This window comes from Amblyomma americanum, chromosome 4 (genome assembly GCF_052857255.1).
Source record: "Amblyomma americanum isolate KBUSLIRL-KWMA chromosome 4, ASM5285725v1, whole genome shotgun sequence".
Taxonomy (NCBI): domain Eukaryota; kingdom Metazoa; phylum Arthropoda; class Arachnida; order Ixodida; family Ixodidae; genus Amblyomma; species Amblyomma americanum.
In genome coordinates, this window is record NC_135500.1 from 176,648,890 (window position 1) to 177,096,072 (window position 447,183).

Below are 447,183 nucleotides of genomic sequence, written 5' to 3' on the forward strand. Positions count from 1 at the left end.
GCGTCTTTCGCAGTCGGACAAACATCGACGGACCCAGAAAAAGCTAATAATAATAATAATAATAACAATTGGTTTTGGGGGAAAGTAAATGGCGCAGTATCTGTCTCATATATGGTTGGACACCTGAACCACGCCGTAAGGGAAGGGATAAAGGAGGTAGTGAAAGAAGAAAGGAAGAAGAGGTGCCGTAGTGGAGGACTCCGGAATAATTTCGACCACCTGGGGATCTTTAACGTGCACTGACATCGCACAGCACACGGGCGCCTCAGCGTTTTTCCTCCATAAAAACGCAGCCGCCGCGGTCGGGTCCAGAAAAAGCTGCAGAATTAATTTTTACTCGGAACGAAATTTGGACAGGGTTGCCTTCGTCGTCCATTCGAATTATTCATCTTTCTTTCCGAAGAGTGTTGGTGGCTAGAAAAATCTCTCTTCAGTGGCAGTGGGCGTTGCAGATAAGTAATTATTTATACTAAATTTATGACACCCTTTAAATCGTTTGGTTTGCAGTGCTTCTAACAAAATACGAAACGTCTTAAAAACGTCTAGAAACAGACTGAAAAATACGCAGTTATTTGGCTCGACCACAACTCCCGAGCAACGTTTGCATCAAAATGTTTACTCGTAAACCTTTTTAAAATGTGTTACTGAACGGCACACGAGAAAAAAAACGTTTCAGTAAAGCCAGACCTGACGCTATGAGTAAATATATATAAGATGATGTGTAAAATGTAACCAGAAACTCAACGCTCAAAATGCTGTTGAAATGCACTAAGAAACTGTGACCAAATTCATGACCGACATTAGAGAAAACGAAGTTTAATGAGAATGTTCAACAAAGGGTTTATAAAAAATGTGAAATCTTTTGTAATGGTATTTCGAATTCTGGAAAGCATCAGCGTTTGGACTTGCCCTTACAGGGCAAAATCGGGTTTTCCGCGCTCACAAAGGCCAAGTAAAATGCTTTCGGAGTAAGGACCGCGTCATACTGAGCGCGCCTGAGGGACGACGTGTGAGGCGATACATGGCTTTGTTTTACTGGCACAAAACCACAGTGATAATGCGTACAGTCGATAGGAAAACTTTACGAGAGACAGTTGCGCTGAAAAAAAAAAAAATTCGGCACAGTCGCGCAAGTCAATCACCCGAAATGCCTGCAAGTGCGAGGAGACATGCAAGGTTCAGTACCATGCGACGGGCTCGCGAGGCACAGCTACAATAACTTTTTTTGTTCGTAGAGCACAACGCATCCCGTAAACTTTTGCCGGTGATTGCGTGTATTCATCCCGATCTCGAGAACGGACAGAGTGGCTAAGTTTTGCATGCTTGAGCATGCGTTAAAGCTGACCACGCGCAACTGATACTTTGCTTAGACGCTGACCAGCTGCTGCGCCTTCCGTCTGGCCTACTGAGACGCCAAGCAAGTTTTGTGTGTCGTTTGTGGCCACACATTGGATGCATGAACCGATTCGTCGGCACCATGGCCAACAGGCTTGCGTGTGCGGCTGTGGTGAGACACGATATTCTGTGCGTTGTTTTAGGCATACTGCGAGAACACTGCGAAAGCTTGTGCATTTCACTTGATCGCCTCAACAACTGCCCTCTGACAGAGTTCAATCTCCTTGAACAGTAGCCCCAACGATCGTCAGCCGTAATGTCTGGCCATGCACTGTTCTTCGCAGTGGGGGCGCTGCAGTCGACATAGAGGTTAACGGTGCCGCGCTCTTCTGGCTTTTCCCGCTTGCCCCATTTACGTATCTCCTTTTCATCCCTGTTTTCCTAAGCGCAGGGTAACAAACTGACATTATCTTCTCGTTAACCACCCTTTTCTTATCCTTGCCTCTCACCTCTTCTTGCCCGGAAGACGGTGTTCATACTTGTCCTTATTGTTTGGATTACCAGAGGGAAAATGGCGAAGAATAACAGGCTATATATTCGAGTTTTGGGGCCGTAAGTCTAAACTTCTACTCAAGAAAGCAGACGTTTGCACATGGTGCAAATATTGGTGTTGTCGATAGAAGTTGTAAAAAGAGAGCAATTACCCGTTATTATTGTCAAATTATAACAAACAAGCGAACAATTACCACAAACATCCGTCTGAGCGCAGGCATGCGGCTACGATCCTGAAGCCTTGTGTAACGCAGCCAAACGGCTGCAAAATAGATCGTACTGTACATATCTTTTGTCGCTGTACAGCTGCGCTCAGGTGCATGTTAATGGCTATTTTTTTATTCATTTATTTATTTATTTTATTTATCACAGTACCCACAGCGCCAGTTTGGCATTACAGTGTGTGTGTGTGTGTGTGTGGGGGGGGGGGGGGGGGGGGGGGGGAGTACATATATCATTGACAAACAGCAGTTTATATAGAATACAGATAGAATACAGTTTATATAGAAGATACAGATCAGGGCAAATCGCCGTCACAACAAAAAGAAGGAACAAAGAAGCAGAGCATATCCGTACATGTGCGAAGTGAAACAAAGCGGTTCTGTTGACGCAAGCACGAAGTACAGAGAAAAAAAAAATTGCAAGTCATACTGCTGAAGCAAAGGCATCATTTGAAGATAGCGATACAACATCGCCGGGCAACCTGTTCCACTCACTGACCGTCTTAGGAAAAAATGACATCCTAAAAAGCTCCGTTCTGCATCTATACTCTTTAATCTTAAGTGGGTGATCGCGCCTGCCAGAAGTGTACTCCGGTGGCCTTATGTAGCTATCACGATTGAGGCCGGTTTTAGAATGATATATATTGTGCAAAAATTTTAATCTGAATGTTTTTTCTATGATTTTGAAGTGTATTCCAGCCTAATGTTTCCTTTGCTTGGGATGCGCTAAAATACCGAGTATAATTTTGAACCACGAAACGGGCTGCTAAGCTTTGTACTCTTTCTAGTTTCTTTATGTCTGTCGCAGTCCACGGGTCCCAGATAGTACAAGCATATTCCAGTATTGGTCTTATGTTAGTCTTGTAAAGCAGGTTCCTTGTTTCTAAAGGAAAGCACTTCGCATTTCTACGTAGCATAGCAAGAACTCTATACGCCTTAGCAATTATATAGTTAACTTGACGGTGCCAGCATAGTTGAGGGGTCAAGTACTCCCCAAGGTATTTATATTCGCACACGGATGCAAGATTTGTCCCGTTAATGCTATATGTATATACATTTGGTGACTTTTGTCTCGTGAAGCACATCTGCACAGTTTTATCAAGATTTATACTTATACTCATGCCCCATTTATCACACCACTCTGCAGCCTTGTCTAAATCCTTCTGTAGTTCATTATAATCATCGGGACCTTTCATAACGCGATACAGAACGCAGTCGTCCGCAAACAATCGGATGAAAGACGATATGCCAAAGGTAATGTCATTTATGTATAACAAAAACAATAGCGGACCCAAAACTGAACCTTGAGGCACCCCCGATGCCACATCAACACCATGCGACAGCCTACCTCCAACGACTACGCGTTGTGTCCTACAATTTAAGTATTCTTTTATCCATTCAACAACCGTTTTATTTATGTTGTACCACGATAATTTTTCAAGTAGTAAAGAATGGGGCACTAGGTCAAAAGCCTTCCTGAAATCTAAAAAGATGCTATTTACACAGCCCCCTTTGTCAAGAGTGGATGCTAGGTCGTGCGTTAATTCTGTAAGCTGAGTAATACGAGAAAAACCACTTCGAAATGCGTGTTTTTTCCTGATTTAAAGTTGGCTTCACCTTGGGGAATTCCTCTTGGACTAAAGCACTCAGCCATCCAAAGTGTCGCGGTCCGTGGGCTGCGGGAACAAGTTCTGCGCCGTAGACGACTAAATTAACACGGTGTCAGTTCGAGACACTGACGTCATGCTCTTCGCTGCAAACGTACGTGGTCCACGAAAAGAAAAGAAGGCGAGGCAAATTATATAAAATATATAATAAAAATATAATCATAAATAAATATAATAAATAAATATATAATACAATAAAATGTAATGAAAATAAACCGAAGGACCACGACTAAAGCAACAGCCCGTCTGTTGTCTGTAAACAGCCCGTCACTTTCAGTGGCCTCGCCAGATAGACAGATGAAGGCTTCGGCTTCAAAGTCGCATTCGTCAGGTCCCGACTATAGCATGCGTTAATTTCATTTCGCGAGAGTAATGGCAAGATTTATTAAACCGACAAAATGCCAGAACAAAGGCCTTCATTACAATCCCGAAGAATAGTTTGAGAGTACTGGTTCACTGCAACGAATAAACTGCAGCGTTAACAATAACGTAGACAAGGAAAGCGCATTCTGGCGCCTGCGTCCATCGTGTTATGTGCCTCACCTTGCGCATGATGTTGCCTGCACTGCAATTTCTTTGTATTCAGATTAGTGCCCGCTTTAAGGATGTGTCAAGCTTTCTCAAGAACTTGACATTGACTGGCTTACACGTACATCCTGTACGATAAACTGACTGCCCTCACCGCAGGTCGACGCCGTGCCCCGAGAGTGGTCCTTGGATGACGCATAATCACGTGTGCACGGCTGACGGTCGAGAGAGAGAGAGAGACAGATAGAGGAAAAGTCTGAGAATCCAACCCAGTTGCAACGTCTCTGGCCGAGGCCTTGCGGTCGTGACGTTTCATACACTTTCGAACGCGTGTAATGGTGCCATTGAGCCGGGATCACGATCAGTGCGTAACATAACACCGGCGGCGCGCGCCGGAATAACCTGTTGGGAAGGGCCAAGGCGCCCAAGACGCGAGCGCCGCCACCCTTCGTCAAACGGGAGGACGGGACGATTAGCCGCAAGGTAATCCTCTTTGTTTTCGACGCGTTAATCAGCATTCCTCAAACAGCCTCGCTTGCCACCCTGTCCGGCAAAAGAGGCAACCGAACGCGCGCGTATTTCTGATCGCTGCAACATTATAAACACGCATCAGCGACGCAGAACGAGCGGAGTCAATAACCATCCGGTCCGCAGACACGCAATATGCGGCGTATAATCGGCGTGTCATCGGTAATTACTTGCGCGCCGAGGGATATCTATCGGCAAGTTTCCGTTAATGGCTTTGCTCGCTGCGTGGGAAAGCGCTTACAGCGCGTCAAGGTTGCGGACAGTTCCGAGAGCGGCGCATCTTCCATTTTCTTCTTCGAAGGAAAAAAAAAATGGTATGATGTCACCACAGACCAATGCTCGCATCTTGCGTGAGCTTACTGCGACGTGAAAAAAAAAAACAAGATTCACATTAAGTAATTTATTGGAAGTCGATGCTACTACCTTCGTGTCTCCCTTTTTTTTTCGGATGTGCCGACGATTTGCGTAAGGTATAGTGAAGGGCTACTCACCCGTTTGGTAGGCATTGGCAGCACTTACCAGCCAGCTCAAGACAGCGAAGTTTACGACAGGAAAAATAAATGAAAATTGGAGCCGTACGCAACACCCTGTTAAAAAAAAAATTGGTATAGTGACTAGTAATGTAAACGGCGCAGTAACTGTGAAAAAAATTAGTGAGAGTGAACGAAGGAAGAGAGAAAAAGGCGGCGTAGTGGGGGAGTGCGGTTTAATTTCGACCGCCTGAAGTGAAGATGAACGTGCACTATACAATCGGGCAGCCCAAGGGCGCCTCTTCCGTTTCGCCTCTATCGAAACGCGCCGGTTATCCAACACCATAGAAGAAAAATCAGAAAACAGCGAAAAAAAAATTTGACGAAGGTGCTCATAGCGGAACCGCTTTTTGTAGCGATAGCTACACTACGCTACCTCTTCGACCCTTCAGCGTGGCACCACTAGAGCTTCGTGGCGGCGTCTTTGGTCACGTGGTTGGCCACGTGGGTGGATCACATGGGTTGGTCATGTGGTGCGGAGCAGCTGCTGCTGCCGACGGCGCGGCGCGTAACCGCTGCAACAGCTGTGCGCATGCGCCGTGTCAATTGGGACGAAGATGAAGAAGGAACGCCCAGCGAAACGGAGCGGCGGAAGACTGACTTTGCAATTCGACTGAGCGAGTTCCACTCGGCCAGATGTATCTATTGCGTCACTCCAGATTTAACCAGGGCTAAACCACAGCCATTTTTTCTGCTTACCTACACCCTGTCGTATGCATCCTCCGGAGTTGCGCGCCTACTGAGTACCCTGACAGCGGCACAAATGCGAGCTTCCAGAGCTTGAAGGTTTCCACCTGGCCTGAGTTCTAAACTACAAAGCTGTCTCACTGGTGTAACCATTCGCGGCAGCGCCCTACCAAATTTCTTCTGACGCTCGGGTAGTTCTCAGAACTACCTACGTTTCTATAGAAGTACAGTTGAACCTCGTCATAATGAAGTTGAAGGGCCCACTGATTACTTCGTTACAGCGGTAACTTCGTTATAGCCCGTGTTGACCGAGCTTTCAAGGGGAAATCGTTATTTTTTGGTTATATCCAATATTTCATTATAAACCGTTTCTTTACAACGAGGTTTCTATTGTGTACAAATCAGCTTTTCTCAGCTTCTCTCTCATCCTAAGTGAGGTCAGCTTTCGACACTATACTTCTGGATCTCACAACTCCTTTGGATCGGCACCTGGAGATTGTAATCAGACGAAATCCTTGAAACGCCGTCTTGTAGAGAGCGAATAGGTGAGCAAATGTCCTTCGAGCACTTTTCTGAAACCGTATTGTTGCTCTGCATGCTTAACTCTTGCCTCACCATGACTGTGATTGCAGAGAAACATATCGCCCACATGTCAGCAAACGGCTGTTCCTTTTGGAAGCCTAAGCACCAGTCAATATTGAGTGTGTGTGAACATCGATTCGTAAAAAAAAAATGTTCTCGGGGCCAAACTCCGGGCGTACCTGCAAGAAAGTGCGTGCGTGTACTCTTGTTTCGAATATATTTTTCAATGTCTCCAACACTTCACGGGAATTAAAAGAAACTTGTTTCCTTCCTGTTTTTTCTCCGGCTGCAAAATTGCCAGAAATTTTACATCTCTACCAGTGTGCATTCTGTTTTTTTTTAGCACTGTTTTGATGGATGTCGTTTTGTCATGTTTTGTCATAGAACCCAGCACGAGCTGTAGGATCTGTCGGTTCGGGCTCGTTAACAGCGACGTTGGCAGCCACAGCGGCAGCTAATGGCTCCAACCGGCTGTAGTCGCGTGATTCCTGACTCGAACATCCTCGACAGGAAAAAAAAAAAGCAGACGGTTTAGTCCGTTTTATTAAAAGCTTGAGCTGAAGGGGCGATTTCTTCTTTCAGGGACGAACTGCGGTTTAAATGCAAGAGCAACAGTGGGCGACCTAAGGGTAAAAGGCGCACGAGTAGGATATGCAACTATTAGGGCGGTTTTCGAACTGCACGTGTTTTTTAGCGGAACAGCATCGCACGGAGAGAAAGGCGACGATGCATTAAAGAAGCTGGCGCAGTAGTGTAATTGTGCGACTAATTGTCGCACAGAAACAACGCGAGCAGTGCGCCAACCGCCTCGTATAGTGAAGAGGCAACGCATCCGTTGCTCTTCCCTTGGTGACAGCTACACGAGAAGGCCTCTCGCCGGCCTCTACCCCGGAAGTGCCCGTTCTGAAACAGCCTCGTCCGTCGAGGAGCCTGCTGGCCGACAAACGACCGCGGCAGTGGGAGGAGTGGCGACGGCTTCTCACTCGCCGCTGAGCCTCGTCATTTCTTCCTCGCCGCCTTCATCACGAGACCCGTTGGCGGACAGTTTATGCGCTCGTGGAAGAAAACACGCATCTTTGCAAATGCGCAGTCGCCAACGTAATCGAGGCTGCACGTGACATCACTGTCCGCCACGTCTCATTGCTATGCAGAGTATGAGGAAAGAGAACAAAGCAAATTTCGCGAATTTACGATGGAAAGACGTCAGTGGCAACGACCATCCACGGCTTGGCGGCCCGAGTACCAACTTGGGGTGGGCTCTTTCTTTAGTGCTCGTTTGATTCAATAACAACGCTGACGTAGTATCAAGAAGGTGGGAGCTGTGGCAAATATGTACAGGCTGCAAAAACGCCTTTCTTATCGCCGTTAATAAGCTTGCATAGCATCGGCGTTCGCTTTGAATAAAAGATGCGCAAAACGAATAACGGCGTCAGACGAAGGACTGCGTTCCAGGCAGCTTGAAGGGCTTGTACTCGATGGCAGCTTGAAGAGCCTGCCCAAACACATAAACATAGAAATCACCGATTTACGTGGGCCATTGAAAGAGCAGCCGACTGGGTCCTTTCTCATCCCGGCATCAAAAACCTCTCAAATGTCAGTCAATTATTTACACTGGGAGGACCATCACCTGGCCCTTAGCGTCTCGCACTTAACCTTGCTCTTTCTTCAGACGCGTTAAAGTCATACTTATTTCGAATAGTTAAGCAAATAAGCACACTTGCTTTCTGGCAATACAGCAAAGAACTCCGATTAGAGTGAACACTAATGCCCACAAGTAAGAACAACTGCACCGATAACTGTTTTTGCCAATCCCGATCGGGCCACCAGTTCCCATTACAAATAACGTTGAAAAACACACCCCTGATAACGTTTGCAACGCCTCGGTTTCGGTAAACACCATGTTCCGAAGTTTTCAAATTAGTCTGCCTTTTTTGTACTGGACGCTTCTAGTAGAGCTGCAGCGCAAGTTTCTCACGTTGACGAATCCACTAGGACGCCACTGTAGCCAATCGCATGAAGTTCCATCACAAGTTTCACCCCTGTAAACTACTCTACATTACCGGAACAAATACGCTCCCTTTTTTTATCCTTAAACTTCAGAACAGTAATTTGAATCCTTTATTCCTTCATACTAGGTCTAATGATCATATGGGCACCCGATCAAAGGCGTACACACAGGGTAGGGCAAGCGGGCAGTGCCCTTAATAAATCCAAGCAGGTGTGAAATTTTCAGACGTTGCCAAGCCTGTCCGACTGCAATGCTTTTGCCTCGCACCATCTATATTCCAGCACTTATTAAAAAATTCTGAGGGCACTTAAGACTGCTTACGTGCAGGAATGCGAAAGCATGCAACTTTCTAGAACGCGGGCTTTTGCCACGGCGCCTGTAGGCATTGCCTTTTTTATGTTTTTACTTTCTATTTGTAGTTTGATTTTGATTTTTATGTTTGTTTTTATTTTATTTTTTATTTATTTCTTATTTTATTTTATATAACTTTATATTTTTCCTTTTTAACTAATTACTAATCACACATTGCTTAATAATTGCTAAGAGTATAGGAGCTATAGGAATTATGCCATTGATGACGTCATAGTGTGACAGATTTCACGGACGGACGGACGGGCAACGATGAACCATTAAAGGCTTTCGCCTTAATACATTAGGAGTGGGGGATGCGCTAATTTTGTACCATATTCTCCCCTGCCAGCATGCACAGCAAAATGCCTTCCCTTATGGGGACACTTGTGCACGACTGTGTACAGTCGTCGGGAGACCTATCTAGAGCGTTCCAACCCGGCACCGCTGTGTATAATGACGTCATACACGAGTGATATACGGCTCGAAACAAAACCGCATCGCGCATGCACATTGCCATGTATCGTCTCTAAAAGTTATACCGGGCCGCGCCAGGGAGCGGTCACAGTCAAAAGTGAACGCGCCTCTCCAGCGCTTTAACAGGTGAATGGTCAACTGTACCTCATCATTCAGCTGTCTATTAGACCGAGAAGAAATGTCATTTCTTATCTGCGACGCTCACGTTAAACCGTGGCGCTATGAAGCGATTGACAATGCATGCCGCCCAGGAACCAGCAACTCATTTATTTAAAAAGAAAACTAAAATTTTTCTTTCTATCCAGCATGAATGTCTTGGTCCAGAGTTTAATCTATATATCATTATATTTGGAAAGAGCGCTTGCAAAATATGTAGCACAAGCATTCAGCTGCCCAGTTGCCATCCCTCCTCTTTTTTTTTTTTGTGCCGCTTCCTCCATTCAGAATCGATTTAGTACTGCGCACGAGCAAGCGAAGATCAAAGAAGCCATATTACTATGCGGTAGTGCGAACATGTACTTCACGCAGTCCTCACGCAGTCCCCACAAACAGCACTTTTTAACAGTCGTTACGAAACGCAGCACTTGTCCTTGCAGCTTTCGCATTTGTCGGCGTGGGGGTGCTCTCCGCACCTTAGGTTGCAAAAGTGTGAACAGCGCATTTGGTAACTGCATGGTCTGGTGCACGGAGAAGAGTTGTCGTGGCAAACCCTTACCTCAACGTGGCCACACGCTAAAATCTTTGAAACGACTACTCTGCAGCGGGGAGTTGCGCTGCCACAAACGACGTCAACTGTGTGCCCGCAAGCCAAGGTCCTCTTGACGACAGCGGTACACTTCGACGGAGCGGTTTTGCTGCATTCCCTGTAGGTCATATGGCCGCACCCACGAAAAATCAGGACTCGTTCAGTGCACAGAGGGGGTGGGATGCGGTCAGCTCCACAAGAGACGTAGTAAGAGTGACCGCAGGAACGCTCGACGATGACGCTGACATCGCACTCGTAGCTGCCTCTATTGCAGCACATCATGGTCTTCGAGTGACCGCACGGAGAAGTCACTTGCACATTTTCCCGACAAGGCGGCAGGTTGAGAAGCTGATCGAGACGTCCAGAGGTGCGAAGGCCTTTCACGGGCTGGAACTCGAAACACGAAACCTTGGTCCAGTGTCCACAGTCTCGCTTCACGTTTACCGCCACGGTACACTTGTGTTTGTGCGGACCGTCTCCGCTAGGGGACTGTGCCGAGCTTGTGTTCCATTCGTAGCAAGGAAACGTCGCCCTATGTCCACATTTTCGATTCACATTAACCGGCACCGTACACTTGCGTTTGTGCGGTGCGCCTCTGCTAGGGAACTGTGCAGACCTGGTGTCGCATTTGTAGCAAGGAAAAGTCACCGTATGTCCGCAGTCCCGCTTTACAGTGACCAACACCTCACACTTGTATTGGTGCGGGCCGTCTCTGCTGGGGGACTGTGCAGAGCTAGTGTCCCATTTGTAGCAAGGAAATGTAGCGGTGTGGGCGCAGTAGGGCAACGTCGCAGTGACTTCCACTCGGCAATGTTGCGTGCAACGTTCGTAACACCGATTAAGGCACGAATGCTTTCGACTGCAAACAGTTTTCAAACAAGGTTGGAAACATGGTTCAGGATGTTCGCCCTCGTGACATCTGTCTACGCAGGGGTGACCACAGGGTTTCATAACGCCACATGGTTCATTGCACGCACCCGTTACCTGAAATTTCCTCTCGAAATCGCGGGCAGACTCGATGCGGATGATGGCTCCGGGGTGTCGAACGCAAGATACATTCAGAGATGGCACGGAACGCTGGCGGTTTTCAAGAAGCGTGTTGAAGACGTTCTGGCAGCCCTCATCAGCGTTGGCCAGCTTTCCGAAGCCGTACACTGCACAACGTGCCCTTGTCAGAGCAGCCACAAGATCAGCGCCCAGAGAACCATTGGCGACATACAAGATCAGAATTTTGCACCATCTTGGATAGAAAGTCTTCAGATCCCAAACCACGTGTGCGCACCTCAGGTGCCGCAGCTTCTGAACCAGTGCTGGCGTTGAAGCGCCAGCATTTGGAGCAAGAGAAACGACCGCCACGTCTCCTGGCTCATAGCCGTGTGTCTGAAGGTGTAGGCACAAACGAGACATCACTGAAAATGCTTCGTCCTCGTCGGGAATGTCGAAGAACTGCGCCTGTTCAGCAACACCTTTGACAGCTTCCGCAGTGGTGCAAGACTGCATCACATTTCTTGTGAATGGTGCCAGAAGGTTGCAGACCGGCTGTGACAGCAAAGGCTGGAGGCTTAGCTCATGCAGCTCAAAGGCTTGGCTGTTGAATGCAAAACTCCAGAGTGAAGAAGTTGGTATTATCTGTGGGCACAAGTTGTCTCCTATGAGAATTAGTTTAGTCATACTTTGAGAAAAGAGACTAGCAGCTAGATGAGCTGGAAACTGGTGAGCTCGGAATAAAACCAACGCTTTGGGCTGCACTTCATCAGTGACGGTGGCATGCGTGACAGCTGTGGCCACTGTGCTCACAATCACAGAGGCTCGGGAAGCTGGGCTAGTAACGCGTTCGGACAGCATTTTGTTGCACCGAAGGTTACAATGCATTAGTTCATTTTGAGCATCTTCAAGTTTCTGAAATACGTTTTCTTCGAGGCTCCGAAGCCATCGCTTGTAAAGCTGCCATCGATGACGCCGTTCAGTCTCTATAAAGTTCGTGGATTCCCCATCGGAATAGTCAGTTCTGGTAGTCTGGAGCGTTTTCCATATGTAAACTGACTTCAAGCTGGCAGGAATGGATTTGGCAGTTTTAGAAGCTTGTGGTGCACTGTTATTAGAAAGGGCAATAGAGCCTCTTGAGCTAGGTGCACCACAATTTATTTTGAACTTGCAATGCTTTCGGTATTTGTTAAAATCAGCTGCAGACACAGCGGCTTGCATTTCGTTGCGGCTAATTCCATAGAACAGCCACTTCTCTATGCAATTCCTTTCTTCGTTTCTTTTGGATGCGAACTCGCGTGGGATTCCTTCAAATCGAGACTGGTGAATAATTGTAGTCTTCAAGCTGCAGAGTTCTTGCAAGGCTTCGCTCATCTTCCGAACACACTCGCTAACTCTTGCTTTTGATTCAATGCAGGATGCGGACTCTTCAAAAGCACTTGCTGCGTTACCAATTTCTGCATCCAAATCACATACACCATCCAGGTCATCTTTGAAAAGATGGGCCAACTCACTACCAGCGACAAGTACCGGACCGTGTCTCTTCGCGACGTCCACACTAAGCGTCCAGTGTATCGCAGCCTTTAGTAGTTCTTTGTCGCCAGTTCCAGACGGCGCGTGGATAAGTACGCTTCTGTCAGAGGTCAGCATTGCTTTGACTGCAGCCGTTTGACTCTTGTCCACCGAAACTGTCTCGTCGGTGTTGTACTGCAGTGCCCTTGCAGCACTTTGCATTGCAGCGTGATCACGGTCGACCTCAAGACCGACATCTAGAGACTGACGCATTTCACATGAAAGAAGAGCTTCGACCCGCTTTAGGTCGCAAGGCGATTTGGAACCAAGTGCCGTCAGATGGCTGATGAAGCAGCTGCCATCCACGTTCAAGTTCGCCACATAAAATTCGTGGCTCTCTTGCTCGCTGGTAACTCCCACGCTGTCGTATAACAGTGCAACATGTTCTGTTCCTTGCGTCAGTACCTCCCCGTAACATATATACTCATTTTCGGGGTCGCAGAACGCGACTGCCATGCCACGAAGTGATGGCAGCTGGCAGCTAGAAGAGCTGACCATGCGTCCGAGTCCTCGGTCGGGAACAACTCGAAACCTCCCTAACGTGGCCCTAGTGCTAGTGGAAAGTGCGTGTAAATAGCAGTCGTAGACATAAAGCGGGATGGACTTCTCGCTTGCGGGTCCAACCTCGTCTCTTCGGTACATACCGGCGGCTGTTACCTCAGTGAACGACGGAAATTGCACCGCTCTAGTCGTGGAACATCGACCCCCACGAAATGGGAAGGAGACCCGTCTATCGGCGTCTTCTCTCCGAGGACGACCAGCTGGGGAACTCCCGTCTTGGCAGCCATTATCCCGCTGTCCATCGCTTCCTGTTGAACGTGTTGCGTCAGGGGAGTTCAACTCCTCCCTGTGATCACTGGCCGGCAAAGTTTCCGGTGGGGGACGTCCACCTCCGCCTTGCCCTCTGCTGCCGAGGTCATCTCGATGCGATGAACAACCTCTTCCTCCCCTTGTCTCGCCCGCGGCGATCCGCCGACTGGTTGACGATGTGTTCTGCTGTCCAGCTCGGTCGTCTGGGTTGGACGCCGAAGTACCCCGCACCGCGAGTAAGCCATTCGAAGATGACGCGCTCAACGCTTCATTGTCTGCTGTATGGCGAGTGAAGCTGGATGACGATGCAGCACATTCGCGGGACTGATCTGTTCTTCGGCGGTTTCGGCGCCTGGGGCGACTCGCTTTTTGGATCCCCCGGCTGGCGGGCTGCTCCATTGCGGCTCGGAACCTGCATGGAACAACAAAACGGAATCTGTGTCTAGAGGCGATAAGAGAGTGATGTTTGGAAACACAAGGCGAACGGCATTTCGAGGCAAAGGTATCGTGTCCGGTGATAGATTTTGTGATCAGTGACAGGATGCATAGAAAAAACCTTGAGGTGTGAGCCACGTTCATTTCACCTTCCATGCGACCCTGGCTCACACCTCAAGATTCTTTTTTCATGCATCCTGTCACTGATCATAAAAATCTATCAACGGACACGGAAGGATCAGATTCAAGACGAAAGCAGATATTCGAGTGTCAGTAGAAGGTAAAGAGATGCCGAAGATAGAGGAGATGAGGGTCCTCGGCCCGACGCTACAGACTCCTGGCTTCAATGGGGACACCATTGAACCGCTGGAGGGTCATGCGGTGCAGGCGTTGAATCTCATCAAAACAGTAGCGAGCAAAGTGCAGGCCCTTGTATTCAGTAGGATCGTGTAGGCGACGCCGTACTTGGACCTAAAGATGGTTGAGAAAGCCAAGATAGATGCATTGTTCCGTAGGTGCGTAAAGCGAGCGCTAGGACTACTTGGATGTGCGCCCACCGAGAGACTCTTGTCGCTCGGTGTGCACAACACAGATAACAAGCTCGACAAGGTCAGACAACAAGCCCGTGCGCTTTCCCCTTTCTCGTTCGTACAGCTATTTATAAGCACTCCCACACGGCGGAAATGCTTATCAAAGACGTCAGGGACCTCTGTAAAAAACGAAAACTTCGCGATAAGGTACACTTCATTTGTTCGAATTTGCTATCCAAAGCGCACGTTTCTGCGTCATCATTGTGTCTCGCTGTCGTGGTACCATTGAGATATGTGACGAACAATGCCAGACAAGATCGTTTCCACATATCTCGTCACCCGCAATTGCAGCCCGACTTTGCTTTCACGAGATGCGTTCAAAACTTTCGGAGATCACCCCTTCTGTGGTTAAAGGAACACTGAGGAGAACTCGATCATTTTTTTTTTGTTAGCAAAATCTGATAGTTCGGCATTTCATGGATTTGTTGCCGCTTGTCCGGGCGCGAAAGATGCATTTATTTTAAAGAAATTTGGATTCGAAGATGAAAAAGTTTTTCCCGCCGTCTGATTCAAACTCGGGGAACTCTTATGACGCCACGGCAACTCTTATGACGTCTCAGAACGGAGTGACGTGATACGTGACGTAAACGCACACTCCGTGATTTCTGACGGCTAGCGGTGCGATGAGCAACCTTCCTTTGCCAGCCTCAGAGATTCGTGGTTTCCATGAAGTAAGGAAAATTCCTCCAAGGTGGCGCCTCTTGTCCTAGGAAGTCATCACGCTTGTACTTGCGAGATAGGCCTGTGGCGGCGACACCTGTATTTTGGTTCTTGCTATTTTCTACATTACAAGAGCTTTGTTTTCAGTAAGAGTGGCGTTTTTGTGATCAGGAGCTGCTATTCTATCGATACAAGCCAACTTCAATTTCTCCTCAGTGTCCCTTTAAGTGTAATTTGTCAAAAGCGTGCGTTCCCAAAATTGCGCGTGGTTTGTTTCACGCCACAAGCGCGTGCGCTTGCTGACAACTGAGTTCGAAATTTAATACAGAGGTTCGCCGATGCAGTGTACTGAAGGTCAATGAAAAAAGCTCGCTGCCGGTGGACGGTTTGCCCCGTATATTAAATATAGTGGCTCATACGTTTTGTGTCGAGAAAATAGACGTACGTACTACCTGAGACCAAAGGAGGATTAAACACAGAAAATATTTGAGAAAGTTCTTGCTTTTATGAAAAATTCCAAGCTTAACCTTTTATCTTTAGTAATTTTCTTTCTTCTTCTTCTCTTTAGCGTTATGCGACGTTTTAGCGATTTTATCGCATTTATGTTTACAACCGTGTTGATCGCTGGCACTCGTGGGGATGGCCTTGGCTTCGTTTCCGTCCTTACTGAGCAATTTCTTGCTTTTTTTTTTCCTGTGCATGTCAGATAACGTAAGTCCAGCTCAGTCTTTAACAACTGCTGCCTCCTTGCTTTTTTTCTCTACACCTAGGCTGTGCAATTTATGTTTCTGTTTCTGCGTGTCGCTAGCCACCGTCTTGTTTTCAGTCATTTAGTGTGCCGATAGAAAAGAGGCCGACTGATCGCCTTCGAAAATGAAGTCGCAAGCGGCCAGCGCGGTTGTTTCTCGTCCTTGCCCGTCGTCTGCAAGCGGTGCATACCCCACAATTAATACAAACAACATTTTGATTCCAAGAACAAATAAAATGGAAACGCTCCAGCCTTAAGCCAGTTGCCAAGTTTCATGCTTTATTCCACCATTTTGCTTTCGAAATCTCGCTGCGTTATCCAGCGTCTACTTGGGGCAGTTTCCTTATCCACCAACACATGGCCCGCATATGGGACTAACAGGAATTGAAAGACAAAAATAAAACAACGCGGACTTGAGGGCAAAAACGATTGGATGATATTCGGGCAATTAAAAAAATAAATAAAAGGAAACTGATATTGTGAGTCTTGAACGTGCAGGTTGGCTGTGTCTGGTGCAGGCCGGGAGTGAATGTAAATAGCTGGATCCTGCAGTGCACTTAATTATGATGATGACAGTGGACATTATCTTGCTCTGTAAGAAGCCTGGCATTTCACGCTTATACGAATACAAAAGTATAGACACGCTTAAAGCATAACAATGTTTTGCTGAAGTTTCGATTGAGAACCAGTCAGTCTTCATCACAAAGTGAGAGAAAAGGTGAAGACTCTTCTTAGAGAAACGTTTATTAGGTCAACGAGGTGCAGACCGAGCGCACTTACAAAAGTAGTCTTCTTATAAACAGAGGTCCGGCTTTTCAGTTTAAACCGAAGAACAAGCCGAAAAAGGTATGACAATTTCCATTTTCTAAATTTAGCTTCAACCAGAAAAAAGTGAGTATTCTTTACATGGGTGCCCCAGCTAGCTGACTACCGAGTAGGAGTTGCACTCAGCCCAAGAAAAAAATCAACGATGTGAGGAATCCTACGTAGTGGCGAGAAGCAGTGCCGTTGAATTAAGCAGCCCAGTTGAGGGTTTTTCTAGATTGCTCCGTTACATCACACGTGTCTGCAAAGTGCCAGGCTCCACCTCCTTGCCAAGCGTCGTAGCGCTGTTCACTGTCATCCCCCGATCTTAGCCGTTACTTCGTTACGCAGGTCTATCCATTTCAAGTAAGGACGGCGTCACGAAAAAGTGCCATGTTCTGGCTACCACGACGGTTATAAGCGCCAGTTCCATACCTGTCTCCAACACGCAGGCCTCGTGATACCGCGCCCTCTCGCTCAACCTAGCGCAAGAAACCAGCTACAACATACGGCAACTCATATTTTAGAAGTCAACTTACACTTGCGTTTTTGTCCTGAGGTTCCGTGACTTAACTCCTGTAACTTCTATCATCAGTAATAGCAGCTTCTTCTGCAATTAAGCACAACTATAAGTGCTTGCCAGTGATTATAAAGACCGTTCGCGCATTATCACTGGTAAATCGAATGTTCAAATTGAGGAAAAAGTTAAGTTCAACCCAAAGCGATGTTTGACTGCACAGGAATGCCAAATTAAATCGCCGAAAAAAACATCCGGAAACTCTTTCGTAGGAAATGGTACTCCGCGAAAATTTTCGAAAACTGCTTCCTGAAATAAACGCCGGAAAAAGTATTTCGAATGTTGAAAAAACAGAATAAATGCTGAAGATTTCAACCCCAATTCAAAAGTAGATTTACACACGCTTGAAAACATTTTAACGCTTTACTGACGTTTCAACTGGAAACAAGTCATTATACACCTGTCCCCACCGAAACGTGACTAACGCCTTGTTTTCTTTTCTTTTTTTCAGAGCGTGTCAGTCTGCTTTATAGGTATACATACTAGTAACTATTATGGGTGTGTTCAGCTGAAAAAAAGACATTAATTGAGGTTCCATGACTATTTCTTGTATTCAATTAAATTTTTATATGTTATGCGCAAATTTGTCGACACAGAGTAAAATAACTTACCTTTGCAGGAAACGCCGTGATTTCCTTGCGAAAAATTATATATCAAAAAAGGCGGAAAACGTACTGGTCAAATGTTTAGGGCAATGCCCCAAGGTAATGCCAATGGGTAATTACTCCCTTATTAGAAATCTACTCCACTTTGGGGGACTGCCCTAGACATTTGAACACCACTGTTCCCACTTAGAGTTATTAATCAATCCGCTCGCGCTCTACGATAACCTTGCCGTGCAGGTTAGCTCAGTTGGTACAGCCACTGCTCCGGTGAACCGGTGGTCCCGGGTTCGAACCGCGGACCAGGACGAATTTTTCTTTAACTATGACGTTTCTAAGAAAGCTGTCAGCTTTCCTTTCTAGCCGTATGGCTGCTCTTGAGAGGATGCCAATTAATAATTACTCCCTTATTATGGAAAGCGTCTCTTTTGAGATTTAATTATCACAATTGCAAGAAAAATTAAATTTTCAGCAACCTGAACAATTTTTCGGTAAATATATGCAACCTTTCAGTTGTGAACAGATAGCAAACATATTTTGGCTCAAAAAATTTCGCAGCAAAAAAATTGCAATCATTGCTGAAGAAGTAATGCATGTCAATAAGGGAAGTATTTAGGACAATAATGGGACAATAACGTTTAATAATTGGATGCTTAAAGTTTTCTCAGTATTAATCTTTCCTCTTTAGTATTGCCAGACAAGATTGGTGCTTCAAAACCGGTCAGACTTTTTTTGATCGGGCTTCACGTGACAAGCCACAATGATGGTTTAGGCGATTCTGGTTTCTGTAATTGTATTTGTAGATTTGTGAAAATTATTATTATTGATAATAATAATAATAATAATAATAATAATAATAATAATAATAATAATAATAATAATAATAATAATAATAATAATTTCAGGGCCATTCGACTTGATCAGCGCACACGCTGACTCTTTTGTGGGTATTTGTGTGGACAGCATTGAACTACGCTTAATTTTTGTACAAAACTGCCGACTCATCACAAAGTGTGTCAGCGCATCGGGCATTTTTGTAATAGTCAAAAATTAGTTATCAGCGCTTGTCCCGTGCAGCCTGTGTTCCTATTAGCTTAGCTTTCTGTTTTGATTTTTTTCCTCGCCCTAAGGCAATGGCGGCATGCCAATTACAAAGTGGGAACACCGACACTAGCTATGCCACCTTTCTATGAGTGTTAAATTTTACTTCCTTCGATCAAAAGCGCCTATTCGTGGTTTTAGGCTTGCATTTACCCGTGCGCAGATATGCTGCGACATTTAACAAGGCGACTCCCTCACTAAGACCCACCTACTGTCCCAGCCCCAAACGAACTCTCAACACGGGCGTAAACTATTTAAACCGCCTGGCAGGGCGAACTGTCGCAAAATTAGCAGAAGCCACAAATATAATCTGAAGTTTCGGAATACGAAAACGTCCACTCCCCCATAACTCACCGCTACCAGAAACAGTTATCGCATGTTTTTTTTTTTTTCACTTTTTCAATCTACACCACGTCTCTTTGTGTGCCGTGCACGATATCAAACAACAAGGTTGAAAAACTCACGGATCAGAAGTTCCCCAGTAGTACCGGCCGGTCCCAACTCCTGCTACGTTTCGAAGTGCACATGGTTCTGCTCCGAAACAGACATGAAAATGCTGGCATCGCAGCTAGTACACGGCTCAAGTCCCTGTTTGTTCAACTGCAGCGCTATGAAAGTGATCATAATGCACACGGGTCCTCTGGCGCAGTTTCATCCACACTGCTTTACTTCTTTTATATCTAGTCCAGACGCAAGTATTGACTCGACATCGACCTCATCAAGCCACGGCGGCAATTGTCTCGGCCCATGGGCGTTTCTTCAGTGCGCTTATCAAATCACGTGCTAAAATCATTCGCTAAATGTAGCGCAGGCAGCGACAAGTCCAGGCACAATGGTGTAGAACGTCCCGTTGCTACTGGCAACAATTTAAATAACGCTTCGACTTGGATTCCGTGGTACTCATTTTGAAATCCTTCACAGCAGAAATACGAAATATGATGTCACAAAACTGTTCCTCGAACAAAGCAGCAATAGTACGCGAGCTGAGCATACTGCACTTAGAAAAAAAAGTACTTGAGAGGGCAGCCATGTTGTTACGGGGCGTCACGTTGTCTTCGCGTCAGCCGGCATTGTTATGCAGCCGACATGATTAGATTTCGCTCAAGTGGTCGGAGAGAGGCACTAGCGTCGAGGCTGCTACGGGCTGCAACAGCTGCGTTTCTGTGCCCGTCAAAACACGTGACAGTATAGGCGCCACGTTATCAAGCAAAAAACCGTTACCATGGGAAATCCAGTGCCGGCGTAAATGCTGCGTTGCGAATCGCTTCTCTCGCTCGTTTGAAATACGCCATCAACTTCCCCGCTGCAAAATATAACATAATATACATCACATTTTGCACGCACCTGTTCCTTGACACGCGCTAAGCCGCAAGTGAGCACTTCTTTTTTTGTTGACCCTTTATATATTTTTGTTTTTGTGTTGTTTTTCTTCACTCACATTTGTTAGCTGCCGACCCGGACACGTGTTTTCCCTCTCTATACTGTATGCTGAGTTGTGCATTTTCCATTTCCAGACAAAAGTTTTCGTCTAGAAAAAATAAAACATCACTTGTGGTGGTGAAGAAATCGAAATTGTTCACGAACACACCATACTACGAGCAAGATTTCCTTCCCCCTTACACGGAATTCGCATGTCCAGAAGATAACCAAACATATCTCGTCGGTGCCAGGTGCAATTGTTCGTTGCCGCACATTCCTTCCGGCTGAAGTAAATCTTCAGATATATAACGCATTATTTGTCTCGCAAATAAGCTCGCTAGTCTGGTTGACAATTACTAAAACCAACCTAGAAAAATTTATCTCCTTCAAAAGAAAACTATACTCCACATTGTCAATCTTGATTACCTAAGCCACACACGGCGAGCTTTTGAAACATTCAGTGTGCTAAGAATTCCAAGTACGCATGAATTCCGCATGTTGCTTTCATTTCACCTGTCTTTATCTTTCAGGTCTATGGTAGAAGGCACTGCGCTATTGAAGCAGAACGATCACACACTTAATACTCGCAACATATACACTCGGTTAGTTCCCCCTTTTCACACTGACTATAAGTACCAATTATTAGAGCACAATCTTCCAATAATTTCAAATCGATATAAAGATATAAATAACCCTACTAAAAAAGCACTGAGTCAATCCGCACAAGTAACCTGACTTACCATTTGCAACTAAGTACAGCTGTTGCCTCGCCTGTTTTGTAGATGTTTTTTGCACTTGTGTATTTTTATTAATGATGACTTTGTGCTTTTTGGCTGTCCTGGTTTTGCGAAAATTGTAATCTGACCACGTGTTCGCTTTTTTATTTATTTTTGTGCATGTAAATATTTTCAACTGTGTCCGCTCCTAGCCTTGTAACGACTGCCTGGGCCTCGTCAAGTTGTATAGCCACAACTTTTAGTCCAGGTAGCCGGCCAGAATTTTTTGGGAAATGAATAAAATTGAAAATTTAATTGAATTTAATTTGTCTGTTTTATTGTTTCCAAGCAGTTCAAACCCTATATTTTCGCGCCTTCTGAAATAAACACGTCAGTTGATAGTTACCACTCGTGTTGTCCATCTTCCTTGTACCGTCTCTCGCTCTGTTTCTCGAGATGAACTCACACCAACTAGCCTAACTGCTTACGCGTGTGCGGCTAAAGAGCGCTGCTTTGTGCCGCAGCACTTACTACGTTACAAGGAAACAAGTAAATTGCCTAATATTCACCACATTGCTGCCCTTACTTTATGGACCCTCCTGCAGCTTAGTATTCTCCTGTTCATAGGTTTTGTTAACGTATTTTCTTTTTGTAACTTTTATTCCACCTCCCTTGTTTGACAAATTATGCTTCAGCTAACTGCCTTAACGGCATATAAATCAATTTCAGAGCTGTCGCAACCAAGCTGAAGCTATCAGCGTTGTGTGCTGCATCCGAAAAGTATACCACACCTAAGATGGAGGCATGGATTTCCTGCTCGACGCTGGTCAGTCTCTTTTAGCTGAGCAAAACTCTCAATATCGCTCGGTAGTCATTGAGACTGCGATCAGACTGCGTTTTTTCTGTCAGGAACTGCCAAACTAATTGAGTTTTCGCATATGAACACTACAAGCATAGCTTCGCAGGATGGAGCAACATTTGCTGTCTCCTTGTGGAAATGAGCAAGGCAACAACATCAAACTTTAACATTCATGCAGCGGAATGCCACATTGCAGCTCAAATTTCTGTACTGTTCTTTCATACTAAAATTGTCAAGTCAGCATCTTAACGCGGACATCTGTGTCAGCAGGAATCATAAAGGTGACCTCTATAGTCAGTTACAACTCAAGAAAACTGCGGCGAATGCCCCTCAGAGGGTGCCCTCCAGCCAATAGCATCGTCCAAGACACGGGCCTTTGTCCTCAGCCCTTAACCCTTCAGCACACCTAGTTTGGATCAAGAAAAGGCCGTGGGCCGTGGCTTGGACGATGCCATTGGCTGGAGGCAACCCTTTGAGGGGAATTCGTTGCTTCATTCTTGAGTTAATTGTAACTGACTATAGTTAATGCACACTTACATCCGTAATTAACGTTATTTAATTCTGCTGAAAAGTGAATGAAAAATAAAACAACTGAATAAATAAACAGAGAAATCCGAATATGAAGTGCAGAATTTCACATAAATGCACCATGGCAGTGGGGAAACCTTGACCAAAGAAGCTTTCAGGCTGAAGTAAAATATACACTCGGAGCAGTTCCGAATTGAACATGATAAAACCAAAGGGAAATAGAAACGGAAATGAGCTGCATTAGTTATATGCCTCGTTTCATGAAAATAATGCTCGTTATATGTGTGTTTGCATGTTAATGTTGTGTTTCTTCTGTTTTTTTTTTCTACTAGCGTTCGCAAAGTGCTATGGGCTCAATTAATTAAAAACCTGCCATTCTGGAACGATATTTCAGGTGGTTGCACCATTCATTGCTTAGAGCTTCTTTGTTTTTATCGCAAGCCAAAGTATTCGACATAATGGCTGAACACTACTCCCCATTCCTTGTCTCTGGGTACAGGTGACTGCGAAAGCACGCGGTCCCGAATTCAAGAGACAACACAAGCTTGGCGAATTTCAGACACTGCTGCAAGCAGTCTACACTAATGCTGAGCTCTGCACTCTCCTTGGCATGGACGATAAACAGTTTGAAAAGTGCTTTCTCGGGAAGAGCAAGAAACACCCGCAAGGCTTTAAATATGTGCTTCAGATCGGGGAGCGCGAATGTTCTGAGTTTTTTCATAGCGAATCGAACATACTGTTATTCGATTTGCTGAACGAATCAAATGGTGCACGTTCAAAATTATTCGAAACGAATCGAGTACGATCATGAGTTTTCGAACAGTTTTCGAAAAGGCACGAAGTTCGAATAGAGCACGCCGTCATTAGGCTTCGAGGGGTTGTTTCAAAAAAAGTGGCCGGCTGGCTCACGGTTTTGCTTTGATGGGTCACCGGCACGTCTCGCGACGGTATTAGTTGGATATGAGTATTAGTTGATGAAGGCGACGGCGTGCAATGCACCGCGCGAGATGGTGTTGCAGTGTAACGCGAAGCGTGATCGGCTGCGCTGATAGCGTAGTGTTCTCGTGCAGTGGCCAACGAAACTCATCTGTTCGCGCCGCCGCGGGTTCGAATCTCAGTCGCGGCAATATTTATTCATTTATTTGCAGTTTCGCCAAGGTCATCCTCAGGGTCAAGCTTGACAAAAACTTCGTAAGCCGGTTTGGCTGCGCGAAGTAGTGTTCTCGCACTAAAACAGGGCCTACTCTGACGCCGTACAGTTGCTGTCGAGATTGGTCTGCGCTCAGCGCCGCGAAGCGGACTATTGACCAACCACATCTTGTACCTTTGCATGCAGCCCCTAGAGGGCGATCTCCCAGATAAAGTCTGCGCCTCTCTCACTGCCTCTGTGTGTGCGAAATAACATCTCATACACCAACGGGAAGTTCACGTGTATGAAGAAGCTAGCAGTGTGTGGCAGTTCAAGGTCATTCGCGGAGGCGCAACGTTGGGCCCCTGTCGGCAGCGGAACAGCTTCCCCAGCTGGGCCAGCTGATCAATGAGAGCCACGCGAGCTGTCATGGCCTGTGCAAGTGAAGAATCCTGATTTAGACCGGCCGGTGGAGATTTCGCTCCAGGCTGGTGCACCGAATTCTCGGCTCACTGAGGCGGGGTGTGTCGTTTTTTTTTTTTTTGCTTACCATCTTTTTTTTTACTTTCTAGATACACAGTCCCGTAAAAGGATCGACATCGACAGCATTTGGAAGTTTAGGGACTCTTACTTGTTTTGCAAATTCAGCGTGAAACAAGAATAAAGGCAAGAACACATACACGAGCGCTCCTCGTGCAGTTCCTTACTCTTACTTGCTTCATGCCCTTGAAAGCTTTGATGCGCTTGATACAATAGCTTTCCTTTCACAAATTTCCTTAATGTATTTTAATAATTCGCCCGTGCTGCTTGTTTGCTGAGGGTAAGAGAGAACGAACGCTGCAAGGAATGTGTTTGCTTCAGCCATAACTACCATGACTTCAGCAGGTGCTGTGACAGCAGGGATAGGATGGCCGCAGCTGGCACAGGACAGGATTAATTGGAGAGATATGGAGAGGCATAGTCAAGATGGTGATGATCATGATGATGATGATAGCACACTCTTCTCACAGTGCTAGGATAAGGCATAGGTATTTAAAACTGCTGCATTCTTATCAAGCAACGACAAGCACACTGAACAGACCTCTGAAGCAGCTGTTATAAGTAGCACTCCGTTTAATGTAATTGGAACACGAAACACACAGCCTTAGTATTTCATATAAAACATAGCGACTGTCTTGGCAGCGGTGTACTTAACCCTTTGTGGAACAGCCTATATTTTTTGCGGAATTGCTGAAAATCTTTTCATTGCACGAGCAGATGAGGTGCACAAAAATGGTTCTTAACAAAATTCTCAATTTTAGTACGAATATAGTTCTCTGAAATACAGTGGGACACATTTGTCCCAATCGCACTAAATATAAATAAAGAAAATGGGACGTATTTGTTCCATTAACCTACATGGGTTTCCTCACTGAGTTAGTTTGTATACTAAACACTTCATGAACTTGTTCGCACTTGTTCACTTGTCGTTGAACATGTTCGCACTACTTTTCCCATCGCGGAACACCACCGGCATCTACTCCTGGTTTAACTGTTACAGGGATGTGCTCTTTGCCGATCAGCTGAACTTCACTCGACACACCAACCATTACTGGCCATTTCTTTTTTGCCCTCCTTGTTCATTCGGAAGGACTTGCTGCTGGTGATTCTGAATGTTTGGCTATTGAAGATTTGGCGGCCAAGAACAAACTCTGGTTTGGTTTATGGCCGTTTAACGTCCCAAAGTGGCTCAGGCAATGCAGGACGCCGTAGTGGAGGGCTCCGGAAATCTCGACCCCTGGGGTTCTTTAACGTGCACTGACATCGCACAGTACACGGACCTCTAATATTTCGCCTCCATCGCAAAGCGACCGCAGCGCCGTGATCAAACCCGCGTCTTTCGGGCCAGCGGCCGAGCGCCATAACCACTCAGCCACTGCGGCGGACCAGGAACCATCTCTACATATAATATTTGAAAATTACCGCTCAAAATTCAGTCGTTAGACTTAACTAAATGTCCAACTATTTTCATCGTGGTAGCTTACCCAAAAGACGCGGGTTCGATCACGGCCTCGGTGGTCGCTTTTCGATGGAGGCAAATTTCTAGAGGCCCGTGTACTGTGCGATGTCAGTGCACGTTAAAGAACCCCAGGTGGTCGAAATTTCCGGAGCCCTTCACTATGGCGTCCCTCATAGCCCGAGTCACTTTCGGACGTTAAACCTTCACAAACCAAACCATTTTCAGCATGGTGGAAAAAAAGTGATTTCGTCTTATTACTTGTGATCACAAATATTCAGAACAAGTGCACATTGTGATCTAAATTGTTCCTCCTATGCAGAAAAAATGAATTACTTATCAGGCATTTTTATTTTGTTTCTTTCAGGTAGAATATGGCCAAAAACTTGCAACATGACTGAAAAAAGAACGAAGCTTCAAGGATTCGACTCGCTACCACATATAACGGACGCGGCTGAAGCCATTTTTAAACAAAGTATTGATACCTTAATATAGGTGACCGCACAACATATCCCACTGCTACTTACGAGCCCTTTAGTAGGAGAAAAAAAGTGGGAAATATGTGCCCCATTGTCCCTTAAAGGGTTAAGCTGCCTGAAGTGTCTAGTGAAGAGCCCTCAGAGGAAGTTCCTTGAGCAACTGAGAGGGTAGTAAGGACAAACTCCATCTAATTTAGTTCAAGACGCATTTTCTTCTTTTTCTTGGTGAGAAAGTTGCGTCCGAGCAATTTCTATGAGCTCGGTTCAAAAACTTGTGACTTCTGTATCGCAAAGGACCCCGTGATCGCTGCTTAGAAATGAATTGGCGGAGTCGGCTAGCCTCTGGTGTCCTTGCATAAATAGCTGTTTTGAAGCACGACAGCTTGCTGGCGAAAACATCTCATGGTGACAGTGCCAGTATTTCAGTTTATGCTCTTATCTATCTTATCAAAGCTCCGTTTTCAGTGAGTGCGTCAGTGTTGTTGTTAGATTCGGGTAATATTTCGACACAGACCAACATCAATTTCTCCTCGATGTCGGTCTTATCTTTATGTTTATTTGCGGAGGGTTACACTGCATTTCTTGAGCTATCTTCCTTGTATCCACAGCCTATCATAGATCGGGTTTCGATAGCTCTACGGTTAATGCAGAAAAGAAATTTTTTGCGTTTTTTCGTTTGATTAATTTAGCTCATTTCGTAAAAAAATTATATAAAACGACAAAAGCACGCGTCAGAAAAGCACATTAAAAATTGTGACGATTAGCCTGGTGGCTTGACACGAATAATTAAGCGAGAAGCTGCTGCCGAGGCTTGCCTTGGAAGTCCCTTCCGTTCGCGCTCGGCATGGAGGAAAGAAAATTGCGCTCGACTTCACGAAAGGCTGGGTCTCACCTCATCTCAAGCTTTCGCCCCCGGTCAGAGGCAAGGAACTCCACTTGGTTCGAATTCTCACTATTTCACTGCATCCGGTGACTGGGAAACTCGTGCTTAAAAACAAACAATTCTTGCATGTGCAACAGCCACACGTTATTTTCTATGCGCATACATAATTTGCCAAAATAAACTGAAATTTACGCAACTAATGCGTTTTCACTTTTTTCATTCACTCTTCTCCTGCATCGATGCACGTTTTTTGTTTGTTCTATTTTGCTCAGTAAGAGCAGGTGCGCATGCGCCTGCTGTGAGGCTGCGGTGATGGCCGAACTGTCTAATACCCCTGTCACACGGCGTTCCTCTAAGGCCTTTCCAGCACAGGCACCTCTTTTCACAAAAGGAGCGAAAGCTTAAAGGAGCAGCGACGCTGCTACACGGTGCAGCCCAAAGGTGAAACAGTCGAAGTAACACGGTGGTTTGGGCTAGTTGGTTGCAGTTCATAATGGAGACAAGTGTTCCTTGTCTTCTGTGTGCGTTTTATTCATGCTCCGAAACTTGTCTCCATTGTGAAACAGTCGTTGAGGCTTAGCACCCGCCGAACCCGCTGAAGTGAGTGCTTTGAAATCAAAGTGAGGAATTCTGTTCATTCGTTTCGCTCAGACAGTTTTTTATTCTAATCGCTTCCTTGAAAGAAATGCAACAGTTTCTCTCATCAACAGCAGCAGGTTTTGTGTATTGCCTTGGCCACCAGGGACACTCGGTGTTGCTGCAACACTTTACTGACTTAAAATCTGGGCGTAAAATATAAGCACCCCTACAAAGAGCAAATCCAGACACGCCTTTCGTATTTTTAAAAGATGATTTCAAATATTCTTGGCTGCATCTTTTGTTTTTCATTGCTTTTCCTTTTTGACGTTGGACAACACTGGGATCACAGGTTGTCGAAGGCCGCGCCTTTGGGCTCCGAGGTCTTGGACGGGCGCCTTCTCCTCCAAGGCCCTTAGCGGCAAAGGCGCAACATTTGTGCCGTGTAGCTGCACACCTCTCGCCTTTGGATATAAGGACCCGATTTTCGAAGGCCTCAGCGGTGCCCGTGTGACAGGGGTATAACACATCGGGAAACGAAAGGAGCTGCTCTTTGAGCCGGTGGCAGTGCGAATCTTGCTATGAGGTGTTTCTCTACGTCACTACAAGGGTCGACGTACTATAATGACGTCCATTCGGTGGAACAGCTATATAACAGCTTCTCGCTGTAAAACTGGAGCAACGGCAAAACAGCAAGGCGCAAATAAGACTGCACAGTTCTTAAGCTGCGCCGAAGTAGCACAGCACAAAAATTTGAAAGGTGCTACGGGATAATAACTATACCGGTGTATATCCCGCTTTTAAGTGCTATTTTGTCATGTCACGTTTTGTCACAACACATATAACGAACTGTGGGTTTCGTGCACGGCGGCATTGAGTGTTTTGAATGTGTCGCACCAATACTGACAGCCACATCGCGAAGAGGTGGTCCAAAACGAGGTGGTAGTCGCGTGGCGCCTAAATTGGTCATCCCAAAAAGGAAAAAAAATGGCGGTGGCTTAGCTCTGGTTAAACCTGGAGTGACGCTATAGCTACAGCTGGCCGAGTGGAACTCGATCAGTTGAATTTCAAAGTCAGTCTTTCGCCGCTCCGTTTCGCTGGGCGTTCCTTCATCTTCGTACAACTTGACACGGCGCATGCGCACGGCTGTGGCAGCTGTTTCGCCGCCGGCAGCTGCTGCTGCCAGCTGCTCCGCACCACGTGGCTGGTCACGTGACCAACCAGGTGACGAACCACGTGATCAGCCACGGCACCGCGCCGCCGGTAGGGTGTCTACCGCCGGCACCTGCTCCGCAACACGTGACAGACACCGTGGCGGTGGCGGCACTGCCACGCTGAAGGCTCGAAATGCTACCGTAATGTAGCTATCGCTACTAAAACGCATATTCAGTTTGGTGACCAGCTACACTGAAATAACGATTTGTTCTTTCAGGGACAAACCGGGGAGCAGCTGCTTGAGTAGCAGTCCCATACAAAAATTTCTTTAGTCTGTCTATCAAGTGTCCATACATTTTGTAGCGCGAGCTACACTGGGCTACCAGTCGAGCATTTCGCGATGGCTGGGAGAGGCAGTTGTGCGCATGCGCCGTTACTATGGCAACCGGAGAGGAGCAGCAGATGCGGCGTGCGGTTCGCCGTTGGCGCGGCCGAGCGCCCGCTCCACCGTCCGAACGAAGCGCGCCGCGCGCTTCGTCGCCGCCTCGCCTCACGCCGCTCTACCACCCGAACCACGCGTCGCATGTGCAGCATTGCATGTAGAAGGCGGAGATGTAATGTGCGGCTGTATCGCAACGCTTGATATGGATGCACAGAAGGAGAGCCCAGCCGCTGCCAAATGGTGGTATAGGCAAGAGAAGATTAACTCTTCAGGTTCTGAGGTTGTCGCCTGGCACTTAGCTACTCACTAAAGAGACAATGAGCGTAAGAAGGCGAAAAGAGCAGCGGTGACGCTCGAGCAGAGAGAGTAACGGCTTGCCAAGCGGAGATGCCAGACTGCCGAGCGTAATAGACGGCGCATAGCGGCCGAGATGGAGCCAAATGTCTCTCATTGCTAAACATACGTGACCACAAGCTCGGCCAGAGAAACGTACCTCTCGCTACGTATATCCTGGCATAGCCGAGCTTAGCCACTGCCAGTTTTTGCCCATAAAGTCTACAGACTTTCATCTATACTAGACAATGCAAATGATATAGGCGGTCTATAGACAGTCTATAGACTATGAATCGACAAAAAGAAATATCTATAGGAAGGCAATAAAGTCTATAAGAAGTCTATAAACAGTCTATAGACCATTTTAATACGTAGTGAGCGCTTTGAGGTGCTCGCTTCCTAAAGAAAAAAAGGATCACGAGCCGGAGATGCAACTATTTTCGCGATTTTCGCACGGCACGTGTGATTGAGCAGAACAGCTTTGCATGGAAAGAAAGGCGACGATGCATGAAATAAGCTGGCGCCGGGAAGGAACTGTGCGACTAATTTACGCGCAGAAACAACGCGAGCAGTGAGCCAACTAGCCGGTCGATAGGAGTCTGCGCATCTGTCGGTCTTCCCCTGGTGACAGGTACAAGTGCAGGCGTCTCGCCATTCTGCACCGCAAGTTCCGCTTCTGAAACGGCCTCGTCCGTCGAGGTCGACGAACGACTGCGATGGCTTCTCACTCGCCGCTAAGCCACATCACTTCAGTGTCGCCTTCTTCACAAGCCCCGTTGGCGGACAAGTGATGCGCTCGTAGAATGAAACGCGCGTCTTTGCAAGTGTGCAGTTGCCAGCGTAATCGAGGCTGCACGAGACATCACTGTCCACCACGCCTCATTGGTATGCAGGTATACGATGAAAGCCAACAAAATAAATTGCACGATTAAAGCATGGAACGACATAAGACGATGGTAACAAACGTTGTGGTCTGGCCGGCCCAAGCCTCACCGTGGGGTGCGTGTTTGTTTGTTTGTTTGATTCGAGAACTGTGCTTACCTGTCCGGAGATGCATCGTGGTGCCGAGAGGGTGACAGCAACCACAAACATGCATTTTTTGACGCTAAACGGATAACGACGTCAGACTTGGTTCTACGCGGCATGAAGAGCTTGTACAAACATACAAACATATCAAGATTGAGTTCCACTTAACCTAGCCTACGGTGGTCACTGAACGAACCAGATTTAAAACCGACTGGATCCGTTCTTGCCCACTCCTCACCAGCCTCGTTTACGTCAGTCAATTACTCGCACTGAGAGCACAATTATCTCAGCGTCTCGCACTTAACCTTGCTCGCCCTTCGCCCAGATTAAAACTACTTTGAATAATCCTAATAAGCACAGTTCTTCTAGGCGATTCAGCGTAAGAACTCCGATTAGAGGGAACACTAATACTCAAAGTAAGAACACCTGCAGCGGCAACTGTGTCCTGGCAATCCCATTCGGGCCATTGGCTTCCATTGAAAACGACCTCGGAAAACGTAACACTGATTATATGTCTGCGATGCTTTGATTTCGATGAAACCCATTGTTGCAAAGTTCTCAAAACAGTCTGCACTTTGTGTACTTGTCGCCTTCTGCAGAGTCGCATCGCAAGCGTCACGCCGTTTGCGACTCCCTTGTCCTGCACACTTGGCGACGCGCACCCTCCTTCGTCGCGACCGTCAGCTGCAGGGTAGCCGAACGCCACACTAAAATTTATCAAGCGTGATGAGCTGCACTTCTGCTCACCCCTGTAACATGGCGGTGGTGTCCAGCTGCAAAAACGCGTTACTTAATGCACGGCTGCCATTGCACCGCCTAATTGCTCCTACTAAGTGGTCTTTACAAAGCTGTTACAACTTTCGCTGTTAGAATATTTAAATGCAGGCGATAACTACCTGATGAACTGAACAGCGGGAACAATCCGGCACGCTTGTTGTCTGCGTGTTCGTCAACCACGGGCGCCGCGCGTTGCCACTCCACCACTCCGGTGATCGGTCACTTGTGCACGCCTAATGATCATCTTGGTTATAAAACCCAGGCACAGGCGTGGTCCAAAGAAAGGCAAGGGGCCAGTGTCGTAATAGGTGTGGAGGAGAGCGATGCGCCAATTGTGTCCCGTAAAGTCTCCTGATGGCGTGAAGCATAAGGCGCCACCACAAACTTTGACCGCCTTTTACGGCGACTTATGCACGCCTGTGTACCTGAGCACAGTATTACGGCGAAAGCCTTTAACGGCTCATCGTTGTACGTCCGTCCGCGAATTCTGTCACACTGTAGCCGTCAACCGAATGACGTCAACTCGATAAGAAAAAAATCCTTTTGCACAACGAGACTCGAACCACCATCCTTCCGTTCCGCAGCCGAGCGTGCTAACGACTACGCTACTTCCTTTTTTTTTCTTTATTGCTACTACCTGCCAATGCATATGTAGCTCTCGTTGGCAGGGACACATTATTTTTCATTCTTTTTACAGTCCCACAATAATTTTTATCTAGCGTAAAGACGCTGGAGAGTGCTTGCGGAAAGACGTCGAATCAGCCGGATGGCTCCCAAACGCCCTCCAGTGTCTCCAGCACTGAAGAGTCATGAACAATTGTGTAATTAACATCTTGACCACCCATCAGTGAGACAATCAGCAACGCCACGCTAAAGGCTCTCGCCTCACCGCACTTTAGGTAAACAAAGTGCCTCCCTGAATTTTTTTTAACCATTAGACCAAAATTTGGCCGGAAACTTGCGCAAGAGCGATGGCTTGTGAGGGTCGCTTTAAGCGGTGTCGCTATGAATCTCATGTAAAATGCATGACGCCAGTAAACCAACACCTCCTTTATTTCAAAAGAAAACTCAGTAAATACTTTGCTCTGTCCAAACTTAATGTCTTCGTCCACAGTTTGGTCCATATGTCTTGAGATTTAGCAAACCTCTTTGCAGAACACATAACACACGCTTGCGAACACTCCCATAGCCATCAGCTGCCTGGCTGACCCCCCCCCCCCCCCCCCTTATCCGACCCGCTTCCCCATTTTGAACTCTCGTAGTACTGCGAATGAGCAGTGAATGATCACAGAAGCCATAACTATCTGAAAGTGCGAACGTGTACTTCACGCAGACCTTGCGCCGAAAACAAACCAAGTCCCCACAAACAGCACTTTTTAACAGTCGTTACGAAACGCAGCACTTGTCCTTGCACCTTTGGCATTTGTCGGCGTGGGGGTGCTCTCCGCACCTTAGGTTGCATAAGTGCGAACAGCGCATTTGGTAATTGCATGGTCTTGTGCACGGAGAAGAGTTGTCGTGGCAAACCCTTATCTGAACGTGGCCACAAGCTAAAGTCCTTGAAACAGGAACGCTGCAGAGGGGAGTTGCGCTGCCACAAACGGCGTCAACTGTGTGCCCGCAAGCCAAGGTCCTCTTGACGACAGCGGTACACTTCGATGGAGCGGTTTTGCTGCATTCCCTGTAGGTCGTATGGCCGCATCCAAGAACAACCGGGACTGGTTCAGTGCACAGTGGGGGTGGGATGCGGTCAGCTCCGCAAGAGACGTAGCAAGAGTGACCGCAGGAACGCTCGACGATGACGCTGACGTCGCACTCGTAGCTGCCTTTATTGCAGCACATCATGGTCTTCGAGTGACCGCACGGAGGAGTCACTTGCACATTTTCCCGACAAGGCGGCAGGTTGAGAAGCAGATCGAGCTGTCCAGAGGTGCGAAGACCTTTCACGAGCTGGACCTTGAAACACGAAACCTGGGCCCGGTGTCCGCAGTCTCGCTTCACATTTGCCGGCTCAGTACACTTGTATTGGTGCGGGCCGTCTCCGCTAGGGGACTGTGCCGAGCTAGTGTCCCATTTGTGGCAAGGAAATGTAGCTGTGTGGGCGCAGTAGGGCAATGCCGCAGTGACTTCCACTCGGCATTGTTGCGTGCAACGTTCGTAACACCGATTAGGGCACGGATGCTTTCGACTGCAAACAGTTTTCAAACAAGGATGGTAACAGAATCCAGAGTGTTCGCCCTCGTGACACCTCTCTACGCAGGGGTGACCGCAGGGTTTCTCAACGTCACAGGGCTCATTGCACGCACCCGTTTCCCGGAACTTCCTCTCGAAATCGCGGGCAGATTCGATGCGAACGACGGTTCCGGGGTGTCGTATGCACGACACAGACAGGAATGGCCGGGAACGCTGGCGGCTTTCAAGAAATGTGTTGAAAACGTTCTGGCAGCTCTCATCGGCGTTGGCCAGCTTTCCGAAGCCGTACACTGCACCACGCGCCCTGGTCAGAGCAGCCACAAGATCAGCGCCCAGTGAACCATTGGCGACATACAAGATCAGAATTTCGCACCACCTTGGATAGAAAGTCTTCAGATCCCAAACCACGTGTGCGCACCTCAGGTGCCGCAGCTTCTGAACCAGTGCTGGCGTTGAGGCGCCAGCATTTGGAGCAAGAGAAACGACCGCCACGTCTCCTGGTTCATAGCCGTGTGTCTGAAGGTGTAGGCACAAACGAGATATCACTGAAAATGCTTCGTCCTCGTCGGGAATGTCGAAGAACTGCGCCTGTTCAGCAACACCTTTGACAGCTTCCGCAGTGGTGCAAGACTGCATCACATTTCTTGTGAATGGTGCCAGAAGGTTGCAGATCGGCTGTGACAGCAAAGGCTGGAGGCTTAGCTCATGCAGCTCAAAGGCTTGGCTGTTGAATGCAAAACTCCAGAGTGAAGAAGTTGGTATTATCTGTGGGCACAAGTTGTCTCCTATGAGAATTAGTTTAGTCATACTTTGAGAAAAGAGACTAGCAGCTAGAAGAGCTGGAAACTGGTGAGCTCGGAATAAAACCAACGCTTTGGGCTGCACTTCATCAGTGACGGTGGCATGCGTGACAGCTGTGGCCACTGTGCTCACAATCACAGAGGATCGGGAAGCTGGGCTCGTAAAGCGTTCAGACAGCATTTTGTTGCGCCGAAGGTTACAATGCATTAGTTCATTTTGAGCATCTTCAAGTTTCTGAAGTACCTTTTCCTCGAGCCTCAGAAGCCATCGCTTGTAAAGCTGCCATCGATGTAGCCGTCCGCACTCAATAAAGTTCGTGTATTCCACATCGGAACAGTCTGCTCTGGTAGTCTGGAGCGTTTTCCATATGTAAACTGACTTCAAGCTAGCAGGAATGGCTTTGGCAGTTTGCGAAGCTTGTGGTGCTCTCTCATAAGAAAAGCCAATAGACCGGATTGAGTTGGGTGGGGCATAATTTCTTTTCAACATATACTTACAGTCCTCTCGGTACCCGTCAAAATCAGCTGCAGACACAGCGGCTCGCATTTCGTTGCGGCTAATTCCACAGAACAGCCAGTTCTCTATGCAATTCCTTTCTTCGTTTCTTTTGGATGAGAACTCACGTGGGATTCCTTCAAATCGAGACTGGTGGATAATTGTAGTCTTCAAGCTGCAAAGTTCTTGCAAGGCTTCGCTCATCTTCCGAACACACTCGCTAACTTTTGCTTTTGATTCAATGCAGGATGCGGACTCTTCAAAAGCACTTGCTGCGTTACCAATTTCTGCATCCAAATCACATACACCATCCAGGTCATCTTTGAAAAGATGGGCCAACTCACTACCAGCGACAAGTACCGGACCGTGTCTCTTCGCGACGTCCACACTAAGCGTCCAGTGTATCGCAGCCTTTAGTAGTTCTTTGTCGCCAGTTCCAGACGGCGCATGGATAAGTACGTTTCTCTCAGAGGTCAGCATTGCTTTGACAGCAGACGTTTGACTCTCGTCCACCGAAACTGTCTCGTCGGCGTTGTATTGCAGTGCGCTTGCAGCACTTTGCATTGCAGCGTGATCATGGTCAACCTCAAGACCGATATCTAGAGACTGACGCATTTCACCTGAAAGAAGAGCTTCGACCCGCTTTAGGTCGCAAGGCGATTTCGAACCAAGTGCCGCCAGGTGGCTGATGAAGCAGCTGCCATCCACGTTCAAGTTCGCCACATAAAAATCGTGGCTCTCTTGCTCGCTGGTAACTCCCACGCTGTCGTATAACAGTGCAACATGTTCTGTTCCTTGCGTCAATACCTCCCCGTAACATATATACTCATTTTCGGGGTCGCAGAACGCGACTGCCATGCCACGAAGTGATTGCAGCTGGCAGCTAGAAGAGCTGACCACGCGTCCGAGTCCTCGGTCGGGAACAACTCGAAAGCTGCCAAGCGTGGCCCTAGTGCTCGTGGAAAGTGCGTGTAAGTAGCAGTCGTAGACATAAAGCGGGACGGATTTCTCGCTCACGGGTCCAACCTCATATGTTGGGTACATACCGGCGGCTGTTACCTCAGCGAACGATGGAAATTGCACCGCTCTAGTCGTGGAAAATTGACCCCCGCGAAACGGGAAGGAGACCCGTCTATTCGCATTTTCTCTCCGAGGACGACCAGCTTGGGCTCGCCCATCTTGACGACCACCGCCTCGTGAACCTAGAGGACGCTCTCCAGCAAGGCATTCCGAGCTCGTCCTGTGAGCACCAGTGGGCAAACTTTCTTGGGGACGTCTCCCTCCGCGCTGTCCTCTGATTCCGGGCCCTCCATGAAGCGGTGGTCGACCTCTTCCTCCCCTTGTCCCGCCCGTGGGGACCCGCCGTCTGGACGACGATGCGTTATGTTGTCCAGCATAGCCAGCTCGACTGGACACCGAAACGCTCCGCTCCGCGAGCAAGCCGGGTGGATTCAAAGGAGGTGAGGCGCCCAACGCTCCACCGTCCGTTGAATGCCGAGCGAAGCTGAACTGCGGTGCAGCAGGTTCCTGAGACTGATTCCATCTCCTTGGGCGGTTTCGCTGCCTAGGCCGCCTCGCACCTTGGACACCTCGTTCGGGTGGCTGATCCATTGCGGCTGGGAGCCTGCAAGAAACAATAAAACGGAGTCTTCTCGCACAGGAGGGCACGATCGTCATCAGCAGCTGCTGGAGCTGCAGCCTAAGTGCTGTCTACTGCTGGACAAAGGCATCTCTCGTATCCCTCATTTCCTCATTTTGGCGTCCCTTCTTGAGAGCCAAAAGCAAAAAAGTTTAGGTGGGCCCTTAAAGCCCCTACGCGCTGTGAATGCGGAAGCATCCTTTGACCTAAAGACCTTTACACTATAGGCCCTTACCATAAATGCCTGTGACCGAAAGGCATTTGACCTAACGGTCTTTACGACAAAGACCTTTACCATAAGGGCCTTTGACCTAAAGGTCTTGAACTAATGCCTTTACCAGGAAGGCATTTGCCCTGAAGAGCTTCACCCTAAAATCCTTTACCGTAAAGGGCTTTGACAGACACCTTTGCCCTGAAGGCGTTTAGCTTGAAGGCCTTCCGCCTAAAGGCCTCTACCATAAAGGCTTTAATAGTTGCCATATCCATTAATGGCCCCACCCCTAACCAGCACCCCTAACACATTCAAAGTCTCGTTTACTTCCCGCTATTTACCGCACCGTGTGACTATTGGGAGGCTTCACCACACATCGGCATTTTCCAGGTTAGGAGGCAGGCCAATAGCGCTTTCGCGCCAAAAGTAAGAGTAAAAAAACTGAGAAAATGCCTGCCCCAGCATGGCTATCACAGGCTTAAACCAATAAAAAAATTGAACAGGGGGTAAAGAAAAAAAATGCTGGTGGTTTCGCTCTGGTTAACCCTCGATGGTGGTCGAAGGCGAAAGGCTGCATCTCCCTGGCTACGTTTGTGTGGTCGAGTGACTGGCGGTCTCCCCGGCAGGCGTCGCATCGAACGCACCTAGCGTTAGGCTGAACGCATCGAAGTGCACCGGCGTTTTATGCAGAACCCACTTTGATGCCCTGCGCATGTGGTTCCAGCAGACGCTTTCCCGCGCCGCTCGGTCAAGGTGTGTGGCGTCACGGAGGGAGTAGGCAGCACACCTGGGATGCCTCCTTTCGCCCTCTCCGCAATCGGTGACGGAGCGCACATCTGCATATCTTCTCTATTTCTCCATACCGCTCTATTTATGTTGTGCTGTCTAGTTCCTCCGTATGCAGCCGCATCCGTGTACATAATGTTTTCTTTGTTGGCTAGGTTCTGTTGCACATACTGGGCCCTAGCCTCCCGTCGCCCTTTGTGCAGGTTCGGATCCATATTTTTGGGAACTGGTGCTATCCTAATTGTTTCCCGCAGTTGATCGGGTATTCGTTTTGATCTTTTTACCTCTGACAGTGCACCCTCGTAGCCGGACCTTTTGAGCAGCCCTGTCGCTGTTTTGGTCTTTTTTAGCCTCTGGAGCTGAGCTACGAGTTGGGCCTCCCTTAGCTCCTCAAAGGTAAACTCAACCGATCAGTACCGAGACACGTGAGCATGGTACACGAGGGAGGATAGATGTGCGCATGCGCCGTTACCATGGCAACCGGGAAAGAGGAGTGGGTGCGCCGTGCGCTTAGTCGCTTTCCTCCCACCTTTATCCTTCCCATTACGGCGCGGTTCGGGTGTCCATCGAGATATTTGAGACGGTTACTGTGCTTCGCGCTCGCGGCGCCGTCTGGCATGACGTCACACCGCGCGGCTCGCCGCCGCCGCCGTTTGGTATGACGTCACACCACGTTAATCATCCGAACCGCGCGTCGTCGCATGCCCAGCATCGCGTATAAAAAGCGGAGATGTAAGCGGCGGCTGTATCGCAACGCTTGATATGGATGCACAGAAGGAGAGTCCAGCCGCTGCTAAACGGCGGTATAGACAAGAGAACGTTAACTCTTCCGATCCTGAGGTTGCCGCCTGGAAGTTGGCTACTCCACAAACAGAGAATGAGCGTCAGAAGGCGAAGAGAGCAGCGGAGACGCCCGAACAGAGGAAGGAACGCCTTGCCAAATGAAGACGCCAGACTGCCGAGCGCAATAGACGCCGCATAGCCGCCGACATGGAGCCTATGGAAGGCGTCAGTCAACGGCAACCAACCGAAGAGGATGTGAAGGCCCGTCGTGTGACCGATCACACCATTCGAGTTTCCGAAAGTGCATCTGCGGCCCGGACATTTCAAGCGGACATGTCTCTCATTGCTAAACATAGAGTGCCAACAACAAGCTCAGCCAGGGAAACGTACCTCCCGCTACGTATATCCTGGCATAGCGGAGCTAAGCCACTGCCAATTTTTTTTCGTTCGGGGTTATGTAGCCCCCAGAGTGTGGCGCCCCCATTGCAGGGCCTCAATCAGCTGTTGCAATCCGGCTTAAAAAATTAGAGATGTTTTAGACAAGGAAATGAAACGATAACTGTCTCAATTCTCGGTGGTTATCTCAACCGCGCAGTGAAAAAAGAAGGAAGGTGGAAGTGAAAGAAGAAAGGAAGAAATGTGCCGTAGTGGAGGGCTCCGGAATAATTTCGACCACCTGGGGGTCTTTAACGTGCGCTGACATCTTCTTCTTCGTCCTCTTAAGGCACTGACATCGGACAGTCACCTTCTTCCTTTTCCTTACGGCGCGGTTGAAGCGCCCACCAAGAAGGCAGACAGTTGCTGCGCTATTTCTTTTCTAAAAATAATAATTTTCCCAAAGTTATTGCCCTGCGTTCGCACCATGTTGTAGTGCTCGGTCAGCCGGTGTTCAGCAATCGGTTTGGCATGCTTTCTGCACAGGATAGAGGAAAGTGCGGCGTTGTAGCGACGACGACTACATAAGCCTGAAATTCTGTGAAGCGTGCCGGAAACGCAATCGAACCGAAGATTGAACCCGCCGCGGTGGCTCAGTGGTTACGGCGCTCGGCTACTGATCCGGAGTTCCCGGGTTCGAACCCGACCGTGGCGGCCGCGTTTCGATGGAGGCGAAACGCTAAGGCGCCCGTGCGCTGTGCGATGTCAGTGCACGTTAAAGATCCCCAGGTGGTCGCAATTATTCCGGAGCCCTCCACTACGGGACCTCATTCTTCCTTTCTTCTTTCACTCCCTCCTTTATCCCTTCCCTTACGGCGCGGTTCAGGTGTCCAACGATATATGAGACAAATACTGCGCCATTTTTTTTCCACAAAAACAAATTATTATTAATTATTATTAAAGCCCCACGACACATGATGAGAATTAAAGTCACCGGCAAAGAGAACTGACTTCTGACAATTAAGGAGCAGGAGATCTAGCAGCCAGGTATCCTGCATACCGCAAGCAGAAAAAGCACTTAGTCTTTAAAAGGAATTGCACCCTGGAATTTCAAAGTCTAAAGCCAATAACTCACAGTCTATAGCAGAGGACTGAAAAGTAATCTTATCCCTGTGACAAAATTAGAAGAAACTAGTATGAGTAAGCCCAGGGCAGTTTTCCGAAAAAATGCGCAGACTGCGAACTTAGGACCACCTTGGACCACATATTATGGGAATATCCTCATGCCTCCCGGGAGGGGCGACACGTAAAGACGAAAGACCAATGGGAGACCTTACTACTGAGCTCCGACCCGGCGACTCAGCTGCAACTCGTCCGGCTGACTGAAGCCGCCGCCGAGAGCCAAGACCTTTTGGCCATCGTCTGGGCGGGCAGCCCTCAACCTACCCTTTTTTTTTTGTTGGACATTAAAGGTTTTCCTATCCTAACGGTACCTTCAAGGATCACCGCTTCTGCGTTATAAACGGACATGAAATGTGCAGGACCAGCGCTTTGTCAAAAATAAAAATAAAAAGCGCGAGGGGTTTGTTTCACGGTGCAAGCGCGGTCGTCTTACAACAATGCTCGAGATGCGATGCTTACGGTGGAAATTCGCCGATTCAGCGAGCCGAAGGCCGGAGAACTGCTCGCAGCCGGCTTTACCGCATATCAGCGAAAACTCATCAATCTCGATCGTGCGGCCAGGCGCCCACCGCCGCATAAATCTGATTGCGGGCAGCCGCTCGCGAGCTCGCAAGCAATGCATGCATGAGCTTAGCAACACTACGCAGCGCGTGACATTCAAAAACCAATTTGATTCAAACATTAAACGTGCTACTGTTGTCTATATTTCCTATGCCCAGGCCATCGTATGTGCACAAGCGCCGTAGTTCATAGTGCATTTCAACCTGTTCTTTAGAGTAGCGCAATGAGCTGTTCCCAAGCGTTCACCGGCAGGCACGAAACGGGACTGTTCGAGAGCAGTTTAATGAGGAATATTTCTAGTTCATTTTGCACTGTGTTCTAGCCCTATTTGTTGCATTATTCGGTATATTTTTCCTATAAAAAACTATAGATTAACCTAGGTCAAGGAGGGGTCAAACTTGGAAGGCGGGAGTTATAAAGTTCTTGCTTCTATAAAAAAATAAATGACACCTTGGTCTGAATGGCACGACAAAGTGCAACTTGTGAGAACAGGTGGTTTTTTATTTTTTTTTAGAGGGAAAGCGCTACTCCTCCCGTACAAAGCTGAAGGTCATGTGGCTATCAAATTGGACCTTCAAACCAGGAGGTGCGGAGGCTTGGCTCTGACGTCATACCACGTGACTCACCACGCCTCGTCACAGCCGCGCGCGTTGAACTGACGGCGATCGCTGCGCTCGATCGCCTCCCAACTATCGAATCACGCGACTCGCTGCGCCTCGCCACAGCTGCGTATGCGGAGCCGACGCTACTCTCGCAACTACCGGAAATCGCGCGTGCTTGCCTTCACACAAAGCCATGGATGAGACACGTGCCGGAACTAATGCTTCGACGATCGCCGCCAAGCAGAATGTGATGATCTTTACGATATGGGAAGGCGTCAGATTGGACAACCATGTTTACCAGAGCTTTCGCTCGTCTTATTATAGGTTCAACCGGGTTGAACCATGGACAGCTTTTTTTTGTTGTTTTTGCGTGTCCTTTAAGAAGCTCGCGCTGTGCTGCTCTTATTGTCTCACTACATGCATTTTCGTAAGCCACCAAGACTGGACAGAAAGCAAGCAACGTGGACTGGAGGACAAAAACGATTGAATGATACATTCTAACAAAAAAAAAACTGATACGAGTTTTTTTTAAAAAGTACTGGGCGGCTACAGCTGGCGCACGCGAGGATTAGGGGGAGATATATCTAAATGTTATAGGGTTGTTGAAGGTAGAGGAGAAGAGGTATTCATTTTAAATTTTTTTTATTTGTGTCGAAGTGCCGCATGTGAAATGTCGAAGTGTCGCATGAGTACTAGCAACGTTTACGACTCCAAAACTCATGTCAAAAATGACAAAGGTTCCCCGTCGTGTGCAAAAAAAAAATTCTTTAATAATTAAGGAGGTTCTTTCAGAAAACCAAGGTCGTGCGCACCACACACCCCTCCCCCTCCCCCACCGCTCCCTAGTAGGTTAGTGAAGTCGCTTATGTCAGGCCTAGTCAAGGGTTCGACAGAATCCTGTCTGGCGAGGGGGAAACGTAGTGGATGAATAAAACGTAACACTCGCCAAAAATGGGTTTTTGGCGAGTGTACGTTTTATTCATCCATTAAGTCAGGCCTGATTGGAAACCGCTGGGTGAAGCTTTGTCCTCCAATAGGCTCAAATGATCATGACAGCAGGCATGATCTAGCCCTGTATAGATGTCTAACAGTGCATTTCTGCCAGCCGATTTTGGAACTGCGCGAGAACGAAGCGCAAAAAAAAAAAAATTGGACGGGTGACAGCCGGTGATATAGAGTGTGCTGCAAAGGCTCTCCAACGACGGTGCTCAGACGGTTAACAAAAGGAAGCCGTCAGTTCGCTGAAAAAACCGGACTGAACAGATGGTCGTAACAGACGACACAACCACCATGGACACAGCCGTACACAGGCGGGGAAACTGCTTAGGTTTGCAAACAGACGTTGAGCATTGGTTATAACCAGATGTGTGACAACAGCTGACTGTTCAACGAGCATCTCGGGCAGCTGCCAGAGCGGTTACGAAGGCCCTAGCTATAGCATATAGGAGGTGTACATAGACTCCTGTCCATGTAATGCAGTGTCTCAGACGCCGGACTGCTAGCCAAAAACCCATATTGGACGCCACACTACTTTTCGCCTGAAGCTCATTAATATTGGATTCTATTGCGCGAAGTTCTGCTCATAGTACCACTAAAGTCCGCAAGACTTTATGCGCGAAAATTGTCCACTGAGTGCGCCGTTTTATCGCGAAACAACGAGGTAGTTGATCGCTAGTTACAAAGGGCATTCGCATTAGAAAAAAATGCAAATATAAAAGACAGAGGAAAAATAATAATGCATGGGGTAAGCCCCTGCAACTTTATTGATGCAGGCGCTTAGGCTCATACGTCTCGACCTCACACGCTGGATTTTTCGTTAAGTTTTCTAACTTGCTGAACGTGCATTATTTGCATGAAGTATATGTCTGTCCAAATAGTAATGAGCGATCGACTCATGCAAGCAGCCTGTGCTCCTCACTGTTTAGCCCTGTGTCTTTTTTTTTTTTACGTGCCCTTCACAAGTGCCAGCAAATCCCAATAACAACGGCGCACTCAACGCTTAAAAAGTAACATATTTTACCACCTATGATCGAAAGCACAGGCTCAACTGCTTTAATACGTGCATTTAGCAGAGTACAAATACGCTGCGAAGTTTTAACAAGGCGACTTCATTACAGTACATCCAACTGTAATTTTAACAGCCGTATAAATAAATTCGCAACAAACGCACAACCCACATAAACCGAGTAGCAGGGCCAACAGTAGATTGCAGGAAGTTTCGGAATAGGAAATATGTCCTCCCCCGCGTAACTCGACGCTATCAAAAACAGTAAACAATACGCATTCTTCACTTTTTTTTTTTGTTATATACGGACTCTTTACATGCGCGCAATAAATACAAAAAGATTAAGAACTCACGCATCAGAAGTTCCCAATAGTACCGGCTGGTCCTAACTCCTGCTACGTTTCGAAGTGCACATGGTTCTGCTTCGAAACAGACTTGAAAATGCTGGCATCGCAGAACACGGCTCAAGTCCCTGTTTGTTCAACTGCAGCGCTATGAAAGTGATCGTAATGCACACGGGTCAGAATAACCGTCCTTCTGGCGCAGTTTCATCCACGCTGCTTCCGGTAACTGCGCTCGTCACAGTTTTGACCCGACATCAAACCGACCAAGCCGTGGCGGCAACTAACTCGGCACATGGGCGTTTCGCCTGTGCACATCGTCAAATCACGTGCTAAAATCCTTCGCTAAATGTAGCGCAGGCAGCGCCAAGTCCAGGCACAATGGTGTAGAACGTCCCGTTGCTACTGGCAACCACTTAAATAACGCTTCGACTTGGCGGGATTGCATCCGGTGGTGGTACTCATTTCGAATTCCTCGTGTGCAGAAAAACGAAATCTATATCACAAAACTATTTCTAAAATAAGGCAGCTATAGTTGAGCGTATCAAAATTGTAAAAAAGAGAGCAGCTACGTTTTTACGGAGCGTCACGTTGTCCTCGGGCCAGCCGGCATAGTGATGCAGCTGGCATGATTAGATTTCGCTGAAGTGGTCGGTGAGAGGCAGTAGCGTCGAGTCTGCTACGGGCTGCAGCAGCTGCGTTTCTGTGCCCGTCACAACACGGCCAAAGTCGAGGCGAGCGCGCTTCGGTGTCGCGTATCAAGGTATTACCATGGGGGATCAAGTGCCGGTGTAAGTACTGCGTTGCGTGTCGCTTCTCGCTCGTTTGAAATACGCCTTTGATTTCCCCGCTACAAACCACGAAATACTCGCTGAGATTTTGTATTTCCACCGTATTCCTAGCGGTCTTCGTGGGGTGTGTTGAAAATGTGCTGCGAATTGTTTTCATGTGTTTGACAAAAGAGCAAACGTGTTATCGTTTGTGCACTCGGAGATAAGGCGCGGAAATAACCGCTGGCCCCGATAAAATGTTTGCTGCTATGCACGACTCAGAGCAGAGTTCGCGATCGCAATCATGTATTCAATTTTGTCAGTACGGCGATCGCCTAGTGCGCGTTCGCATGTAACTGCACTTGCTTTACTTTTACCTATTTTTGCTTTTTCTTTTTCGTTTTAACGTGTTAGCATTGAGGGCCCCATGTCGAAGAAATACCGGCGGCGTCGTCGTAGTCGGTGTCGATGACAGTGAACGAAAAATCCACGAAAAATCCCCAGAGGAGCAACCTAGGGAGTAGGTAGGCCACCTAGGTCACGTGGCCTTGTGATGTCATCACAAACTGCCCACATGGGAGGTGGCAATTAATTTAGATTGGTCACGAGAGGTCGCACAGGAAGAGCAATCTGGGTCTCACAAGCCCCACCTGTGGCAGCACCTGCCATCGCAGGTGCTATGAAGACCCACCACACCCAACCACGCAAAGTGTCTTTTTATGAAAAAGGGGATTATGCTTCGCTATCACAGGAACTCGACGCATTTTTTCCTGAGTTTCTTTCACATCAGCCATCCCTGAATATTGATTCCTTCTGGAACTTGTTTAAAACTAAAATTTTGTCACTGACGCAGACTTTCATCCCATCCCGCTTGATTTCAGCCAAGCGTCGTGACGGTATGCATTGGATGAATAGACAGTTGCGGGCAATGATAAACCGGCGGAAACGGCTCTTTCGCAGATATTTTGATACGCCCGCACTAACTTTGTACTCCGAGATGAAAAAGCAAACTAAGAACTTATCGAAAGAAATCCGTAAAGCGAAAAGGGCATACTTCAGCACACTAGGCCAACAACTAAATACAAACCCAAAGGCAGTCTGGAAATATGTTAAAAATAAGAGAAACAGCAGGGTCTCTGCGCCTGATATACTAGACGCAACTGATTTTGGAAGGGATTCAAAAGGTAAAGCGAGAAGTTTCAATCTTTATTTCCAATCGGTGTTTTCCGATCCCATTAATACACATACTGACTTTCAATCTTCCAGCACCCTGACCAGAATGAATGACGTAGAAATTTCTGAACGGTGGACCATGCTTTTATTACAGAAAATTAAAGTTACATCAGCACCAGGGCCTGACAACATTTCCAATTACGTTTTGAAAAATTGTGCAGCTTCAGTTGCCCCGTATCTCGTTGCATTATTTCAGAAATCGTTAGAGAATTCTTCTTTGCCCCTTGACTGGAGAAGTGCCAATGTCGTTCCGATTCATAAGAGTGGTGATAAAACTAAAACATGTAACTATAGGCCCATATCGCTGACGAGCGTGTCGTGCAAAACACTGGAACATGTAATTTATACTCAGTTAATTAGCCATCTACAAAACAATAGTTTTTTCTGTTCGCACAACATGGATTTAGGTCCGGCTTCTCATGTGAAACACAGCTCGTGGAATTCACACATGACATTTCTGTTTCCTTAAACTCCGCCGGTCAGGTAGATTGTATATTTTTAGATTTTCGAAAAGCGTTCGATTTAGTTGCTCACAACCTATTGTTACAGAAGCTTTCAAAATTAAATATTCAATATTAAATTAAATGCGGAAAGGAGACAGTGCGTGGTTATCGACGGTGTCAGCTCGGAAAGTGTGGGTGTAACTTCAGGTGTTCCGCAGGGGTCGGTTTTGGGCCCTCTTCTATTTCTCATTTTTATAAATGACCTCACTAGTAACATTTCAAGTATAATCAGACTTTATGCTGATGACTGTTGTATCTACCGCAATATTTCTTCTGAAGCAGATGCAATTTCACTACAGCATGACCTCAACTCTGTATTCTCTTGGTGCAACAACTGGAATATGGCGCTAAACATCTCCAAATGTAATCTGGTCCGGTTTACAAAAAAGAAACAATTCCTCCAAACAGACTATTTCCTTGGTAGCACTGAATTATCCGCAGTTTCAACTTATAAGTACTTGGGAGTCTTTTTTTTCTACTGACCTATCATGGAATACACACGTAAATTACATATCTGCTAAAGCCAGTCGCACATTAAACTTTCTCAGACGTAACTTTAAGGACGCTCCCCTTACGCTGAAGGAGACATTATACATGTCTACTGTACGTCCGATATTTGAGTATGCTTCCGCGGTTTGGGACCCGCATACAAAACTGAATATTGAGGAGCTGGAGCGCGTCCAGAAACGGGCTGCTAGGTTTGTGTCCGCCGATTACAATTTCCAAAAAAGTTCTTCTGGTTTGCGCGAGAAGTTGGGATGGCCATTACTTGAAAACAGGCGCAAATATTTGAGACTCTCTTTCTTTTATAATGTGCTTAATAATAAAACTTGAATTCCAAAAGAGAAATACATTAGTGAACCCAGCTACATTTCCGCCCGCACTGACCCACTTAAGGTGCGCGAGTACAATTGCCGTATAAACATATTCAAATATAGTTTTTTCCCACGAACAGTGCATGATTGGAACTGTCTCCCTTCGCGGGTCGCTACCGCTCCTCCTACATCGTTTCTGACCGATTTGCAAAGCCACCTGTCAATATAAGTGCAATAATTCTTGTCCGAGTGTATTATGTTTTAAGCAGTGCTGTATTTTAAAATGTATTTTTTTTTGTGTGTGTATGTGTGTGTTTAGGGTATGTTTGCCTTTCTACAATGGTTTTTATTTTGTTTGTTTGTTTGTTTGTTTTTGCTTCCGTGTGCATGGGTTTATTGTATTTTCTGTGTAGACCGCATCATTTGCCTAATTTATTATGTACTAGATGTTTGTTCTTATTTATGATGTTTCCCCCCAACAATAATGCCCCAATGAGGGCGCTGTAGGTACTGTGTATAAATACATATAAAATAAAAATAAATAGTGGTGCATTGCCCAACTGCTGCACCACTGCGCGAGGATTGGTATGGTCTCTCCCAGGGTTCTGTGAATATAAAGGAGAGAATGACCGATTCCGCATATATGAGCATTAACCCAATAACATTATCACGTCATATTCATAGGCAAAGCTCGTGTCCCCTCCAGTTTTTTTGTTTTTGCTTCTGACACTGAGCACTGTATATCTAAAAAGAAAGGCCCTGATCATTGTGAAAAAAAAAAAGCCATAAATGCTTCTCAAATTTGCAGACACGCAGCACAGTTCCCACATGTTTTTCATCTGACTGCTCCTCTTGATGAATACCACCGGCAACGCCTGGAGGTGGTCCGCTCCAAATATCATGCTGCGTTTGGGAGTGACCCCCAGTTCTATGTCAGGGCACCAGGTCGTGTTAACCTGATTGGTGAGCACATAGACTACTGTGGCTACGCCGTTCTACCAATGGCAGTCCAGCAAGACATCTTGATTGGCTGTGGACGTAACAACACAAGAACTCTCCAATTGGCCAATGTTGACAGTCGCTATCAAAGCTACTCTGCACCCATGGACAGCTTGAAGATTGATGATGTACAGCCCTGCTGGCACCATTATTTCATGTGTGGAGTCAAAGCGGCTTTGGAAGATGGAGGAAGCTGTAAACCGGGTGTTTCACCCCGTGGTATGGACATCATGGTCCATGGCACCGTGCCACCGTCGGCGGGCTTATCCAGCTCAAGTGCACTGGTGTGTGCCGCAGCACTTGCTACACTACAAGCAAACAAGTAAATTTTTCAATGTTCATCTCATTGCTAATTTGATGTTAGGAACCCGCCTGCAGCTTGATTAATGTATCTGACTTTGTTCCTCAACTAAAATATTTATATTCTATAGGTCATATTAGTATTGTTAACGTCTTATATGTGTTTGTAGCTTTCATTCCATCTTCTTTGTTTGATAAATATAGGCTTCAATTAACTGTCTTAACATGCATATAAATTGATTTCAGAGCCATGGTAACGAAGCTGAAGCTAGCGTCGCTGTGTGCTGCATCTGAAAGGTATATTGGCACCCAGGGTGGAGGCATGGATCAAGCTATTGCATTCCTGGCTGAACCAGGTCAGTTTCCTTTAGCTAAGGAAGCTCTCTCTGTATAAATCTCAGTATAAGACTGCAGTCAGGCCTTGTAACTGTTTTTTTTTTAATCCAGGAACTGCTAAACTCGTTGAGTTTAACCCTCTGCGGACGACAAGCATTGCCTTGCCTGATGGAGCAACATTTGTTGTCGCCAACAGTCTTGTGGAGATGAACAAGGCAGCAACATCAGACTTCAACATTCGTGTAGCGGAATGCCACATTGCAGCTCAGGTTTCTGTACTGTTTTTCGTATTAAACTAGTTGGGTTAGCATGTTAATGGGAACCTCTGTTCCACCAGGAACCAGAAAAGGGAGTTCTAGTTAAAGCACAGCTACATGCGTAGTTTGCAGCACATTATTCTCCTGAAAAGTGAATGAAATAAATCACAGGACGGTTACAAGTGCGTAATGTAAAATTTTGAAACCTTAGCTGCGCTATGACAGCAAAAAAAAAAAAGGCGGGTTCCAGGTCGGGGTATCTTTGTCTGGCGGTGGGATTTGAACCAACCACTTCCCGCACCTGAGGCAGATGCCCAAGCCACTAGGCCACCGGTTGCCTCCCACCATCTCTCTTCTCTCCCCTAAATGTAGAGAGGGGATTCCCATTTCCACTTTGCCACCTTGACAACAGAGGCGGTGGCAGATGGTGTTGTGGACAACGACAGCACAAAATTCAGGAACGAGCTAATGAAAGCTAATGCTCTGAAATTACAAAACAACTAAATAAAGAAGCAGTGAGAACCCTGTATCAAGAGCAAAGCTCCATGCAAATGCACTATGGTAATGGAACAACGTTCATGTCCGACATAAATTAAGTTTGCCCAAAGGAGCTTCCAGATGGAAGCAAGGTCTTCACTTCAAGCAGTCTCAAATTAAACGTGATGAAGTTTCTGGTGAAAAAAAATAACGGAAATGAGTTACAGTAGTAATATGCCCTTTTTCGTGCAACTAATACTGTTTAGATGTGTATTTGCTTGTTAATGTTGTGTATGACATGGATCTTTTCTTGCTGGCATTCACAGATTATTTATGAGCACAATTAATTAAAACCTGCCATTCTGGAACATTGAATAAAGTTCCGACCCATTCATTGCTTTGTGCCTTTTCCTTAATACTGCAGGCCAAAGTATTCACCAAACTGACTGAAGATTGTTCCCCCTTCGTTGTCTCTTTGTACAGGTGATTGCAAAAGCACGGGGTCTGGAGCACAAAAAGCAACTCAAGCTTGGAGAACTTCAATCACTGCTGCAAGTTTCCTTGCCTGAAATGGCAGCTTTGGCTAAGAAAGTTTTGCATCCAGCAGTCTACACTCGTGCTGAGCTCTGCACTCTCCTTGGCATGGACGATCAACAGTTTGAAAAGTGCTTTCTTGGCAAGAACACGAAACACCTGCAAGAGTTTAAGGCAAGTGAATATGTGCTTCAACTAATGTTCTTGCTTTAGAAAGTGTCTGCATAGAACTGTCACTTTTTTTTACATTGATAACTGTGCGAGGGACTTTTTCTGGAGTTGTAGCCAAGAACTCCACTCAGGAAGAGAACTGGGAGTTACTAGCTATGATGGCTTAGTAGCTGTGGTGTTTGAATCCTGGCTGCAGTGGATGAATTTCAAAGGAGGCGAAATGCAGTAGCGCCAGTTTGCTACGCGATGTCAGTGCATGTTAAAGAACCGCAGGTGATCCCAATTGATTCGAAGCTATTCACTATAGCAACCTCTACCACTAGGTGGGATTTCTTGTATTTGCATTTGTATTTGTTCTTGGTATTTTTTTGAGGCATAACACATCATCACCAACCACATCTTATAACTTTGCATGCAGTCTCTCAGATTAAGTCTGCATCTCTCTTACTGCCTCTGTGTGTGTGAAATAACATCTCATTTCTGCAGCTGCACCAACGGGCAGTTCATGTGTATGAAGAAGCTAGCAGGGTGTGGCAGTTCAAGGACATTTGCGAAGGCAGAGTCGGGCCCCGGTCAGCAGCGAAGCAGCTTCCCCAGCTGGGCCAGCTGATGAATGAGAGCCACACAAGCTGCCGCGACCTGTACGAGTGCAGCCATCCTGATTTAGATCGGCTGGTGGAGATCTCGCTCCAGGCTGGTGCACTGGGTTCTCGCCTCACTGGCGCAGGGTTTGTTTGTTTGCCATCTTTTTTTCTTCATTTTTGCTGCCTAGATACACAACCTCGCAAAAGCATCGACGTGCACTAAGTAAAGTTTTTAGCAGCTCATACTCTTAACCACTTCATGCGCTCAAAGGCTTTGGTGTGCTTGATACCCAAGTATTTCTTTTCACTAATGTTTTGGAGGGTTGCGGTAAACAAGCATTCATAAAAGGCTTGGGTATTATTTCCTCCATACTGCATTTTAATAATTTGCCCGTGCTGCTTGTCCGTTTTGGGTAAAGCAGAAGCAGCACTGAAGGGATTCACTAAAGTGGCACTTTAGGATAGTTGGTGCAACATAGCAAAAAAATACAGCGCAGGTGGCAGGACACAGCGAGAGACATGCACGAGTGTGATTAGACACCTTCAGCATACCGTGTATTGTATTAAGGCGATGGCCTTTAATGGCTCATACTCGTGGTGACCGTCAGTCCGTTACGTCGCAACCTAGGTCACGTGATCCATAATTTGGGTAAAAATTGCAAATCAGTGCAATGAATTGGAAACGTCTTTCGCCTTCCCGCAGTTAAGAGATATCTAAGTGCCTCCAACGAAGTTTTTACTGTTACTGGAGTACCAGGAACCTGCCCAACGCCAGTGCACAGCTGCCGAATACCTGGCACCATCTAGCACCCTTAAGGCGACCTGTGCGTGCACACTGCAGCGCATGGGCTATCATTACCGGTTTAGGGCAATGGCATTCTGAACTGTTGCATTCTTTGCAAGTATATATGTCATTATATATGTATATATGTCATTATATACATATGTCACGATAACACCTACAAGCCAGTAAAAAAATTTACCTGATGATAGGCAGTGGTCATTAGCACAAAATTTCTTCAATGTAGTTCAAATGTAATATGACAATCTCTTCCAGAAGCTACCGCAGTTCTTGATTGACAAGTAAAAAATGTAACCTTAAACTTGCTTGTCTGTTTCGAAAGTGTCAGCCAGAAGTGCTGGTAAAAATGGCACCATTCGCACAGAAAATGTAGTAGAAGTGCCTCATGTGACTGAAAGCTATGAATAAAACATTATTGCTTTGATAGGAGTCTGTTTCTAATAAAGTTGCACGCTTTTCAGCGTGAGGAACGGGAACGAGAGTACGCATTTCTCGGGCGAATAAGTTGCGTCAAACTCCGTAGGCTACGAATAGCAGTAAAGTGGCACTTAAGTATAGTGGCACTTAAATCTGCATGTGGTACCATGCGAATGCCATGAATACTTAAAGGGATACTTAAAGGGCCACAGCAAGGGGTGTTTGAGCTTGGCTTTAATATGCTTGCACTATATAGAGTACAGGCCACCAAGCCCCCATGCCGCATACAGGACCTCAAAAGCAAGCTGGAAATTTACAATACATCTTTAAAAATTCCCGCTTTCGCACCTCACGGCGACGCGCGGTGCCGGGCTTTCGTGCGAGAACCTGGCAGGCAATGTCAAGCCTTGCAAATGACGTCAGCAGCCGGGGGTTATCATTGGTTTTCAGCTCCAAATTCTTTCAGACGTGACGCGCTACCGCGGCCGTGGCCACTCCGCGCGCGCCGCAGCTGGCGGAGGTATGGGAGGGGCCGGGTAGGTTGGCCTGGCGGAGGAGCGCCGCCGTTTTGCCGTGCGAGAGGAGAGGGAAAGGCGCGAAGACGCGGAAGTTCAAATTTTGTCTGCATATAACTCAGCTTCCACAAAACGCATTAAAATAATTGCTGGGGAATAATTATGAACCGTCGTCTTTTAACATCCCAGACATATCGCACCTTTATTGAGACCCCCTTTCTGGGTCCCTTTAAGGAAGTGAGCACTTAATGGCGTTTCATCTGTCAGTATGGCACAGGTATAATTCTGGCTGCGACCCTTTGGGTAAATTTTAGTGCAAGTTTTCTAATTCATTGTAAACCTGGCCATTAGCACAAAATCTCATCAATGTAGTCCAGATGTAATATGAAATAGCTCTTCGAGAAAACCCCGCAGTTCTTGGTTGACAAGTAAAAAAGTAGAAAGTAGCCTTAAACTCATGTGTCTGAAGTGCACAAGTTGAGTGTGCATTGATTAGGGCATATTGTGACCCGTGATAGCTTGTGGCTGAAAAGCATACTTATGCCTTGTGAAGATAGTCTCTGTAAAAAGTGGTAACATATTGTTCCAGGCAGCTCTCAAAAAACGTTTTTGCAAGATAAATGCACATACCTCTCATGTTAACTCAAATCATCATCCATTATCAGCAGAAGTGTAATTTTTCCTGTAAATTTATTTGTAACCAAGTTTCATGTACAAAAATAAGAATGCATATGCCAGATTCCCATTATTTCCGGAAATGATGTAGCTGACCACAGAGTGAATGGTAGGAAACAGCACTCATAAGCCTTGAAACTTCGGAGTGGGCTCATTCATTTGAACAGCAGCCTTCAAAAGACCACACTAAGGAAGTAGAGTTGGTATTACACCATCATGTATACAGCGTGATGAAAATAACTGCAGGAGAACTTGTTAGGAAAGCTCAGTCTCATTTGCTTATAATGTTTTTGTCGTGCTTTGTTCAGAGTGGAGCCTTAGCTTGATGTCTTCGACACCTAGTGAAAGCTTAGATTGTGATTCGAAATTTACCGGAATAAAGCTTCCATGCATGAAGCGACTCCATGAAAGCATCTGCAATTATCAGGTCAACACCTGGAGGCCTTCAACGTGATCCCTCATCTGCAGCTGCCAAGTTGTTCTGTCATGCCATTTGTGCGTCAACATTCTCTTGCATACTGCTGCAGGTGGGGAGGCTGCAGCATCTCCCTGGTGCCATCAGACAAGCTGAACACCTTCTTGAAGGAGGTTGGCGACAAGTTTTACGGACATCTTGGCGACAGCACAGCTAAGGATACCGCCATGTTTGCTACTGAGCCTGGCAGTGGAGCTGTAGTCCTTGTACCCTAGTCACTAAGGATGTGATACCAGTGGTTGCGCAAGTGCCCATCGTAAACACTCTTTCCATTTGGAAACAATTTTTTTTAACTTCTTTTGTCCAAATGGGAGAAGGGGTGATAAAAGTAAATTCAGACAAATTGTGTGTCCTGTAAAGTTATGCGAGATGTCAGAAAAGCTATATTTTGCTTGTTAATATCAAATCAGATTTTTCGTTTTACTGATCAATATCTGAAGTTCTCAGGAACCAGTTCATCTTCGCATTTTATTCCTAGTTTCTTCAAAGGCTACAGTCTTTTGTTGCCCAGCAATTTTACCATTTTATGCTGCTGCTTTTTTTGTAGCAAATAAAAAAGAACCTGGTCTGTTGTCGGTTATCCGTGATATTAGTTGAGATGTCCACCAGTTTGTAAATTTTTATGTGCACAAAAGTTATTGAACTACATCGTATGCTGTGCCAGTGTATCCAAAGAAATCTGGCTTTATGCAGTTTTGTGTGCATTATACTGGTTTCCATTCCACAGGACAAGTTTGTTGTGTATCTTTATAGTTTCAGATCTCACTTTGGCTGATAATCTTGTTACCACCCACTGCGGTGGCTCATTAACTTTGGCGTACAGCTGCTAAACACAAGTTCATGGGATCAGATCACGACAAAGTAGCTAAATTGTGATGAAAGCAAAGTGAAAAAACACGTGTGCTATGTGATGTCACTACACAGCAGACTCCAGGTTGAAATTAATCCACAGCCCTCCGCTACGACTCCTCTCATAACTCGTATGCGCTTCAGGACATTAAACTGCACATACCATACCAGAATTTGTTGGAGTGTATGCCAGTGCATCAGGCAGCTAAACAGGGACCCGTAAAAGCTAATTAGAAGCAACTGAACGACTGTTATCAGCACTTTTTCTGTGAGCGAGTGAACTGTGAATGTGATCTGAATAAAATGTTGAAGACTTGCAACCTCTGGAAATGTAAAGAGAGTGCAAAAGTGGTTAGTTTCCAAGAAGCTGCTATATTCAGATTAAGGAAACTGCAGACCGAGCAATAGCACAGGGTCACAAACCACACAAGTTCTGACAAAATATTTTTCTGTAGAGAAATTCGGGCAGAACCCAATGTCTCTGAAGTTAAATAGACAAGGCATGAACATTTAAAGGGAACAGCAACGTGGGAAGTATTTGCTTGAAGGGTAACCATAACTTTTACACCATTATTTCTGGTTGCCAAACATTTACTTTCCTGACCATTTAAAAATTTTTATGTAGCCATAACCTTTGCCCCATTATTTCTGGTTTCCAAAATATTTACTTTCCTGACCATCCAAAAACATTCATTCTTTTACACTCAACTCTCAAAGGAGAAATTTCATGAGGCTTAGGATATCCATTTCACTATTGCATCATCTGCAGAAAAACGACTAGTTTCTGATGAGGTGCAAATGGATGACGAGTGGCATACCTTGCTGCAAGCCCAATCTTCATTTTTACCACACCTGCTCAACCAAAGTAGTGCACATAGGCATATGTAATGCAAGTTTAGGAACTCGAGATATTTCACACCTCAGCTGGCCAAGAGAGACCATCTGCCCAAAACACTACACATGGTTATACTATTGTCCGCATGGGAATGTTTGTCCCCTTGGAAATATTGTTCTCCTGGGGAAGTCTCTGAATAAGCTGTACTGTAAATTCTTGCAAGGGCCTATATACTGTTTCATGCATAGCAGGGAACACTGCGGAGGCTGCGTAAGTAGTGCGCCCATAAAACCATAGGTCTCCTCGATTTGGCTGCACTTTTTGCCCTAGTTGCCAAAAGTGCCGTGCTAGTGCAGCGCCAGTTCCTGTGGTGTGAGTGTAGCCTGACACTAGTGCTCGGTGCAGCGGCCAAATCAAGTGCAAAAGTGCACAAATGGTCCGCTGCGGCCGTGTGTTGGTGTTTGTTGCATGGTTTTACATATACGCGGGATTGTGCTAGTAGTATTGAACGCTGTGCATTTGTCTGAAGTGGTGCATCTCGTAGAGCGGCTATGAAATTTGTTAATATCAAAAGTGATGCAGAATTTGACACAGTCCTTTCCATTGGCACAGGCTGGTCGACCATCACCGAGTATTTTGAAGAGGCAAAAAACTTTTGAATTCAATATGTTATTCAGACTTCTGCTCGAAACTTTGCCATTATCCGAAGAGCGACTTCGCTTGTCTGCCAATTATAGATGTACGAAAGAGTTGCCTGACAACTTGGACCATCTTTGAACTCAAGAACTCGCGTTCATTATCGGCGGACGGTGACAACGGAGTGACTATCAGAGTCTAACTGGCAGGCGAAGGCGTGGGCTGACTGTGACTTTAAGGCTAGTAGCTTCTTTAAGCGGACTTAATGGAGGTACTGATATTGCAGCGTCATCACAATGTTGTGATAACCCGTATTAAAAAACATATCTCACCATCTTCCTCATGCTCCATCGTGCTGTGTGCAAAAATCATAACTGCACACAAAAGAGAAATGATGTAAAAGAACGTGCGAGGCTGGACAGAAACATGAGAACCCATACGCAATGTACAATGCCAGCCAGTCGCTTACGTACGTACACAGACACGCACATACACAACATAGGTACACGCACTGTCATTACAGCTGTTTGACGAGAGCACGGCGCAGATGCTGTGTCTATCATGGGTACATGGGCGTTTCAACCATGGTCTCAATGCCGCTCACTAAAACAAGCATGGCCGTGCAGCCATCTGCTAAGGAGCACGCCTAACACCTTGCACTACTTGCACGAGAAGAGGACTCGCCGGGGGGCAAGTGCAGAACTTGTGCAGCACGAAGTCAAACCGAGTGCCTAAGTGCGGGTGGCGCTAGCTGCACTGTCAAATCAAGTGTGAGAGTGCTCCACCTCCTGAAAGGGTGCAGAAAGTGCAGACAAATCGAGGAGACCACGCATTACTCGGTCATATATCATTCGTTCTTCACAAAACTCTGGCAAGTATTTGGACGAAAACAGAGTTGTATAAAACGATGTGGTAGTATTAAAAATCCTGGTAGAAGCTGTGAGGCGAACAGTGTTCGAGCCCCCTGCCGATAATTTTCATTGAATGTGAACTACTACTTCAGCACAGACTGAGTAGGAGCGATTCGCCCTACCAACCGCGTATCATCCCACCACATGTAATTCTTGCTTCTCGAAGTCTCTATCTGTCACAGGGCAAAAATGTGGAAAGAGGTAAAACGAAGTCCATGAGGTTCTAGTCATCGCACTTAAGGTTTGTCGCAATTAAATATGCTTGTGTTCACTTAGGTAGCATAGCGAACTGCTTTTTGAGTGCAGACAGCCTGCATGAACAGGCGCACTAGCTTTGGCAGTGTTGCCTGCTATGTATAAAACGCAGCATAAAACCAGAAACATGACCAAGACAATGCAAGAAATCATAACTGCCCATTGCTTTGTAATAACATCATGAAAGTTTCACAACAGTGCTCCTATAAAGACATTTAAGCCAATGAAAATAGCAGACAGGGAACAAAGAAGTAATGCACCAAGAAATATTTATATACAAAAGTTTTTGTATACAGCAAACTGCTTTATATGCATCACACCAATTGATACAGGCATCGAGCACCTCTGACACCAAAATAAATTCCTCAAAGTAAAGTTGCTACATTTAAAAACGCTTGGGATCGGCACATGGTGTCGGGAAGTAAAATAAAACCACTAGAAAGGCACAGTACAGAGGTCAGCTTGGGGCTCTTGACATCTCTAGTATACTCTGTTCAGAGTTATATGTAATGCATTGAAGCAACTGATTCCTTGCAATCAATTACATTTTGTAATTGATTACTTTTTCAAACGCTAACATTCCAGTTAATTCAACTACTTTTTTCTGTAACTGATTACTGGTAATCAGTTACTTTTTTTCAAGAAAAATTTATAACCAATGGCATAGCTCTGAGAAATTCAACCTCACGACAAACACTGGTGTTAGCTGAAATGCTTCTTTCGTAACAAGGTGACAACGTACTGGCTGCAGAGAAGCGACCATGTCTGGATGGAGATGCGACCATGCCTGGAACACAACCGGGTCACCGCCGTCTTCTATGGCAGTTCTCGTTCCAAGCAAATTTGACCGCTCTGTAGGGACCCCCTTGTCCTGTCGGATGGTGCAGCAACTTGGGTACCTACCACTACACCCAGCTCGGAGGCTTCCACAGAAAGCATGCTGCAACAATGACGCGCGGTGGTTCATAGAGGACTTTGGCGCTAGCACTGCAGCACTGCGTGATTACGACCTGGAGCACAAGATGTTCATACATTATAATACTGCCCTCCCCTCCAGTGCATACAATGAGAGAGTGTTCAGTGCAGTTGCTGATCACTTCACGAGGAAATGTGGAAAACTTAACGATGATAACTTCAAAAAAGAACTTCTCTTGAAAATTAATGTGCAACCACATATCAAGCAAGCCACAGTAGGTCATTGCAGTCATAGTAAATTTGTATTATGTCAAGAAAAGTTGGAAGGAAAATAATGCAATAGTATTTTGATTACTTTAATTGTTCAGTTACTTTTATGGGGCTCTAATTGACCACTGTACTCAGTTACACTTCAAATCAAGCAATTTTCTCTGTAAACTGGTTGTGTTCAACATGACCGTGTGCCAGGCCCCAAGTTCGGCAGTGGTGCTCATCAACAATGCGCTTCCAAGAGGGTTTCGTAACTGCGCACAGTAATCGCTCTGTGCTTGCACTCGCACTTGGTTTGTGTGCTTGCCCAAACCTTAAAGTTTAAAAAATAACGGGCCACCCACAGGTATAACTCGCAATCCTGTGCACATTCAGCATGTCTGCAATGGTACCAACAGCCTTCAAGAGGTTCCACGAACTCTCCATGTCATGACTGCTGGTCCTTCCTGTCAAAAAAAGAGTGCTCAAATACACAACTTCCCGAAAAAATGCCCAAATTCAATGATGACTGGCTGTACAGTGAAACAGCCTGCTACGAGAAATTACAGTGCAATTAATCCACAATGAAGCGGAAAAAGGAAATATTGCAGATGAGGCATGCACAGATTTTGGAGCTCACAGAACCCAATTGCAGAATCCCTGCAATAAAGCACAGACAACAGTGGGCATACAGCAGGCTTTGAGCAATGGTGGCACAGCAGAACAGTATCTAAAGTATTCACATACAATAACAACAAGCTCCAGCATGTACTCTTGGCTACACGAAGCACGGCAGCACGCATCCTGTACGAACAAGGAGCTATGAATCATGTATGGTGGAAGTCTCCTGTTCTCAGTTAAGACAAGTCTGCTTCTATACGAACGTTGCAGCAAAGAAGGTAAGCAACAATTCAGACTGAGGATGCCCATACTGTGAAAGAAGCCTGCACAATGCAAATACTCTGAGGTGTGGCACAAGCATGGCTGCGTGCCACAATCAATCTGAGCTGCTTTCATCAGTCCCCGAGTATGCACCCAACAAGCTCAGTCCTGTTGACGAAGACGGCCCCGGCTGTGCACTGTTTGATGAACTAGTGGCCAGCGAGGAACTTCTGCTGCTCCCCGAAGCACTTGATGATCCTTTAGGTCGCACCAATCCAGCGAGCACCAGCTTTGAAGAGCCGGCCTTTACTGATGAGCCAGATGCTGTGCTTTGGCTTGCGGTCTTTGCCGGCTGTATGCCATAGTCCTGAGCAAAGAAGGACCAAGATCACATTCAGGGCAGTGACCAACAGAATGCCATTAAAGTGGACAAGTGGGAAACAATCAGCCTGCCAAGAAATGATACAGAGCTTGATGTACGGGTGCACACACTGAGGACAAATTGAAGTTTGCCTGTATTGATACAGTATCATGCTACGATCACAAAGAGACAACTTTCTTCAAAAACGGAGCCTTTAAAGTTATAAAAGCCCCAAAAAACAAATAAAACGTGTCGGCATCACCAACCAGATCGCAGAGGCTAGGCTACATCGCCAATCATCTCAAAACTGTGGCAAACAGTAATTTCTGGTGTAGGCACCATGAATCTGCATCGAGTGGAGACAAAAATTTTTAATTACATTTTCTCAGCCATCAACGCATCTTTTGCTACCGGGCTAATGTTAACAGACCCAGAAAGAGCCACAGAATCAATTTTTAGTGAGAACAATAATTGGACATAGTTGCCAGCAGCATCCCTTTAAAGGCAAATTGTAACAAAAATTTTTGCCCCATAAAAAGATGTTCAAGTAATATCTCAACAGAGGGTTATAAAAACAAGAGACGACATTCATGATAAAAATGAGTACATCAAAAATCTCCAGCAAAAGTCATTTTTCAAATCAGAACTCGAAAAAGAGCTGTCATTGCCAAGTGCTGGCAATGACGCAGAAATGGACCACTGCAGTTGTGGTATTCCGGAGGCTCACTGCTTTCCTTAGAAACCACAGCAAGCAGGCACGCACTCCATGCATGTACTGCTGGTGACACGAATGCTGACCACAAGAATTTACAACACTGCAAATGAGCGCATGCAAGAGGAGACCACCTTCATCGTTTCAGGGTGTCTGCTTTCGTCGTCCTGTCGCCAAAAAGATATAGCTCTACTAGTACAGCTTCTGTGAAGTCCCTTTTTTTGGCCACGGTCGCAACAGAAGATACAGACTTTTGATTTAATTTGACCAATCCAGACAAGGACTCCCATCAAAATGGCACACATGGAAGAAAAGAGATCGCCATATGCCGCACAACATTTGCTGCATGTCGGAAATGTATGCAGCATGCACGCTTATGCCCCCGATGTATATGCAGCACTTCAGCAAGCTACCCACACCTAAAATCTCGAAGTACCGCCAGGCGCATGCATCATTTGCCATAGCGTCTTTTTAATCGCATATAATACAACAACACTAGTTCTCTAAGAAGCACAGAACATTGTCGTGATTCAGTTTATTTCATACCCAACATATTAAGAGACATACTAGCCTAGCCAAAGCAAAATTTCGCTGCAATTGGTCTCTTAAGAGATAAGACGATCTCAGACTAAAAATCTTACCGAATGAAGTCACAATTCTGAAATCCCCAGAGAACAGGTTAATCGAACTGAAGCAGAATTGACATCTGAGCTAGTTGGTTTTTCATTTTCAAAAATTATAAACCGCACTTAGGACAACAGACAATAAACGCGCAGTTGCGAGTAAGCGCTTGTGTGGTTTGGTCTCTCTTGTCTGTTGTCCTAAGTGCGCTTTATAATTTTTGAAAAAGAGAACAGGTTAATTTTGCGTGCTGATTTCAAATATGTCCTTTAATCTAACATCAAACAAGTCCTTGTGCACTTGTGTAATATGTTATGTAAGTTTTTTGTAAACAGCTTTTACGAAATTTTGCTGCATAGAATTTGCTAAATTGCATGAAATTGCTTTTTTGACATCAAGGAATACAATTTGTCAAGGATGTAATTTTCTCTCAGAGCACCCCTCAATGGCACAAGAAACCTTGACCAAACGGCCAGTTTGGTTTCTTCTTCAGGGATGAGTCACCTCTGATGTAGAGACCAAACTGGTCGTGAAATGTTGGCACCCTTTTTCTTAGGTTGGATGAAAACGTTGGCCATAATTCATCTCGCCCCTATTAGTTTTACCTACCCAGGCACATTTCTGCTGAAAAGTCTTGCCCTAAAGAAGCACTTGGCCGTCCGAGTGAAAGGCCGAACTGAAAGAGCCGCCTGCTACTGAAGTGGCTGAGAAATAAGTATGCAAATACCAATGCAATAATAATATAGCAACTTTTAGCAATGTCAAATGTTTGCATTATATCTTCATTTTGGCTTTGATCACAGCAATGGGCCAATAACAGAGCACGACTCATGTACAGGAGAATACCAGTGCCACTGGGAACCAAACAGAGATCACCATGTAGAGGCACTCAGCCTTTCTAGATGTAAAATGATAGTAAAATGTAAAGCATCCACTGCATATGTAGGGGGTACCAGATTTTAATACCGGTCTACCAGAAAACACAGCTTTTTTTCCATGGATATAAGCACCATCAGTCTTAATGAGTGATTATATGTTTATATGCTTGTATGGCCCAAAAAAGTACTAATGATAATGACAATAACTGGCTATGAGGAAAGAAAAGGCAAAGTAGCACTCATGAAAGTTCAATACCCGAACCACACAATGAGAGAAAAGGAGTTGCTGTAGCAGAGGGCTCCGGATTAATTTCCCCAACATTGTACAGAACACAGCCATCTTTCAAAGATAAGAATTTCTTCAGAGAGAAGGAAAATATGCAGCGCAAAAAATGCATGGACAGAAGAAAGACAAACACAAGCGCTTCTGTCGTCTATGCGTTTTTTGTGCTGCATATTTTCCTTTTCTGTGATGAACCAACAGGCCCAAATTACCGCCCTTAAGAAATTCTTGGAAATGCTGCTACCTGGACAAGTATTTGCAAACTGTGGCTGGTACAGAGTGTGCCCTTACCTTCCGTTTCCCACATTATGATGATGATCATGGATGTTTATGGTGCAAGGGCATCTATGGCCAAGGAGCGCCATGACACAAGGTATTTTCTTTTTCTCAAGGTGGGGTCAAAGACCCATTTTCCAAGCATTTCACCCTAAATAAGCTGAGCACCAGACCAGGGGAAAGCTTGTACCCATTGTATCACCGGTGGTACCCGGCGGCACTGGGGATCGAAGCCCGCACCTCCCGCATGCGAGGCGGATGCTCAACCACTTGGCCACCGCTGCGGTTTTCCCACATTATGTGCACTGGAGGTAGCCTAAAAGGCAATGAACGCCTTAAAATTACTCTGAAGGACTACGTAGGCACATAAATTTTCGACAAGAAGCAAGAAATATTTTTTAAAAAATTGTCATTGCCAAAAAAAAAAAAAGAAATATATAACATTGAATAGCACAGCACATGCACCACCAGTGCATGCCACAAGCAGATGCCGCTGCTCTAGTGCCACACCAGAGCGCCGAGCAATACGGGCGAGTTTGACGTCCATTGATCTGTCGTTCTGCCACTGCCACCATCAGCACTGCAGCTGCGTGCTGTGACAGCCAGGATTTGTAAATAAGACCACATGGACCTTACAATCCATTACAAGGTGTTATTGTCTGGGAAAACTCAGTACCTAGCTTAAATACATTCTCTAGCCATTAGAAATCCTCTGGGTTTACAGCAGTCATAGTATTCAAACCTGTCACAGTTTGCACGCAAGACATCTGGCAAGACAGGCAGGAACTAAGGAGGACGTGTTCTAAAATGCATCAAGTATATCTCAGAGTCAAGTATATCTCGAAGAAGAAATGTGTAACATGGTCACATGAGATATGGGGTTTCAGCAAAGCTATTTCTGTCACTTTTTCACCCAGCCGAACAGCAAAATGTCTGAGTATATTTTTTTCTTTTTTTACAGCGAAAGCTGTTATAGCCTTAGGTTAGACCTATGGCCCACATTCTAGAATTAAACTTACAGCGTCAGCCGTAAGAGCCTAATTACTTAGTTAATCAATTTAATTTAACTTGGTGGTGGTGGGGGTGGAATACACTTTCACCGAAATCATCCCAAGCAAACAATGGAAAGGCAGCCTGTTCCTTGCCAACATATACGGTAACCCCAAGCACCAAACACAGAAATTCAACACCCTACTGCACACAGCCAGCACCAAAGACAACACGTTGCTGATCGGAGGTGACTTCAACGCCACCTATCGAGCGTGGGGTTACGTGACGGACACGGCCAAGGGACGAGACCTATTACAGGATACCCTGGACGACAACTGTGCCCTGATCACGAACCCTGCTCATCCCCCCGCATCGGCAATCCCGTAGCACGAGACACCACGCCAGACCTTACATTCGTCAAGAACGACCACACAGGCAAAGTAACATGCCACAACACCGGCGTTGACCTGAGCAGTGACTACTACATCCTTGAAATTACGATACCCAACCAATTACGGGGCAACATTATTACACACAAGAAGACAGACTGGGATGGTTTCCGTAAGGGATGTCACACCACAGCACAAGACATCAAAGACATCAAAACTTGGACGGCAGAGCTCTGCGATGCAGTGCACTCAGCCACGAAGACCATCGAAACGGACGAGGACGCCGTCGCCATAGACAGCTGCCTGGCCCATCTGATCGAGGCCAAACGTTCGAAACAGGTGTGCTGGAAGCGGCAACGGCTGAACCACAAATTGAGAAAGAAGGTGGCCGACTTAAACAGGGCCATTGAACACCACTGCAAGGTCCTGTGCCGTCAGCAGTGGAACGAAATCTGCAATCGAGCTGACACGCAACTGCATCGCGGTTGCACCTGGAATCTATTTTGGCACCTCCTAAACAAAACCAAAGCCAAGTCACACCAGTGCGACCGCCTGGCCCGCCTCATGCACACCACCACACAACAAGGAAAAGACGCCGTTATCAAGAGCCTGGAAGCCAAGTATCTGCCGGACACGCCAACGGAAGCCCACCCGCCATACGGGGGGGCTGTCCAACGCGTGGCTCGACCGAGACATTACCATGTCAGAGGTATGGGTAGTGCTGCATGAGCTCAGCATCCGCTCAGCAGCCGGCCCCGATCTTGTTACCAACAAGATGCTACGGAACCTCAACGATGCATCGATTGAGGCCCTAACCCGTTACTTCAACGAATACTGGCATTCGGGCAAGCTCCCCTGACAGTGGAAAATGGCAAGAACGATCCTGATCCCGAAACTGGGCAAACCACCGGACATCGGCAACCTGCGTCCCATATCGCTCATGTCATGTGTAGGCAAGGTGCTGGAGCACGTGGTGGCCAATCGATGGCAGGAATACCTGGAGAAGGAAGGCCTCTATCCGGAAACGATGATCGGCTTCTGGCACAGACTCAGCACACAAGACGCCATGCTACAACTCAAACAAGAAATCATCGACGACAAGACACATGACAGCAAAGCAATTCTGGGGCTCAATATACAAAGTGCATTTGACAAATCCAAACACTCAGCCATATTAGCACAAGTATCAAGACTCAACATGGGAAAAACGAGCTACAATTACATCCAAGACTTCTTGACCAACCACACGGTGGAACTGCATGCCGGAGATCTCAAGCTCCCCGAACGCAAGCTCGGCAGCACGGGTACACGCAGGGTTCGGCCATCTCCCCGTTGCTCTTCAGCCTTGTCATGATCGGGGTAGCGAGGGCAGTAGCAGGGACCGGTGTTCAGCATACGATCTACGCCGACGACATTACCCTGTGGGCGGCCGGCAGCACTGACGCCAGCATTGAGCAACAGCTGCACGCGGCGGTCACCGCCATCGAGCAGCACCTTGATGGCACCGGCCTAGTGTACTCGCCTGCCAAATCCGAGCTGTTTGTCCTCACACTGTTACGACCGGATGGAAACGCGCTCCCTCTCGGGAGTGCGATCACATCAAGATCATGACTGCATCAGGGCAACGCATCCCCGAAGTTCCCAAGATCAAGGTCCTGGGCCTGCTGCTAAGCGTGAATGGCCGCAACGACGAGACCATCAACAAGCTTACCATTAAGGCAATGGACGCCATCCGGCTCATACATTGAGTCTCGACACAACGGGCGGGCATGCGTGAAGACAGTCTCGTGCGCCTCGTCCAGTCATTCGTGATCAGTCACATCGCCTACGTTGCGGCCTACCTCAACTGGCAGGTGACTGACAGGGCCAAGATAAACACGATGATCAGGCAGGCTTACAAGACGGCGCAGGGCTAAATGGAGACCAGAAGTACGGACCAGCTCCTGCAGTTCATCGTCCATAACACCCTAGAAGAAATAGCCGAGCCGCAGCTCACCGCGCAACTGGAGCCCCTCTCTACCACCAAGACGGGCCGCAGTATACAGACGTCCCTGGGTTACAACCCCGAGCTCCCAGTCGGCAACCATGCGAGATCAGCGAGGAGGCGCGGGCCCACATCCACGTGGACTCCATCCTGAAGAACATGCACCCCGAGTACAAGCAAGAACGGCGGCAGGCGCAGGCAAAGGGCCTCACCGAGCAACACGCCCAAGACCCGCACACCCGGTACGTGGACGCAGCGGAATACAAGTGAGAACGCTTCGCTGGAGTGACCGTTGTGGCGGCTAGCGGCACCAAGACAATGCCAGCAAGCATGCGGTGCACGGAGGCCACAGGCGCCGAGGAGGTTGCCATCGCTCTGGCGATCTCCAAAGCCGACTGTCGCACCATGCTTAGTGACTCGAGGAACGCCGTGCACAACTTTGCCATGGGGCGAGTGTGCGCGCCGACAGCCGCCATCATTAGCAAGCTCCAGCTCCAATACTGCGGCAGCACCATTCGTATCAAGTGGTTCCCGGCGCACGTGAGAGAGTGCGCATCCTCACCGAACCACAACGAGACGGCCCATTCGGCGGCGCGAGCACTTACCTTCTGCGCCGCCGAGAGTGACCGTTCTGTGTGGTGGTTCGAAACCAAGGACCGAGTGACCAGTTATGGCAAAATTACGAAGTGTTACCACCTAGCCCGACGGACATTGCCGCCTTCCCACCCGGCACTCAGACGGGAGGAGGCCGTCATCCTAAGGCAAATACAGACCGGGTCACTCCTCGCCCCGGCAGTGCTACACGTGCTTCACCCAGAACTCTATCCGAGTGGTGTGTGCACTGTTTGTGCAGTGGGTCCGGCGGACCAATGGCACATCATGTGGGACTGCCAGGTTCCTAACTGAAGCTACGTCCAGGTAGGCCCAAACTTCAAAGAGCAGTGCAGTCTTCAGACAAGGGTACTCAACTACGGGCCGTCCAGCAGGCCTGGGGTGCACTCGAAAAGCACAAGCCTCACGACCCACCTCAAACGGGCTGAAATGGGGTAGTGCAGTGTAGGGCATAACCCCAGGTCGACACTTGGTCAATGTCACGACACGTTAAACCGGCGATTGCCAGCATTTTAATGAAGTTATTCCTATCCTAATTTATTAATTGGAATTTAAATTAGTTCATCCAGTTAAATTAAATTCACTTTCCACCTGCCAATTGAATTCTCACCTGGCAACCCTACCGTGGCAGGTGGCAAAGTGAAGAGAGGGAAGTCCCCCTCTCGACGTTAAGAGGGGAAAAGGGAGAGGGTGGGAGGTGATGGGTGGCCTAGCAGCTTGGCAGGCTATGGCAAAAGGAGGAATACGGGACAGGAAGGCGACTTCTCTGGGAAGAACCCAGGTTGTGGCTACCATGGAAGGAAGAGGTAATGACGAGGGTGGAGGAAAGAGCAACCCGAGGATGGTACCACGGCAGAATACAGCGCTATATGGCTAAGCTGAAGCTATAACAGCTTCCGCTGATTCATCCACTAAGCGGGTAAGCCTCGCTCTACTGACCTCAGCAAGGATATCAGTGGGCTTTTCATAGGTTGTTCTTGGCTTCTTTGCCAGTTCTTCTCCACTGTCCTCATCACTGTCTTCAACAATCCTTTTTACAGTGCCACCCACGTTTTTTCCAAATACGGACCTGAAAGGGAATAGCTTAGCATTATTCATCTTTTGAAGGAAAATAGCAAGGCTGTCAAGCCACACACAAAAATGCAGTGCTATCCACTGTGACAACACATGTAGATAAGGGGAGCCAGTGATGGATACCTTTACTTCTGCACTGAAGAGAGACGACTAGCTAGTGATTTAGTGCTCAAAAGAACTGTTACTTAGTAATATACTGTGTGCAGGTCAAAATCAGTTTTGTGCAGTAACAGTTTGATCTAAAGCTAATTGTGAATCCCAAGTACCATAATTGCAGTACGCAAGTTAAACCTGGATGTAACGAACTTCCATGTAGTGCGAATTTCTCAATATTATGAAGTTTTTCAGTTCTCCGATGCCACCCCCATTGAAGTGCAACGAAGGTGTTGCGGCAGTTGATCCTGATACAACGAACTCACTATGTTGATTTTCTAATAGCTAGAACTGCTTTACCTGAAATTTGGCCGAGCCATGCGAAAGTTTCATGACGCTAAAACACAAACCGCCATGAGAGGGACATCTATAATCGCAACGAGAAAACACACTTGACAAAATGCGCCATGCTCCAGAGCAGTTGGCGCCTCTACATGGCAAATGCAGCAGTGTCTACAGTCTTAGTTTTTGTGGCATCTGTGGGGTTGAATCGGGGAGATAAGTACATTCTCCCCACTCAATCGTGGCTGACGCGGTTCAAAGCCGCCCGGACCCCACCCCGTGATCGCGTACGCTACCGAGCGCACGCCAACCACGGCAGGCCTTGCTCTGAGGGAACAAAGGAACGACACATTGGCTGACACAAACAGGTATTTATTGCTACAGCAACAATAACGCCAGCTAGCAACAAGGTACACTAATGAATCGAGGTCGTCTGACTCACCAAGGTTCCAAGCGAATGTTCGCCCGTGCTAGGGCAAGGGATACTCCGCACCCCTGGACGGGACGAGTACAGGAGCCAGTCTCCCCGCCACTTCCTCACCCCGCCGGGGAAGACCGGAGCCGCGAATGACACGTCCGCTCGCGCCGACGATCCCAGCCGAAGAGCCTAATGCCCCCTCCCACGCACGGGCTTCAAGCAGTCTCACGCGCAGCGACGCTGGCGCCCTCCCCTGCCAGTTAATGTAACTGACAAGGGAATGCGTTCCTCCTCGAGGTGAGGCTGCTGCTGCATGGTGCCTCGCGGGAAAGCAAACGTAGGGGGCTGCAGGGCAAGTCCCCACATCCCCCCAGCCTTAAATAGACCCACGCGCCTGAAAGTACATGCTATGGAGGAGTCTCCTGGTCTTCATGTCATTGAGGCACGTCTTCCAGCGGAGGTCACGCCAACAGCGTCCACGCAGACTTCCGCGGTGTTCCGAAGGCGGCGTGAAGGTCTCCGCTGGGACGACTCGCATGGACCGCAGACTACCGTGTTCGCAGGCCCGCGAATAGAAGGCCGGTGGGAAAACTGCAGGCCAGGATTGTGCAGTAGTCGCCAGGGCAGCAGCAGCCGGAGGTGACTGCTGACTGGTCTCGTCACAGCTGCCCCGGATGGATGCGGCGAACAGGATACAGGCCGCTCCATCGCAGCAGGCGGCAGCGAGACTATATGCACCGGACAGCAAGCCTGGGTGGCTCCACCGGATCTGCAAAATTGCCGAAACGCTCTCGGCGTGCCTTTAACGAAGGTCACGGGAGGAGAAACGGCATCCAAAAGGGCCTCGTGGCACAATGCCTACCTCGCTAGCAAAACGTGTCGGGCGGCTGTGCAAACGCAAAGTTCGAGTTAACAAAGCCTTTTCTTGAGTTGAACGAGACTGCTCAGTTCGTGCGAGGTTACAAAACAAAAATCTGGCGGGCAGCAAAGTGCGCCCCCTGTCAACAACACGGTCCGGTGGTCGTGTCTCTTCTGGCGTGATGCAGGCAGCTCCGAAAAGCCTCAGGCCTAACTACCATTGACCATGACCGTAACCACAACAAAGACCCGAAACGGGTTATGTGCACGCAGCCGCGAGGAGACATCAGCTTTGTGGGGTGTTCCTACCCCGCTCACTGCACAAAGCAGCTTCTGAGCGGTCGGTGCCCACCGTATCGGACGGTGTCGGAGCGCCTGGTGCCGAGCTGCAATACCAGCGAGCTCGTAGCGGCACCTGTGGCCCCAGGCCACCGGCTCCAGGAGCCGCGACTCCCGGAGTCGAAAAAGAGACAGCAGAGAAAATATATACAGAAACTCGGACCACCCACGCGGCTTCCGTACTCACTCGCTTCGGGCTTGGCAACACTCCGCGGACGCTAGGCCTCGCGCTCCCTCGATGCGGACCAAGTGATTCTCGCGAAGAAACTCCAGGGAAAAATGTGCTGAGCATGACGAAAAGTTCAAACATGCTGCAGCGCAATACACCTCGCACTCAAGAAAGCATGCCGCAGGTCCTAGCGATCAAAATTCACTCTAGGCCTAGCACTTGTCAGGTCCGGACAAAGAGCGTTCCTCGAACCGAACCGACAGTCGTCCAATGTTCCAAGAGCGGGCCCCACGTTGGGGTTGGGCGCCAGATGTGGGGTTTGACTTGGGGAGATAAATACGTTCTCCCCAATCAATCACGGCAGACACGGTTCAAAGCCGCACGGAGCCCACCCCGTGATTGCGTACGCTACCGAGCGCACGCCAACCACGGCGGGCCTTGCTCTGAGGGAACAAAGGAACGACACATTGGCTGACACAAACAGGCATTTATTGCTACAGCAACAATAACACCAGCTAGCAACAAGGTACGTTAATGAATCAAGGTCGTCCGACTCACCAGCAAGGTTCCAAGCGAATGTTCGCCCGCGTTAGGGCAAGGGATACTCCGCACCCCTGGACGGGACGAGTACGGGAGCCAGTCTCCCCGCCGCTTCCTCACCCCGCCGGGGAAGAGCGGAGCCGCGAGCGACACGTCCGCTCGCGCCGACGATCCCAGCCGAAAAGCCTAATGCCCCCTTTCCCACGCGCGGGCTTCAAGCAGTCTCACGCGCAGCGACGCTGGCGCCCTACCCTGCCAGTTAATGTAACTGACAAGGGAATGCATTCCTCCTCGAGGTGAGACTGCTGCTGTACGGTGCCTCGCGGGAAAGCAAACACAGGGGGCTGCAGGGCAGGTACCCACACATCACACCAAATGGCACTGCACCGGTTTATGTTGGAAAGCAGCATAAAACAACACTAGCAAAGAAGGCACAGGAGAAGATATGCGTGCCCATCGCCGCCGCCACCACCGCACCGACAGCAGACATGTTGCAAAAGCAGGAATAGCAAAGAGCACCAGTGACACAAGGCAAAGACAAGAGTGTTTCCTCAGGCAACAGCGGCTAGGCAGACCAAGACAGGGGCACGTGAAAAAAGGCGGGTGCCTCCGCCTCCCCTACTCTCCCCATCTCACACATAGCGCAGGCGTGCGAGCCACAGCAGAGATGGTGGCGGTTGCTGCCACTGTCTCGTTATCAATGCGATCGCGAAGTGTTTCTCCATGTCCACAACTTCGAATAATGAAGATTTACTGTGAACATTTACTAGACGATTTCATCCGCATTTATTTATCATTTTGGCTTCCACTCTGCGTATTTTGTTAGTTTTCACGTGGAAACAGCATGTAACAAAAAATTGCAGACTTTTCCCAATTTCGTTACATCCAGCTTTAAATGTATATCTATTACAAAAGAAAAACCTTTTACCTGGTATCAAAGTTGACCAGTTTTCAACTTTTCACTATTACAAACTATGTACTAAATACAGTAAAAGCTCGTTAATTCGAACTCGGTTAATTCGAACAGGTGCCCGGGTCCCGACACAGCCCTGTGTATTTAAATGGGGGAAAACTACCGATAATTCAAACAAGTCTGCATTCGCTACGGTTAATTCGAACCAGGAGCCACTGGCTGACACCGCTCCTCGTAGATAGAAGCTGACCCATAGCGAGTAAAACACGCTCCAAATTTACCAAAGATTTAAAACAATAAAAAAGAAAAAAAAAAGCCGAACGCATGAGGCTCATGGAGCCCGCGTTCGGGTGCACGCCGTAGCAGGCTTTCGTTGTTGGAGCAATTGACCGTGTACGTGGAGGAAGGAAATTTTTCCTTCCTCCATGCCTGCGCCACTGATGCTTCGGCGCGAGCCGTTCCAGGTTTTTCGTTGTGCAGCGGTAGCGATCACGTAGTGTAAACAACGTAGTATTGCGGTTCTGGCGTTGCCGGCTTTTGTTGGTGCCGCGAGCTCGAGCTACATGGCAGCAGCGTGGAGACGTTGGAGCCATTGAGTGACGCCAATATAATTGAAGATGCATGCACCCAGCAGACGTGGCAGGGCTCATGTGCGGTGAGAACAGCTGAAATTGATGAGCCCGACGGTGGCAACGAGACTATGCCACCGCCAAGTGCACATGAAGTGGCGTCGGCGCTCGATGTTGCAGCACGCCACTTCTCTGTCAATGAGAACTCTACATTGCGCAGGAGCTTTGGGCAAGCTGCAGATGATGCTGATGGAGCCTTGGCAGAAGAAACGCAAGCAAGTGCATTTTGCCGATTACTTTTAATTTTGACAACCCTTCCCCGTAAATAAACAGTTTTGGAGCATAAATAGCGTCATATATTCCAGCACTAAAGCTCGCTGCTCACACGAATGCATTTCAGTACTTGTTTCTGGCGCATAACTGGCCGATCAATTTACTTCACTTACCACTAGTACCGGGTGAATTTAATCCTCAGAATATGCCCACCACAAATGTGTAGTAGCGCATAGCTCGCGATAACGAGTCTAGATGTGACTGCTTCGGGATTTGCCCATGCAGTGGGGCACGATAACCGCTCATTGTAGCAACCATTCGATACTTCGAACTTCGCTTAATTCGAACAATTTTCCGGTCCCCTTCGAGTTCGAATTAATAAGCTTTCACTGTACCACTGCCTTCCAGGTTCTTTAAGCGGTTAGTCTAACTCAGTGCTTCCAAGCTTCTTAACACTAGGAGTATAACTCAAGGCGCTAAGATCAGTGCTGCTTGTGCTGAACAAATCCATTCAATCAATCAATCAATCAATAATTTTATTTCTTCCTCACAAAAAGATTAGCGGAGGACGAGGAGGGCTCGAAGAAAAAGTGGAAGTTTCCACTTGACGAGCTTCTATTGACAAAGCAATAGAGTACAATGACATGAGCACAAGCGAGTAATCATCATGAGTTTGTAACAGCTAGAACATACTGAACACATAACCGCCAAACAACTGTTTCTTGCAAGCTAACGACAACCATGACCACATTCCTACCAAGCTAGCACTCCGTTTAGAGAAAGCATACTTAAGCCACCCAAATAACAAGGCTAATACTACAGTGCTGGCCTCTGCTAACATGCACAACTTTGTCACAAAAACATAAGTGACACATACTGCCTGTTCAAGAATGATGGATATAGAAAGAAAAATCATTGTTCGTGGCTTTCCTGCATGCACTATTGCACAGGTGATACTCTTTCAGTAAAAACAGTCCCTGGAAAACTTTCTACCATAAAAACTGTGAGCTACACCTACTAATACGCCTAAAATGTGTTCCAGCACAAGCGAATGGAAGCAGGACGAAAAGAATGGTTCTGCTTACGCAATAAACTTCTCATCGTCTTCCTCTTGCTTTTTCAGCATGGCTTCCCGGTCAGCAGTATAGCGCCCTAGCATAGCATCAAAATTGACGTTTGCCTGCCGCTTGTTAAGATCCTTCAAATCTTCCAAGGCCTCAATAAGGTCCATCTCCTGCTTGGAAGCCTTTGTTCGCTTCTCCAAGAGCTGCAAACATGACTGACTGTCAGGACCCACACACAACAAAATTCAGAAAACAGAAAGCGCAGCAGACACAGGTGTGAAGTTACACACTGCTGTTTTCACACACTGTCTGCTGCAGAAAAAACCAGTAAAACAAGTTCCACAAAATTCATGCCCAAATGCAAGCTGGAGCTAGTTCGCCACCTCCAGCTACCCTCCTATCTGAAATTTTAGTGGCATTGCATGCATAAAATGTACAGGCATATAAGCTGGAATGTGCATCAGCTTGTCTTTCGGCCAACAATATTAGAGTTTAAAAATGGATCTAGCAAAACTGAAGACAGCGCTGAATGAGGAGGAAAGTGGAGAACTTCATTCTAGGAAGAAATCAATGCGCTCCACACCTACCTGCTAGAAAAGAATATTTGCAAGAATAGGCTTCATTTCACCAAAGCTTATGACTACTGTCTTTGATACCATGCTCAATGGAATCTACAAATATCGGGGCAGCCTATACCCTCCTAACGATGCTGCAGTGCCTAAAAAGAAAAGCTGTTTCCACAAAAAGTTTCCATTATGGCACAACTTTTTTTTCTTTTTCTTTTTAAAACCATCTCGGCCTGAGCTTATGCCAATTATGACACCAAAATTTACACTAGCCATCAAGGGAAAGGAAGGTGGTGCCACATGGAAAGAAATCAGGGAGGAAAAGCAGCACAGGTAAATCACACCTGAATCACAGTTTATTTAAAGTGTTTAGCTGAGTTAACAAACAACAAAAATAAAAATGAAAAATGTCACATCACAAAGTGCCAGTAAGCCCTACCTTGTATGCGGAACAATGCTTCCATTGTTAGTAATAAGGACAGCAACACAATGCACAGTCACCATAGTATTCACTTCCTGCACTGGATGCTGGTCCTGCAACCAAAACTGCTTCCTCTCTCTTCCCCAGAGGCGGCAGTAGCCGGCCTAAGGCCATCTTTAAGAGTGTTGCAAGTGGCAGAGTTCACCTCCCTAAACATCCAGACACAACCCAGGTCCCTCGGCATCTCCCACTGGTGAGAAGCCTTAAGCTGTCTTTCTTCTCCCTTCAAGCAGCGAAAGCAAGCAAGTTTAGCACTTTAGGCCTGCTTAGCAGTGCAAATGCCTTCAAGCAAAACCAATCAGCCAATCTAGCCCATACTTCCATTATTTCTCAAACTCAATACTGCAACTGGCAATGCCACCTTTTCTATTCCAGTGTTTTCTAACCTGACCTTTTAGTTTTAGGCAAAAGTATCCTCATTACTGAATGCAGATCAAGTGGAGCCTCTTGCACAGGTAATACCTACAGATCAACAACTAAGCCTGCCTATTTACATTTTTTTTTTTCAGAAAGCACATTAATTTTACTACTGTCATACACCTATATCACAACACCCAATGAGGTCTCCTGGCATCATTCTAACCCCCATTGCACAATAACTGAAGCTTAGCATGAACACACCAATACACACAGAACTGCAGACCTGCACAAATAGTGACGTTCAAAGGGCACTCGATTTGCCTGCTTACGTGTTATATTTTTCAATTCCATGAAGTGTGAGCTGTGCGATGACTGCATTTTAGCTCTTTGCCCCTGTTTTTGAACATTTTTTTAAAGTACACCTATAGAAACTTTTGGTACAAAAGTTTCCGACACTCTGAGAGAGATTAAGGCACTGCACGCTCAAGCATGGAAGTGTGAATTCCTATCAGCGCTTGCACGAGCAAGATGTTGCAAGCCTGATGTCAAGTGAAAATATATTCCATCTATATAAAGTTTACACGCTTGTTATGAGTCAAAAACGACACCCAACACATATGTCTTTTATTCCAGGTCATTCAACTGGGCACTGTATATATTTCAACTGTTATTTGCTACTCCTTTCTTGTTCTGTACCTTTTACTGTTTCTATTTGGTGTGCATTTGCATTCAGAGACAACTGGTAGCAAAACAGAACTAATATTGTGCATCGAGATTACAAAAACAAAAAAAAAACTTAATGAGAAGAAGCAACAGCAGGTAGACACCCCGAGAATTTTTATTCTGCCTCTGACAATGAGCTGGTTATGGAATCATGATTGCCATTCACAGCATCACAGATCTAGTGCCAAAAGGAATGAACTAGGACAGGCATACCACAGCAGTGCAGCCTGTGCAAGTCGACAGTTATATGTTCCCAAATTTATATGGTCTGCATTGCACCCCTTGAGGCAAAATGGCTAACTTACATCACATGGTAGGGGCATGTTAGAAAAATCCAGATATTGCGAGAATCGATGACCCAACAACTGAGGACTGGGAGGCGGAGCTGTCCAGCTCACACCCGGTAAACCGGGCAAGAGCAGCGGTAAATGCCAATGGACTCCTGCAATGAGGGCCCACCAACTAACCTCGACTTATTCTCCCCATTAACTGTTTTTTCACGCATATATGACTCGGGTCCCTCCTCAAATCCACCTTCTCCTCCACAGCATCACAGATGTAGTGCCAAAAGGAATTAGATAGGACAAGCATGCCAGAGCAGTGCAGACTGTGCAAGTCAGCAGTTCTTGAAAAGGGCATCCACTGGAATTTCACATTTATCCATACAAACCACAAAAAAAAAGAACAACAGAAAATGTGGAATACCTTCATGGGGTTATTTTTTTCCTCTTCCTCCTCTTCTTTAGCTTCACGTTCAGCTGCCTCTTCGGCCAACTTGAGAGCTTGAAAGTTCCTAGTAGCACCATGCTCCACGATGTAGTCGGAATTTTCTGGGTCTGTCTAGTGAAAGGAAAAAACCAGATCAGCCACTGATCCCATGTGCATCATCATCATCAGCAGCCTGACGATGCCCACAGCAGGGCAAAGGCCTCTCCTATGTCTCTCCAATCAGCCCTGTCTTTTGCCAGCTGTGGCCACCATATCCCTGCAGACTTTTTAATCTCATCCGCCCACCTAACTTTCTGCCCTCTGCTACATGGTTGTCATGTGCATGGCAACCATAAATCCATTCTAGTCACTCGGAACCTAAGAGCCGATGAAAGATATAGAAGTTTGGGCTCTGAAACACCTCACTTCAAATGACACAAAAAAAAAAACTCACAGGATGGTTACGACTGCGTAATGCGAGATTCAGCGATAGCTGTTTAGGCATTTAGTTTAATCGTTTAGGCGTTTGTCACGTGACCACTACACCAGTGGCACCCACCGGTTACGCCGACGGTGACGAGAAAGCTAGGGACAGGCGCCTAACAGCTATCGCTGTAAAAAGTGTTACATAACACTGGACAGCAACAAATATGGATGATTGACCTCTGTACCATTCTTGTCAAGAAATCATAAATAAGCACAGGTCCACTAATATTCCGTCAGCTGCCGTCAAGCCTTAAAAAGCTAAAAGGGCCACAAGACCTTTGACATCCATCACATAGTTCAAACCCGAGATAGCAATTATAATAACCAAGAAATGTGCTCAACACCAACGCTTTGCACAAGCGCTTTGAGATTTAACAAGACTGCAGCAACATTAACTGAACTGCCTGTCGCCTGAGAAAGATTCACAACGAGACATCACATCATGAGCTACCATGAGCAACTAGCTCGCCCAAGCAGTTCCAACGTGCTAAGCTGGAGGACTGGCTGAGGGCACCAATGTGGTGCTGGCAATGCAAGTGCTGACTATCATACAACTTATCTAAGATCACCTCACTCAAAAAGAAACCAAATGCGATGCAGGAGTGGCCCCAGCTTCATCACTTCAACAAGCTGTACTCACATAGCCCATGAAACTCAACCACAGGCGAAAATTCAGGTGATTCCCCACAACTGTTACAGATCATTTGCCAGCCTATGTCATAACCTAAACAACTAAATAATGACATTCTACTCTCCTTGGTATAGACTTGGCATCTCTATCCAGTGTGGAAGCTGTTATCTCCACTGTCCCTCAAGGCAGTCCAGATCACAAAACGGTGAATTAAAAAACTGCTGGTGGTGTAGCTATGGTTAGCCCTGGTCGAAAGCAAAAACCTGAGTGTCCCTGGCTACGTTTGTGGTCGAGCGACTGGCGGTCTCCACGGCAGGCGTCGCGTCGAATACACCTATAGTGTTAGGCTGAACACATCAAAGTGCACCGGCGTTTTATTCAGACCCCACTTTGATGCCCTGCGCATGCGTTCCAGCAGATGCTTTCCCGCTCCGCTCGGTCAAGGTGTGCGACATTGACCGTTGACCGATGTTGACTGCTTGATTGAAGGTCAAGGTCAAAGGTGAAAGTCGAGATGGTGTAAGAGCCGCTGGTGCCGCTGCTGCAGCTGGGGCATCATGTGTTGAACCTGGCTACCACCAGTTATGCTCATGGTTTCACTTCTAGCTACATTCAAGGTGAAACTTGTGGCACCGCTGACCTTTAGCTACATTCAAGGTCAAATTTACGGCCCCGCTGGCAGCTCGAAAAGCTGGCGTAGTGAACCTTTTCGCTTCAAAATGTAGTCAGGTTTCCAACGCAGTCATATTTTGAATTAGAAAGACCAGAAATATGTGTGGGGCTATCACATAATTTTATAAATGGTATACACATACTCCAAAGCAAAGCCAAAGCTAAACTGCACAAAAATAACAAACCCAAACATGAAACTTTCGTTCATGAAACTGTTGTGGCAATGAGCACCTCCTTTCCTGCATTTGTTCTCGCGCTGAAACTACTATTACCACTGTATACCTTTCCAAATGATTTCAACAGGAATCAACTGAGAACTTGTTCTTTAAACTAGTTTGACCAGGTAGGATTTTCGCCTGGTTACCCCTAACTACAACCATCGTTTCATTCCATTGTAGTATGACTATCTAGCAGTTAAAGGTAAGGAGAAGGGGTGCTCGTAAGGATATATGTATGAAAGGAGATCAAAGCTGCTTCTTCAATGAAGGAAATGGATCCAATGGCTGTTGACTTCTTTCGTATTGAATGCATAGGCGTTCTCAGGGACTGCTTCGGGAAAAGAGAGGGGGAAGGGAGAAAGGCGGCGCTAATTTTGAACCATATAGGTCCCTGCTATGTAGACGGCATTGACAGGCGCTACCGTGAACTCTGCCCCCCCTCCCATAAAGACAGCTGTGCAATGACGTCATAACGGTCGCCATCTTTGGGACCTGAGCGAGTTGCAAAGGCGTGAGCGTTTTACTCATCCGCTTGTCACCAACCGGTTCACGCGTACACTGTGGAAACTAGCCTCTGTACCCAAAGATGGCGCCGGTGAGGTCACATGAAAACAGCCCTTGGCTGCAAGTCCTCAATACAAAAACAAATGCATTTTTTCGGGAAATCATCAGTTTGCTCCTTTCGTCGAAAGCGACAGAGCGGAATTTCCGTTTATAACGCATCCGGCATACTTCAGACTCGTGTGCATAACGTACCTTGAACGTCACCTCTGCAAGGCAGCGCGGGCACTTGATGTAGAAACGGAATACTTTTATTCCAAGGTAATCCTCGTTTTGAACAGTCTCCTTTCGTGCGTTAAACTTCTTTCCCTTGTAGATATATTCGCCACATGTCTTGCACCTGCAATTAGTAACAAACGTTAGAGAGCAGTGTTTCGAGCGATCTACAAGTCGCTCAACGTTACCTCATATTGCAGGGAGCCATCAAGCGAACTGTATACTGTCTGTCCTTCGGAAGTCTAAGTCTTGGTATTTTTAATGGATCGAAGTCCGGGGGGTAGTATTTCTGTGGCCAGAGTATGCATAAAGCATTTTGAGGCACTGCGAGTATCTACACTAAAGCAGAAACGAGGAAACGTTGACCACTGCCCAAGGCTACTTACATTCAGAACTTTCCTCTCAGACATTGTTACTAAGGTTAGCGAACTAAAAATGAAGATGATAAATTAGAGATCAGAATTACAGCTGGCGCTCAACGCAGGGCACTTCTTGAAAGAGAAACCACAACTTGCAACGCGTTGCGCCAAAACGTGCTCAAGCAGCTGAAACGCTGACCGCAATACAATTGATGCATTGGCACTATTACTGCTGGTTTTGGCATGCTCAAAAACGTGACTGCAATCTATTCAATCTAAATTCACCAAAATATATTTTATTTGAAGTCTTCAGTAACATATCTGCTTAGCCTTTGTAAGAGTGAGTGTTGTTCTCTTGTTTTGGTTTTTTTTTGTTGAAAGCTTTACACCCCAGAGTGCCTGAGTAATCAGCAACACTGAGCAGCTTCAGTTTGCCGCTTGCTTGGCTTGCTAGCTTGTCAGAGTTTTGTAAGCGTACGAAGGTAGTCGTGGGACTCAGAGTTTTATCTATTTTTTTTATAATATGTCGGAAGATAAGAAGGTGCGTAATATGAGCCGCAGACAATTTGTAGTGTAGTAATGTTCAACAAGCAGATTGTACCATACATTTAATTCGCCCAAATTTGTGTTGCGGCACCCGTGTTTGAATTAGGCTTAGGGTGAAGTTCGCCGTGTTGAAGTAATCGTAAGCCCGTGGCTTTTACTTTTTCTCTCTTCCTTTCGCTCGTGTTTTAGTGTGCTGATGACTCTGCGCTGTTCTCGTCGTTCTCTATATTGCGTGGTCAGCGAATGCGGCATGACGGAATTCAGGGCCGTGGAGAGTGGTTACCCAACGTTTCGCGCTTAATTCCCTTCTGTTTTCTTATTTCAGGACGTCAAACCGGACAACGAACACATAAATCTGAAGGTCGTGGGACAGGATGGCAGCGTCGTGCATTTTAAAATCAAAAAGCACACACCGCTGCGCAAACTTATGACAACGTACTGCGATCGGGCGGTAAGTTAACGTTTTTCCTTGTAAACCATAGCAGAGCAATAGCCCTCTGCGCCGGCGTTCTCTTGCTGCTGCTTTTAATGCCCGTATGACTTCTGCTTTCTTCCTGACGGAGTGCATTTACGGTCTTATTTCGCCGAGGAAATGGTCGGTGGCGAAAGTGCATGAGCCGAAGTGTGCGCTAACTGAAATCTCATTTCCCGGATATCAGCGACACTTGCGAACTTTTTTTTTTTAGAGTTTTCGTGCAGATTCAGACAAGTTGCAGAACTCTCGCGCACACGTCCGCCTCGACCTTCAGAGCTACCGCACTTTTTAGGCTGACTGGCGGTCTGAAAGCATTCATGCCGTCACCTGGCTTCGGTACATGTTTAGCTCAGCTCAGAGATTGTCACCACGCAGTATTGTTCTGTTATGGGATCAAAATCAGCAGTTGTAAAGTGTAAGCTTAGAGGTTTAAAATTTAACACTTATGACATTGTACTGTACTTGGCCCATCACTTGTTTAACTTCTTGCTACTACAGGTTGCAAACAGTGTCAGTGATTAATTTCACTAAATTTACGCGTAATGTTACTTCAAAGAATGCCTTGATCATGGACGTTACATAGCCCGTTCAATACGTGAGGCATGTATCCAATAAACGATGTAATGGTGTAGTGTTTAGCTGTGCATTGTGAATTTTAATGCGCAAGCACTAAAACCCCGCACTATGAGATTTCGCCGATGTTTGTCTGCCTGAAGCCTTTCTCTGCGACTTGCTTGGGATGAGCAACCTGGGTCTCGCACGCCTCACCAATGCAGCACCTGCCATCACAGGGCAGTAGTGCAGGGCTTAACCACTGTGCCAGGAGCGGCAATCTGTGAATGTAGAGAATTCTGCATATATGGGCAGTAACGCTGTCATACTCTTATGGCGGAGCTTAAGTCCTATTTCGGCGGACTTTGCCTGAAGCTTCCATCACCTTGAAAACTGTGCCTCATATCAAAACAGAAGTGCTAGTGCACCTAATTCACATTTGGCCTAACCACGCTGAATTGCCCTTTTTTTTTCTGTTACTCTGCTTTGTGTAGTGAGATTTTCTTATAAGACAACAAAAAAACTAGTTAAGTGTGGAACTCGGACCACCCACGACAGCAGCACCAAGGTTATCAGCATCTTTATGCATTATAAAAAATTAAGGTGATCGATTTGATTGATGCGGAGGAAATGCGATAGCATGATTTCTGTCACTCTGAATGCCACTGCGGTGGCTTAGTGGTTATGGTGCTCGGCTGCTGACCCAAAAGACACGGGTTCGATCCTGGCCACGGCGATCAAATTTCGATGGAGACGAAATTCTAGAGGCCCGTGTGCTGCGCGATGTCAGTGCACATTACAGAACCCCAGGAAGTGAAAATTTCTGGTGTCCCTCACTATGGCGTCCCTCGTAGCCTGAGTCGCTTTGGAATGTTAAACCCCCATAAACCAAACCAAGTCTTTCCCTCAGCAGTCAATTCCAGTTCTGATCCTATTCCAATTCTGAGCTCATTGTCTTTCACTCCCCAATATATCTGAATTTCGACTGTACGACTAGACAAAATGTGTCACATTCATACATCGTGGCCAGTCCTCATACCGCTGCGCTGCAGTTGAGCGATACAGCACTGCACCGGCAGGCGGCTGTTTCAAACACAGCCACCAGTAGGGCATGTGAGAGACAGATTTCTCTTTCTGAGCAATGCTAGGAGGAGTAGCTCCAGCGAGTTTCATTTTTGTGCAGATAAGTTCTTGGGGAGGCTGCACATTTTGCACGTAGGTTTACTATTGTCCATCATTTTAATTTTTGATGCATTATCCTTCGTGCTGCCTTTCCCTTTTCTCCCCTACAGGGGGAAGGGCAGAGGGGGACGATTGACAGGTGGCAGGTGGAGAGAGAGAAATCTCCCTAAACACCACCTAGCAGGTAAAGCCTTCACACAGATGCTGCTGCCAACACTGCCGGACAGTTTTCACCTTTATCGCCCCTCCTAATGGTATCGCATTAAAAAGGCCTGGCATTGTTCGGTACATGACAGTGTGTGTGGTGGGAGAGCTATACCGTAAAATTCCGAGCAAGCGCCCCCACCCCTGCAAGTCAAAATTATTGGAAAAGTGAGCGAGGGGGGGGGGGGGGGGGGGGTAGCTGGCTATCCCGTAATGGCGCCAAAATTCAAGCTGGTGCTGACATTTTCTCGCCAGAAAAAAAAAACGCAGTGCACATAGATTTAAAACATCCTGCCGTTCTTTCCTGCTCAAAGAGTGCATTGTCCACGCATTCACTAAACATCAGCGCACCGTTACTCAACTTTCTTCATGTTTTGCTGTAGCAACTTCTCGAAATTTTTGCCCCATTCACGTATCCGTTTCCGGTCGAGCTTACAGTCTCGAGTCGTTTGACGCACGCTCCTTCCGTTTTCCCGATGCCATTGTATGACCTTAATTTTCTTCCCCACTTGTACAAATGCATTGCCGGCTTGACAACACCAGAACAAGGCGACAAATGGCGCGCGGCAAATGAGCATGAGAATGGCTTGAAGAGCAGGATTGGATTTGATTCCAGTGTTTCCTGGGCGCAGTGCATGCGGATAGGGTGGGTGGGTGGGGGTGAAATTAACGGTGAAATTAGGGGGGCCTTTGCATGGGTGGGGGTGCTTGTTCGGAATTTTACGGTAATGGAAAGTTGGGCAGGTAGTTGCGTCTCCTGCACCAAATGTGGGCTGCATTTAAACTGAGCGAATGTTCTTATGCTGCTTTCCAGCAGCAAAACTTGAACCCCAGTGGCAGCTCGGTGTATGGCTCATGCCTCTTTTTCCTTTCTTTTTCCATTTTCCAACAAACTGGCGACTCACAATAGGGTCTAAGCATCCAGAATGTGAGGTTCCGGTTTGACGGCCAACCTATCAACGAGACGGACACGCCAGCTGGCCTCGATATGGAAGATGATGACACCATTGACGTGTTCCAGCAGCAGACGGGTGGCGTGCGCTGCACCACACAGACAGGTCACGCTCAGTGACAATTTTCAACTGGGCCACCACGTGGGCTGGGTACAGTGCCCCGGCGACACAGTTTTTTGTACATAATTGAAGAAACAAGTTTAAAACAAGGGATTCAGCACTTCACGCAGCTTAACTGTTATTCACCGAGCAAGCTGCCATAGGTCTTATTTTTTATCTTATGTACAGTGCTGCCGAACCACGGAGACCTTTTTTGTTTTGCCTGCTTTGTTTTCCTTCTATTTGCTGTCTGCTTCCCCGTCACATTTCCCTTTTGCCAGTTCACCTGTTTGTCAGAAAAGTTGAGCCTCTTGTCGTCGCTACCCTCTGTTGCAGTACATGCGTAATGTTTTCATTGTGCTTGCATCCGTGTCATCAATAAAAGAGTTCTCACCATACTAGGGGATGTTCTGAGTACATGCATCAGTTCAAAGCAATTGTCCATATCTAATGTCCACATGCATACATTCTTGGCTGCGAATTGTCACTTCCCTGTCTGCCGCAGTAGCTTTGGCATTCAGATGAAATCCCAGCTGCATCAAGCTGCGTTTCTATAAGGCAAAATGCAAAACACCTGTATGCTATGCAATGTCACTGCATTTTGCAGAACTCTAGTGCAAATTGCATCAAATAAAATGCGCTATTATATCCTGTTATTCTGCAGTGCTGTGCCAGACTGCTGTAAAACAGGATCTTGCTTCCAGATGAACTCGTGTGTAATCTCTAAACACTAGTGTTGTTGAAACAAAGTACAGGGCATCTAATGGTTCCTCTTTAAACCAAAATAGCAGAAACAACACTTAAGGTTGCGTGGCATGTGGCATGCCTGTGCTGCAGCCCAATTGCTCTTGTTCCAAATAGGTAGAGGAAGAAGGAAGGCAGGGATGCTAATCAGAATGGTGTCCAGGTTAGCTACCCTGCACTGGGGAGGATAGATGAGGGGATTGGAGAAGAGGTAAGGAGCACAGTCAAAGCATTGTATATAAATCATAGGTGCAGCTCTGGTTACAAGAGACTGCAGCAAGTGTAGAACTGTGGTAATGGATGCTATCAGCCCTCCAATTAGTGTGTGTAAGCTATGAAAAAAAATTTGCAGAGATCCTGCTTTAAAATGCATTGCTCAATTTGTTGTCATATGACGTAACTGTAAAAAGGTGGCACATTTCCACTGCAGTAAAACGTCTCCCTGTAATTTTTAAGACTAACAGGCTGAAATTACACAGTTACAAATATGGACGTCTCTGGAAGAGCCTGAAAAGCAATGTTAAGCGGTAAACTACCCCAAGACAAAATTCACTGCTGCCTCTGAATTGCAATCGGTTGTTTTCGCACCACGCATGCGCACCTCTGCTCTGTCTTATGTTCCATAGGTTGAAAGCAACCGCAAATAGCTGGTGCATGCATAGTTCATGTTGGTAGCAGGTGCAGACAGCTGCAAGTGCACATCTGCCACTTTATATGCTGCTGTTCACACATCATGGATGTGGATCATGCCTATGGCGGGCGCAGCGGTACTAGCCGTGCCTATGGGCATTTGTTTTCAACCACTTTCCTGAACACTAAAATTTTTGCACATTCACAGAGCCACCTTGTGAAAAAAGCAGATTCACAAACTGCCTTCAATGTGCTCCTCACAAATGCATTTGGCTGCACATTTGTTGTCCTCAACTTATTTAAAACTGCATGTTGCACCCCTCTATGCTGCAAGCTTTTCCTATGGCCACCAAATCTTGTCTTCAGAGAGATTGACACCGGAAGCTTCTGGGTTCTAAAGCTCTGCTGATTTGCTGCTTCTCTCTTCAAGAGCCAGTTTGTTTTTATCCTATCATCACATGACTGCATCCGTTCTTCAGGTGCTCTGATGTCCAGGTACAGGTCTAACTGCTGATCATAAGATTGGATATTCCTAAGTGTCATTGTTATCTCGTAGCAGTGTTTATCGTCCTCACTATCGACCAACATCCGTGATCTCTCTTTCAAGAGGGCTGCCTGTACACAACTGTCTTTGCCATTATAAACAAAACTGTCACAACATTGGATGCCTAGAGTGAAAATAATGCTGTTATGCAATAGACATATACGTTGGGCAAATCTAACATTGGTTGCCAACTTGCAGTGGCTGGGATAAAGGGAACAGCTGAAAATGTGATTGCATAGCTTTGTTTTCTGGTTAAAATGAAGAAAAATAACAAAACACTGGTCTCTACCAAACTTGCATATTACCTGTCACATAAAGCTCTCTAGCGTTTACCACTGAGCACTGGGTACTGACCGCCGTTGTTTCATAAGCAGCTAATGAAATTCAAAAGAAATAAACTACATAACTAAAATTTAATGCATGCAAAGACTTAACTAAGGGCAGTCCCAGTTCCTGGGCATTCAGAGTCTTCAGAGTGCACTGGGGATCCCCAAGCAATGCTCCTGCAAGGTAGTCTGGCCAAGATGGCCTATATAGATCAGGCATTCCCTCGTAAAACATAGAGGCATGGCTCCTTTTGCCGCAGCACATTACTTTCGCAAGGTGCACAGTTTCCACGCTTAAAACAAGCTTTAAACGAACACCGAGTGACAACAGCACTATCAAATTTTTGTTCTTGGGTCAAAATGGATTCTATGTATACTGATGTTTGACCGGCAGGAAAAAACGCTTTAAGAAAAATTGCATCTACCTTCCCGCCACTCGATTCAAACTCACATCTATGCCGAAAAGGACTCCATGATCACCATTTTGAAGTGAATTACGGTGGAGCCTAGCCTCAAGGATCTGCGCAAGAAAACATATCAAAGTACTTGCAAAACTGGCCAGTGCTGGCAACACCTGTGTTTCAGTTTTTGGCCTTTTTTAGCTCATAAATTCTCTGTTTTCAGTGAAAGCAGCCCCTTCACATTCGTATGTGGTAGTTAATCAATTAACTGAGAGTTAATCTTAGTGTCCCTATAAGGAACCCACCCACACTGATGTGCAAGCATTGCTGAAAAGTGGTGAGCATCTTCAAAGACTTGCTTGTGACAGTGTTGCCCCTAGCAAACATTAAATATGCAGTGTGGTGTGCTTGGCGGCTACACATTGTGAACACAAACATGCAGTGATTCACAGGTATGACAATATTGTAGCAACCAGGCAAGCTTGGGGTGCTTCTAGTATTTGAACATAGTTCTTGTGTGATTAGTCGAAAACTGTGTCAACCAGTAGAGCAGTTCACTCAATATCACAATCAAGATAGCAAATTCACCATTCCAGTCGAGAGAAGACTCCTTTTGCAGTGAACTACCTTGGCTAGCTTACCTGCTTCTTGCCAAATATGTTTCATGAAGATGACTCCCACAGCACTGAAGGTGACACTACATAAAGCAGTATGGATTTGAGCACGGCGACTTCATGGATTGCTTGCCTAAATAGCTCATCCTCATTTTGTTGCTGCCGAATATAAATATTTTAGCACATAAAAGCAAATATTCAAGGTTTAAGAAGTGGCCCACAAATCAAGAAAAAATGCAATTAATTTCATTATGAATCACTGTGTGCACCACCAGCTCTTTCAAAACATCAATTAGAAAGTCTGAATATCACTGTAAATGCTTAATTTTCTATAGTGCTTAGCAAAACTGACTATTTGCTAGTAAAATAATTGAAGGTTAATGGTACGGTGTACCACTAGAAAAATCTCTGAAGTCTATGGCACAGTGAGCTTTCTATCAGTGTTTCAATAGGTTCTGTGTGCTATTAGGTCAGCACACAGTATGGACAAGGCTGAACATACTTCCAGCAACAGTCTAGCAATCTAGGTTGTATATGAAGAAAGCCAACAGTCACTGAAACCTTCCTTGGGTTCGGTGACTATTGGCTTCCTTCATATGTGTGATAAGCCCCTCATTTCCCTACTCTTGTCTGCCCAATCTAGGTTGTAGTTTGGTTTCGCTGAAAATCCCGCCCTCCCCCCCTCCCCAAATATAACCTATGGGAATTCAAGAGAATGGTAATAAGTTAATTTAGTTCCACTGATGTGCATACCATCCAGAGAGGCTGCAAAAGAATAACAGCTGAGTGCAAGCGCACTGCTGTGCTTGCACTAAAAGAATAATTTCTCTTTTTCTTCATTGGCCAGTACTGCATGCATTGCCACCAAGAAAAGTAATGCCTAATTTACCAGCCCAAACAGAAGCCACTGACGGCACAAAAAGTTCTCTGCACTGGAATTATTGAGACGGGCACGCACTATCACAGCCTTGGATGAGCCTGTTCTGCCTAAACTAAATGAGCAGTAAGCTTTTACTGAGCCCAGAGGTACCATTGTCATGAGCATTTTACAGATGGCAGGCCATGAACAAACTCCACTAATCTGAAATGAGGGGTTAAACTGCCACTATACAGTCACATCCCACACAATGTAAAAATATGACATGCCAAAAGGATAAATATGCCAGAAATTTAATAGCAGCAGATAACCTTTTCGGGCCTAGATTGTGTGCTTGGTGGGAACTTACACCTTGAAAAATGATATGGAAGTACTTTGTTTTAGTGGAATTTTAAGATCCCACTAAAACAAAGCACTTCTATATGATATCTACCAGACATCCCTGCTAACTTTAACCAAATATTAAAAATATACTGAGGCACAAAGGTGGAGGCAACTTCAAACACGCTGCTTATCGTTGTCAGCAGAGGAGAAGCAACCACCATATGTAGTAAGTCAGAGTATTTTTATATTTGGTTCAAATACTTTTTAGCTGTTGCATTTTGAGTAAAAACTCTAGTGCCAAACTGTAGAGTGTCCCGAAAAAATGTCCCATTCATTGGTTTTTATTTTGATGTGTGCCAGATTAGTTCTTCCTGCATTGAAAAAATACCATGTGACTATGCGCACCACGACCACAGTGCTCTCAAACGTGGAATTGTGATTGCAGCCGTGCTCAACAGTGCTGCTGATGTGACAGGGCAAAAACAATGAAGTGAGCACTGGCGGCAAAATTGAAAGTAATGCCTGCGACCTGGCTGCGTTTAGTGCGTAAAAGAGTGGGCACACTGTTCCGCAACAGATGCTGGCCAAAACACTAAACAGTGTTCCCAACTGTCGAGCAGGCGTGCCGTCATTCAGGCAGGAGAAAAATCACAAATTTCTGAAGCAAAGCTATGCCTCGCAATGCAGGATGCAAGGTGGAGAGATGCCATCTGCAAAACTAAGAGCGCTACTTGAGAGTTTCAGCCTGTGCATCGCTACCAGGAACCAATGTGCTCGCTGTTCTCCTCAATGAAATGGCCAGGCCATAGGTGTTCCTATCAATTTTACCATCAGCACCCACTCCATTGTTTGCGCCCTATGACATCTGCAGCGCCACTGCTGCATTCATGTTTTCCCCGTTTGAGAACACTGCTGTTGCTGACGCGGGATTCTTGCCTATTTCATGGCCTTTCTTTTCAATGCGGAAAAAAACTAATCTATAGAACATATAAAAATAAAAACAGATGAATTAGACGGTCTTTGGGGCACTCTACAATTTGACGCTAAAATTTTTGTCCAGGACATAATACCATGATAGAACCTAGATTATATGACTTTCATGGGGCCGCATGAAACCATTGTAAAATCTAGGCGTCGTATAATCGATAATCTCGCACAAGTGATGCATTCATGAAAAAAACACATCCGCTACACTGGCTTTAAAAAATTCACCCAAGTTCTTTTCTCCACGCTTTGTAAAAGCACCTGTTTTTGTTCTGCGAGGATTAGTTCTGAGACCACGTGCAGCCCAGCTGTGCGGCGTTGAAGAGGCGGTGCGCATGCACGCCTGTTCCTGTGCGTGAGTAGACGCCACAAGCGCCTCAAAAACGATGATTTGGATGACGCGCCAGAAATATGGCTGCTCCGACACTTCGAAAACGTTTTGCGGCTTGCAGTATGACCATGCCAGCAATGTCTTTCTATTCAGACTTCCTCTAGAACTGCTGTCACTCCATGGCAACAGGCAGCAGGCAACTACGAATTCGCATCATAAAGGATATAAGAAAGTGCGATGTTCGCCTGTGACACGGATGTGCCGCCAGAGCATTTTCTGCTGCGATGTGTGGCCCGCCGGGTGACAGCGCACTGAATCCAAGCCGTCGGCAGAACTGTCATTACAGGCTGTCACGCGCTCAATCATATATTGCGTGCAGGTCTCCATCTTGATTCCGATCAGGAACCAACTTGGTTAACATCATGTCGGCCAATAAAGTGCTCTGCCAGCATCTTCCATTCCGGACGGTTCCCTTAGGCTGGTGTACGAAGCAGGGCGTGCATATTTTTAGGTCATATAATCTAGGCTTTTAATGCATTATCCCTAGGGAGGGGGGGTTCGCCAGGCCAGCGCCAATTCATCGTAGCATGCTGGTCGTCGCATGAATGGGGGACTCGTAATCGCAGTTCCACTGTAGCTAAAAAGCTAGTTTTCAATTTATGTAACTATATATTGTGCCTTGTGCCTCGGTATATTTTTAAACCTTGGCCAAAGTTAGCTGAAAAACCTGGTATATTCATAGTAAGAGGCAAAATACAATGCATACTATTTACATTTATTTACATGGTACATTGCACCAAAACGTGCAGTCTAGTCATCATTCGTTCGTTGCCTGACATTTCTTCTACTTTGACAGCCAAGCTTACGCTTTTTGAACACCGAGCCTGCATTGTCTTCATCAGATTCAAGACTGCCCACAGTTTTTTCCGAGAACTTCATCTTTGTCGGGACATCCTTAGGGACACTAATCACTACCTCTTCGATGCCATCTTGCTTTTGAGGTAGCTGCAAATCTATCTGCGGCATCACCCTGGGGAAAAAAAAAGCGCTCTTTAGAGCATGAAAATGGACAGTAAAAGAGTTTTAGCTCACAAAAAGACGCTGCCGAATACCATGCAAGGCTGAACAAAATGCACACACTGTGGAATAATAATAAGTTATGTGCAGTCCTTACAGGTTCCCAAGAACAATTCCGCACCCACTGTGTGCAAATGTACGCAAATGTATATATTTGTGTATAGATCGCATCCAATGTGCACAAATTTATATTGTGATTTTTTCTAGATTTGGCAGAACACAGGTTTCACATTTATTTTGTTACACTTATGTTAAGCACTTGCTTGAGTGGCTTGATAAGCTAAAATTCAAAGCTTTCGTCTGACAGTTTCTTTCCCTTAATGTAGAACATACCTAATCATATTCTTGATATGTCACGAGAGAGATCTCTAATTTGCAAATGGTCAATTTGAACTGATGAGAAGATTCAGACAATTGCATTCCTGATTCACATTCAGTTTCTATGACGTAATACAAATATCCATGGTGCGCAAAGTTATCTGGTAAAAAAGAAATAATTTAATTGCTAGCTACAATTACTGGTTACTTTGAGTTACCAGTTACTAGCCCAAAAACAGCCACGAGCAGACTTGTACAGAGCAGTCAAACAGTGCGCTTTGAAGCAAGGAAGGGAAGTTTGAAGCAGGTGCTGGGCTTCAAAGACAGTGCCTGCGCCACCATTTATCATGGAAATTAAGTCACCTGGAAATGTATTATGAGTAACTAGCTAGTTCTTTGAACACTACAGCTTATATACTTTCCGTGGTTTATCGATACCACAGACCCAGTCACTTAATTTAAAACTCAAGCCAGTGCATTTAATGCAGGCCTTGATAGCACAATATTCCCTCAAAATTTTCCTCTTCAATTCAGCAACTACACGTGCAGAGAGTTTACTGCACCTTTTGACATTTTTAGAGCTTTCATTCCATGGTGGCAGCATGCTGGTATGACTCACGTTCATGGTCACACCTGTTTTACTCAGCAACAAAATAAAAATAGAAGTTCAGCAGCTACCAAACACTCATGTATCCCCAACTTGTCAAAGCACATAACAACCAACACCAAAAGTAAAGTGAGTCCACACTGTCACCACATCAGTCACCTGATGACAAGGCTAGTTGCAAACAAGCCTGCACTGACACTTTCCTGCATGCACAATGAGCATTCCTCACTTCCATTCCCACCCTTGACAAAGCATAGGGTATAGCTACATGCACACATGATCGTCAGGATATGCCAGAACTGACTCCCAGGCATGATGATACAATACCACAGCAAAATACCACTTAAATGAACTTCGAAGGACCAACTCAGGGATAGTTTGCAACTGAAATGAGTGCATAGCAGTCGATTTTGAAAAACCAATTCAAATGTACCAAGCATTCAAATGGCTCCCAGAACCATTCATTTCACAATACTAAGAACTCCAAGCATGTATTGTTTACCTAAGATTTTTCTGGAACAAATGCCTGACAGGTTGCAAAGACCTTCAACTTTTCTAGACACATTAGTGCCTCTGTTGCTAAAATTCTCATAACACTATAAACAGAACCAAGGCGCTAGTGCTGGCCAATGCATTTGTCTACTGCACAGACCACAAACCTGCTGCATAGCCATACCAGCCTGAAGCAGAATTCCATACCACAATTTTGCAACACAAAGAATGATGCTATAAAGTTTTAAAGGCTGGGTAGTTTTACAGCTGCAGTGTTCAACGTTTCGCAGTTCCGAATTGTTGGCTGAACTGAAAGTTGCAGTATGTTGAAACTCATTTCGATTAAATACAAAGGCGCTCTGGCAAGATTTTTCAAATGTTTGTTCACATGAAACATTCAACCAAGTGAAGTTTGCTCAACCAGTATTTTGCTGTATCCAGATGCGGATCTGCAAAAACACAAATGTAAAAATTATCCGCCGCAGCAGCATAATTTTTTAGCCAAGTTAGTTGTGAGCAATACCACAGCAACTAATGTCAATTATATTATATGGTTTAGCTTCACTTAAGAGGATAATTACACATTAGCATCCACCTGAGCACACCCATATGGCTACAAAGAAAAACTACACAGCTTCCTCTAAATTTTGCAGTAGAAAAAAAAATCACCCTGGTCCAAGATCAAACAAGAGACAACCAACCATTAAGATTGCCACATTACCAAGTAAACCAACCAAAGCAGTTAGCAAATGGATGGCAAACCGAGGCCAGATTGATCAACAGCTAGGAGCAGGAGCAATGTTAGTCCTATGTCTCAGGAAAGTCGCCCCAAACAGATTAAACTACAATATCCAGTTTTGTGATTGCAAGGTGTCACCTTATCTCTAAACACCATGAAAGTACACTCATTCTCTGCTGGCTCCATCCTACTACAGCTTTGGTTCATTTCTAACAAAGCCATGAATGAACTGAAGTGAAACATCTCTACAGCAGCAGGTCATAACATTAAAGGGACACTGATGACGACTCTCAAGCAATTATTGCTCTCGGTAAAATTGATTCTTTGGCTCTCTCCAGGTATGCTGATGTTTGCCTGGCAGCCAAAGATGCATTTATCAGCGAGAAAATTGGATTTAAAAATCTTCTTGCCAGACAATTCAAAGTTGTGATGTCCATACTGAAACGGACGAGTTACCACCGTTCTGAAGTGAATGGCAGTGCAGCCTATCCTCTGGGACCTACGCCCGATAACTCTGTGGTGACGCGTGCATTTTACTTGCGAAATCGGGCGGAGGTGGTGATACCTGCATTTTGTCCTTTGATTTTTTTAAAATTTATAAAACCTCAGTTTTTGGTGAGAACAGTTTTTACAATTAGAATGCAGTACCCTTGTCAATACATGCCAACTCCAATTTATCTGTGTCCCTTTAACAACTCTGGTCAAGTTGTTTAATGTTACAAACTTAAAAAAGACTATCAGGGCTACAGAAATAGTCACGAAACTTACTTAGGTTTGACCTCTTGCCACTCTCCGTATGGGTTCCCCCTGGGCATTGGTCCCATACTTGATTGGTGCTCCTGAAATAGACCATGAAGCAAGTAAGGGACGGAACTGATCTTATGCACAATACTAGCAGCCAACACTGCCTAACCACAGCTTTAGCTTTTATGTGACAAATTTAGAAGCTAGGAATCGACAACATAAGTCATGACCAGCTTAACTGGCACAACCTTCCACTTGAGCATATATGGTAGTCAGTCCGATCCTGTGCTACAAACGGCTGCAGCAGAAACACATGCTGCAATTAAATGTCAGCTCGTCATCTACCATCAAGGCTCTGTGGGCATGGTGCTACAAGTCAAGCCAGGCTTCAAGGGAAGCTGTACTCGCACGACATCGCTCAACACACCGTGACAGTACTCGTATGCTACCTTGGGGCACAGGCCAGCCTTTTCACACTCGTGCATGTGGCAATTCTTTCAAATCTATGCAAGTATCTCTCATTTCCAATGGTTAAATAGAGCGCAATTCTTTGCACAGGTGGCTTAGCAAGTTTATATACTGCTGCATGCACTGATGCCCACACCCCATGTAATGTGCATGCCATATACTTCTGTACAAGGCATAGAATTGCCTCGCATATGCTACTATCACTTTTTTCAAAAACCGTGGTTGGCTGCCTGCTAATCGCTACTTGCAACCAATTCAGTAAGTGGCATGAGCAATCACTCAATTAGGACTCCTTCACAAAGCAGAGGCAGATGCAAACTCTTCACTGGCCCAGTTTATTCACTTCTAAAGCATGTTTAGATGTTCTGCAGCAAGTCAGAGTGGAGTTTATAAGCAATTAAAAAGCACAACTGATGGAGCACTGAAACAGCTTTTGAAGATTTTCTCAGAATTTTAGTGCTTCTGCAGCTGTGGCCTTAGTGTTCTCAGCATTTCTATAGTTGGCTGGTCTGCACCAGCTTTTCATCGGTCTCCTTGATTTAGCTTCACTTTCCGCACCAGTTCAGGCGGTGCAGCATCCTCATACTCGATTTGTCAGTGCAGCTAGCACCACCTGCACTTCGGCACTCGATTTGATATGGTGCTGCATGAGTTCTGCTGCACATCTGTGCTAGCCTCCTCACAGGTTCTCTACTCATGCAAGCAGAGTGAGGTGCTTGGTGAGCTCTGTAGCAGACAAGTAGCAGGCGGCTCCGTGGCCATGCTTGTTTTAGTAAATGGCATTGAAACAGCCACATTTCCTGAGCTAGGCCACACGCACGACGACAGGGCATAATTTATAAGAGACAGAAGGTGAGTGCTGTTGTTTTTAATGTGGGTGACTGCAACGTTTGTAATGACTTGCTGCAACTTGTTTCATCTTGCCTACATGGCTTCCGCATCAGCCACATCTTTGCTTACAGTAGCGAATGCTTTTCAAGTCCCCAGGTAGCCCACACCTGTCATTCAGCCTCTGACAGTCACTCTGCCACCACTGCAATGTAGACAGTGAATGCGAGTTGTGAAGTTCAAATAAGTCGAAGCTCAACATTTTAAAGCAGATCTCTCCTGCTGTAATTGGCATGCTACTGGGGATACTTTTAGAATAGAACAGAGATAGCCTGCACCAAGAGCACAAACTGTCAAAGGTTTCGCATGAAAGTCTGAACAGCCTGATGCAAAGACCAAGTATTTCATTGTTACCTCTTTAAAGTACCCACTGACTTGGTAACAGTCAGCCTGTGCCACTTTGGACACAGAAACAGAAAGGACAGAGTGAAATTCTTGAATGCTGTTGGAATCAACAAGTTTCATGGCTGCTGCCAAGTGATGTGCCACTTCGAATGAATTTGCACAGCCTTCAATGCGACTAGAAAAATCTTGCACACATGTTGAACCATGCACCCAACACCAACACACAACCGCAGCAGACCTCCTTGCAGCAAACAAATGTTTCTGCACTTTTGCACTCGAATTGGCCACCACACTAAGAGTTCTAGTGTCAGGCAACACTTGCAAAGTAAAAACTGACACTGTACTGGCACGGCACTTTTGTGAATTAGTGCAAAAAGTGTAGCCAAATCGAAGAGACCTCTGGTGCGCTGCTTTCGGTGCCGCCCTCTTGCTGCTCCGAAAGTGGCACATAGCCTGATGCTGGCTTCTCCCATGACGATTCTGAAAAGCAACAATACAAATACAAGAACCTTTCATAGCACACTGGCTGCAGTATCTTTATAATAAAAAAAATCTATGAAAGTATTTCATCCATCCACCTGTTTCCTCAAAAGAATGCACATACCTCCTGTCTCCATGTTCCAGTAATAGGTGTCCCCTCCCTCAGTGACGCCTTCAAACCAAGACATCACTTGTGATGTTGCAGCAAGTGAATTTTCCTGCTCTTTCTCTGTGGCTCTCTCCTTCAGCTTGGCCTCCTCAGCAGCATACCGAAATTTGTCAATTTTGGAACCTCCACTTTCAACATCTTTTTGAAATGCTTGCAATGCAGCCTGAAACACACATACACCCACAAAATATGAGCACTTAATGAAAGTGCCATATTCAAAATTTTTGGACTTACCTGGTTTATCCCATCCATCATGTTTTCATACTTTTGCTGAGCTTTCTGCATTTTCTTCCCTTTCTTCATGATCTAAGGGCCGAAAAGACACCAGAGGTAGATAAAGAGAACTCGTGGCTAGGAAATATGTCAGAGTACCTTCTTTAGGCAGCAGCAACATGAAAGACCTCGTTTCTTACCTCCGTGATTCGTTTCTGTACATTGGCTTGGTGATTTTTGCCCCTTTCATGAAAATCTATGCTCTGTAACAACAAGGCAGTAAGAGACAGCATCAAGAAAGGAGCATCTGCCAAGAGGCCCATTGTGGTAAGCATTAGAGACACCAATGTATCAACAGTTATGCAAGTATGTAATGCAAAACTCACCACTCTGTTGTTGGAAAACCAGCACTTGCAAACCTCACAGCATATGAGGCACTAAGCTATCAACAGTTACACAGGCATACAATGCAGAACTCACCGCTTTGTTGTCAGCAAACCAGCACTTGCAAGCCTCACAAAACTTTTTGGGCTGTGACTTCCAGTAGTCGGCCCTGAAGTCATTAAAAAAAAAGATTTACAGGATGATCAGACATCTGATTCACGTGACAGTTCAGCAAAAGCAAGTGGGTTTACCCTCGATGATCACTTTGATACTTTTACTCTAAGCCGAGGCTTCGCACACTACATACTTATTCTGGAGGGTGAAGGTGGGCGGAGATGGGTTGAGGGTGGCGGTGGATGGGTGGTCAACCCCCTAGCTAGAGGGGTGGAGTCGGGTGGGGAGGTGGCCGTAGGAAGGTGCTTCTGGAAGGCAGATGGCTTTCCTACTGTGTCTCTGAATTCAATCTTGCAGCTGCTTTTTCATTCTGCTGCTGCATGAGCTTCTACAGGGCGGAGGCCTTGCAGAGGATAGAGGTAGGTAAGCTGGTGGTGGGTGCCGCTTCTGAAGGATAGAGTTGGGTAGGTGGGTGGTGGATGGTGTTTCTGGAGGATGAAGGTGGGTGGGGAATTGGCTGGTGGGTGGTGCTTCTAGGAGGTGGAGGCCTCACTTGAACAGACATTAGATTCGTGGGAGGGGGGGGGGTTACAGTAGCACTACTTGCGCAGCAAAATGAATGTGTATACTGCTGGCCATCTCCAGGCTACACAGCCTCGCAGCGCATGAAACAATATGGGCATTTTTAGTGTACTAGCACTTACGCATTTAGCCACTGTGTGTCTGGCTTTTTGTGTTTATAGCCTGCTTTGTGGCAGGCTGCACACGAGGTGGTGGGTAACCAGCCACCTTCCCCCACCACGTTGTGGACAGTGTGTGTGTGCGTAGGTGTGTGTTGTGTGTGCGTCATCATTATCATCATCAGCCTAACTGCGCCCACTGCAAGGCCAAGGCCCCTCCCATGTATCTCCAATTAACCCTGTCCTTTGCCACCTGCGGCCACCATATCCTTGCAAACTTCTTAATCTCATCCGCCCACCTAACTTTCTGCCACACCCTGCTATGCTTGCCTCTTGGAGTCTTTGGCCACCATCGGTTTTCTTGCTTTTGCACTGCATGCCCTGACCAAGCCGATTTCCTTTTCTTGCTTTCAACTAGGATGTCATTAACCAGCATTTGTTCCTTGACCCTCTCTGCTCTCTTCCCGTCTCTTAACGCTACAACAATCATTTTCCTTTCCATAGCTCGCTGCGTTGTCTTCAATTTAAGTTGAACCCTTTCCGTTAGCTTCTATGCTCCAGCCTCATAGGTGGGTACCGGTAGGACATAGCTTATATATTTTTCTCGTGAGAGATATTGGTAAACTGCAACTGGTGCTAATGTAGACAACAAGAAAAAAGAGAACAACACAAGTGAGTGGTCAAAAAGAAATATCAGCTCAAAAGCTAGCCTTAGTGCAAAACAATAGAGAGACAAGGATATCCAAGCAATGTCTGAGCAGCTGTGTAAAAAAATTACAAGAAAATCACAGTGGTGGACCCACAAATGCTTCTTTTCTTACGAATTTCAGCTTCCAACAATGGCCTTGGATGGATGGATGGATACGGCTGAACCCTTTACATCGGGCGGTGGCTCAAGCCACCTAGCCATGTCTTGTGAAATTTTACTCCTGTCTTGCTTTTAGCCACCAATCAGATAACCTTCGCTTGGTTACTTCTAACCTCTTAAAATCCAATTTCCCTTCACAATCCCTAAACCCCAATGCCTTGGGTAAGTCAGCCCCGCTGCCTTCCACTGTAGGGTGAAGCCCTTTACAGAAAAGTATCAAGTGTTCAGCCGTTTCCTCCTCCTCTCCGCACGCAATGCACAAAGTGTCTATCTCCTGGTACCTGACTCTGTACGTCTTAGTCCGCAAAACTCCAGTCCTGGCCTCAAACAACAAAGAACTTCCCCTACAATTATCATAGATATTTTCTTTGACAATTTCCTGTTTAAAGGTCCGGTATGTTTCCAGTGCCGATTTCGTCAGCATCCCTGTTTTCCACAAAGCTCTCTCTGTTCCTTTAACCTTTTTCTTAACCGATAATTGCTGATTTGCCCCCTTACTGCTGTCCAGGTATCTGCTTGTCAATTTTCTAGTTCGCTTTCTCCATTTCGTGTCTACATTCTTTATATACAGGTATCTGAAAACTTTCCTAGCCCACCGCTTTTCCTCCATCTTTCTCAATCGTTCCTCAAATGCTATCTTACTGCTAGCCTCTCTGCTCTCGAAAGACGCCCATCCCATATCACCCTGTACCCCCTGATTTGGTGTATTGCCATGTGCTCCCAAAGCTAACCTCCCTACTCCCCGTTGCCTAATTTCCAGCCTTGCTTGAACATCTGGCCTCATACACAGGACCGCATTACCGAAGGTCAGGCTAGGGACCATCACCCCTTTCCAGATCCCTCTTACCACCTCATACCTATTGTAATTCCACAGTGCCCTATTTTTCATGACAGCTGCATTCCTACTAGCTTTATTCATTACATATTTTTCATGCTCTGTCAGATACTCAACACTGTTATTTATCCACACCCCAAGATACTTGTACTCATTCACTACTTTTAGCACGAACTCCTCCACCGCCACCACCGGACAAAAATAATCCTAGCCCAGTGCGAAACCAACCCAGAATCGCAGTGTACCATGAAACGTCCGATGAGTCCTGCTGATACAGGTGTGCGGTGCTTTCATGATAGCGGTATGGTAGTAAGGTCTCGGCTGCAAAACACGGAACTGAAAGGCATGTATCCCACCAATCCGCGAAGTCGAAGGGGCCAGAAATCTGTGAAGATTAGCTGGCGCCATCGCAACAGTGCGCTCAGAGGCTCACCAGAGAGGCACCCTCAAGTTGTATGTACGTTGCCCTACTAGACACGACACAGGGAAATATCGGTGCAGTATCGTAGAGCTGCTCATGGTAGTTCTACTGGCGTTTTGATTACAACATCACAAGGAGAAACCGCAGCCGACACAGCCGTCCAAGGGTCAGATCAAGCTACAACCAATCGTCTTGCTCTTGATACTCTCCGATGCCACTGGACATACATCACAAACACACTATTCACAATGTGATGTGTGTGTTTGTCAACTGGAGTACAGTGGCAACCAGAAGGCACATGGCTAGCGTGACCCATGTCTGCCACTGATGAAATTACCATATGCAGCTTTATTAGAGCACGCAACGAAAACTAATTTTGCGCAGAGCAATAAGCCGTTTCTTTTAAGCAACAAATAAGCAGAGCGAAACCAACGCGAAAACGTTGAACGTTGGCTAAGCACTTGTCACAATCATGCCGATCGTCCCATTCGTTACATCGGGACTAAAAGTGCATCATACATCACGTGAAACTACCGATTTAAAGAAGGTGGAACGACTTACATTATGTAAGAGTGGTGTACACGGCTTAAAACCACGAATCACTCTCGCCAGTCAAATTGTGACAGTCGAAATCGCGACAATGCACGCAGTCGCAAAAACGTTGGATTGCTTTGGATTGGCCTGGATTGATCTACCTGGATCTCTTTAAGCATCACAAGACGGTTTCGTTTCTAATTATTAAAAAGAACGCCAACCAATATGCTCGTTTACTTCATCATGTGCGACTGCGGGCGAGTTGCAGCTTCACTTAGAGTGGGCATTCCCCGCATTTAGCCGTTGTGCGTGTCTGCATTAAGCCTGCTTTGTGGCAGGCTGCGCACCTGCCAATCATGTGGGCAACATTCCCATACCCCCCCGTCGCATGCACACCAGTGGGGAGGGCTCTTCGTTGAGAGGTCAATGAGAGGTTCCCGAGCAACCTGGTTCTCAACCCAGCTCAAGCAACCAAAGTCCCATCAATGGTCCGCTGCAGCACTTAACCACTGCACCAGGAGTGGTATGAGAACTCCCAGGGATCTACGATCACAAAGGAGAGAATGACCAATTCTGCATATGTGGGCATATATGGGCATCACTATCCGAACAAATGCCATCCGTGAACAGCGGATCTAAATATCGGAATCAAAGTGCTAGCACAACTAATTCGCATTTGGCCTAACTACGCAAATTGACCGTCGATTTTCCAAGCCCTTGTTTAGTCAGCCGCCAGGTCACCGACCATAGATGCAAGAGGGTGAAGGGTTTCTAGGGCGCTGTTCCCTGTTGCAGCATACAGGAGTGCGCAACTCCAAAAGTGAGCTGTATGATTTCTTATCGCAGGGTTTCCGGGCTATGATACTGTCTTAATTGCAGGCTGCAATTTTAGAAAGGAGAAAAAAAAGAGTACTCACATTTTCACAAGACGCCATTCGCACAGACAAATATGTAAAAGCTTGTCAAGAAAGGAGTTCCAAAACGCACCACAAGCGTAGCCAACCAAAGAGCCCAAAGGCTGCATTTGACTAAATCCACTAAAACATTAGATGCGTCGAAGGAACGCCGCATCAAGGCACACTAAGTAAAACCTGCTATCAAACACCACCTGTACGCAAAATCTCAAACAAACCAGTGGTCCATAACGAGGTAGTATTCACACCTGTATCGAGAACCAAGACGACGCTAGGAATGCGGTATCTACATTTATTACACGTTTTTTGCATCGCCATTCTTGTGCGACAGTTCAAAGCATATACTTAGCACAGGATCAGAAGTTTGAATAGTGCTTCAGCCTGAAAGTGAAAAGAATGAAAATATCAGTGAATGCTGCACAAATATTCTCATGTGCAAATATAAGTAACCCAGCAAGAACAGACCACTAGTCCCCACCTGAAGAGGTGCGCAGTTCCCAGGTTGTTCCCGCACAAAAAATAGCCACTGTTCGGTGATATGTCAATACAGTTTGAGTATCTGAAGTCATGCTTTCCCGGAAAGTTGGAGAAGGCTGTCAGACTAGGGAAGTGAACCTGACAGAAAAATGAAAGGCATTGCAGATGTAGTTCAACATATCCATCCACAAAAGAGCATGTTTTCTTCATGCGCTTAACAATTCACAATAAGAGTAACGACAATTCATAATTGCGCAGAGCCAATTTCTTTTGTGTCACAAAACAAACTTCAACCAATCCGAATGTTTCGAAGTCTTAAGTGAGCTTGGGCAACAAGACAGTTGAACAAAAAAGCTTGTGCAGACCAAACATCTCAGCCATGGCACTCCTTTGCCAAGCTGTCCTGGCACCACTAAAATCAAATAATTATCATCAAAGTTTGAACAAACAAATAGTATTTATATAAACTGGGCCGTAAGGAAACAATAACAACTAAAAGATACTTGAAAGCATGTAGTTTACAAAATTAGAACAACAATGTTAGGTATATATGAGTAGGTGTACCCCTATCAACGCTACATAATGGCATAAGGCATGTAACCTGTAAGGACAGTTACAGCATCATACTGAATGAGGAAAAGTTGTAATGTGAAAGCACTAGGAAGACCACAAAGACATTGTCCAGCGGCGGTGGCGGTGAAGATATTGGTATCGGCGTCTGTGCGAAGCCTCCACTTGTTAGGTGATGTTTAGTTGCATTTGCCGCTCTCTGCCTTTCAATTTTTATTCTTTTTTGAAGCCTTACTATAACTTTATGCCACCTACGATTGAATTAAGCCTGCTTTGCTTGCCGGTACATGCTGGGGCCCTGTTATTTTTCACTTCTTTTGTTTGCCCAACATAAGATTTGCCACCTGTCAACGGTCCCCATCCCCTCTACACTTGTAGGGCAGAGGAGGGAGACACTGGACGAAGAATGACTCAGCAAAACAAAAATGACACAGGAAACAGCAGGCCTACATGTAAAATATACTGCATCCAAAAAGAAATGTGCACAAAAATGAGCCTTGTGGGAGCTCACAATGCTTGGGAAGAGCAACCTGGCTCTAGCAAATACTAGGTGCTCAGGGTGCTGTTGTGGCTTACACATTCGTATCATCTGCAGTGAGGCAGGAGGTTGTTCTTAACATCCAATTTTCTGTCCACTACACACAACGCACTTTGGCCACGGCATCTTACGAATACATATCATCCCGAATCCCGAAATTCGTACCAACCGGGATCATATCATCAAGATTCTACTGTACGTGCTTGAATTTACAGATAACAGAACATCACAGTATTGCATGCAAAGTGCTGTGCCTGGGCACCTTGGGCTATAGCAATTTCTAAGGGGGGGGGGGGGAGCCTGGTTGGCCTGGTCTTTAAAAAAAATTATTGTAAATGCAGTCACAATTATAAAACCTTCAGAAAATATTTATTTTTGCGTGCCAATTTTAAATGTCATTCAATTTCATTTAATGCAATTCCTTGAGCACTTACACAATTGGTATTCAAGTTTTTGTGAAAAGCTTTTACAAGGATACTGAGGTTGTTTTCAAATCCCCTAACCTTCTAGGGTTCTGAAGTAGGCTCTGTGAAGTTATTTTTTTTATTTTGGCTAAAACACTGCCGGAATCACCAACTGAAAGCGCGGTGTTCAAATCTCTCGCGTAATGCATGAGTACAGGAGAGGAGAACAGCAGAGAGGGCAACCTCATCCATGTAGGCCTACGTGACACTTTCAGCTTTCAGCAAGCGTTGCTTCTCGTGCTGCACGCATTGTGGATGTACAAAACATGTCAGCTGAGTTTGAGCTCGCGTATGAGATTCATATCACCATTGGCAAGAAGCACCTCTGGTAAAAGAAATATGAGGTAGGCTTTTACTTCCGATTCTAATTTCATTACTTTGCAATAGTTCAGCTCCCTTTGTGTGTGGAACTTTGTGTGAAAAAGTTGACAGCGATCAGTCCATGCAGTCCTGCGATAAGACGGACAGGCAGCTTCAGCGAGCGGCTGCATCTGCATGTCTCCCTTTTTCAAGCAAGGGGACACATAACAGACATCTGTGCTAATCGTCGTGTAACCCACCATCAGCACAATTATTAGCGTGCGGACAGGCTATTCGGTAGAAGCACAAAATATTGGCAGAACGTTACAAATATATCACCAATGTTTTATAATGTTGTGCAACATATTCCAGCGTTGCAGCAACATGCCCATGAGTTGGTCAAGATAACACACTATCTGCTAACGTTGCAGCCATATGCTCAGAAATTGGTTAGGAGAATATACCATCTGCCATCGTTGGGCAACATTTCAAAGCAACATTTAGCCATACACACTAAGACCATGTTCTGAATTTCAATGCTAAATATTTCTGGCGTTTAACATTCCAAAAAAACACTGTTTTACTATAGCCTTGTGAGTGTTACTATAATGTTTGACTCATAACAATAAAATAACATTACAAATATATTTTAAGCCATGGTGTAGGGATACACTTTGGTGCTGACACTGTGCTTGGCGGCGTGACCGGATCCTGTTCGCCGCTCTTTGCGCTTCTCTCGAACGCAGATAGATGGCGCCATGCCACAGGGGCTTGTCTAGTCACTGAGCTGTGGTGGCCGTAATGCAGGTGTTGCACTATCGTTCGGTGTCGACGGCAGTGACGAAAGTACTAACCAAAATCTCTTCCTTGTCATTTTCGGATGCTTCGCCTCTTTGCACCCAAGTAAGTAATGTGGGACAGCCACCGCGGTGGCTGACTGATGCAGTGTTTCTGCTTTTTCAGCTGTGTTTCCCAGACCCAGCCCATTCGTAATAAGCGCATCACTGTAGTTCGTAGAAGCTTCACCTCTTTTCCCTTATGCACCGCGAATAAACCTAAGCATTTCTCCTCTTCATATCGAATCCCCACAGAAACGGATGTCTCAAATGCTAGCGCGCAGTTTTTATTTTTTGTTCTCGGTGGTGGTGATGCTTTGCCTCGTTGCATTCAGGCACTGCGGAGAAACCACCACGGTGGGCAACTGCCGCAAAAATAACATGTCGCGTGCCCTCTCGTTCGGCCCACTTGTATGTTTGCAAATGTGGGGTTGGTCAATAAACGTATTATACGACCCCAATTTGTTGAAATTTTAAATGCAGTAGCTGGGCAATCGTGTTTTTCGGGAACATATTAACCGGGAAACTCTGCGGGACATTTTTAATGTCCATGGCTTGTGTACAAACTGGGAAATCGTATGAACCGGGAACGTATCAACGAGGTTTTACTGCACTACCTCCGAAACCGGGAACCAACCACACACTCTTGTGCGCAGCAGCAGAAAGAACTCTGTCGCTATATGCGCGAGAGCCGGGAGTGAAAGGAAACCATCAGTGCAATGCTTTAGTAGAGATGTTTGTGATGTTTTAGTGGCTAGTGCAGTGCACTTTTAGCTAAGCGACGCGAAAATTATTTCCGAAATTGCCTCTGACGTTCTTCCGGCTGAGCTCATCTTTTACGGTGACACCGGCAATGCTGGGCGACTGACGATCTCAAGGAAAGCTAGACCGGCATGCACACGAAAAGATAAAATACTTGAGGCTGTAAACTGGACTTCGTGGATGTCAGTTCCGAAGAATTGCAGTACGCCTGCTAAAGTGACTATGCTGCCCTCAGTAATGTTCTGCTACAAAATGGTCCACCGACCATTCGAATGTCGTGCTAATTATGCACCTGCATATTTGTTATAAACATTGCCAGCATATTTCCTGCCTTGCATACCATTGTGTATTGTGACACCAAAATGCACAGTGGGACAAATTGCTGGAGGCCATGAGATTGCTGACCGAAATTATTTGCTGCGCCATGCATAGCACAGCTATGCAGTGTAGGCAGCCTGACTGATCGTGAGTGCCACAGCTGGAAATAGCTACTCGCAAGATAAATATTAAAAAGTGAAAAAAAAAAAGACACTATTCTAACAATGATGAGGTTTCGCGACTAGATTAGGCTGGAGCAGAAGCGCCTATACTTCGCTACTTTTTCCAGCAATGGAGTGGGAGCTGTGGAGACGAAGCACGCCCTCTCTTCCTCTGCAGCAGAATCTAGTCCCCAATTGCAGTTATAAGTAGTTCTCTCTTAAAACAAGGTATATTTTCAACATTCATTATTTACGGCTTATTTCTGACAACCACCAGCTTTAAAAGTAGCAAAGTCACGGAAAAAACATTCATTACAACGAACTTCCTCGGCATGTGGTCTCAAAAGAAGGATCTATAGATGGCACTAGCTACACCAGCAGGAGAGTGAAGTTACCGCGCAGAGAGCTACGTGCCAGGCGGCCAGGTGCACCGCCATGCTGCCGCACTACTTGGCAGAATTACACCATTTCGAATGCTCCAGCCGTATGGCCTTTCCTTTAAGAAAAGCTGTCACCGAGTGTAGCTCTGAGCACACTATGAATCAGAGAGAAGGAAAGTTGTAAAGAGGGCAAAGGGTAAATTTCGATTCCCGATGAACTTGCTTCAAAAAACCATGTTTGAAAAATTCTAGCCGGAGGAGATTAATGAAGATTGATGTTCTTCAACACTGAATGTACCTATATACCGCATTTATCTTGGAAAGCATCTCAGGGTCTTTTTAAAGGGGACATAGTGGGCATGGTCTGTGCTCAGTTTTCTTTTCGATTTAGCACTGTTTTCAGTTCATGGGAAAAAGTACAAATTATAATAATATGTTTTTCAAATTTTTTGTTCTTCAGAGCAGGAATTTTTGTTACGTCATCCAAATGAACACAAAGGCACTGAGGGCATGACACTTCCTAACAATACAACATTGTATAACAGCACTGATACTGTTGCCTACTGTAATAAGGGCATAACGTGCCTTGTACTTACCATTTTGACAGCATTGGGTTTGAAAGATGAGCTCATGGCTAGCAGTTCAGAGGTGCTATTAAACTTGAGCTGAGATACTTCCGTCGTGAGGTTCATGATCTCCTTCAGAGGTGCAGGGTATCTTGTCTCATAAAGCTTAGCCGTTTCGTACACATTGACAACTCCTGAATCAGACCTGTCAATCACAAACAGGGACATATAAAGCATTCCCCTTGCCTGCCCGCACATACATGCATGCTTTTTTTGAAAATGCCACCGACAGTAAAAACCCCCAATAATTTTGCTGTCAAGCAAGAAAACCACGTTGAAGGCAAGTGATGTTCATTTGTTTTCATAAACCAAACAGACTCTGCAAGCAGGCAGTCAAAGTTAGGCAATAAAGGTGCAGGCTTTACTCTGACTTTCATCGCATGTGGCAAGATTAAATAATGTGGAGTCGTGAGAACCTGTGCCGTGAAATGACAAGCGCACTAATTATGATGCAAATTATATGGAAAGAAGATTAGCCTATCCTCAACAAGGAAGAAACAGAATATTGCAAAAATTTATCAGTAACAGTCAGCTGGGCTTTGATCTCCGATAGTCTTCACACATTAGAAATGAAAAAGGTACGAGACAAGCAGAAGGAAAAGGTTGTTGACCTAATGTTCTGACAGAATCTATAAAGATATGAGATCAAACTCCTAAAAAAGTTGCTCAATGTCCAATATGTTTTGTAAAGCATGTTTCAGAAAGGCATAGCAAAATCATCTTACTTATTTCATCCTAGGGTCAGTCAAGCAATGCCTCATCAGCACCACCTGCACCTCTGACATTTTCACTATGGCAGATCAGGAATGAGGACAAGTTGCACAACTGAAGCTTAACCCCAGCTGCACACACATCACAGTCAAGCGATATCTGTGAGTTTGTGTCTAAGCTACAGATGTATCATAGGGAGCTGACTTTTGAGCCTAGGTAGTAGCTAGAGACCCCGTGATTTTACGTAACATAGCAAGCATGTAAAATGGTGCTGGACATCAACCAAATGGGTGCCGCCGTTTGCCAATACGGGTGTATGTTGTATGGGTGTCCTTTTGTTACAAAAAATTTTGGTGTGCAGATCATGAACACTTGTGCATTTCACAGCAGCATTTCACAGCCCATTAAAGCCATGCAAATCCTGCCACTGAAATATAAGGTCTGCTCCTAAATAAGAGGTGCATGTTTGCTTATCCGAACCACTACTTTAAAACAGGGAACTCGATGCCAGCAAACATGACGCATGCACAAGAAATCAAATAGCCACTATGAAGTTTCAGAGCACAAATAAATAGACAGTTTTAGCTGTGCGTACGCAAGTGCTTGCGTACGCAAAGAGCTACGGTGCTGCGTGCGTTACGCTGTCCGCTCCGAAGTATAGTTTTAGCTGACCGTGCCGTAGCGTCCCTCAGGCGCACGTGGCATCATCTAGTGACAAGAAGTCAAACCACATCAATGCTCTGTTGAAGAAAATTTCATCCGTGATTACTGATAACTACTGTGAGTGCATTGGGAGCCTTTTTTGTTCCAAGAAGAAAAACTATGCAAACCGAAGAAAATGCAAGATCTGGCTAAAAGTTAGAAAACTGCTTCGCCAGGTGTCGTTGCTACGAGGAAAACACACTGAATATAGTTAGGCCTAGGAGCTTGAAGATCGCCAAATTATCTGAAAAACAGGGGCTAGTTATCGCTTATACCGCTACGTGTGGGCAAGATTAGGCGAAAGAAAAGCGAACCGCTACCATTTGAGCGAGCTATTGCGTCGAAGAATCCAGCGGCGACATGTATTTATTCCGAAGCGGGCGAGCAGGGCGCCGCCATCTTGTCAAAGTTAGCGTAAGCAAGCCACGCAAGCGCCGCAACGCAAACTCCGCTGGCTACCGTACGCAAGGCTACCGTACGCAAGACGCAAGGCTTGCGCTTGCGTTCTGCGCATGCGCACTACCGTCCCCGCAAACTCCTCGCGTACGCTAACTCTTTGCGTACGCACAGCTAAAACTGTCTAATGTCCTAGCAGAACCAAAACATGACCCCATCTCCCGCACTGAGCCACTGGTGAAAAGGTTACAGGATTGTGTGCCATGAACAACACAACCATCTGGCCATGCTGCCTTGAGAAACTGTCCCACACAGTGCTGTCATGTTGTTGCGCCATCCCCTAATTTACCATGTAATGACATAAAGAACAGTGCACCCAAAAACTGACCAAAACAACAGTCATGTCATACCCAGAGGCAAGAAACTGTCCATTAGGTGATGCTGCCAAAGCAAGTCCTTCCAAAGATCCTTGGTCAGTGAACCGATGCCGGCAACGACGACTCTTCATGTCCCAAATGCAGACCTCACTGCCACCTGTAAGAGGATAATAACAGATGGTACGGTGCAAAACACACAATGCCTCACTTAACAGAATTAACTGTTCTTAAAAAGCCGCAGGACACGCAGAGCCTTTTGATGCAAAATATCTTAGTACACAACTCCTACCGATACAAAGGAGTAGAGGCGATCTACAGTCAAGAAAGCAGAGCATTCAAGGGGAGTTAAAAGTTTTACAAAACCTGTAATACTGTAAAAGCATCATGTGCCATCTTTGCCAAATGTAACCAGGCTGGATTGTTTGCTTCTCACTTCTATAGTGGAGCCCTTGTGGTTATCCTAAAGATCAAAATGTTTTAAAAAAGCGAAGGCAAGGGTTCTCCCTACCATACATTTATTTAGAGCTTGTGGGGTGGAATAAGTGCTGCCGTATACGACTGAGAAGCAAACCATCTAGCCTGGTTACTTTAGGCAAAGACTGTACATCACACTTAGTATGATTTTGCGATACACCGTCTTTGAATGTAGCCTGGTTTGCGCTTTATAGCAGTTCAATGCACAACGACACAACACACACAACAAGCCAACGACGAAAGCAAACGGGTGCCGGCGGTCCTCTAATTTTCGAACACTGCGATAAGAGACGTGGCACACAAGCCCCGAGGATAATGAAAAGGGCAAAGTTATGTTACGCGCACACTGCTGCTGTTGTTTCCCAGTGACCACTTTCATCTTGCACAATTTCTGTGTATTAAAAGTTAGAAACTGTAAAGCCATAGACGAGAAGAGAAAGCTTATGAGAGAGGCATTCTTCAAGGCCAGCCTGTGCAACTGCAGCCCATGCACAGGGGAAAACGAAACCATGACAACTATGCGGTGCGGTTGACATGGTTTTGTTTTCACCCCTTCAGTTTGCGACAGTATTTGGGACCATCAAGGAGCTTGTAGTTTTGCAATCTATGTTTCGCGCAGCATCACACAGCCAAAGCATTGCACTTAGGCGTGCAATGAGGCGTGAAATGAATTTTACTTATAAATTACTTACTATAAAGGGATTGTAGCTCAAGTTGCCCCAATTGTGTCCTTTTCGTGAGCTGCCTTGCGGCGTTTGTGACAGCACTGCTCTGTGTCTTTCCCCTCCAATAATCGACTGCTGCTGTCACACCTCCAGTAATAAATATCTGGCCACCTAACAGTGCTTCATGCATTATTCTGTAAACTCCTTTGTCATAAGTCAACTAAGTCAAGCTCTCATATTAGACTGTTCATTGAACAAAATTATGCTCTTTGAAGAAATGTAAAGGTGTGAGCGTGTGAGCAAGTACATAACAAGCTTATAATATACTGCTACTGTCACATGATTCCCCCTTCCATAATGTCTGGTGGGCCTTACAGCTATGTCAAACTACGCTCATAATGCGTGAAAACAAATTTTCCAGGACATCTGTAGCTTTTCATAGCTGCATTTTGTGGAAAAGCATTTTTTTTTTAAACTCCCTGTGTTGATATTCAAGACTATCGGAAAATAACCTGTGTTGACATTATAAACTTGACGAAACAGAAGGATGGGATGACTGTTCAAAAACAACCCATAAAAATTGTAAACTGTGGGATTCAACGTCCCGAAGCGACACATGGGCTATGAGGGATGCCATAGTGAAGGGCTCCGAATTAATTTAGACCTACTGGGGTTCTTTAACATATGCTGACATCGCACAGCACACGAGCATTTTCTTTGTTTCACCTCCTTTGAAATGAGGCCGCTGCGGCCGGTACCGAGCCCGGGCCATCAGGCTCAGTAGCCAAGTGCACTTACTACTGAGCCATTGCAATCGGTAGAAAAAAAAACCTGTGATGATATCAAAAACTATCGAAAAATATTCAATTCGATTCACAACCAGCTGTGACATTCCGTGTGTGCTACGAGGATCCACGTTCGACGGCGCGGCGTAGACGGAGACCCGTGACAGCGGCATCATCAATTACCCAGCCATGCTCTTTGAGTGACGACCAGAACAACCGGACCCGCCGCCGCCCCGGGGAAACAGGCTTTATCCTCCCCAATTTCCGGGCACATTCCAGGACAAGGGGGCTGTCAGCGGGCCAGAGCGCCGCCGTACCACAGCCGACGCTATGCGCTACCGCGAAGACAACATTCTTTCCCTCCCCCCCCTTTGTCGTGGGCTATCGCCGGGAAGGCACCCACAGCTTCCCAGAAGGGCCGTGACGGACACCTGTCATGGCGGACAGGCAGTACTCGCCAAGAATGTGGAAAGACAGGCGCTAGTGAATTAGCTCCGAAGAGAGAGCCTGTGTATACTCTCACTTGAGAGAGAGTGGTGGCGTTTTTGTTGTTTATTTAGTTTGTATTGTTAACAGACTCTGGGGTTGAGGCTAAGCCCAACCCAAGGGGTGGTCCCCATCTCGCATGTTATTTTGGATTGGAGAATTGATGCTTTGGGCGGGCCACTGGAAATGACCGCCCTTAGTCCTTTGTTAATCAAGTGCTTAAAAGCACATGTAAACGGATGCAGTCCAGTCTGAGCTGGGGCTCCATGCTTAGCATGTAATGTGATGCTACTTAGGCACTAACCTGCCCGGTCGATGAGTAAAGTAGTGCAAAGTTTGTTCTTTTGTAAATTCAGTTCTGCTTTTTCCAGTTTAACTCTCTGCATATGTATGTTGTAAAATATGCTCTGCTGTCATCATCTACAAGCTCGCCTCCTGTTCATCTTCCAAGCCGAACGACACTAGAGGAAGGGTTTGTGAACCATCCTCGAAGAAACGGACGACTATTGAAATTCTACTGCATAGACGCTCAGGACGACATCGTTCGCCAAGAGGGCCGCTCACCGCCTTAACAGCCAAAAATGTCGCCTTTCGCTGGGACGAAAACGCGGAGAATGCTTTTGGGGCCCTGAAAAGGAAGCTAATGAGTGCACCGCTGTTGCGCCACCCGGATTTTAGTTTGCCCTTCGTTATGGCCACAGATGCGTCAAAGTTCGCAGTTGGTGCCGTGCTATCTCAGGTTATCGAGGGCAAAGAACATCCCGTTGCTTTTGCTAGCCGACAGCTGAGCCCCACAGAACAAAAGTACCGAGCTACGGAAAGGGAGTGCCTCGCCGTTGTCTGGGCAGTAAAGCACTTCAGATGCTACCTTTACGGCCGCAAATTCAAGCTAGTCACAGACTGCCATCCTCTGAAATGGGTGATGAGTGTCAGGGACCCTAGCTCGCGACTCGCTAGATGGAATCTACACCTGCAGGAATACTGCTTTGAAGTTGAGCACAAGTCAGGAAAGACACATCTGAATGCTGATGCACTCAGCCGCACAGCTGCCGTGGCAGCTATAGATGAGTTTGTCCCCGTAGTCGACCCCGCCGAATTACGCACAGAGCAGTGCAAAGATCCTGACCTGAAGCGAATAATCGAAAGCTTAGAGGGCGCACCGTCTCACCCCGAACAGCTAGGTTATTTCATTGACAAAGACGGCACCCTGTGTCGGCGCACGAGGCCAACCAGGAAAGGGAGACCAGAGAAAACCGCTTGGGAGAGAGTCGTCATACCTCGGTCGTGGACAGAAAGGGTTCTTCGCGAGTTTCACGATGCGCCATGCGCCGGTCATTTTGGCGTAGCAAAGACACGCAGGCATGTGGAGCGTTTGTACTTTTGGAGTGGCATGCGACAGGATGTTAGAGACTACTGTGCGAAGTGTCATTCCTGTCTCGAAAGAAAAACACCCAAGGGACGAAGACCAGCTCCAATTCAGCCGTTCTCTGAGGTTTCGGCTCCCTTCGAGCGGACAGGTATGGACATAATGGGCCCATTGCCCACGACCACTTCCGGAAACAAGTACATTTTAGTATTTGTCGATCACCTTTCAAAATACGCGGAAGCGGTAGCACTCCCAGATCAGAAGGCAGACACGGTTGCAAGAGCATTTGTCGAACAGATCGTGCTCCGACATGGACCCCCGAGGCAACTCTTGACAGATCGGGGAACGAACTTCGTGTCGCAGCTAATGAGGAGAGTTTGCGAGCTGCTTAAGATCGCTAAGAAGCAGACAACACCGTACCATCCGGCTTGCAACGGCGCGGTGGAGCGACTGAACCAAACCGTGGCCGGGTTCCTGTCGCATTTTGTTTCGCGCGACCAGCGGGACTGGGACTTGTGGCTCCCGTATGCAATGTTTGCCTACAATTCCGCAGCACACGAGAGCACGGGCGAATCGCCATTCTTTCTTCTCTACGGCCGAGACCCGGACCAGCCTAGTGAAGTGCCAGAGGGCCCCCGTCGTGTCCCATACGCTTCACTGGACGACTATAAGGTTGAGCTAGAATCGCGCTTGCAAGTGGCGAGCTAATACTAATTAAAATGCAGGTAGCTAGACTGCACATGTCTGCATGATGCCAGCAACCTTTGAAGCCTGGAACCACTGAAGAGAAAAATTATTTCAGTGGATATATTTTTTACAATTCATTAGTAACACAAGTTCAAATAAACAGCGGTAGCAGGCACTTGCATTAGGCCCAAACAGGAAGATTAAGGGACTTTTGTACCACTATCAAACTACTATATAAAATAAAATGCCCTAGGATTTAAAAAATGCACTCACCTATGGTGTACATCAGTGAGCTGTCTGGAGCGAATGCTACGCTTTTCACGTGCTTATTCATTTTCAGCGTGTCCAAGCACTCCTTTGACTACCCATGAAAAACAGGAGCAAAACGAATGAGCAAAAAATAGATACAAATCATGTGCTTGCACATCATTTAGAAGGAGAATCATTTCCTTCCTTGCAGTCAGTTAAAATTCTGCAAGACAACCCTGTTGTTTGCTGTTCTTTCAAGCTACAAGGATCTCTCTAATAAAGAGCACAATATAAGAAATAATCTGATATACGTTGGCACTACAGTGTACAGCTGATATAGATTTACAGTAACACAGCTGTGCATGACACATAACCTGAGCATTAAGCATTTTAAACAATAAAGACACAACACGCTTCAGATTATCCAGGTATGAACAGTTTGCGATAACAACAAGCAGACACCAGATGCTTAGCTGGCCTCGTATTTAAGACAGGAAAAAGAGCAACGCAAACAATATTACCACCCATATAACCGAGTTTGATGTTTTCAAGGGCAATCTACACCTCATTTCAAACTAGAATCTGAATTGTATTTATGCACGGCGTTAGTTCCAATTCATCAGAAACCTCCCATTTGCTGCAACACATAGCAGTTTCATGCAACATTAAACTCTTCATACTTAATAAGTTAAGCAGTATTTGTACTTCCATAGAAAAAATGCAAACATAGATGCTGCCAGGCCCTTGTCAGCAGGTGTTAAAAGAGTTCAAAAGTTCAAAAGAAAGAGCCTCTCCACCTTTTCTTTCATTAAATTACTTTTTCCCTCAAAAAAAAAAAAGAGAAAGAAAGACACTTAAATATCAGCGGCATTCGTAAAGTAGTCTTGCTTGAGCAACCACACTGGCTACAAATCCTGCTATGACAATACATAAAAGCACGAAGAAAAGTAAGCTCATCTGACTTATTGGCCAGCTGTTGACAAACACCTGATGAAAGCTTTCTCATACTACAAAAATTTATAAAGTCAAATTAACCGTTTGAAATGTCAACGTAGCAACAGTTTCATGAAGCTGAGGTAAGAACATGTGGGGACGATGTAACTTACTTTTGCAGAAACTATGTGAATTTCGCCAAAGCGTCCGGTGAGTATGAAGTACTTTCCATCAGGGGACACATAAAACTGCTTGGTGTTTGTGATGTTCAGCCCTGGCAAAGGACAGTAATAGAGACAACATGCTGCACTCTAAGCTTACCACACAATGTCTCATATTGCAGTACACATTTCAGTGCAGCTAAGTATAACCCCAATCAGAGAAGTGAGGGTCGCTTATATAAAGCAGCCAAACTAGTACAATTGTCAATGTATTAAATGCGATAATGTAAGTACATGGTCATTGAGCATTTCTGCTCAGTGGTAAAACGTAAATGCCTCAGGAAACACTCAGAACATGTGACTGGCAGAAATACTATTCCACCTCCTAGATGAAAGTGGCCTTTTTGTTAATACTCACCAGACACACACAAGGCCACATACTTCTGAGTGCTGTGTTTCACTGCTGACGACCGTAGATACATGTTTATCTTCTAACATCTTCTAACGATTTAAGGTAGGGTAAGACTCTGAAAATGGCTTTCATAGGTTTTTTTACTTATTTATTTAACAAATGCTGCAGGCCCTAAGCGAGCCCTAGCAGGAGGGGCGAAAAATAAAATACAGAATTCTGAATATCAATTTATCGCGCGAAAAATAAGTAAAATACACTGACACATGTTCAACTTTTACAATGCATAAATACGAAACACGACTATGAAATAGACTACAACAATTTGTCAATGGAATCAATAGACATGATGACATCAGAAGGCAGCTTGTTCCATTCCTCGATAGTGCGTGGATAAAAGGAATAGCTGTAGAATAGCTGTAATAAAAACTTGAGGCTACGAAATTTGCTAGCAATCTTCTAAATGGATGCAGTTTGCATTAGAGCTTAAAACTGATTAAAATTTTGTCTGCTATTGTTTATTTTATTTTCAATTTTTCCACTGATGTAACTTTTTCTTAAGCCTACTGAACGCAGAGTGCTGAAATTTAGTTTGTGAGTAGGAACGGCTAGTTTACACAACCGAGACTAAAATTATGCGCTTTGAGCAAAAAATAGATTTATTGTGCTTTCTTTCCTATCTCGCTGCAATATAATTGCTATCCATGAATGGGTTTTCTTGGTCATAAAAATATAATTGACTTAGTCTATTGATTCTAAATTCAGTCAAGTAAAACACATTGATTGAGATCAATAGAAAATTTTGTTTGCTTACGTCTTACAGTTCGTGAGAAAAACGCACACTAACTTCCAAAAATACTGTTTTCAGAGAAATGCAAATAAAGCCTCTGAAAACTGCCACTTTCCGAAACTCCAAATTCCAACTCCCATGATAAAAGAGCATCAAAAAAGCACTCCTGCGCTCGCTAATACCCAAGTATAATGCATCTAAAGAAATGCTCTATCAGAAGGTTTCAAAATCTAAAAATCGACATTTTGAAAAAAAAACAAGGTCTCAAAACACCTCTATCATTTTTTTTTTTTTTGCAGAGTTTCAAGAGCTGCACATAGACACCTCCACAAACAGCCTTTGTTGCTACAAGTCCATGTTGAAATATGTACAGAGTAATCTCTACATCTGAGCACATAACAGATTTTTAGTTTATACAGCTAATTTTTGCTGTCTTGCGTGGAGATCACATCTAGCAGGAAACAGCATTTCACTCTGTATCACACTGCATTTGAAACAAGTGGTTTTTACAGTAAAAATTAAAAGTCGTCATTAAAGGCAGGCTCATCCAATGAGGCGGAAAGTTGTTGCTGCCTAGCATCAAAACAAAAACAAAAATACTACCTTTGAACTTAGTAGATTTTATCTTCTCTCAAAACATGGCTACAGCTGTCATACCGCTGGCTGAATCGCTCTTTCATGTGCTAAACATTCACGCAGTGGCACTTTCCACTTCTAACAAACAAAAAAACCAGGCAAGTACAGGTACCAATCAACAAATCAATGGTATGGAGAAGGACAACAACTAGTGAAATTCATTGCAACTAAATAAAGAAGGCAGTATTTAGTGATTACAGGTCTCATTTCACATGTCACAGGACCCCTGTTTTTCACACAGCACTACCAAAAAGCAAAGAAGCATAGGTTTCACAAATGCAAAAATTTTGACTTCTCCACCTTCCTATCTCCATAACAGCAGATGTAAAGAGTCCATAAACTAAACCAGCTAGAGGGCTTCCAAGTGGACAAAATTGGCAACTTAAATCTGATTCTGTGTCATGCCAGTATAAAATAAATAGCACTCACTAAACTAAGGTAACTTAAGCAACTATTTCACACACAATGTAATTCAAGATGCCAGCTTTAATACTTCAAACACTTTAACAGCTGTAGCCTATAGAATTTGTAAATCTGGTTTTGTGACAAAATTTTAAAGAGCAAGCTAACATCCTTCTACCTAAGATTAAAACCAATTATGGGAATTTTACAGCGAACTTTGAGTGTATAACATTCTGGAATTAAATCATGAAATTAAATTATGTGGAGCATCTACAGTATTCGCGAATAATTAAAACAATATATGCTAATTTCACTATCCCAATGTCATGAAATATTGTAAATATTGTTTGTTTGCCTATTCTACTCCTATTCCTGTTTTTATTAAATTAATTGCATTTGATGTTGAGTATTGCATTGTCACTGTTCTGATCTGAACCCTTTTTTTGCTGTTCCCATGGTTACGGTTCTTGTTCGCATATATGATTTGCACCTATATTCACATATAATAATTGGTTTTTGGGGAAAGGAAATGGCACAGTATCAGTCTCCTATATCTTTGGACACCTGAACCGGTGCCATAAGGGAAGGGATAAAGGAGGGAGTGAAAGATGAAAGGAAGAAAGAGGTGCGTGGAGGGCTCCGGAATAATTTCGACCACCTGGGGATCTTTAATGTGCACTGACATCACACAGCACACAGGCGCCTTAGCGTTTTTCCTCCATAAAAACGCAGCCGCCACGGTGGTCGGGTTCGAACCCGGGAACTCCGGATCAGTAGTTGAGCGCCCTAACCACTGAGCTACCGCGGCAGGTGCATCTATGTTCACACAGTTATTAAATTCATAACAATGATTCTGTTATAGCATTCTTATCAATCTGACTGTATTTTGAGTGTTTAAATATTTTACATGTTTTTAACAAAGTGCTGTTGCTGCCTTTTATATAATGCTTATGCACAATCTGAATAGGAGGTCCCCCTAACAGTTCTTATAACTTTGGGACCTCCCCCTGTAATCTGTAGAAAAAAAATCAAGAATTAAAGTTTTGCTATTTTTATCAACTTTTGCAAGAAATTCAGAGCCTAAACGAAATCCTACTCCTATCAGCCACAAAAGCTTGATTTTTTTTTGTTAGATCCTACAAATTTCACAAAAATTGTTTTTGGCAGCCACCGAGAAACCATCTAGCCAATTCCATGTACTTGAACAAGAGATCCAGAGCTAAAGGGAATATGAAATCATATTTACTGAGGTTCGATAAAGTGCACAAGCAATCGGTATTACATCACTTGCCACCGCACTGCAAAATTTTTTGAAGCTAGCTTCAATAACACAGCAGATATTGGCCATTAAAAATGATGCTCCTCTCCTATTTCATGAACTCATACACGCCGACGTGCCAAAAAATAAATAAATAAAACAGGTCAAAACTCCACCCCGTCCACACAACTTGGACAGATTCCCCACTCTATGTCATGGGGGAGAAGAGCAGATAAGAATGCATAGTAAGGTGACACCCTAATCAGTCGCAAGGGGCAATTTTAAAAATTATTGTAAAATAGGGTCCATGCAGAGCTTTTAAATTTGACTCGAATACACAAAAAGACCCTTTCTACAAGTTTCTTGAGTATAAATATGACCAGCGAGATCATTTGGGGGCCCTTTAAATGTTTTTTCTGAAAGCCCCAAGTGCAGGTCACCACGGAGTGAAAAGCAAACAAATTAAAGGTTACCTTTGGGAAAACGGATGTGCATAGTTTTCCCTGCCATCATGTCATAGCAGAACATGTGGTCCTTTTGTGAAGAACCGGCCCAGATTTCTTGGCCATCCAAAGAGAAGTGAGCACAGTGTATGGGAAAGCGATCGAAGTGAACAGCCTGAATTTTGGCATTGGTCTTGCCGTCAACCTGGGAAATAAAAAAAAAAAGCTGAAAACTCCAAGTCACGAAAGGTACCTCAAGGAACACATCAGATTCCCGTTCCTTCATCTGCAGCACCTTCACCCTTACTACGCTCATGAAACTTCCAAAGTGCTAACAGTGAACATAGAGGAAAAGCTGCACTTCATTTGGCAATTCCATTATACCAACAACAATGCATGGAGCTACGGAATGAGTGCTTGCCAGTATGTACTAGGGTACATGAAGATGTAGGTGGCATTGGCACACTGTCACGGGCATAACTACGCCACATGTGGCAATCTTCTGTTTAATAATGGCTTGCACAGTTTCAAATACTGCCAATTTTTCTGCACCTCTTGCACAGGACTGATTCACCGTTCAATATATTTATGAGCTAGCTTTTGATCAGTATGCAGCTGGATGTCTCTGAAAAAAAAAAATAAGACATGCAGGTAAAACTTTGGGGAAAAAATTGTAAGCTGGCTAACCTGGCAAATTGTCACTGTGCCTGAAAGGCCCGCTGTGAGAGCCACTTGGGAACTTGGGTGAAACTCAACACATTTGAGCACAGTCTGAAAAGGAAATGATAAAATGTAAACAATCAATAATGACCAAAGCAAACATCAGGTCGGGAGATAATGCCAACTAGGCTTACATTTTCCCTCGACTCAAAAGCCAGGGGTGTGCACTTGTGAATTTGCAATAGGTTTGGCGCCAAGTTCTTTGACTGGCCTACAAATCTGATGGCCTTTCGCAGTATATCATCATCTTCCTCTTCCCCTGCAGATGTAAAACATGAAAGAACATAAATTCATGGTAGCGGAAAGCCCTAAAGCAGCATTAAGCAAGAAATAATAATAATAATAATAATTGTTTTTGGGGGGGGGGGAAAGGAAATGGCGCAGTATCTGTCTCATATATCGTTGGACACCTGAACCGCGCCGCAAGGGAAGGGATAAGAGAGGGAGTGAAAGAATGCTGAAAAACAACTTTTTTGAGTATGTATATTTACGACAAGATTTTGTGGTTTTTTTTGGGCAAAAAGAAAAGCTGTCTTTCTTGTAGAAGTATGCTTTCAAGGAAAGCATCACAAAAAAATTTGTGGAGAAACCAACTACAGCTTAGTTAATAGATTTGGCGAGAGCCACTTGGTGACTAATCTGATATAGAGGCAGTGGCTGCTCTCCACTAACGCTTTGTACGGTCTCACTGCTGCATGGCCTTCCTAACAATGACCCTCATCCGAGACAGCAGTTCGAGGCCCGTCCCCTTCAGCGAAGAGGCTGCGGTCTCCTCTCTCTGTGTATTCATGCGTGTGTAGATTTGACCGCAATCCAGACAGCCAAACTGGTGGCAGGTGGAGGTGGGTGAGGCGAACACCCTCCAAGCCAAGAGGTGCTCCCCCTAGAGAGCGTTCCAGATGAGGCATGTTTCGGAGAATCCTCTCCAGTGGGTGCACCTATGAGCACCTGCCAAATTCCACAGACCACAGCTTCACAAAGGTCCAGGGTGGGCTCCATATTACAGCTCTCGCCATAAAACAGGATAGAACACAAAAAAAAGGCAGTGCTGCATCTGCCTTTACATCCTGTTTTTGCACTTTCATCTTAGGCAATACATTCTCCCCTCAGTCCTAATGGTCGCCACTCAGCTTTACCTGCTGGCTTCTCAGTGTCACTCTTCTCTGCCCACTTTGGCACACCCATTACTTTTGTGTACCTGAAAATGAGTAAATTATGAGCAATGACAGTTGGACAAGAACATTCTCAATTCTGTTTAATCATGAACCAGACAAGAAGCAAGGCCATTCAGCATAGCATTATACAGCTGCTTCATCGCTAGAAATGCAAAGGCATGAAGGCAATATTAAGCCCCCCAAATGATGTAGTTTCTGCGAATTCCAGGGCACCAATTAATGACTGCAGTCAAAGATAATTGCATGACTATGAAGTGCAAGTGCCACGTAGTGCCTTTGTGTGGCTAGATGGAGAAGAAAAAGATGACCAGTGAATTTGCAAAAATAAACTTGCATCAAACAGAAAAGGAGAGCCAGAGGGGACGAAGTGCACAGAGCTCAAACGGCGGGAAGAGAGTAAGAGCATGGAAGTAATCTGTTGCCCCGAGACTGGCGCAGACTGCTACCTAGTGCCCAGCAACCCTCAGCTCACCGGCGCTTTTTAGGTGCCCAGTCGACAGTGCTTCTCGGCGCTCTAAGCCGTGCTCAAAACTAAGTCAGCTCGCGCTCCCATGTGGCTACGGGCAGCTGTGCATCTCCACCTCAAACTGCGATCACTCACGAGCCTTCCAACAACATGATACATACTGCTGCCACCCTCCACCCAACTACGTAAGTGAAATGTTCTTGTTTTATATGCTCGAACTCTGAACGATGACAGCAACTTAACATTTATGAATGTATACCCAGCCAATTCTTTAACATTATCATGAGAGCAACGAACAACCAGCTGAACAGCAGCATATGACAAAGCGGGGTGGCAGAACAGGCAGCAATGCGCGCATAATCACTAAGTGCTTGCCGTCTGCCGCCTGTTTCGTTGCTCCGTTTTGTCCCAAAGCATTGTACGGCCTCTCTTTTTATGCTCGCATGATAATGTCAAAGAACTGGCCAGGTGTACATTCACTATAGCGTAAAGTACGAAGTACTGTCACAAGTCCCCGTGCTAGTGCTTTGCCTGCGTGCATCTGCAACTCGTCTCATCATCTTCCCTCAACAACACAGAAGAGCGACTCTATGTGACAACACAAACCTGTGAAAGAATATTACAAATTCTTCACAGACACATTCAATGATTAGCAGCTGGGTAAAGTCTAATGCAAAGCAATCCCCTCTCTATCCCACTATCCAGTAGTTATATTTAGTTACACATACTGAGCACCAGCCATTGCCAACTCAACTATGCAACTTTACTGACCTCACAACTCTATGTGATTCTCTACTGCCCCTGATTACGTTTCCCTTTCCTTGACATCCACTCTAAACGCTACTGTCTATTGTTGTCTGTATTACACAGACTGCCCAAATGCATTTTTCTCCTCTCAGTTTCGGCTAGAACATCAAATTGCATTTGTTACTCATTTTATCTGGCCCTCGTTCGTTTTCAACACAAAACATATCTTTGTCCTGCTTCCAACCACTCCCCACACTGCACAGGTTCAACAAGAATTCTGATTTTTCAGAGGTGTTTTTCAAATTTGGAACTGTGATGCAGAAGCTTAGCAGTGTGTAACACAAGCAACCACAAAGCAACAAGAAAGGTGCGACGACACTAAAAAATTTTAGACAGGTGTTGGAAGGGATTGAATGGAATGCTAAGGAAGTGCATATAATATGCTTATCTCACAGGTGAATTTAGAGTAACTTTGAGTGCAGTATGGATGTCACTTTGATGGCACAGTAGTAGATGAGGACACACAGCGCAGTTGTGTGTCCTTGTTCTCGTCAATTGTCTGTGAGCGCAGTTTTTCTCAAAATCAGAACTGGTGTAAACTTAATACTTGCTCAAAATTTTTAACAGCATGCAGAAATTTTCAACAACACTTTTTCATCATGAAAGGGCTATAAGTCCTTTTTATTGTAAACAAAAGCATTTTAAACATCTGTACTCCTCAACTGAAGTATTAAAAGTTAAAGTAAGCACAAAGCACACCCAGCATCCTATCAAGCAAAATAAAATGCAGAATAAGTTGTTCATTTCTGCTTGGCGTATATGTGAACATAGACACAAAACCAGAATTTCATAAATTCTGCAAGACACCAGCACCTTCATTTTAATTTTCGAAGCTACAGTTGCAAGGCAACAGAGGTGTAGAGCGTGCAGCATGTTCAAGACAAGAGAAGCAACTTTGCAAAACTAGATTTGAGTGCGGACTCCAACAAGTGTCATTGATTTCTGCCACGTGACACCACCCAAATGGCACTAAAGGCAAATGTCACTCGTTGACAGTGACATTAACTTTCCCTATGTCACCTGATTACTAATCACACAGAGCAGCCCACAGTCTAATTTCAAGTTTATCCATTAACCGCCAAGCTTTTACACCATTGGTAAATACTGCCAAACTGGTAATATAAGTTAAAGGTTTAGATGCTTATAAATTCATCCAACATCAGACTTACTGCTTTCTCAAGTGATCAGAGAACCCATATTTTTTCTCCGGTAGCTTGTGAGCTAACGGACTCTCCGTGTGATCTTTTTCTTCATCACTGGAAGAGTAATGAGTATTTTAAAGAAACGAGAACACCATCAAATAAAAGCTAACAGAAATTTGTTTACGGGATGTTATTGTCGTCTTCGTCCTGCCAAGCAGCTTTCTTCACGGCATGCTCTGCTGGCAATTCAGTGCTGCCTTCATCACTTTCAAGGTCATGTTCAGATGTTTTCCGTTTACGCGATTTCCTCTTTTTTTCAACCTGTAAAACGTTGTCAATAGTTAATTGCAACAAATCGGACATACGTGCGGTTACAAGCCGTTGTTTGCAGCGAGGAGCATGCATTTTGCCTTAGTCATTTAACAAAAGATTATGAATACACAGAATAACAATATCCGGATACTTGGGCACACGACAAGCATGACATTGAAAAGCGAAAACTGCGTGGTGCAGTACTGAACAAGCGTAGTCTGCTGTCAAGCTCACATGCGATGATTCGACCGTATCGTGACAGGTCCCAAACACTAGTTTCTCCAATTCCTCTTCATCCGAGTCCTTCTCGGCTTCGCTACTGCTTCCTTCATCTTCAACCACATCAATGGATATGGTGACCGGTGCATGAGGCTTTTCTTCGGTATTTAATAGCTTCGTCTCCACGGCTGTCCGCAGCATGGTTTCACCTGAGAAGAAAGTGGATTCCATTCATTCGTACAGAGCTTTCTCTGTGTAACTGAAAGGCTCAAAAGTTCCGACAGAAAGCCTAGTTGCTAGAGATTTTTCCACGGTTAAAAATAAATCATGGGAAGACAACTTACCTAGAAAAGCTGGCAAGCATCGAAAGCGTCGTCAGCGTGGTCACGCTGGCTGCAAGATGGATAACTGTATGGATGGTGGATAATAGCTGCCTCGGCTATGGACGAATGACAATAAGTCTGTCCTTCGTATCGGCCGACAGTTTGCGCTACCTAGCATCAATGACGCAAGCTTATAATTTTTAGCATTTTTGCACCGGTTTGCATAAATTAACAACTGCTAGTCAATAAAAAATTATTTGTATTGTACATTTAGTTTTTTTCAAATTTTTAGGCTTGCTGCATGCATTACGCATCAAGTCGAACTTATCCAAGGTGCAAGCCACAGGTGCGGAGTGGGAGGAGCGGCGGCGACTGCTCAGGCTGGGTTGCTCTCGAAGTTTTTCAAGTGTACAGCTTCTGTCCGGCGCAACTCACCAAAAGTTGACAACGCTTGTCGAGCCACTAAACTGACACTATGCTGTTCAAGTTTTGCGGCGATCGGGATTGCCCTGACTGGCTTCTCGCCGAAATTGGATCGCTCTCCAAGATCAGCTCCGTGAAAGTGAAGCTGTTGTGCGTCCAAGTTGTGAACGGCATCCTGAACTCACAGATAGGCTTCGACAAAGTTGCTAAACTGACGGCCGACTCCAAGTTCACGACGGACGATGTCAAAGGAGTGCTCATGGCTCTGGAGTTCATACTGAAGAACTCTACGAAGTTTGCCGTCGACGAAGAGTCGCTGGTTAACGAACTTACGCAGCTGGGTCTGCCGAGGGAGCATGCAGTCTCAGTGAGCAAGGTCTACGCAGACCGCTGGCCTGAAATACTGGCCGTTCTGAAAGAACAGAGCCTACGGCTCTCGTCGCTTGACGGAGCGCCTCAGTGGCGCCTCGATTACGTTCTCGAGTCGAGCACCGCAGGGGAGGTGTGCCAGCCGTCGGTTCAGATGAAACTCGGCGTGAAGCAAGGCAACGCAGTCATCCCCGTGCACTTCTCCATGTCGGCTGAAAAATGCGCTGTCCTACTGCACGAATTAAAACAAGCCCACAAAGTGATGAAAAGCCTTGAAGAGACACTTTGAAGTCGGGGGCAATGCATCAGAAGGAATGGAGACAGAAGGACACACGATGTAAATAAATAACGTTTATTTCGATAACCAAGACGTCGTCGCCTAAATGTAGCAATGTTAATTATTTCGTTTGCAAGAAAAATATAAAGCTGCACTGTTTGCAGGCAGCTTCAATGGCTGTTCTTTAAGTTGGAGGAATCTTAATTTTCTTCCATGAATTGAGTATCCGTTCCACTGTCTCTTGAAATGCAGCCACCTGCATAAGGGCAAGATTTTCTTGTAGCAATCAAGACATCACTAAATTTCATGCCAGTCCGGGTACCTTAGAGAAATGATATTGTTATAAATGTATCCTAAAATATTTCAACTTAGCTGCAAGCAGGAGCGTCAAAAATAGCCTTTATAGCTCGGCATTGAAGCCTTTCAGTGTTAAGTGACAACATTGCATTTCACACACGAGCTATTTCTTCCCAAGCACAGCGAGCATGCACTGCCTTCGTGCTAATTCAAACAAGCTGCAGTGCATGGTGTTCATTAATATCATGGCAAAAAGGGCATAACTTGATTCTTTCTGAAGTAGACTTTTATTTACTTGCTAAAGGTAGATGCATTCAGCATGCCTTCAGCAGTAGCAGTGATGAGTTCTATGTGAGACTGAGCAAAAAAAAAAAAAATGGGAGAAAAAAATTTCTCTGCTGTGCCTTCCGTGCTTCGTTGCAAATTTTTCAGGCTAAGTAAAAGTATTCTTACATATACAGCACTGCAATTCAACAAGCAGAGCCCCGAGCTGTCTGCTACAGGCAAATAAAATATTACTTTGCTACCTTGATGGGCCTTCCGTGCTGTAACAATGGGGCTATCTCGGAATTTGGCATTTTTAAGGCATTATTAAATAAACAGCACTGTTATTCAACAAGCAGAGCTTTCAGCTGTCTGCTACAGGCAAATCAAATTACTTGGCTACTGCTTGTTAAATTGAAAAGGTGAAAAGCAAGCTTTTCAAGCAACAAAAATACTGCATACCCAAGGAACAGTATCAACAGACAGCATCCCAGCCTATATGTTCTTTTTGTGTCTTGTTTGGTGACTATTCTTCTCCCAAGGCATGTATGAACTGGCTCAAACTAGCATTATGCTGAGGAAGGAAGTGTCAGGTAATTTTCACACAGCTAAACTAAGTTAAAATGCCAAAGCCAAAATAATACAATCATGGTTGGCATTACATGTGATGCAGAGTGAAAATCAGAAAATACAAAGATCAGGAGAACCTGCAAATGCAGAAGGCCAAATACCAAATCTTCCAGAAAGGTGACAAAAATAAGGCACTGTATGATAACAGTGAGAGTCTCAAAGCTGACATGGAAAAGCTTGCTGCTTGCAGCCTCACCACTACTCACTGTAATTATTTCCTGTCATCAGTATTCGTATGGGGCTACAAACACTTACTGAAGAAGGTGCACTGTTTTGACCATTGCTTGCATCAAGGCTCCTGAGGAGGCATTCAATGTAAACAACCCAGCCTTTCTTCCCAGAGTTTCCGGTGACAACCCAAATACACCAGGAACGATGCTCCTTTATAGGGTCCAGCTCTTCCTAAGAATGCAGAATATAAGCACACAGTCTCAGCCAGAATTTTGTGATTACGAAGGGTTTTGATGCAAGACAACTGCAGAGATAATCCCATTCCTAAAAAGGAAAGGAGACAGACCTTCCAGGCACAGACCACAGTCTGTAAGGCAGCACAGTATTGTTGCATGATACACGTTCTGTTGCAGTCAAATATTCAATATATATTGCTTCTATCTCCTATAATGTAACGTAAATTAAACAGATCTCCCCTCCTGCCCACATCGGCACACATGCAAGGCAGCATCTGCTTACAGACTGAGAATTGGCTTAATGCCAGGTAATGTACTGTCGCGATCAGAAGTTTGTGGGACACAAGTGTGCAGAAAAAATTTTACTTAGCGGTCACGTAGTCCAGTAACCTGATATGAGTCAAGATATGCTCTCTCCGCTGGTGACCAAACCATGTGTCTGGGTAGCAAGGTACAGCTTCAATAAACTTTTTTCCGTGAACATGCATCCTGCAATATTTTGATGCGCAGAGATGCACAGAGACCAAAATGGACGTTTCTGCCTGCCAGACAGTGTAATGTCAGCAAATCAAACAGGCACAAGTCTATTTATATTGTTGGTTTAGTTACTCAGCAATACCGTCTGCTACTGCCAGATTTGCCTGCATCAAGATAAAGAAATAAAGCTAATATATGAAACCAAAGGAAAAGCGATAACACAGATCTATACACAACAATTTCAAAAGTTTGCAATATTTGTTTATCGCACAGCGATGCACACAAAACAAAACTGTCCTATGGTGCCACTTATGATAACATGCTATTAGCAAAAAGTTAGCATATTAGCTAAAAACACTTAAAATAAATTCACATAACAGAGCCCTTACAACAGAAAAGAAACTGATGCCAGGAGCCAATAGAGCCTCCTCCTCAGCTTATCAGCAAACATTGGCAATGAAGTCCTAGTGTGGAGGTGTGAAGGAACGAAGAAATTCAGCAGCGACTTATGAACTGATTTGCTTTTACCCTCTAACTCTGGCGCATCACCTAAGAGAGAGGGAGAGAATAAATTTCAACCCAGAGAAGTCCCACAGCTGGAGCCCTCAGTTTAGGACTTCAGTGGCTTCAGCAACTGCCCAGTCACGGAGAGCATTACTGCTGGCCCCCCTCTGCCGAGTGGTCAGTCAGCCACCCCTCAAATGAGGGGGGTAGTGTGGTTTGGGATAATGTTTGAGCCTGGGATGTTTTGCAATTGCAACATGACATCGAAAAAGAATGAGGTGTTACCGCATAGGGGGCATTCTTCTGATTATATTACATCAGTCCCACTTAGACCGCCCTTGTCCTCAGAGTAACCAAATATCACTGTTTGTAACAACCACCGCCACTAAGTGGGGATCGTTAGTTCCACCTAGATACTAAGATACTAACACAAACAAGACAGGTGACTGTTTTGAAAGTTAAATTATTTGGTAGTAGCACTGTGTCCTATAATTTGGGATAGTTCTTCTGTGCTCACCTTTTGCCCTTCATGAGTGCTTTTGGGAGGAAGGTGGTTGGCTTACGAAGAGGGAAAGAGGGGGAGGGGGGCGTTTGGATACTCGGCGCATGCTGCCTACTCCAAAGTTAGAGATCTAATTTCCTCATGTGAATACTCCTTTAAGAGGAGCTCCCCGACAGTTGGGCTGCTCAGAGCCCAGAGGGAGTGAGTGAGTACCTCCTCATGCTTCCTCTTGGTGCCACGTCCACTGCCATTTTCTTGTTTGCAGCCACTGTCCTCAGTGCTTATCTCATTTGCTGATGCATACAGCCAGGTTCCCAGGTTTCGACAGCAAAACTCACAGCCAAGTTGCTTCATTTTTCCAGTTGGATTGCTAGAGCCAAGAAAGAAAGCATGCACCCAAGCATTAACGAGGTTATGGAGAGAGGCCTGTGTTTTTTGATGAATTAAATAAAATATGGTGTATGGATTTATGGGGGTTTAATGTCCCAAAGCGACTCAGGCTATGAGGAACGCTATGGTGAAGGAATACGGAAATTTCGACCTCCTGGGGTTCTTTAAACTGCACTGACATTGCACAGTACACTGGCCTCTAGAATTTCACCTACATTGAAATTCAATAAAATCCAAAATCCAAAAACATTCGTCCGTAAAGACACCAAAATGAAGATTTAGCTAAAAAGCTGCCATTTGTGGATTTTGACTTTAAGATACATAGATGGCTTTGATTTTTACTTGGAAATGCAGTACAGTGGGATGGTTTTTGCAATTTCTTTTTTAATGCATTTTCTTTTCCACACAACAGTACTGACAGAAAAAAAAGTGGTATTCCTTTTGCTTTCAGCTATCTTCCACACTTATACACACAGATTATTAAAACTCAACAAATCTGAAGGGCTGACAAAAAAAAAGCCGAGAACTGTGACCAGTGTGTGTGCAACCGAGAGGAATGCCCTGTATCGGCCCACTAAAACTTCAAAAATGACAAATGGGCTAGTTGCTACATTATAATAAGAAAGAGAAAATTTGGCCCATAGTACAAACAGGCCCCTGTAAGTCCTCTGTCTGTTCCAAGTGGAGCCTTCATGTTGCTTAAGCATGGCACAAAAATTTTATTTTTATTTGCTATGCAAATAAACCAGCTCCCAAAACTAGCAGCCATGTCACAGAGCACATGTAAAGCATAAAAAAAAGCATTAAGAATGGGTCTACAATCTCACAGATGAGGAAGTTTTCATCTTTTCCTTACTCATGAGCAAAGTGTTTTGCACAATGGCCATCCATGTTAAAAGAATGACATTCATCGCTTGCAGAAAAAAAAAAAAGCTCCTAAACAAGGCGCGCTTGCTCACGAGTTTTCTGAGGAGCCCCAACTTCTGCCTATTTACCGTTTTCAATGTACTGGCATTGGGATCTGCTGTATTCCATTTCTGTCCACCATTGCCCTAGCTGTGCAATACTAAATGTGCACTAATACAATACTGACAGCATACACTGCCATTACTGTTTATGCCCATCATGTGGCCAGATTTTCTATCACAGAGCCAATTATTGCAGGTTTCGGGGCACCATCGTTTTTCAACAATAAAATAAACCAAATAGCAGTAGACACTGCATCTCTGTGCCCTCTGCGTGCTTCACAGCACGGAGAATGGCGAGACGTTGTTAGCAAAGTCAGTTGGACTAGTTCATTTGAAATGAGCAAAGATCCCAAACAGCTTAAGTTAAGCTGAAAACCAATGATGCACATTTGGGCACGCCGTCAGAAAAAATGCAAGAATGGAAAATGAGAATTTCTAGCTACATGACACTCTGCAGATACATGCCACAGATGACAGCGAATTTTATTAACTGTAAAAGATCAAGTCTGTAATGTGAAAACACAGCCTCAACTGTTCCGACTAAGATCGTGCAGCGTGCCAATTTAACTGAGATCGTGCAATGTGCCAATTTTTGCACTGAATTAATGAACACTTTCTGGAAAAAAAAAATATTGCCTGTTAAAGCACATAGTTACAAAGGGTTCCTCACACAGCCTTCCAGCCAGTCAGAGCGAGTAAGACAGCTCGCTCATGTTCCTTATTTTCCTCTTTGCCAGCCAGCTTGCATATCTTTGCTACGGCATCAGCACCTAGCTGAAAGTACAGCATTGAAATAAGGTTACAACCTACATTGCAGGATGTTGCTTACTGCACAGCATGAGTCGCAATCTTTACGACCTGAATATTAAAGTGCTAAACAAACCAACACCACTGCTGTTCTGTTCTGATCTAGCAGCATCTGCACAGAATTGCAGCTACGGAGTTGGACCCAGATCTGGAATGCAAAATAACGTTTTCACTCTCTCCACTGTAGAGTTGGAATCTGATAAGTGCAGTAAAATTTTTCTGCGATGAACATTGAAATGAAGTACAATGTGGTATTGAAAAGCTCGATAGTCCAGCTTGAGATGACTTACTATGAAAAGGTAAGAGAACAATGATGAAAGCGACTCCTTCTACAAGCACACTTCCAAATGCAAAATTACTTGTAAATTATGTTAATTACTGGCAAACAAGCTCATCATGCCAACAAAAATGCCGAGGTAGACTCGAAGTGACTTTTGACCGCACAGAATTGCCACATTAAATCAACGAAAAAGATCAATAGGTCCAACGACGAAAAAAAAAAACTGCATTTTGAAATAAACACAAAAAAAGAGTGCCAAATTTTTGAAAAATAAAAACCGAAAAGTCCAACCCCTAGTCATAGTCCATGCGAGCACTGCCTCTCCAGCTCACAACCACAGTGATGTGGGCATGCAAGAATAATTAGAGCTCTTTCATCATGCCAGCTGTAAAATAGTACCTTAAAATCTCAGCATACGCAATCAGAAATTTTCAAAGGTCAACCGATAGAGGCATTGTCAACAAGCTCCAACATCTGCCGTTAGAAGCGCCCTGCAACTCTTCAGCGATGAACTAAGCAGGAGTAAGAAGTTTTTTACCACTGCAGAAGGCATGGCAGTCAGACAGCTCCCAACTTTAGGACCAATTATCCCGCCAGATTTTGCACTACAAAGCCCATGAGGACTTTAGATGGTATGATTTTAAAAAACCTAGAAGACAAACTGAAATGGGCCAGTATCAGTAGACAACTTCAGTCTCATTAAAAAACAGCTGCCTTCGCTAAAATTAAGCTTTTATAACCTAGAAAACGTTTTAAAAAAATGAAATGCAAGTATAGCTGTCGCCAGCTGTTGTTCACAAGCAAACTACATCCCCGTCAAGACAGGTTTCCAATCACAGATCCCTGAGCACAGTCCTTTTCGGCTTTGATGTCATAAGCTTGAAACAAGTGGCAGGAAACAAAATGCTTCATTTTGAAATCCAATTCCAATTTTCTCATCACTAAATGTGTTGTTTGCTGCCAAACAAACATCAGCATAGCCAGAAAGAGCCATAGAATACAATCAATTTTTACACAAAAAAAAAAAAATTGGATGAAACTGGTCTGTGGTGTCCCTTTAAAAGCTTCAGAAATGACATAGGTTACACTTTAGGCATATGCAGCAGTTGATGCCATACGTTTTTGACCGACACAGGTTGGCTGTATTACAGGAAAAGTTCCCCACATAGACAGCAGGCTGAAGGAGGTTCATTGATTATATGCTGCTCACCTATGCAACACAGGCCACATGTAAAGCATACCTTCTCCTGAATATGGGCAGTGTCCAGCAGAGGAAGCGATGGGAGAATAAGGACCAGTGTTCCCAGCCTTTCACGCAGCTGGTCAAGTGCTTCATGTGGCATCATTGGCTGCATCACGGCGTACGACTCTGAAATTACACAACTGCATTTGACACAGTCCTGCAGAAGAGCACTGAGAAGACAGAATCTCTGCACAAACCAGGGCACGGTAATGTTCTCCAAGGGCAACAGCTTTTGTGAGCATCCATCAGAGACGAGATCAATTTTTCGGTGCACTCTTTGTCTGCAACAAATATCCTGTTGGTAATGCATGTTGGACAACATATGATAAACATAAACCTAGAAATCCTTACAAAGCTTGTGGCCTAGATTGTTGCTGAGCTGGCAGTCAAGATGAGCCTTGCACGAGATGCAACAGATTATGTCCTCCTCAACACACTTCCAACCAAACCGGGCACACACTGGTGGCGAAAGTTCAGGGGGCTTGCAGGTCCATTGCGACTGCTATTTTCTTTCAGTCAAGGTAAAAAATAAGTAAGCAGTTACAGAGTAGCGTTTTTGGTAAAAAAATTTACTGCGTTTTTTTTTTTATTGCAGGCGCCAGCTTTCGGCACTTCAACCTCTTTTTTTCAGTGCCCAAAAATACAGTCGATGCTCATTGATTACACTTCTTAGCAAGCGAACAAAGCAGAAGGCACCATCTTACCTACCATTTAGGGGCTGTTTTGGCACTGAAATTGTCACAGCTGCTCTACTCGTATTGCTTTTCACAACAACGAACTACGCATATGTTCATTTATGGCACAAAAACTGAGTGTCAATGACGCATGTTAAGGATACAGATCCATACTCATCTAGGAAAGTTTCGATGCGAGCTTTGTAGTCTTCGTACTCCTTTCTGTATGGAGTTATCTCGAACGACAGCGACTCCATGCCACTTGGACGCTTTTGTGCAGACATCGCGCTAGCAATATTTTGAAGGAAGACTTAATACAGAGTAAAACAGCCCATTTTCAATAAATTAGTAAAAACCGATAATGTACAGAGTCGCGAATTCGGAATACCGGTTTAGGTTCAAAATGCATGCGGACTACGTCTACAACAAGGCGTGACTTAGACGTTGTTCGCTGGGCTCATTCTCATTACAAAAAGCGCTAGTGTCTAGTCGGTTACTTCGTAAAAACTGCTTCATACTTTTTACCGACTTTTTAATTTAAATAGCCGGTTATGTTAACAACCGACTACAAACGAACGTTTACTAGTAGACAGGGCCTTCGCTTCCGGCTGGTGGGTTTTATTCAATAATATTAGTTTTGTCGACTTTTAAGCATTTAGGTAATTTAGGCGTCCTAATTTAGGCCAACAACTTGGTAAACTGCGCAATTTTTATGGCATGATGACCACACTGGACCTCATGCTTCTCTGTGATATAGCAGTTTTGCTCATCGTGTCTCGATCTGACGCAGTCCGGGAACACAGACGCACGTTTCGTGGTGGTGGAGCCTTCATTTCATGAGCAAGGACGCCAGTGCAAAGCGGGGCTCTGACGAAATTTGTAAGTACCAGTAAAGCAGCCAGAATTTTTTCGAAGAGGTTGACATTTGCGCATGCGGGTTGTGGTGAGGAGGAAGTGAAACTGAAAGTGAAACTGCCGCTTTAAGACATCGACCATATTTTAAGGGCGAGGGGGATTGACATGCACATTTCTCCATGTTGCCATGCGAATTGCTCCTTAATTGGAGGAAGGAAAGAACTGATGCCTAACCTCCTCGCTTCTCCGAAAGAAAGCAGACCGCTGGCTTAGAAATACTGGCCAGGTGGGGCACGAATTTAAATGAACAGGTATTTTCAACATCGACCTGTACCGTAGGTGGTCTCGTGAACGCAATGCCCTTAACATTTGGTTAGGGTTAACGATCGAAAGCCATGCACTGGCAGTCTACGTTTACTTCGACATTGACACTGGTTAATTATATGCCCAGGCAGCACCGAACATTGATATTTTTGTTATAAGATTGTTGCGTAAATTATAGTATTGTTACACAATACACCTGAACGTTACGGCAGTGTTAAAATTAATATAACATTACACGTTGTAAACATTGGTTTAATGTTTAAGTAAACATACTGTGCTAATGCGTGTGATTCTAAATGTTATTTTAATATTAAAAGCGTAACTTTAAAAACATTACTAATTTAGGTAGGCATTGGGCCTCAGAACTTTTGCCACTGTTCATACAATAATCATACATGTTCTCAATTGGCAGAACATAGCAATTACGCATATATGTCAGATATGGTGCCTGGCATAGAAAATTGGTTGCGCAGCTCCAAAATTTAATAAGAAAACTCCATTTTGCCCATTCGCCACTATCACATATGGGACACCCTCAAGGCTGGCTCCGCTGTAAACCTGAGTCCGTTGTATCTGTTAGAAGATGAGTGCATGAGTTGAGTATATATGTATATAGTTGTGCTGTATTGTTGTGAATATCGCCCTCGTTGCTCCTGCTTCTTTCAGATTGCTGGTTAAAGTTGTGTGATATCACAACTGGCGGATGCCTGGTATTGTAGACTTAATACCATTTTATCAAAAGTTGTATACATGTTGTTTGAATGTTTACACTTAGGAAAGATTTAGTCCAACGTTTATTTGTCAGGTACGCTTCATAAACATCAGAAAAAAACGACATTCACGTATTAAAGTTTGACCAAAACAAAAAGTAGCCTTGCTATAACGTTTGTGCGCTACATGGGTGGAAGTAGTTTTTCAGTTTCCGCGACACCAAAGACAAATACGTATAGAGCGCTCTCTTAACGGCTGGTAGTTAATACGACCTGATGCGAGCTTACGAGCTGTTAAGTGTATCGCACTATATTACAAAGTGTGCGTACAACCTCTGCTAATTTTATCTTACGCGTTTAAACTCCGCTTCCCTCCAGACTTTTGGTTTAAAAGCGCATGTGGAGTTGGGGTGTACTTAGAAGGACTGCACTTACGCCAGTGCTGTGGCATGTTGCAAGTTGCGCGTCCGCGCCATAAGTGTCGCCACGGTCGGAACGATTGCAGCGATCCTGGTATCTGGCAGCAAACGCGGCTGGAGTCAATGACACAACGCGTCTGCGCCGCCAGTGCCGCCGCGGGCAACGCTGCAGCGCAGTGGCAGCAGACGACAGCGACCGGCGCAAGCATAGCGAGCAAAGTTTTGAGCAATTTATGTTTTTACCGCCAACTCCCAGGCACCGCCACCGTCGCATTTCAAAATCGTCCCCATTGGCTCTACGGGAATGTCACACCCTTGCTTACGCAGCGAAAAGTACGCGTTTTTATTTCTTTTTGTTTTGCTCCAGCGTGTCGACAGGTTGCCCGTGCACCCGGTTTGGGAGGTCGAGGGCAAGAAGTAGAGAGATCGATCAACCGCTCCCGCGCTCTGAGTTGAGTAGTCTGTTTCATTGAAGTGCGTAATATTTTATATTTGAAAATGATTTTTTCGACTCAAAAAGACATTTTCTTCGACATAGTATTGTCACTGACGCAGAACATCAGGAGCTGGCTAATACCCCTGTCACACGGGACTTCTTCTCGGCCTTTGCCGTAAAGTTGTCTTATTGCACTAAAGGAGGAAAACCGAAAAGGAGCAGCGACGCTGCTACACGGCAAATCCAAAGGAGCTAGAACGCAGCCTCCGTGAATGCCAAAAGTCACCGCTGTGTGCGAAGCGGCGCTAGTAACATTATGAAATTAAAGCAGACGGTAGCACTTCAGCTAAGAGTGCATTCGTTTATGTTGGAAAAAGTAGCTATCAAGATAATAAACGAGCGTTCTGACGGTGAGAAACGGATATTTTGAAACAAAGTTTCTTTTTTTTTTTTCATCGTTCTCGGTCCGACCACGGTAGGCGCACTTTTCCGTTCGGCTCCTCGTTGGGTTCGAGAAGCGTGCTTTGTTGCTTGTGTCCTTGTGCACACAAGCAAACTCAAAACACGCACTCAACAAAGAGCAAACGAAGAAAAAACAGCAAAGCGAGATGCGCAAGCAGGTGTGTGTCGATGCGGCTGCTGAAAAGCGTTCAAGTCCTTTCTTAGCAGTGTGGATGTCTTTAGCCATAGCCTCCTCTGCGGTTAAGTGCACTGTAACGCAAAATTAACCATTGAATAAGATAAATTAGATATTTTTTACGGTTTCAAAACTAAAAATTGCGTCAATTTTTTATTCTTTGAGCTCGCTAGCTGGCGCTGCCGTCTGGGTTGCTCCTTTAAGCAACTTTAAGGCCGCTGACGGCCGCCTTTATTGCTACAGAACTTTACCGCAAAGGTCTCGACGCTTTGCCGTGTAGATGCGCGTCACGCGCCTTTGGGGCAAACGACCTTAATTTCTAAGGCCTTACAAGTGCCCGTGTGACAGGGGTATAACTAAAATCTTTGTTATATTTTTAACTATAAAGCTAGGCGCCTCCTCGAAAATATAGCCTCGTAGATTGCCGCAATAGCCATATCAGATTGCATATTTTTGAAAACACGAGTCCTGTCAGCACTGCAGCGCGATAAATTTCGGACCTGCACGCGCGCAAAAACCGCGCGGCTGAGGAGCGCGCGCAGCCGCGTCCCGCCGCCAGGACTGGCGGGAGCACGGAGGAAGGAAGGAAAACTCAGGAGAAGTGACATCGTCTGCTGCAATGCCTGCTGCGCATGCGCACCAAAACTGCGGCTAAGTAGGGGGTAGAAGCAGGGGGGAGCGGCTTCAAAATTTGTGACGTACACGCCTCTCCTGAGTTCTTTCCTTGGCATATTGAAAAAGAGAGCACGGGAAGGACCGACCATGGATCGGGACATGCGCGCTTGCAGGAAATGAAAACAGCACTTCCAATTCCGGAGTTCCCGGGTTCGAACCCGACCGCGACGGCTGCGTTTTCATGGAGGAAAAACGCTAAGGCGCCCGTGCGATGTCAGTGCACGTTAAAGATCCCCAGGTGGTCGAAATTATTCCGGAGCCCTCCACTACGGCATCTCCTCTTCCTTTCTTCTTTCACTCCCTCCTTTATCCCTTCCCTTACGGCGCGGTTCGGGTGTCCAACGATATATGAGACAGATACTGCGCCATTTTCTTTCCCCAAAAACCAATTATTGTTATTACTTCCGATTCCAGCTCCTAACCTGGCTCCTACCCGCCGCGGTGGCTCAGTGGTTAGGGTGCTCGACTACTGATCCGGAGTTCCCGGGTTCGAACCCGACCGCGGCGGCTGCGTTTTTATGGAGGAAAAACGCTAAGGCGCCCGTGTGCTGTGCGATGTCAGCGCACATTAAAGATCCCCAGGTGGTCGAAATTTTTCCGGAGCCCTCCACTACGGCACCTAATTCTTTCTTTCTTCTTTCACTCCCTCTCTTATCCCTTCCCTTACGGCGCGGTTCAGGTGTCCAACGATATATGAGACAGATACTGCGCCATTTCCTTTCCCCAAAAAACCAATGATTATTATTAACCTGGCTCCTTTTTTACGCCTTGAAATAAAAATGTGAGAATTGTTGTCAAGGGAAGCAAATGGCGCAGTAACTGTTTCACTTCTCGGTAGACACCTGAACCGCGCCATGAGGGAAGGAACGAGGGGGGGGGGGATGAAGAAAGATAGAAAGAGGTGTCATAGTGGAGGGCCGGGAATAATATCAACGAACTGGGGATAATATCAATGAACTGACATCTCACAGCACATGGGCGCCTTTAACGTTTCGCCTTCATCGAAACGCGACCGCAGTGGTCGGGTTCGAAACCGGGTACACCGGCTCAGTAGCCGAGCGCCTAAACACTAAGCCACCGTGGCGGGTAGGTCTTTTTCGCGCTGCTTTCGTCCGATACAATGGACTACAAATCTCGGATTATGATATGGCGCCTAACTGTAATTATTAAAAGAAAACTATTACATTTTAGTTAGCCAGCTTCGTACACTGTAGTAAACACCTCTCATCCATTTTTCTGATGTGCGCTGCCAGTGACATTACTATGCCGAAAAAAAAAAACGGCCTTTAAACTTAAAACTGATCGGACGTTTACCCTTATGGTAACGCAAAAAGCTGCCCGAGAACGTTCATCACCTTAAACTTATTCAGTGAAAACCTGGGCGAGGGTTGTTTGCTTATGAGATTAAATTACCGCGGCAACGACGATTTTTCTCAGTTCAGTTAAATGCCCTACTGCGTGCACGTCGGTGACGTCGAAGCAGAACTGCTACAAAATGGTACAGGCCTCCGTGAACTCATTTACGGAGCGACGCGGTAGCAGTGGAGCCTTCTGACAAGCGGCGGTGTGAATGGGGCTCCACCGCACAGACTACGAACAGCGAGTGGGGCACGGGAAGAACGAAATAAGGAGAAAAAAAAAACGCGCGGGGACCGAAACGAGGAAACACGGCGACACGCTCTCTGGTGAAAAAAAAAAATGACACCAACGATGCATCACTTAAATGTCCGAAACTGCGCAAAATGTACTTAGCTATAGCTGGCCGACATTGAGCTCCATGCTGTGTTCACTGTAATCATGGCTGTAATGATGTGGCTGACGCATCGCCGGGCCGCCATCGCCGCGGTCTGGGGCGAAACTCAGGAAAGGGAAACCGAAACTATGCGTTCGCACAAATTTTCGTTGACGGTCTTGCGGACGTCGTCACGCCTGCCATTCCGTGCGCGTCAGAGTTGCGGGGGCACCTCTCTGACGTGCCATGTTGGACATGCAGCGGGATATCTGGACGATCGCTTGATGCGCCATTCATACTGCAACACGGCCCTCGTGGTCGGCAGCGCGTCCGAATTAATCGGCGTGAGCCCAGCTGCGTCTGAATTAACGGGCGTCTGACGTCATAGACTTACATGGGCGTTTGCCGGGACCGCGTCGGCAATCCGAATTATCTGGATTTCCGAATTAGTGTGGGTCGAGTTAACGAGGTTGCACTGCACAGCTTCTCTGTGACGACGACTCTGTAATGGCGAGAGCTTTTCAAACCGATCAGCGTGACGGGCTGCACCTATTCTATCTTTCCCTCTATGAGGTCACCACTGGCGAAAGTGTTTAAACCAGTCAGCACCGGTTAGTGTTATGACGACACCACCGACGATGCTGATTAACCAGCTGTAAAAAAAATTGAAATACACTCGAACCTCGTTATAACGATACGGTTTATAACGAGGTAATGGATATAACTAAGGAATGAAGATTCCCCTTGGAAGCTCGGTCAACACGGGCTATAACGAAGCTACGGTTGTAACGAAGTAATCACCGGTCCCCTTCAACTTCGTTATATCGAGGTTCAGCTGTATTCAAACAGTCTTAATGAAACATCCAGTTAAGCTTAGAAAAACCTCTTCTCCCTTACCCGCCGTGCTTCATTCTGAGATGCGACAGTCTTTTGGGCCGTGCCTTGAAGACCCGCTTGGGACAAAGAAAAGTTTACTCTCGTTTATTAGCTCATCATGCCTTCTCCTAATGTAAACTCCGCGCTTAAATAACATTCGCATTCAAATCCGGGGCGGGACCGTTCGTCCTCCGCGAATGTTTCACCTTGCCCTGGACGTTGGTTGCGAAATAAAATCAGCTACGCGTTCTTCGGCAGGCCGCATGGGTCAGCAGGATTCTCGGAAGCGATTCCAGTCTCTGCACATCCGCCAGTATTTCGACGGCGAAACGCGTGCCAAAGGATTAGCCAGTGCCGGCGCCTTTGTTTGCTTCGTCACATTATCTAGATGTGGCGTCTTCAACCGCCAACAACTGGGTGGACTGTTCTCGCGCTGTGGCATTAGTCTCGCACGTCTCGCGCTGTGGCATTAGTTTGCGCAGCAGAGCACAGAGGGCGCCACATATACGTGGCGCACGAGCTAGTTTGCGTCACTGCGCAAAGGAATCGCCACGAGTCAGTGCGCTCACGAAATCAGGGCCCACATGCTAACGCATTCCTCTCCGCATCAATCGCATTCACTGCTCGAGAGCTTTTCTTTCAAGTCTCGCTCGAGCTTAGGTGCGTTGTGATATGGCTGGCGCCAGCTGCGTCTTCCGAACATCCAAGGCACCACGGCCACTGGGAACGGACTTCAGTTTCTGGTTAGCCGCACGATTAACTGTCTACACAACCGTGTACGAAGCGAACTCGCAGCTCTTTCTAAAATTGGGTTGAACCTGGCAGTGTTTCTTTGTTTCAGGTGATTTTTGCATCCTTCATCTCGCAAAGTAGTGTAAGACATTTAATCGGCCATAAGGGCATCGACAGCCTTGGCTACCAGTCGGCGCTGTTCTTCCCGTTCACTGGAGAAAGCGAACTAGAAAATTGACAAGCAAATATTTGGACAGCAGTAAGGGGGCAAATCAGCAATTATCGGTTAAGAAAAAGGTTAAAGAAACAGAGAGAACTCTGTGGAAAACAGGGATGCTGACGAAATCGGCACTGGGAACATACCGGACCTATAAATAGGAAATTGTCAAAGAAAATATCTATGATAATTGTGGGGGAAGTTCGTTGTTGTTTGAGGCCAGGACTGGAGTTTTGCAGACTAAGACGTATAGAGTCAGGTACCAGGAGATAGACACTTTGTGCATTGCGTGCGGAGAGGAGGAGGAAACGGCTGAACACTTGATACTTTTCTGTAAAGGGCTTCACCCTACAGTGGAAAGCAGCGGGGCTGACTTACCCAAGGCGTTGGGGCTCAGGGATAGTGAAGGGAAAGTGGATTTTAAGAGGTTAGAAGTAACCAAGCGAAGGTTATCTGATTGGTTAGGTTAGAACCTTTTTTAGAAAAAATTTTGCAGAGCACCTAAAGTGATGTTGCAAATAAACAAAATGTACAGGTGCTCTTGCAACGACCCTTTTTGGCTCGCATCCATGCCAGAAAACACCTGCCCTTGACGACGCACCTAACTAGAAGAAAACGTCAGAATAGCCATAAAGCACGAAACTCGTGCACGAACACGCATTCACATACCTACCTCCCCTTCCCAAACCCCTCACACACACACACCTCTCTAAAGAGTGGAAGCATGCCGAGCATTTTGGAAGATCACATTTTTCAGAAATACTGTAAGTTTGTTGAGAGTTCAGCGATGTTTTCTTTGTGAAGTTATAATTGATGAAGTGTCACTTTGCGTTTAATGTCACGTCCAGAAAATGGCTTCACCAAGTGCCACAGAGTTAGAAGTCATTACATGTAACTCTACAGGCAATTAACATTGCTAAGCTTTTCGCGTAAAATCGTTGTTTGGACTAGAACTTTTATGTGAAATGTGAGCTTTATAAAATAATCGTGAGTTCTTAAGGCGAAGACGCACTATTAAAATTTATGGCATGAAGTAACGGCAAAGTAACGTGCGGTTCTTTTTTGTCGGTAACGGTAACTCACTACCTTTTTTTGTAGCTAACGTGGGGCGGTAACGCGTCCCTTTTTTTAGCGTAACGTATTTAGCTACTTTTTTTTTCGGTAACGCCTACAACACTGCTGCTGTGCTGCCGGGCAATAGAACAGGCAATGGGATAGGTCCGCACAGGCAGGGGGGCAGTTGGGATAGGAGGGGTCCGATTGATAGCTATAGAGAAAGAGGCGGGAGGGGGTGATGGCTGCGTTCATTTGGAAGTGCCGAAGAAGGGGAGCCTCCGGCACGGTGAGCGAGGGCAGAGACATTTGTCGAGGCGGAGCTCGAGGTAGGCCTACCTCATTGATGGTGCGACGCAGTGAGAGTCTTCCACCGTCCTCCGAGGCCCTGGGCCAGGGGGTCAGCCGTGCCCGGCAAAGAGTGCCGCGGGAGAGTTGATGGGCTAGCTCATTCCCGTCAATCCCTGAATGCCCAGGGACCCAGCGGAGGAAAACAGTGCGGAGACTACTCGTTCAACCTCCTATCGGAGTGACTGGGGGTAGGGTGCGGTTCTGTATGTGGAGGATAGCGGCTTGGAAGTCGGAATCGACCGTGTACTCCCAGAGATAAGGTATAGGAGGGCGGATGACTGGAGGGTATGAGGAATGGCGACGACATCGAGGGACAGTGCGTCCGGAGGGCGGAGCTACGGCCCGCTCGTGTGGGCTTCAGGCGCGAGGTGAAGGAGGTGGTAATGGTACACAGCGGGAACCTCGAGGGCCCACGAAAGAGGCATCCGTGTAGGCCACACCCTGGCTATCAAAGAGAGGGGAATGGCGCTGCGGGGCCGCGTGACGATAACCGGCATGCAGGACGGGGCCACGTTGGACGGGAGAAGGAGGTTACGAAGATTGGGAGCCAGCGTGGTGATAGGAGGAGTAAAGGTGGAAACCGGAATGGGGCAGATAAGCTGGCTTTTACTCCATATAGTGAACGCAGTAAATAGTATTTCGCGAAACATTAAGCGGGGTAGCACGCTGTTCGTCATATCTGTGCAGCATATTTCGCCACCATTAGACAATTTAAAACGTAACGTGCACCTTCGAAATATCGATTACTTCTATGATCCTTTTTGTGTTTGCCGGATGAATAGCGGCATTTAGATTTTTTTTTTCATAAATTATGACACCAAGCTTGTAAGAAAGTTTGCACATCCCTGGCAAAAACGAAACCGGCAATATTTTGTGCTGTCAGACTAGCGAATTGTCTTTCTTAAAGCCTCAGTATGCTGTTTAGTCGGGAAAATATTTCATCTGATAAAAATTTTGAAAAATGGTGTGCCAAAGGGTTAAGTTTAAGCAGGCAAAGAGGAGGCGTTAGTTATGGCTCCATCATGGTCTCTAGCACAATAACGATAAAGGGAATGCGGTATAAAATGTGAGGAAAAAGAAACTGCTTCTAAAAACTGAAGGGCAGGAGCTGGGCCATGCGCTTTCGACGGAAATTACGCGATTACGTGACGAGCGCTGTAACCATGATTACGCAGTGCATCTCTCCGTCTATATTTCAGGGACACTACTTGGTTAGAACATGGCACCTGTGCTGACGTGTAACCTGGCCAAATGCCGGAAGAAGCTGACTACTGTTGCTTGGGTCTGTCGTATACCTTAAGGCAATCTGTTTTCACGACCCGTGTCGGGAAGCATGCTGTGTATGACGAAAGCCTATTTGTTTTGTTGTTGTTTTTTTCTATTGGCGCTGAAAACCGCTCTCGTTTTGCTTTTCAGGTTACTTCTTGTTCTCGTATCCTTTTCGTAGTGTGTTCTAAAAAGCACTGGCAGCTGCGACGTTACATACGAGATGACATTAGTCCAATGTCTATACAATAAACCCCCATTGTGAAATAGATTTCAATAAGGCAGTAATTACTCATTAGCATCCTCCCAAGCGCAGCAGCTCTGAGGTGTTTAGCCTTGTGGCTGACACCCTTCCCGCTTCGAGTAGTTGATCGATTTGACCTCGCACTAACATCTGCTAGCCGTCCTGGTTAGCTTAGATGGTGGAGCGACTTCCTCGGGCAGGAGGTGGTCGTGGGTTCGAATCCGAACCAGGACCAGCTTTTATTCAGTTGCTAAGCTCCTGAGAAAGCCGTGGAGATTTCCTTTGTAGGCGTAAGGCTGTGATCGTGTGGACGCTAACGAATAATTACTCCTAAACTGGTACGCAAGGAATATAGTTAAAAGCGCACGGTTACTATGCTAGCTGCGCCACACAACCTTGTGCATGCCACAAGTGGAATTGAAAACCTGTCTGCAGCGTCGCAGTGATCACGTGGCCATGGCGCCAAACGGAAGTGATAACATTGCAAACTGCCCATTACCCCGAAAGCTCTGTGGTGGCATATATGCTTCCTTAGCATTCGCTCGACTCTCCCAGACGCGTTCTGCGAGGAGGACGCCTCTCGGGAGCTGGCCGCTCGTCCCGTCTGCCCGGCATGTGAGTTCACCCGTAGGCCGCTATGCGCGGTCCCGCCTGCGACTTCTTTCGCTCGCTGTGAACTGGAAAAGCTAGTGCTGACTTGGTCTTTGTAGTGAACATAAAGTGTTGTGTGCGTGTGTTTCTATTGCTTCATCGTGAACTAATCACGCGCGCAACCTGTGCATACTTATTACTGTGTAAATATTTTTTGTGTATGTTACCTCTCCCCTCTATCCTCTCTTCCTGTTCCCGCACCTCTTTCATTTCATTTCTCCGTTCTGCCTGCTATCCTTTATTTCCGCTGCCCCAGCTCAGGTGCTTCAGTTTTGATGGCAGATGCCGCGGCTAGCAAAACTCTTTTCCTTCCTGTTTGTTATTATTTTAATAAACCACTTACTACTACTACTTCGTCTTTCGGAGTGAACCGCCCATTGGCAAGAGCGCCATCTATAGAGGAACGAAACAACTGCGCCAGCAAACGATGGCAAACGACCAGATAATTCCACATGAGAGGCGTGGCGGCGGTTTCAGTCCTCCAATGCCTCGCCGGTGCGCTTTGCAGTGAGAGCAACAGCAAAATGCACCAAGCAGCGTTGTTTGTTGGCGTCTGAAAGCGTTATTTGGATGCTTATTGGCAGAATTGGCACCGCTGAGGGCGCGGTAAGTGCAAGGCCATACGAGCTGCCCGTCGCGCTTTCGTGGCACGCTGGTCTGCAGGGTTTCTGCTACTGTATGTTATCGCTCTCAGATCTTAGCTGACAGCCGTCATTCCTCAGGTGTGATCCGGAAAGCTATTCAGCCTTGTCGGCGCCACCTCTTCGCTACGCCTTTAGCTGGTCGCCAAAATTTTAGCTGCCGTTATCTGGTCCCGAACACGACCTTCTTACCCTGTCTCATTAGAGACTTTTAACATAGCGCGATTCGTGACCTGCTACCGCGATCTGCTTTAACGAGGATGGCCCAGGGACCAGGTGTGGGCGCACACGTTCCACTGTGCAGGCGAATTGGGTCCCTGTGTAAGCGGGTCACGATAGCGGAATGCGGATAGCGCTATGCTAAGACCCTATATCCCAGCACGAAGCGCGTACACCGTTTGTGGAAGCTTATTATTGTTCCCACACCGATATCAATGCCAAGCCATTATGAACGTCTATCCTGCAGACACCAGGGGCTACTAAGTGGCGTCCCCTGAGCATAACCGCAAAGAAACGTACATCTTGTTCGTACACAGAGGCAGAAGTTTTTACACGACTGCACTGCGGTAAAGCATGGCACAATTCTCTCCCCTGTTTATACGTGCAGTTCACTGCATGCTCTACCGTATTACAGTAAATGCTCGTTAATTCGAACTTTAAGGGACCGAGAAAAACGTTCGGATTATCCGAAAGTTCTAATTATCGAATCGTCCCCATAAAACTATCAAGAATTGCTTGCATCACGGTAGACTTATTTGGTGAAAGAATGGACAATGAATACCTTTCTTTTGGGATAAGAATGGCGCAGCAATGAAGTATTTTTCGCGTTTTCATCAATATTTTATAGCGTGCGTGCTGTAGGGATTGTCGAAACAAAACTGCTCCAAACACATGGGGGCCTCCCCGGAATCCTTCATGGTGCGACGCGACCCCCCTGACAAGCGGCACCGTCGCGTGTGATGAGGCTTCTCAGGACGAACTGCGAACGGCACGTGACGAGCTAGCGCGCAGTCTTGGCGCACTGTTGAAAGAACGAAACCAGGCGGACGGAAGCGACGCAGACTCTCAGCGGCGCTGAAGCGGGGAGAAGAAAACAAAAGACGGGGAGCGAACCGCCAATCAGCGTCCGAACCGTCGGTTGGCTGACCGACGCTGGCTGGTCGAGCCGCCGTCGCTGCGGACTGGCGCCAAGTTCAGAAAAGTGAAACCGAAACTAAGCGGTCGATTTGCTCTCGGGGACGGGGCCGTTATAGTTTATCTTCACGTCTGCCGTTGCACGCCCTTGTCAGAGGTGCGCGGGCCGCGAGCGACTCTTCAGGCTTTGAGTATAGGGCTATTTCGACGATCTCTAACCGCGCTGATCATACCTGGACGTGGTCTCCCTTCGGAAGCCAGCACGAATTAACCGGTGCGGGGTTCGTATCGTATCGTTCGTATTAGCGAACGTACGGCGCCATTAATCTAAATGCGCGTTGGCCGGGGCTAAGCCAGCAGTCTGAATTATCCGAATTTCCCAATAAACTGGGGTCTAATTACCGAAAGTTTACTGTACTAGTGTCATGTACAGGAAAGCAACTACTTAAGCGTGACTTAATTGTTGCGCAGAAGCTGAGTACGCAAACTTAAACTATGACAACTAATAAATATAACATGACTAACGTCTTGCCCACAACATCTACACGTTGTGTCACATGGTCTCCTTCCGATCTTCGTTATGATATTGAGCTTTGTTCTGTTTTGAGCCGACTAACAAATAATATTGATGATCGCGAAAGCAAGAGCGCAGCATTGCTCGCGGTGGACACCTGCACAGCGCCGTGGGGGAACGGATGGAGAAGGAAGAGAGAAAGAGGCGTCGCAGTGGAGAGCAGCTCAATAGTGTCATCCACCTGGGCTTCTTTAACATGCACTGACATCACGCTGCACACGGGCGCAGGCGTTTCCCCAGGAATTGAAATTAGCGTGGTGTCTAAATTTCTTGGAGGGAGGGGGAGGGGTAGTAGATGTGGGTAAAGGAGAAGCTATAGTAATTTTTTTTGTTTTTTTATTTAGTGGTGTCTTCCACCAGCCGCGTTACAATGGAGGCGAAACGCAAAAGGCGCCCGTGTGCTGTGCGATGTCAGAGCATGCTAAAGATGCGTACGTGGTCGAAATTATTACGGAGCCCTGCACTGCGGCAGCTTTGACTGACTGACCTATTAATTAATTAATTAATTAATTAATTAATTGTAGAAAACTTATGGGCCCCGTGGGATCACCCGCACGCGAGTGTGAGGTCACTGCTCAGCTATACGTTGCGCGCTGCCCTGCAGGCTGATTGTGGTCAGCTCGTGGGTGCTTTGAGCTTTCTCCACATACCTCAGCACCGTTTTTGACAGGCGGGGCTCAGCTGCCGGGCAAGTTTGACCTGGTGCGCGTGGACGTTGACCCGCCCGAACATTTCCGGCAGGTGAGTACGATATGACGTGTCCATGACGAGGAAATGCCATTTATAGCTGCGTAGTAGTATGCAGCAGTCGATTGAGGTAAAACGGGGATTTGCCGTGAAGAGGGTAAAAGTCCACACCGAATGCCTGTTGAAAATTCTGAAGGTGTAGATAAAAATTTCTAGATGAACATATATGGCCCTTCTACTCCATATCTGTGCCGCATTACGTAACAGGTTTGCACGCATTGTAATAGCTTTCTCATATGAAATGTAGTGCAGAGTGACGCTTTAACGTGCATAGCACAGGCTGCGCCCAAGGACGAGCAACATTGCAGTCGATGAGAACTTTTGGTGGCCAACAGAAACGTATTTTGCACCATAAGAATGGTCATGAGATGGCAACCAGATTAATATTTTACGCGAAAAAAAAACTTTTTTTAACGTCATTTCTATATGGGGGAGTAAACGATTACCCTGCAACTTGGTCTTCATGCGAAACTCCACGAGCAGGTTTTCCCACAAGTTCCAGTTGATCCGGCCTATTTGGCCGACCACTCGCTTCGAGTGGCCATAACGCGAGAGCTCATGGTTTTCCGTTTGATCATTCCAATATATGTTTCATACTCCTATCCGCAATCTTGGCTCGCGTCTCGTATCCAGCTCCACAACCTTTCTATATCAAAAGCTGCACCTCCTTCAATTGTCAATTGTGATGTGCGGGAAGCCCGGTCAAGAAATTTTGCACGATGTCGTGGGAGCATACCTTCAGGTGAGCCGCGTTGCTGTAGCCAATAGAGTCGTTGAACAATGCGAAATCTACGACTAATGTTCCATAGAAGTTTGATTATTTTCGTCCACTAACAAAGGTAGCCCGGCAGCTTGCTCTCCTAACACAGGTAGGTGTGGCTTCACTGTTAAGCTGGCGCGACACAGCCGCTCTTGCGAATACTGGCCAGATAAATATCAAGCCCAACTAGTTTTCGGGACGCAGAAAGAAAGAATATTTGGTGATCAAAAAGGAACACCAATGGAGAGCGCTGCCGTTGTCTGATACCTTGTGTGACCGATTTCCTCGCTTACGTTAAGCAGTCTTTTTTGCAGAACAGTTGTGTTTCGCAGTAAAAGCTTTTTACGCAGAGAAAAGCTGTAGTGTAGTGTTTCCGGTGTTTTATCCTTGTTAGTACAAGGATACTTGTACATCTCAACGGCTAAAGCGGTTGAACCGCAAGGAGTGCGCAAACCCAGTGTAAAATTATACAAAAAATATTAAAACTCTAAAAATTCGTATGAAACCAAATTAAAAGCCAATCACAACTACTCCTATTCCGATTGGTTTTATTTTTTTTTTCAAAGCTTTCAATTTTCTTTTCGAATGGGAGGATCCCCCAATCGGAGGTCTCGACAACCGCTCCGGTCACAAGCTAAGTGGCTAAGATGAACGTGCGTCCTCTGCCGACAGATGGTGCTGGCCGGCCACAACCCGGAGACGGTGATGGACGCATGCTCCCGTGCACTGGCCTTCTGGTCGTACCAGATGAGCCAGCAGGGGGCGTCCATGGAGGCCTCGCTCGAGCGCAGCCGCCAGAGGGCCACGCAGCTGGAGGTGGCCGTGGAGCGCACTACCAGGGAGTGCAGCGGTACGAGTCTTTCACCATTACTTTGTCCGTTGCTGAAAGCTACTTAATTGGCCGCAAGCGACTGTACAGGCGGTAACATAGGCTAACGCTCACCAGAGTGCGTGTCCAAACTCGGTACCAGGAAGGGCAGTTAGCAGAATTGACCAACAGTCCGAAGCGGGAATAACGTTATTTCAACGTCTTTTGGGGGGCAACCCTATCGTCTGCACTTTTCTCTTTAGACGCATGACCGAGGTGAGATGCAATGATGATAATGTTAATGATAATTATATATCCTTCGCTTTAAATCAACTTCATATTATGCCGCGCCTCTCAGCACATTAGACTAACGAATCAAATCGCACATGTGGACCTATTGTAATCGTCATCATCGTAAATAATAATAATAATAATAATAATAATAATAATAATAATAATAATAATAATAATAATAATAATAATAATAATAATAATAATAATAATAATAATAATAATAATAATAATAATAATAATATCTTTATTGCCACAAATATCAGGGGACTGTTATGCGCCGCCGGTAAAAAAAAATAGAGAGCCTGTGCCCAAACAATAACTTAGTAATTTTCTTTTGCTTTAATAAAGCCGAAGGGATAATTGTTTCGTTCACTGTAATATCGACATAAGAATACGAGAGCACGCAGGATTCCCAGGACTTGATTCGTAAAGAATATTTAATTTCTCACAAAAAACACGCGCACGAAAAATCGTGACTATTTACAATATTTCCACATCATATACAACAACACAGAAGCTTCTGCTCTACAACAAAGTCAGCAAATGCGAACGAATGGCATTTGTCAAAACTTCTACCCCATACATGTGAGCCTGCGCCCGGCCGCAGAGGCACTTAAAAAAATGCAATTTTTATTTTCGCGATAGTGTGTGATCATTTGAGGGCAATGCAAATGATAGGAAAGTAGGCTGGCGTGAAAAGGTGTGCTGAATTGCGTGAACTGTGTCTACAATTAAGAGGAGTATCATACGTCGTGCGATAGCGAAGAAGAGAGAAACTCACCAGACAACAGATGATCCTGCGTCGAGCGCAGGCGGGATCGATTGCGCATCCCGTACTGATGAGCCGCATGTACCCTGCGGAACACGATATGTTCTGTCCTTTTTGCAAACGAGAAAAGGGCACCCTGCCGCACGTCTTGGCAGACTGCACAAAACTCAAGACCCCAACCTCCTCCCCTTCCCGCCAACACCCCCAATCTCCAACCCCTTGAGCGATGGAAGACCTTGTTATCCAGCCCCGACCTACGGATTCAGCTCGCACTGACGGACAGGGGCCAGGAGCTGCTGGAAACATATGGGTCTCGTAAATAGGGAACCACCCCGTCTGGTGCCTGTGTGCACCACCGAGTTATTTTGGGCTTAATAAATGTTGATTCATCATATTCAAGAACTTCCACAACGTACATCAATCTTCTCATGAATGTATCGACACTCTTCGTATTTTCGTTCTTACATTTCAATATATATCGATGAGGTGTGTAAATAGCATGGGCGAAAAAAAGGTCGAAACGAGGAGGGGGGGGGGGGGGGGGATACAGCGCTCAGAAAATTTCGAGGGGTGTTCTGACAGCGAAACACCCACCCCTTTCTCCTGGCTACGCCTCTGTGTCACATAGATAGATACAATATTAATCAGGCCCGTCTAAGCCAATAGCGGCCTGTGGTACTTGATCCGACAGGTCGGCGTGGCAGCACATTTTTTTTTTGCATTCAGAATACATCAAACTAAAACAATTTAAAAAGAAAAAGTTCAGCTGTTCTTGGCAGGCGAAATGAATGAACCGACACACACGTCAGTGAAATACAAGCGTAAAATATTCAAACCAAACAAAGTACATTTTTCATCACAGTTATAGAAGTATCCGAAAAAAATTCAATCGGCAAATCACTGAAAACTTTAGGCACACACACGCGGCATCTTGCCTCGCCGTATCTGGTTTTTCATGGAGGGAACGAAAAACGGGAGGCGTATAACAAAGCGTGTGCTGAGGTACGTGCTCAGTTTCGAAATCAGAGCATCAGAAATGTCGTAGTACCACTGTGTGGACGAAAAGGGAGTGAAAAGACGGAAAACAGATTTAAAAACATTGCTCGGTGACACCACTGGCAAATTGTACGCGACACTTTTAAGGATACTTTTTCAAAAGGAATCAACACGGTTATGCAAAAGACGTGGACAAAAAGCGAATATTGTAATTAATCCCATAACAGTGTATAGCATAAGCAAGTGCATCGACAACAATTTTTTTTTTCCACTACAAAGGGAACTATGCTTCTACAATGATAAAGCAACCAAGCAATATCTCTAAGCCGATTACAAACACGGGCCCGATGCGTTTCCCAAGACATACTCGATTCAAAGAACACTCCAACGTATTTTATTGAGGACACATATTCAACTGGGAAGCAGAAACACGGCGAACAATGACTGCTATAGAGAAAAACTGGACAGTCAATCGCTGTTGTACTCAAAGGATTGCTGAAACGAATGAGTTTAGTTTTTGAAGGATTTACTTTGAGCGAATACGTCGTAAACCACTCAGTGGCTTTGTAGACATAATTTAGCAGCATGTTGATTGCTGTATTATAAAGTAAATGACTAAAAAAGGACAGTGTCGTCGGCGTACTGGAAGACCATGCAATTAGATATAGTAGAAGCAAAGTCATTAACGAAAATATTGAGAAGCTACGGAGACAAAGCCAGCCTGATCCTTCGGTTGTCGGAAGTCGCTATGGTCGCCCTAATTCTGTCAGCGATTACGTAGTAAATACCTTGTAAGCAAAGGACAGTAAGCTGATCGGTTCGTAACTTTAATTTGTTGGCATCAGAAGCCCCAACACGAAGAAAAAGTGTCTGGCGTCTGGCGGCGTAGTCTTGCGTGCACCACCTGCCACGGTTGGCAGGTGACAAAGTGGGGAGGGAGAGGCCGGTAGGTGGCTTGAATGAACTTGTTTTGTGCAACAAACGGAAGGCAGTCACTGCATCGTGTAGATTCTTGAAGTGTTTTTAAGTAGCTGCACCGAGGCGAAGCACAGTACAATTATTTCTCAGTCAGTTTACTGCATAGTTGTGCTGTATACCTTCGCTTAAAAGAACATGATTAATTTCATGGCTAAACTTATGCACAAAAGTGTCCTCTTAGCCACCTGGTTCAAGAAACTTTGCCATGCTGTACTCGCGGCTAAGGTAATCGCGAAGTTCCAGGTATTCAAAAGACATCTGATGGGTAATCACATCAGAAAACTGTAGCTGTGATATCTACATGCCACTTTTTGTAAGCGCCCTGAAAATCACTAATACAGTTCTGATTTTGATTCTGATATACGGCACGCCTCAACCAGTGGAGTTTCGAATTATGTTCCCCCTCATGAGACCGTGTACAGAAAGTATACAGCACGCGAATACCTTCACACATTACCCCTAGCAATACCGGATCGCCGCAGTCGGGTCACGAGCCTGCATGATCTCGTGTTCAGCAGTAGCACCTCAGCAGTCCACCTGAGCAGCTTATACCCCTGTTACACGGGCGTTTTCAACGGCAGTTCAGTTGATTCTCAGTTGAACTGAACGGCAGTTAGCGGTGTTACACGGCAGTGCTAACTGCCGTTGAAATCTCAACGGCAGTTGAGTTCGACTGTGGTCGGGGATCCCAGTTGAACGGCCAACTGACAAGATGGCGACCTACAGACCGAAAAACTTGCCCTCTTACTGGATTGTCTTGGCTCAGTGTGCTTCGAACCCGCAAATTTCTACCGCAAAGCAAAAAGTACACAAAAATAATTGTCACTATAGTAAAGAATATATACACTACGATCATTTACAACAAAAGAAATGCGCACACTGTTTTTTTTTCTTATTTAAACTTCGCTCTAGACGCGAGGACATGTGGTTAGAGTGCTCACTGAACTGAACGCGAAGTGCTCGTGTAACAGCTGGCGATTCCAGTTGAGTTCAACGGCAGTTGAAATCCTCAACTGGCGGTTAACTGAACTGTCGTTGAAAACGCCCGTGTAACACGGGTATTAGCCTGGCGGATGTACAGCGCAAGCAGAAACAGTCTTCCGTGCGTCTCTTTCACTGTTATTTTCGCAGTAAATTCGCCACGCATAACCAAGTAGCCCCCCTTCAACTCGCTTTTTCAGCTTAGTCGCTGGACGGCAGCGGACCTGTCTTCAGGAGGCACCCTTGGTGGCTGTTTCGGAAAGAAAAATAGAAAGAAAAATGAAAGAAAAGCGTTTAAACCCTTCCGTCCGATGAGAAGGAGTGAATGCCCTCTCGCGGGCCTAGCTAGACCACGTTACCGCAGAGGAAGGCGGGAGTTTCTCGTTACGGCGTACTACGACGTCGTTCACCGCCTAATGCGTCACGTCATGGCGAAAAAAACGAAAAAATAAAGAACCGCTTGCTTCGAAACGCTGAAACTCTGAAAGCTTGGACGGGAAGAAGGAACAAGCAAGCCGAGAGGAGCGCTTTGGCAGGAAACGGCCCCGCGCGTCGGCTAGGCTGCTTGGCTGTAAAGTGAGAGAGAAAAAAAGGGGGGGGGGGGGGGGAAGCCGGAAAACGCCCATTCGAAGGAAAGGGGTTTTTAGTCAGGGCTGACAGCTTCATCGACGTTCGAGGTCGCGCCTCACCGCGCCTCTGCCGCGGACTTCGGCACATGCGTCTTCGGGGCAATCTCCAGGGGCGGTGCGATGGCCTCCCGTGACGCCAGCCGAAAGCTCACCTGACTCCGGCGAGCAATATGGCGATGCCCATACAATGGCCGCATTTACAACAAACGTACGAACGAGGGCAGCGCTACCGTCAAATTATGTTTGGGGGCAACGACCCTGCGTTTCATGCGGATACAGCGAAAAGCCGTGGCCTCACTATTCGGTTAGAGCGAACGAGGAGGCGCCGTGAACTCTCCCCCGAAGTCGAAATGCTCTGCGCTACCTGGAAGGGCGGAGAACGAGGAGCGCCCCGTGGCCATATTTCACCCTTTGTGACACTCCTTTGTTGGTACGGGCTTGAGTGGTGTGGAAAATGAAGCCGACAAAGCATAGCCGTGCACTGACGAAACCAATGCACGGTAAGTACAGAGGGCAAAGCGCTTGTGGGTTGCACTTTCGGGCTTTCATAATGAACCACTACAGTGGATCAATCAGGTGAGGGTGTGGAAGGGGGGGGGGGGTGATTAGCAGGACGGCGACGGGCTCTTGGGCAGCTCTAGGCCACATTCTCACAGCCGGTTTTTCGCTTCCTCCGTCACCTCCGTCGCCGGCGGAGCCGACGGAGGGGGATGATTTTGGACCGGTTTCCACCCCAAATTGGGCGGCCGGTGCCGCTGGGTGGCTAGATTACAGGAGCGGATGACGGTTTTATTTCATTTGGCAATATACGAGGTGTTCCAGGTAAACGAGTCTCCGATTAGTTTTGTGTTTGCACTGGGCGCGGGATATACGATAAGCGAATATGCATCTGATGCGCTCAAGTAGCACCACTGTTGTGTATTTGGATTTCTCGCGCTATCTTTTAGAGCTTGAAGAAAAAAATTGCTCGGACGGTACCTTGCTGCGAACAAGAAGTTAATATTTAAAAAGCTAGCTAGTCAGTCTAAACTTATTAATCGACTGTGCAGTGCGAAAAAGAAAGTTAGGCAGGGTTTAATCATGGTTATACCAAAGGTCGAGCGAAAGCATTTTGGCAATGGCCTGGACCAGATTTGGAGGTCATCGTGTCGGGCACGCTCACTTATAGTTGCACGCTCAGTTATGGTTGGTCCAAATCGGCCGAGGTCAAATTCAGAGACTGCCATCGTATCGAGCACATTGAAATTAGCCTGAAAATAGATTTTGGTCCAAATCAATGAAGGTCAAATTTCGGGGGTGGGATGGGCAACATTTCGGAAACGACCCGGGTCTAATTTGAAGACACCATAGCATTGGCCATAGTCAAAATATGCTTGTCATCTGACTTAAAACTGTTGCTATGAAGTCGCGAAGTGGGAAAGTCACTTCAATGTCATATACGCACACTGGACTGAAACTGAAGTTTTGTCTTGAATAGATACTGCAGAGTAGGCCACACGACCCTCAGCAGCACTAAACCCATTTTACACGCCTAGCACATTTCTTCAATTGTTAGAAACGTGGTTACATTTAGCTGGACACCTGTTCTATTTACATGGAGAGAGAGAGAGAGAGAAACGTAGGGCCAGAAATTCATCCCTTTACTCAACAAAACATTGGCTGGTTCGAGCACATACACACAGTAAATACACAACTGTAAAGTACAAGCATTTGCGGTAGACATGGTTGTACACACTGATACATATCAGAATAAAATGCATTAAAACACAGGAATGTCAGCAAAACGATCCGGTATTGATTGTTACTAGCACGACGGATTTATCTCTTTCAGACACTCATTGAGTTCTGCTATCGAGAAAAATCTGAAAATTTGCATGTGTATTAGCCGATACTGGTAAAAAATTCTCCAAACTGTTTTGCTAGCCTAATTCTCAAACGTTAGTATAAAGAACAATCTAGCAAGCCCTGGCAAGCCATTCCTAAATCGATAACAGAGTTCATTACCCCCTGCGTATGTTCGATTTCGTTCATATTGGCCAGAATAATGTGACTGCAGTGCGCGCACCGCTTTAATAGTAGCTTGCTGTATTCCTATAAATATGTCTTGGTGCTGTACGCGTGGTGTTTCGCTGTAAAAACTGTGGAGTCGCGCAAAGTTATTCAACTAACTTCAAACTTTTGTCATCGCTTGCGAGATCGCATTGTTTTTTCTGCGATAACAGTCAAGCAAAGCAAGGCAAGCAGACGACAGACGACTTTCACCACACGTTCGGCATCTCCTTCAGACCCTGCCGCCGCTTTTTTTTTTTTTTCCACGCGCGAGAAAAAAAAAAGGTACTGGCGTAGAGTCACGTGGGAGAAGCGAGCGCCCGCCACAACTGGTTTGCCAGTGTCCGGCTCCTGTTTCGATTAGAACACCGCGCCGCTCCGTTGGTGCCGCGGTTTTCGGCTCCGTCGCCGCCGCGCCGTAGAGGAGGCCGGCTCTTGGGCCGCGGGGACCTTCAGAGCCCAGCCCACGATGCGAATCTGTAGCTCCCGTGCAGCTGTAGCTCACTGTGTACAGGAAGAAGGAAGCCCGATAGCACTGTTCAGAAAACGTTAGAACTCTTACGTGCCTGCGGTGCTTGCCCCGAATATACAAATTGTGCATATTCGCTGATGTATTGCTGCTTTCTGATACGCGCTAAGTTGTTTATAAACTCATAGAAAGGAATCACGAGGGAGCAAATTCGCTGAGGTATTGAGGTATAAAGTGACGTTACCAAGTCTTGTCTTCAATAATAGGAACAGATAAACCGAAGTGCACGGTCGCTGCACCCGCTCCTGTACTCTCACAAGTGTGGCTCTACGGGTCCCACACCTCGCTCACATGTTCCATTATTGGGCGTACCAGCACCATATAAGCAGTTAGTTCGGTATCCTGTGCAAGGACGGATTTATGGGATGGGGATCGGATTCTTAGCGATTTACTTTTTATCCAAATACGACCGACTCCTGCAGCACGACATCAGCTCCGTGTTTTACAAGCATGACGTTTTTAAGACATCCGCCATTTTTTGTGAGCGTCTTAATCCACTCACCCGGACGCACTAACTTTCGGAATGTGGAACAATTCGCTTTTTAGATTCAAAGACTATTCAGTGGCAACCGCGTGTGCTGGGCATATAAACCGCGCTCTAAAAAGCCACTATTATAATTTCACCTGCAGCATGCAGCGCATTCAAAACTATTTAAGAGAGGCACTGCCAGTCCATTTTTCAACAACGCCCTAATTAAATCCTGCGAGCACCTACTCGGCCACAGTTTCGCCCAACAATCGTCTAGACTATCGGCGACAGGCTACCAAAGCACATGCAGCTATCTGTTGCTGAGCGCTTAATGAGAAATAACAGAAGGGCGAACATGGCCGTGACAGAGAAAACCAACAGAAACAGAAAAGTACAGCTGTCATATGTCATACATGCACACTCTGTCGCACAACCTAAAGAAAATAGCGCGGCGTGCTCAGTCCCGTGTAGTCCTTTCCGCTCCGTGCAAGATATCGGTGCTTAGCCGCATCAGTAGTCCCGTGGCAAAGCTAAGCAATGCATGCAAAAGAAAGCACCAAAACAGATTTGTAGACTGCTCTGAAGCACTGGTTTACGGCCTTCCACTATCTTGTGGAAGAACGTACGTGAAATAAACAAAGTGTTGCTTGAATGACAGACACAGGGAGCACAAAAATGATTTGGCTAATTCCAAAGAGCCAAACCTGCCGCTTCCTTGCTCCGAATGCACAAAGGAACGCTAAAAAGCTTGAAAACCCATGTTCGATCAGCGCCGAACAACTTATAAAAAACGCAAGGACCGCTTTACGAGGGAAATACAGTTGTACTTCGTTATAACGAAGTTGAAGGGGCTCGGCGATTACTTCGTTATAGCCGTGGCTTCGTTATAGCCCGTGTTTCACCAAGGTTCCAAAGGGGAATCGTTATTCCTTCGTTATATCCATTATTTAGTTATACATTGTTTGTTATAACGAGGTTCGTAATTGAACCACAAAAAACGTCGCTCTGGGTGAATTCTGCATTAGCACCCCTTCCATTGCTTTATCGGGGAAGGAATTGGCGTACTGGACAAGGCGTGCAAAAGTGATTAGCATCAGTTTTCTTCCTTTTTTGCGCATTGCACGTGTTTTTTTCCATCTGTTACGCATCAAACCACGATGCCAGGTGTTTCAAGGAAGCCCGCCACTAAATTTGAAAAATAGGGTTTTTGAGGTAAAGAGAAGCTTCTTGCGGCATACAAATGCCAGTGTTGGCGGACGTCAAAAAGCAGGCGATTCACGTTAACTGGTAAAGCTATTAACTAAACTGTAACACTTAACGTTTTAACTATTACCGATAGGCGTCCGATTGCAATTAGAGATTCGTGGTCGGCCGTTAGTAATAGCCACATTGGTTTTTAGAATTCCAAAAGAAGCGATTACCCTCGCCAGTGTGGCGCAACGAATTCGGGCCATTTCGCGCGCCATTCGAAAAGCGCGCGCCTGCGGGGAGTGCAAAGCGACGTCAATCAAATCGAGCCACTCCGTGACGTACGTAGAACGCGACAATCTCTGCCCCGCCCGCTCTGGAGCAGCGAAGCTCCGAGGCGCGGGGAGCACCTCAGCACAGGCGGGGCACTTTGACGTCACAGTCATCATAGGGCTGTTGAAACCGATACCGCACGAGAAATAAATTCGATTAGAAATTATTTAGCGGTTGTAGGACAGTACCACGTGGTAATCCGCGTATAATAATGCCTTAAGCATCATAACAAAGAAGAAAGCGCGCACCCAAAAGTTAGGCGTCCATTCTGTAGGGAGGATGCATGGTCGGTGTTGCGCGCAGCAAGCGAAAGACATCTCTGCGAAGGTGAACTCAGCGGCTTCCTGAAACAAGCCCTGCTACAATGCAGCGTCGTCTGCATGCGGCGATGGAAGCATCGCTGTCAAGACGAAATGAGAGGACATCGTTAAAATGAATGTTTCTCCTTTCTTGAAGCCGGTCGGCAAAAGAAGCGGTCGCGGGACGCGCTCTCATTATCGGGGCGCCGGCAGTGCGTACTGAGAGGAAGGTCGTTGTACGGAGTGCGGTGCGCGCGGACTTCCCTTGTCGAGCGGATAGCCTCTGTGCGGCTGAAGTAGAAGGCAGTGGCGAAGAGAAGGAAGACAGGGTACAGGCGGCACGCGGAGAAGACGACAGAGGCAGCGGCGCTGACTGATCTTTTGTGCAAGTGCTTCGGAGTAACCGGAACACAAGGCTCCAGCGGTGGTGGCGCCGACGATGCCGCCGTTGGTGGCGACGGTTTCGACTACGAGGAGAAAACCGCTCCCGGAATTGGATGGACCGGCACGACTCGCCGGAGAACCGCGGGAGAAGGAAATAGGCGTCTTGTGGATTAGAGTGGGAAGAGTGGGGAGTGCCTCAACGGGCGACTGCAGCACGTGGCCTCGACGCTCCTCGCAGAAAAAGAGAGAGACCAAAAGAAGCACCAGCATCGTCAAGAAGGGAATGTGAAGTGCAATGAGAAAGGAACAAAGGGGTTTTAAATGAGCGGGGGGAAGGTCGAGGAACGGTCGCGTAGTGTTGCGCTAGGTCAATGGCCGTGTGTGTCAGATACAACGAACAACCGCGACCGCAGCTCTCGTTAGAGCGAATGAGGAGGCGCCGTAAACTCGCCTCGCAGTCGAAAAACTCGCGCTTCCTGCAAGCGCTGAGACCGAAGAGCGTCTCCCAGAGTACTGGCACCCCGTTATTGGTGCGGACATTGGTGTGGAAGATGTCGTCGACGTCGCAGAGCCATGTTGCTGCCGCTGCTGCTGATGATGATCATTTTTTTTATGGTGCAAGAGCAGCTTTGGCCAGAGAGCGCCATGGCACAAGGTAGTTCTCACTGCAAAGGTGGAGTCAAAGACCTGAATGGGAATAGGAAAAAAATATAGTTTATAAATATTCCCTGCCTGCTCAACGCCGCTGCTTTATTTTTAGCCCGTTTACAAGCCAGCTAGGTCTCGATCCAGCCCGTTTGCAATAATTTTGCTTTCTTTGTATAAAAGGAAGTTGCTATGGCAAAAAGGTACGAATACAGTGAAAGTCAGGGGTAGAGGTCGGTTACCATGCGTGCGAACATCTGTGCTTGGGTTTTTAGGTGTGCTGGACGTTGCCGACATCTCTCAAAACACACAGTCTGCTTCAAAGCGCACACAGAGTCAAGGTGCTTGTTTGTCTCTTCCTTTCATGTGCTACGTGTCATTTCCTTCTGCGCCAGTTGTCGCAAAGCACATCTGACCCACTTTCCCAAAAGTTTGACGCTTCCATATAAGTCTATCCATAAGAGCTAACCCTATAACTCTTTTTTCTTTTTTGTTCCAGCGCTGAAGGAGCAGCTGCAGGGTAAGTGGGTGCAGCAGTGGCTTCTCCGTCAATCCGTCGACGGGGCGTATGCATCTCTCCGCGTTTGTCCCCCGTCGCAGGTGTGGAGCGCGAGCGCGCCAAGCTGCGCCAGTGCGTCGAGGAGCTGCGCGCTCAGCTGGAGCGGCTGCAGGGCGTCGGGGATGCAGCAGTGGCCGCCCGCATGGCTGGCCCTGCGACGCCGGCCGCGGCCGCTGCGCCATCGCTCGACCACCTGCAAGCTTTGCTTGCCGCCGACAACCAGGGTTTGTAGGCCGCGCCTCACTCACTCATACTCGCACTCATACCCACTCACACTACTCACACACATGCTCACTCATTCGTACTCACTCACTCATGCGGACATTCACTAACTCCTACTCACACACTCAAACACATGCTCATTTATTCACTAGCTTATACTCACTCACTCACTCTCTCACTCACTCACTCACTCACTCACTCACTCACTCACTCACTCACTCACTCACTCACTCACTCACTCACTCACTCACTCACTCACTCACTCACTCACTCACTCACTCACTCACTCACCTAGCATCACCTCACCCATTCGCCTGCTCCCTCACCTACCTGCTCGCTTGCTAACTCAGCCGCCCATTCACTCCCTGTAAGATGATAATAATTCATTCACGTTTTCACAAAACCACATTCAGAGACTTCAACAGCCTGCTTCACCTGGCGGTAATATGTTTTTCGCCCAGGAGAGTTCTTCCTTCGCCCGGCGCAAAACCCTCCTCGTCCCGTGAGGCAGCCCAAGCCACCGTGCTACGACCGCCACTGAAAGAAGCTGCGGCTCGGATTTCACCCACTCTGTTCAATCGAGATTATCCGATTAAAAGTGCTCAGCACGTTTGTTCAAATGTATCCTCGTGCGCATATTTTTATTACACCTGTTCTGGCGTTGCTTATACCGATACGACCGATCTTGCGAAAATGCCAAGTGCCCACTGATAACCAGCGGCTCACGAGTGACGTAATCCCCTCCAATACCTTCAATGATGCATTTCCAACTAGCCCCAGTTGTAGCCCTTTTGACGTAATCCGGATACAGCGAAATATAGCTTGGCTATGGCATCTCGTGGGCAGGAGCGTCTACCTTAGCAAAATAACTGGCCTTGTTGGACCTATCTATCAAAAGGAACTATAGTTGTTCCTTTTCGACATTACACAAGGCATGGCGCCGTTTGGATATAAAAGCGACAGCGTTAAAGGCCCCGTTCCCCAAAAAACCCGGTGTCGGCGTTGTCGGCGTCGGCACTGTGAGTGAAAGATCACGGACATGGCTCTGGCAGCTGGTCCCCATCTATAGGTCACGTGTCCTTGAGGCGTCATCACAACCTGCCCGCCGGATAGTGAGCAAAGTGCCCACCCTGGCAAGTGGCAGTTAATGACTGGTCGCTCTGGAAGAGCAACCGGGGCTACACAAGGCGCATCGCTTAACCGCTGCACCACTGCGCCAGGAGGAGCATGAGGACTCCCAGGGATCTACGAATGTAAAGTATAAAATCCCCTTCTGCGTACATGAGAATTCAACCATTACGCTACCGCCTCATGTCCTTCAACGCGTCATACCCCTATCGCGTAGGTGGAGGCCAAGGGTCCCCTTTGATTTCTTTTATTCTACTCTGTCAAGCAATGCCGTAGTGCTTTGCCATAGGGCGGCGGTATATAGCCGTCTATGCCATTCAGTTCTGCGAGGGCCTGCCGTCAACAATTCAGTTCCGACCACGGAATGAGCCACATTGAGTTGCTCTTGAATGGTCACGGCAGGGACAAAAGTTGTTCGAGCCCCCATTTCAAATCTTGTTACTGGCGGGTAAGTTCAAAAGCAGACGCAGGGCGATTTGGTCCGGGCCGACCGTCAACAACGGACGGATGGATGATAATGACTTTACCCTTTGTATCGGGCGGCAGCTTGCGCCACCTAGCCTATACTTCCCCCATTGTTAAGCGATTTTTTTTCCCTTCAACTTCGTTCCTAAAATGTTTTATTTGACAATATTTTTGATCTCCAAATTCACCCCTCCCTTGATTTCTTCCACCAATCTCCCAGCCTCCCGTTCGTCAATGTCAGGCTTTTCTCATCCACTCAATCCGTCCTCCCCTAATCCCAGCGCTCTCTTTATGTCTATTGCACATTAAAGATCTGATGTATTTGCAGAATTTAAAGCGCTGTTGTTTTTTTAATTGGTTGTTTGGGAAAGGAAGTGGCGCAGTATCTATCTCACATCTCGGCGGACACCTGAATCGCGCCTTAAGGGGAGGGATAAAGCAGGGAGTGATAGAAGAAAGGAAGAGTGACCGTAGTGGAGGGCTCCAGAATAACTTCGACCACCTGGAGATCTTTAACGTGCACCGACATCGCACAGCACACGGGCGCCTTTTCTGTTTCGCCTCCATCGAAACGCGGCCGCTGCGGTCGGGTTCGAACCCGGGGACTCCGGATCAGTAGCCGAGCACTCTAACCACTGAGCCACCGCGGCGGGTGCTAATGTGTGCAACGGCTCATTTTTTCCGTGCGCACTCCGTGCATGGACATTAACCGCGTACAACGACTTCCGTGATTGCGTCTAGTGCTTGAAAAGAGCCAGCTACATCTCATTTGGGGGTATTTCGGTCATTTAACCGATATACTTAATTATATGGAAAACCAAATTTCTTTTAGTACGTGAAGCGCTTAACTTGTGTTGTGGAGTGTTACAATTTCCTGTACTACCATGTTCGTGAAACATGCTTCTGAACAAAGCGCGCGAATTACAAGATGAGTTGAGAAAACGCTTATTTGTAGAGAAAAAAAAGTAATAATGTGGAGGTGGGGGGCCCTGGCTCTTATTTCATATATTTACCATGGATCGGTGTTGCATTTACCAATTACTATGCTTTCCGGATGGGGATGGCCGACAGTCCTGCCCGTGAAAGCTGTGGTTGTGAGGAGACCATCGCACATCTTCTGTGAGTGCCCTGCATTTGCGAGTGCAAGACATACACTGTGTTTTGCCCTGGACCGCCTCGATCCTCGCCCATTAACAGAGCAAAAGATCCTCGGTCCGTGGCCACAGCAGTCGACTGCCCTCAAGGCCTACAAGGCACTCTTTGCCTACTTGAGAGCGACTGGATTGAGTGACAAATTGTGACAGCGTTGTGCGTGTGTGTGTTATGCCTTTTTCCCTGCTCTCTTCCTCCTTTTAGTCCCATAATCCCTCTTCCCCAGTGCAGGGTAGCCAACCGGAACCCCTTTCTGGTTAACATCCCTGCCTTTCCCTCCTCCTCTTTATCTATCTATACCATGGCATGCAGAAATTTGCGCAGCCGCTGTAGCGATCAGGACGTGCAAGCGGTCGCTATATGTAGTGCGCGTCCGAAATTTCCTGCGTGTTTACGAGAAAATGAAAAAAAAATCTGTATAGAGCTGTCTTGATAGATTTTTTTCCAGGTTCTCATTTCTTTTTTTTACATTTTGAGATTGTGCGCCAGGATATGTGGGACACTATCGGCAAGAAAAGTAACTGTTCGACGCAAGGGCTGCAATAAAGCCATGCAGCGGTTCACTGCGGCGCAGCGTGAAATGGGACAAACGATAAGCATACTGTAGTTGTTGCTATTGCCTCAAGAGAGATGGCAAAGCATACTGTAAGCGCAGTCTGCCATGCTAAGCGCCTACCGTCAATGCGTTGGTTCCTTTACTTTTTCTGCCGACAAAACCTTGCGGGATGCGTATTCACAAAAAGAAATTAACGGCGGCGCGGTCAAGCACAGCAGATCACTGAGGCAATGCATAAATATTTTTTTTTTCTCGCAAATCCGAATCCCACGAACTTTTGTCGAGGATATCCCGTTCGCCGGCGGCGATGGTCGCTGACAGCCGAATGCTCGTGGCCATTAGCCAATAAATATCCGCTCATTCCATCAAGTCTCCGTAGGTGGCTCCTCGTTTCGCCGTCCTTTTATTCTTTCCCAAATTTCGCGCGCACACACTGCTAGGAGCAGGCACCCGGTTCCACGAAAGCCCAGTGGAGGCCAGTCAGGATGCCCGCTATCGACCGAACATCTCGTTTGCTCCCGCGTGGGTCAGCATGCCTGCAACTTCGGCCAGCCTGTTGCGGTCTCATCCTTTTTTCTGGTCCCTCTGCACCGGTGCGGTGGGGACGAGCGCAGCCATCATTGCACCGCAGTTAGAAAGACGAGCCGTGAAGAATCGCTTGGCGACGGCATGGCCGCTGACCCCCAGCGGGGTAGGACAGGCAAGAAGGAATTTTTAAGTTGCCCCCTTTTGAGCCGACGCACGGGGCCGCACTTAATTCCTCTGTATGAGTCGTGTGCACGTGTCCCGGGGTGACCGCCCTCGCCTCCAGTCCCCTTCTAGCTGCTTGCCAGTTGGGTTGAGCCACGGATCCTTCAGCGCGGGAAGCAAACATGTCTACACTGACAGGCAGCGTGTCAGCTGCGCCTTGTTGCAACGATCATACGGGACACTGTCGCTGACGACCCGAGACCAATACAGCTTGCGATTGAAAATGCAGTTGAGCCATGCCGCCTAAACAGCCGATTATGCACGCATAAAGCCAGGGGGTGTACATGTTTATTCAACTGAGATTCTGACAGCCACGCGACGTCTTCCTAGCCGAGCATATCTCGGATATGCAGGGCCAGGAGCGGCCGCCTTGTGAAAACTGTCGGTTAACGCTGGTGCGCAGCAGATTTTTTAGGCTTAGCCAGAGCACACAAAAAAAAGGGGGGGGGGGGGGCTCAGATTCGTACGGTGAACACATCTGGAGTGTATGTTCTGCATTTAAAAAATGCGGCTTAGACACTTAAGACTGGCAACATGCGGGTATGCGAAATCGCAGCAAACACTGTCGTGATTCTTCGGCATTTGAGTGTTTGCGCGGACGATCATGTTTTACTTCGGGCAGCACCGATATCGAAGCTGCAGATGTAGGCGGTTCACGGTGCCTTTCACGAGCCCACACAGCTGCCGCAACGAAAGCCATCGACCATGCATGACACCACCCACAAACACACGAGCCTATGACATCATCCGGAATGCTGTAAGACGAACAGTTGCATCACAATTTTGATACGAAAGTCTATGAAGACATGCAACTGAAGGTGAATATGTCATCGGCTCGGATTCCTGTCGCAAGCTAGCCTCCAACTTGAGCACATGTAAGCTATATGTAACGAGAAATCGCATGACACCACCCAATACATATATACGAATGAAATGGCAGTGTTCGGCTTGCTGTGTCGGTTATACTGCCACTTTATGATAACGTCACCCTATTTTTCTTGACATCGCGGGGGTTTTCTCCACCATTTGCGTGTGCGCGCGTGCATGCACTCGCGCACGTACGCACGCACGCATGCGCACGCCGGCTCTTCTGGTAATGGGACTAGTAATGCTTTCCCATTAAAAGTCCTGAATCCCTTTAATTTCGACAACCCGCGAAACTGCGCACAGAGCTAGCTAGCTTCGTGTATATCTGAATCCTGTGGAGCTCGATTCTTCCAGGGTTATTTACCTTTCCAAAAACGAAAAAGTACAATGATGCATGAAAAAGTTAATCATACTGAATAATTTCAGTGTCATTTAACCAATTCATCTCGGATTTAACCACTGGCATTTTTGCGGGGACACGGTGGCCGCAGCTGGCAAAGGGCAGGGTTAATAAGAAAGACATGGGAGAGACCTTTGCCCTGCAGTGGGCGTAGTCAGGCTGAAGATGATGAAGATGATGATGTTTGCTAAGCGAGTAAATCACAAGAAACATACTTTGCATGTTCACCCTTCGTGTCTGTACATTCTGATATGAGACATTCCATACCATATGATACATTCCAGTCCGCACCGTACAATACTGTACTATAACGGCCGTGTTCGCTGCCATGCTGACGATCACCATAATATTCTCGTGAATACTCTGACATGCCTCGACGCATCAGACGGCCCGCAAGATCCGCTCTGACCCCCCATCTGTCCGTCACCGCGACAAACCGCTCCCAACGACTGACAAGTGTTCTCACTGTAACTGTTCACCAGACTTGTGGACGTTCCCAGCCACGGGCTCTGTGCGAGAACGCTTCGCCAGAGCACGAGCGGACGCCCGCCTCCCACAAGCGATAAGTTTTACATTGGAAAGTTGTGCTGAACCCCATTTTTTTCGAGGGAGAAAGGTCAAAGAAATACATGGCACAAATGGCACCTCCCCTTCCAGGAGTGACCCCTTAAATTCGCCCCTACGTCAGTGCGTGTATGGTATAGAGAGGTTGGTCGGATGGTTCTTGATAACCACAAAGTGAACAAGGGAGGGAAAACCTCAGGGTGCTTGCCAACATTTCGACAAGTGGCCTTGTCTTCATCTGGGAAAAGCGTTCATCACTGGCAGGGGTTTAAATAGGGTCTTCGCTCCGAGGAGAAAGGCGGCGGACCTGCGATGGAACCGCGAACGTGACTATGAGAAGTGAACAACGGACAGTCGCTACATCGACAAACTTTGCGACTTTCCTGGCAAAACTCGGCTGCACGCCTGCGAACCTTCTCCGCCATCTCCATCCTCTTTCTAAGTTCAGTGGCACACTTGTCGAGTAAACAAAAAAATTCCTTTCTCACTGACCAACTGGGTTGCTAGCAAGTGTGCCGTTTCTTCCTTAGAATGGAATTTTGGTAGTTCTCTGCGCAGTTATCTGCGATACCATTTTATTGCCTCGTTATAGTTACCTCAAACTGTAGCCGCCGAGAATTAACAAGGTAAAATTCGTCATTAATAGATGAGCTTTTAGAGTAATCCTGTTCCATCATAGTGAGCGAATCCAGGGTGGGATATGATGTTGCGCTAATAAGTATTGATTTACAGAGCACTAATAGTCAGGGAACAATTTATTCTGTGGGCAGCCCTTGCATAATTGGACGCCCAGTTCACTCCCAGCTGCATGCATACACCGTATTCGTGCCTCGAATACGCACAACGGTAGCGCCGTATTTGGTCAGGATTTCGCACGCTGCACGCAGTTTCGTGAGGCGTAGTGATGGTAGCCACTGCAGCTGAATTCACTAGAATAGCAGGTAGCGCTATTTAATAGATCGTAGACGATGCATCGCCTTGTTTTAGAATGGACCAGCAGGGTATACGGAGCACGGTTAAGAACTTTGCATCTCCCTTCGACCGTGATTGGTGTAAACTCTCCACCCAATTTATTTTGCATGTTTCTTTGACTTTTGTGGCCTTCCTTTTTTTAAATAAAATTTTCGTTTTTCATTCCGTGTATCGTTGTTTGAAATAGCGTTAGCCGCCAGCCATTTGCTTGTCCTGTGCCCCTCGTCATCAAATGACGGCGCCAAAGGAAGGCGAGGGGTGGCGGACGCCTCCCGTAAAATCTGCCGCACGCGTATTCCAAACCACGTTTATTATTATTATTATTATTATTATTATTATTATTATTATTATTATTATTATTATTATTATTATTATTATTATTATTATTATTATTATTCGCTAACTTACACTTCGACCGTCTTACCTCCTGCATTCAATTGCGGCTGGTAAGAGAATGTGTGAAGCCGTCGTCAATCCTTATCAGGAGCGGTGCAACGGCATCGCCCTTGTGTCGCGTATCGCTCCCTCGCCCTGTGTGCCCCTCGCCACCATATTGCAGGTGGTATCCTCACGTGACCCTTCGTACACGGGAGCGCCCTCGCCAGGTACTACTGGAAGCATGGGGCGAAGCAGCCAATGGAAAGCCGTGCTCTGGGCGTCCCTGTGATGAGCAAGGGGAGGAGAACACAAAACTGGCCCGCAGCTTTGTCCAGGTTTAGTCAGCTCTGCGACCTTTGGTGCAGCAGAAAGCCTCAGGTACGTCTGTTCGTTTTCCGCTTAGCTGGGACACCCTTGTAGACGAGGCCTCGGCATATCGCGGCATAACTTTCTCACTTTAAATACATATTTTGGCGATGCATACTGACTCTCTAAGAGGACGGAATCGCTAGAACTTCAGATAAAAACTTCGTTGGGTTCATTTTCGCAGTTCTGCCCTTTTCTGACCTCGTGGGCGCTGCTTGGTCGTGGCAGCCGGCACTGGGCTACTTTTGCAAGATTCTAGTTCACTGTATAGGAAGATGCATGCAGCACGGAATAGTTGTAAACGTGCCTGCTCATTTTACTGCCGCATTAAAAAAAAAAACATGAGCAAGGGGAATGTTGAATATATAGTTTGCTGACGAGCCCTTTTATTTAAGTTCACAGAAATCATCCTTACATCCATTACATCGAGCTTCTATACTCATGCGCTGCGTTGGCATTTGCCCTTCTTTCTTTTTCTCAGTCCTTAAGCCTTTCGTCCTTTGTGTATACGTATCTTCCAAACTGGTGTTAATTCGTGTTTTTTTCTTGCTCACTATATGCCGGGTGGTATTTTTGTCTTTAACAGATTTTTATTTTAAAAACCGTAATATGTGCGTCGGTAGATCGTACAGCTGGCGGACAAAACGTACGTGATAAAGCTCAATTAAAGAAAGATTACCTTAATTAAATCAACTAATAAATTTTGTAACTTTTTGTTTCTTCTAGTAAAATGACTGTTTATTGGTCCACAAATATAAAAAGAAATAATTACAGCATAGTTAGCGGATAATTATAAAATATAGAAAATAACAAATTAATACTGCACCACAAAAACAGTCTAAAAGCACAATAACACAGGTAATATACATAAAAAGTGAATAAAACATCAGCAATCTAACAAAAATACCTTGAGCTTATTCTTGAATGCAGGCAAGGAAATGGATGTTTTTAGAAAGGGTGTCAATGTATTCCAAAATGAAATTGCTTGAAAAGACGATGTCGTTTTACCATAAATGGTATGGACTTTGGGGAGCAGAAAATTTTTTTCTTGCTCCAAATCTGGCAGGGCTGTGATTGATCAGCAAGATGGGGTCTACAAACTGAAAATGTAGGTTGCCATGCAGTAACTTAAAGAACTTGATTCAAGGTGTTACTGGAAAAGCTGGTGTACTGGTAAAATATTGCGCTCATGCAATAAAGAACGATCATTAGTAGAGAAAGGGCTACGGGTAATAATGCAGATGGCCAGGTTTTGTAAGTGTTGCAGAGACGAAAAATGGCAATGATAAGTATTTCTACATGCAATAATCCCATAAGTGATGTGACTATGTACGAAGGCATAATACAAAGATAGGCACAGGTTGCATGAAAAATGTGGACGCGCCTTAATTAGCGCTCTGATGCCTAACAGAGATTTTTTTTTTTGACGAGCGATATGGATGGAAAATTTAAGAGCTGACTCAAGAATAACGCCGGTAAAGCTGGTGTTGCCAGAAGCCGGAACATTACAAGAACAAAGGGTTAACGTGGGAGGACACCAAAATAATTTTCTGGATACTTGAAGACTATAGCGGGATTTATCACTAACTGATTATCAGTACACCATTTGGCTACAGTACTTAGAACGACATTCAATTCAAGAGTCAGATCATCTAAGGGCGTATTAGATAATGACACGGCAGTGTCATCAGCATATAAGCCACAGTGAGTTGGACGAATAGAGTTAAGAAGGTCATTAGTATATAGTGTAAATAATAAGGGTCCTAAAATAAAGCCCCGAGGCGCATTTTGGTTAATAGTTTTAGTTTGAGAGAATCTTCCACCAATATTGATTATTTGCTGACGATCTTGCAGATAGCTTTTCAGCAGTCACGACACAGGACCTGTAATTCCATTAAATTCGAGTTTTTTTTTAAAGCAATATGGAGTTATCAATCATGCCAAAAGCTTGTGAAATCTAAATAGACAGAGACAACAAATTCGCCGTTATCAGTACCTTGCTTGATCAAATCAGTCAGAGATCAGAGCTAAGGTAGTCGAGCTGCCAGATCGAAAACCAAACTGATGGTGGGGAAATTATCTTAAACTTATCTAGGTAATTGTTTAAGCGTTTAAAGCGCAATATCAATTAAACTGTTGAACCTAGTTATAACAAAGCGGTTTATAATGAAATAATGGATACAATGAAGGAATGACAATTTCCCTTGGAAGCTCGGTGGCTATAACAAAGCTACGGCTATAACGAAGTAATCTCCGGGCCCCCTCCAACTTGCTTACAAGGAGGTTCATCTGTAGAGCGAAATTGAAGCCATTGAGCTTGAAGTCGAGGCCAGCTATAGTTTTCAAGTTTTCTGAATCGGAATCGTCGTTCAGAATATCGAAGGTGAAAAATAAACCCCTGAAAGTAAGTTGGTTTTCCCGCCGCTTTGCACATTAAAAAAAAATGGCGTCGCTCGAATTTCTAATGCAGAAAATACAGATGCAGTTTGTGTATTTTAGGCTCTAGCAGAAGTGAACGTGATTTCGGGGACTGTGCTATGCGCAGCTGCGCAATTTTATACGTGCGACATGCGGAAAAGCCAACTCGACGAGCTTCAAATAGCGTATTTTTGACACTCGAAATATTGACCGATAATGCCGACTCAGGCATTCGGCGTTCACGGCCTTAAAATTCGAAATACGATTTCGCGCCATAAAACAAAATGTAATGTGTATATAATTATGTGCATATAAATATAATGTGTATAAATATAATATAATATAATTTTAATTGCTACTAATCATCTTTTAATGGTACTCTATCACACGTACATTATGTCCGAGTTGCTGTACAATGCAGATTCACAGACGGAACCGACGCATCTCTCACGGTTTTAAAATAAGAATATCTAAAATTTTAAAAATCGCCCTCTTTTATTTTGCATGATCAGGCTTTACCGAATGAGAGTCCATTTTACAACGTTCGATAATGGCGCTCTGTACGAAGTCAAGTCAAAAGAACGTACCATTCACGTATAACATACTCAGGTCTGCCTAGTTGCGGTTCAAGAGATATCTAGGGTTTTTCATTTCATTTATTTCTTTTACTCTGTGTACAGAATCCGAAGGCAAAAGAGAAGGAGCCTGACAAAGGCATACAAATATGAATATTAGCAATTGCAAACACAATTCGCTTACATATACAGGCGCGGACATAAGTAAACAGAGCGCGCGATTTCGTTCTAAGTGCAAACATGTCTTCCATATAGACACTGAAGAAACATTGTTCGTCCATAAAAAAGCGCACTGGCGTCCCTTGCAGGTATGCACACACCACTGCTGGCAATTTCAATTAGGCTACGCGTGAAAAAAATGTTAAAAGCCAAGAGTGTGCTCTGTTTACTTTTGTCCGCGCCTGTACAGTATCCAAAATCCAGATTTCACACATTAGAAACATACATGGTACCCCGTAGATAAAGATACATTCAAATTGGCAGCATCATGGTAAATCTGCATACTGACGCGTTCACAGATCGAGATGTATTACAATTATTTTTAGCCTGCGATTTCCTGGCCGGAACAAAAAGGGGAGAAGCAACCGTAAATGCGTACAAAGCACTACAAGAACAAATCAAACTCAACATTTGCTGCTATTAATTCGTCAATAAACTTTTTAGGAATCTGCTATGTTATCTGATAGTTTTTCAAGACGATTTAGGTTTGCTTTGTTTGGTGTATGGGTGTTTAATGTCCCAAAGCGACTCGGGCTACGAGAGACGCCGTAGTGAAGGGCTCCGGAAATGTCGACCACCTGGGGAACGTGCACTGACATCGCCTCCGTCGAAATTCGACCTCCGGGGCCAAGATTGAGCCCGCGTTTTTTGGGTCAGCAGCCGAGCGCCATAACCACAAAGCCGCAACGGTGGCTCGACCCGATTTAGTAGAGAAGGTGTTTGAAACTGAATGCCCTGCCTTCCTTACTTCCTATGCTTTCCCGCGGTTATAGGGAAGCAAAACTGTACCGAGGAATTTAGTGCTTTAAATTTTGCTGTTTGAATATGTTGCAAGAGGCTACAATGGTAGATTTGATTTTCTTCCTCAATGTTTGTTTTTGGTAGAATGGATCGGTGCGTGAATATTGTGGCTGTCCATAAGACGCCATTCTACAAGTAATCAGTTTATGCAAGATTTTGTATGTAGTCGTCCCCTCAATTAGTGACCTGGAAATGTTTAAAACCACTTTTTTTGTAGCCGAGCGTGCAAACCAAATTAAAATTGAACACATACCGTATTTGTACATTCTTTATCTCTATTCAACAAAAAGCTAAACAAATGAAAATGACCTTGGACAACGTCCTCACATTGTCTCTTAGTTCAGAGATCACGTGAAAATCCCAGCGCCCTTTTCGTTTGCAGGATGGGGCGAGTTTCAACGCTCGCAGCTCTCTCTCTAGTCCTGTGCGCAGTGAGCATACAGGCAACCACGCTGGTGCCCGGCATTCCGGTACCCGTGGGCGCCGGTCTGCTCGGAGGCAAGCTGCTCGCCAAGAAGATCATCGTCGCCAAAGGTGCCAAGCTCATTAAGGCCTCCCTTCTGGCGCCTGTCGTCGCCAAGAAGGTCTTCAAGCCTCTCGTCGCAGTCAAGCCTTTCGGAGTCAAGCCTCTCGTCGGAGTCAAGCCTTTCGTCGGAATCGGTGCGAAGCTCTTGCCTTTCGTGAAGAAACCGTACGTCGTGCCAGTGCCCATCCACTGGAAGACCGTGGTCGCGCCCTGGCCCCCTACCCCCGCTCCCTGGTCTTCGGCCCCCCTTCCCGTACCCACAGCTCGCCCTCCGACCCCAGCACCCTGGCCTCCGAGCCCATCTTCCTGGCACTCGACCACCTGGTCTTACACTGCATGGCCCTCGGCCGAAGCTTGGCCTTCCAGTGCGTGGCCGTCATCCCACTCAGGCTGGGCTTGGCCTTCTAAGGCATCTTCGGTCTGGGCCCCCACTGCTCTAGGAAGCGGAGACTACTACGGTAGCTTCGCGAACGGGTCTCCCGCGGCAGCTAAGGCTCCAGAATACTCATCAGCCTCCCCAACCCCGAAAGTCGCTGCAGCACCTAGCTTCGCGAAGGGATCGAATACCATGGTCAGCAGCGCGCCGATGGACGAGCAGTACTCCGCTGCCCAGCCTTCGTCCGCCTGGCCTTCCAGTGCGTGGCCGTCATCCTACTCAGGCTGGGCTTGGCCCTCTTCGGCGTCTTCGGTCTGGGCTCCCACTGGTCACGGAAGCGGAGTCTACGGTGGCTTCGCGAACGGGTCTCCCGCGGCAGCTAAGGCTCCAGAATACTCCTCAGCCTCCCTGACCCCGAAAGTCGCTGCAGCACCTAGCTTCGCGAAGGGATCGAATACCATGGTCAGCAGCGCGCCGGTGGCCGAGCAGTACTCCGCTGCCCAGCCTTCGTCCGCTTGGCCTTCCAGTGCGTGGCCGTCATCCTACTCAGGCTGGGCTTGGCCCTCTTCGGCGTCTTCGGTCTGGGCTCCCACTGGTCACGGAAGCGGAGTCTACGGTGGCTCCTCGAAGGGATCGAGTGTCGCTGCAGCCCCCGGCGCTGCTTCATTTGCACAGGCTGACACCGCCGCTGCGGCTGCCGACTCCGTCAAGCAGGTCGACACCGCCGCGGCCGCCCCCGCTCCGCAGGCCCCCGTTCCGCAGGCCTTCGCTTTGGGCGGACAAGGCGGTGGGGTTTGGGCCTACCCTAACGCCCCTGCCGCAGACTGGCCCTGGCAGACCCAGCCCAAAGTTGTCCTGGGACAGACAGTAAAGCTCTGAAGCGAAGCTGTCTGAGCAGCTGTGGTGAGTACACCTCTACTTCAGTAACCTCAAGCTGCATACTATTAGCAAACCGCATGTATTTTTCTACCGCGTTTTAACATTAACTTGATGAGTCTGCTACTTACTGCGACCCGAAGTGGCGGAGCTATGACTGCGCATTGCCAGCTCAGCACAGATATCTTGCATGCATGTGTCCCTGAAGTTACCACACTGATGCTTCCAACAGTCGGTATTGCATTGTTCACGATGCTATTGGTTCTCCGTCGGATGATGATTACTTGATTTTAACGGCGCAAAGGTAGCACACCGTCAATAACTTGTTTTGTCTGCACGAGGTGGAGTGAAAGGCGAATTTTTCTAACCAATTCACTTCAAAGAATCGGAGCACCAGGCCACGGGAAGGCTTCTTGTGCTCACTGAAAACTCAATGGCACTGAAGCCAGCACCCCACACCTCCTGCGCACGAGGCGGATGGTCGAATTTCTCAGCCACTGCTGCGATGCTGGTTCTTCATCGGCTCTACAAGGTTATCTGTCCTCTAGGATTAGGACGCATCGTGTCTCTTATTTTTGCTGCTCTTATCTAAAAGAGCCAGAAAGACCCACAAAATCGGAGAGAAGTCCTTTGCAATTTATGTGCACTTTACGAAACTCATAAAACAGCTCTGCCACAATCTGCTTGCGTATTTCAGGTACCAGGACTCATGCCATACACAGTGATATCGAAGGCCAAGTCCACTGACCAGCCAAAAAAAAAAATTGAGGTGTTTCCGTCGAAGGATGCCCTTGTGAAGCTTTCCCGAGGATTCGCTGATTGAAGTGGAACCTGCGGCAATCAGCGCGTAGAGAATTGTTGTTGCCTGTTACATGTTGAGAATAATCTAAAATAATGTAGCCAATAAATGTTGGTTTTGGGCTCAAAAATGTGCCATGGAGTTTGATGATGATGATGATGATGATGATGGTGTGGCCTTTTCTTTTAAACGGGTTGGCGCCTAAAGGAAGTGTCCCGGCCGGATACAAGGAAAAAGTTGAAATAAAAACTAAAACAATCTCGTGACCGAAGCGGAAAACACATGCTCACAAACATCGACGAAACTATCAAGGAAAAGATCAAAAATCGCGCCACCAATGTACTATCAGCGTAAAACAAAACGCAGACAACGAAACTGTTTAAAGAAAACTGCATGCGCGAAGACCTCTCTTGGGAAGCGATAATGAATCCGCGTGTGTTCCTTTTCGTTCGGGTTTTATTTTAAGCTGATGCTACATATCGTCATTAACAATTGGCTACAAACTACTCGTCAGGGAACAGTATTAATTTTCCGAACGAAGAAAAGCACCAACGCATTCTTTATGGCATAGTGTAGTGCTGATATCAGCGAGTTTGCCATGATAGGGTGGGAGGGGCTGGTACGGCACATTCTTAGATTATTAGGAGAGGTACGTCTTAGCATGCAACGGATGTAATCCAGCTGCTGATGGTGATAGCGTGGTCTTCTTTGCTTCTATAAATGGTGCGCATTTATATTCTATTTAACATTCCGAATCAGAAAGAAGCTAAAAAAGTTCATACTAACGTGAGAGCGCTCGTCACTTCTAGGTAAATATTTACTGGCGTCAGCTTTCAAGAATCTTACCCTGATGGTTCATTTTCACTGTAGAACACTGTACTTTCACAAATGGCACATTAAATTGTGCCATTTGGAAAATTCCTCATAAAACGAAATCCTGTGCACTGGTCGGTTCAACATTTTTTAAATATATGTGCGCAGATTGTCGTAGAAACGTGAAATTCTGTTTTTTTTTTTAATTTTACATTGATTGCCGCGGAAAAGTAAAATGTTCCTGGTCGCTTAGACCTGGCACCAGGCCTCATTGGCAACACCTGCGTTTCCGGAAGCTTGCCTCGTTATGTGGCTGACAGCAGCAATTTCTCGGAAGGCTTCATTTAAGAACTGCAATGTTGTCGAGGTCGTTTAATTAATGCTATGATACAAAATCTTCGTGCGCACTATGCAATTCAAAAGCACAAAAAGGGCCACATTCTGCCTGTATGCCCATCAGGAGAGCAGAATGAGGCGCTGTTTCTTTCTTTTCACGTTGGCAAACAGAAATATAAGAAATAGAATAAGTACAAAACCACGAACAAACAGAAGCAGCACGTGAATACTTCTACGGCCTCTAACTATTTTCGTGAAAGATAACTGCTTCAAGGATGAACCGTTAATTATAACAGCGTACACAGAAGACTACTCTCACAAGCGCCGGCAGCAGAAAAGCGGCCTATTCTTTTTGTTGCTGCTGTTGTTTTTGACGTTATTGTTGTTGCATCTTGTTTTGAAATAAAACAGGAACACTGTGAAGGATATTTAAATTTTGTTCAGTATTAATTTTCGTTCATTCTTTCTGCTAGTAAAATACAGCCGGGTTAATTTCTCATCGCCCTTCAATTAAACGCATTCATTATTAATCTGAAGCGCGAAAAGGACGGGGACTGAATAAAGACGAAGACTAATGCTTCCAAGCAACAACAAATGCAAACCCCCTGCAGCTTTGCCACTAATTACTTTGGAATAGCTACAACGTTGCTTTTACAAACAGCTGTATGGTTTCAGTAGAACACATGTTAAACTGCCCCCGCCTGAACAGAAATACTACAGCAGTTTGAGGAAGCGTGAAGCATTGACTCGACTGCAGACCACGAAAAACCGCAAGCGTGCTTTTCTGCATAACACTGAAGACATCGAGGCGGTATGCCGGCACGCATCGGAAAAGCGCGTTATCGACGAAGGAAACCTTTATCGCGCGCGTGTGACGTACTTGACTGTGTTAGAAATAACACGAAGTCCTCCTCGTAGCCATGAGTTAATGAATTATTTGGCGATACTCGCCAGAGAGAGCCCGCGTTTCAGCGACCAAAACTGGGATTAGTCCGAAATTCAGAAATATACTAGTTTACACCTTACCTTTTATGCAAACTAACTGCTCAAAGCAGCTCAAGCGTTATAAATTATTGTCAATTGCAGGCTTAAGAGCTCACGGGTGACGCGTACGTTGGTGTAGCAAACTAACTGGTTAAAGCAGCTCAAGAGTTATAAATTGTTGCCAATAGCAGGTGTAAGAGCTCAAAGGTACGTTGGTGTACGGCTGAAAACTAACTACCCGACATGCCTTGGCTTTGACGTGGAGTGTTACTAATATTATTAATGGTTATTGGATGTTCTGTCTAGAAAAGAAAAAAAACAGCCGCCTACCCTTCAGACCCATAGAATGATTGGCGAAATAGTTAATACAATGATAACGCCATGCATGGCGACACAACGACTGTGTTTATGTTAGTGACACTGTTAGGAACCTACGGCGTCGGTTGCTATTTTCCTCTATCTCAATCAAACGATTCACGGAGTTCATCAATAAACACTATCGACACAGGACGTTCTCCTGCAGATCAAGGAGGAGGTGCTTACTTCCGTTCCAAAATATGGAGAAAACATCCTGCTCGCTCTCGATCTTCAAGCGGCCTTCGACAACGTCAGTCACAGGGCTGTGCTGGAGGGGCTCAGCAAACTGGGTTGTGGGCAGAGAATATTCAACTATGTGAAAGCCTTTCTGACTAACCGAACCGCTACCATTGGAATAGGAGGCATCAGGACTGACACCTTCAACACCCCAGAAAAAGGAACACCACAAGGCTCTGTGCTATCACCTATGCTTTTTAATATTGCAATGATTGGTTTAGCAAGGGCGCTCGAAGAAATTGAAGGAATCAGGCATGCCATCTACGCAGATGATATCACAATCTGGGCGACAAGGGGATCCTTAGGCGAAAAACAAGAGCTTCTTCAGCGAGCGGCAGACACGGTCAACGCATACGCCCGACACTGTGGACTTGCATGCTCCCCTGAAAAATCCGAGGTGCTCAGAGTCTACAGAAAAGGGTATGACCTGCAAAACTCCATAGATATCTACATAGGGGCAACGAAGGTTCCAGAAGTATCGAAAGTTAGGATCCTCGGCATGTGGGTCCAAAGCAACCGTCGTATTGATCACACGATCAGACAGCTAGCAAATACCACAGCACAGATCACCAGGATGATTGCAAGAATTTCCAACAGAAGAAGAGGTATGAAGGAGGAAGACACATGTAGGCTAGTACAGGCCCTCGTGGTCAGTAGGATCTTATACGGCGTCCCCTACCAAATACCGCTCGAGCAAGAAAAGGAGCAGTTGGAGGCAATTCTTAGAAAAGCATACAAATGCGCTCTCGGACTGCCGGTCAGCACTTCGACGGAGAAATTCCTTAAACTGGGCATAAACAACACAGTACAAGAACATATCGAGGCTCACCTTATCGCGCAGAAAACAAGACTGATGCTGTCCGCAACAGGCAGAAACACGCTGCGGTTGCTGGGCATGAGGGACGCTTTGAAAGAAATCAATAGCACAGCGAGCGTTCCAAATGAAATCAGGAGGATCATTGAGATCAGTCCGATTCCAAAAAACATGCATCCAGATATACATAAGGCGAGAAGAAAGGCAAGATCTGAATTCCATGAAAGAAGCTTCGCCGGGGCAAAAGACGTATTATATGTGGACGCAACAACATACAGACACCGATATGGCTCGGTAGCCAGCGTGGTGGATCACCAGCTCAGGGAAATCAACTGCGCTTCGATAAAAACCAACAACATACTCGAGGCTGAGGAAGCAGCAATTGCACTCGCCATCACCCAGCAGAGTGACGAGCCCCATGCACACATCATTACAGACTCGCAAGAGGCGTGCAGAAGATACAGCAGTGGACGCATATCCACTGCAGCCATTCACATACTCAAGGCGAGGACAATCACTTTTACGAGATGCTTCATCACGTGGACACCAGGCCATGAGGCTGTCAAAGGGAACCAATGTGCGGACGCCAATGCCCGAGCATACGCCAACCGGGAGGCGCGCACCGAAGGGGAACTGGACGCAGTCACTAGACGGTATGGAGCCATCTTAGAACACCAACGAGCCCTCCGGAGGACCTACCCGCCTCCCCACAAAGACCTTAGTAAACAGCAGTCGGTTGCCTGGAGACAACTACAGACTAATACATACCCCAATCTGAGTTTACTCAGCAAAATCTATCCATCCACTTATGAAAACAAATGCCCGCTATGCGGTGAACACGCAACGCTTTACCACGTTACATGGGCCTGTCAGAAAATGCAGGCAGCGCCGATAAACAACACACCTACACCGGAGCAGTGGGAGGCTGCGCTGTCCAGCTCGAAGCCTGAAGAGCAGCTCAAGCTGATCGACAGGGCTCGCAAGACTGCAAAGGCCGCTGGGGCCCTGGACTGAGGGCTCCACCTACGCTGCGAAAAATAACCCTAATACAATAAAGTTTTTCATTCATTCATTCATTCCTCTATCTGCCAGGAGCTGCCGTTCTCAAGTAAATAACCGCAGCACGGAGAGTCGCGAGGGGTCCGGACAGTGCAGGCGCGTCGCTCGCTTCGGACGCTGTCCGAGGCTTTGGGGCAGACTGGGCTATGATTCCTTGAACGGCGCCGTCGCATGGTAAACCGGGCGACGCCAAGAAGGTTGCTCACGGTCGCAAAGGGCCAAAGACCTTTTGCAGCGGAAAACGGACGAGTCCTGATGTGGTATCGCCATGAAAATTGGCGGATTCTTAACGCCCCGGCTGCCCAACTGGATGAACTTTTTGTTGTTGTTGTTGTTTTGTTATCAGTGAAGAAAGTAAAGCCGGCACAAGACGCGTGAATGAGTTCCGCAGTTAGCAAGCTGTGTACGAAAAAACCTGGATCCCTGCGCGTTTCCGGAGGTACGGGGTCCACTGGGCCTGGCTCTGGTGAGCTCCAGGCCCCACCCACTTGCATGTACCTTCCGATGTGTACCGTAATTGGTTAAAATCTAGCGAGAACGCGAATAGTGCAGCTCCGCCCGACTACCGAAGGTTGGAGCCACAAACAAAGAAGCAGCACATCGCGCCGAGTCTCGGTCCCGGCCACTTCCAAGCCGTCTGTTTACAACTGCCTTATATCTTGCCCCCAATAAACAGTTTTTGTTGAGAAGATTAAAGTGTCTGCGCCAACCGGCAACGGGTCGCCAGACGAGCGGACGAAGACGGAAGGTACTCTTCGTGCCGCCAACTGCCAACGTGCCGTCGTTATTCATCGATCGCGACGATCATCCGACCAGGCTAAACAGGGAACCCTTCGAAAGATTAACTGCCACCAAACTCGACAAAAAAGTGGTAGGATTTTGACGTAGTTAAACCGAGAAGACGTGCGAGGGCATGTTTTCATTATTCGCCTCTTCTTTCTGGCATCTGCATGCCCACAAAACCGCGTTTGTCACCAAACAAATTTTTGGCTACATCGCGCCAAAATACATACGCTTGCGAGAAGCTTGCTGGCAAAGCAACCTCTCCAGTGTACGTAACTCGTAGAAAAAGCCAAAATTTGTTCGCCCACAATGCCGAGGGTAACCGCATCTTCGAAATTCTAAAAACTGATATGAATATTACTTACGGCTGGCTACGCGCCTTTCAATAATTAAGGAGCCCAACTGTAATAGTTAAAAGTTAACTATTCAATATTAGTTAACCAGCCTGCTAGTTAGCACGTCTTAGCTCTATTCTGATCTACAGCATCGCTGACAATGCTATGCCGAAAAAAGCGCTCTTCTAACTCATGAAGTCTATATTTAAAAAATTGTGTAATGTCTTAGGTGAAACTGTGTATTTCATTTTTTGTCCCCGCACTATGAAAGGCTGAAACGTGCAAGTTCCACAGGCGATAGATGCATTTTCCTCCCAGCGTGTAAAAGCTACCAGCGGGCTACCAAACTGTCCATACGTGCCACTGTGTGCTCAGCGCATCTGAACACATCGCACTGCTTACGCGCGCATAAGTAGCCTCGTACTATTTACATTATTTTGGTTGCATTCGTGCGAAAACGCCCTACGAAGCAGAGCAGAGTCGACGCCGCTTTGGTCTTGCGATGATGCAGTATTATCAATGATGTCGCATTGCGAATAAATTAGTATAACGAGCGATATTAACAAAGCGACTGCCATGAGGCAAGCGAGCAGACGGAGAAAGTTGGAACCGGAAGTGACGGTAGCAAACGCCTTTCTTATGACCCTCTGCTCTGACTCTGGACACACACCTTACCCGTTGCATAGAGAAAAAGCTGGAGTCATCTTCTATACTTGTTTCTTAAACAACACTTAATTCACCGGGGGGGTGGGGGGTGGGGGGGGATGCAGGCAAGACGAGGTATCGTGCTTGGCTTGGCGATTGTTGGACCATGAACGCGAATTGTGCCTCAAAATTGGTAGTTGACCCGCGATGCTTTCCTCTGTGCACAAATAGATTACTTAAATACTGCGTTTCTCACTTCTTAAGCAAATTGCACGCAAGTCAAAGTTGGTGTTAGGCGGGAATGGAAACTTTCACAGCATTTTTGAGATGTTTGCCTCGAGAAGAGTAGTGTTTTTACAGCTGAATCAAATTTTTACGCCCAACAACAGTCAAGCCAACTAAGAAGGCTAGTCTTCGCGGCATTCCTGCGTTTCTCGATGGTGGATGAGGTGTAGCGCAGCCAGACTTAGCACTGGCTGTATTAAGAAACTCTATGATAAAGTTTAAGCGGATAGCATGTGCGGCTTGCGATGCTAACGAAGATTTGTCGCATCACGTCCTATGATAACCCATGATTTTTTTTTCCTTATGTCAACATTACCACGCTTAACCGGGTGTTTTATTCCATCTAATTTTTTGCTTGACAAAATAAATCCTTCTGGCAGATTTCTCAGTGCCAGTAAGGGTCTTCAGATTATATTAAAGCAAGAGGCTGACTTTACTAAAGCAGTTTTCGAGGCGGAAGCGGTGAATAATAATATTATTATTATTAATATTATTATGAAATAATAATAATAATAATAATAATAATAATAATAATAATAATAATAATAATAATAATAATGATAATAATAATAATAATAATAATAATAATAATAATAATAATAATAATAATAGTTGGTTTATGGGGAAGGAAATGGCGCAGTATCTGTTTCATATATAGGCGGACACCTGAACAGCGCCGTAAGGGAAGGAATAGAGGGAGTGAAAGAAGAAAGGAAGAAAGAGGTGCTGTATTGGAGGCCTCCGGAATATTTTCGACCACCTGGAGATTTTTAACGTGCACTGACATCGCACAGCACACGGGCGCCTTAGCGTTTTGCATCCATAAAAACGCAGCCGCCGCGGTCGGGTTCGACACATTTCTTATTGTGTAAATATTTTGTGTATATTACCTCTTCCCTATCCTCTCTTCCTGTCCCCTCACCTCTTTCATTTCATTTCTACATTCTGCCTGCTATCCTTTATTTCCGCTGCCCCAGCTCAGGTGCTTCAGTATCGATGGAAGATGCCGGGGCTAGCAAAAATCGTTTCCTTCCTTTTTAAAAACCTCTTACTACTACTTACGGTCGAGTTTGGTGAAGCGGGTCAACTTCCAGGTTGTCTTGAGCGGCCACACTCGGGCCAGGGTTGCCACGCCACGACAGGGCGACGACCACTTGCGCTTCGCGCTCACGAAGTCGCAGCTCCGGCTACGCACCGAGGGCTCCGGCAGCGACGACCCGTTCAGCTCCCGGGAGGCTCCAAATTCCTGTCAGGCGAAAGGCTAACAGCAGACTGTTTCGTATCTGTTCTAATACGAACCTCTCCCTTTCATTGTGCATGTTTCGTATGTGGAACCCCTCTCTGTAAGTGAACAAGACTGCGGATGCAAATGGCCCTAATTTTGCTGCGATAACAGCAACACTGGCGCTTGGAGAAAACGAAGGCGATATCTGCGTGAAGCCTGGGTGAGTGAAGTCTCCACCATCCAGAAGCGTTAACCACCTCACCCATTTACACCTGTAAAAGCATTCATTATATTAAACGCATCAGAATAATAATCGGGGTCAAATCCATCTGCTATCGCGGCGTTTTCGCAACAGGCTTCATGATCATCTTGCCCATTGTTTTCCGCTGTAACTTCTGTCTGTTCGCAAGACCTGACCGACGGGCTAGTCTTCCTTTTGTATTATTACACCTGTCAGCTATATTTGCCACAGAAGAGCGATAAATCGAAGATCGTAAGTGAGAGCACATTCCTGTACGCGGAAGAACCATTGTCACCCATGACAGCTCGCGATAATGCTCGAGTTCTTGCGCGCCTTGCGGCGGCCACGTGCCAGAACCATGTCAATGCAAAAATCGCAGCGTCGTCATTAAGATTATCGAGCTACGCATGCCTCCAAAAGGATCGACTTCGTGAAAAGAAGTGAGCATAATAGTCACTCTTTAATGACGTACTATCTCTTGTGCACACGTGACACGGACACTACATCCACTCCTGTGGATGCTAATGTCAGTTCACACCAGCTGACTGCAGTTGTCGCCATTCGCAATGCATTTCAAATGAAAGACGCGTACGGGAATTGAGCAGTGAAATGGACCAGAAAAGGCGTAGTAAAATAATCTGGAAGCTTTACTGTTAACGTATCTACATAACTGCGAACAGGGGCAGACAGAGAAGGAAGAGTTACACCTCCGCTTCGAACGAGTCGTCCGTAGATGCACTGTCCGGAGCGTCAGCCGACAAGCGTTAACAAGGTGGACCCTGCAGGGCATCATCCAGTAAAGGTCAAAGGTGAAACGGTGAAAATCTGCACTCCTTGTGCTGCGAAATAAAGAATAGGATAGCGTACGTACGTACTGAGTCAGCCAGGAATCGTACAAGGGCTCGATGCTGGAATATAGGGCAACGTGAAGGTTGAGAGGGTCCACAGCAGTCAGGGAGGGCGACAGCAGGGAACGCTGAGTGGCCGCTGCGCTCTGCTGACCGGAACCCTGCAACGAGTGGAGCGGGAAGTGCGCATAAACACTTAATTATACACAGTATTGGCAATGAGAATGCATTACGTGGTGAAATCATGTTTGATTAAAACTAAACTTTGCGTTCTGTCCCATTTATCCGGGAGTCTATCGGATCTTACAGCCGCTCTAGATCTTACAGCCGCTCAGTAAGCTCCTGCTGAACTATCTAGTCCTGTTGGACAGCATTTCCTTCCGCGCCGCTCATAGTAGATTCTTTGATCCTTTCCATTTCTGTGTTGATTTGGTAGGCCCGTACTATGTGGCATAGGTCTTCCTCTATGCCACAGTGTCCGTGCATTGTGGCTCATATTGTTCTGGGTAGATTGCGTGAAGTCTTTTTGAGCTTGAGTATGTGTTTATTTATTTATTATAGATACCTCAAGGGCCCTTGAGGGCATTACATGAGGCGTAGTATGAGGGGTGTTGTATTCCTATCACCATGCACGCATGAAGAGCGCCGCTAATGTGACAGCAAGTCGGCCCTGGCATGTAATTCCAGGTTCAAATTGTCGTGGATATTGTTTACAAGGAAACGAAATCAAAAAGGCCAAAGCCAAATTCGAAAGATAAAATATCAGCACGCACTTGTTTGTCTGTGCGTTGTATTTTGTGTCCCAGTAACCAAGCAGCCATGGTGCACCGATTAAGGAAAGGTGCAGTGCTAGCTAGCTACACACACGGTGCGAGATGCAGAAATACCCCGGCTGGATACAAGAAAACCTGATGGAAAAAGGATAGCCAGTTGAAAGCGCGGACAACGCACGGTACGGAAGGGAAAGAGCAAAAAGGAAGGGATAACCGGAAGGGCAGAAGCGAAGAGGACCTGCGCAGCAGCATGCCAGGAGTCTGGAAGGAGCAAAGCGTGGATGTGAGTAGCAGGGGGGGGGGGGGGGGGGGGTATCGTAATAAAGCTGGATCTCTAACACGGTACGTGTCTAAAGCAACAGCGTAAAATCTTGTGTGGTCAGCGGTTGGGGTAATTCAGGACCGCTGGCTTCCGGGCCGCAGGCAGGGTTGTAATTGGAGATCCACTACAGGGACAGAACACTGACAAAGGAATTGTATTCGGCGCCGCCCCGAATTGCAACAGGAAGAAGAAAAAAAGCTCGCACATCACTACAGGAACGACTCACCTGGTCGAGCGACGCATTTACGGAGCTGAAAACTCGGCCAGTGGAAACTGACAGCATGTGGGTGACCGCTTGCAGGACATCGAAGGGATTATAGCAGATTAGCGTGATGCCGCAGCTGCCGTTGCGACGCGCTGCCTTTCGGTCTGCATTCATGGAGAGGACATCTGAGCGGATCTTAAAATATATGGCCTTAACTGCTCTCAGTACGGCATAAACATAGTTAACACTGCCTATCATAGTTAACACGTCGCTATCACGCATCTCCCTGCGTGGCTCAGCAGTAAAGCTTCGGTGCAAGCGGGTCGAGCAGCTGTACACAATTCAAACTTGCAAACTCTGCGTAAGAAGTTCGGGATGCCTTGGAATCACGGTAAATTCCCGATAATATTTTTCGGCGGCAGAACGTCGGTGTGGCCCCCGCGCTTTCGCTCAAGGAGCCCCAACCCCGCGAATTATTTGGGCCAGAGTAAAGCGCTGAGGCTGAGGTCCGTTGCACTTGAGGGCAGGCCGATACACATCTGACTGCATGGAGCGCGGATACCTCAACGCGGCTGTTCTGCTGAGCTCCGGCGGCCACCGCTTCTGGCTGCTGGAGGCAGCCGGCAAGCGCTGCACAAGCTCCTCCAGGGCTGACAAGGGCCGGTAGCCAAGCCCGTCTGCGTACTCCAGTCGCGGCCCGGCTCTCTCCAGCGCCACTTCCAGGCAGCGTCGCATGGCGGCAGTGGCAGCGTTCTCGATCGTGGTCATTGCCCTAGCGAACAGCGCTGACCGCGACTTCACAGCCGAGTACAGAAGGGAGATCGCGTCCAGCATTCGGGACACTCACGGTTCCGGAGGCCAAGAGCTCCGCTAAGTGGAGCTGCGAGTTTGTGGCAGCGGGAGGCACAGGAGTATGTGGACCAGTGCCGTTCGCTTGTCCGAAAGGCATCGTGTTGCTTAGAATAGACAGTTTGTCTTAAATAACAACCATGCTCGGTGGGGGCTTTTTTTGCGCAGATCGCCTCTGTGTCGGAGTATACGGTGCTGCTAGCTGCAAGCCAAGTAAATCAGACGCAGCCTCAGCCAGCCTCTTGGCCTCTGCGCCTTTACTCTGCTATGCACGGGTTGCGATTATGCGGTTCAAGAGCGTCGTAACGAAGCCACGCCAGCCGATAAACCGCGCCAACCGAGACGCCGTCCAAAGGTAATGCTCTCCGATAACGCGGACGATGTTCGTAAGAATGCCCAGTTCTGAATGTACAAAATGCTTTTCATTGACACGGTGGTATTCACGTGACGTCATGTGCACCATTTTGTAGTACAGCCTGCTGCTTCGGCAATGCAACCTGAAACGGGTGGCGATAAGCCGATTAGATATACCTGCAGTCTTTTGCCGTGTGCTTCATGTGCCACAAAATGGCGCCAATGTGACGTCGGTGCGTCTACTGCCTATTATTTCATTCTCGAGCGTGCCCTGAGGTCATGAAATATTTTTAACGATTTCCCGTTTGATTAATTATGGGGTAACTATGAAGCAAGCTTTTTGTTCATCTGGACTCGCGCGCAAACATCACATGCTTAAAGACGGATTACCTCATAGCGCAATGCGCATGGGACACGGACACACACACAAAATGGAGCCAGGCGGGCAGAGTACTAACCCACAACTGTTTATTAGAAAAGAATGCTCGTGCAGCCTTTGTCAAAAGCCCAGGGGAGTTTGATTCTGGGAAACGCTTTCGTGGCATCCCCAGCGTAGCAAATCACTTGAAGGCAAGATGAATTCTGGTACGCCACCCTCCAAAGACTTCCACGAATGCTATAACCACGCCATTACACAGCTTGGAACTGAACCCTGCTGGACTTTTTTTCCAAATGCTGCGCATATGTACCAAGGTGTTGAACCAGAACCGAACCCGTATTTTTCCCCTGAACCGAAATCGAACCGAACCCATATTTTTTTCGCCATCTTCGAACAGAACTCGAACTGGAAAGATTGAAAGGAACCGTTCTGAACCGGTTCGGAACTCTGTTCAACCCGACTTTTCCTGCAAAAGAACTCGCTGTTGGGCTAGTTGGTTCATCGAACAGTTGGTAGTAGGCGCTCTTTCTGTCTCTGTGTCTTCCTGTGTTCGTTCCCTTGCGCCATTCAACTTTACTTGTTTTGCAATCCGGCGTGTACTTTTTTAAAAGAAAAAATGAGTTTTTCTGGGGCATATATTTACCCACGAAGGAAGTTGATGAGAACGACGATGTGCAATGCAGAGAGGGAGTATGTGTTGCAGTTTAACACGAGGCGGGATCGGCTGCGGCAATGACATACACAGTGCTCTCATGCAGTGGCCAGCGATGCTGACCTGTTCGCGTCGCCGCGGGTTCGAAACACAGTCGCGGCAAAGTTTATTTATTTATATGTTTATTCAACGTCAAGGCTTCGTTGATGAATCGGCTTTGCAGCTTTGGTCGTCAAGTAGAGCTTTCGTTTTAAAAGATTTGGTCGGCAAAAGCGGCCTTGGTGGTCCGATCTACCGGCGGTGCGTCGCGGAGCTGACGACGTGCATTTTCTGCCGGAAATAGTATATTCACTATATCAGATTAGGCCTAAGTGAGCGGTGATGAAATGTCACCACCTCTAAGTTTTCAATATAAACATGCATACTGACTTCAGTTAAAAAAAAGTGTATTGCATTTAGTTAATTACTGATATTACGATGACAATTATCCTAACATTTTGCGTCCGCCTTACAGCACATAGCATGTACAGAAGCAACATTTGTGTAGTGCTCTTTGCATTTGTTTTAAAAATTCTGAAAGTCCAACTTTGAACACCCTATATACAATTTTAAAATCATCTGTAAAAACAATCGAACAAAACGCCACACGCGTGTTGGCAGGAAATATGTTCTGTTTTTTTAGGATTCAAGCGCACTGACGTGTTGCGTAAGAACTACTCCCTTCGTACGGCAAGGACTGGATCGGAAAAAACTAGTAGATGCGCGAACGGTAGAGTGCGCGAACATGAGCTGCCTACACTCTAAACGCAAATACACCTATATGGGAGTAAAAATGGACTAAACTGTCCTCTAGCGCACACCCTTTTAAAAAGAGTAGCGCATACCCTTTTAAAAAGGGTGTGCGCAAGAGGACAACTTTACTCCATTTATTTAGAGTGTATAGAGAACGGAGAAAACTTGCACCTGCCGAAGCGATGCAAGCATAGTAAAGATGGCGGACCAAAGCTGGCAGAAATAAAAATCTTGGGCAGAATTCGTGATGCTGTGGCATTAGCATTTCTTGAAGCATTCTTTATCCGAAAGAAGGTCGATTAATGTATCAGTGATACGCCAAGGTGCTTGAAACGTAAAGAACTTTTCCTGCTTTGTTTGTTTGTTCTGACCAAATATTTCAGGAATGTAAAGTCGTGGGCAACGGTAAGAGCCCCCCCCCCCCCCTCCCTCGTTTCCGAAGCTTGCCGCTCATGCCGCTTTCCATGGCGGCGCCACCTGACGAAGCCCTCATATATACTGTCATGTCCGGCCCAGTGCAGCGGTCTCGACAATAGGAGGGCTTCGTCAGATGGCGCCGCCATGGAAAGCGGCAAGATTCGGAAAATAAGGAAGGGGGCGCTTTCTTTTGCCCACGACTTTACATACATATGTGCAGCATTCGACAAAAGCCTAGAGCCCAGCGGGGTTGACTTTCAAGCCATGTAATGGCGCTCTTATTATGGCATCCGTGAGAGTCCTTACCTTTGGTGGGCAGAGTATCAGAGGTCATCTTGCCTTCAAGTGACTTGGAAAGGTGGGGATGCCACGTGGCGTTGCCCGGAAGCAACCCCCCCCCCCCCCCCCCCGCGCCCTTGACAAAGGCTGTACGAGCGTTCTTTTCTAATAAATAATTGTGGGTTAGCGCTCATCCCGTCTGGCTTCTTGTTTTTTTTTTGTCTGGGTCCCATACGTCTTGCCCAATGAAGTAATCCGTCTTCAAGATTGTGATTTCAAAACAAAAAAAAACATTGCTTCATAATAAGCATCAAGTATATGCACCGCCGTCACAGTGGCCGCCATTTTGTGGTGCACCAAGCACGGCAGAAGTCTTCAGGCATATCTAATCGGCATTTTGCCACCTCCTGCATGCATTGCTGAACCTGCGCGCTGCGCTACAAAATGGGGCCCATGGCGTCACGCGAATACCGTCTTGTCAATGACAGGTATTTTGTATATATAAATTGCGCATTGTTACTAACATCGTCAGCATTAGCGGACAGCATTACCTTTGCACGGCGTCCCGGCTGGCGCGGTTTATCGGCTTGCGTGGTTTCGTCACCATGACCTTGAACCGCATAATCGCAACACGTGGATGGTAGAGTCTCATAAATGGCCGGCTAAGGTTGCGTATGATTTACTTGGTTTGCAGCTAGCAGCACCGTAGGTCGACACAGTGGTGATCTGCGTAGCAAACGTCGACCGCGCAGAGCTATTAATTTAAGCCCAAATTTCTATTGGAAGCAACGCGATGCCCACCGGACAAGTGAACGGCACTGGTCCAAATACTCCTGTGCCTCCGGTTGCTCCCGCTGCCTCAGGTTCGCAGTTCCGCTTCGTGGGGCGCTCGGTTTCCGCACCCGTGGTGTCCAGAATGCTGGAGACGGTCTCCCTTCGTTACTTGGCTGTGAAGTCGCGGTCAGCGCTGCTCGCTATGGTCATGACCACGATCGAGAACGCTGCCACTGCAGCCATGCGACGCTGCCTGGAAGTGGCGCTGGAGAGAGGAGCCGGGCCGCGACTGGAGTACGCAGACGGGCTTGGCTGCCGTGCCCTGTCAGCCCTGGAGGAGCTTGTGCAGCGCTTGCCGGCTGCCTCCAGCCAGCCAGAAGCCATGGCCACCGGCGCGGCTGCCGGAGCTCAGCAGAACAGCCGCGATGAGGTATCCGCGCTCCATGCAGTCGGATGTGTATCGGCCTGCCCTCTGCTGTGGCCCAAATAATTCGCGGGGTTGGGGCTCCTTGGGGGAAGGCGCGAGGACCACACCGACATTTTGCCGCCGAGAACTATTATAGGGAAGTTATCGCGGTTCCAACACGTCCCGCACTTCTTACGCAGAGTTTGCAGGTTTGAATTGGGTACAGCTGTTTGCCTCGCTTGAGTCTAAGCTTTACTGGCGAGCTACGCAGGGAAATTCGTGATCGCGATGGCAGTGTGGACTATCTTTATGAAGTATTCGGAGCATTCAAAACCCTTTATTTTACCCCTGTGCTCCTTTTACCTTTCATCTATCATTTACACTTCTGTATGCTCGGGTTTGATCTTCATACATGCAGACCGAAAGGCAGCGCGTCACGACGGCAGCTGTGGCACCACGCTTATCACCTAACCCCTTCGATGTCCTGCAAGCGGTCACCCACATGCTGTCAGTTTTTTCTGACCGAGTTTTCAGCTCCGTAAATTCGTCGCTCGACCAGGTGAGTCGTTCCTGTAGCGATGTGCGAGCTTTTTTTCTTCTTCCTGTTGCAATTTGTGATGGCGCCGAAAACAATTCCTTTGTCATTCTTCTGTCCCTGCAGTGGATCTCCTATTTTGACCCTTCCCGCGCCCCGGAAGCCAACGAACCCGAATCTCCACAACCGCTGTCCGCGCAAGCTTTCGCGCTGTTGCTTAAGACGCGTACCGTGTTAGAGCTCCAGCTTTCTTACGATACGCACACCCTCCTGCACTCTGCCGGTCGAGTCCACGCTTGGCTAAGCTGCTTCCTGCGACACCTTCCAGGTTCCCGGCCTCCCGATGCGCAGGTCCTCTTCGCTCCTGCCATTCCGGTTTTCCCTTCGTTCACTTTCCCTTTCGTGCCAAGCGTTGTCCGCGCTTTCAACAGGCAATTCTTTTTTCATATAATGTTCTCGTATCCAGCCAGGGTATTTCTGCATCTCGTACCGTGTGTGTAGCTATTAGGCATCTCCCCTTAAGCCGGTCCATGAGCGCTGCTCGGTTACTCGGACACGAAACATAGCGTACACACAAGCAACTGCATGCTGATGTTTTATCTTTCGAATTAGTTTTCATCCTTCCTGTTTTCGTTCTCTTGTAACCAAAAACTGCAAAAAAATTATCTTGTCATTAACTGCCAGCGCCGACTTGCTATCACATTAGCGGCGCTACTCATGGGTGCATAGTGATAGGAATACAAACACTTATCCAAGCCCAAAGAGACTTCACACAATCTACCCAGAAGATTATGAGCCACAATGCACGGACACTGTGTCATAGAGGCGGACCTATGCCACATGGTATGATCCTATCAAAGCCCAGGAATGGAAAAGGTAAAAGAATTGACGATTCAGCACGAAAGTTCAGCAGGAGCTTACCAAAATGACTAGAGCGGTTGCAAGATTCAATTTACTCCCGGAATAGAGGGACCGACCACCAATTTTAGTTAAAAATGCTTTCATCATCATCTAATGCATTCGCATTGCCAATACAGTGTATAATTAAGTGTTTATGCGCACTTCCCGCTCCACTCGTTGCAGGCTTCCGGTCGGCAGAGCGCAGCGGCCACTCAGCGTTCCCTGCTGTCGCCCTCCCTGGCTGCTGTGGACCCTCTCAACCTTCACGTTGCCCTATATTCCAGCATCGAGTCCTTGTACGATTCCTGGCTGACTCAGACCGTACGTACGCTATCCTATTCTTTATTTCGCAGCACAAGGAGTGCAGATTTTCACCGTTTCACCTTTGACCTTTACTGGATGTCTTGCAGGGTCCACCTTCTCAAAGCTCGTCGGATGACGCTCCGGACAGTGCATATACGGACGACTCGTTCGAAGCGGAGGTGTAACTCTCCCTCCTCTGTCTGCGCGCGCGCTCGTTGCTGGTCCCGAAGTTATGTAGATGCGTTAGGAATAAAGCTTGAAGATTGTTTTACTAATCCTTTTCCACTCCATTTCAACAGTAAATTCCCGTACGCACCGTTCGTTCAAAATCCATCGCGACATTTACAGTCAGCTGGTGCGGATTGATAACGGCAACCACAGGAGCTGTTGTAGGGTCTGTGCCAGGAGTGCACAAAAGACTGTTCGTTAAGGAACGTCGTGGTGGTCGAAATTATTCCGGAGCCCTCCACTACGGCACCTCTTTCTTCCTTTCTTCTTTCACTCCTCTTTATCCCTTCCCTTACGGCGCGGTTCAGGTGTCCAACGATATATGAGACAGATACTGCGCCATTTCCTTTCCCCCCAAACCAATTATTATTATTAAGGAATGACTATTAGCTACGCTTCTTTTCACGATGTTGCTCCTTTTGGGGGGAGGGGGAGGGGCATGCGTAGATCGATAAACTGACTAACGACGCTAGCGCTTTCGTACTGACATGGTTCTGGCCCATGGCCGCCAGCGGGAGCGCAAGAACTCGAGTATAGCTGAGCATTTTCACCAGCTGTCATGGGTGATGATGGTTCTTCCACGTACAGTTGTGTGCTGTTCATTACGTTCTTCGATTTATCGCTATTTTGTGGTAAATCATGTCAATTTTGGACACTTCTTCGTTGTCCAGACAAACAATACCTTGAATAGAAAGCTGAGTCCCTGTTCTATCTGTAGCCGGTGACAGAAAGCTATCAGAGCAGTAGATTCTTGAGAGATCGTGTTCTCGTCACCCAAAACGGCTTCGAATTTCGGGCGTTTCCAAAGACTGCCATTGATAGCACTTTGAAAAGCGTGGAAAGAAAAACTCGAACGCCACTGGGGCCTCGCTGCCTTCAGCCGCTCCGAAAGATCACAAAGAAACTTAAATCATCTGACAAAATCCAAGCCGTTGTCTCTACGATTATTTATTGGAAAAAAAGTTATGCAGGGTTTAACCACGGTTGCACCCAAAGGTCGAGTGATAGCTCTGGCATGGTTGTACAGGGCAGGAGGGCACACCTCAAGGGCACCCTGCGCGCAATGTGGAGCGCCCCGCTGTCGTCTGCTAACCCCCAGCTCCGAGAAACCCGCCTCTGCCCGGTAACCTATAGACTGTGCAGTTGGCGCTGTAAAAGTAAGTGAACACGCATAAGGCAAAGCACAGCCTGTGATATACCAGGTGTTTCCCTGAAACACGTGGTATATCGTCACGTAGGCATGTTAGCTCGAATACGGCCAGTCTCGCGCGTTTCCCTCGATATACCGGCCGTGCCACTGAACGCTCGCGCCGCGGCGGCTCAGTACGTGACTGTAGCGTTCGGCTACTAATTCAAAGGTCATGGGCTCGAATCACGGCCGCGACGGCCGCATTTCGATGGAGGCAGAATGCAAAAACAACCGCGTCTTGCTCATTGTCAGTCCACGTTTAAGAACTCCAGGTGGCCTAAATTAATGCGGTGATTTCCACTTCGGGGCATCCCGCCGAGCTGAGTCCCCTCCACGTACGTCCCCTGCGTGCCTGTGTTCCGCGTGCTTCCATGCCATGTGCTCTGGTGTGCTCGCGCTCCTGCCTCTGCGGCAAACTTGCTTCCTCGCTTCGTTTCGATGGAACCGAAAATTGAAAGGCACCCATGTGCTGCGCGATGTCAGTGCACGATAAACATGTTGCGACCGCAGGAAGAATGAAAAGGAAAGTGCACGGGCCTGCCCACTGGCTCAAGCTGAGCCACAATCGCTGCCACGTGCAGACAGTAGGAGAGTTGAAAGAGATGTGATAGGAAAGATTGAAAGAAAGGCCGCGCGTCGCAACAACCGTGTCATCTGAAGCGACGACGACGTTTTAGCAACAGATACCCCCAATGACAAGGAGCCCTTGCCACATGTGTGAGCCCCCCTAGATCCCAGCCTCGTAAGGACAGGAACCCACCCTCCGCACGATAAAGATCTGACTCACTGACTGATGTTGCTGATAGGAAGAAAGAAAGGGAAAGTGCACGGGCCTGCCTACTGGCTCAAGCCGAGCCACGCTCGCTGCCGCGTGCTGAAAGTAGAAGGGGTAAAGGATAGGAGAGCACTGCCCCGGGCCGATCCCGGAGGCAGTGCAAAACCGGGCCGACCCGTGCCAGAGTGCTTCAAGCCAAGCACTCCGCCATATTCCAAAAATAAGTTTAACATCTTAGGTCCAAGGGCCCGCTGCAGATATTAAATCAGGTATCAGGTATGGTACCAACAGGTAACAGCACGATAAAGATCCCCAGGTGGTCGATAAAGATCCCCGGGTGGTCGAATTCATTTCGGAGTACTCCACTCCGGCACCTCTCTCTCTTTCCACTTTCGCTCCCACCTTTCTCCCTTTTCTTACGGCGCGATTGAGGTGTCCACGAGAAGTGAGATAGTTACCGCGCCTTTCATTTCGTGATAACCAATAATAATAATAATAATAATAATAATAATAATAATAATAATAATAATAATAATAATAATAATAATAATAATAATAATAATAATAATAGGTTTGGGGGAAAGGAAATGGCGCAGTATCTGTCTCATATATCGGCCGACACCTGAACCGCGCTGTAAGGGAAGGGGTAAAAGAGGAAGTGCAAGAATAAAGAGGTGCCGTAGTGGAGAGCTCCGGAATAATTTCGACCACCTTGGGATCTTTAACGTGCGCTGACATCGCACAGCACACGGGCGCCTTAGCGTTTTGCCTCCATAAAAACGCAGCCGCCGCGGTCGGGTTCGAACCCGGGTGATCACCAATCACCCACCTCCGCCCTCAGTTTAAACACGTGGAGGAGGGCAAGACTTAGAGAATTTACTGATTTAATGAATGGTTTCATTTGAATTTTTATTCTTCTTTTAACGTAATCAATGGTTCGACGAAAGTTCGTCTGGTCTGAGTAATGGGATGTATGCACTATCGCGCGTATTTTCGAAATACGGCATGCGCATTGCCCACAAGCCGACCAGCAAGCTCCGGTACATGCTCACGAAGACAGGTTGCCGACTGACTGAGGGGGGGGGGGGGGGGATTGCACCAAAGCCACATCGCTGTCACATTCGACCTTCATGGAAACCACACGAGCTATGTAGCTCCCAATAAGGCTGATGGCTGGTATTTCCGGAGTCGGCAGGAAAGGCTCCGACGACATACACATATCTTGGAGTGTGTTTGTAGCCAGTTCTATAGTTTCGTTTTCAGCTGCAGTTGCGGCCCCAGCTTCAGTTAAATTGTCAATGGCACGGAATGAGACAAAGAAAGTGGAGCTGCGGACGTTGCTGTTCTCTGAGGCTGCAACAATGCCAGTACGCAGCATTTTCTCCAACCCGCTCAAAACACTTCTCACGTCATTACATCCTGCTGAACGTCGCAGAGAGCCAAAGAGAGACTCAGTGGGGTCACTTGAAAATTTGCGCGTCAAGACGAACTTGAAGGTGCACTCATTTAGCAAGAATCGGATGCAGTGCACATTTTACAGCGTCGTGAACACGAGGCGTGGTAGGTCTCTTTAATTAAAACGTTCTTTTGGGTGGTCGCATTTTTCAGGCCTTCCATGTACTCAACGAATTCGTGCTCCATACAGTGCAGCCTACGATCATCAATGTCCGAAAATTCTTTTTTGTTCGGATAGTTCTGATGAATGTGCTGGCTACGGCTACCGACGTCCATGATTACAAACAACTTGTTCATCTTGCACATGGGCTCGACTGTCGGGCCTACGTTTAAGAACTTAGCGTCGCATGTGTGCCCAGCCTGTTCCTTCATAAAGCTTAAGGCAGCGGTCACAGGAGGTGAAATGAGCTCAATCGCTGGCTTTACTGCCATTTTCTCTCTGGTGGATGGGTAGACGTGTTTTCTAGTGAGAAATCGCACGGGCTTCATGGTGGACCCCTTTTGCATGTTGTATAATTCTCTGACATAGAGTGAAAAGCTTTCTTCCTTTGCTCCCATTTCCTTCGGTAGGAACTGCGAACGTACGTTTTTGATATGTGACTTTGGTCGAAAGCCAACATGAGGTGCCTAGACGGGTCGGCAGGATGTGGCACTCGTATTTATGGCTGCCCTTGTGATAAGAACTCCATTGCAGTCACGTTGACCTTGTGGTTGTCTGTGACGAGTCTTACAATTTATATCCAACTTCTTCCGTCTTCTTTACCACATGCCTGATAGCTACTGCCATCACTTCGCCTGTGCATCCCTTGGTGAAGAAATACCCCACTGGAATTTTGAACCTGGCGTGCAACCCACAGAGCAGGAAACACAACAAAGAATTGGCGATTTCACCCCTTTCCTGCACTGTCAAGATCTGGGCTGATATCAATGTCTTCCAGAAAAGCGTCCCTCTGCCTGTGGTATTCCAGCTTCTGTTTGATATGCATCTCGTCTATGACTAGGCTACACACCCTTGATTGTGAGGTGACTAAGCAATCTAGCTCGAGCGCTCAACGTTCTCTTGACCAGGCTAAACTGAACCCAACTTCTCCTGAGCAGGTCCCCATGTATTTGTTAAGTGTGTTTCTACTAGACAGGACAAGGAGTTGTTCTGTTCTGAGGTGCTCATAGCACCTGGGAGAAATGTTGTGCAGAATGATGCAGTGTCGGACGGTGGTCTCACTCCACACTGTTTTTTTTTGCCGTATAGTTAACAACATCTAGTAATAGCCTGTCTTTCTTTTTGTGTTCGGTGTCTGCCGCAATCCGAAGGAACGTTTTTACGTGGCATTTTTTCTTGCGTTCCAGTTCCTTTTGTACGCGTCAACAGTGCATTTGAGCCGTTAATTTCGTGATTTCCAAGCACGTTCCTTATCGCGCGCCACTTTTTTCAGTAAAGGAAAGCCGCTGATGATTTTTGTTTGTCTGTTTGGGTGCCGGACGGGAGTATGGCGGGCGTGGTCTGACGGACGGGAACAGGACTTACGGTGCCGGCTGCATCACTTGACTCGCTAGCCACCAGGTAAAGCTCTACGGCCTCTACGGCGGTCACGCCCGATGGTCCAGATTCAGGACTACGGACGGCGCCCACAGGCGAGTCTTCGCATTTTCGCTTCTTTATACTGCTGTCGTCGCGGGATTTTGCTGGTGCCGGCCTTAGGTACGACGGGTACTGATTGAAAATGCTTGGAACGACACCGTTTTTCAACATCGGCAACTTCCCGAAAGTCACTTGGATGGAAATGCAAGCTACAAACTGCAGAATAATTTGATGTCTTTGGCTGCCAGTTTTTTCTTCTAATTACCTTGAGCCATCTTTACCGGAGTTCTACGTCGGCAGGAATTTCATGGAACGAAACGCCGGGCTTCTTGTTTCGCTGACTGGACGTGCAAAACGGAACGCAACAGCAACGCATTTTCGCTCGCTACTTACTCCAGAAAATGCAGTCATCGACGCGTAACTTGTCAAACGGTAACGCTAAAGACACCACAAAAACAATATCAGAAACAGCGCACCACAAGGCATACTTTTTGCTGCAACGGCAGTCACAAGAAAATTCTGTGCCGCCTGCGTGTCTTCTGCTGGATGGATGGATGGATACGGCTGAACCCTTTAAATCGGGCGGTGGCTCAAGCCACCTAGCCATAACTTAGGAAATTTTATTCTTGTCTTGCTTTTAGCCACCAATCATAAAACCTTCGCTTGGTTACTTCTACCCGCTTAAAATCTACTTTCCCTTCACTGTCCTTAAACCCCAATGCCTTGGGTAAATCAGCCCCGCTGCTTTCCACTGTAGGGTGAAGCCCTTTACAGAAAAGTATCAAGTGTTCAGCCGCTTCCTCCTCCTTTCCGAACGCAATGCACAACGTGTCTATCTCGTGGTATACCTGACTCTATATGTCTTAGTCCGCAAAACTCCAGTCCTGGCCTCAAACAACAAAAAGCTTCCCCTACAATTATCATAGGTATTTTCTTCGGCAATTTCCTGCTTAAACATCCTGTATGTTCTCAGTGCCGATTTCGTCAGCATCCCTGTTTTCTACAGACCTCTCTCTCTCTGTTTCTTTAACCTTTTCTTAACCGATAATTGCTGATTTGCCCCCTTACTGCTGTCCGGATATTTGCTTGTCAATTTTCTAATTCGCTTTCTCCATTTCGTGTCACCATTCTTTATGTACAGGTATCTGAAAACTTTCCTAGCCCACTGCTTTTCCCCATTTTTCTCAATCGCTCCTCAAATGCTATCTTACTGCTAGCCTCTCTGCTCTCGAAAGACGCCCATCCTATGTCACCCTGTACCCCCTGATTTGGTGTATTGCCATGTGTTCCCAAAGTTAGCCTCCCTACGCCACGTTGTTTAATTTCTAACCTTGCTTGAACATCTGGTCTCATGCACAAGACCGCATTACCGAAAGTCAGGCTAGGGACCATGACCCCTTCCCAGATCCCTCTTACCACTTCATACCTATTGTAATTCCACAGTGCCCTATTTTTCATGACAGCTGCATTCCTACCAGCTTTATTCACTACATATTTTTCATGCTCTGTCAGATACTCAGCACCGTTATTTATCCACACCCCAAGATATTTGTACTCATCCACTACCTCTAACGTGAACTCCTGTATTCTATGCTCGCTGCCCTCATCATTAAATATCATGACTGCAGATTTTTCCTAACTAAACTTGAAACCTAATCTATCTCTCTCTGTACCACATATGTCTATCAAGTTCTGTAAATATTCCTTGTTGTCAGCCATTAGCACTATACATCCGCGGAAATTAGTCACGGTAATGATTGTTTAGTCCATTCTCCTTGCTTGAAAAAAGAAAGGTTGAAGCCTAGTCCGCTCCTCTCTATTTTGGTCTCTAATCCTTGCAGGTACAGCATGAACAGCAAAGGAGACAGAGGACATCCTTGCCTAAGCCCCCGCTGTATCTCTACAGGCCTTGATCCATTTTTTCCCCATTTTATAAGCACTTTGTTACCTTTATATATATCTTTTAAAAGATTAATTACTCCATCTTCCACATCCAATGTTCCCAGTATGTCCCACAAATACTCTTGAATAACGTTGTCATAGGCTCCCCTAATATCCTGAAATGCTAGCCATAGGGGCCTGTGTTCCTTTTCAGCAATCTCTATACACCGCGTCAATGAAAATAGATTGTCATCCAACCTCCTTTGTTTCCAGAACCCATTTTGTTGTTCCCCTAGCTAGCACCCCCTCGTTCTCCACCCAAGCCTGCAATCTATCCTTTATAATCTGCATCACCACTCTGTAAACCACAGATGTCACTGTTATGGGACGATAGTTACTTACGTCAGCTTTGTCCCCATTTCCCGTATATATCGTGTTCATTCTACTTAATCGTCATTCATCAGGGACTTTCCCATCCACTATCATTTTATTCACTACCTGCATTAATGTTTGCTTGGATTTTGGTCCTAGCTTCTTTATCAACCTAATCGGGATACCATCTGGTCCTGTTGATGTGCCACTAGGAACCTTCTTCTCTGCCCATTCCCTCTCTCTTTGCTCAAGTGAAGCTATTGCAGTAACCGGTCTATCCTCCATCGATAAATTATTTACAACTTTCCTTTCTTTAAATTTTTCTGTCATCCTTTTTTGCTATATGTTTTATTGCTTCATCCCCTTCTAGTCGAATACCCTGATCTGTAACAATAAACATTTGCTCTAGCCTAGTCTTATCACTCATTGCATTTAGATGTTTCCAGAATTTTTGTCATCTGACAGCGCCACTATACGGTGGACGCGCGCTCTAGAGCGGGCGGCATGTTCTTCAGGAGGCAATGCCTGAGTCTTTGAAACATAGTATTTCTTGATATTTTATTGTATTATAATCGTTGGTCATCGCAGTTTCTTCATAAAAAATTTACTGTTTAGACTAACCGAGGCTCGGCCCTTAAATGAAACTCACTAGCAGCGTCCTCTTTTATTCTGGCAAGTTTTTTTTTTTTTGTGAACTGTCTGCAAGCGTTGGTCAAATGTTGCTCGGGAGGGGCTGTGGCGGTTCTGTTTGAACTACTGCTGCTTGATCCGGGATGTCTGAGAAACTTTGGGAAATGATCGAAAAGTACTGCAGAACTGCACACGACGATGCTTGCTGTTCCCAAAGGTCTAACTTCAAATAGTGCGCGGATCATTCCACTTCTTTGCAGCGGCCGATGCCGGTGTAACGGAGCTCGCACCGGCGGCCGATGGGTTGCAAGTATGACGCTCTCCGGAGCGATCTCCTCGAGATGGGCTACACGGAAGCCTTCAGCGTCGAGTCCGCACCTCTGGTGGCTCGTCTGTGGTCGGACCTCTGTAGTTACCAGGAGCAGTGCGTGGATGCGAAGACGACTCTACGGAGAACGATGCTGGTAATCCTCCCTCTCTCTTTTCGTTTTTTTAAAGTGCCGCGCCTCTGAGCTGATTTGTTGCTGACGGCCCAATATAATCTCCTACAGGAAAAGCAGGAAAAGGAGGCTTTGGCTGAGTCATACCGAAAGGAAAACGCCAAAGCACTCGCTGAGGTGAATCGCCTACACGGCTGCATCATGCAAATTAAAGAGAAGCACACAGAGAAACTGAAAGGTGAAGCCCGAATTCGTGTTCTTATTTGCGAGCTAAGGTTGCCTGTTACTGGTGGTGCGTATATATTCAGCATCCAAGTCATTACATCGTCGTAAATGGTGCTGGCTTTGCTAATAAATACTAGCCATAAGCGTTTGTCTTTGATCGTTATGTATGCAAAATCATTTCTTCAGTGTAAAATGATATCACACTGGCATGCTACCTATGGTTATTCTCCCTGATAACAAAACATCTTGCCTACTCACGTTCTGTCTGATTTTGTGCAGACAGGCACACAGTTAAGCAGTGGACCATTCACGTGGCTAATAGTATTATTTTGTTCACTTGAAGTTGTTCACCCTTTTTAGCTCTTCTCTGCTGATTGCTTCATCTGGCTGCCTATATGGCTGGTAGATGACATGCCTAGGTGTGCTGTCGGCCTGGGCGGCCGTAAGAATTAAGTGAGTCAAGACACAGCACTAGATATTTCTCTTACATTGTTCAATGTGTTGACTTGATCTAGCTAGAAGGCTATCTTTGTTTTGACCTATGTGCACTGTCATTGAGAGTCTTTTTCCTAGCTGCAGAAAAGCATTACTTTACAGCTAAGCAAGAACTGAACGCTGCCAACATGTGTCATAACCTGTGTGCATCTTTGCAACTCCAGATTTGGAGGACAGGCTTCATGAAGCTGAAGACCACAGAAAGAAGTTTGAATTTGTGAAGACGGACTGCGCAAACAAGATAAAGCACCTGGAGAAGGAGGTGCAGATGAAATCGGAGAGAATCATCCAACTGCAGTCAGCACTGTCGCCGCAAGCAGTCATTCATGTCACAGGTCTCACAGCTGCCTCTGTCTGAATTTTAGTTTTCTGTGTGCTGTGCACATATAAAATACTGACTTTTTCGTTTACAGAGATTTAGTTCTCCAAGAAAAAAAGAAAAACAGAGTAAATTTGATTTTATTTTACAGCCTGCTGGTGTAAAATGCAGTGGGCCTCTGGAGAGGATTTCACGATAAAAGTTTAATGATTAATTAAATGACTTACATACAGTTTTTGCAATCATGAACACATTCCTAATGGCACTGGGAATTTCAAGTAACGCAATTGCGTGAAAGAGCTTTTTTTTTTGCTACACAGCTTGAAGTTATGGAATTTAAAAAAAAAAATTTAAACCCTTAGACTTGCTGCAGTGTGCATGCTTAAACCACTATCTGGGCAAGTTGGTAAGAATGAATTGCAAAGGATCAGTGCAACAACGACATAAAGGTTGTGTGTTATTGTGGGTGCCCTTCCATGTGTGTCGTCGTTGTGCTCGTCCTATGCTGTGAAAGTGCGTGCCGGTTACACTCGCTAGCTGGCCAAACCCACTGGAGGAAACTGCGACATGGCTAAGCTGTGCACTCTTCTTAAAGTTGCTGCAAACCGCAGCATGACCTCGTGGCAATGAGAACCATAGGCATTGTGGCCTGCGAAGCAGCAGTATGCATTTAACGTGCTTGGCTTGAGTGCATTAACATGCTGGAATAGACACTTTTGAGAAAGGCTATACATTCAAGGTAACCTATAATAGAGGGTTGTCAAAAGCAGACCAAGCCTGTGGCCTTCACCGATATGTTTTGCATGGCCAGTAGACTGCAGAGTCGGGCAGTAAAACGTGGCCTGTAGGCCCCAGAATTAAACAGTGTGCCTTATCTGAATTATGGCGTGTTATGCTTAGAGGTCAGCATCACTCCAGAAGTGTGCTGCATGTTTCTATATCACATGTACTTGTGCACCATTTTGTTCACAATGTTCAGAAAAGAAAAAAAATAATAGAATTTTCATAAATGCAGGGTTTTGTTGTATTCTCTGTAAAAACCTTATTTTAACACTTGCTTTTAATGAGCATTGGTCGCCAGATCTGTTTATAAGTATTAAAACACTGGCGAGTGCCTTTGCAGCTTAGATTCGTACGTAAGAAATCTCTGTAAAATAGCTCTCGACTTGGTTCTTCACTGCTTCATGCTAAAATTGTTCTTCAAGTTGTTCATCAGGTCCCTTTTGTCATAAGCAAAACAGCAGTGTTGCAAGTTTATTTGCTTAGCTGAGTGCTTGTTGTGCTATTCATGATAGTTATCAGGAGCCAATGAATGCAAAGTTAATTGCTCGTGTACTGTGCGATGTCAGTGCACATTAAAGAACCCCAGGTGGTCTAAATTTCCGGAGCCCTTCACTACGACGTCCCTCATAGCCTGGGTTGCTTTGTGACCTTAAACTGCCATAAACCAACCAACCAAAGTTAATTGCTATACTTGATAGAAAAGGTTACTCCATATGATGGCATTTTTCGTTCAACACTTGTCTCTTGGAAACCATTAGTCACTTAGGCACCTGTGAGAAATGTTGACATACATAGGCATGTTGAATGTGATGGCTACCGATCCTTGCATGAAATGGATGCATTTTAGTTTCTCTGGTATTCCTACCCAAGTGTGTACAGTGCAATGGTCAATGGGTGATGTAAAGCAAAGCGGACTTGCTCTGCGCATGCTGTAATTACTCATAGACACCACAAAGGTGCCTCCATCCCATCGGACTCAAGGCATCGACCTGACATCTCTGCTGCCAAAGCAGCACGGACCATCCACACGAAAGCCAGGGGCAGCAGCATCAACGCGGGATGCTCAGGAAATCGATATTATTCGAATGGCTGACACACGAATCCACCAACTCCAGCATGAGCGACGTGATCTCAAGGAAAGTCTGTACCGGGCAAGGGCATCAGTGGACCTGCTGCAGCAACGGGTGAGTCGGCATCAATTGTGACATAGCAAACTCAGCCTTGACTTTCATGGCATCGACATCGGAGTACTCCTCTTGACTTTCGTCCAGAAAATCCTTTCTCTCTCATTCTCCTGAGAATTTTATGATTGTAAGAACTGGTCACGTATCTGGTGTATTTCTTTTGCAGGTTGAAGCACGGGAAGCTGAAATTGAGCGCCTGACGAGGCTTTTGAAGGATGGCCTTCCACACAATGCACTACAGGCTGGATGCAGTTGTGGTCGCCAGCCGCAGGTATTGTATTCTATCATAGATGCATAACCTTGCTATGATTGCCGGAGCTGCTGGTGGCATGTAAGGGACACCACAGCAGATGTCCTTGAGTGAATTGAGATCATGTTAGGCCCCTTGGCATGCTGTGAACTTAGAATGCAGATTGTGTATTGGTCAACTGAGATGCCACCATACACAGAAACCAATAGCAACTGGATTTGTTTGGTTAGGCTTCATCTTATCTTCTCATTCTCATTTGCTTCCTCTCGGGGAATTGGGTGAAGAAAAAATTAAGCTTTTTTTAATTAGCAGGTATACTTCCTGTTGTCTTAGTATAAAAGCAAATCTTATTGAAGTTGCTTATCAAAACTACAGAAATATTTTTGTTTGCACAATGTTTTACTGGTAAATGTGGGACATTTGTCTGCATATTTGGTGGCTGCTTGTTCTTTAAGCTGCAGATCATTTCTCTGCATTGTGGTAGTACAGTTTCCATAATTTAAAATCGCCTCAGTGCAGTATTGTGGTGTCGCATTAGTAATATCATCCAGGTTTCATGATATAGCTTCCTTTGAACATTTAGTCTATACAGATTGACTTATTTACATTATTCATGATTCTTTGATTGCGCTTTCATTTAAAACACCTGTGAGGAGCTGAGCAGCCCCAAATCATTTGTAATCCATTTCTAGTGCTCTGGCATAATACAGCAAGCACAATTCCCTACAGCAGAATAAGTATAGAGTCAGCAGAATTAATTTCTATTGTGCAGTAGCAGCACTGTAGCATTATTAACCCTACAGTCTCACTTTTACAGTCACAGCTGGTAAGCACCCGTTTCTTGGGTTTCACATCGTTGTAGTAGTAGTGTGTAACCGAAGGGTGGTTGCCGTGGGAACCATTTGGAGGATGGTTATTGTGGAAGGAGGAGGGTGTGGTGAAAGCAGAGGAATCTGCAACCGGAGGGTGGTTGCCATGGTAACGACCCTATAGTAACGGCCCACAGTAACGACCCTGTGGGTCATTACCATGGAAGGTGGAGGGTTTGGCGAGAGTGTAGGAATGTACAACCAGAAAGTTGCCAACTCCATCCGGAGGTTGGCTATCTTGGAAGGAGGAGGGTATGGTAATAATATAAGAATGCAGAACAAAGGGTGGTTAGCACAGGAATGACTTGGAGGGAGCGAGTATGGTATGGGGATTGCATAAGAATGCATAGTCGGAGGGTGGCTGTCACTGAAACCACACTCAGGGTGACAACCATGATAAGAGGAGGGTATGGCGAAAGCGTAAGAATGTGCAACCATAGAGGGGTTGCCACAGAAACCACCGAAAGGTGGCTACCATGGAAGGAGGGTAAGGCGATAGCATAAGAATGCGTAACCAGATGGTGTTTGCCACAGGAGCCACCTTCGGGTGAAAACCGTGGAAGGAGGAAGGTATAGCAAGAGCGAAAGCATGTGCAACTGGAGAAGGGTTGTCACAGCTCCGGATGGTTACCATGGAAGGAGGAGGGTATGACCAGAGTGTAGGATTGCATGTCACTGTGGGAGGAGGAGGGAATGGTGAGAGCAAGGAATGCGCAACCGAACGGTGCCTGCCATGGGAGCCATTCAAAGAGTGGCTACCGTGGGAGAAGGAAAGAGTACGGTGAGAGCAGAGGAATGTGGCAGCTGCTGCGAAACACACTTCTTGAGTAGAGGCTCAGCGGCTGTGGTGCCGTACGCCTGGAGTGGCAGAGAGGAGCGCTATAAAAAAAACGAGTATGTGTGGTAAACTAAAAAGAGTGTTCTATAATTATTTATATATATATATATATATATATATATATATATATATATATATATATATATATATATATATATATATATATATGCATGTCGCTTTCAAATTCTGTACTTTGAACGGCTATCATGGTGGATCAGTGGTTATGGCGCTCGGCTGCTAACCCAAAAGACACCGGTTTGATCCTAGCCGCGGCAGTCGAATTTCAATGAAGGTGAAATCCTAGAGGCCTGTGTACCATGCGATGTCAATGCGTATTAAAGAACTCCAGGTGGTCGAAATTTCCAGAGCCCTCACTACGGCGTCCTTTATAGCCTTAGTCGCTTAGGGACGTTAAACCCCCCGTAAACCAATCTTTACTTTCAACTGTATATCGTGAAATGAAAATACCTCTACAGCTGTCAATCTTGCGTTACGTAATGGTGACTGTCCCATGAGCTTTTTTGCTTACAGTTTTCAACAAAGTAAACAGTATGAGTGACAGTAGAAAAGTATTTTTGATCTCTACCATGTGTTTAGAAGGGTAAGCATGTTAGAAGTCTTGCAATCAAAGAAGGAAAACAAAAAGTTAGGCAGGTTTTTGAAAAACATTGCTGCTTTTGCATCCTTCCTGTTTATATGTGCAGGAGCAGGTACCGGTTCAAACAGGTGGAGATGAAAAGATTGCTACGGTAGAACCGCACATCGCTGAACCTCGGAAGCCAGTCCCAGGCAAACAACAGGTGAAGCAAGTCCGAAAGGTTAATGTAAGTTGTTTACAGGTACAGTTGTATAGAATAGACTTTCTAGCATTTTTTAGTGCTAACATTTTTTGCAAATATGGTATCATTGTTTTGCATACTTTATACACACACGCGCACGCACACACACACACACACACACACACACACACACACACGCTCGCACGCACGCACATGCACGCACGAGCGAGCACAAACGCGTGCGCACACACACACACACACACTAGCAGCAGTTGTGCAGTCCAATAACGCAGCACAGTGTACCTTTCCACAGGCTGCAGTATATTTAGCATTTGCATGTGTGATGCGGAAGAAAGTCTCACCAACTCAGTGTGAAATTCAATCGGAAAAAGACATAGTTCATTTTACTATGAAAGATCTGCAAAATAGATCTGCAAATCAGCTAACTGCAATGCATGGACAGAGCATACTCACACTGCAACCTGGCATCCACATCGCAACTATATTTGAGAGTGCGATAGCACTGAAAGGGCTGCCACATGGAGCTTCAAGTCTGTGCTTCTCTTCATTGTTGTTTATCAGGAGTTTAACAGAAGTTTATTATTTGCAGTGATCAAGTGAAGTTTGCTATAGATGGCACCAAAGATAATTTTGAGACAGCTGCTAATCCTAACCACATTAGGAACAAGTTTGACTTTCAAAAAAAGGGGGAATGGTTGCAAGTGTGTCACTTAACTAATTATCAGTAAATGATATGTTGTGTATGATTAATAAAAATCAGCTTGTTAAGAGAGAGTCAGTGCGGTTAATAAGGAACGTTGATGGCTATGGTGTAGATTAGGAACTACAGTATGCGCTGATGCACACATGCCCTGCAATGGAGTCTGCCACCATGCTCCCAAGTTCATCCTCAGCAAGAAAACAATAACTGTAAGGCTGAGCCTTTCTCGGCCTCTTTTCGCCACATGCTGGCATGGCAGTTCAGAAGCAAAAACAGGAGCAAGGCTTGGCATCATGTCAGCAGAGTCAGATGAAGCTGAGGATGTGCTGTCACGTTTCAGCCTTGCTTGCTTCTTTCCCTCTTACTGTTCACGAGTATCTGCTAAGTGCAAGTCACTAGTTTTTTTAGTGCATTACCACGTGCTTTGTGCAGCTTGGACACTTGCATCGAAAGACTGACCCTCGGGCGAGAGACCCCAAGCAGGCGAAGAGTGTAAGTTCTCCTGCGAATTGCACTGCTGACATGGGATCTGAGGAAAAACATACTTGCATCTGTGCTTGCAGAAGCGGCCAGCGAGTGCCACTAAGGATTCTGATCTTCAGGTGAAAGACGATGCTGTCGAAGAGCAGATACAAGTACTGCAACAAGAAAAGGAGAGGCTGCAGGAAAGAGTGAAACAGCTTGCCAGTAATGGTTAGTGCTGGCCACCGTCATACCCATCATCGTCTCTTGCTCTGTCTGTCAGTGCATGCAAGCTCAGTTGATTTTGTTTGGCCTTCCTGTGTGTCTCAGTGCTATGGTGTTCTGTGCACAAATTATTCTCGCCATGGCAGCCACATTTTGATGGCAGTGAAATGCCCTTTTGCTATACGGTAGTGCGGGCTGAAAAATCGCATGTGATCGAAATTCATCTAGAGCCCTCCACTGTGGTGTGCAGCTTTCACACATAAAAATCCTTTTTTTTTTTTGTTCAGGTCATGTTCATGAAGTATTTTTGATGTAAACTTATGTAGGAGCACATGTTCTAACCTGGAGCATTTTTAGCTCTAGTTTCTTCAGATCAAAATCGGGGTGGAAGCCTTCCTCAAAACTTGAGTTACAACTTATTTCCAGAACTCAAGTTGAAGCCTATATCAAAATCCCATCCTTATGTGAAAAATATGTTCAAGTCAGCATTGGTGCAACTTGTTTGTGTGCACCACATGGCGTGACAGCCTACTGTATCGGTTGCTAAGTCAGCTAATCTCATTTGTCAGTTTCCCTTCCTGAAGTTTGTAATGCATATGTTATATGGGTGATTTAAAATGGTGGCTAGTGCCTGGCTTTTATTAAATAATAATCAATGTATTAATATTTGATTATAAAAGAAGCATAAGGTAGATGTTTACCAAATAACAGTAACAGCTACATTTGTGAGCTGTCACAAGTCAGGATTCAAGTTAACCAGTAGTGACAACAGCCAAATATGGCACAGGTGCAAGGTCTTCTGCAATATTCTGTTTAGCACTGCAGCATTTACAGAGAATGCAAATGCCTCGGTGAGAGAGCATACCATGATTGAGGCTCACTTGTAGTGGCAGCATCAACTGGTACATTCTTTTTCATTGTCTTTTACCCCTTCAACATAGACAGGAAGCTTTTTTCACATGATTATACTGAAAGGTCAAGTTTTAAATGTTGCTCTTTGATGTCATTCTGAAGGTCACTCTGTGTTTAAGGCAATTAATAAGGAATGTTTCTGTCAGCATGCATTGCTTAAATATTTATCATTTATTATTTTTAAGAGAAGCATGGCTGTCATACCACTAACTACAAGCCTTAAACCTGTATGACTACTTGAGTAGGTTCTCAGCAATATAACCTTTTAGAGACAATAAAAAATCTGTGTAATCTGTAGATGAGATTCTTGATCTAAAAAAAAGTTGGCTCCCAGTTACCCAACCTGATTAGGCTAAATGCAACTTAGTTGCGGTTGTGCATTTGCTCTTGTTTAACTTTGTTTATCTTTGTTTAGGTTTTTATAAGCTTCAGAATTCGAGTTTCACCCCAATGTTTTGTAGGCGTTCCTGCTCGTTGCGGTTCAAGTCGCCATTCCCTTTGTCCGACAGTATCTGAAGCCACTTGTACACGCCTCTCTACTGCACATTCCTTCGGTGACTTCATCATGCACCTCTTCTACCTTGCTCTTTATGTGTGTCTCTATTCCGTTTAGTTGTCTTTGCCACCCTGCTTTGGCTTGTTGCCTTGCTATATCTGCTGGATCGATGGACTCACGTTGGTGCTCTCTTCTTTTGCACTGCTGTTCAGCTCGCCAGGCGCATCGTTCGGCTTCAGAGTCCATCTTCATGCAAGGACTGGCTTCATCCATGATTTACTGTTTACTACACTGCATGTTCCTCTGCAGAGTTCTTCCTTTGCCTCTTCTTTCCGGCATGTGCATGCAACCGTGTTTCTCGTTCTTCATCTTCACACGTGTTTCTCGTTCTTCATCTTCACACCCTCTCTTCACTCAGCTGCAGCTTGCACAGTGCCCTTCTCCCATTGGCTGCAGCTGGTGCCATGCTACTCCGAGCTTACCCAAGTTACTCAGAGGCTTCACCAGCAGACAGGATGGTTTTTTTGCTAGCGAGCCATCTAGTGCTAGCGCAATAAAAAATAAAAATTGTGTGTCTTGTTCTTAGATTCATTTAACAAAGCTATGCAGAATATGTACGCTTAGAAATGATGATTTGGCGGTCTTTGAAAGAGCTGAAGTTCTTAGACAGATTCAGTAAACAAATACCAAAGAAAGACATGATGGCATCATCAAAACTGGTTCTCTGAGCTTAAAAGTATATCTGCAACATCTGAAATATTTGTTGCTTCGTATTTTGCCTGAATAAATAACATAAAATGGCAATATAAGGAAGTGTTTTTCAATTTTTTATCCTGTAATTAGCCATTGTCATCAGTGTGCCAATGTAATAAGCCTGCTACTCAGCAGTGACGTGGTTGACCAGTAAGAATGGCTAGAAGAAAATGGTGTGCCTTTTGGCGATGCTATTGAGTGACGGACACCTTTGCACAGCCACTCTTGCTTTTGCAGGGTCAGCCTTTCTTGCAATTTTCTTCTAAAACAGCCTCCAGCAAGGCTGTGCAAAAGTCAGGCACTACATATATCACTTGGCCCATGCTTTTTCAGAGCGTCAACTTCTCCTTGAGATACAGGGGCTGCTAGCCAGCAAAGGCCAGTCTGGTTCCTCTGACAGCAGTGGTGCCGAGCTGCGTGCTTTGCAGAGGGAGCGAGACCACTACAAGGAGGAGCTGATGAGATTGCATCAGGCCCTCAAGTCTGGCAATATGCGACCCAACCTTGCTTCATCGAGCGGCAGCGAAGGAGGTGGAAGCCAGATGGGCTCCAGGGTATGTTTTTGCAGTTCTTGGTTGGTTGCTTTTAGGCATACGGTATGCATCAGATGCCAGGGACTCCGGAACAGAGGGGGCAAGGGAGGTGGTCGCCCCCCCCCCCCCCCCCCCCCCCCCAACATTTTTCCAGAGGGGGCAGACCCCCCCCCAGCCTCCGATTGCTTGCACTTGGGTCAGATTTCTGACAATTGAAATACTCTTTTAATGCAAATCACAGTGGGGCTGAGCTAATTCGTTTCGTAGCCAGTTGTGAAGCATTTCATATATGAGTAACCTAAACTAGCCATGTCCCAACAGGAGTCGACTGCCTGACCCCTGTTCATGATCATAAATAGCAGAATTCAAACAAACTATGCACAAACTTAAAGCTTCCTATTTTGGTTCGCTCTATATTGCTATGAATATTTGCACCGTTTGTTCGTTCGCACTCAAAACCGCCGGCACACGTCTTTATCATTTTGTTTTGTAATGCGAGATTTGACCAGACTTATTTCCATTGACCGTGGCCGCGTGCAAATGCTTCCACATTTTTCTAGATTGTTGCAGTTGCTATTGGTTCTTTATCGAAGGTTCCTTGCTAGATTTAAATTGAGCACAGCCAAGAACTGCAGGCATTCAGTTCGTTGAGCGCCGAGCACGCTTGTGGGCTATCGCCACTGCCGAGTCATTCAGTTCTTAGTGAGCGCCAGTCAGCCCCTTAAACAGTTTCTTTTGGAAGCCTTTTCTTTGTCCTCCTGACTGCTGGAGTGTCGGCACCACAACGTGACAATTTGCATCAACCTTTGAACATTGAAAAATAAAAAAATAATAATATAAAATTTATGATGTAAATGAGTATTAAAAATAAATAACAAAATAAGCCCGAAGTCTTGCCCCCCACTCAAAAAAATGTTCCGGAGTCCCTGTCAGATGCTACACTTTGGGATTACTATGTACAGACATGAAATAATAATTGGTGTGTTAAGGCACTTTCATTGTTTTTCATGATCTGCAAGTGGTATTTTCAACCACAGACATAATGGCATGTCATTATTAGAGTTGAATTTTCTAAAAATGCTGACAGGCAAAGCTAGGCTTTTCAAGCATTTTCAGTGCTACAGGTTTTCAATAATTGTTCTGTTACAAGCAGACAGCGTGGCTGTTCGTGCTAGTTCCAATTCTGAATCTGTGTTCTTGCTTGAGGCAGATTTGTAAAGCTCTCGTGTTTCACTTTACATTCCCCTGCACATTGGCTAACTGTTCAAACATGTGTTGAAGTTTATCTTTGTTCAGTGCCCCCAGAGAGGGCGTGGAACAGGATGTGCAGTACCTTTAACGAGCTTCCCTCCTTCTTGGCTGCAACATTAATTAGGACGACCTATTTGTCGTGGCACTTTCATGCATGGTAAGTGTGGTGTAGTCACTTGATGTCATGTTGCAAACTCACAGCAGACAAGCCAGCCACCCTTTCCAGAAGATGAACAGCTACTGAGTCGGCTGGAGCTGCTCCAGAGGGAAGTCGACAAACTTACTACCAGGGTGGAGAACATTTCCAAGCAGCGTGACCAGCTGCTTGTCGAAAGAGAGGGTCTGACACACCAGATTTCAGCACTCACGGAAAGGCTTAAAGATAAGGTTCGCATGCTTTTGTCTCTGCTTATGCTTGCTTCTTTGTTCTTTCTAGTGTTCTTCTTGGTTGGCACATTTAATTTTTTTCTTGTCGCTGACTTGCAAACAGTAAAATGCTGCTGTGCATAAATTGCACTGCACAGCAAATTAGCAGTGATAGGATAATCCAACCAGCATCAGCCTGAGTGTAGTCTATATAGCTACAAGGGAAGGTGTACAGCATATATGTGTGCTCATTATTATACAAAAATTTGTCCTAATTTGTGGCTGAAAACCACCTAGGATAGTGCGGTCATTGTACCAGTGACAGATGGCAGGGTGTAGATAGATTGGTGAACAAAAAACAGGAATGATGTTAGCACTGTGTGCTTAAAGGAATAGAGTAAGAGAGCTCTTATAAGCTAGAGAAGACCAAAAACGAAACACGGGTGTGACGGTCGCCGGCCCATTTTGCAAGTAAAATGCGTGCAGTGATGCCGATTCTATAGCGTGATACAATTCTATAGAATCCCAGGGGCTAGCCATGCTACACTGCCATTCACTCAAAACGGTGGCAACCCGTCCTTTTTAATGAGAATTTCACGAGTTTGAATCAACTGGCAGGAGGATTTTTAAATTCTTTTCTTACCACTAAATGTGTCTTATGCAGCCAAACGTCAGCAGAGCCGGAAAGAGCCAGAGAAACAATTTTTACTGAGGACAATAATCGGATGTAGTTGTCTTCAGTTTCTGTTTAAGAGAACTTGGCAAGATGGAGTAGATTTCCAACAAGGAAACAACTGCAGTGAGCATTACAGTCAGCTGTACTAAATTGGATGTTATTCATAATTATTCTTTTCTCTAAAGCCTACTTTAGTTTTGCAAAATACGAAGAGCAAATAAATTTGTTGCACAAAAGTTGTTTTGAGGCCTGTTGAAAGCTGCATTGATTTTTTTTTTATGTTGGAACATAGTTACAATCAAATGTGTTTCCTTGAGAGGCCGGAGCCTTCTTCAGCAGCTAAGTTAGGAATGATATGATTTGTAAAGGCAACACTTAGTAGCTTTATACATGAAAGACTGCACCCCAAGTCTAAGTACAATGCAGTTGTGAAAGATGCATTTGCTGCTGTGCATGGAAGCGAAGTTGCAAAATGATGCCAAAGAAATTATACTGTGTGGCAAATTAGATTCCCTCTGGTTGTTTATGTGGACACTGTGATTCTTTGTCCTTGTCTTTGCTTGCTCTAGGACAAGCATGCACAGGCAGCACATTTCACATGCCGGGCTACGGAGTCTCACATTGAGTAAGTCACGCATCCACTTTTGTCATGGTTGCCGTAGTACAGATGAGAAACTAAATGAGTAGTGTTGTTTGCTTTTGCCTAGTCGACTTCAGGACAGCCTTCAAAGCAAGGAGAGTGAGGCTGTCAGGCTGGCTTGTCGAGTGAGAGAGTTAGAAGCCGACGCTGCATCAGCAGCTGACTCCCATTCTCGGCTTCTTCAGGAGAACCAGAGGTTGCATGAGAACCTCACGCTGGTTGCCAAGGAACACAAGGTCAGTTGCACATGCATGAGAAGCATAAACATCGTTGCATAAACATAATTGAGGCAGATTTTTCAAATAGAGATAAAGTAAAATTACTTACTCAGTGAAAAAAGCTCTTCATATTTTGTTTTCATATGCTCTGTTTCAATTTATGTTCGCTTACATAAACTGGTGCTGCAATTACCCTGTAGAAATCTCTGTCAATCGGCTCAGGTCCGAAAGTCTAAACTAAAAGCTTTTTTTATTGTGATCATCTGTATCAAACATATTAATACTAAGGCTTGTAATATACCGAATGGCAATTTTCTACATTTTTCTAGTCTTTCTTTGCTTCATAGATAAGCCACGTAGGTTCTCATAATTTGTAATAATGCCATATTAAACAAGGAGACTAATTACCCAATCTCAAAGTGCCAGACGCTGGTTGTGCATGGTGTAGGAGACTAATGCTGGCACATTTTAGGCTGTAATGCATTTTCAGTATCGCCATTACTGGTGTAGTCATGCCAACACATGTATCCCAGTGCACACTTCATCCTTTCTCACACAGCCGCCGCGGTGGCTCAGTGGTTATGGCGCTCGGCTGCTGACCCGAAAGACTCGGGCTCGACCACGGCTGTGGCGGTCGAATTCCGATGGAGTCGAAATTTTAGAGGCCTCTGTACTGTGCGATGTCAGTGCACGTTAAAGAACCCCAGGTGGTCGAAATTTCCGGAGCCATTCACTACGGCGTCCCTCATAGCCAGAGTCGCTTTGGAACGTTAAACCCCTATAAACTAAACTAAACTCATCCTTTCTCAGATTTTCCAGCCATAGACACACGCTGTCACCTTTGTCACACGTGTCACTTCATTTTTTCTCTTGGAGCTGCAGGCTGGAATTAACTATAAACCGCATCATTGCCATTGTCTGTCCATCCATCCTTCACAGAAAATGTTACTAGTCACCTTTCAGTGTGTTAATACAGAGCTACCAAATCACTCTTTGTGATCCACCCCTTGTATAGGGTGCCTCAATGGGTCTTTAATGTAATAAAATAACAAAAAATATTTAATCTTGACACTATTACCATGCCTCTTTGCCATCTTTGTATATTGTTCAAACGACAAGATGCAACATGGTGCAAGTAACAGTGGTGTGAATAGCAGCTTTCTTGCTTTGCACATACGTATTGAAGTGTGGGTGCAGCATGCAAACTTCACTGTGTTTAGGCATAAAGGCGCTAGTTGCTGTCAACTGCAGTTAATTTCTGCCTGTGTGCGAAATGAGAATGGGTAGCACAACTAATCTGAGCAGGATTTTCAAGGCCATTTTGTGAGCGACCACGTTTGTGTGTGCCACTCGCAAAAATGAATGTGTGCATGAGATTTCGTTCTGCCCTGTTGTTTCCTGCATTCTGTTCAGAGCATGGCTGCCGATTTGGAAAATGCCGTGCAGCAGAAGAATGACCTTGAGCTTCAAATCCAGGAGTATGTGAACAAAGTGGCTAGGATCGAGGAACTCCTGCGAACCAGGGTAAGTTACTGTGTGCAACGTCTTCACCGTTTCTAATCATCATTTGAGCTGGCTGAAACTTGAAGGCCTGATGGACTCAAATGACCCATGGTTAATGCATTCTTGTGTAAAGATTGGCTTTCGCTTTGTATGTGTTGGGCACACTTTCTAAGTGGGTCTGCTCTTTCAGAGGTGGGAGAGCAGGTATTTATGGTGGTATAGAAGGGAACCTTTATTAGCTGCAACCTTGTGGTTGGTGCTCTTTGGCCTTAGATGCCCTTGTACCAAAAGAACCCAGCGTCATCATCATTTATTAGCTGCAGCATATTGTTTTGCTGTTGTGGAGGGCTAGTGCTTTGTTGTCTTTTATTATTACATTGAGCTTATCAGTTCTAGAATATACCTGTTAAGCTTAGCAAAGCACTTGGGCACTTGACACAACATGTGCCAAGTTGGTGATACATATTAAAAAATAACAGTGCGAAAAACTGAGATGAAGGGGAGACACAGGACAAGCGCTGTGCCAAGTGCGTGTTAAGAGTGTGAGTTGGGGACAGCACAGGCATTTTTCTTTGTGTTGTAGGATGGAGAAAGAGAAGACCTTTTGGACCAGTACCGGTCCCTTATCTCGGCCAATGCTGATCTGCGGACTCAAGCTGAGCACAGTCAGAAAGAACACACCGACAGTGAAGCCGCACTGGGCAGCCTCCGTCAGCAGCTGGCCAAGGTGAGCCTTGCAATGTGTTACAAAGAAATGGCCACTGCATAAGGTCACATTTTTTTTCATGCTAAAAAAACGAGTGTTGCTCTCTAGATACTCTGGCCTTCAATCCACCATGTTTGCAATTCTTTTCCTGAAAATTCAACACCCAGAACAGTGCAGAAAATTCAGCACCCTCAAGAAGGGTAGGCCTTCATGAAGGCTTCACTCGGCGAGGTGAAGGTGAAAGAGGAGTGGCACAGAAAAATTCACGAGGGTGAGGGAGGGAAGAGGTCATGAGGTGAGGATGGATATCCCAAACTGTACAGCGGGGCAAGCTTCCTTGCCAATGCAGCTAAAGCTACAGCGCCAGAACGCTCTCCCTTTCTATGCTGTGGAATATAGTGCCCACATCCCAAAGCGCGGGTCTGGCTTAGGCCCTTCAAAAAATTTTTGTATCCGGCATGGCCTTTCGGGTAAGTCCGAGCTCATGCAGTGCTCTAGTCCAAATGTGGCGGTTGATGGACCGAAAATTGCAAAGAAACTGACAGAAATACACTCAGAAGTTGCAACAGTAGCTGCAGAAAATGTGAAATCTAATGCTGTTGCATTCCACTCTTAAGGTGACTTAAGCATCCTCACAGTTTTTTTTTTCTGAAGCTGCAGATTATAGCCACAACTAAATGCTTGCATTTGTCATGGCTACCTTCCTGCAGCACCTGAGCATGACCGCAGAGCAGGAACGAAAACTGGCTTCACTTGGGGCGACCGTGGCGACCCTGCAAGAGTCACTGCAGCACAGCACTGCCGAGGGAAACCGGCTTCAGGAAGAACTGCAGAAGAGCTCGGATTCACGTGCCAAGCTTGTCCAGCAGCTGGAATTGCTGCAGGAGCAGCTTGCCAAGGAGCAAGCAGTCAACCACAAGGTGGGTTGCAATCATTTGATGAATGCTACTCCATTGCAGTTTCGAGCAATTACTACACTCAGTGTATTTGGAGAAAGACAGCAATACTTTGAGACAATTCTAGTAGCAATGAGGAAAAAAATAATATCTGTTATGTATCTTGTGGAGGACCTCTAGGTCATCTAGGTGCTCCGAATTTGATTTGCTCAATCTTCATGTGTGTCTGCTTTACGGTAAATCTGTGCTGCAAGGGAATAATTTCCACCTTTGCATGGTTGCTTTTGTATGAGCATTTTATTTTAGGATTTACAAATGTTGAAGGGGCTGTATTATGCATCACGCTGTCCACATAGGCTGAGTGACAGTTATAATTCTGTGTAGTTCAATGCAAAGTTCCCACTCTCTCTATGTGTTGTGCAGGCTGGGCAATATTATTTTCATGCATTTTTTGAGTGCCCACTCTTATTTGTGTCTCTATATCTTTGTATACAAACATGACAGTCAGCCTGGCCATGTAGCTGTGAGGGCTAATGTGTGCTTAGTTTTGTTATTCCAGCTTGCTGCACCCTTTTTTTTTTTGTTCAGTTCTCTGGGCAGCTGAGACGGCTAGAGGATGACCTTTCATTGGCGCGCACCGAGGCAGCCACAGCTCGGTCTGATGCAACCAGTTTGGAGCGCCTGCTTGCTGCATCCCGTGAGCAGCGCTGTGAGACGGACATGGCCCTGCAGAGGCTCTCGGTTGAGATGGAGAACATGAAGGAGCAGCTGCAGGCGGGAGCTACAAACAGGTACCCATGCAGTCATTGTTCTGGCCACAGCTGAGCTGCAGTATGGCGGTGCACATCAGCCCACTTGTACACATGGATTAAAAATGCATGGAAGCATGTGTATACCAGCATAAAAATGATGCAACAGGCCTCAAATAATGTGCCTAAGATGAGATATCATTGTTCAGCGAAAGGTAACATTCTTTCGGCTGGGACTGCATGCTTCCAATCTATCACTTTTGTCCCGACATGCCACCACACCCATCAATCATTGTTTTCATCACTGAATAGTATGTAAGAGTGTGTGTGCATGTGTGCACACGTGTGCTTGCATATGTGTGCATATGCACGTGTTGTCCACAGATAAAAAAAAAACTTTTTCGAGCATATTTTGACACCACTGACATTGCCGTTCTGAGATGTGTTGCACTGAACACAAAGCGTTCTCTCGAGCCAAAATAATTTGATTCTTAAAGACTAGTTGTTGGTCTCTTTAAGAAAGCGCTCTTCTCTAGCTCTGTTGTACTGAAGCCTTGCATAGATGTATTCTTTTGGCGGTACATTTCATTTGTTGGCAATTTTTATTCATTCTTGTGCAGTTCACATGCACGAAACAAGGTGCTAAATATAGAGGCAAACGAATCACAAACCACGAGGATAGTGGATGTGCAAGTACTGGTTTTTCTGGTTCAGAGCGAATTCAGAGTGATTAGTAGTTTTCTTCGAATAATTTTGAGGTGGATATTTCAAACACTTTTGACACACAGAAAAGGTTGAACAGCGTAATGTGCATTTTCAGAATTGTGAATTTTTCTAACAGGCAAGGCCATTATGTGAAAAAAAAACAAAGTGCATTGAAGCTTTGTCAAAATAACTGCAGCACTGTCATCTTTCTGCAAAAACGGCTATCGGAAATTGGGGAGTCAAGCTACGTGCGATGCCGACGTCGCTTTGATAAGCCAGGACGTTTTGCTGATTCGCAGCTTCTGTAACCTCTAATTGGGAAATATGTCTATAATAGCAGCACAAGAGATGATTTGTGAAAGAAGAGAAAAGCAAAAATGACGACCAAACAACACATGCTCCAAGAGCTGTCTGAAATTGCCAACTTCTCTGATTTAGATTAATGGCTAATGCAAGTGTGTACAGCATTATGAGTACAAAAATGGCAGCCGATTTACATAATTAGGCCAAATGCAAATATGTGTGCTGCTAGAAGGGTGTGGTTCGCAATTTTTGCCTCATTAGACTATGCTGCGCTATCGTGTTTTTTGTGGTGTTTCTTTTTTATAAAAGGTGAGCCACCTGCCACCTAGGTCATGTGACCATAGGAGGTCCTCACAACCTGCTAGGTGTGTGTGTGCGTGTGTTTGTACACACGCACACCTGGGCAGGTTGCCCACTACTCGATGGGCTGACTGCCACCTGCCAGAAGCAGCCTTCAGACAAACACACAACTGCTAAATGTGGGGAATGGCCAATTTAAGTGCTAGTGCACTAAAAACCCTTCATAACCATTCATGTGGTTTCATTCTAAACACGGTACAAGATAACAATGTTCTTGAAGTCCTTTAATAATGACAAAAATTACAGTGGGTTGTCAAATGAGCATTGCCCCTTACATTGCGCATGTGCTCTTACAAAGCACTGATGAGTGCATTTTTTGATCTGTAGGAATATGCCTATAGTCTTTTTCCTTGTGGCTGTGTGCTTTTTTCACTGTCGTTTTTATTAAATGTGGACAAACTGGCCAATTTTTTTCTCCTTTTTCAATGAGTAGTGACTCTCTATGAAAGGCTGTCCAGTAAAAAGGGGTCCATCAGAAACATAGAGCCATACGGAATCCTTTCGGTTTCATTTGTGTTCTTGGAAATGACTGTTGGTCTTCTCAAATTAGTCCTTGTGGTGCTTTCTGTTGCAGCATTTTCCTTGCTTCATAATTTTTTTTTCCGCCTGTGTTGTCCTGATGTTATCTTGTTTCATTTTTTAGAGAAGCGCAGAACGAAGAAAACAATTTTCTTCGAAGCAGACTGTCAGAGTTTGAGCAAACAGTGGAGCAACTGAAGCAGCAAGTTATCAATGAGCAATACGAAAGGTAAGGGACTCTCATTCCCATTGTGGTTAGATCGGGAATCGGATTTTATTATTTTCACGTACCTAGAGGTTTGCTGAATGTTTTCAGTACGCTTTCTTGTCAGCATAATATGATGTGCATAATGCTACTAAGTTTATTTTTACCATGACATCATATGTGTGCCAGGTTGTGCATGTGTGTGCTGCGTAGTAGAACTGTTATCCTTCTTGTTCATAAGCCCTTTCCAGGGTATTGCAGGGTGGGAAAGAAAATGTGGAAGAAAGGCACATTGCAACAGGAAGCACAATTCCAGTTTTTTCTCAAAATTCTCATCTGTATTGGTGTCGTAAAAAAAAATTGTGGATCCATGTTATGAAATTCAGCAATGGTTTTCGGAAGGAACAAGTATGTCAAGAAGTCAACTCTAGATGTATATGGCATAATGGCGAATGGGTAATTATTACAGAGATAACCTATCTCGAGGTTGGTATACAAAGTAGAGTCTAATTTAAACTTTAAGATTTTGAATCTGAGCCGGTTGGCACACAGTTTGCTTGGTGTCAGCTGGCGTCCTCATGCAACCTGACAGGTGGCAGGTAAATTAACGATTGATCATGCGAGGTTGCTCACAAAGAGTGATATGGGTTGCACAAGTCCCACCGATGCCATCCCAGGGCAGTGGCACACTGCTTAACCACTTAACCGCTGCATCATTGTGCCAGGAGTTGTATGAAGACTCCCAAGGATCTATGAATGTTACGTAGAGAATGTCCAATTCTGCATATATGGGCATCAACCCATTGTCTATTGCGTCATACCCTTAAGGTGGAGCACGGGCCGCGGTACGGCGGCAACTGCCTTCACAAAGTTAGCATGCAGATCAAAAGGGGTGCAGCGGCGTCGCGGTGGTGGCTACATAGAGCTATGCAGAGGTAGAATTGCCAGCTGCGTAGCATTGGGTTGCATCACGCCGCAGTGCGCGGTGACTGCGTTCACAAAGTGAGCGGCCGGGCTTATGCCTTCTCACACGTAAGCAGTCTTAAGTGTCTCTGCCAACTTTTGTCTATTATTTACAAAGTGGCTCAGAGAGCATTCCATAAAGATGTGCACCAAAGACTTCTGGTAGAGACCTCTTGAAAATGGCAGCATCCAGTTCTGTTCATTTGGAAAAGGAATGTATAGTTTCTGATGCTTTTTGTATGCGGTGTTACCGTGTTGGCACCGTTGTTGTGAATGCTCGGAATTTTGCATTCTCCCATGCAGGGAAAAGTGCAAGGAGGAGTTGAGACAACTACAGCAGCAGTCGGCCAATGGACTTCGTGGGAAACTCACGTTGCATGGTTTCACAGGTTCATTCCAGACGAGGCTCAACTTTAGCCCAGAAAATGGAACAGGGGCAACGCCACCTCAGTAGTGTATTCACTCCTCGCTACAGACAGCACATCGTATCATGCTGCACTCAAGCAAGTACTTAGCGCAGGCAGTGTATGTGTGTTACATGCTTTTCTTTGTTCAAGGAGCGCATCAAAGCAACCATTTTCATTTGTACAAACATCACTGTTCATTTGCACTGCAACCATTGTTTTTAATTATGGTGACACTTTCCAGAACTTTGGCTGTATTAAATGACTTGGGTTTTTTTTTTTGTCGTAATTTTTCTAGAACACAATGTACAATGTCATTTCCTTTAGCCTTTTTGGCTCTTTTATGACTGAATAAATCTGATTCACTGTATGATGCTGTGAGGAATTAAATGAGTGGCATAATTCAAGCATCTATTTTGCATTTCACTGATGCAGATTAAGCTATATGAATGAAACGTCTTCAATAAAAGTTCATCTGCATGGGTTCAGCTTTCTCTAAGCGTTGGAAAATAAGTGTGGGTGTTGTATTGTTGCTTTGACAAACACCACCTCATCTGAAGGTAGCTAAGATGCTTAGCTAAGCCAGTTTCTGAGTTATACAAAGGAAAAATAGTACTTGGCGATATTATTGTGACACCATGGTGCCAAGGTATGCAAATTCACACTCGGGAGCAGAGCACATAATAGGCGGAGCTCCTTCCAACTGCCTGGAACGTGTCTTGTAAAAAATTGTTCTCAAAGGCCCATTTATGGGCTTTCCATGAGTCAAGATACAAGGGTACGCACACAGACAGATAGGTACGCAGAGCGGGAGCCACTGACATGCAGTTCCCCAGGTTATATTCCAGATACAGGGTTGGTCAAAAGTTCCCAGGCCACAAGGTCTGCTTTTGAGCAGTATAGTCAGGCAGTTACAGCCCCTGAAGCTCCAAAAATCTGTAGAGAGTAGAAGTATCGTCCTAGCTTCTGCGAACCTTAATAGCTTTATCAGCACCTTAAGTGTCAGAATATACTGATGAAAAGCAGACCCTCTTGCCTGCGAACTTTTGACCAACCCTGTACATGACTTGAATTGGCATTTGCTGTGCGCTCCAGACACCAGAACAATTTGCACGAAGTTTTCTGGTTTAAACTAAAAGGTGATCGCAAGGGCATAGACTTGTTTTCGGGTAGTTTTGCAGGAAGGCTCAGTGTAAGCACATTATTCTCAAATGTTGGGGGGCATGTGTTGAGGCTTTCTGAAACTGCTGTGTCTGTTGAAGTGCTTTTCAATCACCACCCCAAGCTTTCCTAGCAGACCCTTTTGCAGAACTACTTGAATTTATTTGGGTAGAAAAGGATGGCTCAAGTGTGGCTGCCCATGAACGATTTCACAGTGCAGACTGTTTCACCCTTGAAATTGCACCCATGCATGGTGAGCCACACCATGAGCGAGGTGGAAAATATGCATTCCTGCACTTCTTTAGTGTCACACTGCACCTTTGCTCGGCCACAAGTCTCCAAGAATTTTGCTCACATCTGTAAACCTCTACTTGCTGTTCAGTGCTGCCACATATTTCTGCCTATGATAAACTGCTTATTAGCTAGATTTTTCATGGTTTCATTCCATTCTGAAATTTAATGGTTCTAAAATTAAAGCCTTCCAATTAGATAACTGCAAATGGGCGCAGTGTGAACATGCCAGTAAACTGTTTGGGAAGGTCACTTTCGCCCTGCAACTATATTGCAAGAGAACTTCCAAACTGTCCTTTGGCGAACCTAGACTGATGCCAATAAAAGCATAGATGCTTGGATATTGCCTTCTGTCGTGTAATAGCATGTATTATTTGTGGGACTAATTTTTTGCTAAAATTGTCACTTGGTGCAATTCATCACAGGTTCAATTACACCAAGCCATGATTTCTGACAAGACCTTGACAAAGGAAGTGCACGCCACTAATGCTTTGTCAAAGTTCCATGTACTGCAATATTTTCCATTTTGTTTTAACTACCACATTTTTGTCAAGCCATCATGTAGCCTCGGTAAAATAGCAGTATGCAACATAGTACCAATTTTGCAACCACATTTTCAAATGTGAAGTATGCCATGGAGCACAGGTTGAGATGCATCCACCTTCTCTGTGTATTGGGCAGTCTTAAAATCTCAGTCGAATAGCCACTTTTAGAGGTTGTGTGTGCTTCCCAGCACCTAAGCAATGGATGTGAACACTGACCACATTCCACTTCACATACAGCAGAAAATCCCTGAAATCATTGCGCATCTAAACTGGCAAAAATGAGCATGGCATTAGGCCAGCTCCTTTTCATGTAAGTGTGGACTGTCCAGTGTAAAGTAAACAAGCCTCTTGCACAGCCCTGTTTAAAATATAATGTGGAGCTCTGCTCCCTTTAATTCTGCAAGTTACAAAGTTGTTAATGAAGAAAATAATTTGTAATATAGACACTATGTACAGAACTCTTTGGAGGCAGAGGCCCCATAAATAAGAGTGAGACTTGCAAGTTTTTGTGACCACCCTTGTAAATTGCGACCAAAGGTCTTCCATGCTGCCAGCACAAGCGGATGAGATTTGAGTAGTTGGGCCAGGTTTGCACATCACAGACAAGATTGCTACGCAAAGTCCTGCTTCTCAAACTCGGCAGCTCAGGATGGATTGCTGAAGAGCAGTTCAATGGCAAAGCCAGCATCGTACACCTTCCATGTCTTCTGCTTGTGGGGATTGTCGAGGACATCCCTTTGCAGGAACAGCCTAGGAGTGGCACAGGACAGACCATCAGTTGTGAATCTCATAGCTGCAGTTCACGTCAGCACTGCCTCGAAACTCAAAATTTAACAGGCAGTAGTGTAGTAACACACTTCATTAAAGCAAGCACCCTTCACATGAAATGCCATAAAAACCAATTGTGATTTCTGCACTGAAAGCTCATTATTCATCGACCAAACAACAGAAGTACATGCATGCAATGTCCCTGCTGTTAAGTCTCCCAACATTTTTCTAAAGAGTAATATTACCAGCCATGCAGGCTAATAAGAAGCCGAAGTGACATCAGCACGATGATCAGAAGCATTTTTTTTAACACTGATCAGGGCCATAGTACAAGAAAGGTCTTACAATTTCAGTATGAAACAACTAAGGAAAGAAAATGAACTCTATGTATGCGAGTTAAATTAAACATCCAGTGCCCTAGTTCACATTTTTTTCTCTGTAACAGGAAATCAAGTTCATGAACAATACACGAGTCCAAACTGCTGAATCATATTTATGAGTACCTCAGTAATCACGTCTTCTCAATACACATCACCTTTGATCTATAAACTAACCGTAATGTGCCTGACAACCTTGCTTCAAGCATTGTGGAACCAAGCCCTACCCCTGCATGTGTATATATCTGCATGTCTCTAAATATGTCAGTGTTGTTTTTCTCTACTTACACATGCTTGTGTGCTCTGCTTTATCACAATATGGTCCAGATAATGTTAAATGCAGATATGTGTATCTACCAGCTCTTATTTGCGCACAGAATTTTCAGTTTGCAATAAGTTTTTATTGCATCATGAACTCTATGCCTGATAAAGTTAGGTTAAGAAAACAGCTTACTTGTTGTTCTTGATGAAGCTGGTATGGAACCAAAAGTAGAATGGGCAGTCCTCATAGCCTCTAGGTACAGATGACTGAACAGTGGAGGAAACAAAAGTTGAAGCACAATAACAAAATAGTGAACTAGACCAAGGGCTGCACTCACACTCTGGCAGGAGAACTTGAACTTCACGTCTCCCTTCACAACGGGGAAGTTGATGGGTGCCACCTCTAACACATCACCTTCTGGACGATAATGTGCCTGCAAGTGAATGATGCTGCTGCACTAGCATGTTGATCAACTGACAGACATAACCAAACATATGCATGGCTAAAATGGATAAAACCGAGTTATCACCTAATTATGACAGGCACTCTCATGATTTAACTGTTTCATTATGCAGAAAGCATTCGGACTCTGGAGTGCCGAGAAAATTGTTTCCAAACCAGTATGTTTTTCGGATAAATTTATATCCACGAAGAGGTCATAAAATGAACGCTGCTTTGAATGAGATAGCAAATGAAGCATTCCGCTACATAACGCGGCAAGTTTGACTTGTAAAAATTGCTGACGACATCTCTAGGTACATTGCATAGGAATTTTCCAAGCACACATCATAAAACCAATTATTACAACACTGACTCCTACGAGCAACGCTATCCTTTGGAGCTGAGTAAATGGGCAAACATCACTGGCTGCTCAAATGTCTTTCAGGTGTCCTTTTCTAGTGAACAGCAGCTGATAAGCCAAGTTAGTACTGTGCACAATCTTTTCTGTGACTGCAAAAAAACCTAAAACAGGTCTTTCACCAACAGCTCCCCAACCTCAGTGTGTGTTTGTATTGCAAGTTTTACGTCGCCCTAAGTGCGCATCATTAGAGAAACATGTTTTACGAATATCCTGTCCAACTAAGAATTTCATATATAATCTGTGTTCATACAAAAAAGAAAAAATTTTTACTGCCAAGTGGTGCAAAGTGACAGAAAGTGAAGTTTTAGTTGTTTAGTGGGGCTCATTACTTCATTACTGGATATTCATGCGCAACATGCATAACAGATTTTATTAATTTTTTTATTTTATTTATTTATCACATACTGCGGACCAAATACGGTCCAAGCAGGAGAGGCACAGTACAAAGCAATAGAGTACAAAACTTCGACCTTGAAAAAAAACAACATACATGACGATAAAACAAGTGCTAAAAAAGGACGACCAACACTTATACAACGCTAAATAGACACAGGATGAAAGAAGCAATACGCAGTGTCAACAACACAACGCGTCACAGGCAGCGCCAACCGACGGTTGAAATTACTCGGGGCAAGCAAGCAAAGGAGAATCATGAGGCAGTGCGTTCCAATCAGTAATTGTATTAAGAAAAAATGAATACTTATAGGCATTCGTGCAGGCAAAAATGGGTTCAATGTAGTGTTTATGCTTATGACGAGATTTTTTAGATGACTGTTTAGCTATGTAATCTTGGGGGTCTATGACTAGTTTTGAAAAATACAAGCGACCAAGAAATTTAATTCGAGCAGTTTTTCTTCGTTCTCTTAAGCATTCAAGCTTTGCTTCATGGAACATAGCAGATGGAGAGTCCCGGTGTTTGTAGCAGTTGTATATAAGATGCGCGGCTAGCCTCTGAATTTTTTCAATTTTTCTATATCTACCGTTGTGCGAGGGTCCCACACAATACTAGCGTACTCCAACGAAGGTCTTAATAGCGCTTTGTACGCCTTGCTTCTCAGTTCACTTGGCGATCTTCCTAATTTGTGTTTTAAGAAGCCCAATTTTTTACAAGCTGAAGAGCATATGTTATCGATGTGTGCCGTCCATTTAAGCCTGTTTGTAATTGTGACGCCTAAGCACTTATATTCCACTACTTGTGTAATCATATTGCTGCCCATGTTATATGAAAATTTCAGTTTTTTTCTTTTATTAGTAACACATATGCACAGTCTTTTCAATGTTAATCATCATATCCCATTTATTACACCATTCTGCTAGTAATTTTAGATTTGCGTTCAGCTCGAGTTGATCCGGAACAGAATTTATGGTTTTAAAAATGACACAGTTGTCTGCAAACAGTTTAACTGATACAGTTGGCCTGACAGAGTCGACCAAATCATCAATATAAATATTAAACAAGACTGGTCCTATTACAGATCCTTGGGGCACTACCGAGTAGACATCTAAATTTTCAGAACAAGAGCCGTCTATGTCTACATATTGTTTTTTGTTAGTCAAGTATGATATAACCTGGCAGTTTCATTACCAGTTATTTCCTGTGACGCGGTGTAAACATGTGATGTGACACACCAAACAAATGCTTTAGCACATACTGACCTGACAGTTCATTTGGCGCCCAAAGTCCATTTCAAACACTTTTGACCTCGCTTCAAAAACTTCACAGGAAAAGTCAGTCCCTGTGCCTTGTCCGACTCCTAAGAGGTTTTAAGACAGATGACAATGAGACATGCATGAACATTTACAAGTAGGTACACACAACTCCCAACACTGCAAGGAATTTTTCACACTGACATGCACACAAAATCAACCTTGAAGACCCAAACAAAATGTCAGCCCACCTGACAACCTGTAAATCCTCATTTCTGCAATTTTTAAGGGAACCTCATCAGGCACCACTCCATTGTGTTTGTCTTTCACCTCCTCAAAGTATTCCACATAGCGGTTCTGCAGGCACAAAAAAACAAGCACAGCTATCAGACAATATTTCTGAAGCATACGCACCATTCCACACTGCACTGGTCAGAGCCAACATGCCTGACTAGGGGTTTCCACTCCTTGAAACTTGGTCCCAACTGTCTTGTCTGTGCGAATATTTCCAAAGTACTCCAGGCTTGCCTGTTGGGAAGAAACATTTTGTAAAAGAAATTTCAAATGCAAATCATCTATTTCTAACTCCTTTATACACCACACTAGTTAGCGTTGCAAGGCCACAGCATGAATCACACGAGGAAATGAGGTAATGACCACATCCCATTGTCATATTTGTACTGCAACTATGATCAGCTCATTTAGAAAACTCAGCAGTAAGGAATGCATGCCATGCTATATGCTGCACATGTATGAGGTCACTCCTCACCTGTGCAGATTCAAAAAGACCGTTGTGCACAAGAAGCATACAGATCATAGTTCCTGTCCTGCCCTTCCCTCCCTTGCAATGCACAGCGATAACATTTTCAGGATCCTCGTCCAGGAATGCTTGCGCCTTTGCTACGAAATCTACTGCGTCTCTACCAAAGAGAAAATTTTCATATTATAAGGAAGCCAGTCCTGCTCGATTTATACAGAACAAGCTTGTAAAGGTACACACCTGAGTAGAGGCACATTGTGATCATCTATTAGGTAGCGCTCAATGCAACCATTGAAGTGGCTATTGTCATAGGTTCGTTCACCTGAAATTTATGCAACATGTAGCGGCAGCTCAGAACTGACACTGCACTTTCAGTGTCTGCCTCAGACAAACTTACTGCACATGTTGTAAATGCGGTAGTGGTTTGCATGTTTTGTGTTGAAAAATCGTTCCACTTCCTGAAGGAAAAGATGCACACAGCGCATGAGAAGTGCTCTTCACTTTGCTTTCATGGATAGATGCGGAAAACATTATGGACGACGTACGTGAATTGGATTTCGATACCATGACATTTTTCCCGATGAAGGGTAGGACATGGCAATGATCCGATCTGCATAAAACCAGACGTGCCAACTATGCTTCAATTCGACCTAGCAGCAACTTATGGCAGAAAGCAAAGCAGACTTACCGGTCACGTACACCAGGTCAAGATCAAAGCCATCCTGCTTGTATCGTCGCTTGTTCTCTGACACCATTATTCTAGCTCCTCTTGTCAGATTTTTCTTCTCCGTGAAGATTCGCAGGATTCTCAGAAGACCAAAGATGCGCACAACTCGGCCAATCACAATAAGCCTGTGCAAACACAGTAAATCCAAGTTATCTTCCCTATAAATTAATCTTCATTTTATGAAAAACTGCACCTACTTGAAGTATCCTGATATCTCGTAAGATGCATATGCAACAGTAGCCACAAAGGATACCGCAACAACAACCAAGTCAACAATATTGTACCAGCGTTTCAGGAATTCTTCGGTGCTGTGAATCAATTAAGCATAAATTATGAATGCATGCACTCATAACTGGTGCAATGGCTGGGGAAAGAATTCCAATAAGTGCTTACCCCTGTGCATACATGCGAAAAACGATCTCAAGAACAAAGAAGCAGACAAAGCATAGCGACACAATGTCATATGCTTTCTGAACATGAGTAGGTTTGTTTTCTCGGCTGAGGTCTGCAATCAGGATGCTGATGTCGATAACAATAAGAGCAAAACTGAAGAGCCTGAAAGAAAAAACACTGGCGTCATTCGCACAGCAAATTCTATGCAAGCTGGTGCCTACCTGAATCCAAGGTGTTGCACAAGTCTCTTGAGCACAGCATGCCTGCGGAATTCCAAGCGCAACGTCAATTAAGCGCTGTCAACTTGGTAATTACCTGCAGCTATTGAGTTAGCAAACGGCGAACTTACCTCGCGAATTGCTCAGTAGGTTGATCATAAGCGCTGCTGTTCAACTGGTGGGTCTTCTCAATCACCACCTCCGGGGCTTCTTGGCTGGTCGTTCCGTTGCTACTCGTAGCGCCTATTTGCTCCATGCTCTCGTTTGCGAATTGGGTGTACTTCACCATCCTGCCCAGAGCCGATTAAAAAGGGTAAGCGCCATTTCAGCACACGCAGATGGCTTCGATTGCATTCCGGCACCAACAATATCCCCCGTCTGTGCGGTATTAACTCTGCAGCAACTACTGAAAACTTTAGCAAGGCCTACACCTCGTGCGGCGTTGTAGTAACCCACACCTAAGAACGGCAAGTTCAGCACAAGACAGCCCTTGAGAAACTTGAGGCGTTGTCAATCCCTCCTTGCCACAACCAGCGCGCGGACGGACCGGCCTAGCTGGCGCAGTGAAATCGCAGCGAGTGAAACCGATCCACTTCCGCTCGAGATGGGAGAGAACACCCACGTAAGACTCTTTGGCATTTGTTTTCATTTCGTAGCAGTTATTCTCTTTCATCTGCATCAGCAAGCAGGTACGCTCCGACACGTTTTGCACGGTCGCGTAGCAAGATCCGCCCCTTTCAGTCCGCAAGAATAAGGAGAAAGAGAAGAAAGAACGAAGGTAACTCACTTGAAATCTTGTTGTTAGTGCTGTTATACGTAAAGGACTTGCGCCTACTGCGTAGCGTAAATAGCTTGACCGTTGGCGAACTACTATGCAAACTTGGAAACTTTCTGCATCCCGTGAGCAGTTTGAGCGTTTGAGCCCCCGTCCCGTCCCGCGGCCGCGGCTCGCGCACTCTCCGCCCCCTTTTTCTTTGCTTTTTTGTCACGGTTTAGTTTGCGTGACGTAGTACGTGACGCGATAGGCTTTCTCCGGAAGTGAACTTTGATTGGCCGGAACCGACAAGCAGACTCCGCAGACACGCCGATACACCGCCGAAGCGCCGATAGCCGATAGGACAATTTTGCAGCTTTCCACCCTTCCACCCTCCCGCTGCTTTCACCACGACACAAAAGGCGGCGGGTGCAAGCAGTGCAAGCATGGCCGTGCGCGCGAACCGCCGCTGCTTCAGCCCGGCTGTGGCGCAAAGAACAGTACGCGTCTGACGAGAGCTCCGACGGCAGTGGGGCTAGGTTTTATCACTGCTACAATCCACACTACAATCACTGGCAGATTTTATTATTCTAGAAAAGGTATGAAACACGTTATGTAATTTTCATAACAAGGATGATTATGCTTGCTTAGGAAAACTATCGTACGGAAAATAAGGGTAATTTTCCTATTTTTTTGTGTTATGTGGATTTATGAACGTCCAGAGCACGCAACTGTGGAATTGTTTTGCTATATTTTAAAAGAATGCTGGCATATAAAGAATGGCATTGGTTTTTCAAATTTGCACTATATTTTTTCAACCCAATTTTAAGTGACAAAGAAAGGAAAAAAACAGCTAAACTATAGCGCATAGTTGTTTTCCTCACAAAATTTCGCTCCAGAAAGCTGCCATAATACCAATCAAATAATATTCCTGAGCAGACAGTTTACTGAAAAAGCAGGAAATGGACTCACGAGATTAAAAATCACCCCACTTTAATTTAAGTGCTGCAATGTTCAAGGAAACCCCCAGCCAAATAATTAAATTTATACAGCCCCAGCAGTGATATAAACCAGCCCTGCAAGTTAGAGTAAAATCGAGCAAGCGCCGATTCAAAAGTTTACTCTTTAGCAGTGTGCCCCCTTAAATCCTACTCAGAACGCTAGCATTTGCCACCCATGACTCCAAGAAAGCTATTGCACCCTACATTAGGCATCATCACCCCTAGGGCTTTTTTTTTTATTGATGCTGTTAACGCTCGCTTGATCATCATTACAGGGAGGATATACGATACAATGCACAACAGACGAAACTGACATCTTATAACGTCAAGTTGGCCGCTCTCAGCACAAAGTGTCAATGGAACGTTCAAATTTATGCACATTGGGCGACAACTGCAACAGGCAAACATTCCAAATTTCAGTCACATCAGGAAAAAAAGGGTACGACAAACATCAATTGTCGTAAGGATTGATTGATCTAGTGTGGTTTGTTTTTGTGCTTAGTTTTCCTGGGGACTGAATATATCTATTTTTTATCTTTAAATGATCTGAAAGGAAAGCTTTAATCCAGATTTTTGCTTTCGATTTTCAAGCAACTCAAGCCCATAGGAGTTGAGTATTTCCGTCACCGAGTCAATTCTTCTGTATCTTTTCGGAATAACATGAGCAGCTATGCTTTGAATTCATTCCAGTTTATCTTATAAAACTTTTTGATGAAGGTTCCAGACAACGCAGGCGTACTCTAAGTATGGGCAGATGAATGTTTTGTAAGCAATTAATTTGCCATCTTTTGATGCATATTCTAATTTTTTTCCTCAGAAAGTAAAGTTTTGGGAAGCTGTTGAGCGCACATTATTAACATGTTTATGCCACTGCAGATTATATGCAATTGTGACTCCTAAAATACTTGAAGGTAACAGCGTTCTTTAGTTTATTTTTTCCAACATTATAAGAAAATAACTGCACAATCTTCTTATTAGATAAATATGCGTAAAAGTTGATTTTGTGTAATTTTCATGTCCAATTCTTCGCACCAACGGTGCAAGGAATGAAGGACTCAGTTTATTCTAATCTGGTCATCAGCTTGTGTTATTGAGAATAAAACATTCTGCAAAAAGCCTCACTTCTATTGGAGACTCGATAACCTCGTTAATATAAATTAGGAGCAATAATGGAGCTGAAACAGATCCTTGAGGAACGTCAGAAAACACTTCTAATGTGGACAAATAGAAACCCTCATCCACATGCACAACCTGCCTGCGATTGTTCAAATAGGCTTCAATCCACTACAGAATAGTTTCGCCAATTCCTGCTTTATGTAAGTTGAAAAGTACTAATTTACTGCGGGGAACCATGTCGAATGGTTTTGCAAAATCTATGCAAATGACATCAATTTGTTCTTGGGCATCTATGGCTTAACTAAAATTATATATAGTTTCTATGAGCTGTGTTATGGTAGATAGTCCTTTTCGGAACCCGTGCTGGTGCTGATAAAAGAACTCTTTATCCTTGAGAAAAGTTGGCATATGTTTACATAGGAATGATGCCCACTCGCCACAGCTTGTCTGATATCCGTTTTCTACCACTGTCATTATGCCACAAATGTCGCTCCTGAAACGTGGGCCAAAGTTCACGATATCCAGCTGTTCATACTTTCCTGGTAGATGGAAAGAAAAGGGGGACAAAACTTGTGCCTCCATGCTTCCCCCCGTACCCCCTTGCTCCCACCCCATGAGCACACGCAAGGCCACTGTGCTTGGTCAACGAGTAGCACACGTGTGGATGGATCCCGCTGGTCCCCGTTGGCATCAATGTGCGTTTCTGAAATCTTTAAATAGACAACTTATTGTCACGCATATCTTGCTGAAAGAGCCAAAATTAAACAACACAGTTTCTTTTGGCCACATTTATTCACAGAAGCAAGGGCAGAAATACGGAGCACAGTGAACCAGTGCAAAGAAGCATTTTCATTAACAAGTTCGCGACTTAAAAGCACCACGTGCATTTCAGTGATCACTTCGGGATATGCTAGTAGTCTTAACACATTAATCATCACCAACGGCAGACAACTCGTAAGATTTTAACCTGGCTCACAAACATTAATGCACGTATATATCATATTTCTGGATTCTAATTTCAACAGAACTTTTATTTCTAGAGCAAACAGTGTCAAGTATCACCTGCTTATTTTGCTTGAAACAGACAATTCAAAGGCTTTCTTTTAAGACTAACCTTTATTTATACTATTACTGTTTGTTCCGGGCAACATTTACTGACATCACAAAAGAAATCAAGGTCTTACCATCATGTGCACTGAGGAAAAAAATGACAGGAAATTGAATGGGAGGGCTCCTTTTGCATTGATCAAATGCCAAAACGTAACAGCTGCAAGGAGATTTGGCATTAATGGTGCAGACTGAACACTTCAGCAACATTTCAGACGCCATTCCCATCTGCATGTAACTTCCAATACGCATTTTGTACTGTAGTCCTTGTCTATGACTGAGCACACTGTGACATCAGCACACTTTCCAGACCGACACTCGTAACGAACCTCTGCACCACAGCACTTTTCTTTCTATAGTCCTGTCAGCTCGCTGTTGGCCTGAGGCTGTCCTGTCTTGTCGTCACACTCTTGCCTGCTTTGACACAGACACCAGTCTTCACTTGAGTGAATCACTTTGGCAAACAGACTCGACGAATTGATCCAAGTCTGGCAGACTGGACTCGAGCGCAGCCAGGTGTGCACTAATTTCGGAGACTTGCTGCTCAAGCGTTGGCTGGCACGAGAAAGATGACAGCATGGGTGCACTCTGGCACTCCTGGAAGAAAGTGCCCAGGTCTGTGCCGCCTTCCTCGCCATCAGCAAACGGAGGCTTCTGCAGGATAACGAACATCAGGTCAGCTATAGATGCACTGTTTATGTGCACAATGTGCAAGGCTCACACTAATTTCATGCACTATGCTGTGGCTAATGAACGATGCATGAGGGTACAAAAAGACCTTGGATGAGTACCAACAAAAATGTCAAAGCAGTGTGGTTTTTGTTTCAATGTAAACAGAAGCACCTTCTGCAAAGCATTTGATACCCCTGTCACACGGGCACCGCAAAGTCCTTTAAGAATCAGGTCCTTATATCCAAAGGCGTAAGGTGTGCAGTTACACGGCACAAATGTTGCGCCTTTGCCGCTAAGGGCCTTGGAGGCGAAGGCACTCGTCAGAGACCTTTGGAGCCCAAAGGCGCGGCCTTAGAGAACTTACGATCGCAGTGCCATCCAACGTCAAAAGTAAAAGCAATAAAAAAAATAGATACAGCCAACAATGTTTGAAAATATATTTTTTTTTAAATACGAAAGGTGTGTCTGGCTTTGCTTTTGTGCGGGTGTTTACATTTTATGCACAGATTTCAAGACAGTGAAAGTGTTGCAGCAACACCGAGTGCCCCTGGTGGCCAAGGCAGTACACAAAACCTGCTGCTGATGATGAGAGTAGCTCTTGCAGTACTTTTAAGGAAGCTATCAGAATAAAAAAAAATTGTTTGAGCTCAACGAATGAACAGAATACCCCACTCTAATTTTAAAACACTCACTTCAGCCGCCTCGAGCACAGCAGCGGGTGCTAAGCCTGAACGACTGTTCCACCTTTGGACTGCACCGTGTAGCTGCGTGATGCCTTTGCTGGTAAGGCTTTTGAGGAATGCCGTGTGACAGGGGTATAAAGCAAACTTAGCTAAAGAGGCATTTTAATGACTGCACCCACTGGTCACCATCATCGCCCACTGCAGGACACCGGCCTCTCAACAAACTCTAATTAACCCTTGCCTGCATTAGGCAGACTACCCCAGCAAACCTTATCCCATATCAAAACCAGACTTTCTTCTACCCATGGCCACATCTCTCTTTAGTTGAGTTATCTTCTCGTAAACCAAAACAGCCCACTGATAAAAGGAACTTGTCAGCCAAAGACGTCCACCACAGGCTACAGCAAAAAAAGTCAACAAACTTTTTACTTGTATTAGACCTATAAATTTTCATGAACACATTGTTTGCATCTTTTCTGTTCATCTGAAGTGAAAACAACTGTCTCTCATCTTACAATATTGTGTCCTATCCCAACCAACAACACATCATGCCTGCTCTCTCTGTATGGGAACGCTGGTAACAAATTGCCAATAATGCTGAGTGACAGAAATCAATCTACAGGGCACTTCACCTGCTATGAAACAAAGGTTTAAGTTACCACACCACACCTGAGCCTCGTAATGATATTTGTAGCCGACAGAGATCCATAGTGCTCAAAGACAATTTACAAAGGCAGCTGAAAACATTAACATTTACTTGCCATGTTGAATTAGTGCTGCTGCCATGAAGTTTTGTTTTAAAAAGTTCAGCTGAATCCTTTCAAGGAACGTCAATAACAATAATGGTAATAAGGTTGTAAACATAATTTGGCATTTCATCTCTATCTTATCTCAAGCTGGTGCTTTTTTTTTCCTTTTCACCATCTGGCAACACAGCTTTCTTTGCATTTTAGATGCCTATGTCATTTCTTTACTTATTTTGTGTGTTTGTTAAATCTACTGTTTTACAAACATAAGTGATGGTGCAATGTGTCACCTACAAACCTTTCAGTTTGCATTGAGGGTGGTTGCTGTATGTGCACCCAGACAGCCAAATTGGAACAGCAAAATCAGAAGCTCTGAGACTGAAGAACTGTCGCATCAACACTTTTTTTGCCACATATAAGCCGACCCCTCAACTGGTGCCCCTCGCGTACCAAAAAAAAGTTGACTCGAAAACTCCAAATACAAGTCGACACATATCCCCACCCCCTTTCATACTCACATTATGTAGTTCCCCATGTGATGGCATGACGGCTCGTGTGCAGCTCAAAGCAATAAATGCGGAAAGATACAGTCGCAAAGCCAGCAGTCAGAGGCAAATGGAGATACATGGCGATAAAACGGCGCCCTCCTCGCATGCGGCCTGGCTGAACAGAACAGCCAACGGTTTGGAGTTTACCGGAAGTTTTCTCTCGCAGTTAGCCGTTCATACGGGAAAGCAAGCTGGGTAAAGGGCGCATTTCAGTTTTTCGTACCGGATCCAATTTACAAAATGATTGTTGACTTTTTTGACGCCACACACTGCCCTTTTGCAGCCGCATGCGGCGACGCGGCCGCACCAATCTTCACAAGCCTGTCCTGCATGTACCCGTGTGGATGCTAGTGCACTTGCAAATTTTCAGTTTTAGCTCCCTGTTTTCACTCTAAAATTTTCAAAATATTTTTTTACTGATGCATTACTAACATGAACAGTTATTTCATTTGATATTTGGAAAAAAAAGTTGTAATAAAGAGATGGAACTTTCAAGAATATATATATATATATATTCTTGAAAGTTCCATCTCTTTATTACAACACCTTTTTTTTGTCCAGCAAGCAGGAGCAGGTACCAAAGTAAGGAATATTGTCCTGCTGCAAAAGACTCACTCATATCTGAGAAAACTGCATTTAAAAACTTTCCCACCACTCCATTCAATCTCGTGAATGGCCACACCAAAACGCACTCCGTGATTACTGTTTTGAGGTGAATGACGATGTAGCTCAGCTTTTGGAGTCCATCAAAAGACTGTGCACATGCTCAGCAGTTCACTTGCGAAATCAGGTGGTGATGGCGACGTTTAGTTTTTTTTTCACCTTGTCCAGCTTACAAGAGCTCCATTTTCAGTGACAGTACTGTCTTGTCAATGTCCCTCCAAGCAGACAAAAGGAATGCAACCTAAGCTCACCAGATATTTTGCACTGTTCAAGGAGAAACCATTATGAGTGACTGTTCAATGTCGTTATCGGTGTCTAAAGTTACAGTTTGAAATAAGTATCAGCTACTACTCAATATGATTTGCACTGTGTTTTAGCTATCTAAGCACCGGATTTTCTGGAATCTTCAAAAATTATTTTTCAGTTCTCTTAAACTTGTGGTGAAACATCGTGGCACTTTTAAACAGAGTTTACTAATCCAATATACATGACCTCATGAAGTGGAGCTGGTTTAGCTGGGTTACAAAGACAGAAAGGTGCACCATATGAGAGACCAAAGCCTTTGCCACCGATACTCGCTGAGGCGATATTCCATGTGTACCCACTCTGTATATACCTATATATATTTTAACGGCAGCAAACCATAACACAGCAGCTATTTGCCACAATGGGAAGCTAGGATTTGTTTCCTTGCACCTTTTCTGCTGACAGGAGGCAAGCAGTGTGGGGTACACGCACCAGTTCAACGAGGACAAAATCCTCGGCTGGCAGAAGGACTTCTCGGGGCTCAACAAATGTGTCGTTCACATCTGAGTCGTTGTCCTCTTCTGACCGGGAGTGATTACTTGAGGCGGACTTGGGAGGTGTTAACAGGAGTGAAGAGAAGGCTGGCTTGGGCAGAGGCCAGGGGCTCTCCTCCTCCCTGGCTGCAATTTCCTTTGGATCTCGTGGGCAAGGAGGGGCAAAGGCACCCTGCTGCATGTCGCTCAGGTTGTCGCCCCCATCCTTGCGCCTGCACACCCATTGCATGCGCTGCTGACTGAGCATGCAGCCACATATCAAGGACATTCTCCTCCATGTTAATGTAACTGCAATTGCGAGCTAAAGCGTAATATACTGCAGCCTCTCGTGGCAGCAGCTAGGAATTCCAACAGTAGCCAACAACAGCGAGTCTGTCGCTGAGGGATGCCACTGCACAGGAGCTTTAAGTCTTGGCCATGGAGGGACACATTTCAATAGAAGTCAAATGCAAAAATAACAATTCTGAAAGAGTAGCACACTAAGTTGGGAAAAGCTGGTTTGCTGTGTGCATCACACCATGTCACAGCACTGTTTAGAATTACACAAAAAGCAGGAGAGACTTATTACTGCGAATGACACGATATGGCACACAACACAGCAATGTGCTGAACAATGATGAAAGTAGTCATATTCAAAATACCTTGTTACAAAAATGTAAGGCCACATTATCTAGATACTACCAGAAAACGTCACCAGCAAATGAAGGTATGAGTGCTATGTGCTAGCTGAAAGCTGACCCTCATGTGCTGTCCCAATGGTTAGAGATAAAAAGTGACAGAACTTGATGGTGCATACATAACTTCCCCGACTGAAATAAACATGTTGTAAAATTAAGAACCCAGATATATGAAAGATTGCTGATGCCACAAAAGTAACGAGAGATCCTTTTATGACCAGATGATTAAACACTTTTTCATCTGCTTTTACCTGTATAACTTGTTTCCTCTGTATAACTGATATTCTACCCACAAGGCCACAGAAATAGCAACTGACAGCTGCACTTTTCTGCGCTTGCTTCATTGTTAGTGCTTACAGTCTCGGCAATCATTACAATGCACTGCCTTAGTGGCAGCGAGTAAAGAAACACCATGCTGTCAGACTGAATACTTCAACAACCTCCTAAGGCATGCTTCTTGGTCAAGGTTTTTTCCTTAAATCTGAAACCGCACTAAACCATTTGAGGACAGACACCAGCATCAATACACTAACTGCACACTGCACTTGAGCTTGAGCTTTTATGTGCCTGCATGCAACTGCAACTACAAAGCACTAAATAGTATTGTCAGCTGCACTACCAAAAGTGATCACAATAATAAACAACAATAAGGTGATAACAGCCATAAGCATGTCCCCCCAATATCTCTGTCTGATGGGGCATTGCGCTTTCGTTTTGTGGGGTTTAATTAATGTACCAAAGTGACTCTGGCTACGAGCGACGCCACAGTGGAGGTCTCTGGATAATATCGGCCACCTGGGATTCTTTAATGTGCACTGACATCACACAGGCCTCTAGAATTTCACCTCCATCGTAATGCGACCACAGCGGCCGGGATCGAACCCGCATCTTTCAGGCCAGCAGACGAGCACCATAATCACTGGGCCACCATAATCACTGGGCCACCACGGTGGCTGATGGGACATTGCAGTTAAAAAATCCTGCTCTCCCCCTCCCAAAGACATCATCATCATCATCATCATCAGCCCGACTACACCGACTGCAGAGCAAAGGCCTCTCCATGTCTCTCCAATTAACCTGCTCCTTTGCCAGCTGCGCCCACCGTATGCCCGCAAACTTCTTAATCTCATCCGCCCACCTAACTTTCTGCCGCCCCCTGCTATGCTTGCCTTCTCTTGGAATCCCCTCCGTTACCCTTAAGGACCAGTGGTTATCTTACCTTCGCACTACATGCCCTGCCCAAGCCCATTTCTTCCTCTTGATTTCAACTAGGATGTCATTAACCTGTGTTTGTTCCCTCACCCACTCTGCCTGCTTTCGATCTCTTAACGTTAAAACTATCATTTTTCTTTCATAGCCTGCTGTGTTGTCCTTAACTTGATCTGAACCCTTTTCGTTACTTTTGTTTATACTGGAATGCCACATCAGACAAACATACTGAGATACAATGAAGCCTACCCAAGCAGTCAGTGCTTAGTATTATTTAGGTAGACATGTCAGATGCTGCAACCTCATGTGAGCACGGCTTGCAGGCAATGCATAGAACATCACACTGTTTAACTACTAAGCACTGCGTAAATGAAATCAAGACCGGTGTCTCATGTTACACATTTGTGCACTGCATAGTATCTGCCTACTTCAGAGTAACAATGGCGAAACAAGAGCAATAAAAAAGAGTGGCATGAGGTTAGCCATGGCACCAGTGCAGGTTTCATGATGAATCCTTCGTTTTCTGCTGTTGCTCAATGATTGACTGACTGAGAGTGGTTGAGCTTTATGGATGAAAGCAACATTGAACCATACCAATCCATGAACAACAAATTAGCAACATCAGGAAACAGCACATTCCTTTCTATATTAAGCACACTTCTATGCAGTAAGTTAACTGATCAGAAGTAAGTATGCTCCTGGGGCCGTACTTCCTAGCAACCTCCAATCACAAGATTCCAATCTTGCATGACTAAACATTCGGTGGCGTCCCTAGTTGCAGAAAAAGCAAATACTGATGACCACTATGCTTTTGCTAGCACATGCAGTAGTATTTACCCCTTACCCGAAGAGTTTATTTTCCATTGCCAACAATGTCTTTAAGCAAATACAGTCTTGTTTGGTATTGTCGCATCTCTGTTGCTTCCACCATCAACATATGAGGAGGTCATCAAAAGCTTGAGCTGCTTTTGAACGTCTATGCTGCAACCTAGGAGAATCCCACCGAAAATGTTTTCTTCCCCCTACTGCAAACATTCAAAATTACTTATTTAGAGAGCTCAAAAACTACCTTCACTGATGCAACTCGGAGGAGACTGTTAATTTTCCAATCTATGCCAATGCACTCAACAACAATGCGACATCAAAATGATGTGAAATAAAGTGCAACAGTCTTTTTTACCATAAGCCAATTACTGCTCCGACCAAAAGGCAAATGCTACAGTATTCCTGACAAAACGTGCTCCAGAACACGGCCCTTGCACTCGTGCACATGCAGAGTGCATGCAGTGAGTTGTCAGAACTGCATAAATATTTCACAACAAAACGCTGACAATGAACTCCACATGTTTGGCACAATTCCATGCCAATCTACAGCTGAACCTAGGCCTTGTACACTCTGCATGTGATTACTCTGCACTGAAATGAGAAAGTAACAGTTGAAAATCATGCAACGAAGAGACTTGAATGTCACAGCCCAAAATATAAAACTCTACATCCAGAAGCCTCACCAGTCTTAGTGATATCAGCTAGATGATACCAGCAAGGATGCAAGAGGAAAAAGGTGAAGACCTGCCAGAAAGATTCTTTTATTCATACATTAGGACAAGTAAAGTTGTGTGGAACCAAACAGCTGTTTCAGCCAGTCATGCACTACTTCATTACCACAAGCTTGCCAGTGTTGAATCATGCATGAAAAAATTTACAGAAAAAAAAAAACAGCACCCAGCAGCTACACTCAGACCAATCATACGTAACAATGCAGTTCGTAAAAAAGGATGCTGCAAGAGTGTGTGTCACGGAGTGGGCATGCAAGCAAACTGCCATTCCTAAAATAAGCGAAGGTTAGTATATACGTAGTTAGAATGGAGACAAAAAAAAATAAATAAAAGGAAATCAGCAGCACAGAACCACACATGCACACATGCAAGGTCAGGTTTAAATGTCAGTCAAGACAAACCAAAGGGTGTGAAGGTCAAACTAGCAGTATAGACAACAAACGAGCACAAACCCATTAGCACATCCGTTGTGACCTGCAACGCTGCTTTGCCTCCTGATCCCTTCTGAAGGCAAGTCTTTGTCGCTTCGCTTTACGGCATCAGTTGCTACGTCCGTGCTACACGCATGAGGAGGAAGGATGGAAGGAAGAGAAAGAGACACAGGGCAGAGAGGCAGTCAGGCAATCAAGGCACACGTCGCAGACAGAGAGGTCTCACATGCGTGCGCCCCCCGCCCCAGCAATCACTACTGCACTGGGACAACAAAGCCACGCGTCAAAGACGTTCCGCAAAAATAATGTCAATCGATAGTGGTGCTAGACACAAGTGACAAGCCACTGGGGCAAAAGGTGATAGCTAAACTGATACGATGAACCAGAACTCCAATTATGGTATGCCACAAGTAGTGTGAAACAGTAATGGGTGCGAACAAAGATGCGTGACTTTGTGAGGCAGTGCAACAGCAGGGATCTTTGGCAAATGTACAGCCATGCTTTCAACCGAAGGAGGACAGTGAGAAGAGTCAACTAGAGGCACATATACGCTTAGAAGATGCATTCTACACATTTATGACTGGTAGTAAATAAATACTGGATGGCAAGAACAAGTTTAGGTTGCACTTTGCAACTAACCAGAACACCAAACACTGTACTTAATCTTAAATTCCATGGCACAGAAACAGTAAAAGACATTAAAATAGGAAAACTAATAATAATGTCTGTTTAGTGTCAATCACTCCAACAAACGTTTTATCAACCGAGATTTACCATTCTGGAGGACTAATAAAAGCTTAAGTAATTACTGGTACAAATGAAATGCAATGCAACAAGTACATGATCGTGCACTAGCGTTTGCATCAAAAACTAAACAAGAGAGGGAAAAAAAATGCAAAACATGTTGACTTGATGAGTATCATATAAAATATCAACAAAAATGCATGCTTTACAATCTGAATGAGTTATAATGCGTTACAGTCCCTTCAGATAGATTAAACTTGCAAATGGTTCACACAGAAGACAAAAGGAGAGGAAAAAAAATTGAATGTACTATCTACGAGCAAGGTCCAGTGAGGTTAGAAAAACGTATCTTGTATTCAAAGGACGCGCTTTTCCAAAGGATTGTGCAAGGAGATCCTGCATTTAAGAACAGCAGCTGCACAGTTTTTGTGCACAGGTTGCCCCCTTCATGCATGCAGAGCATGAAAAAAAATGCTTGGCACTTGCCCATACCTGTGCCGTGCACGCACTCCCCTGGGGCTGAGGTCTGGCTTGAAGTAGTCGCTCTTAAGCATCATGGCAGGGTGGGCCTGGTTGATGGCCCGCTGAGGGGAGATGGTCATTTTGGTGCGGTAGACCACCCCAAGAGTCAATGTGCCTGTGGGCGTTCCCACTTGCCCCACCTGCACTCGCTGGCAGTCTTCACCCAGCAGGTCCAACTGTTGGGCACAGCATAGTGAGCAATGCCCTTCTGACATAACAATGCACCATGCCCGAATAAAGCCTGTGCATGTGTGCATCTGCACTCAGGCCCAAACATGTCCCCTTTTCATTTTCTTCTTTTGGTCTCCCTTTTTTCCCCAGCTAGAGTTTAAGCAACCAAACAAACAAAGTAAGACTAGCAATCCTTTGTTAAGCCCAGATAAAGTAACCTCTAATAACATGATCATGAGCATATGAATCAGCCTTTCCAGAAGTGTGAACAAACTGCCAAGGCTTTTTCGCCTCCGAGTGCATTAGCCTTTTGATCTGTGAGTGGCATTTTCATACTGAGAGCATTACCGAAGTCTCCTGACAGACGTGATGCCTCTACCACATAAGAATGTGCAGTCAAGCATTCTTCCTATGTGAGCACGAAATTCAGTAGTTGCTCTTCAAATGATCAAAATACAGATGTGAGCAATTCCCCACTCGCACAAACAAACCTCCTACGAGGGAAGGCTTTGGTACGTGCCTGGGGCTCCCCCATGTAGACATTGAAGCAGATGATGTAAGAGTCCCGACTCTGGCCAAGAGAGAGCCTGTAAGCGGGTGTCACCCGTGTGATGGCAATGAGTGATTTCAGCAGCAGGCTCATCCGGTTGTAGACAGTGTAGATGAGCCGGACGGAAGAGTCGCACACATTGCTGACAGACAGTTGCCACACTTCCAGCACCAGAGTGTCGCCATCGACGGTCTGCAGTGAAATTTGTGTGCAGAGGCTGGGTCCACCTGGCTCCGGTATCCTGCCAGCCAAGGCCTCGTTCACTTGTGCCTGGATCTCGGGCAAGTCTGGAATGTCCAAGTTGAACTGCAGGTGAAATAGAAAAAATGAGTAAGAAAGTGCACCAGTCTCCTCAATAAAGAAGCACAAGCAAGTCAGCATAGCATTTTGTCTTTAAAGAGCAGCATGAAATAATAAAAAAAAAACGAGAAAACAAATGTAGGCGGAGGGATGCACAAGGCACACATCACTTAAGTTCTTTTTCGACATCATTTTTTCCTTCTGCGCTGTCCTTCCAAAAATACTCACTCTAAGCATGCACTCTGCAAAGCGAATGGCTAATATATGGGCTAGTTCTCTCCGACGAGATTTTATCAGCACACCTTCTAGATTATTACATTACGGTGAAAGAAACGAGATGGTAACCAACCCATATGCCATATGAGCAATTTACCCTGCGACATGTTGACTGAACAAAACAAGGAGATGAGAGTAGGATGACATGATGTCTCTGATCAGAGGGAAATCTCTGAAAGCCAATGTACACAGTGCCCACTGATGCTTATTTCTTTATGCCATCCATTGCTTCTCAATTTACTACAAATGTTCAGAAATCTGGCTTGAAACATCTTGGAAAGTGATGAGCAATTTACCTGCATTTGGACATTCTTCCAGAGACTACAAAGAAATTTATTTTTAATAAAACTCGCTCATTAATCCATTTTTATAAGTAAATACAAGCCAATAAAGCTCTTGTATTTCTTAAGCTAGAGCATTTCTCACTCCAATGCTCCAGAGGTTATATAAATATTTAAGAGGATTATTAAATACCCCATTTAGAGCATACTTTTTTGGCAGCCATTAAAAAAATAATCCAAATTTCTGCCCAGTGAACATTCTCCTACTTTCCAGTAGGCTCTGCAATGTGATTTGCTGTCCTGTACAGCAAGCACACCACCTTATCAAAACTCACTGCACATCTCAAGTACCATTTGCAGGCCCTTTTTTTCACACTGGTTCACCCATAAATGCATATTACTACCCATGCACTGGGTCAGCCTCTCTGCACACTAGTCACGACAGATTGCATCCAAAATTCACTGAGAATATTTTCGATGCTACCAGAAGCACAGACATCTGTAGATGATCTAGTGTGGACTTATAAAAACATACAAAAGGAGTAACGATGGCTGACAGCACAAAGCTCCATGGTGTTTCTAAGGAAGTTCACAAGAGCCTGGTAGAGCAGATACTATGCACTTCTGTGGCAACTCCCAAGTTGCCAAGGAAAGTTAGAATAAAAGAAAGGTAAGGCAGGGGTTTCACCAGGTTAGGACCTGGTTTGCTAATTTATATGAAAGGAGCATAGGTAGCACGAGGGCAGGAAGCAAAGAAAGATGTGGTGAGCACAGGTGTGTGCTAAGAACCGCAAAAATAAGACCAAAGGCATTCAAACACGCCAGTTTTACCACGAAACTAAGTGGTGCCTTCAAAGTCCTCGTGAATGGATGCTAAGGAATCCCTTTTTCACTCAGACATTGCTCAGACAGTGCTGCAGGTCGCACATGCAGTTTGTGTTCCTTCGTTTGTCCTCGCAAGGCCCATACAGTTTTTGCCAAAAATAAACAGCCCACTCCGTTAGCGTCTCAGCCACGCACTGTGGCCTGTTTTGGCCCACCAGTGTTTCAAACATCTTGAAGGTGATGCTCATCCCTGACAAAGTTATTTCCATGGGTGCCATTGAAGTCGCACTACACGGCTGAAAAGGAAAGGACGCATGCTGCATATTTCTGAAAAAGTGTGTACGTTCACAGCCCAGCATCTAACTTGCTAAAAAATCAGAATATAACACTGAGCAAATAAGCTTGCAGTACGGCAAATGGCAAATGAGTTCAGCAGTATCTCCAAAGGCACAATGCCATTCCAAACAGTAGAATAATTATATTAATATATACCGGGTGTTTCAGCAAACACTTTCAAAAATTTTCAAAATACGCTTTTTGGAGTAAAAATATGACCTTAGTGGCATAGTATTACCAGTGTTGGCGGACACCAGAAAACCACTGAATTGTCCTAAGTAGTAAGCTGGTTAACTAATTTTTAATAGTTAACTTTTTAAATAGCAGAGCTAGGCACCTAGTTGCAATTAGAGATTTGTAGCCGCTTGTTAGTAATAGCCATATCAGTTTTTAGAATTTTGAAAACACGATTACCCTCACCGCTGTGGCTCGACAAAATTTCGCTTTTTCGAATAGTTACGTGCACTGGATGGGTTGCTTTGTCTGCATGCTTTCGAAAGCGCATGTATTTTCGCACAATGCAGCCAAATTTTGTCGAGCCATAGTGGCGAGGGTAACCCCACTTTCAAAATTCTAAGAACTGATATGACTATTACTAATGACTGGCTACAAATCTCGAACTGCAACCAGTTGCCTAGCTGTTAAAGTTAAAAAGTTCATTATCAGAATTCAGTTAACCAGCTTACTAAAGACAATTCACCGGCTTTCCGGTGTCCACCAACACTGGTAATGCTTTGTCACAAAAGCCATATTTTTATCCCCAAAAGCCTATTTTTGAAAGTATTCCCTGAAACACCTGGTATGTACCCACAGTCATAAGGCTGCAAGAGAGAGCTACAAAGTTTCTTTTTCAAATATGTGAAACAGAAAAAAAAGCTCGCCATCCTTGAAAACAGAGCAACCACACCAAAGTGGCAAACTTTTTACCTCAGTACAGCTATATGCCTGTGGTTGGGTAATAGTAGCAGAATTACCTGGGTGTAGGCTGGCACTGCTAAAACACATTGCTAAGTAGTAGATGTAGGTACAGGTGCAGGTATAAGTAAATGGAGCATGCTATTCTGTTTTAAGTGCAATCACACCCTCCCTATAAAAAAATGAAGTAGCACTGTTTGTCCACGAGCACACACAACACACAACAGCGTCCACTACAGGCGTGCACCTACCACAGCTGGCAATTTCAATTAGGAAAGGTGTCAAAAATGTTCAAAGACAATGGCGTGCTCAGTCTACTTTGCACATGTACCTAGACTTCATCAAGACCGGTATTATGGTAGGACCAATTTCACTTTGCCTGTATGTCAACATGTTTGCTGTCCAAAGTGGCAAGACCGGCTGAAATTAATGACACGCATACGAGGGCGACAACAGAAGACTGCTATTTGCGTATTTTTTACTGATGCATTACGAACCGTGCACAACAGGTTGCTGTGCAGCAAGCCTCCCTCTCTTTAGTACATTGGGAAAGACACAAGAACTCCGGCTATGTAAATGCGGCCACCCAAATAATAAATAAAAATGGGGCATGACTTGAGATACCCGAGCCGTTGAGCGTCGGTTGGTGGGTTTCTACGAGCTAAAGCAGCACTGTGGGCCTTGACGCACGCCGATCGCGTTCATTTCGGCCGCCGGAGGTGCTCTATTATGCACTGAAAGCTCAGTACACGCACGTGTTCACGAATTTAACATACTGCGCTATACTCCTGCGGGGCAACGACATTTTAAGACCCATAACAGATGCGGCAAGCGCCTCTAGGATACCTTTCGCCCTAAGTTACCCTGTCGCGTACGGTGTATTTACGCGGCGACTCGAGGGCAGAACACAACAAAAAGGTCGAGATATGCCTGGCTCGCCAATGGGCCCACAGCGGCCTCGAAGGTCGCCGTATCCGTGCGAGCCCGGAACATTCGGTCGCGCTACATGGGGAAACGCACGCTTACCCAGTCGGACAACGCGGAGTGCGGCTTTGACTTTGTTTTCTGCTTTACGCCAAAGCGAGACTGCACGATCACTTGAACAGACTTGCAGGCCAAGAACAGGGTGAACTTGTCGAGCTCTTTCCTGTCGTGGGGGGACACCTTCATGGCTGTCGACATGTTGACAGCTGCTGAGAAACGCGCTGGGCCGCGTTTCAGACGAGCGAGAGTCCATGGAAGCACATCTGCTGGTGCCGAAACCCGTCTCCGTGCGGGGACCTCATAACCCAGTGGGAAGCGGCGCCGCACAGAGCGCGCGTAAACAAGGACGAAGACGCCTAATCAATCTCCAATATGCAGAGCTCCCGAATGACTGCTACACACACTACACTACACCGACTGCTTTTGCCTCAGCCTACAACGTGTGCAGGTGAACGCTTCATTCGCGCATTCGCCAGTATTGTACATTCACTTTCCAGAGGCATCATAGTTAATAAATTTCTGCTAAATACAACCGCACTGCCCAAGCTACGCCGAGCATAACACCACGACATCGTTATTAGCTATCCCGGCATGCTACGTTTGTTCCAAAATAACAAGAAAGCGAAGCGTATTTCGGTTGTTAATCATTTTTTTATACGAATTTGACGTTAATTTGAACCAAGATCTGAACATTAACTTCGATCACCAAATAAAAGAATTTTGCAGCGTTGGCCAAAAATTTCTGCAATAAAAAACAAACACAAATGTTGACAGGCAGCAAAACCTGAAATTAAAGGATAAAAAGAGGTACAACAGTTAACTGGTGCGATTTTAATTTGTCGTTGCCTTAAAACGTGCTGTCTCAGCCAAAATTGATCCAAACACTATCGTAAAGTTTGCATTCATGCCGCAAGTGGCGCGACAATCGCAATATTTATATTTTGGATCGATCAAAGCGTTGCAGCTTGGACGACGGCGCTGTCGCAACGTCGGGCTAGTTTCGCAACTGGTCTTCTGGCACGACCGTTTGAACCGACGTTGAAGCGGAACTAGCAGCACTACCAGCACCCACCGTATTTCACGAACAGTTGACCAGCGTTGAAATCAAAACCCAGTGCAGACTCGCCCTCCAACGACCGCTGCATCCGTGCAATGGCTTCAGCTCAGTTGGCCCTCGAAAAAGTGCAACGCGTATTTTCCGTGAAAGAAGCCGAGCTACACAGCATCCTTGGCAGGGCACAGCAGAACTGCAAGTACGGAGCAAGTCTCACCTGGAACCTCGAAGACTTCGCCAACGAGCTTCTGGGACTCGATGCTTCGCCGCTCGAAGGCCGAGTCACAGCGGTCGAAAACGAGCACTTGCACATCAACGTACAGGTGAAAGAAACCGTGCAGAGGCTTGCATCCGTGATGAAGGACGTCAAGCACAAGTGTCGGGACATTTGAATCGGCTTGCTAATATTCCTTGTGGCACCGTCGCGCCAAGCATGTCATATTGCATTAAAACTCCCACTCCAAGGTGTAGAACAAACTACAGTTTATTTCAGTTGTGAGGAGCCCGAGGGATACTTTGTTCATACAGTTGCTGCGCAGGTACGCAATTACTTTGCAGCATCTAGATGTGATCTGCACGGCAACAGTACACAGCGATTGGTTTCCAGCAAATAGTATGGAACAGCTGTTAATATTGTTGATCGGAGGAAACGCACAGTCACAGATACTGCTGAATTATGGATTCAGATTGCTATGAAATTGTCACCAGACTGTAGAACGAGCACTGACAGCCATTTGATCCGCTTGCACTCTTATTGAATGACTGCTGCGTGCAGTATCAGTGTACAGTGATGCACTACCACAGAGAATGACTTGTTCATAAACATTATGCTACTTTGCCTTCATGTAAAACAAGCACTCGCAGAATAGCAGACTGGTTTTATAACTTGATAGCAGGTATTCTTTTCATGTGCTGAAATCCCGCATCACTGTTAAAAGCAAACGGTAGTCTCGACATGTGCAGACACGATTTAGATTCACAAGCCACGACCAGTGTAGTTCCAAAATTAAACTTCCAATTAAGAATGTAACATAACAAGCATGGCAAAGCGCATTTAAGGACTCTGCAGGGAATCACGCTTGTGAAACATCCCTTGGCTAAATCCAATGCAGGCGGACCAAAGACATGTTCAAAATAAAGCAAGCAACCCTGCATTTACGAAACACCAAACACCTATTGTGTAACAAATCTTGCATAACAAGTGCATATTTTATTTCCCGACACAGAAAGAGGGTGCGCAGCTGTACTATATTTACAACTTTCTGCATACATACATCAAGGTTGCCCACAACCTCAAGAACCAGAGAAAAATGGTTGTCTTAAAGAGCACCCATTCAAGTATTTGCTATACCTACTCACTTTAGTGGGTTTTAAGTACATGCGCTTCGAATGGCCACTAGACCAGGCTGCAATTAAAATTTGTACAGAAGCCACCTAGTTTTTGCTAAGCAGCTAGAATGATGCAACAGTTGCTGCAGTGGCCAAAGACTTGTCATTCATGTTTACAGGCTTCGTAATGCATGGATATTGTGAATTAAAAATGATTAACCACCACATCTGTGAAAGATCACCGTGCGGTGATGATCCCCAACGTTCACAACGGTTTTCTTGGCAATGAAGGAAGAGATACAAGCATGGGCTATCAGGTTCCAGATTTGTGCGATGGGCTCTTGAGCGTGTGAAAACAGCTTTATTGTGGAAGCCACTGCCCTGTGTTCGTAACTTTTCCTTCACTGCCAACAAATGTCCCCAAGCATGGCACAGCTCCTCTCCTGTGAATGCACAAACGCGCAGAGAGCTTCAACAGATTTAGGTCCATCAATGAAATTTTACACCTTGCCTAAAGGAAAGCAGTAGTTGGTCCAACATTTGCAATGAGCACATCAAATTCGAAATTAATGCAGATCAAAGCAAGTTTTGCATTTCACACATCCCCAGTAACTTAAACGAGCTCTGAATTTTTTTATTATAAGACAATAAATTAAAATAATCACAACAATGTGCCATAGGTTACACAAGCACACAGTGCAAAAGTGTGCCCTCCATCACCTATGCTAGAACAGCACTTTTTGCAGCAATTCGATTCGAAACACAGCATATGTATTAACACACTAAAAGAAAAGCATGCCAGGTGATCTGTTTACCTATGCAGACAGAGATGTTAGCAGCCACTGATACTGGCAGAGGATGCTACCTCCTGCTAGATGGGCAGAATTAGATAGCGTTCCAATTGCAGCCAAAACGTGCAGCCTTGTGTCCAATAACGCCATTGGTGGTGGCAGTGAGCCTCAATACTACGTAGTAAATGTACACAGGCAGGATGCAAGGACTTGCGAGGCAGCAGCAAAATTTGTCTTGCACTGTTCCTGCAGCGGCATAGGTGAGCACTGTGCGTTCCAAGGGTGCACTTATCGAGTCCTCAGACGGGATGGTCACCGTCTGCAATGTGCATCTTTTCAGCGCCGGCTATCCTTGCCGACATACTCTCTGAAAGTGCAAGAACCATATGGTGAACATCAGCTGCATGCATGGTGGCCGAGCAACACCAGTTAGAGAACCTCGTGCCATGAAAACTCTCCGACTTCTAAAATAAATACCTGCACCCCCTACGCACATCACACTGTGTCCAAAAGTACAGCCATGAGTGAATATTTCTGTAACAGGCTAGCTGAATCACTAGGCTAGCTAACTTCACTAACATATAAAAAGTTTGTTGTGCCATGAGTAATAATGATGAGTGCCACAAATACACTTTAATTATTATGCACACGAAATGGTAACAGTGGGGAATCGCGAAATCCTTTGTAAATTCCACTTCTGATAACTTAGAGACAAGACAATGCAGCACTCACATACAGGTTTACATACCAGGATCATTCTAACCTCGAATTATACCCCTGTCCCATGGCATTCCTCGAAGGCCTTTTCAGCAAAGGGACCTTTTTTCACCAAAGGAGCGAAAGCTTAAAGGAGCAGCGACGCTGCTACACGGTGCAGCCCAAAGGTGAAACAGTCGTTGAGGCTTAGCACCCGCTGCTGTGCTCGAGCCGGCTGAAGTGAGTGTTTTAAATTAAAGTGGGGAATTTTTTTCATTCTAACTGCTCACTTGAAGGAACTGCAACAGCTGCTCTCATCAGCAGCAGCAGGTTTTGTGTACTGCCTTGGCCACCAGGGGCACTCAGTGTTGCCGGAACACTTTCTGTCTGAAAATCTGGGCATAAAATATAAACACCCGTATACAAAGCAAAGCCAGACACACCTTTTGTGTTTTTAAAACATGTTTTCAAACATTATTGGCTTCATCTACTTTTTTTTTCATTGCTTTTTTCATTTTTTTTTTCATTGGATGGCATTGCCATCGCAGGTTGTCGAAGGCCGCGCCTTTGGGCTCCAAGGGCCTCGGATGGGCGCCTTCGCCTTTAGGACCCTTAGCGGCAAAGGCGCAATATTTGTGCCATGTAGCTGCACTTACGCCTTTGTATATAGGGACCCGATTCTCAAAGGCCTTTGCGGTGCCCCTGTGACAGGGGTATTAAAATACCAGAATTTATAACTACCTTTCAGAACTGCTCTCTCAATGTTTCTCTAATGAGATCTGTGAGGTGCGTGTTTGTGGGCTTAACTCGGGAAAACTAATATTACTAACAACAGGAGCACAGGCATGCAAAGCAAAACAAAAGGGGGCAAATTCTGAATGGTTAATTTTGTACTGTCCCCATGGTCAGCAGTATGGGCTGGGACAATTTATTTTCAATTCTTTTACCTTTCCCACCATAGTTATTGTCTCCATGGTTAACCTTGATACTTCATTGCTTAATCAGTCTCAAATACACAAGTCGCATACAAGAACACACTTATTGTTTGGGTGAACTTTGTTAGGCCTTTTGTACAATTATCTGAGCGATTGTACAAAATACAGGTGCTGTCGAAAGTAAACGGAAGAAAATTTTACCAAAAGCATTTATTTTCATTGCCCTTGTTTCATGCATCCTAACTGCGATTATATGAATTACCCCCACAGTGCACCAATAAATCTCAACCATTACACCATGGATTCAAGGAATTTTTTTCAACAGAGTTGGCTTCCATTTACTTTCGACGACAGGTGTACTTCCACAGAGTTTCACAAGTGGGCTGAAAAAAAAAAAATGAGCACCACCTGGAAGTCAACACCAAGTGCACGGAACATGTGAGAGAAAACAGCAATTAATATATGTTTCAGGTTTTGGGCAGAAACACTTGGAAACATGCAAAAGAGGAAAACTGACTAAAATGGGAGATCATAAAAATGAAATGGCCGACATGGTCTATCATTTGCGTGGACTGTTTAACGCAGCAAAAGCAGTGCTCAGAGGAACGGTGTTGAGGCAGCTTGCTTGGCTCTTTATACTAGTTAAGTGCAGCCCCCTGAGCCATTCTAGACAGACAGATGATGATACCACAGTAAGCGTGTACTCTCAGAATTAGGTGGTGGCAACTACCTGCCATATAAAGGCGACTCCTCAGTTACTTTTTCTTCTTTTGTTGTTGATCACATAATTCCTACAGTCCCCTTTATTTGTTACAACAAACCATTCTTCAACACTTCACGTAAAACGATTAATAAACAACAACAGCAGCAAACGAAAACTGAAACTATTCAGCAGATGCAGTGCTTCACAGGATGTAGCGATGATGTCACAAACATTACAGATTTTTCCATGCGCACTGAATGGCTGAACAGGCGACTGCTGATTATGACTTTGTTCATTAAATGACTGAAAGGACAGAATCTAAGCCTGAAAACATTTTCTCGGCAAGTAGGGAGCAGGTGTCAATGTGCGGGTAATGCTTGTGCTGTCACAGACGCAGTGCTGTCCATAAGAACTGCCTAAACTGAGGTCACAAAAATCACACTCTAAAGCTGATTTGTGCATCACTGAAGAGCTGAGTAAATGCCAAATTTTGCAAAAGTGACCAGGCTGGAAAGGAAAAGCTATTACAGAAGCTACCTATACGGTAAACATTTCAATAAAATGTTCAGAACCCAAAAAACCCTCAGACTTGCTCTTCAACCCCTCAACTGCAAAGCACATCTTTAGATGCATACTCCTGGTGACTGTGCCACGGGAAGTGCACCTAAAGGCGCAACTCAGGTTTTGAAGTTTGCAAGGCACCAAATCAAATCATTTGACTGCTCACGCTATGAACTGTATCTAAATAGGAATAGCTCAGATTGTTTGCAATAGTTGCAAAGAAAAAACTTTTTTGGGCAAGAAAAATCAAGGCTGCAGCACAGATGCTTGAAAGCAGCAGACAAAGTTTTTGACAGATGCGGAAATGAGAACGTTGCTCGAGCAAAATGATGATAGCTCCAATACCGATCTGATTTTGTTGTCACTGAGACCTCCCCAGTTGACGACAATCAAGGCAACAGCGACGTGACAACACCAAGCAATCTCATGTTCAATCGGACACGAAACCATGGTTCAAAACCTATCTTGCTAAAAAAAAAAAGTGTGAGGATCTACACAGTGCGCCTTCAGCACATGACAATGAACATATTGCAACTTCCAAGGAAATAGTAGGTTCTCTCAGAATGGCATAATAAACAGTTCGGCACATTTTCAATGAAAAACTCCCCGTAGTGGGCAATGAAAAAAACTCATTTAAGGCGTCAAGTCATGAAAATGTGTCTTGACCGCTCTTCAAAAGTATGTCTGACCTCAGGTATAAGAAAGGAGCTTATAGCAGACCCACTGACGGCTTTCCGTGCTGCACCAAGGAGATCAGCATTGCTACAAACTTTTGCACATTCTGAGGGAGTGACTGTTGGAGAACAGAAAACAGCTGCGCCGTTCTGCCACAGTACAAAAACCCAGCATTCATCCCATTTCATTCTGGCTCTTATGCTCCCTTTACAATGCTGGCCTCCTGGCTTAGAAGCCTAAACTTTGCACAAAACAAATGTAGGTTTCCACGGTGTACACTGCTATTAACACTTACTGCTTTTGTGACCAATACTTATCACATTAAAGATTAACTTCAAGCATGTGTGCACCTATGGTCCCAAAAGCTTCAGATTCAGCCCTGATAATCAATAAATCTTTTTTTATGCGCGTGAGTCATAAAGGATCCACCACTAGGATATGTGTAATATCATGCAAGTAATCTAATAACAGGAAATCCATCACTGACATGGCCACAAGAGATATGTATTGCGAGAGTGTGCCAAACACTCCAATTTTAAAGTGAGCAGCTGTTACCACTATGTATTAAGCCTCTCAACCATCAATACTGCAACATATGGCAACATATATAAACACATGTAGCAAAAAAACAAGCTCCTCTACTGCCGTGTACCACTGACAGGGTTTTTGATTGGGAAAATTTGCCTCTTAATGATGCGGAAGCATTTTGAAATGTTTTGCCCAGCTTGAACTGCTGTTGGACAAAGTGCTTGTCAAGAGGTAGTGCCGATTCCCCGAAAAGGGGCCCAGGTTGTCAAACGACGAGAAGCACTGGGTGCCTGCATCGACAGGATGGCATTTCACCCTCAAAAGCACCAAGGGCACCACCAAAAGACTCACTTTTAACAAGAAACGATATGAGTGCACTAATTTTTCACCACAATCAGTGCTTTGACTGACGGTAGTGTAATAGCACACGGTAATGATTATAACACGCTAATGCAACAAAGTATTTCCTGAGCTAGTTAGAAGATAGCGGTGTTTTACAGAAACTACAAAGACGAGAACAAGGATTTGAAAAATCTTCAAGGTATTGCCACATGCAGTACACACCAATTTACACTGCTGCCGTGTTTCAGTTCAGCAGAATGCACATTCGTGATATTGCGTCATTTACTCACCAAGATACATTTATTATCTGTAGAAATAACCATCAATTTGTCCAAACATAAAATAATGATTATCAAAACAAGCCAACTATATACAGGCAGTGGCATTCACTCTTGATGACCGATGGGCTGCATTTATCAGATATGCCACAGCCACACCTCTGTTGTTTGTTTGCAAAGGCATAGGACTGCTTCATAACCCAGCTCTATTCAGGTTTATCTTGCCTACCTAGCTACCGTGTCATCAGTTGTGTGAAACTTCCAATTATACCCAGTAAGAAAAAAAAAAATATTCTCCAAGAGAGACAGAAAGAATTGTTAAGGTTATGGCTGCTGTAAAGCTCCTACAAAGAAGTTTATTTCAAGCCCTTTAATGGAATATCAGGGCAGGAGTAGCTTCTGAGCTTGCATTTACACCTGCTATATATATACTCCCTGCACAGACAGTACAACCAGTGGCTGCCCACGCTGGGGCATCTTTGTAACCTTGGCAAAATTACACTCTAGCACATACTTGGGCTGCACCTCCTCTCTGACAGCACTTGCAAGGCAGCATGTATTTTTTTTTAGCAGTACCCTGTAAGGTCAGTGGTGCAAAGCAGAAAGAAACTGTGAGATGAGAGGAGCCAGTTAGTACTGCACATGCAACACGAAACAGAGTAAGAATGAAAAGAGCGTGGGAGACGTACATCACGAGGTGCAGCGTTACCGCACGCAAAGGTACACACACAGAGATGGGAGCAGCTCATTCAAGCAGTGCTGTGACCTCTGCATTCATGCTATTCCCAGACACTACAAGAGACAGGACAGTGCCAGTCAGAGCCACCAGAACTGCTCAAGGTCAAACACGCAAAAGCAACGCACTTGCCCTTGCTCTATGTACTGAAAAACTGGAATCCTCTGCTATTCTCATACATTCTCGAAGCTGTGCTCATACACTTAAAAAGATTATCAATTTCTTGCATGCACCAAGAGCTTGATTTGTGTAAAAAAGCAGCCCTGCATTTCAACCCACCACAAATGCAGCATAAAGTTTTTACAGACACTCCCTGCACAGCCTGCAGAGTTTGTTAGGCGCACATGACAACTGTCCGAACAACAAATGCTATAAGCTTGCAATGTTGACTACAGGCAACTGGCTAGAGTAAATGGTGCTCCTTAATTATGAAAACTAGTTAGTCAAATCTTCATAATAAGTCTGCTAAAAATGTCTACTGAACACTACAAGCACAAAAAGGGTATCACCTGAAGTTCCTGTCTGTGCAACTAGCAGTAGCAATGTTCTGCTGCCTCTCATTATCATGTTGATTCATCAAAAGCTGCATGCAGGCTAACAGTGACTGGTAGGCTAATAGCACCCTCTTGGGAGACAAAACTCAAGACAACAAACCATCAGAGTGGCCTGCTTCTTCATCGGTCTCAGCCCATCTCTGCCTTTGGTTCAGGAGTCCGTCTGTGTCTTCATCCACCATCTTTTGCGGGAAGGTGATGCCATCTCCTAAGCTTCAACGCACGAGATACAAAACAATCATTAGGGCATTTCTCAGGCACAGCCATTCAGTGCACAGCAAACCAACATCCAAAGGCACAACACTTTTTGAGACTGAGACAGCTTCATATGCAAAAAAGATTAGAAACAACGCAAAAATGCACAACTTCATCGGGCTATGCAAGGTTTTAAGCTGTGCAGCTCTCTGTAGTGACACCAGAGGAAATCATTATTAATGCTGCGCATCTGAGGAAAGGGCCTTGCAAAGTACAGTCGAACTTCTTTTGCTAACAAACAATGGTGACAAAACACGCGTTCAAATAATTTCCCAGCTCACATTTGCAAAATTCTCCATGAAGGTGTCAAATCTGTCTATTCAGCTCATGTGCAAATGCCAACTCGTCTATAACAAGACGAGCACTCAGTGGTTTCAATGTCATGGCAAGGACGATTCATCAATGAAAAGCAACAAGAAAACAGCACAGAGCTGTCACAAAAGTACATTAAAAGGGGCCCTGAAACTGCACCTTTCTGCTCCCTTCTGTGCTTAGTCTAATTTATTTGCCCACACAATTTAGTCGGGCTCACTAGCATTCCACCTAAGTACTACACAGAGTGCCACCAATGGCTGGCCTCCTTATGCGAGGGGAGAACAGCACGTCTACACAATCATCGCCAAGATAAGAACAGAAGATTGCTTGTACTCAATAGGTTAAGTATCAGTAGCATTGTAAGTGCAATGCAGGGCTGTGCATGAGCTCTGCCCTAGGCACGTGTTAGCTCTGTACCTTTCAACACCTTAGAAATGCTTAGGAGAGGGAAAGCCCCAGCGGCACAGAACACCACTGTCCGACTAACTTGTTTCATGGCCCCTTTAAGCAGTAGGAACGGTACTAGACGACTAAAATTGTGGTCAGCAACACAGTAATTCAAGCAAAGGAGTATCATGGTGCAATCTGCCATAAAACACTGTCATCGTGAAATAAAGAGCATGTGAGAGCAGCACTAGAAGTAAATTTAAGTTAGTCCGCTGTAAAATACACAAAAAAATGTGCCCAACCAGCAAACAAAAACACATGAACGACTGCAAACAAATTAAAAATATAACCCTTAGAGTTCATAATTAAAGCACAACGTAGCATTAAGCTAAGATTTGTTAAATGCAAATTATGCTAATCTTTTTTAATGCAAATTAAACTATTTAGCGATAAACTGACATCACCATAAGGAATAGCTGTTATGACCTACACACCCAGGCTCCGATATGTACAGTCAATAAAACACTAGAATATTTTAAAATTCTTGCAAGTTTAATACTGCAAGCAATAAAGGACGGCTTAATATTGTGACAATGACAATGAGGCATATGTCTTTTACTGACAATATTATTTTCTTAAAATATTTGTCCATTGGCATGGTCACAGCTACATTTGACTATTGCAATACACTAAAAGCAGTAACACGGACTGGTTGCTTCTCTATATTCTGTTATCCTGCTGTAATCTACAAAGCCCTCAACACAGTCCTGCAGAAATACACTGCTTATCCTTGCCCATTCTAGATGCAAGACTTTAGGCAGTTTTCTAAATGAAATGCAGTGAACCACAAGATAAGCTTCACAAGAACCACAAATCTAAGCAATGCAGAGTCATTTCAAAGTTATGCTCAAATAAATTCAATATAAGCTGTAATAAAAAAACAAAACAAGAGCTGAACTTTTACACTGTGGGAATGCACAGTCCAATATATTTAGACATGGGACGAGTGGACATAAGTGCATTTTAGCATCATACAGCACACGGAATAACTGAGCTACATTGCACTTATTTGTTTTTGCTGACTGTGTCATAGTGACAAATTAGCAAATTTTTATTTTACCTTTCAAACAGTTACTTCTAAACCCACACAGCACACATAAAGGACCCTGAAGTAATCTTCAAGACTGCTGTGGAAGATTAATGTGGCCATGACTATGCAAGCTGCATTGTTATTTGCTATTTGGCACTAACTTTTGAGGTGCATTATCTTTTGCTACATGCTGTAAGTATGAAAAGTTCTCAGAATCCTGTTTTCTTACTGTCGTTACTGTAGCTACCAAACAGTAACAAATGACAAGTGATTTTTTTTTATCTGGCAAATGCTGCAAGAACCTGGAGCATTTCAGCCTGCAAGTACCACTACTGACAGTGGACAACAATGTTTGACTGCGACCATTTTATGCAATTTTGCCAACAACCTGAGGTTTCAACAGCAGCCTTCAAAGAGCGTCTCGAGGGCACTCCGACAATCAGCGACAATGCATATATTCATTTCAAACAGGTGCACATGCTTGAAAGTGATGCAGTGCATGCCACAGACATTTCCACATAGCAACACACACAGCATGGCTAGCACATGCCACCAACCATTCATCCAAAAGAAGAGCCTTGCTTTCTCTTGTAGATCGAGATTTTTGCCTGACAGGAGGAGAAGCAAACAGCATGCATGGGAAAAAAATATAAAGAGAAAGAACAGCAGTTTTTCAAAGCCATGCATGGTCTTCCTACATGTTCCAATAATATGCACTCAAGCTCATAAATGCCCATACTACTTAAGTGCACTCAGAACAGCTCACCCTCAAGACTGTACTGTGGCTGCATCCCAATCATTGCTGACAAGCAAATGTTGGCTAAAGGGATCGTCTGGCTGAACAAGTGCTCAAAGCTTTCAAATGTTTATGTCCTACATTCAAAACAACCAAGAGATTTTGTTTTAGCCACATCTGAACTGATGAAGTTTTCACAGGGGCACCGTTAGCTAGATTAACCGCAAGGTGAACCTGACAACCTGTGCACTGCAGTACAAAAGACCAATTGTCATGCAAAATAATAATTTATTTTTCCCATAAATATTTGCTGAAGACAACTGCATTGGTGTAAAGGTCCTGGAAAGCTGGGTGTAATATTAAAAAATAACACAAAAACATGAAAGAGAAAATACCAGCAAGGCCAGGTATTGTCAAAGCATCGCATGGGATCTGATGCCACACACCAGTCCTTGCACCAGCTTTTCACCAAGTGCAGAGCAATGCCATAAATTATGCGTCAAATGATGATGTTATGAGTTGCTGTCCTTATTCCTGAGAGATCAAAATCACATTTCACATGAGGCACTTTTGCCATTGTTTTAAAAGTGCCAGGCAATCCCTAGGTCACATATTCCCCTGAGATCACCGCATATACTGTCACAGAACAGAAGTATTGGCATCACCGGAGCTGCAAAGGAACTGGACTTCCTAGCAGTCTAAGTGCACAAGCTAAAATTGAAAGGTGCAGCCTGCACGTGTCCACTACATCTGCAAAGCACCTGACTGCGCCCTGCAGCAAAGAAATACATGGGACAAGGCCAGCTCGCAGTGAAACCAAAACTTCACCCCAAAATGTGTGGTTGCACTGTGCACACTCCCCTCTGTTGTTACCTGATGAGGCCATTCTCATCCCAAGGCGTCGTGTCTAAACGCAAACAAATTGAATTATTCTTGCGACTCCAGTGGCATCTAAACATTCCCCCTCAACAGCAGGATACAATGAGGTGCCCAACTGCCTTTTTGGAGATGAAAAGATTATGAATACTGTAGTAGTACATTAAACTTACACATGACCTCAGTTACATTTGAAGAAGTTTAATATGGGACAGTTCACATGTGGCAGGTTACAATCATGTAATGATCTCCTGAACTCCAATATTTTAAATTTTTCAGAAGTTTAATCTTGGCCTCAAAAGGATGCTGAAAAACTTAGACGAGGTTCATGTGGTGATAACCTTTTCAACACATTAACCTTGCTTCCAATTTCAAGTGAACAAAAAAAACAAAAACCAATCCCCACACCGCAAGACAGGTTAATATAATGCCATAGATTAGTGATGCATTGCCACATTTCTCTTCCCTCCATCAAACCTTAAACATATGAGTGTAATTAACACTAAATTTTTAAAAGAATACAGCTAAGTTTTACATAGCAAACAAGCAAACATCTCAATGAAATATATATGCGCATAGTTAATAATGAATTCAAAACATACTGTATTCTGTAGACTATCAGACCCTTCAAATGCAGCAACAGTATTAGAGACAGCACAGCCTGGCTGCTGAGCTGAAAGCAATGCAAGATTGGTTTTGTGGCTGCAGTAGCCTTTTTGCTGCAAGCAACAGCAAAGCAACAATGACAGCATACAGCAGCATCAGCCATCTTCAAAGCTGAGCACAGGCAAGCTGGGCATGAATATGCAGTACGCCACATGATTTGCAAACAGTCCAGCATCTCTCCACAACTTCGTTTTTTTTTTTTTTCAACATTAGGCAAGCAGAAAGAATACCCTAAGCAATGGCTCCTCTGAGCATGGCACAGCATGTAGCATGAAGCAAGCAGGGTTTAAAGGCAATGCCAAATCAATGCATTCTGGCATGACACGAATGTTTTGAAGGTAGAGTCAACTTTTACTTCCCTGAGCCCAGGAAAAACTAAATTATACACCAGGAAGGAAAATAAGCTCCATTGATTTGTTAATGCTGGCTCATCAGGAAGTACACCAACCTGTCAGAGCACCACTCTTAATGCTCTGAAGAGAGGCAGCCAGTACAGCCTTATGATAATAAGTGGATGCTTGCAAGTCTAGTAACAATAAAAAGTTGCCAGCTACTAACCCTGTCACTGCTTTTTGCTGACACTGTGCTTCTCAGTCGGAGTCCAGTTAGTCCTCTAAAATAGTGTCTAATGCTGCGATGACACAACGTGGCCATTATAAAGCTCCCCAACCAAAACTAATTAAATTGTGCACTCCTCCTGACATATCATGCAGCAGCAAGGCGATGGTGTCATGACAACATTAGTAACTGTAACTTTCATAAAAACTGCATATTACAGGATGAAAGGGTCCTAACTGGTGCCATTGGCCAGCCTTTCCTGAGCTATGCAATGAGCCAAAGCCTTGAAAACAAGCGCCATCTCGGTGACTAAAGTGAGCCCGAGTGTCGGCTTGTCCACAATACAAAACACGCGAATCCAAGTGCTGCACGAGAGAATAAATTTTCCTGCTTGCCACTCAGCTCGCATACCAGCCATGCCACAGCCAAGTCTACCAGGCAATGCTAGGCCCTACGCCATCCCTCTGAGTGACAAGTACAGAGAACAAGACTAATTCAGGCAACGAGAAACATGTGGCTAACCTTGCCTGCGCCGTGCTCCCCATGGAGTTGTACGAACTGGCCAGTTGGGTGCGTGTTGGATAAGTCACCCCATCACCCAGGCTGTCATGCACAGAGAAGAGATTGCAACAGGGGCAAATGTTTGCTTGCAGTGGTGCCTCGTCATAAGGGACTCAACTGCTCTCGCAAGCACCTGCACTCGGGACAGCCCCCGTGAGCTAATCTCATGCGGATGCATCTTCCCAGATTCATAAGGCTGTAGCCAGAAAGGGTGAACATAGCAATTTGCTTATCAAGTTCTATGCAAATTTGTTTGCTAGCATAAGGACACATTGCAAAGAACAGTGGACGTGCCAAGAAGGCACAGAACAAAATATGCATAACTTCAATAGTTTAGCACACTACAAGTGCACGATTCAAAATCAAAATTATTCTATGAAATATGCCAAACAGATATGTTAAAACACACATGTGCCCTACACCCCATCTTAGAAGCCAATTTTATGGGGAACAGGGCACCCTGTACACAAGTCCTAGTACTACTATGATCATATACTTTGACACATTGGTAGAGCAGGTGTTTCAGTCCTTTAAGTCTATCTGTAGCTTTGCACCTAGACTTCAAGAACAACTGAACACAATGCCGCATTGCATTTTCTTCAGAAGCGGTGAAAAAAAATTATTACCACAACTATATATTTGCAGAGAAAAGAACTGCCCAGGTGCAGGATGCTCCCTGGTCTCATGAACAGATCACAGAAGAGGACAGATGTAGGAACACGAGCAAACCAGAAGCATCAAGCCGAGCCACAATGTCTGCAGCAGCGACACATAAGCACAGTCCCCAGGCTCCCTTTCTTGTTCCCCTTCACGGTATCATGCCTACTATGAACTGTATTTTTCCTGCAGGACTGTGTTTGTTGCTACCACTAGCTCCGTAACAAAATATCTGCATAGTTTTAATAAAAATACCATGGCACTCACTGTACAAAACTATGGCCATCTGTCAGCAGATCAGCTCTTTTAAAACGCACAAAATAATAAACCGTATGAAGAGATAGTCGGTCTCACACTCAGCCACCACAGCATCTTAGGCCCAATACACTAGGCACAAGATCTCCAGAAACAAGTGTGTTTGCACTGCACTCAATATGGAGAAACTAGATGTCAAAGTAGCTGTCACTTCTTGCTGCAAAAGAAATAATGAAACCATTTGCTACAAGTCTGCCACCTAACCTTATCTGGAATGGTGAGAAAAATATGGGAGTGGTATCCAGAAATGACGGCAGTTGTGCAACATGCAAGAGCCCCAGTCACAGCCTTAGGTCATGCAACATAAGCTGCACTTCAATCTCACAGTGTATACACTAATGGCAACCATATTTGCATGGCTTGATATCTGCAAACAACCTCATTGTGAATACTTCCGAACCTCACCACTATGGCTTTAGAGAAAAACCAGTGGTTCACCCTGCAGCAAAGAATCATGTGGCAAGCGTTGTCCGCAAGAGTCTGCATGCTGAAACTTCCTGCATGACTTTGCACTCTTGTGCACACTCAATACATCTGCACACTTGCTCATGATGTATCAGGAGAAAGTGAAGACAAAGGGAAAGCACCTCGTGAACACAGGCAGCATCCAGAGACGACGGTTGTCACCAAACACCTCAGCAATATTGGCCTGGTGGCCAAGACTGAACCCATGCTTGTCAGGGCCAGTGCGAAATATTGGTGGGCGGAATGCCTCTGCAATGACGAGAAAGAGAAAAAAAGAAAAGGCTTAGCAAAACTAGGCATTCGAGCAGAGATGCAGGAGTGATATGTAAAGTGTTCAATATTGCCGAACTGGCACCTTCAATGTTTAAGCTCGTTCTTCCTTTCATTTTCTCACTTTTTGCGGCAATATGCAATAGGCAACATGCAGTTTCCAATCAAACTGCTCCTGAAGGTCTGCTTTCTTAAAGCACTGAAGCCCACGCGTGCGATGTGTGCACATTTCCAAAGGTTTGCTCGAGCAGTATGACAAAACATGGCCTCATTTACATACTGTTCCCTGCACAACAACACAAGTCACAATGTAATATCTAAAGCTACAGGGGCAATGAAAGAAACACTGCGTAACCTATAAGGCTAAAAAAACAAATTTGGAGGCCACTGGCTCTGCATTCCTTTATGATAAGGACCTTCCTCTTCGCTTAGAATGATAGGAATTGAAAACAACACTTTTTGCACAAGCTTTGCTTAACAACCCAGAAAAAAATTTGGTGCCTATCTAGTTTGCCAGCAGGCAATTTCAGTGCAGGACCACCGTAGCACATTTTATTCTGGGTAACAGACAGCGCTAGACACCCTCTCTGAATCGGTTTCATCCAGGTCATATACATGTTTGGGGCGGCATTAGCCAGTCTTATGACCGTCACGTACCCTCACAAAAGTACCATTGCCAATACAGCCAAGTGTTTCACAGCTCTGGAACTGAACCCACACAGCGTCGAAGACCACGACAGCCCTGCCCTACTGCCAAATTGCATAGCCATGTTGGTGCAATGTTTTCCTTAGATAAGGGCAGACAGATACTTGGCTGCAGCTCTACAGGTGACACTTGTTACCAGAGGTGCATGCTGCGTATGCTACTCTACCAATCACAAACAAGCTCATGTGCTACTGCACTGATGGCCGAGTGGTCTAAGGTGTCAGGCCAACAGCACGCTCAACATCACGCAGGCAGTTGCTAAAATCTCATTTAACCAAGTTTCTTTTCTGTACACCAAAACCTTTCAGACGGAAATTCATGCTTGTTTTGACTTTGGTTTTGGAGCCAACTTCGCTGTAATCTTGAGATGAAGTTCAACGAAGATAGCAGAGAAGGAAAGCTGAACGCAGTTAATGCTCAGCCCTGTAATGCCCAGCCATTAAAAACATCGGATGAAAGTTGTTTCATTACTACTGATCCTTTCACTGCAAAAATGTTAAAAACTAAGATTTTTTAAGAGGCCATTAGAGCATAACTAAACTTGGCTCATTTTGATGATATCTAAATATGCAAGAATGATAAAACTGCGAACAAATACACAGACACATACAATAAATCAAGAGCGAAACTCATAACTTCTCTGTCACCTGCCTATGCAGCATTACAACCACAGAAATTATAAGCTTATATGCCGTTAGGGTTAGCTTTTCCACAATTTTAGCTTCCAACAGACCTCCTGCACCTCCGCCAGCTGGTAACTTGAACTTGCTAGAGTAAATATGCTTGAAAACGCCATTTTTGCCATTATGATAGCAATTTATGTAGTTTTGCAAGCCAAAATAAATCTTATTCGTTTTTACATTCTGCATCACAGGTGATATGCCAGGCATGATATACTGGATTAAAAATGGAATACCCCCCCGCCACCCAAACACACATTCACAAGCAAGGAAAACACCCATCCCCCATTTTCTTTATCACTAATCATCCTACACAATTTTGATTGAAACAGGCACTGGACCAACAACAGACAACTAGAAAGCTTAAAACGTCACTTTGGATTACATACACATGCACACACACGCATAAAAATAAAAAAGTTTCTTCCTGTCCGAAAAGAATCCTTAAGTGTCAACTACAATAGCAATTCACTAATCACTGACCCCAACTAATGTCAAAAACAGCCAATCGGTCAATGTCAATCGTTTTCCATTCCTTGTGAAAGCAGTTCTTGCATTTAATAATAAATGCGAGAGTTCATTTCGATGTTACTCGCCCCTTCATGGCAGTAAAAAAATAGCATATTTATCGAAAAAAATATTGTCATAAATAAAATTAACAAATTAGGCCAATTTCTGAAAGATTAAAATGATGAAACTGAGCATATACACTCAAGCACATACCACGAAACAAAATACTACTACCGTAGCAATATGCACATTAAATTTTAGACTGTTTTGCTAAGAGGGTTCCCATTTACAGTGAGTGATCTTAAAGCAGGCCTTGGGCACCTCTGGAGGCTTTGCAGGGGGAAATATGTTGGCATTTTGTGAGGCTGTGACAACTGATATGATATTCCTTTGGGAGCACCAACAGAAGTAGTGACATTTGTAGTCTGTGTCAGACATGATACGCGGACAAACTGCAAAAAATTAACATACTGAACAACTATCTGAAGTGCTATCGTCTGCAGAACACTAAGCCATTTCAGAACAAAAATACTGATATGACATGAACGGAAAATAATACAAAGCATTAAAAAATGCGCACAAAAATCTGCTTCTGTATATGCAGGCAGTCCATTTTTGCACGTACTATCGGGGATAAAAGTCTCTAGACCACATGCTCTGTAAATGAAGCAGACAGCTCTATTATTAGCCGCCGGCTGGAGACCACACTTGCGGAAGTAAAAGAACGAGATTTTAGCATTCACCTCCACAAGTGCGATCTCCAGCTGGCGGCTAATAATAGAGCTACTGACTTCTTTTACGGAGCACACGGTCCATAGACTTTTGTTCCCCCCCCCCCCCCCCCTGCTGTATAAACAACAATAAAAATGCTATATAGATAAGCACATGGGTGCTATACAAATGTTTAGATGAAAATGAGGTCACACACCCAGTGTAGAGCGGTTCACCATGACCAGGAAGCAGTGATATCCAAAAAGCGAGACCAGGCTGATGGCAAACATGAATGCAACAAAGAACAAAAATAAAATGTGGAAACGGCCCCAGCCTTCAAGGTCATTCTGAAAGAGACGTGGAAGGTGTCCTTGGAGAAGACAGTCACACACATGCAGCACTACAAATACGACTTGTCTTAAAACAGTATTTAGGAATGTAATGAAAACTTTCGCGGCTCCAAAAAATTGGCTAGGCAAAAAAAAAAAAAATTAAAGACCAACTGAGAGGCCACTAAAGTCCACAGTCCTTTCCTGAAAATGACATGCAGCTTTACCGCATTGACTTGTATAATGAACACGCTCACATTATGAATGCCCTCCTCCTTCTTAATTTCAGCTTCAAAAAGTACGCTTTTTTTCCCCTCTCGTGATAAAATCTGCCTTTTTTTGTGGTGGACAGTCTGCTGGTGACGATAGTGAATGCTAGCAGGCACCCTTTTTTAAGCACTGAAACAATGAAACAGTAATACAAACTGGCATCAGTCGAATGTCAAGACTGCTATGCAGCTTGCAGGACAAACCGCTAATAACAATGCTTGGCAAGGAAACCAAGCCTGGTCGCGAAAGGGTTTTTAAGTTTTATCTGCCATGTTAATGACTGTAGCAATTTGTTGTGGCTGGGCTTCGCGCTTAATACTGCCAGTAGTGCTAGAGTGAACTCTAGTTGTGCTTCCTTGGGTGGCATTATGGACTGCTACGCAAGTTAAATGTGCAGATTTAAGATAAAAGCTGTTGGCTAAGCTCTTGAGCGTGGCAACCATCCTGACCGGTGAACTTTAATTTATTTAGAAGGCAGGTCGTACTGGATGAAGTCTCATTCCAACAGCCCAGTTTCTGACCCAATTTTACTGCTTAAAATTTTTTCCGAATATTTCCCCATACGTAACAAACGCGCCCTCAGAATTTTCGGAAAATATTTTGAAGAAAAAAATGTGTCCATTATGCAAGTAAATATGGTAACTTTGAGACAGAGAGGCATCACCAGCAAAGAAATTGAAAATGCAAATGTAGGGCTATTCAAGGTCAAGAGGATAAATTGTAAAGCAAAAAAAAAGTTACAAAATGCACACCAGAGATAACTGAATGACATTCGATGAAATGACCTACAGAAGGAAAGAAAGAGAAGGGGGTAACAAATATTTTAAACCATGTTAGTATTTTCACATATATCTTCCTCTCATCCTATTATTCCTTACAAAGATAAGACCATGCTACTTAAAAAAGAACGTGTTTCTGATATATCTTGAAATATTTATAGTAATCCAAACTGCATCCATTTGGGATGTGTAGCACGAACTTAGCACAGCAAAAAGGAAATGCAATTCAAATGTTCCTTAAAGGCCCAGGAATTTGGCAAAAAAAAAGGCAAGGATATGTGCATGGCTGATTATAACAAGCACATGCAAGCTAAGGACTCTTCCTAGCTGTGGCAAACAATCCCCAAGGAGCTGAATGCCCGAGAGGTGCTATGTGCCATCTGCTACACGAAATTTATAGCGAAGTTGACACACGCTGGTTTGTTACAATAGCAGGCCATCACTTTGGATGCCACATTCAAACAAACTACAACACATGGTAGCTCCAGTGCAACCAATATTTTCACACATAAAAAAAGTCTTCATCATGCAATGTTCAGAAATATTTTAGCCCTAAATTTTAAGAGTTACAGTACGTTATACTTTCACACAAAATGTTTTGTTGCAAACCATTTTGGACTAGATTTGTAGGCGCTACATTATATGCAAAAAAGACATCCTCTAAGAGGTTATACCCTACAACGCATAAACACTAAGCAGCTGATATCTTATGGCCCTACCTATTTGCCAAGTTGTGGCAAGAGGGTGAACAGAAAACTGGCATGCAGCGAATAAGAAGGTACACTCAAAGTATGCCACTAATGAGTTTGTAACAATATTGAAGTAAGCACAAGGACAACAAATGCTATAATTATCACAATGGTAACAAAGAACTAGGTGACCTACCGTCCAGAATTTAATGAAGAACTGAAGTGTTGTTGCAGCCACAAAGAGGCAGTAGATTAAGGAATAGGCCAGGAAAAGAATGAAGTACTTGTAATTTGTGAAAGACACACAGTTGTTTACCCAAGGGCAATGATGGTCCATCTTCAATATGCACCTGACAAAGAAATGGCACAAATTCACCCACAAGTACTCAAGCCATTTGCCCTTTGTGTACAAACACTCCCCCTGCATTCGCCTTTTTTACCAGCATGACCTTCGCATCTTCTTTGCGCTGAATATAACAGTTTGCAATAAAATGCACGCAGTATGAAATCAACTTGAGCACTGTGAGAGAGTAATAATTTCTTAGTGCGCAAGCCATTGTTTTGTAATGTTACCAAACGCACCATTCATTCTCCTCATAACTACGAGAAAAACTTTTAACATACTGCCTTACAAAGGATTTCAAACCACAACAGACAGAATATACTTCTGTTATTTATGTCGCCAAAGCAAATTTATTTCACAACATAATCATCAGTAAATCAAGATTTTTGCATCAAAATTAGGTACAATACTGGAGATTCCCGTTAGGACGGACATGGTAAAAACGAATTCTCTGATAAGATGAACAGTGCGAGACCATTTGGTTGGTTTCCCATAGGACTCAATGAAAATAAAAGTCAGCTTAAGGCGAACTCCTTCTCACGCGCTTCGATTAAGACGAACTTTCACAGTGACCACGAACCACAGTGACCCCACGCAACAGCACTAAGGGGCATCTGTGCGGCAGTGTCAAGGGCAGAGAGCGAGAGAAAAGAAAAAACAGGTTGCTTCTACACAAAAAAGTGCGCCCGCACAAGAAGGCTTCTGCATACCTTCACACAAACTGCGGGGAAGCCATGTTGCAGAAGCGCGCTTTCTTGGGGGGAGGTGAACTTGGCAGCACAGATAAGGCACGGCATCGTTGTGCCTGTGCTAGCACAGAGACCTGACATGGTCAGATTGCGGCACTGCGCGCACGATGCGAGCCACATGTTGCCTCCCGCAGACTAAAAGGTGCGCATGCGCATCGTGCCCCTGCTCAATGAATTGAGGCTTTTTAAAAAACTCTGAGGCCGCATTTTCAATATATGCAGAGTCGCAACATGTATTATTGTAGCGCAGAGATGGCCTGATACCGGCCCCATGCGCATTGCCTGCAACGTACGAAAAGGCACGTGGTGTGCCTGCTCATGGAGTTAGTAACAGCTATGCTGCAGAAAGAGCGAGATAAGAGAGAGAGGCACGGCTACTCTGCTGAGCACCTTCAAAGTGCTCAGAGACAGACGGAATGCAAAAACCAGAAAAAATGCACACACACACGTGCGCACATACACACGCGAATAGTAGCTGCTGTGGGCAACAGTAAGAAAAACAATAATCAGACCAGTACCATATTTAAGCACGATAACATGAGCTTGTTTCATGCTCTCATTCTTCAGTTCACTACATGCACAGTGCACAGTATATGCAACACTTGAACTGTGAATGCCAGAACATGAATATCCAATAAAAAGGTGTTTGTAAACATTGCACAGGTGGCGTCAAAAATAACTGGAAGGCGACTCAGTATTTAAAACCAAACAGCAAAGATCGACATTTATTGGTGTGCTGTGTAATTCGCACATTCACAATTAGCCTGCATATATGTTTTCAAGGATGCATGAAATGAAGGCGGTAAAATCCAAATTTTTATCTAATATTGCCTTCCATTTATTTTTGATGGCACCTGTACGTCAGAAATACCATAAACTGGCAGAACAAAGGCGTTATTATATTTGGAAAGGGCCTGTTGCAAAATGCTGGAAGTCAGCTTCTCTCCATAGCCCAAACCCTTTCACTATGGCAGCCAACCAGCTTGGAAGGCAGAGATAGGGTGCAGCATTGGAGTCATCCATTGTCAGATTTATGCTGCACCTCTTTCCTGCATGCTTCTACTCTTTGCTTGCAGGTACAATTCACCCTCCGTGCTGCAGTCAGAAAGGAAGGGTGCTGTGTCAAAGCACTGCTTATAAGGCACAGAGTAGAAGTATTTAGCACTGCACCTAACTGCTCCCCCTAGGACGTTCCATGTCCCGATGGTGAAGGGATTTTGCTCTGCAGGAAAGCTGACTTAGGGAGTATTGCAAAGGGTCTATAACTTGCACATAATGAGGTAGAGATGAAATCAATGCCTTAATGAAAAAATTCCTCACAAAAGCTTGAATGCACTGCATGGCTGTCCGATAGCAACAAGAATGAGGCGCACTGCTGCTGGACACTTACTTTCCACAAACTGAACAGTGGTGTGCTCGGTCAGGCTTGATAAGGTGGCACTTCTCACAATACCTCACCACTGCAAAGGGCAGAAGGAAGGACGCCTTGCAAAGAACCGCAGCAGGGCTCACATGGCTCAGCGCAGCACGCCATGGTGCCATAAAGGCGGAGACAAGCAAAACTGTGACAGAGAACTTTGCTTATTATACTCTCTGAAATGGACCATGTTTTTATACCACGCCGCTATGCCAACATGACAGGGCAGAACAGGTGGCAACAAACTGTGTCTTATGCGCACTTTACTTGATAAATGGATCTGGTCCTTAAATTCATCCAGAAATTCTGAGGCAAGTAGTTCTGCAACTTGCAGATGTATGCACAAGTCCACTGCAAGCTGGAACAGATATTGCTACAAAAGAGAGCAACCTTCAAGCAGAACTGCTGCTGTGTTGCACTAACCAGGGAAGAAAAGAACCAAAGCTGAAAAGCCATGATGATAGCATTCTGCGCTGAATGCTGACACATCCAAACAAAAGTTACCTTGTATTGCTCCTCCTCACATAGAATATAAAAACGTAGAAAACCTAGTGCAACTCTTGGTTCTTTAAGTACTGCAGAAAAATAATTGTGAAATATCAAAATATTAAGAAATTAACTTCTTTTCATGTTTAAAAAAAAGCTGTAAAACGCAGAACCATGCCAAGCAATGAAATAGAAATAAAGAATGGTGCATAAGGACGGTGCATCTCAACAGGAAATATGAACTGAAAAATTCCTCAACACAGAAACACGCTACGTCTTCATATAAAACATCTATATGGAATACCTTTTGAGCACTAAGCCTGCACCTTATGACACTCCATAACATGGGCATTGGAAGTATTCATAAATAAACTGTGTAAATTAGACTCTCAGAACAGGCATGTAAGAAAATGGCTTTCCCTCTATACAACATAATAGGGCTATGTTACAAGTTCCACAGAAGACGTTCAGTTTCGGTACAATCTGAAAGTTCTGAAGTGTCCTAGCGGGATTAATAATTAATGACACAAAAAAACATCTCTTGAGAACATTGCATCCAATTTGTGTAACAGATACAATTAAGCATACTTTTTATCTATTTTTTGGGAGCTTAACAATTATTCAGATTTCCCCATGCTTCTAGCTCAGCACTCATGTAAGCACTTTATTTTATCTGCTTTTTAGAACTAGGTGCCCTGCACAATCAATAAATCACTAAATACTTTGCCACCATGAACCTGAAAATTTGTGAAAGTGAATTTCTTCATTACCACATTTTTTCAGTATGGTTGAAAGTCCAGTACCATTAATCACGAATGTGGACTAATGGACAAAAATGCCAATTTTTCATGTCCCCGCATACCTCTCCGCACTCCATGCGCATACATTATCTGTCACAAAGCTAATGCAACTGCCTTTCGTTTTATGACCGCAGCAGCTACAGCATCTCCTGCACAATGATGTCTGCAGCTGAATCTTTTACCTACCGCACTAGTCCACGTGTGCCCGTTTCATGGGTCTTGATAGGTCTGTTCTTATGCGGGTTATAACAATGAATGCACTAGCTAATTTTTCCTGAGAATGTTGCAGGCTTTGGGGAAAAGTGTTCTATCAATCACAGAACTTGGTCCCTTGACAAACTCCAAGAAAAAAAAAAGGTAAAACCTTAGCAGCACATGACCATTGGAACAGGTCACTTTCACGTTGGAATAGCATAAGTCACACAAAAAGCATGTCTGCCACACACAAAATATAAAGACGGGAAGCTAATAAGCACCTGATTCTCTGAGAATGGCAAGCTCTCACCTCCTCCAGAAAAATACACATACAGTATTGTGCACCTTTATCATGAAGACTTAAAAATTTTCCTGCCTCAACCGCCAGCTTGTTTACAGAAAAACTGTGCACAGCTTGGGTATTGCGGTAACTTCTTTCGTAGCAAGATTGACAACGGTACTCAACCGGTTCAGCCATGCATGATGCAAACACGTAATCATCACCCCCGAGAATGACAAACCGAAAGCCGCCAACGCGGAGTTTTTGCTGCTGCTGATGATGATGATGTAGCCTTCCCTTTGTAACGGGTGGGCGCCTAACAAGGGTGCCCTGGCTGGATACACACACACATAAAAACAATAACACTATCAAGCCGAAGGGTAGTGGCGGCGCCATCTGTTGTCTAAAGAGAAAAACACCACAACGCGAAAGGTTTGCGTCGAGGTAGGCATTGCAAGCTGCGGGGATCCGCTGATGGCTCCTATCGCTGGCAGCTTTCAGTTCGCCGATCTTGGCGCAGACGATTACGGATTTGCATTATGCGCGACTGAACCAAGTAAGTATATTGTCAAACTTGCTGCGAGACAAAAGTTACCACAATATGCAAGATCAGTGCGCAGTTTCTGTAAACAGGCTAGCGGTTGAGGCGGAAAATGTTTTGATGGTTCATGGTTTATAGGAGTTTAATGTCCCAAGGCGACTCAGGCTATGAGAGACGCCGTAGTGAAAGGCTCTGGAAATTTCGACCACTTGGGGTTCTTTAACGTGCATGACATCACACAGTACACGGGCCTCTAGAATTTCGCCTCCATTGAAATTTTACCACCGTGGCCCGGATCGAACCCGGGAAATATGTTTGAAAGTCTTCAAGATAAAGATGAACAGTACTGTAAAACACAAACTTGCCGCAAATGCTAGCAAGTTAATCAAACTAGCTATATTCTACCATTCACACAGCGATCTCTCAAAGCCACCTGAGACAAGGGCCGATAAAGGCTAACATTACAGTTTACAGCAACAAACATCTATGGCAAGTGAACTTACTTCCATTCATAGTCCTGCAGGAGACAGGCAGATTCTTGGCGAGTCGTTCCAGCATTTGCTTCTGATTATCTTCACTGGGTTCCTTCTCCAGACGCTCAGCTTCAGCTGGTGGCAGGTAGAACTGGGCGATAGTGCGGCAACTCTTTTATAAAAATGTCAGTTTGTAATGGAAGCAGTTTTCATTTTATACAACTTTATCATCTTCATCTCTAGGCAACAGGTGATTACAATATCTGCCCTTCTGCAAGAAGAGCAGAAGCCAGCAAAACACGAAACATGTCCTTACTTGCTTTGGAATGGTACCTGGCTCCGTGAATATGGTCTGCCAGTAGGACCACGCGAACATTGCGAAACAGGCATGATATCCAATCAAGTAAAACACTGAAAAATGGAAAAATGAGCACGAACAGATGGGAACGTTTGCAAACCGAATCTGGCAGGCAGTAAATCAAAGCACATTAAAGGAAGGTTTTTCATCTTGGTACATTCCATTATTTGCAGCGAACTTCCAAAGCCCGCATAGTCTAAAAAAATGTTAAAAAAGTAATAAAAGGATTTTGCAGCTTACAGCAAGCGCTTTATTCAATGATTATTCTAAGCCAAATAAACTAAATATTTTAAGACAAAACGATTCACTTACCTTTTTGGAATATGTTCTCAATAGTAACTGCAACGAAGATAAGAAACAGTTCATATAAAAACACACAATAAAACATTACAGGAGTTATCTTCCGTTGTGCAAAGCAACATCACAAGTTTGGAACCACATGAGATAGAGGAAGAAAATTTATTCGAAAATACTTGGCACCGTAGCGACGGAAGTTTCGAAACGCAGGCTGATTCAGCTACGGCGGAAATAAGACAACTCTACTGCTTGCAAACTGATGGTTACTGGAAACACCCGCGAATGCGAAAGCAGTCACCTTATCAGTGCCGAGCAAAAAATCGGCTTCAGAGCTATACACGATCAGTTTACGCGCAATATTTCGCCCCAACAACTAACGCAGATCAAGAGAAACAGCAAGAATCACTGCGCTGACGTTTTCCAACTCTCAAAGTCGGGAAGAAAATGAAATGGCTTACACAAACATAGCTGGATGACATAAGCGTAGTAGGACCAGGCTACTATGGTTGTGATGAACAGCACAGGGCACCACTTAAAAACGCGCACACAAACGGAACACACTGTTCCTTGCATTTTGAATAATCCCGGAGGCATCTTAACCCATTCTAAATGGACCCCGCTGCCCTGTAATGCCTGCTACAGGCCTGGCCAAAGCGTTCACAACGCACTGACGTCAAAGAGCAGCGGCCATTTTCTGCTGTTGATGTTCCTATCAGCGCCTTAAGCCCTCTAGCGTCGACACAGCAAAGTTGAAATTGAAGTAAATAATAGAACCACACAGAACCGAATTTTAGCCGTTTCACTGGCGGAAGAATATATGCCGCTACTAATAAGCTTTGGTGCGCTGCTTTTAAGGCTCTCTTCACTGAGAACACAGAGTACTGGTGGTACTGGTGCTGCCGGCGCTGCATCCGCTTTGCTCGGGCACTTCCGCAGCAAGCGTCAAATCGAAACCGACGAAACCAAAAACAGCATAGGAAGCGTAGGAGAGGTCCTGGTTTGGCCCCCACCTTCCGCAACCTTTCTTCGAACGAAGGTCATCGGTGGCTTGCACGTCTCTGCAATTATGAGTTTTAAAAAGCTTGGAGTTAAAGATTTGGACGTCAAGGACAAGAGAGTCATCATAAGGTGAAGTAGCTGATCCGTTTGGCGAACCTAGTAATTAAGTAGCCAAATTTAAGCGGCTGACCCCGTCAGTATGAAGTGGGAGCAAACGTCAATGGATTCGTGTTTCCGCGCGTCTGTACGCCGGACGCTGCTGCTAAGCATGAATCGTGCTGGAATTTCTTGTACGTTGACAGTATAAAAGTTGAGCCTAGTATTTGTTGCTAATTAATGTGTAGCGTAAGATTAAATGAAATGCACAATATAACGGTTTACATAATCGCACGCACAGAGATGTGCACACGGTTCATTTCTCAGCATAGCCGGTCTGGGTTTTGTACTGAGTGTCGAGTTCATTCCTTTAAATTGCGTGACCTTTCGCAACCTTGAATGTTCTCTTCGATCTTGTATGTAGAAAATTTATATCTGAACGATCGTTTTTCTTTTTTTGCTTTTCAGAGTCGACTTCAATGTCCCCTTGAAAGATGGAAAAATTACAAATAACCAAAGGTAAATGCTTTCGCGATCACCCGCTTCGACTTAGTGTAAGAGTGAACCGAATTTTGTCATCTTCTGTTGTTTTTTCTCAGAATTGTGGCAGCCTTGGACACCATCAAGCATGTTATTGATAAAGGCGCAAAATCTGTGGTGCTGATGAGCCACTTGGGCCGGCCGGATGGTCATGTAGACATGAAATTCACCCTCGCCCCTGTTGCTGAAGAACTTAAGCGCCTTCTGAACAGGTGATGTGAAGATACGTGAATAGTATGTATGCAGTACACTGCCCTGCACATTTTGTTCTTTAAGGTTAACTAGATTGTTTGTTTCATGTTTGCAATGCAGAGATGTGCAGTTCCTGCCAGATTGTGTGGGACCTGAGACTGAGAAGGCTTGCGCCAATCCTGCACATGGTACCGTTTTTTTGCTGGAGAACCTGAGGTTCCACGTTGAGGAGGAAGGAAAAGGAGTTGATGCACAGGGACAAAAGGTACAAAATTGTCATTGGGTGTGTAGCATCAGGCTGCTGCAGTGTGTGCTAGCTGTGGATTGTAAATGCAATGTGTTCAGGATGATAACCTTCCAGGGAAGAAAAGAAAACAGCCTCAAGTTTCGTTTTCTTCATTCACATCATACGAATGCTCTTCACATCATGAGAGTTTATGGTCAGATAGCTTCTCTGTGCATTTATATTGTTCTGGCATGACTTAATTTCTAGTACTAATTTACGTGAGGACTAAGAAGTGGAATTAATTCCCACATATTGTGCAATTACTGCTGCCAACTCCTGCAATTGGAGGAGGGTCAGTTTGTTTTTCATTTCCGATTTGACTTGTTGGAATGTCCAAACAAGTGCTCAAGTTTTTCTGTGCAGGAAGAACTCATTATATCAAACTTCACATGTTGACTCCATCGCATGAATCTTAAATGATATCAGACATACTAAAGTGCTAAAAGAAAAAGTACAGACGATCAGTGCGATTGATGTGTCAGAATATCCGTTAGCATGAATGTTCCCCCCGAATGGAGCAGCCATTGCCACCGATGGGTTCAGACCGTGCAAGCAGGTGGCATGATCCAGACCATCAGTTGCTGTGTGACTTGCCATACCTCCGCTTCACTCTCCCGATCCAACCTAGCAGTCACAGTATGATGTGCTACACCCATCTCCTCTCTCCCCTACCTACCATCCATTGCCTCCCACCCTCTCTTAGTCTTCTATCTCCTACTTTTCCTCTCAGCCGCCACGGTGGCTCATTGGTTATGGCGCTCGGCTGTTGACCCAAAAAATGCAGGTTTGATCCCGGCCACGGCGGTCGAATTTCGATGGAGGCAAAATTCTAGAGGCTGTGTACTGTGCAATGTCAGTGCATGTTGAAGAACCCCAGGAAGTCGAAAAATCCGGAGCCCTTCACTAGGGCGTCCCTCATAGCCTGAGTCTCTTTGGGACATTATACCTTACTAAACCAAACCATAAATAAAACTTTTTCCCTCATCTTCCCTGGAAGTGGAGAGGGGGATTTTCCTCTCCACTTTTCCACCCACAAGCAGATGCCTCCCACCCTCTTTGTCTTCCCTCTCTCCACTTTGCCACCTGCCTCTGGCAGGGCAGGTGGCAAAGATAAACTGCACAGCACTGTGCAATCTTGACCTCACCTCACCTCAACCTATCAGGAGCAGAGTTCTTAGGCTCCTCACATGTAAAAACAGCACATAGCTGGTCAGGGCCTGTGCACTCACCAATGACAGGCACTGCACTTTTCCACCATCAAACCTTCTTATATACAAGGATCTTTGTGAATTCTGCTCCTGATCAGGTGTAGGGACAACTATACACCCCCTTTCCAGTTTTTTTTTTCTCAAGTGTAGAAACTAGGCTTGCAAAAGCTGGAAAGGGGGTGTATAGTTGTCCCTACACCTGATCAGGAGCAGAATTCACAAAGATCCTTGTATATAAGAAGGTTTGATGGTGGAAAAGTGCAGTGCCTGTCATTGGTGAGTGCACAGGCCCTGACCAGCTATGTGCTGTTTTTACATGTGAGGAGCCTAAGAACTCTGCTCCTGATAGGTTGAGGTGAGGTGAGGTCAAGATTGCACAGTGCTGTGCAGTTTATAGTAAGGCATCATTAGTGAAGAAGACGACTGGCCGTAACTGAAATGGCAACTGCAGTTTGGCTTGCAGAACAGCTCTTTGCGCAGGGAGACAGTGCTGGTCAGGCCTTGCACCCCTCATCAGCATTGTAAGGCACATACCTGCCTATGAGTGAGAGTACAGGCCCTACCACAAGACACTTCTCATAAATAAAGGTTTCAAAGGTTTTGAACAGTTTAATTCAAGAACAAGGTTGCTGAATTTCATTTTCCAGGCGAATTAATGGAATGTGACTGCAGTGCCTTCCTCACTTTTATCTGCTCTTCAGACGACTTCATGTATGAAGAAAAAGGAACGCCGATCAAAAGGTTGTTTAAAACGAAGACGTTTCGGCTTCCATACGGAAGCCTTGATCACGGCTTCAAGGCTTCCATATGAAAGTGATCAAGGCTTCCGTATGGAAGCCGAAATGTCTTCGTTTTAAACAACAACCTTTTGGTCGGCGTTCCTTTTTCTTCATACATGAATCTTCTACCCGACCAGACGAGTTTTCGTCAGACTTAAGATTTCATTTCTCTTCAGACTTTGGTGAAATTCTGCTGTTTTGCTGCTGTTCTAGCTCCTTTTTGTTTGAAGTCCGGCTAACTTGTGACTCAAACCAGTTATCTTTTGTAGATCAAGGCATCTCCCGAGGCCACCGCAGCGTTTCAAGCATCCTTGACCAAGCTTGGTGATGTCTTCGTCAATGATGCATTTGGAACTGCTCATCGAGCTCACAGGTATTGTCACTTAATGGATTTTTCATCTTACTGTTTGGGTCTTGGATATTTGCTTTATTTTTGTTTAGACTCTTCAAATTTACAGCATTGTTGAAAAGTTTTCGTAAATTTTAAAAGGAGAGATAAGAAAGTGATACAAGCACCGCATGCTTTTCATGTGTATATTAGCTGCACGTCTTCAACAATTGTTTTTGAAGCCAAGCTCCAATCTCGTGATGGTCTTGAAAACGTGATTGCTGTGCAAAGTGGCATATCCTAACATGAGACAACTCTTCGTGTAGTTCCATGGTCGGAATCAAGCATGATAAGAGGGCTGCTGGTATACTGATGAAGAAGGAGCTGGACTACTTCAGCAAAGCCTTAGACAACCCTGCTCGGCCATTCCTTGCCATATTGGGAGGGTAAGCTTGGCTTCATGTGGTTGTTCAGTTTGTAATGCAGCGTTTTGTTGTATTCTTTCTCAGGCACACCTCCTTAGGTGTATTTTGCTCTGTGCCTGAGGCCATATGCTGGTAGTGAAATTACTAGGGCATATACTTGCTCTGGAGTTTACTGAAGGCCTTGTGCATGTGCACTTCTTTTCCACTTGCTCAGTGATTGCATATGGCACACTGCTTATTGTTCACATTTTACAGAGCCAAAGTCAAGGACAAAATTCAGCTCATTGAAAACTTGCTGGACAAGGTTAATGAAATGATCATCGGTGGAGGAATGGCATTCACTTTCCTCAAGGTCACGGAAAACATGGAGGTACTGTGACCCTCTGGCATTTTTTTGCCACCTTTTTGTGTGAAATGTTACCTCACTACTTCGCACCACTTTCAACAGATCGGAAGCTCCCTGTTTGACAGTGATGGAGCTGGGATTGTCAACAAGCTTCTGGAGAAAGCAAAAAAGAATAACGTCCAGATCCATCTTCCAGTCGACTTCGTTACTGGCGACAAGTTTGATGAGAAGGCAGCTGTTGGAAAAGGCAATGTGAAAACTGGAGTGCCAGCTGGTTGGATGGTTAGTGTTCACACTTTTTTTTTTGTGAACTTTGAACTTTGTGCTATGATCAGTACCTTGCCCCTATGGGCTTCCTTCTATATATCTTGGGATATGATTGATTTTGTTCAGACAGTTGCTATGCTTTCAAAAATAGTGAGCCTGTCCTGTTTACTCGTGCTAGTATTCTGCATAATAATAAACCATAGCTCAACTTCGTGCTCTGTTGTTTAAAACTGTGTTTTGTATCATGACCCTGAATTAAAAAAAAATCTTTTGTGAATAGCTAACAGATAAACGCATGTAAGCACATAGTTTATGTAAAAAATAAAAAATAATTTTTAATGCAAAGGCTAAGGTAAAATTTTAAATCTTCCAAATGAGCGGGGTGCCCATGTATCTTGCAGTTAGTCCACAGTGCTTTAGTTGTGTGTCGCCTTAGTGCTTTTCTACGGTTATGCAGTGCATGCATACAGACAGCTGTTTCTCATATTAACAGGGCCTGGATGTGGGACCAGAAAGCACGGCCAAGTTCCAAGAAGCTGTGAGGAGGGCAAAGACAATTGTGTGGAACGGGTATGTTTCTTCTTTGGGTATTCCAAGCGATGTGGCTGAATAGCCTAGCTTGAACTTGCGAGCCGTGAGTGAGTCATAGCATTTGTAGTGAAATTACACAGTTGAAACTGTTACGTGTCCTTAACTGTTTTTGCGCTTGAATTTTGAGGACAACAGCTGTGCTTTGTTTCATTCCTTATGTGCATGCTTCTTCTTATAGGCCAATGCCTGAAAAGAACTTTGTGGTGCAGCAACTACTGGCCTTTATCAAATGCATGGTTTATATGGTACAATGCTCCAATTTTGTCTTGTGATCCGTTTTCTTATTTTTATTTAATGAATGCTCTTAAAAGAGTAAGGAATTCAACCCAGCATGACCGCATGGTCCTTGCAACCATAAACTGCAATAAGAGATGGCAGTCATTGTCTCCATTCCACATGACTCAGTCACACACCACATCCTTCCTGAATTTTGGCTTCCTTTCTACAGTACTCATGGAAGTGCATGTTCAACTCATGACTTAATTAAGCACATTTACCTCAAGCAAACAAGTAAATGGGCTTAAAGTGCAGCCAGCTGATTTGAAATATCAATTGCATCAAAAATTGAGGGTAAGTTTGAGAGCTAAGTACTACTGCCATTTGTAGTTGGTTGTTTATATTTGCAAGACAAGAGCCGCCTCGGTGGCTGAGTGGTTACGGCGCTCCGCTGCCGGCCCTAAAGACGTGGGTTTGACCCCGGCCGCGGCGGTCGAATTTCGATGGAGGCAAAATTCTAGAGGCCCGTGTACTGTGCGATGTCAGTGCACGTTAAAGAACCCCAGGTGGTCGAAATTTCCGGAGCCCTTTACTACGGTGTCCCTCATAGCCTGAGTTGCTTTGGGACGTTAAACCCCCATAAACCAATAAACCATTTGCAAGACAAGAGTAAATAGTACAGCCAGCTAGGGGTAGATGTATCACATGGCATCTTGGAGAAAATTGTGCATTTTCTACATTGTATTGTATGTGTCTTTTCTTTTCTTGATAATGTTATCTGTATAATTTTATTAAGAGCTTTACAATTGAATGCAATCATTCTGCTTGATGCATCACTAGCATCTGTCTGCATCAAAGTTGGTTATTTAGAATTTCATCATATAACAAATCTTTGTCATGCTGTCGCAGATTTTGTACCACTTTCACTCTTTGTGCTACATTCAACTTTACATTCCATTGACTGGCAGTCTTGTACGGTGAAACATAATAAATCACTTTTTTCTAGGCCCATGGGCGTATTTGAATGGGACAACTTTGCTTCCGGAACCAAAGGTGTCATGGATGCTGTTGTCGAGGTCACCGGGAAAGGAACAATTACAATCATTGGTAAGCCATATTTGAGAAAAGGTGGCTATTAGCTGTGGGCTGCAGTATGTAGTGATCCAAGCTTTGGAGATGTGAGGCCTCAAGCTAACTTGACAGCCTTCCTTCAAATGTGTTTAAAAGCCTTTGAAATTGAGCAGTATCTTTGCTGATTTAAACTTATAACTTTAGTTAAAAGTTTCATTATTAGCTGCAAAGGCCAAAACATAAGCATTCAAGAAGCGCCATAAGTGCGCACGTATCTCAAACAGCAAGGTGAACTCTCTGAAGAAGAAAAGTGGAACTAGTCAATAAAATCTGACTTTCTGAGGGCAAGAGCGCAGGTTAATGTTGTGTGCGCATTCGCGCAAGGAAAAGATGGCAGCACAATGGCCAGTTGTCTCCTGACAGACGAGCACCCTCACTGCAGAGACCTGCTGGGTAACTGTTAGCGCTACGTCTTGTCTCATCTTCCCTCGTCCTTGTGCAGACTGCGCTGTTTTAGCCTTATTATGTCATACCAACTCACCCATCAGTCTGCATTTTTAGGCAGATTGGTTGCCCATGATGAAAACTTTAGCACTTGAAACACATGCGTTGTCCACTGCTCTCTTCCCCTCTGTGTTTCAAGTGGTACAGTTTTCTTCACATAATAAGCCTTGCATAATTTGTTAAGTCAGCTTCGCCTTGTTCTGCTTTGCTCCAATCACGGTATCACTGGTCTTCAGTACAATAAGGGCAAAAAGCCAGCTAGTGCCCCACAGGTCCTCATTTCATTGTCACAGTAACCATAGAGACATGTTCTGCTTCATAACACACGGAGGCTACGCCTACATATTCTTATCCGTTTTCTTAAAGAGTACGATGCGATAGCGCTAATGGGTGAATGCTCATACATGCAGAATTAGTCATTCTCTGCTTAACTTTCTGCGACGTGAGCTCCTTAACGTTATCGTGTTAATAGACAGTTCTACCATTAGAGGGGCATGCAATATTGAGATGTAGCCAGATTAACATTTAAGAAAGGGGTCTATTGTCTTTCATCCCAATCTGGGGAGACAAGCCTCTTTTCTGTTTAAAGGGAAAAGAAGTAATGTGAATGAGGCACAAAAGGCTGCTTTCCTGCAATAATTTACTGCAGTGTGCGCCTCATAGTAACTACTTGCTGTCACTTATCCAAGGTAAAGGGTACATATGCATCCCACAGATTAGTGCCAGACCACTGGCTTCATCATTTGCTCTTGCCGAAACACAGGTGGAGGGGACACCGCAACTTGCTGTGCCAAGTGGAACACTGAAGATAAAGTCAGCCACGTCAGCACTGGTGGTGGAGCTAGTCTCGAGCTTCTGGAAGGTGAGTTCAGTCTATTTTTGCATCTGGTCTGTGTAGTTAATGTCCTGTGGCGCTTGACAGAGAGTCCGCAAACCAAACTTTGTCCTCCTCCATTAGTAGTGTCCTGATTATGTGACAAAAGGGAGCATTTGTACCAAAACATCATTGTGACTTATTTTAACAGAATTCAGTAGACACAGTCTGTCATCATTACAACTAAGGCACTTTGGGTGAAAAATTACGAAAAATCACTAGCCTTCTTGACTATTAAAAAGCATTGCCTAATAGGGTATTTATAGTTGTTTGCACATACTGGTGTCAAAGCCCACCGCGCAGGTCCGTTTGCAGTAGTACAGTGCCTGGTTTTTGTATGAAATTATTCACAGCAGGTTGGCTTTGCACATGACCGTTTTATATACTTCCAAACTGAAGGTACTGATAGGCTGTATGTGCCAGCATTGCAGTTTCACCATTGGTCTGTAATGTCTCTCAAAACTGGCTGCTTGAATGAAAAGGCACTGGCTAATCTTGCCGACAGGGCACTTTGCAGAATTTCTTTCCTGACCAAATTTTATCTCCCATTTTGCAGGGAAAGTTCTGCCTGGCGTTGCAGCCCTGTCAGATGCCTAAAACGCAGTTCCTGCTTTTCTCAACTGCCGGCCTTTTGCCATTGTGTGTGTGGTGTAGCAGACATTTGGCTCTGCACAGAGCAAGAGTGCAGCGTCCTCCAAGGTTGCTTAGGTGTGCTCACATTGGCTTTGTGAATTTGCAGTTTTCATGTCCCAGTTCTGTGTGGCAAATAAAAGCTTGAAAGTGCACTGCTTCCATTTTTTTTTTTTTTCTGTTAGAGCTGGTGGCTTTTGCTTCACTGCAGCTTTTTGAGTACAGGGGCACTGCCACTCTGAATGCTTTGTGCACCTAATGCACTTCGGATGTGAAGTCAAGTGTTTGTCATTTGTGAACATATAGACCTTTTCAAAAAGAGGTCCTTCGGCGCCGCCATATTGGGCACTGGGCTGTGCTCATAGTACAGGAAAGAGTCGAGGATTAAGCTCCTCCACGTTCTCCGCACAGCCCAGAAAACCGATTTTCTCAAGGGTCGTGAAAAGGTTTATAGACAGAATCCGTATGTATACTAAATGTGAAACTAGCCTTGTGCTTCTGGAGTATCGCTATGAACCTGAACGGTCATGTGCCCTGAGCCATTCTTTCGGTTTGCTAGCTGTACATTAACAGCCGAGGGAGCAGAAGCAAACGGCAGTGCTGCTGAGGATGTGCTTTCTGGTGCTTCTTGGCGTTCACATCCATTTTTAGAGAAGTCTGATAAAAACGTGGCTTTTGGCTTGCATGCTTATATGTGCTTTGCACACTGCGCCCCTACTTGGTTGGTACACACGCAGGCATTGAGTGGCACCTAAGCATGCCAAGCTTGCTTATGCTTTCCTGCACTTTTCTTGCTTCATGCAAAAATGCACGCTGCTGCAGTGGTTAGAAAAAGGTTGTACTAAATAAACCACCTTCACAATGGCAACATTGAGACTTTAAAGGGGCTCTGAAACATCTTTAGAGAGGGGCAAGCTTAAAAACGAGAGGGGAAATGTCTTGATCTTTGGTAGATTCTCTTATAAACAGTGCTTTCGGACAATACTTATGGGCAAGGGATTCCCACCTGGTACTGTTTCCAGTGATTTTGCAGACTAAAAGCCGTTTAAATGTTAAAAAGGTGTTCTGGGGTCCCTTTAATACTGGTTTATGAAACTGGCTAAGGTAAGACAGGAATAATAATGCCATGATTGGTTACTTTTGCGACTCTCCTGCCTAGTGCAGTGGTGTGTAGTCCTGCCTACCTATAGTAGTGTAATGAAGCCTGACGAGCAAGGTCCCACAAGTGTATCCCACCTGTGCAGTTTAGGAAGCCAGCTGAGTCATCCTCATGATGATCGCCAACAAAAGAGATCAATGTATCTACCATTTACGATGAATGCCCTGTGGTCGTGAACAGTAGAGTTGCACTGTTCAGTGCTATGCCAACTTTAGTGAACAGCTATTCACCACTGCATAAACCACTGCTTTTCGATAGCTCCGCATTCATCCACAGGCACAGAGGAAGTAACACGAAATCCAGTCACCTGATCATTTGTTTACTTGTGCGAGCTTTCCCGGGCACAGAAGAATAGAAAGTACAGTAGTCTTTCGCACACTGTTATCCTGCTGCAAAAAGGAATGGAACAACAGTCCATGCCCATAGATCCTCATGGCATTCTTAATAACTAAAGACTGCTATAGAAAGCAAAACTTTCGAAAGGCCCACGAAACGGTTTTAAAAGTAGCCGCCGTGGTGGCTGAGTGGTTATGGCGCTCGGCTGCTGGCCCGAAAGACGCAGGTTCGATCCCGGCCGCGGCAGTTGAATTTCGATGGAGGCAAATGTCTAGAGGCCCGTGTACTATGCGATGTCAGCGCACATTTAAGAACCCCAGGTGGTCGAAATTCTTGGAGCCCTTCACTACGGCCTGAGTCGCGTTGGGACGTTAAACTCCCATAAACCAAAACCAAACCGGTTTTAAAAGTGTGTATAAAATGTGTGCATTTTGTAGAGCAAATGAATGCTCATGCCTTAGAAGCGAGCTGATAATTTACAAATAATTTTTTAATTCCCATTCCCACACCTCGTCCTGACTTCCATTGCCAGTCTCGCGCGCGAATCCTGCCGAACAACCAAATGCGGACCGCATGATGTCATTCGTGAGCGGCTTTCGTTGGCTTGCCAAAAACCACAAAGTTGTTCTTAGACGTAAGAGGTGGGGGGCATGGCTGGCTGGAAACGGCAGTGCATCGCTCCCTTCCCATCTCCCTTCTATTGTCATGCTGTGGCAGGGGGGTGACCCCCCTCCCCCCAAGAAAAAAAAAACTACCAAGAAGGGGGAAGAGGACAGAATGTTTTTCTTTGGGCCTTCACTTCAGGGTGCTCTCCAAGGTGGGCGGGTGAAGCTGATGGTGCAGGCAAGGAGTGTAGTTCCAGCCTGTAATCTTTCTTCTTCACTGGTGTGCGTGTTGAAAGAAAAAAGGAAGGGGGTAGTTTTTAATTTTCCGATATCGCTAGATCGAAAATTGTTGTGGGAAGGTGGTGGATAATTCAATATCTATGACACTTTCACTTTTCTTACTCTTGGTTCAAACTCTTTAAGGGGCCCTTTAAGAATTTAGAGCATGCCACAAGAAAACGTTATCACTGTGTACTGAATGCATTTGAGTGCAGTGGCTCTATTTTTAGCACAGACAACACAGATGAGAGCTGCGTTGAGGAGCATGTAGCTGAGATCTTCCACAGGGCTTCTTGTTTGGCAGAGCCAAAGTCTCTGGTCATGCTTACCTGACATTTCCACGCACACAGTTAATTCATGCTCTTTTAAGGTGGGCACTGCTTCCAATCTCCATGCACATCGTGTGTTTAAAAGTGCATTTAAATGTGTGCTTTAATCTCCAAGCTTTTGGCGAAAACTGAAGCAACAACTGGTGCCTTCATTTTAACTTGCACCTTTTTTTTATTTACTTGCCAGTTCTGTATCATGACTGATGTGAGGAGGATTTCTGTGTAGTTTTCTAAAATTCCAACTACTTTCTTTGTTCACCTGAAAACTCATGAATACGTTTTTCTTCAGTTTTTTTTTTTCAACACTCAATGGTTTCTATGAATACCGTATTTACTCGCATAATGAATGCACCCCCTACTTTGGGCGTCGAAAAGTACAATTTTTTTCCCTCGCGTGATGGACACACCCCTTTCTTTCGGGGCACAGTCTGCTGATAACGACAGTGAATGCTATCAGGCGCCATATTTTCAACGCCTGAGCAACTACTCAATAACCAAGCATCATCTGTCGAATGTCAAGACTAGTACATTTCACCCTACAGAATGAACAGCCGATAAAAATGTTATGCGAGGAATTCGAGAACCAGTAGTAGCCACACTTGGTCAAAAAGGTATTCAAGTTCGACCTGCCATACTAAGGGTTATCTCAACTTGTGTGCTTTTGGCTTTGCACCGAATGCTATGAGTTATGATAGGGTGAAATGGTTTGGTTTGGTTTGGTTTATAGGTTTTAACATCTTAAAGCAATTCAGGTTATGAGGGACGGCGCAGTAGAAGGCTCCGGATAATTTCGGCCACCTGGGGTTCTTTAACACACACTGACATCACACAATAGATGGGCCTCTAGCATTTTGCCTCCATCGAAATGTGACCGCCACGGCCGGGATCGAACCTGTGTCTTTCAGATCAGCAGCCAAGCACCACAACCACTGAGCCACCGCGGCGGCTGCTAGGCTGAACTGCAGTTCTGCTTTCTTTGGGCAGAATTGTGTGCTGCTTTGAGAGTTTTACGTGCAGGTTTATGATAGAACTTGTTGACTACTCTCTTGCACACCAAAACCTGAAGGGCGCGTTTTTATTCATTTCGAAGGGCAGTCATATCCGATGAATTATTACACCAGACTACTTTTTATTCCGTTTTTACCGCTTAATTTTTTTTCTGAATAGTTACCCCGTCTAATGAACACACCTTGAATTTTCCGAGATTTTTTGGGAAAAAGGTGCTTTCATTATGCAAGTAAATACAAAATCTAGTTGATCAATTGTTAAAATCTCGGCTGTATTCAAAAGCATTTTTGCTATTTCTGGATGAAGGCATTATTTTTGTTAATTTTTAGAAATTTTGTGAAGAGATAGCTTTGCTGTACTTGTGCAGCTCACTGCCATGATCTCCTGGGCTAGCATTGCATGTAGCCATCAGAGTTCATTTTAACAAAGTGTGCTTCCCGTGTAGACTCAGTCGATCACACTGGAGTTAAGTGTGGTCAGATGCCTTGCACTCGCCCGCTCCCTCTCTTCTTTCCTTCCTGTTGTTACTGTCCTGCATTCTGGCACAGTAGAAATTTGACTTGGTGGAAGGCAGTCCCTTTTTACAGTTATGAAGATGCCACAATCTGCTGTACGTGCCCATTCAAAACATGCACGAGCCCATTGTTGCTTACCAATCGGCTAGCTGACTGTCATACTTCACTTGGTCTCAATTCTTAACCAAGACTAAAATACTGCGAACTCTCGTTGATTTGAGCTTACTTAAAACTACGATTATTTGCACCGACACTTTGGTCACGTCAGCATTGAGTCTATGAAAAATTCTCTCGTTGATTTGAATAAATTTCTGCTCCCCTTCAAGTAAATTATCGAGTGTCAGCTATGTCTGACACTCGACATGACACTATGTGCTTCATCTAAGGTTAGTTCAGACAGGCCAGAACAAGAGATTTCTTTTTCAAGCACAAAAGATTATTGGGTTTTTGGCATAGCTGGAGCTGGATGCCTGATGTACAGTGCCTGGAAATTGTTGCTTAAGTAGCGAGCAAGCAACAGCACTGAAAGGACAAATACTATATACTAGGTTATCCATATTATTCACTTTACAGAAATAGACTTTTTTGTGGGTCACGGATTTTGCAGCATAGCATGTCGTAAGCAGAAACTCCCACATACATTTTTTGGGGGTGCTGCTGTGGGCTATCTGGTGCAATTTTGCTAAAAAGGGGAAGAGTGCAAACAAAGCGCCTGTGTTGTTCATCTCTACCTCATCCTGTGTTTGCACATTTCCCATTTTTAGTAACATTTTCTGGTTACGGAGAATGTGTACAGGTGGGTCAAGGTGTGGGCGCTCACAAGGACGTTCCATCTGTGCTGGCATGGTCCAAGCTTCTGTAGAACTCAGGGGGCCTGTACATTACAGCTACTACCCTGCCTTAGGGAAAAGTGAAAAGTTTATCTTTACTCTTGAAAGTCACCTGGCCAAAGACGGTTTAGTATTAATTTAGCCTATTGTAATTCATGTGCTTCGAACACGAAACCTGGTAACTTGCAAGCACCTTCCAATTTTCATTGATTTTCAGGCAAGGTGCTTCCTGGTGTAGCCTACCTTTCTGACGCTTCTGGAGGATGTTGCTGCTGCTTCAACCCCATGGTCATGGCTAAGCGCTACCCAGCTCAAACAGCAATGCTTTTGCTAGTCGGTTTGGGTGTGATGATAGCCATCTACAGGGTCCGTCGCCAGCGATGAAACAACTCCTGCTACCCGCCTTGCTCGCCATGCTTGCATATGTCCCTGCACCTGGCAAGAGTTAACCCATGGGCCTTTCTGTGCTGGTAGCTCCTTACACAGCATGTTTTGCTAGAAATTAAACATGGATGTCTTTGTAATCTCACCAATGAAAGGATTTCTTGGCTCTCTGCAGAAATGAGCAGTGCATCTTTAGAACAAAGGCATGAAATGTGTAATAAATGCAATATGACCACATACTAAAAACCAAGAAGCTGCTGAACAGTAACTCGTTAAAGGAATATTCGAGGAATACACAATAGTTTCAAATTAGGAAACTATCTGATGTCACTCTTAATACTCTGTGCATTTCGTAATTGCTGGGATCAAACTTGGGCTCAATAAAAACCATGAAAACTTGCAAAGCACGGCCTCGCGAGGGCTGTCTAAAAAATAAGCAAAATAAAATGGCATTTAATGAACGAAAAAAATTTAAGTGATAAATGCATTAAAAAGAAAACCTAAAAACCATTCCAAGAGCCTCCCTTTGTGTGAAAACACAGCTATAATGACACACGTCTTCAACACTGCAACCGTGGTATCTTGAGCCAAAGATCGATGTGCTTGGGAGCTACAGAATAACATTTTTACTGCACAGAAGAGTTCCATAATACATAGGTTTCACAAGCCATAACATGTTCTTAAAAATATTAACTTTGTGTACCTTAGCACTAAGGTCATGGTTGATGGTGCCTGTTTTTAATCAACTGTAATAATGGGAAGAAGCTACATTTTGACAGAACCAAGCTATAAAAAAGGAAAGATAACAATGCCATGTCTTTTGAGGCTGACCAGCATTTAGAAATGGACTTAGTGCACAGACTACAGCCACTGATTCTTCCGCCTTATAGCATTAGAAATGTTACATATGTGCTTGAGATTTGTTAGTGTCAGGCCACAAGTGGTGAATAGGTGTGTGCCAAAATTTGTGTGTGCACAGTTTCACTTTAGGTCAAAGCACGAAGAAAATAGATAGCCGATACAAGATAACTCTGTCAGGCTGTGAAGAGTGATGCGCCTGCTGTCCTAGAGGCAGACAGGTATTAGTACAAGCAATAACAACCCATTTTGTTCAGTGTCAGCAAACTGGCTACCAGAGTCTTCTGGAACTGTCAGGTAGAAGCTGAAGAAAAAAAAGGTCATCAAGTCATCAGAGTACGTGAACAGTGCAGGTAAGTGACTAATTATTATGTCCATTCAGGAGAGGATGTGAAGGCGTTAGAGATCCCCTTGGAATACTGAAGCTTTGTGAAAAGAAACTCCTATGGCAATAGTACCACTGCAGTTCCGAAGGAGTTTCCACAGCAGTTGCCTAAATGGGCCTAAAGATGTCGCCACCGCTGCTGTCGCAGAGGGCCCTGCGGGAAGTTTTTTTTATGGGAAACATTACAATTACAACTATTATGGCTATTTTTATCTGAAATTAACGAAATTCGGGAAGCATAAGTAATTTTTTGTGGTGATGCTGAAATAAAATTGGTTTATAGGGGCTTAACGTCCCAAAGCAACTCGGGCTATGTCGCCGTAGTGAAGGGCTCCAGAAGTTTCGACCACCTGGGGTTCTTTAATGTGCACTGACATCGCACAGTACACGGGCCTCTAGAATTTCGCCTCCATTGAAATTCGACCGCCGCGGCCGTGATCGAACCCGAGTCTTTTGGGCCGGCAGCCGAGTGCCATAGCCACTCGGTCACCGCGGCGGCGGCTCTCCAAAATAAAATTCTCAGGGCACTTAAGTCTGCTTACCTGGAGGAATGCGAAAGAATGTGTTTTGAGAAAAGCAAAGGATGCAGTAGTTCTCAATCTCGACAGGAAGGGATTAGTAAAGCTTTTGCTTTAAAACCCGTAAAATTTGTTTTTGTGCATACGTATTCAGGGAGGTTTATTTTATGCAATGAAGCTGTTGTTTCATCCTTGTGCTCTGAGCAGCCATTTATAAACTAACCTTCTGTACATATTGGCATAATATTCATGTCTATTAAAACGTTAAGGATGAAAATGCTGAAGCAATAGCAATCAACATTGGACTGCTTTACTGCACTCCCAAGTGTCCCGAGACCCATTTACAAGAGGTTGGAGCATTTTATTATCACTCAATTAAAACTGGAGTGATGAATGTCACTGACTTCTTAAAACAGAAAGCCTCAGCAAAGTAATGCCATGGTGCTAATGTTTAGCTTCCCGTACGTGTCGCCAATGTGTGCATACTGAGCAGCTTACTGAGCATACTAATTAAATGCCGGGGATCAAGAACAACTGATACACAAAGTCAAATGTCTCGATGAATTTTGCCTTTTAATTTGGCATGTCCCCCCTTAATTGTATATATTGTGCACCAGCCACTAAAGCTTCCATAAATGTCATAAATATCATACATAAACTGAAGTCTGCCATTTGTGCTGCCTAGAAGCTAGGACTCAAAGGTCTGCTGCCTGTCCGCTCCAGTGTAGTGTCTGCTTATGGAATTAAAATGTTCACTTGATGGCGAAAGGTCGTTTGCGATGCCAGAAGACATGCTGAAGTGAATTGAAATGCACTGCACATTGAGTAACAAATGCTCTACAGTGCTTTCACAGTGCTCTGCACATATTGTATGCTGTATGCAGTTCATACAGTGGCATGTATGATCCATCAAACGCACTGGGAGACTTGTGCCAGTAAATGCTTGCACATGTTAGAATTTTTAAGCTGCTTTCATTCAATAAAGATGTGATGGCCTAGTGTATGCAATGCAGCTAGTTCTTTGCCTTCAGTGTTTGAGTACGTCAGAAATACCTCTCAAGCAACAATTTATTTTCGCATAAAGCATGTACACCTATAGCAGATGACGTACAATGTGTTGAAGATGCTACAAAAGCATTGCACACACGTGGGACACACATCAGTTCGTCTTCCTAGGGAAAACCGCATACACAAATGAACACACTGGAGCCATTCAACAAACAACACAGCAATTTTGCAGCATCACATTTGGTCATAATGCCGAACACACAATAGCAATAAAGAGAACTTTACACAAACAAATATTAATGCAGTATATTCACAAATGAGATCACTGTCAGCCAGCAACAAAATTTAATCCTAAAGCCTGCTTACACCAGGCATAATGTGCTCTCTAAATTAATATATTCATCACAGTAGTAGCTTGAAATTGCTGATGTAAAGCTTCACGTCAAATAAACCTCTAAATACAGCTGAATATAAAAGAAGAGGCATACAGCAAATCATGACTGGCATGGTGACATCCAGAGTGCTGCATGCACATAGAAAAAGCTAAAATCGGATGAATGCAGACCACGCCTTGTTCTAACTTGCTCAAACAACCAAAAAAAAAAAAGTACCTATGATGGCAGGAAACTCCATATCCTGCAGCACGGCAGTCCTTAGAGTTTTATTGGGAGCTGCTGAAAACATTGCACACCTACTTTCATCTATAGGCGCAAATGCTGCCATGCGTGCAGCTGGGACCCTGACGCAAGTTTTTCAATTTAAAAGTCAGGTTTAGCTCGGAGAGAATGTGGAATAATCCAAGTGCCCTTTCTCCCTTCACTGTCCTCAGTTTCTACCATCTAATGTGCACACGAGTGAGAAATGAGTGCATATACATGAAGCGGACTCCAGTGCTAACAGCCATCAAACTTCGCTACTGCATTCGTCGGATGCACCACCGAGCGACTCGACGGCAGCTCCCTCGCTATCGCTCGTTGCCAGCCCTTCTTCAATCACCAGGTGTGGCATGTCGTCAGCATACTGGGCACCTCCACAGCTCGCAAGGTCAACGTCATCTTCAGCACCAAGAGCCACACGAGCGTAGTCGTCAGTGTCAATGGACTTGCAGAAGTGAATGGCATACTTGAGTTTCTCACGAAGCACAGCACGACAGGAATAACGTGGCATCTTCAGTAGGAAGAAGCAAGTGTAACTCTCGGGAAGGAAATGGTCTGCAGGGCTGTATTTGTCCAGAACCTGAAGAATGAAATAATCAGTGGCATCAGATCAACTAGGCACAAATGACTGCATTGATTACAAAGAGCTGCAAGAATACTGCTAGTACCTGAAAAAGAACCTTTCTTAATAACGGTGCAGCGGGTCTAGAAAGCAGACTGCACACTTCCAAAGGGAAGTGGTGTTTGTGCTAACTGCTCAATCCAACACAAAGAGAATGACTATTAATAATGCCATATTAATGCCTATTCTTTCTAGTTCTATATAAAGGCAAGAATCGGAGAAATAAATGGATTTCCATATGAGCTAGCAACAGTTTCAGCCTATCCAAAGTAGAACACTGGATGGAGTGGCTGGAAATAACAGTGGGGACCAGAGTGCCGTAATTGTCGTGTTTCTCATTGCAAAATGCGAAAATTTTCTTTTTCCCGTGCATGTAGACACAAGAAAGCTTCTGGCTCAGCCGGTAGAGTGCCAATTTCAGGAAATGAGAGGCCAGGAGCACCATTCCCTGTCATACCAGATGTGCTTGATTTTCCCTGCTTTGTTATACACAAGCACTGGATCAATCTTGGATGAGACTCTACAGGAACAGAGGAACATTGAAAGAACTTGGTTGAAGCCTGGCTCATGCAGTGCATCGGTATCTCACTCTCACGAAAGAAGCCGGCAGTTCCTGACACCAGTTAAGATGCAAGGCAGTTCGGTTCAGAGGAGGGGGGTAAATTTGAACAACGAGGATGTGGGCTGATACAAGAATGTATGAATCAAATAAAGGAAAAAGACAGCACGCGGTAAACCTGCACTGCTGAGATGACAAACCACTTGTCCTGCTCTGCTACTAAAAGCTGCCACAAGTGGCCACATGCTCTACCAAGATGACATTTTGCAGAATGACAGTCCTGTGCTAGATGCATAATCTTATTTCATAATATGTGTGAACTGCATCAGAACTAGAAATGCGTTTTTTTCTCCTTGATGACAAACTTCAATGTAGCCTTAACGACACTACCCTTCACTCTATGTGCATGCAGAGCAGGAGAAAATGAGTGCCTTGCTTGTACTTTCCCCAATACTTGCAATAACTGCATCCTTCTTTCTGTGAAAAAAAAAACTATGCACAAAGTGAAGCTAAACTGTCTACGTGCTAAACATGCACATGACCACACACTGTCAAACTTCCACCACTGACTGAAATCAGAGAACAAAGATGTGGTAGCATGTAAATGCAGGACTCCTTCCCTTTATAAGCTCGTCACAAATGACCGTTGCAAACATGCTGGTTGACTGGCTGAACACTGCTGCAAAGAAACTGCACCCTGTACTACTACAGCACCCTAATATCAACTAATTACTATCAGCCCTAGTAAGAGCCTCCACTGTGCGAAAACAAACACAACAAGCAGAAATGCACACACACACACATCAGCATGCACAAAGAGGCATGAAAAGGCAGAAGCCTGACCTGCAGCACAAAGTCCCTGCCCCGAAAGTCAGCGATGGCTCTGGGCAGTCGGGTGCGTCCCCACACAAAGCGCAAGAACAGTGACCGCTCTGCATTGGTGAACTCTTCCATGACATCCCAAAACCACTGCACCAGCAGGCTGTCCGGCTCCACACCTTTGTACGTAGCCACAGCTTTCAGCAGCTGGATTGGAATGTCGGGGCTGCCACAGATCTGCAGGGGAATGGTACAGACCATGTAAGAAACCTTACCACATAGGAAAACCCAAGAATAAGTTCTCTCACTGTTGAGTGTTTTTGTAGAGCTAGAAGAAAAATTGACATGCTTTCTGTTTTGTGTAAAAACATTACGCACTATGCATAGCATTCAAGATGTTTGCCTCAATTTGCTAAGACAGGTGTCCAGGCTTGTTGGTAGTTCATGGTCGACGAAATAGCTGAGAAATAACAAAGACAAAGAAAAGCACACGACTACACGAACACTGATTTTGCACTGACAACAAACAAACAGTGGCTTGTCATAGCCACAACGAGAAATATGTGAAAATCATTATGGCTACGATAAGCTACCTTTTGTTTGTTGTTTTTTAGGCTGCCAATGTACACATCCCTGATGTGCTTTCCATTAAACATTTTGAAAGTCAGTGCTCGTGTTTCGTATTCTCGTCTTTTTTGTGCTGTTTCAACAACCTCAATTTTATCTTCCAAACAAGCTTTCAATTTTGCACTGCTGGATGTGTGGATGACTTGAAGGTTGCTTGCTGTTAGTTGATGCTTTCGGTCCTTCAGTGGAAAAACTATACGGCACACACTCTTGCGCAACGTAGTATGTTGCATTCTGAAAAGGGTTTCTTGTCTGCTTTAAAAAGCAGAAAGTCATTTGATAATTTTTCATAATAATCTTTGCTGCTCATTTTCAACACATATGCATGCAGAACTGAGAGTACAACTGCCGAAGGTGTTAATATCATTTTGCAGCGTGAGCAGACAGTAGGACCACACACACACACACACACACACACACACACACACAAAAAAAAAAATTCAAGAGGCACAAGGAATAATACATGCATAAAAGCTAACGTGACCATTTGCCAAATCATAAGTTCACTGGACAAAGCTTACAAAAGGTACATTAATGCCTCCAGAAAACTGGATAAAGGACACTGCAACTTCTCCACCTTTTTTTTTAACAGGTGGATTCAGCACAGCAAAGCAGCAAATACACACTACAACAAGGAAACATACAAAATGAATAAGGGAACAGCTCAACACAACAAAGAAAATACTAGTCAAACATAGTCACAAAGACTGCAGCAGTCCTTGTAACCCTCACATAGCTGAAACATCTCACCATGGTTTCCAGTTCATGGCCAGTGAACAATGAAAGCATGGGGACAGGGATGACCTTTGACATGCCTTCTCTCACAGCTGCCACCTGCTCATCAAATTCATGCAGCCTGCAAGTAGAAACAACGTCCAGACCACTGACATGCAATCCTCTACAACATGTGGCATATATATAACAACTGAGACAAAGTGACTCATACACCCAAGACTATTCCCACTTCAAAATGGCAAAACATTTAATTGTGTCATCATATGGCGGTGATGACAGGTTTGCAATTAGGCAGGGAAGCTTGCAAAATTTGTGGCCAAAGAATAAAAAGCTCGGTAGTGGGAACAGTAACAGCATTTTTGGCCATGCTCTTCTTAAGCATGACATGAAACTTTGCTAAATATTTCACGTGCATCATAATGAATACTACCAAGTTCAAAGAATGCACGATTTTGATCCTCCATTAACAAACATGTCATGTCATTTCACCTTGCTTGAACTAACTCGCAAGGCGTGGCAAAGCTGAAAATGACAAGACCAGTTGCAGGCAGCAATTAAAGAAACAAAAACAAACTTGTAAAACAACCTTATGACAGTACTGCTCCTGGTAAGCATGGCACTGCTTAAAATGATAGACTGCCATGTAACTCACTTCAACGTTGTCCTTTCACTTGAGGAATTATCTTTGTGAATAATGCCACAAAGAGACGACACCGTTTCGCTCTTGGCAAAAAGATTTACATTTTAACAGTATTCCAACAGAACTTCCAAAGAAAAATGCTAAAAGTTTTTTTAAGTCTAGCCTTGTGGAAACCCGAACTAAAACTGTCCCCGAAGAATGCAAAAAGGAAGAGGGATAAACCACACGCAAACAAGACTTGCCTATAGTTGAGAGCAAGGCGAACATATTCAGCACGATTCTCCACTGTTGTTCTCTGGTATTTGGCACTGAGGCGCACTTCCTGGCCTGTCGCACTGTGTGTGGCGAAAGGCATGTCCAGCTTTTGGAAAGCCTCTGGCTCCATATCTCGAATGCACATGAGGCCTGTTGACACAGTGCACAGTAGAAAAGGGCCATTAGGCTGCAACCTAGGCAACAAGATGGATCAAAGATGGTCCTGATCCCAGAGCATGCATTCGCACCTGGTACATAGTCCCTGTCCACCTCATTGAGGTCAGCAGGCGTGAGAGGAAGGCCAACCAGCTGCTTCCACACGGGTTCTGCCAGGTTCAGACTCAATGGGCTGCCAGTGCGGATTGCAATACCCATGAGTATTCCTGAAACAATTGTGCCACATTACCACCAAGCCAAGTACAAAATAGTGACTTCCAACAGGTAAAAAAAAAACAAAGGGACAATATACCTAGAAACCGGAACATGTTGAGGTGTATCGGCAGTGTAGCAGCTGGGTTAAGCAAGAAGCAGTCACGGTTGGTTCCAGCCTCGTCACGGCCGTTTGGAGTCAGGATCAGCAGAGGAAGAGAGCCATTCTGAAGTTCATCACACATCTCGGCAATAGACTCACTGTAGCCGCCTCCGCAGTCATCCACACTTTCACCAATAAACTTCACTTTCCAGACACGGTGAGGCAGCAGCAGGTTTTCTTGGGTCAGTAAAGACATTTTTGACACCATCTGTCCAAAGACCGATTTTGTTCCGTTTGGTCCTGCTAGGCCGTTTTTGGACCTTGACCGCTTGACTTGGATTCGATTCAGCTCCACCACGGGGCCATGCTGCCGGTCTCTGACCATAGTGGCCTGGACGACCTTGCGAAAGGCAGCTTCTTTTCCCAAGAGCACGAGCAGGCCTCTGAGCTGGTTCAGTCCCTCTTGCTGTATTTCACTCGATCCAGAAAGGTCAAACATGGAAAGCGAAGGGCAGAACAGCTCAGAAAAGTGGTACAGCAGTGCATAGCGATTGCGAAGTGTTGGAATAGGAATGTCCTGAAGCAGATCGTACTCCAAAGGAACGGCGGGCGGCATTCTGCCAGAAGCACCACTTGAACTCGGATTGCAGGTGGACCAGGCCACAGTGTGCGCAGAACCACAGGACACCCTGTTGATCTTCTTTCCCTGCAAAGCAGCGACCAGGCGGGGCTTGTGGATGGCATTGACAGTGCCGTCACCCAGTTGGCCCTCGTCGTTGTCACCCCAGGTGTAGACCTCCCCAGTGTCAGTGCACGCAACACAGTGAAGTGAACCAACAGCAATGCAGATGACCTTCTTTCCTTGCAGAGCAGCCACCCTCTTGGGACGGCGAACATGGTCATCAGTGCCATGTCCAAGACGGTGGTAGTCACCTTTTCCCCACGTGTACACGCTGCCTGAACTTGTGAGAGCCACTGAGAACTGGGAGCCGCACTCCACCCGGACCACACCCATGCCCTGCAAGAGATCCACACGAACTGGCACTTTGCAGCCGTCAGAGCCACCTCGCCCTAGTTTTCCATAGTCACCGTCGCCCCATGACCAAACGCAGTCATCGTCAGTCACACATAGTGTCTGAGCATCACCACTGCCACATGCCACACAGCGCACCCGCCATCCTGAAAGAGCTTCCACCTGCAGTAACAAGTGGGTCATTAGTTGAGGACAATCTCCTAATAAAAGAACAAGATGGACAGACAAAACAACACACAGGTATGCGCTCAATTTAGACTGAAGCAGTTTGCTTTAAGGCAGAAAAGACATACCTTTTTTGGTCTCAGCTGGTCATCACTGTCTCCATGACCAAGTCGTCCATAGCGGCCTTTGCCCCACGTGTAAAGTTCTCCACTCGCTGTAATGCACGCACTGTGAGCACCTCCACAGGCTACATCCACCACTTCCTTGCCTCGCAAAACTTCAATCACTCTGGGCCTCTCACACGAGCTTTTGTTGCCATGGCCAAGCTTTCCATCGTCGCCCTCGCCCCAGGAATACACTTCCCCTTGAGCCGACAGGGCAAGACAGTGCTTACCACCCGAGTTCACCACCACTTTCTTGATGAACACATGCTGCAAGCTCTCCAGAAGCGTTGGGCATGACACGGAGTCAGTGCCGCCAATGCCCAGCCGTCCCCCTGCACCATAGCCTGTGGCATAGACCTTGCCATCAGCAGTGACGGCAAAGAGAGTCTGTTCCCCTCCAACAACCTGAACAGGCCGCAGAGCGCTGAGTGCTTCGCAGGGCATTGGCAACTTGACCTTGGCCCCTTCGACACCACCCAGCTGGCCTCGATGGTTGTGACCCCAGCCCAGAATGGTGCCACTCCAGCCCCATGAGAGTGTCCAGTCTTCAGGCCGCCTATTCACCCAGTGGATCAGCTGCTCATCGTGCTCCTGCCTGAAAGTGGTACATAAGTGCATGTCTACACTTGGCCCTTTGCAATGCAGAAACGAGCCTCAACGTTGATGCGTACACAACTGTTCAGAGAACAAAAAACATTATGTTAACAAGTGGATATTATAGCTGCACGTGATTACCTGCAAGCATACTGAGAAGTCACAGAGTACAATAAATATTCTTTCTGAATGAAGTTAGCAAGCATTATTCGTTTCAGCACATAAAATTTACCGAAAGCATAAGGTTTATGCAGAAAAAAAGTGAAATGCTTAGTTTTATTATAATAAGCAATGCAAAGTATATAACCAGGCTCTTACTTTTTTCGAATAAGCACAAGACGTGAAAAAAAAAAAGAAAGTTCAACCATGCTGAACTGCTTTTATGATGGCAACACAGATTTGTCAGATGATTTGTTATGAAAATTACCTCTGCTGCTTTCATAATGGAGCAAAAGGCTAAGAATGGTTTAGGACTGACCAATCAAGTACAGTCAATCCCGGATATGTTGAACCTGGATATATTGAATTAATGCTTATTTTGAGCTGTCCAATAACCCTTTGAAAATCCCTTGCAAAAGTATAGCAGTGTTGTTCGCATTTATCGAATTTCAGAATATTTGATAGATATTCGATATAACTGCGCATTGCATCCCTACATGTGGCACTTCTCCTGACTGCGCTCCCGTGATCACTTTTCGCGCAAAGAGCCGTGTCGGCTGTGTGGCCTTGGGCACCTGCTGGCAGTGCTGGCACCATAAAACCATGCGACAAGGTGAACATGAGGTGTGCTCAAGGGTGGGCTTCGAAATGGCATGCCTATTTTCAACGTGACACTGCTGTCGCGCAGGGACGCCAAAGTTCACTGTACCTGTTGTCATGCGGTAAAGCCAGCATAGCTAACCAAAAGCTTGCGGCACCTCTTCTGTGGGCTACTTTGCTACTGAAGGCGACATAAAGATCAGATGCACTATTAACTTTAATTGAGATATCATTCTGTTTACAGTGTACTGGTAACAGAATCAGACCCCTTATGATCGATGGTGGCTTCTCCCAAGGCACCGTCGGCTGCAGCTTCAATATGAAGATGAGCTAAGCCAGCGTCACCCTGCAAGCGGTGTGCTGCCAGTATGCCAGCAGGCAGCAAGTCGCTGCAGGAGGCATGGTGCTAGCTTGGGTGCATCATATTCACACTTCTGGGTTACAGTTACATATCGAATTAGCAATATATCGCACTATTTCGTGATCCAATTCAAGTTCGATATACCCAGGATTGACTGTACTGCATGCATAACCCATACAATTGTCAATAAGACATCCTACTTTTTGGACAGGTCAAAGGGCTTAGACTGAAGTGAGCGGCTGATTTTACTCAAGCCGCTAGTTTGAAGGATCCAGAATTCACAACAACTTGTGGCACATACCTGAAAATCGTGTGATCTTCGTGGTCTCTAGATGAGGACCCTTCATCTTCCGTTTCCCGGTCACCCACAAAAGCAGCATCAGATGGGTCCTGAGCCAGCTCCTGGATCCGCTGGCGCACCTCGATGCAGAAGGAGACTGGCAGGAGAGTGCGGTGCACAAGAGCCTTGGCAACTCGAGAGGCAGCACAGTAACGCCGAAACCATGTCCACCGATGGGTGTCACCAGAGCAAGGCAAGGAGTCAAGACCAAGGTCACAAGCTAGTGCTGCCAAGACCTGAAATGAAAACAAGTTCCCTCAAGTTTTTTTTTCTTTTTAATGTGCACTATTTCCCATTTTGCAGCCACTGACTGGGCATCTGAGGCTTTAAAAATGACAACACAATACCTAGCAGCTGTGAGAGCTACACATAGCGTGTGCTACCCGTGCTTACAAGAACTGGTTCAGTAGTGTAGAAATAACTAAACTTTAAGTTATTTTGAGTGCATGTATGGAGTACAGCTAAGAACGGCTGGTGGAAGTCACTGCTTTAGTGGCCCATGTGATGTTTGTTTTAGATCATCATCATCACCAGCCTACTGCACCCACTGCAGGGCAAAGGCCTCTCCCATGTCTCTCCAATTAACCCTGTCCTTTGCCAGCTGCATCCACCCTTTGTCTGCAAACTTCTTAATCTCATCTGCCCACCTAACCTTCTGCCGCCACCTGCTACGCTTGCCTCCTCTTGGAATCCACTCCGTTACCCTTAAGGACCAGCGGTTATCTTGCCTTCGCAATACATGCCCTGCCCAAGCCCATTTCTTCCTCTTGATTTCGACTAGGATGTCATTAACCCGCGTTTGTTCCCTCACCCACTGTGCCTGCTTTCGGTCTCTTAATTTCACATCTATCATTTTTCTTTCCATGGCTCGCTGCATTTTCCTTAAGTTGAACCCTTTCTGTTAGCGTCCACGTTTCTGCCCGAAAGGTGAGCACCGGTAAGATACAGCTGTTGTGCACTTTCCTCTTGAGGGAATTTGGTAAACTGCTATCCATGATCTAAGAGAACCTGCCAAATGCGATCCACCCCATTCTTATTCTTCTAGTTATTTCCCTCTCCTGATCCAAATCAGCTGTCACTGCCTGCCCTAGGTAGACGCATTCCCACTTCCACCACCTTGCTGCCAATTTTAACTGCTGTTCCCTACCTTGACTGCTGAACATTACTTTACACAGCTTCATGCATCCGCTGATCAAAAGAAGAATTTCGGAGTCAAATTTCTGCTACACTCAGTTTATTTTAGGAACTGAAGACACGATTATGATAATAACTGACACTAGTTGTTTGCCGAGAAGCTTTCAAGTATCAGAAAGGAAAAAAAAACCACAATCTAAAGTTTTTGTGCTGCCATCTTTTAATGTGTGCCTGTCATCCCTTTATAATACCACAAATTGATAACTAGGTGCTCTGCATTGAACTGAAATTTGCAATTTCGGTAACTTACTGTAGTTTCTGCATGCCCATGGAAACCGCAAAAATTCAACCACTGGTAAATATTAAAAAAATTTTAGAACATTTGAAACTTCTGAATATAAATTTCTCAAACTGAATATAATATAAACCGACTAACGAAGATACCGTATAATTTCCTGCAAGGACCACACTTGTATATGAGCCGCGCCTCCTGATATGGACTAGATAATTGAGAGAAAGATACGGTTATCAGTTTTCTCTTTTTTTTTCATGTATTTATTTATTTAGAACATACTGCAGGCCTACAGTAGGCCCAAGCAGGAGGGGCGAGTACATAATATATGCAAAAAAGAACAGGTTTAGCAAAATTGAAAAAATGTTAAATACAAGTTGTAACACAAAATACAGCAATAAATACAAGGCTCAGATGCAAAATACAAAAAGTGAACGGCTCTCAAATTAAATGCTGTGAAGAAAACATTGAGTCAAAAGAATCAGCTCTGGTTAAGAGATCTGGCGAACACCTGTTCCACTCCTCAATGGTGCGTGGAAAAAATGAGTATTTAAAGGCGTTAATCCTAGCACTGTAAGGGGTTAATGATTGTGTATGATGATTTCGTGTTTGGCGCGTAGTGTTAGGTTTAAGGAAGGGGTCTGCATTCATAGACAGTTTATGGTTTTTTAGTAAGAAAAGTAGTTTCAGTCTGAATTTTCCGGCGCAGCTGTAATGTATGGGCCGCACCTTCAAAATTCACACCTAAATTAAAGAAAAAAAGTGGCCCTTACACAAACTTATACAGTATTTGATTCTCATTAGAAATATCAGATATTAGTATACTCCTGGTCTAAAATGATTACACAACTTATTTCTCACTTTGATCAACACCACCATTCAAATGATCAAATAAAAAAAAAAGTGCTCCCGTATGCATTTGTTGCTTCATATGATTGTTGGAGTCTTTCACGCACCAATGCTTAAGCCACCCCTCAATCAAGTGAAAACTAGTCCATACCTTGAAAAAATTACTATGCATCAGATGTTTCCCGCCACGAACGATGGGATCCTCATACTCAAACTGGCGAAGCAAAGTCTCTGGAAGGGCCTTCAGAAGGCACACGAGAGCTGTGTCACTGGAACCCTGCATTGTAGTAAAAGACGGCTGGTGCTGAAGAAGCCCCACACAGGTTCCAAATGATAAAAAGGAAAAACTAGAACGTACACTTGGGTTCACTGCAGGAAGTTCGGGTGACAGGTCTGGGTTGCTGGGCGTTTGCACAAGAAGTTGAGACACGTTTAACGACCTTCCGACTCCGGCTGTCATGAGCTGCCTGAGCTGGTGAAGGATCCACATCCTTTGTGACGGAGCTGCAACACGACCCATGATCACCATCCAGATTCACCAGAAGTGAGAGTTGACAAACACCAGCCATGCAGAAAAAGAAGAAAATTATTTTCCAAGTGCTCTGACAGCAAAGTACACCGAACAAGGAACAATACGTGATTCTAACCCAAAATGGGAGGGAAGTATCTGAAGTCAAAAGATCTTGAAGTGAATTTTTTTTTTAACAGTTCACTTCCAGGTAGTTGTCCAATCTACCATTTTTGCCATTTTGTGTATCAACATTTACTTTAAAATCATCGTTAAAAATAAGCATCTGGCCTAGCCCTGCAACAAGTGTTACTTGAGTATCTGACCTAAACTGTAGCTGATGTGCACAAAGTGCTTTCTTATTTACTAAACCAATTCTGACAACTGAAAATTTGCAAGAGAACTTTATTTTTCTGTTAACACACATAATTGTAATTTTTGTTGCGAGTCATAACTAATTATGCACGCATGTGATGTTTGAAGTTGACCTCCTAAATTTATTCACTAAAAAGAAGCTTACCTCAACCTGTCTGGGTTCAGGTCATGGGATCTCCATAATTAGTTCAATCAAACCATTAAGCCACAAGTTTACAACACTAAAAAAGCTGTTGATTGTCCTATCAGAAAAGCACCTCCAGGTCTGCTCTAAGCAATGTCATCATTATCGCCATTCACTTAACAGTTACTCATCTGCCATGTAAAATAAACATGGCAGATCAGAACAGCACAACATGAGCAACTCTGTTTTCAGCATTTGCATCTGCACAAAGCCCTGGGAACAGCTTGGCCAAGTGTCATTCATGAAACACACTAACACAGATCACTTAAATAAGTTTAAAGGGGAACTGCAATTTTTTAATTCTGCTAATTATTGCTTCCCAGCATGTTCTTGTGCTGCCCTGATATCAGTTCAGAACTAATTAAGCAAAAATTGGCATTCAGAAACAGGAGTTACTTAATTTAGAGGATCCAAAATACAGGCAAACAAAACATGGCACTTAGAGGGATTGTTTCGCCTATTTCACTTGCCCAGCGTCGAGGTGGGGAACTTCCAATAAGGAGCAGCGTCTGCCATTCATGTAAAGGAAGCAACAATGCCTTGTGTGGCATGCCAACAGCAAGAAGACAGTCTCGTGCTCTCATCCCTGTCATCTCCTTGCTTGTCATCTCAAACAAAAGTGAGCTTCCCAAACCTGAAAGACCTCGAATGCGAGCTCCTGCCATGCAGTTGAGAAGACAGCAGAGGTGAATGCAAGTCCGTAAGCGCTTTTGTGGAGGTTGTGTATTTGATGCGCCGAGCATAATTGGCCTTCTGGGTGTCGGGCACTGATAGTCGAATTCACTCATTCATGGGAATGAGTCCTGCTAAGCTTCTAATAAACACGTGCTAACTAAAGTGTGAAGAAGATAGAAAGCCATTCCAATGTGCCAGCAGTGGTCACAGTTTCAACTTGCAGGTGACAACTGAGAAGCACCTTTTTGCTTGTGCAGTAGGCAAAACAAAAATATACTTCATATTTTCCCACCTAGGTGCACCTCCACACGCATCTCGATATGAATGTCATCACTGCACATTAGAATAACTGCACAGGATCACCTACACTTTTCCAGATAAATTGCTAAAACAGCCAGAAAACTTGCAGGGGCACTACATCATGGCATCAGTGTTCAAAAGAGGCAATGCTCTTTGCTGGCATCAAGTTTTCAAGAGGAACTACATGGATCACTATTACTATCACTTGCGATAAAAAACTAGATAAAAACTCAAGATAACGAAAGGCACAAACAAATTAATAAATACATCACATGTAATTTGCTTTACCATTATTCATTCACATAGATGCACCTATAACTGCTTTTAAATACATTAACACAGACAATGCGGTTTACTTTGATGTTCAGCCCAACCTGTACAGTGCAAGTCACCAAATGTTACCTGTAACGGGAGTTTCTGCAGCGCTCTTAGCTCGTTAACAACCTTGTAACGAGAAACTGTGTTTCTACTTGCAGATAACATGGCTCAGAGGCAGGATGCTTGCATCACAAGAAGTTAATGACCATTGCTCCACACAGCAGCTCTTTTATATGACTCAGCTTGCAGAGGCTGCAATCTCAAAACAGCACTGACACAGACCCTTTTCATACATTTTACGCCTCATGAATGCTATGGACTTTCGACCTTTGGCTGCTACAGGTCACACCTCAGGCATGCCCTCGCAATGCAGCAAACATGCTGCCTGGACCCCCTGCTTAGGACTATCTACTGAGAAGCTGTGAAACAAAAAAAAAACAAAAAAAAGAATCCGAAGAGACTCCCAACCCATTTCAGCACTACTCCTTCACCACACAGCACCTGCCATAAAGGACTGAGAGAAATGGACATTAGAATAAGCTACTGGGCTAATGACGTGTGTATGTGATAAAACTTCATGCCTGTCTATGCTTTACACAAACTGAAAGTTTGTTTTTGGGGAAAGGAAATGCTGCAGTATCTGTCTCACATCTAGGTGACACCTGAACTCCACATAAGGGAAGGGATAAAGGAGGGACTAAGAGAAGAAAGGAAGAAAGAGGTGCTGTAGTGGAGAGCTCTCGACCATCTGGGGATCTTTAACCTGCACTGACATCCCACAGCACACGGGCGCCTTTGCATTTGGCCTCTATCGAAACCCTGCCCGGGTTCTCCGAATCAGTAGACAAGCGCCCTATTCACTAAGACACCGCAGCGGGTGTGCTTTACACACAGTTATCGATTTCATGATACTACAAAGCCAATGCTTTAAGACAAGGAGTGGCTGCACAACACAACAAAATTACACACACACCAAAAAAAAAACAAGGACAGCAGTGAGTAATGCATAAGAATGACAAATAACAGACATGACAAAGCACACTCTGGCTCCCAACTTACCAAGGTAACTGAGTTGTGCACAGGCTGCAAGTGCAGCTGCCAGGCGAGAAGCAATGGCCCGATCTGCACAGCTGCGCAGGTCAAGCAGGCAGACCACCAGTTCTACAGAGGGGCGGGACAGAAAGGCCCGATCTGAGAGGCTGTCACCTCCCGTGCCACCAGGGGACACCACAGGGTGCACAGTGAAGCGCCAGCCCCAGCCGTTCACCGAGCTGTCACTTGTGAACTTCCAGTGGAGCTCATTGCCCGGTATTCGCACCTCAGGGGACCAGTTGCACCATTCTCGGCCTTAAAGAGAGATGGCATCGACTGGTATTAACAAGAAACAGCCAGCACATGACTGTGTGTGTTGAGCACTTGAGCACACCTGTCTATAACTGAACAGCATGCTGTGTGTATTCTCGTTAAAGCAGGTATAAGCATCAGACCAATAACAGAGAGAACATGGTGGGAGAACAGGCAAAATACATAAAAAAAATTAAATCACCAAAATAAAAAGAGAATGTGTGAGAGAAGTCTGATAAAACGGCATTGTCAGGTTGCAGGATCCTCCTGCCATTTTCAAGGTATGGCAGTAAGCCCAAGTGTGTCTTCAAGAAGTAGGAAATGCTTCTCGTGGAGATAGATACTGAAACTTTTTTTGACTACTGCAGAAGCTGTCAATGCATACACTATGGTACTCTTTCTAAAAGTCAAGAAATATTGTATTTAAATGCACAATAGGTGTACTCATTTTTTTAACTGTCAAAATAGTAATTTTGGTAATTGCAATCAGTCACATAATGAATGCACCATCCAAATTTTCAAACTTTTCAGGACAGATAGCACACTCATTATGCACAGCGTCGCCAAATATGAATGGGAACATGTGAGAGCGTGGCCGCCAAGCTTCGCAGAGAGCTGCCATTGAGAGCTAGCAAGAATGGGCAGTGCCAGGCACATGTACGGAAAGAAGGGCCAGCCACGCTTGCTGCGCATGCTCCTTTGGCACCTATTCTCGCCATCTCTCATTCAGCAGTAGTACTTCATAAAGCATGGCAGCCAGGCATTCGTGTGCTTCCTTTCATATTGACCAACCTTATACATGCAGTATAATCTCCTGTAAGAGTGCGGGCCACACCCGTGCATGGACTGTACCCCCTGGTTAGGACTAGATAACTGAGGAATGGAAAGTTTTTTGAGGAAAGGAAGGAAAGGGCTCAGTAGCTCTCACATCTGGACATCTCCCTGGACACCTCAACCACGCCCTAAAACATGAAACGGAAGGTGCACATGTCATCCTTCTAAACCCTTGGCCGAACCCCACCAGAAAAGCTGCAGGATGAACGGCTGCTCAAATTTTGGTGCAAATGTAGTTGGGAATACTGCCACCACATCGAGGTCAGCCAGTGATGCCACCTCTGGGACTTCATCTATACCTTGATGGATTAGGGGGTGGGGATTGGAGTATGTTCATAAGACTGGCATGGTGGAGCTTACTTGTCACATGACCTGAACTTTTAAAAATAATCTATCACGTGAGTTGGTATGACGTCAAATTATATTTTTGTCACGTGGCTTGGCATGGCATCACATTACATTGTTGTCACGTGACTTGGCATGACATCATATTACATTGCTGTCATGTGACTTGGTAGGACAAATAACTTTGAACTGAGCCTTATAATGGTTTCGCATTAAAAGAAAGTGCGGCCCTTACAAGAGCGTATATATGGTACGTATGGGATTGCTTGAACAGAAGCAACTTCAGTTGCATGCTGTTCTATCCAAAAACTCAGTGCAATATCAGTGCTTGAAGTATACACTGTTAGAGCACATGTTCTAAGATATGCATGTTTGCAGATGACCATCATTACTACCATAAGCATTCAAGATGCTGACCTGATCTGGTAGCAACAGTTCTCCCTGCACCATCCATGATAAAAAGTGGATCGTTGCGTCTTTCAGTGGAGCACTGCCGATCAAATTCAACCTGAAGACTTTCAGCACCTGAAATGAGCATTGCAAAGGCTGTCAGCATGCAGAAGCCATAGACTGGAACCTTACTGGGGAATGAGTAGGGAAGCAAGAACCCCCACCTGGAATCCTAACGTGACCAGTCAGTGTGGTGTCATCGGTGTAGGGGTGACTGGACTCTTGTACTACAGGCAGGGGCACTGAGCGTCTGGATTCAATGTCCGAGGCCACATCCTCCAGCTCAGTAACGCAGATCTCAAGCAGCATTTCTGCAACCTAGCAAAAAAAAGACACAGAGTGTCAGCTCTACAGTTCTCCTGGTGAGACTCCGATGAGGTTAATCTACAGATGGCTTTGCTACCTATACAGCTGTGACAGATAGCGAAGTTCATCTGAGAATTCTGGTGCAGCTTACACCAAAGTAACTTATGCGTATTTCTAAGTGACAGAGATAATCAGTTGTGATATCATGGCTATTATAGCAAGCAACATACATGACTAGACTGAAAGCAAAAGAAACAGCTAATGCCATTTCAGTGCACTCCAGTTTATCTTCCTCAATTCCAAGATCATTCAACTAAGAATGCTTTGCAACCAATCATTACACTGACGAAAATTACCAGTGTGAGAAGGTACCAATGAGCCAAAAACTCACATAAGCAATGTGCACATTGATAAAAATTACATCAACCCATGAGGCGCAATCTTTGCACGCTGTTAAGTGCTTGGGTACAGGAAGCATTTAAGAGCATCTGCAGAAGTGGCCAGTGTGTTTAACAAGCCTTAGTCCCCTTTTTTAATTATTATTAGTAGTATTATTATTATTATTATTATTAAACTCCCCACTGTCCCACTTTGCACTAAGTTGTAAGATTTCATCAGTAATGCTGAGACAAAACATCCAAAGCTCACGTAGTTGATCTGCAGATGTCGCCAAAAAACAACAAAGAGAAGACTCAATCCCATAAACTGTTTGGATACGTTTACATGCCTGAGGGTTTGCTTGTGCCATTGCTTTCAAGACATCTGAAATGGCGTCCTTGGCCTTTTCACCAGCACGTCCTGCCACTGCCAGTTTCAGCAAGTCGACTAGGGCACGTGCATCTTCAGCCGTCAACCTTGCCGTGAACTCATCAAGGAGAGAGTGGATAGCTTCTGGTTCTGCCGGTGTCACCTGCGTGTACAATCATAAGCCTTGTGCTTATTAATGCTCCAAGGCAACAGGGCAGAAATGCTTCATCAGTTACCTGTTCTGATGAAGAGAAGGTTGCTGCAAACACGCTGGCAGCTGCAGATGACATCCGTGATGACAAGCTTCCCGAACTTGGCAGCGAAGGCACCGATGAAATCATCTCGGCTGCACGAGTTTCACTCTCATCTGACCCCGAGAGGGCTTCCTACATGTAAAAACAGATTGGGTGAGGCACTCTATTGAACTTTCAGCATCGAGGCGCTGATCACGATGCACGAAGACATGCAGTTAGGCACCTTTCTCCCGTTTACAAGACAGTCTGTGCACCAAGCATGGCTACGTTTTAAATGCATTAAGATGGGCAAAGGAGTTCTACAGACTTACTATTCCTGCCACCATCAGCCACAAAACTAACTAAAGAAAGATCAAATCAAGGTACAGTCAAGCCCATTTGTAATGAAGACTCGCTGAATACAAACACGACACGACTGTTACAATGCACATTAGGGTTACAGTGCCGAATCCCAGATAGAATGAACTTCCAAGGACATAAAATTTGGTTACAGCGAACACGCATGCACAAGGAATTAATTGTAGTGTATTGGGGGCATGCAGTGCAGTCTCTATCGCAGCCGTACATGAGCATTGATAGCAGTTTTGCTTTCCACTCAAAGACCATGAAGAAGGTGCGAGTTAAGTCAAGGAAAACCAAAAAGGAAAGTCCGAGGCAGGTTCCCAACAAAACCTTGACTTTTCTGCACTTAGAGGTCACTATAAGATATATAGCAAGTGAAGTTTTAACATCCCAAAGTGACAAGGCTGTGAGGAACCAGCATCCTGCTTTGGACCCAAGCAACGTAGCAGGTCAAGCTGGCTAGTATTCTGTACTAACAATCTAGCACTTGTAGCCATCCCTGCCTTTTGTTCATCAGCATTTTGTTTAAGCTACGCAAAGCACTTCTTGCTGGACGCTTCTTGCGGGACATGTACTAATCAGGGCATGCGCTAATCAAGATGGGACGTAGGTTAATTTTAATGCACATCCTGTCTCATTTTTTTTTTTCTCGTTTGTAGCACTATTCTTTCTTACTATGCAAGAAATCAACTAGCCCAATTTCCGCTCTTACTAACTTAGACCAAACTTGTCTAAGTCAGCGCTTTGATTCAACAAAACAAACCTGTGCAGCAGGCAGCTTGCCAGGTGGCGGGCTCTCGTGCACTTCAGCTGTAGCTGTTGCAACGTGGTCTCCTGAGCCAGCAGCGGACACCTGCGTGAGTTCTGCTGGAGCGGCTGGTGCCCGAGACACCAGGTCTTCTGCCTGGCTGCCAGTCGCCTCACAGGATGGAGGCCTGCCTGAGAGCTGAGCCACTCCCGTGTGGGGCAGAAGGGCACTCACTGCTATGCTCCTGAAGTGGAGGTTGTGAGGAGAGGAGGGCCCAAAATTCACATGAACTGCGCACATCCAAGTGGTAACACAAGCAGGCTTCTTGAGATAGAATGCAGCCAGCCAATGTGGGGCACACAAACTGCAGACACTGTGGCAGCACCTGATTAAGTGCAAGTGTCACAAACAAAAAGCGAACTAAGAAATAGAGTTCTTTTTTTCCTCAGAAGCAGCCCATGAGCTCAAACACATGCTTCTAAATGCCACACTTGCTAACCAAGAAGTAATGCGGCAATGCGGTTTTACTTATCCTGTAGAGAATCATCACTCTTTAAGCTACAGCAAGGAAATGCATGCCAGTAAGGAATATGCACAGAAGTCCCAGATAATGCAAAGAGGAAAAAAATATAAGTACAAGGGACACAGAGAAGAGATAGATGCGAGTGCTGTGCTGCATTCTCCGGTCAGATATCAACATGCCCAGGTCACTATTTTGGGACAAAAATTCACTTTGTCACAACGTTGTACAGCATCACTAGTAATGAGCAGGTAAAGGCAAGAGGCACATGCCTCTGAAAGGCACAGTATTTTCTTAAATATTTTTAAAATTAAAGGACCTTTGCAAGATTGCAAGACTTTGTTGTTCAATTGCGACCGCCACAAACTAGTGTTGAGCACTAGCTTCAACATACAATGTTTTTTCCAAATATATGGACAAGCTTTATTATCTGCAGTAGTCAAAGCAAAAAGCAATCCTGACCTACAAAACATATCAAAAAGCACTATTCTGCTCCCTCAAACTTGCTGTAGATCAGAAATTGTATTTACAACGCAACATAAAAAAACAGTGAAGTATTGTCACGCTGATGCATGCTACATTCACTGTGTGACCAACTAGCTTTTATTTTGTCCCACCCTCTCTGTCTGCTACATTCAGCTCAATTCAAACAGCACATTACTATGACCAGTATCAAGTGGCAGGAGCTTTATGCTACTACAACTGGCCCCTGATTTCAAGCAAAAGCAAACAGCATCTGTGCCCCAAGTGGAAGAACTTGGTACCTTGCATGCGTTATCTGGAGAGCCTGCAACACCTGGTGCAATGCCTGCTGCTTAGCCTCTGTGCCATCAAGTGAGAGAAGGATCTTCGTGAGTGATGGCCTTGTTGTCTTGCTTCGCTTTGACTGGGCACAGGAGTCCTGCGAGCTCTCAGGTTCTGCAGCTGTCTCCAACATGGCGTCTGAAGAGCCTAGTGACAACGAAACATGTGCAAATTCAGAACCATTTACCATGCTAAAGAGCCACAAGTGTAACTGTAAAGGAGATGTAAGCGATCAGTAAAAATTTTAGCTCAAACCAAGATGAAATTCATTCAAATTATGGCATTAAAAGTTGAATCCAAATTGAGCGTTTAATACATATAACATATTTTCCAGCCTACAAGTCCCACCTGTGTACAAGCTGCATCGCCCTGCAGTGGAAGTTTTCTGAAAAGTTACGGTGGGCACTTAAGATTACTCACATACTGTGAATGCGAAAGCATGCACGCGGGGTGTTCGGCTGCAGCGCTGACGTACTACTCTAATGCAATGGCCACCAAAGCTGATCTGTTCGTGCAGCTCGCGAGAGACTGGCTGTTAGCGCATGGAGTGGTGATGGCGCAGTGTTCTAATGAAGTGGCCAGTGAAGCTGATCTGTTTGCGCCAGCCTGGGTTCGAAATGCACTTCGGGAGAAATTTTATTCACGAAATCTTATTTTTCTTTCTTTCCTCACGATATAGGCACTGCGATGATGTCATGAGGTCATGTGGGTTTTCAGATTGCTTGGCGTGGACAAATGCTTTTGCAATAACAAAATCACCCATAAGTTTCACCAGTATAAAAGTCACAACCATTCATAGTTAGCACTGTAGACACACTCAGGACCCCTTCGATAGAGAATGTGATGACAATGTTTGCTTGAGGCGGCCACTGTGCACTGACGATCCTCGAGCTCTGGCAAATGTGCCTTCTCCCCGCAGTCCACCCATTTTGTTGGATTCAGTGACTGGAGTACTCTTGAAGGCACATGTCGCTTTGCCTCACAGACAGCGTCATGTTGAACAATGGCATTGCATGTAGTATGTTGCAATTAAACTGAAATGAGTCTGATAAATAACAGTGACCGTGAAAGAGCTCACGTCGAATTCAAGAGTTGCCAAAATACATGATTTCCCATTTTAATCAACATCATCATCAGCAGCAGCAGACTACGCCCACTGCGGGACAAGGGCCTCTGCTATGTCTGCAATTAATCCTCTCCTTTGCAGCTACGGCCACCGTATCCCCGCAAACTTCTTAATCTCATCCGCCTACCTAACTTTCTGCCACCTTGCGTGCAAGAGGACCAGGGTTCGAATCTCAGTGCTGCGCAGTTGTTCACTGGGTTTGAAAAAAAAAAAACTCCGCGTGTCGATGGAATTGCATAACCAGGCCTGTGGTGAGACCTGATCTTGGTGACCAGCACTAACAACGCATTCCCTCACCATAACAGGATTTGGCCACCCTGGTGTAGTGATTGTCAACACAACCTTCTATGAACAAAGATAGCATTTTAAAAGTAACTAAATTCTTGTCCTTTTTTTGCACATAATTCATAATTTTCTTTGCAAAATATACCTAATGGGCCCAGCAGAATCTGGATCACGGGGTGACAAAAAATATTCGTATAATACAAAACAAACAGCAAAATTTATTCTGTTTTAGACTGACAGGGTTTACTTACGGCCGCGCACCACCGCTGACTCGCGACGTCGCCGCTGTGCTGGTCGAGCGCCACAGCTCAATGCTCACAGCGCGCACCGTGCGACTGGCGATCGCGGCATGGGCGATCTATGGAAGCTAGTACTTGGTACACGTAAGATGCGGGTGAGGCTCAAGCATTCTTATCATCCACAGTGGGACAGAGGGTCAGGGTGCTGTTCGTAACATCCGAATTTCTGCCCACTGCACACAACGCATCTTGGCCAGGGCATTTTATGAATTCATACCATCTCAAAATTCGCATAAAGTGGGATTGTATCATCGAGATTCTATTGCATAGCAACAGATGACACGTGGTGCTGTGTCATTTTTGTTCATATACAAGCCGCACCACTCTATAAGATGCAGCGATGAAAAATCTGAAAAATAAACGCGACCTTATGCACCGGAAAATATGGTACTGCTTTTAAGGAAAACGCCAGAAATGTATAAGTCTGTTCCTTTAATAAGAAAGTGAACTTAAAAGAAGACTGCTGCAAGTCTTTGTGCACCTGATGACAGCTGCTGAATCTAAGAGGATACCGAGAGCTAAGTGAACTTAGCCTGTAATGACAGATTGCCGTGTTCCAATCCCAAAGACGCTACTGTCACTGAAAATGTAGATTTCAGAAGTAGAAAAGAATAGAAAACGAAATACATACAGGCGTCACTGCCATTCATACCAGAAGCGCCATTCGCCTCGAGCGGATGATCACGGAGTCCTTTACCGTGCAAAATGTCACGGATTTGAATGGAGTTGCGGGAAAATTATTAAATGCAATTTTCTCAGAAATAAATGCACCTTTCGCTGCCGGACAAGCACCAGCATAACCAGAGAGAGCCCCAGAATTGTTTTGTACTCATAACAAAAATTGTATGGAGTCACTGTCATTAGTGTCTCTTGCCTTTACAGACCAGAATGTGCCTAATTAAATGCAATATGCTGCTTATGTGCAATTCATTAATGTTTAGTTGGGCTGAAAGAACACCTGCATTTACACAGCCTTTCAATTATGCCTTTGTGGGACTGCAAGAGTTCATTTCATCTAATGTGCAGAAGCTGAAGAATTTGTGTGAACCGGATTTTTTCACTGCACTGTGTCTATAGAAAAGTAAACAACTGTCGCCAAACTGCTCAGGTAAACAAAAATTCAAATTTGTAGGCTTAATCTCAACATGAGTCTGACACCCTGAAAAATGCCTTTGCAATGTTGAGCAAGAGACGAGGCAGTTGCTTTTACATTAACTGTTTTTTTGCTGTGTAAGTATTTAAGTAATAAATCATGGCAATTGCAGTTTCTAAGTGAACAGGAAAGTGCCTTGATCAATGCTACCTGGTTAATGCGGCAAATACCCAAAAAATTTCATTAAAGGCATTTATATTTTATGTAAGCATGCCTCCTTGCCATGTTTTTCTTTAAATGTAAGACTGTAAAGTTGTTTACCAAAGGTGGGATAACCAATAAACTCAAAGCAAAACAAGACATTATATCTACAATGTACTTCCAGTGTACACTAACCTAGTGCAGAGGCTCCGAGAGGGTCCTTAGCCACAGCAAAGAGGACTGGGTTGTGGCCATTGGTTCGTGTCGACTCTGAGGTCATCCATGCAACGCTGTGTGATGAGCCACAAGCTACCCTTGTCACCTTGATTCCATCCAAGCCATGCACTAAGGCGGGTTTGCGGTTCACGGTCGTGTTGCCATTGCCTTGCTGCCCATGGTCATTGTCACCCCAGGCATACACCTGTGAAAAGGCATGAATTTGGGTGGAAATAATGGAACAGCAAAACCGTGCAGCAATGAAATTCACAGGGCTTTGCAGAAAATTTCACTGGAACGGAAAATTCGCGATTGTCAAATGAGCCCAGATGAGTGAGAGGTTTAGCTTTTAGTGTGTGAAAAATCGTTCCTTCCAGAAATCGGTCAGCTTCGCTAGCTTTCTTGGTTTCAGTATCAGTGCTGCGATGTTTGCACTCTAGTGGCATCTGGATCTCTGCCACGTTTTCTAATAGAACTCCTACCCTTGAGGCCTTGTGGGAAATCCATGCAAATCCTGCCACCATTCACAGGCTCAACATCTAAAGGGGCATGCACTGACTCTGACAAAAGCAAGATCACTTCTGCATTACTTTATGAGCTCCCCGTAACTTGCAAAAGACAAACGTTTGGAAGATGACCAGATTCATGACCTGTATCACTAACTGTCAAAGCCCTTCAAGAAACCAGCCGCCCTCCTGAATTAGTCATGAAGAGCCAGAATATAAACTTGCTTACCTGGCCTTGATCAGTCACTGCAAGGCAGTGCAAAGCTCCAACAGACACGTGAATGACCTTTTTTCCCTGAAGGCCTTCAACAAGTTGTGGTTTTCTAACATGAAAGTCCGTTCCATGGCCCAGGCGGAAGTAGTCACCTTTGCCCCTGAGCAACATAAGATACAATTGTAGTGAACACCATTTTTTTTGCACACTTGAAAACTTGAAAACCCATGGAAAAAGTGCCGTAAAATTTTGTTGATAGGTTTTTATAAAAATGCGATAAAAACGCATTGTCTGAGAAAACGTATAATCCAAATGGCTAAAGTTTTGAAAAATGCATTTCTTGAATCAGGTACAACGACATTTATTGACAATTTAAGTTCATAAAAATGTCTCTCCAAAACTCTGTCTCAGCAAAAGTCTACGCCAGTTAGCATTTCTTGGTATAAGGTTTGAACAGCTCAGAGAATTCAGTCTGCATTTGCATTGTCTTTAGAGTGGAAGAAGCTTCGCAGCGCCTCTGGATCGTCGACAGCAATAGCAAAATTAACCCTAAAGGTGGGCACCTGATTGCTGATTACGGTGTGACAAAGCTACAGCATAGCTGCTCCCTATAGATGCCCATGCCACAGACATCCATTGTGTGACCCACTCCCATAAACACCGATGCATGCATTGGTTTACGGTTCGATTCCCTACTGATGGCTGACACAAGTTGTGACTAACAATTCTGTGCTAGATTTCACACAGATTCGAACACAATCAGTCCCGCATTAGTGCGCCAATTTAAGGGCCCAGAATATTTGTCCCAGAAACCGCCACCTCACGGAGTGCCACAGTGGCACAACAATGCCAGCAAAACGCCTCAACGGGCTCCTTACGATACCACATAAATGTATCTGCAATCTATTCCTTGTAGTTTTCAGGTGCTTCATCACCCTTGCACTTCTGCTCTGCGGAGAAGCGGCCATGACAGCCGACTGTCGCAGCATTTCCGCTTTCCTTTCACATGGTCCGCTTGTATGTCAGAGCACAGCTGCAGTTTTCAGAATTTCACTCCAAGGAAGCTGCTGAATTACTCCTCTTCATGTCACTTTCCTGCAAGATTGGCCCACTTGTATGTTGGCGCGTGGTTATCGTTTTCAAATGCTTTGCCCATTGGCAACTAGGCACCGCAGAGAAGTCAGCGTTGTGGGTGACTGTCGCTGCGTTGAGCGCTTCACTTTGAGTGCCTCCAGGTTCGGCCCAAGCAGATGTCTGCACATTAGCTGTTGGTCATTAAATATATTACGAGACAAGAGTTTGTCGATATTCTGAACTTATTTGACTGGGAATCGAGTTATGCAGGAATGATTACCCAAAAGGAAAACGGTATAACTGTATGGGACAATTTTATTTCTCGCACCTTTGCATATTATAGGCATGGAGAAACCACATGAGCTGGGAACACTGTGCAAAACGTGTAATTGGCACTGCGCCAACATTGTTTCGATGTACCCAATGGCATTCATGGAGACTTTCAAATTCTTTATCCTTCTCTTACTAAGAGGTCCTAACTTTTTTGCATGTGAAGGATGGCATGCCACATATGCAAGCAAAGGCAAAGTTTTCTGCACAGCTCAAGATAGCACTGCAGAAGCTCTTACTTCGCTAAGCCAGCATCATCTGCTTTACATTTCTTTGCTCTAACAATTTTTATATTTGTGCACAGCAGCAAATAAAAGTACTTACTTACCACATTCATACAAAAACCACCTGCTTTTATTTTAAAACTAGTTTACACAACAAGAGAAGTAAAAGAGTTCAACCCACTAAATGTGTTCAACCCCGTTAAAACTGTGTTCACTTTTCACACCACCCTCACCCACCAAGATGAAAAACATTTCAGCGTCTCTCCGATGAAATGGATATCTGGCTATGCCCTAGTATTGTACATGACATTATTTGAAAAGAGCACAAAAAAGATGCTACCATGATGCCCTGGTGAAATGCAAGACTGCAGAAACCATGCATATTTCCTCCCGCGCTCTGTGTAATTGAGGGGCCCAGCATTGTCTTGTCTTCGTTGGCGTGGTCTCAGCATATAGGCTAATTTTCTGAGAGTAAAAATCGGCCTATTAATGCTAAGTTTTTCAAAGAAAAAGAAGTCGAATCTGTGATGAGCAGGGGCTTTAAGCTTAAAAATACAGACTTCAGCATATCGCGCGATAACTCGCAAACAGTTCACGGGAAACGCCGTCAGTTGCTCAAGTATGCAAAATCTGTAAAAAAAGAAGGTGATAAAGTAGGTTTGGTTTTTGAAAAACTGCATATGAACATTATTTCTTGGATAATGAGACCAGTAGCGCTGTGGGCGTGTCTCTTGTCAGAGAGTGACGTTTTCTTTCCAGTCCTTATAAACTGACAGTCAAACCACACCCGCGGTCACACCTAAAGCGCCGCATTGATTTGGTGGATAGTTACCTGTACACCAACATAAGAAGTGTTCTTTCAAAAAACATGGCTTCACTAATCGATTCATGCAGTTCATCTATCATCGCGCTTACCGAGACATGGTTAAATGACATTCCTGACAATGTCATTTTCGTCTGCGACTCCGAATTTAACATATTTCGTTGTGACCGTGTCAGCCGCAGGGGTGGTGGTGTACTTTTGGCCATTAAAAAAGCAGTCACTGCAGTGCGTGTTGAGGTTACATTGTGCCTGGAGTCTGTGTGGGTTTGCTTGAAGTGTGGCCCGACTGATGTCATTACTGGTGAAATTTATTGCTCTCCGGACACGAACTCTCTGTTCTCAAGTGAGTTGTGTCATATTTTAGCGGAGCTTATTGTTCGTTTTCCTAATTCTAGCCTATTATTATTAGGTGATGTTAACTTTCCGACAATCAACTAGGTCCTCATTAACTGCTTCAGCTAATGAGCTTCAAGCTCAAGAATTCTTCCAGACTTGCCTTGATTTCTCATTGCAGAAACTTATTTCTGAACCAACGCGTTGTTCCACCACTTCTGCCAATGTTCTTGATTTTATCCTAACAAATAATCCTCACCTTTGTTCGAATATTACCCTTTTAGAAGGCCTTTCCAATCATTTTGCAATCACAGGCAAGCTGAATTTCGTGCCTCATAAAAAAACAACTCGCAATAAGCAAATCAGGTGTTACAACCGAGCTAACTTTGCTGCAATAAACGCTGAGTTGGCTCTTTTTTCTGATGACTTTCCTCTCCATTTTTCGACATGTTCTGTTGAGGAGAACTGGAACCTATTCAGAAATAAACTTGCTGCTCTTTTTGACAAATTCATACCCGTCATAAGTATACCTTGTACTTACACAGCGCCTAGGTTTGGTATGCACCTACGTCACCTTAATAATAAGAAAAAGCGCCTTTACAGACAGGCAAACAAAAACAGGCACTCCGATTCCTGGCAACGCTACAAAACATGTGATAAGGAATGTCAGTTTGCCCTAATGTTTGCTCGCTGCCATTTCTTCACTCACAACTTACCATCGATGTTATCTAATAACCCTCGTAAGTTCTGGCAGACAAAACACCCCTGTAATCATCCTGATGTAACTCTAACCAACACAGATAGGGGACCAGTGTTCCAGCAGCTGACTGTGCCCAGGTTCTCAATGACGCGTTCATGTCAGTTTTTACACAAGAACAGGCTTCTTTAACTCCTATTACTATCAATCATTCTAATGCCTCAATGTCCGAAATACTTAATAGTGAGACAGGAATCTTATCGTTACTAAGGAAACTTGAAACATCATCATCGTATTGGTATTAATGACAAAATACTCACGAACTCATTTGAAGGTAGTCATCGCATCTTGTCTGCTATATTTTCACAGTCTCTTGCATCTGGTTTAGTTCCACACAATTGGACATGCTAATCTTTAAGTCTGGCGATCGTTCATCACCACTCAATTATCAACCCATTTCATTAACCAGCATGACATGCAAACTTCTGGAACATGTCATTCACTCACAGGTATATAAATAGAACATAACATCATTTTTAAATAGCAACATAGCTTCCGTAAAGGCTACTCATGCGAAATGCAACTTGCTGGATTCATCCATGAACTTCATTCGTCTGTTGATGTTGGTATCCAAGTCGACTCCATATTTCTCGAGTTTTCTAAAGCTTTTGATAGGTACCTCACAACTGGTTAGTAACAAAACTAACACTGCTTAATATACATCCTCTTGTTATTGCACGGATTAGATTTTCTCTCTTCCAGGTTTCAGTTTACCACTGTCAATGACCGTAATTATTATCACCTCGATTCTGGCGTCTCACAAGGAAGTGTGATTGGCCCCTTACTTTTCCTGATAATTATTAACGATTTACATAACTTAATTTCTTCCAAAATGAGACTTTTTGCTGACGATTGTGTAATTTATCGAAAAATTTATTCTAACAATGATTGCCAAGCCCTTCAAGCTGACATTGTCTCAGTAACAGCTTGGTGCTCTACCTGGCTCATGCAACTTAACCTTTCAAAAACAAAATTTGTCTTTTACTAACCGACTGTCTCGTATTCAAACAGCATATTCACTAAATAATATTACAATCGATTTTGTAACAACGTACAAGTACCTCAGTCTTCACCTTCATTCTGACCTAACATTAACCTTATTCTTGCATCTACCAATACATCATTAGGTCTCTTAAAGGTACACTAATGAGGAATCTGAACAGGTATTTTTGCCGCGGGAACTCGATCTACACGTTCCGAGCATTCTTAAAAACTTCAAATTATTGTCCTGTGCAACCAATTTCCCTAACTTAAATCGGATTAAACGTCCCAGCTCCCGCCTTTTTTTTAACTCAACGCTAAAGGTAGGAATCAACCAACGCATGGAATGCCTTTCAACCAGTCCCATGGCGGCTTCGCTTTCGCTTTTATTTTGCTTTTTAGGCTTCAGTTGCAGACAATAAAGCCGCAAATTAGCCCCACGGAAATAAAAATACGCGTGGACTCTGATTTACGTATCACTCCGCCAATGGCAGAGCAGCAAGCCGCCACAGGACAGGATGAAAGGCACTCCAGGTGTCAGTTGACTCCTTCTACCTTCAATGTTGAGTTAAAAGGAAAAGGCGGGAGCCGGGATGTTTAATCCGATTTAAATTAACGAAATCGGCCGCACAGGACAATAATTCGAAGTTTCTAAGAATGCCCAGAACGTGTAGATAGAGTTGGCGTTGTAAAAAGACGAGTTCAATTCCTCTTTAGTGCACCTTTAAAACATAACTTAAAGCATGCTCCTTCACATCTCCGTTTGCGTGCTTATACTACTCTATTCGTCCTAAAATTGAATATACTTCAGCCATTTGGGACCCTCATCAAGCAAACTTATTAAGCAACATCGAAAAATTTAAAAAACCGCGCAGTTAATTTTATTTACTCTGATTATTCACGCAATACCAGCATCACAGCCTTAAAGAAACGTGCTGATCTTCAAGAATTATATCTCCGCCGTAAAGTTTCACGCTTATCACTTTTTCACAAGTTGTATCACCACTCAGCACTCCATAACGACTTTTTTTGTTTGCCTTATTTCATTTTTGACCGATGCGATTATCCTTTCAAAGTTAAGTGCTTGTCATGTCGTACGTTTAACCACATTCATTCATACCACGTACTTACCACGTAACTGACATACACATGCCCCGTAACACACCACGTAACTGACAGGAACGCTCTGCCATTACATGCTGCTACTGCCATTGACCCTGATAAATTTTTATTAACTGATGTCTGCCACTACTACTTCTTAACTTCCTGAAGTCAGTGTTGTCAATTCATTGGTTCTTCTTCCTTTGTATTCTTATGGTTTCATGTTGTATTATTTTTGCTCTTGTTTCCAAGAAGTTGTATAGGTGGTACTAATTTTTTCCCTGGCTGCGTCTCTGTTGAAACATTTATTTTTATTTTGTTTTTCCCTTAACGCCCGAATGTTATCTATAACTAATTAATATTTCATTTTCAATGTATTATGCTGTGTTTTTTTCGTGTTTTTGTCTATTTTTGATGATTTACCTGTAACTAGCTCCCCCCCCTTATGTAATACCCTCAACTGTGAGGGCCTTTAGGGGCAGCGAGTGCTCGAAGTGGTAAAGGAATAAGTCTACTTAGACCAGGTAGTGGCAGCTGATCCGGATCATGAGAGGGAAATAACTTGAAGAATAAGAATGGGGTGGAGCGCATATGGCAGGTTCTCTCAGATTATGAATGGAAGGTTACCAATTTCACTCAAGAGAAAAGTGTACAACAGCTGTATCTTACCGGTACTCACCTACGTTGCAGAAACGTGGAGGCTAACGAAAAGGGCTCAACTTAAGTTAAGGACAGCACAGCGAGCCATGGAAAGGAAAATTATAGGTGTAACGTTAAGAGACCGGAAGCGGGCAGAGTGGGTGACAGAACAAACGCAGGTTAATGACATCCCAATCGAAATCGAGGGAAAGAAATGGGCTTGGGCAGGGCATGTACTGTGAAAGCAAGATAACTGCTGGTCCTTAAGGGTAACGGAGTGGATTCCAAGAGAAGGCAAGTGCAGCAGGAGGCGGCAGAAAGTTAGGTGGGCGGATGAGATTAGGAAGTTTGCAGGCATAGAGTGGGCGCAACTTACAAAGGACAGGGTTAATTGGAGAGACACGGGAGAGGCCTTTGCCGTGCAGTGGGTGTAGTATTCAAGCTGATGATGATGATGATGTATAGATAAATAAATAAATAAATGGCTGGTGCTTAGCATAATGAAAAAGAAATCTGAGGATACCAGCATCTCATCATAACTACAACACTGCCACTCACCATGTCCAGACTTGTCCCGACCTCGTAAGTGCAAGTGAGAACTGAGCCCCACACTCCAGCTGGCAGACACCCAAGCCCTGCAAGCGCTCCACAGCATGGGGTAGACTGCAGCCTTCACTACCGCCACGCCCAAGCTTGCCAAAGTCCCCGTCACCCCATGAGTAGACAGTGCCGTCTTCGGACAGGGCCAATGTCTGTGCATCCCGGCTGCCACATGCCACTTGTACAATGCGCTGCCCCGACAGCGCCGCCACCTGTTGCAGGCAAGTGCAGTGTCAAGTAGAAAGCCAAATAATTAGGGAAAAAGGCAAACAGGTACATAGTGCAGGTGTTAGTACATGACAGTTTAGCAATAATCTGGCACCCGCAATTTTAAATCCAGCAGCAAAGCTTGCTTTCAGAAACCATAAAGGTCACAGCAATCTACTTTTTGTTCAGGCTAACGGGCCATATGACACACAAAGTGCAGCATGCTTGCTACTTTCGGTGCCTATGTGCACTCAATGGCTGCTATCAGACGAAAGTGCCACCAAAACATGGCACCCTGGCACTTAAAGTGAACGTGATTCATGCAAGTAAAAGTCAGGCTAATCATTTCAATGTCACTAATATGAAGAGTGAATATCACATCACCTGTGGCCTGAACAGCTTTAAATGCACATGTCCACCACAGTATGTTAACAAAATTCACCCAGTTTGATAGCTGATAAGCAACATATAGTAATTTATCTACTCTATCACACACTATGGCAACACTCAAGCTCTTTTGCCAACCCAAAGGGGGACTTTTATCAATGCAGCACTTGTTTTCTTCCTCCCTTCTGACCCTTCAGTTTTACTGTTTTATACTACATGCTTCCTCCTGTATTACTAAAAGCATCTTTTCATGTCCGAGCAGGCACGGTTAGCCACCGTGAGAGCAGTTCATCACCTGCTTGGGCCTTAGCTGGGTCAAATTGTCGCCATGTCCAAGGCGACCATACTCGCCAAGTCCCCAAGTGTAGAGTTCTCCACTAGAGGTGATGGCTGCACTGTGGGAGCTCCCACAGGAAATGTCCCTCACACGTTTAGACTTCAGGGCCTCAATGAGACGGGGCCTTTCGCCGTTCCTGTAAGGCACCAACAAAGAGCACGGCTCAACCTTCATGGCAACTTTCATGCCACTGCATACAACCATCATCAAGTGCCCTGCATGACAAAGGCTTTTCCTAGTGACCTCCAATCAGTTCTGCCCTGCGTCATGACCACACCACACCAGAAAATTTTCTAAGCTAGTCATTTCATCCGACTTTCTGCCACCTCATGCACAAACGCATGCACAACCCCATCCAACATGAAAAAATGACATATATGAAAACACTAAATCTTACAGCTCCAAGAATTTTCTCATGAATAAAGTGTGCTTGAAAAGGTGCTCACATTCTGTTTCCATGGCCTAGCTTTCCATCATCTCCTTCGCCCCAGGAGAAGACCTTTCCATCCACAGTCAACGCAAGTGCATGCCTTCCACCTGCAAGGAAGTTGAAGTTGGTGACTGAACATCTGCAGCAGCAGCAGCAGTGCTGCCTAGCACACTGCCATGCATTTGCTCACCTGAATGAACAGCTACTTTCCGAACAACGTACTGGCCCAGCGCCGTCAGCTGTCTCGGTACAGACACATTGTTGCAGTGACCAAGACCAAGGCGTCCATTAGTGCCCTCTCCACAAGCATAGACTTTGCCATCATGAGAAACTGCAAGACAATTGAATGCCCATGTAGGTATCATGCAGAAAAATTATTCAGTAGCTGCGCAAACCATTAAGTGCACATGAAAAAGTCCCACGATCGAACAGTTCAGAAGTTTGTGTTCAGTAAAATGTTCTTGCGGGCTAGTTCGTTCATTTCAAAGAAAAGATAAGACTGCACGAATAGGGCAAGAGGCAAAAAGGCTAAGTGAGTACGTGGTGTCGAATTCTTTATTTAACCTCTTGTCCTTGTCCTATTCGTGCAGCTTTAATCGTCCAAGGGTTTACATTTACTGTCGCAATACTTTTGAAGAATAAATGGCCATGGTTAGATTGCAAGTTTACAAAAAACTGTGATGCACATATAAAACATGACAAATGTGAGGCATTTGGAGAAATTTATAGGGGAGCAGACTACTCTTCCTGATAAAAAAAAAATATTTCAATCTCAGCGTCATCAACAAAACCACAAAATTGCAATACTAGGCTTTTCCTTTTTACATCAGCTGGTTACAAAATCAGGAAACCTTACCAATGAAAAGACTTTTTGAACCTCCGGCTATATGCAGTGGCTTCAAGCAAGAAATGGCTTCTGAGAATTGGGGCAGTTTCACCTGAGGGCAAGGCAAAAAAATGCCTTCAAATGTTGGCCACATCTGGGTCCCATGCTTTCACCACATAAAGCAATATATTGAGTACAGTAAGATAAAAATCAAGAATGCAGCAGCAAGTACGCCTCAACGGTGGCTCTCCAGCCAACGGCATCGACCAACTGTCATGATGTCACGATTAATCCTATTTCACAGAGGCACTTGGCAGTCACCTGCGATTTCATGCTAGAGTATTAACTGTGACATCATAAGAACAGGTCGATGCCACTAGATAGAGGCCTCCTTCAAGGTGCCGCAGCGGGGTGTTCGCTGCAGTGTTCTTGAACTGTATTCGACTATACGGACATGCTAATATAGAAATTTTCTAATACAAACCGAATATGAAAACGAAAAAAAAAAGACTGAATATCGAATCAAATATCGAATATCTGTTCAGTATGATGTTGCCCTTTTTTTCTTTTTTTTTTTTAATGGTGCATGGTCACAGCAACCAAGATTAAACTAACTTAGACTGACTCAGCACCCACACACAAAAAGAAAACAAAACGTGCACAGAAAGGTATAGTACAAGATTAGACAGCATAACAGCCCACAACTTCTAATATGGTCATATCTGGTAACTTAAAACAACGTGACCGGTTGTAAAACCTCATTATTTTGGACTTCAAGGGACCAGGAAGAATGCTCCCCGCCGCCCACCCCCTCAGAAAAGAAAGTGCTGAAAATGTGAACGTGGGGTAAGCCCTTGTGAGGAGGCTCCATCACACAAACAGTGAACAGTCCATGTGCCGAGCACACAGTTTCGGCATTGTGGAAGAACAACACGAACATAAATGAAGGGAACACAAGTTGACACTGGAATGGCAAAACTGCTTCCAAAGAGAAAATTAAATGACCAGCAATGCGCCCATAGGAGTCCGAAAGTGGCATGCAGCTGGGTTCAGACAGCTGGTGAATGCGCAGCCAACAGCTGCCGTCGCCACGGGCTAGCAGCGAAACTCAGAAACCGAAACAACACGGCCATGCTATTTTTTTAGCCTATTTACAAGGGCCCTCCTATCAGTGTCGCACATTCCATTACAAGCACATTAGAGAGAGAGAAACCCTTGAATGAAAAATCAGAGAATTTAGCCGATGCACTGGCATGCAACTTTGCGTGGGGAAGGAAATTTAGGAGTTAAAGACAGAAGGGGAACGATGTGCGGAAAAGGTTAAATTAAACAAAGAAAAATGAGGGAGAACATAGAATGCAGCTATTAAATGCCTACTAATGTGCATCAGGGAGAAATGATGTAACATACGAAATGATGAAGTGCACAGTCTAATAAATGGGCTAACAAAGTTTTCTGCGAGAAGAATGCATGAGGGCAACATGTTAGATGAAATTAGAGCTTGTCGAGACATCCAATTTCCTTTAAATATGCAAACAAAAATTCAGTACATGTCGCTGTTGCCTAGGGCAGGCTAAAGGACCTACAACACTGTCCATTGTAAAAGGCACTGGGGAGAGCACATCAGGGGTGCAAGGGGTACAATGCATTATAATATTATAGGCGGGATTTTTACGTGATTGCTTATGCTGTAGGACTCAGCCCCAATTCAGGAGCCCATGCGAAATTCTGCCAGTGGGCTATCCCACATAGCACATGTGACGAAAACGAGATAAAGCTCACGCTAGAAGAGTTGTGAAGGCGACAAGACAAGGCATTACGCAGCCGCCGCACCGCTTTTGGACTGCATGCTAACTTCGTGAAGGCAGTCGCCGCCGTACCTCGGCCTGAGCTCCGCCTTAAGGGTACGACGCAATACCTAATCGGTTAATGTCCATATATGCAGAATTGGTCTTTCTCTACTTATAACTAGTAGATCCTTGGGAGTCCTCAAATCACTCCTGGTGCAGTGGTGCAGCGGTTAAGTGGTGCGCCACTTAAGTGATCCACAACCAATCATTAATTTTACTGCCACCAGCCAGGTTGCATGAGGGCACCATCTTTTATGGGCACCATCGAGTGTCACTTCCTTGCCACAGAGAGAGAGAGAGAGACGGGTTTTCACCCAACGGGGCAAGTTGGGCTTACGCATGAATAAACTTGGCCCAATGCTGCCACTCACCTTGGAACCTTTGAGTCCTCCAAGCTGATCTTTGTCATTTAGCCCCCACACAAAAACCTTAGTTCGGAAGTCCTTGAAGTTTTCAGAGGCTCGGGCAGCTCTCTGCGTCTGCAAGTGTACACACATTGCAGTCTCGTCAGTGTCCTCCCAGTCTGAAGCCAGGTAAGGATATGTGGGCGAGAAGTCTTCGTCTTCCCCACGCTGACGCCCAAGGATTGAAAGGCCATGCACTTTGCAGTCAATGCCAAAGCTCCGGCACTCACGGATTCCAATCTCAATGAACCGGTAGTACTGTAAGGTGGAAAAGCATTGAAATCAAATGATTGTACCCACTTTTCAACATAATGTCACAGATAGAGTATTTTAAACTGTCGATTCTTTTTCTCCCATGATGGCGTAGCAGGGGTGAACCCTGCAGTCACTTGCAAACTCCACTATAAAAGATGAAATGTTGAAATTTAAAAGAAAGCTCTATTACTTCTTTTCTTTTTTTAATTTACTAAGAAGCTGTGAACATCTGTCATAAGACTGCCACCTTCTGCACTGGGGTTTTGCTTTCGTCTTTATGTTGAGAACCAAATTGAGAGGAAAAACGGCAAGCCACGTGCATCATGTGCAATGTACCCAATGCTCAGGCAATCATACTGCACTGTGTTCTGCCTTTACGTTTGTTCTTTCTTTACAGTCTGCTCATGAATGGACTCTTCAGTTTTCTAATGCAAAGAAACTGGCCAAAATTCACACTAAGTTTTCAATGCTGTCTGAAAGTCACAAAAGGATGGTAAGGGAGTGAAAGAAATGTATAGAAGGGCTGATGGCAGTGGCCTCCAAACTACAATGCAAGACAGCTTATAACAACATATGAGATGACAGGGGGGAAGGACAGATCTGAAGCATCCCCCTCAGCAGAAGCTTCCCAAGAGCTGGCACATGCTCTGAAACTCAATGCACCAGCTGTCTTGCATCTTTTGAAATAGGAGATGCACCAGATGTACAGAAACTAACAATAAATTCATTACATGAGCTCGTAGCAGACTTTGCTCATGCATAGAGACAGGCAAGTGGTAGTGAAATTCTGACAGCATCTGGGACTAAACAGTATACACACCTCTGTGTGCAGCATTTGTAGATTGTGGCTCATTCAGTAATTAATTACATGTACAACGAATCATGTGGCTACAAATGAGCACCTCACCTCGCGCATCTCAGAGAGGAGAGTAATCTGGTTGTCTGTTGATTCAACATGAATGGTGCGCAGCTCCGACAACCATGTGAGACACGGTCCACCACTCACAACGATCAGAGAAGGCATGTAGCTTGAATCAGCTGGGTCAACTGTCATCCACAGACGTTCAATCAGTATGCCAGGATGCAGCTCCAACCGTATCCAGTGCTGTGACAAGACAGTCCCAAAATCATTTACCAATACACAAAAATATTAAGATGTCTTTTCAGCATAACAGCGCTTCATCTGACATAGCGCTTGATGTTAGTTAGCGCTGTAACCAGAAAAAATAGTGAAACTGTCCAACTCCCTGCATATCCCGCTCCATTAAATTCATCAATCCCCAAGTGTCCTACACTAGAAACTACAAGGAATAAATAGACATGTGCAAATATTCAACAATTTCGAATATTTAGCCCAATAGTGAAGTATTAGATATTCGATTCGATCCAAATTTTTGGTATTCAAAACCTCAAAGTATTTGTTTCGAGTGGATAACGTTTCTGGAACTCTTGCTGCGTGTGGTTTCAGTTCAGCGTGCCTCCTCCGGTATGGCACCGCGGTGCATGCAACCAAAGCCCCGACTCCATGCCGTGTGCCTGTGCTCCCGCGCGTATGCTGGAGCCAGTCTGTGCACGCTCCCGGGCAACAGACACGAGTAGGCGGAAGCGCCAAGATTTGTATCTGCCAGCTGTCTGCGGCCGCGCTACTCACGGTGCACACAGGACGTAATTGGCACAGCTGCGAGCACCAATAGAGAGATTTCCCTTAGTGCAATCCGCTTCTGCGCGCCGCCACTGTGCACGCACTGATTGGCCCTGACGAAGCAGATGTGCAAATACCTAGCCGGCACATGGCACCTTGCACAGGTGGTATTGCCTTGTAGCGTCCTCAGGGCAATCTGTGCATGTGCTATGGCTTCCCACAGAAGTAAATCATGCTATGTTAAATCTCTAATTGGAGGGCTCTAATCTGAACTGACTGCAGCTGCCGCAGCTGCTTGTCTCCGCCTGAAATTCCCCAAACAAGCGCAATGGCACAAGAGTGAAGGGGAGCTAGCATGCGACGCGTGGCGACGGCACCCCTTCCCAGCAGGCCCCGCATATAGGTCTCACACCCCACAGATACGTCGGTACCACATGTAGGCCGGCTCCCAAATTTCCAATGGCCATTTTTGCAGAAAGTCGACACAGCTTCAATGAGAGTAGCAAAGCTTCATTGCAATTAAAAGCAGCAGCTGCAGGCTCCGCATATAGGTCTTACAACCCACAGATACGTTGGTACCACATGTAGGACGGCTCCCCAATTTCTGATGGCCATTTTGGAGGAAAAACGCCAAGGCGCCCGTGTGCTGTGCGATGTCAGTGCACGTTAAAGATCCCCAGGTGGTCGAAATTATTCCGGAGCCCTCCACTACGGCACCTCTTTCTTCCTTTCTTCTTTCACTCCCTCCTTTACCCTTCCCTTACGGCGCGGTTCAGGTGTCCAACGATATGAGACAGATACTGCGCCATTTCCTTTCCCCCCAAAACCAATTATATTATATATTTTTGCAGAAAGTCGACGCAGCTTCAATGAGAGTAGCAAAGCTTCATTGCAATTAAAAGCAGCATATGCAGGCCCCGCATATAAGTCTCACACCCCACAGATACGTTGGTACCACATGTAGGCCGGCTCCCCAATTTCCGATGGCCATTTTTGCAGAAAGCCGACACAGCTTCAATAAGAGTAGCAAAGCTTCAATGCAAGTTCTTTTCCACGTAAAGGTCTTGTGTGTTCAAAAAATACATAATTTTGTAAATGCCTATTATGCCGTTCAATCTTTCTTGTGTGCAAGAAGTATTTGAAATATTCGCTTCGAAATTGTTCACAGAAAATTACTATTCTCTTCAAATTCGCTTCGAACCAAAACACCACTATTTGCACATGGCTGGAATAAAAGCTTCATAACTATCTCAAGCATTACGAAGAAGCTATGCTGCTGTGATAGGAGAATGCGGCTGTATTAGAAGGTTGATTCTGCAAGAAGCCCATTACAGTGGCATTTCAAGCTACACACCACACAGGACCCATATGGGCTGTGCAGAAGATACTTCAAATTATTTTCCTTAAAGGGTGCTTTTAATCCTTTCGCGCACACTGGAGACCCAAAACCACTCCTACCAACAGTTCAGTTCAGTTCAGAATAACTTTATTGTTTCAACCAGCCCCCCCTACCTGCACTCTCCGGCACGGCACGCAGGCCTCTTGCAGCATCACTTAAATTTAAGTGATCCTGCGGCTGCCAGTTGGGTCAGTTCCTTTTGCACCCTGGAATCTGGGCTTCTTAATGCTTCATTCCATACTCTATCATATAAGTAAAAAAAACAGCCACAACATTATCGACAACACATGAAGGAGCATCTGTGACCTAAACAGCTTACAACACCGAAATGGACCTTGGTGTGTCTTGCAGCAATACTTTTCCATGCTAAAAAAAAGGACAGCCCAAAAGGATGCAAGACAAGATGAAGAAAGGTAAGGTATAGTGCCCCTGCTGTGCCCTCTTATGTATAGTCGCACATCCTTTTGTTTTGTCTATTCTTTATCATGACACAGTACCAACTCGCATAGTTCTTAATCTTACATCACTACAGTTCAATGGCCCCTGAAACTGAATGTGCGACAGCCCTAGAGCATGTGCTACACACAGAAGTAAACAAAGCATGCTCTTTTCTTCTAACTACACAGTGTGGCATGGCACGGCATGCTATAATAAGATTAGACCCCTAGTTTACGCGATTCCACGAGAAAACGCGGATTTTAGCATTTTTCGCAGAATTCTTTGTTAGCAGCCCCATCCTCTTTTTTGATGATATTGTGTTTGCTGACAACAATAGAAATGATAGAATGATGGGAATTTGATTAATTTAATCACCTGAATTCACTTCTAGAGTATAGCCAGGTAACGTTCTGTCAATGCCTTTCTTCTTTCTTTATTCAATTTTACCCCGCTTAGCCAGAAGGCGCTATAGGAGGGGGGTTACAATGATGAAAAAAACGCATCTTCATACATACAGCACACTTGCTGACCTGAAAGGCAATTCCATTCACTGATAGAACACATACCAGCTCCCCCATCCGCTCAAGCAAGCAGCACATGAAGCACTGTGGCTCTGGCAGCAACGCGCTCACATCATGGAACAACTCACAGTACTGATGCCTGTTGAAAGCGATACTCGCACGAATATGATGCAAGTTTTTTTTTCTTTCTTAAATCATCTGCTTCAGAAAACACCGCCTGCCATAACTGGAACCGAGCTACGAATATAACGAATCTTTTTTTTTCCTATTTGAGATACTGATAGCAAGCTCACCCATTATGCTCCTGAGATGGGAGAAAAAGCCAACTTCTTGAAAACCTTGGGATATTGAAATGAAGAGCACGACATGCACTAGCAAGAAATAGTAGCTATAAATGTGCAAATGAGGTGGCGTGAACTGTTGAAAAAGAGAAAGCAGTGAAACAGCCATGAGGCGTAGCAAAGGGGAAAAACAGGTGAACAGGTACAGACTGCGTAAAACAAGTCACAAAGAAAAAAAGGCAAGGCTTCCCGCGGAATGTTGCACTCTTCGTTCCCAGTAAAGGGAATTTTAAAATATTCCGCCGCAGAAAATTAAGGTTTTTAGAAATGTGGCTTTCAAATCATAAAAATTGACCAAAAATTCAGTTTTAAAAAGTCGGTGTGTTTATTTGTAAGACTAATTTTCTATGCTGTCATAAAGTTTCTTTTCTTGTCAAAACCTCCCGGAAAGTTCTAGAAAAGAAAATTGTTTTATCAACCACGGTGGTGAATGTTATAGAGGGTAGAAAAATTGGTGTTTTTTTCAACGTTAATACCTTTGTGACATCACAACTAATCACCGCTGTCTTGTTATTTCATTGCCTTCAAACCTAGCTCTCAGCTCGACTCCATGCTATGAGCAATGACATAAAAACAAATGTTTCAAGGTATCACCATAAGACTGCCACGTGTCAGCGTATCAGCATTAGTCTTCTCAACCAGCTGCAGTGGCTCAGTGGTTAAGGCGCTTGGCTACTGGTCCACAGTACCCGGGTTCGAATCTGACCGCGGCGACCGCGTTTCCATGGAGACGAAATGCAAAGGCGCCCATGTACTGTGGGTTAAAGATCCCCAGGTGGCCAAAATTATTCCAGAGCCCTCCACTACTGCACCTCTTTCTACCTTTCTTCTCTCAGTCCCTCCTTTATCCCTTCCCATATGGCACCCTTCAGGTGTCTGCCAACATGTGAGACAGATACTGAGCCATTTCCTTTCCCCAACAACCAATTTGATTTCATCTTCTCCAGGGTTGCCTCTAGAATCTGGCGGATTCTACGAGGGAGCCTTTGAAGCAATGTCGGCTCTTAAAATTGGTTGGCTGTGCATGCTCAATTAAATAGAGAAGGAGCTAGTTTTGGATTCGGACTACTGCGATCATGGACCAATGCTCCTTTGAAAAGAAGCAAAGAACGGCGCACTGTATCATCACTGTCATGATCATCGTCAGCCTGACTACATCCACTGCAGGGCAAAGGCCTCTCCCATGTCTCTCCAATTAGCCCTGTCCTTTGCCAGCTGCGCCCGCTCTATGCCTGCGAGTAAATTTATCATGAAGGATGCCATGGGCATGCATCTGAGCTCTTCAGGCTTCATTAACAATGTGTGTGCATAAAGTGGCTTGATCGGTGGATGCTATGGATGTGCATCCTATCCTAGCTCTTCGTGCACTGTTGCTGGCATGCAACAGCCAATTTTAAACGCCTGAACCGGACACAATGCACAGAAAGAAGCAACCAAGAAACACTGCATTAAAATGGATGCCAAAGACTATGAACGTGGAGCCTTCATGAGAATTAAATGTAGCGGAAAACTTTGAATACTTTTTTTCCATAGTATTGTTTTTCTTGCTAGTTGCTCATTTTGTGCAGCCAAATTTTTGTGACTGTTTCATTGATTTTGACCCCATTTACTTCAATGAACTTTAAGAAGCACAGTGCAGGTCAAGACGTTCTTTGGTTTTCAATTTTATTAATTTTAAATTTCCTGCATGAAATTTTCTTCTCAGTGGTCCACAGACACTGCATCACAAAATTTCAAAACTGGAAAATGTGTACTTTTGCAATAAAGAAATTCTAAGTATGACTTGACCTGTAGCATGCCAGTATAAACACAATGAATGTTAAACCAGCCTTCTGCCACATTCTGTTAACTCTGGTGGGTTTTCACAAGAGTCAAGGGGAAAAATAAAGCTGAAAACAATGTTCTTGAGATATAACAGTGAAATTATGTGAGGGCAGTCACAAAATTTTTATTATGTCAAAAAATTTAATGAAAATCCATCACGAAATAAAAACTTTCTTCTAAAAGCAGGACACTGGTCTTAGAAAAAAATTTTGTTAATGAACTCATGAAGATGAAATCTTCAGGAACATGTGTTTCTGTGTGCTGATTATAAAAACATAATTTAATTTAATGTAAACCGATTTCTTGAGTACTATTGTAATATGTTATGTAATTTTCTGCAAAGGGCTTTCAAGAAATTTTGCTGCAGGGAACTTTTTATAATGCATCCCTTTAATTTCTCTTGAAATTAAGGAATGTAATAAGGGTAAAATTATCATAGCAAGGTATGCTGCTGGGCGAGCTGGTTTGCAGATATTTTTGAGACATACAGCGCTGGCAGATGAAGGATGACAAAATCTGAAATAAAGTTGTTAGTTCAGCGCAGTTGTGTGCATTCCCTCTCATTCTTCACCTGCCAACACTGCATGTCTAAAAAATTATCATCCTGCCTATCACAGAAGTTGGTTATAGGATTTTGAAGTTGCGACTTCAGAAATGGGAAGTAAATTTTGTTTCTGAAGTGGAAGCTTCAACACCCTGTAACAGAACTTCTATGATAGGCAAGATGACAATTTTACCCTCACTGCATTCCTTGATGTCAAGAGAAACCAAAGGCATGCATTTCAGCAAATTCCCCGCATTGAAATTTTTAAAAGTTCTTCACAAAACACTTACCTAACATATTACGCAAGTACTGAAGGAATTGGTTTACATAAGGGGTGTGTGAATATTCGAAATTTCGAATACGAATTGAATATGTTTGATATTCGATTCGTATTTGTATTCGAGAAATTGATATTCGAGAATTTCCGAATATTACAAAATGAGTGTCCAAATAATCCTGAAAAACCGATGTTGCTTTTATTGTTGCAGTACTGGAGTGCACATAACTATAGCAGGAAAAGGTGCCGACTGACGACATATGCATCAGATGATAAGAGCCCATGCAATGCAAGCTTGCTTTCTACTTTATGCTGTTTGGCACGTGCCTACATTCTTTTTGATGTGTACCAAGCGCTACTTTTCCTCATGATATGGTACTGTATCACTAGCTGCCACAAGAGTCCGACTGTTGCAAACTGTGATACAGACACTAGGAGGGTGACAAATGGTGCAAGCCCCTGTTGCCCTGCACACGTGTATGCAGAAACTGTTGCCTTCTTACAGAGGTGCATGCTACTGACTGAAAGGTAAAAATTCAGAGCTGCCAAGCCAAACAATGATGTAACAGTACTGGTTTTGCACTAGGAATCTGCGCCAGGCAGGCAGATTAGCATTCAGAAGTGCGCTACTATCAAACATGCACCAGGCAATCACCTGGTGTTCACCACCCTGTATACCAGTTAACACTCACTATCATGCAAAAGCTGAGCATACTGTGGCACCGAGTTTTCGGAAATTGCCCATGACAAGCTTTGCACTTACTTTCCCTCGCGGCCCACAGCTCTGCCAGGCCGAACGAGTCCCATCAGTGAGGAAGTGAGCATTGCTTTCATTTGAAGACACAGTCATGGCCTTGACGCAGTGGCCCCACTTGTCCAGCAAGGTTGCAGGACCCCCATGCCGACTTTCAGAATCCAGAGACCTCTTTTTGCGAGAGCACTCGCCAGGGTAGCCTCCGTAGGTTGGCAGTGCCCCTGCAAGGAATCATGCAGTCAACATTTTCAACACGCACGCACGTATACACACACACACTGCACGCACGCGTGAGCAATCAAGTCTACATCCAATGCACAAAAAGAGCTTACCAACTCTGGATATTTCATTGAAGGGATGTTTGTGAACCTGATTTGTCTTGAAACACCGTTCACAGAAGTTGTAGTTCCTACAGAAACGGCACTTGAATCGAGCTCCTACTATGGGACAGGCTTCACATCCATCACATCTGTAAAGTCAAAGGAAAAAAAAAGAAAAGAAGACCTCCGTTGAGCACCAGAGCTAGCAACAGCATTCCTTGAGCCAGTTATGCCAAAGGACAATAGTATCAGCAGTATGGAAATGGCTTGTAGGCAATGGCTTGTGCCACAGGGCCAGTGATAATAATGCCAAGGGGAGGCAGAGGACCACCCCAAAATTTTTGATGGGCTGCACCAAAAAATTTGCCATTTCCTTCATAGCCAAACGATGAGTTTCTGGTATAACTGAACATCGTTTATCAAGAGCTATGCCAAAGAAGCATCAAGACTACTCAAATCTGACTCCTCCCACATATCTCCGTGCCAACCCACTATGAATATACTGGGGCCATCCCTGCATAAGACACCATGTAAGATAGCACATGAGAGTTGAGACAAATCGATTTACACATGCAGTCAAAAATTGTACACTGTTTCACCGCATGTAATTAAAACCTATAACTACCGTAAACACCGAAATATAGGTCGAACTTTTTTTCAAAAAACCGTGGCGAAAAGTAGGCCCCCGTCTTATATACCGGTCATTGCTGGAAAAACTACGAAGTCTTGCAACAATGGGCGGCTGAAGTCAACAGCCACCATCACCACCAGCAGCAGTGCAGCGTGGCGACGTTAGCGGCGTTCTCGCACCACCATTTTGCGTTTCCGTAGTTGCAAAGCTATTTTGGTTAAAGGCTGCTTTTTCACATTTTGTTTCAAAATTTCAAAATGAACAGAAGCCAACGGCAATTCACCATTGCCTTCAAGAAAAACGCGATTGAGTATGTGGAAGCTCACAGCAACTTGGCGGCAGAGCATGAATTTGGAGTATCCGAAAGGAGCATTCAGTACTGGCGGAGGCAGAAGCTGCGTATTACAACTTGCAGCAACCAGAAAAAAACATCATTTCGTGGGTGGACCACAGTGTATCCAGAATTGGAAGGAAAGGTTGTGCTGCGTGCAAGATCCCTGCCTGTAACTGCCGAATGCATCCGCGTGAATGCGGTAGAGATCGCGCATGCCTCTAGACTCACAAGGGCGCAATTCAAGGGCTCGCCATTCTGGGTGCGGCGATTCATGAAGAAGAAGGGCTTTGCTTTACGGCGCCATACTTCTATGTGCAAGAAACAAACATGCGGGCCGATGGGCACGCGATACTGTTGCAGAACTAGCCAGGTGTAACATTTAAATGAAAATAAATACTGCCACCATTGTGCAACTTGTTGAGTTGCATTTGTTTCAAGGTAAGGATGTCTTTGGGTACTTTTTCCACTGAAAAAGATTTTTTCCATTCTTAGAATTGGTTAGTTAAGGGTCGACCTATATTCTGGTCCGACCTATAGTCCTGTTTTTACGGTAAGTACCCTCTTTGTCGAAAGTGACCAGGCAGCATGGTTTGCTTCTCAGTCATATAGCAGAGCACTTATGACACTCCTCTAGTTCTTAATCTCTGTAAGATAAGAAGAATCCTTGTTCTTACCATTCTAGATTTTTTTAATCCTTAAGGAAACCATAAGGGATCCATTATATCAGGGACAAGCAAACCATGCATCCTGGCTACTTTTGGCAAAGACGGTACAGCATATTTATGTCGCCTGCCATTGTTGCCTTTGTCACCTTCATACAATATTTTTCATAAACGCACAGAATGAATCAATGACAGTTTCCGTGAAAGATTGAAGATAAAAAGTGCATTCAGCTGCCTTAAAGAAGACTAAGTTGCCAGATTTTGAAGCAGTACATATTCAAGGTAGCAGTGGCCCTGGAAGGCCCTGGATAGCGAGAGAAGATTAAGAAAAGTAAAGCTGAACTTACACAATGTTTTCATGGATGATAGAAACACGCTCCATTTCAGATACCAGTCCCATCCAATTTGACTGTTGTGGAAAGTCAACAGTCACATCGCGACCGTTTCGGCTGACATCTACAGAAACGTAAAGATAGACACAAAAAGTTGTGTTCTGCTTTCAGTGAGATAAAAAGACAAAGACAAGTTGCAAACTGGTATTCACAACCTAAACCATTCCAATAACTAAAAGAACATTAACTATACAGGACACTTGATTAAAAAATGAAGCTAGAGACCAGCCAATGTGGCAGCCAGTTTACCTAAATCCCTACTCTTTGTTTCAGAGTTCTAATGCAACAGTGTCAACCGACATGCGTCACCACCGAAACTATTGTGGACCTTTCATGATCTCAGGGCTACAGTTCTATGCCAAAGCTGAATTTCCTTAAACTGGACATGAAAAGGTTCACGAGAAAAGATTCAGGAACCCAGCTAGCAAACCAAAAACATCTAAAGAATATTTGATTCTGTTGACCAAGACTAGTGCATGCATTCAGAATAAAAAGAAAGAACAGTAGATGCAGGAATGTCCAAACAAGAGTGTCTACACTTTTTTTTAATTTTGGAGGGAGGCGTTTCAAAGAGAGAGAGAGAGACCTGCCAGCAGCACCCCCCGGCTTTGTCTCGGTAGACTCACTCAATGCAGAGCACTCACTGGTGACCGTGCCAATGCTGGAGCGTGTCACCGAGCCCCACTTGTACTTTGGCTGGTTGACAGTGGGCCGCACGCGCACCCGGTCACCCGCACGCAGGGCTGGTTGTGGCTGCGGAGCCGGCATGAGGCCGGCTGGGGATGTGGCCGACTGCTGCGACTCGCCGAGCAGCTCTACGTGGATGTATCGCACCCAGTATACACTGCCCTTGTGCTGCCAGTCAACCAGCACATTCAAGTCGTGAAGGCCATCATGGTCCACCTGCGACATATTCTCATGGCATCAGCACAGATCACAAATCAAGCACATACCGTTGCGCTCATGAGTGCTCATGTACCTATATCTACTGGTATGACAGCAAGCTGATAGAAACATAAGCTCTAACATAAGTGAGTAGCCTCCTCTTTTGCACTTCACTAAAACAGCAACAGTAAAACAGACCACACTTCAGAGAGCCTTCAAATGCTCAAAAATGAGAACTATGTTGCGGTTAGAAGCTGGAGCAAAAATATGTTTGAAGTGCATGAGACCAGGTGTCTTTCACGCCACCAAATGCGACTACTGGCCTTTGACACTGAGTGGCAAGCAGTACTTACAGCATAATTCCTACAAAGCTACTTTCATGAATGGTATGGAGAAAATATGCTGCCTGCACAAAATATGATGCCATTTTCATCCACGGTACTGAAAAAACTAAACATGTGGCCAGCAGTTTCACCACAGTTTTGCTCTAACCGATATAAAAAAAATTGCTTCCAGTTGCAGCTAACTACCTTCTTTTCATGTCACACAACTGTGACCATGGTGCACACTAGTATGTACTAGGGGACTGTGCCCCTCACCCTCCGTTACATTCAAGTTTCAGCAAATAATTATTCCTAACAGACCCTTTATCCAAACTAAGATTCAGAAATGACATCTATGTGAAATTAAACAATTTAGCTGTCCTTATGAGTTTGTCAATGAATTCTAGCTATCTGCATTTATTTACTCTAGAGGGCTCTAATTTTCCAGAATCTTTGCACAATCCTTCGACGTTCCAGCAAACCTCATGCTGCAAATTTCAGTGAGGTAAGCTACAGAAAGGACATGGGAAGGCTGTTGAGCAGTTTTCAATACCAAGGAAAACTGAGCTTGGCTGGGCAAAGAGGCTGCACACAGTGCTTGTCCTACTATCCATGGCAAACAGGCGTTAATTAAAAGCAGAGCACTGAACATGGGTTGCTATTCCCTCACCTCCACCACACGACCGATGTCGCCTTCATGGACTTCCTCGTATGTTCGGCAACAATGAACTAACATGCCGGGTGCAATGCGGTTACGGACGTAAACGGCATAATCGTCATTGTTTGTGAAGTCTGCTCTGCAAAGGTAGCCTGTGCTTGACGCTGCCTGCAATAGAAAGAAATGACCACTGTAAGATTTATGGCTGATGAGAAAAAATTTCCTAAATTTCATAAAGGTCAAGAAAAAATTATGGCAGTGAGGAGCCATGGTCAAAATGCAATGCATTTCATGCTAGAAAATGATCGAAACATCAACGATTCTTCTTTTCTGAAACAAAATGGCTTTGATGAACAAAGTGAACAGAAGACTCTAACCTGATATCCTCAGACCTGGACTTGTTCAGAAATGCACAGAAACATGACGAAATGATTCTAAGGTCGTCCCTATGGACTTCAAATCAAGTACGGTAAACAAAAATTACATCATAATTAGTTCCTACTACATGCAGAAATCAGGCAGCAGCACTAAAGCTGGACCAACTGGAACACTTGAAAAGTAAGGACACAATTTCAATCATACCGTATTTACTTGTGCAATGAACCCACTCCCATAATGAACACGCCTTCCATGAGATTCTGCGATTTTTTAACCCAATGTAAAAAGCGTGCTGCTGACCTTCAGGACAGGCGTTTAGCATGCTCACGTTATCTCGCTGCAATTGACCACCACTCTCGACTATTGCAAGATCATCAGATCGCACTGTGATACAGCAAACACCTTTTGAAGCTAACAATGCTAAACATCAGCTACATGAACGGAATGCGAGTGACATGGGTGAGCAACTTGTTGACCGTGCACTTTTGTTTAGACAGATAGATGACTGGGTAGGCGGACGGATGGATGTATGATATGAAATTTTGACTCTTACAAAATTATCTGTCGACACTTTCTTTTCCCCACATAATGAATGCTTTCCCAAAATTGTTGAGCGGATTCATTACGAGAGTAAATGTGATAGTTGCACAAAGAATGGCATGATTGCTGCTACACGGACAAAAACAGCCAACAATGATCAAAGCTATTACAGTAGCCGACCGATTTTTCGGACCACAATAATTCGGACTTGTGCGGTATTTCAGACCTCGCTGAGGAACCGTCACACACCTCAGGGGAATATGTTCATTTTCACGTCCAATATTTCAGACTCTGTAGAGTGCACAAGTTAGATTTTTGGAACTAAAATAGCAGCCAACAATACCGCGAAGATAGATTTTTCGACCGCAAAAATTCATTTTTTCAGCTTAATATTAGGGGTGTGCGAATATTCGAAATTTCGAATATGAATCGAATATGTTTGATATTCGATTCGTATTCCTTCGAAAATTGATATGCGTGAATTCCCGAATATTCGAAAATTCCCGAATACCCGCCAGCGATCGTATACTATGCATACTTTCATAAATTCGACTGTGGCAAAACCACAATATCTGGGCAAATTAGCCGATAATCGAGTTAAAAATTCCAGGAAAACAATACAGAGAGCTTCCTTCTCTGCCGTTTATCACGCGGACCGACCGCATCGCGACGCCGCAAGGCCTCACCTCGTGAGAATTTCTCCAAGTGGGCTTTCCCACATATCACCCATGCTGCGAACAAGATGGCTGACGGCCCGCTTCGAGCAATCGCAACGCGAAATTGCGCTTTTTTTTTATCCTTCGGTAATACGTTACATATTTAATGCACACATCCGAAGAATGCATCCTGTCACCTACATAATTCTCCGAGTGTGACTTCAGCCGTTCCGTTTTGTAAACAACGCTATGCGGGAAAGCCTACTTGCGAAATGGCGCGGGAGCCTCCTGATGGGGCGCGTCGAGTAGTCACAATAGGGCAAGCGATCCTGACAAAATCTCGCCTATTGCATGGCGCATTGTAACCTGCACACCTCTTTAGCGGGCGTGACGGCAGGCGTGGCAACATGCGGAAGGCCTCTGTCGCTAGGGCAAAAAAATAGCCTGGCTGCGTAGTTTCGGTTTCTGAGCTTCACCACTGCCCCGCGGCAACTTCAAATGTCGGCCGCCGCATTCGACGATAGTCCGATCCCAGCTCCGCGCGGCTTATTTCGTTTTCTTTTTTAGAAATCGCCTCGCCGCTCCGATGCCAGTGTGTGTTCCCCGGCCCCTTGCTTGCATTTGTGTTGTTCTTCCAACACTCCAAAACGGGTGGCTCGTCATGGGCTTACAGGTGTTAGCGCGATGGAACCGCCTCATGAGACCTTACTGCATCTTCAGCATTTTCGGCAGCATTCTTTTTTACTGGGGGGGGGGGGGGGGGGGGGGCAATTTTATTAACAGAGGCCTTCGGATGAACCGGGCATTTCTTCCGGTCCCTTGAACTCCAAACGAATGAGGTTTAATAGCCATCACGTTATTTTTTTGTTGCCAGTATTGTCATTTTATGGATTTTTTTTTTGCATGACCGCATTATAGTTTGGATACTGTTATGCTGTCTAATCAAGTAGTATACATTTCTGTGCACATCATGTTTTTTTATATGGTACTGAGGCAGTCTAGTTTTGTTTATTTTAGTTGCAAAGACCATACACTATTTTGAAGAAAAAAAGGGCAACAACGTTTGCTTGTTGATCGTTTTCCGAAATTTTTTTTGTACTGAACAGGTATTCGATATTCGATTCGATATTCAAAGCCATTTTTTCTTCATATTCGTATTCGATTCGCATTCGAAAATTTCAATATTCGCACACCCCTACTTAATATAGATGCGAGTGGGCATTGCTGTCGCAACCAACAAGCTATCCGCCGCTGTGAAAGGCGCCATGTTAGATTTAAACGGAGTCAATCGGACAGACTGGCTTGGATAGGCTTGGCTGTTTGTTCTTTATGGCTGCCACTTGAGATAATGGCATGCTCATCATCCCCATTGAGATGGACAACAAAGCGCCCGATCACGTTGAAAACAAAGCAGCTGCAGGGTCCACCGCAGCTTGGTCAGCGCAACCTGCGGTGCTGGGGAGGTGAGAGGTAGGCGGGGGGGGGGGGGGGGGGGGGGGGTGCATTCGGAGGTGCTCGCTTTTGTTCCGAGTCTTCCTGTGGATTACCTCTCTCAATTTTCATGAGCGTCGTTGCCCATAGAAACGGACTGCTCTTGCTTTGTGTGGTGCATGCATTCGTTCGCTAAATGACCTGTGGCCGCGTCGCACTGTTTGGTATCGTAACATACAGTGACCCTATTGTGACGCGAGGTGGTGCGGACATGACGAAAGCATGACTGTGGCTCAGATAAAGTCTAGTACTATCACTTGCAAGCAGTACATGAGGAGGGGCGAAGTTCGTAATTTTTAGAGCTGGTTTTCCACAGAAAAATTCTTTTTTTGAAGCTTACGGATTTTTCGGACTGCACGATTATTCAGCTCAGACCATTTTCCGGGTCCTGCAGAGTCCGAAAAATCGGTTGGTGACTGTATAATCTCAACAAAGGCATAACTTCAGGCCTGGGCTGCTGTTTGACTGCAAATTCACTACAGTGTTTGGCCATATTCTCACCAAAACATGCAGTGGCCTAGCATAAATGGGACTGGCAGCTAATTTACTTTGAGCTAATTGAAAACCCAAAGCCAATATTAATTGTATCATACATCAAGGTTTGTTAGCTTGTCTAGAGCTATGGCTGGATTAAAACATGTAATGCCCATTTCCTCAAATCAAGACACTATTACAAAACTCGTCATCCTAAATGAGCTCACTGTTTTTCATAAGTGCTGTCCCTATCCTGCTTAGCTATTTATGCTCTTCATTTAGGTGTTGCATACCCACCTCTGGCAAGGAGCTGGAACCCTCTGCTTCATAAAGGTCATCTGAGAATGAATCAGACTCGGAGCAATTGTCAAGAGATGTTATGCTTTCATCGTCTGACACACCAGGAACTTCATCCTCATGCTCCAGAAGCCAGGATACGACGGCCTCAGGGCTGGGCATCACATGGAAGGAGCCAGCTGCAGACAGTAAAAAGAAAAAAAGAGAAAAATTAACACAGGCAGTTCATTCATTACTATCAGTCTGTGAGCTTAAAAGAAAAGAAATTTTTTTCGAACTAAATAATGACCTTAAGCAATGCACTTTCTTTTACAGTGCAGCTGTTAAAGGCATGTTTTCTGGTTTTGTGGCATTGCTGGCGCAACATAAAAGAACAAGCAAAGAGGCAACGAGAGTGACGCTGTGCCGCTCTCCTTGCTACGAGTTTGTGGCAGCCTCTGGGTGCAGCAACACAAACTAGCATTAACGCCGTTTGTGCCTCTGTGCATAAACAGTGCCATTTTGCGGCAGAATGAACAGTGCAGTCAGCGCCACAAATAGCTGACAATGAATTTCATATTATACAAGCATAGTTACTGGCGATCAGTTTTTTTTTGTGTGTGTGTGTGTGTTATCTCTCTCTGTAACCAAGCCCATTTACTATAATGCCTCTGCCAGTTTCAGTGTACGAAAATAGAATGAATGCTGCACTGAGATAAGAAAACGAATCCAGTAGAAACTGTACACAAGTGGGTTTACCACAACAAAATGCTGCAGCAGCTAATTCAGATGGTCCTCTTGCGGGCTACAATAAGTTTTAAATGCAAATAATGAACAAAGATTGCCTACATGAAAATGATCACTCCAAAATTATTATTGTTGAAGGTATGAATCTTGCATCAGTTGAGTTTTACTTTGCCCCGACACATCACAAGCTTCCAACAAAGGGATGGTTACATATAAATTATCATGCAAAAAGTGATTCTTCATCTATCGGCCAATGCAAGCTGCGCATCTTAATGAAGTCGGACACTGTGTACGATAGCATGAAGTCTTTGGCTAATGCAGGTTCCATTATCATAGTCAATGTGTACTGTGAAGGCATTGAGAACTTAATTTTGGAATGAGGTTAAAAATAAATATGTGTCACTTCCTTTTTTACCATACTCTTCAAACAACTTTCTCACACTATCTGCATTCCAATTCCCATTAACTGAGGGGTGCTAAAACACATGCAAGCACCTCACACATACCCAGTGCATTGAGAGCCACGGCCACACTGTGCCTGGAGAAGCCCATCTCCACAAGCTGTTGGACAATAGGCACTGATGCAGGAGCAGCTGTCATTGGGCCATGGGGCGTGGACAGAGAAGAGCGTCGAGACGAGGACCCTTTAGATTTCGCCCTATGTGACCGGCCAGCAGCTTGCAGGCTAGCTACGCTATCATTGCCATAGTGGTCCACAGCAGCACCGTCCTCACTCGTGGGGCTGTCCGCCACTGGTTCGTGCTCTGCTGTGTTGGCGGCAGTGGACTCAATTTCAGCCAGCAGCTGGGTGGACCGCTTCTTGCGTGTCCCCTCAGCTATCAGGAACTGGACAAGAGCAATGGCTGCAGCCTGGGGAAAAATGGATGGATGCCATCCAAAGGAAAGTCAGACGACCAAGACTGTGAGGGTCTAAAATGTATTTCCACCCTTAACAAGAATAAAAGTCAACGTCTTTCACAACCAACAACCTGATGCCCTTGTCAACAACACCCACACAAATCATAATCCATCAGTTTTCCGTGTCAAGGCATTAGCATACAGTCAACGTAGCACCAGAAAATTTCCTTTACACAACTCTTTGTAAAGGGCATAGTAACGTGCACATAAAACTTCCCATTCTAAAAACGAACTATGAGTGCAGAGTAAAATGAGATTCACAAATGAAGGCCAACTGAATACACCTGCAGTGTGCCAGTGACACAAAGACATGACAAGTCCCGTTCCATTAATGAAATGCACAGCATATATAAAGCATAGTATTCACAGGAATGCTCTAGCAAGGGCATCTGTGAATTCGAGATTCACCCACCACAGTCGCTTAGTGGCTTTGGTATTCAGTTCGTGATCCCAAAGTTGCAGGTTTGATCCCTAAATACAAAAACGCTCATGTGCTGTGCAACGTCAGCACATGGTAACCAACCCCGGGTGGCCTCATTTAATCCAGAGCCACCCATTATGGCTTCGCTTGCAGCTCATGTGTCACTTTGAGATGTTAAACACCAGAATTTACTTCGAGACTTTTCTGCATTGCAATAACTTGCAGTGGCAATTCAACGTAGTGGTTTGATATTGGAGCTGTGTGCTTAGATTATAATAAGGGAGTAATTATTCATTGCCATTCACCCAAAACGCAGCCATACGGCTACAAAGGAAAGCTATACAGCTTTCTCAGAAACTTTGCAGTTAAAGAAAAATTTGCCCTAGTCCAGGGTTCAGACCCGGGACCACCACTTCACCGGAGCAGTCGCTCTACCAACTGAGCTAACCGGGACGGTAAGCTTATGGTAGGGCGAGAGCGAATCGATCAATAACTCGAAGTGGGAACAGTGTTCGTCAAACGTTTAGGGGAAGCCCCCAGCATTGCTCTGTTGTATAAGCAACTGACTGCATTAAGCAATAAAAGTTTTACCTGCCAGGCTACGTTCAAAACAGCCGGTATACACTGCTCAGAGAAGCAAACTTTCTTTTTTTTTTTTTTTTTTGCTGGCACTTAGTGGTGGAAGTAAAGAAGCCTTAGTAACATCATACTAATCATATTTGTAAACACATCTGTAAAGCCATGCCGTGGTTTCAACTTCTAGGGTCACCCCATCATCACCAATCTGGCAGCACTCAAGACAAAATGGTCAACCAGAACAAAGCTCATATACTTGTTTGCAAACAACCCCAAACAGAAGCAGCATGCAATTTTCTCCTCATCACCTCATTCCTCAAAAACCTGTGTGAATACCCAATTAAGGTGAGACTCCTTCAGCTCAAATTTTCAGCGACTGCTAAATCTTTCAGTTTTAAGCAAAAAGATCTGGTACAAGTTTTCAACAACAAATCCATTACAAAGGAATTCCATGAAAAAAGATTATCCCCAGGCTTAACACCTTGCCTCACACATAGACTCAAGTCTGACCTATGTCTTGTAGGCCTGTCACCTTATTATTGTGTCATTGCAAAAAAAAAGAAAGAACGAAGTCGACAAGAGGAGCGCTCTAATAGTGTGGCAGGCATTCTGTGATCTGTCGACAACCCACCTCTAGCTCCTGCCTCCCAAAGATGGGCCTCAGGGGAGATGGCTGTGTAGCTGTGGCCATAACCTGTTCAACAAGGGTGAGTGGAGAGTGCATCTCAGCTGCGACATCTTCCTCAGCACCAGATGCTGCTGGTGCTGCTTGCTGCTGCTGGTGGTGCTGCAGGGGCTGCTGCTGCTGCTGCTGCTGCTCCGTGGGCACGTTCTGGAGCAAAACCTGCCTCAGCACAGACTGCTGTGAGGTGAGCACTTGGGTGGCGCAGATCACGCTAAGCAGCAGGTGCTGTTGCACAAGCAGGGCCACATTCACACCAGATGCTGCAAAACAGGGGGATGGATACAAGCACGCCACACACGGTTTTCATCTCAAACTCACCTCTGCTTACGTGTCAGAACCCAAAAGCCATCAAAGAGACTGCATATTGTTAAGCATATGATCATGGTAAGAAGACTTTCAGTAAAGCTTGTGAAGTCTTTTTGTGCTAGACTTTCAAATGGAGACGTAATCACTGATTAAATACACAACGACATTCAGGCTTCTCTGCAGCACATCGCGTCGGGTAGGGGGCCATATGATGACGTCATGTCAAGGACTTTGTGCAGTGATGCTCTTTTTACACATGCTCCAGTGAAAATACAGGTAAAAAAATATACAAACACAAAGTACAAAGTGGTTTGTCTGGTAACTTAGGAAAGCTACAAATTAAACTTAATGCACAATGTAAAAAGTCAGTAAAAATAGCATCACCGGACAGCTCTACTTTTCCAGAATAAACTGATACAAAGCTCATTTCAGTTGCTTTAGGCAAGCCAGAGAAAAAGCCCATAAGGCAGAGACTGTATAGACTTGAAGTCTGTATGCACTTACTGAGTTGTGGGAAATCGAGTCACACGAAAGCATCACCAGTGGCTACGTTGCTCTGATGCCATTTTGAAAGGTGTCAAATGAAAGGGCACAAAAGAAGCTTTCAAATAGTAGCAAAATGATGGCGGTTGGGGAGCTGTTCCGGAATTGTGATTGCGTCAAGTGGAACATCACTCCAAAGCTCGCGTCTCATTTTTCAGCCGCGTAGCTCTAAATACTCATTTTTTTCTGAACTTAGGATATTTTGCAGAGGTATAGTGTGAAGAATATTAAGTACAAAAAAGTGACTCACTCACTCACGATTTTTTGTGATCTCAAGAGCTGCATCTCATCCTAAGAAAAATACTGACATGCAAACAATAGCAAATACGGTTTATGGTTTATGGGGGTTTAACATCCCAAAGCGACTCAGGCTATGAGGGATGCCATAGTGAAGGGCTCCGGAAATTTCGACCACCTGGGGTTCTTTAACGTGCACAGACATCGCACAGTACACGGGCCCTCTGCAATTTTGCCTCCATCGAAATTCGACCGCCGCCAAAAGCAAATACCTTCGGCTGTGTTTGGAAATTGAAGAAGGAGGTCGGTGGTCAGCTTTGGTAGAACAGTCACTGCCCGGCTGAGGAGAACGGCCCAAGTGGAAAGCATGCTATCATTCAAAGGAAGCTTCTGCAGCTGGAAGAGATTCTCATCGGCCTGCAAGAAATAAAATCACGGCAATCAAGACACCAGATGGATGGTGGCAGGGTGTATGCAATCATGCCTCAGGAGAAGCATACAGGCTAAGAAAGACTGTGAGAACGTTAAAAAGGCCATTTCCAAAGAGCCATTGCTATGCAACAACAAGCAGGACAAACAGCTACACCGATTCACTGAAAAATACCAATACTCAAAACTATTGTAAATGAATGCAACCTATAATGCAGGGGTCTCAAAACCGCACTCCATGGGCAGCATGTGGCCTATGAGGACTTATTGGCTGCAGGCCTTAACAATTTTAACCTTTGTTATCACTGTTCCCAGCTTGACACCATCCAATTGCTCACCATGTCATGCTTTTAGGTCAGCGACCAGGCATATCCTGCGCGCACATCTGGGGAAAGTAATCACCTACTTAGACTAACCGAGTAGTCAAAGACAGCACAAGAGGTGTTCTGCTTTGTACTCGTTTGCCCTACTTTAAATAATCCAGTTACTGGCCCATGGAACACAACAGTTTGCCAAAGCGGCCCGCATGCCGAGGTAAGTTTGAAGACCTCTGCTATAAAGCAAGCCGTACCCCGCCCCCTCCCCTCCTTCCTTCCCCCAGAGTACAATAAATGAAAGCTTACACGCAGTTTATGTATAATCGCCATACGATAAGAAGTTAAAGCATACAAATGCAACAAATTGCCATAATCTACAACGAAGTCTCTGTTACTAAAACTTAAGAAGTGATTCGCATTAACAAAAACATGTTCAGCATACCTTTGTACGGCCAAACTAAAGGTACACAGGGGACACTCCATCCAAATTTTGTTTTTCGTAAAAATCGATCATATGGCTCTTTCTGGCTAAGCTGACACTTAATTAGCAGCAAAATATGTATTTAATGATGAGGAACCTGGATGTAAAATGATGTTTTTTTTCCCTGCCACTCAGTTCACTGGTGAATAAGTCAAGATCGAAAAGGACTCCGTGATAGCTGTTTGGAAGTGAACACTGATTTAGCCTAGTCCCAGGGATCCGCAATTGTCTTGACATCACCACAGTTCGTTTGCAAGAATGGACAATGGCAGTGACACCTGTATTCAATTTTTTTATCCTTTCTAGCTTATAGAAACTCAATTTCTAGCAAAAGTAGCCTCTTTGACGTTAGAATGCAGTAATCTATCCATACAGGCCAACTTCAATTTGTCCTCAGAGTCTCTTTAAGGGCTAAGCAACAAACCACTACCTGTAGTGGTAAGCAACTTTTACCACTACAAGAATAATACTTGCTCGTGAAAAGCATGTCCAAAATTAATGTTGAAGCAATAAATGAATCCACAATTCTGCTCACGATTCACTAAAAAAAGCAAAAATAAAACTGTGGTAATCTGTCCCAATGAAGAGAGAGAGAGAAGTTTAATGATTAGAAGTGCGAAGAGGTTAGCCAGAGAAAGGAACATCTGGCCTGCTACACTGCACTGGGGGAAAAAAAAAAAGCAAGTCAGGGCGTAGGAAGACATTTGGGTGACCAGCACTGCCACTGTAAGATTATTGTGAGATTATATTTGAACGTAATGAATATCGGAGAGAATAGTACAGTATGTGATTCGGGCTTTGAAGTGAATAGCGATATTCGGAAACCTTGAATACTTTCCAAGTATTTCAAAGTTAGACGAATCAGGAAAATAAGCCGCTAGAAGGAGCAGTCAATGGTCTTATGCATGCTCTGACACTTGCGCGCGGTCGCACTGCTTTGGATGTCGGCACGCGTCGTGCACGAAGTGTCTGTCTTTGAACATGTCCGAGGTAAGCGTTCTATTGGCACTAGCTTTCTTAGTTGCGGGGGCACTGGAAACCTATATAGAAGCCGCCAGTGCGTTATTGTACACCTTTCGACGACTGTTAGATGAGAGTGAAATGCCAGTTATTGCAAATACTGCGATGAGAAAGCCGCTACCATGAAGCATTTCAATGGTGCACGGTCTTCCCTTTGAAAAGCAACACCATCTTCTCATGCTCATGATCTTGCCTTTGGGGTACGCCTCCCCTGCGCTTCCATGCTACCTTTTCACACGAAAGGAATCGCCTCAGAACAATTCCATTTAAACATGCCCTCCGTAAATAGGTGCAGCCCAGGCCTTTACACAGCGGCGCATCTGGTGGTGAAAAAGGGTATACTCGCCTCTCCTTACGTCTCGTGCCATGGCCCAAGCCATGACACCTCTCCGTCAGCAGCAATGCAATGTGCACCTCTGTTTGCTTGGTCTACACAAAGACCCAACCCAAAAATCGCGGCTACTGCATCCTCGGATTGGTGTACGGCGGCGTGCCGCTTACGGCGCGTGCATGGTGCATTCACTGACATCTACCAACTTTCACGTAACAGAATACTCATGCCCACACTTCTAGCACCATGCTCAGGTCATAGCCTACTCCAACAGTGGCACAAACGTGCAATGAAGCGCGCGTAGTGCAGTCACGTGACCGCATGCCATGTGAATGAGGTCGGAGAAATTCTGCCATCAGTTGTGACATATCCACATCTGAAATCTCCCTGCGGAATACACAAAAATTTCGGCATCCAAAAAATATGTCAACAAATTTATGTTTAAAATCATCAGCATATGAAAAATCGCATGGCAAGGGCTTGAGACAATTATGTATTGTGCACTTTGACGTGCTGCTGACTGAACATTGCAGAACGCAGGTTTGAAAGCATTTATTTTTATTTTGTTTTTTTTTTATTTCAGTTACCGAAGTGAATTCCACAAACCAATCTTTTGGCATATGCTGCTTAGCTGCCACCATTACTGCATTTCATTACTGCATTTGCAGTCGTAAACTATTTGTGTCAGTTCAAAAATCGTCACTTTGCTTCGAAATTCTTCAAGCAAAGTAACTATTCACTTTGCGTTAGCTTTGAACTTAGAATTCACTATTCCCATATGCCTATTCATTGGCACTCCACAAGCCATCACAAAATACAAAAAAAGTCCACCATAAAGACAGCAATCCACCAGCTGCTTTTATCTAACCTTAACTGCACGATGCACATGGTCATTCATACATCCAGCCATGTCTAACATAAAAAACATCCCACAACGTGTTGAATTACAAAAGCAGAACACTAGGACTGCGACTTACCGGAATCAGCTGGTCGAGGGAATGTTTGGCGAGGCTGTTGCGAGAGTGGCAGTGTACCAGCAGTTTGCCTCGCAGTGAGATGCCAGCGACAGTTCCTTTATCCAGTGGATGCTCAAGAAAACTGACGGTTCCTCCAAGGCGCACCCTACGGTCTACACCTCCCAGAACTGCCAGGGCGGCAAGAGAACTAGACTTCTCCAGCAGAAGACCATCTGCAGACTGGTGACATGGCCGTAGAAACAGAACAGCATCAACTAATGTACAGGATCAGTTACCTACCCTCTAATCAGAGTGCAACATGCACGGTAACTGTACCTCGTTTTACACGTTGCAGTCATAGTTGAATAAAATCTTACTAAGAAGGCAATCAGAAACCGAATATATTTTAATGTGGTCCTGACAAATTCCAATTTTTTTACGGTGTGTGCATGTACGTGTGCACACATGTTCCTGTGACTCTGCATTCATCACAAATATTAAAGGAAAGAAGAAAAGACTTCAGACTGGATTGTGAAAAAATGGTGACTCATTAACGGAATTTTTGAACATGTAAATAAATAATAACAAAGATTTTAAAAGAAACGACACCAACAAGCAGTTACCTGGTGACAATGCACAGTTAGTGTCATAGTCTGCCCACAGAATGTTGTTAAAATTAGAATCCATCTTTTAACAAGCAACATCGTACCTGACATTATCAATATAAGGACCAACATGCTAATTTTCACTGCACTGACACAACTGTCTCCTCAAGTGTGATGGAGTGCATGTTGTGGTCAAAATAAGTGTGGTGCTTATGACAAAGCTTTCATGATTTCGTCTGTTGCAACATAGCTTATTGGCAAACACAGGAAAAAAAAGGGCACTTGGACGAAGCTACAAGAACCAAGACATGCAGCACAAGTATGGCCCCAGCACACAGGGCATCTTATTTCTCTCCTCACTATTTCTGTATCCTTGCACATCTCCACCTCACTTTTCTGGAGCAGGCAGGCATTGTGCCTCTTCAGAGGTAGCAATTTCCAGACTGTATTTTTCCCAGTTTCCTGTGCCTGTCTCTATGTTATCATGTCAAATGACAGTTACCGGTCGACCTCGACACAGTGAACACGGATATTTCAAATCATTGGCTACATCGAATTCATCTTCAATATGTTTAACAAACATATGCAGTTTTTACTTTATAGACCAAACGTTGCTGGCCATAACATGGATATATCGAACTCTCCAGCACCAAGCATTGCCCGCTCAGATGGCAGGCGGCAGGCTTCACTGCATTACACAAGTGACTGGTGCTGTGATGATTCGCGCCTTTGTCTCACACAGGGACACCGTTTATGCGGCAACAGCTATACGCAAGATACAGTGGCGTGGAAAGTTGGCAGCCAGGCGGTCAGCGCGTGCTAGCACCTCTTGCATCCGTCGACAGCTCCTCGGAAGAAAAGGTGTGGACGGCTGCCTTGCATTAACCATCCTACAGTCACATCGACTGCCACGGAGGCGGTGAAAAGGGTGACAGCGTTCATTCTGTGATACCATCTTCCACGAGACAGTGCTGTCATGCAGAGAAGACACCCTGCTGCCACTCCAAGCTGGTGGTGCTGTGCGGGGAAGCCAACCTTACTAGCATTTGGAGCTCAGTTTTTTGCAGCCACAGAAATAACCTCAAATGCCTTTGAAACCATGCTAAAGCTTCGAAAAAAGTATCAATGTACTCTCTAGCAAGGGGTTCCCAAGTTTCCATCCCTTCGGTGACTAAATTTCACTACTCTTGAATTTTTTTTTAGAAAATTTTATTTTTTAGAAAATTTTATATAAAGAATTTCGGCTATATTGAACTATTTCAAATTTTTAACCTGTTCGCTACAACAAGGTTCGACTGTAATAATAATAACTGCAAAAAATAAGGAAGCATGCAATAACATACCTCAGCAGTTGCAGGTGTGCTGGAGCTTTCAGAGAAGATATTCTTCAGCCCCAGTTGCAGGTGCTTGCTGATAGGTTCATTCCAGGTGGCCACAGCATGAAGCTCGCGCAAGACTGAGATGCACTCCTCCGCAACTGTGCTTGTGTGAGAGGCAGTGAGGAGAACACGAGCACGGGCATTCTTCTTGCCCTTCCACGAGAGATCTGCGACAGCATGGTGAAGAAACAAGGCTGCAGTCATGTCAGTACAGGACCTTCACACTGATGCAATAGAAGATGCAGCATTTCACTTTTGGCAGCTATCAACGAACAGGTGCCAGGTAGAAGCAAAAGAACACAAAACAAAGTATGAAAAAAAGAATTGTGGCAAAGCATGTGTGCAGGTACAAACAGCAGTATGAAGCTCTCTTCTCACACTTCAAGTACTGCTAAACCCAAGAGCAATTGACAGACAGCAGCCGACAGAAAGCGGTTACCAAATTCACTCATATTATAGCTGTATTAAATGGTTTGCTACTTTTGCATAAAGTTGGCTTGCATATAAAACCGTAAAAAGCACATTATAATCTTAAGCAATGGCACTAGCTAAGAGACAATGAACCAACACTGGATTTAGCAAAAGATATGAGAATGACATGTCCAATGAAAAGCACCAATTTGGCACTTGAAACTAGGTGGCACAGACAGCAAGAAGGCCATGCAAAACCCAAGCTCAAGATCAAGCGACCCAAATGTGCAGCAAAACCATTTCTTTGGACTAGATCCTGCTATAAGCAAGATAACTTGTACAGAGACAAAGAGAATAATAACACTGTCACACAGAAAAAAAAAAAACAGTAAGCAAGTTGAAGAAATACCAGAACAAACTACAAAAGGGTCTTATATAAGCTGTTTCCTCTCAGCAGTCAAACAAGCTTTTAAAGACAGAAAATTATGCGGCAAAAGTAATAGGCAACAAATGCTGCGACACTAACCTGTTGCATGTAATGTTGGGTCATGACTGCAGGAAACCAACACTTTTCCCAGGAGGGCAAACAGCGCTTGTACAAAGGAAAACCTTTGCTTGCTGTAGTCGTCAGACGTCCAGGAAAGAAGCAGTGTCCTTAGAACCCTCAGTGCTTGAATCTAGGAGAGAAATGACATCACAGTGTTAACACACACATGTAGAGGCTAGCTACAAAATAGTAAGCACTGCAGGAAACGTAATACACTGCTTTCATCGCGTGTGTAATGGGATGCTGTACTTTCATAAAAAATTTAGACCATAAGTACAATCCCTAAAATTTACAAAACAGCAAGTGAAAATACACAAATGTAACAGAGTATGCCTTCTAATAAATCCATCTCAAATGCAGCACATAACGCAATCATTCCAGGTACCCTCAAGCAGAGCTCTTCGTTCTGCCAACATCGTAAAACAAGATTTCACGCAACGAATGTCCTCCAAGAATTTAAGAGGTTAGTGGCCTCGAGCACATCATAGAGTGTCTACGAGTGACCTTATAGTTTGCATACATGTCGTCAAAATAGCAGCCTCAGCAAACACAGGAATAAGTGGTGCCATTGCTATCAAAGTGATGTAGAAGGTAAGAAGCAAGGAGTGAAGTGGCAGGCACTCATCGTAAGGGAACGACCCTGGCTTATAACATAGCTTAGCAGTTCATGTTACGAGTTCCTGAAGCAGTTCACAGCTTAACCTTTGCAGCACCATTTTCATGTTGTACCTGGGTAGGAAGCACCAGAGGGGAGGCAAGTGGAAGCTCGCTGGGAGGTCTGTTGCATGGTCCCGAGGCCACGTTCAACAGCAGGGTGACCCAAGGTGGTGAGCTGAGGGCTTGGCACAGGGCCGGTGTGGCACACACACCGCGCAAAAAGCCCAAGGTGGCCCACTCGTGATGTTGTTCCGCCAGCATCCATTGGGGTGCACTCGAACTCGCCGATGAGGAGGATGACGTGAGAACATCAGCTTCAAAGGAGAGGGCACAGCTCTTTTTCACTACCATTCTAGATCAGAAACTAGAAGAGTGCAGTTTTAAACAGCAAAGTCTGACTCGCTACACTTATGCTTCCATCAGTAGCCAACAATGACCATCTCATGACACAGAATATATATAATACATATATCACTGCTCTACATGCACAAGCAGTGGGGAAAAAATGTGAGGAAGGGGACTTGAAAATGTGCTCCTTCCATGTTTCTCTCTATTCCTCATTATAATATCATTAGTTACAGCCAATGGATGGGGCGCTTACCGTGGCCACCGCCCTGACCCGAAGCAATGATGGACCTGAGAAGGCCAGACATCACTGCAATGGCTTTGGGATGGGCAGAGCCGGAATGCAGGCCCAGGGACACGCACAGGGCACGCAGCAGTGTGTAGCAGCCCTGTTGAAGCAGCACAGACGGGTGCTGGGCAGCAGGGACTGTGGTGGTGGCTGAAAGGACGGCAACAGCAGTCAGGGAAAATGAAAACCAGCAATATGATGCATGCCAACACAGCCGGTCTAGAAGTACTAGCTACGGTACATTCAAGTCCATGGATACACATGCAAACCAGCCAAAATCTAATGTCAGCTGCCTGGTAACACATTAAAGAAGCATAATAATAAAGCTGCCAAAAATGTTTACTGACAGTTTTCATTGGTGGGCCAAGTACTGGGGCCTTTGCAATGCAATAATTATACACTCAACTCCAAGACAGCTGGCGAAAAAAATACGCAGGAGCAAGTGGTTAAAAAAAAAAGTGTAGAAATCAAACATACCATCCTCATCTTCAGAGTCTGAGCTTGATTCGACTTCAGGCTGTGGTGGCAGTTCTGCCAACTTGAGATCGTATTTGCCTTCCTTGCCCATGCGATACGAGTTAGTGGAGCCATTGTCCCACTGCACTCGAATCCAGCCATCCTCGCCAAGTTCACCAATTACGCGGCCTTCTCCAGGAGGGGGCCCATCCTAAGAAAAGACAATTTATAATTCAAGTTCCAGTTCATTTTGTGCCCTGCATGATTTGTAGGTTACCAGCCAGAGACCGGCATGACTAAGAATCTCATCAAGCAGTGTTGGCTGAAAACAAGTTATGTTATACAAATATCAAAAATCTGTTGAAAATCCAATTTTAACAGAAAAATCTGACAGAACACAGCTAAAAAAGAAACTGATATATCACTCGCAAAAATTTAAAAAGGAAAAAAAAGCCTTCAACAAATAAAAAGTAGAAAATATTGAGAACATACATTTCCCAAGCATCAAGAAAGATTATGCCAAACTTCATAATCAGCAAAAAGAAAAGTCCACCCCTGTGACCAGAGTGACGACAGGTATGCTTCACAGCCACCAGAAAAAATTGACTTGTCTTATTCCGACGCTACAAGGAAAGGGATTTTAACGGGTTTTAGAATCAACTTCAATGAGGTCTAAGAGTTTTATTGCTTTACAGTAGATTTCTTGCTCACCCATTGGATCCTGCTTGCGGGCAATTTAAAAGCTTATTTTCAGCTGAAATTCATTCCTGCGGATTGCACACATGGTGCGGACTATAGTCTAAAAAATATGGCACTTGCTGCATTGCAGCTGCCTCTTTAAAGCTCACTGTCTGAATGCAAGTGAAACCACACATATTTTTTTTATTATTGTTATTTCAGTGCAATACAATGGAAATATGTTCACTGCTGTCATATATGTGTGATGAATGCAAAAAAAGTAAAAGCTGGGCAATCATATTAAATAATTGCGCTCATGAGTGGAACGATTCCCTGAGTAACATTTTAGGTTCTGGAGTTCTCTTTTGTATAAAGAGATGAAAACAGCATTTTAATGCATCAGCAGCCAGCCAAAATCATGGCTCATGCTTGGGTAATACAGTGAAGCCTTGTTATAGTGAACAGGAAAAAAATCGTACAATAGTTCACTATAGCCAAAATTCACAATATAAAATTTCGTCAGAAACGCACTCAATCACGGCACAATGTAGTCATTGAAGGGACGAAAATTTTGGCGATCCTTACTAGAGAAACGGAGAGACCTATTCCCAGGTTTTGCAGCCGTTTCGGAGGCGCTCGCGGGTATTCTGAAGACCGCAAAAAACCGAGCGCCAGTTATGTTGGCTTCCCCGCACAGCATCACAAGGCAGTGCATGGTGGCTTTTTAGTATCGCAACCGTGCCGCGTGGAAAGCAAAACGTCAAAGTAAAAGCTATCGCTGTTCTCTCCACTCTCCGCGTCAGCCTACATGAACGCAGGATTGTTACTGCAAACTTACAACCACCTGCGCTGCTGCTTCCATGTTGCTATCGACAGATGCCAGAGGCGTGAACGCGTGCTGACTGCCGGACTGCAACCCTACACGCCGCTGTTGACGAGAGCGCGATAAAAGTGCAAACCCTGGCGTAAACGCTGGCCGCATCACCATCAGTCACTTGTGCAGTGCGGAGCAGCCTATCGCCTGCCCTCCGAAGTTCCGAACGGGCAGTTTGGCACTGGAGAGTTCAATATATCCGCTTCATGGCCAACCACATTCGATATGGAAAGTAAAAACTGGATGCGTTTGTCAAAAATATTTACGAAGTGTTCGGTACAGCCAATAATTCGTAATATCAATGTTTGTTATATCGAGGTTTGACTATATTTAAAATGTACAGTGAGATCAGTCTTTTGCATTCTTTTTCACAAGAGAGCCTGCCCAGCTGCCTTACCTGGTCCCCCCACTTCCAATCAACACCACGAACGACCCTAGTGCCAATTTTCATCATGGCTGCCAGTTCCAGGCCACTGGGTGCTGGTGCCGGAGGCTGTGGCTTTCGTACGGTGTCTTCCAAGACAGCACAGAGGCTGACATTCTTTTCGTGAGGCGTGCGTGTTGGCCTGGGACCTGCAGCAGCAACATATAGTCAATCAGGAACAATGCACTTACCTAAACCCAGCCCATTCATAAAACTCATAGAAATACAGCCAACTCTCAACAATTCGAACTCAACGGGGACAGAAAATTTCTTTTAATTATGCAAGGTTAGAGTTCAGGGAACCTTTTCAGTACACCCAGTGCTGACAGGACCAAAGTGCCAATTCGAGACGCCAGAAGTTTGAACTAATGACAGTCCACTAAGAACATAGTTTCCCAAGATAATTATAATAATAATAAAAAAAGAAAATGGAAAGACAAAGTAGCTCCTTAACCTGCACTTTAAAGAATTTAAAGAATTGGTTTGCCTGTTTACAACTGCTTTCAGCATGCTTTTTTTTTGTACACAAGGAACAAAAACAACATCTGTTTCCACTTCCTACTCTCTCAGTCTGACATGAGAAGTAGCTTGGAAGCCATCATTTTGATATAATGTAACCAAAATCATTTTGATGTAATATAACCAGCATACTGCACAATAATTCAACTACAGCCAGTGAGCCAGTAATGCAGACACGAATATAACACGAGGTTTCTGAAACCTTACTTCATCGGTTTCAGAATGCACCTCACATTATATTCGGAACCAAGGTACGAATACAACGCGTTTTCCTCACTGCTCCTCATGATAGCTACGAGCTTCACCACGAGCTTCACCAGCTGCTAGGAGAAGCCAACTTTTTGGTCGCCCTGGGACTAACTGGCGTGCACAGGCAACGAGAGTGGCTACGAAGGCAGTGGTGCAGCCTAGTGAGAAAGAGATGGAACTGAAAGAGTCGAGTGAGGTAAGGAAAGGAAAGGAAAAGGAAGAACAGGGCACTGGACTCGGCAGCGTGAACTGAACCCTGGCCAACCCCCGTGGTGGGTATATCGCTAAGGCAACAACAACGAGACTGCGTGCATTAATGCGTCAGAGGCTTTGCTGCACTCTTTGATGTCACACGCAAAGACCTCACCAAAGCTTTCAATAATGCAAAACACGAGGCAATACTAGAAAACCTGGCTCTTTTAAACGTCGGGGAATGCATATACAACTACATTGCCAATTTCCACTCGGGCAGGATAGCACTCGAATATTCAATTTGGTGAAAGTCAGTCTCAAGACATATACTTGGGCAGCATAGGCATCCTGCAGAGATCGGTATTTCCCCCCCCTTCTTTTCAACGTGGCCATGATATGGCTACCAATGAGGCTGGAGGGGACAGATGGCTTGAACTTCTGCATGTATGCGGACGACATCACCATGTAGATGACCCATGGAAACGACGCGCACATCGAACGTATGTTACAGAGGGCCATAAATGAGGTCAAAAACTATAGGTCTCCTCAATTTGGCTGCACTTTCTGCACCAGTTCAGGAGGTGCAGCACTCTCGCACTCGATTTGACAGTGCAGCTAGCGCCACCTGAACTTCGATTTGACTTCGTGCTGCACGAGTTCTTCTGCACTTGCCCCCCAGTGAGTCCTTTTCTCGTGCAAGCAGTGCAAGGTCCTTGGCACGCTCCGTAGCAGACGGCTCCGCGACCATGCTTGTTTTAGTGAGCGGCGTTCAGACCATGGTTGAGACGGCCATGTACCCGTGATAGACGCAGCATCTGTGCGGTGTCCTCACCAAACAGCTGAAACGACAGTGCGCGCACGTGTGTATGCATGCGTGTGTGTGCGTGTCTGTGTATGCGCGTAAGCAACTGGCTGGCATGGCACACTGCATATGCATGGGTTGTCATCGTTCTGTCCAGCCTCGCACTGATTTACATCACTTCTCTTTTGTGTGCAATTAATATTATTATTATTACAAGCAGCACAATGGAGTGTTTCCATAAAAGGCAGATGGTAACATGTTTTATAATACGTGGGTGATCATGTTTGTGATGACTGGCTGCGACATCAGTACCTCCGCTTACGGCAGCGCCTGGGATTGAGGTCGCCATCACGTCCACCGAATGAACGCGATCGAGTTCAAATATAGTCAACTCTTGGCGAACAACCACAGTCACTTTTCGATCGAACGGAAAAAGCCTGAATCACGCGTGTGGACTGCAAAAGATTGCATCGAGCGGAAGTCTGAATAACGTCTCGAATTCGAAGTTTGTTGCTTCTTCAAAGTACCCGTTGAATCAGTGATGGACAACGCAGTGGAAAAGACAGTGTCAAATTCTTCACCACATTTAGAATTAGCAAATTTCATAGCTGCTCCACGAGATGTGCCACCTTGAGCAAATGCACAGCGTTCAATACAGCTAGCACAATCCCGCGCATATGTCAAAACACGCGACAAACACCAACACAGGCCACAGCAGATGACTGCACTTTTGCACTTGATTTGGCCGCTGCACAGAGAGCAAGCACTAGTGTCAGGCTACACTTGTGCCGCAAGGACTGGCGCTGCACTGGCACGGCACTTTTGTGAACTAGTGCAGAAAGTGCAGCCAAATAGAGAAGACCTTATGTCAGCCATAGGGGCTTGCAATGCTCACCGCAGAAGTCAGAACTTCTTTTTTATTGACCTCTGCATCAGAGACAAACTAGGCCATCCCTAACGTCAACATTACAAGCGGAAGGGGCGGAGATCCCTAAGGTTGAAAAAATCAGAATTCTAGGTATGATTATACAAAGCAATGGGTATAACGGTGATGCAATAACTAAGATGGAGAACTGCGCACAACAAACGATGCATCTCATACAGCATATTGCTAACAGGAGACACGACATGAAAGAGCATTATCTCTTGCGGCTGATACAGGCCTTCGTAGTTAGCCGTATCTCGTATGCTGCCGCCTTCCACGATCTTAAAGTGGCAGAAAAGGAAAAGATAGATGGAATTATCAGGCGGTGCACGAAACAAGCTCAAGGGCTGCCCATCCGTACATCCACTCATTGCCTCCTAGAGCTAGGCATGCACAATACCCTCTAAGAAATTACGGAAGCATTAAGAAAGTCTCAAATCGAACGCTTAGCCAGGACCACAACTGGCAGGGTCATCCTAGAAAAACTCCATCTGAGTCGAGACAACAGAACAACCGCCAAAGTCGATGTGCTGAAAGAAATTCAAAACAATATAATCGTACCACCGCTACCCAGGAATAGGCATCCTATTCACCACTCACTGCGTAGGGCCAAACAGGCAGTAGCGCCCGAGAAACGATTCCGCTCCTACAAAGACGAGGACGTGGTCTATGTGGATGTCGCAGAGTATGGTAAGAACACGATGACCCTCGCGGTCGTCAGTAATTAACAAGTCCTCAAAATAAGTGCCTTCATACTATCTGGTAACCCAGAGACTGCAGAGGAAGCTGCCATAGCACTGGCTTGTGTAGGCACACAAGCGAGGTATATCATCAGTGACTCCAAAGTTGCCATACTGTATTTCAGCAAGGGCCAAGTCTCCCCCTTGACGAATACAATTCTCAGCCATCATAAAATCGACCGAAAAATTACGCTAGTGTAGACTTTAGCACATGCCTCCCTACCTGGTAATGAGATGACCCATAAGTTCGCCCGAGGCTTTTCCTTCCGGGAGGACCCAAGCGAGGTAGGTGGTCTTCCCAGACAGAGATCGCATAGTGCGATACAGAGAAATTACACAGCACTATTGTTTGCAAAGAGCTAGGCTTCCTTCAGCAGATAGATCCTTGACCATACACCAAGCCATCAGCTGGCGCCGGTTACAAACTTAAACCTTTCTAAACCTGGCCCTCTGGAGTCTTATGTACCAAGGGCAATTTTCAGAAAAATACGCAAACTGCGAATTTAGGGAAACCTTGGACCACATACCATGGGAATGTCCTCATGTCCCTAGGGAGAGATGGGACATAATGACGAAAGACCAATGGGAGGCCTTACTACTGAGCTCCGACCCGACAACTCAGCTACAACTCGTCCAACTGGCCGATGCCGCCACCGAGAGTCAAGACCTTTTGGCCGCTGTCTAGGCGGGCAGCCTTCTGGCTACCCTCTTTCTGTTGGACAATAAAAGTTTCCCTATCCTATCCTACCCTAAAGGGTTGCCTCTAAGGTAACACGGTAACATTGACACATTCATTGCTTTCGTATTTTTGTGTATCGTCTCCACTCATTCCAAGTCCTTCGCTGTAGTTTGCTTGAACAAGGCGAGATTGTGCTATAATCACAATACTGTATGTACACGATTGTAAGTCGACCTATTTTTCAAAATCTGAACATCCGAAGTGGGGGCGGGGGGGGGGGGGGGGGGGGGGGGGTCGACTTAAAATCGAAACCAATGCATCACACCATAAATAAAGGTGAGACAAACAAGATATCAGGCATGCTACAGCATGGTTTCATTTTTGCTGCGTGGCTCCATCGCATCGCTCTTGGTGCTGGCCTTGAACAGCTGCTATGTCAACGCCAGAACCGGCATCGCCCACCCTGCACGAGGTGGCCAATGGTGGCGGTCAATAAGCACCAAACCGGCACCAGCCCACTCCCCAAACATGGCTGCAGATTGTGTCTGCTGATAAGCAGCAGCGGCCCGATAATGCATTCTACTCTTAATAGGCACTGTCCAAGTTTTTTTTGTTTACTTTCAACCGCGCACTCGGCACTCAAGGAAACGTTGATAGTTGATGGAAGGGCCACTGTTCCAATCGCGGTGGCACCGCCGCTCGGAGCCACAGCGGCGCCGGGGAGTGTCGGTAGCCGACGGTAGAGCCGACGCCGCTCACGCATTGTTTCTCTTTGGCTCCGACACATTTGACTACTGCCAGCCACGTTTCACAAGTTTTTAATGTAGTGCTTCATCATTTGTGCTCCGGGTCCGGTAAGCGACCGGCGCTACATTCAAGATGGCTGTCATTCTTTACGCTGAAGAAATGAACAACTGCACGCCGGGGCGCAAGTTCGACATTCACAACGGGTGATACAGGTGTGGCAGCTGCAGCGAGACAAAATTTTCAGCTGTTCCACGCGATGTCGCGATGTGGCTGTTTGCAAAGTGCGAGATTTTGCTGCAAGACAATGTCAGAGCAACGAGCTGTGGGACCGTAGCAGCAATCATGACGGCAGCACTAGTGAGGACGATGCACAAGTGTGGACGAGTAGTCCAGTGACTAATACATTTTCGTTTTGGAATGTGCCCACGGGCGCTCCCGCGCGTGGCAGCCAGTAGCGGCCGGCGATAAGCGGAGGCCGCATGATAGTGCTATCGCGTTCTATTATTAAAGGCCAAGCGTAAATGACCTCCGAGTATTTTCTTCTTTTTTTTTCAGAAATGTGATGTTGAGGGGGTCGACTTACACTCGAGTCAACTTACATTCGTGGTTGACTTCTATACTATGTGCAAATATGGTATGTGCTATTACTCATGCTGTTGCCTTACCTGTGGGGTGAAATCTGCTACACTATCACTTAAAGCAGGTACAATGTGCAATAAAATGCACCACTCACTGATGGAAAAACTACATGCTGCAGCACTCAAGATTTGAATGAAGCGAGTGAGTGCAGATCTCCCCCACTGCTATCATGGCAAAAACAGCTTTCACTGTCTGCTGAATTAAACACTGAGAGAGAGCTAACAGATGGTGATGTAACGATCACGATAACAATTTACTGTCACCGATGTCCTCATAAGAATACATGAAGAAAAAAAAATACACGAAGGACATGAAAAACACACTCACCCAACATGCGAAGCAGGGTCTGTAGGTGGGCCAACACACCAGAGCCAAGCAACAGGCTGAGGCTCCGGCTCTGGTGCTCTCCGGACAGGAGGCCAATGGCAGACAGCAGAAACCGAGAGGGTGCTGAGAGGGCGCCACTGCAGCCCGAGCAGCCACTCTCCACGCTTGCCTGTAACACACACACATTGGAACATAGTCAACCATATCTGTGTTACTTATTAATGGCTATATATATGACGTGAAACACACAGGTGGCCAGAATGATTCTTGGAACATGAAATCGTGAAAAAAGCCTCATATCTTTTCAGTCTAAGGATGCGAACATGAAATGAAGGGTGTGCTCTGCACACTATGCAACCAACATGGTCCTAACCTGCAATGCATCCCTCACTGTTTACTATGGTGTTCACGTTATTTTCCAAGTGCTTCTTGTGATGAGCCGAACATGCCCAGGCAAGCAGTTACTTGACCAGCTGCAGTTATGGCAAAATGTAAACAGTAAACTCTCATGATTCAAAGAAATTTTTGGTCCCTTCTGAGTTTGAATTGTCAAGTGTTCACTGTACTTTCAATCTTGAGACATTAATCCCCCAATCTCACTAGACTCAGTATTCCCTTTCTGTGCCTGCCCCTTTAACAAGGTGAGTGCAATATGTTGCCAAGAACATGTTATGTTTTCTGTTTCCTGGGTTTTTTCTGAGAAGCATGTTACTCTTTTAACAAATGTGCAAGTTTGCACCAAGCATAGAAATCGACATGCTTTGGCCTTACCAAGCACAGTAGGCAAGCAGTACTAAAGCCAACATATTTATAACACTTAACATAAGCAATTTATGCACAGGCTAGTCAGTGGTTCAACCAAAAGAAAAACCAGTGTGTCGCAAGTAGCAATTCAACTTCTGGAACGGATGCTCTATGTGCCGCAAACTATATTAAGAAAATGCTGCCCAGGTGAGCACACACTACACGGATTTTAAAATGTTCACTGTGTTAGGGGTCACTGGGGGTCACGTCATTTATTCATGCTGTGCTGCCACGATTACTAAGTCACACAGCTCAGATTTTTCACAGCCTGCGAAAAGCATGCATGTCAGGTTGCAACTGCCATCTGTTGGCAGTTCAAAGAACCTGGCTTCATCAGGGCCTCAGTGGCGGCTCATGTCGCACCCAATAAAATTTAAGAGTGGCCCACCAGTGGCCATGACACACAGGAATTAGGGCTCCGAAAATCGTTGCTGCAGTGAACATGTTAAACTTCCTCAGATCTCCAGTTACATGCATGACCTAGGCACACACTGTGCAATATTGCCCTAACAAACCAAGTTCATGCTAGGTTTCAGTTTTACAACCTAAGTCTTCAGATTCAGATGAAATTTAAGCTTTGCAAAAGTTTAAATAATTTACCTTCAAGACCATCAGTCTGTATTGTGCTGTTAATATAGGCAGCCTTATAACTGCTCTCAAGTACCTGCCTCCTGTCATGCCTCGCGAAGAAACCCACAAGGAATTAAGTCACCTTTGAGACAAGATGCCGCGATGAATGGCCGACAACTGGCAAGTTCTCATCTTCAGTGCTGCAGAAATCCAGCAGCACAGACCGTAGTTCACTGACAGCCCAGAGGTAGAGTCGAGCTGATGCCAACTCAAGGGACATACGCTGGCAAGGTGGTATCAAGTTCAGGTTGGCTAAACAATGCACAGGCCTCTCCCTGAAATGGCAACAGACAGGAATACTGTCTTAAAATGTGCATATAGTAAGTATTTGTACATTGCACATAGTAAGTATTTGTATATACAATAAAAAAAATTGAAAGGCTTATTTCTTATTTTGCAGAACATGCAAAGTATGAATGCAGTTATATATGATATAAGGAGCTCTGATATTTCAAGCTTCAAATGATTTTAAACACCATCTAACCACTGTACAGCTATCATATACAAGTACTGTGGGAATCAAGTTACATCAAATTCCTGGTAACTTAGGCATCTCCACACAAGGAACTCTGGGAAGTGCACAATATACAAGCAGGTCAGATTTTAATGAGTAGATGAACCCTTTCAAGAGAAATTTCTCCTCTTTCTAGATTATTTTTTAAAACAGCAGCCTTTGAAAATAAAACTGGCCTCCTTGCTATTCATGTCCACAATTCACTCATGGAAAGCCTTGCAACTATGAGACACAACTTATTCTTCAAACGGGAGCAAAGTAGGTTTGAGTGAACACACTTCATTAGCACCAAAAAAGGTTTCCTACAGAATGAGCCATTTGACATATTAATTTTCCTTTCTTTTGTTTTCACTTAAACAGGTAAAACAAGCTCAACAGGATCAAAAGCAGCGATGTACAAAGAAAAAAAAAAGACAAGAAAGTGAGGAATCTCAGTGCAGAGAATTTAGCAGTTCCAACTGATAAATTTTAAATCAAGATTCAAAAAGCATAACATCATTAGCATTGGCATTAAGGAGGCTATAAAATGGATAGCAAATGGCCCATCAGTTTTGATCCTTCTGCAAAAAACAAAAACAAAAAACAAACAAACTTAAATTTAATATGCAATAACACTTGATCTGAATGAAAATAAACGTTCTCTGCTTTGTGTAGCCAAAGCAAGTCAGGAATGTTTTTTTGTAACAGTCACAGCTGGCCTTGCTAGAAAAAGAAATGACAACACTATTTGCTGCACCTTTTCATCTCTCAGCATACCCATGGAAGACAGTTCACTCTCCCCAACAATGAACTTCATGAAGCCAGAACCACTGAGATACACCTAAAAACATTTTCTTTACAGCATTCTCAGCAGCTTGTCCCACAGAAGGAGAAAATTTTAAAATTTCAATGCCTCAACAATTTGGACACCTTAAGCCAAAAACACCTTTTTTACCTGCTTGTTTATGGGTTTTAATTTCCCAAAGTGACTCAGGCTATGAGAGATGCCGCATTGGAGGGCTCTGGAGCTTGCATCACAAATAAAGTGATAAAGACGCGTGCCGGCGACGTTAAACACAAACAAATATACATTACAAAGCTAACCACCTGAGGTTTTTAATGTGCACTGACAGCGCACATTACATGGGCCTCTAGCATTTCACCTCCATCGAAATGTGACCGCCGCAGCGGGGATCGAACTCGCACCTTTAGGTTCAGCAGCCAAGCACCATTACCACCGAGCTACAGCAGAGGCCTCAAAACACACTTTCAGGCACTGAAATTAACACACTGCACCATTTCAAACTTTGCATATGCATGTGCAATAAATATATGGAATTACAATTAACTACATGAAATTATGATTATCATCATAAGCCTTCACCCTGCCTCCATTTGTTGCCCACAAAGGTTCGACTACCCTACATTGAATGCCTAAGGTGTTAATAGCTCATGAATAAACTATATTTGAGCCTCATGTTCAACACTGTTCTGAGCAGCTGCCTCACAGGCCAAAGCATGCATTCCTGAGGGTATGAGAAATCCATTGAATTTAAGAAGCTGGCTGCACACAACTAAATACATGCAAAAGGAATTGAATGGTGAGTTACAAACCATGGCATTTTTCCAATGGGAAGCAGTCCCTGCCACCCACACTGCAGCTTATACTTGACAGATGGCAGCAAAGATGATTTCTCAAGGAGGGTGAGGATGTTCTCTAAGCCTTGCAGTCTTGCCTTGGCTCTTTCCATCTAAAATTAAGTTGAAACAGTTACTGCACCAGTAAAACAGCTCACATGGCTCACACAATATAGTCATACAGCCTACACAACAATAAATCCACTGCACAAGTAAAACTGATTTCACTCAGACAAAAAAACTACCTTGTCTCCTGCACATTGCAAATGACTAAGTTACCTTGGTGCCTTGGCACATTGCATAAGAACTGGGAGTTACAATTAATAACAAGCACAGTAAGTAAGGCATATCGAGGCAGCTCATATACCCCTTTTCTAGACAAGCTCATAAAACTGACAAAATTATATTTATAAGCATTACGCATTCTGAAACCACATTACCTCCTAAGCACCAAGCAATTCTCTGGGGCATTTTCCTTTAGGAAAAGCAGTTATTTTTCCCTCAACAAACTGATGAAGGAATGAAAGCTTAAGAATGTTGAGATGTCTTTTGATGAGCTACACTTCAGAGTAAAGCTCCACATTTACCAAGATAAGCCCATCATTTGGCTCAAACACCAAGAATGTGCTGTTACACAAAAATTCCATTTCATTCAGCCTGCCATGGTCAGCACCCTCCCACAAGGAACTTCAAGAAATGATAGGGCAGCATCCTGAAGTTCCGTCAACAATCAGCATGCATATTACATCACTACACAAGCACCCTCTAGGTCTACACACATAGTCCGTCAGCAAAGCACTGGTGTTATATACAGCCAACTAAGGTCAACAAACATGTTTGTCAGTTGCAGTACATAATCAATGGCATGCTGTCTGACCTGGCAATACATAGCCTTCCTGATGAGCTCCACATCAACATCTTGTGTAACAAACTCAAACACTTGGCTCAACAGCTGGTTGTGGTCGACCACATTCTGTTTCAATTGGTTGCCTTCGGACAAACACTGAAATGAAAAAAAAAACAACAAAGCAGCAGGTCACACAGTCAACTATGGAGTCACAGGAAAACAATAAGAAAAAACTGCAAGGAATTTAATGAAAGCAGGTTGCATTCTAGTCTGCACTCAAAAATACAAAAAAAAGAAAAATAAAGACACGAAATAGCGAGCAGAGGAAGAGGCAGACTAATAAGGCATGAAACAAGCTCGTAGCTTTGCACCCAATGCATGTTCTGCTCCCATCTATAGATGCAGAAAAAATATTTACTACCATCTTTTGCTTAGCAAGCCAGCCAACTGTAAACATTTATTCATCATGCACATGAATTTATAAATTCAGTGTTATCAAGTGTTCCCTTCAATCTTGATTTAACAGAAACCCTCACAACCCATTCACAGACAGATTTTGCAAGTTCCCAACATGAGAAGGCCACAAATGTTTTCGGATTAAAGTCCACAACACACTGTGTAATAGAGAAAGATCATAGGTGACCTAAAAAGAAGCGTGAAACTTTATGTAAATGTAGCTTCATAGTACTACCACATAAGGTGTTTAAATATTTCTACACCTTCCTTTTTGCTGGCTGTAACAAGTATGCCCATTATTGTAAGTTTTTGCTTGAGAATCTTCTACATGCATTAAGAAATCACAATGTTCTACTGAATGACGCACAATGATGGAAAGTTTCATCTTTGTCTTCTTCTCTCTTCCCTTTTTTTTTTTAAGTATATTTAAGTAGTTCGCTTCTTAAGTACATTCAAGTACATCTTAAGTACATCTTCTTAAATACATATGCAGATGGCACAGCAGGATAGCAAGCTGAATGCTCCAGGCAGTGAGCAGGTTGTTTGAAAAAATCCAAAGCAAAACTCCTCTTCAGCAAGCTCCATTTCAAGCAGAACATCATTGAAATAAACCATATGGGTTGGCTCTGCTGTTAGTGTCCAGCAAGGGCCACATCACTTACAATGACACAGAAATGCAAGGAATTTCAATATGGGCGGTTGACACTGCACACGTGCAATATTTCAAACTGCAAATAGCCACTAAAGCCAAGCTGTGGGTTGGTGCCAGGGAAGTAGCACAGGCAGTAAGGACACACAGCAACATAATGGACCTTTTTCACTGCTGTTCCTGTACTCTCCAGCTTTAGGTCAAGGCTCTCTAGAGCCTCAGTTTGGCTTTCATCAGATGAATCCTTGTCTTTGGAAGCAGAAGAGTTTTCTTCAGAGGAACCACTGCACGATGTCCCTGGAAGAATTAAAAGGGAATGTGATCAGTGAAGGGTTATGACATATTAACCCAATTAGGTTCAGGCATGACTTTACTCTTCTTTTCAGGCATACAGGAAGGGAGTGGCATCCTCACGTTTGGCAGCTCTTAATTGAAGGATGAGCTGGTGTGCAGCCGTCTTCCAGCGGGATGAAGCTCCGATCAGTTTCAGGTCCTCCATAATCCTTAGCTCTCTGCTGACTGCAGGCCGCAGCTCATAGAAGAGAAAACGGCATCGTTCGAACATGGGGCAGCAGACCTCTTTGTACGAGCCATTTAAGTCTTGTCTTGCCTGCGGGAAAAAATAGACATGTACCAAAAATTTTCACCCAATCAACTCATCGCAAACAATCAGTTCTTTTTGCTCAGCCAAAACTTTTCCCAGCACGCATTACAGAGCATGAGGATTTTGTTTCATGAGTGCAGCTGTACTAAAAACATTGCGACATTAATGCAAGAGCTTTCAATGTTACCCTTGGATGTGCAAGATCAATGCATTTGCAGGCAGCAATAAGCTTGTACAATATTCCTGCAACACCACAAATCGAGTGGCACAATGACAACACATAGGTGGCATAAGAGAGAGACATCTATCGACACAAATTAAGAGAGTGCATAGCAACAAGATGACAAGCACATCTTGCATAAAGGTCCACTCAATGTGAGACAGATGGGCACAAAAGGCACTCAACGAGGAGTGCACATGCTCTCACTGCATGTACCCAATAATCAACTGTGGTGGAGGACCGTAGCCAATAAAAGTCCACAGAACGGTTGCCTGTCCCAATTTTGAATATGCCTCAGCGATTTGGGATCCACATCAAACCTATCAGACCAGAAGCTGTTCAAAGCTGTGCTGCCTACTTCATTTCATCCAACTATGACCCTCGCTTTAGAGCTCACAGTATTAAGTCATCATTTCTTTGCATCCAGCCACTGCCACATGAAAGGAAGATCGCTTGTCTCTGTCTATTCCACAAATGGCATTAAGCTTTTCCTGCCCTCTGCAACACCGTTCAGCTCACGTCCCTCCAAACAGTTCCTGCTGTGGCATGCTCACTTTCGCATCTCGGCCGCCTGGGCTTTGTCCCATCACACGTACTCTTCAGCGACGTGCTGAATTGGGCAGCTGTTGAACGGCGAGTTCGTAGACGCGGCCGCTGTGCTGAGTGCATGACACGTGCCGACATCCAGAGCGGTGCAATCACGCAAAAGTATCAGAGCGTACATAAGACCGTTGACTGCTTTCATCTAGCAGCATATTACTGCATATTCGAACTTTGAAATACTTCAAAAATATTCAATATTTCGACTCTTGGTATTCGCTTAGAAGCCTGAATCAAATACTGCATTATTTTTTCCGATATTCGGAATGTTCGAATAATCGTATGGCCCTACTACTGACCATTGCATGGCCCCTAGTATTGAGAGAAAAGACACAGGTAAAGAATGAGACTCAGAGTGGAATCAAGGTGCTCCATTGCTTGTTGGGCATAAGTTCTCGCATAACAAATCAATTGTTTTCTTACACTACAGACAGAGCACACAGTATGTGATGAAGCACAGCACCTTGATAAGAGACCACTTGGCCTGCTGAACCATCCGCACAATGTCCTGTAGAATTCCCGGAAGCTGCAGGGATGAGGACCTGGTGGACGAGCCTTTCAGAGCCAACTGCTCAGCAGTGTTCAGCAGGGCAGCTGCACAGCCCAAATGCTTGACTGCCACTGCTAACAGCAATCTGTGACAAAAAGAAAAAGGAGGGGCCACTTAAGAAGACAGAGCAGCACGTCCAATACCAGAAGCATGCGAAATGTTTAATGCAAAAGACAGATCCCCATTAGCTTCACAAGAAGGGCTACGTACCATGCAGCATTTCCATTAAATAGGGCTAATGACAATGTAAAGAGAAAAAGAAATGTACATGAAAGAGCCAAATGCGCAGACACTCTTTAAGAAGTGCTGATGCTACATAGCCTTCACAAAAGACTTTATGCCATTTGCAACAGTGCCTTACGCCTCTGCTGAAAATCATCATGTATTATCGAGTTGTATGGGGCTGCGATTGTGCCATAGTACTATTACAATGTAGTACAACTCTGCAGCCACAGAAATCACGTTCTAAGGATACACCTATACTGTCACACGCGGTCAAAACTTGTCATGATCCAATGTGAGCCTTTCAAACAGCACCTACCTGCCCACTTCTTCAATGGGGTGGTCAGCTCCAAAGTCCATGTGCAAAGCAAGATGATGTTGCTCACAGAAAGCATCAACTGCTCGCAGGAAACCAGAAACCAGCGGTTCCTCCAGTCGTCCTTCAGCAATGGCCTCAACCAGACTCTCATCACTCCAATTGATAACAGCCCCAGATACTGGTGATGGAGCCGACGATGCAGCAGAAAGCGCTTTCGGCTCTGTAGGTGTCATGCCCGATACTAAGAAACACAAGAGAAAAGCAGACCTTTCAAAACATGCACTAACTTCACATGACCACAACTGGATGCAAGGCATTATCGTTACGCTGAAACTACCTGGTAATTTTTTTTTAATCTAGTGAGGTCATGAAAGTGAGAATTTAAAAAAAAAAAGAGGAGGAACTGAAAAAAGCTGCATAGAGTTTCTCTTTAGAGACTTAGGCCACCACAGATACAGGTGACATTTCAAGCTGGAGTGAATACCTCCTTACTAAGCAAGTGACATGTAACATTGCAGAGGTAGTAGTGAAGATTCTCTTCTGGAAAGAGATTTTCTTTCTGCTCCTGCACAACAGGCACAATTATAAAGCATTCACAATTTTCGATATCCAAAAAAACCAGTCATTGTGAAGCATACAAATTCATAGCCGCAATCAAGTTCACAAAATACAACAGTGATTCTATGCTGACTAAAACAAGATGGCAGCAAGTACCTGGCTGCAAGATGTTACTATAACCCACTGTTAACCCATATACCATAACACCCCGAGTCATCGCCCAACCAACCGAACACCTGAAATTCATACAAAAAAACGGGGTGGGCCATCTCTCAGAAACCAAACAAGAAAGATTGAAAAAAAAAAGCTAGAAAATATGCATTTTGCGTTTGCATCTAGCGTGACTTGACAAGAGGTACACACAACTTTAATCACGGGATGTTACCTTGCTTGCGGGACTCATAAAAAAATGTTTTACTGTCCATGAAATCCACTGCTTGCATCACAAGAGGGAAACTCCAGAAGAGCACGATTCGAAGCCATGACTGCAATCAGCCTGTGCCCTTAAGTGAATGCAGACCCCTTCCAGAAGAAAGCGCTTCCTGTTGCACACAACTGCAACTAGGTCCGATGCCTTCATCCAGGGGCCGTCTGGCAATCGAATTGCGACAACGCCTGTGTCAGCACTGCATATCACGGTACAAAGATATAATGACCTAGGGGTGGGTGATGACTCGGGATATTAAGGTATGCCAAGCGACTTACATGTAGGACACAGCTTCTTTGCAAGGTAACTCTAAAAGTTTATCATGTAAAAGCTTGCGCCTGCTTGCGTAGGTTCAAGAGGCTCTAAGCTTTCCCTGTGCAAGGTTTGCGGTGTGTGCATTCATTTTTGTGTGTTGTATGCATTCAGAGATCAGCCAGTCTTCTTTGGATGCAATTTTCAGATTTGACCCAACCAGCTACATACTGATTCTCCAAGAAAAACAAACCAGTTTTTTAACATTGTCACAAGAAAAAACCACAGCACACGATGAGAAATGTGATTTTAGATTCAATTTCAAAAGTTTGAAGCTTTACTACACCTAACAGGTAGCAAATATGCCTAATCCTACACTGTAGGACGGCTCAAATGTCGGTGTTGAGAAAAATATTTCCACTAACAAAAGGATGATTCTGAATTCTGAAGTGAAAAAAAAAAGACACATGATATCAAAATATATTTTAATCTTTTCAAGTTTCCGAAGTTTCAGCATGTATGGGTTAATACTATAGAGCACCAGCAAGCACAGTTTCCACTTATTTCATTCCAGCTTCGCACACTGATGCTTCACACATTGGTGCTTCAAGTGTTCAAGCCTTCTAAAGTCTAGGGTGTGCAAAGACTGAGGACAGAAGCCAATGGCTACCGTTCTACATGTTTGGTGGATGTGACACCAGGAGGCAGCAGCAGCCACGCTCACCAGGTGTGGCGGCACTGGATCCCGTGCTTCGTGCTTCTCCTTTCTCCTCCTCGAATGGGTCGTGAGGCGGCAGTGTCTTGAGCAGTCCACCGCCATACAGCAGCGTGCTCTCCATCCATGGCAACAGCTGTGCCTCAAAGGCTTCAGGGGGCGGCCCACAGGCCTGTTGCTGCAGGTGCAGGCCCAGCAGGTGCGCTAGGGTGCGCTCGGCATCGCACAGCGGCGACGACAGACTGGTCGCATCCACCAGCAGTGGAGCCTCCTGGTCGTGCTGCGCAGGACAGCAGGACTGTGATTTGGAAACTTTTTATCAAATTTTATGTTCTCACAGTAGTCTAGCTATTTTCACAAGTTGTCCAGGAGGCAAAGAAGCCAATAATTGAAAATGTAAGCTGAGTGAGAAAAAAAATTCTAAATTTGAGAAAAGTTGCTTTTTGCGGAAAAGTCAGCCTTCAATTGCATAGGGAGGTGTCCCTCGTAAGAATATGAAGGGTAGTAAGCTGCATAGCACGATTCAATGGCATTTATTCTAGGAATTTTAATCAGGGTAATTTTAATGCGATAGCATTAAGGCTCCCATTTTGAAGAAAATCCGGCGACGGTGTTGTACGCGAAAAATCTCTGGAGAAGCAACCCAGGTGGGCCACCTAGGTTACGTGACCTTGTGGCATCCTCGTAACCTGCCCACTGAACTGTGAGTAAACTGACCACCATGGCAGGTGGCAGTTAAATGAATGATTGGTAGCGAAAGGCTGCACCGGAAGAGCAAGTTGGGTTGCATAAACACCACCAGTTGCAGCACCTGCCATCCGAGGGCAGTGGCGCAGCGTTTAACCACTCCACCACTGCGAATGGGATGAGAACTCCCAGGTATCTGTGCAAGTTGAGATTTCCATTTTCACATATATGGGCATCAACCCATTATTGCTATCGTCCTTCAGGCAGAGCTTAAGTGTCCCCCCCCCCCAAATTTTTTGTTCAAGCAAGAAAATAATTTTGCAAGTTGAGCATTGACGCCCTACTCCAGCATTGTTCCATGCCTACTCTTCATTGCAAAGCATACTGGAGCATTTCTTTTTTTTTTTCAGGAGGGCATTTGATAACGTGACCTTTGGATAATCCAGGCATTTCTTCAGGTCCCTCAAAATTTGAATTAAGGTTTTACTATCCACCACATTATTTTTAGTAGCCAGTCATGTGTCAATTCATTCATGTTGCTGCTCATTTTACATGACTACACTACAGGTTGAATACTGTTGTGCTATCTAATCAAGCAGTACAGTAAAACCTCTTTGATTCTTCTTTTTTTAATTGAAGAAAACACATTATTCAGAAAAACCTATAACCCCGATTTTGAGCGTGCCCGTGTGCTGTGCAATGTTAATGCACCTGTTAAAGATCTCCACGTGGTCGAAATTATTCTGGAGACCTCCACTATCACACCTCTTTCTTCCTTTCACTCCCTCCTTTATCATCATCAGCCTTACTACACCCACTGCAGGGCAAAGGCCTCTCCCATGTCTCTCCAATTAACCCTATCCTTTGCCAGCTGCATCCACCCTTTGCCTGCAAACTTCTTAATCTCATCCGCCCATCTAACCTTCTGCCGCCCCCTGCTACGCTTACTTTCTCTTGGAACCCACTCCGTTACCCTTAAAGACCAGCGGTTATCTTGCCTTCGCATTACATGCCCTGCCCAAGCCCATTTCTTTCTCTTGATTTCGACTAGGATGTCATTAACCCGTGTTTGTTCCCTCAGCCACTCTGCCCGCTTCCGATCTCTTAACGTTACACCTATCATTTTTCTTTCCATGGCTCGCTGCGTTGTCCTTAACTTAAGCTGAACTCTTTTCGTTAGCCTCCTTTATACCCTCCTTTATACCTTCCCTTATATGTGAGACAGATAATGTGGCATTTCCTTCCCCAGAAACCAATTTTAACAGTCCCTCCTTTATCCCTTCCCTTATGGCTCCGTTCTCTTATGTGAAACAGATACTGAGCCATTTCCTTCCCCAAAAACCAATTAATTATAACTGTTGAATGAGCTAAAAAGACACTTATTAACAATTTCACTTTATAAAAATGTTGATTGGCATTTCTTGGCACAAGAGCTGAACAGGTCCTCTTCCGGTGCTAGCTGAAATCAGTCCGCGTTTGCGCTCAGTCTTTAGCGCGGAAGGAAATTGGTAAGGCATCCAGTCCAATGCAGTGATGAAAGTAATCAAAATCTCTTCCTTGTCATTTTTGGATGTTTCACCCCCTTTGCTCCCAAGTACGATGGGAAAGCCACTGCGGCGGCTGACTGTCGCAGTGTTGCTGCTTTTTAAGCTGTTTCCCAGACCCGGCCCGTTCGTATATAAGCGCATTGCTGTAGTTCGTAGAAGCTTCGCCTCCTTTCCCTTATGCACCGCGAAGAAACCTCAGCATTTCCCCGCTGCATATCGCGTCCTCGCAGAAACAGGCGTCGCGAATGCTAGTGCACAGTTTCTAATTTTTTTGTTCTTGATGATAATGGTGCTTCGCCTCGTTGTATCGATGCACCGCAGAGAAGCCACCACGACGGGTGACTGCCGCAATAAACTTGCCATCTCGTTCAGCCCACTTGTATGTTTGTACATGTGCGGTTGGTCAATAAAAGAACTATACGACCACAATTTGTCGAAATTGTAAACGCAGTAGCCGGGAAATCGTGTTTTCCGGGAACGTTTAAACTAAGAAACACTATGGGACATTTTAATGTCCGCGATTTTGAGTACGAACCGGGAAATCGTATGAACCGGGAACATATCAACGAGGTTTTACTGTATATACATTTTTGTGAACATCATGTTTTTTTATGTGGTGTTGAGTCAGTCTTGTTTTCTTTCAGTTACAAGCACCATACACTATTTTGAAAAAATAAGGAAGCAACAACTACCTGTTTATTTCTTTCTGAAATACTTTTTTCACACTGAACTGATATTCAATTTGAGATTTGAAGCCATTCTTTCCTTGATATTGATACTCAATTTGTATTCGAAAATTTCAACATTTGTATACCCCTCCTGATGACACAAGATGTTCAGCCAGCCGGTTTCCTGCATCATGGCATGCTAGCTTGTTATAATGTCAGTGATGAAAAAGTATGCACAAAGAGCATAGAAACAAAAACATAACCAAATGAGTGGACTGCTGCCAAACAGTATTTTGAAGAATTCTCGATGTGGTCAATGACAAAAAATGTGGCAATAACTTTCTATCAGCCCTTCAAAGATTGAGCCATGCCTGTTAACAAGTGCCAACAGTGCTTATGTGCTGGCAAAGACAGGCTGACCACAGGCAGGCTAGTGACAATGAATTGAACACCAAAAAAAGTGCATACATTGCACAGCTAAACAAACTGGCAAGATGAAAAAACCATTATGCCCTCTGTTACTTTAAATATCACAATAAACACATATGTACCAGAAACTTGCATAACATTTATGTTGAGTACTCAGTTTTTATAGCATTCTACTTACATCTACAAAATTTCCCACAAAGAAAGAACGCAGCATTTCCCTAGCTTCCCTTGAGTGGCAGGCAGCTTCAAAAGCTTGTGTAGCATCTCGACCTGAAAAAAGTAAAAAAAATAATAGCATAAGCCTATGTACAAACTGCAGCAGGAAATTACAAAACGCAGTGCCTCAACATACAACACAGAAACTTTTTATTACTGATCTGCAAAGTTTCATTCTTTTATGTCAGTACTCCCTCCTGTCAAGTCATACGACAGTTAGGGCTTTCAAGGTAAAGCTCGAACCACCTTGCTTTCGGGTGAACTTGCTCTCAGCAATCCTACCAGGTGGCACAATATTATAGACAGCTGCAGCTTTTATGAAACAGGAAGACTGCCCTAATTTAGGGCCTCCAAAAGTAACAGAGCAGGAGAAATTATAATGCGATGTCAAAAGCAAGCTTTCAAACTGAAACTTTACACCTGCTATGTCAGTCACATAAACAAATGCAGTACTGCCCCATAAACTCATTGCCACTGGCTGATTCCAAGGCACTCCTTAACTTTAACTGCAGGCCACCAATAAAGGACCTCATACTGGACCCCTGGCCAGATGCAGCACAGGTTTTTACACCATTTGTAACCTACTAAAATCATGTGCAGCCCAGGTGTTAGATCGCAGCTATGAAGAGGTCCACAGGTCACGTAATTGTGTTCACTTGCACCCGATCAAATCATCAGCCACCATAACCATAATTTCTTCCGCTCTTCTCCTACTCCACAAAGTAGAGCAGCAGGTCATAGGTAGGACCATGGCTCAGGCTGACTTCTCTACCTTTTTCTGAAGATAAACATTTTCTAGCTCAGCACGAGAACCTACCAGCATACTTAGTGAAGACTTCAGCCCCACAGGGAATCATCAGCCACCACAACCATAATTTCTTCCGCTCTTCTCCTACTCCACAAAGTAGAGCAGCAGGTCATAGGTAGGACCATGGCTCAGGCTGACTTCTCTCCCTCTTTTTGAAGATAAACACTTTCTAGCTCAGCACGAGAACCTACCAGCATACTTAGCGAAGACTTCAGCCCCACAGGGAATCATCAGCCACCACAACCATAATTTCTTCCGCTCTTCTCCTACTCCACAAAGTAGAGCAGCAGGTCATAGGTAGGACCATGGCTCAGGCTGACTTCTCTACCTTTTTTTGAAGATAAACACTTTCTAGCTCAGCACGAGAACCTACCAGCATACTTAGTGAAGACTTCAGCCCCACAGGGAATCATCAGCCACCACAACCATAATTTCTTCCGCTCTTCTCCTACTCCACAAAGTAGAGCAGCAGGTCATAGGTAGAACCATGGCTCAGGCTGACTTCTCTACCTTTTTTTGAAGATAAACACTTTCTAGCTCAGCACGAGAACCTACCAGCATACTTAGTGAAGACTTCAGCCCCACAGGGAATCATCAGCCACCACAACCATAATTTCTTCCGCTCTTCTCCTACTCCACAAAGTAGAGCAGCAGGTCATAGGTAGGACCATGGCTCAGGCTGACTTCTCTCCCTTTTTTTGAAGATAAACACTTTCTAGCTCAGCACGACAACCTACCAGCATACTTAGTGAAGACTTCAGCCCCACAGGGAATCATCAGCCACCACAACCATAATTTCTTCCGCTCTTCTCCTACTCCACAAAGTAGAGCAGCAGGTCATAGGTAGGACCATGGCTCAGGCTGACTTCTCTACCTTTTTTTGAAGATAAACATTTTCTAGCTCAGCACGAGAACCTACCAGCATACTTAGTGAAGACTTCAGCCCCACAGGGAATTATCAGCCATCAAAACCATAATTTCTTCCGCTCTTCTCCTACTCCACAAAGTAGAGCAGCAGGTCATAGGTAGGACCATGGCTCAGGCTGACTTCTCTACCTTTTTTTGAAGATAAACACTTTCTAGCTCAGCACGAGAACCTACCAGCATACTTAGTGAAGACTTCAGCCCCACAGGGAATCATCAGCCACCACAACCATAATTTCTTCCGCTCTTCTCCTACTCCACAAAGTAGAGCAGCAGGTCATAGGTAGGACCATGGCTCAGGCTGACTTCTCTACCTTTTTTTGAAGATAAACACTTTCTAGCTCAGCACGAGAACCTACCAGCATACTTAGTGAAGACTTCAGCCCCACAGGGAATCATCAGCCACCACAACCATAATTTCTTCCGCTCTTCTCCTACTCCACAAAGTAGAGCAGCAGGTCATAGGTAGGACCATGGCTCAGGCTGACTTCTCTACCTTTTTTTGAAGATAAACACTTTCTAGCTCAGCACGAGAACCTACCAGCATACTTAGTGAAGACTTCAGCCCCACAGGGAATCATCAGCCACCATAACCATAATTTCTTCCGCTCTTCTCCTACTCCACAAAGTAGAGCAGCAGGTCATAGGTAGGACCATGGCTCAGGCTGACTTCTCTCCCTTTTTTTGAAGATAAACACTTTCTAGCTCAGCACGAGAACCTACCAGCATACTTAGTGAAGACTTCAGCCCCACAGGGAATCATCAGCCACCACAACCATAATTTCTTCCGCTCTTCTCCTACTCCACAAAGTAGAGCAGCAGGTCATAGGTAGGACCATGGCTCAGGCTGACTTCTCTACCTTTTTTTGAAGATAAACACTTTCTAGCTCAGCACAAGAACCTACCAGCATACTTAGTGAAGACTTCAGCCCCACAGGGAATCATCAGCCACCATAACCATAATTTCTTCCGCTCTTCTCCTACTCCACAAAGTAGAGCAGCAGGTCATAGGTAGGACCATGGCTCAGGCTGACTTCTCTACCTTTTTTTGAAGATAAACACTTTCTAGCTCAGCACGAGAACCTACCAGCATACTTAGTGAAGACTTCAGCCCCACAGGGAATCATCAGCCACCATAACCATAATTTCTTCCGCTCTTCTCCTACTCCACAAAGTAGAGCAGCAGGTCATAGGTAGGACCATGGCTCAGGCTGACTTCTCTCCCTTTTTTTGAAGATAAACACTTTCTAGCTCAGCACGAGAACCTACCAGCATACTTAGTGAAGACTTCAGCTCCACAGGGAATCATCAGCCACCACAACCATAATTTCTTCCGCTCTTCTCCTACTCCACAAAGTAGAGCAGCAGGTCATAGGTAGGACCATGGCTCAGGCTGACTTCTCTCCCTTTTTTTGAAGATAAACACTTTCTAGCTCAGCACGAGAACCTACCAGCATACTTAGTGAAGACTTCAGCCCCACAGGGAGCAGATGGTCTGAATTCTTGAAGATCGTACACCTTGCCTCCAATGACAATCCAGAGGCCGCCATCCCGATTGTGATTCTCCACATCTGCCTTGCGCAATGTGAGCACATCCTCGACGGGGCCGCCCTGGTTTGGTGGTGGCGGGGGCGGTGTCAGAGTGCCCCCTCCAAGGCCCGGCCACAAAAGATCCTGCGTGTCTTCCAGGTGGGCTCCGGGCGCCAGCTGGTTGAAGCAGTCGAGGCTCTCCAGCAGCGGCGAAAGCATTGGTGCGGCGTCAGCCACGTGCATCACTTCAGGCGCTGTGCTCTCCAGGAGCACGAGAGACACAAGCAGCTCTGGTAGCAGCACACCTGCGAGTGACAGTAAATGGCACGGTTGTATGTCCCAAATAAGAAAACAAGCTTCAAAATGACCACTGCCTCCAGTGCTGAGCCCAATATAATAGGCTCACTCCCCCTTTCATGATGCTAAATGACATAGGAACTGTCTTCATAGCTCAAAGAGTGGCAAGCTTTGCTGCAGCATGGATGAAAAGGAGAGGCACAGAGAGGTACACACACAATCAACAGTTTTTCCCTAGCCATGCAGAATGCTCCCTCATAACTGTGTTTTACCTTTTTTTACTGCAAAAACTGCCAATGGCTCAGCCAACCGAATCCAGACAGAAGCAGGTACAAAAAATCACATGAACAGGGGTCACCTCTTTCATAAACGAGAAAAAAAAGAAAGTGAACAGGCCCACAAATGCTAACAAATGGCACTGCTCTCCTTGTGAAAAAACTCTGTATCTACAGCGATTTGGAGGCTCCATACAACAAATGGCTCAATAAGCTAAACTGGTTTAGTCGGATATAGCTCAAGAAAAAAAGTGGCTTTTCCTTTCAAAGGGCCCTCCTTCCAGCTTCATGTGTGTGTGATTTTCATGAACCTGCTAGTGTGAGTAGCGTGATAATGCAGGAAGTGGCATGAAAACCCAGGGAGGAGACTATATCAGACAATGCAAGGTGGAGACTATCCGCTTTCATCTGCCACTCTCTGCATTAAGATGCTAGCAGGCTCGTGAGAATTAGCCAACGCCAAAGGCTGGAACGGGGTCCTTTGACAAGGAAAAGCCGCTTCATTCTTGACTTGCACCCAACTATAGTGATTAAGTGCTGAATATGAGCTTCCTTCAAAGGAAACGAAGAAAACCATGGTAAGCAACTCTAGGCAGCCACAGTGTCCTCTAGCAAGCACACCGAAGACTGGGTTCACTGCAAAGGAAGGCCAGTGCCATGTTGCTGAAGATGTGAATGCCTATAAAGTAAAGCAAGTCAAGTGAGTTGCACTCCATCGCTCCAGAAGGAATGCCTTGGGAAATCCGATGCAAATCAAATTTCAAGAACACCACATCACTAAAGGAGTAAAGGACTGAAAACAGCATGGATGTGTCAAAATGCAGCTTAAGTGACCAAGGAGCAATGATGGCAAAAGAAAATGGCCCCAACCACGTTTTACTGCCAGTCAACAAAAAAATATTTTGAAAAAACAGTCAAATTTTGGCAGGTGTTCAGCTCTCAGTGACGCTCGCCTGGTGACATCCTCATGACCTCACTGGTGACATCCTGAATTCCAGGTAAAAACAATGAATCCAAGCTTTTTGCTGCAAGATTCCCCACAGAATATATGTTATGGGATGTAAAAATATCTTGTGCTCTTATTTTACAGAAATACGGCTGACAGACTCCGTAACGAAGCATTTCAGACCAAAGTGAACATGCACCTAATGCGATTGCTACCATACACCACAAACCTGTTAGTTCCTGCTCCAAGACCGCAGCAGCCAGTGCAAAATGGTGTGGTGACAGTGATCCAAGCACAGACGCAACAGAAAGGATGTCTTCAACGTGGCAGGCCACAAGGCTCACATACTTCCACAGAAGGGACGCAGCCCCACAGGTCTCAGTATCTGCAACACATGTGTGAACATGCATAAACCATAAAAAAAAAGATGACTGAAACTATAATAGAATTTAAATGATTGCCGTTCCTCCGACTATCGCCTCAGAAGCTCCACCCTGCATACTTGCATGCTTTGCAGTCCATGCATGATTTAAGATGTAGCTAAAGACAACCACTTCCATACAAATGTCATATGAAGATTGAAGTTTATATAGCTTCTGAAAAAACACCATTTAGAAAGAGGCTTTATTTTTAGTTATCCTCTACCCCTAAATTAAGAAGCCTGCTTAAAAATGCAAAAATATGACAGGATCCAACCATGCTTTGGTTTCAACCGAGACTACAATGAAGCTGGTTAGAAAAGCTGCACTTCCACTGTTGCAGCACATACTGTTGGGCAATGAAAAAAGGTTTGTTGTGGTGGAAATTCTGGTCAAGTATTTTTTTTTTGTTATAAAAGGACTTAGCCACATCACATCCATGTGAAGTACCCACCAATGCTTGTGGCAGTACTGGCCTGTTCCTCACGTGGATACAGTTGGCCAAGTAGCAACCTCTGGAACCTCAGCAGTAGGTCCAGCGATGGAGACCTCTCCTTCTGGTCAAGGTTAAGCTTGAGTGAGCACATAGCTATCTTGGAGCCAGTGCTTGCATTTTCAGGAAAGAAGCTCTGCAGTTTCGCCATGGTCTGGGTGGCTGTATTCCTATTTCACAAACGGCAGAACAAAGCAAGTGGTCTGCACAACACGGCGAGAAATGAAACAAAGAAACTACTGATCGAACTCATCACTTGTAACAAAACCTGTTCTCTCTGAGGCAGCTGTGTTCTAATTAAGGTACTGTGGCGCTGGGTAGGGTACTTTGCAAGACACTACCGCCACAACGTAACTGGCTAGTGTCACCATTACTCAAAAAGAGCTTTGTTTAGAGGAGCCTTTCACCCCATGCTATCTAAAAAACAACCATAACGATCTGAGCATGCTACTGCAGACATAGCTCAGCATTAACCAACATGTCTAGCTACCTTCAGCTGCTTTGGGATAAAGGCAGACATTCTGCAAATTATGGAAAAGTTTTGTTTGGTTTGGATATGGAGGTTTAACATCCCAAGGCAACTCAGGCTATGAGGGACACCGAAGTGAAGGGCTCTGAAAATTTCGACCACCTGGGTTTCATTAGCAAACATTGACATCGGACAGTACACGAGCCTATAGAATTTCGCCTCCATTGAAATTCAAACGCCATGGCTGCAATCGAACCCACGTCTTTCGGGTCAGCAGCCAAGCACCATAACCACTGCGCCACCGCAGCGGGAAAATTAAATTATGGAGCAGATACTGGCTGGCAATGAAACAGCAATGAAACAGCACGGAATGGCAGTCTAGCCCAGAAGGTGTAAAGGACCTCTTCAAGAAGCGTGGTCCACCAAGAGAATCCCAGGTTACTGCAAAGTGGCTCACCTCAACAGCTGCTTGACAAGGTGAAGCAGTGGTATGGCAGCTGAAGCATCTTCAGAAACCACCTGGCTGCGCTTAGTTTCAGATTCCAGGACTGCCTGATCCGACATGAGCTGCTCTCCGCTGCTTGTCATCTCTTTGGAAAGCTGTTTATCTGACGTGGCCTCTTTTTCCTATATAAAGTAAGGAAGAAATGCATGTTTCTGACAAGCAAAGGAAAGGCTACAGGGTTCACTCATTAGTTTATTCACAGGCTACCGTGTGTACTTGTGTAAGGGCTGCACTTATTACCGCTATTTTGATGGGGTATATAGCCCTTACAAGGGACCGGTTAAGCGGAACCTCAATTATGCGCCTCTTTTTTTATGCTGCGACACATATTTTTATGGAAAATTAGCGTAGTCCCAGCGAATCCTTCAAACGTACAATGCACTGAAAGTATGGATGATAAAACGCGCGCCTGACGAATGGCATGAGTTAACTGCAAAAGGTAAAATCTGATTGCTAGATCAGTTTACTGTGTGGGGACTTCAGCCCGCTTCATCCCCTTTAGGGTTTGTTTCCCCGCAGTGTCCTTTTTAATTACCTTAACTAAAACGGGAGGGCGCTAGCATCTCAGCGCCACGAGTACCACGGATGGCAAGACTGTTGCGCACGCGTGCTGGAGACAGCCCTCTTCGGCTTGAGCACTTGTCGAGCGCGGATGTTTCAGCGTGGCACTCCACTCGAGGGGTGAGGCCTCGTGGTGGGAACAATCTCCTGCCAGCTCGTCCCGTCCGGCCTCAGAGTTTCTCTCTTGCCCTAGCGTGGGCAAACATCTGCTCATAACCTTGCTGGTGAGTCATACGGCCTCGATTCCTTAGCATATTCTGTTGCTAGGTGGCACTACAAATGCTTGTGTCGCTGCGACGCCGGCGCCCTCCCTTGTTAGTTAAGGTAACTAACTAGGAAAGATGAATCGCGAGGAAGCAAACCAAAGAGGACAGAGTAGGCACATCACAACTTGCAAACGTCACGTGATACTAAGCCAAGATCAAGATCCTCTGCGGATCTCGCGATCGAATCGCCAACAGTTCAGAGCGGCGTGCCACACGTGCAACCCACAGCCGTCAACGTGAGGAGGCGTTCGCCTGGCCTGCTTTTCCATGCGCTTCACTGTCGAAGGATTTGCGGAAATCAATTATACGTTCATTTTAATATGGCGTTATTGTGTGACAGTAAACTGGTACCAAGATTGGACCTTTTTGTAGTAAACCGTGACCAGATCCAAAGCACTTTTGGTGTGGCTTCGATGCGAAGCATTCTAGGCCTAGCCGAATGGCACACTACTATGGCACCCAAGCCTGACGGGTGCCGCAAAGAAATGCTCCACTACTGTGTGTGCACCCCAGTCTAGTTTTTCTTGAAAGCATGATGTTTTGTCCTTTCTGGTGCAAATGCCAAGCGCATAAGACGAGCTAGCAGCGCTGAAGCACCGCATGCTTCTTGCGGTTCCAGGCGGAATCCAGTACGCGGGAAGACTCGTGCGTGGCCATGCAGGAAATGATCGTCTATCAGCTCCCAGCGTAATGTACCAAGAGGGCAAAATAATGAATACATAAAGCAATTCTTTTGGCTGACTTTTCTTTTTCCGAATTATCAGCTGCCAGGTTGGGGGTGCGGCCCTTACATGGGGCAGCCCTTAAATGAGTATATAAAGTAAATCACAAACATAGAACATCCAAAAACAGATCAGAATAAAGGAAACACACATGCTCCTCAAGATACCTTCAATAAAATGTTTTAATTGATAAGTAGCTAGGCTGAGACGTGTCACACAGGCAATCCTTACTTAGGTGCTGAAAAGAAGCTTGAGGAATAATTTGAAACTGGTGTAATACTGTTATCCCCTCCTGATGGTTTTACTTTTTTTATTAGTAAGACATTAATACACCAGTATCAAAAACACAGAATTACAACAACAACGAAAGATTTTTTGCAGATAGTACACAGTACATGTTTTATTCGCAATGCATTACTGACCATGGCATCTTCAATGTCTTGAATTTCAACCTTGATTGCTGTTTGCAGCGAAGACTCTAACCCACCATCAGCCATTAGACTTCCTACAAGCAAGTCTGTCATGAACCTTTTGCCAGGAGCAGAGTTGACTTCAGCTCCTTGGGAACCTAGGAAAGAGAATAGACTCTGTAAATAACAAAGCTATAACGAAGGCTGTCCATGTCACAAATGCATCCTAAATATGGCCACAAGCAAATATTTGCTCAAACTTGCTTCTTGATAAAAATGAAGTGCAAAGCATAAGGCACAGTAAATATTAACGAAATGCACACATAACCCTACACTCAACACAACTGGGATGTCCAACACAACAAAATCATTATCATCGTATTTCAGTACCTTCCCCTGGGCTTTAGGCAGCCAGTGTCATAAGTGAAAGATGACATACAGTGCCGTGTGTGAGCAGAGATCATGCCGCCACATGTTGAATCTCCATACTGAAATGACCTTGCCTTCTCCATTTCATAGCACAAAATGCAAAAAAATTCATTTCATAGAGGTTTAGAAGAAAAAGAGAACAGGCAAGAAATTGGGGTGCTTCTGCTTAAATATGTGCACAATGGATCTTCAAGTGTGCTACTAATGTGTAATTCATTAACAACCTATACGGAGAAATAAGGCTGTTATGCATTGCAAAAACATTACATGAATATAGTCAACTTCCTGTTTGGAGAGAAAATACCAGAAACAATTGCACTAAACTCACCAAGTCCCCAAAACGCATTATTTTTCAGGTCCCTTCATGTCAAAATCCTTCATCCTTTTCAGGTCCCTTCATGTCAAGCAGGCAGTTCTGGGTGACCTCCACAAAATCAGCCACTGTCGAAGAAACCTGGTGGCTGGTTTTCCCACTCCCGGTATCCTACCACCCCCCCATCACCCCTATCAACAGAAGCAAGAAGAGGACTGGAACACATCGGGATTACACCGAGGAAAACACCATCCAATTACTGTTCTCAGTAAAAATTGATGCTCTGGCTCTTTCTCAGCACATTCATGTTTCTCCAATAGCAAGAGATGCACTATTTAGAAAATTTCCCCACCAGTCGACCCGGACGATGACATCTACACCAAGAAGGACTGGTTTCCACCGTTTTGAAGTCAATGGTAGTGTAGCATAGACACTGGGACCCACACCCGAAATTTGGTGTCGACGCAAGCCATTTACTTGTGAAGTCAACTGGTGTCTGTGAACCCTCTATTTTGTTCTTCGGTCTTTTATAGCTTAGAAAATCTCCGTTTTCAGTGAGAGCGGTCTCTTTGTTAATGCCGCAGTCTATAGATGCAGGCCACCACCAACTTTTCCTCGGTGTCCCTTTAAGGACACAACATCAGGTATTGGTATGTGATGAGTGCGGTTTAATGCCACGAAGTGACACATGGACTATGAGGGACGTCATAGTGTAGGGCCCGGGTTAAATTATACCACCTGGGATTCTGTAACGTGTGCTGACATTGCACAGCACACAGGTGTTTTAGCATTTTGCCTCTATCGAAACATAACCATCGCAACTTGGACTTGATCTTGGAACCTTGGCATCAGCAGCTGAAAGCCAAAGCCACTAACCCACCACAGCAGGTCACACACAAAATCAAGAACACCTCCTTCAAGCACATCTACATAACTTTCCAATCGAGCAACACATACACAAACGCCCACGCTATTTACCCTGAAAAAGAGTTCCTTACACCGTGAAACGAAAATGCCGATAAGCTTAAGCACCCACCGGAGGTGTTGAGCAGAAGCAGGGAGAGTGCTCGTGCCCGTTCATCTGCAGTGGGCATCAGGAAGCTCCAGCCAGCCTGCAGAGCCTGCTGAGCTGCTCGCTGCACAGTGGGGAGGATATTGACCCCGCTGGCAAGGGCCACCACCCGCTGCTTGAGGGAACACAGCAGCCGAGACTCGGGTACCAGCCCCAGTCGCTCGGCACCAACCCCATTTGCAAGTGCTGCCTGGATCTGAAAAAGTGTGGGGCAAGGCAGCAGCCCAACTGTGTTAGCAGAGGCAGCACAATCCTAAAGACCAGCGCAGAAAGCTCACTGAATCGATGTCTCAGATTTAATTACATCCATTCATCGTAAACGACCCAAGTGATGGGAGACAGGTTTCTTTATCCTGGAAGTAATACGCAATGTAAATATATTAGTGCAGAATGCTGCACGAAAGATAATGGCTCTTTTAAAAGATGACGACCGCTGACATGTTGACAAATAGAATATGGCTGCATTGCATCATTTTTAAAATAATAATTATGTCCACCCTTTAAACAAAAATGAAGCCAAGCTGAAGCTGAGATACAGAATAAGTCATTCAACTCTGAGCCTGGTAGAGACAAAAACGCAGACATGATGAAAATCTATGGAGGAAATAAAACGACACACCACACTGCACGAACCATATCCAGAAGAATTTATTCGTTCAAAGCCCGTCAAACCACGTACAATATTCGAATTAAGCAGGTCTTCGAATCATCCGAAACTGACGAAAAATGATAAAAACGCAAAAGCAAAAGTTCTTCAACCACTTGTAGCACGTAAAATCACTGCCACTGTACTCAACAAAGCCGCAGTCGACTGTTTAGCAATTAAAGGGCCACAGAAAGGGGTGTTTGAGCTTGGTTTTAAAATGGTTGCACTATGTAGAGTGCCGGCCACCAAGCGTCCATGCCACGTATGAGACCTCAAAAGCAAGCCGGAAATTTACAGTATATTTTTAAAAATTCCCGCTTTCACACCTCGGGGTGACGTGCAGTGCCGGGCTATCGTGCGAAACCTGGCATACGACGTCAGGTCGCGCAAGTGACGTCAGCAGACGGGGGTTATCTTTACTTCATAGTGCCAAATGCTTTTAGATGTCACACGCTGCCACGGCCACTCCGCGCGCGCCGCAGCTGGCGAAGGTGTGCCGCGGTGAGCGGGGGGAGAGGGAAAGGCGCGAAGACGCGGAAGTTCAAATTTTGTCTGCATATAACTCAGGTTCCACAAAATTCATTTAAAAAATTCTGGCTGCAGGATAATTACGAACTGGGGTCCTTTAGCATCCCAGACAGATCCCAACTTTATTGGAAGCCCCTTTTGGGGCCCTTTAAGGGAGGCGTGGCTTTGAAATCCAAAAAAATATGGTCAAGAAATAGATTTTTTTTAATTGTTGTATCCACTTGTATGCTTGTATGTGAATTTCCAATTTCTTGTATGAAATTTTCTTTTCACTCTAGATAATTCGACACTGTATTGCACAAAAATTAAAAACCTTAAAAACCAAAATTTGTGCTTTGCAAAAAAATGTTCTAAGAATACCTTGACCTGTAGCAAGCCAGTAGGACCGCACTGAATGTTGAACCAGCCTTCTGCCATATTTTCTTAACACAGTAGCCTTTACACAAGATTCAGAGGAAAAATATATATTAAAAAACAATTTTCTGGAGATAAAGAGGGAAATTTTGTGACAGTAGTCAAAGTTATTTCTCACATTCTCAAAAAATGTCGGACAAATACATGAAGAAATAAATTTTTTCTAAAAAACATGTTCCCCCTTAACTCCTCCTTCAGTAGTAGCTCGTATCTACCCATCATAATTACCATGTAATCACCACGCACACGAAATTCAGTCAAGCTGGTTTCGATGTCTGCAGAACAGTGGCCACTGCATTTCAATTGAGGCGAATTGAAAAAGACGCCTACGTGCTGTGCGATATCAGTGCACACTGAAGAATCCTCGGTGGTTTAAATTAATCCAGAGCCCTCTAAGATGGTGCTGCTTGCTCTCTTCCTTGGTTACAGTCCCTCCTTCATCCCTTTCTTCACAGTGTGGCTGAGGTGTCCACTGAGAAGTGAAACAATTACTGAACCTTTTCATTTCCTCAAAGACCAATTTTTTCCTCGAAACCAATTTTCATTTTTTCACTTCTCTCAGTGTAACTCAGTGATTGACAAAGCTACTTGCCATTCGCTCAGTGTTCTTGGTGTATGCGAGACTGTAGATATATACGCCCCACTTGCACCAGCTCGCACGTCGCGTCTCACGCATATGCAGACCGGCTCCAGCATATGCGCTGCGCACAGGCGTACGGTGCATATGCCTAGGAAGTGTCCTTGGAGTCAGGCCTTAAGTACAGATTTCTAGGTGCATATGACCCCTACTCAACTCAAAGTGAAGCGAACGCAGGCATGCCTTAGACCCTGCCAGTGTTGCCATATTGCTTTGGATGAAAGCAGGGGTTCTTTTATAACGTGTGAGGAAAGAAATATGCGCTTTGATCGCAAATGTAGTGGGTGCGCTGATTGTGTCCATTGTCTGAGGTTTCCGCAGTAGCGCTATGGCATTGATTTAGAAACAGCGAATGATCAAAGCTGACATATTTTCAAAAAATAAACATTGTTTATAAACTATAACGTCCAGTAACTCAGTGTTCTGGACTGATTTCACAACAAAGAAGCTTCTGCTTCAGCAAAATATTTCAAAGGTCTCATGAATTTCATTGTAGCAGGGTTCGACTGTAGTGCTGCGCACACAAGCAGTGATGAGCAAATGCCAACATATGGGCCTGTTCCCTTTCACCAATTCCTTTCAGAAGAACCTTTTGAAAGCAGCAGCACTGCTGGAGGTAACAAAAGTATGTACTAATCGAGAAAATGTAAATCAAAGTGAATTGTGTAGAAAAATTTGTCGCCTTCAAATATTTTTAAAAAGAGCTTCTTCACTGCATAAACCACACCAAGAACGGCTATATAACATTAATAGACATGGCCAATAAGAAAGCCTTATCACACACCACGTGGGTGTTCCACCAAGGCAAAGCTGAACTTCACCGATTCATAAAAAATTAATAGAGCATGCATTCACTCAAGAAATGTATCTATCCACTTAAGGTTAAGGGGGGAACTGATCTTAGCAACAAAAGTTTTGTTAATGAAGTCACAGTTTTAATATCTTTGGGGAACATGTATTTTTATGTGCCGATTCTACACATACTGTTTAATTTCATTAAAATGTGTTACTGCGCACTCATGCAACATATTAACCAAGTATTTTGTCTACAGCCAACAAATTTTGCTGAAGGGAACTTGCTGAAGCTCATGCCAGATGTATACCATTATATTGTCTCTACATGAAGGATTGCAATAAGGGTAAAATTATCATCCTGCCTATCACAGAAGTTTAGTTATGGGGTTCTGAAATTGCCACTTCGGAAACAGGAGGAAAAGTTTTTACAGTAATCCCTCGTTTACAACGAAATCGCTTTACGCGAAATATCATTTTATTCTAAATTTCTCCTGGTCCCAACCAAAGCGCATGCATTTTAAGCCACATAACTCGAAGCGCACGAAGAGCTTGACCTGCTTAGAGCGAAGAGCTAAGGCGGCGACCTTTTTGCGTATGCGGTGTCAAACTAATACCGCCAACGAATTAGTCTCATGCAAGCCACAAAAGTGCCAAGCCCACGGCCAATGACCTGTATAGTAATGGGTACCAAGCGAGTGCCAAGTGCCGCCAGCTATTTACAGCGAAGCGAATGGAAGCTGTCAAATTCTATGGTGCAGCACGCCCAAACCGTTAATCTCAGTCGCAATCTCATCGCTGGTGTCCCCCGTGATAGAACCCACGCAAAAGTAAAGTCTTCCTGAAGATTTGCAATGCCAGAAAACAGCGGTTTCTTGGATGCCAAAAAGGGGCCAAAAGACCGCGGACAGACTTGCGCCACAGGTTTCCATGGTGTGCGCTCGATGAGTGTAGTTTTACTGCTCTAATGAGCACTTCTGGCGCTGAAATGTGCTAAAAAGCAAAAAATAAGTGTCCTCCCTCGATTATGGGCCCATTTACACTTGTGAGCAGCAGAGGTTGTGCAACTGTTTTGGTCAAAAAGCGACCGTCGCAAACAGTGGCATTGGTCGAAAAGCGACAGTCGCAGGCCAATCGCTCACTGCTCGATTTTCCAGCACTGTGACTGCGAGTCGCAAACCGCTGAACCAATCAGCGAGCGAGCCGAGCTTTCAGCAACGACATCTACCGCAGACGTGCCGGGCTGAGCTGTCCCTGGCTGCTGTAGTCGTCGCTAAGCCTAACCGTTTCACATCGATGCTGCAACTTAGGGTGCCTCAGAACTGGCTAGTGCTGTAATAAAGGTGCTATTCTCGTCACAGTTTTACTGTGAAGCTTGTCTCATAATAAAATATATTCATATGCTTGATTTTCGCGATGCCTTCAGCAGCGGATCTAACAGATGCCAGACGAGTTGCACTGGGCAGCAGCTAAGCGGCTATGGGAGGTAATTTGCTTGTATCGCAGTTATCACTTCTACCAGCAACTTGATACTAGCAATCCTCAAAAGCGATTCATTTTTGACATTCCTCTACTCCAGGGCTTGGTATGAATGCGAACAAACAATACCAGCACATTTTTCTGACGCCTACGGCCGGCATATAGGCTGGCAGGCCAGCCCTGAGGGGCGCGCCCCTGTCATCATGAAGCATGTAGGGCCACGGCGCTCATCAAAACCACACCACGACATCCTTCTGGTCCTCATAGTACATTATGAATAGCACTTTTGAGGACCGAGCGCGAGTGCAAGAGACGCGGCCAAAGCAGAAGAAACTTTTGAAAGCGCGCGAGCAACGTCATTCCCGACAGTTTTTGCAGTTTTCACTTCAAACGAGAATCTAACAAGAAGGCAACCCGCAGGTCGCGCTTGCAAGTGTGCACAACGGTGTCGTTGAGCTGCTGCCTAGTTGCAAGCAACTGCTGGTAGCATGAACCTTTGCCATGTTCGACACAAGGAGCTACATTAACAAATCGGGAAGACGACTTTAGGGAAGCCGGTTTAGAAATTCGCTTGCCGCTCACCATAATTGGCCTGCATCACAATAAAACATCGCCCCTAGCTTCGTTATACTTTTGATGGTGCAAATCGACCAATAACTTGCCGAAAACACAAAAAATCTGAGCATCGCCAGCTGCTAGTCATGGTGGGTAAACGCAACCATGGTGTTTCCCCGGCGATTTTCTCGAGCCGGTCATGCTCGATTCGCGCCATCTGACTAGACAAATGGTCTAAATGCGTGGTAGGGTCATTGAATTTTGTTCCAAGATATTTGTCAACGGTGCGGACGCGACGCTGTGCAAACACCGACACTCGAAACGTGGAATTAGCACAGTGTTGTTGGCAACGGTACGCCGAAAACTTCTCGTTTTGCAAACTTCACGGCTGCACACCTCGGGGAAACATTGTCCAGTGATCATGCAAGGCCCCTACTGCAAAACCGTTCAGTTTTAACAATTGCGCTGCATATCCACAATGAGTGGCTAATCGTTTTTTGAGCACAACAAATTTCCACAACCTCAGGCTCAAGCCATGGCATTTGCGGCGCTTTCAAGCGTCATACTCTTCTTGTCTTCTGTGAGCCCCCATAAAAGCTGCCACTGCCTTCACGATTCGAAATACCCTGAAGATTGAATACATGGGCGCCGACCACGGCCTCGTGCAATGCTTGTTCAGATTAGAGCAGGGGCTGCACTCTCCCGGTAAGAACTTGAAACAGTCAAAAGCTCACTACCTTTTTTGAACCTGAATAAAGTTTTGCTTCACTGAATACATTGTATTTTGACTTTCTCACAGTTGTAGCACAATTAAAGCTCGACTGCTTTGACTTTTCTCGGGTGGTTGCTTATATCGAAATACTGCTTATAGCGCATTTTTTCACCGTCCCACTGACTTCGTTATAACGAGGGATTTCTGTATGTTCCTATTTCAGGAGTGGAAACTCCAGAATCCTATAACTCAAGTTCTATGGCATGCAGGATGATAATTTTACCTAATTGCATTTCTTGATGTCATGTAAAAGCAATGGCATACATTTTAGCAAGTTCTTTGCAGCAAAATTTCTTAAAAGGCCTCAGCAAAAAGTTACATAACATATTATACAAATCAATAAGCACCATTTTTACATGCAATTAAATATTTGAAATCAGCACACAACACATTTTCCCTGAAAATTTTATAGTTGTGACTATGATAATGAAAGTGGTTATTAACACCAGCTTGCCTTCTTGAGATAAAAAGCATGCCTCTAATGGGAGCAATAAATTAGGAAAAAGCACATGTCTAATGAGAGCAATAAGTTAGGTACTTGCATGTGTTTACTTTCACAATGTTCATTTTTACTGAATGCAAAGACAGTCGGCGCCTTTCACCTCAACAGAATTCACACCCAGGGTGGCGCCGCTGAAAAAAAAAAAACTGACAGAGCTGAGCTGAGCAGCTTAGCATAGGGCCAACTGGCATTGTAGGCCGAGAGGTGCAGAGTGGCAGAAGGCCCCAGTATGGCAGCTTCATGCAGCTAGGTTGGGAGCGCAGGCGGCGGCTTTGCACCCTTTTCCACATGCAGTCTTCAGACAAAAGCACCAACAGCAATGGCACAGTGCCCTCTGCAAAGCCATAAGCATCTGCAGTGCAGCACAGCTGCCCACACGCCTCGGGTTACACGCTCAGTCAATCAATTCAAAGACCACAGTGCGATCAACTGCTGCTCCTTTCTGACCCACAACAGCCCATCAAAAAACCGCACTGCCAAAAAGGGGTTGTACCAAGCGTGCACGCAATGCAAACACCCTAGGGGGTGGACCACTGGTGCAGTGGAGGCAATAAACAACTTTCCCCGCAGACCTCCAATGCAGATGAGACGTTGGCTCACGACATAAAAAATGTAGTGACAATAAGATGGTACCTGAAGCCTAAGCAAATTCAGTGCAGCAGCGGCGATGCACTCCTTTTCCTGTGGAGGCGGTGGCCAGGCCACGTCGGTTCCCTCACAAGCCCAGGTCAGAAGTTCATCAATGTGCTCTAGCGTAGAAGGGCACACATCCACCACAAATGGCTCTCTTAGTCGAAGCGAGCCTTGGTCAACTGCAGTCCACACAAACATCTGTTGAAGAGAATGACAACAGAAAAAAAAATGAAGAAACAATGTTGGGATAAAATGCCAGCTAGCTACGTTGTTTATAAATGCACAAAGGTCCTGTGAGTAATTATGAATACTTGTTATATGTGCAACGTACATCTTTTCCAACGAAGGTAGGAGAATCAATAGTTATAACCACTCGTAAAGTTCTATTAGCAATTGATACCTTGCAAGATTGCATTGCATCACTTAAGAGTTCGCAAAGCACCATGCTATGAGCCTCGACATGATCAGCTCAGTGTATTTGCTCCTTTAATTAATAAAGCAGTGCAAAAGAAATTGTGCAACTTCTTCCCTAAATGCTGTTTGACTCCCAACAAATAGTTTCTTTCAGTTTCTTTCAATATTAGTATCAGTTCCTTCATGCACATCTACTGAACTGAACTTCTAAGCTGAACAGATTTTTCAAGATATGGTCAAATCCGTTTTATTGGGAGTCTATTGCACATCACTGGGGAAATATAGCAAATAAAGAGTACAGTGAAATCACATTAAGGTGCACCTCAGTGCACCACGGAAAAATTATGTGCAAAGTGGCAGAACACCCTAACTGGAAAAAGCTGAAGTACATCCACTGACCTCGTAAAGGATGACACCTTCTGTGTTCCATGAAACAAGGCACATACGGAAGCTTTTATTCAGGTAGGACCACAGAAGTCCGTTATGTCTGCTGCTGAAGTGGCCTCGCAGCTACTAGTGCAGCCTCAACAGCACTTAAACCAGGTCCCAACTGTTCTATATTAGAACCCATATACGGATGAACAGGCGAAGCACGTCTCGCATGCATGCAGTTTCTGCAATGGTAAGGCCCTGGCTGTCTCCAGTTTCCTCATCGGTGTCACTTCCAATAAAATTTTTGCCAGTGATAGAGGCAACGATGTCGCTATCCGACCACCCTGGAAAACTCTCAGCTGCATTCTCTATGTCTATGCAAATGCTGACAGTTTCCACAGTGCCTTCCCACTGGAAAAGTTCAGTGAAGAGCCTTTCGTAGGCATCATCACCGGCAGTGGTCAACGCTAGGAGCTCACCCCGAGGCGAGACATGCTGTGGAGTGATGTCTCTCGGGAAGCACTAGACATGAGAAGCGCATGATCCATGACAATGCTAATGGCGTGAAAATGCAACGAGATGGTGTCAAATCACAGTCGTGCAGTGAGCAACGCAACAATGCTGGGCACATGGGTAGGGCACATGGAGGAAAAAAAAGTTTGCTGCACTAAGCCTAAACTGCAGAATGACCGCAGAGCTCTGTCGATTCATGTAAAAGCAATAAGTGATAGCCATGGCTTGGCTCCTGGTATGACCACAAAGACACCGGTGCCTCTGACAGGATTGACGGGGTAGTGGGGTACACTGGAGCCCCTGGTAACAGGAGGGGAGAGTGCTCTCTCTCGAGGGGTGCAAGAAGCCGCAAGCGTGCTCACAGCGTGTTGTGCCGTACCAGTATTGGCGTGTCGCTACAATCTACATGTTAGGAGCACTGGTAAACTTTCCTTGCAATGCGTGGCATAGTTAATCGCTACTTTACGAGAGATGACTTTGGCCTCGTATGTAGTGACAGGTACACACACCGATACGTTTGCAATTGTCGCTACGCCGTAAGCAGGCACCAAATGAAAAATGTTTAATGGAAGTTGAGTCGGGTATTTCATGCAACTACATACTAAGTGAAACTACCGCTAAAGCAAGTATGCATTGATGAGGTTTTACTATACTAGGAACAAACAGATGTTGCATACCTGCGTGTCACTGCAGGCTACTCCAGCAACGATGTTTCCAGCATGCAGAGTCACTGGAAATGGTTTAGCAACAGGCACAGCACTACTGGACAATGTCCATTTGATGCTGTTCCAGGCAAATACTGGGCCTTCCTGCGTGACGACTGCGTAGTGAGATGTTCCAATGGCCACATCCACCACTGAATGCCCTTCCAGGCCTCCGACAACCTTCACGAGGGCAGCAGATTCATGCTGTTCACTGCTGTCCCTGAACAATGAGTGAAAACACAGATGCGCAATGAGTTCATTTCTCCATTATTGCAGGCTTCCCCCAGCTATCCTTTGTTAACTCAAAGCCAACTAAGCCAAGAACTAGTTTAAATGGTGATTCGATCCGTTATACTATGTACTTCTGCACGGCTAAATAAATCCTATGCCTTCCTCATGTAAAAGCCAAGCGTCCTTAGGCGATCCTGGCTGTTGCGTTATCGTCACCTACTTTCTTCAAGGTTAGTAGCACTAGTTAAGATTATGCACGGACATCGAATTTCTAAATGTGTGACCTACACGGCATGTTTTTATCCGGTGTGCACGTCATTATTGGCCTCATGAAGTTTTGCTACTTGGCATGATTCTGTAGTAGTCCATTTCTACCAGTACTACCAGAACATACTGTCATATGGAGGGACTAGGCGATCAGAGCAACAAAACAAACTATGTTTACTGAGGTAAAGTGTGCTCAGAACAACTAACAACTAACAATCCAGCAGTGGCCATGCTGTGAACGCTTCAGCAGTCAGTGAATGTGAACATACATTGCTCCAGTCACACATGACAGCTGATTCTGGCTATGTTTTCTTCAATGCATTCCCACAAAGTGATGGCAAGCTCACCAGAAACAAACGCGTGCAACACTGAGAGCTATACATGTAGCAATATCTATAACTAGCTTGTAGAGTATTTTCATCTGCCCAAAATGGTACCACTCATTCAAACTTTAAAATCACCTTCAATGGTTAAATGCCTGTGGCTACCACTGTGAAAATGGCTGCCTGGAGATGTACAGGTGCAGGGGCAGAACTCGTGCCCATGAGAATTGCATTTTCAAAATCTAAAAACCAACATAGCTACTGCTAATGGCAAGTTGCAAATTTCTAATTATACAGTCAGGTGCCTAACTATTATAATTCTATAGTTAAGGGAGATGCGGGTCTTGAAATGATCAAAATATGCGAAAATTTCGATTCTGCAAAAATGGCATACAGTAGAATCTCGTTACAACGAACTTCACGGGACCGCCGAATTTCAATCGTTATTTTGAAATATCGTAGTACTGAAAAACCATTATTTTCATGTCAGTAATGCATCACAAGAACTAAAATTAGGTACCTTTGCAGCAGATTTATGTGTTGGTAAGTAAATAATAAACGATAACGCTGGGCACAGTTTAACTACAATTTATTGCTTGAAAAAGTCTTATCTTCTTCTGGCGAGTAGACGACAAACGCTGCAGGACGAACGTCTCCACATCCTCGACCTTCCTGTGCACGTCATCGGGGACATCTTTGCAGCGCCAGAGGAATGATCGGGTCTTCTCTAGAAAGACTAGGACATCCGAGCTGGAAACAATCTCTTCCTCTTCGTGCGCTGATCCAGTGTTGGCATCGTCTTGCTCACGCACTTGATTCACGATGTCTTCGGTGGTGAGCTCCGCGGATGTAGCCGCCGCGCTGTCGCTATCCACATAATTCGAAAGTCGCTGTCCACGGTAGTTGCCCAGCCGCAGACGTTTTCTTGAGGGAGCCAGCTGCGACACTCGATGTAGTTTTACGATCTTGTCCCGATCTTGGAACATCGTTGCTATTGTTGACGGTGTAATGCCAAGCTCCCTGCACAAGTCCGCTTGCTTTTTTCCAGCAGCTGCGACAGAATGTCCGCTTTTTCTTTAAACGAAAACTGGCGTCGCTTCTTTTTAACGCGGGGGCCAGGAGAACTCATTGTCAGCAAAGCTAATGCACAACACAATCACAGCGCCGATAACTTCGCAGATCCTAACGTTCGCTGTCGACGTGGTGACACTGCGCTGAATAGGCTTAAGACTGCTGCGCAGTACGTATGTGACCACACGCTGGGTGGATGATAATGGCCTTACCCTTTGTATCGGGCGGCAGCTCGCGCCGCCTTGCGTGATGGCGATACCGCTGGGGCTGTATCCGTTGCAACGAGTTCCCCAGCGCATAGCTGATGCTTCGGATGATGATGACAGGCGTCAGCTTCAGGGATTTGGTACGGAACTTCGTAATAACGAAGCGTTTTGCGACGAATGCGAGATTAAATTACATACGTTATTCTGAAATATTCGGTAATTTGAAATTCGTAGTACTGAAAGTTTTTTACATTGAAAGTATAGGCATTTTGGCGGGGATTTTAAAAAAATTCGTAAATCTGAAAATTTCGTTAATCTGATGTTCGTAGTAACGAGATTTTACTGTATTCGAGATTAGTATACATACTATAAAGTTCCTGATGGAAAAAATAGTGCAAAAGGAACACGAGGAACGGAAACGTAATGACACAGTGCTTGAAAAAATAGTGCAAAAGAAACACGAGGAACGGAAAGGGAATGACGCAGTGCTTGTCTGCGTCATTACGTTTCCGTCCCTCATGTTCCTTTTGCGCTATTTTTTCATCATGAACCCAACTCACCCCAACTTTCGGCTTTGCTCTAAAATTCTTGACTAAAAAGTTTGAATTCGACCTCCAACTACTAAAATATTGCCACAGTACCAATCCATCCAGTGGCGGCATACTGCGGCCGAACTGTTTTAGCTGGGACTTGCCATGACTTGCACATTCTAGGGGCTAGAGGATTGTCATCTTCCTCGCTCGAGCACCCTGCTGTCTTTCTCGCCCAGCAAGTCTAGTTAAACCTGGTCTGTGCTTCGACTGTTTATCGGTGACAATTTTTATATACTTCACGCCTACGATGCCCGCAAATGGCGATTTCGGAGCAAAATGCGACAGGGCTTCGCGCCCATCGCTTCCCACGACCGTATCCCCGATAGCCACCATATTGCTTTTGTTTGAAAGCCGGCCCCTTCCACACTGCCTGGGATCCTCACTAATGTGAAGCATTCCTGGAACGTCCACATTCCGCTCTTTTCTGAGGCCTCTACAACGACTTCCGAATGGCTGAAACGCACATTTCAAATGCAATTTTCTCAGCTTTGTGTTTTCTGCCAACTGACTAGCCTTATGGAAGTTTTATTATGTTTTATGGCAAAATTTAGATTAATCTTATACCGCTAAATTCGGATAAACTAAACCTAAACTGTGGAGCTATGGTGTTTTTGTCTGGCTGAGTCAAACATTTCAAATTTTGTCAACCATAATGTCACCTAACTATACTTCAGAATTATGGTGCTTAGACAAAATTTAACATTTTTATATGATGATGTACTTCAACAACAATATAATTAGCATAGCTCCAGATGGCAGGTGTTTGGCTACAGCCCCATTTCAACCGAAACCAATAAATGTAAAGAAGGTGTCTTAAAGACCTGTCAATAATTAGGCATCAGTTATTTTTCAAATATGTGTACTAATTGAGATATACTGAAACAATTTATATTTTTGAAAACAGGAAGAAACAATTTTAATATGATATCTTTAATAATTAAAATGTTCATTTCAAGACTGCGTCTCCCCTTAGCTTACTGTATTGAATTTTGAATGGACCTGCCTGCACTTAAATCTCTTAGCTGTTCGCTGATGTCTACCACAGGTTGCAAAACTGCACCGACGAAAACCCTCCTTTAACAAAAAAAACAACCTAATTTTAAAAATTACTGAGAGTTTTGGTGAAATTCTTGTAAATTCGGCGACCCGCCACGGTGGCTCAGTGGTTAGGGCGCTCGACTACTGATCCGGAGTTCCTGCGTTTTAATGAAGGAAAAACGCTGCGTTTTTATGGAGGAAAAACGCTAAGGCGCCTGTGTGCTGTGCAATGTCAGTGCACGTTAAAGATCCCCAGGTGGTCCAAATTATTCCAGAGACCTCCACTACGGCACCTCTTCTTCCTTTCTTCTTTCACTCCCTCCTTTATCCCTTCCCTTACAGCTCAGTTCAGGTGTCCAACCATATATGACACAGATACTGCGCCATTTCCTTTCCCCAAAAACCAATTATTATTATTATTGTGCATTCCCCCCCCCCCTTCCCCCCAACAAAAAAAAATCATAGTAGCTAGTAGTGCAAGTAACAGTAACCTCCTTCAAAATCATATGCACAAAATTCAACTTCTGCTCTGTCTCCGAAGGATTTCAGAAACTCATACAATTTTCTTTTCTTGCGACGCCGTAGCATCCAAATGCTCACTCCTTGAAACCTGGTAAGCCATGCTGCTTTCCTTCAAAGCAACAGAGTATTCGCCAAAGCAGCAATACACCCACAGTTCCACAGCCCTGCTTACCATATGTAGAGCATGTTGGACCGCGACAGAGCCATGCTGAACTGTGCAGCACAGAAGACTCGTATCACATCCACACCCTGCAACCCATCCACCAGCCGCAGGCTGCTACGAGGCTCCTCCAGCTGGCCTGTAGGCAGCCTGGTGCTGTCACCGTGTCCATAGGAAAACACCAGGCCTGCATACAAAACAGAATCCCACCACAACTGTTGTCCACATGTTGCAAGAACATATCCTTGAACACAACAAAGCGCGACATGCACAGTTAGTGAATTTCTACACGTGCCTCAGCAAGCCTAGCAACTTTAAACAAAGGAATCGGTTTCATAATCACATGAAAACCTGCTGCACCCCACCAACATTTAATTCAGGCAAAAAAAACATCTGTTCCAGCTCTCATCAAAAACACAGAAAATGATTTATAATGAGTTTATACCAGCATCATTAACCATATTCAATTTGTAGATGATATTATTTGATATTCTTGGAAAATATTGCTGCAGCACAGATTTCTTACATGTCTTCGTTGGGCATTTGTTTTTCAACTGTCTGATATATTTACATCGGCTAAACCTATTATTCTGCACTGTACTCTTTCATACTGTACACTCCATCCTAGAGAAATATCAAAAAGATAAAACTATGCAAGCATGACTATTATGCATTTTTGTTTGCACCTTGTTGCTATAATGCTGGCTTTGTTATCCCATAAAAGGGAGCAAATACTACCCCTAAAAAATAAAGAAGCTATACAACATGTTACTAAGCAGTAACAAAAAGAAACATGTTGAGGTAGCACTAGCTAAAAAAAGAAAAATGTTGTAAACATGTTTGATTTTTTTTTTAATTGACCACAGTGACAATTCTTTCTGCTTCAGATTCAGAGATATTTCTTGAGGAGAAAAGAAATAAATATTGCCTAAGTCTGCTACAAAGGAAATCTAAAGGCACAAATCCAAACCATTCAATAACTACCATACTGCAAGAAACAGGACATTAAACCGAGATTTTGAACTGCAAAATTCAAAGCTGAGTATAACCAATTTCTCGTGAAGTCAGTTCCAGATTAGTGACAGAAAAAGCATTCATATCTTCAAGCCACTAAAGCAAAGTGTAGGTCCTAAGCAATCTTATTTATTCTTTGTTTTATGCCTTACCAATGCCCTATGCCTTCGTACAATATGCACGTCAAAAAGTGTACAGTTGAGCCAACTTATCTCAAACATGTGTAAAAATATCCTCTTGGACATTTAACACAAAAATATAAAAGCACTGTACACAGGTACCAAATGTACATTTGCCAGCCAATTTAATACACTGAATAATGTACGGCATTAGACCTTCCATGCAGTTAGCTCTACCAGGCTACAGTGAAATCTTGTTAATTTGACTCCTGTTAATTCAGAAATTCTAATAATTCGAACTAGGAATGTGGTCCTGATCGGTGTAATTCTGTGGAGTTGGACGCTCGTTAATTCAGACATGGGGAGGGATTCCATTGGTTAGTTTGGATGAGGGACTGCATCAAGGTATCATCACCCATGCAGCCAGCAATTATCCAAATAGACCTCTCCGAACCTGAATTCCATGAAACAGTGGTGCCCGCACACCCCAGGAGTACTCGCTATGGCAGGCGCAACGACCATCGGAGTCCCCTATTGCCGAGATTTAACGAAGTCGCACAGTTTCAGTTTCGTTTTTTTTTAATTTCACGCCATTCCACAGCTGCCATCAGGTGCACGCATCAACCAGTCCCACTGTTTCAGATGCAGCTTGATGCATCACTGGTCTTTTATATTTATTTTGGAATGCCATCACACCATTCTAATACCGCATATATTTCCCTCACTTGCATCGAAGCGCTTCAACTGTAGTGCACGGTTTCTTTCTACGTTCATAGCCAGTTTTTTTTATTTTTTGCGCACTGCTCGCTTTGCCTCACGATAAAAAGGCCACTGAAAAGTTGGCTTCTCCTCACACTGTTGAGCTTAGTGGTGAAGCCATCTCAAAAAACGCCCTTTTATCCACTTCGGTATCAGTTTGTTCCTCTCTTCCTGTCCGCTCACCTCTTTCATTTCATTTTTCCATTCTGCCTGCTATCTTTTACTTCCGCTGCCCCAGCTCAGGTGCTTCACTATAGATGGCAGATGCCGGGGCTAGCAAAATCTTTTCCTTTCTTTCATTATTATTCTAATAAAACCACTTACTACTACTATCAGTTTGCCTCCGAACGTTAGCCTCGCAATTCTCAACTTTGCGCATGCCGAGATGTCAACATTCTGCGGTAAGTGCGTCACCATGGCCAGACGCTCTTTACTATAGCTGTTTCTTGTAAAAAAAAAAAGCTTTACTATAAACGAAAAAAAAAACTGTACAGTTGTCCATGGAAGGCGAGATGGGAGTGCAGTTTCACTTTACTATATGCGAGTTTACCATAGCGTGGTTCTACTGCCATTACACTACAATCTTCTTCAAACCCAATAAAACCATGCTTAACAGTATTTGTTAATGAAACTACAAGCGCATCATTCCATCAAAATGCTGAGGAGTTGTAGTATTTGAACATAAGCATACCGGCGTCAGTGACGACAAGTACATCTACTTCTCCGTACTCTCCACTCCCGCAAGAAACATCCACGACTCTGTGGCCTCTCAGTGAAGCCGCTTTTACAGGCACACTCTCACTGTCGCTACTTGCACCTGGAAAGAAAAAATTCCGAGTGACGGAAGTGTTAGAAAACAGCAATAAATTTCAGTTTTCCTTCAGCCACCCTGTTTCACAAATCTCCTTGGGCACTTGGGCAATGCCAGCAAAAACTCAAAAGACTTTTGTCTTCTCAAATTTCATAAAACTTACATGAGTTGAGTTACTGGCTACATGGCAGTGAGTAAGGTTTGTCATGACTGCTCTGAAGTTCACCAATTTTACAGCAAGCAAGTCACTTATGCAACAACTATGGTGTCACTGTTGCCACTGCCTGTATTACATCGTAATGAAAAAAAATCAGCCAAGAACAGCAAAATCTACAAGGAGCATGAAAGGAAACATTTATTGGACAATCCAAAAGACACTTCTGGAAATCCCACACAACATGCGCAGTCAACCATTCAAGTATGGGTTTTAGGCACAGTACTATTTTCGAATTATGTGAGGTCATCTGCCCAATACTTGCTAAAGACACTAACAAGCCTCGTGCATTTTGCATACGTGCAAGGCCTGCTTGAAATTCACTACTGCTCTTGTAAAGCAGGAGCGATGCCACCCCAGAAAAATTGATTCATTCGTGTACTGAAGCTATCTGCTCTTGCTCACTTCCCTATGCGCTCGTCCTGTTACACAATGGAACACTTTGACAGAAACCAAATAGCCACATGATGTTAAAGAATGCTAGACAGCACGGCACTGCGAGACATCACAGTAGCCGATGTGCACAAGATCGATGGTGTCTATTAACCAGATGTTTCCTCACTCAGCTTACAGAGCATTAAATGAATGTCCTAAAATTATTTAGCTTGTAAAAGAAATAAGCTTAGCAGAGTATGAACTACATGGAGTCCACAGTAGTTATGCACACCATGATGGAAGATGCGGACACTTGTGGCTGAAGGTATTTGAAAGTCTCAACAACATTCTGTGTTTCTCTGTAAACTCTATATGCTATGGACTCCATGACTGTTGGCGTTATGATGTTGAATTGGACAGCACTAACTTTAACAAAATGGACGAAACACAGACACTACGAACAGGACGAGCGATTATTTGCAACCGTTTGCTTCTTGAGCAGGCAAAGGTTTTAAACAGAAAAGGGGAAGAGCACAAATTACATTTACTTTTCTAGCAATCATACAGGCAGTGTTCAAAATGTGTTCTTTATGGTCATGGCTGCTTGATTTCAGATAGCAGAACTCTTTCTTGCGCTCTGAGCTTCGCTGAAGGTACTGGGCATGTTTTGAACAATTCCTTGCCACTGGCAGTGTAGCGGATCAAGTTTTCTGCAAAACGGCCATGAGTCGACCTTGGCACTGCACTGCAGATTACCTCAAAGCACCTCGTGGGAGAAATTAATTTTTTTTTTTACTGCACTTAAAGTTTAGCATCAAGGTGGAATGCAGCTTTCAGCAAGAATTTTCTAATTTTTTTATGTATTAAAGGAAATTTATTTCAAAATATTAGAAATAAATTTATCACTAGTACTCTTTCACTGTTATATCTCCTGAAAATTTTTTGCAATATATATTTTTCATCTGAATCGTGTGAAAAGGCTGCAGTGTTAAAATGTGGCAGAATGTTGGTTTAACATTCATTGCGTTCCTATTGGCGTGCTGCAGGTCAAGACAATTTATATTTTTGCTTTTGCAAAGCACAAATTTTGGTTTTAAATATCTGCAATACAGTGTTCATTGACATACCTAGAGTTACAAAAAAATTTGCTAGAAGAAATTTAGAATTTTCAAATTTGAAAAACAAAGAATGTCTTGGCTAGCACTTGGAGGTCAATACATTCTGTTCCGCTGAGTATTTAGGAAGAAAACTGTTATGGTGGAAAACACACATTGTTCAAGTGCTTTCCCGCAATGCATAGCTGCCATGGTTCATGAAATAATTTATTAAGTACTTGGCTGTCATTTTCAACAACGAAATTTCAGGACAGAATAAAAAAATCGGCATACAAGCAGAAACAACAATTATCAATAAATCAATTTTTTGGCTATTTTTCGTTATTTCAACCCCCCCCCCCCCCCCCCCCCGTTAAATGTTCTGCAAGTTTTAATACATGACATAGTGACGCATAAAACATACTTTCTAAATTTTTTTACTGTCTAATTTCTGACTGAGTATAATATTTCTGTAAATTATTGTGGTTTTTTTCATAAGCAATACATATCCTGTATATTTCTTTATGTCATTAAAAACAATGCTCCGTTAGCTGCTTAAATTTATGAGTCAATAGCATTTTAATGCAAACTACTGATACTGCCTGTTTTCTCATGGTAAGGAAAGAGTTAAACTTGTTGTCGCTCTCCGATTCAACATCCGACTAGCCTCAATCATAGGCCTGTTGGCATTGTTGGCAGTACTGTTTATGGAGCGAACAAATTATCAATGCAGAACCTCCCAAAACACTCTACTCGAGAGCAATAGGCATAAAAGCCGGGGCCACAGGGACACCAAGGAAATCACTTACCATTGTCTAGACAGGGGCGGCATCCCTTTCCCCAGATGTACAGCTGTCCGCTGGTCGTGAATGCAGCAAAGTGTTTTCGGCCGCAAGAAACACCTTTCACTCCTTTGCCACTGAGGACGCGAACGACAACTGGTGTTCCCTTGGACCTGTTGTGGTCAGACAGAAAAGCAAAAAACATAACACAATAAGGCAATGAGCAGTGCTGTGTCATCTACAGAGCCTTAAATACATGGCACATTGCAACAGTACCATCACCTAGTTTGTCAGCAATGATGTTCCACACTGCTGACTGCTATTTTTACAGCCCTTACTGTGCTGTAACCCCTTAAGCAGGATTTACGAATGGCCATGGTAGAAACTTCCCCCGCATATTCCTGAAGCAGGGAGCTGAAGAAAGTATATTTACACACTGTTAGGCTAAAGTTAATACATACGAAGAGTAGAATTACACTGCTCTGTGCTAAATTGTTAAGGGAAGGCAAGACTGCTTGTTCTATCAGGAGTTTCTGAGGTGAAGACCATATAACACACTTCTCTGCAGCCAGAAGACCGTTTAATCAAAAGCAGCAACATTGTGAAGTCTCACAGCAGCTGCCAGTTTTCAGTGCAGCATTCCTGTCTGTGTAGCCTCCGCATGTATGTGGTCACACTTCTGCAAAGCACTGTCTTTGAAACCCAGCCACAAATATTCAAAGCCTCTCTTTTTAGTTCACAAAACACTGCATGCATGCGTTAAGAGTCTAGACAAATATAATTTGTTCCATGAAAACCAGCCAGACATAGGTTGAGATTAAAGAAAATAACAAAACGAACGTTTCATTATCCTGCAGGAGACCGGCGATGTTGCTGCAGCTGAAGACGTCACCATCCGTGTTAAGAGCCAGGAAACGATCCTCCCGTGGGTGACTAGCAATGGCTACCACCCCCTGGCCTCCAAAACCCTCCATGGCATGAAGTTCCTGCACATATACACGATTCATACTCGGTGCACAAGAACTGCCATTATATGCGACTAGTCTTGTGAAAAATATTCCTAGTGGCCAAGTTAGGAATTTATACTGGTGCAAATAAAAGCAACCTGATAAGAATCCTAAAAGTACCAACATCCCAATACTCAGCACTAAACACACTGAGGAGACCAATTTTAAAAATGTTACCACGACACATTCTCAACATGACAGTCTCAAGATTCAAAATCTACAGCCAATCTTGTTCTGCCTACATATGATGTTCTTTATTTGTTGGTCAAATTTCAGCAGTAATTAAAATTTATAATTCCAATTTCTAACTCACCTCTGTGTTTTTTCTCATTTCCTCAAAACACAAATTCTTGACTCTTTGCACGTTTATGTGGAGGATATCTCGGCATCTAAAGCAGATAGGTCAATACTTTTTGTTGCAGAGTCTGCTAAATACTTAAAGCAGGTAATGTTGGGGATAGATTTCTCAATTTGTGCTTACAGATTATTTTGTGCAGTCTAATTTTGACCATTTGTTAATCACTCATGTGAACAATGAACTTCAACATGCTGTAAAATAACCAATATTGCCTTAATCTGAAAAGTACTTTTAACATTGTGTTCCTTGTGTTTTATATCATCTAGCCACATGTAAATAATAGTTTTCTGAGAGAGGTTTTTTTTCTATCATCTTTGCAAGCAAAGAAAGGAAATGTGTAACATCTTGAGAACCAACTGACATAGTGAAGAGGTAGTTACATATTTCATATTTCAAAGAAACTCATCAGGACTGATAAGTTTCACTATATTTGGCCCAAAAATAAGAAAAATAGCTCTAAGACCCCCGTCCCTCCTTCAATCATTCTTGTTAATGTAACGAACACCTCCTGTTGCAATTTATGTCCTTAAAGGGGCACTGAAATAATTTCAATGGTCATGTTCTAATGCACAAAATCTGTAGAGCTGGTCTTTGTGAGTAAAATTTAAAATCTGTGCGTAAACAATTTGTAAACAATTTTTAAAAACTGCTGCTCAAAACTGATTAGGACAACACTCCACCATGTGCACTTAGCCATCCCTTCCCCTTGACATAGATAGTGTGGGTAATCCGGGCAAGCCCTCTCATTGGGTGTGCCCGAGTGACATGGGCAGAACAGGGCACGACGGGGTACAGTCCTGGCCTGTTTTCTTTATAGCTTTTTTTTAATTTTTACAGTGGGGCAAAGAGTGACGGAATACCAATGCTCAAACTCTTTTCTTATCGTCAGTAAATATCCCTTTATGGTCCCCTTAAGTCTGAAGACGCAACGGCAATAACAGAGTCAAAGGGTAGCAGCATGCTTTCATTTCAGCCACATTATTTTAATAAAACCTAACCACTACAAATGTGCAACAGCATCATGGAACGCCTACACATAAAAGGCTCCTGCTGTTAGCATTTTCCAGCCATGGGTCACATAAGCCAATGTGACATGGTGCTATTTCCAGGCTTGTGTGCACCCTCGATCGATATGCTGCTCTCCAAAGTTACTTACGGAAAAAAAATCTTTAAAGTCAGCATCAGAAATTTCAAGGAAGAGTTTCTTTTATAGCTGCTTCAAGTACTACTTTTATTTTCCAGATCAATATCACTGACTGGAATAACACTGCTAACAACGTCATTTAGCAGTCAAACCTGACACTTATTTCCTTGATGATAATGACTTTTTATGGTGCAAGGGCATCAGTGGCCAAAGAGTACAATAGCACGTGGTATTTTTGATTACACAAAGCTGAGGTCCAAGCCTCATTCTTCAACCATTTGACCCCAGATAAGCTGTGCATCAGGCCAGAAGAAAGCTTGTACCCGCTTTATCACCAGTGGGTACCAAACAGTCCTGGGGATCGAACCCCGCACCTACCTAATGAGAGGCAGATACTCAAACGACTGGGGCACAGCTGCAGTGACATTTAATTTCTTTGCCCCCAGCCCCTTTCCATGCTTTATCTTGTGTTTACTTTGCACTCTTTGTACCTCATTATTTTGTATTTATGCTTTTATACTTTTTATTGCTTGTGTTTTATGGTATTTTATTACCTTTAACTTTCCTCCTTGCTTCAACTAGCATGTTTAGTTTTCACTTTTGCCATTATGCTCCTGTTTATATATTTCTTCTCTCTGCCTGCTAAAATCTCAAGAATGAGACTGCAGTATCAATAAATGCAAATGCCACACATATCATTTCATATGTCACCTTGCACCAGCCTGGTGCTTGCATTATAACAAAAAATTAACTGAAGGAGGAGAATATGAAATGACAAAAAATAACAAAGCAGGCAGCTTACAGACTCATCTTGACGCAGGACAAAAACCTTCCCCGAGTTGCTCAGAGCAACCAAGCCCGTGCTCAGGCAACAGATCTGCTTGACCGAGAGCTCTGCAAGGTCATTGAGCACCACTGGCTCAGACACATCCCACGACTGCCAGCTCATAGCCAGCACTTCTTGCCTGGGAGTGGCCCCACGCTTCTGGAATTAGGAAAGAAAAGAAGTGTAAGTGAGGAAAAAAGCTTAAAAAAGAATGTGACTGCCAAAGGAAAAAAGTCGCCACCACAGCAAGGTCAAAAGTCTATTGAGAAAACAAGCAAGATGTACTGTATACTGCCACGTGTAAGCCGACCTTTTTTTACATACACAACCCTATGAAGCTGGGGGATCGAACTTAACGTGGAGCCAACCTATAGGTGATGTTTCACACAGTTTTGTCTTAGCCATGGGTGGTACATGCCCGGTGCCAGTGTCCGCTCCGAGCAAGATGCCTGGAGCTCCATGCGTCCAAAAAAAAAAACATTGATTCGTTTCGCTAAAAAATGTCGAATTGTGCTCTGTTTACGCAGCTCTCTCATACTGGGTTGCCTTTCCGGACAAGACGGTTGCATGAGCAAGCTTTAATCTGCAGAGCATGCGTCCCACCATAATCCGTAACTACCAAACCGTTGGCTGCTTTGACGTTCATTTACCTCTGAATGCTGTCTTTGTGATGTATCACTGTGCATTTATTGCTTTGAGCTGTGCGCATGTCTCCATGTCTTCCTGCGGGAAACTACATAACAAAGAGTGTGGCGGCACAGCACAGCGGGGGGAGTATGCATCGATTTATATTTGAAGTACTTTTTTTTTTGGCCAGTGAGAGGTGCAAGTTGAGGGGAGGGGGGTCAACTGATATTAGGAGTCAGCTTATATGTGGCAACATAAATCATTAATATAAATACTAACATTTTATTAACACCATAGCTCCTTTTTTTTTCCTAAGTGATGCCCTGAAAGGATCGAGTGAAAATTTCCCATTCAATGTGGTTGAGAATATGCTTGACAAAAATTCTTTACCACACTGAAGAGAAAGCATAGAAAGGAACGATGAAAACAGCTGCATGCAGGTAGGTGTAGTTCAGCAATTGTTTTTCAAGGTACACAAAAATAAACAATTGCTGTCAACAATTTCAGTGCTTTTGCATGCATGATTCAACTCCATCTTTACTCGCATTCTGGTCAATATGCCTTGCCCCAGCCATTATTCACATAATGGTAGACCACCCCCAAGTTTGGAGAGCACAATTTTTGAAAAAAAGAACAGGTCGATCTATGTGCGAGTAAATACAAGACATCAGTGATATCGTTGCACAGCAGCAGACAGGAAAACACACCTAGGATTGCAAAGAAGTATTTAAGCTACTCACAGGGCTCAGGTGAGTAACAGAGGGCAAGTAGGAACTGGCTAGTCTGTCCAGATGACACATGATGACCACAGCACACTGCTGGAGGTCAACCGACAGCGAGTCGTCATCAGGCAAAGTCAGGAAGCTGAGAAAGCACTCTGTCGGGTTAACCAAAGGAATGTCGCCCTGGAAAGTAGATAAAAAGAAAACTATTAGCTACTCAACTGCTGCTAATGACACTGAAAATTTTCTAATAGATAGCCCTCACTGCAGATACACCTAGTCTCAACATGGAGGTCACTCAATTCTTGCCACGCAATTCTTACTGTTTGATTACAATGCATAAACCTCTAGCAGCATTAAGTTTACTCTTGTCAAGAAGCAAGTCAAATAGGCAATAGAGCCTACATTTTGTGCGAGAACAAAATGGACAAGACCAAGCACTGTCACGAACTCAACAACAAACATAAAAAGCCAATACACTTACGTTTTCATATGAACACCTCTCCACCAACTTCTGCCTGGAACAGCTGATGCTTTGAAATCGCTGCAGGAGCATCACCAGAGGCACACTTGTGCCATGAGAAACAGTCCTGAAATGCCAGCAGCAGGTGAAGGGCACACATAAAATGTTAAAGGTAAGCACTTATCCACTAACCTTGGACACACAGCTAGATCACGATGCTGTCCTTAAAAAATGTGGAACACATATACACAAAGTTTCGCCTCCATTATGTTGTACTTTTCCTTCAAACAGATGTGTAGCCTTAACCTTTGTAGATTACAGACTGAGGCATGCACACAATGTCAGACAACACGCATGCCAGACAAAGGTCTACAACAAAGGTAACTGCTGTGAGAGCTTACATTGCCAGACACAGAGAATTGGGCTGGCCACAGGCCAAACCGCGTTTATTCTAAATACACATGATTTGCTGCACATTCTGAATTGACCTATGGTGTGTTTCTTTTGAAACTCTTTTAAGAAGCGTGCTGGGTCTTGAAAAAAAAAAAAAAATTGTTAATGTAATCACAATTATGAAATCAATATTGGAAAAGTATTTTTGTGTGCCGATTCCAAATGTCATTTAATTTCATGTAGAATAGTTCCTCGAACACTATGCAAGTTAGTATGCAAGTTTTTTAGAGAGAGCTTTCAAGAAATTTTGCTGCAAGTAACTTGCTAAAATACATGCCATTGCTTTTTTGTGACATCAAGGAATGGAGTAAGGAATTGTCATCCTGACTACAGAGAGAGAAAAAAAAACTTTCAAGTGAACCACATGCAGGTGCAGTGCTGGCAGAGAACATCTACACCCTCTCACGAAGCGGAACCGCATCACTGCACAGTGGCTTGCAGGTGACGTTTATTTCCCTTGTTTGGAATGTATGAGCTGCGACTTCCCGGCACATCAATTTCATAAGCTGCTGTCAGTTAAGGGGGGAAGCTGGTCTTAGAAAAAAATTTTTATTAATGAAGTCACAATTATGAAATCTTTAGGGAACATGTATTTTTGCTTGCTGATTCCAAATATGTAATTTAAATTAATGTACAACAAGTCCTTGCGTGCTTAATGCAATATGTTATGTAACTTTTTTTTTTTTGGAGTTTTTAAGAAATTCTACTGCGGGGAACTTGCTAGAATGTATCCCGTCGGCTTGTCTTGACATTAAGCTATGAAATAAGGGTAAAATTATTATCCTGCCTATCATAAAAGTTGAGCTACAGGGTTGTGAACTTGGTATTTCACAAATGGGAAGAAAAATTTGTATTGCTGTTTCTGAAGTGACAACTTCAAAATCCTATAACTCAACTTTTGTGACAGATAGGATGATAATTTTACCTAGACTGCATAGCTTAATATCAAGAGAAACTAATGGCATGCATTCTAGCAAGTTCCCTGCAGTAGAATTTCTTGAAAGGTCCCCACAAAAAGTTGCATAACATATTGCATAAGTGCTCAAGGAATTGTTGTACATGAAATTAAATAACATATTTAGAATTAGCATGCAAAAGTACATGCTCTCTGAAGATTTCATAATTGTGACCTCATTAACAAAAATTTTTTTCTAAGACCCTCTTCCCCCCAATCATTAAATGTAGCAACTTTGTCAATTAGTCTAATGAAAGAAAGAAAATAAAAAACTAACATAAATTTACACTACGCTGCCTAATGCAAGAACCCAGCAACAGCTGTTATGCAGTGCCCCTTGTGTTGTGCTGTGGCACCTCATTCTCTCTCACCCCGCCGCATTATTAGCTGCAAACCCACACACTGCATGCTGTGCTACAGCTGGCACTCCTTCCTGCTGCTCTGTTCCACAGATGTCAGATGCTTCGTCCCTCGTACCATTTCTCTACAGTGTGGTGCTTCCCTCTCGTTTTCGCTGTCCTATGGTATGGCGTTCTCCCCTTGTTGCGGCACCACACTCTCTTTTGCCTCACCCTCTGAGGAGAGGTGGACAGAGCACGTGTAGCAACAGCAGGGGATGTTGGGTGTGTCCTGCCTTGCCTCCGAACACCATAACCGCTAACACACAACAGCGGGTTTTGGGTACATATAGCAAGCAAGCAAAAGGCATGTAGCAGCAAGTAACACGGCCTTAACAAGACTGGGATTCTGGCAGATGGCATGCGCAAGCTTACCTATTGTCCAGCTCATACTTGCCGCTGTCCCACAGCTGCAGGAGCAGCAGGACACCGCTGAGCAATCGGCCCAAAGTACCCTGCTGTATGCACAGCTCCAACAGGAGCGACAGAGCCAGCTGCTGGTCAGGCACGGGCACCTGGCTACAGCCACGGGAGTGTCCCACCCCGACATTGATGTCCCTGCATTAGGCCAGGCAGCCAACATGCATGCACTGCGAACAGCTTAAAGACACCAGCATTGAAGGGACACTAAAGGAAAATATCAAATTAAACAAGGCGAATAGATTATCCGTCGGAATCACTACCGATGTTTTGTTTTTTTCTGTGCAGAAAGGTGGCTGCATTGCTGAGAAAATTGCAAATGAAAGCCCCGAAATGCTTCCACAATCAAACCGCTTGCGAAAAATGTGCAGTGACATCATTTTATTGACGCCTTTGCAAAGCAGCTCTCTGACCAATCAAAGGCGCTAGATCCAAAGACTGCAAACAAGTCCCGGAAACCAAAAGTCAGCCGTCACGGAGGCAAGTTTTGCAAGTGCAGGCCGCCTCTGCCAACCCCCACTGCACCCCCCCCCCCCCCCCCCCCCCCCCCCACCCACCCAAAAGGCAGATGCTCTCCACTGCACTGCGACTGCCTACGTCTCACTGCAACACATGTGTACGATAGAAAAAGGCTCCGTGGATGAAAAAGAAACCATGGGAAGTTATCGAGGGCAGCCGCAGACTGCAGAACAAACTGTTGATTGCACTCACACATGCACACATTGGCAAAGACAACACGAGTTAATGGCCTTTGGTGTGTTGTGCGTTGTCATGAAGTGTACATGTAAGATTCGAGGGATCCTCAGAATATGAGAGCAACAGACGAGTTCTAATGTATGTAATTCACCAATATGTCTCAGTGAAAAACTGCACACACATTTACTCACCAAACGGCACACTGTGCTATCGATTATAGCGTTTGTTGGTTAACTACGTAGTAAGTATGATTGCAGACGATCCTCGAGATTGCCTCTGCTGTGGTCGCTACAATTTCTACGTTCGTGTATTGCTTTGTGTGGGCTGTAAGCGGAAAATAATCGGGGTTTGTTCTGCCCAACTGTAGTCTACTGCCTCTGTCAGCAGGGAATGCATGCATAATAATCTTGGCGAACACACACAGGCTAGCTGAACGTCTTTCACACAGAAGTGCGAGTAGCATTAATGTCCATTTAGCTGCATATCACACCTGCATGTTACCGTTTTGCCGTAGATAACGGGCACTCAAATGAAAGGCGCTAAAATTAAGCCTTGCATACTGATGCCTCACATGTCATGCATGATGACCGGCAATGGGATACTTTTTCCCTGAATGAGCTGAGAGGTGATGGTGCGCGCATGTGGCACTTCTCAGATATTCTTAAGCATTTTTCAAAGAATCCCTGCCTTTCCACTGCACAGAAAACATGGAAGACCATGCACTCACATCGCGCTTCACACGGCAGCAATGTGCATGCATGTGCGTTCGCAGAAACGCATACTGAAAAAAAGAGAGATAGAGAGAGGCACAGGGCAATTTCACAACACCCGCAGCCTGCATAAGGTAGCCGATTCGATGACTTAAGTGAGAACAAAACTGCTTCACCAGCTGCCTAGCAAGCACAAGAGCATGGATATCATTAAGAGCTTGCACTTCTGAACATCACAACAGCCACATGCAGCCAGAGCGTACGAAGTGCTAGGTGAAAGATTTAGTGCTTGTTTTTACGTGTAGCCTTTCTCTCTGTCATTCATTTTGCAATTTTTTAATAATGAGATTCTGCGCGTTCTTAGCTACGTTCACTGCACTGCTTTCTTCACATTTCGACGGCCACTGCCCATTGACGGCGAAATAGTGCTTCTCAAGAAAGTGCATAAATATGCCACCGGCCGCAGCTGTACGCATCCACACGTGGCGGCACCATGTGGACTTCACTTTTACTCAATTTTCTGGCTTATGGAAGCTTTTGTTTTCAGTAAAAATGACATACCTACCATCATGTGACACTAACCTATCGTTCTTCAACGAAGCTAATTAAAGTCATGAAGCACAGCTGAAGTCTTTTCATGGTGACATACTGAACTTTTGAACTGCAATGCCAGACTATCGGTGCAAGTGAACAAAAGTGAAATAGAAATATTTTTGTTGAAAAACCATGTGTACCTAGAAGCCAAAGAAGGACTTGGCTGCTTTTCCATCAGCATGCTCCACAGAGTGTGCACAGAAGTACACTGGCAACAGAACAGAAGTTTATGGGATGCATGAGCTCAAGGTCAAGTTCATTGTGGCATTGCCTCGACACCAAGTCACATGGCACTGATACCTGCAGATGTAGCACACACGTCACTTAATAAGTGCAGATATTTCAGGCACCTAGGTTTGTATGAGAGTGCCAAAATAAATATTTTCTGCACCCCAGCGTCCCATAAACCTTTGGAGCCAACAGTAACTTGTACTGCAACAACTTTGCAGTGGTAGCAACACTGACAGATCATATGCAAATTGGCTTCTTCACCATATGTGGACAGGGTATAAAAAAAAAAATACACATGCACTGTACTAAGGATTGTTTGCCACAACATGCGTAATAAAATAACAATGGCTCTTCAAAGGGGCAGATTAAAACTGGAGAACTCAAACACGAAAGCGTGGCCAGTCAAGTAGTGCTGTGAGTACAATGCAATCAATTTAGAGCGCAGCTGTTAGGTACCCATCCCGGGTTGAGCGGCACGCCTCGCTGTCAGTGCAACCAAGCACAGAGCGCGAGGAGGACAGTGAAGGAGGAGGGTACGACTGTAGCATGAAGGCATGTTGCACGATGGCGACCTGCGGCACCAGAGAACCACGCACCGTCATATGCTCACTGATGACCTCCTCGGTAAAGTATGCAGCGAGCACGTCACGAGCAGTGCCAACTGTGGCTGCCGTTCGCTCAGAGACGGCACTAGAGTAGTACGTGCGCTATCCGTTCATGCGAGGCAAGGCTCAACGTCGGTGGATCGCTATGCGTGCTGCCCAAACCGAAACCCAGAGCCAGTTCCGTTTCGCACTGTGTGTTCTATATGCAGTCGCCTATGGTTCAAATACCACAGCAGCTGCACTCAATAACCGCATTACCAAGAAGCATAACTCCCGGCCAACTTTTCTATGCCAAATGTCAGAGATTAGCAGCTGCTTGTTGAAGAACAAAAATACACTGAAGTCCTTTCCCTGGCCAATTCCTGCCTGTTTCACTGCATTCAAGATGCACACAAATGGGGCACAAACAAGGACAGCTTTCTATCAAGTGTCATACCCTAAGACGACTGAGCGCAGGAACTTATCCGCGTGCTCGACCACTTCCAGCCAGACAGAGGAGATGGCCTCCTGGTGGAACAGAGTGGCCTCGGGCATGGCTCGGAGGGCTTCAAGCGACTCCCGCAGCAGCTCCCCACAGAGCTCAGAGTCCTCCCCAGAGCGCCAGGCCCGCTTCAAGAAGGCAAAGGCAAAGCTGAGTGCTGCTCGAGAACCCACACGGGCCAGGGCTTGCATCGGCTGCTCTGACTGGAGCTTCGTTCTGCATAAATGAGAGGCATTCTTGTGAAATGGCAGAAAAGTGAGTACTGGTTGGGAATGGCAGTAAAGTTTGTGAATGAAGAGGAAAGCCATGGGCTGGTAAGCACAATTATTACATGAGCTTTACATTTAATAAAAAAGGTCTAAAACATGGAAGATTTTCTACACGTCATCATCAGAAACCCTTGACTGAAACACCCTCCTGGAGCAACAGGCCACCACCACCACATACCTCAAAGCGCAAGTGAGATGTGCACTGACCCAGGGAGCCAGTTATGTGCTTTTCCTTTCCTCAAAATCAATAACTGCCTGGATATGTAAGTCGATGTCCACCTACTCAAAGCGTGATTGAAGTGCCAACTGTCCCAGTAAGCCAGTTACACTTGCTCTCGCATTAACACTTTGAAAGAATTGCTTAGGTGCCCCCATAATTTTTAAAGCCATGAAACTCTACTTTGCCGCAAGTGTTTTCCAATTTTGCTAAAACATTAACATCCCTGAAGAGAAAAACTTTGTAGCCAGCGTAACAGCCACTGACCACTGTTGCAAGTATGGGAGCAAATAAGATACTACATAACAATTTTTTTTTCCATCACAAGAAAAAGATAGCCATTCATCTTATATGGCTTCATAGTCCATTGCAACTGGTACAATCATTCACATTTTTCCTTCAGGAAAAGCAGATAAGCAAGCACTATGATGACAACGACAATAAGGCAATAAAATGTGAGGCCTACCCTCGAGTATCAGGGCTCTGAGAGACACTGCAAGACGCTGCAGAGTCGATGCGAGGTGGCTTACGACGGCGCACCAGTGCAGTGTAGTACCGCATCACCACTGCCAGCTGTTGTTTCAGCCTCATTGAGGACAGAGTGGATGTAGCTGCTTCCCAGCAAAGCTGATGCTGCTCGGAAACCAAGGTCTTGAGGCATGTCCGAAGCTGATCGAGAGCTGCAACAACAGTCACCCACCAAAATAAACTAAACTGCTCGAATACATCAACAGATACAGTAAAACAACATCCAGTGAAAGACATTACAAAAGAAAAAAAAGTACCCCGGACAACCTTTCATATCAAGAGCCAAAGAAGATGCGGAAGAAAGTGGCCACACTGTCCATAGGCACCAATGACTCAGTGTATGAACAGCAGCCAAAGCTGGGAACATTCAAAATTAAATTTCAAGTAATGTTTCAAGTAGCCTCGCAAATTTCTATTTTGGCATCGGTACCGTCCACCACACAGTCGTTACCACACTCACTGCCGCATGCTTTTCGCATGTTGTGCGTAATTCTAACATGAATGTACGCAATTCTAACAAAATGCCACATGCAAAGCAAAGGAGCTTTGATGCAAAAATTTAGGTTACGTGCCTTTGAATATGCTCTGGAGAATGGGAACTGAACGGAAGGGAGGCAGTTCAACGTGAGCGATAAAAAAATTTGGGACTGGTGCAAAGCCGCAAGTGTGCTACAGTTGATGAAGCCAAAAAAGAAAACAGACTGCAGGAAGAAAGCTCACTGGCCAGAGCTCGAGGATTTCCTAAGCATGACAGTGGCTGCAAGCGGCGTACATTTTCATCGCATTCACTTACGAAGGGATCTTCTACATATTTCTATAGCGCTTGCCAAAAGAACAGGTGCATTTTTTACATCGGTGCAACCTATGTGTGATTTTCTTAGAAAAACTGCCATTTGCGGGGGGTTACGACTTATACATAAGTGCAACTTGTAGTAGATTCGAAAATATGGTACTTCTAAGATGTTCAAGATTGTTGTAGGCGCTTTTTGCACCTTATCTCGAAAGTATGTCTGCTTTAAATTGAGCGTGGGCACGAGTGGCGGTGATTCTGGTCTTCGTCGACTGCTGAGCGCATTTCCAGTTATCACTGTTGCTGAGTTGTTTTTGTTTGCAGGCACATCACCCAATAGGCAGTGCTTAAGCTTGACGTAAGTCTGCCAGCCTTTCTTCTCAACGGCCTGCAGTCACCACTATGCAGCAATATTTTGATGAGGAAAGTTTAACTAGCGCAGCTTTTGGACAAAAGCCAGCAAATTTTGCAGTGCATAATTCAAACCAGCAAGGAAAAATTTTATCTTTAAAATCATCCCATTCAAAAGAGATAAAAACAAAAAGACGCAAACTTGCTCTGCTATTACAACTTACAGAGCCACGTGGAACGATGTTCGAGAAATCTACTTATGAAGCTTATACTACTTGGACCCTGACTATGTACCTCTGACACTTCAGCTAACAACAGAAAAATTTTAAATAACCTGTTATTTCCCTCTACCTAGTTTGCTCCTTAATAGGTCTACATTTGCACACACATCAACAAAGTGGATAGCTCACAAGGCTGGGGGCCCCATGCCCAGACATCGATTAGTGACTTGGATGTCACCACCGTGTTTTTCTCCTGCTCCAAGGCCTCCCTCTCAGCTGGTGGAATGCACGATGGACACGGGCAGCAAGGACCTCCAGTCTGGGGTCCACACGTGCACCAAGCAACGCGTTCTGGTAGCAAAAAGGCAGAAAGAAGAGAAAAAGTAGAAAGGAACACATACACCCTTTTGATACTACTAATGCCTCTGGCCCTCCCCTTCTTTAATTAACCCTGACAAACACATTAACAAACACATCAGAGAGGTGGCATCACAATTTTATGCAATAGATGCAAGTAGGTACAGTCCTGACCAAAAGACTGTTTACACAGTCTGCTTTGAAGACGCACAGTGGAGTACTCATGGCACCCTTACAGACAAAGGACTTTGAAAGGCTAGGGCAATGGTTCTTTTTGTATTACAGAAGTTTACAGTTGATGATAAGGCCTCGAATGCTCCACTACCTGGCTGAAAAGCAAACCCTTAAGCCTGAAGACATTTGACATTCCACTATAAAGTTAAGCCATGATAAACAAGGATTCTTTAGTTTTGTTCGTTTTGACAAACATCATGCTGCACACAAATTACTGTCGGGGTCAAAGGAGGGTCCATAAATTCAGTATGCCAAACCATTAATAAAAAAATGTTCACAGACCAACTGCTATTAATCAAATGCAAGCTTTTTGGGGTTTACAGTGCTTGTAATTATAGAATGTGAATTCTGCTTTTAATAATAGTTCTTAAATAGTGGATGAACAGAAAGAACAGATGGAAACAGAAATTCCACACATACACACATATAGCTTTTTGCCTCTTGTTGACAAAACGTTAAGGAGTTATGAAAAAAGCTCAAACAATTGTCTGTATATTGAAAAGACAGCTACATACTTGTTGTATGCACCCACGCATTCACACATGCATACATGCAAGCATGCACGCACACATACGACTTTTCATATAAGTTGAGCCAAGCTTTAAAAAGCCAGAGTATTTACAAAATTGTGCCCTATAATTTAATTAATTAGGGCTAACAATGCAAATAATTAACTATACATTTCAAAGCGCTATTATGATTTGAAAAATTTAAACCATATTAGGAAATATATCGAACCGCATTCATATAAAATGCGAGGCAAGGTTTCATTCGCCTCTTTTTTTTTTTTATCCAGCAAGCTCACAACTGGAACTTTCTGGCACCTGATATTCACATTGAACCCCATGATGCATTTTACCATGTTTTTGTTGTGTTTGAAATGTTTGTAACAACACTTGTTGTTCGCGTTGCAACCTCCAGCCTGCAATTCCTCCAAAGGTAATACAGGTATAAAAAAAAATAAAATACAGTTAATCCCATATATATAGAACTTGATATGCCGAATTATCGCTTATATCAAACCGTCCGAATATCCCCTTGAAAATTCTATGCAAAAGCACAGCAGTGTTAGCATTTACCAAACTTTTCACTTCGCAATCACTTTTCACGCACAGAGCCGGGTTCGGCTGCACGGCCTTTGGTACCTCCTAGCAGCGCTAGCGCCATAAAGCCGCGCGACGAGGTGAACTTCGGGTGTGCATGACAGTGGCCTTCAGTTTGGCATGCTTTTTTTTCAATGCGACACTGCTGTCGTTCAGGAAAGACACCGTTCGTCAGTGCACGTAAAAGAACCCCAGGTGGTCGAAATTTCCGGAGCCCTTCACTACGGCGTCCCTCATAGCCTGAGTCGCTTTGGGATGTTAAACCCCCATAAACCACCGTTCGATGCACCGGTTGTCATGCGGTGAAGCCAGCCTAGCTGAACGAAGGTTTGCATCGGCTCTCGGCCCACTTCGCTGCTGAAGATGACGGATCGATCGACTGTACCCAAACTTTAACTGAGATATTATTGCATTTATAGTGTACTGATAACAGAATTGGACGTCATATGATCGGCAGTGGCTCCTCTCAAAGCAAAGCATCGTTCACTGCGGCTACGTTGCGAAGTGAGCTAGCCCAAGCGACACCCAGCGAGCGGTGTGTTGCCAGTATGCGGCAGCACATTGCTGCAGGAAGGGTGCTGCTAATGTGGGTGCACTGTCTTCATGCTTCTGGATTACAATCAAACTTATCTGCAGCCATGTTTTATGTATCAAATCAGTGATATATTGAGCTATTTCACCTTAAAGTTTAATATATCCAAGACGGACTGTAAATAAAAATAAAGAAACAGTTGATCTCCTCATCAGTAGCAAGTCAGCCCTTACTTGGTTGTTTTTCCATGGGTTTGAAGGATGTTCAAAAATGATGAAAATATTTGCGTAATTTTGCAATAGCACACATGGATTACAGCACCCTAATGTGTGTTGTCAATATGGGCAACATGCCTGGTCTTCTCATGTCGGCCCAATGGTTCACACTACCAACTCTCTTTCAGAAGTGGAAAGCACACACAGCTCTGCTTTCCAGTCCACCATTGCATGCCCAGGCACTGACGTCCACACTCTGCCAAAGCCACATGGCACATGCTACATGTGCTCGACAGAACAGGGCAGTCCTGGCCTCATATAAAGAATGCTATGAATCAGACGTGTGCTCCTTATCATTTTGAAGGCTGTCTTACGCTGCACTAGAAGGCTTGTCACTTGCTTAAAGGAAACATGTGGTGTTTATTTAGCAAGGATGTCTCCGAAAGTGCTACAACTATGAAACATTTTTCACATATATATATACATAGTTTAGAGTCCTCTTTCAAAGCCTGGAAGTAAGAATCATGTATGTGCTCGCTTGACCTAAAGAATACGATTGAGTGTTTCTGAAAGTGGTCTACAACTTTCAAATCATTATAATGCTCTGAAATGAACTATTAATGAATAGCATAATTAATCTGAATAATTTAGTCAATGCATCGCAATATAAATACTCCGATTTATGCAACATGAAAGCCAACAATATGGTGTTGGTTTCAGCTGTGTGCAGAATTTTGCTCTAATTTTTTCATTTTCATCGTTTTGAAACTTGGTTCAAATTGCCTGATGCAACTGGTATATGTAGGTGTATATACTCATTAACTCAAGACCGAAATATGCTCTTCTCAAAAAAGAGGCATTCAACAGCCAGCACAAATAAATGGCTCTCCTTACCTCGTCCTTGTGACACCACATCAGTGGCAACCGCTTGCACCTCGCCATCTTTGACTAGCTCATTCCAGGACTGCGCCAGTCCCTCGTATGAGAAGATGCACTGCAGAGCACGCAAAAAGAAGCAAGTATCACCTCATTATTGAATGCACCTGTCATGGTGGCTCAGTGACTTGGCATCCAACTGTTAGTGGTCTTGACACAGGACACAGTTGCCACATTTGGTCAGAGACAAAATATAGAAATGCTTGTGCATTGAGATTTTGGTGCATGTTAGAGAACCCCGGGTGGTCAAAACTAAAACAAAGTGCTCTACTACAGTGAAGATCACAGCAAACACTGTTTCTTTGGACCACCAAATGCCATGCACCAACCAATTCATCAGGTGTTATTGAATGCCAAAGCATGAAAGCACAAATTATTTCACTCTGCCATCGGCTCCCCTGCAGGACCCATAGGATTCAGCACAATTCTGGAGGCATTAAAGTATTATGAACAGTTGAGCAAGCTGATGATGCATTGTAGTAAATACAGTGCAAACAGATGAAAAATGAAACAAACAACAGACACAAGTGCTTTTCGTGTCCGTTCCTTGCTTCGTCTTTAGTCTGTTTGCGCTGCTACTTTTACGATGCTGGATGCAATTGGTTGTTACTGCTGCTACTCACTTACCTAAAACAAGACTGTCAATAAATGGCACCTGCTGCTGCTGCTTTTAACAGCTCAGCATAAAACCACTTCAGCTGTCTACTTTTCTATTCTCTTTGATTAAGGACATTAGTTCATGTGTGCTAGATATTCTTGGCAGGTGTATCGCAAATTCTGCAGATAACGAACGACAACGAACCTTAACGAACATTTGTTACCTGACCAACCTGCCAGCATAAAATAACGTTTTCAGCAGCATAAAATGTATTTGTGCAGACAAGCCCAGATATCAACTTAAGACAAGCTTGGCGCAAACAGGCTGGACCTGCACATACACACACTTACCTGAAGGTCTCTGGAAAGCCATTTGCTGTCCAAGCGTTGTATCGGTTTCACTGTGAACCTCGGCTGGTTCTGCATGTTACCTGTAATTGATAATGGTATGGATGCAACGTTGCCAGTGAAGCTGCCGATGAATTCTGTATGTCAGAACGAGAACTGAGCACAAGATCAAAGAGTAACCAGACGTCAACATGATTTAGATGATACAATGCGTATGCAAAAGTCAACGAGTCGTAGCCTCCAGCGACGCCATCAGCGATAACGCTGAATGAGCGATGCTAGCCATTTATTTGTTAAGAAAATAATTGCAAGCTTGAAACAACACATTAGTGTAAAAAAAATAACTAGCGCTACGCTTGACGCAAAGAAGTCAAAGTATTCGTACGCAGCTTTACCGGTTCAAGGGTTTATTCGTACGCCACTTTTAAAAGAGCAAGTACTTACATTACTAAAGCGCTGATTCACTTAACTTCGCAGCTCGAATTACGGTAAGAGCAACTGTCATAATAGCGTAACCAGCAGCAGTGTACAGTACCTCTGTTCTCGCACGAAACGTTGCTAAGCCAAGCGCGCGGACTAATCGATGTAGAGACAATCAGCTGTACCCACAGCCTCACTTACATGGAGTTAAGGATGCCATCTTTCCGTCCTCATTGCGTTTGCGGTCGACATCGCATGCTACGCTTTAGCTTCAGATTGTCCCGACGCTGCAGCCTCCACCAGCGGCGACTAAATAGAGTAAAATTACTTCAAAAGAAAGCACAACTGAAAGTGCATCACCCGTTCACTCGGTCCTATTAGTACCTCACAAAACACAACACCGATGGCTATAAACGGTTATGTTCGGATTGGATTGACTCTGGCAGAAAATGTAGAGCACTGAGTTTCTGTTGTCATAAAAAAAATTTTACTAACACAATAGTTACAATTTTGCATCATAAAGCATTAGTACCATCAGCTCAAAGTTTTTAATTTACTGGCTTCACTATCCTTAATCCTAATAAACTATTTGTTAGTTCACTGCATCTTGTCACAAGAATCACAAGTTTGTAGTCGTACTCTATTTGTTTTATTATAGATTATGCAACTTCTACAATTGTTATGAGCAGCCAACGCTCTTTATTTAGAGCAAACAAAAATTTTCACAGCAGTCCTTGAATCATTTCAGAGTAGCAGACGACGTGTGTACCACAGCGCCAATTTATGGTTATTAAGCGGAGAATTCACGAACTACACTTTACGCGGCACAACGTTAACCACGCGGCACGCATAGCATAGGCTGCATGATTGACTGAATCATATCTCTTAACATTATGTCAGCAACCCGGCCAGTTACAGAATAATGTTTTAGAATCTGAGAAATAAACGTTATTTCTACACCAAAGACTAGTGAAATAATTGATTGCTATAACAGTGCCGTTTCGGGTCTTCGTTATTAAAAGCCCCCGTGCAAGCCATGGCGCAAACAAAAAGCAGTGATACATAATAATGTTCCTGGCTGTTCCGACGGCCCAGTCGGATGAATGGTGGCGAGTGCGAACTCCGCCCTGCCGATTTCTTCCGTCGTGTTCTTCGCTGTCTCGTGGGTGCCGTAGTGCGTGCGCTTAGTGTGAATGCGACACCATGAACAGCATGATGGAGGACGTGTCGTCGTTCGCCTTGGACCCCCAGGAGGAGATGCGGCTGCTCAAGGATAAGGTCCGGCAGCTGGAGCTGCAAAACAAACAGCTCCGCAGAAGCCAGCAGAGGTCCTTGTCCCCATGCAAAACGGAGGAGAAGAATAGCAAAGAGCTCAAGCAATCGCTCAACATGAGCATGTCCGACGAAGGAAACGAGAAATCTTCGAAGGAGAGCTCCCTCGAAGACCTCGGTCTCATCGACGTCGATCCCGTGTCCGAGCTCGACGAAGAGACGTGGTAAGCTGCGGCGCTTGAACTTGTGTCCAAATTAGGAACTCCCTTTTCATGCGCGACAATCAAGTGTCTTGCGCTCCGTACGGGTGTATACGCTTGTTGTTATGCGCGCTTTCTAAATCGAGAGCCGCGCGGTGTGCTCCACTACGCCCCCTCAACTCTCGCCGGATTTCGGTCACGGTCCGCCGACCGCACGCTGATCGCCCTTCGACGGACCGCAGCGGCGGCGGCGGCCGGCGTTGTTGTGACAGATGGGCGCGCGCTTCTCTCTGTGGCAGGCTGTCCGAGCCGGCGGCGACGGGGCCCTCCGGCGAGACGTCGCCCAGCGTCCTCGATTGGGTGCGCGGCGACGCGAGCGAGCTGGGTCCCCGGGAGCTCTCCGTCAACGCCGCCCGCCTGTCGCTAGCCAACAAGCTGGACGAGATCACGCAATGTGAGTCACGCCCCCGCTCACTGCCGATCGGAGTTCGTCGTGCGGGATAGGCGTTGCCGAAAACTGATCTCGCACCGGTTCTGTGTACGTGTGTCAACAACTAGAGAACAAATAAAAACAAAGCGTGGCAAAGCAAGGTGCTGCCTGCTGCTAGCGTTAACGATGAGCCTCACGGGTAGCATTCGGCTCTGGCACCTGCAGTAACAAATCATGCTGTGTAGAGTACCGCGTTGTCAGAAAACAAAAAAAAAGGTGTTTTGTTTAGTGCACATTTTGACCATTCGAAACCAGTGCTGCAGTCACCACTGCTGTGTTCAACTGGTAACTGATTGTGACGTTAGCATGCACCTTTTGTGAATTGTGTGCTGGTTGCTGATCAAAGAAAATGCTGCATTTTCAGTGGCGTCAACAGCCCAAAAACTGCGACAGATGCTTTCTTGTGTTAAGAGCAAATCAGGTTTGTTCCCAACTCAATTTTGCTGTCTTGCTGCCGTGTGGTGCACGCTTGCTCCCTTTTTTCACGTTTTTTTTATGATTGCATGTTTCACCAGCAGTGATGTATACATGCATGAAAGATGGTTTTATTTCCTTCCACATGATGAGACACTTGTGGAAGTTGCCAGTTTGGCTTTGCAGTTTTTTCTTTGCCTGTTCATAATAGCTTTGTTTTGCTAATCAAGATTTCAACTTCATTGTAACTAAGCATTCTTCACTCTTCTGTTGGACAGGTGACTTCTGAAATAATAAGTTCACTGCTTTCGCTTGTTGAAAATACAAAGCATATGCATTTATCGAAAATTTTTCATGAAGTTTCAACATTTACAAAATGGTATTGTTTTTCCAAATATAGACCTGCAGTGGCTCATTTCATTTCAAACAGTTGAAGCATTCAAAATATGAAGTATTTTGTCATTGTTAAAAACATGCAGCCTTTAAAAAAAAAATTAATCATGAAGCTTCATGCAATGTGAAATTGGCTTGGAGTAAGTTATTGACAATGACGCAGCCTTAAAAAATGATGCACAGCATTTCTCAGTACTGAAGGAGAGTATGCATTCCGTATGTAACTCTGTAGCAGTTTTAAACTATATGGGTTTTGGCTTGATTGATCAAAGCCAACTTATGATACTAGGAGTCTGAAAGTGTGCTCAGGTTTAGTCTGTTAGGGAGTGCAAGCCCGATTAATGATTGTCAGTGACACATTTCTTCATCTAATTTTGTCTAAATGTATTGGTTGGTGCCTTTGGGGCTGCTGGTATTGTGAGTCTTTTAGCTGCAATGTAGCACAAATACCTGAAAAAAAGCTGTGGAAGGCCACTATTGGCAGCAGTGTTGGCAAAGTACTGCATGTCAGCTGTCTTGGCTATGAGTTGAATTCAAGCAGCAACTTGATGTGGACCACTTGGTTGGGCATGATGTAAGCATCATTTGGAAGTTGTGTTCCTTGTCATGCTTATTCCTTTGTTCCTTTGAAACACTGCAGTTTTTAAGCCCTGCTCTAGCTGTGGCATGTTGTCATATTCTAGTAGTCGCTGCCTTAATACTTCAACAATTGGCACGCATGTTTGCAGCTGCAGCTTGCTCTTCCACCACTGCAGCCGTTTCCTTCTTGCAATGTGAAACCAGTGAATAATTTTTCAGGGCCAAACAGAACCTTTGATTCACGCACATTCACGCGACCGCGGCGGAGGCGACCAGCTCTAGACTTGGAAGCAATGCCAACTATTGCTGCTGTGGAGACAGGGCCAAGGGAGTTGCCGGCTCAGCCTTCTGCGCAGACAGTGGCCACCCAGGGAGTCGTCTCATCCAGCAAGGAAGCAGCATTGCCAGCCAGTCCAGTGCCACCAGTAGTCAATGCTCAAACGCTGACACGTCCGCCCGTTAACGTCCATGAGATTGCTCGACTGCAAGAAGAGAGTGAGTGCCTGTGTTACACTGGGCTTTCACCTAGCAGTGGTAGCATCCTTTTTTCCTGCCCCCTTGTCAAAAGTCTGCTTTATTCATGCACTCTAATAGCTAACTACCACTTCAGTATGGATTACGGTGCTTCGAATGCAATGGTACTGGCTTTTAAATTTTTATGCATTGTTTGAAAACTGTAGTGTGTTTCATTTTCATTCACGTTTGCAATTTTTTGCAGGTTACCTTTTGAGTTGTAAATTTGTACCAGTTAGGGAACTTTTTATGCTGGTGTTTAGAATGCGTAATGCTGGTGTGCTCACTGGTCATGCAGATTTGCTACTCTAGGTCGTGCGGTGCTAAAATGTGTGTATGTGGGTGGACATATCTGCAGACTGATGTTTGAGAAAGAGCTGCGCAGCGTGTGCGCCTGTGAACACTTACTCTGTTGGTTTTTTTTTTTTTTTTTTTTTTGCTGGCATGTACATACCTATCAATCTGAACTATCTGTTCACTCGTTCTCTGCAGCACTTTTTTCCTTTGTGCATTGGTATGGCACTGGATGTTTTTCGCAGCACCTATAGTTTGACACAGTGCATTCTGTTTTAAATCTTTGTGGTCATTGTGGCCAGAGACTGTTTTGCGAATTTCGGGCACTGTACTGCTTTGGACAAACAGTTGGGGAGGGAGACATTCATTTCTGCCACGCCCTTGCATCTGTTGATCCTTGAATGATTATATCACTCTGCGTGGAAGTGGTTGAAACATCCTGGGTGGAGGCTTCTATGTTGGCTACTTGGCCTACAGTGAATTATGTCTTTTCCGGCACCCTTTGCTTCACTGCAGTCATCAGATGAACCTCTATCTCTTCTGATGACAGAATGTAATTTTGTGCCTCCCAAATATAGTTCCCGGCCACCATGGCCGTGTTTTTGTAGAGCGAAACGCGAAAGGCAGTGCGATATCAGTGCGTGTTAAAAAACCAAGTGGTCTAAATTAATACGGAGCTTGCTGCTATGGTGTCCCTCGTAGTCCACATGTTGCTTCAGGACGTTAAACCCCACAATTTACAATTTTACAAAAATAGTCCTAACTGTTGCAGAATTTGGGAAAGTCTGTTTTGTAAATCACAAGCACTGAAAATATTGCTACAGTTAATTGCAGCACTGAAGTTAGTAAGGCTTCTTGATGCCTCTCTCTAAGAAAAAAACAAGACAGAGAACAAAATGCTTTAGCAGTGCTCCCAAGACTTCCCAGGTGAACATATGAAGTGGGATTCCAAATGGTCCCACTTGCTTTCAAGTGGTACCACTAGACTGCGAGTGGCCGCCACAGCTGGGCCGCAATCTTTATGAACATTTACATATTCGGCAAACAAGGCAAGACTAAAATGATTCTTAAAATAAGAACTATCAGCAGCTTAGCCTACTGAATTGCATTCATCATTTGCTCAGTCACTGCGGTCAAAATTATATGAAATAACAGCGCTCAATGGGCGAGTGCCTTTGTCCCTAGTAGGAGAGTGTCATGAGTGGGGTATATATATGGGAGCAATAGTGTTCTGTGGATGTACACATGAGCCAATTTTTCTAATGTTCAACCATAGTATATGTGTTTCTTGTGCGTGATGTATGCTTGTGTGTGTGTGTCAATTTCCATGACGGCATACGCAATTCTCGTGTGAAAACGTGGGTACCAGGCAGAGCATTGCCCTGCAGTCCTCACATTATCATTCTTTCTTTTGCACCTTAAAAATGATCTGCAAACCAATTTCAAAACCCATTTGGAACTAGCTAAAATATCCAACTGGTTCTAATTGAAATTGCCTATGTTTTTTTTTTTAACCTGGTAGTTCCGATGATGATTATGGATTTTTATGGCGCAAGGGCATCTATGGCCAAAGAGTGCCATGACACAAGGTATATTCGATTCCTCAAGGTGGGGTCAAAGGCTCATTTCCTAAGCATTTCACCCTAAATAAGCCAGGCACCAGACCAAGGGAAAGCTTGTGCCCATTGTATCACCGCTGGGTACCCAGCGGCACTGGGGATCGAACCCCGCACCTCCCGCACTTCGAGGCGGATGCTGAACCACTTGGCCACCGCTGCGGTAGAACCTGGTAGTTCCAAATGGTTCCTTTTGTCAAGTGGTCCCACTTGCTCAAGTGGTTCCGCTTCAAGTGGTCCCTGTCCAATAACCCACTTCAAGTGGGACCCCTTGCAAAGCTTCCACGTGGCTGGCACTATATACCCGAGGCCTCTAACGAGACTTTGTCTGCATATGACTGAAACAGCACCCATCTGAGGATCACAAAAGGTTAAGGAATAAAGGTTTAGCATGCATGATATTGTCTTCTCTTCTTCCTGTTTCCTGACCACTGTGCTATTCGCAAACTAAACATGTGCTTATTTTGCTTACAGTGTAAGGTAAGCGGATTGCCCTACTAAACTGCAAATTTTTGTCACTTTCCTGAAGACTGACAGAAAGTAACCAGAATGTAACCTGATTTTTGAAAGAAACAGAAGCTGTACCCATTTGTTTGTGAGAAGGGTGCTGCCTTGAGCTAAACATTTTCTGCTGCCTCTTGATTTCACTCCTTCACACGACTGGTTGGCTTACAAGTGCATCGAGAGAGCTCACTTTTGGATGCCGTCGCCTCACACTGGTAGCACCCATTCCAGGTTGTGAGACAGTACATATATTCAGGATGGTTCACATTTCGTATTATTGAAGCTTGAAGAAATCCTGAAGTTTTGTTTACAATTTGCATGTAGGCTATAAAAAGAAAAAATATCAGGACCATGAAAGCACAAGAACAGGACAGAACAAGCAAGGCATATTGCAGTGCTACTAGCTGCGTTCTCTATTGCTTTATTGTGTGTATGTTGGTAACACATTTGTTTTATTTTGTAGTGTGCTGTTTTTTTTTGTATGCACAATATAGCTACCAGCCCATTATGAGTGGAACACACTTACCTTTTAAATGGCATGCTAGAAGTGCTATGGCACAGTTAATGTTCACATTTTAACTGGTGTCTTCTTTGCTTCAGGTCTAAGGCTGAGCTCGCCTATATCTTCTCCAAAGCGAATATCCAGTAAGTGCACAGCTTACAAAGCTGGGTGCATGATATATTTTGTGCATCTTGAATTTAGCACTGTATTTCTGTAAGATAAATGGCACTATTGACAGTAACGCAAGCACCGTTTCCACCTTATTATTGGTATTGTAGAGAGGCTAAAAGATGAACTTGCAGTAACTGTAAACAGTGTGCATGGCGGTTACCTCGAACGATGCGTGCTTCTTTTATGAATGTCAGAAACTAGACTCCTGAGAGCTCTGAAGGCAAAGGTCTGAGCAGTGTTTGTGTTTGTCCATTCAACAAACTACTTGGCGTCAACTTCAAGGCCTCTGTACATGCTTCTTTTCTCATTTCTTTAATGCTGCTATCATGCTTATTAGGGCTCCCTATTTCAATAATGTGCCATAACTGATGCCTAACAGCTTCTTCTGTAACATGAAAAGCATTCTTTTGTGCTCTCATTGCGTAAGTACAAGCTCTATGGTGCTGTCATTAAAAGCCTACTGTCTATCTCTATACTCTTTGATTTTGTTTTCTCTCTGAATGTTGCACTATAGTAATACTTCAGCTGGAGCTTCCAGTTAGTAGTACAGCTTGATGAGAAGGTTTTCTGTTGCAGCGCCTAGTGCCAGACCCAATGACTCAAGGCCTGATGATTTATATACAGATGACAGGCACGTTGTCCATCAAAGCAGAACACACTGTGCAGAAGGTCAGTTGCACTGTTATGCATGAGCATGGTCTTGAAATTAATCTTTAGAATTGTTTTTTTAATGGGCTTCTAAAACTGTCGCTGAATATCCTTCCTATACTCTTGGGAATAACCTGTGTATAAGGTTTGGAGAGTAGCCTTTGAACTAATGGATTAATTTAATAAATTTATTGAAGAAAGGAAGCTCGAAAGCACGTGGTTGGGAAATCAGGTTTCAGGTGGGAAAGAAGTCGTCGGGGGTCATTTGGAACCTGGTCTAGATTGTCTGGTCTAGGTGTTCTTTTTCGATGGGTGAGTCAGGCTAGAACTGGATGTGGATGCAAGTTAGGTGCACTATATTGGGTGAGTTGGCAGCATTTGGAGCAAAGGGCTTGTGGGAGATCAGGTTTGGCTGCACTTCTGGCACGGGCCTTGCATATGCGAGTGAGCCAGTCTCATTTCTAGTAGGTGATGTCTCCTGTAAGGGCAGTGCATGCCTTAAACTGTGTTGAAAGAGACCTCAGTGGCTCAGCTCGTGTCGGGTTGGAGCAACTAGTGGCAGGATTGAGTCCTTTATACGTCATTAAATACGCTTGTGAAAAGGGTTTGTGTAGTTCTTGAGTAGTCCTCTGATAGTATTTAGTCTTCTAATGGCAGTTGGTTGCATTTTTTAGGTGACACTAGGCAACGACTCCGGACACCACCTTTGACAATGGCACGTACTGTGGAAAATCAAAGCCCGTCACCTGGAAACAGTCCATATGGTTCTAATTCTTCTCTTCATCAAATATCTCAAATTCCAAACAAAGGTATGCACATTACTGCTCGTGTATCGTCTCTGTTGCCCCTGTATCTCGCGTTCGACCATATCCCAACGGCTCCTAGCTGCTCCTGTACCTCGAAAAGACAGACTCAGGCTATGAGAGGCGCCCTTGAAAACAAAAAAAGAGAAAAAAAATACATCAGGTTGTGGGCAGTAATGTAATGTGATTACGGGCAGCTTTAGGTATGACTTTAAGAGACAGTGGTGCTATACTCTTCTAGAGAGTAGGGGCATATCTGCATCTTTACTAACCTGAAAGGCCAGAAAGAAAATTTAACATGGCAATTTTCATTTTTCATCTGATGCTCACACTGCTTGCTTGGGGATTGACTGCTTCACCTTGTAAGATTGCGGAGTCTGTGCTAATGTGAAGGTTTAAGGAGTTATAGGCTTACGTCATTCAGGCGTTCACAGATCTAAAACAGTATTCTGACATCAGGTCGGCAAGGATTGACCGCCAGTAGCACGCACCGATTTGATAAAGTGTAAATAGCTATGGCAGCTTAATGCGAACAGAAAACTTTGTTGGACAGGCCTAGATATACTCCACATGTTTTTATTTCTCACTCTGTGTTTACCTCAAAGCTAAAAAAAAAGGGGGGGAAATGTTATTTGCAGCCTTGGAGTTTCTCTGCAGCCTCAGTGCAAGCTCTTGTTCGCTTGATTGCTTGAAAGTGGTGGTTAAGGCTCTACGACAAAGCCGTGCATGTGCAAGGGCTGTGGGAGCAAGGGACAGCAAGTTTGCTGGCTTGTGTGCTTACTTGCTTCTGCTTGTGAAGGCCATTCTTTTTTTTAATGCAATTTACGAAAGCCGTCGTCCAGTTTTGCTTTTGCTTCCTATTTTCAATGGTGATTTGTATGGCTAGTGCATAATGTAGTATTTTGCAGCGAGGGAGATAAGCACAGGTTGAAGTTCTTGCGCAACATAAGAATTCCAGGCTTTATGTGTAGCACCAACTAGCCTGCATTCAGCCATTGTTTAGTGTGGCTTGTATGCCTGCACTAATTGTAGTAGTGAACCACTACAGCTTCTCGTGTTTCAGCCACTTAGTGTGCCTAATTAGCAAAGAGCAATTCATTAGTTATGCACTACAAGTTTTGCGGCTGGAGGTAAGCTAGCGAAGGTCGACATATAAGCAAATGACATAGCATCCCATCTTGAACACAGCGCTCGCTGTTTGTACAGTAAAGCATAGTTGAGCATCCGATCCAGGCGGCCATGGATGAAGCCTCCTCGTAAGCGGGCTCAACTGCTACTGCATCACACAATGAAGGATGCTGGGGAAGCCCTTAACGAGTTTTTACCGTATATGCTTGTTATCTGTTACAGTTGACAAACATCTGTGCTTCACACGTGTTGGTCTTTCCTTTCATGTTCTTGTCTATAACAACAAAATCCATCAACGATGTATATTCGAAAATTAAATGCTTCAGAAAAGTCACAGACAAAGTAAAACGTGCGCTTGTGTCACAGAAATTTCTAAAATGTTCTGATGCACATAGCATTAGAAATATAATGGTGGCCAGTTGCTCCTCTTGCAGGAAGCAATGCATCTGGCAGCCAGTGCTGATAATGTTTCTGTATGAAACTGGAGTGAAAGTTTTGAGACCAGAAGAAGCACTGAAGGACTCTGCTCCAGCACTGCTGAAAAACCGTGTTGAAGATTCTCTAGTGTAGTTGGTAACCTTATGTTCAACTGTTGTGCTGCTCGTTGTTTGCAGTTGGTCAGGCATGGCGTGGATGTTAAAAGAAGTATTCATTCTGGACGCTGTGCTGCAGGTGCAACGCGAAGGAGCCTGCCCAACTTGAGCAGAGTGCTGAATGGACTGGGCACTCGCAGTCCCAGCGGCCACCAGTCCAAGCAGCAGCAACCATCGCTAAGCCAGCGAAGTGAACTAAGCCAGCTCCCTCAGCCTGAGGTAAGTGCTACGGATGTCAGGTGGGCTTTGCTGGTTGATGCAGTTTTGTCTGTGACCAGCAGCTGCCAGAACCTTTGATATATCAGTCAGCGGTGTCAAGTTAACAGGTAAATGAAAATTTGTTGCATAAAAAAATTTTTGTGGAGGTCGTGCTAAACTTAGGGTATACAGTAGGCCTTTGAAATTCCGGGAAAGTCTTGAATTTGAAAAATCCCATTCTCAAGGCCGTTGAAAGTGTGCTCGATTTTTTTTTTTTTTCACCCTTGGAAAAACTTCAGATACCTCATCATAAAATACAATTTATCATTTAAATTAACAAAGCTTGTCAATAAAGTTGCAGCCATTTATCTTCTCGGCACATGTATTTCCACTTGACTTCAAAAAAGTTTTCTTGAGATTTATCTATGCTCTGAGTAAACATGTTAAATAGCTGGCCATATTGAGGCTATTACACTGTTGTTGTTTCTAACTGTTCTAGTTTTGACCACTAGCAGTGTTGTGGGGCTGTTTCACAGTGCATGAGCACTTGGTACTTTTAAGGGGGGAAGAGGGTCTTAGAAAAAATATTTTAATGAAGTCACAATTGCGAAATCTTCAGGGAACATGTATTTTTGTGTGCTGATTCCAAGTATGTCATTTAATTTTATGTACAACAAATCTTTGCGCACTTATGCAATATGTTATGCAAGTTTTTGTGGAGAGCTTTCAAGAAATTTTGTCGCAGGGAACTTGCTAGAATGCACGCCATTGGTTTCTCTTGACATTAAAGGGGCTGCGAAACACTGCTTGAACAGATGCGGTTACACTTCAGATGGATTCTTTATGTCACACGGATGCTGACTCAAAAAGAATTGCGAGAATCGATCCATAGGAACGGGAGTTATTCAGTGAAGAAATTTCAAACTACAAGCAAACAAGATGCTGCCCTCAGCTCGATTTTCGCGCAGCTTCCCATTCCCATTTCACTCTCCCAATGACGACTCTTAGTGTGACCAATCAAAACAGCCTATCTGAGCACGTGACCACACTTTGCACTCCATGGTTGCCTGTTCTCTGTAACTCGTTCATGCCAAGGCTGGCAGCGCCGTTTGCATGGTTACGACAACCATGTGAACGCCCAGCTGACCCAGCGATGCTTCGTCATGTCAACAGTGCAGAAGGGAACACTGATCAATGACGTTCCTTTACTTATGGATCCGAACTCGAGCGCGAGATACTGCGACGGTGTGACAGCCTGCGCAAGATACGAGACACATGTAGCATAGCGCGTACCGCTACTGCTTACCGCCAACCATCGCCCGTCGCTCCTAGCGCGCTGGTTAGTCACGGCGAGCAAGGAGCGCGCGCTGTTGACGGGAACGTGGCGCCATCTGGCACCTTCCGCCCGATGATCCTCCACAAGCTTACGGTGCGCACTCCCTGCTAAATGTGAAACGAACTCATCCTTCCTTGGGACCGAAATGAACGCTTATAGAGTTCAATGGCTGGATCGGATCGATTCCGCAAAGCCGCTCTCAGATACATAGAGACTAGCCATAAGTGTTGAGTGCTAGGTCGCTGAATGTTTACAGAGGCGCAAAGTCCTTCGATGCAAAAAGTAGCCAGTGCCTCTGGTGGTGTATTTTTGTTTTACTTGATTTACAGTGCTTTTATCTAGGGCAATCAAGTTGGTTTTGTTAATGTAATATAAAACTCAAAAACTTGACAAAACGTATCTCTAGTTATTAACGAATTTGCAGTATATTTACTCTTTGTCCAATCATCAAGCTGGCGCAAAGTGATGCCATATCCGCTGCTAAAAACTGCCACTGTATGGTGACACCGTCAGCGCCACGAATTTGGTTTTGCGAGCTAATTAAAATATTAAAAACCGCAGTATATGCGGTACGACCGATGCTAATAGCATCACTATAACTCATTCTATGCAACCAACAGGCAAAATAATGCACTGAAAATGTGTTTCGGGGCCCCTTTAAGCTATGCAACAAAGGTAAAATTACCATCCTGCCTGTCATAGAAGTTGAGTTATATATAGGATTTTGAAGTTGCCACTTCAGAAACAGGAATACAAATTTTTATTCCCGTTTGTGAAGTAGCAAGTTCAAAACCCTATAACTCAGCTTCTATGATAGGCAGGATAATAATTTTACCCTTATTGCATAGCTTGATGTCAAGACAAGCTGATGGCATGCATTCTGGCAAGTTCCCTCAGCAGAATTTCGTTCAAGCTCTCCACAAAAAAAGTTACATAACATGCAGTCGAGCCCACATATAACGGCCCCACTTAAGACGAACGAGACCTGCGCAACCGTCAAAATATACATTGGTTAAGTGGCACAAAATCACACGTATAACGAACGTCATTAAGACCTGGTGATCGGTTACAGCGCGCGGACGGTGTTAATCCGGCGCCGCGATTCGAGATAACCTGCCTGTGCACCTGGCGCGCGGTATGTTTTCAGGCCGAGCCTCATCGCAGGCGAACTGCCCACCCCCTTTCGTGCCGCTCTCAAGCGAGCTACCCTTTCCCCGCCAACGGTAGCCGTTGCGGTGGCTGAGTGGTTATGGCGCTCGGCCGCTGACCCGAAGGATGTGGGTTTGATCCCGGCTTCGGTGGTCGAATTTCAATGGAGGCGAAATTCTAGAGGCCCATGTACAGTGCGATGTCAATGCACGTTAAAGAACCCCATGTGGTCGAAATTTCCGGAGCCCTTCACTACGGCGTCCCTCATAGCCTGAGTCACTTTGGGACATTAAACCACATAAACCTAAACATCCATGGAACTCGTGCTCTGTAAAGAAAAGATGTATTTTGGTAGTAGTAGGGTTAGTAGCCAAAAAACACTAGCTGCTAGCATTTAGTGACACTTGCTGAAAACTGTCAGTGAGGTTGAAGAGGTAATAAGGGAGACCCACGGTATGTTGAGCTGACACATTGTCTTCGAAAAAGTAGTAGACCCCCACAGCAGTGACAGAACAGTAGAAAACAACCCTTGACACTTCCATGCGTCTACTCGCATAATTGCCATTCAGCAAACTTGTTAAGAATCCGTAATTTAAGTAAAAACTCCTTAATTTGACCCCCATTAATTCGGAATCCCGCCTGTGGATGTCTATGCTGTCGGAAGCTCGTTAATTCGGGTGCCCCGCCCAGCATTGGTTAATTCGGCCGGGCTTCGAGGTATGAACTGCCTGCCAAAAGGTCGGTCAGATGTTCGTCCTCAGGCTTGAACTCCCGCTGTCCCTTGACGTGCGCCCAACGGCAGGCGTTGACGATTTACTCGGGCCCCCTCTCGGATGCGTGCCTGGTGGGAACAGAAAGCAACCCAGACACATGGCTTGATAGCCATACATTTAGGATATATGTATATCATTTGTTGAAACTAAATCAAATACTGATTTAGCAGTCGTGGTGCCTTGAATATGTTGGCGCGATGTGCAAACTGGCAGACTGCGACAAATTGACCTTTCAAAGTGTGAGCACTCAACCTTCTTAATTCATAAAAAATTCAGTTCTTGCAAAGGCAGTCATAACTTTATAGTTTGTTGACAAATCTTAGCTGATTAGTGTGGAAAACCTGTGCAGGGCGGAAGACTGCCCTCATAATTCCACGTTAGTCATGTAACATAAAAAGTGGCAGCAAAAAATAGATAAAAGTGCAGGTTGGGGCATTGTGTCCCAACCAAGTGGGTCTTGTGTGTCTTACTTGCTTCAGGTGCAAACAGACGGAAAATGGTGCACCTAAGTACCTTTTTTTTTTTTATGCTGAATTCTACCGAACTATCAAATAAACCATTCAGTGTGTGGGATGAGAGCTATCTTTCACTGATAGGCCTCCTTGATATTCTGCATGTTTTTACAAGCACAGATACACAGTTTGACGAGACCCATCTTGATGGGGGGAAAAAAATTTGAAACATTGTTAAGCTTCCAAGCCTTTTCCATTGATCAACTGCCGTACAATACTTTTCGAAGCAATTTTCAATTCTAATGCAAGTTGCCTTATACGTCTAAAAGATGGAGGTACGAAGAAGTACCACATTTGAGGTCTTTTTATGAAGTCATTGGCACAACTGTGTACCCCATTTTTTTTCCAAAACAGTGTAGAAAACTGCTTGAAAGTGCTGTCATTCAATTCCTAGAGACATTCTGAGTCCAATATTACCACTCATATGCATATGAGACTTGCACAGAGCTTGCACCTTGTGCAAGGTTAAGTAATGATCCCACACATGGTTACTTCACATGATAACTCGCAAGCTGTTGAACAGACCTTGTTGTTGGCTCTGGCAGTTTTATTATGTTACTTGGTACTAAGTTCAATAGACCTCCTCCTGGTATAAACAGTGGGACGTCAAAAAGGTGTGGCCCGATGGGCAAAATTGTCCACATTCGGTTCTGAACCGATTTTGCTGGTGTCGAGTGCTCCCCCACCGCCTTTGTTCCCCAATTCGAGATGCGTCGCAGCCAGGCGAACCTCCTCGATGTGGTGCATGTTCTGCCCATCAGACCAGCATCACGTGCGTTGATGACGTAGGCTGGGAGACCTCTATTCCCTGCTCTCATCCCACTCATGGTACTATGTACGAAACTGAATATACCATAGTACTCAATGTAATACCGGCTATATTAGCTTACATTTAGTGCCAGTGTGTACAGTAATTGAATAAAGCCTGCTGCAATCAAGCGCTGCCTTTTTGTTACCGTAGTAAGGCCCTGCAGCCAAGGAAGTCTGCACTCCATTTTCCATATTGTAGCTAGTGCGAGTACTTCTAAGGCAGGGCAGCAGGCCATATCATTAAGGTGAATCATCACTGGAAAGGCCTAACATTAGCACTTTGTCTTAAAACAAAGATGGTGCCATGGTGTGAGGTGTGCATTGAAAGACAAAATACAGGTGCATGATGTGGGCATTGTTTGTACCTCTTTTCATGCCACTCTTTTTGTCTCTCTATCTAGAGTGTAGCACCATTCTTCTCTTCATTTCATGGCCAGTCATCATGTCCTTTCTGGGGGTCCACTGCAGGTTGCAGGCCGCTCCGCATTGCCCATGTCTGCACGCACCCGCTCATCCTCAGTGGCAGCTGCTGCTGCAACGCATTCGTCGTCGGGGCCTTCTTCAGCTAGGACATCCCATGCGGGGAGGCGTTCCCTGGGCCTGCCACAGCGGGTGTCCCACGCGTCCCCGTCCCGTATGCCACTGCCTGCGCGATTTGTGCCCGCCACCCCTGCTGCACCAGTTGCCACCGCCGCTCCAGCACCAGCTTCTGCACCCCAGCGATCGGGACTGCCTCGGCCGTCCCGGATCCCACCGCCGCCTTCCAAGAAGAGGTGAGCGTCGCCGAGCCTGCTGCTGCTGCTGCTGCTGCTGTACTGGTGGGGGCTGCTGGCTAGATGCTTGTCTTCATTCGCTTAGAAACGAATTCAGTGCTGCCCATAGACTGGCATTGGAAATGGCAGGGCGACAGGGGCCCTTGGAACTGTGGCATGAACAGAGGAGAATGTCTTGGTGGGCTGTTTCTTGTTTATTTTTCTTATTTTCCTTGGCTGGCAAATGCTAGAAAACAGGCATCCTTGATATGGAATGAGACATTGATGGAGAAGCCATATGTTTTCACCTTTGCCATCCTTATTGATCTGGCAATACTTTTTATAATGTCAATGGCAGACAGTTCAGGGTGCATCTCTTGCTGAGATGAATACAGAGGGTGTTCTTGCTGGTATTTCTGTGGTGGGCAAATGCTAGGACTCCAACTTCACCTCGGTTAATTCTGGAAATTATAGCCGGCTCTTTGACCAGCTCCTGGTCATCTAAAATTGTGTGTGCACTGTGGCCAGGTCTTTTGCTTGACCTACCATCTCCTCACCTGTTTCCAGCATCTGATAGCCTTGCTTTTTATTCTTGATATGTGCATGAAGGTGCTGTGTGTTTCGTGCTTTTGCATGTGGAAAGTTTGTGAAGTGGGGCTGCAATGAAGATGCATTTTGATGCACTCTCATGGGATTTCTCTGTGTGTTGCTTCCTTTGTGCCTTTTTGTTGGCCAAGAATAACTTGGTTAATTGATGTGACCTGCTTCTGAAATAAATAGTGCATATCTTCTAAACGTTTGCATCTGCTTATAAGTAAGTTTTTCTGCCTTTTGTAAAGATTGCAGCATTTGCTGTAAAATAGGGCTCGTGCTTTGAAGTGCCAGCTACATTTTCATTTTAACTTGCGGATCAGTGGCTTCTGTATGTCTTAACTATTATGGAGTTTTCTGCACATTCCATAAGTTGTGTGCGTACGGCAAAGCCTCAATAATTCTAACCCAGTTAATTCAGAACCCTGAATAGTTCAGTGAATTTCTGTGGTCCTGTAAATTAAATGTAAATTTTACCGAATAATTCGAACCAGTGGCCTGCACCGGCCTAGTTAATTCAAAGATTTGGTGCATGTGGGAATGCCCGATACCGATTTCACTGCAAACTGGTGGAGTGATAGCCTTTTGGAGCCACGAGGCAGCGCTGCAGCGCAATGCTATGTCTCTAATTCCGTTGATATGTGAAGCACTCAAGCCCCAGTACACCCTTATATTGGGCGTCAGCTTTTTTTTTTTTTGTCAGCAAGGGCTATGAACTGGGAGGTCAACTTATACCGGACAAATACGGTAATCCCAAAGTTCGTCCTATAAAGGTAGCATGGTTCCGAAATGAAATTTTTTACCTGGGCCTTGCTATTTTTTTTGTGCTCGGCCAATTCGAAAACTCTGTTTATTTCTCACAGTCCCAGCGTCTTTGAATTAACAAGGTTTTAGTGTACATGCATTTATGCACGCATTATATTATGCCTGATGGTACTGAGCAGCCTGTATGTGTGCATCCATGTGTGTGCACACGTGCCAACCATATGCAGATATGCAGATTCACATGCAGTGCTCTTTTTTCTTTTTTTCATAGCTTGGCTTTGGTTACATAGTACACCTAGTAGTATATGGATATTTGGGGTACTGCTGCACTTAGACATGTGAGAAACTAGGCTTCCAAAGAACAGGGAATGTGAGGTAGTGTATGCACTTAAAATGCAATGGTCTGCATCCAATAATTTCTTCAGAGTGGGATACTTTGCAGCTTAGGAGAAACCTTGTGTAATAGCATGTCATTGTTCTAGTGTGCTTGTGTAACGGAGCTTTCTTTTTCTTGCCTGGGGGATTTTGCTGAAGATGTGAATATATAAATATTTGTGGTTATTATTTCACTAGGTTTTTACATTGTAAACTAATCCTTATCTTACCCATACTGATGGACTTAGTGTGTCTTCATGGGGTCCGCGTTTGAAATTTATGCAATCAATAGGAGGAGAATGAAAGCAGAGCTATTAATGTAAATTATTATTTATACTCTACAGCATTGCTTATATGGGGCTTATTAGAATGCGCTGTTATGCTCAGAGAAAAATGCTTTGTGCTTGTACGTATTTATTGCACTAGTTCATGGCTCCAGAGAGTGTGTATTAGTATGCATGCATACATGCGCACCGAATTCTTATCCTGAGTGACAGGCTTGAGGGATTTTTTCTTTTTAATTTCCCATATCGGCATATCCTTTTCGATGGGATGAGTGCAAAGTTTTTATGCAAAGGTGTATCACAAAGTCATTATGAAAAGCAGTTTTCAATTTTTTACAGAAATGTGGAGCCTAACAAATTTGGTTGTTGACAATGATCAGGGACCATGGTTGCCATCTTCACTAGGTGCATAAAGGCCATACAAACAATTCCTCGAGAATTTTTTTGGTCCACATAATTATATGGTACAGTCAGCAGCAGGAGTTCATGGGATATGACTGAGTGGGAAAAAAATCATTTTGGCGCATTCATGCAAGCCATTCGCCTGAATTGCATGCAAGTATGAAGGGGTATGTGCATGCTCCTCCTGCTGGTATCAACACGAGGTAGCACTACTGGAATTTATGTTCCCAAGCATGCATATTCCATAAACTTTTGCTGTTAACTTTAGGTGCAGTTTCTCCTGTGCTCTTTGGCTGCAGCCAATGGTTTAGTTTGTATCTTGGATGTGTTTCTGCTTCCAATGTTCTTGCTGACATGCACTGATATGAGGAATGTTCCTCTGTTGCATTGCTATTGTTGTGTATGTTTGTGCAGCAGAAATGACTGAGGATTCGAAGCACTGTTGTTTTATATGTGCAGCTAGTCATTAAAAAAAAAATTATCATTTTTGTGATGAACAGTAAATATGTGCTTGCTTTATCTTGGTTATGCTGCCTTGATATAAGGCCGGACATTTTATATTTAATTGCGGTGTTTTGTGGTTCTGGTGCTTTTCTTTTTGGTTTTGCAAAAACAATATGCTTAATTATTTTCTTGGGAGTTGTGACATCTTATTTTGTCGTCCTGGCAACAAAATCAGCTTAATGCCAAAATTTTATGATAATTCAATTTCGAAGGTGACAGGCATGGTCGATTTAAGAAAAAAAAATAAATGTGTTAATGTGATGGCATGAAAAAGGCTGAAAAATAATTTGGCATTGTATGGGCTTGCACTCATTACCCTACAATGAATGGTAATAAGTGTTACAGTGGATGAAAATCCAGATGCTTCATCTCCTGCAAAAACATGATGTCAAAGGGTTATATGACTCACTTTTGGGAGGACTGTTGCTTGGTGTCACACAGGTGAAATCGGATGTCGACCAACACATGAATCTGAAACCTGGCAGTGGCATTGAGAGCAAGGTTAATTATTTTTTATATATATTTTTGTAGTACGTACACCTTCGGCATAACCACCAAGTTGGTACCCATGCTGTTGAAAAAGTAGGACACCCAAAAATGTTGTCAGTACCTACAGTAGCCCACCGATTTTTTGGACTCCAATAATTCGGACTTGCGAGATATTTCAGACCTCGCTGCGGAACCGTCACGTAGCTCATAGGAACGTGTACATTTTCACGACCAATATTTCGGACTCTGTGGAGTTCAAGAATTCGATTTTGTCGGACTAATATATATGTCAGGAATACTGTGGAGATTGTTTTTCAGCCGAAAATTCGTTCTTTCAGCTTAATATAGATGCAAATCACTGTAGGAGCCACCCGGTTCTCAACCGCTATGAAAGGTGCCAGCTAGGATTTCAATGGAGTCAGTCGCATAGGCTGGTTTGAATAGGCTTGGCTGCTTGTTCCTCATGGCTGCAACTTGAGAAAATGGCACGTTTATCGTTGCCATCAAGATGCCTTACAAAGTGCGCGCGATTAGATTGAAAATGCGGCGTCTGCAGCGCCCGTTGTGGCTTGGACAGCTCACCCCGCACTGAGGGGTAGGTGAGGGAAGGGGGCGTGCATTCGGAGCTGCTTGCTTTCGCTTGTGTCTTTACATGAGTTACCCTTCTCGGCCTTCGCGAGTGTCGTTGCCTATGGAAACAGGCTGTTCTTGCTTTGCGCGACACATTCATTCGTTCATGGCCTGACCTGCCACCGCGTTGTACTGTCCGGTATCGTGATGTACAGTGACTCTATCATGATGCAAGATAGTGCGGACATGACGAAAGACAGCGCCCCAGATATTATCGTTTTCAAGCGGAACATGGGGGGGGCAGTGAAGTTCGCGATTTTTAAAGCCAGTTTTTTGCAGAAAGATGTTTTTTTTTTTTTGAAGTTCTCTTGAACTGTTCGGTTATTCAGACGATTTTCCATGTCCTGCCGAGCCCGAAAAATCGGTCGGCGACTGTACTTGAAGCCATTGTGTGCAAGTGACAACAGCAGTGCTCTATAATATTCATGGTGGTCAATCTGAACATGTGGTGTGGATTATCGCATGCATTTTATTGCTGTGGCTTGTGATGGACTGCCTTCTTGATTTCTTTTGTGCTATGCTAGTTGCATGCCCTGTTTGCGGTTGTATTAACAAGCTTTTTTTATTTTTCTTTCATGCAGAATGTAGATGCATGGAATGTTGTGCTGTAAAGAGAACAAGCTTTGTTGTAAGTTGCTGCTGCCAACAAGATGGCAGTTGTTGCCTGCTTTTGATCCCATATTTTATTGCCGAGACAGCAAAATCAGTGAGCTGGGAAGTCTTCCTGGTCTCATTGCTGTGCGTTTACAAAATTGTAATAACCAGCACCAGATTTGAGGTAGTATATGTGCCCAGAAAAAGTTGATATGAGCATGAAAAATTTGTGCTTTGCTATCTATGGTTCCAAGCTCTTAAAAAACGCACAGTGTGGACATTGAAAGTTTTCCAAAGGGATTGATAAAAGTTTTACACTAACTTTTCAGTGCGCTGCCTATGGTGCCAAAGTTGTAAATTATCCAGTAACTTGCATTCTCACTGAGAATGAGCTGCATAAAAATTGCACTTTTTCACTCAATAGTTCTAAAGAACCTGTGTTTGAACACATTACAAGGCAGCTACACCATGTCGCAGTTTTCCTTGCCTTGTTTTCAAGTGCTATACTAAAGCCTATGAAGCCTGTGGTAAAACTTTGTTGATACTTTTTCTAAAAAAATGCGTGAAAAAAAACTTGTTATAGGGAAAAACGTGTGAACAAAACCGTCCAATTATCAGAAATGGAACTGTTGAATGAGGTACGAAGGCATTTATTGATAATTTCACTCCGTATTAATATCGATCTGAACAGCTCCTTATTTAGTGCTTGCAGAATTCGGTCCGCATTTGCGTTGTCTTTAGCGCAGAATGAACATTGCAACACACCCGTCCCTAGACTGCAATAGCGAAAGTAGTTAAATCTAGCATTTTTTTCACCCTCTTGTGCCTAAGAACTGCGGGGAAGCCACCACGGCGGCTGACAGGCACAGCGTTCTTGCTTTTCGTGCTGCGTTGTAATTCTCAAACGTTTTGCCCCTTAGAGCTTAGGCTTCACAAAGAATCCGATGCGTTTCTCTTTTTTTTTTATGTCGAGTCCCCCAAAAATGGCCCACTCAGAGGTTAGTGCACTAGATCACATGCGTGCGCGTGCGCTTCGCTTCTTTGCATCAAAGCACTGCAGAGAAACCACTGTGGCAGCTGGCTGCCGTTGCATTTGAACTCATGTCACATGCCCCCATATTTGGCCCACTTGTATATTTGCACATGTGCGATTGATTGCAAAACGTATTACACGACTAGAATTTGTGGAAATTTTAAATTTATCTGGGAAATCATGTCACCCAGGAAAGTATTAACTGGGAGAAAGTGTAACTCTATGGTTCATTTTTAATGCCTCGCGATTTTGAGCATATGAACTGGGAATATATCAACAAGGTTTTACTGTTTTAAAAAATGTTCTCAGTAACTTTCATAAAGTTTCTTTGTTTGCAAATAGCATGCTCTCTGAAAAAAAAAAAAGATGTGCTAGTTAAGTTACGATATATTAAAATGGCAAACTGCAGCGTGAGTTAGCGCATGTTCATTGAATAGAAAGGGCAACATGTAATAGAGCAGCTAAGAGTGATTTAGGTGTGTATTCACTGTTGATTCCTTATAGTACCCTATATTCTTTGTTCGTGATGCAAATGGAGTATATAGGGCACATAGTTCAGTTAAGTACTAGCCCTGTCGGTTTTTCATTAGGTGCAGCTGATAGCATTGCTGTAAGGAATCTTTCTTTGCTTAGTTTAGCAGGGAAATGATGTACCGGTACCAATGTTGCTTGTGATTGCACTTCACCTTCAGGTCTGGAATTCCTGCCTTCAGCAGGAATGCTGCAATGCCATCAAGGTTTGCAGAACCGGATGACGACTGGAGTGACGGTTGTTACTGAGAATGCCAGTGCAGAGGCACCGCCGCTGCTGCAGCTTTTAACTCCCCCTCCTCCCCCTTATTCATACGTTGCAATGGTTTCTCTGGGATGTACTCGTGGCTTTCAGTGCAAGCAAAATCCAGTCCTCACAGGTTATTTTGTTGGTTTTATCTGACTACCGGTCTTGTATTCTATAAGCTCTCTGTATCTCTAAGTGGTGTTTGGATGGAAAAAAAATTTTGGCACCTATGTATATTATAACACATTGATAGAGGGTGTTTTTCAAATTGCTATGGTAGCTGCAAGGCAGCAGTCTTAATTGTCATAAGCTACATTATTTAGGGTGCAAGTTCGAGATACAAGCTGAAATCTGTTGCATTCGAAAAGCTGACCGCAACTTTACGCCAGGCTCTGCCGTTGTGTTTGGTATGGTCATCAAGCTTGTTGCCGTAAACAAGAAGCATTAATGGCAAATTATTTGCTTAGGGAGCCTGTTTGATTGCTCCCAAAAGCATTCTTGATGGTTTTCGAATAGACACACATTTGCTCGTCAGAGCTATGCGCAGAATGTTTTTCGATGCCAAGCTGAATATTTTTATGGCAACCGCAAAATTCAGTGCGGCCTAGCTGTGCTTGTCCTCCCTTCAGCAGCCAGTTCCCCGAATCAACGTTGTAACGCCAGACATGTTGTTTTGTTATGCTGTCTGCATTGCTTTTGTGTTGTGCGACTGCGATAAGCGAAATAGTCTTCGACCCATTCATTCCTTTCTTGTGTTTGAGTACAGCGTTTTATTGCTCACATTTTACGCAGTTGCCTAATGTTAGACACCTTTTCATACAAGGCAGTAGTGCTGCCTAAGTGGAGATACTCCGTGTTTGGTTTTTAGAGGCACTGGAAATTACCGGTTACTGGATCAACTCAGCAATGCTGAGGAGGGGTGGGATTCTCTGCATTTAGAGCAATATTACTGTGATATATTTATAGCTGCCTGTGCTGGACCTCTTTCTCGTTATGCTTCCGATCTCTCCTCTTTTTTTCTGGCTTCACGAAAGAAAGCCTGGAGAAGGAACTTCCCTGTTCTAGAGATGTTGCGTCTATAAGAGTGGTGTAAATGTCTCAAGTACAACCCAAAGCAGCGTCTTCAGTGACTGCTGCTATTGCTCGCATGTACATTAACTTTGCAGGGTTTGTTGCGGAAGCTGGGAAAATGTCTCAGCCTGGGTGCATGCTTTCACTGTATCCATGCAGATGCTATGGTGTTGATGAATGCATTGTGTATATAACTGCTGTTTTTCTATGAAACAATAAAAACTGCTTGCTAAAAGAGTATGCATATCTGCACCTCCGTCAACCAATGCATAATGTGAGCTGCTTCCTTAATGTAACATATATATCGTCTAAACTCGTGTAAGGGCCGCACTTTTTTTTTTATTTAGGTGCGAATTTTCTAGGTGCGGCCCATACACGAGATTATGCATTATATACATGCATGCACATGCAAACCTGAAAATAGCACTTCGCCTGTAAAGTGAAAATTTAAAGTGAAGTTTTGAAGTGCTCAGTGTTCTACCAGGTCTTAAGCAGTCAGTTGGTGTGCTGGTGTGTCCAATAAGTTTATAATTGGTTTTGGGGGAAAGGAAATGGCACAGTATCTGTCTCATATATCTTTGGACACCTGAACCAGTGCCGTAAGGGAAGGGATAAAGGAAGGAGTGAAAGAAAGGAAGAAAGAGGTGCCGTAGTGGAGGGCTCTGGAATAATTTCGACCACCTGGGGATCTTTAACATGCACTGACATCACGTAGCACACGGGCGCCTTAGCGTTTTGCCTCCATAAAAACGCAGCCGCCACGGTCGGGTTAGGCTTTTTGGTGCTGGAATTGGGATGTTAAGTTCAAATTGTTATTGTATTGCATTAAATGGTTATTATTATATAGATTGAAATTTTTTTCTCAGGAGCACTATTCAACACTGTCCCTACAACTCTGATTCATTGCTTATTTTTGTCAGTTTCAGAGGCCTGGTACAATCTGATCATTGGTTAAGTCAGGCTGCTTGCAGATGAGCTCATTCTGAACCACACAACCATTCAATTTTTGATCAAAGAATTGGGAATGAGAAAACTTGTGCAGGAAGATCCCCAAAAACCTCAGTTCTTGGCAAAAAGACAAGGAAGGAATTGTGCTGCGATTCTTTGGAGTGGTCTGAGAATGGTCTAGGTTTTCTCACAAACATCATTATCGGTGATGAAACGTGGATCTCCGGCTATGATCCAGAAACGAAACGGCAAGTGTAGAAAGCCACACTGCAAACTCACCATGGTCAAAAAAGGAAGTCCAAGACCAAACTTATGCTTTTTTGACGGCAGCAAAATTGTCCATAAAAAAAATTCATTCCTCAAGGACAGACTCTATCAGAATTTTTATAAGGTTCTTGAAAGGCTGCAAAAATGTGGTGCTTGCGTTAGGCTAAACATTGAAGAGACGTGGATACTGCATCACAGTAATGTGCCTTACGCACAGTGCCTTTGATTACAGAGTTTTCGACAAAATATCTCTCTTGTCCCACAGCCATCGTATTCACCTGTTGCTAGTCCGTGTGGCTACTTTCTCTTCCGCAGACGAAAACTGCTCAAAGGGCGTCATTTTGGCACCACGGAAAACGTGAAACTGGTTGTAACTGGCCAGCTGAAAGCCATTCCAGCCCTGCTGTGAAGAGTGGAAACAGCATCTCAAGCACTGTATCAATTCGAAAGGGGACTTTTATAAAGGAGACAGAGTTCATTCATTTCTAGTTTAATTGTAAAGTTATTTAGTGAAAAAAATCTCATTACTTTATTTATAGGCCTCATAGTTGCTCTGTCTGCTGCTAGTGAATTTTGCATTACAGGTGGTAATAATCTGGTGAGTTTTATAATTGCTGTACAAATTGGTGCCCTCGCAGTGGAAAGGCAAACTATTCTGAAGAGTTGTATCTTAGTCTTGTCACTTGTCTTCCGGCAAGGAGTTGATGTTGGATTCTCACCAAGACTACAATTGTGGTAAGAAGCATATGATGTGTGCACCTTCAGTTGAGTCTGAATGATGGCTATGCTTGCCCACACTCAAGGGCTGGGTTGAAAAAAAAAATGTTCAAGCTGCATTTGCAAATATGTTTTTTCACTAGTGTGTGCGTGCATGTATGTGTGTGCACATGTTCTTAATAGATACTTCAAATGACAGTCACTGAGGTAAGGTCTGGGGAACATGGAAGGCAGTAGTTTCAAAGCAAAGCTTTCCTGGAGCAGAACCTTTTGACTTAAAAACCCCGGTATCCTTGTTTCATGTTCCAGCACAGTCATGGGCACCAGGCTGCATCAAGATCCTGTGCAAAAGGGTAGCATTTCTCGGCGATTCCATTTGCCTAAAACATGCCAGCCCATGAAGCTCAAAAGTAGTTTTGTATAGAATTAAGCGAAGAGACTTGTATGCAACTTGTATGTTTGGCAGAGAAGTCTAATTTCATTTTCTAATATTGCAATATCCCCACATAGCCACATTATAGAACTTAGAACATCGAAAATTCTCCAAAGATATTCCCCTAGTACACTAGTCTCTGAATGCCTGTGAGCAGCCTGCCAGCATGGCAGACTTCTTTAAATCAAGAAAGGCACTATACATTGCCTTTGGCACCCCAAAGTAACTGATGCTTACTTCCTTACCTGTTACTTCTTACATGGCAAGTCTCAGCTTGCACAGGTGAAGCCCCAGTGCTACCATATATGATATATAGCATGTGTTTCAGTCAATCATTCAATCAATCTTGCAGTGAAAGCTCGTGAATTCGCACTTCACGGGACCGGAAATAACTCGAAATATCTGAAAGTTCGCATCACGGTAAACCTGGTAAATCTGTTTCATGAAAGACTGGGGAATGGTTGCCTGTTTATCGGGTAAGAACTGGGTGGCAGCGACTATTTTTACGGTTCCGTCAAAGCTTTGCATGCATGCTGTCGGGAGTGCCAAATCGGAACTGCTTCAACATTGTAACGGCTTCCATGGCATCCTTCATGGTGGGGCGCGGTAACCGTGGATTCTACCGCTGCTGCGTCACACATCGTGAAGGAGGGTTCACTGTACGAACATTCTGAGAAACGTGACTAGGAGGGCGCTGTTTCGATGCACCGAAGAACCACATGAATGGAAGCGGGGGAATGGCACCACAGCGCTGAAGTAAATATGAAGGGAAATGCCAGCGACATGCTCATCAATGTCTAAAGAGGCGTGCAGCCATGCGTGCAGCTCTGCTTATTTGGCTGGCTGATGTTGTAGACAGCAGCCGTCGCCGCCAGCTAGTGCGGAGGTCAGTGAAGTGGAACCGAAACTATGGCACTGCGTTTGGAGGGTCAGGTTGGCCAGGCTTCCGATCGCTACCCTGCCTGCCATTGCACGAATGTTAGAGATGTGCGGGTGACACCACCATGCAATTCAGGTTTGAGGAGAACTATTTGGTCAATAACTTGCGGCATCTGTCAGATCTCGACACGTCCATCCGAATAAACCAGTGCAAGACCCCCAGCATCCGAATTAGCGAGCGTCTGACACCACAGACTTGCATGGGCGTTGGCCGGGACCATGCCGGCAGGCCAAATCGAATATTAGAGTTTCTGAAACGGCGGGGACACTGGACAGGTATAGTGCGCTAGACATGCGGGACATATCCCAACAGCAAGCACTTGCACTTTCCTACGAGATCTAGCCCACTCGTAAAATTTCTTCGGCCATGATCAGTGGCACACATAACAAGCATCCTTCAAAATATAAGAATATAAAAGGAT

At 44.9% G+C, this 447,183-nt stretch overlaps 16 protein-coding genes and 1 long non-coding RNA gene across 32 annotated transcripts; 7 read left to right on the top strand and 10 right to left on the bottom strand.

Annotated features, from left to right (window-relative positions):
• Nucleotides 1–9,880: 9,880 nt before the first annotated feature.
• Nucleotides 9,881–43,534, bottom strand: LOC144128735 (uncharacterized). 3 transcript variants are annotated; one of them, XM_077662384.1, is made up of 2 exons: nucleotides 43,396–43,521; nucleotides 9,881–13,986 (listed from the first exon to the last, which is right to left on the bottom strand). In XM_077662384.1, the coding sequence occupies exon 2, from the start codon at nucleotides 13,971–13,973 to the stop codon at nucleotides 10,032–10,034; it is 3,942 nt and encodes a 1,313-aa protein (XP_077518510.1). In that variant the 5' UTR covers nucleotides 13,974–13,986; nucleotides 43,396–43,521; the 3' UTR covers nucleotides 9,881–10,031. The 3 variants fall into 3 exon arrangements, with proteins under 3 accessions (XP_077518510.1, XP_077518509.1, XP_077518511.1); XM_077662383.1 differs by lacking the exon at nucleotides 43,396–43,521 and adding an exon at nucleotides 19,556–19,697; XM_077662385.1 differs by lacking the exon at nucleotides 9,881–13,986 and adding an exon at nucleotides 32,658–36,522 and having other exon boundaries at nucleotides 43,396–43,534.
• A 247-nt stretch (nucleotides 43,535–43,781) lies between these two features.
• Galk (N-acetylgalactosamine kinase) lies at nucleotides 43,782–54,415 on the top strand. The gene is made up of 7 exons (XM_077662386.1): nucleotides 43,782–44,174; nucleotides 47,513–48,025; nucleotides 48,250–48,359; nucleotides 48,451–48,608; nucleotides 49,557–49,781; nucleotides 50,265–50,506; nucleotides 53,299–54,415. Exons 1-7 carry the CDS (start codon nucleotides 44,155–44,157, stop codon nucleotides 53,459–53,461), a joined length of 1,431 nt encoding a protein of 476 aa, XP_077518512.1. The 5' UTR covers nucleotides 43,782–44,154; the 3' UTR covers nucleotides 53,462–54,415.
• Nucleotides 54,416–56,984: 2,569 nt separating this feature from the next.
• LOC144128737 (splicing factor YJU2) lies at nucleotides 56,985–78,728 on the bottom strand. Its single transcript, XM_077662387.1, has 7 exons — nucleotides 78,545–78,728; nucleotides 78,347–78,447; nucleotides 78,138–78,282; nucleotides 75,372–75,506; nucleotides 72,558–72,739; nucleotides 66,824–66,953; nucleotides 56,985–59,145 (listed from the first exon to the last, which is right to left on the bottom strand). Exons 1-7 carry the CDS (start codon nucleotides 78,566–78,568, stop codon nucleotides 58,894–58,896), a joined length of 969 nt encoding a protein of 322 aa, XP_077518513.1. The 5' UTR covers nucleotides 78,569–78,728; the 3' UTR covers nucleotides 56,985–58,893.
• Nucleotides 78,729–78,924: 196 nt separating this feature from the next.
• On the top strand, nucleotides 78,925–82,926 carry Sumo (Small ubiquitin like modifier). Its single transcript, XM_077662389.1, has 3 exons — nucleotides 78,925–79,058; nucleotides 79,389–79,514; nucleotides 82,387–82,926. Exons 1-3 carry the CDS (start codon nucleotides 79,041–79,043, stop codon nucleotides 82,546–82,548), a joined length of 306 nt encoding a protein of 101 aa, XP_077518515.1. The 5' UTR covers nucleotides 78,925–79,040; the 3' UTR covers nucleotides 82,549–82,926.
• A 6,131-nt stretch (nucleotides 82,927–89,057) lies between these two features.
• Nucleotides 89,058–98,816, bottom strand: LOC144128738 (WW domain-binding protein 4). The gene is made up of 8 exons (XM_077662388.1): nucleotides 98,707–98,816; nucleotides 95,324–95,396; nucleotides 95,044–95,106; nucleotides 94,865–94,936; nucleotides 94,586–94,793; nucleotides 94,379–94,461; nucleotides 92,305–92,375; nucleotides 89,058–89,333 (listed from the first exon to the last, which is right to left on the bottom strand). Coding segments are annotated over exons 1-8 (792 nt in total). The 5' UTR covers nucleotides 98,709–98,816; the 3' UTR covers nucleotides 89,058–89,113.
• Nucleotides 98,817–99,871: 1,055 nt separating this feature from the next.
• Nucleotides 99,872–122,243, bottom strand: wcd (U3 small nucleolar RNA-associated protein 18 homolog wicked). The gene is made up of 14 exons (XM_077662354.1): nucleotides 122,141–122,243; nucleotides 121,812–122,005; nucleotides 121,450–121,586; nucleotides 121,293–121,379; nucleotides 118,812–118,873; nucleotides 117,810–117,934; nucleotides 117,643–117,726; nucleotides 116,986–117,160; nucleotides 113,030–113,130; nucleotides 111,948–112,035; nucleotides 107,245–107,368; nucleotides 104,996–105,170; nucleotides 100,072–100,208; nucleotides 99,872–99,974 (listed from the first exon to the last, which is right to left on the bottom strand). The coding sequence occupies exons 2-14, from the start codon at nucleotides 121,995–121,997 to the stop codon at nucleotides 99,950–99,952; spliced, it is 1,506 nt and encodes a 501-aa protein (XP_077518480.1). The 5' UTR covers nucleotides 121,998–122,005; nucleotides 122,141–122,243; the 3' UTR covers nucleotides 99,872–99,949.
• A 220-nt stretch (nucleotides 122,244–122,463) lies between these two features.
• On the top strand, nucleotides 122,464–123,275 carry LOC144128718 (COMM domain-containing protein 4). The gene has a single exon (XM_077662356.1). The coding sequence runs from the start codon at nucleotides 122,595–122,597 to the stop codon at nucleotides 123,198–123,200; it is 606 nt and encodes a 201-aa protein (XP_077518482.1). The 5' UTR covers nucleotides 122,464–122,594; the 3' UTR covers nucleotides 123,201–123,275.
• On the bottom strand, nucleotides 123,246–131,070 carry LOC144128717 (zinc finger C3HC-type protein 1-like). The gene is made up of 8 exons (XM_077662355.1): nucleotides 130,796–131,070; nucleotides 130,309–130,459; nucleotides 130,155–130,238; nucleotides 129,956–130,083; nucleotides 128,298–128,401; nucleotides 126,483–126,639; nucleotides 124,635–124,781; nucleotides 123,246–123,444 (listed from the first exon to the last, which is right to left on the bottom strand). The coding sequence occupies exons 1-8, from the start codon at nucleotides 130,913–130,915 to the stop codon at nucleotides 123,373–123,375; spliced, it is 963 nt and encodes a 320-aa protein (XP_077518481.1). The 5' UTR covers nucleotides 130,916–131,070; the 3' UTR covers nucleotides 123,246–123,372.
• Nucleotides 131,071–131,409: 339 nt separating this feature from the next.
• LOC144130467 (E3 ubiquitin-protein ligase CCNB1IP1-like) lies at nucleotides 131,410–158,401 on the top strand. Of its 2 annotated transcripts, XM_077664388.1 has the most exons (9): nucleotides 131,424–131,510; nucleotides 140,848–140,930; nucleotides 141,065–141,080; nucleotides 141,714–141,773; nucleotides 144,829–144,899; nucleotides 146,338–146,515; nucleotides 157,516–157,536; nucleotides 157,617–157,799; nucleotides 158,259–158,401. In XM_077664388.1, the coding sequence occupies exons 2-9, from the start codon at nucleotides 140,868–140,870 to the stop codon at nucleotides 158,336–158,338; spliced, it is 672 nt and encodes a 223-aa protein (XP_077520514.1). In that variant the 5' UTR covers nucleotides 131,424–131,510; nucleotides 140,848–140,867; the 3' UTR covers nucleotides 158,339–158,401. The 2 variants fall into 2 exon arrangements, with proteins under 2 accessions (XP_077520515.1, XP_077520514.1); XM_077664389.1 differs by lacking the exons at nucleotides 140,848–140,930; nucleotides 141,065–141,080; nucleotides 141,714–141,773 and having other exon boundaries at nucleotides 131,410–131,510.
• Nucleotides 158,402–197,063: 38,662 nt separating this feature from the next.
• LOC144128719 (uncharacterized) lies at nucleotides 197,064–218,117 on the top strand. 2 transcript variants are annotated; one of them, XM_077662357.1, is made up of 18 exons: nucleotides 197,064–197,460; nucleotides 197,548–197,674; nucleotides 198,321–198,491; nucleotides 200,204–200,442; nucleotides 200,609–200,713; nucleotides 203,104–203,223; nucleotides 204,332–204,391; nucleotides 204,463–204,592; nucleotides 207,081–207,301; nucleotides 208,733–208,918; nucleotides 210,143–210,198; nucleotides 210,281–210,449; nucleotides 211,845–211,955; nucleotides 212,518–212,661; nucleotides 213,351–213,560; nucleotides 214,125–214,327; nucleotides 216,297–216,401; nucleotides 217,644–218,117. In XM_077662357.1, exons 1-18 carry the CDS (start codon nucleotides 197,296–197,298, stop codon nucleotides 217,792–217,794), a joined length of 2,673 nt encoding a protein of 890 aa, XP_077518483.1. In that variant the 5' UTR covers nucleotides 197,064–197,295; the 3' UTR covers nucleotides 217,795–218,117. The 2 variants fall into 2 exon arrangements, with proteins under 2 accessions (XP_077518483.1, XP_077518484.1); XM_077662358.1 differs by having other exon boundaries at nucleotides 197,082–197,460; nucleotides 208,736–208,918; nucleotides 217,644–217,932.
• Nucleotides 218,118–220,102: 1,985 nt separating this feature from the next.
• Nucleotides 220,103–226,733, bottom strand: LOC144128720 (phosphatidylinositol 3,4,5-trisphosphate 3-phosphatase TPTE2-like). Of its 2 annotated transcripts, XM_077662359.1 has the most exons (16): nucleotides 226,543–226,733; nucleotides 225,887–226,045; nucleotides 225,759–225,800; nucleotides 225,538–225,699; nucleotides 225,342–225,452; nucleotides 225,106–225,269; nucleotides 224,963–225,027; nucleotides 224,815–224,875; nucleotides 224,658–224,739; nucleotides 224,427–224,577; nucleotides 224,105–224,185; nucleotides 223,909–224,014; nucleotides 223,667–223,764; nucleotides 221,486–221,581; nucleotides 221,341–221,414; nucleotides 220,103–220,491 (listed from the first exon to the last, which is right to left on the bottom strand). In XM_077662359.1, exons 2-16 carry the CDS (start codon nucleotides 226,042–226,044, stop codon nucleotides 220,386–220,388), a joined length of 1,557 nt encoding a protein of 518 aa, XP_077518485.1. In that variant the 5' UTR covers nucleotide 226,045; nucleotides 226,543–226,733; the 3' UTR covers nucleotides 220,103–220,385. The 2 variants fall into 2 exon arrangements, with proteins under 2 accessions (XP_077518485.1, XP_077518486.1); XM_077662360.1 differs by lacking the exon at nucleotides 226,543–226,733 and having other exon boundaries at nucleotides 225,887–226,185.
• Nucleotides 226,734–229,399: 2,666 nt separating this feature from the next.
• On the bottom strand, nucleotides 229,400–244,218 carry Atg13 (Autophagy-related 13). 2 transcript variants are annotated; one of them, XM_077662364.1, is made up of 6 exons: nucleotides 243,665–244,218; nucleotides 239,676–240,011; nucleotides 238,955–239,160; nucleotides 237,740–237,844; nucleotides 233,784–234,057; nucleotides 229,400–230,387 (listed from the first exon to the last, which is right to left on the bottom strand). In XM_077662364.1, exons 1-6 carry the CDS (start codon nucleotides 243,818–243,820, stop codon nucleotides 230,172–230,174), a joined length of 1,293 nt encoding a protein of 430 aa, XP_077518490.1. In that variant the 5' UTR covers nucleotides 243,821–244,218; the 3' UTR covers nucleotides 229,400–230,171. The 2 variants fall into 2 exon arrangements, with proteins under 2 accessions (XP_077518490.1, XP_077518491.1); XM_077662365.1 differs by lacking the exon at nucleotides 237,740–237,844.
• A 924-nt stretch (nucleotides 244,219–245,142) lies between these two features.
• On the bottom strand, nucleotides 245,143–271,277 carry LOC144128724 (palmitoyltransferase ZDHHC20-B-like). Of its 4 annotated transcripts, XR_013313819.1 has the most exons (12): nucleotides 271,027–271,277; nucleotides 270,584–270,610; nucleotides 270,230–270,324; nucleotides 269,944–270,064; nucleotides 267,112–267,181; nucleotides 264,826–264,979; nucleotides 262,780–262,909; nucleotides 259,808–259,934; nucleotides 258,210–258,290; nucleotides 252,905–253,017; nucleotides 252,204–252,306; nucleotides 245,143–247,163 (listed from the first exon to the last, which is right to left on the bottom strand). XR_013313819.1 is itself a non-coding variant. In XM_077662366.1 (11 exons), the coding sequence occupies exons 1-11, from the start codon at nucleotides 271,160–271,162 to the stop codon at nucleotides 247,096–247,098; spliced, it is 1,122 nt and encodes a 373-aa protein (XP_077518492.1). In that variant the 5' UTR covers nucleotides 271,163–271,277; the 3' UTR covers nucleotides 245,143–247,095. The 4 variants fall into 4 exon arrangements, 2 of the variants coding, with proteins under 2 accessions (XP_077518492.1, XP_077518493.1); XR_013313820.1 differs by lacking the exon at nucleotides 258,210–258,290; XM_077662366.1 differs by lacking the exon at nucleotides 252,204–252,306.
• Nucleotides 271,278–271,474: 197 nt separating this feature from the next.
• Nucleotides 271,475–285,519, top strand: Pgk (phosphoglycerate kinase). Of its 2 annotated transcripts, none has more exons than XM_077662362.1 (12): nucleotides 271,475–271,696; nucleotides 272,132–272,182; nucleotides 272,263–272,415; nucleotides 272,516–272,660; nucleotides 274,938–275,041; nucleotides 275,323–275,442; nucleotides 275,677–275,791; nucleotides 275,870–276,049; nucleotides 276,528–276,604; nucleotides 277,848–277,948; nucleotides 279,180–279,278; nucleotides 285,199–285,519. In XM_077662362.1, exons 1-12 carry the CDS (start codon nucleotides 271,635–271,637, stop codon nucleotides 285,363–285,365), a joined length of 1,374 nt encoding a protein of 457 aa, XP_077518488.1. In that variant the 5' UTR covers nucleotides 271,475–271,634; the 3' UTR covers nucleotides 285,366–285,519. The 2 variants fall into 2 exon arrangements, with proteins under 2 accessions (XP_077518488.1, XP_077518489.1); XM_077662363.1 differs by lacking the exon at nucleotides 285,199–285,519 and adding an exon at nucleotides 279,847–280,075 and having other exon boundaries at nucleotides 271,477–271,696.
• Nucleotides 285,520–288,176: 2,657 nt separating this feature from the next.
• HERC2 (E3 ubiquitin-protein ligase HERC2) lies at nucleotides 288,177–420,721 on the bottom strand. The gene is made up of 74 exons (XM_077662361.1): nucleotides 420,493–420,721; nucleotides 419,875–419,954; nucleotides 418,885–418,984; nucleotides 415,739–415,900; nucleotides 414,126–414,339; nucleotides 413,129–413,389; nucleotides 409,812–409,994; nucleotides 407,652–407,757; nucleotides 407,186–407,350; nucleotides 405,795–405,977; nucleotides 403,324–403,469; nucleotides 402,511–402,656; nucleotides 399,899–400,024; nucleotides 397,328–397,502; nucleotides 392,878–393,124; nucleotides 390,902–391,099; nucleotides 383,908–384,139; nucleotides 382,142–382,287; nucleotides 380,123–380,292; nucleotides 379,158–379,366; nucleotides 378,514–378,669; nucleotides 376,688–377,071; nucleotides 373,467–373,558; nucleotides 369,967–370,237; nucleotides 368,006–368,246; nucleotides 367,378–367,549; nucleotides 365,905–366,100; nucleotides 365,654–365,787; nucleotides 364,416–364,541; nucleotides 363,515–363,651; nucleotides 361,490–361,682; nucleotides 359,974–360,142; nucleotides 354,128–354,303; nucleotides 352,200–352,389; nucleotides 351,690–351,872; nucleotides 351,161–351,402; nucleotides 350,411–350,561; nucleotides 349,438–349,640; nucleotides 347,511–347,729; nucleotides 344,228–344,372; nucleotides 342,816–343,129; nucleotides 340,776–341,139; nucleotides 339,544–339,722; nucleotides 335,720–335,875; nucleotides 334,468–334,744; nucleotides 333,797–333,905; nucleotides 331,835–331,971; nucleotides 331,512–331,723; nucleotides 324,670–324,867; nucleotides 323,475–323,765; nucleotides 321,284–321,365; nucleotides 320,618–320,758; nucleotides 320,444–320,534; nucleotides 319,956–320,133; nucleotides 319,025–319,278; nucleotides 312,220–312,364; nucleotides 311,464–311,689; nucleotides 308,225–308,411; nucleotides 306,956–307,184; nucleotides 305,833–305,982; nucleotides 305,577–305,759; nucleotides 304,708–304,861; nucleotides 304,511–304,618; nucleotides 302,630–302,917; nucleotides 299,569–299,714; nucleotides 299,362–299,487; nucleotides 296,897–297,171; nucleotides 294,846–295,476; nucleotides 293,517–294,714; nucleotides 293,296–293,430; nucleotides 293,035–293,197; nucleotides 292,168–292,273; nucleotides 290,815–291,027; nucleotides 288,177–289,370 (listed from the first exon to the last, which is right to left on the bottom strand). The coding sequence occupies exons 1-74, from the start codon at nucleotides 420,509–420,511 to the stop codon at nucleotides 289,038–289,040; spliced, it is 15,027 nt and encodes a 5,008-aa protein (XP_077518487.1). The 5' UTR covers nucleotides 420,512–420,721; the 3' UTR covers nucleotides 288,177–289,037.
• A 307-nt stretch (nucleotides 420,722–421,028) lies between these two features.
• On the top strand, nucleotides 421,029–443,695 carry LOC144128725 (uncharacterized). 6 transcript variants are annotated; one of them, XR_013313822.1, is made up of 12 exons: nucleotides 421,029–421,787; nucleotides 422,063–422,217; nucleotides 422,618–422,674; nucleotides 423,859–424,134; nucleotides 427,167–427,211; nucleotides 427,816–427,908; nucleotides 428,562–428,696; nucleotides 430,491–430,630; nucleotides 435,658–435,962; nucleotides 439,304–439,363; nucleotides 440,563–440,609; nucleotides 442,301–442,375. XR_013313822.1 is itself a non-coding variant. In XM_077662370.1 (11 exons), the coding sequence occupies exons 1-10, from the start codon at nucleotides 421,495–421,497 to the stop codon at nucleotides 440,567–440,569; spliced, it is 1,506 nt and encodes a 501-aa protein (XP_077518496.1). In that variant the 5' UTR covers nucleotides 421,030–421,494; the 3' UTR covers nucleotides 440,570–440,609; nucleotides 442,301–442,390. The 6 variants fall into 6 exon arrangements, 4 of the variants coding, with proteins under 4 accessions (XP_077518497.1, XP_077518494.1, XP_077518496.1 ...); XR_013313821.1 differs by having other exon boundaries at nucleotides 440,563–443,695; XM_077662370.1 differs by lacking the exon at nucleotides 439,304–439,363 and having other exon boundaries at nucleotides 421,030–421,787; nucleotides 442,301–442,390.
• On the bottom strand, nucleotides 436,013–442,302 carry LOC144128727 (uncharacterized). The gene is made up of 2 exons (XR_013313823.1): nucleotides 442,116–442,302; nucleotides 436,013–442,069 (listed from the first exon to the last, which is right to left on the bottom strand). It is a non-coding gene; the product is annotated as an uncharacterized LOC144128727 (long non-coding RNA).
• Nucleotides 443,696–447,183: the final 3,488 nt, after the last annotated feature.

Excerpts from the sequence above, each read along its gene's own strand:
- LOC144128738 (XM_077662388.1), bottom strand. Across the intron at positions 94,937-95,043 it reads TACAGAAACGAATCACGGAG|ATCATGAAGAAAGGGAAGAA; the intron begins GTAAGAAACGAG and ends TTCGGCCCTTAG. Across the intron at positions 89,334-92,304 it reads TGGCAAGAGGTCAAACCTAA|GGTGATGCCGCAGATAGATT; the intron begins GTAAGTTTCGTG and ends TTTTTTCCCCAG.
- HERC2 (XM_077662361.1), bottom strand. Across the intron at positions 400,025-402,510 it reads CCGCCCCTGTCTAGACAATG|GTGCAAGTAGCGACAGTGAG; the intron begins GTAAGTGATTTC and ends TTTTCTTTCCAG. Across the intron at positions 365,788-365,904 it reads TCAATTAAGAGCTGCCAAAC|GGACATCGTGCAGTGGTTCC; the intron begins GTGAGGATGCCA and ends TAATTCTTCCAG.
- Galk (XM_077662386.1), top strand. The coding sequence starts at position 44,155 with ATGGGGGATCAAGTGCCGGT. Across the intron at positions 48,026-48,249 it reads GCTACACTACAAGCAAACAA|AGCCATGGTAACGAAGCTGA; the intron begins GTAAATTTTTCA and ends AATTGATTTCAG. Across the intron at positions 50,507-53,298 it reads TCTCGCCTCACTGGCGCAGG|GTGGGGAGGCTGCAGCATCT; the intron begins GTTTGTTTGTTT and ends ATACTGCTGCAG.
- LOC144128724 (XM_077662366.1), bottom strand. The coding sequence starts at position 271,162 with ATGCCTCCGGGATTATTCAAAATGCAAGGAACAGTGTGTTCCGTTTGT. Across the intron at positions 258,291-259,807 it reads ATGCTGCCTGTGTTCACGAG|CCTGGGTGATGGGGTGACTT; the intron begins GTGCTTTCCCTT and ends TGTGCATGACAG. Across the intron at positions 247,164-252,904 it reads AGAAGCAGGCCACTCTGATG|AGAGTATGTCGGCAAGGATA; the intron begins GTTTGTTGTCTT and ends TTGCACTTTCAG.
- wcd (XM_077662354.1), bottom strand. The coding sequence starts at position 121,997 with ATGCTGCGGACAGCCGTGGAGACGAAGCTATTAAATACCGAAGAAAAG. Across the intron at positions 117,935-118,811 it reads TGACACTGAGAAGCCAGCAG|GGGAAGAGGAAGATGATGAT; the intron begins GTAAAGCTGAGT and ends TTACATCTGCAG. Across the intron at positions 100,209-104,995 it reads AACCCAATGCTGTCAAAATG|GTTCACTTCCCTAGTCTGAC; the intron begins GTAAGTACAAGG and ends TTTTTCTGTCAG.
- LOC144130467 (XM_077664388.1), top strand. The coding sequence starts at position 140,868 with ATGGCACCTGTGCTGACGTGTAACCTGGCCAAATGCCGGAAGAAGCTG. Across the intron at positions 146,516-157,515 it reads CACTACCAGGGAGTGCAGCG|CGCTGAAGGAGCAGCTGCAG; the intron begins GTACGAGTCTTT and ends TTTTTGTTCCAG. Across the intron at positions 157,537-157,616 it reads GCTGAAGGAGCAGCTGCAGG|GTGTGGAGCGCGAGCGCGCC; the intron begins GTAAGTGGGTGC and ends CCCCCGTCGCAG.
- LOC144128737 (XM_077662387.1), bottom strand. The coding sequence starts at position 78,568 with ATGTCTGAGAGGAAAGTTCTGAAT. Across the intron at positions 78,448-78,544 it reads CTGAGAGGAAAGTTCTGAAT|AAATACTACCCCCCGGACTT; the intron begins GTAAGTAGCCTT and ends CTCTGGCCACAG. Across the intron at positions 78,283-78,346 it reads ATGGCTCCCTGCAATATGAG|GTGCAAGACATGTGGCGAAT; the intron begins GTAACGTTGAGC and ends TACTAATTGCAG.
- LOC144128720 (XM_077662359.1), bottom strand. The coding sequence starts at position 226,044 with ATGGTGAAGTACACCCAATTCGCAAACGAGAGCATGGAGCAAATAGGC. Across the intron at positions 225,270-225,341 it reads GAGATATCAGGATACTTCAA|GCTTATTGTGATTGGCCGAG; the intron begins GTAGGTGCAGTT and ends GTGTTTGCACAG. Across the intron at positions 221,582-223,666 it reads GGCGCCAAATGAACTGTCAG|GCACATTATCGTCCAGAAGG; the intron begins GTCAGTATGTGC and ends ATTCACTTGCAG.
- LOC144128735 (XM_077662384.1), bottom strand. The coding sequence starts at position 13,973 with ATGGAGCAGCCCGCCAGCCGGGGGATCCAAAAAGCGAGTCGCCCCAGG.
- LOC144128717 (XM_077662355.1), bottom strand. The coding sequence starts at position 130,915 with ATGTCTGCACAAAAGCGTCCAAGTGGCATGGAGTCGCTGTCGTTCGAG. Across the intron at positions 130,084-130,154 it reads GAGAACATTACCGTGCCCTG|AGTCGTACGCCGTGATGCAG; the intron begins GTTTGTGCAGAG and ends GTGTAATTTCAG. Across the intron at positions 124,782-126,482 it reads CCAAGAGGAAGCATGAGGAG|GAAGAGCTGGACCCTATAAA; the intron begins GTACTCACTCAC and ends CTGCATTCTTAG.
- LOC144128719 (XM_077662357.1), top strand. The coding sequence starts at position 197,296 with ATGGGTTGCAAGTATGACGCTCTCCGGAGCGATCTCCTCGAGATGGGC. Across the intron at positions 208,919-210,142 it reads CGGAAAGGCTTAAAGATAAG|GACAAGCATGCACAGGCAGC; the intron begins GTTCGCATGCTT and ends TGCTTGCTCTAG. Across the intron at positions 214,328-216,296 it reads CAGGCGGGAGCTACAAACAG|AGAAGCGCAGAACGAAGAAA; the intron begins GTACCCATGCAG and ends TTCATTTTTTAG.
- Sumo (XM_077662389.1), top strand. Across the intron at positions 79,515-82,386 it reads CAACGTACTGCGATCGGGCG|GGTCTAAGCATCCAGAATGT; the intron begins GTAAGTTAACGT and ends GACTCACAATAG.
- LOC144128718 (XM_077662356.1), top strand. The coding sequence starts at position 122,595 with ATGCTGTTCAAGTTTTGCGGCGATCGGGATTGCCCTGACTGGCTTCTC.
- Pgk (XM_077662362.1), top strand. The coding sequence starts at position 271,635 with ATGAGTTTTAAAAAGCTTGGAGTTAAAGATTTGGACGTCAAGGACAAG. Across the intron at positions 272,416-272,515 it reads CTTAAGCGCCTTCTGAACAG|AGATGTGCAGTTCCTGCCAG; the intron begins GTGATGTGAAGA and ends TTTGCAATGCAG. Across the intron at positions 275,443-275,676 it reads TTCCTTGCCATATTGGGAGG|AGCCAAAGTCAAGGACAAAA; the intron begins GTAAGCTTGGCT and ends CACATTTTACAG.
- Atg13 (XM_077662364.1), bottom strand. The coding sequence starts at position 243,820 with ATGTCGACAGCCATGAAGGTGTCCCCCCACGACAGGAAAGAGCTCGAC. Across the intron at positions 240,012-243,664 it reads ACTCCGCGTTGTCCGACTGG|TTCAACTTGGACATTCCAGA; the intron begins GTAAGCGTGCGT and ends TTTCACCTGCAG. Across the intron at positions 234,058-237,739 it reads CACAACGGATGTGCTAATGG|GCGCAAGGATGGGGGCGACA; the intron begins GTTTGTGCTCGT and ends ATGGGTGTGCAG.
- LOC144128725 (XM_077662368.1), top strand. The coding sequence starts at position 421,495 with ATGAACAGCATGATGGAGGACGTGTCGTCGTTCGCCTTGGACCCCCAG. Across the intron at positions 422,675-423,858 it reads TTGTGTTAAGAGCAAATCAG|GGCCAAACAGAACCTTTGAT; the intron begins GTTTGTTCCCAA and ends ATAATTTTTCAG. Across the intron at positions 435,963-442,300 it reads CCGCCGCCTTCCAAGAAGAG|GTCTGGAATTCCTGCCTTCA; the intron begins GTGAGCGTCGCC and ends CTTCACCTTCAG.